The following is a 462,654-nucleotide window of genomic DNA, read 5'->3' as shown; positions in this document are numbered from 1 at the left end:
GTTAACTGAAGGCATATTTGCTGCTGGGTGTGAAAACAAAGTATTTTATCAACTATGGTTGTCTCCTGGAACAGAAGATGAAAGTGGTTACCTTATATTGCATGATACAACAGTGCAAACCTGCTCTGTAGCACCTGGATGTTTCAAACATTGGAATGATTTTCTCCCCTGCAATTAGAAGTCCATATTCTTGCCTTCACAGATACCTAACAACAGATTAGCACATTGGCTGAGAGAATGCTATGATTGCTACAGCAAAACTGTAATATTATAATGGATACCACACAAGGAGATAATTTCTGAGACTCCAAGCCTGAATATCATTGGTTTTTTTCTGTAAAAGATGCATAAGGGAGTGGGTGCCTTTATGTTAATGAACAACCCAGTTTGCTGCTTGGATTGTCTTGCTGGTGTATATAGAATATATGCTTAATTTCCATACTTCTGGGATAGAATCAGCACTTGTATGTCTTTGTATTTCTGAATGCTATTAAGAATGAAGGTTTACAGTTTCTGCTTTTGATTGTTAAACTATATATTGTGCACAAAAATGCATCCTTTTATAACTGAATGTGTTTTAAAACTGTTTTATCTTAGAAATATCTGTGTGTAGTGTCCTGTCCTTTAAAAACTTGGCAGAACTATTTGCTACTATGCAAGCAGGAAATTTCACTTCTATTTTTATTTCACAGAAATCCAAATGCTAACAAAGGAATGGGTGTGGTTGAGAGGAATATCACGATATTTTTATAACACTATAGATTCTTTCCCTGCATAATCAACATTACTTATCTTCAAATTATGAAATGGGTTCATCTCTTGAAGAAACTGTCATTTGGCATGGGGCTGTGCTCCAGGAAGGTAAAGGAACTACATACAATAAGCTTTGGAGTCAAGTATCTCTAACGTGCCTAGGAAATACCTTGTCTGGTAAGTGAAATCTAGTGATTTTACCTTAATGTAACTTCACTTGTGAGGCAATTTAAATTGTATTTTCTGTGGTACTAGAGCCTCACATTCCCAGAATGCTCCTTGGGGGGAAGAGAGGGAAGGGAAGTGTTGAGCTGCATGAGAGTAGTCTGGGAATGGCTTTAGAAGATGTAATTTATATACTCTGTACCACAGGAAAAAAAAAAAGAACCTTGGGATAGGCTGCATAAGTGACTCTCCTGAATTTGTAGCACATGTCCCATGGGTACACTTAAATGATGGTAAATTCAAGCTAACCTTCTCCTGGATGCAGGGTGAATTAAGCCTCTTAATGCAGGGATCACTATGAGTGTGAACTGCAGCACATGCTGCTTGTGCAGCTACTTGGCACAACTTCTTGCAGAACTTTCCTCTGTGAAGTCTCAATGGTCATAGAATCATAGAATTGGCTGGGTTGGAAGGGACCTCAGAGATCATCGAGTCCAACCCTTGAACCACCGTTGCGGTTGCTAGACCATGGCACTGAGTGCCACATCCAGTCTCTTTTGAAATATCTCCAGACACGGAGAATCCACTACTTCCCTGGGCAGCCCATTCCAATGCCTGATCACCCTCTCCAGAAAGAAATTCTTTCTCATCTCCAACCTAAACCTCCCCTGGCACAACTTGAGACCCTGCCCTCTTGTCTTGCTGAGAGTTGCCTGGGAAAAGAGACCAACCCCCACCTGGCTCCAACCTCCTTTCAGGGAGTTGTAGAGAGCGATGAGGTCTCCCCTGAGCCTCCTCTTCTCCAGCCTCAACACCCCCAGCTCCCTCAGCCTCTCCTCATAGGGTCTGTGCTCGAGTCCCTTCACCAGCCTGGTTGCCCTCCTTTGGACCTGCTCCAGGACCTCAATCTCCTTCCTGAACTGAGGGGCCCAGAACTGGACACAGGACTCAAGCTGTGGCCTCACCAGGGCTGAGCACAGGGGCAGAATCCCTTCCCTGGACCTGCTGGCCACGCTGTTCCTGATCCAGCCCAGGATGCCATTGGCCTTCTTGGCCACCTGGGCACACTGCTGGCTCATGTTCAGCTTCCTGGCAAGCCAGACTCCCAGGTCCCTTTCTGCCACTCTGTCCCCAGCCTGGAGCTTCCCATGGGGTTGTTGTGGCCAAAGTGCAGGACCCGGCACTTGGCCTTGTTGAACCTCATCCCGTTGGAATCAGCCCAACTCTCCAGTCTGTCCAGTTCCCTCTGCAGAGCCCTCCTGCCTTCCAGCTGATCCACACTCCCCCCCAGCTTAGTGTTATCTGTGAATTTGCTAACTGTGGACTCAATCCCCTCATCTAAATCATCAATGAAGATATTGAACAGCACTGGGCCCAACACTGATCCCTGGGGGACACCACTAGTGACCGGCCGCCATTTTGATGCAGCCCCGTTCAGCACCACTCTCTGGGCCCGGCCCTCCAGCCAGTTTCTAACCCAGCACAGAGTGCTCCTGTCCAAGCCGCGGGCAAACATTTTGCCATTTACACAATACAGTGACTTCCAGTGGCTACTTCACCATAACTGCATTTGAAGCAGCTGTGCACTACGTGTTGATTGAGTATGGCTGGAAGTCTGTCTTAATGCAATGGAAAAGCAGAGAGCAAGTGATACAGCACTGAAATTTAAAAAATGGCTTGTACTGTTAACTAAGGTAACACTTTCTACCTCAGTAATTCCAAAACTAAAAAGCTACAAGTGTAATTATACATGGGAATAAAATTGGTTTATAGTGTTACAAACTTCCAATATAAAACTACTGATAGATTATATACAGTGATTAAATGTATAGTAATCATATTTATTGAGTTGAGATAAAACATGCAAGGGCATCAGCCATCTTTTTTTCTTGAAACAAAGTCTTCCTGTGTTTTGGGACAAATTTGGTTGATCCAGGATGTCCTGGTTTGGGCCAGGATAAAGGTGATTTTCTGTCTTGTACTTTTGCTTTCAGCTCAGTCTCTTGTAAGTAGTTGCACTTGCTGAAATGAACAGCAAGTTTCTCAGACAGTGTGTGCTTCTAGGACTGATAACACTTGATGTTTATAGTTACAGCTAGAGACTGGTGTGCAGAGCCAAGGACACTGCTCAGCTCTGAGGAAAACATTTTACCATCCAGGAGGAGTAAAGAGGTCCCACCTGAGCCCTCCTTTGGGGAGGAACAGACAAGATAGATGCCAGAATTGACCAAACAGAGTATTCCATCCCATATACGTCACACTCAGTATAAATCTGAGGCATCATGAGGGCCAAGCATTGATTTCCAGACTTCTGGATTTCCTGATTTCCCTGCTTCCCTTCCTTCACCCGGCATCCTGGAAGGATCCCGTCCGTTCCTCTGCCTGTGCTCCTGATCCATCCCAGCCCATATCTGTGTGTTCCTGCCTCCGGTTCCCGACTGCTGCCGACTCCAGGAGTCCAGCCTGGACTTTCCCAGGGCTGCCCTGCAGCCTCGGTGGTGACGTGAGTTAGTGGGGGAAAGGAGGGAGGAATGTGGTTTCCATTTTCCTGTATATTTGTATATATTTAGTAATTTTTCCTATTTATCATTACTGTTCACTGAAGCTGTGTAGTTCAGTTTCCAACCCATCAGTCTCTCTCCCTTATTCTCTCTCCTTTCTTTATCAAGGAGGAGAGAGAGATTAATAGAGAGCGTCTGTTATTCGGTTTAATTGCCGGGCCAGTGTTAAACCCTGACAAAGGATTAACTCAGCACCATTCAGTATTTTGTAGGGTGTTTTCTCCCTTTTGTTTTACAAGATTTTTAATAGCTGTCAGAAATCCAAGGAGTAATTTAAAATTTTCTACATGTACTGGTGATCATGTAGCAGAAATGATGATTGTACTTTCTCAATACTTCCAAAAGTTGTAAAATAGCAATTCCAACTGCATAATTCTGCTCTGGCAGGGGGGGTTGGACTAGATGATCTTTCGAGGTCCCTTCCAACCCCAAGGATTCTATGATTCTATGATAATTCCTAAGTGTTCTCAGTTACCAGCTTTTCTTAGACATCTTTGTTGAATAGACAAAAGAATCCTGCTAAAGGTGAGAGAAGTGTGAGAACAGATCTTTCCAGTTTAAAAAACCAAGAGAAAAACCTATCCCAAAACCTACCACAGCACAAAGTTTCCAAGTGGACCCATCCTGATGATGGATCATTATTGTAGTTATCAGGGTTGGTGAATGTAAAGGAGAAATCTGGTAACTTTGTTCTGTGTACATCTCACATTGCTAGGAAAAAAAAAAAGCTAATACTTCAAATGGGCTTTAGCTATCAAGTAGGAGCTAAAATTTAAAACCAGCTTTGGGCTTTAAACTACTGAGTACTGATTTCCACATCATAATCTATGGCATCTATTAGTATGATACTGAATAGGTTTCTGACTCTGCAGGGGTTTCCATTATGGTAACCTACAGGTTGTGTTCTTGTGCTTTCCTGTTGGGAAACTGTCTGGAAGAAAACAGACGTGAGCAATCCTGACTATTTAGCTTTAGCTAAGAGTTAGCTAAGGGACTTGAGACCCAGTTGTGAAGTTACTGAAAGATGAGCTATGGGAAAAAGATAAAGGAGCTGGCAGCAGAAAAGAAGAATAACAGGATAATGATGTAGCCAGCAGAAGTTCTGTGAGAACAGGATTTGTGGCCAAGATATAGCCACCTGCAAGATATCATTATATAAACAAGGGCTCTATATAAAGCCAGTGTGAATTGTTGATAGACAACTTCACTTTAACCATACTGGTGACTACGTGTTGTCCTTAAGCCTCCATGGATTTTCCACGCTTTCCTAGTTGCATGCCTTGACTTCACTGGGATAGAATTAAAGAATCAGTTTCTGCTCAGGGAAGCTGCAGTTTTTGAGAAGACTGCAGCACCCTGTTCTGTGAGAACACAGCTGGTGATACAGTTTGTTTTAGTCTGGGACCAGCCATGGTAGTGATCCAGATCTGTAGCAGTTCTGAGCTTGCCAGGTGCTAGGGATAGGAGGAGCCAAAGCAGAGCAGCTGACCTAAGCTGGCCAACACAAGTGTTCCATGCCACAAATGTCACAGTCACTATAAAATGCAAAGTTTGCTGGGGATGGGGCTCTTCCTCAATAGCTGACATCCCTGGAGGTTCTGACACGCAGCATTCAGTGCTGGGAGGACAGCTCACAACCACTGTATGGGCTGAGTATAACTTTGTGTTTCTTATTAGTATTAGGATTATTAGTAGTTCATTATTTCATTAAATCTGTTTTCATTTTAGCCCATGGGTCTCCTTTCATTTTCATAATTCCCTCTCTCGGGTGGGGAAGGGTTATTAGGTGGTACAACAACTGCCTGAACAAAGGCAGTCTTGCAAAATGAAGTAGCCTTGTAAACACCGTCTGCTGTCAGCTATTACTCTAGCAGTTTTTCCATGAAATAACACCTAGAAGTTAAGTAAAATTGGTTCCCTGTTTAATGATGGATCACATCCATCCTTTGAAAGAGGAACTGATGTTCTCTAAAAAAACAGGTAGTACTGTGTAAGAATGGAAATAAAACAGCTACAGGGGCAGGGAATTAGATACCTCTTCTGAGCATCTTATAAAAGAACCACTTATCTGTAACCTTAACAATAGTTCTTACATTGAGGAAAAAGATGGGCACAGAGGTCACTTCATTTTTCTCAGCTGCAGGTGGCTTAAGACCTTGAATACACTGAATTACACCAGCAACTTGGAGTTTGCTGCCCAAATGCTTTTCTTGTCTTCTGTAGGAAAGCTGAAGCATAGAACATAAAACATTCTCATCAGGAATTGGTGTATCCAGGCTTGTCTTGCAAAGAAGTAAACTTAGTACAGCTCCTACTTCACTGTTTGGAGCATCCAGTGCATATTGACTGAATTGCTGCTGAAGTGTTGACATGCTCCAGTCTTCTCCATTCTCTGAGCAGTGGAAGTATAGCACTTGTTCCAACAGCTGATGGAACAAAGTGCCTAAGTGGTGACCTTCAGCAACAGCTTAGCTTAGGGCTACTTCTTAAAGTGACAACAGCAGCAGTCACACCAAATGAACTTGATTTTTTGAAAATTATTTACTAAAATAAACAAGTACATTTTCCTTTTTCATTATAAGTTACATAATTGCATACATTTTTAGCTTCTTCTAGGTGCTTTTGGTAATAAGGCAGCAGCAGTAGGCTGACAACTAAGATTTTCAGCATTGTGCTGTAGACAAGGAGTCAGTGCAAGGATTTTGAGCAATGCACATTTTTACTGAATACACTGAAGATGAACCTAATTTTTATTTTATACAGCTCTAGCAGAAGTGGACTGTAGTGCAATTCTCATTTATGGGAAAAGAAAGCCTGTACAGTAAGATATGAATGAAGGATGCCCAAAATATGGATTGTTGAACAGAAGCAGTTATTAAAACCCTCAGTCACAACTATTTGTGCTTTATAAAAAACTTATACCAGTTAGAAACTAAAATCTCACCCGTAAAAGTTCTCTGTAGAATAATGTTAATGCAAGCCATATAGTGTTTCAGATCTGCTTTGGTGGTAGAACTTCCATGTGCTATCATGGAAAAATGTTTCCAGAATAATCCTCTTGCAAATCAACAGCCAGCTTCCTGACGAAAGGGAACTGGCAACTTTGAAATGCTCATTCACCTTCTCTGTGAAAGAACAAGCCCTGACAAAGAAGAACACGTGTTATAAGCTAAAGTGGCACAAAAATAAAAACTGGCCCCTGGACAGGTTCATCAGTTCAATGTTCATGTTCTCTAGTTCAAGTGTAATCAATGTGGCCTGAGCAGACCTTAGCAGAGTCCTAGAGGAGCAGTACTGTGATCATCTCCTGCATCAGTCTTGGTTTAAGTCAGTGAAGCAGATGTTCCAGTTATTAATTTCTTTGCTGGGTATTACTGGTCAGAATAATGATTATGCAAACTTCTTCTTTGTAGCTGTAAATCGCTCCATGTACTATGAAGAAAAGAAAAAAAAGATTCAGGAACAGATACACAGTTTATTACTGTTGGAAGCAGCTAGGCTTCTGCTCTCAGAATCAAAAGCACTCTGCATTTAAAGCATATTTTCATTTCCCAGATGTATTTAAGCTTAACAAAACAGAAAACAAAAATTCTGCCATTTGCTGTAATTCAGATTAATCTTGTAGAAAGTCCACACAGTGCTGAAAAGTCAAAAATAGTTTTAAGGATGATTGAGTATTAAACAGTTAAGAATGCTGCATAATAGGAAGCATCTGTTATTTTTTTTGTCCTGTCCAAGTGAAGACACGCCTGTCATTACACCCTTCAAAAGATGCTGATGAAGAAACACTGATCCTGAATCCTGTAAGACAATTAATCTTTCAAGAACTCTTGAAATTCTATTCAGAGATTAATTACAAATTCATTACCAGTGACAGTACTAATAGACTGGTTGTGCTTTTACTCACCAGCATAAAACCTTAGTATTCTGGGGAGATACTGGGTAAAGACCTCATCAGAAGCTTCTTTTCAAAAAAGACCAAAAAAACCCAAAGCTACAAAGAAGACACGAACCTTGTCATAGCCTTCCAGTTCTCTGAGTTTCTTGATTTCAAAGAGGTTGCCTTCTACTGCAAGCAGTGAGATCTGGGAATCACTGAGGATACTTTCAGGAAGCATGCTGAGTTCTAGACAGTTTTCTTCTAAGCGCAAGACTTTGAGGCGTGGACAGTGGGAGATCTGCACTGAGATCTGAGAAATCTAATAAAAAATACAAAGCCAAAGATAAATGGGATTAAAATGTTACTGATCCATGACTATTTAATGTCATTTGTTTTAGACTAATATGGAACAATTATTATGTTGTAATAGTAAGTAAGCTAAAGTATCATAGAATCATAGAATTGGCTGGGTTGGAAGGGACCTCAGAGCTCATCAAGTCCAACCCTTGATCCACTCCCGCTGCAGTTCCCAGCCCATGGCACTCAGTGCCACATCCAGTCTCTTTTGAAATATCTCCAGACATGGAGAATCCACTACTTCCCTGGGCAGCCCATTCCAATGTCTGATCACTCTCTCCGTAAAGAAATTCTTTCTAATATCCAACCTAAACCTCCCCTGGCACAACTTGAGACCCTGCCCTCTTGTCTTGTTGAAAGTCGTCTGGCAAAAAAGCCCAATCCCCCCCTGGCTCCAACCTCCTTTCAGGGAGTTGGAGAGAGTGATGAGGTCTCCCCTGAGCCTCCTCTTCTCCAGCCTCAACACCCCCAGCTCCCTCAGCCTCTCCTCATAGGGTCTGTGCTCGAGTCCCTTCACCAGCCTGGTTGCCCTCCTTTGGACCTTCTCCAGGACCTCAATATCCTTCCTGTACTGAGAGGCCCAGAACTGGACACAGTGCTCGAAGTGTGGCCTCACCAGGGCTGAGAGTTACTAAGTAACTATTTAGTAACAATGCAACAATAATTGTCAAAAAATCCCAAGTAAAATTTTTTTCCTCCATGAGAACAGGCAGCCTACACATCTGTTTATCAGCTTCCTACTCAAGAACTGTTCAAATAGGTGTATGATTAAATTCAGGATTTGTTAGTTATCAGATCAGGCAATTGGATGTATCAGTACACAAACTGCAGTTAGGATCCTTCATTTTGGTCGTGTCCATGAGATGTATTTTAGCTATAAAGTTTTGATGGTCTTGTTTTATATTCTGTGGATGTCCAAGACAAACCATGTCCTAAATCTACATGCCCATAATATGCCAGTTACAGACCTGATTCTGATTCAAATTGAGCTCAATAGCCTGCAATTCTCCAACAGTGTCAGGTACATTTTGGATCTGGTTTTTTGAAAGATCTACTACATCCAGGTGGCGAAGACCAGAGAGTTGTGTGGGCACAGTCTGAAGCTGGTTTCCAGAAAGGCTCAGGGTTTTGAGAGCTGAAAGCTGTCCAAAAGCAGCTGGTAGCTGCCTCAAGTGATTGCCATTCAAGTGTAGTGTTTCCAGTTTTTTCAGTTTACACAGCTCCTCGGGTAAAGCACCTAGAAATAAATGACAGAACAAAGAGATGACCTAAACAAAAAGCAGTAAACAGCCACCCCCATTCAAATAAGCTTCTGCATAGAAAATGGTGCTGTATTACACTAATTTCTCACAGGGTTCCTCCTCATTTCCCAATGCAGGTGCAGATCCCTGAAGAGAAACTTCATCCCACTAGCAACACGTTTTTTAACCACTTTCCATAAAGATCTTGAAAATAATCTGCAGAGAAGGCAGACCTTGCCTTTTTTACAGACCAGAAACTATCCTGAGATGATCAATTATATTCTTTACTTACCACTTTGCCAGTCTATTCTATGACATTTGAAGTACCAAACAATTTACAGCTTCAGGTTGAATGCAGCCCTTAAAGGGTACTACTCAACTCAAAAGAAGTTCTCAGATAATTCATATTGTAACATACCAGCATAAAAGCCTCACCAGGTAAGTTCTGCTGGTGTTCCTTCATCCCTCATTCTACCTACACATGTGCAACTTGCAGCTCTCCTTGAATTTCACTAGAGAGCCACTGAGGTTTTAAAATCACAGTTGCTTTTCAAAAAGGCAGATAGTACACAATTAATGCATAAAAAGTTAATTTTTTTCATCTCACTCATCCTGATTGTCCATTTAAATTGGACATTTGTCCAAATGAAACCAGGACAACCACTGGATGGCAAACATTTTCTACAGATCATCTTTATTACCTGTTGTCCATGCAGGCACTAAACCACCTGACTCTGTTAAACCTTCAGATCAGACAAGTCACAGCACAGAAACATTGTGTGGTTTTTAGTACTCACGTGTCGTTGTAAAACTGATAATACAACTAAGCTGGCAACTAGTTTTGAAGAATTTATGGTTTCCTTATTTGTTATTTTTTCCTGTACATGAATTCCAGGGATTTCACTTTAGGTGACTAAACTCCCCTTTTACATCCTGTGAGAGTTAAATCATTAAATTTAATAATTTCTGATCAGAGAAGTCAAGTTATTACTTTAAAAATCTGTGGAGATATTAATTAGCAGGCATACTCAGTTTGTTGTTGTTTAGAGCAAGGCTCTTCAAGAAGGAAAATTTTCCAATGAGCGGTGGCAAAAGCTCTATTTTGTTGTTTGACAAGTCTATTGTTCTTAAGTTGCTTGTTAACTTCTGCAGATCTTCAGGAAACTATGGAAGAGAAAAAAAGATAAAGCATTTCAATAGGCAGTACAACTTCAATTGCTCAAGCTATGCAGCTTCAAATTTTAATTGAAATTCATATTCCTATTATCTACTGCCATAGGGATCACAATGCCCAATCACACTGTGCAGCCAGGTTGGTAAATTTCCTTAATATGTGATTTAAAAAATATGTTTTCATCTGAGGAAGGGAAAAGGGATATAAAGTAGATAGTCAACCATCTAGGAAGAGTAGTCTTTAAGCCAAAGAATTTAAACTGGAAGAGAATTATAGAATCATAGAACTGGCTGGGTTGGAAGCGACCTCAGAGATCATCAAGTCCAACCCTTGATCCACTACTGCTGCAGTTCCCAGCCCATGGCACTGAGTGCCACATCCAGTCTCTTTGGAAATATCTCCAGACACGGAGAATCCACTACTTCCCTGGGCAGCCCATTCCAATGTCTGATCACCCTCTCCATAAGGAAATTATTTCTAATCTCCAACCTAAACCTCCCCTGGCACAACTTGAGACCCTGCCCTCTTGTCTTGCTGAGAGTTGCCTGGGAAAAGAGCCCAACCCCCCCCTGGCTCCAACCTCCTTTCAGGTAGTTGTAGAGAGTGATGAGGTCTCCCCTGAGCCTCCTCTTCTCCAGCCTCAACACCCCCAGCTCCCTCAGCCTCTCCTCATAGGATCTGTGCTCGAGTCCCTTCACCAGCCTGGTTGCCCACCTTTGGACCTGCTCCAGCACCTCAATCTCCTTCCTGAACTGGGGGGCCCAGAACTGGACACAGGACTCAAGCTGTGGCCTCACCAGGGCTGAGTACAGGGGCAGAATCCCTTCCCTGGACCTGCTGGCCACGCTGTTCCTGAGCCAGCCCAGGATGCCATTGGCCTTCTTGGCCACCTGGGCACACTGCTGGCTCACGTTCAGCTTCCTGGCAATCCAGACTCCCAGGTCCCTTTCTGCCACTCTGTGCCCAGCCTGGAGCTCCCCATGGAGTTGTTGTGTTGAACCTCATCCCGCTGGAATCAGCCCAACTCTCCAGTCTGTCCAGGTCCCTCTGCAGAGCCCTCCTGCCTTCCAGCTGATCCACACTCCCCCCCAGCTTAGTGTCATTGCGAATCTGCTGATGATGGACTCAATCCCCTCATCTAAATCATCAATGAAGATATTGAACAGCACTGGGCCCAACACTGATCCCTGGGGGACACCACAGCCGCCATTTTGATGCAGCCCCGTTCAGCACCACTCTCTGGGCCCGGCCCTCCAGCCAGTTCCTAACCCAGCACAGGGTGCTCCTGTCCAAGCTGTGGGCTGACAGCTTTTTCAGGGGTATGCTGTGGGAGACGGTGTCAAAGGCTTTGCTGAAGTCCAGGTAGACTCCATCCACAGCCTTCCCCTCATCCACCAGGCGGGTCAGCCGATCATAAAAGGAGATCAGGTTGGTCAGGCATGACCTGCCCTTCCTAAACCCATGCTGGCTGGGTCTAATCCCTCACCCATCCTGTAGGTGCTGTGTGATTGCACTGAGGATGATCTGTTTCATAACTCTGCCAGGCACTGAGGTCAGGCTGATGGGCCTGTAGTTTCCTGGGTCCTCTTTCTGGCCCTTTTTGTGGATTGGTGTGACATTCACCAACTTCCAATCATCTGGGATGTCCCCAGTGAGCCAGGACTGTTGGTAGATGATAGAGAGAGGCTTGGCGAGCTCTTCTGCCAGCTCCCTCATCACCCTTAGGTGGATCCCATCTGGTCCCATAGATTTGTGGGGATCCAAGCATCTCAGTAGGTCACTGACTGTGTCCTTCAGGATTACAGGGGGGCTGTTTAGATTCTTGTCACCTTCTATAAGTTCTAGAAGCCAGCTGTCCTCAGGATAACCTGTCTTACTGTTGAAAACTGAGGCAAAGAAGGTGTTAAATACCTCAGCCTTTTCTTCATCTTTGACAGCTATATTCCTGCCCATGTCCAGTAAAGAATGGATGTTTCCCATGCCCCTTCTTTTGCAATCGATGTATCTGTAGAAGGACTTTTTGTTATCCTTCACAGAGATGGAGAGATTCAGTTCAAGTTGTGCCTTTGTCTCTCTAATTTTCTTTCTACACAACCTAACTATATTCCTAAATTCCTCCTGAGTAGTTAGCCCTTTTTTCCATAATTGGTATGCCCTCTAGAGGAGAAGGAGCATCCCATGACACAAGATTTTTTATGTTTTAGTCCTCTTGTGTCCACTTAAACACAAATGTTACTTAAAAATATTTTACAGCTAGTTAACAACTCTGTATTTTTAGCAGAATAGAATTAGGAAATTTTTCTCTTCCTTTTCTCTTTAAGTTATTATGTAAACAACTTTCCTATTTCTTATTAAAATCCAATAGTACACTGAGCTGAAAAAAGACAAACATGTGGCAATGACCATCCATAGACCAGTGGCTTTGATACTCTTTTGGTCTGGCAGAGGAAATGGGAAGACAGAAAGTAGGATAGTGGAAGAAGACATGGAAAATTACTGGAATATAGAGTTATTTTGGCTATCTTGTGAATTGTTACTCCCCTCACAGTTCCAAGACATTGTGTGTTTTTCTGCAGTTGAATGAAAGAGAATTCCCAGTTAAATAGAGTATTGAATAAAATTCAGAAAAAAACCCCAACAAGCCTTCCAGTCTTAAATAGGAAAATGTGGGAAATAATTTACATATTTCTTTATAACTTTTAATTTTAACTCAAAACCAATTTTAAAATATTTTCTCCATAATTTCATTAAAAAGCAGATTAGGTAATACTGTGCTGATTTATTGCACAGGTGTGAATGGAATAGATTTTAGTAGATGCTAGCATATTGTAAGAAGAGCTGCAGCACAGAAGTATGCTATGGAGTATGCTATTTTTATTCCTGTATTGTTAATCATTCTTAGTATTTATTGGTTGAATAATTGCCATTATGCTCTCTAGAAATAAAAAAATAAAACCAAACGGAACAGTATACATTTGCCAAGTAATAACATTAAATTATGATTTGGTTAAAGTTATCCAGTCCACTGTGTGTTCACTTGCAGCCCAGTGAACAGCCTGTACAGACTATTCATAGGACTACAGTTAATACAGCATAAATATCTAAACAAGACAAATTGTGGAATATCTGTCTAGGTAACAATAAGTTTACAAAATTTACATTTCCCCTCAGGTTTACAGCCCTTTTAAAAAAAACACAACAGAATAACTAGTGTTTCTTGAGCATACATGTACTCTAAAATATAAGCCCATAAGCATTCAAGTGCCCTGACAGATAAATCAGAAGGCAGTGCAAGCAAAAATCTACTCTGTAAAAAGGAAAAAAAAAGAAACTGTTGAAATATTATCCATTAGTACTTAGGAGAAATGCATGTACCTGAATTTCTCTCCCAAAATGTCACCCATGCACACAAATATCCACATTTCCCCTACAGTGACATTACCTCTGTGAGTCCCTTTCCTGTTAGCTGAAACACGCCAGTTTTCTGTGCTGTCTCCAGGTGGGCTTTCAATGCACTATTCCCCATCCTAAGAGTTTTCTGTCAAATGCAGTTTCAGTGATGGGCTCCGCCAGTTTCTCTCAGTTATTCTGCGCTAGGGAACTGCGACCCAAAGTTTCTGTGACAAAGCAAACACAAGAAGTAATTTTATGTGTCCTGCCTTTAGCACTACAACCGTACCCACCATTTCACTGCTGCGTGTTCACCTCCCTCAGAGATAAAACCTAGAGCTTAAAAGATTTACCTGGCTTTAGGTAGAGCAGTTTGAATACTGAAATGATGCAACAAATACACTTAAAAACTAAGTGAATTAATGCATCCTCTCCACATTTCGCTTCTTTCAGGGCCCAGATGCCCAAGGAGATTCTCGGTGATTTAAAGTGACATCAACCAGCGCTGACTTGCTCCCAATACTACAGTTTTATTTGTTTTTCTGGAAAGTTATTTTATTTAGAGACCCGGCTCCTTTGCTGTGACTCTAGACGCAGGCACCCGACATCCACCTCCCGCACCTCCGGCGGGATTTAATCCCCAGGACAAACAACGCCGGGTTCCAGGCCGATGGATCCCCTTGTCAGGGTTGTAACCCCAACCCTGATACCGCACTCAGCACCACTCCCCACCGCCACAGCGTCCTCAGGACCCGCGGAAAGAGGGGAAGCAGCCAGAACCCGCTGCAGGCCCCGACCCCTCAACCGCGTCCCCCCACAGCTGCTCCGCTCGCACCGACCCCGCCACCTCACGGAGCTCCAAGAGGGCGGACAAACCCATCCCAGCCCGGGTCAAACCCACCTCTCCCAGCACCGCACACCGCCCCTCCGCGGCGCCTGAGCCCACCGCCCCCTCCCCGCGCCCCGCCCCCGCCCTTCCAGAACCGACCCCTCAAAAGCGCTCACCGGCTCCTTCGGAACCGGACGCCCGTCACCCTTCTCTTCCGGCCGCGCCCAGTATGGCGCTCACCCCTCGGTGACTGTCGCCTCTCTTCACCGGGGCTTCCGGGTCACCCGGGATGGCGGAGCAGCACTGCTCCGATTCCTCGACGGCCGCCGCCGAGCCCGAAGAGTGCCAGGACTGGCAGCGAGACGCCACGAGCGATGAGAACCGGAGTGACTCTACAGCCTCCCCTCCCCCGTGTCCGTCGGGGCAGCCCGCGGCGGCGTCCGCCTTTCTGGCGCAGTGCGTGGCGAAGGGCGTCCTGAGCCAGGTAAGAGCCTGGGAGAGGGCCGGGCAGGAGGGCTGCGGGAGGGTTAGTGGCGTAACCAGAACCGCCCGCTGTAGAGGTTCGGAGAAGCCGTGGATGAGGTTCGGCGTTGCGGTTCTCCTCTCCCCTCCGCGCCCGCCCGTTCTGGAGGGGCGTCCGGTGCCTCGGGCTGGCACACGGCGGCTTCGGGGCGGCTTGAACTGAGGTGATAGCGCGGAAACGTGTTGGGGTTTTGTGTGGATGCTTGTGCATCCTTTATCGTGGAATCTTACGTTTTTGGCTGGTAACAGCTTTCCTTAATAAGAAGGAAATACACCCAATTCAGGTGTGTATTTTTCTGGAGTGTATACAGAGTTTTGTGATGTCCTCTCCTGCGCTCCAGAGGCACTTAAGAAAATGCTGAGAGTGCTCTTGTGCTGCCTGTGATGAAATTGTAGTTTCACTTGTGTTCATTTATTCCATGTAATGTGTGCATTTTACGAGTTATGAGCTGACATTTACTGCTTTGCATAGTGCAAGAGATTAACAGTAAATTCAGACTTCTAAAAGCCAGTCTTGAGAATTTGCCTTGCCGCTGACTGCAGTTTGTTCCCCATTGTTTTCCTTTCCCAGGAGACACTGGATTTAACCTGGAGAACAACCCCATCCTTTGTGAAATTCTCAGAGATGGAAAAAAAGGCAAATATTCAAGCTGAAATCAATGAGGTACAGACTTTACTGTTGTCAGGGTACACTCAGCACTTTAATACTGAAGAGGTGACACGTGTTGCCTGATGCGTGCCAAGACATAGAATGACTGACACCCAGCAGCAGCTTTAATTCTATCAAACATCTATTTTTATACTTGTCATTATCTTGCCTATGAGTACAAGCATATTTTGTGTTATAATTGGTTATTATGAGCTGAACAGGCACCCTTATTACAAGTTGGTGGGCTATGGCTATTTTTTTACACAAAGCAGAGCCTCTTCTGGTTAATGTGATCTTCCTAAAGAGCAAAATATGTGCTACTTTACTCTTCACCAAAGTCTTGTCATTACCTACGTTGTTCTTACTTAAATTTAACTACTTTTTCTTCAAGGACGAAGTGCTTGTACATCTGGGCCAAAGTCTTCACTGCCCAAACCCCTAGCTGCTTCACTACCCAAAACACTGGAGCTACTGACTCCAGTGTGCTGTTTCATGTTTGGGTTTGGGTTTTTTGTTGGTTTTTTTTTTTTTAGCAACCCAGCTTTCTAACAGTTGCCACTTTTCCCCGGGGGACCAAGTTGTCACGAAGAAAAGAAAAAAATTATGAAACTAAAGCTTCTGATGGAACTAGAATTTTTTTAGTTTATTCACACTCACAACAGTGTTTATAGGCCACGAAACCACTTTGTTGGTTAGCAAGTTGTGACCTCAGTCATTTCCTATTGCCTGAATTGGCTGTTGGCTTGTATTTTTTTAACCTGGTATTTTCTGAGCATGGTTTTATCAAGGGTAAATCATGTTTGACTAACCTCATAGCCTTCTATGAGGAAATTACTAGGTGGATAGATGATGGAAGAGCAGTAGATGTGGTTTATCTTGATTTCAGTAAAGCATTTGACACCGTCTCTCACAGCATCCTTGTAGATAAGTTGATCAATTATGGGTTTGGTGATCAGGTAGTGAGGTGGATCAGGAACTGGTTGAAAGGAAGGAGTCAGAGAGTTGTAGTCAGTGGGGCAGAATCTGGTTGGAGGTGTGTGACTAGTGGAGTCCCTCAGGGGTCGGTACTGGGACCGGTGTTGTTCAATATCTTCATCAACGACTTGGATGAGGGTATAGAATGTACCCTCAGCAAGTTTGCTGATGACACTAAGCTGGGAGGAGTGGCTGACACACCAGAAGGCTGTGCTGCCATTCAGAGAGACTTAGACAGGCTGGAGAGTTGGGCAGAGAGAAACATGATGAAATTCAACAAGGGGAAGTGTAGAGTCTTGCATTTGGGGAAGAACAACCCGATGGCCCAGTATAGGTTGGGGGCTGACCTACTGGGGAGCAGTGTAGGTGAAAGAGACCTGGGGGTCCTGGTTGACAAGAAGATGACCATGAGCCAGCAATGTGCCCTTGTGGCCAAGAAGGCCAATGGCATCCTGGGGTGCATTAGAAAGGGTGTGGTTAGTAGGTCAAGAGAGGTTCTCCTCCCCCTCTATTCTGCATTGGTGAGGCCGCACCTGGAGTATTGTGTCCAGTTCTGGGCCCCTCAGTTCAAGAAGGACAGGGAAGTGCTTGAAAGAGTCCAGCGCAGAGCTACTAAGATGATTAAGGGAGTGGAACATCTCCCTTATGAGGAAAGGCTGAGGGAGCTGGGTCTCTTTAGTTTGGAGAAAAGGAGACTGAGGGGTGACCTCATCAATGTTTTCAAATATGTAAGGGGTGAGTGTCAGGGAGATGGAGTTAGGCTCTTCTCAGTGGTGACCAGTGATAGGACAAGGGGTAATGGGTGTAAATTGGAGCATAGGAGGTTCAAGTTGAATATTTGAAAAAATTTTTTTCCTGTAAGGGTGACAGAGCCCTGGAACAGGCTGCCCAGGGGGGTCGTGGAGTCTCCTTCACTGGAGACATTCAAAACCCGCCTGGACACGTTCCTATGCGAAGTGCTCTAGGTGGCCCTGCTCTGGCAGGGGGGGTTGGACTAGATGATCTTTTGAGGTCCCTTCCAACCCCTAGGATTCTGTGATTCTGTATAAAAACTTTGTTTATTAAGTTACACAGTGTGGGCTCCAGCAGCTGCAAAGCAGTGTGACAATCTCACCATTTACTTTTTTTTTGGAAAATAAGTTAAACAGCTGGCATAACCTTGTATTTATTGGCAGAAGGAATAGTTTTCAGCTCCCAGTAAGATTGCTACTGGGCCTCCTTTGCTGAAGGATTTCATGCACAAAGTACTCTATCTGCCAGATGTTCAATATGTTGTGAATACAGTAGGCTTGGTTTTCTCCTCAGTGATCAGGCAAAGCATCAGTTCTCTGTGTATCCTGAGAAACTGTTATGTCATCCTCTAGGGATGACATCTGTATTTCCTTCAGTTTTCTCTTCTCCAGCCAAAATGACCATGATTCTTTCAGTTGCAGGAAGGTATCTGCTGCTCTCCTACTGATTTATCAGTAGGAAGAATTCAAGCTAGGAGCTTCACCTAAGAGAGCTTGTCCCACAACAAAAAAGCCAGCACAACACAAACCAATCCTCTCCAGGAGGAGGAAACTTGGGGCTGTGAGAGATTCTTTAGTGGAATATGAAACTGCTTTGTAGGAGATGCAAGTTTCTGTAGTTTAGGAATAAATTGCAGGATCTTTCTTTTCTAGCACAAATTCCCAGCAAATCACCAAATTGCTTTGTTTGTTGTTTTTTTTTTTTCTTTGAACAGTCCTTTCCTGTTGACCCAAAAAGCTACATCTTGTAGTAGAAACACTCCAGACAGCATGATAATGTGCATTCATGCAAATACTCTTTTCATACACGTTGTTATCCATGCTCCCACTTTCTCCCTTGCTACATCCTCTCCACCCCAAGAGAGTCAACAGTATCCGGATAAATATACTAAAATGCATTGTAATCTCATGTTCTTCTTCTTGTAGATGAAACTGAAAATTGAAATGCTGCAGTTGGAGAAAGAGACAGCAGACATTACTCACCCTTTTTACTTAAGTAAGTGCAGTTGTAGAAAAATCAAGACTGTTCAGTGACTCAATCAGCATTTTAAGATTTCATCTGATAACGTGACACATCTAGAAGCTACTGCAGCTGTCTCCACTGGGTAGCTCCTTACAGGCTGCAGATGTTTTATTAACCCCTAAGGAACACTTCCATACTATTTCATCTTGCATGATCTGCTGTCTCAGGAGAAGCTGTGCATGTAACTCTTTCTCCAAAAAAAAAAATTAAAAAATAGTGTGTTTGTGGTCAGCTCCCCAGGGTCAGTGGAGCCTGAGAAGTTGAGATCCTCAATAACCAATTTGCTTCCCTTGCCCTGTGTACTTACTCTGCTGCTTTTCCAGTAACTCAGTGTATTTCTGCTGCACCTGTATGCCCCCAAAATCACTTGGATTTTAATTTTAGTGTTTACGAGCATATGTATTGGTTTGTTTTATTTCACACTCTCCCTTCTATGAGTTGATAAACACTTTAAAATGTTCTAGCTTGCTACTTCTGTGTTAGGCTTGTGAAAAATACTGTAATAAATTCAGTAGTTATTATATTATATATAATTATTATATATTATTATTATAATTATTGTAATAATTACATATATTGCAATATATGTAAGATATTATTACATAATATATGTAATAATTGTAATAATATACTATGGTATAGTTTTGGAAGTTAGTTTCATTTCAAAGACAGTTTACTTAGCTTTGTTAATTGTTCAGCATTAAAGTTTTATCTCTAGAAAGTTATTATGACTTCCAGTTGCATACTGATGTTAAGTCCTGTATGCTCTAACAACAGTTGTTCTGATTACTGGTGTAATAGTGCAATAGATCAGTCTTTGACTTTCTTCAGAAGAAACTTTGCTCTTGTTTTAGCAGGATGATTTCAACTTTGCATTTTTCTTTTATAGGCAAAAAATGTGAGATTTTGCAAGATATGAACAGACACTTGGAAGTAGTACTAAAAGAGAAGAGTGCTCTTAGGAGGAGGTTAATAAAACCCAGGTGTCAAGAGAGCTTGCCTATTGAGGTTACTTTCCACAGGTAGGCATATAGAAAACAATTGTTCTTTGTTTGCATGAGTCCCCATTAATTTGAACTAGTAAAAAATGCATGCTTTCATTCACATTTCCAGTGAGAATAGCAATAAAAGTAGCATAACCTCAGCTAAAAGCTAGTAGTTACTCATTGCTAAATTCATAGAAAAGTAGTGATGGGTATTTTAGGAACATTTACTTAGGTTGCTAGTCTTGTCTTCTGAAAATGTCACCACAATTTATGATGGATTGTCTTAAGCAAGCCATTTAATACATCTGTTTATTATGCTTCTCCATAACTAGGAATTGTCACTTTAGTATTTGGTATCTTCCACCTTCTACCATGATTTGATTAGAATAAGTGTTTGAATGATTCCCAGACATGTGTAATAGATGTTTTTAAAATGATTCTTCTCATGGTCTAAAAATCTAGCCCAGTTACTGGAGAAATACATGTTCACTTCTGTAATTCCTGACTTGTTACTGAGAGTCATAAAAGAAGTGTACTTGCAGAGAAGTCAATTAGATGGTTAAGAACTTGCATAAAACTGGAGCAGAGAACTCCAGGAAAATGCACAGGGGAAAGAAAGAAGAGCTTGGAAGTATTAAATCCTTATTGTCTTGCACAACTTCTGAGTAGAGGACTCATTCTGGGTTACAGGTCTGTAGTAGACTTGTTGGCTGAGGCTGTGACTTTCATTGAGAATCTTGAAAGCCATTTGCAGACCTTAAGAAGCATCCCCCAGATACCAGACATGATGAAGAACATGGTGAGTAGCAAAAGAACTGAGCTTCCTGTCTCCTTCAGTGTTAAGAATTCAATGTTTTGCTTATTCAGGTCATTTTAATGTCCTGCTAGATTGACACAATGTATAGAGATTAAATCCAACTCTTTTCTGCTTCAGGACACTGCTTTGACAAAAGCAGAGATGCTTGTGATGGATCTGGAGGAGCTGGCAGAGCAAATATTGAAATGGAGAGAAGTACATAAAGAAGTGTATTCTGACAGCATCTGCAAAACTGCTGAATTGGACTTTGTCTTATCTTTAACTTAACAAATAATTTTCCTCAAATAGGATGCTTATTCAGAGAACTACCTTTTTACTGTCTCAGGTGAAAGCTACAACACAGTTGTCCTTTAATCCAATGGGGACTTCAACGGTGGTTATACTTCTGTTCTTACATAACCATTCTCCAAAAAAAAAACCAAACAAGCCCAAAAAACCCCAAGGAAACAATGACAATAAGCAGTAGATCACAGGAAGACAGACAGACTACTGAGAAGACTAAGGAGTTCTTTTTCAAAACAGTTGGGCAGAGTTCCCTTGGAGCTTTATATCATGAATAGAGATATGTTTTGATACTTCTTATACACTTGCTATAGTGTCTTTACTCATTTTTATAAGTGTATTGGTAATAAACTATTTTGTATGTTACTATGAAACTACAATAAAGTGCTAGATTTCAAGAGGTCAGGTTCTTGATTTGTATTTTGCTGCAAATTCCTGTAATTAAAAGAACAATGCTAAGTCTTAAAACCCATCCTATGCTCTATAGGAGATCCAACCAAGAAATCAAACTAGTTCTAAGTTACAGCTTATTATGTCTGTGATATGTGGGAAAGCAGGAAACACTCTTGTATGTGGCAGGTCTACTGACTGGCACACCACATTTCTCTGATAGTAATAAATATATTCTTCAGTCTCTCTTTCTGTTGCTTGCCCTGTCTTCAGCACCCCCTTTTAGAACAGAACATGTTTCACTGGCTGACTGACTGACACTTTAGCAAAAGCATTGATTGCTCCACTTTGCAACCATGACTTTCATATCATGAAAAGACTTGTTGGTAAAATGTCATGGGCAGGACATCCATAAAGCAGGAGAGTTGCTGCTTCTCATTGGAGGATGTCCAGTTCAGGATACAGAAAAACTGGAAGTCATGGAGATATATTCTTTTCTACTGTTGTATTGTTTGTTACCTGAATTCTTCATACATCTATCTTGTGGATTTTTTTCTTTTTAATGAAAATAAGACCCCTTTATTTTTTTGAAAGTAGCCACTAGGTGGCTCAGTACTACACATAGCACTAGTTGAGCTGACTACTGCATGAAAACTTAGAATAGAATTGAGAATCTTTGGTTCTTCATTCAGTCTTCTGATCTGACTTGCTTGTAATCAGTCTCCTCTGTATTTGAAGTTCTCCAAGAACCCCACTTTAATCTTTGTAGACTATGTTCTGCTGGGTGTGATAGTGATGTCAAGGAGTATAGCCTAACAAATTCTCTGGTATGCTATGTAAGTGTACCTGATATTCCTCTCTTCTCCTCTTGAGAAGTTAAGAGGACAGAAACAATTTGGATTAAGTCAAGCAGAGTGTCAGTAGTTAGGATCTGAGAATATAAACTGGCATTTGAGTCCCATAAACTTGAATGGGTTCTTTGTGTGAGCATTTGCTATATGTCACTGCAGGATTTGAGTCCAAAGTCCAATGTCATTGTCATTTCAGATGTGGGGAAAAAAAGCTACAGAGGAGGAGCTGGCATTTTTACTGAAAATGCTTTGCACAGTCTGAAATGGGAAGAAGCAATCCAGGCTTTCTTGTAGCCCCCTTCAGATACTGGAAAGCTGCAATAAGGTCTCAGAGCCTTCTCCTCTCCAGACTGAAGAACCCCAACTCTCTCAGTCTCTCCTCATTGCAGAGGTGCTCCAGCCCTCTGATCATCCTCATGGCCCTTCTCTGGACATGGTCCAGCATGTCTATGTTTTTGTCTTCTTGTAATAAATTGAACCCACATAAAGAGTGGAGTTTTTCAGAGGAATTTAAAAACACTCCTTTACCAGTAGTGAGGAAAAAGATACTGACTTTCCTTAAATTACCCATATATTAATTAATTGTGTTTTGCACTTTAAGCAGTGCTGGTTTTCCTATTACAGAATCACAGAATGTTTAGGTTGGAAGAGACCTCCAAGATCATGCAGTCCAACCTTTGACTAACACCACAGTCAACCACTTAACCATGTTCTTAAGGACCAGGTCCAAACTTTTAAATGCCTCCAGGAATGGCAACTCTACCATGTCCTGGGCCATTCCAATGCCTGACAACCTTCTCAGTGAAAAAATATTTCGTAACATCCAGCCTAAACCTCCCCTGGCACAGCTTCCATCCATTCCCTCTGATCCTATCACAGTTCACTAAGGAGCAGAGGCTGTTTCCCTCCTTGATCCAACCTCCCTTGAGGTAGTCAGAGCAATAATGTCTTCCCTCAGCCTCCTCCAGACCAAACGCCCCCAACTCCCTCAGCTGCTCCTCACAGGACTTGTGCTCCAGGCCCTTTATGAGCTTTGTTGCCCTTCTCTGGACACTCTCCAGCACTTCCATGTCCCTCTTGGAGTGAGGACTGTGTTCAGAACTGAACACAGGACTCCAGATGCAGCCTCACCAGAGCTGAGTACAGAGGGATGATCACCTCCCTGTTCCTGCTGGCCACCGAGTTCCTAATGGAAGCCAGGATGCCATCGGCCTTCTTGGCCACCTGCACACACACTGCTGGCTCACAGTAAGTCCAATACCCCCCCCCTTCCAACTCCCAGCTCTCTAGCAACACTTCCCCAGGTCTGTAGCTCACCATGGGGTTGTTATGGCCCAGGTGTAAGACCTGGCATTTGGCCTTGTTAAAACTCATACAATCACCCTTGGCCCATTGGTCCAACCTAAGTCCTGCTGTAAGACTTCCCTATCCTCCAGCAGATTGGCACAACTACCCAGTTGGATGTCATCCGCAAAGTTACTGAGGGTACACTCAATTCCCTCATCCAAAGCATTAATGAAGATATTAAGGAGAAGAGGCCCCAGCACTGAACCCTGGGGGACACCACTCGTGACCACTTGCCAGCCACATTTAATTCCATTTACTCTCTCAGCCCAACCATACAGCCAATATTTTATTCAATTCAGGGTATATTTACCCAAGTGCCATAAGTTTCTGAAGAAGAAGACTGTGAGAGAGTGTCAAAAGCTTTACTAAAATCCAGATAGACAGTGTCCAGAGCTCTTCCCTCATCCACTAGGCAAGTCTTCTTCCTGTAGAAGGAGATCAGGTCAGTCAGACAGGACCTGACTTTTGTAAACCCATCCTGACAGAGCCTGATCACCTGGTTATCTTGTATGTACCGTGTGATGGCCACACCTCGAGTCCTGTGTCCAGTTCTGGGCCCCTCAGCTCAGGAAGGAGATTGAGGTGCTGGAGCAGGTCCAGAGAAGAGCAAGGAGGCTGTGAAGGGATCCAGCACAAGTCCTGTGAGATGAAGCTGAGGGAGCTGGGGATGTTGAGGCTGGAGAAGAGGAGGCTCAGGGGAGACCTCATCACTCTCTACAACTCCCTGAAAGGAGGTTGGAGCCAGGGGGGTTTGGGCTCTTTTCCCAGGCAACTCTCAGCAAGATAAGAGGGCAGGGTCTCAAGTTGTGCCAGGGGAGGTTTAGGTTGGATATTAGAAAGAATTTCTTTATGGAGAGGGTGATCAGGCATTGGAATGGGCTGCCCAGGGAAGTAGTGGATTCTCCGTGTCTGGAGATATTTAAAAAGAGACTGGATGTGGCACTCAGTGCCATGGGCTGGGAACCACAGCGGGAGTGGATCAAGGGTTGGATTTGATGATCTCTGAGGTCGCTTCCAACCCAGCCGATTCCATGATTCTATGGTACTCAAGATGACCTGCTCCATAACCTTTCTCAGCATCAAGGTCAAACTAACAGGTCTATAGTTCCCCAGATCATCCTTTCAACCTTTCTTGTAGATGGGCATTACATTTGCCAGTTTCCAATCAACTGGGACATCCCCAGTTTGCCAGGGCTGTTGATAAATAATGGAGAGTGGCTTGGGAGAACTTCTGCCAGCTCCCTCAATACCCTCAGGTGTCCCCCATCTGGTCCCATAGACTTGTGCACATCCATGTAGCACAACAGGGCACTGATCATTTCTGCCCAGACTATGGGGGCTTCACTCTGTTCCCCATCTTGGTCACCCAGTTCAGGGAGCTGTGCCCTCAGGGAGCAATTGGCATTGACGAAGACTGAGGCAAAATGAGCACTTGGCAGTTCAGCCTTTTCCATGTCCTCAGTCACAAGTTACCCCTCTCAGGTCAAGCACAGGGAGGAGATTCTCCCTAGCTCTTCTTTTGCTGTTTACATATTTATAGAAACTCTTGCTATTATCTTTAATGATGGTAGCCAGATTTAATTCAAACTTAGTTTTGGCCCCTCTAATTTTCTTCCTACATATCTCTGCAGTAATTTTGTAATCTTCCCAAGTTGCCTGCCCTTCCTTCTGCCAATAGACTTCCCTTTTTTTCCTGAGTTCTGCCCAAAGCTCCTTGTTCAGCCAGACTGGTCTTGTACCACACTGGCTCATTTTAAGATGCACTGGTACAGTTTGTTCCTGTGCCTTAAGGATTTCCCTCTTGAGGACTGTCCAGTTTTCCTGGACTCCTTTGTCCTTGAGGACTATATCCCAGGGGATATCACCAAGAAATCTCCTAAACTTATCAACGCCTGCCCTCCGGAAGTCCAGGGAGGAAGTTACTCCCTCCTTACTTCCCCAAGAATTGAAAACTCAACCATCTCATGGTCATTTTGTCCAAGACAACCACCAACCTTTACATCCTTTACATCTCCCATGAGTCTTTCCCTGCGCTCTAACAGCAGATCTAGCAGTGAGCTTTCCCTCAGCCACCAGCTGTGTTAGGAAGTTATTTTCCACACACTCCAAGAGTCTCCGGGACTGCTTCCTGTCTGCAGGATTGTATTTCCAGCAGACATCTGATAAATTAAAGTCTCCCAACATGAACAAGAGGAAGCAAATCTGAAACCTTACCTAGCTGCTTACAGAACACTTCATCAACCTCCTGTCCCTCGTTGGGTGGTCAATAACAGTACCCCTAATAGGGTATCTGCCTTTTTGGCACTCCCCCTGATTTTTACCCATCTCCCTGATTTTTACTCGTGTCTGCATGTTACTTAGAAAAAAACACGAACAGAGGGTACGATGGGTTAGACCGGCAGCCCTTCACTTCTGAAACAAATCGGTTTCTCTTGGGCGGTCCCTAGTGAGCACTTTCGTGGCAGCACCCATTTAATCGGACTGTCAGCATGAAGCTCCTCAGTAAAAGCAGGGTTAGTTTGCAGCTGCAAGTGAGAATGTGCTGGAAGCAGGGCACTGGCGATTTTAAGCGTGAAACCACCGTCTCTTGGTCCGGGCGTCCCGCTCTCTCGGGCGGACCTGTTTTAGGCTGGAAAAAACACACTGCGGACGCTGAACGGGCTGCCGCAGGGGTGCGTTCGGAGACTTTTCCCAAAACCCCTCCATGCCCCTCCCTCGGTGCGGGGAGGTTTCCCTCCCGCCCCCGCGGGGGCTGCCCGGGGCGGGGCGGAGCGGGCGGCTCCGCTCCTTCCTCCCCGTCTGCTCCGGGCTCCGGGGATCTGCGCCGGGGCATGATGCGGGGCCAGGGCTGCGGGGTGTGAGCCGGGCCATGGCTAACGTCAAGGTGGCCGTGCGGGTCCGGCCTCTGAGCAAAAGGTGCGGCGGGACGCGGAGCGGGGAGGTCCCGGTGGCGGCGGTAGCGGAGCGGCTAAACGGGGCGGCTAAACGGGGCGACTAACGGGGCGACTAAACGGGGCGGCTAAACGGGGAGGCTAAACGGGACGGACAATAGAGCGGCTAAACGGGGCGACTAACGAGGCGACTAAATGGGGCGGCTAAACGGGGCGACTAACGGGGCGACTAAACGGGGCGGCTAAACGGGGAGGCTAAACGGGACGGATAATAGAGCGGCTAAACGGGGCGGCTAACGAGGCGACTAAACGGGGCGGCTAAACGGGATGGATAACGGGGCGGCGGTGGGATGCTGCTGGTCCTCACACCGGGGACGGGATCGGCTTTAGCTGGGACTGAGGAAACAGCAGCCGGTGCTGGGGTGCTTAGCGGTAAGGTAGGAGGAATGGCAGGACTTTCCTCTCTGAGTCGCTAACTAGTTTGGAAAGTTTCCTTGGAAAAGTCACCCAGTGGAGCTGTGAGGCTGACTTCCTTCTTCCTGAGCTCCCCAGAACAGGACGATTGTCATCCAGTGTCGGGGAATCTTCCTTTCCCCTTCTGTTGTTGCTGTTTTTTCCAGCGGGAGGCAGAGCCGGATATTCCCATTGTCGCTCAGCCCCGCTCCCTCCCCGGCTTGCTTGGCTCCAATAGAAATCCCAAAAGCGATGTGATAGGGCTTGAAGATAACTCCCACAAACAAAAAGATGCCGGAGCACGGCATCTTTGGATGTTGTTTGGATATTTTACATATTTAAAATTCTGCAGGCTTTGGAAATGCGGGAAGGAAAAAAAAAGAGAAAAACCAAGCAGCCAAAGTTTCACCCTCTGGTAGTTTACTCCTCCTGTTAAGGCAGAAATATTTTGAAATGTGGTTTGAGCTCTGAGGGCCTGTCTTTGATTAGATGATGTCGTAGTTTTTTGTGTTTTTTTTTTTAGCATGAGACTCTCACGTTGTCTTCTGGCTGCACTGACTTCTCTGATAAATAACTCTTTCATGTACCAGAGAAAATGATTCTTCATGAGTTGCCCAGTCTGAAAACTAGCCTGGTCATTTAGCCAGCAACACAGCAGCACATTAGAACTCTTACTTGTCTGTGGGTTTTTGCCAAGACAAGACACGAGAGTGTTAAATGAAATTTAGAAAACAAAAACCCAAAAAAACCCCACCACACCTTCCAGTCTTAAATAGGAAAACGTGAGAAAGAATTTACATGTTTTTGATGTCTTCTAACTTTAACTCAAAGCTAACTGATTTTAAAGTATTTTCTCCATAATTTCATTAAAGAGCAGATTGGGTAATACTGTGCTGATTTATTGCACAGTTGTGAATGGAACAGATTTGAGTAGATGCTAGCATGTTGTAAGAAGAGCTGCAGCACAGAAGTATGCTAAGGAGCATTTCATTGCTTAATGTTGCTTTAGTGTTGGAGATATTATGTGGTTTTTTTTCTCCTGTAGTGTTGGAGATGTTTGTTTTTTTCTCCTGTATTGTTAATCATTCTTAGAATTTACTGGTTGAATAAATTGCCATTATGCTCTCTAGAAATAATATTTAAAAAAAAAAAACAACCCAGAAAACACAAAACATAATACAATTGCCAAATAATAACATTAAATTATAATTTGGTTAAAGTTATCCAGTCCATAAGACCCTTTTGGTTCAGTCTTTCACACTTTAGTGGAGATTGCAAGTATCTGAAAGCCTGACTTGGCCATGCAGTCAATGGCAGACTTCTTTCTTCCAGTGTAGCCTTTGGCTACCTATTTCCAATTATGTAGTGGACTTAGTAGGTCTCCTGTAGACATAAATCAAAATGAATGTTTCTTAGCAGTTGGGGAAGAGAGGCAAAACACTGAACTGGCAGAGGTATAATCTTCCTTCTCATCACATTCTCTTTGGTGAGCAACTTTGCACCACGTATGTCTTAATGTTTCTTCTCTGATGGTTAGCATTAAGCAGTGCATAATAATGCATATAGCATAAAACAGCACCCATAGTTGTGCCAGATAAGGTGTGATAAACAGAAAAACCTTCAACACAGTCAGCATGGGCCAACTGTTCCATGGTCAGGGATGTATCTTGAAGAGGAGGAGGGTGAGATCAGAAAGGCTGCACACACAAAAACCTAACCTGACACTGGAATGGAAATGTTTTTACAAAGGTGACAGTGGAAACCCAGAAGATAATATGAGAAAATCTGTTAAATAATTCCATCTACTCAACCTGGGGCAGTGTAACTGATGGGATGGGGAGTGGAGACCAGTCTGTGGTGTTTGACCCCAAAGGCAAAAGGCCTTTTATTCCTTGTTGTGTATTGACACAGCTGAAGTCAGGAAAGTGTTTCAAGATGGATATTTATATTTTATAAAAGGGAAGGGGAAAGTGATGGGATGTTGCTTAACACTCTGACATAAAATCATGCTTTCTAACTGGGATCAAAGTTGTCCAAATGTAATGACTTTAAGGCTTCATATATTTGGTGTCTGCCTCAAACCATGATAGAGGCTGAAAGGGCTAAAGCTGTCATGGGATTCGAGCCTGCTCTTTCTATTCCAGCTTCTTATACCACTTCCACACTGTGGTCACACAAGCCTCTCTTTCACTCTATACACACATGCCATAGTTGCCTCAAATAGGTGCATGTTTCCAGAGCTCATCAAAATTTCAGTTCAAGTAGACTGAAGTACTGTAATGTGTACAATCATAGTTCCAGCAAATAATAATTTTCTTTTAAATGTCCCCAAAATTGAAATTCTGCAGGCAAAGTCTAGAGCTGGAGTGTTGGTTGTATGGTTTTTTTTTTTTCTAGACTATCATACAAACTTCACTCATTGCTTCTTTTAATTTACAGTGGCAGATGAACATAGGTTTTGCATCTTGAAATTTACAGACTAATCAGATGGTAAGGGAAGTTAAGATGGAACTTCATAAAGTTCTGCTTTCTGTTTAAAGTTCCCATTTTTTATAAGCTATATTAATCACATCTGCATCTTGTTATTTAGCATAAGGCAAAGAGTGGTCTTCTTGTTCTCTGCAGCACCCATTACAATGCCTTCTTTAACAGAGGGTTCCTATGTGCAAAAAACCCCAATAGTTATGAAGTGAGTACAGTTACTCAGAATGCAGAAGTTTTTTGCTTGGCCTAAATTTTAAATAGCTTGTAGCCAATGTTTTTCATAATGCCATCAGTCATTCTGTAACAGATTAAATAATTTTTTATCACCAAAATATTGTCTGGTGATTAAATGCCATCAAATATGTTCTCTGGAGTGACATTGCTTTTTAAAAAGTCTTTATTATATTTTTACATTTCTACATACTAAAAAAAGACTTGTTACTTTGTGGTTACATGGATACATGTTCTGTGTACATACATTTTCCCCTCAAAATGACATATGGAAGCCTGAATGGGTGCTATAAATTGACTGTAGTAATAGGTAGCAATCAGGTATTAAGTAGAAGCTGGGAACTGGTTAAATCCCTTTACAATATATTTCTGGACATCTTGCTGCGTGGTCTATTAGATATTAAACTTTTGTAAGGAAAGCTTAATGTTATTTTTGGCTCTCAGTCAGGAGCTGTTGATGGAAACACTTTCTATGCTAGTACGTAACTATGTGAACTAGGAATGTTGTTTCTCTTTCTTTCTTGATTTCTGCTGTGGAAGGAGCCAACACCAGGGCCTGTGGGGTGATGCTGGGATACCAGATCTGAGCTCCAGGCCTGCAGTAACAGTGTGAATGGCTGGGAAAGAGGATGCTTTACCCTTCAGGTGTTTCAGTAGAGTGCCCAGGGCTCTCGTTGTGCCTGGGCTTAAAAATGGGTTGGGTGTTTGTCTGCTACAGCACCAGATGGGGTGTTTGGCATGCCCTTTGTTTATGCAGGTCAGCAGAAACCAGTGCTAGTTTTTACGTGCTGCTAGTTTCAAAACTGTTTGTCCCCCTGGTATCCCATCACAATTCCAGCACCTGGTTGTGGTTGCTGACTGCTCTTAAGCTGGACCTCAGCTCTGTGTCACAGGAGAGGAGGAAGGGAGTGCTGTGTTTGGGAGGGGAGAGAATGATGCGTCTGGGAGAGCATCTTCAGGACCAGGATGGAGCACAGCCACCTCCTGCCTTTTCCTTCATAATTCACTTCCTCTGCATCTTCTGCTCTGCGTCCAGATGGTCTCAGTTTACTGGTACCCACTTTCATAGGATCATAGAATCATAGAATCAGAGAATGGGCTGGGTTGGAAGGGACCTCACAGATCAAGTCCAACCCTCGATCCACTCCTGCTGCAGTTCCCAGCCCATGGCACTGAGTGCCACATCCAGTCTCTTTTGAAATATCTCCAGACACGGAGAATCCACTACTTCCCTGGGCAGCCCATTCCAATGTCTGATCACCCTCTCCAGAAAGAAATTCTTTCTAATCTCCAACCTAAACCTCCCCTGGCACAACTTAAGACCCTGCCCTCTTGTCTTGCTGAGAGTTGCCTGGGAAAAGAGCCCAACCCCCCCCTGGCTCCAACCTCCTTTCAGGGAGTTGGAGAGAGTGATGAGGTCTCCCCTGAGCCTCCTCTTCTCCAGCCTCAACACCCCCAGCTCCCTCAGCCCTTCCTCACAGGAATTCTGCTGGATCCCTTCACAGCCTCCTTGCTCTTCTCTGGACCTGCTCCAGCACCTCAGTCTCCTTCCTGAGCTGAGGGGCCCAGAACTGGACACAGGACTCAAGCTGTGGCCTCCCCAGAGCTGAGCACAGGGGCAGAATCCCTTCCCTGGTCCTGCTGGCCACGCTGTTCCTGAGCCAGCCCAGGATGCCATTGGCCTTCTTGGCCACCTGGGCACACTGCTGGCTCATGTTCAGCTTCTGTCAATCCAGACTCCCAGGTCCCTTTCTGCCACTCTGTGCCCAGCCTGGAGCTCCCCATGGGGTTGTTGTGTTGAACCTCATCCCGTTGGAATCAGCCCAACTCTCCAGGCTGTCCAGGTCCCTCTGCAGAGCCCTCCTGCCTTCCAGCTGATCCACACTCCCCCCCAGCTTAGTGTCATCTGCAAACTTGCTGATGATGGACTCAATCCCCTCATCTAAATCATCAATGAAGATATTAAACAGCACTGGGCCCAACACTGATCCCTGGGGGACACCACTAGTGACCGGCCGCCATTTTGATGCAGCCCCGTTCAGCACCACTCTCTGGGCCCGGCCCTCCAGCCAGTTCCTAACCCAGCACAGAGTGCCCCTGTCCAAGCTGTGGGCTGACAGCTTTTCCAGGAGAATGCTGAGGGAGACGGTGTCAAACACTTTGCTGAAGTCCAGGTAGACTCCATCCACAGCCTTCCCCTCATCCACCAGGCGGGTCAGCCGATCATAAAAGGAGATCAGGTTGGTCAGACAGGACCTGCCCTTTCTAAACCCATGCTGGCTGGGTCTAATCCCTCACCCATCCTGTAGGTGCTGTGTGATTGCACTGAGTTCCATATCTGCTCCATAACCCTGCCAGGCACTGAGGTCAGGCTGACGGGCCTGTAGTTTTCCAGGTTCTCATTCTGGCCCTTTTTGTGGATTGGTGTGACATTCACCAACTTCCAATCATCTGGGATGTCCCCAGTGAGCCAGGACTGTTGGTAGATGATAGAGAGAGGCTTGGCGAGCTCTTCTGCCAGCTCCCTCATCACCCTTGGGTGGATCCCATCTGGTCTCATAGATTTGTGGGGATCCAAGCATCTCAGTAGGTCACTGACTGTGTCCTTCAGGATTACAGGGGGGCTGTTTAGATTCTCATCTCTTTCTACAAGCCCTTTCATTCCCTTGTCTCAGTGTAGTGTGAGAACTGCTATGGAAGCAGTCTTAGGGATGGGAAAGAAGGGTTTTAAGTATCAGTGCTTTCTGCCACAGCCTTGTGCATTACTGGAGGAGTCTCCTTTTAGCATACACCAGTGACTAGAAGACATCACATTCCTTCATGGATTGTGCATGGATTGAGGGCTGGGTAAAATACTTCATAGCGAGTTTGTTTAATTGAATTGTGAAGTCATAGCACTGTAAGTTAAAAACTTGTCACAAGGGCATGCAAGCTGCCCTCATACAAGTTGCTTTGTGACACGTTTTTCAAAGTTTAAAGTACTTTGCTAGGCCCTGAAGTTTGTGAGCTACTTGTGCAGGACCCAGCAAAACAGAAGACATTCTGATGTTGAAAATATCTCCTCTATTTTTTAGCTACCTCTGTGGCCTGGAAAAGGAGAGACTGGCAAGGAGCTCTTACCTGAAAGGTGTCTTTAATGACTCACAAATGAACTCCCCATCATCTGTGAACCTCATAGACATGTTACCTGAAAGACATGCTGAACGGATTAATTAATCTGAAAGCTGCCCTTTGCCTTTCTCTGCTTTTCATTGTTTCCAAGCTGTAACTTGAAGGGAGAGAATTGTCCTCCCTGAAAGTTTCTTCCAGTTTCCAGAAAGTTGCTTGGTGTGACAGGCTCACCTGAAGCATGCACTGAGCACTCTTACTGAGTAGGTAAGGGAGGAGCTCAGCTGATCAGTGCATTATGATGTAAACATGTAGAATTTGTTTCTCTTCAAAAGGCAAGTTACATGGGAAACAAAATTAAACATCAGTCTGGAAATGATGCAAAGCAAATAACTTGGTTTCTGCTGGGTGTGCATTTATTAATCTGCTGCAGATTCATTCACTACTCCCTGTGCTATGCTCCTTCTAATCAGATTGTGGTAAGTAAAAGGAAATACTATTATGTATGCCACAACTTTTTGTTGTTTTATAGACTGTGCTATTAGATAACTTACACTTGTGTATAACCACAAAAATTTACATAAAGCACTGTTGCCTACTGCTGACAAGGGTGTTGCAGCTTTTGTAGAAAACATTCCTTGAATCTTGTGCACAACTGATGTTAAATGCTGTATCAAAATAAAATAAAAGCAACAAGCAGATTAGAGGTTATTGTTGGTTTCCCTCTTACCCCCACCAAAGCAAGTGTGATTGTTTGACTTCTTCAAACACATTTCTTTAAAAATATTTATTTTTCACTTGCTGTCCTTTTTAAGTACTTTTTGAACCAACCCTGTTCCCATTGTTGTATCTCTGTCTTCACACTTTGTAATGCCAGTGGGAAGATGAGTGTATTCTGAGAAATGATAGCCAGAGATGTTTAGGTTAACATTTCAAAAGCTGTTCCAATTACATTTTAAAAAAAACAATCAAACAAACAAACCCAACCAAACAGAAAACCAACCAAACCAAAATAGAAGCCCTGAGTCTCCTTTATTCAAACTTTATTCAAACTACTTGAAATATATTTGGTGCAAGCATAATCTTGATATGACACAAGATAGCAGCATCCTTAGTATTCATACAGTTCATTTTTATTTACAACTTCAACTCTGCTTAAGGTAGCTTTTCTGTGGGGTTTTTTGGGTACTGTTTGTGAAGTGTTTGTACTTACCTTTCTTGAAAAAGCTGTGTGCAAAGAGAGAACCTTTCTAAAGGTAGACAGGAGGATTTATTTTTTTTTTTCATTTTCATACTTTTCTTGAGCTGACTTAAACTTTGCTTTGTAACACAAGTGTGTGTTGGATAAATTAAGCATATGTTAATCAAATACTGCTATAATCTCTATTAACTCCTTTATTGGATGTAAATGGAAGTAACTTAGCAATCTGTATACATTTTACATTAGCACAATAGATTGATGTAGATTGAGATAGATTGAAGTGAAAAATTATCTGGAAAATGTATACAGTAAAATTTTGTTTTCTAGGTATTCCCTGTATGTTCCACATGGATGTAATTATTAAGTACTAGACAAAATACTGCATTCTCTGAGGAAAATGACAAAATTGTCCTTCATTTCAAAGGGACTAGAATGTATCTGTGAAAAGAAAAATCAGTAAACAGGCAAAAGCAGAAATCATGTTTTAGCTTGCTTAGGACTGCTAGATTCATATCAAGTTTTAGAACATATAGGGTTGTATGTGTCTTCTAGCCTGAACTTGTTTCCCTAGCCTTCTCAGTCATATATTTTAGTATATATATTCCTTGCTACCTTGGTGCTGTCATCATCTTACACCTGGACAAATGCTAGATTTTTATTTACTGTCATAGCTGTGTGAGTGTTGGTCCTGTGTGTCCTTCTGTTACATGACAGTTGTGTTCCTCAGGTAGTGGGAGTTGAACTCCATCCCAAATGAAAACCCCATCTCTGGGTTTTGAGGCTGGTACCTTATGGTAGGAAAGAGCTGTCTCAGGCCTCTGTCTGAAAATCTGGAATCTGCAATGGTTTATGCATTGCTGATGATTACAAGCTGAGGGGGTTCTTGGGGTGTTGTTGGGTTTTTTTGGTTTTTTTGTTTTCCAGTGGAGGAGTTGAGATTCAAATTTTGTCTTTATAGAGAAGAGGACCCTCCCCCAGACAAATGTGTTTTAATGTGGGTGTACCCTGTTTTTTTAACCCAGCCCACTAAAAGGGTTATCTTGACATCTTTTCCTCTCTCTAAATTATTTTGTTTTGCTTGGTCTGTTATTGAAGGTTTTATGTAAAGGGTCATTGAGGTAACTGCTCTTTTCTCTTAGTAACTGTGTTTGGCACTAGCAGGCAGTTTTTGAAAGTCACATTTGTGATTTTTTTTAAGGGTAATGCATCAGCAACCTTTCCTAGGTGTATTCTTGAAGTTGTAGGAAGCAAGTTTATTAGTTTTGGTAAAGGGCAGAGTTTGAAGTTCCTTAGCAGGGCAGGACTCTGAGCGGCCACCATTGCCTGTTCCAGAGAAGATACTGCTTCTGCTGAGTTTATGTGACAATCCTGTGCCTGTACAAGGAGCTGGCTACTCACAGTTTACTTCTCAGAGTAAGAGCAGAAGGCTGACTTGTCTCCTTTCACTTCTCTTGCTGCCTGTGCAAAAGCAGCTACAACAATGTTCTAAAACAACAGCAGCAAAAGCAGCTTTTGGAAGCCTTTTTTTAGCTCATATTTTGTGTGTTCCTGGAGTTCTGTTCCTCTCAAGTCCTATGAATACTTAATGATTGCCATAATGTTTTGGAGCAGGGATCAGGTTTGGTTTTGTAAGGGTTTTTTTTGTATGCAGCAAAATAAAATGGGGCGTAGTCTGGGCAGTTTTATTCTCTAAGCCCACAAGCTCTATCAGAGAGAATATGTAATAACATAAAGTGAGTGCATGCACAGAGACTGCTGCACATCTCCCCTGGGGAGGTGTTGGTTGCCAGTCTTGTGCAACCTTTGTGCTGTCCCTGGTGAGACACCAGCACTGTGCATGGAGAATTGATGGCAGTACTGGGTAGTGTTTCCCCAGTTTCCTTTCCTTTAGTCCAGTACTTTAAAAAGCTTCTGAAAATTTCCTGCCATCTTCCTATCTGTAGCATCGATTTTAAACAAAGCAATGGTGTTTTGCACTTCTGTTTTTAGAATTTAAGGGTTTGCTATAGTAGCTGCTTTTGCTACAAAGAAAAAGGTATCTAAGCAAGAGAGATGAGACAGTGCAGGGCAGCATTCATTGTCACAGTCATTTATTTAACTATTATCACAGATTGAAGTTCTTACCTGGCAGAATGAAAACTAACCAGTGTGTCCAAATTCTAGGTTGTATGGAGATCACAGCATTCACACAGAATTTCTTTGATGCAAAAGTCTGTGAATTGTACCATTGCAATACTCAGAAAACAATTGAGGGATCAAGGGTGGATGAAACTGGACTTTGTTTTAAGTTCTCCTTATTTTATGCTTCCTTAAGTGCTGGTGGTATGACAGACAAAAAGACTTTTTTCTTCTCCTCTTCCCTCCTCCCCTTGATGCCTCTGTATAAAAGAGAAAATAGCATTATTCCACAGCTATTCAAAGCACTGATGGATCATCAGGAGTATTTTTGACTTGGACTGGCTTGGAACTCTTGTTCTAGCAGTGCAAGGCTTCAGAGATGGTGCAGACAGGAAGAATCTTCTTGTGCTGTGCCATTTGCATGGGCAGGATTGGAAAGTCTGTGCTTCATCTCCTGGTTCATGTATGAATTATATATATATATATACATATATATCAAAAGTCTGGTAAAACTAAGAAGACTTCAACTGTTTGAGCAGGCCTGCATCTGAAAAGAGCACTGACCATGCCTCGTGTCTATCTCTGCACCAAATATTCCTATTTTTGTTGGTGTATAGCGTTTGCAGTAGGGGGAAACCACATGAGGATGAGGAGTATTACTAGAAATGGTGATTTTTGACTATCAGATTGCTTTAGCCATTAGCAAATGAAAGCTCTGTACAGCTAGAAGTAGCCTTGGAAGATAACTTGAGCTGGATTTCTGGTATAGCAGCGTGTTGTCTTGGTGAACTCTGTGTGCTTGGCTTCAATATAGATTTTTAAATTATTTATAAACATCTGTTTTGAATTTGGCATGAGGATTGCTGGCTGGGTGTGCACGTCTCTTTTGCAAGACACAGTAAAACAATTAGGACTTAAAGAGAAATATCCAAACTAGCTTTGGGTAGTACTAAATAATGAAACACACAGAAAACAACAAACTTTAGGTAAAATTATTGGCTATTGATACTTTTTTACAAGAAAAATCTGCATTAGCTAAAGTGAGGACAATCCTACTGCTAAAAGCTCTTGACTTTCACAGCTTTATCCTGGTTTGGGCATTTCTGTTTAATATCTTTATTGATGATTTAGATGAGGGGGATTGAGTCCATCATCAGCAAATTTGCAGATGACACCAAGCTGGGGGGGAGTGTGGATCAGCTGGAAGGCAGGAGGGCTCTGCAGAGGGACCTGGACAGACTGGAGAGTTGGGATGATCCCAACGGGATGAGGTTCAACACAACAACCCCATGGGGAGCTCCAGGCTGGGCACAGAGTGGCAGAAAGGGACCTGGGAGTCTGGATTGCCAGGAAGCTGAACATGAGCCAGCAGTGTGCCCAGGTGGCCAAGAAGGCCAAGGGCATCCTGGGCTGGATCAGAACAGCGTGGCCAGCAGGTCCAGGGAAGTGATTCTGCCCCTGTACTCAGCCCTGGTGAGGCCACAGCTTGAGTCCTGTGTCCAGTTCTGGGCCCCCAGTTCAGGAAGGAGATTGAGGTGCTGGAGCAGGTCCAAAGGAGGGCAACCAGGCTGGTGAAGGGACTCGAGCACAGACCCTATGAGGAGAGGCTGAGAGAGCTGGGGGTGTTTAGCCTGGAGAAGAGGAGGCTCAGGGGAGACCTCATCACTCTCTACAACCCCCTGAAAGGAGGTTGGAGCCAGGGGGGGGTTGGGCTCTTTTCCCAGGCAACTCTCAGCAAGACAAGAGGGCAGGGTCTCAAGTTGTGCCAGGGGAGGTTTAGGTTGGAGATTAGAAAGAATTTCTTTAGGGAGAGGGTGATTAGGCATTGGAATGGGCTGCCCAGGGAAGTAGTGGATTCTCCGTGTCTGGAGATATTTCAGAAGAGCCTGGATGTGGCACTCAGTGCCATGGGCTGGGAACCGCAGCGGGAGTGGATCAAGGGTTGGACTTGATGATCTGTGAGGTCCCTTCCAACCCAGCCCTCTCCTCTCCTCTCCTCTCCTCTCCTCTCCTCTCCTCTCCTCTCCTCTCCTCTCCTCTCCTCTCCTCTCCTCTCCTCTCCTCTCCTCTCCTCTCCTCTCCTCTCCTCTCCTCTCCTCTCCTCTCCCTCTCCTCTCCTCTCCTCTCCTCTCCTCTCCTCTCCTCTCCTCTCCTCTCCTCTCCTCCTCCTCTCCTCTCCTCTCCTCTCCTCTCCTCTCCCTCTCCTCTCCTCTCTCTCCTCCCTCTCCTCTCCTCTCCTCTCCTCTCCTTCTCTCCTCTCCTCTCCTCTCCTCTCCCTCGTTCCCTGTCCTCTCCTCTCCTCTCCTCTCCTCTCCTCTCCTCTCCTGTTATCCTCTCTTTTCTTTCCTTTTTTTTTTTTTCCCTAGAAAGGTCTACAAAAAATATCGAATTGTTCCAAAAAACAGAGCTGACACAACTGATGTGCAGAAATCCCTGTGGGAGTGGAGGGAGTAATACTTTTGACATCCTGCTTCTGAGGTCCTCTGCCTCAGTACAGCCTGAGATTGGATTTAGATTAATTTGGGTGATGGGAATTTCTAGGAAGGCATAAGAACCAGCAACGTTTACATTGCAGGGTTATTTTCCAAGTTTGTGTAAGTAGACACATATTCAGTTCTTTCAAAAAAAATTAAGATTTCTCATGTACTTGAGTTTTATATTTTGGCTTTAATATGTTTGATTACTTTGGTGAGCATTTAGTGGCCTGTATTTGTTCAAGCTGTTTTCTTATATGACATGACAACTGCTAATGTCTCCAAGATTTCTGCTTTACTGCATGTTTTTTAAATAAACAGCAGCTTTTAAGTCAGTTCCTTTGTTCTCCAAGTGCCTGGCTGTTACATTTGAGAGGGTGGGGAAGTGGTGCAGTTTTCATACAAGTCTAAAATAAACAGCTGCCCCCTTTCCTTCTGCCCACTGCTTCCTCCACCTCTGTACACCTAATTTTACCTCTGTCCTTGAGGTCCAGCAAGCTGTGGGAATGTCCCAGAGGGAGGGTGGTGTGTGTGTCAGGTCTTGATCCTCCCATGGTTCTTTTCCACTGGATTATTGCAGAAATGTTGTTATTCCTCTGGGCTTGCATTGGCCTGTTGGCTGCAGAAAGGATTTGTCACAGGAACAGCAAATGTTCTAAGGAGATTTTTGGGCTACCCTGGTTTTTTTTGACTGCCACGGGAGCTTTGCTTCTGCCAGCTCTCTCTTTACCCTTACAGCCCCACCACTGCATTCTGTGCTCTGTGTCTCTGCATTTTTCTAAAACTTTGTGTGTCTGACAATCCAGGGTTTTTTTTCTGCCTTTCTATAGCTCTGGCTTTGCATCAAAATGAGTTATCTATAGAAAACAATTTAGGAGAGGCACCAGTTTTTCAAGAAGTGGGGAATGAGAGGATGAGGAAACTAAATGTTAGGATCACTCTGACCACTGAGCAGAAATCTAATTTATTTAGTGTACTTTGGAACTAATTCTACTGATACAAGGAATGCACCTTCCAGCTCTAAGGATGCTGGGTTGTTTTATCAGAGAAATGCCAGCTGTGGTGCACATGTGTGTAAGACTGTGCTAACAAAACCCAGGTTTTGCTGAGGGAGCTTTTGTAGTGTTTGCAATCCAGAGTTAAGGTCAGAACATCTGCAGCAGCTGTGAGTCTGCTTTGCCTCTGGGGATTTATTTATCAAACTCTGCTTGAGTTTGAAGCCAAGAAAGTTGGGATAACTCAACAGCCACAGAGATTGAGACTATTAAGCAAGGTGTTCTTTGTTACAGTGCTGGTTACATGGGGAGATCGGCCCTCCAAACACTCACTTATTTATTCAGTTACACTTTCATTTATTATTTCAGTTACAAATCAAAAGGGTTGTTGGGAGGAAGGCTCAAAGTCTTCCTCATGGTGTGCTTTTAACCCCAGGCCTTGAATTTTTGCACTTAAGTGAGAAATGCTGATGGAGAGAACCAGAACCACTCAAGTCTGGCTTTTCTCTAAGCTTATCTCTAAGCACCTTCCCTTTGCCCCTGCCATAAATCAGAGGGATCCTGCCTAAGGATGCCCTGCCTGGCAACATCCTGCCCAGCCATTTCATTGTTCCCATCTTAGCAAGTTTTAACCCTTTGCATCAATGTCTTTTCCAGAATTATTTGGTTTGTAGCTAAAAGATGGGTGAAATAAATACAAGTTTACAGGAGGGCTGAAAATGGGTCCATTTTTGTTTGTCCAGTTAGCAACTTGTGCAACCACTGGGGTCAGTGCTCTGAAAGGGCTCTGTGTGTGGCACCTTGATTATTTATTTTGGAATGGTTGATTCTGATCACAGCTGATATGAGTTATTGCTAGGTCAGATGCAAGAAAAGAAGTGGGAAGATGTGGGCAATTGGAGCAGAGAAGAGAACAGAAATTGGCCATTGCAGCAGCAGCCACCTGTAGTTAGATATAAAGACAGAGAAAGGGGAAGCTTTAGTCCTCTCTCTGTTTGCTTTCTTGTCATCCAAGTCTTGAACAAAGCTACTTGATTGCTGCTTAATGAGAAAACATGTTGGTTACCCTGTGGCAAAAGGTGATGTAATAATTTTATTTTCTGTTGTTTGTATTTTACTGTCCTCATATCACTAGTAATGTAAGCATGTAATTACAAGTAGATTAGATTTTACACATGAATGAAAATTTTTCATACTTCAAAGGTTTTATGTTTGGGGTTTCTTCTTTATTTTGAAGCTTCAGTAATGAGAACCCACAGCATAAAGTCATTAATTCATAGGGTTGTGTATAGTGCATGTCTGCAATTAGAATACTCTAGCATTTAAAACTAATAAAAGCCTTGCCAAATTTCAACCATTTGGGTAGAAATCTTCCATAAATGCCTGCTTCAGGATAAATTTTTAATTTTTTTTTTAAGCTTTATCCAGAAAAGTTCTGTAGCTACACAAGATCAGATTAAGGGAAAGTTAGAGTTTAAAATATTTAAAAGCAACTTAGGATGAGCTTTTATGTGAATTCATTTAAAATTGGAAATCTGATGTATATTTTTAAATTCCCCATTTGAATCCACCCATTTCTGCCCAAGTTCTAAGCCATTAAAACTCTTGAATGTGTTTGGTGAAGACCTGGAAGAACACAGTTTTAAGGGATCTGCTTTCTCTGAGTCCAGCTGAGCTTGTGTTCTCTCGTGTTGACCAAATCCTGCTTGCACCATCCCCATAAATCAAAAAGCTCCTCAGCTGAGCACTGCTTTGATAAATGAAGTTGTCCAAGTCACAACTGTAGCCATGGTACAGGAACTGAGAGCAAAGTTTTATGTCCCATTTCATTGCAATCATGTTTGCTGACCCCAGCTGGTGTCTGAGAAGAAAACTCTGATTGAGTTGTGAAGTCTGCAGGTGAACTGGGAATAGAAACTGGAAGAGCTGACATGGAATATATTGCTTTTAGGGAAGAGAAAGCAGCCTAAAACCACTTACATAGCAGGAAGAGGGAGCTGAGACCTGCAGAGCAATTGAAGACACTAAAATTATTTGGGGAATTTGGGGAAGAACAACACGATGTCCCAGTATAGGTTGGGGGCTGACCTGCTGGAGAGCAGTGTAGGTGAAAGAGACCTGGGGGTCCTGGTTGACAAGAGGATGACCATGAGCCAGCAATGTGCCCTTGTGGCCAAGAAGGCCAATGGCATCCTGGGGTGCATTAGAAAGGGTGTGGTTAGTAGGTCAAGAGAGGTTCTCCTCCCCCTCTATTCTGCATTGGTGAGGCCGCACCTGGAGTATTGTGTCCAGTTCTGGGCCCCTCAGTTCAAGAAGGACAGGGAAGTGCTTGAAAGAGTCCAGCGCAGAGCTACTAAGATGATTAAGGGAGTGGAACATCTCCCTTATGAGGAAAGGCTGAGGGAGCTGGGGCTCTTTAGTTTGGAGAAAAGGAGACTGAGGGGTGAGCTCATCAATGTTTTCAAATATGTAAGGGGTGAGTGTCAGGGAGATGGAGTTAGGCTCTTCTCAGTGGTGACCAGTGATAGGACAAGGGGTAATGGGTGTAAATTGGAGCACAGGAGGTTCAAGTTGAATATCCGGAAAAATTTTTTTCCTGTAAGGGTGACAGAGCCCTGGAACAGGCTGCCCAGGGGGGTCGTGGAGTCTCCTTCACTGGAGACATTCAAAACCCGTCTGGACACGTTCCTATGCGAAGTGCTCTAGGTGGCCCTGCTCTGGCAGGGGGGGTTGGACTAGATGATCTTTCGAGGTCCCTTCCAACCCCAAGGATTCTATGATTCTATGAAAATTACAGGTGGGCCCATGTAATGCCAGGGGGAACAGATAGCAGGTACCTGTAAGAGATAATGTGTGTGCATAGGGGGAGGAGGAAAAGACCTCAGTGAACTGGGGAGGAGTTTATATATATATCATAGAATCATAGAATTGGCTGGGTTGGAAGGGACCTCAGAGATCATCGAGTCCAACCCTTGAACCACCGTTGCGGTTGCTAGACCATGGCACTGAGTGCCACATCCAGGCTCTTTTGAAATATCTCCAGACACGGAGAATCCACTACTTCCCTGGGCAGCCCATTCCAATGGCTGATCACCCTCTCCAGAAAGAAATTCTTTCTAATATCTAACCTAAACTTCCCCTGGCACAACTTAAGACCCTGCCCTCTTGTCTTGTTGAAAGTCGTCTGGAAAAAGAGCCCAACCCCCCCCTGGCTCCAACCTCCTTTCAGTGAGTTGGAGAGAGTGATGAGGTCTCCCCTGAGCCTCCTCTTCTTTAGGCTGAACAACCCCAGCTCTCTCAGCCTCTCCTCATAGGGTCTGTGCTCGAGTCCCTTCACCAGCCTGGTTGCCCTCCTTATGATAACATAAGAGAGAGATCAATGCTAAATTTTCATTTAATATGTTTAACACAGAGACCATCATTTACAAACTAGCTATCACCAGCTCTTTGGAAAGTTAAACTTCTTCCTTATGAGTAATGGTTTTAAACTGAAAGAGGGTGGATTTAGGTTAGATAGTAGGAAGAAATTCTTTATTGTGAGGGTGGTGAGAAGCTGGCACATGTTGCCCAGAGAAGTTGTGGATGGCCCATCCCTGGAAGTGTTCAAGGCCAGGCTGGATGAGGCTTGGAACAACCTAGTCTAGTGGGAGGTGTCCCAGCCCATGGAAGGGGGGTTTGAACTGGATGACCTTTAAGGTCCCTTCCAACCCAAACCATTCTATGATCTAAGTATGAGTTACAGAAAGTGCAAAATTCAGTCTGTCTCAAGGCAGGTGCTCAAAATCAATGAAGTAGGGAGACTTCACGGGGAAGTGTTACTTTCTACCTGCAAACCAGGGACAGCCTATGCTCTGCAATAGTGTTTACAGCTTCTTTATGCTTGTAAAGCTCAAAAGCTACAGTGATTGTCTCTGTGGAAGTCCTGCTGAAGGGTTGTTCTGGTAGAATAGGCATGGGGTGAAAACTGAGAAGCAGAGAGGAGAGAGCCCAGGGTGAGGCCACCTTGTGCTGTTTGCTGCCTGAAGTTGGAGGCATCAGTGAAAGTAAAAATCCCTGGGAGAGTAAATACTGTGTTGAAAAGTGTTGAAAAGGGATGTGTTGAAAGCAAGCTGTGGGGCCACAAATGAACAGTGGTCAAGTAGGTTTTGAACTGACCTGGTGATACTGATACAGCTGATTTTGAGGGGATATAAGTACAATTGATCTCAAATGACACCATCTTGTGTCTTCAGCTTGATTTCAAACAACGTGTAACAAAACTTCACCAGGGACAGAACTGATTTTATTTCTGACCGTATTTCTTCCATCTTTATGAAGGAATTAGGCTTCATCAAAATAAAACTTTCTGGTAAAGTTGCAGCTCACAAGATTTGTCAGAATCAGAGTACGAAGCAAAATAGAGAAGAGAGAATAAGGGATTAAAAAAACCTTTCTCCTGTATTTAGCCTCTCAGTACCAAAGGGTTTAGTTCTTTTCTGCTGTCAGATAAGTAAGCTGCTGACCTCGTCTTCCTCATTTCTATCTTGCTGTGTATCTAAAAAACCCATTATAGATACTGAGAGGGATGTGATTAACACAAGATCATGCTTAACTTCGAGTAGACATCATATTGTCAGCCCACAAATAAGGTGTTGGTTGTGGGGTTTTGTTTGTTTGTTTTCTTTGCTTTGGCCCCATGCTTTTTGCATTCTTTGCTAATATGGCTGATATTTGGAAGTGAGAGTTGGCTGTAGTAGGCAGTCACCACTGTTTTAAAAGGCTTTTATAAAGACAGTATATATAAGCATGTGATTCTTTCAACTTGAGGAACAGCCCTGTCCTCAGGGACAGTTTTTCAGGACAGTTTTGTTTTGCTGAGATTACTTTTTTGATGATTACATCAAACACTTTGGATTATATGGTAAAAATCAGACAGCACAACTTGACAATGCCTGTGGCTCACCGGCCCGTGACATGGATCTGTACCCCATGAAACACAGCCAGTCTACCCGTGCTCCACTCCACTTTCTTATAAACATAAATTAAACCAACAACTCTTAATTTGAAATAAAAATAAAATATTTAGGACAAGCACTTTAGAACTGCTTAATGACTGCAGTCCTGGTTTGGTGGTGTTTTTTACTTTCGAATTACTTGGCTGCAGATCTGCAGGTATTACTTCTTGTCAGTCTCTTATAAACATCCGTTTTATAGTTCTTTATGGTTTGTAGTTTGTTAAACACAAGTTTCTGGGCTTTACAAGTTTGACGTGTATTTGTGTATTCGTATTTTAAATGGATTTTTGAATGTGTTCTGTTTCCAGAGAGAGAGCAGAAGGAGGAAGAGTGATTGTAGAAGTTGATGACAAAGTGGCAAAAGTCAGAAATATAAAGGTATGATTTTTATTGTCTTCTCTTTCTCATATAAAGATTCTGATACCTTGATTTTGTCATTCTGGTAGAAATAATAAGGGAGAAGTTTAGGGAGCTGTGCCTGTTTAATCATTGCAGCAAAAGTATGTGTGCCAGAGGTAGTTTTGGTTTGGAGTTACAGGTTTTTTTAGACAGGGGATATAACATGTAGCTGTATTTTCTGTATTCTGTGTTTATCAAAGCTTTGGGGAAGAACAACACGATGTCCCAGTATAGGTTGGGGGCTGACCTGCTGGAGAGCAGTGTAGGTGAAAGAGACCTGGGGGTCCTGGTAGACAAGAGGATGACCATGAGCCAGCAATGTGCCCTTGTGGCCAAGAAGGCCAATGGCATCCTGGGGTGCATTAGAAAGGGGGTGGTTAGTAGGTCAAGAGAGGTTCTCCTCCCCCTCTATTCTGCATTGGTGAGGCCGCACCTGGAGTATTGTGTCCAGTTCTGGGCCCCTCAGTTCAAGAAGGACAGGGAAGTGCTTGAAAGAGTCCAGCGCAGAGCTACTAAGAGGATTAAGGGAGTGGAACATCTCCCTTATGAGGAAAGGCTGAGGGAGCTGGGTCTCTTTAGTTTGGAGAAAAGGAGACTGAGGGGTGACCTCATCAATGTTTTCAAATATGTAAGGGGTGAGTGTCAGGGAGATGGAGTTAGGCTCTTCTCAGTGGTGACCAGTGATAGGACAAGGGGTAATGGGTGTAAATTGGAGCACAGGAGGTTCAAGTTGAATATTCGAAAAAATGTTTTTCCTGTAAGGGTGACAGAGCCCTGGAACAGGCTGCCCAGGGGGGTCGTGGAGTCTCCTTCACTGGAGACATTCAAAACCCGCCTGGACACGTTCCTATGCGAAGTGCTCTAGGTGGCCCTGCTCTGGCAGGGGGGGTTGGACTAGATGATCTTTCGAGGTCCCTTCCAACCCCTAGGATTCTATGATTCTATGATTATCATTCAAAGCTGTTTGTAAAATTACTTAGGATCTCATGCTAATCTTCATGTTGCTAGCATCTGGGTAATTTCTTGCTCTGTGCCACTTCTCACATATTTGCACTCTGAGTACAACTGACTGGCATAAAATGGAGAAAAAGTGTTTGGATGTGCTTCAGGCCTTGGTGAGAGCCCAAGAGCTGTAAGAATAAGCTGAGTGTAGCTTTAGTCCTCTATGAGAGCTCTGGAGCTCTGCATGGGGATCAACCCTCTGGGTTAGACTCTTGAAGTACTTAAAGCTGCAACAATTCTTCAGGAAATTAATAGAATGGCAGCAAATTAAATACATGTTGTGGAAGATGTTTCTGCTTGAAGGGCAAATAAATGAACTGTAGGACAACTGTGACTGCTCTGGGTATCCTAAAAGATGGATCCATTTTCTCTTTCTTGCCTCCTTTTTCTTTGTAATTGCAAGCAACCCAGTTATTGTGGATTGTTGGTTCAAGAGAAAGAATTTATTAGGTTTTAAAGATGAAAAGTGGTAAAAATGGAATGAAAAAAATTGAACTGTTTATCGTGTTTCCATTGTGCTATTTTTGTATTTACTACAAGTGTGGTTTTTTTAAATAAAGAGGGAGGAAATTACTAGTGGTATGAGATGTCTCATGGGTCTAAACCCACTTATTTTCTCTATATTTCCTTTTCAAAGGAAGTGCAGTGTCTGAGACCCGTGGCTTTCTGAAGTATTGTTCCCCCATTCTTTAATGTGTAAGAAAGCTCTCAAAGAGGCACTTGTTCTCTGGGTGTGACACTGTCTGCTCTGGGTTGGTTGTCCTCAGGAGGGCTGTGAGGATTTGGACCTTAGAGGCTGACCACCCAGTTGGGCCAATCTCATGGCCTGGGAGGACCTCAGTGGTGCAGCTGCCTAACTGGGTCTAGTTGAGTCTTGTTAGACCTAGAGGGTTTTCTAATTTTCTTTAAAGAGGAGCTGTGGGCTGCCTTGGGATCCTGGGGAAACCACAGCAATGAAGCAGATGGCTAGCAGCAGGACCAGAAGGGTTATTTGGAGATGCAAGGGCTGGCTTGGGGATGTTTTCTCTCCTGGGGTTTCATAAATGGTGAGTTTTGTAAAGCTTGCTGTATGCATTAACTAAATTTAGACAGCCTTTGGTGGATCCAAGTGAGTGTATGATTTTTAAGTTCACACACTGATGCTCACATTGTTGTATGGGGGCATAGGTGTTGCTCTGCAGTTCAAAACTAAACCTTCCCCACCAGAAGGATGGTCACCCCTGTGACCAGAGGCTGCTTTTCCTGAGGTACAGGGGTACTTTTAATTTTTTTTTTTTATTTTTACATGTTGCAATAGGAAGGCAGTGCTCCAGGCTATCTTCTGCCTGTTGCTACAGAAAACCTGTGAAAACAAAAGGTAATTGGACAAAAATCTCTGAATTGCAACATGATGAAAATGTCATTATTGAGAGTCAGAGGGCTTGGTAAGATGTTCTGCTTGGAGGAAATCTGGTTGTGTTTAATTCAGTGTGACAGATCTCAGAATCATCCGGGGTTTAAAATACACAAACCCCCTTTTCTTCAAAAATAATTTAAAATTACTTCTGTCCTCTTTCACTTTGCTTTTTCTTGGTTTAAAAACAACCAACCAACTAAAACCCCAAAGCAGTCCTGTCAGATGGACCTGTAAATTGGTTTTTCCAGTGAACCTGACTGCTAGTGGCAGAGTCCAGCACTTTTAGAGAGCCCTTTGTCCAGCAGTCTGATTGACAACACTGTCACTGTTTGCTTTTGGGACCATTAGTCAAGTGGTTTGTTTAGGTACCCAATTATAATGAACATTTTTTTCTGCTTCTGTTATTGCAAATGTCAAGGTTACAATAAAGTTACTGATTAAGTCAAAATTACATGTGGATTGTATTAATTTTGTGTAATTTTTGACTCATTGCTCTCCTTTGATGAGGAGAACAGCAAGGGGTAGTTCCTCTCTGTGACCTTATCTGTTTTATTACAAATCTCTTGGGCAGAGTTGTACAGGAAGACTTACACAATGTGCTTAGTATTTTATTCACCATTTCTAACTGTACTGCTGAAAATGCTCAACTGTCATTATTATTAACTCATAAAGATTGGGTTTGTAGTGTGCAGTTCCAGTGACAGAAGCATTACCTTGTGTAGAGAAACAAGATAAACCAGGTGCCTCGAGTTGCCAAAGAGTGGGTGTGAGTCCACCTGTGCCTGGTTAGGGCAGGGCCCCTATTACCAGGGGGCCAATAAAGGTGGGACACACCCACAGAGAGAAGCTCACTCTGGTGTGAGGCAATGGAGAGGTCAGCAGCTCGTCGAGCCTCAGGAGCAAGAAAGGCTCTTCCTGCTACATTTGGTGGAGAACGTGGGCAACTTAGACGTCCAAAGAAGCAGCAGTGTGAGGAGCTGGCAACAGGAACATTCTCCCTGATTTGAAAAAGTGCCTGGGCTAACACTCTCCCTGAAAGGTATGACCAGCAAGCTCTTTGGATTGGAAACCCCTGAGCAGAGGGAAGCCAAGATAAGGATTCTCTCTTTGGAAACCCCTGAGCAGAGGGAAGCCAGGAGGATGGAATCCCATGAGGAAGGGTTAAAACCTGTGTATGGAATCCCATGAGGAAGGGTTAAATCCCGTAATCCCATGAGGAACCAGAAACCCATGAGGAACCAGCAAGCTCTTTGGAAACCCCTGAGCAGAGGGAAGCCAAGATAAGGATTCTCTCTTTGGAAACCCCTGAGCAGAGGGAAGCCAGGAGGATGGAATCCCATGAGGAAGGGTTAAAACCCGTGTATGGAATCCCATGAGGAAGGGTTAAATCCCGTAATCCCATGAGGAACCAGCAAGCTCTTTGGAAACCCCTGAGCAGAGGGAAGCCAAGGTAAGGATTCTCTCTTTGGAAACCCCTGAGCAGAGGGAAGCCAAGAGAAGAGCAGATACAGGAGGGAGAAGAACAACTCAAGTCGGAAAGGCAGAGACTTTGTGAAAAGTGTATGTTTGTATGTTTGTAAGCTGGGGTTAAATCCCGTAAGCTATGTTTGTATGTTTGTAAGATAGGGGTAAATCCTGTGAGCTATAAGTGTATGTTTGTAAAAAAAAAAAAAAAAAAGGGGGGGGGGAAATGTAGAGAAACAAGATAAACCAGGTGCCTCGAGTTGCCAAAGAGTGGGTGTGAGTCCACCTGTGCCTGGTTAGGGCAGGGCCCCTATTACCAGGGGGCCAATAAAGGTGGGACACACACCCCCAGAGAGGAAGCTCACTCTGGTGTGAGGCAATGGTGAGGCCAGCAGCTCGTCAAGCCTCAGAAGCAAGAAAGGCTCCTCCTGCAACAACCTTGCAACCATGACAAAGCAGAGGGGAAACAGAGGAAGAGGTCTGCATTTTCAACTAGGCAGTGAGAAAATTGGTTTTGTTTTCTCACTTAGGACAGTTCTTGGTGAAGGTAAAAATGCCAGAAAAAAAGAAAGAAAAGGCTACAGAACTTTTCTAACCCTAGTAATGGTTTTTCTGAGATGTTGTGGAGGTTCTCTGAATTCTGTTTGTTGAACAAGCCCAGAGCACCTTAGGTGTGGTAAATGACCTTTCAGTAAAAATTCTTCTGCAGGTCCATCCTGGACATCTTCACCTCTCTCTGAGCATCAAAGAAAATGGAATAAAGAGGACAAACCATGTGCTATTCCTTTTCCACAATTCAGAGGCTAGATAAAGTTCCTTTTAATTTTCAAGCACTTACATTTTTATTAGCTTCAAAGTAAATTGATCTATCTGTCTTTTTTCTTCCTGTTGCCAGCTTGACAGTAGGCTTGATGGCACTTGGGACTCAAGAGAAAAGTCTGTGGCCTTTAGCTTTGACTACTGCTACTGGTCGGTTGATCCAGAAGATCCGAACTATGCATCTCAGGAAATGGTAAGTGATGTGTTCCCATCCTGTTTTGTCATATATATTTACACCTACAAGAAGAGACTGAGATGTAGGATAGATGAAATTCCATTGTCTGATCCTATCTTTTTCTTGTTTGTTAATAATATCACAGTGTTCTCAGTTTTCTTTGTCTGAAGTAGGAGTAGTAGAGCTACAATAGCATTGTTTGTAGATCTGGCAGCTTTGGCAATGATGATCAGTGATGATCAGTGATGATCAGTGATGATCAGTGATGATCAGTGATGATCAGTGATGATCAGTGATGATCAGTGATGATCACCTGAAGACTTCAGCTTAACAGTTAGAATTTTGAATGAGGGGGAGAAGAATCAGGTTCTAGAGGAAGAAAGCTCTGAGGTGCAATGAACAGTGTCAAGGTGATGCTGCTGAAAGGATTTGCAGTGAAAAAAGCACATCCTTAGCAGCAGTAAATTTTACTTTATTCTGAACACATTTTCTTGCTGAAGTATGGGAAATCTCTACAACTAATGGAGTCCCCTCCTAGTCTGAAGATGCAAGTTTTGATTGATTAAGAAAGAACATTGAAGGATTTGATATTATTAATAAAAATTTGCAGTTGTATCCTATTTTAAAGAAGTAGTGTATCTGCTACCAATAAACATAATGGGTGGTCAAAGCTACTAAAAGCTTTCTTTATGCATGCACACAATCACATATGTTGGCATTAAAATACTTTTAATTCTCTTTTCTCTTTGGAATTGTGTCATATTTAATTTTTGTCTTTTGTCAGTTCTTCCTGAAATTCCAAGCTGTGTAATTGTGTTGCTTTTCACAGAAAGTACCACTTAAGACTGAGATAAACCTATGGAATTGGTGTTTCTGGTGGTGATGAGCACAGGATTGGTTTATGTTTGAGAGCCTATATTTGAAAAGCTATCAAATTTGGCAATTCCTGTAGCAATAGATGATTCTGCTGTGTTTTCTGCTTGGTGCAGTAGTGTGGAAGAGACTTTGGGAACTTGGGAAGTGTGTATTCAGTGTCCAAAAAAGAAACTTGTCTTTCATCACAGAATCACAAGTACTCAGCACTAGATAGATTTCCATTTTAATGATAACAAATAAAAAATCTATTAAATTGTTGAACTCTTGGGGTCCCTCCCCCTTTATTATTCTACTTGCTTATTTGGATTTCATGTCCTTCATGAGTTCTCATTACACACTAAGAAACATGCTGCTTGGAGTAGTTGGCAATACAGCTGGCTTTTTAGTTTAAATGGTTTAGCAGTTGAAGTGTTGACAAATTCTCTGCCAAGTCAGCTTTGTCCCTGCTCAGTATGAAAAATGATCAAAACTGCTAAATGGAAAATATAAATATTGGCTACAAAGTGGATTTTTATTTTCCTTTTTGTTATTAAATGTAAGTGCAATTGAAAAAAGAATGTAAAATGCAATATAAACAGTACAGCTTCCTCACTGAGGCTGAGTATGTATTTTGGACTGTAGCAAGTCTTGTGTTGTCATGCAATAAATACATTTTTATCCAATAAAAACACAGAAGGGGAAACACAAACTCACTGGTCATGGAAAATTAAGTAATGGGCCATAGTTTCCTTACTCATGCCTGATGCTAGCTGGAAGATGAGAAGTGCTGCTTCATGGAACTCTTGGATTCTTGAGCCTCTGACAGAATTCTTTCATGAGTAAAGTTTAAAGGGACTGGTACTTTGAAAGGCCTGAAGTCAGGCATGAATATCTTGGGCTTTTTATCTGCCTTGTTGATTGTAGAGCCAGGAAAGCCCACTTGAGATGTCCTTGAGGAGAGGGCAGCTGGAATCCCATCCTTTTGTGCATTTATCTGCCCCCTTACACTGTGTCAATGCAGTTATTGTACTAATGCCATGTTTGGAACCATCACTTCAGTGCTGAGCTTCAGCTTTCTAAGCTTCCTTATATCAATGATGCTCTCAGCAGCCAAAGGAGATTTTTTTACTGTCAGCCAGTAAAAGCTTTCTTTCATGAAAAAAGCTTTCTTTCATTTCCCCTCAGTTTAGGAAGGATATCAAGGTCCTGAAGCAGGTCCAAAGGAGGGCAACCAGGCTGGTGAAGGGACTCGAGCACAGATCCTATGAGGAGAGGCTGAGGGAGCTGGGGGTGTTGAGGCTGGAGAAGAGGAGGCTCAGGGGAGACCTCATCACTCTCTCCAACTCCCTGAAAGGAGGTTGGAGCCAGGGGGGGGTTGGGCTCTTTTCCCAGGCAGCTCTCAGCAAGACAAGAGGGCAGGGTCTCAAGTTGTGCCAGAGGAGGTTTAGGTTGGACATTAGAAAGAATTTCTTTACAGAGAGGGTGATCAGACGTTGGAATGGGCTGCCCAGGGAAGTAGTGGATTCTCCATCCCTGGAGATATTTAAAGAGCCTGGATGTGGCACTCAGTGCCATGGTCTGGTGTAGTGAAATGAGGCAGCGAGGTGCCACTAATTACCAGGTAGTGGGCATGAGCTTGTGTCAAGCCCACTTTTTATTGTCTCCCTAATCCTTCTCATGCACAGTGGGGGCCCACCCTAATCAGGCACAGGTGGGCTTGACACAAGCTCATGCCCACTGCCTGGTAATTAGTGGCACCTGGTTGCCTCATTTCACTACAGTCTGGGAACCGCAGCGGGAGTGGATCAAGGGCTGGACTCGATGATCTCTGAGGTCCCTTCCAACCCAGACAATTCTATGATTCTGTGATTCTATGAGCTGACCTTGGATTGCTTTCTCCTTGGATATCTCCTGCCAATGGCTATCATGTATGACCGGTGTACTGCATGAGGATTAACAGCAGATTAAAGTATCTGCCTTCAGTTTTGTAGCACGTGGTCCTTTAGGAAACTGTCCTTCTCGTTGTCATCTGGATGGACATGGAAAAATGAAAATGAAGACCCAGCAAGTTTGGGTGTTTGGTTTCATAAGAGAGTTTCACATACAAATGGATTGGCTTCTTTTAAATAGGAGATTATGCTCTTATGTGACATAGATAAAGATCTAGATACAGAACTCTGACAGTTCTGTTCTTCTCTTCAGAGTTCTTTTTCTCTCCTAACCATGGTGAAACATGAAGCCATACAGTGTTACTAATCTAGATGCTTAACTCAAGAGTCTACTACCAGTGGTCTGAAATCTTAGTCTTCCTTTAGAAATTACATAAACTCTTTACAAAATATAGTTTTGTTTTGTTTTCTAATATAGTTTAGCTAAGGAAGTATTATATTCATTATCCAAATGAGCTGAATGCCCCATTTTACAACATCACCTCTGGTTTTTAGGTGGCCACTTGGAGATCCTTGGGCTTGTTGCTTTTTTCTCACTGGTCAGTTCAGTGCTTCACATAAACTGAGGTTTTCATCTGCAATTCTTTCCAAATGAGAGTCTATCTTTAAAGTTTGATTTTTTTGTTTATTTTGAGTGGATTTGTTAGTGTATAAACAGAACAGAAGAATAAAGAAATATCTTAAGATAGGGGTTATTGGATAAATCAACTACAGCTTGCAGACACTAAATTAAAAATAGGAAATGTGCTACATCTTTTTAAGATGAGATGAGCCAGGCACTAGGGCTACAGGGCAGAGAAAGAAACTTGAGCATTGAAAAAGTTTGTAGGACCAGAGAATGAAAAAGTAACTAATGTTTCAGGACATGAACCAGAACGTTCAGTGGGCAAAACATGAAATGAGTAACGAAAGGAAATTCTAAAAGATTATGAAAGGCATTTTAAGAGAAAAAGGTCATGCATGGCCTTTCTGATCTTAATTTTGCAATTTGTTTCATGCATTTTCCATGGTTATGAGTGAGGGAATGGTTTTCAAAACCATCACTGTCAAGATGCAGCTATACTTTTTTAAAACAAGCAGAAACCACAAATCCAGAAGAACTAAACCCAACCAACCAAGCAAAACAAACCCCGTAAGAAACTGTGAAAACTTCAGTGATCCTTTTCCTGCCACTTTTGAGACAAGCAATTAATTTTGTTGCTGCAGAATTAGTTTAGGTTTGCATTTGCTGAATCTGCACCTCAGCTTTTCTGTCTGCAAACAATGAAGTATTTTCATGCTGTCACCCTGTATTCCCTCTTCTTTGAGGTTAGTTTGGTAACTATACAGAACTCCCCCTTCAGGAAGGGGAGACATTTTGTCTAGAAGTGACTATTGCTTCCTTCTCCCCTCTCCCCTTTCTTCCAGATACCTTCAGGAAGCTGTGTGTAGTTCAGGATTGTTTTCCAAAGGCAATGTTGGAAATCCATTGTTCTGATCACTGTATAATTTTGGGTGTCCTTCACTAGAGATCAAATCTAGTCACACTTCTGAAGAATTTTAACTGAGACACCTTTCTTTTTGAAGCTGAGTTTGTGGCACTTTCATCTCTCCCTACATTTCCTGTGAGATTCAAGTTTGTAATTATGAGACTTCTTCAAGACAAATTCTAAGAATTATAACAAAGCTCTAATTTACATATCTTGAAAAAAACTCTTCAATTTGCTCTCTTTTTCTCTAGTCCCCTCTCCTTGTCTTGTTGTAAAAGGAGGGAGAAAGGGAAGGAGGCGGTGGCTGTGGGTGTAAATCACATTTTTGCAAGAAATATTTGAAAAGCAGTTAAGCATTCCATCAGTAAGCAACATTTTTTCCCCCAACCCAGAGTGAGACAGAAATAAAAAGGAGAGCGTGATAGAAGAAAAAGGCTTTTTGTGAAATTGGATCAGTCTGTAATGATGGAGGGAAACCACCATGAGTGGATGCTGTTTATATGCTGCCAGAAGCACAGCTGCTGTGTTCAGTTTGTGTTCAAATCAAGTCATTCTTTCTGCCTATATGAAGATGTCTTTGCAGAAAATTTCTCTGGGAATTACAGTGGATAAAGGCAAACTTGAAAGTGGGCTTTGCTGGAAGACAAAAATGAATAAATTTGATTTTCAATTTACCATGCACAACATTAAAGATGTTGTATTTTGAGGAGACAAATGAGTTTCAAATAACTGAGGCATGGAGTTAATTGCTAGAAATAATTATATAGTCATATACATTCATATGAAACTATTATTTAAAGCAGATGCATTTCAAGTATGAAGGCAAAATGAGATTACATAAGGATTAAGTTTAACATTGGTAACAAGTTGAGAGAAAACCAAAAAATCATTTCAACCAGCACTGAAACGAGGTGGTTTTCAGCTGTTCAGTCTGCTGTTGCTCATACACACACTAATTCTGTGTAGAGAAACAAGATAAACCAGGTGCCTCGAGTTGCCAAAGAGTGGGTGTGAGTCCACCTGTGCCTGGTTAGGGCAGGGCCCCTATTACCAGGGGGCCAATAAAGGTGGGACACACACCCACAAGGAGGGAGCTCACTGCTGTGTGAGGCAATGGAGAGGTCAGCAGCTTGTTGAGCCTCAGGAGCAAGAAAGGCTCCTCCTGCTGCTATTCTGTTTCCCTGATTGGTTCACTACAATAGGCAGGTGGTATAATTCACTAAATAATACTGAAAGGATCTGTAAGTGATTCAGCAATTTACAAGAAAAAGAAAATAACCAGTTCTTTGGGCTGTGCACCATGCAGTGAACCTGCACACTTAGGGTAACCGTGTTACTTCTGTAATCCTTGTGACTGTTGTGTGTCACATGTGATTATTTGAAGGGACTAATATTTTTTTTAACTAGCTGCTGATGCTGGAGATGTATTTTAGTAAATATCTAAATATAGATATTGGCTGCAACAATGAAGTATTTTCATGCTGTCACCCTGTATTCCCTCTTCTTTGAGGTTAGTTTATAGATAATCTGTATGCACATGTTGATCGTGATAAACATACAGATGAATATTCAGAGTTTAAATTCCCCTGTGTAGTCACCCCACAATCTTTCCTCCATGATCATGAAGTAGTGATATTTTTTTCTTTTAATATAAATTGAGGACCATTCCTTACTCTGTCTGATTTGCAGACAGGTTCCCTTGTTCATCTGCAAGTATTTCCACAGCATGACTGGACACAGAATAGAAGGCCATATTCACAGTACTTCCAAGGCAGCAGGTTGATCCAAGATTAGCTTAAAAGCTCTAAGACCTCAAGAATTTTTTCTGCAACCTGCCATATGAATGACTTCAGTTAGACTGCTCTTTTGGGAACTGAAATTACTGAAAAATTAACCTGAACTTCAGTTAAGTCTCCGAGATCCTATTGATCTGTGAGTTCTGTGGTCACTGGATGAAAGGATGCTGATAGACTTTTAGTAGGAGCCACATTTGGGAGTTTTATCTTATGGGTTTGGGGTTTTTTTTGCTCTTTTAGCAGGCAGCTGGCTTAGGAAAGCTTTTGTTGGGCAGGACTGTGCTGTCACTGGATGGCGAGATGTGTTTAAGGCAGCAGCTGTGATGAAGTTCAACACATCCATTTTGTTTATATCTGAAAATGTGCCATGTTTCTGACATGTTGCAGCCATGAGATTGGCCCTGCATGCATAAGTAGCTAAAGCATGAAAAACCTAAATAATATGCATGTGTCCTGTGACTGTTCAGTAAAGCCTTTGGTATGAACACCAATTGTTCCTTTTTATTACAGCAAAAAACAATCCTTCCCTTTTTTTACGGATTTGTGCCTGCTTTATTTATTTCTCCTCACTAGTAGCTGACTTTTCTGGGTTTTTGTTAACTAAGATCTTATTCCTCAGACAGATGTGTGTGTGTGTGGCTGTGAACATGAGCTGAATGAATCATCCTTTTGGCTGGATCTGAGCACCTGCATGCTGACTCCCAATTCTGTTTTGGTTTTGATCAACAAAAAGTTTGCCCTTGAGAGCTTATATGTGAAAAGCAAAATTAACATCTCTCTTCAGTTGTGGCTTTTCTGCTGAAGTGTGTTCTGTTCCTTTAGGCTCAGCACAGAACCAACAAAATCCTGAATATCAGTTTAGGGTTCCTTACCCCCAGATATCCAGGCTACTATGAACATGTTCTTTTTCTTTATAACTTTGGTGTTATGATGCCAGGACATTCTCAGCTGATATAGGGAAGCTGGTATTCTTCATCTTAGATTGGCAAATGTATTTTGAAGACTGCCTTACCAGACTCTGTCCGTGTCATGTGAAATAGTTGATTTATAAATTAACATCTCTCTTCAGTTGTGGCTTTTCTGCTGAAGTGTGTTCTGTTGGCAGTGCTCCTGAGCTGCATAAGAAAGAGTGAGGATGAATAAAATTAATTCAGTCTGGAAAAATTTCCTTTAGGCTCAGCACAGAAATAACAAAATCCTGAATATCAGTTTAGGGTTCCTTACCCCCAGATATCCAGGCTACTATGAACATGTTCTTTTTCTTTATAACTTTGGTGTTATGATGCCAGGACATTCTCAGCTGATATAGGGAAGCTGGTATTCTTCATCTTTGATTGGCAAATGTATTTTGAAGACTGCCTTACCAGACTACATCCGTGTCATGTGAAATAGTTGATTTATAAGTTCTGGAATGGACCATTTGAATCAGTCCTTGCTTGCAGAGGTTGTATTTCTGAGATGCCAGGTGGTAATTCCTATTTTCCTGGAATTTAGTTTGTTTGTTTGGGTTGTTTGGGTTTTTTTGTGCCTTTAAGCATTGACTTCTTTTCAAATTATATCTATTAACTTGTGCTTTATTGGGAGTGTTTACTGCTCTGGATTTTCAGACATCACTCTTCTGCACACACATACATATTTGAGAGTTTATAAGACAGATTGTAGCACCAGTACAGTTTGCCTTTACAGTCTTGTTTGCAGATTTTCTTATGAAGAAAAGAGTTACAGAAGCCAGTATTTCCTGTATTCCAGCACTTCTAAATTTCAGTCAAGTTAATGGTGAAACTATTTAGCATTTTAGAGCCAAAAATCATCTTAGTTTTGTAATAATTGGGAAATGCTCAAGTGTACCATCTGAAGCTGTTACTTGTTCCTTTTTTATTTGTTGACAGCTAAGTTTGTTATAGATTTTAGTTATTTTTAATGTGTCTTGTAATTCTAAACTGTAGCGGGAGGAGCCATTCTTGCTCCTGAAGCTCGACGAGCTGCTGGTCTCTTCCAGGACTCCAGCCACCACACAGCGCTTCCAGGGTAGAAGTGTAGCAGGAAGAGCCTTTCTTGCTCCTGAGGCTCGACGAGCTGCTGGCCTCTCCATGCCTCGCACCAGAGTGAGCTGAGGTCCTTCTGTGGGTGTGTGTCCCACCTTTATTGGCCCCCTGGTAATAGGGGGCCTGCCCTAACCAGGCACAGGTGGACTCACACCCACTCTTTGGCAACTCGAGGCACCTGGTTTATCTTGTTTCTCTACACTAAACCAAGAAACTGACAGTGAATTTTCAGCTCACATTCAGAAAGTGGGCAACCTTCTTGATTTCTGTTTATGAAGAATTAGAATTAGCCTGGGTGTAGTGGAACAAAGCAATCAGATGCCTCTGATTACCGAGAAGTGGGTGTGAACTGGTATCAAATCCACCTGTGCCCAATTAGGGCAGGTCCCCTATTGAGCATGTGCAAGACCAGGGGGCCAATAAAAGGTGGCTAGTCTGTAGCCACAGACTAGCTCACTCTCGAGCACTGTATTACCTTCATTGCACCACTAGTGCTCATCGCCTCCAAGGTGAGATTCACAGCCACAGACTGGCTCACTGCTGGGCTAGTCACGAGAGAGGCTGGTAGCTCTTTGAGCACTGTATTACCTTCATTGTGCCACTAGCGCTCATCACCTCCAAGGTGAGGCTCTCTGTGGAGTCTCAAACCCAGGGCTTTCGGCATTGCAGTACTGGGTCTGAACCAGCTGCACTACGAGAGCCTCACCTTAAATGCTGTAGAAATGTATTCCTACTGTCTCATTTGAAAAGGAAAAAAACCCCAATCCTTCATGTATTATTATTAGTCATGAGTAAAGTCATGCTGTTTCTCTTAGACAATCGAATGTATTCATTCCTCTGGATATTTTTAGGGTGGTTTTGTTTGCTTGTTGTTTTTTGTTGGTTGGTTTTGGTTGGTTGCTTTTTTTTTTTTCCAGAAAGCATCCTATCTAAGACAGCACCTCCAGTATTATCTTCAGAGGAAATATCAGGAGGAAGTTTTTTTGGCAGTCTGCCAAAGGGTCTTTGTTCCTCTTAGTAGTAGCAAAGATTATGTTTATTGCTGGGCTTGTGATGACCTAGGAATATGTGACCCAAACTGAGAGATTCCCTGATTCTGATGAGTGTTCTGTGATCTTTAGCAGTTTTGCTTTTTGAAAATGTTTGGTGTGTTATCTTTTGCTTTATGGAAGGATTGGGGTAGTTGGTGTCTTAGATATTTTATAACTTTTTTTTAGGTATTTTAGCTTGCTTTTTGCTTTCTCTCTGCTTTAGCCAAGTGTAGTATGAAACACTAAGGTATCTTCATAGTAGGCCATACCCTTTTTTGATGCTTAACATGGTACCAAGCAAGTTGGGAGGAGAGAAGGACAGTGTAAAGAAGTAATTATGTTTAGCCTAAGTAATTTCTGTCACTGGGGAGAGAAAATAGAATTATTTGAGCTGTGATTGTTCATTGCACCTTTGGCTGCTAATATGCTGTCCCCACTTCTTGTAAGCTGGAAATGAACAGGGGCTGCTGACCTGGCAAAAGAGCAGAATTAACAATTTACTCAACAGCTCATCCTGGCAAAGTTCATTGTTAATATATTGTTGAGAATAAGATGCCAAGAGCTCTCTCTCTGAACTCATAAGTGACCTTAAATTACCTCCTGTTGTTTGGATTCTCTCCAAAACTGCTAAACCCATATAAATTTAGAAAGAACTTATTTTCCTGAGGATCCTGTACAGCTCCAAACCATTCTGTAAATTATAATTTCTTCATTTTAAGACATACCATACACATTATTTTCATGAAATTAAAAAAAATCTCACAAAACTTTAATACTTCAATCATCTTTGAAGAGCTAAATGGAAGCCAAGAAACTTTCTTAGGAACTGGGCTGCTGGTTCTTGGTCTTCTCCCTTCTTCACCCTTTCATGCTTGGTACTCTGAGCAGTAGGGAAGGTGCTTTAAAACACAGGTGTAAAAAAAGTCCCATTGCTGTAAAGGACTTTACTCAGTGGAAACGTGGCCATTAAATGTCTCTGTGCCTGTGAGAAGAGTGATAGCAGATCTCTTCTTGTGACCCATCTTCAGTGAAGTTACTTGGTCCTTCTTATGAGTGTACAAAGAAATCTGGGTGTGCAAGTTGTAGCCTTGATGGGGAATCTTTTTCTCAGACTGTTCTTTTGGCAATAAGCCCTGCACATATTCTGAAAGCTGACCAAGCTTCCATATCAGTGGGCATGTATGTTTATGTCTTTATTTTAAGGAAGCAAGCAACTGAAAAAAAATCTGTCTAATGATTAAAACAGATTTAGTCCTAAGTCTCTAAACTGGAACTAGCAGGAATTATTTTTTTATTAGGTTTTTTTTTTGCCCCTGCAAAAGACAAAAGTAGAAGTGACTGCAATGTATTATAATTTCTTTTAAATATGGAGACTTCTGTCTTAAGTGGCAACAATTCTGGGTCATACAGATAACAACATAAGAGTTGTTTATAGATTACCTGAACTGCTTTATGATCAAAAAATACTGCTATATCTTGCTTGATAACCCAAATTATAAACAAAATACATCTATATTGTATTGTAGAACCAGGTTAAAAATTGTTTCTTCCTTAGTAACAGCTTGATTCAAAGGATGTAGCGCTGGTTAGGCCACACCTCGAGTACTGTGTCCAGTTCTGGGCCCCTCAGTTTAAGAAGGATGTAGAGGTCTTGGAACAGGTCCAAAGGAGGGCAACCAGGCTGGTGAAGAGACTCGAGCACAGGCCCTATGAGGAGAGGCTGAGGGAGCTGGGGCTGTTCAGGCTGAAGAAGAGGAGGCTCAGGGGAGACCTCATTGCTGTCTACAACTACCTGAAAGGAGGCTGTAGCGAGGTGGGAACTGGACTCTTTTCACAGACGACCTTCAACAAGATAAGAGGACACAGTCTTAAGTTGTGCCAGGGGAGGTTTAGGTTAGATATTAGAAAGAATTTCTTCACGGAGAGGGTGATTAGGCTATGGAATGGGCTGCCCAGTGAGGTGGTAGATTCTCCGTCCCTGGAGACGTTTAAAAAAAGACTGGATGTGGCACTCAGTGCCATGGTCTAGCAACTGCTCCGGTGGGTCAAGGGTTGGACTAGATGATCTCTGAGGTCCCTTCCAACCCGGCTAATTCTATGATTCTATGTGTTTTTCAATTACTTTGGTGGGACAACCAGTATCCAAGAATAAGAGTAACATGATAAACCATTCCTTGGCTTAACTGCTGCTGATTGCTGCAGGCAAAACATAGATTATTTAATTTTAGCCTTGGCAGGTAAGACTGCATTTGCTTGTACTCTTCAAGGGAAACAAATTACTGCCATAAATCTGAAGCCCTGTTTTACATGTGCTGCTAATCACACAAATGAGTAAAATGTGAGAAAGTTCTAGTTGCTTTTTATTTGATTTTTCATGTTCTGCACTTAGTGAAAAAAATAATTTAAAAAAATCAAACCCAGTACGTCCAGGTTTTCAGTTTATCAGGAAGATTGAGCTGTAAATCTTTCCTAAAGCTGTGATAATTGTAATAATAATAAACTAAAATTTGAGGTGCAGTTGAGACGAAGCACTGGTGAACTTTGTGAGCACTGGCGAGGTTCACTGAGATTACAAAAGGTTAAATACAGAAAATCTGCTGTCAACAGCATGGATTGAAGCTTTGGGTACTGTTTAAATCCAGTTGTTGCTTGTGGTTTTCCAAATGGAATCAGCTTTGTAGAATTTCTGATGGCATTTGAGAAGAATTGTACGTATAAATTAGTAATTTCTGTGTCTTGTCATCTTTTGCTTTGTTTTTACATTCTTCTGGCAATGCTCTCTCTTTTGTATGAAGATGAAGAAAGGAGCTTTTTGCTAATAAAATATATCTTATGGGCTTAAGAACTGTTTTCTAGTGTAGTAATTTTAAGAGCTGATGATCTCATAGGAAAAACAGCAGCTTGAATTAGCTGATACATGAAAAGAGAATACCATTTCCAGATGAAAAGAACAGAAATCAAATCCTCATAATGTTCTTGTGCTGTTGTCTGAGTATTACAGATGATTGTTAATCCTTACTGATACACTGAAAAATTTGGATCACTACTTTTTCCTTCCACCCCCTTGTAATCAAGTCAAGGAACAATCTTTTTTTCCATCTCCATCATCCATCTTCCCAGGAAATTAATGGGCATTTGTTTTCAGAGACACAGCTGAGAATTTATATTTGTTCCTGCTGCCTTAAACAATAAAACTTACTAATTTTATGTTGTTGTTCTTTACTTTCCTTTCACATGGAGTCACAGACATCCGCTAGTGACCTGGGATTCCAGCCAAGAGCTAGCAGTAGTGAAATAGTAGAAAATGCAGGATATTTATAACTTCATTAAAATCCTATATTTATTCCTTGCCCTTCTCATTTTAAGAGAGATGTAATTCAGTATTGAAAAACAAACAAAAAGCCCAAACCACCAACCTAAAACCCCACCAGCAGCTCTCACTATTTTCTCATTTTAAGAGGATATCAGGAAAACTGCCACTCTTTTTTTGTTTGTGTTTTGGGGTTTGTTTTTTTTGTTAGACATTGAGGCACAGATAATGATGGTATCACAACATTTAAAGTGACAAATGACATTATTTTTCAGGCATGAGGTACCATCTGCCCTAGAGGAGTGGGATGTCTAAAACTCGTTCTGCTCCTGGTGGAGTTAAACAGTCTGACTGTAGAGAACATTGTGCTGCTTCTTCCAGCTGTGACATTAACCTTTGTTAGGCTTTTTTTTTTTCTAAGAGAAGCCAAAGTTTTTAGTTCCTGCAGTGATTTCATTCTTACATGGTCTGGCCTAGAATTAACTTGGTGAAAAAAAAAAATCTTTTGCTGTGTATTGCTGGCAGGAGTGTAGGTCACTGTGTTGCTGTTCTGTTGGTGAAGATATACAGTACAGAAATAAAAACTCTTGTTACTGACACCCAACCTGGCACACGAGTACCAAATCCATAGAGCAGCACTCAAATCTGCAATCCCAGGTTCCTGGAACAGAGAAAGAAAAACACTTGGATCCTCGTTTTCTCCTTAGACAGTGTTGCAGGCTGTATGTAGCTAGCTATTTACTTGTAATTTCCTTCCTCTTTGCCCTGAAAGTGTTTACTGAAGCTCTTATCTAATTTTAGAAAGCCAGATAATACAGTGATGCTACAGAGTAATCTTTTCTTGCAATTCTCTCTTCATTCACTCTTTTGCAGAAGTCAGGCATAATAATATATAATAAAATAGCCACTGTTTTTTGAGTGTGTCTGGTTTTTAATATGTAGTGTTTTCTTGAAACACAATCAGTCTTGGTTCCCCCTGCCCTGTCTTTTATTGCAATTGTACCATGACAGAAGTTCTCATACCAAGGGAAGAGTTGCTCAAAATCAAACAGTGTTCAGTTGGGAACTAAGGATGTATTCCTGAAGCCTGGGCAGGAGATCCATGATTCTCCAACTGCTCAGACTTTTCCTTTGACACGCATGTAAAGCTGAGTATCTCCAAGTAACTCTATCTGTAAGGAATGTTTTACATAAATTGAACAAGGCTCTTGGAAAAACAGAGCACCTGTGACAATTCTCTTTTACAGAATATCTGTAGAGAAAGAGGATTTAAGTCTGAAGTTGGACTTCTGCCAGGTGACCCACGAGTTTAGTTGAGAAAAAGAATCAGCTCCCCAAGACAAACAGTCCCTTTCCTGCAGTTCCTCTTAAATAGTAGGTTTGTAACCCTTAGCTTTTGAGGAATTAATGGAGGATGTTTTCACTGTGTCTTGCTAACAAATACCTTCTGTCCTCCTGGAGAGAACAACCAAGCCTAACAGCTACTTCACAGTTCAATAAATGAAGTGGGTTTCATTCAGTCCTTCATGGCTAGGATTAATCCTTGTTGGTCTGGTGAGCAGATGAGCTACCAAAATAAAACTTACACATGAAACACAAAATATTATGTGTAAATCTTAATGTGTTTATTAATAAAGCCCAAATTATGTCAAGTTTCTTTCCATGTAGTAAGCTTTATTATGAGTAGTGTAGCTGGATTGAGCTGTCAGGTGTTGGTACAGTGTCAGATGCTGGGGGGTTGGATTTTATGGCTCTTGCTTTCAAATTCATTTCCTATAATCCAGTGATAACACAATAGGAATCCTTCTCAGATAGGAAAAGAGGAACCAGAGAAGAATGGGGTTTTGCAAAGGCAGGTGAAAATACCAGGTGATATTTTTGCATGGATATCTGATCTTTACAGTAGAGTAAGAGTAACTTGGTAAGAAGGAGCAACAATAATAAAAAGTAGGTGGAATTGTGCTTTTGGTGCACTTCAGCACTTTTAAAAATTCAAGATTTCTTTCAGAATATTTATGAGTTAAATTAATATGATGACATGAGAGGCATTTTTCTTCAAACTGAGAGAGAGTTTTTGATGAGCTTTGTTTTTATGATTGTATCATTCAGTGATAAAATGACAGGAATATGATGACCACTCAGCCTAGTCAATGTTTCTCTCATTCTCCCTCCAGTCTCCCAGGGAAATAATACTTTCCATATGGTATCTGTGACTTTTTCTGGTATTTTACAATACCTTCATCAAGATTGAACTTGATCTTAAACTGTACTGCGTGTGTGTGTGCTTTGTCACACGGAGCAGTTGTTCCATTGGGAAAAATCCCAGCTGATAAGATGAACAAGGAAATCTTTGTTGTCTCTCCCAGGGAGAATTGAAGCACAAAGGGATTTAAGGACACACAGGAAGGCTGCTGGCAGAGCCAAGAATTGAACTGTCTCTCAAGTTCGGGTGCAAATGCCTCTGCCTCTGGCCAAGCTTCTTGAGCTGGAGAGAAGCTGCCCCTTTCACTCCCCTGCTTCCGATTTAACTGGGAAAAGAAACTGAAAAGGCTTGATAGAGAGAGGGAAAAGAAGTAATCCTTGCTGTGAAGCTGTGGCCTCCTAACAAGAGAAAAGAAATGTTCCCAAACTAACGAACCAATGCTTTAATGCTTTGTTTTTTTTTTCCCTTTCTTCCCTTCTTTGTTCCATTCAAACCAAAAAGTAATGTTGCTGAAGTAATCCTAATGTCACAGGAAAGAGTTCTGTGCAGCTGACCAACCTAATGCACTTCCCTTTGCTTGTGATTTCTGTGGCTGTGTACAGAAAGTGCTTCAGCTGACATTTGTTTAATTATCTTTAAGAGAAAACATGTGAGGAAAAAGCCTTGTGGTGTTGGAACAAACCTCTGGAATTGTTTTCAGATATTCCTTCCTTGCATCCTCCTGCGTCTTCCTTGTTATTTACATTAAACTCTGGGGCTCTGGGAAGGTTTTAGAACCAAGGCCTTCGTTATTTTTGGCAGGAAGCATTTAGTTTTGTATAATTCTATTTCAGGAAATATTTTTTGACCTTAAATCCAAGTCTTGCTACTCTATCTGAGATGTAGCTGCAATTTAAATGAACAGAATTTGGTCACAGCCCAAACTATATCAGCCTGGGGGGGTGGAAGGGTGGCAGATTCTGTAAGGAAAACACAACAAGTACGAGATTCCCTTTATCAGTAGTTTATATCAGAAATGATGGCAAAAAGATCCTGCAGGACTCTTGATGTTTTATGCAGTTGCTTAAATTGTCTTGACCTATCAGTTGAGCAAAATTTTGTTTGCATAGTAAATAGCAGCACCTTTTTTCATAGTAAGTTTATTTCATACCTGAGTCTGCTGCAGTTGTCTTGATCCTCTGAATCTTTCTGTCAATGGATGAGACATTTTGCTGTTTGCATGGGAAATCTTTAATGGAAACTGAGCCACTGAGTTTTTTCATAGTTTATAAAGTAATTTGTTGATTCTATAGTGAAAAGCAGCTGTTGGATTTATGTCTTACTTAAGTTCAGTCTTTTCCTCTTTCATAGAATCATAGAATTAGCCGGGTTGGAAGGGACCTCAGAGATCATCTAGTCCAACCCTTGATCCACCGGAGCAGTTGCTAGACCATGGCACTGAGTGCCACATCCAGTCTTTTTTTAAATGTCTCCAGGGACAGAGAATCTACCACCTCACCGGGCAGTCCATTCCATAGCCTAATCACCCTCTCCGTGAAGAAATTCTTTCTAATATCTAACCTAAACCTCCCCTGGCACAACTTAAGACTGTGTCCTCTTGTCTTGTTGAAGGTCGTCTGTGAAAAGAGTCCAGTTCCCACCTCGCTACAGCCTCCTTTCAGGTAGTTGTAGACAGCAATGAGGTCTCCCCTGAGCCTCCTCTTCTTCAGGCTGAACAGCCCCAGCTCTCTCAGCCTCTCCTCATAGGGCCTGTGCTCGAGTCCCTTCACCAGCCTGGTTGCCCTCCTTTGGACCTGTTCCAGGACCTCTACATCCTTCCTAAACTCTACATCCTTTCATTAAATCAGTGATATTTTAAAAGCTGTTTTTGAATTGTGCTGTGCAAGATTATAATTTTCTTCCTAGTTATTAATCTCTGGGAATTTATCTTAAAATCTGACTTCAGCCTAATGTTTTACAGTACAAGTGCTTTGCTTTTGCTTTTACTGGAAGTTTTTGTTCATGTCTGGGTTTTTTGCCTCAATCAAATATTCCTGAAAAATTCCTGAAATTTCCAAGATTAGTTTTATTTCCTAATGATGATATTAAACACTATTTCAGACACAAATAAGAAAATAGTTACTCTACAGGTAAGATATCATAAGGTATTCTGTTAGCTTGGTACTTGTTGTAACTCCCTTTCTTCTACTCTTTCCACTTTCTTCTCCCTTCATCTCTGCTTCAGTTGGTCCCAGTCTGCTCGTTGTAGTAGTATTTAACAGATAATTACTCAGGGTTAAAAAGAAGGCCAACCCCCCTTATATATCAATATTATTCTCTTAGATTTCCAAACTTGGCATTACACATTGATCCTGGATCTTTACTGGGTTACTTTTTCCCCATATTGCTCTGAGGCTTGACTTGAGTGACTTGGGGAAACTTTCAGTTTCCCAAGTTATTAAACCCCAAACCACAGGATACAATTTACTGTAGTTGAGAAACAACTGCTTTTTGTTTCCTTCTGCAATCAGGTTCTGATTGGATTAAGACAAAGTTTTATATTATTGAAATCAATATTGCTATAACTTCTGATTGAATGTCCCCATTCTCTTTGAAATTAAAGCATTTATTACTGTGAGATATATTATCAGAGAATAAAGAGGGCCCATTGCAGTTAAAATTTAAAATATATATTTGCAGTCATTAGCTATCTTAGTTGGAAATTCATTCATTGCAAAGTAATTAAATGAAAAATCAAAGATACTGGTATTAATTAAGCCTCATGTTACAGAAGTCAATAGCCTTACTTGGAGTCATATAATAAAAGGAGAGTTTAATTATCTTGAACTTTTTGTTAGGATTAAAAGAAAAACTGACATAGAAAGTTTATAGATTACAGGGATTATCCATGGGCCCATTGGTCTGATAATAACTGAATCAGTGAATGTAAACACTGGTCCAGTGAATGTAAAAGGGAAAAACAAAGTTTGAATGGAAAAGCTTAAAACCAAAAAGCTTCACAATTTGAATATCCAAGCAAAGATTTCAGTATAAAATCATGAAATCCCAATGGGACGGAGAATCCACTACTTCCCTGGGCAGCCCATTCCAATGTCTGATCACCCTCTCCGTAAAGAAATTCTTTCTAATCTCCAACCTAAACCTCCCCTGGCACAACTTGAGACCCTGCCCTCTTGTCTTGCTGAGAGTTGCCTGGGAAAAGAGCCCAACCCCCCCCTGGCTCCAACCTCCTTTCAGGGAGTTGTAGAGAGTGATGAGGTCTCCCCTGAGCCTCCTCTTCTCCAGCCTCAACACCCCCAGCTCCCTCAGCCTCTCCTCATAGGGTCTGTGCTCGAGTCCCTTCACCAGCCTGGTTGCCTCCTTTGGACCTGCTCCAGGACCTCAATCTCCTTCCTGAACTGAGGGGCCCAGAACTGGACACAGGACTCAAGCTGTGGCCTCCCCAGGGCTGAGTACAGGGGCAGAATCCCTTCCCTGGACCTGCTGGCCACGCTGTTCCTGATCCAGCCCAGGATGCCTCAGCCTCTCCTCATAGGATCTGTGCTCGAGTCACTTCACCAGCCTGGTTGCTCCCTTGTCCCCCACTCCCTTCGCTTTACTGAGCTAAACTACTAGTAACAATTACTAGATCTTGCTAATAAGAAATGTCTTTCTCTCACAGTAGTGAAACTACAGTATGACTGGATGTGCTCCATGCCATATTTTATTTCTTCTTGGCAGCACAAAAAAAAAGTGTTTTCCTTCCAGAAAAAAAAATACAGTCCAATGTATATATTTATATACAGACATGTAGTGTAACAAGGCAAGCAGGTGCCACTAATTGCCAGGGAGTGAGCATGAGCTTGTGTCAAGCCCACCTGTGCCCCATTAGGGTGGGCCCCCACTGCGCATGAGCAGGATTACGGGCCAATCCTAATTAGGCACAGGTGGGCTTGACACAAACTCATGCTTACTCCCTGGCAATTAGTGGCACCTGGTTTCCTTGTTACACTACACAGACATGCAGGCCTAATGTGAAAGACTGTGATATAATTTTAATAAAAGGTATTTTTAGTATCTTGAAAACTCATTGTTTAAGAAAGATGCAGAAAAGCTGCTATAACTCTTAATGTTTAAGCCAGTAAAAGAGGGAGCTGAGACTTTTAGCTTCAGAAGATTTCTGATTATGCTGGCCAAGTGGAAAAGGATCAGAGCAGAATATCAGTTGCATGTTATAGATCTACTGGTAGTGAAAAAGGTTGTTTTGCTTATTTACTCACAAATCTATTTTGCTCCTAGTTTGAAGGGAGAATTTTATTACTTTAGTGTGTGAAACTGTTTTTATGTGTTCATTCAACAGGCAGGAAAATGTCTTCTCTCACATAGTTCTCTCTGTTTCTGTAGATGGATGCTTTTATTGAAATCCCTTGGATTCCTTCAATTTTTGTATCTTTCAGAAATTCTAGGAACATTTCCAATTAATATTCTTCATATGCCATTTAAAAATGGTGTGTTGAAAATTCTCAAGTCTTCTTGAAAAAGCAACTGTTGTTCTGTTATGATTTACTAATTTTTCCTCCATTTTGAAATGGGTGGTGAATCCAGATTTCCTTATCAAGAGCAACCTGAAACAAATTGCAAGGTTTTGGTGTGGTTTTACCTTGTGCTCCAAGCTGACTGAAATCTGTGCTTCATGATTTTCACTTCCAATATTGTTTCAAAGGTTGTTTGCTGAGTGGCACATTTTTAGAACTATAATATATTTAGATTCTAAAGCAAATATATAGTCAGTTTTTATAGCTTTTATTTTTAAACACTGGCTTAATACAATAGTGATAATTAGGCTGCACTAAATGACTACTGGTTTTTGGTAGATTCCCTACATAACATCAACTTGAGCCTGAATTTGTCATTATTTTATTGTTTTGCTTTGATGCCACGTGAAAATTTGTATTTGATATATCTGTTTGATTACATGAAACTGAATTTCAACAATAGAGCTAGAAGTAGAAGGCAGTTCTAAAATTCCAACTTCAGAGTCAAGGTGATATTAGCAGCATTGCTATCCTGAAGGATGGCCACTGAAGATTCTGTTTCATTACACGTAGATCAATTAATAGCTCTGAAAGATCCATTTTGAATCTTCAATAAACAAGCACAGCTCTTAATGAGGAAACTCTCACAATCGAGGTACTTCTCTAGGCTGCATTTACCCCTGTTGTAAGAGGTTCTACCGTGTGAAGTACAGGTTTCTAAACTGATATGAAGTATGCAAGGTCATTTTAGGCCCCTTCTTTGTACAACAATCCATGCAAAATTCCTGACTTGATTCAATGTTGATCATCTGAAAGGAAATGGGAACAGACTTGCCTTGTTCCTATTACTTCAAAATGTGCATCCTGTTATTTCTTAGTCCTTTTCTTTGTGCTACTTTATTCCAATCCCGTTTGATTTCCCCAGGAATCCTACCCTCTGTACTCCAGATCTATAAACATCTACCTTTCACGCTTGTTCCAGTTCTTTGTCCTCCATATCAAACCAGCCTAATGGTTTCCTGTGCTTTGGCCTCCAAACTCAATCTCTTTCCCACTGATTTGTTGTCCCCATAGGATGCTACTGCCATCTTTGTTCCCTTAATTCTGCACGGTTTGATTCCATCACCCTCTTTTTATTCAGAGCCTCTTATCAGTTCCCCCACTTATTCTTTCCTTCGTGTCAGCATTATCCATGGTTGTGCTTTTACCCAGGTGTTTCCCAGTCTTCTGTCAATCATCAGATCTGTCTCTTGCCATCTTCAGTTTAGATCAGATTTTTCCCTCTTTGTTATGTTCACCTTCCCAGAAAATGAAAATCATTGAGCTACTCACACAGGAGGAACTTTACCTTTCTCCTACTATGACTTTAAGTGTCCTGTCTTAGGACACTTAGGACTGCCTCATGGCAGTCCAGGTTTGAAGGTGCATGAAAGTCCTCATCTTGAGAGCTGGAACATGTCCAGAGCAGGCAGAACCTACAGAAAAAAATAGCTGGTGAGATCTTAGTCTCTAGTGAGCAGGCAGGAACTGCAATCACCTATCCTCATTTTCTGAAGAAATACGATTTTGTAGTGGTTACCTGGTTTTGGCCCATGTTTCCCAATAATTCTTTAACAAACTGGTTAGGCTGAACCAAATCTGAATTAGGTTCCCACAAGTTTTCTGTGCCAACCAGATGGGGAAAAGATCCTAATGGTGCCTAAACTGAGGGAAAATTCAGTATTCCCTGGAGAATTCACATGGGAGCTCAACCTTAAGAGGAAAAGCCTTAGGCAAACAGGCTAAGTGGCTCAAGAATTATGATCATTTCGTGTAGAGAAACAAGATAAACCAGGTGCCTCGAGTTGCCAAAGAGTGGGTGTGAGTCCACCTGTGCCTGGTTAGGGCAGGGCCCCTATTACCAGGGGGCCACTAAAGGTGGGACACACACACACAGAGGGCAGCCCAGCTCAGCTCACTCTGGTGTGAGGCAATGGAGGGACCAGCAGCTCATCGAGCCTCAGGAGCAAGAAAGGCTCCTCCCGCTACATTTGGTGGAGAATGCGGGCAACATACAGATGTCTAAAGAAGCAGCAGTGTGAGGAGCTGGCAACAGGAACATTCTCCCTGATTTGAAAAAGTGCCTGGGCTAACACTCTCCCTGAAAGGTATGACCAGCAAGCTCTTTGGATTGGAAACCCCTGAGCAGAGGGAAGCCAAGATAAGGATTCTCTCTTTGGAAACCCCTGAGCAGAGGGAAGCCAAGATAAGGATTCTCTCTTTGGAAACCCCTGAGCAGAGGGAAGCCAGGAGGATGGAATCCCATGAGGAAGGGTTAAAACCCGTGTATGGAATCCCATGAGGAAGGGTTAAATCCCATAATCCCATGAGGAACCAGAAACCCATGAGGAACCAGCAAGCTCTTTGGAAACCCCTGAGCAGAGGGAAGCCAAGATAAGGATTCTCTCTTTGGAAACCCCTGAGCAGAGGGAAGCCAAGAGAAGAGCAGATACAGGAGGGAGAAGAACAACTCAAGTCGGAAAGGCAGAGACTTTGTGAAAAGTATGTTTGTATGTTTGTAAGCTAGGGTTAAATCCCGTAAGCTATGTATGTTTGTGTCAGTCGAAAAAAAAATGTGTAAAAAAATGGGTAAAAATCTTGTTTGTAAGCTAGGGTTAAATCCCGTAAGCTATAAGTGTATGTTTGTAAAAAAAAAAAGGGGGGGGAGAAATGTAGAGAAACAAGATAAACCAGGTGCCTCGAGTTGCCAAAGAATGGGTGTGAGTCCACCTGTGCCTGGTTAGGGCAGGCCCCCTATTAGCAGGGGGCCAATAAAGGTGGGACACACACCCACAAAGGGCAGCCCAGCCCACCTCACCTCACCTCACCTCACCTCACCTCACCTCACCTCACCTCACCTCACCTCACCTCACCTCACCTCACCTCACCTCACCTCACCTCACCTCACCTCACCTCACCTCACCTCACCTCACCTCACCTCACCCTGGTGCGAGGCAATGGAGAGGCCAGCAGCTCGTCGAGCCTCAGAAGCAAGAAAGGTTCTTCCCACTACAATTTTGCTTTGCAGTCTTGGGGGATTTTAACATCTAAGTGAATAATAAGCAGCAAAGTAGAAAAGCCAAGATTACAAAGAGGAGGCAAATTCTGGAAGCTGGGTTACAGTGAGCATAAGGAAGACAATGATTGTTTAGTAGCACAAAAGAGATTTGGAAGGAGGTACCATTCTTCCATCTTTTGTAAGTCTGCATGGCAGTTCATGACACAGATTTATTCTACAGGAAATTTTTTTGGTGTCCTGCCAGAGCTGGGAATCAGCCTTTGGTGCAAGGTTTGTGTGCATCCCATCCAGCAACTGAGAGCAGTTGGCAGTGTCCCATGTTCTGGCTGCTCAGGCATAGCCTCTTCCCCAAAGCCAGACACCCTGTGTCCCAGTTCTCAACCAAGGAAAGCTGAGAGTGGGTCTGAAGATAGATGAGAGGCTGGCAGGAAGCAGTGGAGGGAGGGATGGATGGGTGGGTGCTGAAGCATCCATGAGAAAATTGGAGGTAGCACAAGAGGGTGGGGACAGTGTATAAGGCCACTAGTTGCAGTTTGGTGTAACTTTAGTGGCCTGCGTGCTCATTTGAGTCTTGAGCTCCTGTCAGCTTAGAGATTTACTGTAAGGGATTAGGTAAACAGATTTCTGAACTCATGGGACTGATCAATGGGGCTGTGCAATGTCAAGGAACTTGAGTTATATCCTGTCTTGGTTGATAACCTCTGCCAAGAACTAATTACAGTGATTTACATTGCTGCTGTTAATGCTCAGATGCTTTTCCAAATGTCTTTATTGAAGAAAACCAGATTAATCTGTTATAATGATGTTGTAAATATGGGGCTAACCTCACTGAAATTACAGGGAGAGCATAAGGAGAAACTTCAGAATCACTGTGTTTAGCATGTGGCTTGCTCTATGCTTGTCACCATGCTCTAAAGCTGTGACTTTTTTATGGTGAAATGTAGTGAGTTGTTCAGCTCTGGCTGTTAGCTGTGGCTGCCTCTTTAGTTAGGATTGACATGACTATTGCTGAGTCTCTGGAACAAACAGGAACTCTCAGTTCAGTAGCAGGAACTATGCTAAGGTAGCTTAGAGATGTGTTGCATACTGTCTAGAAGTGGCCAAATAAAATGGATTACTAAAAAACTGTACATCAGAAGCAATGGAAGACTCACCGTGTAAAAGTGATCTTGGGGCCAGTTTCTGCAGATCTTCATGTAAGAAATCCCATTGCAACAGGGCTAAGTGCACAGTTTCCTACATTTATTCAATTATTATTTTTAAGTGAGGCTCCTATAGGTGAAGGGATATAAGAACAGATGTTGGAGCACTCCTAGTAGCAGCCCTCAGGAAACCCCAACCTCCAGCCTAATCCCTGCAATTACATTTTCCCACATTTTGGCAAACATGCCTCACAGGCAAAATGCTACCCGGGATCCTAATTTATACTTTCCAGTATGCACTTGATTTATAAGGAACAATTTTCTCTCAGTTCTGGTTGTGGGACTGGGAAACACTTATATCTGACATGGGAAAAAGAAGCACAACTTTTATAATGGCTCTGGGAGAGGTTTCTAGTGGTAATTCCATTCTGTCACTTGGAAGTAAGAAACTTCCTTTTCCCCATGCCTATAAAGTACAGAAACCACTTTGTAATTGTTGCTCTGTTGTTTATCTTTCTTTTGCCTGGTGCTTTGAATGTATAGCTGTCTTAGCTATACATTCTATACGGGATGAGGTTCAACACAACAACCCCATGGGGAGCTCCAGGCTGGGCACAGAGAGGCAGAAAGGGACCTGGGAGTCTGGATTGCCAGGAAGCTGAACATGAGCCAGCAGTGTGCCCAGGTGGCCAAGAAGGCCAATGGCATCCTGGGCTGGATCAGGAACAGCGTGGCCAGCAGGTCCAGGGAAGGGATTCTGCCCCTGTGCTCAGCCCTGGGGAGGCCACAGCTTGAGTCCTGTGTCCAGTTCTGGGCCCCCCAGTTCAGGAAGGAGATTGAGGTGCTGGAGCAGGTCCAAAGGAGGCAACTGGGCTGGTGAAGGGATCCAGCACAGACCCTCTGAGGAGAGGCTAAGGGAGCTGGGGGTGTTCAGTCTGGAGAAGAGGAGGCTCAGGGGAGACCTCATCACTCTCTCCAACTCCCTGAAAGGAGGTTGGAGCCAGGGGGGGGTCGGTCTCTTTTCCCAGGCAACTCTCAGCAAGATGTGTGGGACATGTTACCTGAGGTCCAACTTTTGCAGCCCCAGTGGGACCAGTGCAAGCTCTGGAAGGCCTCAGAGGCTGACACTGATTTGGTGGTGACAATCTCAAGCTCTGCATTATGATGAGCAGAAGGAGGCACTTGTTACTCTGCTTGTAGTGTGAACAGAAAATAAAGCATTTAGTCCATGGTGGTTTTGCTTCCTGATGAGACAGGTGATCAGATGGAAGTACTGCTTGCATGAAGTCTGCTGGCAGGCTGTGAGTTAAGCCTCAATTTGCTTCTGACCTGGGTTTCTGATGCCTGCTCCTTCTCTTACTTCATCAAAGGGCTTTGATTGTGCCTATCTTTCAGATTTCTGCTGAGGACTGTAAAAACCTGGGGTTGGGGAGAATCTCAAGAATTCGTACAGACCAAGTATAAAATAAGAGATAACACAGGAGGCAATTAAATACTACTGCTTGGTGTCAGCACTGTGCTTGGCATGTGGAGGAAGATCTAGCAAGTAAATGCTGGACACAGTATTGTGTCTGATAAATTAAAAAGGGAAATACTGTGAAGATCCTTGTTCCCACGAGGTTATTAAAGCTTCAAGATCCAAAAGCTGTGTGGAGTTTGTATAAGGAGGTGCTTTACTCATGGCCTGTTCTGTTTCTTTTGGTCTTTCCAGGTGTTTCAGGACCTTGGCACTTCTGTGCTGTCAGGTGCATTTAAAGGATACAACATCTGCCTCTTTGCATATGGACAGACAGGTTCAGGAAAAACTTACACAATGATGGGAACACCTGTGAGTTACACCATTCATTTTCCATTTTGGGTTGAAGGTGGGATGTTCAGCAGAAATATTGCTTTATTTCTAAACTCTGATTTTGTTGATGTTGAACAGAATGCCCATAGGTGTTTTATGCAGTATTTATATATTTAAAGTGAGAGTTAAGTCTTTAGTTTTAGGTAAATCATGTAACATCAGCTAAAAATACTACAAAACATGGTGTAGGCAGTTTGTTCTCTATACATAAATACCTTGGCTGTTGGTGGAACACGCCCCTGAAAAAGAAAAATTTTATTTAATGGTTTGCATGGGTGGACCACTATTTCCTGCACCTATGAGTTTCAGTTTTTAGGGTGAAATAAGGGTAAAACTTGTTTCAACCTTGACAACATGAAAAAGACTGTTCTGGTGTGGTTTCTGCTTTTAACAAGAGCATGGATTTTGTAAAATTTATTTTTTTCCACAGACACCAGTAGTCGGATTTTGTAAAATTGTAACCAGATTGTAACCTTGAGCCCTTTTAGCTGCTCTATAGGTTTTCTGTTTGCCTGACAGGCCAACACCCTGCTCACTAGCAAATGTGCAGCACCCCTGCCCTGAACCAGATTCTCTGTTCATTTTAATTTTAAATCAAGTTTAGCTCCATAAAAGCCTGAAGAATTGTTAAAATCGGGGTTAATCAGTGACAAACTAGGATATTTGTATCATATTATTTTGGAAATATCTTAGCAATTCAGAATGGCCACGGCTTGAAATCCTCATTATTTCTCTCCAAGGAACTTCCCAGGTGTAGTGTTTCTAAGGGATTTCTGGCTTAGAAAGTGACTTCTTTTCCAATGGAAATTGGCCACTTTGGGTCCTGTTAGCAGCCCTTACCCTTTTCTCTCTGAGAAACCAGATCAAGAACAATCAAGAACATAAAGCTGTTCCAAACTCTGCGACGCCACAGCACAAAGAAATAAAAGCAGAGTAAGAAAAAACCAAAATACTCTATACCAATGAAGCTAATTTCAGTATTGGCCTGGATTTGTCTAGACTGCAACACACCTCTCACATAAGCAGCTCTTGGATTTCACCCAAACCTCTAAACTTCTCATCAGCCCACAGCTTGGACAGGAGCACCCTGTGCTGGGTTAGAAACTGGCTGGAGGGCCGGGCCCAGAGAGTGGTGCTGAACGGGGCTGCATCCAGTTGGCGGCCGGTCACTAGTGGTGTCCCCCAGGGATCAGTGTTGGGCCCAGTGCTGTTCAATATCTTTATCGACGACCTAGACGAAGGGATTGAGTCCATCATCAGCAAATTCGCAGATGACACCAAGCTGGGAGGAAGTGTGGACCAACTCGAAGGCAGGAGGGCTCTGCAGAGGGACCTGGACAGATTAGAGAGCTGGGCTGATTCCAACGGGATGAGGTTCAACACGGCCAAGTGCCGGGTCCTGCACTTTGGCCACAACAACCCCATGGGGAGTTCCAGGCTGGGGACAGAGTGGCTGGAGAGCAGCCAGGCAGAAAGGGACCTGGGAGTCTGCATCGACAAGAAACTGAACATGAGCCAACAGTGTGCCCAGGTGGCCAAGAAGGCCAATGGCATCCTGGCCTGTATCAAAAACAGCGTCACCAGCAGGTCCAGGGAGGTGATTCTTCCCCTGTACTCAGCCCTGGTTAGGCCACACCTCGAGTACTGTGTCCAGTTCTGGGCCCCTCAGTTTAAGAAGGATGTAGAGGTCCTGGAACAGGTCCAAAGGAGGGCAACCAGGCTGGTGAAGGGACTCGAGCACAGGCCCTATGAGGAGAGGCTGAGAGAGCTGGGGCTGTTCAGCCTGAAGAAGAGGAGGCTCAGGGGAGACCTCATTGCTGTCTACAACTACCTGAAAGGAGGCTGTAGCGAGGTGGGAACTGGACTCTTTTCACAGACAACCTTCAACAAGATAAGAGGACACAGTCTTAAGTTGTGCCAGGGGAGGTTTAGGTTAGATATTAGAAAGAATTTCTTCACGGAGAGGGTGATTAGACATTGGAATGGACTGCCCGGTGAGGTGGTAGATTCTCCGTCCCTGGAGACATTTAAAAAAAGACTGGATGTGGCACTCAGTGCCATGGTCTAGCAACTGCTCCGGTGGGTCAAGGGTTGGACTAGATGATCTCTGAGGTCCCTTCCAACCCGGCTAATTCTATGATTCTATGATTCTATGATAAGTTGCTCTAAAATGACTTTTACTACAAATCTCATTTGTACCATTTGCACGTGAGTGCCTGCAGTGTTTCATGTACAAGATGCTTCAGCTGGAGTAGTAGAGCATTGCCATGCTGGTTTAACTACACTCCAGAGAGTTTTGTGTGGTAATCTGCCATGGCCCTTTATTATAACTTGGCTTTTAGTAAAAAGAAAAATTAAAAAATCACAAGAGTTACAGGAAGTATATGGTTTAATGAATTTTTGTTTGTTTATTCTTTTTGTTTGTTTATTGAAGGCATCCATTGGGCTGACACCTCGGATATGTGAGGTATTTATTTTTTATTTTACTTCCATTTGTGCAGTTAGATTTTCTTGATAGATTTAAAACATACAAACACCTCTGGTTTGTGCAGGGACTCTTTGCACGGAAGGATGATTACTCAGACCAGACAGCATCTTGCAGAGTAAAGGTCAGGTAAGTGTGTCACTGTTTTAGACAAAATTATGAATGCTTTCAACAGCATATTCCTGTAATCAAACAAAGCAAAGGTTAGTCTGTTTTGTTTGTTTCCTCACAAAATAGTAATTTTGGAACAGAGAGGAGAATTTAGAGGAATGATGAGGAAGTGTTGGTTTTAGTTTTGAATCTCAGTATAATTCTTTGGATGCTGTCTGTTCACTTTTGTGTAGACAGCTGAAATAGTTCATAAAAAGTTTAATTCCTGTTTGTTTAACACTTAAGCTTGAGCAATAATCCTACATTTGATTCTTATTCATCATTTTCATTAATCTAATGAAGTGTTATGTTTGGAAAATGGAGGGTTTGAACTCAGTAGTGTTAAAAAAAAACAGTTTACAAATACCTAAATTGAATACTGAATGCCTCTTGCTTCTTGGAAACTTTCTGCTGAGAGTTCTATCTACATGCACTGCATGGCAAGGGCAGTAACAGATAATGAAAATAAATTAATTAACTTTATCATGGAAGATCTATGTAAGATTCAGGTGGTTATGTTGTTTTAAATATATATGCTTTCTGTCCTTTTTTTTTTTCTTTTTTAATCGTGTGCATTTAAAAGTCTTTTTTTTTTTTTTTTGCCTCTTCAGTTTTCTTGAAATCTACAACGAACGTGTCCGGGATTTGTTAAAGAAATCAGACCTAAAGAAACCTTACACACTTCGAGTCCGAGAACACCCTGAAACAGGACCATACGTCCAAGGTGAGGGCAGTTTCAAAACTAACATCAGAATTTTTAAGTAAATCTGTATCAGGTGTCTAGGTACCTTTGCATTTGTTTCTGGTGTGATTCTAATAGTTTCTACTCTTCAAGTGTTACTTTCCTCAGATATTTCCCTTGTTAATATGAGTGTGTGTGTGTTAAAACAAAAGCTTTGCCTCTGTTATCCCCCTGGCTGGATGTCCTGCACTTTCCTGTTTGCCTTTCCAAGCAGAGGTTCTGTGTGAGCCAAAGTGTTTTGCTTTCTTTTGTTCAAAAGAAATTTTTATCTAGAAATGCACTTAAACATCAATACTAAATACAGGCCAGCCTGAAGTCCCTCCATACCTCTTTCAGTCCATGGCAGCACTATATTTACAAAATAATAATTTAAAAAGTAGAAAAACTCAACTGTTTGGTACTGCAGGTCAGGCCATGAGAAGCAATTAAAATCTGTATTACCCAGGTGAGAATCCAGTAAGTTTCATTTTTCTTCATTAAACTGAAAAAGCACAGGATAGTTAGTGTAGGTTCATTATATGACTAAAAACATTTCAATTTACACTTGCAACAGCAACCCCTCTGGTGGCTTTGTGTTTTCTAATGAGTTGCAGCTTTCAAATCAGGTGACAGAGAACAGATGAAGAAAAAACCCACAGTATCACAGGTATTTTTTACCTTTCAGTCATCTGTCATTTTGGTTCTTCTCTCTCATTTTTTATACTTCCAGTTCATTTCCACTTTTGATATGTGCCTTCTCTTTGGAATCTTAGATAGCTTTAAACTGGAGTTTGGCCATTTTTACTTTGTAAAATGATTTCCTGATGGAAAATTTGCCTGTCATGTTGTCATTTGTTGGACCAACAACTGACAAGAGGCTTGTCCCTAAAAAATCAGTGTACCTGTGCAAAATCAAACAGAGGAGCTTTACAGTGGCAATCAGAAGGAAGAGTCTTTTCTCAACTGATGCAAGTTTCAAAAATGAGTGTGTTTGGAAAGTAAATGCATGTTTCCTATTCAGTGTGCCTTAGCTCTAGTGGGCAAGAGTCCCAAGTAGCCTTGGGTATCACTGACACTGCAACTGCTTGGTTGACCACCAGGTGGGTAGTAACACCTGAGAGGTGTTTTTTTTGCATTTACTGTGCAAAAATGCCTATCACACTAAATTTTATTGGTCTTCTCACATCAGATCCAATACTGATTTGTTCTGGCTTTTAAATAGAGTTCTTATCTCTTTTTAGTAATGTCCTGTTTTCCCTGGATCTCAGTCTGTTTTCCCTTATCATGGCATTACATATAATTTTGTCATCACCACTTTAGAGATTAAACCACGGTGTGAGAGCAGATGGGGTGACTTGACCCTGTGACTGGATGGAGCCTGGGACCCCCAGCTCTCATTCCTTGGGCACCTGCAGTATCAGCCACAACTAAAAACTGATGGTTGTTACCAGTTCCTCCTCTGAAAATTTAAAAATAAACACTTGGGAAGTGTTTAACTTGCATGCTCCTACACACCAGGGACTGTCTGGCATTCTGGTTATTTCAGCTGTGTTTTCCCAGCACATCAGCATCCTGTTTAAGGAGAGCTGGAAAATAGATGAATTAATGGTCTCATTAGTATGGCAAACTTACCAGTCCTTGAAAAGCAGATTCATAGACATTTGGCCTGTATTGAGGTCCTTCCAAGATTTTCTTCCTACCTGCTTGTTATTGGAGAACTTCACTGTTGGTGGAGTACAGATACTAATTATTTCCTTTTAGCAGCTGCTCATTCACCACAGAAGAAAAGGTCTTTAAACTGCTTCCTTCCGTGGCAATTTCCATCCCTTTTCTCAGGCCTTATATCTCCAGTGATTCCTTGGCTGCATAAAATGGAGTTCCCTTGTCTTAAAAGAAAATGAAGTTATAGCTTCTGCCAATGGGCAGGCTTGCCTTTTGTCACTACTTTGTCTTCATCTGGAGCCTTCCAGGCCAAATCTGTCACTTCTTTTTCAGTTCTGGTTTTTGGTGTGTGTGTTTTTTTGCTTTAATTTAGCTCTCCCCTTTTTGAATAAGGATTTTATACTTAGACACAACTAAAACATTTAAGCGGAACAGTTTTATGTTAGATTTCTGAAATATCTCATAAGAGTTCCTTAATTATTAGATTTTGTAAAATAACAAGAAAGGATAATGGAAAAAGTTTACCAGAAATAATATTTGCCTACTTTTGTCATGTTTGTAAGTTCAGTATGAATACTTTATTTCAGAAGATAGCCTATTCTTTCCTCCTGTTTCTTACTACAGACTCCAAAAATGATGTTAATGCCTCTAAAAAAATTTCTAAATTAATTTTAATTATTATTATTTTAAATTTAGTTATGTGATTCACATTTTTTAGGAAAAACTGATCACATATGTGAACAATTAAGTAATTTCACTGTTGAAGGCATCATGGGGTGTAACCAGATGTTGTTGCGAGGGCACGTGAACAGAAGTGATTTCAGACAGATGAGTCAGTAGCTTAGGGCAGCAGTCAGATGACCTAGTTCTTTTTTAGATATGTGTATATAAATATGTATTCATAAATAAGTATGCTTATGTACAGTTTACACAATTAAGAACCATAATAGTTTACTCTGGTCAATCCTGGCATCTTTTGGGGAGAGGAACCAATCAAGAACGTATGATTACATAGCTCCTTTTGGAACTGCACTCACTACCTCACATCAAAAATAAGCAGCAGTGAGATAGCCCAGAGGTTGTTTGGATGTAGGTGAGAAGTACAGCCAACTTGATTTTAATAATATCAAATTGAAGAAAATGACTGTTGGTTCACAACATTGGTACAAAATGCCTCTTGCAACTGCAGCAATATGGTACTGCAGTCACCAGTGGCTGATCTCTGTCATTAGGGTCTTCTATGTAAATAGTAGTTCTTATCAGAAAGTAGAAACAGTTCTTAGCAGTTTTGTATTTAGTCTCTGTGCAGGATCAGAGTGCAAGAACATTGTTTCTAACAGCTAGATGGCAAAGATCAGTATGAACTGCATGCTGACTGGAAGGGGAGTGTGTTTTGTATTCCTCTTCCTCACAGTTTGCTGGATGGGAGAAAAACACTGGACATGAGCAAAGCTCATGGAATGAAAATGGAAATTTTCCATTATTTCCCACAGATTCAGTATGTCAAAGGTTAGCATCTGTGTTTGGATAGTCCTCATTGCAAGTCATCAGCAATCCTAAGGTTTGCTGACTTTGCTGAAGAGCTCCCCAGTGCACCTCTCATTAGTTGGTCAGTTCTGTGGTTGGTGTCAGTGATTTCCAGAGGTGCACTGGGTGAAGAACAGAGAGGAAAACTGGAAAACTTAACCCCTTTAAGGATGCTTAGATGGCCTGGGAAATGCATTTTCCATTTGCAAGTCCAGTCAGGAAGTCCCAGCTCTGAACACAGAAAGTATTTTGAATAGTTTCCAGCCCATCATTTTTCCACGTGAAGGCTGGGAGATTGTAGCCTTTAAAATGCTGAAAGTGCTTCAGAGCTTTGGGTTGGAATCGTTTCAAACTTCTCCCTCACAGATGGTTGCACTGTTAAGGAATCAGCCTCTCTTAAATCAGGAAATGATGCAATCTATTTTGTTACTCTGAGACAGATTTCTGGGGGAGATCCTTTTTTACTCCAAGGCAAATTTCTAGACAAGCAAGTGGTTTTGCTCTTCCTACAGTACTTAGAAGTGGCTTTGCATTTTCTGGCAGCCAACAGAGCACTTTATCATTTCTTTTCAAACAACATTTACAGCTCTTTATTTATCTTACTGAAAAAACTAAATGCTTTGAACTCTGTGCTTTGTTCACTGTTTCAGTACTTGTGGAAATGGTAGGTAAGAATTTCTGCCATTCCTCCATTTTATAACTGGATTTTTAGTCAGAGTTCTGGGAAAATAGTATATGATAGTTTCCATATTGTGAGTTTTGAAGATCCCAGTGGTGCTGGAAAAATAATGGGCCTCTTTCTCAGATGGAAAATGTGATGACTTCTGGAATCAATGTATTGTAAAGGAATCCTAGAGAGCACAAGAAAAGCTTTTGTTTGAAAATCATCCTGTACTTCATGGGTTTGCCAAGTGTGCATGTGTCCATGCTGCAGTTAGGGGTCTGGATGATGAAAAAACATTTTGTTTTCTTTATGTGTATCTTTTATTAAAGTATTAAAGTTTATGCCCACCTTTGGATTATATCTTGCTTTTATTTAAAGCTGAGCAACCTGTTCTGTAAGGCCAGGTGCTAGAAGTGCCTATTCCAGTGTTGCTGAATTTCACCTTCATCTTGACACACGTTCTAGTAGTAAGTTATTTGATCTGATTAATTACATTTTTTTTTCACTGTTCTGCTTTCATCCACACTTTTGTGGCCTGCAGTGGACCAAACCAAACCTAAGTCACAAACCTGGGGAGGGGCAGTGTCTGTGGGGGCTGGAATTTGCCCCTCGCAGGGGGCTGAGCCTCAGCAGCGCAGCGCACGCTGCCCTCCGATGGGGCCCTGGTGCTCACAGCCTCTGCACTGCTTCCTTTATGTCATTTGTTTTGGGATTTTTTTCCTATTAAAAATAAAATAAAACTGGAAAAAAAAAAAAACAACCAAAAACAAACCAACCCACAGACAAAGAAAAACAAACAACAACAGCAAAACAACCCCACAAAACCAAAAACCCAAACAACCAAAAAACCCAAACAAAAAACCCAACCCAAAACCCAAAACCAAAAAAGCAATAAACAAGAAAATCTCCTAATTCAGAAGATACAAAAAGGTCAGATGTTTCATATCATTATTTGAGTCCCCTCCAGGCTGAAGCCCAGTTAAATAAATAGCAGATATTCAGAAGAGGTGGTTCCTAATTCTCATTCTGCTGGTTGTGTGAGCAGAGCCATTATCCAGATGTGATGGCAAAACACTTCTTTGCAGGACCTCTACCAAGTGAGTAGCACTGGCACAGCTGAAAAATTCTGATGGACTTTTAGTTATACTGTTTTGTAAATACCACTGAGCTGTAAATACCTTGGAAGAAGATCTGTACTTTGAAGGTTGGAGGCATTTTTATGCTGATGTGATGTGAGCATTTGAAGGATACACTGATTTTTTAAATTTTGTTTTAAAATATAAAATAGTTTTAAAAAAATAAAATTACTTTAGTTAAGAGACTACTTGTAGAACAAACTGTCATCCCAGCAAAACATCCTTATGCTTCTGATGTTGGGTAAATTGTTGGGTAAACTGGCAAACTCCTGAGAAAAATACACATTTAACTCTTTTCAAATCTTTGGCAGGATTGACACAACGTTTAGTTACAGACTACAAGCAAGTTGTGGACCTTCTAGAAGAAGGAATAGCTAAAAGGTATTTTATAAAACAAACCAGCTCCATCTTTCAATAGCACTTGTTTCACTGTGCATTGATTTCCTTGATGTTTATTTTACTGACAGTGTTGCCTTGCCTATGCTTTATCATAACAGGATGTCACATTTGCTGGTCCTACACATGACACACACATAAGATGTTACATATCCTCATATCAAACACAATAAGACCTACAATGTGTCTTCATATCTGATCCCATACTGACTTGCCCACAAAATTCAACCATCTGTCTGGGATAAGAAATTGCCTGCCAGGAAACTATTTTGCTGTAAATCAGATTTCCATTTTTCTTCTCCACCTGCTCGTGACATTTTAGACAGTATAGCTTTCAACTCACTTATTAGTGTAACTTAGTGATCTAGACTGCTGAAAAGATAGTGTATTGTAGAGAAACAAGATAAACCAGGTGCCTCGAGTTGCCAAAGAGAGGGTGTGAGTCCACCTGTGCCTGGTTAGGGCAGGGCCCCTATTACCAGGGGGCCAATAAAGGTGGGACACACACCCACAGAGAGAAGCTCACTCTGGTGTGAGGCAATGGAGAGGCCAGCAGCTCGTCGAGCCTCAAGAGCAAGAAAGGCTCTTCCCACAACAGTGTATTTTTATTTAATTTCTATAATTATTTTAAAATAATTATTTCTGTTGATTTTTATGAGTATTTTTGTAAGTTCTTAGTCTAAATGATGCATATTTGCTGAGTGAACTGTGGGAACTGGCACACCAGTGATGCAAGTGATTTCACAGCTCTCATGAGTCAAGAACCTTTTTTACGTTTTCAGTGGGGAGGTTTGGATATCAATAAAACTGCCATTACAAACACAGATCACAGGTCCAAAGGTGATATTAAGTCTTATCATAAGAGAGGCCAAGATTTTAAGCTATCAGTGATGCTGGGGAGTAAATAAAAGCTAAAATTGCATTATCACAAAAACATGAAATGTACAGGAGGATTAAGTTTTGTTACTTCTCCTTGTAGTGATAAATAGATGCAACTTTATGGACAGAAGAGACTTTTTTAGAACAACAAAACTTCAATTTTAATCCTAATATAATCCTGAAGTCATCTCATTTTAAGGAAATAGATGTAGGGAAAACAAAATCAGAAGTTCAGTATTTTGTGTGTAAGGTTCAAACTTTGTCACTTCCATGAAACCAAGCAATGTCTTCTTTTATTGAGTCACTTTTCAAAAACTTGTCATATGCATGAAACTTCTGTTACCTCTAGACTTTACTGTTATGAAATTCTCTGCAAAGTATTTATTAGAATATTATAAATGCAAATGAACTCATGTTTTAAAAATTGGAAAATGACACCAAATGAACACCAGCAAGATCCTAGGGCTAAAGACAGTGGGGAAGAGGCTGCAATTGCCCCATATGGCTGGAGGCAGGAGAGAGGCAGATGGGGCATGAGAGCTCTAGGACTGGGTGTACAGGAGAGGAGAGGAGAGGAGAGGAGAGGAGAGGAGAGGAGAGGAGAGGAGAGGAGAGGAGAGGAGAGGAGAGGAGAGGAGAGGAGAGGAGAGGAGAGGAGAGGAGAGGAGAGGAGAGGAGAGGAGAGGAGAGGAGAGGAGAGGAGAGGAGAGGAGAGGAGAGGAGAGGAGAGGAGAGGAGAGGAGAGGAGAGGAGAGGAAGCTCCCCTTGAACATGGGTGGTGCCTTTCCTGGGGGAGAGGGCAGCTCCTGTGCTACCAGGCTTAGTTTACTGGAAGTATTTTCCTGCCTGGTAGGATTATCAGGTGAATTCCAGCCCTGCTCTGACTGCACCTGCCCGTTGTAAAATAAACAAGATTTTCAGCATGCAATGCAGTCATTATTTTTGATGTAACTCTCAGTGCTATTATATTTTTTTCTCTTTATGCTTTTGGAAGGCTTAGTCTCAAATGCTTGAGAATATAGTTTGTAAAATTCAGGAAATGCAAATTTTCAAATTTCCAAAGGCAAAACCCTGGTGCTGTGTAGCAAAACAAACATTGAATCTTAGATACTAATATTAGTTAATTAAGTATTAGTATTAGTTAAAATATTAAAATGTACACCACGTTCCATATGAAATAGAAGATATGAAGCACTAACACATACATTCCCCCATAAAAATGCTTTTGTGGGTTGTGAACTGGCTCTCCAATTCCCCTGTGTATTGTCAAAGGTGAGAAGCAGGTACTAACACTTTCTCCTGCAAAGTCAGAGGCACTTTCTATTCTCTTTTGCTTTATAAACTTCAGTGCTGCTCCCTTGTAGGCCCTGCCCACTGCAGAGCTATTTGCTGTCTTCTGCCCTTTCCCCAATTGTCTTCCTCCTGCAACACCTGGAGATGAATTCCTGTGCTCCTGCTTCATCAGCTCATGTTCTCCTGTAACCAGGGCTGCCTGGAGCTGTTGGCAGTGCCTCCTTCCAGGGCTGTGGAGATGTAGGAAGGGTGTAGGAAGGCTTTGAAAGGGAGCCTTGGCTTTGCCCCAAGCTTCAGGGGCTCAGGGATGTGCAGATGTGCACACAGCTGTGTATGGCTCCTTCCTGTGGTTCAAGTGGTGCCTGCAGTGCTCTGGCAGCTGGGCTGGTCCCAAAAATGTGATTGCCCTGTCCTTGTCTGCACTGCTAAAGTTTCCTGCTGTTGTGAAGGGTAAGCTGAGCAAAACTCATTCTAAAGGCTGCACACATAGCTGGAAACCAAGGCAGGCTTGCAAGAGGACAAAGGAAAAGACCTGAGACCTGGCTCCTGCCCTAGGCAAAACCCCACATTCTTCGGGTTTGCCTGATCAAAATAAAGCAGGAATTCCAGAAGCTTGTGTTAAAGAAAGAGACAGTGGGAGAGTGCTGCTGCTCCTCCTCCTGTGCTTAGAACGTCCTGGCCTGAGTGTGTTGGAGCAGAGGGCAGGAGCCAGGTGATCTGTCTGTCCAAGAGGTAAAGCCAAGCAAGTGCTACACAAGTGTGGAGCAGTATTCAGCTGGGTACTCCTAGTAGTAGGCTGGCTGGTGTTGTTGGACTCCTAGCAGTGTAAATCTACTGTAAGTCAGGAGGGAACCCCAGGAGTGGTGTATGAAGTTTTTTTGGGACCCTTTGAAGGGCCAAGAAATAGTCATAGGTGCAATATGAAGAAAATGAACTGGAATTAGGTACAGGCAGTGGTGTTGGGGTGAGCTGCACAATGCTGTTGCTGGCTCTGCTTCTCTGCTGTGATCTACCTGTGCTGAAAGGCTGCTTTAAGTTATGTCTTCAGAGTGCTGCTGGTGGACATAACACCTCAAACTGACCCTCAGTTTCCACCCTTCTAGACCCTCTCCTGAACATTCTGATTTCAGTCTACCATGTTCTCTGAGCTGCACATACCTTTGTCTTCATTTAGCTGCTGCATTTATTTTTGCTTTCCCTGAATACAGGGAAGTAAGCCTTTGAAATTGTGTGTTTTGTTCTTTTTTCTAGAATCACAGCAGCTACACACGTTCACAATGCGAGCAGCAGATCCCATGCTATCTTCACCATCCACTACACTCAGGTTAGCTAAAAATAATCCCATTTCCTTTCCAGTCTCAAAAAGCATTGTTCGGTATGTTGCGCATTGTTTACTTGTCACTGTTTTGTGCTGTTGGTAATAATCTCAGTGGAAGCTGTTACTTACTTCCTTTGGATCACACTGCAGATGTGTAACATTTTCTGCACTGAGTCAGAAGTGATGCCAAAGACCTGCTGTAAATAGAAATGTTTAGAGTTTTAATCAGCCCTTTGAAATGCAATCCCCCTTCTAAGATGCTGTGAAAATTATGTGAGTTATGCTTTGTCACACTTGCTTAGGGATTCTTAATTGAAGTGTAGCATTAGTTTAATACCAGAATCTTATATCTGTCCAGCTTTTCAGATGTGCTCATCTCCCTAGCATTTGGCATCCAGTACTCTACCAGAGACAATGCATCCTTTCTCCAGAGGAATTATATCCTTCCCTGGCAGGGAAGTCAGTCAGGGATCCAACAGACCTTTTCTATCTCACTCTTCTAACATCCTGTAATCACAGAACATTTCAGGATATTTTTCAGTAGGTTCACAAAAGACCTTTGCAACACACTAGTGGAAAAGAACTCTGCAAGACCTACAAGAAAGCCTTTCACAGTCACTAGGCAGTATATTGTGTCTTTTTTCAAGAGGAAACCAGCATAAGAGGGTGGTTTCTCTGTTGGGTGAGTTAATGTCAGTGGGTCAAGATCACAAAGAAAGGCAGTGAGACAGTCACATGTTCAATTCAGTTTCAAACAAAAAAGCACAGCTATTTTATTTTCATTAATCCAGTAAAAAGAATTTAAGTCTTCCTTATTTATATTTGTCTCTTCAGGCTATATTGGAGAACAATCTCCCCTCTGAAATTGCAAGCAAGATCAACTTAGTGGACCTTGCAGGCAGGTAATGGTATATTGAGGGACAAAAAGGTAGTTTTCTCTGAAGATGCTGGTAGTACTGCCATAAAAGATGAAATTTAAGATTTTAAAACTTCCTTAACTGTAAGCATGGCTTTTGTATACAGTAATGAGGAATATTGAGCTAAGATTGTTTCTGTCATTTGTTGTTCTGTACTGGGGATTGCATTTCACTGAGGGAGGGAATTCCTGGCTCCTCAGATCCAATACTGTGCTGTTGCATACATTTGAGGTAATTCCTTTCAACCCTGTATTCTTAAGTGGCTTTTCCAGAACCTATGGTAGAATTACCAAATCTGAGTAAAAAGAGAGAAAAATTGAATGTATTCCTCATTGCTGTCCAGTAGGGGGGGGGATAAAGCAGTCGTATCTCACATCTTGTGTTGTTCATGTTCCAAAAGTTTCTTTGTTTGGTTTGCATTGTCTTTTCCATGCTTGTGTACTGCAGTGAAAGAGCTGATCCCAGTTACTGCAGAGATCGAATTACTGAAGGTGCCAATATTAACAAGTCATTAGTTACACTTGGAATTGTCATCTCCACTTTAGGTAAGGGCAGTAGTTTTTTTATATTGAAGGGCAGTGATAAAAGCATAGGACTTGCTCACTGTGCGCTGCCTCTTAATGTTTGCATTTACCACAAAGAGCTGAGCAGCTGTGTGGCATTTTCATAAACTGTTATGACATCTAAGAAAATTGAATTGCCATAACTGAAAGAAAAAACCCCAAACAAAAAAAGCACCTCTTTCCTTAGCTCTTTGGAATTTCTCTTTCAGCACAAAATTCACAGATGTTCAGCAGCTGCCAGAGCATAAACACCATAACAAGTGAGGGGGAGAGCAATCCTGCAGACAGTCCTTCCATGGGCACTGGCAGTGGGAGCCGGCGCCCGGCTTACATCCCATATCGTGACTCCATCCTCACCTGGCTGCTGAAGGACAGCCTGGGGGGCAACTCCAAGACCATGATGATTGCCAGTGAGTTTGGTTTCTGTTCACTGTTAGCATTTTGTCCTACATTACCCCCTCACAATGCATCTCTGCTGCAGTGAGAATACCTTGATCGCTTACTCTGCCCTTTGTAAAGATTTTCATAAACACTTCCTAGGATGCTCAAGGAAGTGAAAAGGCATGCTAATTGTGCCTGAAGTTAAACTTTCAAGTCTTTCCAAGGACTTAGCTTTGATTTAATTTGATTTATTCAGTTATAAGTACAATATTGAGAAGATATTGTAGAAGAAGACCTCCGTGGCTTCCCACTCCTGAGGTCTCAGTGATCTTCCATGGTCCCCGATGCTTCCCTGTTGTGCTGAGGATCATTCCCAGCCTAGGACACTCACCTGACTTTGGCTGGGGGAGTCTCTAGCCTGAGCTGCGGGCTGATCTGTGAGCTTGGTGAAATAAATCCTAAGGATATTTTTGGGTTTGATTTTTAAAAAAGCAAGACTAAAAAATTCCATCATTTTGAAAAATGGTGGGTTCAACTGATGACTTGTAACACTTGTGTTTCTGTTTTCTGTCTATAGCTATCTCTCCTGCCAGCTCCAGCTACAATGAAACCATGAGTACCTTGAGATATGCTTCAAATGCCAAAAATATTATTAACAAGCCCAGAGTGAATGAGGTGAGGTCCTGAGTTCTGCTTTTCATTCTTATATGCATTATTGAAAATTCATTCAACATATTTGCTCTCTGAATAAAATTCATAACTCTTTTTTCCCATGTTGATGTGAACTAAATAAGAGCCATTCTTGTTCAGTGCATGCTTGTTCCTCATTTTCCACCCTTGCACCACAGCAAAATTCAAATAGCACATAATAATCAAGATCTATGATCACACATGCTGGAAATGCATTAGTGCTCTTGAACTCAGCATTTGTCACCTGGCATTCTGCTCAAGGCTGCCATCCTCCTGTCATCACATAACTGAAGAGCTGAATCATAGTGTATCCATCTAAGAGGACTGAATTATTGAAGGTTTGAAAAAAACAGTTTCGATTCCAGTATTTCCTAATCTTTGAGCAGTTAACTTTACAACTTTAGTAGGGTTATTCTGTGATTTGACCCAGGTATATCAAGATTTTACCTGTAGATAGGAAGATAGAATTGCTGAGATGTACTGAAATTTATTTGCTTTCCTAGTAATACTCTGTTAAATCTTGAGCTGTAGGGGAAACCCTTTCAATCCAAGGTTTCCCAAATTTGATTTGCATCCATATTGTAAGTGCCTGTAACTAGCTTTTAGTGGCAGTAATAGTGTGTTTAGTTTTGGCAGCAGCAGTGCTTAACTCTGTGACAGGCCATAGACAAATAAACACTGTGTTAGCCTCTTGTTACATACAGCTTCTCAGCCTCCTAACTTGTGTGCTCATCTCTCTCTTCAACAGCTCATGCTGACCCTTAACTCCATCCCTTCAGCTTGTTGCCTTCTTCCCCTCAATGCAAACTGAGCCAAAGTGTGACTGGCAGCCCAGAGAAACTTGACTCTTGCCTCAAGATTTTCCCTGTGCTGTCTGCAGAAAACTGATTTCCAGAGTCTACCTATTCTGACATGCTTACTCTGAAAGTGAGAAAAATGCCTCTGCACAAGGAGATGCTTTGTGCATCAGCTGGAAGGGCTTTTAATCATAGAATCATAGAATCCTAGGGGTTGGAAGGGACCTCGAAAGATCATCTAGTCCAACCCCCCCTGCCAGAGCAGGGCCATCTAGAGCACTTCGCATAGGAACGTGTCCAGACGGGTTTTGAATGTCTCCAGTGAAGGAGACTCCACGACCCCCCTGGGCAGCCTGTTCCAGGGCTCTGTCACCCTTACAGGAAAAAAATTTTTCCGGATATTCAACTTGAACCTCCTGTGCTCCAATTTACACCCATTACCCCTTGTCCTATCACTGGTCACCACTGAGAAGAGCCTAACTCCATCTCCCTGACACTCACCCCTTACATATTTGAAAACATTGATGAGCTCACCCCTCAGTCTCCTTTTCTCCAAACTAAAGAGACCCAGCTCCCTCAGCCTTTCCTCATAAGGGAGATGTTCCACTCCCTTCATCATCTTAGTAGCTCTGCGCTGGACTCTTTCAAGCACTTCCCTGTCCTTCTTGAACTGAGGGGCCCAGAACTGGACACAATACTCCAGGTGCGGCCTCACCAATGCAGAATAGAGGGAGAGGAGAACCTCTCTTGACCTACTAACCACACCCTTTCTAATGCACCCCAGGATGCCATTGGCCTTCTTGGCCACAAGGGCACATTGCTGGCTCATGGTCATCCTCTTGTCTACCAGGACCCCCAGGTCTCTTTCACCTACACTGCTCTCCAGCAGGTCAGCCCCCAACCTATACTGGGACATCATGTTGTTCTTCCCCAGATGCAAAGTCTCTAGCCTGATTCTATTTATTTCTGCATCTCAGAAATAACAGTGTTTTCCAGACCTGGCTGGAACTATTTTGAAGGTAAATCCACAACAGTAGTGATGTATCCAGCTGGTGTCATATTGGGAACAAATGCCATGGCAGGTTTTTGTTCAGAAAAGAGAACTTGGGAACAACCTGCTCCTAGGGAGTACATCCCAGGTGCCTGGCAGGGTGGACCAAAGAGGACTGCTGTGAGGGTACCTGTTCTCTACACTTGTCTCTTGGAACAGCTCTGCATTAATTTCTTTAGCTAGAATTTTTTGAAGACTGATTTTTCCAACATCTGTGTCTCCATGTTTCAGGATGCAAATGTAAGACTGATCAGAGAACTGCGAGAAGAAATTGATAGGTTGAAAACTATGCTGATGAGCTTTGAACTGGTACGTAGGAACACTTCTCAGCTGGAGCTCTAAGGGTGCTCTAGGTAGTTAGAGTAGCTTACTTTTGTCTTATCTGTTTATCTTTCCATGGTTTTTTGTAACTGGAGAGAAATTAAATTGATCTCTCAGTGATTTCATGATTATAAAGCTAACAGCATTTCTGTAACTTCTCCTTTTTCTGGCATTGTATTGATAATCCTGAAGCCTAAGTAGTTGTGTAATGATTGGGAAGGATTTCCTTGGCTGTCTTTCATGGAGTCAGGATGGTTTTGTTGTCCCAAAATACCATGAAATAAAAAAATAGAAAAAAACACCCAGATAGTACAAATTATTAATCATTGATGTAATTTCCCTGCCAGACTCATTACAATCCTCTTTTCCCAAAAAAGTGAATCAGCAGATTTGAGCACTATTTTGGAGGTTTCACCCTGCCTGCAGTTTGCCCCTCAAAGAAGTTGTGAACGTCTGTGAGCCTTCACAATACAGCTGACACTCTGTGTTTTTCTCACTTAATAATAATGTCTTGGTTTTCCATGCCTTGAAGAGCATCTCTTTCTGGGAGAAACTGGAGAGACAATCCAGGATTTAATTACCCAGAAGTATCTCTCTGTTAATGCTTTTCCACCAGTTCTTCACAAAGACTTGTGTGCCATACCTAAAGAGATTTAAGTTAGATGCTGGCAGGCAGCATCAAATGTCTGTGTATTTTCTATTTCCTTCTCCTTTATTAATAATCTCTTTGAAATCCTGGAGACTGAAAGAACATACCTGCCAGTTGTGAATAAGGAAAATAATATGTAGATATTGGTGGCTGTTGTTTATACAGAGGAATTCCAGTCCTTCTTGGAGTGATGACAGGGATGGAAATCTGACCGAGCTGGTTCTTCAGAACGAAATGAAGGTTTGTATCTGTTTGATGCCTCACATTCTCCTGTTTCATTGAACCAAGGGAGTTAGCATTGCTATGGCTCTGAAACCACAAGGAAAAGGTTTTTGTCCTAATCTTTTCTCCTCTGAATAGGTGGGAAACAGCCATCCTTAATGCATGTTGGAAGCTCTCTACCAATTTGGGATGAAATTCTTGCGTCCTTAATGGGATGCTGTCTGTTTTGCCTGCATGACCTACTCCTGGTTTTAAAGCTGTCTCAATATATCACAGTAATTCATTATACAGAGCCTATCTCTTCCAAGATTAAATACCTCCAATTTATTCTGAAGAAAATGCTGTGCAGTAACGAGAACACTCAGAAGATTTGATCACTAGTGACCTGGGAAGGTTTTGCTGATGTTAATTTTAAGTTTTGCTTAGAGAGAGGCAAAATAGTTAGCATGATCATGGATCTTTCTGACATTTTGGGAGTGATTCCTCAACAGATTAAACCTATGCTAGTGGCTTAATCCAGCAGTAGTGCAGGTTTTGCCCAGTTTTTTATTGCCAAAGAAATGTACTGCAATGAAAGATTTCTGCATCCAGTAACTGGGAAAAAACCCTGCTGTTCCTTCTGAAGAAATTTATGGATGAGAAAAAATAACTTCCTCAGGAAGTGAAAAGGTTTCCTCTCCTGTTTTTCAAGATTGAGCAATTGACCAAAGACTGGACCAGTAAGTGGACAGACAAGAAAGCCATCATGGAAGAATACAGTGTGGACATCAACAAGGAAAAAGCTGGAGTAACAATAGATTCTAATTTACCTCATCTGATGGCCATGGATGATGACATCCTCAGCACAGGAGTGGTGCTGTATCATCTCAGGGTGAGATATTTTCACTTGTCTTATTTTTCCCTTGAGTTTGAAAACACTTTCTGGAAATGGGAAGTGGTTATGGTGGCATTACAACAATAACTATGAAAAAATAAATGCCACAGCCCACAAGAGAGGTAACAGGGGAAAAAAAGCAGAGAAGGATACATGAAAATGTAGGAGGAGAACAATTCATTAATGAAGTAATAAGTTGGTCACTTGCAAATGCACGTGCAAACTATTTTATAATGTATCCTAAACAAAGGAAAATACTTGAGTGGGTATTTTCCAAGATCAGGTAGAAATTTGGGCCTCATAGGTATTGATTTGCTGAGTAGATGCTCATTTAAGGCAAGGTTTTCCCTGAGAAGCTTTCATAACATTGTATGTATATTATTCCACGTTGTGGCTTATGATGTATATGGGTAAGGCATACAAGTTGAGGGGACTTTTCTGTGGTTTGTTTTTTTTTTTTTCTTTTAATAAGCTGGTGGTAAGTTGGACCTTAATTTTAATGCTGTTTGAATGAATGGAAATTACTAAAATGTTGATACTGTTTAACATAAAAGGAATGATGGATAGACATCTCTACAGAGATGCACTTCTAAGCAAGGAATATGTTTAATATGTTTGAAAATTATGTATCTGTCTGCTAATAAAATACCTTAATCCAGATCCAGGTTTTGTGCCACTTTATTTAGGGACATAGGATTATTTTTTTTTATGTTAAAAAGCTGCAATAAATATCTGGAACAGAAATTATTATGTTCTTTATCATGACGAAAGAGAAACCTTATGAATTGTTCTGGTGCCAGGTAATAATTAAGGACTAAGTAATAATGCTGATCAACATGCAACTTGAGCTACTCAATCCTGCACTAACATTAAACACTTACTAAAAAGTAATTGCTGCTGCCTAAATGTTTTTTCCCTTACATACCATTTTGGAAACAGCAAATATTTTGACCTACTAATTATCTAAAGTAATTTAAAGATATTTTAATGGAGAAACGTAGCTTGAAGGGTCACCTTCTGAAGTGATTAGTGTCTGTCTGTCACACTAACATCATTGTCCCCTCTTTCTTTGCTCCTAGATGCTGCCTTTTCTTTTTTTGTGCTTTGCATCTTTTAGACTTTGGTGTCTATTACCTTCATCTGAACAGCAAGAAGGTAAAATGCTAGTGGTTCCTTACATTTTAGGGATTCACTGTACTTTTAGAGAGAGGTTGTGGCAGCATTTTTACACATGCAGAATAAAAATTGGTTTAGTCCTTTGATATTCCATTAATTGCACTAATCAATGCTGTGCTTATTCCTAAAGAACCTTTCTTTCTTAGCTTCTGTTCTATTTTTTCTGGCTTTCATTAACAAAAATAGATGTTTTCCCTATAAAATAACTGAATTTTTGCATAGCTTGAAATTAGGGGGTTTATATTGTGTTAGAAACTGTATTTCACAATGTATTTCACAAACTTTTTTGAAACTTGGAGTACTCTCAAAACTTGGGGGGGAAAGCAATCTCACTCTTGATGGTTCTATAACACATGGGACTCCTACCAATGGTCAGAAAACACTGCCAGAACAACAGATATGGAGAAGTACCTTGATATGTTAAGGTGAAGTTTTATGACAATTTCATCTTAGTTGTGTTTCTTTTCAATTTTTCAGGTAGAATACTCAATATTAATTAGGAAAGACTATAAATATTTCAATTATTAGCTCAGTAGTATCATTTGAAAAAGTGAAATCAACTTGGGTTATGGCTACTTTTGTTTTATTTTCTTCTTTAAATAGAGTTTGTTTCTATCCTGTCTCTACCATTGTTCTCAGCTGCAAATTCAATTGTGCTTAAACTCACCCAGAATCACTCCACCAACTGGGACCCTCTTGTGAATTTCATGAGCCAATACTACTGTAATATACTTTTCTGGATTATTACCAGAGAGTTATTTCAGTACATTGGAACATGGTTTCTTTTGGAATTACAATAACATAAATAATAGATAACATAATAATAAACTATGATTTATTCACCTACTCCAGAAGATAATGGATAAGGAGGTCTTTGAAGAGCTGGTTTACTTCTATTGGTATAAAATAAATATTGCTAATTCACTTGATAGTGTGAAGTGAGTCAAAGGCCATAGGGATCAAAACTGTTCTATAAGTTGTGGCCAAATCAATGTGGACATTTTGTACCTGAGTGTTCAACTGGCATGTAACTTGGAAGCAGGGACCATGAAGGCTTCTATAAATGCCATTTAAGTTTCAGAAAAAAAAAATCTCCTTTAGTAGTTAGCTTGAAGACTTCATAATCTATGACAGAGTTCACTTATAAAATAGGAAGTCTGTTACTTTTATATCAAAACAGCCTAGTTAACTGAATAATCATTTTGCATGATTATTCTTTCTTTCTTTCAGCATAGATATTTCTAAGAAGAAATGTCTGATTTCTGTAAGTAACAAGTCACACTGTAAATGTTCAAAGAATCACAAAATATTCAAAATATTTCTAGCACACTCCAAAAATTACCTACTGAGTGTTACTTCATCTACTGAAGTCATAATAGGAGAAGTCTACACAGCTGCAGGATAAGAAGTAATTGCAGGACAGTAGGCTGAAGCCTTACAAATCAGTAAATACAGTTTGCTCTAAATAAAACAGTTATTTAGAGGTGTTTTATTTCAGATATTTACTGAGATTCAGTACCAAAGCTTTTTAAATTATTATTCATATTCCATTTTGAGTAACCGACCATTAAGTCCATTCTTTTCTTGTTTTAGGAAGGAACAACCAAGATTGGAAGAAGTGACTCAGACCAAGACCAAGACATTGGTAAGAGAATGATATTACAAATTATTTTATGATGTGGTCCAATCAAACCATTAGAGTTACATTTGTCATGTGTAACAGTGAGGTAATATTTCTCTTTATCAGCTTTCTTTATAAAAGAAGGTAATTAGAAGAGAATCATGGTTTAAGTTGGCTAAAATCTTTCTGTTATTTTTTGGGTTTTAAGGCAATGATCTCTACTTTAACGAGATCTCTTCACGGTTTTCTTCCCACTTGTGAAATGCTACTCTACAGTTCAGAAACATTTTTAAACCACATCCAAATCTTGATATGTTCTATCCTAAATTAGGATAGTGATCATGAGACACTGAAAATGCTTTTCAGCTCTGCTTGGCCAGAGTATTTTAGATATAAAAATGATTCAGAATAGTTTTATTTAATTTCATTTCTACTCATAATTGTCACAGTCAAGAATGATAGTTGAAACATTATAATGAAATTTCACACTTCTGGAATGTCAGCCTTGGTTGATTCTGCTAAATTTGGTTAAGCTTGGTTATTTTTTGAGTGTGTTAATAAAATATAAACAATTAATGCCATACGAGCAATGAGGAAATCTGGACTATCAGAAAAACGTGCAGCTCAATTGACAAACCAAAGTAGCACATAGTTTTCCAAAACCAGAAATATTTTAAAAGACCCCTCTCAATATTTCCAGTCAGGTAAGTTTTTTCTGTGATTGGGTACTTAGGTAGCAACCAGAAAAGACAACTTAACCTCCTTGTCCTGCCTGTGACATAGCTCCCTGAGGTATGAAGGAAGCAGTCGTGGTGTCAGACGACGCGCGGTACTGAGGAAAATGGTTGCAAACACAACCTCTTCAACAGCTGACATAGAACTGTACTTTATAGTTTTGCAGGGACAGTGGATTGAGAGGGATCACTGTATGATAGACAACATCTGTGGGATTGTGACACTGCGACCAGTTCAGGGTGCACACTGCACAGTCAATGGGTGTGAAGTCACTGGATCCTGTCGGCTGTCACAAGGTGAGGTTTGCTTTTTTTTAAGTCAGTGTTGTACTATAATCAGCTTATCTCTGGAGTTCAGAGATAAGGATTTAGGGGACTCATGCAGATCTAAGAAATTCACCTCTTGCTCTCCTACTGCTGCCCAGCACCACCAGGTTTGATCCATGCCAACAGCTTCCAGACTGGGACAAATAAATTAAGTACCCGACAGAAAGTAAAATGGAGACTTAGGTGACAATATTAAGACCCCTTTTGGCTGTAGCAGCCTGGAAAATGGAGACCTGCAGTCAGAGGCACTGCTGTGGAAAGGACTGGCCCTAAGCCAGCTGACCTCTGGAAGTTTTGGGCACGTATGTGGCATGACTGAAATGCCCTTCTACTTTTTCACACTATTTTTAGGAGGAACACGGTGGCCATTGAGTCACAGCTATGGTGAGTGAGCTCAGATGAAATGGAGGAGGCTCCCATGCTTTCAGGTTGTTTAAAATGAGAGAAACAATCCAGTTTCTGAGGACTTTCCGTGATCTGTGTTCTTAAAAAGATAGTGTCAAAACAAGTTTCTAGCAGTGGGTTCATTATGGTTTTGATATGAAGTCATGGTGGCTTTTAATAGGAACTGAGATTTACTGTTATGTTTGTAGATATCCAAGATTATCTTACCTGGATGCTGTCATTACAGAATGATAACTCTGCTGGTCCATGGTGGCATATTTTAAAAATATTTTTCTGCTCTGTCATGGTCACAAAGCTGCTGATCAGAAGGAAATGATTTTTTAACATACTGCTCTGTAGCAGTTTGTATGTGCTCTAGTCTGTGTACCAGAGTTAAACTGGTAACATTCTAGGGATCAGCTGTTTGATGAATTATGTCTTTGTAGATTTCTCATTAATGTTTGTTCACAGGAGCTCTTGTTGTCCTTGGCAAGTCTCATAAGTTCAGATTCAATCACCCAGCAGAAGCTGCTATCTTAAGACAAAGAAGATCAGTAAGTTTTAAAACTGTATTTTCCTCTCCCAAGTCTTCATTGATTTTCTTAATTACTTGCCCTCTTAAAAGCAAGCCTGGTATAGAAAATATTTCTTCTCATCACTGTATTCACTTCACTTCTTCCATCTAATGGTCTGTAATGAGACAAAACCTTTTGTGGGAGGACACAAGTACTTCTTTCAGATGTGCTTAGCAAAAGATGATGCAGATCCCTTGAATTATTTAGTGTTTCCTGTTTCTACTACAACAGGATTGAAACAGAAAGGCTGAATGCTGCAGTGAGAAGACCAGTAAAGATTTTTATTACAAGTGTCAGTTTTCTGAATTCTCTTCTTTCTTTGTCATTTCACCATTCCAAATGAGGTATACTGCAAGCAATGGAAAATTTATGGGAGTAAGTGATTGAGTATTGCTGACCCTAAAGGCACTTAATTACTACATACATACAGATAGATACAACATTTCCTGGAATGTTCATCACTACTGCAAGATAATGTTTGGTCAGCTAGTTCAATAATGTTTCAAAAAAAATAGTTTATTTTTATAATTACTTGCAAATATAACTAAAAAACTCCCAAATTTAAAGAATGTAAGTTTTTTGGTTTAGGACATAACCATATTACCAACTGATATTAGCAAGAATCTACCTTTTAAAATGGATTTTCTTATGTTTTATGCTTTGCCTTCAGCTGTTCTTTTGTACTGACTTCTGTAGCTGAGATAAGGGACTTTAACTTCCCTTTGCTTTCATTCTTAATTACTTTAGTAATTAAACATGCAGTACATTAAAGCAGAGAGAGGTAACTCAGTAGCAAATACCTCACCATTTTGCAAATTATCAAATACTAAGCAGAACTGTAATTGGGATTATAAACTCACATGGGAGGTATTACAGAATCACAGAAAGCAGCATTGCAGGCAGTAGCTCACAGTGGTGCTGTTAATGATAAATTGGAAGTTCTGGGGTGGTTGTGATATTTATTCTTTCTCCTCTCTTGTGTGCTTTGTAGATCAGTGAAACCTCTCCCGTTCTGAGTTGTGGAGCTTTAGACTGGCTCAACTTGGATAGAAGTTGCACCCATTCTCCTCATTATATACTTTCTACTCTTGACAAGTAAGTAAAAAAAAAACCAGCCAAACAAATGAATCATTTCTCATGTGGGATGATGACTGCCACCAGGACTTGGTTCAGACAAAACCACACTGTACATGGAAAGGTCCCATTGTGTTTTCAAGTGATCAAATGAAAGTGTCCAAGAAAATGCTTTGGCCAACTGAGTAGTATAAAGTGTTGTAATATCCAGGCAAAAACCCTGAAGAAGTATTTATTGATGCACAGTGAATATTGATGCACAATTGAGAAAATGCCTCAGATGAGACTGTCAGCCTTAACTTGGTTCACTTGCACAGCTGCACTGGAGCTATTCTGATTCAAGAGCTAATGTGTAATTTTTACAATATTCTTACTCCAGTGCACAGCATGAACTTCTCTAGTATGCTTTAGCCAAGGTAATTATTACCAATTCAGTTTCCCTGCTAATTTGTGGTGGAAGGTCATAGAATCATAGAATTAGAATCATAGAATTGGCTGGGTTGGAAGGGACCTCAGAGATCATTGAGTCCAGGTCCTCACTGAGCCCTTATCTCAAAAAAAGCCACTGTGATTCCCTCTTGGATGGGTGCTTTTAATGTGCTTTTCTGGAAGGGAAAGGCTTGGTGTGATGAAAACAGTGATTAATATGGATGAGGAAAATGAATTAAGGTATCTCCTGTGTTTCCATTCATAACACTGAAAACAGAATATCACAGCATTAAATGTAATTGGGTTCTTTCTCTTTTTTAATTCCTCTCAGCCTGGCACATTCAGTTGACCTGTTAAAGGCAAGAAACAGCCATCTTTTCATGCATATCTGTTGATAGTTCTGCTTCTTGCTAGAGTGTTTTTGGTGTGGTAACATGCTGGGAGTCTTCTGTTTCTTTCTAGAAGAAATGGTTTTTATGAGCATAGAATGTTCTCCCTCTTCTGAACATCTATTCATACTTTTAGTCAAGTGGCTTGCTTTCCACCTTGGGTAGTGTGTTTCTGTGTGTTCTCTTCAATGTATCTAATCTCTGCATTTGCTTTTCATTTGCTGCAGTGATACCTTTCTGTACAAACTGGTATTTCGTTTTGTTTCTTTACTGAGGTACATTTTATACATCACTTCTGGTTTTTCTTCGTAAAAAATACAAAGAATTTAAAAACAAGGCGTTGCCTAATGACCTTGAAAAGTAGATACCAAGTTGCTCTTTATGTGTATATAAGCATCAGAGGTGGAGTTTTTATTGATGGTCCAAGAAAAATTTTCAGAAATCCCAGAGCATGGTGAAGTTTGGCACAGAACTGAACTTCATTTTCCCCTTTTTAACCTGACAGAACTCCAGAAGTTTTCTGTTCTTTTTTCAGACCCAGATAGCAGATTTTTTTTTTAAATTCCTTTGACAGCACTATGCATACTACACTGCTTAACATTACCCTCATACTTACTTGAAGTGTTTCAAATGGTTACTTCAGTGAAAATGAAAAGCATTATAGTATTGCATTCACTTGAGTGTCATGAATGTTCCTCTCTTACAGGAATAAGCTATGAACTATGTCTAATACTAGTTGCCTTCCACCTTACATAGTTCTGTGGTCTTTTTTTCCTCTTGGATAGTTTTTTTTGGCAAAGGTAAACTGAATTGATCCACTCCAGAAATCTGCATTTCTATCCAGACAAGTAGTTTTACTCAGGGAAAAGGTTATGATTGGGACACCTACCCTAAGATCTATGATATGAGAATAAACCCAGATATCTGCACTCTCTCAAATGTCCTGTTTCCCTGAAGAAAAGTCAGTTTCAGGTACTAAAATGTGTGTCTGAGATACTTTGCAAACAGTAACACAGGACTAAGTGGACTACAGGCAGTGCTTGTTTATTCATCAGTAAAAGTCCACCTAGTGCAAGGTCTTGTCTCTGTCAGAAAGAGATGCTTAGAGGAAAATATAAGAACAGGGCAAGCTGTGTGTTTGTGTCTCTCTTCCTCTCTCATTTCCTTTTATAGTTTTCAGTGCTCTCCCAGCTGCTAGTAATCTGTATCTTAGAGCCCACTGAAAATCACAATAACATCTCTGTGTGTAAAAGGCTTCAGTGCCTTCTTTTTGAACATCTGTATGATTTCCTATTTTTATTTTTACAGTCAAAAATGTAGAAGCTGTAAAGAAAAATGTTCTCCTGAACTAAGGTAAGAATACTAATGTGTCTAAATCATACTGAGTTTTTTTTACCCCTCCAGCTTTGTCTCTCTGCTGTGCCACACTGATTGCATCCAGAAGAGATGCAAGCTAGGCTTCTTCAGGCTAGATCTTGTGTACAGGTTTTGCAGCTTTGTTGCATGCATAACCTGTATTTTACATGCACGATGAGTGGGATTTACACTGACACTACTACTATACAAGAAACATAAAATATATTAAATTATATATATATACATATTGTATTATATGTATTGTTATTGTATTATATTGTATTATATGTATACAAACTGTATACATCACTAGTAGGTGGTGAGAGTACTTATTGCTATACTGAAAGTTCCTTGGACAAATTGAGTTCTCTTCTGGTGAGAAGAAAATGGCTTTGTGTAAGGGTCCAAAAAAGAAGTCTTAGCATAGAACATGCAAAGCAGAGCAGCTGCACATAAAAAATCCAGAAGAAATGAAAGGATCATCAGTTCCTTATTAGAGTCCTTAAACCATGGAAACCTATCAATTTCTGAATTATTTTTATTTCAAAGCATCTGAATGTGTATATTATGGTCATGAATACTTACAGCCCTATCTCTCATGCTGTTAGTATAGAACTGGCTGGGTTGGAAGGGACCTCAGAGATCATCAAGTCCAACCCTTGATCCACTCCTGCTGCAGTTCCCAGCCCATGGCACTGAGTGCCACATCCAGGCTCTTTTGAAATATCTCCAGATACGGAGAATCCACTACTTCCCTGGGCAGCCCATTCCAATGTCTGATCACTCTCTCCATAAGGAAATTCTTTCTAATCTCCAACCTAAACCTCCCCTGGCACAACTCGAGACCCTGCCCTCTTGTCTTGCTGAGATGATGCTATTTTTCTTTATTTGCTTTCCATGGACTGAATTACCAGTTCAACCTCTAATTGTTAAAATATTTTGAGAAATCAGAGAGAAAAAAAATTGACCATTCCTCTCAACTATTAGAACCTTAGGCATGAAACTTTCCTTTAAAAGGTGTGATTCATTGTATTTTACTTGGCTGCTTGCTCATACACCCTACTGCAAAGAGCCCCAGCACTTCAAACTTATGATGTTTGAAGCACACACACAGGAGGCTTGCAACCAGCATCAGTCCTTATATGATAACATCACCACAAATTAGTAGGTAATGAAGTACTTGCTCCTGACATAGTCTTAATATGTACAGATGTAAACCCTGCATATAAATGCAAATCCTGATTTTGTTCTTTTGGTGGCTTGGAAAAAAAAATCAGGAGTTTTCCTGTTACTATCTAGTGAGATAGCAGTACACTGAATTAATTTTAGCTGCTTGGTATGACATCTGATGCTGGAGAACACAACACAATTGTTATTCTATTGTGGTGAAGCAAACATGTCCAAATATTTGTAAAAAATTAAAACTATGAGTTCTTACTAACAGCTTTCATTTGAGAATTTCAAAGTGCTCTACAAATACAAGTTAAAGAAAACTTTTGCCTCTTTGAGAAGATCCCTCAAATATTTTATTCCACAGAAAAATGCTCTGTGTCAGCTACAAGTCTGCAACTTACAGCAGGACAGCATATAGTGGGTTAGCAGGGGACCACACTGATTCTATAAATTACTGAGATTATAAGGGCAGAAGATGTCATAGATTGTAGTTCTAGCTGAACTGGAATTTAGCAAGGCAGCTGTCACCTTTACTGGAGTGTGTGGCTGTGTCTCATGCCTGTGACTTAATGCTAAAAAGAGGTTTAAACTGTGCTTAAAGGCTTACCTTAAATAAGTCTCCCTTACTGTTGTTACAGGACCTTAGGCAAAGAAAAAAAACCATGAAGATTTGTGTGGGGAAAAAAAAAAAAAAAACAGGACAAAAACTTGCACTGGTTTGGTTTTTCTGTACACCAACCAGCAATCAGAAATCCAATACCTGATAGTAACATCTGTGAAGGGGATTACTCTATGAGCCCACTTCCAAGGTCCCTCATTTCTCAAGGTTTCTGCCTCTTCTGGCTGTTCTGACTGATTTCTGGTTCCCAGCTCGTTGCCCCCCAGTTTCTGTTTAGAATTTTGTGTGGCATTGCTGCAGGAGGCTGGTGGAAGAGGTGATACAAGGTCTTCCTCTCTCCTTCATCACTCTTCCCTTTGCTTGAGGGAGGAAAAAGTGAGAGGTTTGGGCCTCTGTGCTAGGCAGGAGCAGATGCAGACTGATGCAGCTGCATGGTGCCTGCTGCTGCGTGATGCTCCCAGGCCCTGCGGGAAGAGCCCTGGATTGGACACGGTTGGAGGGGGAGGATGGAGCATGAGGATGGATGCAGATCACTGGATAGGCTCGTAAGCCTGACTTGCGATTGCTCTCAGTGCTGTGAGACTTGCAAAGGTGCAAAATGCCTTGCCAACATCTTTTTTTCTGCTTTATTATTAACTCTTCTCCCCCTGGAAAAAATCAGCCATAAAAGGAAAAGGGAACTCACACACCAGGCAGACGGGAGTATGAGGATGCTGACTTGACTGATGTTATCTTTGGCAAAATCAGAAGATTTCAGCTTTTAGCAGCACTGGTTATTTTGCACTTGAGTTTCTTTATTTGAGCCTTAAGATTTTGTTACAGGAGGCATTCAGCCTCACGACAGGGCTATTGCTGCCATAGTTACTGAAAGCTGCATTATGCTGTAGCAGCCGTCAGCCTCTGCATCAGCAGCAGAAATGTTTGGGGAAGAGGGGAGGAGACTTGCACAATAGGATCCCGGAGAGCTGACGACAGAAAAAGACTGGAAAAAAAATGTGGATTTACAGATGGTTCATTTAGCATGCGTCATGCAAACTTTGTGGAGAGAAAAATGAGATGGAAAACCAATCCAGCAGCCTTGGTATAATATGAAAATTTTCTCAGTAATCTGTGATTATCTTTAGTTTAAGGCTGATGTTTTTCTGGTGTAATTTTACTTGCTGTTTTTAAGGGTTTACTTTGTGTAGCTGTTGACACTTCTTGCTGCATTTGGTACACCTAAAAACCTGCATGCTTTTCTAAAATTCTGTGCAGAATAATCTATATTCTGTGTACTGGTCCTGTGAAGCCAGGATTTTATGCATGTCTTGATATAAGAAATTAAGCTGCTTGTCTTATGTTAGTCCTAAGGTTATAATTTTTCCTGCTAGAACTATACTGAGTGTAGATTGTTTATGTGTGAAGGCAGGAATACAAGCAATTGTAGAAATTCTTCTGTGCTTGATTTTTATATCTCAGTATTCCTGTATGTCAAGTATAAATTCAGCAATACATCTGATTTAAGATGTTTTAGATGAAAGAAATGACTGGTGTCATCTACCTATTCCAAAATACGACTAAATTCTTATGTGAACTGGATTTATACTTGTTTCTAGTTTAACTCATCAAACATCTATTACACAAACTGATTGTTCTTTAAATTATCTATTAGGTGATTTAGGTAGGAAGTGTGCATGAATCTCTTGTTTTCTTTCTGGGCTGTTTTCACCTTGTTTTTCAGTTTAGTTTATCTGTTATTTCCACAAACCAGCAAGAGTGTGTTGATGTGACACAGCACGTTTGAAGGTAGAAAAGGAGAATTCTTACTTCTTGGTCTGGGTTTCAGCAGTTTCTGTGGCAGACTGTGTCCCAAACCCAAACCAGGTTGTCATTTTGCTCCCAAAGTCCCATGGCCAGAGGAAAAACACCTCCTGGCATACCTGTATTATGTCAGTGGCTCTGCATGGATTTTCATTATCTTTTTGTTCTGTTTGAGAAAACCATTTTTAAGAGTTAACTTCATAAAGCAGTGTTTAATGTTCAATCTCTGTTCTCAGACCTCTCTTGCTGCTCTGCCTGGTTTCTGTTTTGTGCTATTAAAAATTAGGAGATGAAGGAAAGAGGCACAGAAATAACAGAACTGCAACTCATGTATGTAACCTGAGCAACAGTATTTTATTACAGAGGCTTTAACCTTAGAGAGAGAGGATTGTACCCACTACCTGCATCACCAGAACAAAAGCTGTAATAATGCTGTAATGGTAGCTGTGCCATGTTTGGGTTTTGAGGGTTTTTAAAGGTTTAAAGGGAAGTATGGGTGTGCCTCTGCACTCTGCCTGTTTGGGGTGTAGTCCTGGTGTGGAGCTGTGATTAATAACAGAAGTTTGGCTGTGCTGTGCCTGTTGGAAAGGATCTAAGTTTCATGTTAGTTCAGCAAAAAAGCCATTACCACATGCAGGGAACACACTGGTGTTGCTTAGAACAGCAACCAAGAGGCTTCCATGTGCATTGTTTGCATTGCTTGTTCTCTGGTAATTTATGGGTGGGGTGGGTGGTTTCAGCACTGCTGGAAAGTATGGGGAGAACTTGTGAGCCTCTCCCAGCTGTGGACAGATGTTACCTGACCACCTCTCTAGGTGGCCCTGCTCTGGCAGGGGGGGTTGGACTAGATGATCTTTCGAGGTCCCTTCCAACCCCTAGGATTCTGTGATTCTGTGACCTCTACAAGCATTGGGAGGTCTTTGAATTGAAATGCAGCACTGAGTTTTTGCATATACTTAAATGTTCTGGGTTTCAATTTGTAAATAGTTTGAACCCTGGTGGGCCAGTTTTATGGAAAGGATGGCTGAGAGCTACAAGTCATGGTTAGGAAAAATTTTAAACATTTTGTACAAGGAATTTTATTTGATCTAGTATAGTAAACAGTTGCATAACAAGAATTCTCTGTCTCCTTTTTTACTATCGTGCTTCCCTTTTGAGCCTTATTGGCAATGATTTACTCAGTTTTCTCAGTCTCATGCAGAATGCTGCTACTAATACTGAATTAATATAAATCAGCTCTTCTGATATTTGATTTTGTTATATTTGATGGTATTAAACCTCGTACTTTGCTTCTTTCATACATTTCTCAAACTAAGTGATTCCCCAAGGTCATGCAGTTGTCCAGTGAAAAATGTAGGCTCGTGTTTCTCAACTTTCATACCACTGTAGGATTCAGAGCTTATATATATCTGCTAGCAAAACAGCTAAAGACTGCCCCATCATCAGAGTATGCACAGAAACTTAGCATTTACAATCACTATTCAGGCTTCCTGGGTTTAACAGATCAGGAACTTCATATGGAATCAGGGCCTTGCAGATGAGGTTTGATGCACAGGCATCCAGTCCTTGCCCTGAGGACCTTGAAGCCTAAATACATGAAAGCACAGAGGTGATGTAACTGCTCCAAAATCAGAGAGGTTTTGTCTCAGGTCAGAATGCAGTGGCTGTTCCATTACATTTCCCTTGGAAAATGTGGAAGATAACCTGGAAGCTGCATTCAGGGAAAGCCTCCTTCAGAGTTATCCTGAAAACCATGGGAGCTTTTCCTAGATGAGATCCTTCATATTTAATACTCTATTTGAAAAGTGATTCTTCTTCAGTTCACCAGTCTAGCTTTAAGCTTTAAGATCTGAGTTTGTCCCTCAGTAGTTGGTGGCATTAAGAACACCTGAACAGCTGGAGCTTTGTAATAGCCATGCAGTGCTGCAGCAAAGTGTCACTTCAAACCTACTGCAGCTGAATGAGAAATGAGGCATCCCATCCCCACTTCCTGGGGATCAATTACAGTTTATCTGAGAGGAAAAAAATTGCAAATCACAGATTGTTGGCATCTTTGTAGCCAAGCCAAGGACAAACAGATCTTGGAGCTGCCTCTTCTCATCATATGTTCCTTTGGGTCCCAAGCATACATAAAGCATTTAGCAGATGGCAGTAGCAAAGCTTGTGTTCTGTTTGCACCATGCCAGACAGTTAAACAGGAGATGTTCCTTTTCAGTTGCTCTCACCAGCATTACATTTACATAAACATTAAAACCAAACTGAATTCTGGTTTCCATAGGTGAGGAAAAGAGTCACAGTCGTATTGTAAATAACTGAGACTCTTCAGGCTTTCATGTAGTGAGGCTTTTCCCTGCTTCTTGAGACAGTGAAATGCATGTGCTATGGAAAGGTGCTCCAGAAGATTTGTAGGTTTTGGCTGCTTAATTGTTTGATCTGTTTTGTGATGAACCCAGCACACAGAATCAAAGTTGCTGCTGTAGAAGTGCTTGCTTTTGAACACATCCTTACAGTTCTATGTAGAGTTTTCAAGTTAATTCCTATGTAGCACAGAGAGATAGTAGTAATTTGTGTATAGATATGCTTAGGGATAAGAGATAGTAATGATTGGAGTATGACGCAAATGGTATGGAATAAGGGGTGGAATGTCCTGGTTTGGGCCAGGATAAAGGTGATTTTCTGTCTTGTACTTTTGCTTTTAGCCAAGTCTCTTGTAAGTAATTGCACTTGCTGAAATTAACAGCAAGTTTCTCAGACAGTGTGTGCTTCTAGGACTGATAACACTCTTTTCACACAGGTGACCTTGTATTGGTAATGATTTTACAAGCAACATGATATTTACAAAATATTCCCTTTGAAATTATATTTTTGTCTTCTTTTGACCCTAGGGGACTCTTTAGAGTTTTTATATCTTTGCTGTCTTTTAAAGTACAATAAATCATAGAATCATAGAATCCTTGGGGTTGGAAGGGACCTCGAAAGATCATCTAGTCATTTATTTCATTAGTAAAAGATATTCTAATTAATTTTCGTCCCCAAGGACTGAATTTTTTGAGGTTTCATGTAATCCTTCATTGTTTAGAAACAAAACAAGGCAAAGATCATATATCACCTCTATAAATGATTTTAATGCTAAGAATGTCTGATTATCATCAGGGATTAGGCTAAGAATAGTTAATATTTTGATTGTTACTCTGTGTGTGTCTGTGTGTAAGATTTTGGCACCAAACATCCTGGAGGGGACTGTAAGGCAGCTTTCCACAGGTTAATCACTTCTCTGAGCACAATTCTGCTCCAAGGATAGAAGCAACACTTGGAAGTATTTAGGTGACAAGTACCCTGTGTAGTGGTTATAAAATTTTATAACAAAACCCCAAAATTTTATAAACAACCCCCCACGTCCAATTTCATTTTTGGAAGATCCCCAGCAAAATGAAAAGTTATGATATCTTTTAAAGTCTTCTTGCTGGTATCTTTCTGGTGCTGGAATTTTCTGCTTTACCACAAGAGTTTTCATGTTTGGTACATGTCCTTTATGATACAGGATTTGTAGCCTGCTGTGACATTCATACACACAGCTACTTCACCACCAGGAGCTTACTTAACAACAGAGTATCTTGAATGTTGTCTTGTTTTTCTTTAATAAGATAACTTGTTTAATTACAAATATTTGTTTAAATTCACTGTCAACATTTCTATCAGCAGAGAAATAGATGCTGTGCGTGAAGAGTACAAGCAGAAACTGAGAGAGCAGGAAGCTTTCCACAGAAGACAGATCCAGCAGCAGCAGCTCTATGTTGAGGATTTGGAGCAGCAGATCCTGAGAGGACAGATCAAAGCTGAGAAGGAGCTAGAAAACGACCAAGCACTCATCAATCAGCAAATCCAAGAAAGTGGGTGCCTGCCTCTTCCCTGCCATTGCTGCTTGCTTTCATCTTCTTGGTATTTTTGTCCCAGTAATGCTTTAGATGAAGGGTGGAAGTTTTTATCGTGGTGCACAATAGATGAGTCTGCTCTTGTGCTTTCTGTTTTTCTTGTGATATACCTGGTGCTTCAGCCAAGGAGTTGCTCCAGGAGGTTGAAACTGAGATAACTGTGACAGCTCCTACCACAAGTTGTGTGTCAATTGAGATACTCTCTTTACATGTCACTGATGATGTCACCTGTAACACCACCATTTTCGGGTGGTTTTAATGAATTTTACTCATTGGGAAAAACAGGGCCATGGCGTAAGACCATGGCTCAAAATTAATTTTCTTTTAGTTTTAAACAATGAGAACAAAGAAATTGGTGGGACATTGAAGTTTGGTGCTGAAATCCCATCCCCATTTAAGGGAGAGAGAATTTAATTGGCTTTTATGTGGTCAGTATTTCCATACACACCTTGCCATTTTATAGTATGAAGATATTCTGGGGATAGAAACTGAAGTGTGAAAAGTTCAGGTTGAAAATAAGATGCAGGTTTTATATACTCTGAAGATGACTGATTAGTCTTATTGCATTCTCCACTGCTAAGTTTGTTTTAAACAAAAGCTGGATTAAAAAAAGACAGGCTTTGGTTCAAATTGCAGTAGTTTCTTGGCAGTTCTGCAGTGTTATGCAGGAGTACAAAAGGCCAGATCAGTGCTGAGATTTTGTAAATGGCAAATAGCTCTGTCAGAAGGGGGAGACACAGCATATTTGCAGAAATATTTTTTAGTGTTTAGTGTTTTAGTTTTTAGTGTTTAGGGCTCCTGGCCCCAGAGGTGCAACTTGGAATGAAGGCAGATATATTCAGCAGAACATCTTGGGAGGGGTTGGGCTGCCCCTTAATGAGTTTATAGACTGATTTGAGAACAATAAGTCTTCCTGACCACTGAAATTGGGTACTTACAGTGTCCTCCGAAGTGGGAGGAGCCATTCTTGCTCCTGAAGCTCGACGAGCTGCTGGTCTCTTCCAGGACTCCAGCCACCACACAGCACTTCCAGGGTAGAAGTGTAGCAGGAGGAGCCTTTCCTGCTCCAGAGGCTCAACGAGCTGCTGGCCTCTCCATGCCTCGCACCAGAGTGAGCTGAGCTTGCCTCTGTGGGTGTGTGTCCCACCTTTATTGGCCCCCTGATCTTGCTCATGCCCAACAGGGGCCTGTCCTAACCAGGCACAGGTGGACTCACACCCACTCACTGGCAATTCGAGGCACCTGGTTTATCTTGTTCTACAGTCCTCTAGTTTGTCTTCATAGTGAGTGATTTGATGGAGGTTTCTTGATAAGCAAAGTATGCCTAATACAAGGGCACTGTTCCCAGCTGGCAAAACTTGCTTTTGGTTTCTTGAAGAAGAAAATGTCTGTGAATTTTTGGAAGCATCTCAGACCTAAACTTATAGAGTCTGCTATCTTTTAATTATGCCAGCCCCAATGAAGAGATCAGAGGGAAATTGGGATGTTGCAGGAATGGACTGAGGATGTCTAGATAGTACAGAGAACTGGAAGAATTTTCCTAATAACTTTATTTTGTGGCTCTCTAGACCTTCTCTGCTTCCACCCAGTTCTGCTGGTTTTGCTGTGTTCATGAGAATCTTAGCCAGGCAGGTAGTTTTTGCCAGCCAAATACAATACATCACTTGGAAAGCCACCAAAGTTCTTCACCTTTTCTGTGCCCTCTGTGTGTCAGCTTCTGACAGAGACTAAATTGTGAGCAGAGATTAATTAGCATCTTGGAGCTTGCAGCTGTGTTGCAGGGAGACTTATCTGCCAAATCTTCTGCTTGCTAGAAACATGCTAATGAGGACAGATCTGGAAAGAGAGTTGAGAAAAAGCTTTGTGTGTGAAAATATTTAAAAATAATAATAAATAATAAGTAAAGAAATAATAATAATAGAAATAATTATAGAAATATAATAGAAATAATAGAAATAATAGAATAATAATAAAGAAAAAAATAATTACTAAAATGCTTCCCTTTTTACCTCTCGAGTAACCACAGAGTTAGAATTTCTGCTTCTGTGTGTGCGTGCAGCTGCCAGCAAAAAAAGGACAGGAGATCATTGTGGGAGGGATCACTAAGGAAATATGTTAAACAAGATCAGTAGGCACCAAAGAAGGGATGCTGAGAATGCCTATGCTCTGATGATTTCCTCTGTCAGGGGAACTGACACAGCCCAGAATTCCTCTCTTGCAGCTGAGCTGTGCAGAGCTGTGGGTAGCCCTGGTTCATCACATCAGACTTAAATACCTCTTTATTTCTAACCCCTGAATAAGCAATGAAAGGCTGATTTTTCAGTAAAGGACTGCAGATTCAAGGTAAAACCAGCCAGTAAAAAAATGTTGATGCTGGTAAGTGCTTTGTAAAGGTTTGGTCCTTTGAGAAGTGCTCTACTTGTCAAGGAACCTTGCCTGTGACTTTACATTGCTTTTTTCAGCTAAGGGTATTTTTTGTTTGCTTTTTGCAGCTGAATATGTGTATTTTTATAGCAGCATACAAATGAACAAACTCTGCCTCATTAAGTGAATATGTCCAAGCTATCAGACTCAATCTGGCAGTGGTGATCTCAATAAACCCTTCTTTTGATTGCTACAGATCATCATAGCTCAGACTGAAGCCTGTGCACTCTGAAAAACCTCTAAGCACATAATGCAATAAAATATTTTGAAAATAGTCTTTCCTTCAGGGTTAAAAATCAATCAACCTGTTCAGGTCCTGAATATTTAGAGAAGACTGAGTGTGTAAGCAGAGGAAATGTATTTTCTTATTCAGTTGGGTTAATCAGCTGCTTTGTGAGCATATTTAGCAGTTATGAAATATGGGGGATATTAACAAAAGCAGAGAAGCTAACTCCCTGTGTGGAGCAGAGTGGTGATTTTATGAAAAACACACATTGACTGCTGTGAATTATATTTGTATGGGAGTCTTGCATTTATTTCAAATAGGTTACATGCTAAAGGACTCACATACAAGGGCTCCCATCAGGCTGTTTTGGCAAGTGCTTGTTGGACCAGCCCTACATAGCTACAGCAGGTAGTAAATGTGTGGTTCATAGAATCATAGAGTAGGCTGGGTTGGAAGGGACCTCAGAGATCGAGTCCAACCCTTATTGTTGTTGCTCTACCTCAGCTAGATGACACCCAGGGTTTGTGTTGCTTGGGAAGTACCCATCAGATGGGTTTAGAGAGTCTGGCAGAAGTGTTCAGCAGGTGCCTACATGGCTGGCTTCCTTGTAGCCTTCTCTTCAACCCACTTTGGTGGTGTCATGACCATCCACAGGACTAGGACCTTGCAGCTGCCTCTGCAAATGGGGCAGATCCCAGCTGGGCTTAGAGGGGGAGGCTCACTGGTCTTGCTGCTGATGAAGGAGAGCAAAAAAACTGCCATTTCCTGTGCTAAACAAAGTTCCTTAGCATGATTCTGGGTTTCCTCCATTTTCAGCATGCCTGGGTAAGTGAGAGAAAATACTTTGCAGATGGGGTTTGTTGGTTCAGTGAAGGAGGAAAGGTTAGGAGCAAAAGGAAGTAGGAGACATGCTTGTTTTACAATAGCTGTAAAACACTCAAATCCTGCAATGAGAAGTCAGTAATATTTTAAGATTGGACAAGTGCTGCTGTTTTAATCCAAAATATAGGAATTTATTAGCTCATTAGTGTGGGCATGAAGTTGTCTTTGCTGCATTAACATGGAGGCTCTGTTTTCCTCTGTACTAATCATTCCAGTTCCCTTGTTAACTCTGCTCTCAGTGCACATACAGTCATTCCCTAAGGAACACAGGCAATATATTCTTACATATTGACAGTAAAATATATATATACTTATATATTCACAGTAAAAAGGTAATGAACACATACCTCACTGCTGTGAACATATACCCTAGGTCTGAAAAGTGCACAGAAATGAACTCAGGTCTTTCAGTGGTTCCACTGTATTTTAACAAGAAAATTGAGGTGAGTGTAATTGTTTAAGTGTAATCTTTGAGAAACTGAAATGTGTTCTACTTCTTGCTTACAAAGAAGGCCTTGCCCACCAGTCTCCTTAGCTTTATTAGCCAAACCCCTTCTTATAGTTTGTAGTTGTCACCCAAGTCCTTATCCCAGTGGTTCTTTTGGTTCTCAGTAAAAAGCAGCAATGGTGTGTTTTCCTAGAAATGGTTTTCCAAGACTCCTCTATACGTGCATAGAAATTTTGTTCTCAAAAAAGGTCTCAGGGCTGATTAAATGAAGAAACAAGATATCATCAAACAGTGCATTTCCCATTATTTTATTTTTTTTTTTTGCTTTCTTTCTATCATTTCATTTACAGACCAGCAGTGGCTTATCAATGAGAACAGGCGACTGGCTGCCCTTCAGCATCAGCAGAGGGAGTTTGCAGTGCAGACAGAGGCTACACAGTGTGCAGAGGCTGAGGTGCAGAGTACCATTGGGCTGGAAATCTGCCCTTCCCTGCTACAACAGAACAAGAAGCAGCTGGTGCAGCTGGAGCTCCTGCGAAGATATTCCTTAAAAAAGGCAGAAAGGAACATCAGACGGAAAAAGGTCAAATTCCAGCTGGAAAGGATAGTCAAGAAGCAGAAGTTATTGGAAGCCAAGCAAAACCTAGAGCAGCTGGAAGCTAGCTGCTGGATCAATGAAGAGTGTGTGAAACAAGCCCAAATCCTAAATGAAAATCCTGCTTTATGGTCCTCTTTGGATCACCAGTTGCAAAAGCGAAGGAAGTCACTGGGCTCAAGTTCCTTGCAGCAGAGGCAGCATTCATTCTGTAACCCATGCCTGCCACAGGTACCCAGGTGAGTTAACATCTGCCAACTGCACTTTCAAAAGTAATTTACATTCAGGTTATGGTCAGTGACCACCTATAATCCAAAATTCCTTTTGATGTGTTGAAACAATCCCAAACCTTGTGGTACCCGTGAACTTACTATGTTGTGTGGCACACTGGTGCTGTTTGTCATTTTTCCTTTGATCTGTACTGTGCATTCCATCCTTATCTCTTTAACATTGGGTCAAACTCTTCCCTCATAATATTTGTATCATTGGGGTGATGCTAGATGAGACTTTTTAATTGTCCAGCCTTTCTAAAGAGGAATGAAAATCTCTATGCAATGCTAAAAAGTCTGGTTCCCAGGGTGTTTATATATCAGAGCGTGATCCTGGTGGCACAAAACAGCTGAACTCTGCTAAGTGGATTTCTATGACTTACAACCATCCTTTATTTTTAACTTTAACTTTTAACTTAACATTTAAACAAATGTTTGCAGCTACTTAAGCCTACAGAGACTGCACACCAAGCTATACCACATAGCATCAAGCTATTCCCTTGCATTGCAGAATGTATTTCAGGTTCTCTGCAGAATCATAAGGCTCCTGACAGATTATTTTATTCTCTGCTAGAATTTGCTTTTGAAAAGCATTAAGATTTTCACTTCCTGTGTCATTGCTCTTAACCATAAGACATTACTGATGAGGAAGAGTTGTTACATTAATTACTCAAGCAAGCATTGTGCTTTTTTTCTTCTCTATATCCACAGCCATTTGTTGAAGAGGGAGACTTTCTCAAAGTTATCTACCTCACCAAATACTGATCAATGCTGTGAAGGCAACACAACAAGGAGGTTGTCATCTGTAGAATATTTTTACAGAAAAGTTAAAGACATTTCTGGGAGTGATGACCTTAACAATGAAAAAGGGATCTCCTTTTCAGTACAGAGGCAGCTAACTGAAGGACAAACCCCATCTTCATCTGGAAGTAAAAAAGTAGCAGAGAAAGACTCTAATGATTCAGCTATCATGGCTTATACCAGTAAAAATGATCAAAAAGTTGAAAAGTTGAATGACAGCCCAGAACAAGCTGAATCTCAGAAACAGACTTCTAAAGGCTCCTCTCCTGATCTTTTTAAGGAGAAAGATGAGCCTGAAACCTTCATCACAGGGACAAGAATGACAAAAGCAAAGGTGCTAAAAGATATAAATCAGCCTGCAAGCAGCAATCCAGACCAAAATAGAGCTCAGGTATCCAATGAAAAGAACAGAATGAATGGAAAAGGCCACAGGTCTTCTCCAGAAAAGTTTTCTAAAGAAGTTAAGAAAACACCATATGGAAAACCACCATCAGCCCATTTAAACCAAACAGCCAAGAACTGGAAGAGAGAGGCAAACTCAGCCTTGCTGAATCATGAGAAATCAATGGAACAGCAAGAATTTCTGATGGTGGCAACATCAGCTGGAAATCTCACTAAGATGAATGCACAGGCACCACTCCACTTTGTCGAAAAGAAGTGGCACAGTGCTGAGATGCTAAGTGCTGGAGTGTCCAAAATAAGCACAGATGTGCTGGGGAACTGCCAGGAGGATGATGAAAATGAGATTTCTGATACTGACAGTTCCTATTCTGTAGATTCTCTCTCCTGTGCTTATGCAAAAGCCTTCACAGAGAAGGTGAAACAAGAAGATTTTGACAGAAATCAATGTCTTGCCAACCCAGAAGATTCTGAGAGCGATGACAGTCAAATGTCACAGGACTCTCTGGTAGAAAAGGAAAATAGAACAAAACAGCAAAATAAAAGCCAATTTCACAAGTCAAAGGCTCACCATGACCCAGCTAAGCTTTCCAAAAGCAGAACTGATCACCGTGTTTCATCTTTGGTGACACCATACACATCTTGTAGGAGACTGGGGAGGCCCGAAAGAAGCTTTTCTCTGGACAGCTTAGCTGATACAGAAGAGATGCCAGCAGAAGATCTGGTAGAAGATTCCAAATCTGATTCATCTGATGAAATGCCAGCAGAGATTTTTTGGAAGTTACAAACTCCCAGATCACCAGCTATACAGACTGAGGAAGACCACAAGTCCAAGACCTGTGACAGAGGTATGGAAGGGACAAATGATCTGAAGCTGAGCAGTTCCTTTTATTTGGACACAAAACCACAACCTGCTTCCAGTAATGCTTGCAAGCAGTTGCTGAAGGAGACAAAAGTCTCTTTTGTAGAGCAAGAAGGGTCTCTTGATAGAAGATTGTATTACCCAAATGGAGATCCTTTGCTTTCTACTGATGCGTGGTCTTCCTGTCACTCAAAGGTTGACATCAGCAGCCCCAGAATAACAGCACCTTCTTCCCATGAAAATCTGGAATTTCAAGAAGCTCATCCATGCTCTTTGAGCAAACCAGAACATTGGCTGAAGAAAGATGATCTAAAACAGTCAGCTGCTGAAGTTTCTTTTGTTTCAGGCTCTAAGCAGATACACAGCATTACTCATTTATCACGTCACATAAATGAACCAAACACAGTCTTCTCTTCTGACACATCAGAATTACCTTTACCTGAAACAACAATGGCAAACAGAGTTTCTGAGAGTGGATCATTAAATAAGATTCTTGAGAGATGGACAAACTCAAATGGAAATTCTTCCTTAGAATCTCAAGATGTAAAATCCTCATTTGTTAGCTCAGTAGGACCAAGCTCCTCTTTTATTTCTACTTCATCAAAGCATGATTATTATCAACATTCACGACCAAATCATCCTGAACAAGAACAGCTGAACAGATTAACTACTTATAGGTCTACCACTGAATGCACACAAATGTTCCACTGTTTGGAAAGTGCCTCCACTGCAGACTGCTTGTCACTGGTACCTAGGAAAGAGGAGGAATCTTTCCCCACAACACATCCAGAGCTGCAAAAAGATCACAGTCTGACAAAAACACCTTTTATTTCTGTGTTGCCTGTGCACACTTTGGAGCAGAGAAGTGGCTGCATGGATGCAGATTCAGGAGATGATTTCCTAAGAACTTTTGAAAAAGATGACTTAGATGGTGACTACAATAACTTGATGACAAAACTAAGTATAACAGATTCAGGCAGTGGAAGTGCATCTGTCAGTGCACCTGCTACTGAATCTTCTACAGGAATTGTTCATCATTTGGCCTCAACACAAGCATCTGAAGTAAACCGAGTTCAGTTTGGAAACCATGGGCAGCTTTTCCCAAGAAGGGAAATACCAACATGTTGTGATGAAGGTTTCTTTCTCAGTGATGTAGCAAATAAGAACTGCAGTTCCAAGCTTCAGACACTGGCTGGGCAAGGAGCAGAATCATCTGTTAGAGTTGATCTCCTCCAATCTGGGGCAAGTAATTTAGAAACAATGCAAGAAACAGATTGTGGACAAACAGCCACAGAAGAAGTACCAACAGAGACAGACTTTTCATCACAGAAGACAAGATATCACTTCAACCCTTTACTTACTGCTCATGGTACAAGTTATGATCAATCTGCAACAGCAATAGAGATGTCTCAAAAAGAGATTATCTGTATGCAAACAAGTACAGATAGTTTGGCAGAAACAGAGCCGGAGGTGCCTTCATTTGGAGATGATGATGAAGAATATGAGCCAAAGGATGAAGACTTGTCTTCACTGAATCATTATGAATTCAAAGGCAGACCTGTCTCAAAAAATTACTCCCATGAATGTTTTCTAGCAGACAGTCAGGAGAGTTGTTTATCCCAAGGAATTTCAGAAAACCCTACATTATGCACTGATAACGGAAGAGAAGAAAGTAGTGAAGGCAAAGAGCACAGTGCTTTGAATTCTCAGGCTGTAGTTCAGAAAGAATTTTCATCCAAATATGAAAACTTAGTGGTAAATGAAGTAAGTTATCTGATTATGAATGTAAATGGAAAAGACGCCGAGTCCTTTCCTGCAGCTGTCTGTGAGAGTACAATTGATTTTCTCCCAGAATCCAACTCAAGCATATTTTACCAAGCTTCAAGAAAAGCTAATCTTTTTCAAAGTGCATCTGAGACTGAAAATTATGATAAACTACTGGAGCATGTCACAGGAGTGAAAGGAGATCATGATGTTACATCTAATCTTACCGTGGAGGAAGTCAGTGCCACAGAAAGCTGCTCTGGAGTCCATTCCAGCAGCCTTTGCACAACGTGCTCTTCAAAATCAACAGGGCAGAAAAACCATGTGCATAAGATGAGTGACATTTCTGATACAACCATTCTTCTGGAAACAGAGACAAAGAACACATCTTTACTTGAATCAAGAGAAGAGAAAGAAGGGCTTTTTGAAAGTGATTGCCCAGAGGATATCTTGCTTGATGAAGATGATGTAAACTCAGAGTCAGGAAGAGTACTGGAATGCAACACAAATACATCAGCTACTCTTTCTCAAGAGGAGAGTCCATGTATAAATAAAGAATCTGATTTTTTAAGAAATACAGAAATGAATCCAGAAGAAGCTATGGTTCCTTATCAGAATACAAAAGCAAATGATGATGGAGAAATAACAAAATTGATTAACAGTGCAATCAACTTAGAAAAAAATGCAGTGGAAATTAAATCCAGACAGATTGAAAGTTTACCTGACTACCCAGTAGCCAAAGTCCAAAGTGTAATTGAAGACAGGTGTAAAGAGGACTTAAAAGGCATTTGTCTATCTCAGAAACCAAAGAAATCTATTGACATTGAAGCTTGTGAAGTTCAGTGTGAGTTTTATAAAAACCTGTGCCTGACACCTGAAGAGGTAGAAAAAGATGAATCAGAGGTAGCCAGCACCAGGGTGGAACACACTCAGGAATCAAAAGCACTCGTGCATTCTGGCAGCCAACTTGAAGCAAGCAGCTTTTGCCAAAAAGAAAAAAGTGAGGAAATAGACAAAGGTATTTATTCCCCAGAATTTTCTGTTGCTCCCCAAAACACTCCTTCTACTGTGTGTACCCACACAAGAGATTTTACTCAGAATACTTCAGGCCTCCTTGATGCTTGTGGGGGGCTTTTGCAAATGAACAGGAAAATAGAGAACATGTTTAATCCAGAGGATGTGGCTGCAAGTGCACTGATCACAGGTAGGCAAGGAAATATTTTAGCAAAACGTGAACATGAAGGACAAGGAAAATCTAGCAATGTCACTGAACATCATGCACCAAACTTCTTGTCCCAGGAGGACAAAGTTAATGAATATGAAGTGACTGGGAGGGAAGAACAGATTAGCATGACAAATGCTGAGGGGCTCATTAGTACAAGGCAAGAAATCATAGACACAGGTGAAAATGTTTTACTTACTGAGGAGTTTCCAACTGAATGTGGAATGTGTTGTGACAGAGACAGCAAAGAGGAAATCTTAAATCCATTTAAGATCCCTGAAAGATACCTGACAGCTTCAGGAGCAGAGTGTAATTCACTGTTAGAAGATGAGTCAAGATATCATGATCCTACTGAAGTGACTGAAGATGGTGGCTCAGTGGATTCTGTTACAGATACAAGAAATGCAGTCATGAGAGAAATTGATGTAGATGACTATTCTGTTGATGATAGCACTGGTATTGACCAATATAGAATTGAGCAAAAGTTTGAACAAGAGGACAGACAGACCTATATGACTTGTTCTATTCGATATCCTGAGTGTGTTGCTTCAGAAAACTTGAATGTGAGAATTTCTAACTTGAATGTTAGAAAAAGACCTGGTATTTGTGAATTGAACCCAGTAGGTTCCAGAGCTGAGCAGGAGAAAGTGCATTTGGTGAATCTAGAACACGTGGCCAAAACAGACAAAGAAAAGCAGATGCGTGTAGAAAACACAGAGGAGGTAAAAATTAACAAAAACCTGAATGAACTGTTCCCTGAAAACAAAGACATCTGCCAAATGCCACATGATGACAGCAGATTAAATGAAATATTAAAAGCAAGTCAGTGGATGTCTACCAGCTTTTCTAGAAATACTGACGATAGCAGCAATCAACAAAATCCACCAGCAGCACTAAAGTCTACTGAAAAAAACCAAGAAGATTCACTTAAAGACTCCCCATTCCAATCTGTAAATCACCTTTTCTATCTTGGAGTAAGTGACAATACCCATCTTGTTCAAGATGTTCCCACCACTGCATTGACTGGACATCCAAAGCCATCTCACAGCAGTGTTGGAGCTAAAGCTGTCCTGCCCTACTATGAAACTTTGATGGAGAGTGAGGTCTGTGTTGGAACACCTGTTCCAGGCCACAAAATGAAGGAAGACAAATATCTGTCTGCTAAAATGCAAAGTGAAAATGTAGATTTTCTGCAAGCCAGGACCACACAGGGCAGGCAGAAGGAAGAATGCTTTGTATTTAGCAATCCTCTTGATTATGTTGCCTGTGGGCAACCTGTCAATGAGAAGAGCAGCTCTTCCACTCCCTGCACTCCAGGCATTCTCCAGTCTGAACCTGTGGCACTTCAGCAGGGCACCACAGGAAACTCATTTTCCTTGGAAAACTTGGATTCTTCCGAAAATGTAATTCAGGATGTTAAAAACACTCCTGCAGAGCACAGTGTGGATTTAACAGTTAATAAACTATCAAAAGACTGCCTTAATTCCAGAGAAGATACATCTCCAGAGGAAAAGTGTGCCATTGGGCCTAAATCACTGCTCTTGGATAACCCAAATGTGCCTCCTTCTTCAGAGAAAGGAAGGATGGAAGATATAGAGGGGGAAAAAATACATTCTTTACTGGAAATGTCTCCCCCCAAGATGTTTCACAATGTTAAAACAGCTCAGAAAGTACTTCACTCAGGGAGTTTATCACCACAGGGTGAGGAGAAATTTCTAAGCACAAGCTATTCTACAGAAAATGGAAAACATGAACATGCAGAGTTTCCTGGTGTAGCTGGACATCAGCGTGAGCCCAGAGAAAATCAGGGAGGTGGGAATTCTAGAGAGTGCTGCCCAGACCAATCAGGCAACACTGTCTCTGAGAACACCTTATCCCTTTCAGAAGGCCTGAACGAGTCCCCATGGGAAAATCCACGGTGTAGTAAAGAGTCTCTAATTTATAACAGGAACTCTGACACTTCTGGATGTTCTCCTGGTCTCCTGAGTCCTCCAGCCTCATTTGCAGAGGTTTTGATCACCAGCAGTGGAGACAAAAGTGAAAAGGATGCTGTTCTCTCTAAAGAAACAAAATACTTTGAAAGTGAATTGACTGATTTAAATGTATCCATAACTTTCCCTGATGCTTCTCAAAATGGAGATGAAAGGAAAAATAATCCTGCAGTTGCAGAGGCCACGTATGCTCAGAATAATAAACTCCCTGGAAAAGTTGCAGGAACACATCAAAATGGAAAAATAATTCAAGCTTCTTCCCAGAATTGCAGTGACATAAAAGAAAATAAAACTCCTGAGTACCCAGAGCACAACAGTAACATTTCTGTGTTATCTGTACCAGAACTTGGCTCACTTACCTTTCAGAGTCAAGGACAGACTGGCAGCAGAAAATCCAAGTCTCTACCATCCTACTCTGCAGAAGGCCCTCTGACTGATACAGCATTTCAAAGCTCCAAGAACTTCAGTGTTTTCAACACTTCCTGTTTACCCGATGAGACAAAATCTCTCGTATTTAGTCAGCTTGAGGACTCACTTCAAGACACTTCTTTGACCGAGCAAGTATCCTCCAGTTCTGCAGAAGTGTGTCCTCTAAAAGAAGAAAATTTCCCCCAAGCATTTACAAGTGTCAGTCACCCATCCTTGATACTATTACCAGATACAGGCCATGGTGAAACTGGCACATATGATGTTTCACAGCTAAGAGTATTGCAACACTCTCCAATTGCTGTTTTGCAAATACAGGACACTCAGTCTGATAAGGCTGTGGTATTTGATGAGCCAGTCCCTCCTTCAGGAAGTATCTTACTTTCTCTTGCAAAAGAAAACAGGCATTGTCCAGTATCAGACACAGATGCTACTTCATATCAAAATTCTGCTGTAGATGGGGAACCTTTATATGGAAGTCCTTGTAAAAAATTTGACAATGCTATAAAAGTTGATCAGCACCACTGGGGTAAAGTTTCACCACAAGAAGCTTGCACAGAACACACAGAGAAAGCACTAGGTAATGATGATTCTCCTTTGTTATCATCATTACCTTTCTGGGATACTGGAAGGGCAGTTGCTGTTAAAGAGGGGCAAATGAGAAAACTAAATAGAAATGAGGAAGAACTGCATTCAGATACTGAGGCTCAACATTTTGCTGTAAAGACAGAGCAGAGCAAAACATCAGGTCGAGAGCCTATTGAAAAGCAAAATAATGTATCCTCAATTTATACAAATGAATTAATAGGCCCAGTAGTTACAGTGTTGGAAAATCCATATCCAGGAGCTGTTGGTGTGGATCCTGAACACACCCGCAATTCATTTAGTCCAACATATCCCACATACAGCACAAGCACTGATCCCAGACAACTGTATCATGCTGTCTTGGGTTTTGACAGACCTGTAGATCTGCAAGAGAGTTGTCAGGATGTGCCTAGAGGTGAGCAGGTAAAACAGGTGCCAGAGGGAACAAATACAGATGGTAGAAAAGAGATTGTAATTTGCAAAGATAATACAGGTTCAGGTATTAATAGCCCTGATGATGCTGCAGACAATTGTTCAGCCATGGGAGATGTTATAATGAGGAACAAGACTTTGAAATCTGAAAGGCTGAAGTTTTCTGCAATGAATAATCAAAGTACCTCTGTAAAGTTTTTGCCAGAAAACCATGATTTGCCTCCTCATGAATCCAAATCAGTGCAATTCAGGAGCAAAAGGTCATATTCTACTACACGGAGTACAAAGAGCTGTAAACAAGGTGAAGAGAGGCCTTATTTACAAAGTCACAGACTGTCAGCCCCAGCTATTGCTGTGTCCTCTGATCTAGAATATCCTTTGGAAGCTTCATCTAAGGCAGATCCTCTGTTATATTCTACATCTAAATCCCTACAGGATTTAAATATGAGTGTAGAGCCTCCATCACCAACTGAAGATGATCTCCATGGAATGGAAAGATTTGCAAAGCAGGAATCAAAGAACTTTCTACAGGTTAAATCTAAATCCAGATTTCAGCAAAGAATGGCACAAACCAAGAAGCTTGCAAACTGTGATCCAAAAAATTTACAAAATTTTGCAGCAAGAACCCAAAGCAGCCAGTGTTTAAAAGACTGTACAACTCATTCTCCAGCATCATTCCTGCACACAGTGCACAACCATGTGGGTGCAGGAGCAAGTGGGTGTTCTGAGAGTAATTCTGTAGCTCAGTGTAGTGAAGGCAAACTTGAAGAAGCTGGGTGCCAGCCAGAAGCAGATGTATTTTTGCAAGACAATAAAGATGCAATGCATTTTAGTTCAAGTGATATCAACCCATACATTCGTCCATGGCAAGAAGATGGATCATGCAAGATTGGCTGGAAACAGTATGTTTTTGGAAGTGCCAGTGATGTCTCTTGCAATCAAATTCCTTTAAACCTGGAAAATCGTAAAGTTATGAGATGTTCCAGCGTAGACAATGGACTGAATTCACAAAATTCTCCTTTTCATTCTCATCTCAGCTCGTATGCTACAGCAAAAGTTTTATCAAGCACTTTAAGCAGCATTGAAGGTCTTCAAGGATGGGACAATGTCAGACAAGGTTTTCCATCTGCTTTCTCAAGTGACAGTACCAAGCAGTATAGCAATGTGTCCAGTGACACGCTGGAAACTAATCCAGAAAATAATACTGCTGAATTTGAGAATCTGTCTCCTCAACAGGGTAATTCTTCAATGCAGGTTGATGAGATTGTACTCTTATATCCTTCAGAATCTGAAATGTCCTCCAGAAAGCTACCAGTGATTACGTGTGAACAGGGAACACAAACAACAAATACAGGAAGGTATAAAAGGCAGAGAAGACATCAGAGAAGCTATACAGACATTTCTGCAAGAAAGCAGGAACCAAACAGAGATTTATTTCATCGACCTTCTTCTTGGACAAGTACGCAGAACCTGTCTGTGCATCTGTCACAGCTTCTGCAGAGCACTTCTGAACTGTTGGGAAACCTCTCCCAACAGACTATTATGGATAATGAGCAGAATGCCAGAGCCAACCAGAGGGGAACTGAGGAGGCTGGAAAGGCCACTAGATCAGATAGCTGCACTCAGACTACTGCAGATGTAGGCACTCAAACTGAGGCTTTGGAAGACCCTCAAGGCAGACATGAAGAAAAACAAGTGGAGGCAAAAATGGAAAATGAATTGAGGGCAGCTCCATCAGTAAATGTTGATTGGAAAGGAATAGGTGCAGATGCAGCAGGGAGTATTCCCAAAAAGAAGGAGGAAACATTCTCGCTTGGAGAAGGAACACAAGAACGAACAGGGCTGAAAGATCTGGGCAATCCTGACTTCCATGGCAGTTTTGACAGCATTTTGGAAGACTCCTTTATGCATCTGCCTCCCTTACCCAGAGCCTCCACTTCTGTCTTAGATTTTCAAAAAACATCATTAATTGCACAGCAGACTCTTGGTTTTGCTAGTCCCAGAGTTTCATCTGTCACATCACATTCTCAGAGCTCAGGGCAGGATGGTTCCTCATGCACTGTAGTTAGCAGCCCTATTAATAGCACCTTTCAATCTCCAGCATGTTATGGTCAGGATAAAAGAAATGCCAATGAATTAGAGGCTCCAGCAGAAAGAAAATATTGCTACAAGAACACCCTGCTAGTTGACAGGGCCTCTTCCCCTATTCTTACTCTTAGTGCTAGTCCCAGCAGCCAGACTGCTTTTAATAAGTCTGTCCATCCTTCTAAGGAACCTCTTGGATATTCCACTGGTGCTTCAAGTCTCCTTCACAACCAGAGAAAGCAGAGGGCAGGTCCATGGGCCAACATGCAACCTCATGTGGACAATTTTTCACAGACAGAAGCAGACAGTGAACTGAGCACAGAGAGAGACAACAAGGGCATAAGAAAGAAATCTGAAGGTTTCTCAGATAAGAAAGCATTCAAAGATCTTTTAGGACAGGATGGCTCAAAAGACTTGGAACAACAGCATAGACTCGTGGTTGACACCCACACCACCATTCGTGCAAAACAACTGTGTCACTCCAGTAGTGTGCTGGAGGTGTCAGACCACAGGGAAGTTTTGACAGGAGATTTCAGAGACCCCAGTCCCTTGGCACATTCGGTTCGTTGTATGTATGTTACGAGGGGAGGAAGAGGTTCCTCAGCTGGAGTAGGACATGAAAAGTGTGTTGGTAATTCTGGTATCACTTTGATCCATAATTACTCACCTCCAAATGCTGACTTATTTTCTAATAAAAAAATGAGTGCCACTTGTTCAAGTAAGACAACTGCTGGTACATCCTCAGAACCCCTGGTGGAAGCATCGTCTCTACAGCTTCACAATTTCCTCTGGAAAAATGACAACAGCTGCTCTGACGTGAGCGATGTGCAAACTTCCTTCCAAGATGACAATACAGATTCTGTCACTGAAAGTGAATGTGACACTGAAATTCCTCTCAGCAAAAATACTGCTTTTGCAAAGCCGTTCAGGCCCCGGAGCTACAGTCTCCGTGACTTACCTGTACACAATAAATTCAGCAACTGGTGTGGTGTTAAGGGCAGCCCTGCTCCTTCCTTACTCAGCTTGGGTGGCAGTGTGACTGACTTAGGAAGTCAGGCAGAAAGGAAACGAGCAACTGAACTGGGATTGAAATCCCAGCTCGGAGACAGCAGGAGCAGAGAGATTGAGAGGCTCCAGAGGGAACGTGCCCAGATCATGTCTGGCATCCACCTCGACCTGCACCAGCAGCCCCTGACTGTGGAACTGGCCGAAGCAAAGCTGAGTTATGGCATTGGGGAGACGGACGCCCTTCTGAGGGTCCTGCAGAGTGGAACTGTAGAAGACCTGGTGGGAACTCCAGTGAAACAGCAGCTGTATGAAAGGTAAATTTTTTAAAGGTGTTGTATTGTGTATTTTGAATATGCTTCATGTACGCTGCATGCAGCATAAATAGAATCATAGAACTGGCTGGGTTGGAAGGGGCCCCTGAGATCAAGTCCAACCCTTGATCCACTCCCACTACGGTTCCCAGCCCATGGCACTGAGTGCCACATCCAGGCTCTTTTGAAATATCTCCAGACACGGAGAATCCACTACTTCCCTGGGCAGCCCATTCCAATGCCTGATCACCCTCTCCATAAAGAAATTCTTTCTCATCTCCAACCTAAACCTCCCCTGGCACAACTTGAGACCCTGCCCTCTTGTCTTGTTGAGAGTTGCCTGGGAAAAGAGCCCAACCCCCCCCTGGCTCCAACCTCCTTTCAGGGAGTTGTAGAGAGTGATGAGGTCTCCCCTGAGCCTCCTCTTCTCCAGGCTGAACACCCCCAGCTCCCTCAGCCTCTCCTCATAGGGTCTGTGCTCGAGTCCCTTCACCAGCCTGGTTGCCCTCCTTTGGACCTGCTCCAGGACCTCGATATCCTTCCTGAACTGAGGGGCCCAGAACTGGACACAGGACTCAAGCTGTGGCCTCACCAGGGCTGAGCACAGGGGCAGAATCCCTTCCCTGGACCTGCTGGCCACGCTGTTCCTGATCCAGGCCAGGATGCCATTGGCCTTCTTGGCTACCTGGGCACACTGCTGGCTCATGTTCAGCTTCCTGGCAATCCAGACTCCCAGCATTTAATTTAAATTTAAATGAGCATTTAAACCCTTAGACACATTGAGTGAACAATATCTGAAGAGATATAGTATTAAGCTTATTTTAAAGTATATTAAAGCACCTTTAAGTAATGAACTTACAACAGAATTTTGGGGTTACTTCAAGAAAAAAGGGAAAACTATAATTCAAATCTAGTATCACGTCACTCAAAATTTCTAGCAGCTATTAGTGATCATATGTACCCGGTGATCATGGGAAGGTATTTCATTGATTTATTGCAATGTTAAAATAATTGATGCATCTTGTTTACAGAATATATGATTTATGCTTCTGTGATTAAATGCCACTGTTTGAATATGAGAAAGACCCAAACAAATCAAATTAAGAAAACATCCCATAAGCGTACAAGATATATTATGCAAAAATCAAGATCCTAGGTTTTTGTGATCAGATTATAGAACTCCATTTAGTTATTTTAACTCAAAAAAATTCAGGACTAGCTGCATCAGTGTCCTTCCTCAATTTGCCTGTGAGCATCTGAAGACATTGTTATGCATTTCCTGCTGTTACAAAAGCAGTGGAGTTTTAGAATGTCTGCATTACCTGTCAGCATGTTGCCAAAGGTGGATTTGCAAGAGAAATGTTATAGCAATAGATTCCTATAATATATAATTTATAGATTCCTATAAATTTCACATTACAATGCTGACACCTAAAGGTGATTAAAAAAAAAACTAAACAGAAAATGTAACTTTGCATGGTGCACTCGCTTGCTCCAATTATGTTTTTGGCAGACACATGAGGACTATTGAAATTCTGAGGAAGGAAAGAGAAAAAAGGCTGCAGAGATATCAGCGAAGCCGAAGTCTAAGTCCTCAGAAGCATCTGAGTTTGTTGCAGACACTGGATGGAAGTCAGAGAGATTTAGATCTCCCCAGCAGGCGCCGAGAATATCTGCAGCAACTGAGAAGAGATGTGGTGGAAAATACCAGGTATGGCATTCAAAACCTTATTTAGCCTGATGACCACTGCCAGGGTTCACAGCAGTGCACATTAATGGGTGTTGCTGACACCTGAGACTTCTGTGGCAAAAGACTTCTTCCCAAAGCAGAAGTGTGAAACATCCATTAAAAACTTCAGTCTAGTTCATTTCAGTCCATAACAGGTGTTAATTTTTTTTTAAAGTGTGTGATGTATGGGGACAGCCAAGTCTTCAATCTTGACTCATTATAGACAAATCTGTCTTTAGATTATAGGCAAATCTTCCTTTACTATCTTAAAAGTCACATGAAATTGTTAAGTTTCACGTTAAAAATAGAAAAAGGTTTTGTAACCCTTCACCCTTCAAATTAATTTAGAATTTGAGTTTCTTGTACCCCACTGTATGCCCTAAATGACTTTTGCTCCTTTTGTAGTAGGTCAGGAGACAGTTATTTTCCCAACACAATTAGTTTGCATGTGTTGTGCCAAAGCAGTAACCTTAGATCATATGGAGAAACCAGATCATACAGAGAAACCAGTGCAATCTCAGTGGTAAACTGGACGTGAACTCTGAATAGTTTTTCAAGGTTCATGTCCATGCAGCCATTAGTGAGCAATGAGAAACTCTTTAGAAGCTTACATGGTGGCTTTTAATTGCTTTTCTGCCAAATTTTCTTGGTTTTTTTGTTGAAAGATTATTTTCTTACAGCACTTTGTCAAGTGACTTGATTTCAAGTAATCTGTGTGTCTGATTTCCCCCACCACCACCCTTACCTGTCCTTACAGAGCTCGAGAATCAAAAAGAAGAAGCATTCAGCATCCTTCAGACATTGAAGTGTTGCTCAGAGACTACCAGAAGGCACGAGAGGAAACCAAAAATGAAATTGCACGAGCTAGGGACAAACTTCGGGAGAGAGCTGAGCAAGAGAAGAGGCGCATACGGGAGCAAATATTTTCTCAGTTACAGAAGGTGAGCACTGCAGAGGAAATAATTCTGCATTATTCACATCAATGCAAGCTTTTAAAGAAACTTTTAAACCATTCAGTAATTCTACTGTTTGATCTATAACAGTGTAGAAAAAAACAAACAAAAAAACCCCAAGGAATTAAATGGAAATTCGTGCTTAAAAAGAATTCAGTAATAATGAGCTGTATTCTCTTCATGTTTCTGAACCCCATCTTCCTGAAGCCACATTTTATGTACAAGAAACTCCTAAAGTTTTCCCATTTGGATCAAGCTTTCACAGCCATCCCATGGGGCATATGCCCAGTCAATAGAAGAGTTTTGCTGAGGTAAAATGAGTTTATTTCAATATGTGCTCAGGCACAAAGGCCTTTTTTATTCTTTTTTTGTTTGTTTGTTTTGGGTTTTTTTGGTTTTTTTTGTTTTTTAAGGCTTATCTTTTTTTTTATCTTTTGGTTTTTCCTTGTGCACTGTGTGAGTGCATAACATTTTCTGGAGGATGCAAGGAGGTGACCTCGTTAGGATGGCTGTTCTGCCTAGTTTCTGACTATACTTTTATGCCATAAACTTCTCATTGACAAACAACCTGACAACGCAGCTTCATCCTCTCCTCACATCATATGTGGTGTGAAATGTGGTGAATGCTCATTTCATTGCTCTGCAGCCTTTATAGCACCTCAAATTCAGACATCTCCTCTGGATGTCTGGATCTTATATCTGCTGCTGTGTTTTTCTTGTGAAAAATACTTCATGCTAGTTTTAAAACCAAACTTAAAACTGTTATTGGAAGTATAAACAACCTTTAAGTTCTCAGTATTTTCTGAATTTGTAATTTTAATCTCCATCTTTTTTGTGCTGACATTGAGTAGTTGTATTGGTTAAAGTAAAATCTTCAGGCTTTAGAACAATGTTTGACCAGAAAGTCAAGGCAGAGAAACAGGCAAAGAGTGAGACAGAAATGAAATCTCTTTTCTTAAAACTTTTTTTTTTCCCTTAAAAACATTTTTTTTGATAGCCTGGACTCTCATATGTGAAGAGCAACAAGCAGCTGCATTTTCCCAGGCTGCTGGGTGTCAGAGGTTGATTTGCTCTCTGGCTGATGTAATTTTAGTCTTTCAAACAAGCTGCTTATTAAATGCTTTCTGTAAGGCCAGCACTCCTTGAAAGAAACTGGATTTGAGATTATTCCACTTTCGTCTTTCTTTTGGTGCTGTGCAAGTTAAGTTTTGGGTTTTTTTGTTTGTAATTCTGTGATGTCTACTGTAGGAGGAAGCAAGGCTGAAGACTCTTGCAAGTACAAGCACTTTATGTACAGACTCCAGCCTCAGCCTCTCCTCTGGCCCCACATCAGGTTACAACAGCAGCAACACTGCTGCTTACACTGCAAGTAACCTCAGCAGCCAGGAAGGACAGGTGAGAAACAACTGGCCTGGGAGCCTGACATCTCCTGATGCTTCAGTAAAACCAGAGAGATAATGTATGAACACAAACCTTTGTTTGAGCTGGTTTTGTATTCTGTCACATCTATAAGCAGGACAGGTTTGTGTCACTTGTACAGAGGGGTAGTGGAAGCATTACCATGGCAGAAGACAGTGAGATACTTCTTACTTTTCTGGATTTTTTTTTTAAATTCATAGATAAAAACCAGACATTGTTACTATTGTCAGTAATGACACTATCCATCAAATGTTCCAGAAACAAACTTTTTGTTGATAAATCATATTCTGATGTTCTCAGGATGCCTCCCTCAGTGATGCATACATTCATGTAAGAGTCTGGGTGGCAACATGAACATTCCTGAAGTTACTTTTTGGAGTATGCATGTGTTTTGCTAAATCTCCTGAATCAAGGTATCATTTCACAACCAGGGGAAAGGCAAAGGAGTTACCTTATGATAATGAGAAATTTACAGCCTTGCAAGACAGATTTGCTATGAATATTCCACTTACTATGCTACATAATTGGCTTTTCCCTGTTCATCCCTCAAGCCCCCAGTTATGCTCTTTCTTAAATCAGATTTCCTCTGGAAATGCTCTGCTTTCAAGAAATACACGAGGTCGTTCAGCTCTTAGAAACAGTCAGCTTTATGTGTTAGAGCAACTACAGAAAGATAAAACATTGGGTAAGTAAAATATACAATGCTTCTGCTTGAGTTGTATCCCAAAGCCTACTGAGATTTGTCATTTATGCAAATCAAACTCTTAATTTGATTCTGGGTGTTGTGAGGATTTCCCTACCCATTACCTGACTTTGGAAAAATAGTCAGCCAATAGCCAGAACTTGCTTAAAATTCCTTGCAAAAGTAAATGGCCATTTGGTCCCTCTGAATTTACTCTTTTGATGTGGGAATATCAGTGCTGGATTATGCTTCGAATGAACCAACAAGGCTGGGGCAGGGGGAACCTAAACTGCAATGAGTATAGAATTGTATGTGAAAGTTTTGGTTTTACCCCAAGACCCATGTCACCTATTCTGTAGGGGGTTTTATTATCTTATACTGGTAATCACCATGAATCTTAAGTAATGCAAAATGTAACTGCAGTGCAACTACCAATACACAGTGTGTCTAGACAAGGGATGTTATCAATCCTTCATCAGGATCAAGTGGGTTGGGTCCTCCAATGAAGGGTTTAAGTCCCTGCACCTACAGGATAGTGGCAGTTTTCCTTTTTTACTTTTAATTCCCCTAAGGCTTTTTTTGTTTCCTGCAGAAGCCAGCAGAATTCAGCCATCCCCTTCTTCCAGTAGCATCAGCTGTAGGTCCACTCATGGATTAACTATTTCAGTCAGCTCCTCTTCAACAAAAGGATACCAAGATTTATCCAAGCATATCTTGGCTAACGCTACCACTGAGGTAACTAAATAAGCAGAGTTTTCTTATTCCTATCCCTCCTGCTGGAAACTGTAGCAAAAACAGGTGGGACAAGATTTGGTGTTCTACACTGCCCAGAATTTTTCAGTTACAATTTTATTATTATTATTATTATTTTATTTTATTATTACTTTACTGAGCAATTTTATAAGGTGGGGGAAAGTGAGCCAGGCTGCAGTGGAGTTCAGAAGAGAGGCTGTTGGATGTTAGCTGAAATGTTTGAGTGAAGGTGGTGCCTAAGCATGTCCAAGAATTCCTACTCTGCGGGTTTTATCCACCTGTGTGTGGCAAGCTGGGACTCTGTAGACAGAAGGAAAGCATTATTCCTGGTTTAGATCAGGTAGAATCACCATCATTAGGAGACACATGATCTCTCCATCTTCCATTTCTTCACAATAGCTTAGGCTAATAGATAAGCTTAGGCTTATATATACACATCCATCTATCTATATCTATCTATCTACCTACCTACCTACCTACCTACCTACCTATCTACCTATCCATCTATCTATCCATCTATCTATCTATCTATCTATCTATCTATCTATCTATCTACCTATCTATCTACCTATTCATCTATCCATCTATCTATCTATCTATCTATCTATCTATCTATCTATCTACCCATCTATCTATCTATGTATCTATCTATCTATCTATCTATCTATCTATCTATCTATCTATCTACCTATCTACCTACCTATCTACCTACCTATCTACCTACCTATCTACCTACCTATCTACCTACCTACCTATCTATCTACCTATCCATCTATCTATCTATCTATCTATCTATCTATCTATCTATCTATCTATCTATCTATCTATCTATCTACCTACCTACCTACCTACCTATCCATCTATCTATCTATCTATCTATCTATCTATCTATCTATCTATCTATCTATCTATCTACCTACCTACCTACCTATCTACCTACCTATCTATCTACCTATCCATCTATCTATCTACCTATCCATCTATCTATCTATCTATCTATCTATCTATCTATCTATCTATCTATCTACCTATCTATCTATCCATCCATCCATCTATCCATCCATCCATCCATCCTCCTACACAGCAGGGAGCATGGTAAGCAAGTCACTCTGGCTGTTAGTACTCTCTAAGGATTACTAGCACTGTAAAACTATTTGTGGCAAAAACAACTAAAGTAGTTTGAGTAGAAGCTACTGCAGCAGCATGCAAAAGCTCAACACAATTTATAGTTCCTACAGCTTTCTCTTACCTGCCCATTTCTCATTGTTTTCCAAGGTAATGGCAGCATGCTCTAATAACCTGAGGAATCTCTACACGTGCCAAGCAGCAGCTGGTTGGAAGTAAGTTTATGCCAGGTCTTTATAATGGAAGAGCTGTCGATGCATTTGCCCCTCTTTTGTGCACATACCTTTTGTCTTGGACAGGTATCAATGTACAGAAAAGGAAGTGCTGGTTTACTACAAAGTCTTCCCTTCAGCAACAAGGCACGGGTTTCTGGGTGCAGGAGTGATAGAAAGGCCTCTGCTCTCTGTCTGGGGATTAGTGAGAGATCCTGGCAAAAGGCATCTGTATGACAGAACCATCAACACAGCTCGAGTACACAAGAAGGTCACCAGCCACATTCAGCTGGGTGAGTATCAACACAAAGGACTGGCCACCATTACCATGCTGTACCTCCTTAGCTCAGGCTAGAGGCATCTCATTTAATTTCTTCAGGTTTGAAGAAATCATTTCATTATTTCATACAAGAACTTCAGTTTTGCAAGACTTTGCAAAGTAGGGATAAAATTAAACATGTCTTGCTGCAGAGATTCAGCTGAAGACATCTGAAAGTCAAAGTAAACCTTAAGTGGCTTGAAAAAAAACCATCTTAATGACATGTCAGCTTGGGCAATAGGAAATAAAACTAAAATATGCACGTGCATGGGGGAAAGTTGTGATGAGTTAAGGCTGTCAAAGTTTAATTTTTTGTTTTGGGGTTTGTTTTTTTCCACAGTATATTTAGTGACTGACAGCTCCCTGTGTTACCTTAAGCAGCCCCGGGATTTCTGCTGCATTACTGTAGAAGCTGAAGAGGTAAAGTGAATGTTCTGTCTATAGCATGGAGGAAGAGTTGTTCTAAACTCAAGGTTCAAGGACAAAGCAGGAAGGAATGTCCATGCCTGTATTTCCAGAATTGACAGTGTAACAGGAAGAAAACCCAGGCTGATGTGAGACAAGTCAGTTATGTATAAATGTGAATGACATTATATGTGAATGACAAACATCAGCAAAGCTCCTTTAGGCAGTAAGAGCCATGTTACAGAATTACTGACCCCTAGGCCCAGCCTTATTCAACATCTTCATCACTGACCTGGATGAGGGAACTGAATGCATCCTCAGAAAGTTTGCTGGTGATAGGAAACTGGGAGGGGCAGTGGACATAAACTGGAACACAGCAGGTTCCACCTCAGTGTAGGGAAAAACTTCTTTGCTATAAGGTGACAGAGCACTGGAACAGGCTGCCCAGAGAGGTGATGGAGGCTCCTCCTCTAGAGACTTTGCAGAGCTGTCTGGATGTGTTTCTGTGTTACCTACCCCAGGTGATCCTGATTTGGCAGGAGGGTTGGGCTTGATGATCTCCAGAGGTCCCTTCCACCCCCTAACATTCTATGATTCTATATTCTGGTTATAAACATGTGGGATTATGGCAAAAAATTATTTAATAAAGTAACAAAATATTATTTCTTACTAAAATGGTTAAGTGAGCATTGGGAAAGATATGCCTCACCATAAAGAAGAGAAAACTGTATGTATGTACATTGATTTATTTTTTTTCATATTTTCTTCTTTACACTTTCTCACATGCAGGAGAACTTGTCTGTCTTGGCTATTCAGTCTGTTTATGACACATCCATGCCTCACCCTTGTAAAGAAGTGGTGAGAGGGGAGATTTTACCAAGTGCTTGGATACTGGAACCTGATGTAGTGAATGGAAGAGATATCACCAGAGTAATTTACATGGCACAGGTAAGATTTCCTCTGTGTCCAAGAGTGAATGCAGAAAGCCATTATGTGTCAGAATACTTAAGAGCTGGTAAGTAACAGAGAATGTACTCCTTATGCTCCATGAAATTTATGAAGTGATCAAAAACGTCACCTCCATGCTGTTTTCTGGCATCTGTACAATAATGCAGAGAGCACAAGCACATGATCCCAGGTTTTTACAGCATCTAAAGCTGCTCTCTTGGACATTAAGCCCCTGTACTCAGCCCTGGTGAGGCCACACCTCGAGTCCTGTGTCCAGTTCTGGGCCCCCCAGTTCAGGAAGGATATCGAGGTCCTGGAGCAGGTCCAAAGGAGGGCAACCAGGCTGGTGAAGGGACTCGAGCACAGACCCTATGAGGAGAGGCTGAGGGAGCTGGGGGTGTTTAGCCTGGAGAAGAGGAGGCTCAGGGGAGACCTCATCACTCTCTACAACTCCCTGAAAGGAGGTTGGAGCCAGGTGGGGGTTGGGCTCTTTTCCCAGGCAACTCTCAGCAAGACAAGAGGGCAGGGTCTCAAGTTGTGCCAGGGGAGGTTTAGGTTGGAGATTAGAAAGAATTTCTTTACGGAGAGAGTGATCAAGCATTGGAATGGGCTGCCCAGGGAAGTAGTGGATTCTCCGTGTCTGGAGATATTTCAAAAGAGCCTGGATGTGGCACTCAGTGCCATGGGCTGGGAACTGCAGCGGGAGTGGATCAAGGGTTGGACTTAATGATCTCTGAGGTCCCTTCCAACCCAGCCAATGCTATGATTCTATGATTCTGTAAAGGTTTATTAGCAATTTTAGTGTATGTTACATTCTCCCATGGTGAGCCAGTGTGGAGGGTCTTGTTTGCACTTTCATCTTGCTGTGGACAGAGGAAGTCCTCCTCAGGTTATGCTGTTCTCAAAATGCATAGAATACTTACTGCTAACTTTCTGTAACTGAAGTCATTAATCCTTCACACTTGATATATACAAAAGAGAATTCAAGATTAATATTCAGTTAAGAATAAGAAAATCCTTCCATCTGTTTATTATGCTCTCATCTGATAAGTAGGCTCTAGTACCTGGATGTGCGTTTTCAGTAATGCTGTAACTGTTTCAAACCAGTTATATTTAATCTAAACTCCAACACAAAAGCAGTGTGGGTCATACCTGCTGTAAGTAACATTAAATACACCAAGCTTTGAAAGTCTATGGAATATAGGGAAGGTAAACCACACAGCAATAGCTGTAAACTACTTTTGTGCTCAGTGTTATTTGCAACATCAGTGCTGTTCCAGGCTCAAGAAGTGTTTTGTTCAGATATGGGCACAAACCCTAATGTGGGGCCTTCTGTCTGGTTCCTGCAGGTGGATCTTGGTGCCCCAGCTATCCCTGCAAGGCTCCTGAATTCCATTGCTAAGCGACAGCCTCTGGTGATTGCTCAACTGGCACATTTCCTTGCTAGTTAGTGTTTGGTACAAAACTGGACACTTAACAGCAGCTGGAAGTTCACAAAAAAGACAAAAATATCTGCAAGGGTGATGTTAAAATGCTGGCTCACAATCAAGCCTCCCATGAGGAGCCTAACTGGCTTGTGTTGGACTACACAGAAGTGTAGTTAGAAAACTGGGTCACTTCTTTTGGCCAACCCTGCTCTGAAGAAACCCAGCAAGTTTCATCAGGAACCTGTCCTCCTGGAGACAGCTGTGGAAAGCCTCTACCTATGGAAGGTGTGGTGTCTCTAAAGAGCAGAGGAAGACACTTTGCTTTATGACAGCCAGCATCTTGCATGCAGAAGTTTGTTGTTGCACTTGTTTCAAAAACCAACCTGCTTGAAGAAAGGTGAGGCAGCAGTGAGAAAATGGCAATGGAATCCAGGTAATGCACCACAAAATGGGAACAGTACACATAGGGCTTTGCAGGTTTTACAAGCTCTGGGTAGAGCTGCAAAGCCACTTTCTAACATTGAGATAAAGATCAAAACACAGAATAATACCTACCCCAGTGTAGCTATAGCCAGCTACCTAAGGTAATTACTGACTGGCCCCTGAGAGGAAGGTAGCAGGATAGCCACACATCATCCTACACCTGGGGTAGATTTTTCTTGTGTAAGTGGCTGACTACTTGCAGCCAGTATAAGGTATTTCAGATTGCCACTACACTATGCAGCATCAGTGGAAACCACCAGACCTCAGGACACAGTTCTACTGCACTGCAGTATATTAGGTGCTTCAAAACAGAGAAACCAAACTGACAGCTGTAAATAGCAACACTTTGTCATTAATAGGGAGTAGTACTGAGTAATCAGCTTGTTTCTAGAATTTAAACCCTGCAAGTAAGAGTAGCTCCAGCATTTTTCCACCAGGGCTTTTCCATCAGCCCTTTCCACACTTCTACCCAAATGCATAGAGTTGAAAAAAAATCTTGCTTGGCCATGGTCTTACCTCACATCTTTGGTCACAACACGACCAGGTGTCCCCAGTGCAGTGGACACAGGTTCTTCCCATTCAGTTACCTCGTGGTGGTTCTGTTGAACCCAGTCCAACAATCCTGCTGCCAGGCTTGACATGTTTGTTCAACACACTCCCTAGTTTAGTCACACATTCCTAAACTTAAACAACACCACAACCAACTCAGATATCCTAATAACCTCATTTAGTTCTTCAGCACAACGGGGAAAAAAAATCACTTTAGGTATCTTATCTAAGCAATAAAAACTGCTATAATATGCTTTCTCTAGCTCAAAAAAGCCCAAGAAGCTTTAAATTTGTCAAGTGAGAAATACATATTCAAGCACCCACCTTATCAGTCAGTGTCTGCTACTTCACAGTTATTTTCAGCAAAAGCTGCATTTTCCCAGTGTTCAGGGAAGTTTTCTGCACTTCCCTCCTTTGTATTCAAGAGCCAAAATATATCTATTTTACTATCTTCTTTGCACAGGTGAATTTTTGGCTCTCAGCTTCTGTGTTTGTTCCTGTTGCTCATATATTAAGTTGTAAAAGAGAGAGGATAGCTATTTTAAATTGGTAGTTAAGAAAATAGTAGTTTTGAGACAGCCCAAGGCTCACCCCAGCCCCTAATCTCTATCAGGTAGGATAACAAAACCTTTAACTTACAGAATTGCTTTGTTTTATCTTTAGATGGTTATGATTGCAGTCTTAACACCAATATATTACTGTTTTCTTTTGATGAGGCTCAGTCTTAAAAACCTGTCAGAGTCATGGCATGGGTCACATCAAGTGTCATGCATCTCCCACAGCCCACCAAGCCAACAGGGCAACCTGTTACCAAGTTTACTGCAACTGTGTGAAAAGACAGATTTCCAGAGTTGTAGCTTGTCATGCAGTCCCTGCTTTTGGCAGAAGCCAAGAAAGGAAGAGCCAAACAAGGCAGGAAAAAAAAAAAAAAAAAAAGCCCTAGAAAAAAAAAATGAGCAGAAATGGCAACACAGTGTGCTGGCTCTGTGCCCAGTGCTGCTTTAATGGATTTCCAGAGGAGGCAGGGGAGGTCTTCATACAATCCCCAAAAGATTTGCTCAGTGCTTTGCTTTTTTTGCCTTTTGTTTTGGACATGGCACTAGTGACAAAGCAGGTTTTGTAGGAAAAACATCTTAGGGGGAACTCCTGTTGCTCAATGATGCCAGTGCCTACGAAGGATAATGTCTTATTGTACAGTGCATCAGATGTTTATTTTTATATATACACAAGATTTTTTTCTATGTTTACAAATTAAGTTATTTCTATATGCTTGTTTTGAAGTGTTTTTATATGCTATCAAAGCTAAGTTTTATTTTTATCAGTATTGAATTAATGTAAGTTGTTTTTTTTTAAATACAGGCTTCAATTGATACTAAATGAATGAATGTTTATATGAATATTTTCTTTTGCAAATACAACGTTTCATGGTACCTGTTGATGTACAACACTGGTTTCTTTGGAAGGAAAAAAACCAACCCAGCAGATACCTAATTTGTTAATCTACAGTGGGCAAAAATCAACTTCTTATGAGTTACTGCTGAGCAGTAGATGATCAATCCAACTGTATTGTACCACCTACTGTTGCATCTCCACTCTTAATCAAAATTGCTATTTTCATATCCACAATAAATGGTATTTTCTACACAAGAAAACATGCCCCACATTATTTGGCTTCAGCTAAGATACATATTTGTGGCACTATGCTTCCACAGGAGGAGGTTTTTTTCTACTCAAGATAAATACTTATGCTTGATGAAGAGACCACATCAAGGGTAACCTGTGACAAAAGGTGTAGGTCTCCTACTTTCCTGCAGCAGGGGAATGGGCACTGAACAGCAACCTTTGGTACACAGTCAAGAACCCTTTCACTGCTTAACTTTGGTCTCTGCAGTGTAGAGCCTTGTCTAAGCACAGGGTTTATTTTCCTTTGCAGTGAGACTCTGGTTGAAGCTGCTTCTGGAGTCCAGTTACACAATCCTTTTGCTTTGAACAGATAGAAGGAAGTTAATATAACACCAATTTCCTTATCTTTTACATGTTCCAAGTTTGCAGTGGGAAAGGCTGACAGAGGGCAGGCCACATGCTCTGACATAGCTTGCTCTGAGCTCTCCCTCTTGCTCTCTTTGCAGCACCCCTGGCACTACAGCAAGCAGCAGTGCTCAGGGAACAGGAATGATGCTTGAAGGGCTCACACCAAGAGGAGTCAACCAGCCCAGTGGGACTGCAGCCTCTACCCTCCAGAGTGGTCCCACTGCTCCCTATCCCCAGGCAGACAGCAGGATGTTAGGCAGTTGTTCCAAAGGTTCAGGTACCAAGTGAGGTGTCTGGCTGTACAGAGCCACCAAGGCTGAGCCCCATGGGATGCCCAGGAAGTAGAGGAATTGCATGAAGAGGTAAGAACATGGCAAGAGAGGTGTTCCCTACCTGCTGGTTCTCAGTGAACACCTGACTGGCCCCACAGGACAAAACGATGCTCTCTGGACATTGTAAACTGCTCCTGGGGCTTGGTCACCTTTTAATAAAAATTTCCAAGCACTTTATGTTAGAGAAGGGTAATTTTGGGAATCCAGCTTTGGCCAAGCTATCTATGAAAACTGTTTTACAATACTCAAGTCAGTTCAAGAGCTGAGGGCACCTTTAAACCATTAAGGATTCCAGGTTCTCTACCCAAGTTCCACCAGCCCTCCCCTCCCCTTACTTGAGCAAATTAAGCTATAGTTCAACATAAGCAAAGCAGCAGCAGACTGGACAGGAGCAATTACTGTACTTACTCTGCCCCATGCCTTTTGGCAAGGAACTTTCTTGCACTTTACCCCTGTACAGAGTTTATATATTTAATCAATGGCTTGAACACAAAACAGGACATTTAATGATGTTTATTATGACAAACAACAACTTCAAATGAGATCAGCAGCAAAATGCCACATACTGCTCAGTCTCAGGGAGCAGTTAGGATATGGTGTACTTCCTATTTCAATCTGTATTACCATGTCCTTGGTGCATTCAGAGCATGCATACTTTTAGGGACCCCCTGCTTCATTCACATCAGAAAATCCCTAAAATTAGGCATGCAGATGGAAGAAGCCAAACCTTTCAGTAGAGTGTTTAGTAATGAAGTCAAGAAAAAAAGCTCAGTACAGCTCAGACACTGACGTGCCTCTGTGGCACCTAGTTAGTCCTGTTTGTGTTTTTCTTTAAATCAGTCTCCAAGATACTGTCTTTTCTTGCTTCATGCAAGGAAGAGGTAAGTTAATTAGCAAGCTAAAAAGCCTTGGGTTTCACTTTGTCCAGATACTGTTCTTCCATAACATGGTATTTGCTCTCTGGAAAAAAGCCTGCACTATAGAACACTCCTATATAAAAGGAAATAATATCCTCACTGCTACAGGGAGGAGGGGGAAAAAAAAAAAAAATCCCATGAGACAGCTAATTCATAGGGAGGTCATCCCCTTGGTGATGATTTATTCAGCAGGGGCAAAAAAAAACCCCCACTGTCTTCCACAAAATGTATTCCTTCCAAAACCCAGCTCTCCAGAGGATGTCACAGTCCTTTTTCACTATTTTGTATCTGTTATTCCAGGCTGTAGTTTTCTTGCTGCAGCCCTCCCTGTCTGATTAAACCCAAACTTTCAGGCAAGAGTGATTATAAAAAAACAGTGAATAGCAGCCAGGTGCCATTTATGCTCAGATAGTATAAAAGTGTCTTAAAAATACTGTTGTCTGTCTTCAGTAAAAAATATATAGAGATTTTCTCCCTTATTTCTATGAAAAATCCCAGGGAAAATCCTGCTTCCACCAAGAGATGGTAAAACACTTAAGCATCTACATTCTTTAAAAATAACACTGATAATGTTCTGGTGTATATATTTAATATGGTTTAACTTTTAAAACGAGTCTTAAACTAAAATCAAACCTTCAAAATTGAGCTTTCTATGAAAAAATAAATATATGCTCCTCCCCATGTCATATGGGTTCACCTTTTCCCTCCCCAGACTGTACAGTCTGTCTTAAAAGACAGCATGAGAAATCACATTAGGTTAAGAGAAGAGAAAGCCACCAGGAAACCACCTCTTTGATCAAAGTCCACTTGACCACTGGAACTGATTCCTGGATTTGGTCACAGCCTGTTGCTGCAGAAATACAAAAAGTGGCTCTTAGTCTAGAAAACAGCTGCTCTGAGCCACAGTCAAGGTGCTTAAAGGACTTCTGACTTTACATTTGCTGATGTAAATCCTTCAGCATAGTCACCACAGCAATATGTCCACAGACAGAAAGACCAATACAGTTTTGGCACAAAGTGACCTCTTTTCTGCAGTGTTCTCCCAGCAGGGTGCTGCTCACAATGCACTCAAACACTGGCAACTCTATTTGCTTCTTCATAAGTGATTTTTATCCAGAGAATCCACCTCCACTAGCTCTGTGCTGTGATGGTACTTGGAGATTGTCTGGGCAGCTCGTAAGGGTTAGTCCTGGGCTCTTATATGTGATGTTCTGATATAAATATGCTGGACAGCATTTCCAGTTCTTTTAAAAAATCCTGTAGCAAAGATACAAACCAGAGAACTCTTATTATCAAATGTCAACAAAGAGGCTTACTTAATTTTCTAGTAAAAAACTTTACAAGGTTAAACATAAAATCATAGAATCATCATAGTTGGACTTTCCAGATGATCAAGTCCACCTCTCAGTCCTACACCACCTTAACTACTAGATCATCTCCTGAAATATGGTTGTTTTGATGGCTTTCCTGGGCAGAAACCTAGACAAGATACAAAACTGATTGGAAAGATGAATACCTGCAGGACTACAGGTTCAGTCTCCCCTAGCACCCACACCCTTCTCAGGAAAGAACACTTTCACAGTTTAAATGGTTCAACAGCTCCCAGATGCAAGCCCCTAACCAGTTCTATAACATTGTCCTGTCCAAGCACAGGACTTGGGCAGTTTTAGATTTTGACTCTAGCTAGAATAGTCTGACTCCTCTCACACTCTGGTGGTGGGAGACAGAGGCTTAATGCAAGTCTGGTCAGGAAAGACTCTTCCCAACACATCAGCTGGAATATGGCAAACACATTAATGCAAGAGTGAGAGCTGGTAACTGAGCCAAGCTGGTCTCAAAACTGGGTTACAATTTTTTTGGCAATGTTTCCATTGCAGGGGAAATGCTGTGATTCACACCAGAGATTTCATCAAAACACTACTGACAGTCACAAGCTTGTTGGAAGGCAGCCCTGCTGGTGAATTAAGCAGGAATGACAGATAGGGAGGGAAGGTTATGGGCTTCATCTATATGAAAGAGAACTTCAGGAACTGACTGCTTATGTAGCTTGACTTGTTACTTCACTTTCTGTTTACACACATCTAAGTACTTACAGAGGGCCAAGGGAGATCTTCAAGGCTATGCAAGCAACTCTGTATTTCACTAGTTCTCATTAGTTCATGTTCTACAAGACCATGAAGCATGTAAAGGAACAAATCCCACTGCAGGAGAGAAAAAAAATATCAATATCTCAAAAGGAAACTGATTTTGTATTTGTTTCTTTATCCCTATACAATTTATGGTTTTCTTCTTGGGAGACAATGAGGAGAAAACCAGAGAGAGGACAAATCCTGTTATTTATCTGGGTGAGGCAATGAAGGACACCAAAGAGCAACATCCAAAATGAGTAAATGAGTGAACAAAATTCTTTTAGTTTATACATTTTATCCTAACACAAAGTCTCAACATTTCTAATTCCCAGTTTCCAAACACAACAAATAGAAATACTGAAGTGTTCAAGACAGACTGAAAAATTCCTTTCTTACCTTCCAAAATAGGAGGATTTTAGCCTGCAACTATATAGGGTGGTTTCAGCTTCATAGTTGGAGATCTTACAGCACTTATACATATGCACAAATGAAAGCTCAGACACACAACCAATTACATGTGTTCAGCCCTCAATCTCCCAGACCAAATAAGTCACTTTGCTACTTGTTCTTAAATTAAACTCTGCCTTCCTGACAGACACCCAGGCCTGTATCAAACACTGACAAACAGTATCCAGTCCTCTTTGCCTCTGCAGAAACAACCCCTGCTAACAGCAGAGCAAATCCTGCTCCAGGTAACACTGCAGGCAGGCAGAGCTCTGACGTGAATACACCAGAGCAGAGTGGGTCAGCTCCAAAGATCAGAGTAAGTTTTACCTCTCTCTGCTTAACTTCTGCAAGATAACCAATGTTCTTCTTGCTGAACATCAGCTGCACAGGAACAGGTGTCCCAAAGTCTTCCTTCCAGACAGAAAGCAGCAGTTTTAGAAGGCCATAAGTGGGATTATTCTGTACATGCAGCCTCTCGGAGCTGCTCTTTGGGGACTTGACCCTGAGACTCAAAGGAACACAACCTGAAACTATAAGAAAATGAAGAAAGATGGTAAACTTACTTAGTTGCATTATTTTCCTTTTATAGTCATTATCTTGGTCCCACAGTGCATTTTGCATAGTTGGTATCTAAACAATCACTGTAAAAGTTAAAACACTCAGTGACTGTAAACCAGTGAACTTACAAGGACTGGAGTTCAGAAACATGCAAAATTACGAGCAAAAAAATCTACAGACTCAATGACAGCAAAAACAATCAAACATCCATGAGCTCTACACACTGATGTCTCTGACCCTAAGGACTTGACAGAATTGTAATAACAGATTTCAGTCTTAAATAGCTTATGATGATTGACTTACTCAGCAAAGAAGCCAACTCGACTGTGCACTTTGCCAGCTGTTGTTCTGATGTGGGACACATGAACTGGAAAACACACCAAAAAAAATTGTATTTTTGGCCCCATACTGCAGGCTGAATAAAACAGGACTTCACAAGGGATAAAAATATCAGAGAAGGCAATTTGCAGCAAAATTTACAGAGCTGTAATCAGGAGACCATAAAAAAAGAAGAGAGAAGAAGAGATTATAAATGAAAAGGGGATCCACAAAGTCTAACTTTAAGTAACAAGCAGACCTACACAGTATAAAAAATACAGGACAACTGTCACATTTGAGCTCAGACAAAAACCACTCAAATGAACTGAGTTGTGAGGCAAGGCAAGCTAACAAGTTTGCAGGTATGAAAGCAGCTCAAAGCAGTCCAAGGCTTTTTTAATTGATTTTTAACTCTTACCTTTCTGCATCGAAGTGTCTGACTTAATCTTCCCAGCAAGCACTCCAGCCACAAGTAATCAATCACTTCACCCTCATCTCGTGGACCCACAGCAACACAGAGCACATCCTTGATGAAAAGACAGCAGTTAATTCATCTTTTAGTATCCTGCACTTCCAGAAACATCTCTCTGGACTTATGACAGAAGTTCCTAGATACTCCTCAGGTCCTCATGAAAACAAACAAATAAATAATTAAATACCCATTTCATAAGACAGCTTCAAGCTGAACTTTCCACAGCCTTACCCAGCTCTAATTTTCTACCATAGTTCTCAGTATGTTATGAAATCAAAGTCAATGAGGGCAATCAGTTAATCCTTCTTAAATGCAACTAGCTCTGAAAGCTCTATATAAATCTCAAAGTGCACCTAGCAAGTTCAGAGCACAAGTGCTACAGAAATCCAGAGTCCTCTTATATTCTAAGGGTGGCTTCAGTGTTAATAAAAGCTGAGTATAAAGAGCACTAATAGGGCTATGGGATGAAAACTGGTTTATATGCAGTAGCACCTTCTGTCACCAATGATTTACTTCACATTATCCAAAACTCAGAACAGAAATCAAATGAGTGAGATCCAGTATTATTGCTCAAACAGGCATGAACCAGCAAAAAACCCCAAAAGACAAAGAAGCAGAATATTTAATGGTAAAGTAAGTGAGGTTTTTAGAATTCTTCTTTTCCTCATGGGTTACTCACACAGGTTATATAATTCCATTGCTTTTGCTAGAGCAGAGACAGTTTAGAAGTCTGGGAGAAAAGCCCAATATGTAATTTGAACTTGCCTCAACAGCAAGTTGCTTGGGTCTAAGGCTCAAATTAAGTCCATACTATCACCTTCATTTTATGATATTCTGATTCTCCCCGAGTAGAGCTGAATGAAGGTGCAGATGCAGACTGGCAAAAACCTTTCAACACATTTGTACAGATTCTTCTGACACTTCCCTGGTGTTTACGACGTGGCAGTCTACCAAGTTCTACAGAATTAAGAGAACCAAGAGGAAATACTCTAAATGGAGGTTAGTAGAGCCTCCATAAAAAGAGTAGGTCTACAAATAAATGGGTATTTTAATATACTGACTTTTCAGCAAACAGTGGTACACACTGATCTTCACACTATGGTTACTATTTGTATCAAAAAGGCCACCAGAATGCTACCAGAAATCCTGTACTTGAGACAGCACTCCTGATCAGGGAACTCTGACCTACAAACAAAACAGCAAGCAGGGGAATTGAGGGAAAAAAAAAAGTGATCTTTCCATTGTGCATCCAAAATACTCCTTACAGCCAGTTCCTTAGAACCAGAATATCCCCTTTTTAAAAGAAAACGAACCCAAAAAACCCACCATGCAAAAAAAGCAAACCACCAAGGTGAAAAATAAAAAGGAGTTGGGGAAAGCCAGGAAATGAACACTCTGTACCTTCATCTCATTGATGATTTGGGAGGGAAATGGGGCACAGTGCTGGCAGTCTGGGGGGCAGTCCCTCCTCAACTCCAGAGCATCCTCGCTGGGCAAGGGAAGTCCTGGAACTTTCAGCATTCTGTTGAAGGTTGCCTTCACTTCTCTTTTGATGAGTGCTACAAAGAATAGGAAATAGTTCTGTCTACTTCAGTTTTTCTCTTCACCAAGGCAGACAACCACTTCCATGCCCTGCCCTTAGGAGCCTCTCATTCCAGGGTCACGGTGAAAGAGGTAAAAACAGCTCAGCCTTTCACACCCTTCTCACTCTGAGCTCCCATGATAAATAATGTCCAGAGGCACAGGTGCTGAGGGTGTTAACTCCCAGGTCTAAAAGGCAGCCACCTATTTCCACCAGGTACCACTGGCAACTCCTCTCATTTTCCATAAAAATATTTCAGTGGGTTTAATGAATGCAGTTGCTAAGCCAGGAAGCAATGCCAAAGTAGAAATCACTGTGCCCATGAAAGCCATGTGTTTTCTACCAAAATAAGTTTTGACCAACATTTAAAACACTGAAGTCCTGCTGCTGACAGTGGTGCTGAGTATTCCTCCCTAGATTCTTGGCACAACCTCCAGCAACAGTGAGTTAGTTTTCAGAGATTCTGAAGAGTTGCCAGAGCACTATTACAGAGTAAAAGCACGACAGTTGCACACAGGCTGCTGAAAACACATCCAGTCCAGATGGATTGGATTTTTTTTTTACAGATTTCAGAAGCACTGTGTACATGTGGACCTTAAGGTCTGTGCACTGTCAGTATCACACATTTGAAGTACTAAGTTAACTTCAACCTAGATGACAACTTCAGAAGCAGCTTCCCACAGCATTCATTCTCATCACCCTATGAGCCTCTGGAACTAGGAATCACTTACATGGGCCAAGCCTGTAAAATCCCTGAAGAAGGTTCTTGGAGCTAGAAACCACTCCTCTTATTCCTAAACAAGGAGGGACAAAGCAACTGCATGCTTCCCACTAAAAGAAAAATGAGTAGGACCAAGTACTTTATAACACTGAATCAATTCTATCCCTTGATCTCAGAAAAACAGAGCAGTATCCAGGTTAGAAGCCCCAGCTCAGGGTAAGGACACTCACCTGCAATGTTGGCAGAAAGCCAGCCACAGGCTTTTTCAGTAGCCAGTTCCACTGCAATGTCTTCTGCACTACTTAAAACCTTCACAGGGAGGATAATAAGTGATAGGAGATTTACTACCAGCCACAGCACTACAGTTCATGAGAAGTCAGAAGGAAGTCTAAATGGAAAAGGCTTCATTTAGGCATGCATTTAAACTGAGCACCACCATCTCTGTGGGAACTGTTCAAATGACCCATTCTGATTTCCCAAACCTCATCAACCCCATAGGAACCCTATCAACTCCTGAGGAAGTTGATGTTAAAAAAAAATAAAAGTATTATTCTTGCAAGATGAATGCAATTTTTATACCATTCTAGTCTCAACAGTTAGTTGTTGGCTAGAGTTATCACTTCAGCCAGAAGATCCCAGGCAGCCTGGCAGAGGTGACCCTCATTAGCTATTAGTTTTCACATGAGGACATCAATAAATTCCTCTGCCCACTTCCCTAAATGAAGCAGCAATGGAAAAATTGTAACAGTCCAACTTTAGGTGAAGGCTTTTAGCAAGTTTTAGTGAAAATACATACTGCTGCAGATGTCTCTTCTGGCAATAACACCCTTACTGCCTCAGGACCTTTCTTTTTGCAAAATCTGCAAGAAAAGAAAAATGTGTCACAGGATCAGTCATCAAAGTTCTTGGACAACACTCAGTGGTTCATTGCCATTTTCACAAGTCCTCTTACAGTCTAAACCAGTTGGAAGACTGCAGTGAATTAAGTCAGACCAAAAGAAACAGACATGGAAAAAGCAATTACAATCCATCAAGGTACAGTACTCAGTTTTCCAAAGAGGGGAAATAATAGCTGCACTGGGTATCTGCTTGGAGCTGGATGCAGAGGGATTCACAGCACCTTCATTCCTTCCTACAAATATGGTATCAACTGGCTGCAGGTGCAGGAGTCACCCTAAGAAGAGCAGAGGTCAGGGTTTATAATTACCAGAACCTGCCCATGACAGGCCAAGTCATCCTGGGCTTACAGATTCCACAATAAGAAGAGACAGGAAGGCACAAGTTTAACTTTTCCTTCTTACTCTCTGCCTTTGATGAGTGCCTGGGCCCCTTCCTCATACAGATGAGTGCACACCTCTTCAAGCAGCTTGTCATGGTTAGCATCCTCCTCCTTCACTTTATTCTGCAACATGACTTCAGCTCTTTGAACCAACTCTGCTACCAGTGTTGCCCTGTAAAACACCAAGAACAGTCAGACAGACTGAAATCAGCACAACAAAGAGTGCACATTAGGAGGATATCCATCTCTCAGGCACAAAAGCAATTAACCACACTGCATTTATAACTATATATTTATTATTATACCATCTCCTTATTCTTTTTGTATGGGAAAAAGCAGTGATGAAGATACCAAAATAGCACGAAGACTCAAAAGCCCTTAGATTTTAATAGAACTGTACATGATTACAGGTAACATTTTTAGCAGCAATGCCTTCATACTCTCAATGGGTACTGGGCAAAAGCTCAGAGACATCAAAAGCAGCCAGCTACAGCCAATATTCCTTGTGGTCCCACAGACATGTTTTCTTTGCATCCCTTCACAAACTCCTCTGTGATGGCAATCAGATGTTGCTGAACCCCATTGTCATAGCCTTAGATAGTCTTGGTGTTCTCCTAAACATCACACTCTGAAAGAATAGAATCATAAATAGAATCATAGAATTGGCTGGGCTGGAAGGGACCTCAGAGATCATCAAGTCCAACCCTTGATCCACTCCCGCTGCAGTTCCCAGCCCATGGCACTGAGTGCCACATCCAGTCTCTTTTGAAATATCTCCAGACACAGAGAATCCACTACTTCCCTGGGCAGCCCATTCCAATGTCTGATCACCCTCTCCAGAAAGAAATTCTTTCTAATCTCCAACCTAAACCTCCCCTGGCAGAGCTTAAGCCCATGGTCTCTTGTCTTACTGAGAGCTGCCTGGGAAAAGAGACCAACCCCCCCCCTGGCTCCAACCTCCTTTCAGGGAGTTGTAGAGAGTGATGAGGTCTCCCCTGAGCCTCCTCTTCTCCAGCCTCAACACCCCCAGCTCCCTCAGCCCTTCCTCACAGGACTTGTGCTGGATCCCTTCACAGCCTCCTTGCTCTTCTCTGGACCTGCTCCAGCACCTCAATCTCCTTCCTGAGCTGAGGGGCCCAGAACTGGACACAGGACTCAAGCTGTGGCCTCCCCAGGGCTGAGCACAGGGGCAGAATCCCTTCCCTGGACCTGCTGGCCACACTGTTCCTGATCCAGCCCAGGATGCCATTGGCCTTCTTGGCCACTTGGGCACACTGCTGGCTCATGTTCAGCTTCCTGGCAATCCAGACTCCCAGGTCCCTTTCTGCCAACTCCCATGCTCCCCATGGGATTGTTGTGGCCAAAGTGCAGGACCCGGCACTTGGCCGTGTTGAACCTCATCCCTTTGGAATCATCCCAACTCTCCAGTCTGTCCAAGTCCCTCTGCAGAGCCCTCCTGCCTTCCAGCTGATCCACACTCCCCCCCAGCTTAGTGTCATCTGCAAATTTGCTGATGATGGACTCAATCCCCTCATCTGAATCATCAATGAAGATATTGAACAGAACTGGGCCCAACACTGATCCCTGGGGGACACCACTAGTGACCGGCCGCCATTTTGATGCAGCCCCGTTCAGCACCACTCTCTGGGCCCGGCCCTCCAGCCAGTTCCTAACCCAGCACAGGGTGCTCCTGTCCAAGCTGTGGGCTGACAGCTTTTCCAGGAGGATGCTGTGGGAGACGGTGTCAAAGGCCTTGCTGAAGTCCAGGCAGACCACATCCACAGCCTTCCCCTCGTCCACCAGGCAGTCCCCTGATCATAAAAGTCACAGAACAGACACCAGCACTTACTTGATGTGCTTAACACAGTTGGATCCCACCCTCTCTGCCACAAATTCAACTGTTCTCCGTAGGGAAGGAGGCTGATTGTGGAAGAAGGCCTGTTCCAACTCTACCTGTTCAAGAGAAAGGTGCTACACTTTATTAGAGCACTCCAGCCAGATCCTCCTCTCCTCAGCACAGAGATGGACAGAACTACCACCTGGAATTGTGTTAAAAGGAATTGGCCTACACTAGAACTTTCTGATGCTGTAGAATTCAGCACCCCTGTAAAGTATTTGCTCCCAATTTTCTTCTAAACATTTTACCCAAAGCTCATCATGAGTGTTTATGAAGCTACAAAAGCTAATGCACAGTAAAGGAAAGAATGGGAGAGTTCTGACAGCACCTGCTAGTAGTGGGTCACCAGACAGGGATTGTATCTGGGATGAAAGGATTACCTTTTGCCTACAGACTGGTAATCCTACACAGTGCCTTTTTTCTGTGAAAAACCTGGCTACAATCTAACCAAAAGAGAGTATGAGAAACATAACATTTTAGGCAAAGAAGAGGGAGAAGCAAGCCACTTGTTCCAATTGCAAGAATATTTACTGAAGTTGCCTGGATTTCAGAAACACCCATGTGGTATTCTAACCACCTGGCTAAAACAGAAGAATGAGGAGTAACTACACCTGACTGATAAACACAATGTTCCCTGCTGCCTAGCTGCATTCTTTTCTTTCCCTGGCATTGGGATACCACTGTGTACCCAACCTTCACACAAGCAATTTCTCCCAACCTGCTTCTCCTTCCGAGTCCCTCATTTCTTTACCTGCAGTTTCCTCTGTGTGACAGAAGCCTTGGATGCCAAGGACTCTGCTGCTGTTGGAGTGATTTTCCTTATAAAGCCACCATTTTTTGCTCCACTGCCAGCCACAAAAGAGGCAAGTAGTTTCCTCAGATCACCTGTAAAGAAAAACATGCCAAAGCAGTCATCATCCACCTAAGCAAAGGAACAAATCAAAACTCAAGAGTTTTCACATTGTCAGTCCTGTGTCCAGGGCAGATTCTCTCAAGTGAAGTTTCAGAAAAGCAGAGGGGAGCCCCACCCATGTAACTGGCAGGGCACAGGGAAGCACAAAGGCTCTGAAGATGAAAGAGGAGGCTTCCAAAACAGTCCCTGGCACATAGAACTTGTTCAGAACAATCAGGGAGTAGTCATTTCCATGCATCCCTTTTTAGCATGGCAAATGGGAACTGTAAAGCTTGTAAGGACAACAAGGAAAGCAGAACCACAACATTTCAATAGGAGGAGGAGATTAAAAATGGTAAAAGCTTGAAGACCTGTTTAACTCCTGGAAGCTTTTGTGATGCAGGTTTAACCTACGGTTTTCCTAGCAACTAGGTCCCAAAAAACAGCATCATCCCACCATCTGAGACCCTATTGCCTACAGAGAGGGATTTCACCAATGGCTGTCAGACCCCAGGAAAAAGATCTCAAGCACCAATCTGTTAAAGCACCAAGGCACAAAGCATTCTTCCCCTCTGCCTGGCAGAAGAAATGTGCTCAAGGATGAAGACATTTCTCACAATACCAGCATCTCTCCCTATAGCTAGGATGGAAACGTTGTACACTTACTCCTTACAGTGTTTCCTTACAGTTTGTGAAGGATGAGTTCCCCTGTCCCTCTGTGTTCAAGCTCTATAAATCAATTACCCTGATTGTGTAGCCTCCCTCCCCCAGCTTCACCAGACACTATTCACAGCTGCATGAGTTTCTGCAATAGAGGTTTTCCTCAAGGCTGACTGGTACACAACTGAGAACTGAAGTTGAGCCATGATTGAAAGACTCACAGTATCAAAAGACAAATATATTTTAAAATAAATAAATTAACACTAATATATTTTATGTATATAGCAAATATAAATACTCACCAAGATAGGGACAGCAGGTATACAGCAGCTGCTGATCCACCAAGGGTACAGAGTCCTGGAGAGAAAAGGAAGGAAATGCTGAAGGAAAAGTCTTCAGGCAAGTCAGAAATCCTGTAAGTGTGATCACAGATTTCAGAACTGCCTTCCCATGAAAACAATAAAAATAACTAGATTTCAAATATACAGTAAAACTAGAAACTTTGCAGCCCAAGTATTCAGTCCAGCCCTGTGACATACAACAAGCTGCTCTACATTTAGTTCCCATAGCTCAGCCTTTGCTGATCATTGTCAAAGCCCAGCTGAAAGCTGATGGTTAGAGAAGGGAACCAGGACTGTTGTCACAGCTGCTTCTCATAAGACAGAAACCTATTCAGGGAGGAGAATAAATGAGGCACATCTGCTATGGATTACACCTCCACAGGTTTCTTCACCCAGACCCACTGGAACATCACACTGTAGAGCAATGTCACCCCAGGATTACACAGCAGAGCCAGAGCCACAGGAGAAAAAGCAACTTGAGATTCCATCTACACTCATGTGGGGGGGAAAAAAGAAAAAAAAAAAAGGTAAAAATCAGTTGATCTGAGTATTTTATCTGCCACTGAAGAGACAGGGCAAACCAGAACTCCTAATTAGAACAAGATATTTTTGCTTCTTAGCAAACATACTGCTCATTTTCCAAGGAAAATGTGTTCTCCTGCATGTCTGGGAGTTACCTGAAATATCACGTGCCATAAACTCACCTCCTTTTCTGTTTGCTCATGCTATTTTCAGTTCAATTATCCTTTGTCATGCAAATGGAAAACAGGTGACTCCAACAACAGCAGCCTTGCACTTACAATCCCATCTTATTATTTCTGTTGATGTCACCTGCTTATTACTCCTGCTTATTTCTGTGAAGAGTTCCAGGTCTATCATCTCACTTTGTATTGCAATAATTAGAGAGCAGGAAAACAGCATCTGATCTTCCACCAAAACTTTGCATCTCTTCAGCAAATGACTGCAGCAGGTGGGATGGCTCCTACCTGACAACAACCCCATAGTTCATAATCCAGGATGCAACTGAAGGATTTGGATCAATTTGGGCACCACATCCACTGGCCTATGGACTCTCAGTGCAGCTGTACTGAAGCCAAATTCCTCACAATATCTTAAACTCCTGAGGCTGTGGTAAGTCCATCCATCCTCACGCACAGATTCAGAGAACATGCTGATGCACTAACTCACCAAAGCCTGAGCAGATGTCACAGGATCCATCATCAATCCCTCCTGCCTCACATCAGTGGTAAAAAACAGCTCTTCAGGAACAGATGGAACCTGAAACAGAAACCCCAGTAGTTACACAACCTGAACAGCAGTCAGTAATTTACACCTTTTTTGATAGAGGACAGTAAAATCTCAACCACCTCTCACCTACAAAAAAATCTAGCTCTAATGATCATCTTTGCCCTAAGAAGAACCCTTCCATAAAATGAAAGATCAGTTTCATCACCACAACATAAGCCACCTTTTTAACCCTTCCCCCTCCATAAAGAAGATTTCAGATTTCCAACAGGTCCCTGCTCACCAGTTGCCTTGCTTCCAACTGAAGGCACAGAAGTATTTTAAAAGTTCATCACACAACATCCCTTAATCAGACAAAAAATTCCCCAGTAATTCAAGGCTGTCAGCAAGCACCTCCATCTTTGTGACAAGAGGTTCCAGTTCTAACAGGAATCAGCTGTCAACTTGCTTACAAGGATGCAGATTTACAAGTACAGAATGTGTTTCAGCAGCAATTAGAATTCCTATTGGAAATTAATGTTGCTTCACACAATTCCACTAAAGGAAAACAATTCTCCACTGGAACACAGAGCATTTTTCAAACCCCACACTAGTGCAAAAACAACCAACCAAAAAACCCCCAAAATAAAATAAAAATAAAACAAAAATAACAACAAAAAACCCCCAGACTGCTGTTTAGCAGTGTTTTAACCCACTTCAGTACCATTCTCTTTTTTCTCAGGGAAGAGCTGTGTGCACACAGGAGACTTTACCTGAAAAAGCCAACCCAGAACTGCAAGGATTAGCAGCTTGTTCAGGAAACTCATCTCTTTATCTTCAGAAAGGACCATTAACCTGCCACACAGCAAAAGCAGCAATGGAGTGTTAGATTTCAGTTGCTCAATTTTCATTAAGGAAAAAGAAACACCCCAAAGCACTCACATTTAATTAAACAATTTGTCACACATTCCCTACCCGTCTGACTAAAGAGCAGAGAGCAAGTTCTACTTTTTTTCTGCATACAACTCTGAGTAACATGTTTAAGTTTATACTAGATTGTGTTTCAAATTATTTTCATGTATATAGCAAAGAGAACTAGAGAATTATTTAGACATAGGAGACATTGTAGGTTTAAGATTCACTTTCAAGGTTTAAAATTCACAGCTGCAAATTTAGAGAGAGTGAGTGTGGATTTAGACTTTTGTTTACTTAATGAAAAAACACATTTAAATCAAATTTTAATCTGAGTTTGGGTTGTGCTCTCTTTGCAGCCTTTTTAAGATTAAGTGCTCATGGTTTGTAAACAAAAAAAGTGCTATATTAGAACCTCAAACTAGGGCTACAATGCATTCTCAAGCAAACCTTCAGAGAGAAGTTCCCAAAAAACAACCTTTCCCTGGTTCTTACCTGTATACCTGCAGCAAGAGACAAAACACTTTCCTGTAGTAATCAAGGAAAGGTGCAATATGATCCACAAGGGAAAGGTACTCCACAATCCAAGGAATAGTCAGGATAGAACGTTGATCCCGAATAGATCGTCTCAGAAGCTTCAACACATCCAGTACAGGCAGGGTCTTAATGGACAACAGAAGTTAAAGCAGTAGCTTGAAGTTACCTTTTGATACTTAAAGAAATATTTTATTGAAGTCATGACTTTCCTTCCTAGAATTTCATCTTCTATACAAGTAAGAGGTGACCTTCTGGCTAACAAACAGTTCTTCGCTCACAAGCAGAGGTAAAAACCATGCTAGGACAGCAAGCAGAAGCTCCCCTAGGACTTCCAAGAGGCCTAAAGTCTGAGTATGTACAAATGGAGTCAAGATGTAACCCCTGCCTCCTTGCACTCAGTATGACATGCTGCTAGGAGATGTGTGAAAACTAAGAAAACCACTCCTGGTAGCTGGACTTCACAATACAAATACAAGTCTTCCTAGCTAGGTCAGAATTCTGGTATGACAGGTCCAGATTAGCAGAAATGACAGAAGACTGAATACCTCACCATCAGTGCATTGCTGCCTATTTTCTAGCTTACACAAGCTCTTATTTCCTTTATTCCCAACCTCAGAATATGCAGTAGGAGCACATATCTCAGAAACCACTAGCTTGCTTTGAAGAGGTTAAACCATTCATAACCCCCTCCTTGCATTAGAAAACCTGCCTGTCAGCCAAGTGTCACATTAGATTTCTTGGGAGAGTTTGGTTTCTTACTTGGTTCCTTAATGCTACTGCAGAGTCTTGCAGGTCTCTGGTTGGTTGCTCAACAGTGTGGTATGGTAAAAAAACAAGGAGCCCCAGGAACTTGGCGAGGAGTCGTAGGCTTAACAGGACCACAGTGAAACGTTTCTTCTCATCCTGAAATGACAAAAAGCAAGCTGGGGCAATGCTACCCTGGAGTGGCAGAGCAATTATCTACACTAAGCTTCCACTTCCTTCATGTAAAAGGATCACACAGCTTCATCATTGCTTTTTAAAAATTGCTTCTGCCTCCACTGCTTCACTTAGTGAGAAGAAACTAATTCAAGAGTGTAGAGAAACAAGATAACCAGGTGCCTCGAGTGGGTGTGAGTCCACCTGTGCCTGATTAGGACAGGCCCCTATTGGGCATGAGCAAGACCAGGGGGCCAATAAAGGTGGGACACACACCCACAGAGAAAAGCTCAGCTCACTCTGGTGTGAGGCATGGAGAGGCCAGCAGCTCGTCGAGCCTCTGGAGCAAGAAAGGCTCTTCCTGCTACACTTCTACCCTGGAAGTGCTGTGTGGTGGCTGGAGTCCTGGAAGAGACCAGCAGCTCGTCGAGCTTCAGGAGCAAGAATGGCTCCTCCCGCTATACAAGAGCTTTCTAAAACAGCTGCTCAGTCATATCTTCATACAAACAACTTTGGAGTCAATGAGAGGGCACAGAGCTGACCTCTTGTTGCCTCCTTTCTACCATTAGTGGTCTGCAAGCTTTCATGAACCTTTGGCTAACAGCCTATACTCTCTGATGCCCCTAATAGGCACAGATGAGTGAACAAACACCTGTACAGGTATGAACTGGTATGACCACAAATTCATTCCAACTAAAATCTTCCTATATGGAAAAGTAACAAGGAGTTACTGCAACTGAGTGCAACGCCTGGGCTCAGTTATTTCACTGATCTAACACAGGGCACTAACACACCCTAAGAGACCCTCACTTTTCAAACTACAATGCATCATCTCTTATGACACAGTTCTAGGAAGCACCCTGAAGCACAGAAGTAAAGGGCAAGGGGCTCCAGCTTCCATAACCAAACTGCAGAGCTATGACAAAACCAAATGAAGAAGCTCTTCTCCTGCAAACTTAGCTGTGGAAGATCCATGGCAGCTCACAATTAAGCCAGTAATTCTTTGGGTACAGAACATTTCAAAGGAATTCCTAACAGATGTGTCTGCAAAAAGCAAGCTTACCTGCTCACCCATATCTGTTTCCCCATCACTGTGCTCATGCTCCACCAGAGTAAGGCCATCCAGTTCAAGTATCTTCAGGCACAGACTATCCATCAGGTGCTGATTAAACTGGTAACTTCAGCAAAAGATGATGATGAGTCAGACTGGGCTGAAAACAGCAGTAAAACCTCAACTAATACACTGCAAAATTTCAATCTTATCTCACAAGATGTATCAAGCATCAGCAGACATCCAACATAATAATAGGCTGAAGACAAGCAAGCAAAGAACAAGTACTGGCTGATCCTCTTTTCATCTCTTATTTTCTACATTTTTAAACAGATTCTATTTAGAAGTCTCAGTATAAAGCTAACAATACAGATCTGTCTAAGGAGGAAGCTGTAAGTAACTAAACTTGAGGTTCAAACTTCCCATAGATCACAACTCCTCCATGCTGTGGACTGTGAAAAACTCATGAAACAAAACCATGGACCTGGCTTCATGCTCTAACTCCTTAAGCTTCATGCACTGCCACGCAGGAAACACTTGGTCAGACCAGTGCCCTTGTCACACAGCACTGCACTGCCTTGGCACTGGGAAATATTGAAAGTCTGTGACAAGATACTATGGTTTTACAGAAGGTTTATTACAATGCAGTCTAGCCTAATGTTGCACACATGCATTCTGTACTCTAGACAGAACCTCCTTATTAACATGCTGAAAATATGTGCTGGCCAAGAACAGTAAGAGTGGTGTTATGCAGCTTAAAAGCATTTCTGATATGCTCTGCCTAGGACACACTGTGCCCCAAGATCTCCAGACAACTCCCTGCTGCAAGAGCAACCCACTGGTGTACCCAACTCTCCAGCACACTTCACCAAGGCAACAGCAACCCTGGGCAGCTGACCTTCCTGCACTGAGGATGAAGTCCCTGAAGAACTGCTGGCACCCTGGAAATGAAGGGGGTGGACAAGGTCCTCTGATGCTCTGAGGCACAACAAATCTTTCCTGAAGCCTCTTCAGACGGCTCAGATTATCAGAACCCAGCATATTAAGGACATCCTGGTCTGGGGTGTCTCCCCAGCTGGCACCACCTCCAATAGGACTTTTACACATCTTCAGGAGACAGAAAAGAGCAGAAAGGTGAAATATTTGTAATAAGACATCATTTCATCTCTCACCCCACACATTCCTCCTTCCTCAGAAGACTTGTCTTAGCAGTAGTCCAAACAGACTTTTGAGATAGCCTGTTTGTTTTCCTGTCCAGAAGGAATCTACCAACAAGCCAGCCACGGAGAGAGAATACACTGAAAATTAACATCATAATCAGAAGCATCTCTTCTTTCTACATTCCTTCAGTTACAGTGAAATCAGATGATGCTTGAAACTGGCCAAAAGAACCCTGTGCACTACCATAGCAATAGTGTATTAATTGCAGAATTACACAGAACCAGAGACTCTTTACAGGTAGTACACACAGGCTGATAATGAACATAGCTGAGAACTCAGCATTTGACTCGTGTCAAAAGAGATCCTTAAAATTTCTAAAAAACTGTGACTATTCTAAAACTAGAAGAATTAATTCTTACAGCTTATGATATGCTCAGTGTGCCTTCCCTCTTCCACAGAGTTCACCTGTAATTTATCACTGATGTATACTTATGGAAAAGGAAGGAAATTCCTATCCTTAAGACTTGGCTCTCCCAAGAAAAAGCTTCAGTAGGAAAATCTCAGAAACCTGACACGTTTCTTTGAGTTTCAAAGACACAGTTTGCTCTCTCAGGCCAAGGATGAATCCAATCAGCTTTGATGTATGTCTTCATGGAGCAAAACCCCAAGTCATTTACCTGAATAAGCTGTTTCTGAAATAGCCTGGCGAAATGGCTGTGGTTGCAGGTTGCAGACAGATGAGCCATCATGGCCCTGCAAAGGAAAACATCACAAAGTGCTGACTGGGTCTCTCTGTGGCATAAAAAAGTGCTTTTAACCTCAAACTATTTAAAAAACATAAAATAATTGCCTTTAAGAAAGTGATCTTCAAAGGCCACTGCAAAAAGCAGCATCTTTATAACTAGCTTTCCCAAGCACTGAGCTCCGTCTGCTGACCAGGGAAAGAAGAATTCTCCCCGAGTACCTGCAGAGCAAACACTTCTAGAGATAACAAGACTCCTCCTTTCCTAGATAATGCTATTAGTTAGGAAGAAAATTAACTTGTTCAGCTCCTGCTCTCCCCTGTGCAGAGCAGTGAGTTGAGAGTTCATACATGCAAGCAAGAAAACAGTAAGAGCAGTATTTCTAATGCCAAAAAAAAAAAAAAAAAAAGGAAGATTAAAGATTTCTCAGTTTAAAACTTTGTTTTTTGTTTTGTTCCTGTGCTGAAGCATCAGAAGCATCACCTTCATACACATAAACTCTTGTAGGCTGTTGGTTAAGAAGAACACAGAAACCCACAAAACAACTGCTTTCAAACACACAGTAGTTTCTTTATAGATACTCTATGTTGATAAAGCAATAAATGAACAAACCAGTTTGCTTTCCATAGAAAGAGCCACAGTTGTCTTGTTTTCAGAGCCAAGACACTAGGACTCCCTGAAATAGTAAGAACTGAGAGCTTCTGAACAGATAGCAGTTCTCTATGCTCAGGAGAAGTGGGGCACTGGAAATATGAAATGCATACAGCAGGGTACACAGCAACCACATTCAGACTGCAACATCCTGGTTGTGAGAGTTGCTCTTTCTGTGAACAGGGAAAGAGCTGTGCCAAGACTGATCAAATTAGGCCCTTGTGGCTTGTTTCTTTAAGACAGAAGTTGATGCTTTTAAATATTGAAGCAGGTTTACATGCACAGTACCTTCCAAGAAAATACAGATTAGTGCAGACGACCATTAGGAAGAACATGGAACCTGGAATGCTGTGCTCAGTATGCTGCACCAGCAGTTCAGCTACATTAAAGAGCCAGCTGATGTTGCCCAAGGTTCCTACCTGATCTTGTTACCCAGAACTCTTTCAAAGTCCCAGCCAGTTTTTTCATGGTTGTCCTCCCATTCACGCAGCAGTTCATAAAAGATATCCCTGTGAATCAAGATATTTAAGGGCATGAATTCCCATTGGTCAAAATTTGAAATAACAACTGAATATTCAATCACTCCTAAGCTCCCCAGTAAGAATCTATCTCAGAATAAATAACTGAAGCCTCTAAGCACTCAGATACCTTTGGAAAACCCATAAATGTTAAGGAAACCTCAGTGAGTTTCAATTTGCCATGTCTTCAACAAGAAGTGCTTAAGCTTTCCATGCCCAGGCTGTGACAGAATGAGGAAGACACCCATTACCAGACATATTGAAGACTGGGTGACAGGAAAGAATAAGCCACATGAAGTAATTCTAATGAGGAGAGAAAAGGACCAAGACAACTTGTGATTCTCTCCTCACACTGTTGCTGTGAGCATGGAGGAAGGTGGCAGGAAGCATAAAAGCATGGCAGATTGATATGCAGAAGTAATCCACTAGGGTGACACATTGTACTGGCCTTTGCCAAAAGTCTCAATAACTTCTGAAGAATTAGGCTCTTCTCTAAAGACATTAAGCATTTAACTCCTACAGTCAAGATGGACAAAACTCTTTTTTTTTTTTACTGGAAGGAACACTTCAAAGTTTTTCTACAGCATGTAGCATACATGAGGCTTTTCTTAATATCCTTTGATCGCCATCATGGAAAGATTATAACCTGTGAACCACAGAGTAACAGAAGAAACTTACCTTTGTTTCTTAAAAATGTGAAATGCTCTGTCACTGGGAAAGTTAGAGCGATTGTCAGTTTCTGGCTGGAAAGAAACAGACTGCACAGAGCATGGCAGCAGGAGAGATACCTGTTAAAAACAAAGGCAGCCATCAGACTGGTGTAAGCAATTTATCCAACAATCTGAAACACAAAAAAAAGCAGAGAAAAGACTTGATGAGGAAACCAAGTGTCTCTAGCTGAGTTGCTCAGTCACCAGCCATTTCCCAGTTGCTAACTGCTCATAAACACCAACACTTGTACAACCTACACTGTGCTACAGTAGCAGAATCTCTCAGCATTATGAGTGCAAGCACCTCATCTTGGAAACCTCTGCAGAACAAACTGCAAGCAATACTGATACAGTGTGATATCAATTTACCCAAATGTGGCTGGCAATTCCTGAATTGTTATTCTTTCTCCTATTTGAGAAGCCCAAGTCTTCAAGTGACAAGAGACATTTTCAGCTTTCACTAAAAAGCTCAGCAACTGACATGCCCTAGTCTCAAACTGCACTTTCTTTGACAAGAGCAATTCACATTTTTAAAAGACAGATGAAACAAGATACAAACTCCACTAAGCCAGACATTCCTACCATCCAGCTTTAGTTGCCTAAGCCAGATGATTGCATCAGAAAACCACTTTTCACAGGCTGTACTGTCTCCTCTACAGCTTCATTTACCTAAAATGAGTCTGTAGCTATGAGACGAATGCACTTTTTCCAAACTACATTCTGATATTGCATCTAACTGCTCATTCTGCTGGGAGCCATGTCTATTACACGAGATTCAAAAGCAGAAGCTGACCCTGCCAAGGTCACTGGTTGAGCTCAGGGCCTGGAAGGAAAGGTAAGGCTAGCCAGCAGTGATTTACAGCTAACCATCACTGGACCTAGCAATTCACTCACACAGTAGCAAAAAAATTAAGAATTGCTTTTAGACACTTGCCAAAGACAACATAAGACACTGAAAGCAGAAGGAATGAGATTTAACATCAGAGCTGTCACCAATAAAAGAGTAACAACACAAAGGCTTGAAGCAAAGTCAGTGGGGAGCTGCCAATTTTTACCTTGGCTGTGCTGCTTTCATAAGCCTGTCTGAGCCTCTTGTGCAAGGTGGGAGAAAAAGATGCAATCCGTTCATTTTCAGCCAAGAGCTTCAGAGTTCCTTTTTCTAAGCGGGAAATAATTCTGCCAAGACATGGATAAAACCCACAGACAGACATAAATAACACACAACCAGACCTAAAGAAATGCTTATGCTCAACTTATGAGGCTACCAAGCACAGTTTTCAAGGCCCCAGGCACCCAGCATCAAATCCTACTGCCATCTGTAGGGCCACTTTTCATTGCACTCATCTTGTGACTTTCCTGTATAATCACATTGAGGTTCAGTAGACAGATCAGTGCAAGAAAAATTCACAGACATCCAATTCCATGCCAAGTTGTATGTTTTGAAGGGAATTAACAAATCCTGTAAGTGGTTCAGCTCTAAAATCCAAGCACACTTGCTTTAGCTTACATATATCTACAGACACAAGCAGATGAACAAAAAAAATAATTCAACTCACTCATACTGATAATCCAAGACTTGAACAGCAAAATAAACACAATTGTGCACACTTTGGAAATGCTGTCTCCCTGATGCATCTAAGAAAAAAAAAGAAAAAAAAGAAAAAAAAGGAAAAAGGAAACATGAGATAACAGCACCCAGCACCACTTGTAAACTAAAATATCAACAACCATCTCTCAAGAAAAGTAGGAACTGCCAGATCCAAAAACAGTCTTTGGGACCAGTATTTAATTTCCAGAAGTTCCCATTTGCTGACACCAGAACAGACAAATCCTCCCATCACTATCCTTCCTATTTTTCAGTGTTCTGTGGGAAAGAAAAGATCTCTCTCAACCTTCTGGCCAACAGTAAACAGATCTAGAACAGAAAGTAGACCAACTGCAATCAGCTACCAGAAGCTGCTCCTGCAGCTGGTGACTTCATGTTCCTAATCTCAGCCTTAAGAATGTGTTAGTGTCAAAACAAAGGTCAATCAAATAAAAGCATCTCAGAGAATGCTGTCTTACCTTAAAGCCACTTTTTGTTTTTTATATCTAAAATACTAACCACATCACACTTAAGTCTGAATTAGCAAAAAAAACCCCAACCAAATGCATCAATTACATATCAATATGGACATGTTCCTGTGCACTTGTAACTCAACCTTAAATTTAAGAAACACACAAGAGATCAACAGCACTTTTGAGCTGCAAGTACCAATGGAGAAGATACTTCAGCATATCTGTCCTTCTCTCTGAAAGTCAGGGTTAGCAAGCAGATACAGCACATCTCACACAGTAGGAGAAACCTAGATTCAAACAGTATCTAGCAACCCAACTCCACCATACTGCAGAAGCCCTTCTCATCCATGCATGATTTTTGACAGCCTCTCATTATGCTGTCATGCTAATAAGTCACCTTTTGGAATGTAAGACTAAATGCCCAAGCAAAAGGCAACTACTCTGTATCACATTATTCTTCCATTGAAGTAACATTCTTTCCACTTGATGCTATTCTTTACCTTTACTTCTTTCATTGACTTCAAGGTCACTGTCCCCATCTTCTGTAGCAGCAGTGCCTTTAGATGTCAACAGCTGCAGAACAAAAAAGAGCTCCAGAAAAATATTTGGTACCATATTTTCTGGAAAAGAGAAAATGAAATACTAAAGGTGGATTGACCTGCTTTAATAAACAAAAGTAAAAAGATAAATAACTGTTATATGACACAGTCAGCCAAGAAATCCCTCTCCACTCACAGTGTAAATCAACATGGGAATTAGAGGAAGGCTGTGTTAGGGAAGGCTGGTTTGGGACAGGAACATACAACTCCAGCCTCCTACACTACCACAACAGGTTCATCTCCTTCCCTAAGCTCTTACCTAGTATCCATTTATTTTAATAACTGTGTTGGCTTTGTTTTTTCAGATGTTATTTGTTTGTACACCTTTACTGTCCTATGTAGATTCTCAGCTACTCCCTCCATCCTGTCATAACACAGATGGTAATTCAAAGCTCAAAGAAAGGTCAGTCTCATATCATCAGGGTCTTCACCTGCTATACATGATGAATAGAGCTCAGCCAGACACTCCAACTGCTTCTTGCAGGAAACCTTAGTAGGATTTGCACAGGTCACCAGATGGCTTTCAGCAGGAAGGCTTGTACTGCGAGGGTAGCTGGGCTTAGTAGGAGTACCAGGATCTAGAGATATTCCTGCAGGAGAAGATGCCTGGTGCAGCAGTTTGCAGCTGAAATTCAAGAACAACAATATATTATGTGGTTGAAGATGCAGCCAGAAGAGGTCTTTCCTCTCTTGCAGTCTAGTAATAACTAACCATGTCATTTACACTGGCCAAAGCTGCTTTTAGCATGGCAGTAATTTAACTTGTCTTTCCCACAAAGAGAATGGGGTCTCAGGGCTAACAATCAGAACACTCAGAAGAATCACATTCAAACTCCAACTCTGCTAAAACAGTGTGGAACTCTCACCAAATTATCTAATTAACCTATGTTACTGCTTCTCACCTAAACTGATATTTTTAAGGACACAGAATCTGTTAGAGAGACTAGGACAAAAAAAAATAGTTTTGCACATACAATTTCTAACAGCTAAACACTTCATAAATAGACATGATTACTAAAGATCCCAAGGGAACATCCATACTTGGCACATAACACCACATCTTAGCCTTGTTGCATCAAAAGCAAAACCTTTAAAAGTCACTTTAAAGGCTATGGGGAAGATAGAAGTGTGCAACCAGTGCAATGAAGAACAAATTAGTCTCAAAAAGGGCACAAGGTTATTTAGTAACATCCCCCTTGGAATGATGACAAGCACCCAACTGACAGAAGAAAATGACTCATTAAGTACCCTGTAAACCAAATAGAGTTAAGAGTCCAACATCATAGACTCTGCTTCACTTCTGTGCCAGTGTTGCCATCTGCCTCAGTATGAGTTTCAACTTTTGCCCTTGCTCAAAGTGACACAGTTGGCTGAGGGCTGCATTAGTTCTGTACCTCAGTTCACCACTAATGAGGACACAACAGCAGCTCTCAGCTCTGAGCACCAGGCACTGCCCATTTCAAACATGATGGACCAGATAAGAACACCCCATGGGCAAGATCCAGCCCATATCCTGCTGTTTCAGCTATTTTAAGTTATATGGAGTAGTAGGACATTTCAGGTAGAATCCAGACTGCTTCATACAAGTACAGAGAGGCAGGGTTGAATGCTGAGCAGTTCTGCTACAGGTCTGGTACAGTGAGTGATGTGACTCTAGTGGGTCTGCTTAAGCCAGTCTGGTCCCACTGAAATGAACTGCAAGGCTTAGCAGGAGGAGAATTCCACCCATTTGAGGAGTTTCCCCAAGAACAAAATCTACAAGTAACAGCAACAGTTCTGTCAGCAACAGTACACAACCCTTTCTCTACTACTATTTTTTGCTTTTTTTTCCCTGGAGTGTCAATCCTCACAGATTAACAGTGATGTAATTTTACGGAGGATGAAAGTCAGACAGTAAGTGAAAAGCAGAGACAAAGTTAGAAGCCAGAATTCACCTCATCTCCCAGCACACAATTTTCAATAGATAACATAAATAGTAACATTTCAAGCAGAATCTCACACTACTCATTTGAAATCATGCATAGTGTTTTCTCTGACTGTAAGTTGGTGTTAGCCTGCCCACCTTGCAAAATCATTCACATTTTCCCCACACTTGCACAATTAGCTCATTTTCTTCAAACCAGATTATGCCTTCCATAACAGGCACAATCAACAAACACAGCCTAACCACAACAACTCAAATTCTCTCTTTCTTCCTGAGCAATCTAAGGATAGCTGGCACAGGAAACAGCCACACATGCAAGCCCATGAAGAAGCAACTCTATGACAGCAGGGAGGACTGACTATATTTCTAAAGATAAAGTCATTGGGTCATTTAAAGATAAAGTCATAAAGGGTTATTGTTCCAAAGTCAGCACACCTCTAAAATGGCAAATATGAGCTAGCTGCATGAATACCTAGCCTGATACCAGGGTAACTCTTTCTTTTAGGTAAATTTAAGGTCACTGATAACTGTTCTGGATATCCTTCTGATCATTTCCAGTCTGGTACTGGTACCACCTGTAAGACATGAATATTAAGATACAAGCCCACCACCACCCTGATCAGATTGTACCGTTCTTTCTTCAGCATCTCCCTCTCCTCTTGAAGGCTGTTGCTCATCACAGATGTAAGGTTTCCATCCTGGACAGCAGTAAAGGCCTCAAAGCTTGACCCGGATGAAAACCGAGCAGCTGGAGACTGACTGACAGGTGTAGAAGTGAAACACATCTTTGGTTTTGAGAGGGGACGTTCAGCACTCACAGGGGTTGGGTTGATTCTCCTTGATGGTTTGCTTTTGCTGAAAAAGTGAAAAAAAGACTACACTGAAATAAAGCTAAACAACAACAAAAAAAGCAGGTCTGAAGACAGATATGCACACAGCTCCTCCAGAAGAACCTAATACAAAAATAAGATGGATGTGGAGTCAGACTGCTGAATTTCTAAACTGTATGTGGAGTTGCTGACTTTATTCTGGTCACTAAATAACAAGTCATGGAGATGCAGACTGCTACAAAAGTCATGAACCATCAAGTCATAGAGCAGATGGCACAGTGTCACACAACTCTTACAAATATTTCTCATTTGAGAGGACAGGATATGCCTCATTTTAGTCAGAAATTAATTCACCAGCAGCTTCTAACAGGACCACAGTAAAAAAATAACAACAATCAAGCTGCTGTTGTTAATCAGTAGGGGTCCAGACTTATGAGTTACCAAAGGCCCTTTCATACACTTAAGGAAACTCGTCCTTTCTGCACAAACTACCAGGATTTGTCCTTCAGGAAGAGGCTCTGTAATGCATTAAGAGGCATAATGGAAATGAACATGGGAACATTACACCTTTCAAGGAAATGCTGGATGCTACGTATCGATTGCCATTTTTCTCAGAATCTATGTAGTGTTGGCTTGCAAACACTCCATGGACCTTGTTCCTCACTTTTTATCCCAGCTGGGCAAAGTGCTGCTGAGAAAGACAAGACTTGCTGTCTATGTTGGATACACATCATATCTCCCTAGGCCAGTGCACCATTTAAAGCAGCATCCAGACCCAGCATCTGACTCTGCTGTACAGACCCAAAGACCTATCAATTTTCAGCTGGAATTGTAGAGAATGTAGAGAAACAAGATAAACCAGGTGCCTCGAATTGCCAGTGAGTGGGTGTGAGTCCACCTGTGCCTGATTAGGACAGGCCCCTGTTGGGCATGGGCAAGACCAGGGGGCCAATAAAGGTGGGACACACACCCACAGAAGGCACCTCAGCTCACTCTGGTGCGAGGCATGGAGAGGCCAGCAGCTCGTCGAGCCTCTGGAGCAAGAAAGGCTCCTCCTGCTACACTTCTACCCTGGAAGCGCTGTGTGGTGGCTGGAGTCCTGGAAGAGACCAGCAGCTCGTCGAGCTTCAGGAGCAGAATGGCTCCTCCCGCTACATGGAATTTTGCTGTAAACTCCCAACTGTAAAGTCCCAATTTTGAAGGCCAGTGCCTGGCATATGGAGCAAACAGGCTGGCACAGAAGCCTTTTATTTGGTAAGGAAGATTTTAAAGAGTAGAATCTCATAAAGAAAGAGAAAAGGACTGAGGCAACCACAACACAAGCAGCTGCCCAGAAGCTAAGCCAAAGTCACCAGGGTGACCTGGGTTTGCTGCAGACTAAAGGGAACACAGGCATCAGCTAGATATTTTGTCCATGACCACATGGCACAAATGAAGCTGCACGCTAACATTTGTTACCAGAGGCCACAGAATGTCAATCCAAAAGCTTTTTTTTTTTGCTAGCATCAGTAAAGCTAAAGAGCCTTCAGGACTGCTTTTCATTTGCAGTTGCTACTCTGTTAAATGAGCAACGTTAAGAGCCAAGATAATGCTGACTTGCTAGAACATGCAAGGACAAAGATGTGTGCAGTTTCATATCAGCTGGTCTGTGCATGGGTAAGCTGCAGGCAGCATCACAAATCAGAAGCTAAAGAAGCATTTTGGGTGAGTTCAGAGTAGAAACCTGATTAGCCATTGAAGCAATATTCCTCTGTGTGGCAACCATAACAAAGCAGTTCTTGCCAAGGAAGAAGCCAGCCCCCAGGTGTTGCTTATTACTGCTGTAATTCAGTATCTGGACACACACAAGATGAGCTAGAAAAGGATGAGTAACCTTCAGCACAATCCCAATGAGATAGCAAGGCAGACTCGCTCTTACTTTGTCCATCCAGAGGCAGCACCCATGGGTGGAAACTCCTCCAAGTTGTTCAGATTTAGCTGGCTGGGTGGGGATCTGGTAGAAACAAGAGGCACTTCACTCCGCTTCCTTCTCCCTCCACTCCACGATACACCATCACTCTTCCCATCTTCCTCTTCAGCCAGGGAATGTCCCGGATCCCGAGCTATCTGCCGGCCAGAGGCACTGACTGAGCTGCTGCCTTTCCTTCTGCCTCTTCTCATGGGCAGAGGTTCAGGTGTGGCTGTGAGGAAGCTCCCCAGGTTGGCCCTCTGGGAGGAGCGCTTCTCACTCTGGGTAAGCACAGGGCTGTACCCAAAGCTGGGGCTGCTGCTGGAGACCACACCAGCAAAGTCACTGCAAGGGCTAGAAAGGTTTGACCCAGAAAAGGAAGAGGAGCCACTTGATGCTGCAGAGGAAAAGCTGGTATCTGTGGTGCAGGTGGTGGCTGAAGTCCTTTGGGAAAAGAGCTGCACTCTGCTGCTGGTTGCGTGGCCTGCCCTCCTTTCTGATCCTGTCCTTTGGCTCCTGTGAGCCTTGGAATTAGGAGTTTTAGCAGGAGTAGAGGGTCCATTCGTCAGGATCTGACTGGTCTGCTCCCTTAAAAAGTTTAGAAGAAAAGGCACAAAGTCTTTCTGAAGCAAACTAAGAGATAGCAGCTTGTCATGGATGTGGTTCTCCTAAAAGAAAAGAAGACAAAGCATTACTATAAGTACACTAACTGATGAATCAACTTAGAATCACTAACTTAGAAAGAATTTCTTCACGGAGAGGGTGATTAGGCTATGGAATGGACTGCCTGGTGAGGTGGTAGATTCTCCGTCCCTGGAGACATTTAAAAAAAGACTGGATGTGGCACTCAGTGCCATGGTCTAGCAACTGCTCCGGTGGGTCAAGGGTTGGACTAGATGATCTCTGAGGTCCCTTCCAACCCGGCTAATTCTATGATTCTATGATTCTTTTTTCCCATGAGCCTAAAATCATTTAAATAATAACTGTGGGACTGGAATATACAGCAAAAAACATGACATGTCAAAGCAGATCACTGAGATTCAAGAGACCTTAGTGCTGGTCACAGATCTGAAACTCATCCTCCACACAAACTATTTTGACAGAATTCATTCACTTTGGCCTCCAAGTGGGAAGCAGCTGAGCTGTTCCATGGAAACATCACTAATACTTAACATATAGCCAGGGAGACATGAGAGCAACTGGCACCCCTAAGTCCAGCATTCTAAAGGCACTGATAATGAAGCAGCTGATTCTAATAGAAAAATCCAAAACCTGCAGCTTCTCTATCCTCTGCCTATGAATGCCAGCTGCCTCCACAGAGGGGTGCTGTTAACAACTGTTAAAAAACTTTTGAGTCCTGAAGTGTCAAATACAAGACAAAAGCTGCTCTTGTACTTCAATTAAATAATTTTGCTTCCTTGAGACCTCACAGAGGTCTAAATAGAAACTGTGCAATTTTAGGATACATGAAGTTTATCATTAAGAAACCTAAGAAAAAACCCCACCACAGTCAACACATTTAAAATCTAAACAAGTAGGTAGCAGTGATCTTACAAGGGTAAATCTGGGCAAAACAGATGTCACGTTACACACACAGCTCAAAGCTTTGTTCACTGGGTAAAACTTCTTTTGTTCCTAACACTGCACCAGAATTCTACTTCCTCTCAACTGGATGCAGCAATATTTGCAACAACAACAGAAGAAGCTCTCACAGGCAGCAACTACCTCCTTACTGTCATTTAAATTATACAGTCACACCTCCACTAGATGAAAAGTCAAGAGAGCAAATGCTATTTATGGAGGAATTTTTTTGTATGAAAGGAGATGGGGAAAGCATGACCATGACTGGACTCTGACAATCCTTGACACCGAGGCTGAACTTCATATCTGAAAGTGTGAAACTTCCTGGAGAAGCACGAGATTGTCACAGAGCCTGGGGAACACACGAAGCAGCCAAGGCTCACTGCTTTAGTGCTGTGAAAAAAACCACAGGTAAGAACACAAATCCTGCGAGGTGTTAGAAGACCTGACTTGAAAACCACTCCAATTCACAACTGCCTTGAAAGCCAGAGCAAGACATAGCCTACTCCTTCCTCAGGTGCCCCTCTGGGTTTAACACAGAGGCACAGAGACACAGTCTGTGCTATGCACAGGGACAGGTAGTTTCTCCAACTTTTCAGTGTGCAACCTGCTTTCACTCATCTTTCTCTGTACAAGTTAACAGAGGCTCACTGCTTCCACAGCCAGACAAGGGCAACCTGTCAACAGCTGACAGCCTTCCACTTGCTTTCTCACCCTGAAGCAACTGAGCTGCAAGGCAACTCCCTTACAAGAGCAAACTTTTCAGCCTCCTCCCCCACACAGTGTTAGCTGAGCTGCCAGCACCTCACACTTCATAAGCTCCACGGGTCTGCTCCTGCAAGTCACTGTTCAGGAGACAATGGTCAACATAAAACAGTGTTCCCTTCTTCCCACACAGGCTTAGGATGACAGCAATCAATATCTGACTGACTCACAGAGGCGACTGCAATGAGTTTTGATAATAATTAATACTAATACGCACTCTGAGGAGCTCGGGGGAAAAAAAAAATGCTTTAAATACAACTTGTTCCTCTATGAGGGAAACATAGACTCACAGTCTCCCTGTGGTTACAAATGCTTTTATTATCACAGGAACCCAAACTCTCCAGCCGTATCCCACTACTCAAGCTCAGCACAAACCCACTCCCAGCCCTGACAGATCATCCCCCACCTACAGTCGGGGGAGGCAGCGGTGCCCGCACAGAGCCACACACGAAGCCCTTAGGGCACAGCCGTGCCCGGGAGGGAGAGAGGGCCCAATGCTCGGGACTGCACCGGCTGCCCACCGGGGGATAGTGACAGACTCCTTCGTTTCTCACCGCGACTTTCCCCGCCAGAGATGCGGGAAGCGTCCCCCCTTCCTGTCACCGCGTTTTCCTCAGGACGCCGCCTGCCCGCCGCTCCTTCCGCTCTCCGTTGCCACAGAACAGTCAGGGGACCGAGGCACCGCCTTGGCGCCAGCGATCGCAGGGTCCCCCGCCACCGCCTCAGCCCCGGTGCCGCCACCACCCGCCGGAGGCCGCGGCCGCCAGGCCCAGGCGGCGCTGAGCTCCCGCCAGCCTCATCCCTGCGGGCGCTAACGGGTTTGAAGCCACTGCCAGCGGAGCTGCCACAGGGCGCTGTCCCCGCCGGGAGGCTCCCGGTGGCAGCTCCCCGTGGGCAGCCTCGCCTTCCCACCGCTCCGCTCAGAGCCCGCCCGCGATGGGGGCAGCGCCGCCGGCTGTTAGACGGAGTTCCCGCTCCCGGCCGCAGACAGGCCCCTCGGTTTGACCCACGCACGCTTCGCTCCTCACAGGGGCGCCGGGCGGACAAACTTTCCCGCACGGCCCCAGCCCGCGGCGGCTGCGGCGGAAGCTGGGGGCTGGCGCGGCGGCAGGCCCGGCCCCGGCGGGACGGGGCGCTTCGAGAGGGAGGGAGGGAAGGAAGGGAGAGCGAGCGGGCGACCCGCCGCGCGTTACCTCAGCTGGGCGGTGGCCGGGGCCGTGCCGAAGCCACCGCACCACGGCGCTGACCGGCACCTCCTCCTGCAGCAGCAGCTCCAAAACCGCCGCCATTCCCCGCCGCTACCGCCGCCGAGCACGCGCACAACCCACGGCGGGAGCGGGCCGAGCGCTGCCGGGCGGGCCCGTCCTGAGCCCCCTCTGGCGGGGGCGGGACGGCGGGGCGGGGCTGCGGCGGGGATTCCCGCCGGGGAGGCGGGCGGGGGTGGGACAGCGCTGGCCGGGGCCGGGACCGGGCCCCTTCCCCATGTCAATACGCGGGGCACGGGGCGCCTGCGCCGGGCCGTGCGCGTCTTTTCCTCTCATGCGCGGTATTTGCTTCCCCAGCAGGGCGCCGGGCCCGGCCTAGCGGCAGCGGCGGCACCCGCGGGCCGGGGCGGGCGAAGGGGCAGCGGAGCCCCCCGCGGCTCCGCGCCCGCCCTCCCGCCGGTGCCGAGCGGGGGCCGTCCCGATCCGCCGCGCTGGAGGATGGCCGAGGACTCGCCCAAGCGACGCAAGGCGAATTTTAACGAGGCGGAGACGGAGGTGCTGATCGAGCAGGTGCTGAAACACGAGCAGCTGCTGTTCGCGGCGGGGCCGGGCCGCGCCTCCCCGGGCCAGAAGCGGAAGGTGTGGGAGCTGATCCGGCACAAGGTGAACCCGGTGGCCGCCTGCCCCCGCGACGTGGAGGACCTAAAGAAGCGCTGGCGGGACCTGAAACGCCGCGACCGCAGCAAGCTCTGCCGCCTTTCGCAGGGCTGCGGGCCGCCGGGCCCCGCCGCCGCCGCCGCCCTCGGCCTCCTCCTGGCCCCCGAGGAGATGCCGCCCACCGCCCCGCCGCCCGCTCGCCGCCACCTCCACCACCGCCACCGCGCCTACGGCTCCCTGCTGCCTGCCGAGGCCGTGCCCATCGTGGGCGGCATCGACACGCTGGAGCTGCCCGGCGCCGTCGTGGGGGAGATGGGTGAGTGCCGGACCGACCCCCGCGGCGCTGCCCCGTGCCCGCCGCCCCCCGCGGGAGCCCCGGCAGCCGCTGCCGTAGCGGGGTCCCCGCCGGCTGCCAGCGCGCAGGGGGCTGCGGGTACCAGTGCTGCTTGGAAGTATCTGGTTTGGATAGCTGCCTTCTCTCCTTGGGAATGCAAAATGTATAGATACACACAGACGCAGAGCTGGCAGATGTCGTGCTGCACGTCAAAACAACGCTTAGGAGTAAATCCTATCTCGTAGTAGGTGCCCGTCTATGAGGCATTAGACCCAGCCTCCTGTGTTAGCATGTGTAGTACTTTGCAAATGCCAGAAGCCGTGCCAGCGCGCAGCTCTAGGTGGTGCAAAGTGCTGGCAGGACAGAACTTCATACGTTCGAGGGAGACTTTGCGCCGAACCGATCAGCTTCAGTACCCAGGGATTCCTTGCAGTCACGGTTACTGCGTGCACAGTAGAGCACGAAATGAGCTTGCAATGAACTTTGTCACTTAGAACCTAAACCTCAGCTTCTGTGGTGTGGTCTGTTAGGGATGTGTAGTGTGCTAATACGTGGTTATCTGATGAGTGCATCTTTGAGTTTCTTACCACGTATCAGGGGAATACGTATTCTAGAAGTATCAATGATAGTGCAGTGCAAATTGTAGAGTCTTGGTTCAAGGACTAATGTTAGTGCTTAGATGAGAACACGCTTTACTGACCGCCAAGGTTGTGAAGTTTTTCACTGACTCTTCTTTGCTTTTCCTCTCCTCCCATCTCCTCTAGGGCTTACTGACAGTCCTGGCCCATCTCATCAATCCAGTTTTGAGAAGATGAACCTCAAAGAAGAAATAGTGGTGAAAGTGGTAGAGCCAGAAGAAGGCTCTGAGGACATGGCAGTGGTTCCACCTAGCCAAGAACAGCTACCTTTTATGGGGACATCAGGCAGTGGTTCGTCTGGGAAAGTAAAAGCCAAAACAAAAGGCAGGTCCCAGGCAGACCAAAACGAAATAACTGAAGAGGACCTAGTGCAGATTCAGCAGACCCAGATGCGGGTGATCCAGTCTGGCTTTGACAGTGTCAATCACAACCTTCGGCTGCTGCAGCAGGGCATGCAAGATCTGAGTAACAGCCTCAGCATCATGGCACACACACTTGTTGCTATCAAAAACGTCTATGTGAGAAACAACACCGGCCAAACCACCTATGCCACTGCCTCTACTCAGACCACAGCTGGCTACCTGAGCCCGGGTTCCCCCCAGGTCTCCCCTGCTGAGGACAGAGTTAGAGCACAGGTGGCTGGAAGCAGCAGCAGAAGCAGCAGCAGCAGCTCTAGCTCCATGTCACAAGAAGCAGGACCTTCTGAGTTTTCTAGGCCTCCCTTGAGAACCATTAAGAAAGAACATCCAAATGGCTGCTACTACTTCTGCTTTGCAGACGTGTAAAAACTTCAGTATATGTAAAGTGTGGTGTTAGGTGCTGTTGTATGTTCTGCTCCGACCTGTGACTTCACAGGAGCAAAGTGGACTTGCCTCACATGTTTTTCCCAGTGGGAAACATTTCACCATAGGTGGCATTAAATACTAATTACCAGTCTCCTGTTTCTTAACTCTATTGCAGTTGGCTAGTAATTTTTTCAGTTATTTTTATCCTCTTGTTCTCTTAAAAAAACAACTAAACAAAAAGAACCCCTGATTTATTTTGACTACGACTCTAGTCTGTGGCATCCTTTGTTTCATGTGAGCTTTGGGAAAATAAAAGCCATGACAGTGGGGTAAAAAAGTAACATTATAGTTACCATCAGGAGCTGTCTTACACAAGTTTAGTGTTTGATTAAACAAACATCAGAAGTAGTTGAGTAGAAGTTAAGTACTTGCTTTTTCTAGTAAGTATAGTGTGGGGCATTTGGTTGTTGTTTACATCTGAGTTGTGCAAGGCATAGCAGAAGAGTATGACAGTTAGGACTCAGCTCTAGGAATGGTTTAGGACTGAGCCTGTTGGTTCAGGAATTCACTACTCAGAATTCACACAGCATCACCCCCCCTGCCTGTTGTGCATTTTTAGCTCATCAAATGCACCTTGTCCTCAGACATTTACTTTTACTGCACTACCTTTACTGCATGGCTAGGCTTTTGTCACTTGATTTAAATAGAGAAATAGAGCAAAAAATAGTAATTGATGAGCTATGCCTGTTTTTGACATGGAGTGATTTTCCCCTGCATGGTTTACAAGCAGGCTGTGTCTTCAGTGGATTTTGCAGGCCTTCTGGAATCAATACCACAACATTTGAAATAGAGCAGAAAAGTATCTATAGTTTTACCTGATCAGAAGTTAGATTTGCTGTTAAACCCCTTGCAGGAGGCAGAGCTGACATCTCTGCAGACAGAACAAATGCTTCTGCATAGTTTATGAAGCTTTCATTTTTATCTTTCAGAGAGATGAATAAAAATCTTCCATGCTCTTAACTGTATATCCAAGAAGGAAGAGTTGGAGCAAAAAGTAATGTGTCAGCTCTGAAACAAGCACAAAGGGATCATTTATCCTGAAGTAAAAAAGCAGAATCTCCTTTTTACATTTCAGTAGGAGGAAGCTATTGTCACTGGTACTGTTCTTAAGATGATCTGTTTAAGGCTTATGTATGAGTCACCCTATATGGGACAATTTAAGATGAGCAGAGGAGCTGCGTTCTTACCTCCAGTTCCATAGTGAAGGGAAACCAAGAAACCTCTCACCTGCAATTTAACCCAGTGACCTGAAAAATAACACAGGTCCTATTCTTAAACATTTATCACCAAAATACAAGTTCTACAGATAAATCTGGCTTATAGCAATGACTAACTGCCTCTGGTTTGTCAGTCACTTACTGCAAGCGTTTCTGCCACAAGAATTAAGCAAATACATGTGACACAGAGAATGAGAACCCAAGTGTCCCTCTCCTGGCAGCATGAAAACGTAATCATAGGGAAAGGTCACTTTTGCAGCCAGCTTTGACACAGCTCTATACCATAGGAAAATGTACTTTTAAGTACTTCTGCTTGTCTTTCATCATGGGCACATACACATGCACCTTGAAGAGCTGCTGCCTCATAAAAACGTGAATACAGGGTAGAAGCATCCTTAGCAAGCGTTTCCCTTCAGTATCAGAGATGGAGCAAAACAGGCAAATATCCCACAGAAATTAACATGCACAGGTACAGCACATTGTTAACTGGAACAACTGCCTTGAAGAGGATGAGGTTCTCATTTCCATACCTGCCTGACAGGGGGAGGTGGTGTGGGTGACACACATAACTCTTTTTTTTATATATTGCTGGGTTTAAAACCAGAAAACAATCTTTCTAAATCTGAGTTTATGTTGTTAAAAGCTTTCCAACCTTATGTTTTGGAAGCGTTTATAGTTCTCCTTCAGAACAGACAAACTCTTGAGCACTGCATTCTGCAACTGAAGAAGCCTCTGTATTTTGTTCTCATGGACAAAGCAGCCAATTAGTGCTACTGTGACACTCAAACCAGATCAGCAAAATGTCATCTAGTTTATCTTGTCTTTCTGGGCAGCAGTTGGAGCTTCTCTGGCTTGCAGTAGCTGGTTGTTAACTGTCCAACATCATTTGAATGTTTGAATTCCTTCTCCGATTGTTAATTTTTCAATTTTACCTACTCCAGCATCTCTAGGGAGAGCTGGCTTGTCTGCCCTACCCAGATTTCTCATGTTTGAGCACTTATTTAAACCAAGGAAGTGAGGAGAAGTGCAAGATCCCAGAGTGGAGTGGGTGGACTGAATCTTGTGTATGAATGAAGACGATGAGATAGGCAATGCCAGAAGACACTTTGGTGGTCAGATCACCATCAGATCTCAGGACTGATCTGCCACAGTGCCTTAGTTCCAATCTTGCTTCATTTCCACACTCTGTCAGTCACTAATGTACACCAGAGCCAGCTCAAATCCACTCTTCCACTTCAGCTATGATCCAAATTTACACATATTTCTCTACATGCCCTTTCTATGATCAAACTATGGTCCTGTTGGTGCCCATCCAGAAGCAAGCCTTAAATTTCTGTCTGCTCTTCACAGAAGAAACAACATTTTCCTGGAATGTTACTGAGTAACTTAACTCCCAGTTTGTTTCCTGTCATGTCAACCTATCTGACAATTGAACACTGAAGCTATCTATTGACTTAAATAACAAGAGCTAATGCCTGGTCATCAAGTTTAATGAAAATCCTGCCACTTATTTGAACAGGGGACTCATGGTTTTTAATTTGCCTTACATATAGGGTGTAAGGGTAACAATGCCAAGAACAAGATCCAAGGAATTTTCTCAACTTCTTGTTAAAAAACTTACTCTGCTGTGCAGAGGGCAGGCAGAATTTTCCACAGCATACAAGGAGTAAGACAAGCAGGCATATAAACCACAAGTAAAAATTACCTACCTTTAGTTTTACTAGAAAGAGAAATTAAAGGAACTTGGAGGAAAATAACAGCAACTGTTAGTTTAACACAGCATTTCCACATAGCACAAACCACTCAGATCCCATAACAACTTTGGTTCGTTCATTTCTCTGCAATCTGCCACTCGCATGTATTGCACAAAGGATGAGACAGGTCTCAAGAGGCTATAAAAGCTCAGTGACTACATCCAGTCAGCTATCACCTCCAAAGAAATCAATTACAGTGGCTTCTGACTGAAGAAATTACAATTTTGAAGGAAAAAAATAAAAAACAGCAGCTGGCTTTTCAGAATGACAAGGCTGGAATCCACCACACTGTTATTAGAATTGATCTGATGTGGCAATCTGTTATTGTTTGGCTAAATAGAGGCAGTGTAAGAGTAAGAGCAATAAGAGTAAGAGTAATAAGAGTAATAAGAGTAATAAGAGTAATAAGAGTAAGAGCAAATAGTGAGGTTTCTGAGGAGGCCAGTTGAGTTTTCGTATGCTTTCTAATATACATGACCCTAGTGATCCAATCATTTCAACTTGCAATACAAACATCTGACTCCTTGCAGTAGTACTCACACACTTAGTTTTTGCTTTCTTGAAACAAACAAACAAACAAAAAATCAAAGCACTTTCTCCATTTAAACTTCAAGTTTCCATAGTAAAAAATCTCGAAAGAAATTCACTTGAAGCTTTATAATTAAACAGAATCAAGAAGTGGAAGTTTTTGCATGCTGAATGAATATTTTATTTAGAACCAGTTTATAAAAATAAAATACAAAATAATTTGAAAACAGAACTTAAAACATTGTACAAAGCCTTGATATGGTACAAATGAGAAAATAAATAATTACAACTTTATGTACAAATGACCATTAAAAGGGCATTAAATCTTTGTGTTCTTGGGTGCCTGAGCAAACTTAAAAGGAAAAGAATGGCTGAGATTTCCAAGGACAGGATGGGAACTGCAGTTACTGAGCAAAGGAATTTGAAGGACTTAGCATTTGTCTTCCTCAATGGTACCAAACAATCTTGCACTACTTTCTACTTAATTTAATCCTGCTGCTGGTTTTACTATTGAATAGTTAATTTCTTATGGGGTAACAACCTTATGTTTTTAATCAAGACACAGATTTCATTCTTTGTGGTATTGCCCAGAGATTTTAGATCAGCAGCCACTGGTTGGCAGCTTCAAGAAGTCAATACTTGTCTGAAGGCATTGGTGGTGATTTCCTTAATTTACTAGGCTGGATTTTCATAGGAAAGCATTTGAAAACTGGCATCTGTTAGGCCAAGCACTACACCTCAGCTCTGGGCTGACTCTAGAAAGTAAGTTAGAGGTTGGGAAGAATTTCAAATCTTGCTTTCTAGACGAGAAAGTAAAAGAGGATGTGCTAGGCAACCAATCCAGATCTCCAGTCAGAGGAAAAAGATGTGAAATAACAAAGAAAAAACCAAACAACAAAACCAAAATAACCAAAACCCACCTCACCTCCTGTCAAACCCTTATAAGCTTCCCTGCCCCACAGCAGATAGGGGTTTAGAAGGATTTGAAGCCAGAGAGACCAAACTAATTATATTTTTAATATATCTTTTGGTGCAAGCCAGTCTTCTGTTGTTACAGGTCCTTTGTATAAAAGTTAGGTCAAAGATCAAGTGATCTCAAAAGGGAAACAAACATCTGTGACTGAAATTAATTCCAGCAGAATTCCCAGAGACAGTTGTGGATAATCAGGACCTCATCTGAGCAGCCCAGTTGGTATTGTTTTAGAATCAAAAAACTTTGTACTCTTGGCCAAAGCTGGCCCTGAGCAGTAAGTCTTACAGAAAAGTAGAGACCAAAAGGCATGTCACGTCGTAATAGTAATAAAAATTAAGCACTTTCCAATTTAAAATACAGCAACTGCAAATATATGTGGAGTAAATTTATTCCTTCAGTCGCTAGACAGAAGAAAAGACCTCAAAAAAACAATCCTGACTTTCACAGAATCTTTACCTGCATGAGAACAGCAAGAATTCCCAGGGATCCAAGCTCTTCATGTAGGAGAGAAACTGAAGCAAAATACACAAGTTATATTTGCTAACATTTGGGTTTGTCACTGTTACTGTTAAGAGAGAATGTGTCACCAACAATGGCAAGTAAAAGCAGCCTGTATGTTCAAACCTGGATGGCTGGAATAATTGCCAAGTTAATACATTAGACTTCAAAAATAATACATTCATCTTTCCTTTAAAAAACAACCAAAACCCAAAACCCCCTCAAAGGTTAATATTTAAAAGCTTGACTATTTAAACAACAGAAAAACGAGTGATAACACTTGCTGGCATTTGACAGGATCTCTAGGTAATTCCAGACAATTATGATTTTTATATCATTTCTCATTTAGAAATGTCATACCCAGGGAAAAGGAAGACTGGCTTCAAGCAGAAAGCTGAGGTACTCCTGTGAGAAGTGTGTGTTTATCTGATTTGTATTTATTAGGTAAGAACTATATGACCTATGCCCATGTATTGCATTTAGTCAAATCAATGAACCTAGCTTCCTTTTACCAGCAGTACTGGTTGCTGAAAATTGAAGTTATTCAACCAATGACATTTAAACCAAAAGCAAAATGGCAAACAACACCCTTCAGTTCACTGCCTTGATCAGCTAAGAGAAGCAAAATAAAAACATGCACTGTTCCAAAGGCTCCTGAAATAGGAATGAATATCCAAAGCTTTTACCAGTTGAAGGAACCATGGAGAATTATCAAGGCTTTCATTTATATAGGTGACAGTTCTCTGACCACTCCTGATAGTGGAAAAGCATTCAGAGAATTTGCCTATGGAATTATGATCTTAACCTAAGACACTGAACCAGCCCCTCACACACTGGGATTGACAAGACAGGTCACATCACCTCACTGTGATGTAAAATCTACATGTTACAGGCCTATGATAGAAACCAATTTGACTTGGAACTCTCTTGTATTCTATTTCTTTTCAGAACATTCCTGTCTCATTTAACATCTATATTCAAGTTGGAGATACAGATCTCTAGAGTTTGCCATTAGACATAAAGTAGAATTTATGCCTCTTAGTGTTCCACAAAAATGTCCTCATTGTAGAAACAAAAGTGCTTACAGGAAAGAGTCTGTGTTTTAAGTTTGGCTTTGTCTACATTCTCATCAAAAAACAAAGAAAAAAAAAAAAGTATTTTTTAGAAGCACTACAGCCAGCCATTTCATAACTGTTACTGCAGTAGGAAGGACTTGAAGGGAGTTTTGCCCAAGCAGAACTATCAGATCAGGTCTCGTAGTATTGCAAAGACACAGATTCAGAATTAGGTTATAGCAAAATTATGGTAGATAAAGAGATTAGAGCAAACCAAAGCAAATGAATTCCAGTTAACAGGATGCAGTAGCTGAGGCTGTTCCTATCTATTTGTATATACACACACACACATATGTATGTATGTTGCTCTATAATATACAGTATCTATATAAGTGTATATATAGATACATTTATATACAAATGCCTATTTATATATATATGAAATAGAAATTGTGTGTTTTCCCAGCTATAGTTAATACCTTAATAATATAAATTGTTAATTATAGAGCTCTGACAAGTCTTTTTCAGATGAAAAATATTTCACACTGGTTTTAAATATATAGGACCAGATCTTCCCCTTTACATCAAGACTGTTCAGTGAGGTATGCGAGAAAGCTTGATCTCAAATATGCAAACTTCAAGGCAGGAATATGTCCAAATTTCCCAAGTCAGGCCGTGGCTGGTGGCTATAAGGAAAGCCCCATGCCACTCCCCAGGGGTTTGCCTCCTACCTAAACAATTTAATGTAACTACCAGTTAAGACCTCAGCTTGCTCCTGCCTTTGAGTAGTGAGATTTTCTACACTTAGTGATCCTCAAGTATAGGTGCCTAGCATCATACAACTTGCCAGTGTTATTCTACTGTGTCATACCACCTATCACTTTTAACAGCGTTTTACTTAAGTAGTATTGGCATTTGTAATTAATAATGAGGTTTATTTATATTAATACAGACCTTTGAGGTTGCAGTTTTGATTATACCATGCTGTATTGCAGCACAAATGCCTGTGCGAGATGTTCAGTCTTTTCAAGTTCTGTTTTAGTTTAAAGGCTTCATGCCTAAGTTTCTCTAAAAAAAAAATGCTCCAAAGTGCTGGCCAAAACACAGGAAACACCACAAAGAGGAAAATGCATGTGCAGCATCTGCATCTACTGAATGCCATGGCCCCATTGCATTGCCCTCTGAAGAAACAGAGGCTGGAAGAGGACAAAGCACCAGCTCCTTGAATTATATTGTTTCTCAGCTACAATCCTCGTGCAAGCTACTGCGTGTCATGCAGAATACCTGTAACCATTTTGTATGACAGAGAAAAATCTTCCCTGTCTAAGAAAAGTCTTTGCAGATGGCCCTCTGTAAACCCTTGATTCACAGTCTGCACAAGGGCCATGCACGTGTACGTTGGCGTTTTTATGCAGTTAGCTGAACAGTCAACTATTTAAGCTTACAGACTTCTTGATGATTATACAGGCCCTCTAAAAATATTAAGCTAATATTTAGATGAGTTGATCACCTGACCATTTCCTTACAACTTTGATTGATTGCTACATTAGTAAGCAATGCTGTAAACTTTTGGGGAGAGGGTATCAAACAATCATAAACTGCCGAAGAGTGGGTTGTTCAAGGTTAGTTATTCACAATCACTCCTCCATTCTAATCTTCATGATTTTCTCACAAGATCCTGTTGAATATATAGCAAAAAGCAGCTGGTGATAGACAGTTCTTTTACACTGAAAGAAGCTTGGGTCATCAACTATGACATCTCTCTCCATTTTGGCATGGTTTACTCTTCTTACATTGGCAAGTAGTTCAAGTACAAGTGATTTCTACAGCATTGATTTATTTTATGTAGAGTAATGTGTAACAATGGACAAATGTGTACTTTGAAGACAGCAATAGAACCCTTAGGTGTTGTATTTTTTCTCACCTGTAAAGCCATTGCCTGTTTCTAGAGCCTGCTACACTGGAGAGAAAATATAAACACCTCAGCTTCAGCATTTCAGGCAAGGATGCATGAAGTTGGTACCTACAAAAAGCTGACCATGTTAAGGTAGGAATAAGCTTACAAGACCATGATAAATGCTTTTCAGAAGTGAGGGAGAGAGGAAGAAAAATAATCATAGGCTGTTAAACCACCATAAAAATAATTCCAGCAGTGCCCAGGGCAAAAATATCACACTGTGACCAAATTATCTTTATGGGGTACCATAAGGAAACATGAGGAAAACAGGAAGAAAACCATGGAATCTGTACATGTCACATTCATCTGTTAGGTATTCAATGACTGTTGCTGCTCCTGCATGATGAGTATTCAGAACAATTCACAAGTCACACTGTGAAATAAAAATAAGTAACCACAAGCCCCATTTGTAATAAAAAATAAAAATTCCTTTGAGTCTCTCTTCTTGTTCTATATGCAAATGCACACACAAAATCATAAAGAAAAAAGCAAGCTGCAAGACAAAACATTGGCTGGTTGAGAAATCAGTAGTCCTTCAATCTTGTACCAAGGGTATAAAGGCTGTTAGAATTTGTGCATTCAGAATTCTGGGGAAAATAGAAGATGTAATGCCAGAAGTATTCAGGAACCAACAGAATGGGAGCTGTATTATTTGTGGCCCATAAATTACAAACAAAAAATGAGAAAGAGTGAGTTTATATAAGCATATACATATATGTATATATAAATATTTATATTATATAATTTACCATGAGGACATGCAATTATTGGTATAGCACCTATTATACAATATAATACAAAGGAATAGGACTTTCCAATGGTACAGTTTCTTCAGAAAAAGCAGGTATAACCTACCTATTGCATTCATCTGTAGTGCTTGAAACCTGAATGAAATTAAGGTTCCATACTGTGCTACATTTCAAATGGGAAACAATGTACATATTCATAGTAAGAAAAAAAAAAAAAAAATCAACATAGTTGGACAAAGCAAGTGAAATTCAGTGCAGCTCCAGAGCAGCTTTAATGCAGCATTAGAATGTGTTAGCTCAGAGACAAAATATTCCCTTTTTTATCCAAAGGTATTCATTTGGCAGAGGTTAAATAAAAAAAGCACAGATGCTGGCTGGAGAGGCAGATGACTACAGCAAGCAGATCAGTAATTGACAAGTCTCCTGGGCATCCAGTGTCCCCACAAGAGGAATAATTAGGGAGAGCTGGATGCATTTTTCTCAAGCTTTCATTCTTGTGTGTTACTATTCTGACCCACTTCTGAATAGAGCAAAAGGTGCTGGAAGAGATTACTGAGTAGCTACCAAAGTTGGAGGAATTGGACATCATGGACACAAAGGAGCTTAACTATAAAAAAAAATAAAATAGTTGGGCAAAAAACCATAAAAATATCTTGGCTTGCTTTCTGTATATCTTCCTTTGATGACTGATTTTCTTACAGGTTTTATATGAATGTTAAGAATATTTCTGTCATCTATAACCTACCAAGTCTGTGAAGTAGCCAATATCCTCATCTCTGTTTCATCTCTCATGTTTTCATACAATAAATGAGCTAAATAGCATATTGTGACTGGTAATCATCTCTGCATCAGTACTTTGAGCAATCCATAACTAATGGAAAAACTAAAGCCAAAAATAACAAGGGTTCTTTTTGCAGGTAAGAGAAAAAAAGGTACTTCCATTTTCTAACTTATTTTCTAACTTCCATTGCAATTTATTTTAAAACTGCAATATCCAGTGAATTGCAGACATGTCCTCCTGTCTCTTCCAAATTCTATTGAGCAGTTTGAAGAACCCCTCTATGACTCCCAAAGAAGTCTGTAATATAAAACTGAGAATTGGCTTCTTGAATCCTAATTTGTACTAAACGAAGGATTTCTAAGGAATACAGCTACACAAAATCATCTTGGCAAAAGTTTATATTAATTTATAAAATGTCATCAGTGTCAAGAAGGGGCAAGGTATATGATACTTCTTTAGGGAAAAAAACAAACCTGTGCCGCTGTAGATAGGGGACAAGACAAGCACTGAATGATTCAGAGATGTGTGCAACTCAAACTGGAAGAGACTTAGAAGGTGGAAATACCATCATCTCCTAAACTGTGTGCTTTTTCCAAACCACAAAGGCATGTTTGAGCAGTACTTATCTCCCAAGTGGTGGTGTCTTCTGAGAACAACTGTTTCAGGTTTTCCTCCTCATGTATATAAGGTCTTAAATCATTAGGCCAGATGTTCTAGCTAGGAAAACTAAAAAGATAAAAATAATTACCCTTTTAAAACACTCATATTATTTTTTTTACTCTAAATACATTGCACCTCTTTGACTACCTATTGTTCTTACCCTGGCCTCTACTTGCCCCTCTCATGGATCTGCTTGCTGCCTGTTCTTAGGCAATGCCTGGCCACTTATTTACACAGCATGTTTTCTCATGAGTAGTTTATGATGCTTACTTTCTTCAAAAAGCGCAGATTCAACACCATTTTTTTTTTTAAATCTAATTTTTTTGATTATTTTTTTTTTTTTAAATACACAGTACACAGACACGACATGCATCAGATTTAGGAGAAGGCTTTATACCTGTCAAGGCCCAGTTCCTATCTGCTAAGCTTAGTGGTTGATTTGCTCTTTCCTGTGGAAGTCTTAGTGTTTGGGGAATGGTGGAAGGAACTGCCAGATCCTTTCAGACCATTCTTGCTTGGTTTGTTGCAGCAGTGCTCTTGTTGGCAGGACCTCCTAGAAGATGAGGAGCCTGAATGGCTAGGAGGTGATTTACTCCTCCCAAGATGTGGGGATGATGAACTTCTCTGATCATGATGGGGTCTCCCAGCCCGGGATGGAGAAGAACTGGCAGAACGGGGTACAGAGGAGCTCCTAGGGGAGGCACTGGGACTGCGTCGGGGGATGACAGGGCTTTTGGGTGGTGTTTTGGGACTATGTGGAGATCCTGGACTCTTACACTGGGTAGAACTCCTTGGTCTTTGAGATCCATTCTGTAAGATCTGAGCGAGACGAGAGATGAGATCTGAGTCCGAGCTGCTACTCCCTAGGACTCTGTATCTGCGCAACCTTAAGAAGAAATGAAGAAAGATTATTTCTGTTCCTATACACAACTTCAAGGGATGACAGAGCACACCACAACCTCCTTCAGAGGATTTTGCACTATTGTATCAAAATTCTACTTATCCTAGTAATGTAGGCATTGAAGAAACTATATCATGGTTGTCTACATAGAACTGGCGAAGGGGTGGGGGAGTCCTGAAATTCACTCTGCCTTCAATTAATTAGTTGTTTTTACTTAGCCATGATCTGAGCATGGCTAACTAACTAAACTCTGATGGCTGGAATCTCCAAACCCATGTCTACAATATTATTTCAGTTTTCAAAGGGGGTGGGTGTGACAGAGCCTATTGATTTCTCTGGGCTCGTGAATAACCAACAGTTCTGGAAAACTGACCCCACTTTCAAAAAATGTATCAAGACTTAGCCAGAGACTGACAGGTTCAAAATACTGAATATGTATCTATTGATGTGTAAGATTAAAGAGTGAAGCAGGCTCATCCTCATTTAACAGCCTCTCCTCTTTCACTCTCCAACTACATAAGATTTCTCAGAGAACTGAAGCCCAGCATGTTTAAAAAATAATTTAAAGGATGGAACTTCCCCAGGATGACATCCTGCATAGCAACTACAGTCTAGCTCAAGGCCACTTTCAACCTGAAAACCTATTTTCATTTTCTCTGCATTACCTAGCTTCTAGCCCAGGTCTAGTAGGAGGCTTTCCTGGTGGTGGCCGAGGAAAGAACTGAGCTGAACTTGAACTGTTGACTTGATCAGTGGTAGCCCAGGACACTGGCCTTGGAATCTTGCTTTTTCTGGACTGTGGGCTGCTAGGAGATAAAGAGCTATCCTCTGTCTGCTTGCTGAAATGAGAGTCTAGTGTCAATCTAGAAAATGAGGATAAGACATCGTCCTCAGAAAACTGTACTGGAGCAGCAGCCATTTTTTCCTCCAGTGACTTATCAGAGGCACTTGAGAGGTCACCAAGGAAAGATTTGAGCTGTCTCTTTTCCATAAGTAGTCTGACCAAATCTGTCTGATGGGCCTTTTTGAGAAGAAGCTTTTCCTTTGCTGAAACAGGAGATGAGGATTCTGAGTCTATCTCTTGTGCTAAAACCGGAATTCGGCTCTGCCTGAATACAAAAGGAGATTTAACCAGATCCTTTTTAGATCGCTGAGAAGTCTCATTTTCTGAAATGCAGTGGAATAACTCTCCATTTTTGGGAGCACTTTTCTCTTTTTTGTCCTCCTGGTGCAAAAAAGTAGTAAGGGCCACTTGGTGGCATTTCAAGTCTTCGATATGGACTTCTTCCTTATTAGAATAAAAACCATTTTCCTGAACTGGTGATATTTTGCTTGCCTGTCTATTAACATGGGGCTTGGTAAGTCTTGAGGGAGAAAATTCTGATGATTTAGGTGCTATCAACTTCAGAACCTCATCTTGATTTGGCACCAAACAGACGGGCCTTGGCTTTGATTCTTCAGCACCTTCCGTATTCGTTAGAGGTTCTTCCTCTGCAGATTTTGAGTTTCCTGGCAAAGAAGAATTCTGCTCCTTGCTTAGCATTTCAATGGCATCCTCAGAAACCACTCCAAGCCTTTTCTCCTCAGCCTCCTCTACAGGAATATTCTCAGCTTCTTTCTCTTCCTGTATCCCACTGTGTTCTTCAGGGAGGTCCTTTTGGCCACAATCCAGGACGTTGACACATTCTTCAACAACCCCTTCCCTGTCAAGCACCTCTTGGCTGATATTAAGTCCCAAATCTGGTCTGCTGGCACTAGCTTCAAGCACATCCTCTGTCACAGCCAAACCTGGCAAACTTTCCTTTGGAAAGGAAAGTTCCACCGTGTGTTCTATGGATTGAGCATCCTGCTCTCTTTTCTCTAGCTGGTGGCCATAATGAAAGCTCTCTGAAGCAGACTGTGTGGATGCCACTGAAGGTCTAGGTATAGTTATCTGCATTGGAAAATTGGAGAAGGAAAAGGTGAGAAACTCAGGAATGGTATAGAAGCAAGGTCTTCAAAATACATTATTTAATTATTCCTATGAATCACAACGTTCAAATAATACCTACCTTCATAATTTAGATCTAGTTAGTGGAAAAAAAAAAAGAAATTACTCTGTCATCCCAAGACAGAAACGTGTAACAGCTGAAAATCAATATATTTCTCTGTGGAAAATGTTGCAGTCATCAAGTCACCCTCCTGGAAATGAGATCCAGCCTAACAGGCAGGATTTTTATTATTTTTCATTAGTTTGAATACTCTTAGAATAAGTTGTATACAAATGTAAAATCTGTAACAAGTACATAACAATATTTCTAGACAGAAGACAAAGAACACAGTGAGTTCCAGATTCAGGAATGGACTTGATTATCAATTTAGGTAGAATTTAGATATTTTGTCAACAAAATTAATAAAAAGCTTAATTTGCTCAATTAAATACATCTATATGCATAACATTTTTTGTCCAGAAAAACTCTCCTGAGTACCCAGATTTCAGTATAACCTTCCCCATAGAAGCTTATGCCTCACTGTAACTAAACAACCTGGTTAGGACATCTCCTTATCTCCTTATTTAGAGATTCACCAACTAAATACTCAGACATCTAAATCCCCTCACAGGTATAATCCAACAGATACACTTAAAGCACTCCTAAACCCTATATTGAGGCAGAGTCCCCTCTAAAAACACTCTAAAAACACTTGGTTATGCTGAGTGCTGCCTCCAGTACTCAGCTGCATCCTTACAGCAGATGTTCAGGGGATGGGACACCTGCATCCATCTCTCTCCCACCTGAGGGACACAAGGCCACTTCTCACGATGTACAAAACAAGAATGGAGCTGCTTCTCACCTCCCCCACTGAAGCACAGACAGATACTCAACAGCCATGAGGTCAGAGGGTGAGAGAGCACACACAAAACGAGTGGAGTTTCACCTCTATGGCCAAGGGAGGGGGGACACTCTCATGAGAAGATGAGCCCTGCATCCTGGTCTATACATATTTGATTTGAGTCACTTGGTATAAACAGTTAAAAAAAAAAATAAAGGAGCTACCCTTACATCTTTCTCTACAGGGCCAGAAAGTTCAGCTCCTTCTTCCCTTGTATTCTTTAGCCTCGTGAATGTGACACAGCTTGAGTTTGTAACACTCAACAGAAAGTGGCAGCCTGCAACCTGGCTTTGGGCACAAAGACTTTTTAGATGCCCTGATGGTAGAAGAGACAACTGGTGGTAGCCTGTTTCCAGTGTTGCCAGGATTCTGCTGTTACAAGACAGATTTCAATTGACCTTGTGTCCTGGTTTGGGCCAGGATAAAGGTGATTTTCTGTTTTGTACTTTTACTTTTAGCCAAGTCTCTTGTAAGTAGTTGCACTTGCTGAAATTAACAGCAAGTTTCTCAGACAGTGTGTGCATCTAGGACTGATAACACTTGATGTTTATAGTTACTGCTAGAGACTGGTGTGCAGAGCCAAGGACACTGCTCAGCTTTTACCCTCCAGAAGGAATAAAGAGATCCCACCTGCAGCCCTGCTTTGGGGAGGAACAGACAAGATAGATGCCAGAATTGACCAAACAGAGGATTCCATCCCATATACGTCACACTCAGTATAAATTTGAGGCATCACGAGGGCCAAGCCATGATTTCCTGATTTCCTGCTTCCCTTCCTACCCGGCATCCTGGAAGGATCCCGTCAGTTCCTCTGCCTGTGCTCCTGATCCATCCCAGCCCATATCTGTGTGTTTCTGCCTCCAGCTCCCAACTGGTGCTGACCCCAGGAGTCCAGCCTGGACTTTCCCAGGGCTGCCCTGCAGCCTCGGTGGTGACGTGAGAGTTATTGGGGGAAAGGAGGGAGGAATGTGGTTTCCATTTTCCTGTATATTTGTATATAGTCATTTTTCCTATTTATCATTCCTGTTTCATTAAAGCTGTGTAGTTTAGTTTCCAACCCATCAGTCTCTCTCCCTTATTCTTTCTCCTTTCTTTATCAAGGAGGAGAGAGATTAATAGAGAGCGTCTGTTATTCGGTTTAATTGCCGGGCCAGTGTTAAACCCTGACACCTTCTTGCAATAATTACACTGAGCTTAATGGGCTTCTGCAAGAGCTTGCACATTTGTACTACTGAGTGGTAGAAACTAAGGTCAGGACCTGTGACAATTTACACTGTGTACTTAAACATTACAAATACAGAACAAGTCTCCAAAATAAGAAATGGGAATTGATAGTGAAGGAGATACAGTTGGATTTCCCATAAGGTATAGTTGCTTCATTGAATTCTTGGATTTTTTTTGTGTTTTGTTTTGTTTTAGCACTGTCTTCATGGTCCTGCATAACAAAATTTCTGTGATTAGATGCACATTTTATCACCATGTAACACAAACATTCAACTGATATTATAAACAGTTTACTATAACAAAACATGAGACACAAACTACAAGCATAAAGCTGGATTAAAAGAGGGCAGTTACATTAAATAAAATATTTCTCTAGTATAGAATGTATTCTGAGCCCCAAAATGTAGCTTTTGGGCCTTAACCTAAAAATGTAGAATCATATTTTTAAGAAATTTAGAATAAAAAAAATTAAGAGAAAAGTATTGTCTTATCTTTCTAAGTGGGACTAGCTGTTAGCTACAGAAAATGGTATTTTTCACTGGGGGGCAAGGGAAGAGAAGCAGAAATGTAAGATTGAATTGTGTTTTTCCAACTAGATCTTAGCTGCCTGTAACATCTTCCCCAGCTTGAGATTTACTGGGGACCTCAGAGATCACAGGATCATAGAATGGTTTGGATTGGAAGGGACCTTAAAGATACCAAGTTCCACCTGGCTGCCATGGGCAGAGGTACAAATGCTTCTGTTTGGAAGAACTTGGGTGCAACAGTCAATTATTGAGGGAATGGAAGAAGCTTGTAGAGGATCCTCCTAAGGCTCCTTCTAAGATTTCTTTGAGTAAAGCATCAGCTTCTTTACAAGGCCACTACAGGTAATAATCATGGTTCATGCTATGCAGGATTCTAGGTAAAAAGACTGGAGGAAGTTTTTAATCCCTTAAAAGTTTTTTTGTTTAAATATAATCCTGTAGCCATACTCATCCCATAAATAGAATTCTTGCAAGACACAAATCACAATCAGAAGGGCTGATCCTGAGACATGCAAAATACTCCAATTTAAATGATCATTTAGTCTTGGTCAGGGAGATAAAAATCAACATTTTTCACTACATATCTAGTTACAAAACAAGTAACACACAGCCTAATATATAAAATTTAAAAGAACCCCATAATAAAAATAAATAATCTTTATACTTTCTTTTCTTTCACAACTAATTAAAAACTTACAATCCTATGAGATTTCTATGGCTAATCACATCAATTTTGTAAAACACTAAGCCTGAGTAACAAAGATTACAGTATGATGCAGGCAGTTCATCTCAGAAGAAATGTGGGAATAGAATTTAAAATATTACCTCTCAGCTCACTATGGTAATTACATGTTTATAACACAACTGGCCTGATCATTGCAGTTCCCATACTCCAACAGAAGTTATGTGATGCAGCAGGTTACTGAAAATGGCTGAGACTATTTATGGAAGAACAAATTTGAGATTCTCCTTTCACTCAAAAGTATCTGAATTTAATTACTACCACCACTGCCTTGAATCCTTTGGCCTTCCCTAAGTAATCTCCTAATTCCTGTCTCATTCATCCAATTAGCATTTGACTGGGATGGGATGGATGTTAAGAATGGGATGGACTGGGATGTTAGGAAGGAAAAAGAGCAAAACAACAGCAACATAAATATCTCATGGACATCCTTTATGACATTTGACAAACTCTCCTCCCTCTAAACCTTTGACAGGCTGCAATAGCAAGTGATGTGCTTGGATGAAATCCTCTGAACATATCAGCAAGTTGCAGAGGAATAAAATATCGAGTTTTGATCTGCAAAGTTCCTAGGTCTGAAAGATTTGAATGTGTGAATATGGATTATTGTACAATACCAGCAGGTTAAGCATTTAACCTCTCAGCAATAGCTTCTTCCCTCAGCTCCTGATGGCTGCTACTTCTGCAAGCGTGTCAGGTGCTGTCAGGACTTCAGTGTTCAGATCTGTTGTACATCTGATCCTGGCATTGTTTGTAATATTAATAAAGCCATAAATCAGTTTACCCTTTAGAACTTCTTTCCTACCTTAGTAAAGTCTGCACATCTACAAGAAAGAAACTCATGTATGTTTTTCTTTTTTCCCTGCTTCTCTTTCACCTGTCCTTAGGCTCTATCTCCTACCAGCAGTACAACTGATGTCAGTCTGAGTCTGCAACTTCTGTAACAACAACCCCCCTGACTATAGCCATGCCCAGTTCACCAGCTTCCTTTTACTTCACTTTTTCTTTCCATATCTCACTTTGTATTTCCTTGCACAACTTTATGCCTCTGCAAATAAATGTGAACTGCAGTTTGTATGCAAGCACGTGGGTTTGTCAGCACACTGCCCTCTGCTTTACTCCTGGTGTCATTCCCATGTGCAGAAACCACTGCTCTGCTTTCATCCCTGCAGACAGCCCTCCTACTTCTCAATATTCTATCTACCCAGTGCTGTAATTCCTTCTGACTTTTTAGAGCCTAATCCTTTGAATCCCTGACATTCCCTTCTCAGATTAAATTCACACCAGGGAGAAAAGGCAGATAATTGATTATAAATTTACTAAAGTACCTTGCCTATCTCCAGACAGAATAATATGGGGGAAACCAGGAGAAAGATATGCCTGTAATCTGTGGTGTTATGGGACATAAAAGCAGACATCACTAAATATTGATACTCAATCCCTTTCAACAAACCCATGTACTTGGTACTACAAGCATTGCAGGCACTTGTAGGAACTGGTGGTCCCCAAGATACAACTTTCTGTTTGCAAAATTCACACAATTGGCCTTAATACTAAACTAAATCAAAACCTATGAAAGCTTAGTTGTATACATCTGAAAAGAGAAGCACAGGTCTTCAACTATATTCTTCCTGCTTTTCTATAATGGTAATTTTTGTATCATTTATATAGCAGTTGCAAGGAGTGGGAAAAGGATGGAATAAAGATGAAGAGCTGTGAAAGTACAAAACGTTTTCCTATTCCCTAATGTGGTAGGTATCTTTTATGAAGATAGAAGATACAGATCTGTGTGTACAGTCTTTCTATAAGGCTTATTAATCATGGCTTGATTTCAGTATTCTTTAATTATTTTACCCTTTCAATTATCCCTACACAATTTAACAGGTAAAGGAAGATTTTTTTTTTCCTTTTCTTCTAACATAAACCCATATCCTCAAACATCCAATAGGGCAATCACTGATTGCTCTAAAAGCAGTGTCTTTAATTGTTGTCCTGGTTTGGGCCAGGATAGAAATATTTTTCTCTCTTGTAATTTTGCTTTCATCCAAGTCTCTTCTAAGTAGCTGTGCTTGCTGGAATTAACAGCAAGTTTCTGTCAGTCTCTACTTCTAGGACTACTAATGCTCAGTGTTTATAGCTATGGCCAGAGATGGACTGCAGAGCTGAGGCCACAACTCAGTTCTGAGAAACATTTTATGATGTGGAAAGAGAAAGGGAGTAAAGGGGTCACACCTGCAACCACCCTTTAGGGAGAAGCAGACAAGACAGGGAACCAAAGCTGCCCAAATGGAGTATTTAATCCCACATCTGTCATAAACTTAAGCATAAACTTTTTTATCATTACTGTTGCATAAAAGCTGTGTAGTTTAGTTTCCAACCTGTAAGTCTCCCTCATTCTCTCCCCTCTGTTTATTAAGGAGGGGAATTCATAGAGAGCATCTGTCATTAGGTTAATTGCCAGCCCAGCATTAAACTGTGACAACTGCTTTTAGAGAATGACTGCCACTGTAATAAGAAGCTAATTAGTTTGGTAATGAGACTAAAACAAGGACTTGTTTAATTTGGAACTTCTATGTAATGCACTTGAAGAATATTCTTGAATTAAGTTGCTGGAGAACTGGAAAGCAGCAGTGCTTAGAGCCTGTTACTCACACAATGCTCATGGCATACATTCCTGTTAAAAATGGGCCTGTATTGTAGTATTTTTCTTAAGTTTCACAGAGACAGACTTCTTCTAACAAAGAAAGCATAAATTTGCCTTAATCCACAGCTAAGAGATGTGAAAAGATGGTGACTGAAGCTTATTTTACCTTCCCATCTCAGGCTGTTATTTCCTTTTTTACAAAAAGAGAATTGCTACTTTACCATAGTTGTAAGGTCACAACAGATCCAGAGATCAACAGCTGCTTTCAGAAGCTTGGCAACTTGGAGAATTTTTCCTCTGGAAAGCTGGAAACTCCTGATTCCATGAGAATTGTGTAGCAAACCCAGGGAGTTCATACCACACACTAGGTAGCACAGATTCAGCATTTCTAGACCTAGATAAACCCAACAATCTTCAACAAGATTTAATTAGTTCTTCATGGTTATGTTCAAGCATACTTAGGAAATCTGCTGCTAAGTACACTTAGGTGGTCAGTTAAGAAGCAGGATAAACCCAGTACTAATTAGTACAGAGCACACATCAAGTACAAAGTGGTAATTAGATTTTAATTAACATTGCAACCACTTTTGGTGTATAAAGTGCACTTAAATATTTTTCACAACTATTACTATCACAGCTAATAAGAACACAGCAATCTTTAAGCAGACCTCACTTGGTTCCAGCAGCTGTGAGAAATTAGAATAAATTTTTTTTTATTTTAGAAACAAATTTTACTACTTTTGAATGAGGTTTTGAATTTAAGCTCTACACTCCTACAGAGAATAACTGCAGTTTTCAGAAACAACAAAAACACAGGCTAATACTTCCTCAGGAATACCCTCAATTCTCAGTTTCAAAGCCACACTATACCTTGTTGTTAAGGAGACCAACATTTTCTTTTAAAAAAACCCACATTATCTTCTTTGAAAAATTCAATTGAAATACTCTATTCTAAACCCAAGTTAAATGCAAGTAAATATTTTTTATTTTGTCACAAATTAATGTTTAGATTCATTGTCAATATACTTCTCCAATTGTATAAATACCAATAAAGGTTCATCACAAAGTGTCAGGTAATTCATAACTACTATGTGCCTTAATACCCATGTGCAGATTTCAAATATGTGAATTTTTTCTGTTTTTATTTGTTTCCTATCAGCAACACTAATCCTGGATTACTGCTGAGTTACACTTGCTCTTCAATTCTGCTATTTACACTATATTTTTCTGCAAAAGTAAAATTATCTTTTGAATTCAAACAGCAACACTCAAAAATAGCTCCACCAATACATTAAAAAAACCACAACAAAACCAAACAGAACCCCTCAAAAGCAACAAACCAAAAGCAAGCCACAAAATTAAGAATCTTCTTCACTTCTGGTCCTCCAGCCAGACAATGAATCCACTCATTTGTGTGTTGTAATGAATTAAATCCAGTTCTATCCCATTGTAAGTTTGGGACTTTTTTAGTTATATAAATACTATATATTATTGCCCACAGTTCTGTTATGCTTGCAAGAGAAGGAATCCATTATAAAATTCCCATGGGTGAATTGAATATAATGGAATAACTGATGAAAGCATGCAAATATAATTTTAATACAAATTGTAATTTCAACAGGTTAAAAATTACTGGACAAATAACATTTCATTCAGAAATCCAAGTTGTCTTGACTTGTCATGATCTAACTGAAAGCATTACAAGTTTTCTCATGCCCACAGTGTGCTACCACCTACAGCATGTGTAATTCACATCAAGAATTAGCTGCTTCCAGTTTGCTTAGAAACATGCTTAATAGATATCCTTTAGAGAAGGCAGACACTGAGAAAGAAGCCTTATCTTTACTAAGGGTCATATCATAGAATCATAGAATCCTTGGGGTTGGAAGGGACCTCGAAAGATCATCTAGTCCAACCCCCCCTGCCAGAGCAGGGCCACCTAGAGCACCTCGCATAGGAACGTGTCCAGGCGGGTTTTGAATGTCTCCAGTGAAGGAGACTCCACGACCCCCCTGGGCAGCCTGTTCCAGGGCTCTGTCACCCTTACAGGAAAAAAATTTTTCCAGATATTCAATTTGAACCTCCTATGCTCCAATTTACACCCATTACCCCTTGTCCTATCACTGGTCACCACTGAGAAGAGCCTAACTCCATCTCCCTGACACTCACCCCTTACATATTTGAAAACATTGATGAGGTCACCCCTCAGTCTCCTTTTCTCCAAACTAAAGAGACCCAGCTCCCTCAGCCTTTCCTCATAAGGGAGATGTTCCACTCCCTTAATCATCTTAGTAGCTCTGCGCTGGACTCTTTCAAGCACTTCCCTGTCCTTCTTGAACTGAGGGGCCCAGAACTGGACACAATACTCCAGGTGCGGCCTCATATATTCCCTCCTCTGCACACAAAGTTTTATACTTGCAAAGTCTGCAGGCACAAAGATGCAATCAGAATCCAGCACACCTTTTAAAAACAGAATAGGCAAAACTTCTGGCAGCCAGTGAGGTTACACAGCTTTGCCTCTGAGGTGAGCAGTGAGGATTAGTGCAAAGCACAGCTTGGACAAACCACAGAATGGTTTGGGCTGGAAGGCCCCTCCAAGATCATCATCCACTTCCCATCCCCCTGCATGGGCAGGGACACCTCCTACCAGATCAGGCTGCTCAAGGCCACATCCAACCTGGCCTTAAAAACTTCCAGGGATGTTGTGGAAAAAAACCATCCACAACTTCCCTGGGCACCTCGTTCCAGTGCCTCACCACCCTCACACTGGGGAGCCAAGTTCTGTGTCTAGAAGCTGTCTGAAAGCAGTCAGAGAAATTTTAATAAGTTAAAACACTTATTAAAGTGAGGGGAACACTTATTAAGTGAGGGGAGACCTCATCACTCTCTCCAACTCCCTGAAAGGAGGTTGGAGCCAGGGGGGGTTGGGCTCTTTTCCCAGACGACTTTCAACAAGACAAGAGGGCAGGGTCTCAAGTTGTGCCAGGGGAGGTTTAGGTTGGATATTAGAAAGATTTCTTTCTGGAGAGGGTGATCAGGCATTGGAATGGGCTGCCCAGGGAAGTAGTGGATTCTCTGTCCTTGGAGATATTTCAAAAGAGCCTGGATGTGGCACTCAGTGCCATGGTCTAGCAACCACAACGGTGGTTCAAGGGTTGGACTTGATGATCTCTGAGGTCCCTTCCAACCCAGCCAATTCTATGATTCTATGAACAATTAACCTAACATCCTATAATTTTTCTTTACACCAATGGCAGATAGGAAAAAAATTTCTCATCAGATCAAAGAGCCTACTAAGCCTTGGAGACAGCACTTAGGTTTCTATGTATCAAGCAATTGCCTTTGCCACTTGTATAAAACAACAAATAAACCTGTATTTGCATTAGAAAGTGTGCAGATGAAAAATGGTCAAGAAACATCATTATTAATATAAAATCCAGTACGTTAAAAGAACAGAAGTAACCTATGGGTTAATGTGGATCTTACAGAAATCCTCTTTTTCTTCTAAAATACTGCTTCCTGATACTCCTCACCCTATATGGGTTTGTATGAAAAATCTACATCCTCCAGAGAAACTTTCAAACAAAGAAAGCAGTGATACTATAGCAGTGATCATAGCTTCTTGAGAGGCAAACGATGTAACATTAACAGCTGAAACCAGTGAGAATTCTGAATCTGAGCTTGCCTTTGAATCTGGTCATAAGCATTATCAGACACTTTCACTGCTAATGAGTAAAGGCTGTAACATCACAGCAACTTAATTTTCAGGCTCAAATTTATTGAAAGATTAACAGTTATTAACAGCTACCCTGCCATGAACCAGGTGCTTTAACTTCTGTCCATTTTCCCTACCTAACAAATTTTCCCAGCTTCACAGTTCCAGTTGCTGTGAGCTGAACTAACTCCCTGAAATTTCTACCTTGAGTAATCCCAGTGCTGTGAACAGTATTAGCAGCCTCTTGGGAAAAAGCTTCCTTAAGCCTCATGCTGACTCAATACATTTTCCATCAGGATACAGAACAGAGAGGGACAACAATTCTCTGTAAATCCTGAAACCAGAACCCTTTTTGCTACAGCCAGTTTTACCCAGGCAGGCAGCAGTAAAAAACAAGACTTGCTGAACAGAGAAAAGCTTTCCCCTATTTTCCTTCTGGAACACATCTACCTTATGATGTACTATGTCTTGAGACTGGTATTCTGAAAAGGATTTTGGACAAATATATCCATTTCCTGGCATTTTTAATGGATAGGTAAAATGCTGAAAGAGAGCTTTAACTAGCTAAGTTCTAAGGCATGACAACTTCAAGTTAATGCCACTGACAAAACTAATTTAAAACAAAAAAAACACTTTAAGAAGAGTGGAGCATATTTGGGGTATCATTTGTTTATCTGTAGTTATAAGAGGGATGGTTAAATGTGAATACCAATATACCAATAAAAACATTGATCTCTTGCTATTGCAGAATAAATGAGTTCACTTAGACTGCCAAAAATCACAACATTTACATGCACTTCTCCTAGCTCATAAACCTAAAACATCAAAAATAAAATGACAAATAAAAGGGATATGTATCTTCTCTAAATACCCCTTGAAGATGTCAGGCAGTCTTACCTTATTCTTCCATAGGTCCCTCAATTCCAGTGAGATGCTTAAAAATTAAGGTAAATTTTTCAACTCAGGTCGGGATTTTATTAAAAATTAAGGTAAACTTTTCAACTAGAATCAGGATTTTATATCTCATCTTGGATATGGATATGAATATGATGGTTTGTATTTCCATAGCATATTGTTGAAAATATTTCAGAGCATTTTGTAACTAAGAATATAACTATAAAACTAATTTTTTTTCATCTTCCAGTAAAGTAGAAGTTTGAGAAAATTAAGAGATATGAGAAAACATTTGCATAAACCAACTGATTTCAATTCCTTAACGTGAGACATACAGATTATCCTTCCTTAACATAATAAATAACCACAAACTGATTAAGTTAAAATTATCCCCCCTTGTACCCTGTCTCATTAAGCACATCAAAAAAATAAAATATGTCAGAATGACACAGAAAACTGTGTCATTGTTAAGGCCTTTCTTAAGGACTAAATCTTTTGTATAGCAGCCAGTTTGGAAGTATTCAGGATGACTGATGTGGCTAGACAAGGCTTTTACTTTCTTTTTAAAGAACTAGAACTGAGAAACCATAAGGACAAAATCTGAGGTCACCAATTGTTTCCAAAGACAGAGTTACACATTTAGGACAATGTCTACATGAACAAATCTTTTCATACACAGCCCAGGCCAGTAGCTGCTACCCTGACATCACCTTTTCCATTAATCTCCCACAAACACTTCATGCACTGGTCTAATGAGCAGAGTTCAGAGAACTTACCTGGCTGAAAAACTCACAGAAAAAAAGAAAAAGGTGGTGTTTCCAGAGGATTTGCTGTACAATTTGACCAGGCTATAGAGGAAAAGGATGCTAATAGCACTCCAAACACACTCTTCAGATTGAGGTCAAATAATTACTTCTCTTTTTTTGTCAGCCCTAATGCTGCCAGACTCCTTCATTATGCTGCAAGTTGAACAACTAAGGAGGGCTGAAGCAAAATACTCCAGTTATCTTTCATTATATATGTAGAGCTGGAGAAGAATTCTCTTTATCAAACAGAGGTAGAGCTGTATCCTGTCCACTTTCTGCACTAGTGAGCAGAGTATATACAGAAATTTCATTACCTCCTCTATCTGATAACAAGCTAAAGGAAGTTATGTTACAGTTCCTGAACCCTCACTTAACAAAAGAAAAATCCCTTTGCTTGATACCAGGAACAAAGTTTTTTTTTTAAACTTTTCAGTAGATGACACTAAATTGAAAAGCACATATCCCTGGCCTCTGCAATTCATTAGTTATGAATGCTGAACCAAACTGTAAACAGGGGGGGAATCCACAAAAATACATTCAGAACCAAATATTTACATGGACTAATATAAAATGATGTCAAAATTCCTTTTTAATGCTTAACTGGAGAAAAGCTTTATGTTACTAACATGCATTTTCATCTTTCATGCTGCTGTAACTTCTAGCTTGCTGTGTACCTAACATTACTGCACTATAGGAAAGAGAAGGACTTCCAAAAGTATTTCAGCTCTTCAGTAAGCCATAAAGCACATGGAGCCTTTCACTGTTGGAATGAACTGAAGAATCACATGCTTGTAGTTTCCACAGCAAATGAAAACTGGAAGTTAAATTCTCAACAAAGTCAGGACTTTCTTCACAATCACACCTTGGAAAGGAACACATCAGTCATAGATTTCCCAGGTCAAAGGAAAGAAGAGATGGGTACATATCAGGAAGCTGAACAGGAGCCAGCAGTGTGCCCAGGTGGCCAAGAAGGCCAATGGCATCCTGGCCTGTATCCAGAACAGCGTGGCCAGCAGGTCCAGGGAAGGGACTCTGCCCCTGTACTCAGCCCTGGGGAGGCCACAGCTTGAGTCCTGTGTCCAGTTCTGGGCCCCCCAGTTCAGGAAGGAGATTGAGGTGCTGGAGCAGGTCCAAAGGAGGCAACCAGGCTGGTGAAGGGACTCGAGCACAGATCCTATGAGGAGAGGCTGAGGGAGCTGGGGGTGTTCAGGCTGGAGAAGAGGAGGTTCAGGGGAGACCTCATCACTCTCTACAACTCCCTGAAAGGAGATTGGAGCCAGGGGGGGGTTGGGCTCTTTTCCCAGGCAGCTCTCAACAAGACAAGAGGGCAGGGTCTCAAGTTGTGCCAGGGGAGGTTTAGGTTGGAGATGAGAAAGAATTTCTTTCTGGAGAGGGTGATCAGCCATTGGAATGGGCTGCCCAGGGAAGTAGTGGATTCTCTGTGTATGGAGATATTTCCAAAGAGCCTGGATGTGGCACTCAGTGCCATGGGCTGGGAACCACGGGGGGAGTGGATCAAGGGTTGGACTTAATGATCTCTGAGGTCCCTTCCAACCCAGACAATTCTATGATTCTATATAATGCACACTCCAGTCAGTAGCAGCAGCTGGCACAACACCAGTTCTTTTTCATATGACAAGAAAGAGCACCACTTTGCAGCCCCTATTGATGCTGCAGCTGTATTCATTTGTTGGGCACTAAGGAAGCCAGAGAAGACTCTCTGTGCCAACCTACTTCCTTTGAGTATTATGACCAGTTTGCTAATTATACCTGCAATGCATTCTTACCAGAAAATTTAAATTGGAGATGTACAGGCAAAAGAGAAAAGAAAAAAAGAAAAAAAATTTAAAAGTCCAACCTGCATCCTGGGATAGAAAATATTCCTGAAAACCACTGAAGTTAACTTTTAATAAGTTAGTTTCTCCTAAGTCCTTTCCCCTAGCCAATCATGATGAATAGTCAGTCCCCTAGTCAGTCATGATGAATAATGCAGTATTTTGATATCCCATCAGGTTCTAAGTAATGAACATTGGGGAACTCTTGGTTGCCATATACCCAGGGCAAACAGTTTTTATAGTCAGATAAAAAAGCAGTCAGGAGTTGCAGGAAAACCCACTGCTTTTTGGGCTAACAGACAAAATGCTGATATGAGCACATGAGTTAACTTGCCTCGTTGTCCCTCACCACTGGTCCAACAGGAGTTTGAAATAAGATAGTGCTGATAGATTGCTTTTAATATCTTCACTGGAAAAGAAAGAGTTTTGCACATATGTACCCTAAAAAATACATTGTAGATAAAAGGCAACACAAAATATAAACCAAATTAAATATTAATGGCAAAATGATGATGATATGTTACAATGTTATGCATTAATGCTATGTCATACTGCTTTACCAGTCAACGTAAGCTTATGCTACTTAGCAAATCTTTTGTGACTAATACAAAAATTATGGTTACCTCCAATTATGATTCTAAGCCTTCATCTTTTTCATATTGAAACGAAACTGGGAGCACAAGATTAATAAAGTCCCCTTTCTCTAGTGACATTTTCCCATTAGTTTTGATCCCAGATAATTTCCATCTTTCCTTTGTTTGACATAATCAGTCAAACAATTAATTATTTTTTCATTCCCAAATTTGCAACCAACTATCTCTGTATCACTCTCTCACATTAAAATACTTGAAGGTAGTCCAAATTTTAATATGAGTTTCCAATTCAGAATCCACCTGGTATGGATTATAGGAATACATTAAAAAAACCAAACCAAAACAAACATCAATCTTTTAATCCTAGTTGTGAAAGAAGCAAAAATCTGTTTTTTCAGATTTTATAATCCTGCCTTTTTCAAGAAAAAAATCCCTCTGAGGAAGTGAACCTGTCTTCCAGAACATCCAGAGATGCTTAGTGCTCCAGATCATAACCTGAATAACAGCTAATTAAGTATTCCTGTCTCTAATTTTACCTTTTCTAAGTGGGACAATCTTCCTCAAAGAGTATTCCTGACCCAATTCCTGGACAAAATCCATCCTTATTCCCTAACCTGATCTTTCAAAACATTCTTTAAGATGTTGTGTATAGCAGTATGACCAGCATATGCCTTTAACCAGACTGTGCAGAGCAACTGAAAACGTGAAACTCAGCAGATGACTGCTAGGAAGCAGCCACTTTTCTGAAGACAAAGCTTATTCACCTGCTGCAGTTGTGCTTTTGAGATGCGAATGACAGGGGGGAACTTGTTGCCATAGGGAATGACAGGAAGCTGCCTACGCCCCGTTGAGCAGGAGGAGGAGGAGTGGCTCTCAGCTGACTGACTCCTTGGGAAACCAACCTCTTTCAGAGGGTCCGAGTGGATGGATAAATAGATAGGGCTCATGGTGCGGAGGATGGGACTTGAAATTCTTGGAGTGGAGAAATGCAGCATATGAGATGAGTTGAGCTGTGAGAACAACATGGTGGGGAAGAAAATAAGGTTTTAAAAAAAAATCAATATTTTTAAATTTTTTTTATCTTGCCTATATGTGGTTTTTTCTAAAAAACCATATTCACAACTCCCTCACAGGCTAATAGCTGATAATTGAAGAGGTATCTTAAGTTTAATCCTCACATTTCCCATCAATTCTTTAAAAATGCAGCATCAAAATAAAAAGTAGCAAATGCAGCATAAAAATCCTCTCTCTAGCTGGCTGTAACCTTCATCCATTCAGTCAGTGACAACCTTGGGCAAGTTTAATAAACTAACACAGTCTGTTCCAAGAACATTGTGTACACAAGCTACTTGATTGTTAACTGGTCCTTGCAAATGCTCAGCACATCCCTGCAGGCACAGTTTTTTTTCCTGAGATGACTATTTTTAGAATATACACACATTGCAGGCTTTAAAAATGTGACTGTAGCACTGTGGCTATAGCAGTGTATATAAATAAATAACTTTACCTGACAGGATTAATCAGTAAGATCTGTACTTAATGATTTTGATGATATTTCCCAAATATGGGATTGAACCAGAAGGATACACTGCCCTGGAGATTCCATGAACAACTGCTTAATCTTGAACTACATCACTCAAGCATTTAGAAAAGAGAAAACAAAACACAACACAGAGAAGAGGACCTGTAAAGTGAAAGTGTTCTGAAGAAATAATTTTAGAGAAAGTACATTATCAAAATGGTTATTGGGGATTCTATTAAACCTATACCTTTGACATATCTCTGAAATAACTCATTCTTTGCAAGACCTTTTCCAGTGCATGGATAAACATTTGATGGTGACATCTAAATGCCTGTAATGAGATTGCTATATACAATTTGCAATTATTTGTTCCCAGTGTATTTAGATAAAACCATGGGGAGTAGGGGTGGTTCAAGGATTGGACTCGATGATCCCTGAGGTCCCTTCCAACCCAGCCAATTCTATGATTCTATGATTTTATATAGAAATATTTTTCAAGCTTCACAATGGCCATTTTCTGTCTCTCACTACAGTATTTGCAATTCTAACCCATACTCCTTGGAAACAGAGCAGAACTATTCATAGAATCATAGAATCATAGCATCCTTGGGGTTGGAAGGGACCTCGAAAGATCATCTAGTCCAACCCCCCCTGCCAGAGCAGGGCCACCTAGAGCACTTCGCATAGGAACGTGTCCAGGTGGGTTTTGAATGTCTCCAGTGAAGGAGACTCCACGACCCCCCTGGGCAGCCTGTTCCAGGGCTCTGTCACCCTTACAGGAAAAAAATTTTTCCAGATATTCAACTTGAACCTCCTGTGCTCCAATTTACACCCATTACCCCTTGTCCTATCACTGGTCACCACTGAGAAGAGCCTAACTCCATCTCCCTGACACTCACCCCTTACATGTTTGAAAACATTGATGAGGTCACCCCTCAGTCTCCTTTTCTCCAAACTAAAGAGACCCAGCTCCCTCAGCCTTTCCTCATAAGGGAGATGTTCCACTCCCTTAATCATCTTAGTAGCTCTGCGCTGGACTCTTTCAAGCACTTCCCTGTCCTTCTTGAACTGAGGGGCCCAGAACTGGACACAATACTCCAGGTGCGGCCTCAGTTTCAAAGGAAAAGGTATTTTCAATTGTGTCAATCCTAAGGCTTCAGTTTGCATAACACACAGCTGTCCCTCAACTGGAAAAAAAAAAAGAAAAGTATTTCCAGTGCCTCATAGAAGCTGGTGAGCTTTCTGTCCTGAACTGAGGACAGAAAATTAAATGAAAAATTAAACAACTTGGAGCTCAAAAATAAACGGAAATTTAAGAACAGTTTTTTGATGAAAACAATTGCACCTCAATCTATAAAATGCTAATTTCAGTATTGTGTCTAAATAATAAAGATAAATAGATTCACATAAACATCTTCTGTGGTCATGCACATATCTATATACATGGTGTTATGATGTCAACCAAATGTGAGCAGAGCAAACTGCTGTTTAATCTAAACTGAAGATGAAAATGGAATTAGCTGTTATATATTCAAGTACTTCAACATTATTTCTTTGCTGAAACACATTCTTGACTAAAATATGTTTAAAAATTCATGCATGCACTCTATGTATGCAATGCAATAAAACCACAGGAAACTGATGAGGCCATGGTTCAACAACACAGTGATTCCAGCTTTAGGCTCTTAGTACCAGATCAAGGAAAAGAAAACTGAAGCAGTTTGATGCAAAGCTCTGCTCCAGTATGAATTCACCATTAGTCTAGGTCAGAGTTCAAATTCTTTTGACAGATTAAGTTCATATCAGAAGATGTTACAGCAAACCAGGTACTGTCTGTTCTCCTGCAGCCATAATCAACATAAAACCATTATGGAAGCATAAAATCAGCATATATATCCTAGCATTCTCTGAAGAGTTTCAACAGAAATGTGACCATGTGCCCACGACTGTGCCACATCAAACTGGTATTTGATGGTATTGCAACTGGAAAACCATGACTGATGACATGAAAATTAGTTCTCTTATCTGCAGGTTTTTGCCATTGCAGATAGCATAATGTGCTGCAACTTTTAATGCCTGAAACTTGCTCATCTCAAAATCAGTAACTTTTATTTTTTTAGTTCAGTTTTCCTTCCTGAACTGCTACAACTTTACATTCTTATTACAATGCTGATGGGGTGTGAAACAGGTAAGAAATTATACTCTCATCAATTAGAGGAAGTCTGTGTATGCACACAGCTTCAGGAAGAACATTTATCTACAAATGGAGACCTGCAGACCATCAGTTTCTTTCCTTCAGGAGAAAATAAGATTATGGGTGAATACATGAACCTTTGGTTTTTTTATACAGAAACATCCTTGCTACTACTTACTACTTAAATAGTGAGCAATAAAGCCCCCCCCCCAAATAAAGCAATAATAATAAAGAATTATCAAAGAAAAAAGGAAAAATAAAAAAATACATAAACCAGGAAAGCTCATTTATTCATTCACTGCTCAAGTAACTGCTTGTGTATTTAACAAACCTAACAGAATAAAGTCAAAGAACATAACATACTTTTTCCTAAGTGATACTCAAGCAGGTCACTAGAAATCCATATGAAAGGCACATTCATAAGGATGATAACCATGATTCCTGACGTGTCCTAGGGTTTCAAGCCATTTGAAATGAGTTTTTTTCAGAAATTATGTTAAACTATTATACTGATATAATTTCAATATCCATTTTAACCTCTCTTAGTAGCACTTAAGTAATTTGATTTATGGTCCTAAACTCACATTCTCCAAAGACTGCTCTTAGGAAGTGCTGCAATATAATTAAATCAGCAGACAAGTAATATATGACCCTTTTTCCATTATTTATATTGTCAGGAAGATGGTACCTGGATAAAATTACTAAAGGACAAGAACATCTGATCCACAAACAAGGATCCCAGTTCCAGGTGGGCAAATGCTTTGAAGAAGAAACTCTACCAAACAGCTCCCTGAGGTCCTAAGGACTCTGGAATAGAGAGGGCTATTGTATGAGGAGGCATATATATATATATATACTGTATTCCTGTGAAGTGACTAGATACTCACCTATAAGAATGGCTGGTGTTTGGTACCATCTCAGGAAAACTTTATCTTTTCTAAAGTGGAATACCATCAATGAAAGACAGAAAGAAAACTCTTACCCAAGCATTCTCCTGTGCCACTCTTGGCTTTCAAGGACTAATGAAATAGATGGAAGATTACCACAAATTGCCATGACAGTTGGAACAGACACATACTGTTCCCAGTTTCTAAATCAGCCAAATAATACAATTTTCTTTATTCTGAGTTCAGTTTATATTTTCAGTTCTATGTGATTCACCTTCAAGTTCCTTCCTGCCATTCATCCTGCCCTCACAGCACTACTTGCCCTTACAGGATAATAAAAACCATATTAATTTACACTATTTTTTAGGACAATTATGCCTTACCTGCTTGCAAAGCCAAACTAAAATATAATGTCACCCCAGTGTCTACTTCAACCAGTATTTCTTCCAATGAACTGACCTTGTACATAACTACTCCTACTCCCATGCACAGAAATGTGTTCCTTTCTACATAAAAATATTGTGTATTATTTGTTTATGTAGTACACAACATTTGTATGACCTCTACCTTCAGTTTTCAGTAAAACAGCTATTTTCCCAAAAAGACACAAGTTTGTGTAAAGCAGGATAGTGCATTTGGACACAATATTACAAGCTGGTTTTTAATGGCTTCTGAAATAAAAATACCTGATAATTCATATTTTGTACAGATCTAAATGTTGCTCTTTCTTGTCTGTTTTACTAAAACTAACATTTAAACACTAAAACTGAACAACTGTAAATGATGGAGTGATTTAAATTAGTTCTTCATTTTTAAGAGTTTCTAGCTCATCAAATATTCTTTCATGCAACTAACACTTCAATCTCAAAACCTTCTGTAGTTTAACACAGTTCTGTATTTTGAACCATGCAAAATGAATCTTCTATAAACTACATAATTCACAAAGTATGGTTTCAAACTATAACCTCATATGAAAGATACAATCTTGCCTTTTCCATTAGAACTTAGATATATTTGCAATTTTACTGTACAGCTACAGTTAACTACATTATGTAGCTCCTTTTTACCAGAAAGGATATCCCACATGGTATAATAAATGAGTTCTTGGTGATAAGAACTTCTTTTAATGAGCTGGCTTGTAATGTTCAAAAACAGTGGGGATAAGTGAGACAGAGTTATAGCCACGTTTCTTGACTCCAAGGAGCTTGAAAGAACTGTTCTTTATAGCATATATGATATAATATCTACTGAAAAAAAAGTGGAGACATAAAACTAGAGCAGGTTCATAATAAATTGAACATTAATCTTGCTTCATCCCTAATTAAAGTCAAAGAAGTTGTAGTTTTGAATCAACGACAGAGGAGAAAAGAGTAAATGTCCCAAAATTGTGCAAATGAGAATTCTGTAAGCAAGATGGAGAAAAACAAAAAACAGGGGTTGCAATGGAAGCAAAGCAATCTGTCTTAGTGAAGGGAAAACATTGGGAGCAAAGAAGTAGCTGCAAAATTATCTTGGAAGTGAGAAGCAGCAACTGAAGAAACCAAAGGATTTTTTTACCTAAATACGATTAGAAATTTCAGAAGAAACAGGAAGAAGCACAGGGAATTCAAAACAAAACAAAGCCCAAACAAAATACCTCTATATATTTGCATATGTATCTCATTGATTAGGAATCACTGCATAAGGAACTTCTTAATGTATATATGTGTTATTACTTATTTTTTTACTGAGGGCAGTTCTGTGCATCACACCTGCAGTTCTTTTGCAGGACAATGTAAACACTCAGAACACGGAATGTAATTCCTCAAGAATCAAGCCTCCTATCTGATAAAACCAGGAATTCTGCTACACTAGAGTATTTTACTCACTACCTTTTCCCTTACTATATCATCATATAACTCTGAATAAACAGATGTTCAATAAAACAGTGACCATTTCTCTTACCGGAGTGAGTGCTCCTTCTGCTTGAGCTTCCATAGGACTTGTAGGAGTGGCTGCAAGAAGCTGCCCAGCAGCTCCGGACAGAAGGTCCAATTTATCTGTAAGTTGTTCAGAAACAGCAGGATGACACTCTGTTGCTAGAACAAACTCCACCCCTGAGGTTTGGTTCTTTGCATTGACACTGTTTCCTGCCCAGCCACCCTGTCTGGACTGCTCTTCTGGAGGGGAACCCTCCAGAACTTGTAGTACCTCCGGCTCTTCATCTGAGGGACTTCCAGTAGTTTTGTGCCCTAAAGCCTCATTTGTCCTGAAGTCCTGCAAGTCCCGTTCCTTATCTATTATCACCCATTCCTTAGAATCAACCTCCTGCCTGCAGGAGTTTAAGTTGACAGCTACAAATCCATTGCTAATAACCCCATCAACGTGTTCTGGAGAACTGGCTGACACCGGCTTCGAGGCATCTGGCAGATACTCTTCATCATAGTGCCAAACGTGGTCCATGCGGGCAGGAGCTGGAATAGTTTTCTTCTGAGAAAGAGGAGAAACAGCAGCAACAGGAGTCTCTGCTGCAGCCTTCAAGTCCTTTTGCATCTTCTCCAAACTTAAGAAAAGAAGAATTAGTTAAATAATGTAAGGTACATTTGCATTTTTTCAGTAGAGGAAAATCTAGATTTATATTAAAAAAAATGGTCACATTTTAGAACAATCTACAATGGCTGAAGGATCTACAATTTGAGAAAAATAACTCTGATGTCAAGTAAAAGTAAACACTCCTAGAAATCAACACATAACTGTACACATAGTGTATGATACTGTATTGTAAAGGGATACTTGTGACTGGACACCAACTCAGTGGTGAGGTTATAGCTAGATATTATTAATTCACACCACAAAGCAGAGGCTCAAAGCAGAACAGACATCTCCAGCAGCAATTAGTAGATGCTTTCAATAAGAATGCTATTGATTGTCTGGACTGATTCCTTATTCATGCTTTGCATAACTTACTTCATCAATCAAATTTTAATTCCTATCCCTCCTATGATGTATTGAGAAGGTTTTATCCACTGTCAGGATCTCAGCTGTCTTCTACTGTCCCCACTCAGCCTCTGCCTTTCAGTGCAATTTCACTGTGTCCTTCCTCCCCATATTCTTTCTACTCCTAGGAAACTGAGTCTGTTCTTACACATCTGTCTCTACCTTCAAATTCCAGGATGGGGACCATTAGCTGCTGCCATCTGGGTGCCAGACAATTCAACACTGCTGACTCCCTGGCAGGACAAGTGGCTGCCAGCTGGTGCTCACTCAGAGGCACCACACCTCCTCTTCTCTCCTCCATGCAGCATCACACCTCCTCTTCTCTCCTCCATGCAGCATCACACCTCCTCTTCTCTCCTCCCTGCAGCACCACACCTTCTCTTCCCCCCTCCATGCAGCACCATGCCATTCCTTCTCCCCTTCCCAGTGGAACTGTGCTGCCTCTCCTCCCCTCTGCGCAGCACTGCAGCGCTGATCCTCCCTTCCATGCAGCACTGAGCTGCTGCTTCCCCTCACACCCAGCAAGCTCCACAAAGCTCTTGAACATCAGCAGGAGCTCCGTGTGGCATCTCTGGAAGCCCTGAATACCTGGTAGCAAGCAGTACCTCACAGGAAGTGGAGGGGGACTGCCATTCATTCCTGCCCTGCCTGCAGTACAGGTCACGTTAGGGGAAGGAGGAGGGGGTCAAATAGCAGGGCAGGGGAGGGACACTGAACACTGCCTGGTGGGAGAGCCTGCTGTTGTGTTATCTGAGCCTTGATGTTTTGAAATACAAGAATTAAAACTCTGACCAGCATACATGGTTGGGAGAAATGGCAGCGGAGTGCTGGGCAAAGGGGAGAAGTGGCGTGGGGGAAGTGACCGTGCAGTGTCACTTTGGGTAGATGGAGGGAAGGAGAGGGAGAACAGTGTGAGTGAACACTACCTGCCAGCTGCCCAGCGTTGATATGTCTGGTGGCCAATTGCTGGCAGCCAGCTGACAGTGGCCAACTGTCCTAGACACCAAATTCTAATTTAAGACCTGTCTTGTATCACGATTTTTTTATGTCAGTGCGATACCTTTAGGCATAACTAAATCTGCTGTGTGCAGGTATATTTTTAATTTTACTTCATAACTCCACTTCTTGTAAACTATACTTCTCATGTCATATAATCTAATCCCATGTTAACTCTGTTCAGCACCTGATGTCATAATTCTTATTTCAGATGAGTTGTACTGATTGTCATGAGTATCCCACTGAAGGAAAAAAGCTAATAGACATGAGGGTTACATCACTAGGCCTTGAAATAAGTTCTCAAATGTGGAAGCCCAACTTTAACTGTGTACTAGTCCTAACCATTTTTTAAAGAAGCTGCCAAGTGGTGAAATCCATTAATAAATCAATGTTATGAACATAGTATATACTTGGCTGTAGCTTGCATAGTCATAACTCAGCAACTCCACTCTCAGCTCTTCGCACAATGGAAGAAATACAAGAGTGTCTTTACTACATACACTGTAAAGATATAAGCATTAGAAAAAATAAATTATTTCTTTACCAGGTCTCAAGAAATTTATCAGTGTCTGGCTTTGGCTCCAACGTGAGATGTTTCTCCAACTCAAAGCTGTGAATTGAACGTAACTTTCGCACCAGTGGGGCATCTCTGTCTGGCTGGGTGGTCTCCGAGCGAACACGGATTGGAGATCCGAGACTTGGTGCATTGAGCATTCCATTCACTGGCCCATGGCTGTTCTCTTCCTCTGTGGCAGCCTGTGCAAAAAGTAAAGTAAAAATGTGACTCACTAGGAGTGGCAAAACAGAGGAAGACAAGGTATACATGGTATTCACAGATGGTGAACACCATCCAGGCTTTTAGCCTGTGTTAAACTAATCTGTATTTGGGATGGGCCTTATGTTCATGCCATAGTTAAGTTAGTTTAGATACACTCTCCAGCACAGACTAAATACTAGTAATATACTAGTGCTTGGTAGGTCTGAGAACAGGAGTCTTGAAACCCCAATAATATACTTAAATTTACTCTGATGTTTTACAGCTAACTCTGATATTTAATAATAATCTGCAACCCAGCACTTGGTAGCATCTTCAGTCTGCTTTGCAGTAAAGTGCTCTCATTAAAGAGAGGTTGGCTTCCAAGCTGTCTTTGATTCTCTGCTGCATATAACACTGTTCTACACTAAATCTACCAGATATTTCTGTGACTTACAACTATGTTTTAGCTCAACTGCATTCCATTCTGTATACCCAATGGACATGATTTAGAGCTGTGAAATCATGACCATCCTTAATTTCAACAGGTATAACTAAGAAAAATTGCCTTTGTTTAAAACACAACAATCTCCTCTCTCCCTCTTTGGTAAAGAACAAACAAACTAATAAGTACATTTGAAAATAGGCACTATGCCTTATTGTTTCCCACAATATATTTTTTTCTAGCAAACAACAAATACCTGCCTCAAACCTTGACAGTTCTCCTAGCTAAGGAACATTTCAGTACCACATCCCTCTTGATGTTCAAAGCACTTTGTTGACATCTTATGAACTAGATTCAAAGAGGAAAGGGGATAAAACCAGGCTCACTAAGGATGAGCCTAAAGATGGCCTTCAATCTGCCATCCCACTCGAGGTGGGAACTGGTAATAAAGGAGGTGTAGCTGGGTTTGTGCCAGTGTCTCAGTGACAGTCTGAATGTAGACCAGAAGGACTCCCATCCCCCTAGGGTGGGGTCAGCACGCTCAGCTCACAACCTGAAATGCCTGTACACAAATGCACACAGTATGGGGAATAAACAGGAGGAACTGGGAGATGTAAAGTCAAGAGGCTGTTATCTAGGGGCGCTTTCAGAGACACGGTGGGACAGCTCACATGACTGGAATGTGGTCATGGACAGTTATGTCCCTTTTAGGAAAGAGAGGGTAGCAAGGCGAGGTGGGGGAGCTGCTCTTTAGGTAAGAGAGCAACTTGAATGTATTGACTTCTGTCCAGGGATAGATGAGGAGAAAGTTGAGAGTCTGTGAGTGAGAATTAAGGGGCAGGCTAATGTGGGGGATACTGTGGTGGGTGACTATTACAGGCCACCTGATCAGAATCAAGAAGTTGATGGAGGTCTTCTACAGGCAGCTGGTAGCAGCCTCATGATCACAGGCCCTGGTTCTCTGGGGAGGCTTTAACTACTCATATTTGCTGAAAGGCCTCCTCTGCAGCCATTCACAGTCCAGGAGGTTCCTCCAGTGCACTGATAATAACTTCTTGATGCAATTGGTGGTGGAGAAGGTGAGCGCTGGTGAGGCCACACCTCGAGTCCTGTGTCCAGTTCTGGGCCCCTCAGCTCAGGAAGGAGATTGAGGTGCTGGAGCAGGTCCAAAGGAGGCAACCAGGCTGGTGAAGGGATCCAGCACAGATCCTATGAGGAGAGGCTGAGGGATCTGGGGGTGTTCAGCCTAAAGAAGAGGAGGCTCAGGGGAGACCTCATCACTCTCTACAACTCCCTGAAAGGAGGTTGGAGCCAGGGGGGGGTTGGTCTCTTTTGCCAAACGACTTTCAACAAGACAAGAGGGCAGGGTCTCAAGTTGTGCCAGGGGAGGTTTAGGTTGGATATTAGAAAGAATTTCTTTACGGAGAGGGTGATCAGACATTGGAATGGGCTGCCCAGGGAAGTAGTGGATTCTCCGTGTCTGGAGATATTTCAAAAGAGCCTGGATGTGGCACTCAGTGCCATGGGCTGGGAACTGCAGCGGGAGTGGATCAAGGGTTGGACTTGATGATCTCTGAGGCCCCTTCCAACCCAGCCAATTCTACGATTCTAAGGCTCTGGGGATCCAGATAGATAGTAAATTATCCATGAGCCAGCAATGTGCCCTTGCTGTCAGGAAGGCCAATGGAATCCTGGGCTGCATAAAGAAGAGCGTGGCCAGTAGGTCTGGGGAGGTGTCCTGGTTTGGGCCAGGGTAAAGTTAATTTTCTGTCTTGTCATTTTTCTTTCAGCTAAGTCTCCTCCACATAGCTGTACTTGCTGAAATTAACAGCATGTTTCTCAGTCAGTGCCTGCTTCTGGGACTGCTAACAATGTTTATAGTTACAGAGAATGTTATGCAGAACCAAGGACACTGCTCAGTTCTGAGGAACATCTTGTGCTCTGGAAAGAGAAAAGGAGTAAAGAGGTCACACCTGCAACCCTTCTTTAGGGAGGAGCAGACAAGATAAATGATCAAAATTGACCAGAATATTCCATCCCATACATGTCATACTTGGTATAAATTTGAGGGATCACAAAGGTCAAGCCCCTTCTTCTGCCTTCTTCATTTGGCCCTTTGGCTTTGTCCTTCTTCACCTGTCCCTGTTTGCTTCAGCATCCTGGGAGGATTCCATCTGTTCACCTGCCTGTGGTCCTGATCCATATCAGCTTGAGTCTGTGTGTTCCTGTCTCCAGCTCCCAACTGCTGCTGACTCCAGGAGTCCAGCCTGGCCTTTCCCAGGGCTGCCCTGCATCCTTAGGAATGATGTGAGCATTACTGGGAGAAAGAGGGAGGAACCTGATATCATTTTTCTGTGTATTTGTATACATTTAATAATTTTTATCATTATTGTTTTATTAAAGCTGTGTAGTTTAGTTTCCAACCCGTAAGTCTCTCTCCCTTATTCTTTCTCCTTCTTTATCAGGGAGGGGAGAGGGATTAATAGAGAACATCCATCAGTCAGTTGATTGCTGGCCCAGTGTTAAACCATGACAGGAGGTCAATCTCTCCCTCTCTCCTCTGCCCTGGTGAGGCCACAGCTGGAATACTGCATCAAGTTCTGGGATCCCCAGTTCAGGAGAGATGAGGAGTTCAGGAGAGACTGGAGAGCAGAGAGCAACAAAGACTACTGGTGGATTGGAGCATCTCTCTTATGAGGAAAGGCTGAGAGAGCTGGGACTCTTTAGCCTGAAGAGAAGGCTAAGGGGAGACCTTGTAAATGGGTACAAGTATCTAAAGGGTGGGTGCAAGGAAGATAGAGCTGGACTCTTCTCAGTAGTTGCCAGTGACAGGACTGGGGGCAACAGGCACAAGCTGGAACATAGGGAGTTTCATTTAAATACAAGAAAAAATTCTTTACTACTACTTTACTCTTTACTATGAGGGTGAACAGGCTGCCCAGGGAGGTTGTGGAGTTCCCTTCTCTGGAGGTATTCAAAACCCACCTGCATGCAGGCCTGTGTAACGTGCTCTAGGGGATCCTGCTGTAGTGGGAGAGTTAGACTAGATGAGGTCCATTCTAACTCAGATGATTCTGTGATTTTTAGGTCAAGAAACAAGGCTACATTTGTCTGAATATGAAATGTTGTGATTGTAAGCAAGGGAAACAGGAACCACTTCTGAGAGACCACTTTTTAAAATTAAGCAGCACTGGATCAGTACAAAGGTACTGTATCTTCACAGAAAATATCAAGTGAAATAAACAGATGCTGCCAATCACACTGCCAATCTGTCATTTGAAGAATAACATTAAACTGTTCCTCGTCTGTTTAGTCTCTAACTTGACACATGCAAGATGCAAGAAATTTGCTTTGGTTTCACTCAGTGAGCAAGGATCAAAATCATGACTGAAGAAAATGAGTGTGAAGAAAGTGCAAAGAATCTCAAATTATTAGCAATCTACTATTCATCATCATAAAGACCTGATAAAGTGTCACAAGGCTCAAAAGCTTGTCTGCTTGTTCCAGTACATAAATCACTCTAATAAAACGTGTTAGCTCTACCATACATCTTGTTGTCTTAGACCACTCTGCCTAATCAATATTAGCAAGACTGCATTATTAATTATATCTCCTGTGCTCTATGAGACGAGGAGCTGTACAAAGATGGTCTTCACAATCCAGTTCAGTACCTTACAGATCCCAAGTTTTATTTTGTTCCTGTTTGCATCCATTTCTTCCCAAACATCTCTTTCCTGAGGACGCTGATGGCCAGGGGAGCCAGGTAATTTCTCTGGTGAGACACCAACTGGAATACCATTCTCTCCATCACTGAGCTGTTCATCAGGAAACACTTCATCTGTGTTTTCTCGCAGCAGATCTCCTGGGATAGGAGTGGCATTGGCAATTCTACAAAAGTAGTTTAAAAAAAAAATCAGAAAGGTAAAAAAGTTGATACTCTAACATGTTTTCTTAAAGTTATTTTCTACTCAGAATTATTTTCTACTTTATTGAAAGAAAGAAAAAAAACCATCACAAGCAAAAGCATTCTTCTGCAGAAAATTAAATTGTAATTTAACTGTAAGTTATTTAATATAAACCCCCTATTTCTTGGCTTTATTAATTTATGTTTCTTAAGTTTAGGCATATAACAAAAGATAAAAATGAAAACCCAATCACTTAAAAGCTGGGGGTTATTACAATTTTCAAAGTAACTTCTGAGATGTGCTAGTGATCATGTTCAGGCTCAACTTTGCTCCCAGCTCATCTACATATATTTTTCTATTCAAAAAAAATGAATGGAGACTTCCATAATATATTTTCCTTTTCCCCCAAATTTGGTAGGATAACAGAACATACTGTATGATGAATAGAGAGCATTCAGCAAACTAAGTGTAGTTTAATCACTCCTCATATCAAAGTGCTATTTGGTCCCATTACTGATTATTAAAACATAACCATAATGCTAACAAGATATTACATTTTAATTAAAGTACTGTAGTGCCATTGACTTGGGGCTAAGTAGGACTAAGGCTTAGTGTGGTATCTGAAACTGAAGCAATGGTATTTTGAAAAACTGAACAGTCAGAATGTCATTTAGAAGTCATTTCTGTACAGCCACAAAAACTGTTAACTCCAGAGCAACAGTGGGACTGAACCCTATGTTAACATCAGTGTGAACCATAGTGTACACTGTACACCTACAAAATATTAACACCAGTTAACATCTTGACTGACATTTAGTTTAATGCCTTTAAAAATCACTTTTAAATACTGGGAATTCAATATATTTTACATGAAATCCTTTTCAGCCTTACTGCATTGTGAAAGCTCCCTCATCATAACCTCTGTGACTCTCAGATTAAAAGTTGATCTATTCAAGACCTAAAAGAGGCACAAGGTCTTCCTCCACACCCATAAACAACTCTTATATTCTCCAAAACACCTCTTACATTCTCCAGTACCCTCAGATGACTATGGCTATTATTCAACATCAGATGCCATCCAACTTACTCAATTACAGAAGGTCTCAAAGACCACATTAATATTTTAGACATGAGCAAAATCTATTTCCAAATTTTCTGTAAAGATCCCTTCATTTTTCAAAATTATAATAAAATTGGAACTAGAGGTTTATTCCAAGCTTACAGAAAACAATGGGTTTATTTCCCATCAGTTAAACTCAGGACACATCATTTATTTCACAGAATATGATCTACCAAAGGATGGAGCAGCAACTTTACATGCAATTTCCTGAGCTACAATTTTTATTGCTATAAATTTAGGACCACAGCTCTGATCTTTCAAGAGAGTATAAATGGGAACCCTAAGCAGGGTAATACTCCAAATGCTCCCAAACCTCCATTCCTCTATTTATTCAACAGTCTGTAGAAAAATCTGAATTATGGAAATATTTTCTCTTTGGTCCTCTGTGACTGCTTTTTAAGTGACCACAATGTGCATACGTACCCAATTGCAGCTGGAGTAAGACGAGTGTGCAACTGAGGTGTAGTTGAAGTTGTTGTTGTTGTCAGAGAGCCATCTGTTCCACTCTTCTCCCAGTCAAAAGGGTCACTTTCAATAACCCCAAACGTTTTCATGCTGTTTTCAAACACAGACATGAGAAGCTAAAAATGAAGGGAAAAGTTAATAAGCTTCATTTTCTGCTAATAGAACAAGTGATTAAGAAACAACCTTCTGTAATACTTGAATATCTCCAAGATTTTGATGACAATTTAAAAAAAAAGTTCTTTATATTAGCTATTTCTCATGCCCTTTCTCATTAGCTATTTCTACATTGCTGGAGAATAGCATCCAGTGGCTCTCTAGCAGAGGAAGGAAAAAGAATATATTCAATAACACCATTAGAAATCAAGGAAATCAATGAGAAGTATGTAAGGAAGGATACTTCTATCATTCAGAACTATGGACCTCTACTATGACCTTCATCCCAGAGAAAATACCACACTGGAAGCTTTCTATCCTTGTTTTATGCTATGAAAAAGCATTTAGAACAACTTGTGTCCATGACAGAAGAAACTGCATTTATTTTCCTCTCCCTGTGAAAAAGTCCTGAGTCTCATTCTAGTCACAAGTGGGAAGGCTGCACCCTTATCACATCAGCTAGTACTGTATTTCTGAAAACAATCCTTTTTATTTCCTAAAAGCTAAAATTCTAGTTTTCATTCTATCTTCCAGTCCAGGCACATGAAAATATTCTTGTATAAAGTGGTTGTATGCATTTTATCCCTTCTCTCTAGAACCTCTGGTGTGCCAGTCTACCACAGTCAGTTCCTAAATCCTCCATAACTGGACAAAGCCACAGCTCACCCTCTGTGCAGTACATTCTCTCCTCTATCCTCCTCTTCCTGTAAACCTTAAGCAGTTTCTCTAAAGTCATTTCTAAGGTCATTCTCCATTAAATCTTCTTCTAGAATGCAAATACAAACTCAAATGTTTGATGATAGCAGGAGGAGGAGGCAACATAAGCATAAATATCTGAATAAAGTAATACTTGACACAATGAAATCAAACATGGATTCTGGGCCTATGACATGAACTTTTTAGACTGTAAACTCCCACTAGATCAGGTTGCTCAAAGCCCTGTCCAACCTGGCCTTGTACACTTCCAGGGATAAGGCATCCAGCACCAACCTGGACAAACTGTGCCAGTGTCTCACCACCCTCATGGTGAAGGACTAATAACCAACCTAAATCTCCCCTCCTGTAGTTTGAATCCATTCCCCCATATCCTATTACTACTGACAGCCTAAAAAGTCCCTCCCCAGCTTTCTTGTAGCCCCCTTCAGATACTGGAAGGCTGCAATAAGGTCTCCTCAGAGCCTTCTCCTCTCCAGACTGAACAACCCCAACTCTCTCAGTCTCTCCTCATAGCAGAGGTGCTCCAGCCCTCTGATCATCCTCGTGCCCCTTCTCTGGACAAGCTCCAGCCTGTCCATGTCTTTCCTGTCACAGGGGCTCCAGAACTGGACATGGTACTCCAGGTGAGGTCTGAATGCAAAATCCTTTTTCATTCAAATTATTGCACAAAAATAGATATTTTTTTTCTTACAAATGCACAGTAAAACATACCAGGACATTTAGAGACATTCGCTTACATTAGTTATCTGTTGAGATTTTTAGTTCTTATTTTGAATCTTATGTATCTTGATTTCCCTGTTAATCTTACCAAGTAAAGGACAGGAATCAAAGTTTCTTATCAAATTCTTATCAAAGTTACAATTCCAGAATCAGTCAGAAAGATTTATTTATTCAGTTGAACCAATTCAGCTTGCACACCAGCAGAAACCCATTCCTTCTGGTTTTGCTGAGTTAGGAACAAATGCACTGTGGCAGACAGGTAAGGCAAGTGGGAAGCTGACAGGAATGTGTGTTTCTAGGAGCCAGAGGGAAGGCCACACGTTTGTCATGGTGTGATTGTAGATCAGTTCAACTTCTGCAGTTTGTAAGCCTGAAACAAACCTTGTCTCTCCCTCCTTGCGTTTTCTGACTACTCTGCTGCTTTCCACACACTGTTACAGAACAAAGTTTTATCTTATTGTTAAACCATGGGTCAATGCAGAGTTAGACATACTCTATAGCTCATCATCTCACTACCTATCATATCACTGAGCTGAGGCTGCTCATTTCAGCAGGCAATACACTCTCAAACAAAGAAGAAGGACTTGTTTTCCAGGGATCTCTGTCATACTCTGGCAATACTGCAGTCTTAAAAAATAAACCCCAGCTGGATGTTGCTCTCAAGCTGTATACATTACAGGTGCTATGCTCCAGATTTTGGGAAGCTGACAGATGGAGAAAACAATGGAGAAAACAATCTGATTGATGGAACTTCAGGAGCACCCACCAGAGGCTATGATAGTAGGGTAGCAGCCAATGCTAAGAGAACACAGCCTGCAAGGCAACTGTTAATTACTTCCAGAAGCTGAACTGCCTCACTCTTCCCAAATGGAAAACAAAAAGCAGGTAGATGGTCACTAAAGTAGTTTTGTTGTAGCACAATCCATAATCGACACCAAAGACTACACAAGGAAATCAAAGAAAAACTGAAAAAGAAATAGCATAAAATTCTGCTATTTGAAAAATCAGGGTGACAAAATAGTAAAAATGGTTACCTGGTAATCAGGCTTTGTAAAGTAATCTAAGTTAGAAATGTGATCCAGAAAGATGTTGAATTCTTGAGGGAGATGTTTCAACATAAGTCTGTGCTCATACCTTTCTTTAATGGACCCCACTTGCTCCTAGGAGTAAATAACACAACAAATATTAAAATGCCTTTATTCTCCACTGCAACATACTCACTTTGTACCTTACTGCCCTTCAATGCACAATTGGTCAGAAAGATGGTAAGTGCATAACCCTAACCAGAGTGTGAAGGCCATTCTACATCAGGTGGCACCAGATTTTTGTCACTACTCTCAGTACAGGTACAACTAGTGTACAAACTTCACATTCAATATGGAAAGCCATTTAATATTCTGCTATGTCTGAATACTGCCTTGAATGCAAGAATTGTCATTGGACATTAACTCTTCTGAAAAACATATTCTACACATTTAAAATATCCTCTTGCATCATCTGAAGTCCAGTCACTTTTTGGTGTGTATTTGATGGTTACCATAGCATATTGCATAAAATGAGTAAATCTTGTGTAATATGAGTAAACCAAAACTAAAGAGATGCTGCCTATATAACACATTGTCATCTAACAATGCATAAATACATCAGAGAGTAACCTTGTTTAAATCTAATTTCAAAAACTTAAAGAAGTAAATACATGCTAATGAGACATTGTTTCTTCAGGTATGTCCCCTCTTATGTATGACTAAAGGCACTACTGCATATTGACTGATGCACTTTTGGTCACCAGCAGATAAGAAATGCCCATTTCAAAAATAATCAAAATAAATAAGGAATTCTAAATGTGTGACAGGTGAAATCAAAAAGTATTCAAGTGAAAAAAGGAAAATTAAGTGGTATATATGCACTTATGTCTGCCTTGTAAATCATTTGCAAACTAGAAGCACAATCCACTTCCTGCCTAGCTAAGTTCATAAAATCTGATTGCTTTTTATACAGTGACACTGGCAACTAGAACTAAAACTAGAAAACTTAAAAATTTAATGTTAAAAAAAAGCATGTGGAAAATTTAATGTTAAAATAATGAAACATTGATTCTTAGAGGAATCTTTATCACAGCATCCACAAGTAAATCTCCCTTATAATTTTTGGTTTCACTTCTAGGTTTACCTTATCTTTTATTTTTCTCACTTCTAGGTTTACCTTATCTTTTATTTTTCTCCAAGGCAGCTGCCCAACCACAAATTCTACCAACATGTAGAACAGGGACCAGAGGTCATCATGCCGACCCATTTCCTGTGAAAAAGAAATACTATTTTTATGCATCTTATAAGTACCCAGGAGACTCCTCACTGCTCTGGAGATTTAAATTGTTATATATAAAAACTAATATAACCAATGCTGCAAAACAAGTTCATATGATTAAAACCAGTAACTATCATAAGTAGAAAGATAGAAGTAAATTTCATAGAAGATACAGAGAAATAAAACAGTAAGTATAAATGTGTTTAAAAAACACTGCAAATCTCTATGCTGGAAGAGCTGTTTATTTGGTTTTCCCTTGTATATATATAGTGATGTTTCTATGATACTCAGTAACTTCACCTTTTTAATTTATTAACTTGCAGTACAATTGAATATTGAAAACTATCATTTCTACAAGAAGAATATTTTTACCCTGGTCTGACTCCCACAATTTAAAAGTATTAATTTCTACAGAATAAACACACAGAGAAGAATACAAAAAAGGAAATCAATAACTGCATGACTGACCATTTCCAGTTCCATGACACAGATATGACATAGCTTGAGGTACTCACTCTGTTTCTGTGAGCATTGATTGATGCGTATCGTACCGTCCCTCGAAAGCCAGCGACAGCTCGTGGCTGCCAGAGAACAGAAAAAGACTCTTAGATTCTCATTGTTAGAAATAAACCCTCTGACTTCTTGGTATCTAGAGAGTCAATATGGAGACACAACAGATAATACTTGGGAGTTTTTATTTCAGTTTGCTGTGTTTCTACAAGTTAGCAGTGGAAAACCAAATAGGTACAACAAAGTTACAGATGTCAGGTTTTTAAACCATCACTTTGGTCTCCACAGACATTAATTCCTGTTTACTCAGCTGTCAAAAAAAAAGTTATGTGGCAGAATTATTCCTTTTTTCCTCCAGTAATGAAATTACTTCTTTGTCTTAAGTATTAAAAGTTTGGGTTTATAGCTCCTGATGGGATCTAAACCACGATGATTTCTTCCCCTTCACAAAATGCACCAACACTACATGATCCAAACAGACAACCAGCCACTTACTGACATGTGCTGGCAACTTTTCCAGAAACTATATTCTGAACTAGCAAACCAATCAGCTTTTTGAGAAATTCCAAAAGCAGGGAAAGCCACAGGTAAGCCTCAAAGCTGTGGCTGAGCAATAAATAGCAAGGGCTTCACTACAAGAACCAACCTTTCTTTTCTAGTTCCTGCAAAACAGCATTTCCTTTCTGACAGTGTGGATGTCCTGACACTAAGTTAATTGGCATTTTATAATCACATAATATATTTTCCAATCCTTCCTTGCTTCAAAAAAATGTTACAAAAATAATGACTCAGTCATACTACATATTTCCAAATAAAAGAAAAATCAGAGTGGTGCCTAAGACAGTTATCCAATCCATACTTACATCCTTAACCATCATTCTACACAGAGAGAACTACCAGAACTGCTAAACTTGCTTACTTTTACAGTCTTATCTTCCCAATCAAGAATTCTTTTGTTTTTCTCTAACACTGAATGTGAGAAACTTAAGTTATCTTTTTCTCCTCTGACTTGTACTGAAATGGGTATTAATGCCCCAATTGCTATTGGTGTCTGCCCATGACTCCCAACAATTTTGCATAATACATTTAAACACTTGGTTTGATATATATACAAAGGTAACCACAACACAAAATCACTGTCCTTTTAAGATAAAATCCTTTAGACTCCTTCCACCTAAATATAGATGGGTGTAACTTCTTATCCACCAAGAGATGCTACACTGTGGGCTATCATTTAAGTAGATCAGGAACTGCCATTACTGTCAGTGAGGCTGTCAATTAAATCCAGCAAGATTATGCAGCAACATCTTTAAATAAAAATGAATTAAATAAAAAAATGAATTTAAATAAAATGAATAAAATGAATCATAGAATCAGTAGATGCCAGAGTGGAACAGTTACAGCTGAACCAGTGGAGAACATTTTCCAGGATGTTCATGAACAGCTTCTCAGAAATATTCCACTAATCTTGGGTTTTGCACATTATCACAAAATGCTTGGGACACATTTCGTGTTCAGGCAGGTCAGGTAATTCAGTTGCTGTATCTTCAAGTACACCTTATTTAAAGCATATACTTCCATACTGAACATTACCCTGAAATGAAGCATAACACTGTAATTGCAAAAATTCCACATTAATTTTGAGCAGTAAAATTAGCTCAAAACACTTTGGAACTGCTACATTTCAAGAGGGGGAAAAAGAAAAAAAGTCTCCTTCTTAGCACTTCTGGGAACTGGCAAACCATCCAAGTAAGAATAATACAGCATTAGAGCCAAGGCAACAAATACACAGGTATATTTCTAAAAAAAAAGATGCAATATTTCTAAAAGTATATTTCTAAAAAAAGATGCAATTTGATGACTAGAACTTCTTCAAAAGGGCCAGAACAAGAGCTTAACTTTAAAACACTTAGAAATAGAAATTCAGTAAAAATTCAGGAATTCTTCAGAGCATAAAGTTTCAGAAGATAAAACAAATGGTTTCTGTCATCACTCTCTGGTCCAAATGCTAAAGAGTCTGTATAAGAAATTTCCTTGTGTAACTCAGTTTCTTTTGCTTGTTAAAGTCACTGCCATCCTTAGACAATTTTTTTACCTCAGCAAGGATACCTAAAGCCTTTCACAATCTTTTGCCTTAGTGTGTAGTTTGTATAAATCTGACCTTAGAATGCATGTAACTCTGCTGCACACCAGGACAAAATGAAATACTTCTTAGTAATGCACCTGGTCAGTACAAGTGATATTATACTGCCACACAACATCAATAAATTCATTCTATCTTCTCACTAACAACGTGGCTTTAGTAGCTCAAATCAAGTTTACCCAATGCAGACTTTTGAGCATTTGCAAAACTTCTTAAATTACTTCAGTGTTCTTTATGCATCTCATAAACCTCATGCAGTAAGAGAAATATTACAGCCAATAATAGCAATTTTTATTAAGTAAACTTCCCCCTGCCATTGGGGGCTGACCTGCTGGAGAGCAGTGTAGGTGAAAGAGACCTGGGGGTCCTGGTAGACAAGAGGATGACCATGAGCCAGCAATGTGTCCTTGTGGCCAAGAAGGCCAATGGCATCCTGGGGTGCATTAGAAAGGGTGTGGTTAGTAGGTCAAGAGAGGTTCTCCTCCCCCTCTATTCTGCATTGGTGAGGCCGCACCTGGAGTATTGTGTCCAGTTCTGGGCCCCTCAGTTCAAGAAGGACAGGGAAGTGCTTGAAAGAGTCCAGCGCAGAGCTACTAAGATGATTAAGGGAGTGGAACATCTCCCTTATGAGGAAAGGCTGAGGGAGCTGGGTCTCTTTAGTCTGGAGAAAAGGAGACTGAGGGGTGAGCTCATCAATGTTTTCAAATATGTAAGGGGTGAGTGTCAGGGAGATGGAGTTAGGCTCTTCTCAGTGGTGACCAGTGATAGGACAAGGGGTAATGGGTGTAAATTGGAGCACAGGAGGTTCAAGTTGAATATCCGAAAAAATTTTTTTCCTGTAAGGGTGACAGAGCCCTGGAACAGGCTGCCCAGGGGGGTCGTGGAGTCTCCTTCACTGGAGACATTCAAAACCCGCCTGGACACGTTCCTATGCGAAGTGCTCTAGGTGGCCCTGCTCTGGCAGGGGGGGTTGGACTAGATGATCTTTCGAGGTCCCTTCCAACCCCAAGGATTCTATGATTCTATGATTCTATGATTTGCTTTTGGAAACTTCCATTTTTTTCCTGAGCAACCAACTTGGGAGGGGAAGCAATTGAGCTTCCTTAAAGCAAAGCAGACTTCCTTGTTGAGAAAAAAAGCTTAATTAGGTCCATTTTTTTCATTTCCATTTCATTAAGTCCATTTTCTATTAAGACAACCAAGAGTATCTATGGCATTTTTTGGAGCACATAGCTGTAAAAGGCATTTGTACTTAAAGAGACAGTGAATCCTACATTTGAATACCTCTTTGAATTCCACTGACACCCTTAATTAAAATAGATCCCATTCATGTTCCTTTCCATGAGAAATGTGAAAAATCAACATGTTCCTGTTTTTTTCCCTTGAAATTTGGGAGGGAGCATTTCTTCACAGGCTGGGAGCAACCCCCATGTCCAGGTGCTGTCTCAGTTGAAGGGATCCATTAAGACTCCACTCATCGGTGGATACCATTCCTCAGCTCTTTCATATTTAATAGCTTTATTTCAGTTGCATTCATTAACTATTGTTATCATGGTTTTCCTTCAGAGAGAGTAAGAAAGCCTTTGAAATTGACTCTCAAACTGGCAGAGGAACAAACTGAAAATCAGGGAAGGGATCTTAGATTCTAGAGTCATACTTTCTGCAGAAACATGAATTCCTACAAAACTTTGCCTTAAATTTCAGGTATTAAATCAGTGATAATGGACATACAGATCCCATTATTTAGTTCCTTTATTACAATATGATATAATTTCTAAGTCTAGAGTTCCTCCATACTTATTTGACACAAAACATATTTGGAACTGTACCTTGTTTGGATCAGTTTGCATGAAAAGGCTTTCTCAAATATAATTAAACAGTTATCTGGAAGCCAGAGTGGTCTCAGATTTCATTACTACCACTAAATTCTTTACATATAAGTTAAAACAAATTTTTTAAAGATATATGTGTATGAAACAGATCTAATGACTACAAAGAATTTTTCTACACATAAAGGTATTTTTTGCTGTAACGTCAGTTTTCTTTGGAGGGGGCCCTGGCCTGGAAATACATGACAATGTCTTAGACAAACTACATGCAGAAAAGTAGGAGTTCCTAGAAAAGTGAACCATTTCCACTAAGCACACAAGTGTGCAGATTCTTGGGAGATACAGTGCTTATCATAGAATCATAGAATTGGCTGGGTTGGAAGGGACCTCAGAGATCATCGAGTCCAACCCTTGAACCACCGTTGTGGTTGCTAGACCATGGCACTGAGTGCCACATCCAGGCTCTTTTGAAATATCTCCAGACACGGAGAATCCACTACTTCCCTGGGCAGCCCATTCCAATGCCTGATCACTCTCTCTGTAAAGAAATTCTTTCTAATCTCCAACCTAAACCTCCCCTGGCACAACTTGAGACCCTGCCCTCTTGTCTTGCTGAGAGTTGCCTGGGAAAAGAGCCCAACCCCCCCCTGGCTCCAACCTCCTTTCAGGGAGTTGGAGAGAGTGATGAGGTCTCCCCTGAGCCTCCTCTTCTCCAGCCTCAACACCCCCAGCTCCCTCAGCCCTTCCTCACAGGACTTGTGCTGGATCTCTTCACAGCCTCCTTGCTCTTCTCTGGACCTGCTCCAGCACCTCAATCTCCTTCCTGAACTGAGGGGCGCAGAACTGGACACAGGACTCAAGCTGTGGCCTCACCAGGGCTGAGCACAGGGGCAGAATCCCTTCCCTGGACCTGCTGGCCACGCTGTTCCTGATCCAGGCCAGGATAAAACCTGTCTACAACTCTTCCTCCTTTGGAGGGGCTGTGGAGGAGGCAATTCACACTCCTCAGCTCAGTATCTCTAGATAAATGCTTTGGGTGATGTTGGAAATGTTAAGCAGAGCAAAAAGCTCACTTTTTACTGCAGCCATGGAAACTAATAAACATGAAAACCAAAACCAATAATGAGTCTTTAGCTGATTATCTGACACATACCAAGATTCTTCCTATCAGCCAGGTAATAACTAAAAATACTTAAGTATCTTTAGGTTTTGGATTGAGAAACCAGCTCAAGCAGTGAACCCAACCTTCTTGGTGCTGCCCTTAAAGCTATGTATGAAGTGCACAGCAGGGTGAGGAGCAGAAAAGCAGCCACCTACAGTACCTCTATTTCTTTCTATTAAAGACAGAATCCTCCTTTCTTATCTTCTCCCTTTGAAAAGTCAATAGCCTAGTTCCCAACAGGAATGTATTTCCAGGATTGGAACTATACACAGTTCCAGTTCTTCTGAACTTTTTCATGCCAAAAGGCTTCAATAAATCACATTCCCCTCCCCCTTTGTGTGTTAGCACCAGTGTAAAGCAAGTAAAAAATTCAGGGATCACCTGGGTAAGAAAAGATCAAGCAGTTGAAACACATTTGCCATTACAAGACATTATACATCTCAGTTTTTACTGTATAAATAGCTCTTCAAACCCACACTTTTATCACTAAATATAAACATCAGACACTGATAACCAAGTACATGCACTTCAAACTATTGACTCATTTCCTACCTGTTGTCAGCATGAGCCATTATCTGGACTCAGATCTACCCAAATAGAAGTTGTGATTTCTGAAAACTGATTGCAGCCATCTGATCCTCTGCTACTCAGTCCCAGAAGAGGCTGAGTTAACAACTGACAGTACAACTTCACTTTGTTAATTTGGGTTCTAACAGACATATGGTGAGAAATGAAAATTTAACTCCAGCTGCCTGTGCTACAAAGAGCATAACCATCTCTAAGACAAGAGGATTTGAGATATGAACCATTTCCTGAGCTACTCAGTTTTCAATCTGGAGTATTTACTTAGCAAACATGATGCACTTGCTGAAAATGGCAGTTGTTCCAAAGCTGACTCATGAGCAGAAAACTAAAGTCTGGTAGGCTGGAGGTGGTAAAAATCTACTAAGTGTCACCAACCTGAAATTACTGCAGAGAAAAAAAAAAAAGAAAGAAAATCACACAAGATAAATCTGCCATGTTGTCCTGGTTTGGGCCAGGATAAAGGTGGTTTTCTGTTTCTGTACTTTTGCTTTTAGCTAAGTCCCTTGTAAGTAGTCTCTCTGAAATTAACAGCAAGTTTCTCAGACAGTGTGTGCTTCTATGATTGATAACACTTGATGTTTATAGTTACTGCTAGAGACTGGTGTGCAGAGCCAAGGGCACTGCTCAGCTCTGAGGAAAACATTTTACTGTCCAGGAGGATAAAGAGGTCCCACCTGAACCCTCCTTTGGGGAGGAACAGACAAGATAGATGCCAGAATTAACCAAACAGAGGATTCCATCCCATATACGTCACACTCAGTATAAATTTGAGGCATCATGTGGGCCGAGCCAGATCTTTTCCTGCTTCCCTTCCTTCACCCGGCATCCTGGAAGGATCCCGTCCGTTCGTTTGCCTGTGGTCCTGATCCGTGCCAGCCCATATCTGTGTGTTCCTGCCTCCGGTTCCCGACTGCTGCCGACTCCAGGATTCCAGCCTGGACTATCCCAGGGCTGCCCTGCAGCCTCGGTGGTGACGTGAGAGTTATTGGGGGAAAGGGGGGAGGAATGTGGTTTCCATTTTCCTGTATATTTATATATATTTAGTAATTTTTCCCTATTTACCATTACTGTTTCATTAAAGTTGTGTAGTTTAGTTTCCAACTCATAAGTCTCTCTCCCTTATTCTCTCTCCTTCCTTCATCGAGGGGAGAGAGAGATTAAAGAGAGCGTCTGTTATTCGGTTTAATTGCCGGGTCAGTGTTAAACCGTGACACATGTGTATGTTTGTTTGCCCTGTGCAATCTGTCTTCTTCTCCCATACCAGGAGCTGAAGGAGAGATTCCTGTACCAGGAGGACTACCTACATTAGCCAAAGAGCTAGCAGAGAACTTTCACAGAGAGCAGAATATTGTTTTACCTATCTCTGTAAGTAAAAGTTTTATAGTTGTTCTGCATTGTGAGAAGTCCTGTGCTCTTAGCAAACTGAGAATCAGTAATTTTTAATTGTTTTGTACATGTCATATTTAGTATTATAACACCACACATTAGAGAGTTGCATTAATCCAGCAGTACACTTGTTTCAGTGGCAGGCTTATTTTCAACTAAGGATCAGAAGCAAAAGGTCTCAAGCAAGCTAATGTACATAAAATAGCATGCTTTCCTTCTTGTCTTTTAAAGTATTCAAAGTAATTCTTTATAACTTAGCAGAGAATTTTCTCCATAGATTCTAATTCTTCCTAAGCTTAAGTTTGATTTTGGTTTGGTTCTATTTTTGCTAGGAAACAAGTTTTAGAGGACCAACTCATCTGTCTTTCCATTATAACAGCTTTTAATTTCAAATAAGACAGCTGTCAAAGACTTGCAGTTCCTGAAAGCTTAAGGAAAATTGGTGATTAAAGACAGAATGCAAATTAGTAACTTGACACAGAGGCAGACAGTTGAAATTCAATTAAAATCCACATCCATCTTTAGACACCAATCAGTTGGTCAATCAGCATGCATTTTAGACAGCAAGTAAAACACAAGCCTGATCTTGAAACTGTAACTATGTACTGGTTAGAAAGGTAGGATGCAGTGTGAAGCTGAAGATACCAAGAAACTGGGAGGGACTCAGGCAGCAGTACACAGAACCACAAGAAAGCAGTAAGATTCCTCACTCATAGAAAAATTTCATTTTTTTAAAAGATAATATCAAAACTCAGTGGAAAAATGATTTCTCTCACTTTTAAGGACTCCTACATCCCATTCCCCTGAGCATCTATCAGTTCTATACACAATAAAGGAAGTGTTGTATTAGAATATAGAAGAGCTCCACTGCACACCAGAATTCCTACATTAAATCATTCAGTGCTTGTCTGGATATGACACCAGCATTCTGCACACCACAGGAAAGAAAAAGAAATCCCAATATACTCCAACAATTACAAAGTATTGTATCATGAGAATTAAATCTTTTTTATATTTCAACTATTTCTCAACCTGTCCCTTCAGACAGGATCTTAATAGGTTGTGAATTTTTACAACTTTTCAACCCAACCCCCAAAATCCAGGTCACAAACAATCTTCCTCTCAAAGCATTAATTAACCATACCTAATCTTCTTAAGTTTTTAATTTCATTTAAGTGTTGCAAGAATATTCCATAGAGATGGTACAAAAAACTACACACCATATATTCATATATCCACATATCCATTCCACTTGTGTCACCTGCTAGGTCAATTCATTCTTTTTTCATCCTTTACATGAACTTACTTGCTGTTTTCTTCACCTTGTACTATCACACACCAGACACCAGCTGTCTGTCTCTATGACACTGATTTCCTTCCTTTCTTCTATGCCAATAATAGAACCAAACTTGCAAGGATCATGTTTAGTGGATGCTGAAAATGCTACATAAATACATTATAAAACTGTGCCTTAAATCATCTTCCTCTGGGTGCCTAAAGGAGGTTATGGCAGACAAATGTATTGTTCCACTGGTGGGCTTATCACAGCTAAACATCACTTAAAAAACCTCTAAAACCTAGCAATTTAATAATTATTTTACTACCTTTTTTTACAAATAATGTCTGCACAAACTTCTTCAAACTACCTCCCTCAACTTCCCTATAAAGCTACCACAGATTCAGAAATGAAGCCTCAAATAACTAATGCCATAATTCTTCCAACTCAGATTCCTGCTTATATAACCAATAAAACAGAGGTCTCTTGGCTTAGTCTTTCCAGCAAACAACCATTTCCAAGTAGGATATTTTGATACAAAAATCTAAATCATCTTCAATTTCCCCTAGGATTTAAGAAAAGAAAACCAAAAAATTAATTAGGCTGTAGCCTTCATTGACTTAGGGAAAGAAGTAATAAGTATGAATGTTAGGAATGAGGCTTTATGTTTATGTCTTGCATTAAATGACTCTGATATTATATAAGAATCCCTTTGCTAAAGAACTGAAAGTTATGAAGAAAATTTAAAACTGTAATAATTAATCTTAGACTTTCCAACAAAACTCCATTCACAGAAAAAAAAAAAAGTTTTTCTATAAAGTAATTAATTTTTTTTTAAAAAGCTTTCAACTATCAAATGGGTAGCTCAGAATTTAGAAAGAAATCTTGCAAACTACATCTGTTTCCAAAAATATGTTATGGAGCCTGCCTGATGCAGATTTAGTGAAAAAAAAAAAAGTTGAACACAGTTTTAAAATTTGTTGTTTAGACATTTTCTTTGTTTTACAGCAGCAAATGCACAAAGTTTAATTTTACTGACATGGAAAGGCTGAAGTTGTCAATGACAGAAAGTCTGCAAAACATTACCCTGGTCCTCTCAACACTATTTTTGAATCATTATTTATTAATAAAAATATTTATTTTAGAAATAAAGAACATAGTGTAAATAGTTTCCAACTCCATTTTCAGGAGCTTACTGCATTCTATTTGGCAGCTGAATTATATCATTTACATCTCTATTGCTCCTTCTTTCATTTCATTTGTGCCATAGCAGCTGAACTGATTGTGTTAATTGCTATAAAAACACACAATCACTGCAACATTATTGAAATAAATTAAAGATTTACACATCAAAGTTTTTTTATATTTGTGTTTGTTATTTTCTACTTCCTTTTAAGCCTTTCTGCTGGTTTATACAGAGTGAAGTTATAAAAAACATTACTTATTTTTTATGTTTTACAGTCTCAACTCTTGAACTTTCCCAAGAAGTGCTAAAGGGAAGGAGAGGTGGCAGTGGGGATGCTGATCTCAAAATACCTGATTAAGACACCTGTCCCATGGTTCAAGCTAACACTGCAACTTGCCAACTTATTCCACCATTTCAAACTTCTCAGTGAGCTGCTAACAGTGAAAAACTCAACATCATTCAGCTTTGTGGCATCACACTCCACTTCCCCATCCTGTCTTCTTCCTCCCTTCGTATAGATTAGAAAAAATATTTCTAGAACCAATTCCAGGAAGCAGCTGAGCCAGTGCAATTCTCTGGACACTACTGGCAGAGCATCTTCATCTCCCCAACCTGGATAGCCCACACAAAGCTTCACACTAATACCTCTAACACCTCTAAACTAATACCTCTAAAACACTTCCAGATTTAAACTTCACTGGGGCATTTATATGACATCTTTCAGGTTATCATCAAAAGCTCCTTGTTCTTTGTTTCAGCACCTTCCATCTTTACTCCTGCATTAGAGAGGGCAGGTACCTAATGTTAATTATCAGCCACCAGTTCCCTTTCCTCCTCCTGTTTTTTCCTTGCAATCTCTGACAGCTCATGTGCTCCATCCCTCTCCATTATTTCATGAAATGTAATCACAGACCTGGGAAGGAATAGGGGAAAATACGAAGAGTTAAGTGGAACTCAAAGTGATTTGCTAAAGACAAGATGAAAGATTTTGAGAGGAAGAGACTGGATGTGGCACTCAGTGCCATGGTCTAGCAACTGCAGCAGGAGTGGATCAAGGGTTGGACTTGATGATCTCTGAGGTCCCTTCCAACCCAGCCAATTCTATGATTCTATGATTCTATGAAGGAGACACTGCACGTTATATAGCCATTTAATGTTAGTGCTTTCCCATTAATTTCTGTCTTTGTTAGACAAATGATGAAGAAATTAATTTAAAAAATTCTAGTCATAGGATTGACGTTTCATCCTGGAAACTTCTCATGCCAAATTTCACCCTCTTTGCTTTGTTATCCACCAGCACTAAGGTATCAGCTCATCATGTATAGATTCCATGCATATGTTGAGGAAGAAAAGTAATTTTTGTCTCTTCCTTGCTCCAAAAAATTATGTTACAAGATAATGGTGTGTTCACTTAGTCAACTTACAAAAGTCTGCTCTGTGTAAAAGCCCCAGAGGACTACTGTACAGATAGGAACCTCTTAACACACATTTAGCTTCCTCCATCATCCCTTCCATAATTTCAATCTTTCTCTGACAGTAAAGAGGAGCCTGGGAAGGGTCCTGAGTGCTTCTTGTGCCCTGCATGAACAGCTACGTAGCTCTTTGCTCCGTGTCACAGAGTGCCTCAATGCTAAGCTTGGGAATGCATCCTGAACTATTAAAGGTCTTGTGTTTTGCAGAAACAGGTTGAAAAAGGATGAAAGGATAAAATATGATTATCTTAAGGTTCAGATTTCTTCTTGCAATATATTTTGTATAGTACCATAGCACCTACAACTGCAGAAACACTTCTTTGACACATCCATCACTTGCAGCCCAGACAAGAGCAGCCTGACAACACGGCAGTGCAATTATTATGGAGAGGTGATGCCAGTAAAATCTACTCACACAAGGAGTTCCTGATGAGGAATAATCTAAGGAATGATGAAAATGTAGTCAGAAGAGAGAAGGATGAAAATGTAGTCAGAAGAGAGAAGGCACGCAGATAAATTTCATAGAAGTTTTCTAAGTTTTAGTGAGAAAATAATGTGATTTAGTGACAACTTGAAGGCAAAAATGAAGTGAAGGAGCTCAAAAATTATAATGCAAGTTTAAGTGGCAATATATGTTAAATGCAAGACAGGAAATGTTGCTGAGAAAGTTGAGAAGCTTTCAAGAAGAAAAATAAATACAGTTTTACTTGTTTAGGCACAAACATGGAATCCTCCAGTTATCACATCCCTCTAATGTACTGTTAGGGATTGAGAGAGAAACATTACTGAGAAAAGAGACTAGAAGGTAAGTGCCAACCATGAAATACTTCTCAACAGAATGAAACAACCACTGATCAGAACACTTAACAGAATTACATGGAATATTACCCTGCAGCACCAGGCTTACAGAGGTCTTTTTAGACCAGGTCCATATTTTAGCCAATTATTTATTATATACTTAATAATTAAGCATATTATATGCTTAATTAATTAATTAATTATATGCTTCAGGTTCAGCACGATGAACTGAAACAGCTCCCTGGAACTTCTTTCATTTAATCCACTGCCATTTAATACTGTGCTCATAAAACATGTCCTAGTTGTCCTTGGATTTTTCTTTAATCCATGTCACCCAAAGCAAAGAATGTATCAAGGAACTGCTTTCTTCCTGCTTGGCAAATAAACCCAAAACCTGATAAATTCCATAATTTTCTGGACTTGGTCAAAGTGCTGGCAATCATTTAAATTTAATGGGTGATCTCAATTTAATCCAAATTTTAATCCAAATGTAATATTCAGTAACTATCCTTGATCAACTTCCAGTATGTATCCACTTATTTATAATAAATGCATGCAGTCAAGGTATTATCCAGGAGGGGTTACAGACACAAGATCTAAGTCAGCAGAGGCAAAGAGGCAAATGAAGAAAACTGCAGCAGTTTTAGTACTACGTGTGGAACACTTCTGAGACTTTACTCCTGTAGTAATAGCAATGTTTGCAGATAAGGCTGTAACATCATTTACTTGAAAAGGAGCCTGAGAAGCATGTTCATAGAATCATAGAATCATAGAATTAGCCGGGTTGGAAGGGACCTCAGAGATCATCTAGTCCAACCCTTGACCCACCGGAGCAGTTGCTAGACCATGGCACTGAGTGCCACATCCAGTCTTTTTGTAAATGTCTCCAGGGACGGAGAATCTACCACCTCACCGGGCAGTCCATTCCATAGCCTGATCACCCTCTCCGTGAAGAAATTCTTTCTAATATCTAACCTAAACCTCCCCTGGCACAACTTAAGACTGTGTCCTCTTGTCTTGTTGAAGGTCGTCTGTGAAAAGAGTCCAGTTCCCACCTCGCTACAGCCTCCTTTCAGGTAGTTGTAGACAGCAATGAGGTCTCCCCTGAGCCTCCTCTTCTTCAGGCTGAACAGCCCCAGCTCTCTCAGCCTCTCCTCACAGGGCCTGTGCTCGAGTCCCTTCACCAGCCTGGTTGCCCTCCTTTGGACCTGTTCCAGGACCTCTACATCCTTCTTAAACTGAGGGGCCCAGAACTGGACACAGGACTCAAGCTGTGGCCTCACCAGGGCTGAGCACAGGGGAAGAATCACCTCCCTGGACCTGCTGGTGACGCTGTTTCTGATACAGGCCAGGATGCCATTGGCCTTCTTGGCCACCTGGGCACACTGCTGGCTCATGTTCACCTTCTTGTCGATCCAGACTCCCAGGTCCCTTTCTGCCTGGCTGCTCTCCAGCCACTCTGTCCCCAGCCTGGAGCTCCCCATGGGGTTGTTGTGGCCAAAGTGCAGGACCCGGCACTTGGCCTTGTTGAACCTCATCCCGTTGGAATCGGCCCAGCTCTCCAGTCTGTCCAGGTCCCTCTGCAGAGCCCTCCTGCCTTCCAGCTGATCCACACTTCCTCCCAGCTTGGTGTCATCTGCGAATTTGCTGATGATGGACTCAATCCCTTTGTCTAAGTCATCGATAAAGATATTAAACAGCACTGGGCCCAACACTGATCCCTGGGGGACACCACTAGTGACCGGCCGCCATTTTGATGCAGCCCCGTTCAGCACCACTCTCTGGGCCCGGCCCTCCAGCCAGTTCCTAACCCAGCACAGAGTGCTCCTGTCCAAGCTGTGGGCTGACAGCTTTTTCAGGAGAATGCTATGGGTGACGGTGTCAAAGGCTTTGCTGAAATCCAGGTAGACCACATCCACCGCCTTCCCCTCATCCCCCAGGCAGTCACCCGATGATAAAAGGAGATCAGGTTGGTCAGGCATGACCTGCCCTTCCTAAACCCGTGCTGGCTGGGTCTGATCCCTTGCCCATCCTGCAGGTGCTGTGTGATTGATGTTTGAGCAATTCATCTTTAAGCAGTCTGTGGGTCCAATTGCATTCAGAGTTGACAAAACATTTGCCCTGGTTTTTCTTTTTACAACTGTTTAGCTTCAGCAATACTCCTTTTTTGCTCAAAGTTCTCTTTTTTTTTTTTTCCTCTTCTCATCATAAAAAGCATTTCTTGCATATAGCTTCCACTCTTTCAATAGTATAAAGCTATTTTCTCTTTCAAACACAGAAACAATCTGCAATTTGTCTGCCAGGATGACAGGAGGGTAAGTAGAAGAAGATGGAAGTATTCTCTAATCCTCCTCAGCAAGATACCCACATATATACCCAGAATATAGATTATTATTTAGAACATAGATTCCATATTCTAAAATATAGAAACACAAATGCATAACCATTCCCAAATTTTCATTAAGTAAAAAAAAGAGAATGTATAAGAAATTTATATCTTCTATCCTTGTATTTAATTGAAGAACTTCCTGACTTCCTGAGCTTTCAAAAGGTATTTAATACTCTGCTTTGATATCTACCAAAATACTTCTGTGCAGCACTCCCTGCAGGGGTTTGTTTTGTTGGGTTTTGAGGGCTTGTTTGTTAGGTTTTGGTTTTTAAAGAATTCAGCTTCTTAAAGTATATTTCCAGGACACTACTCATCATCCTAAAGTGAAACCTGAAGATAAATTTATAAATATACTTGCTGGAAAATCCTCAGAACCTGAGAAAACTGAAGAAAGGTGAGCAGTACTAAGCTGATTTTTCACACAAGCACCTGAAGAGAATAACGTGTTCATTGTTGGATGTGAACACGTTTGCAGCTGCTTCCCTGGGAAATAAAAGGAACTAAACCCACGTGCATTCACAGTTGGTTTCCTTGCATTTTTTTAGGGGTCAGACTGCACAGCAGCTGCTGTGTCTTCTGCTTTAGCAGGAGTCAGAGACAATTTTGTTACTGCCAGGTCACCAGTAATGTGTGTGAGAGTAACCCCCAGAAAATTCTGGTAGATCCTCTGTCTCCTTTGGATTTTGCCACTTTTGTGTTCAAATTACTTTTGTTATTGTTTAGAGTAAGAATTTTTTGACTCCTTTAGCAGAGCAGTGTGACATTTCTTAGTTGTTCTAAAATCAGGACCTCCAGGCTTGGCAAGGTTTAAAATTTGGGATTTCCAGGTGAAAAAAAAAAATCTAGAAAGTTTGATCTAAAATATTGTAAACCTTCTCAATGTATGATATAATAATGGATTTTTTTTTCTTTACTTAGTTCAAATAAATTCAGGAAAGTTTAGCCACGTGAAATTAAGGTCATGCTAAACAAAACTATGAGGGTGAGGACTTTGCTGAAGCTCTTTTTTTTTTTTATTTAAATAAGAACTGAAGCATGACCTAAAATCTGGTCACTGGGAAACGCAGCAGAAAGAGAGGGAAGAAGGAAGCAATCATAGGATAACTCTCTCTTTGACATATTAAGCCTTATTTGTCAAAAATACAACAGTTCTACAGGCATAACAGAGTTGCCTCATCCTATAGTTAGGAGACCAACTGGTACCTAACTAGCTAGGTAACTCCTAACACCAGCAAGGAAGATGAAGCCCACATTCCAAAGTAAGCACCAAACTGGAGAATTAGCAATTTTTTCCTTCATTCAGCTCTGCTGAGTCCAAATCATCAAACTTAGGGAACTGGCTGTTAATTTGAGTAACTCTTTAGGTTGCCATTCAGAAACACCTGCAAACTGAGTAGAAAAACACAGATGCTTCAGACAAATAGGTTTTATCTAAACACTACCCTCTGCTAGATGATTTTTCAATAGTGTTTTTCCTTAGCTTTGTCAACTCAGCTTGCATATATATTATATTATCTTCTTTGTAAACAAATACAAATCAGCTTTTGTAACTTGAATTCCACCTATATAAAAGGTCTTGATAAAACTCAGGCCTGTGTTAATACATGCTGGTTGAATTTATGGATTTAAAAATATATATATATATATCTCAAATTAATTTTTAGAGGTTAAAGAGCAAAGATTAGTAGCTTCTTTTTTCTTTTGTTTTGCTTTCTTTATATTAAAATGAATAGTATCTCAAAGAACAGTTGTGTTTAACATTTACTTTAAAACAGGATTGATGACAACTGCCTGAGAGCTAGATGAAGTACTGCTGATGTTGAGAATGGAAATGTCTTTTGGATCGTGTCCCTCAAGGTTTTCTACTTCTGTACCACAGCTTACCCCTTGACTTTCCATTATCACTATGTAAATAGAGACATGTAAACTGAAGGCTGAATAAAGTTAGGTTTACATTCAGAAAGAATCATGTATTCTTTGTCTCAAGAAAAAACCTCACTAGTATCACTTCAGCTATCACTAAAATAATAGGAAACAAAATGGAAGGTAAAATAACCCTTTTACCACACTCTCAAAAAGCAATAAACAGCAGATTAACAGATATATGAAAGTCCTATCCTGCTGAATGTCTATGTTTGATTATTAGTGAGAGCCTCCCTACAATTAAATTCTAAATACCTTACTTTGCAGTAATCAATTCTTAACTACACCATTAATTGAATTATTGGCTTCCTCTCTCCAACAATTTATTCCCCTTCTCTTCTTTCTTCCCATCCTTCTTTCAACAGCCTAAACTGTCCCTGGTGGTTTTTCTTCTCCTTCCCCTAAGCATTTTTCTCTCTTCCATTCTTTCCTGTCACCAGACAAGTCTCCTCTCACCAATGAGTGTTTCCTTATGAACTTCCAACTAGAATTTAATTCAACATCTATTCCAAATACCTGCATCCTATTACTGTCCCCAACATGTAACATTTACTTTTGGAAGTCTATACACACATACTACTGCCCAACATCCTATTCCTAGCTGCACACAAACTGTTTTTCAAGGCTTCCCAAAAGTATATCTGGTCAAAATATGGTACAAGCAAACAGAAATAAAATGAGGAAAGAGCCAAGGTCCAAACCACAGAGAACAGCATAGGTGCAGAAAACTTAACTGTGCCCTTTGCTTATACATATTTTCACAGTTTAGAAGAGACTATAATAGAGACTGGTATTTTTCATTTTAGATACTGCACACAGGTGTTCAGAACAATTTCATTCAAATACTAGATCTTCAATAAACATGTATTCATGTACAGAAAAAAAACCAACCCTACACATGAAAACTACCCACTGTAAATAGTGAACCATATGTTAATAGAGCAAATACATTTCAAAAGTCCTTATCTGCAAGACTTTCAGTCCTGGCTCACTGGGGACATCCCAGATGATTGGAAGTTGGTGAATGTCACACCAATTCACAAAAAGGGACGGAAAGAGGACACAGGAAACTACAGGCCCGTCAGCCTGACCTCAGTGCCTGGCAGGGTCATGGAACAGATCATCCTCAGTGCAATCACACAGCACCTGCAGGATGGACAGGGGATCAGACCCAGCCAGCACGGGGTTAGGGAAGGGCAGGTCCTGTCTGACCAACCTGAGCTCCTTTTATGATCGGCTGACCCGCCTGGTGGATGAGGGGAAGGCTGTGGATGGAGTCTACCTGGACTTCAGCAAGGCCTTTGACACCGTCTCCCACAGCATCCTCCTGAAAAAGCTGTCAGCCCACAGCTTGGACAGGAGCACCCTGTGCTGGGTTAGGAACTGGCTGGAGGGCCGGGCCCAGAGAGTGGTGCTGAACGGGGCTGCATCAAAATGGCGGCCGCTCACTAGTGGTGTCCCCCAGGGATCAGTGTTGGGCCCGGTTCTGTTCAATATCTTCATTGATGATTTAGATGAGGGGATTGAGTCCATCATCAGCAAATTCACAAATGAAGCTAAGCTGGGGGGGAGTGTGGATCAGCTGGAAGGCAGGAGGGCTCTGCAGAGGGACCTGGACAGACTGGAGAGTTGGGCTGATTCCAACGGGATGAGGTTCAACACAGCCAAGTGCCGGGTCCTGCACTTTGGCCACAACAGCCCCATGGGGAGCTCCAGGCTGGGCACAGAGTGGCAGAAAGGGACCTGGGAGTCTGGATTGCCAGGAAGCTGAACATGAGCCAGCAGTGTGCCCAGGTGGCCAAGAAGGCCAATGGCATCCTGGGCTGGATCAGGAACAGCGTGGCCAGCAGGTCCAGGGAAGGGATTCTGCCCCTGTGCTCAGCCCCGGGGAGGCCACAGCTTGAGTCCTGTGTCCAGTTCTGGGCCCCCCGGATCAGGAAGGATATCGAGGTCCTGGAGCAGGTCCAAAGGAGGCAACCAGGCTGGTGAAGGGACTCGAGCACAGACCCTATGAGGAGAGGCTGAGGGAGCTGGGGGTGTTCAGGCTGGAGAAGAGGAGGCTCAGGGGAGACCTCATCACTCTCTGCAACTCCCTGAAAGGAGGTTGGAGCCAGGGGGGGGTTGGGCTCTTTTGCCAAACGACTTTCAACAAGACAAGAGGGCAGGGTCTCAAGTTGTGCCAGGGGAGGTTTAGGTTAGATATTAGAAAGAATTTCTTTACAGAGAGGGTGATCAGACATTGGAATGGGCTGCCCAGGGAAGTAGTGGATTCTCCGTGTCTGGAGATATTTCAAAAGAGACTGGATGTGGCACTCAGTGCCATGGTCTAGCAACCGCAATGGTGGTTCAAGGGTTGGACTCGATGATCTCTGAGGTCCCTTCCAACCCAGCCAATTCTATGATTCTATGACTTATCCCTTTTCCTGTTACTCCTAAAGTGAATATACAATATACAGATAGAGTAAGTGGCAAAATAGGTACATTTCACCTGCACTCTAATGCATAGAACATTAGTACTACCTACATCTACAGTATGACATTTGCCTGTGCATTTGAGGTTTTATCTGAAAATTTTGAATTTTCATTATATATTTAAGTCAGACTTCATTCTCTTTAGCTAATAAAATGAGGTTAAGTAAATTGATCAGAACATATAAAATAACACTACGTAACTTCTCATTTTTATACAAATGTGAATTATTCTACACCCTTTCAAACAACACTATGATACACATTTGTCATTACTTCCTTTCTTACATCCTTCCCAATCCTACAAACTGCTATAAATCTTTGTTTCTGACTTTCAAGTTCCAACCAGGTAACAGTGTCAGATCGTACAATGAACTGCTGCCCTTCACTACTCTCTGCAGCACATTTTACAATTATTTTATTCCTGAGATACAAAGGACATATCCTTCTCTTGGCAGTTAGCTCCTTACAGACACAGTCACTGACACAACTGCAAGACAGGACAACTTTGTTGAAGCAAATCAATTTAAAAATTGTGTTAAAAAATACTTGATTTTATAGCAATTCTTCTGAGAAAGAACTATTTGTAGCATGAAAAAGCTTCCAAAGCATGTTTTTTGCTTTACATTTTTATGCTAGTCTATTTGTCTTTCAGATTCTTAGATGTACAACTGAAGCAGACCACTGCAGTAAATTGATGCTCTAAGAAAACTACAACTGTTGCATTTTAAGACTAATATCTGGAGTAAGTGGGAAACTGTGTCTGCTGACTGAATAATCCAACAGCATCTAAAACACCTGGGAGTTTAAGATGAACAACAAAGCAATTTCCTTTGCCTGTATGTTCAGAGACTGGGGAAGACTAATAAAACTTGAACACAAACATTTTTATTACATAAAATCATCTCTCAAAACATTTCTTCCCATAATTGCCTGAAATGAACTCTTACTCCTCTTTATAAAAAGGGGTGATATTTTCCTTTAAAGGAAATGATGAATTTAAAGTTACAGTCCAGATAATTATTATGGAATACCAAAAAAGTTTATTCCTTCTTCTACAGTTGCTGTATGACATTTAAACTAAAGTCTATCACTTTTGATGAACTTTACAACTGATTACCACCTCCAGAGACATCGTGTAAAGTAACACTTAGAAACTGCATACACTTTGTAGGGAAGGGAATAGACATCTACAACTAAAATATTTGGGAAATAAACTGGAGATGTATAATTTCATTGCTTTTTGAAAAAGCTCTCATTTTTTGGAGAAAGAAATGATATATTTCTGCAGCAAGAATTAGAAGAAAAAGGTTATTTCTGCTGCAACTTGGGAAAAGAAGCTTATGTAAAAGGCAAGAAAGATGATGACAGAAACCAGGAAGAAGAAGGAAGGAACTGGATACTATTTTTTTCAAACCAAAAGCATATACATCTATGTTTTGACCAATTTATTCCCCATTTTAAAAGATGGAGACACTGCTTTGCTCTTTAACTCCATACCATCCCTTATATTGGAAAGCTTGGGTCAGATAGAATGGATGACCCAAAGAACACATCACTGGTTGGTTCCCAATACATGAGGAAAACCTAACTGATAATTAAGAAGAGAAATCATTTATATCCTTCAGATAGGTAAAAATCAGTGCATCCCGTAGCCCTGCTAAGCTGCTGCTTACTGACTTCAAAAGCTTAAGCTTTGTGACTGTCTGGCACTTTCCTTGAAAAAGGGGATTTGATAGATACAAAAAGGTGGAAAAGATACTAATATCATCTGAGATTCCATTCTATTCTTATAGAATAGAATACAATGCCCCTCCTTCAAGTCTTATGTTTTTACTTTCATAAGCAGCCACATTGTCATCTGGCTGCTGCAAACCAAACGAAGGTCATTTTAGATAACCTGATCCAAGGGTGAGAAATCACACAATTGCAAATCCCACTGAGGGAAAAACACTGCAATGGGCTGAAAACTGCTTGCTCCTCAATTCTGTAAACAGCCCACATGTGACACTCCAAAATGCAATGAGAAATACAGCAAGCACTACAAGTGTTGAACAACCAAACTGCTCACTTGGGACTCTTATTCCTGTCCTTTAAATGTTACTTTCTGAGGAGATCTTTATATCAAACCTGCATTTTTTTTCCTGTTTAGATGTGAGCAGCTACAGCTGAATGGACTCCCTGTTAGTGTTGTTTTAATGGTGCTAAATCACCAAGGAGTTTGACATTAAGACGAGTAGTACAAAGATGAATGACATCCATGAAAATGACACTGAGATGTCTTAGGATCTGACAAGCATGGCAACAAAATTCTGGGGTATCCTTTAACACAGAAGCAAGGCTTGTTCATTTCCAGGTTTTGAAATTAACAAAAGGACTGTCAGTGATTTAGGGAGCCTCTAATGTACTTAAATTTCCTCATTGATACACTTTTATGTACCATTTTCTGAAGACTGCATCACATGGGAATGCAGCAACTACACTTAATTATGTCCTCTTATGTATTCTAATTAGTGTCCTAAAACTGTTTTAATTATTCAGACTTTTTCAGAAAATAATCTTTCCGTTTAGTATTTGACTTTTTTCTTCTACATAGCTTTCTTTATTGTTGGTAATGCAGTATATAGCATCAAGTGACATTCATCTCTAGTCTATTACTCTGATAGTTAATAACAACCTATTTGTTGCTTGATTTTCCAAATCAAAAAATATATAATCCACAAAAATCACAGACTACAGCTGTCTCAAGCCAAAAATCAGAGATGTAATTAATTCCCAACAGGCAATCTTTTAATATAATCAATAAAACACATGGCAATCCTGACCTGGGATGATGTTTCTCAAGTTAGATCTGTTACCACTTCAATGCAACTTCCATATTTCTCCAGATAAAAACACAGTACAATTACACATTCTATCAATCAACACAATTGATAACTGTGAAAGTATCTTACTGGTCTGACATCCCCACACGAGTTGGTAAATTGCCTTGCCAAGCCAAAATCCAGCATGTAACACTTCCTACAGGTGCTTGGAAAGCGTCCCATTGCGAAGTTAGACTGGGGAGAAAAACAAATATAGATGGACATCCAGATGCACTCACATATTACAACACAGGCATGTATTAATGCAGTAACAACCACAGAAAATCCACGTTCTGCTCTAGCCTTCCTTTGATATTTTCAGTTCTATGAAACTCCCATTAAATTTGAAGAAAACATTGCTAAAAAGTCAGACATCCAGCCCAGTGGATATCAGCAGCAGCCTACATGGTCCAAAGGGATCATCTTGCTTCTTCAATTAGAATATATTCATGTTTAGCAAGATTTTTCCAATCATGTCACCCACTCATGTGTTTTGATTTGAACATTTCTAAAAGCTACCAAGCTGGGGGCTAACAATTGCACCTAAAAACCCCACACTGAAACCCTATATGCAGAATACAGAACAGGGTGCAAAATGTCTTCTTTTCATGGTAGGAGGAAGAACCAAGCTTAAAAAAACAAAAAACATAAAACAAACAAACAAAAAAACCCCCCAAAACAACCAAAAAGTAAGATCTGAAAATTCATTGAGTAGTTATGGAGGTAATGAATTCTGAAAAATGTCAATAAATTGTCTTATTTCCCTTTATGGATTAAAATTCCATGTTAGCCCTTTAGAAAAGAAAACAAGATTATCTTCAACACTGCTAGTTCATGAAATTTAAACATGCTGCCTGAATATCTTCAGTCTCTCTCACAAAATCCCCTTAAAATGAGGTGATATTTAAAAAAATAAAGAAATAAAGCTATACAAAAACAAGTTCTTGCCCATTTGAGCAAGTTGAAAGCTTGATGCAATTAACTTTAGAAAGACTGGTTTTGTTAACAGCAGTACTGCCCTAAATAAACCTCCAGTGTCAAAGGTTGAGGGTAAAAAACCAATGAAAACCATGAATTGATTGTGATCACCATTATTAAATTAATTATTAAATGGAACAGATCTCAGCATAGGCTTCTTCATCACACAAGGCAAATAACCAAGCAAGAATTAACAGCTCAGCTTGGCACCAACATGCTTTTACTGTAATCTATTGAGAAGATATTTAATAAGAGATAAAATGGACTTGTAATTTCAAGGCTGGGAAACTGTATGCTAAGAAGCAACCATGTCTTCTTTTCTGTGCTTAAATCACAACATAACCACCTATAAGGAATGAAAAATTCTTTTTAAATGAATCTAACATGCTGTCTCAAATTGCTGATTATCCTGACTCAATGTTTAATTTTATGGGGTTTTTTCACCATTACCTAACAGCATTCTCAATTTCTATTCTATTTGAGCCCACAGACTCCAAGATACAGCTAGATAACAAAGATGTCCTCAGTCCATCCTGCCAGATGGATTCCTGCTTTCCATTCAAAGCCTGAATATTGCTTCCATCATTAAAATCCTGCCCACCTAAAAACTCCATCCCACCAATTTCACTTGACATTCACTGTCCCTGTGTCCTTTACCTATTAAATGAAATCTTGGGGATGGCTCAGGGAGAACATAAGTTTTACAAAAGCTGCACGAAGAAATGATGAAAATTAAACTTCCCTACTTACAGAAACTTGAGAGTTTTTATGCAAACATCATTCCATTGACAGGAAATTTACATGTTTATGGCAGATGCTACCAGCTACATTTGTGTCTCCTTTAAAACACAAGATCTTATTTTTTTCTCAAATTATTAAATTTTTTAAAGCTTCTAGTTCTAACTGTATTTTTAATGTATGCAAATATGAAACATGAAAAACAGCTGATGCAATTTCAGGAATTAAGATCAACTGAAAAAAATAGTAACAAAAGCATGATGCCACCAGAAAGGCACCACATTCATGACATTTTGGCAAGACATTTTATTAGATTTGCACAATAAAACTACTGAATATTTTTCTCTTAAAGTCTGTCCTTTCTTTGTAGGTTATAAGTACATTAGATCTAAAATTTTTAAAAATGGTATTGAGGAGCTTAGAAATACACCATCTAGCTAGAATGTATTCTCTTTAAGTTATTAGGTGAAGATATCTGTAGTGTAACAAGGCAACCAGGTGCCCCTAATTAGGCACAGGTGAGCTTAACACAAGGTCATGCCCACTCCCTGGCAATTAGGGGCACCTGGTTGCCTTGTTACACTACAGGTATCAATTGCTATCGTCCATTTGTTAGATCTCTTGCAAATACCCTTAATTGCATAATGCTACAATAGAAGAGTTGGAAGCTTCATCTACAGAAAGCTTCAAGGAGGCCTAGGTAAATGAAGACAATAACAGGAGGCCAAAGTTGATTAATGCTGGATTGCAACAACAATAGTAGGAAAATAATCTTCCCTCTCTGATGAATACACATTCAGGTTTCTGTCCCTTCTCATCTCTTCATTTTAACTTGTAGAGAACATACTCTTATTTCCATGGCCATCTAATGACCACATTTTACTTGTTTCTTCTCCTTTAATGAGCAGACTTACTGGTTTTATGTCCCTGTGCAGGAATCCCACAGAATGAATACTTTCAATAGATTCCAAAATCTGCTTCCCAAGGCGCAGAGTGGTGCTGATGGTGAACGTTCCTCGAGACTGGCTCCGGCGGAGGTCTGCCAGGTTCCGACCCTGCCCAAATGGAGAGGAAGTTTTCAGTAAAAAACCCCAAATTCTGAGATTCAGTCTTGTTTAGCTGTTCATAGATAGCTATAAGATAACAACCTCATGTAAACATGACGAGCATGTGTCCTCAAGTATCTCCAACATTAAATTTAGGATCTTTTCTTGAAAATATCAGTTTACTATCTTTCTACTCCCAAATAACATGGACCAAATTCATCTCTACTAGAAGATCAGCACATACACTATGTGCTGCCATTCAGAGAGACTTGGACAGGCTGGAGAGTTGGGCAGAGAGAAACATGATGAAGTTCAACAAGGGGAAGTGTAGAGTCTTGCATTTGGGGAAGAACAACACGATGTCCCAGTATAGGTTGGGGGCTGACCTGCTGGGGAGCAGTGTAGGTGAAAGAGACCTGGGGGTCCTGGTTGACAAGAGGATGACCATGAGCCAGCAATGTGCCCTTGTGGCCAAGAAGGCCAATGGCATCCTGGGGTGCATTAGAAAGGGTGTGGTTAGTAGGTCAAGAGAGGTTCTCCTCCCCCTCTATTCTGCATTGGTGAGGCCGCACCTGGAGTATTGTGTCCAGTTCTGGGCCCCTCAGTTCAAGAAGGACAGGGAAGTGCTTGAAAGAGTCCAGCGCAGAGCTACTAAGATGATTAAGGGAGTGGAACATCTCCCTTATGAGGAAAGGCTGAGGGAGCTGGGGCTCTTTAGTTTGGAGAGAAGGAGACTGAGGGGTGACCTCATCAATGTTTTCAAATATGTAAGGGGTGAGTGTCAGGGAGATGGAGTTAGGCTCTTCTCAGTGGTGACCAGTGATAGGACAAGGGGTAATGGGTGTAAATTGGAGCACAGGAGGTTTAAGTTGAATATTCGAAAAAGTTTTTTTCCTGTAAGGGTGACAGAGCCCTGGAACAGGCTGCCCAGGGGGGTCGTGGAGTCTCCTTCACTGGAGACATTCAAAACCCGCCTGGACACGTTCCTATGCGAAGTGCTCTAGGTGGCCCTGCTCTGGCAGGGGGGGTTGGACTAGATGATCTTTCGAGGTCCCTTCCAACCCCTAGGATTCTGTGATTCTGTGATTCTGTGACTATCAGTTAATGTAGAATCTGTCACACATAACAAAAGGCCCAACACTGAGAAAATGCCCAACAAGACTTCTTTACACCCACCTCCTTAAGGATAAGTATGTAATTTATTTAATTATACAATATATCTTGGACAGTTTAATGAAACAGATGTAAAACATACAAAGTAGGATATGCACTCAACCCATGACAAACAATTCTTGTCTGAGAAAATAAACAGATAACCAATAGTATGAATAGCACACTTCTTTTACCAGTATTCACATTCACCAACATGATAAAGAACCATAATTCCATAAACTTGAAGTGTTAATCACTCATTTTATCCCTTTCAGTAACATAAAAGTGAAATTGAGTGGTACTTTCACTTGTGAAAGGGATGTTTTCACTTTAATCAAAAAGTCAACAAAATGCAGACTGATATGTTATATTTTAGACTAACTTTAAGTGTAAACTTCAAAGAAATGTGAATTATCTCAGAAGAAATGACAATTTACTCTTTCAACCGTCAGGTCTTTCTGAGGATGCAAACTTTCTCCTTTCTGAGAGAATTATGGATGGAATATCAAAGGTAAAGATAAGTGGATATGCTCACTTTAGGTTTGCTTCCTACTATCTGTTAATGATTTCTGGTTTGGTGGGGTTTTTTCTTAATTTCTTATACTGTAAAATTTTATTGGTATTTTCATACATGCCTGGCTAATAAAACAAAACACACAGTTGAACTTTGAGCTCTGCTTGATAAACTGACCTGCAACTGCATGACCACATAGTTAAATCTGTCATTCCTTCCACATCCAATGAATCTACAGACATGATCTTTTCCTGAGAAAAAAACAAGAGAGTTAGTTAGTAATAATAATAATAATAATAATGAAATTCTGTAGTTTATTCCTTTAGTTACCCAGCAAATTACTGGCAAACTCAGTTATATTATTTTAGAAATCCTTAATAAACTAAGACCCCACCCCAGTTCCACAGCACTAAAATCAACGTCAGTTTTACCTCAAATTAAACAAGTTTTCTCCCATGAAATATGCAGCCCTACCACAACCATCACCCTTCCACAGGAAAACATACATGGCAACATGCCTAAATGTCCACAGAATTGAGGCATTTTGGACTAGGAAAAGGTTATTTTCTTGGAAAGCTGATGGCTTGTTATAGGCAATATTCCTAACCACCATTCCTCTTTCTATATGCTGCAGCTGCCACAAGGAAAGAAAGTAGTTACCTAGGGGTCATGTTTTGTATTTAAAAAAAATGTTGAAAATGTAATTCAACTAATCTGATTTATTAATATCTTTTTCTAGATATATCTTTTAATTAATATCTTTTTCTAATTGTTGCTGTTTAGCTACAAAAGACAAATTCAGCTCAGGTAACACTGAAGCAGAGATACAAGAATTGTAGCTGCTAAAAAAATAAGTAAATCACACTTAGGTTTAAGCCAATTTTCTTTAAAGACTTCTGTCCAAGGAACAAACTGTGGAGGAGAAGAGGGCTGGTCAAAAATCATCTCTTTGCTACCCTGCAGTTGTAAACCAAAGCATAAGATTCCCTAAGTAAATAGAGAAAAAGGCAAGTCAAATATTGCAGTATGGACATGGAAGGGGAATGCAACCTCATCATCATTTCAGCATCTGTGTTCCTGGACTTGGAGACAATCTGGGACCCCTTATGGGGTCTACAAAAGACAGAGAGACCTGTAGGGTTTCAGACCCTCAAGGCATTTACTTTCTTTTCTGGAAGGTATAGGCAAGACAAAGCTGATGGTTACAAGTGGCCATTAAAGCTGTACAATTTGTATCACCTAAGGTATCTTTCACTTATTGCTTTACCCTTAGGACTATCATATAATTGAAATATTATACTATATTATAAATAGAAAAACAAGTGTAATAAAAGTGGGGGGTTTTAATTAAAAAAAAGTAATTCCTACTATCAAAACACTTCTACATCTAGCAACACATCTGGGATGACTTTTGTTACTGCTGCACTCATAGCTCCATCAAAACCCTAAAACTTGGCCCTACACCTTGACAGAAAAGTGTCTTCCTCAGGAAGCTCCTGCCACATACTATTAAAATAGAAAGGCCCAAAGAAAATTCATCAGAATTATTTATTTTACAATAATTATTTTAAAAGAAATCACCAAAACCTCTGCAAATACCTAAGTGCTAAGCTATAGTTATCATCTGCTTTTCATCTAGTTTTTCCTTCTAGCTATTTGTTTAATAAAGGCAATGCTCCAGACAGCATCATTTTCTAAAGAAAAAGGATTTGCAGCACATTTGTCAAGATGAAATTTTCTAGATCCATTGCAGCTTCTGGTTAATGAAGTCTCATCTCAAATATTTATGATTCATTTTACAGCCACTGTGGGTATGCACAAGGAACATCTTTAGAGAAACATCTTATTAGTCAGTTTTCATCTGACAAATTCAGTAAATGGACAAAACTCAGTTTGTCAGAAAAACCCCATTTTAACTGCACCAGCAACTCCAGTTGTGCTAAACTCTGGAAACCAACTTCTCTTAAAATCTGAGGACACAGAAAGGACAGAAATAGGGCCTGTACACCTTATCCAAATAACATGATCACCCTCCACTCCAGTGTGGCTGTGAACACCTACTACACCTTTGCAGATACCTTCAGATCCTTTTTCCCCAGCAAGAAAACACTGTTTTCTCACACCTATGAGCCACACAGCTGGGGAGCAGGGAGGGAAGATGGTGATGATGATGATGATAAAAGGCTGTAATGTAGCAACTATGCTCTTGAAAAGCTTCTTAGGCAGGGCAGAAAGCCTCCATGCCATTCCCCAGGCTGCAGTGTATCACTACAGCTTGCTTTGCAGCCTACACCAGACAAAACCCATCACTAAATTACACTAGAGAGCTGTAAATGAGGAGTCTGTAGGGGTGTGTGAGACAGAAACCAACTGAGTGAGTCTCACTCTCACTGAGTGAGAGGTGATAAATCTGTCTTCTCCCCATCTGACTGTGAGAACAGATGGCTTACCAACATGATCAAACAAAACAACCATCTGTTGCAGCAGATTTCTTAAAAAAAAAAAAAAACACCCAACAAAAAAAACCCAAACAAGGCAGAGTTTAAAGAGTTAAACAGTATTCTGGCAACAGTAATTAGGAAGGAGCATTGGTGGCTGATGCAATTGATGACTAAGCTGCAATAAATAGCCCTATCAGTGAGCAGACTCCTCTTCATAACTGAGAAGTCACACAACTATTCACAGATCTAAGCATGTTTTGCTAGATAAGGGCCTTAAACAAGCTCTGAAGTTTTTCATCATTCACTGTAATGCCTACCTACAAAATTAGGACCCATTTCACACCTGCAATAAATGACCACACTGGTTTAGTTTAGTTTAATTTCTGAAAGGAAAAAATCATGAAACATTGTACATCCCCGCACTCCTGCCAGCAGCTATTCTCATTTCAGTTTCACAGTTGCTGTGAAATAAGATTCTAACTGAAAAACACTCAAAAGCAGGTTTATAACCTTGAGAATGTGCCTAGCTCTAGTAAAGAATGGAAGAGCTGTTTTGGTGGATTGAGACATTTCACATCCATAACATTCTTTCCTAAATCATAGAATCATAGAATTGGCTGGGTTGGAAGGGACCTCAGGAGATGGAGTGGAAAGTGCTGGCGCTGCAGGCCCGAAAGAAGCGGACTAAAGCCAAGAAGGACAAGGCCCAGAGGAAACCAGACAATCAGCATCAGGGCCCTGCTGCTCATTCAGAGAATGATCTTCCAGAGCAAGAGGAAGAAATCCTGGGATTAGATGATGATGATGAACAAGAGGATCCAAATGATTACTGCAAAGGTGGTTATCACCTGGTGAAAATAAGAGATCTCTTTAATGCATGATAGCACGTGATTCGGAAGCTTGGATGGGGCCACTTCTCCACTGTCTGGCTGGCTTGGGACATCCAAGGGAGGAGATGTGTGGCAATGAAGGTGGTGAAGAGTGCAGAGCACTATACAGAAACAGCACTGGATGAAATCAAGTTGCTAAAATCGGTCTGCAACAGTGACCCAAATGATCCAAGAGAGAGTTGTTCAGTTATTAGATGACTTCAAGATTTCAGGAGTTAATGGCTCTCATATCTGTATGGTGTTTGAAGTTCTAGGGCATCATCTCCTGAAGTGGATCATCAAGTCAAATTATCAAGGGCTTCCACTTCCTTGTGTCAAAAAGATCATCAAACAGGTTCTTCAGGGTCTGAATTACTTGCACACCAAATGTAGAATCATTCACACAGATATTAAATACTTGTTTCTTCACATTTCCCCCCAAATGGTACATGATAATAAATACACACGTTTTTACACACAATAAATACACACTGTTGATCCACACATCAAGAGATTTCTGAATGATACTGTCAGCTCAGTTTCTCATTACATACTATTAATAAATGAAACTTTCCAAATATTTGCAAGACAAAGGATTTTCATCACAATTATATTCCTGTCTGATTTATGTCCAAGGTAACTAGAACACCTTGAAAGTGAGAGAACATAAGCCCTTTGAGAAAAGGATAGTAATTATATGCATGCATATATATATACACACACACATATGCCAAAAAGGGAGAGAAGAACAAGATAAAAGTTGATCTAGAGGATGTACTATTAGAAGGTTATTACAAAAATATCCTAAAAGAACTGTTTACAAGTTCATTGGCTCTGAAACTGCATGGATAAAAATTGTCAAACTTCTACATGGTAAATGAAGCACTTAATAAAAAACATTCTTGAAGAAGCAATGCTGAAGTTGTTTTCTATTATCCATTTTTGTTTACTTTTTTTTTTTTCTTTCTGCTTCAGATTTTTAGCTCTTGCATACTGAAAATTTAGGAAGGTAGAAAAAGTAATGGAAATGGATCATAGAAACAAAGATTTGATGAAAAACATAAAATGGTCTTTACTATAATCCCATTTAATTAAATTTAACTATGCATAAAAATATACGTATGTAAAAATAAAGTTAGATATCTGCCCAGTGGCTATATTTCAATATACACAAAAGGTTCTCCCTTGACTCATCTCTTTCTGTAGTCATCTTGCTGACCCATCTGCAACAGTCTTTACCTAAAACCAGAGCAGTTGCCCTGTAAAGTGGAACTTGCACAAAAATGACTAAGAGTCTCCTCTAGTGTTGCCTTTTTTTGGTTTTTTTAAGTCTGTGCAAGAGAATAATACAAGATAAAAATGTTTTAGATTGCTTTCTAATGAGGAGGATTATCAAGGGAGCTCCTTCTAAAGATCTCAGACAAAATCAGAGTTCCAGTTGTCCAAAAACCTGTTTGTTGTTTTCTCAGAAATAATACTGAAAACATAAATGACAAAGATCTTTATTTAGATGATTTGCATCAGTAGGTCTGCTGTTCTGGTGTTTCCTTACTCTCTTCTTTTGATCTAGACAGCATTTGCCATGATTCAGTAGAACCAGGGATGATTCTGCATGCAGGCTTAGGTTGTTAACAACTCATATGCTCAATACAAGACTGACAAGAAAATTTTCATTTCATTGCCCTAGAGCAATGATGCACAAATCATTTATTTTTATTTTGTTAAAAAAATGATTTTCGAAAATATTTCTAAGATAAAAAAATTTTACTAGGGAAAAAACATTTTTGTAACATCTGCACTCAAAATTTACTATATTTAAATTCCCAATAGAGTTATGAGGCACTCCAGTTATGCAGTCATATATAAGGATATATTTTTACAAAGTTGGATTGTAGTGCTAACAAATTCCAGTATTTTATTTCCTTATTATTATTATATTATTATATTTTCCTCATTATTAACCTGCTTCACACAGAACCACTTTAAAAACTGTTTTTTGTTAAAAAGTAGAATCAAGCTCATCGTGCAGAAAAGAAAACCAACAAACCAAAAACCAAACACCTGAAAAATTAATTCAGATAATTTTAAAACCCAAGAGTTGCAGATAATTTGTTTCTCCATAACTCAGAAACTTTTAAGTTTTGTTTTTTCTTTTTTTTTTTTTTTTTTCAACAACCTGGGAAATTGCTTCTAAGTTTATGATAAGCAAGACTGAAATTCAGTATTAGTTTCTGGACTAGAAAGTCTAAAATTCAAAGAAAATTAATATGCAGTCCCTGAATCTCTTTGCTCAGCTATATAGTACAACACTTTTTTGTGGTGTTCTTCAGAAAGAGATACACAAAGGGAGAGTTTGACAACACTACAACATGTGACATGGTTGCCCTCTGAAATCCATAGAGGCTGTCAAATTCTGATGCAATGTGACCTTTACAGCAGATTAGGCAGCACCATATGTTATGGAGATTTAGTTTTATTCAAGCTAAGAGTTTGGAAAAATCAGGCTGCTGACAGGGAAAGATGTTTTAGACAATATCTTCCAGATCAAAAAAGAATTTAGGGAACAAGTCACCCTTTAAACTTTCTTTCTGTAGTCTTGTATGGTGAAAAGCAATTAAGAGAAGCCATTGCATACTTTTCTGTATTTAAAGCTTCAGACACTGAAGTACTTAAAGGTACATCAAAAGTGAGTACTCAAAGCTGTGATTTTGATCTGAACCTTAACTATCTCAAGAACTCTACATGCCAGTGATTTTTTTTTTCTTTGTGTTGTTTGTTGGTTCTTTTCTGGTGTGTTTCCTATTTCAGCATTAAAATCACTCATGACAATACTTGCAAAACCAAAGAAATAGAAATATTATGGATGCTATGTGAAGGAATAAGAAGTATTCAGTGATAGCCAGTACAGAAAAAGAGATAGCATCTTAGAAATAACTAAATAACTAAATAACTTAAAAATAACTAAATAAAAAGATAAGCAACAGGTCTAGAGCAAAGATGGTGAGAAGATACAGATCCATAATAAACTAGAGCTCAGCATAGGTTTTGCAGCAACTTCTTTTTTTTTGTTTTTCTTCATATTTTCAAGTTATTCTGTCTCAAAGAAAAGGTTCATTGTAGGAAAACTTTAAGAAGCTGAAAGAGGTTCTATTCCATTTTTAATAACCATCTAGCAATAGCCTGCAGAATTATAGGGAATATCTACTCAAACTACAGGTTTAGAGCTTATAATTATTTTTTAAGAAGATACACAGACATTCTCCTTCTGGCATAGCAAGAGCACAGCCCTACCTTGTAGTTTCTTCAGCACAGCTACTTCCATTTTCAGCACTTGTTTTGGCTGCTGAGCTGATTCCACCTTCAGTGCAACATTCTCCCGAGTAAGCAAGTCCAGTGCATCGTAAATTTCTCCAAATCCCCCACCTCCTATTTTCCTCAGCTATGTCAGGGAAAAAGAAAAGGAAAAAAAAAAAAGAATGAAGAAAAGCGGATTTAAAAGAGCGCAGAAGAAAGGAAACAAAACATCAATACTTTGTAGGGCTTGTCACGTTGCAAAAATAAGATAATCTCCTTCAGTACATTGAAGAGCTACTGAACAACCTACAAAAATATGGATAACCACAGTTTGGGAGAGAATCCTAGAAAAACAAGTGAATACACTTGATTCCCACCTGCACTAAACTTCTCATCTTCAACACAACAGAAGAGTGCACTGCCATTCCCAGCATGAATCTGACCAAAGGCAGCAGCTGCATGAAGTCTTTCCTTAAATAGCCACACACTACCAAGAGATCTTCAAACAGAAATCCACAGTGACATTTTCAAATATGCCATCTTTTCCTCTTTTTCAGAAATGTGCATACTGAATACTAAAAGTTTAAGGTTCATGGATGTCAAAAACGCTGACATGATTCAAAAACTTTTTATTGAGAGAGATGTCAGTAAAGCAGCGTGCTGCAGCACACTGGGCGGCCGGGGGAGCCGCAGCCCCACCACCGCTCGCACCTTCAATAAGGTAAAACCGGCCCTTTATACTTTTCACAAAGCCCTTCCCCTCAGTCTCCCATCAGTTTAGCTTTGGTTCCCATCCCGAGGGCTCCCCCAGCACTTTGCTTCCCGGGCTTCGTTCTGTTGCTGAGGGGAACGGTTTCACGTTTCGCGGGCTTCGCTCTGCTGCTGAGGGGAATGGTCACGTTACGTCCCTGTTTGGCGGGACCCTGCAGTCGGCCCCTCCTCCTGTTTGTCTGGCTTTTCTTCCTTAAAGTACACTTACAAATACACCCCAAAACAACATGATACAACAAACTATCTGAACAAACTGACCAAACAAACATTATTAAACTGAAAGATACACTCAACAAAACAATAAACTACAATTTTAAACCCATATTTTTCACAATGGACTTACTGCAAAGAGAGAGCATTTTCTATTCTTTCTATTCTTACATGTAACAGCTAAATCATAAATTATTGTTCAATACATATTTTAAATGTTACCTACATTTACTTGCAATTCACTAACACCATTCTTATTAACAGACATACTAAAGAAACTTAAATCATTGACAGTTTCACCTCTGTTAGGAATAAGTAGAAAGAATGCTCCTGGCATTTTAATCAGTTTGCACTACATCCAGAGTAAATAGTAGTTGTGTTTTCACTCTGTTTGAAATCTTCAGAGGGAACAGAGACTTGTCTGGTTTTTAGTATGAAAAATGTCAATGTTATTTCATATAATGCTTTCAGATATGGTGATCTCCCTTGGTGATCTACCATTCTAAAGCTCACAAAAAAGGAGATAAAAAGAACTTACCCTAAGAAACACACAATATATTTTTCAGTATATTTTACCCTGAAAGAACTGACACGGTTTTCTACATGTCATTAGAAAAAATACGTTTGCTAAGGTCATATGACTTAAATGTATTAAAAGTCATCTAAACATTCTGGGATCTAGAGATCAGCATTATGTTGATCTATCTTCAGATTCTGAAAATAAACCTCATGGCTCCTAAACCACACAATAAGCCATCTGACTGACAAGGAAAAGGAATTTTTAAAGCAGCCAAGCCCTCTAAGAAGAAGGTAAAATATTTGTATTGTTTACTCACATTTTTTTAGTCAAATTGCATGCAATTGTGGTTCTGTATGACTACAACAACATTCAGTATTTAATCATGCACTTTCTGTACTGCAGATCTTTCAGCGTCACAAACAACTTTGATTTCAGTGTTCTTGAGATGAGAAAAACAGAGCCCAAGACACATTGCACTGTCTGTATTACTCACTTCTGCCCAATTCATTGCCTGTTTTAAAAAGGTGCATAGGGTCAAGAGCACTTCCAGGCCTACAGAAATAACCCAGCTAAATACCTGCCTTCAGTGCAACCCTTCTTGACTGCAAATGCACATCCACTTCTCTCTAAGAAGCAAACTCTTACCAAGGGCAGCCTCCTCTTCTCCCCTGAAGCAGCGTAAGATGCTTACTACCAACCCAGAAGTAAGCCTGTTATTCTTGAACCTACACTTTGCAAGAGTTTATCAAAGTTCAAGCACAGAGCATCACAAATTCTTAAGGAGTTTGTGTTTTTGGATACAACCTCTGTAAGGTAACAGTCAAGTGTTCAGGCTGAAATAATGACAACCACGAGGAACAGAAATGTTTAAAGTCCTATGAAACACTCAGTCTAACTGCAGAGCCTCAGTCCTTACAGAAAGGAAAGAGGTCTGATATTTAAATACTGGAAAAAATAGCAAGTTTTAATAGAATTATATGTATGTGAATTGTTTTTTTTTAAAAAAAAAAAGTATATGTGTATCTGTGTATATCTCTCAAAGATGTTTCCTGACTTATTTGGCCATTTTAAGCCTACACTTTTCCACTCAACCTCGTGGCCTGGTAATGGCATTATCTTGCCTGAGCTCTGAGCTATTAACAGGGCTCCAGCAGTTAAACATAGACATTGATTTGACTTCAGTTTCCAGTGTAAGCACATAAATTTCCAGCACAGAACAAACACAACGGAGACAGTGAGAATGGCATGGTGAAAAAAAGTGAGGGGGGAAAGGGAAGAGGTGACACTGCCATCCTCACCCCTATGAAAACTTACTGCAGTTTATCATATAACTTCATTTTACCAGCTTTGAGAAATTATCAGACTGCCTCTGAAAGGTTGGGTTTCTCCTGCTTGTGTGCTTGGAAAAAGTAAAAATCAAACAAAAATACACACTAACACAGACAAAAAGAAAGAACCTAAACAAAAAACCTGAATAAAAACAAGCACACCACCACACTAATTAAATAAACAGATCAATTTCTGTGCTCAGATAAAGCACACCAGATCAGTAACATAGGCCAGTCAATAATTCCAGACACAAATGAACCTCTCTTTCATTGTAGAAAGAATTATTTTCCACACCCTGTGTGACTGGGTCACACACCACACTTAGCAATGAGCCCAAGTTTTTTAGGTCTTTTCCCTGCCAAAGTCCCTGCAGAAGCTTTTTATTGTTGCTTTTCACATCCCCCAGCATTTTTACCTTCCAGCTGAGCTCTGCCTTTCCTATGTATTCATCCCAAAACAGAGGCAATGTCTCCATATTAATCTTCAGCAGCCTATCCATGATCACTTGCATTTTGCTTTCAGAGTTCAGTTTGATCATGCTGGCCTCCTGCCACATCTGCTCAACATCCTTTTACCTTGACAAGGACCATGCTGCCCTTTTTTACATTTGCACAACATTCTCCCATTTTTATATTAGTTTCAAGCTTTTCTTCTTTGCATTTAGCATCTCACACCCTAAACTCATCCTCCTCTCCATTCTCTCTTGCACTCCTCTATCTGTTACTATGCTTCAAGTCTAAAACATACAATTTCCAACATGTTTTATGTTGGTGCTTTTGCTTATACTGTGTAATAAATGATGTTCTCAAACCCACATAATACAATTATCCTTACAATCAAGTCTCTCCAACTTGTAATAATGTTTCAAAAGCAAAAAATGAGGGCCAAGAAAAGGCAGGGAGAATAAAAACAAATGCCAGTAAGTGCAGAGGCCAGTAGAGAGGGAGGGTGCCACTGAGAAAAAAGTATTTTCTAGCATCTTCCCTATGTTTAATTTTCAAACTAGAATAATCCTCAAGTATGTCTAGGTTAAAATCAAATTTAATTGAACATAATTTTTAAAAATGCTTGTCCACAAATTCTACAGATGTTTCCAGGATTACACAGACCAAGGTCTTGAACAGCAAAAATTCTGAAAACTGCACTTCAGCCCCAAATGTTTACATAACTTCCAGAATGTATACCTGGGGTTTTTTTCTTAAACTTGTTACAACAAAAAAATCTAATGCAATCGTAATAATAAAGAGCTTCTACTCTTCACTGGAAGAAAAAAGGGAAGGATATTGGGAGAGTTCCACAAGAAAAAAAATCAGGTACTACTGCTAGGGACAGTTCTTGTCATCAAAACTTGCAAATCCACTGGCTTATAGCATCTTCCTGGACAGATTAGAGAGCTGGGCCGATTCCAACAGGATGAGGTTCAACAAGGCCAAGTGCCGGGTCCTGCACTTCGGCCACAACAACCCCATGGGGAGCTCCAGGCTGGGCACAGAGTGGCAGAAAGGGACCTGGGAGTCTGCATTGACAAGAAACTGAACATGAGCCAGCAGTGTGCCCAGGTGGCCAAGAAGGCCAATGGCATCCTGGCCTGTATCAAAAACAGCGTCACCAGCAGGTCCAGGGAAGGGATTCTGCCCCTGTACTCAGCGCCGGTGAGGCCACAGCTTGAGTCCTGTGTCCAGTTCTGGGCCCCTCAGTTTAAGAAGGATGTAGAGGTCCTGGAACAGGTCCAAAGGAGGGCAACCAGGCTGGTGAAGGGACTCGAGCACAGGCCCTATGAGGAGAGGCTGAGAGAGCTGGGGTGGTTCAGCCTGAAGAAGAGGAGGCTCAGGGGAGACCTCATTGCTGTCTACAACTCCCTGAAAGGAGGCTGTAGCGAGGTGGGAACTGGACTCTTTTCACAGACGACCTTCAACAAGACAAGAGGACACAGTCTTAAGTTGTGCCAGGGGAGGTTTAGGTTAGATATTAGAAAGAATTTCTTCATGGAGAGGGTGATTAGGCTATGGAATGGACTGCCCGGTGAGGTGGTAGATTCTCCGTCCCTGGAGACATTTAAAAAAAGACTGGATGTGGCACTCAGTGCCATGGTCTAGCAACTGCTCCGGTGGGTCAAGGGTTGGACTAGATGATCTCTGAGGTCCCTTCCAACCCGGCTAATTCTATGATTCTATGATCTCATTTTTTAACTACTCTGCTGCTTCAAGGCCTCTAGGAAAAAACTTTGATACCTCACTACCCAATAAAACATTATTAATGATGTTAATATATACATGTCAAGCACTAAGGAATTTCTAAATTTAGCATGCTATTTTCTTCCACTGGCACTGTCCTATGAAATCCTGAAATCAGAAGGATGTGTATTGTCTTAGATGCCACCAATAAATTCTTTAAAGTTTGAAGTTAAGAAACTGAAGCATTATCCACAGAGTATTAACTCCTCATCTACTTCTAATAGTTGATTTGGAAAACATACAAGCTAAAATGTATAACCACATGAGAGCCTGGTCTCAGTATTTTCCAAAAGACAGCAATCTAAGCATCATTCTTCATTACACAGGAAAGAAAATAAGCCAGATGAAAACAGGACTACTGATGCACATATCACATCACTGACAAGTAGTGATACATTAATATAGTTATCTAGGATGCTATTTTATTCTGTTTGATCTGACTCAAGACTAGCTTTCATTTTTTATTTCACTTTAATACTAAGATACAATATAGAAGGTTTTAAAATAAATATTTACACTACAAAGACAGACACTTGGGTATTACTTATACAAAAAGAAATATAAAGGTTTCCTACACAAAGCTAGTACTGGCATCCTGCAGTTTTAAATGAAGATATTGAAGGAGAGGGCACCAGATAGCTGAAATTATTTTCTACATGTGAATTTGAAAAGAATGATGAATATGAATCTTCTGTGTTCTGTCTCAGAGGTTGAAATAAAATACTGAAAAATGGGAGTAACACAAAGCAGTGATGGTGATTCAGGACCCATCCACAGACTTCTAAGTAGAGATAAAAAAAAAAAAAAAGAAAAAGCCATTGAAGATTTTGGGTAAGTCTCAAAAAATCCCATAAGCAAAAAAATACTAAGGTGATAAGGGGAACAGAGAACCATGAGAATTCAGCCTGGTTTTCCCAGCAGAAGTAGTTTCAAATTACTATTTCACTCCAGATGTAAATCAAGGGTATGAACACCAAAAGGGAACAGAGCTATTTATGGCAAAGCCAATGCTGGCACAAAATCAAATGGATATAAATCAACCAGGAATATATCTCTGCTATGGTATATAACAAACAAAAGTAATTTCTAACTGGAAGAGCAGCAAGGTCCCAAAAAACCTTCCTACAAGAAAGAGCAAATCTCACAATCTGACAACTATCAGGAGGGTGCTAGCTGATTTCCAAAATGGGCTGACATAATCACTGGCTGATTAGATTCAGTATACTGAGAAGATTCTTCCAGTTGTGCTCTGAACAAGCTCTAAGTCAGAATTTAAAAGCTTTCCTAGGTCCTTACCATCCATATAACCTCTTTTTAAAGTAGGTACATAAGTATTAACCAAAATACCACTCACAAGAATTCTCAAACAGCTTTCAAAGCACAAACTGCTTATTTTTGAAAGATGTTTTTTAAAGAAGAACTACAGGAAGGCATACTCACCACTTTCCATCTTTCTTTGACCAAGATTCCTACACTGAGGATGTCAGGCTGCTCCCCTCCTCCACTCATTGCAACCTCCTTACCCAGTGGAGCTGCTATGCAAAGGCTGGGTCAGCAGGAACCATCCAGATCCCAGCAGTGGCTTCCATTTAAGCAATGCCTGCAGAAAAAGAGGAGAACAAAGAATCTCAGTGATAAAATAACATGAAATCCTGAAAAAGTTGTGTTTCCCACCCAGCTAGCACCTTAAGACAGGTTTTGGATCCCATAGTTAGTGACTGAGGTTGGGATCCTAGCCCAAACAACTTAGAAACAAACAACCTAGAGAAAGAAAATCAACTGTATTCCCCCTTATTTTTAACCTCATCTCCCTCAAAACTCCAGCCCCAATCTCAAAAAATAGTGAATATCCACATTTTCAGAGTTATATTCTGCCACCAGTTTCAATTTGTTGTAAATCATAAATACATTTAAACGTAATTTTGAAAAGAACTTCAAGAATTTAAGTAATAATTTGCTAAATAATTGGTAATTAATAATTATACAGAATTATAAGCTTAAAGTGCTATCAACAAAAGCTACAAAATTAAAAATGGATCAGAAAATCAGAACTGTAATTTAAATTTACTGAGTGCATACAGACTATTCCACTTTTACAATGTGTTTCATATACCTTTGATTAGTCAGGACAAACTATGTCTAAAGTAAATGTTGTTTCTTTATACAAGCATAGAATAATTATTTTACAATATTAAATGATTAATAGTAAACAAATATTTGTTTTGGGTTTTTTTACAAAGGGAAAACAACTTGTTTTAGGCAATTTTATCCATTTCATTTTTCATTTTCTGGATTTGGCAATCATCTCTAAATTGGGTTTTATATTGCAATAGAGAAATTTCTTTTGGAGATTAATCCAACCATAATGGCTCCCAACAGCCACGACTACCACCAACTAAAATTATTATTACAGCTGTTTGAAGCTTTTCTAGAATTGTGCTTATTTGTTACACGGTGTAATTATCCAACTCTGTACAAACTCTCTTCTCCAGTAATGAGACTCATCAAAAGTGGGGTTACTTTGGGTGTATTTCTATCACTTTCAAAAGAACAAAACTGAAAGTGAAGAATTCTTTTCTCCCTGAATCAACATCCAAAAGGCATGCAAAGCTGGGACAATCATTCTGATTTAACTCAGCAGTATTCCCTTCCTTCTCAATGAATGCCAAGTGTACTACTGGGTATTAATTGGGGTTAATGATATTTAAAACAAACAAAATGTTGCTGAAATAACTTCTAAGATGGATGTTTGTTTGACACAAAGTTAACTGTGGGAGTTTTTCCATATTCTTTCATCTCTAGATTTCCTAATTAATTTATGCCTATCCTGCTTCAATTGTAAGTTCTGAACTTTAAACCAACTCCAAACAAAACAGACCTCTGGAGAAAAATTAATCTGGATTATCTGAAGATCTAAATGTATACAGAGAGGACTACATCCCACTAAAAGAGTGTTCATTCAGAATATGTAGCCTGATCTGTTTAATTGAAGCAAATGAAGGGAAACCACATTAAGAGTGCATATTCTGAGTAACAGCATCCACCCTGCAATTTAATCAAGTTGAACTAAACCAATTTAAATTCAGCTACTGCTGGTAAATTCTCCCCTGCAGATAAGGTCAAAAATCCAAAGAGAACTATTTGTCTCACTCAAGCAAAATTTAGAATTGCTAAGTATGATTTTTCTAAAGCTTTTCAACCACGAGCAAAATTGATCACCTGCAGGAAAAGCAGACATTTTATTAAAGCAAAGACTTTACAAGACTGAGATTAGAGGGGTTTTTTTGTTAATACTATCAGCCTTGAAGTATCTGATTTGATACTTCTTTTTTGTAAATACATTGCAAATTACAATTTATGTATAGTCACACCTCTATCATTTCTGAGAACTATTTCCTCATAGATTCTTGAGGATACTGAGAGAGCATCAGTAACAGGCCCAGAATGCAATGATACAATTCATAGAGCCACAGAACCACCCCATACTATAAGAATAATTATAGAATTCCACAATTATTATTACACAATTCCTCAATCCTGTTCCAGCACATTAATTCCTTGTCAAATCTCTTGTCATCCTATATAATTACAAAGCAATAAAATCAATATCATCAGTCACTGGTTTGATTCAAAGCATCAAAAAGCCCAGGTCCCATCAAACTGTCATGCACAGAAGGCACAAGTTCCCTTGAACCCCTGAGACAATGTGCTAGAAAGCTCCTGAAGTTTAATAATTAACTGCATGCACTATTTTACTTGAAAACAAATGCAAGTTTTACAAATATATTGAGGTTACCTTGAAGAACCCTGTTTTCTGCAAGACCCCAGATATAGGAGGAGGAAGAAGTCAAATTTCAAGGCTTAAAATCAGCCCAAACTTTTACCTGATCAGGCTCTTTAACTTCACCCTCTTCAGTAAATGAGCTTTACACATTATGCTGATGTCTAAGAGACCAAATACTGAACTATTCAGTAAATCAGTAAAACTAAAACTGTTCACTTCACTGCTAACAGGTTCCAGCACATCCCTTCCTTCACAGTAAGCCTGACCTGTACTTTTCAAGGTTTAATCCATCTAATTTTAGTTTCTTACCACAGGACTTTGTTACAGTTTTGGAAACCAAATTACATTCCCAGTAATTTCAACCTCATTTAAGCATCTAAACACATTTATTAACCTTCGATAGATTAATAAATTAAGCTTTAAGCCTCCTATCCCATGGGTCTTTTATGTGGTACTCCTCTGCAAATCCTCTCCTGCTCCCTGTTCCTCTTGTGGGATGTTAGATACCAACATTGAATTACACCCAAAACAACAACTAATGCAGAGAAAATATTAATTTTTAGTTATTATGTTGTTGTGATAGCAGTCTTATTTCCCTAGTCTAAGCAGTTTTATACTTTTACTTGATCACAGCTTTATCAGATGCTTATCTACCACCATGCTTCCACTCAGGCTCTGCTATGAAAGAGAGGAACCTTCAAAGCCTTTATTCACTATCTGATCTAGACTGAGTTCATTGCTCTGTAACACTGTGAAACTGAAATTCTGTTATTACTGTACTGCAGTAGAGTAATATCTTTATATTCCTTACCTAATAACAGAAAACACATATTCTGGTAGGTGCACTTCAGGTTACTTTTCCAAATCCATGTGAAGAATAAGGACATTATTGGAGAAACTGCAATTTCTCTAAATTTTGAAGGACTTCAATTAAGATTGTTTGTCCTATTCTAAAGTCCACAGATGAATAAAAGACTCATAAAAGTACATACAGTCCTATCTGTATTGCTAAAACACTGCTGTAAGTTGCTTTCAGCACAGCCCTTTAACACCCTACAACTCTGCTAAAAACTTGAAGAAAGCTCCAGCATGTTCTGTATCCCACTGAAGCAGAGGAATAGTTACTGACATAGCATTAAGTTGCAAGCTTTCTTCTTTTATTTTTGATTCAGTAGATCCTTTAGCAGTGCTGTTTTATATGGGGCTATATGAATATTTCTTGCTCAACAAATACTTCATAATTCTGCTAGAAAAGTACCAGCCATATAACTGCAATATACCTCATAAATTCTGTAGTCATTAACCCATCACTTACTCTATCAGAACAGTTTATCAGACCAAAGGAAACATGTAAGATAGCAGAATTATCACAATTAAAGGCAATTGGATCTCTGCCCATTTTATTTCAAGGTGACAGGTCATAGAATAACCAGGACAACACAGAGAATACAGACTTTATTCCATTTCAAAAGCCTTTGTGTGGGAACTGATCACAGTATAATATAAGAACAGGTAAAGGAGAGCTAGTTAGTTAGAGAGAGTTAGAGTGCTTATTTCCAGAATTTAATGTACAAACAACATCCATCTGTATACTTAACTACATTTAAGTGCATATAACCCTCATAAAATACAAACTTTAATTTACCCCAATCAAGTATACTGAAAGATTATATGCTATTAGAAAATGGTGCAAAACTTACAGAAAAAAAACAAAACACAAAAAAACCCCCAAAAACCAAGATAATTTCGTAAAATCTGATTCCAGCCCAGCAAATAAAGTTACTAATTTTATGTCACTTGTGTGCTCATAAAGAATTTCTTCAGAAATGACCCCAAACTGAAGCCAATCAGTTTATCAGCCTTTGTAGATCTTTCACATCACAAACTAAACCTGAGAAAGTAGAACAGACAATTTTGGCTGAATGGCTGAATTTTGGCTGTAAGTTTCAGGACAAAGCAAGTAAGGACAGAAGATAACTTCTGTTCCACAGACCAGTAAAACTTAAGTCCTGCTGCCTCCCCTCTGAGGCAATACCAACTTTTTGCCCTTAGGAGCTCTTATCTGCATATTAGGAGCTCTATCTGCCAACCTTAACTTAAGAAGCTAATAAATTAACTGAAATCTACCAAAGCTACTTCCCAGTTCTTTGCTTTGTACCTCTGAGCAGAAGGAGAACTTAAAGGAACAAAGAAAAGTTTAACAAGTCAGCATAAAGAGAAATCAGGGCAGGAGATGGCCAAAGGTATTAATCCCACCACATTTGTCATAAAGTTTGCTTTCTTACACAGGCTAAGGAGATGTTCATATTGCAAACTGTAAGACCAGACATGTTTTAAGTGTGTCTATTTAAGTATCTAAACTAGAAAGCTATCCTATACTTAAAACCTCAATGTTTTCTAAATACATTCACTAGAAGCTGAAAATTACCATTCAGCATGAAAATGAGAAAACTAAATTTAAGACCCTGACCTAAATTTCCAATTCTAACTGGTTGTGAAGAAAATATATTTAAAAATCCAACACATAACCAATGCCATTTTAGATTTTCCTATCACAAGCTCTTGGGTGCTAAAATACTCATCATCACTTGCAGATTCCAGGTGTGAAAAGCTACCAACTGCCTCGTGTGCTATTGCCAAAGAATCTAGATTTCCTTCTGGCAACTTCTGCACTTACAGCTATGTTGTTATTACAAAAGTGGTAATATTGTCTCAGTTTGAAGCCAGATTAAAAAAAATAAAATGTAGGTTAAAGATAACTGCCTTATTTTAAAAAGAGATTTTATTTCTGGCTTCCAAGAGAATTCAGCACCAAAACGTTATAAAAACACAAGACAAAGTTCATGGGAGGAGTATTCTTTCTTTTACTAACCCAACAAATAAAGGTGGGAAACCTCTACAAGTTTTAGGAACACAAACCCCTCTTCAAGTCCAAATAGAATGAGCAACTTGAAAATTAAATCGAACTTGAAAGCAATTGCTCTGGAGTAAACTTCATTATGTTTCTTGATTGGATCAAGTGAGATAACAGGTACTCCATACCTTGCCAAGAAAAAAAGGAAGCACATGGGTATGTACACTACAGGGAGAGACTACAAGGTTGTGGATCCTGTGAGAAATACAGCATGTAACTTATTACCTACAAGAAACCAGAAGTTTTTGGTCAGGGAGAAGCAGAACGAGTCATAAAACAGAACCTCTATTTAACCCATTCTATTTTTTGCCAGGATATTTTTCAGCTGAGTTAATTTCCTAATTTAATCTGTCACACAATTGCACAAAAACTTATATCAAAATAAGAGAAAGATGGAAAGTTAGCTGTGAGGGGATAAGGAAGGGCTGGTCTCAGAGCAGTTGTTGAACTACAGCCTTTAATACCAGTGTGGAAACCTAACCCTTTGGAGAGGTCAACTTCATTCCAAGTGTAACCATATTATTCTCAGTTTGTTTACACAAATCAGAGTGTGTTCCAAATCAAAACCAGGCTTGTGAAACCTTATTAATTATGCCAAAAATAACTGTAAAACCCTGCAGGTGTCATTTGTATAAAAACAGAGAAAAAAAGAGCTATATTTCAGTCAATTCACTAGGTTCCTAAATGGAACAAGATGCGAGGGGGTTTGCTGTCATAAGAAATTTTTTTATCTGTCATAAAAGCCTTCTTCAAAGCAACTAGTTCTCTGATAACTGAAATGAAGCAAAAAATATTTTTCCACACAAATTATGTCAGTTCAGTTTTCAAGATCCTTGTAAAATTTTCATTGCAGAAGACTTAAGTGATAGTGAAGTGTGGTTTTGAACACTGCTATAAAGACAGCTTTAAGTCAGACTTTTAAGATATTTTACATAGTGACACAGTAATACAATATCAAAGTATTTATAGTCTGGATTTGTCAGCAAAATAAAAATCTTCAGGTTTTTTAATGTTGAAATACTGAGTTATTTTCTTAGGATACACTTAATATTAGTAGATTAACATCAATGCCATTAAATTTATATACCAAGGAGTAACATGAATTGATCCTTTAAGACACTCAAACTACTGCCTTTTCTACTATTTCATAAATCCATTTTTTCAGCAAACAAAACCATAAACACAGTAATTTTAAAAATATATAATAGTTAAAAAACTATCAGCAGAAGAACCTTGGCAAGATGACCAGACAGATGACACGCCAATTGCAAAATGGTTTTTGCACTGATTGTGTTCAAATCAAATGATCAACAAGGCTGCCAGTGGTGGATGAGGAGCCCAGCTGGCAGATCACCAGTTTATACTCACTGCCTTGTGCCCAGGCTGCAACACCATGGATAAAGCAATCTGGACCTCACTAGCAAAAGCTGAGAATTCTCTTGATATGTTAGTTGATGAAGCACATCACAAAAATAGGGTGAACAAGGTCTGACAGTTTGCTAAGCAAACCAAGACAAAAATAGAGGAATAACCTTTTTTTTTTTTTTAATCTGTAGTGTCTAAGATCACAGCATCCTTAAGGGCACATAACTAAATCTGAAGCAGTATTGTGATAAAGAGAGGGCACTGGCCATGCACACATAGGCATTTCATCCCCTTAAAGACCTGAAGACAGCACCTCTGCTTTTTGCCAGGTCAGTAACTGCTACACCAAACAAGATGACTCCAAAAGAGCCCAGCTGACAGGAGGATGGAATCCAACTGAGCCCACACAGTGCACAAGGTCTACCAAACTCTGGCAGCCTTTTGGCCTCCTCAATGAGAGGAATGCCCAGCCAACCTGCCACACAACACAGCAATCTCCAAAAGAGTTAAGGAAGATGCATCACCACGTTACAGCTCATGCAAGAGTGTCCTGGGTTTGCTGGGACAGAATTCTAAAATAATTTTTCTGTTTAAAGAAACTGTAGTTTTGAGAGACTGAAGTGCCTGAATTTGTGAGAACAAAAGAGGTAAGATGATCTGGAGTGCAGGTTTCTGTAGAGATGAAGGTGGAGGGGAACCATGCAGGTGCAGTGGGCTGGGAGGGGTGAAGCCCAGGCCAGCTGACACAAGTAGCCAACCAAAGTATTCCATTCCATAAATGCCACCCTCACTATTAAACTGGAAAGTTGCAGGGATATTTGGGGGCTTCTACCATAATTGCCTTCCCAAGATGATCATGTCTCATTGGTCATCCCATGCTTGAGGCTTCTCTTCCACTTGGTGTGACCACAACCTTCTCACTGGAGCTGCTGTGCTGGCAGTGTTGGGCATTCAGCTTTCACTGCTACAAGGGCACAGCTTGAGACTGCTATCTGGAGCCAGGTATAATTTTGTATCTTATATCAGCATTAGGCTTAACACTAGTTCATTATTGTTATTCTATCTGTTTTCTTTTCAACCCACGAGTTTTCTTTCCCTTTCTATCGAGTGACAGAGTGCAGACTCCCAAAAAGAATATTTGTCTCAAAACAGCCACCCTGACAAAAGAGACATTGTGTTTGGGTTGGAGCCTCATTTAATAAGTCACTTGGACTTTGTTCTCTCAAAGAGAGACCCTCATTTGAGTAACCACACTGATAAACAGTGCCCTGGTCTCACAAGAGCAGCCCCCCCTTTAGTGGCCATCCTGATAAGCTGAACACTGTTCTTGGAAGGGGAGCCCCTCTTTGATGGGCACCCTGACAGGCAGGACACTGTCCTTAACTGATAAGGGACAGGGGCAGGCAACCTGCACCCTGCAGAGGCAGTGACATCTGGTGTGTGCCCCATCTAAGGCCACTGAAGAGGGCACATGCACAGAAATAAGGGTTATTGCTGTCATCCCATCTGGAGGGGCCCAAACAAGCACCTGGCTGCACAAGATATGCCAACATCTCCCTCAAAGAGGTTGGGTCAGGTGGCATAAAAGAGGCAAATGCTGGATGTGAGCCCACCATCCAAGGACCACAACTTCCTACCAAGATCACCACTGAAGCGTGGTGCCATCTTTTTGTATCTGCTCTTTTATTCTTTCCCTGTTTTTACCTTATCTCAGCACATAGAGGTAAAATAGTTTCTAACTCTGTTAATTTTTACAACCTGCTGCTTTGTTAAGTTTTGTTAATTGCAACCTGTTGTTTTGACAAATTCCTGAAGTTTTGCTAAGTTCTGCTATTTGTGATCCATTGCTCTGAAAGTACCATCATTTCTAATTCAGCTAGTTGTAATGTGACATGCTTTATAACCTTAAAGTCAAGTTGTATTTTGTACAAACCTCCTTGGTAATAGTCTCACTCCTAGAGAACCACAAAGAGAATTCCCAAACTTAATGCTGCCAAACAGGTTGTTAAAAGAGATTAATTAAATAGGAGGATTGGATCCAGCCATCCCTAGGCTCTTCTCTGAAGGAGTTTTGAAAGCACAGGAGTCCAGTCCAAATCTCCCTGGGTCAACCCTCACTTCTGGGGAACTCTTCTGGCAGGAGACAACCATGTTAAGTGGCCCCTTAGGAAATTTCAAGTGACATGAGAAGTGGGAAACAGCTTGGTGCTTCCCTATGCTGAAGGAAGGTGGTACTATGGCACCTAAAATAAACATACAACAAGCTACTACCAGCAAAACAGCACAGGTTATTTCTTTATCTTCAGTTTGAGCTTCAGGGGCCATGGAGCCACTCTTTTCACAGAATATTCCACTGTGATTGTGTGGGCTCAGGTAGGATCAAAGCTAGAAGCACAACCCACAAAGAGAGACAGGTAGCTCCTCTAGAACTGCCTGACCAGTCTGGCCCTAAAAAACCATTTGTGCTGGGAATTTCAAAGGATTTAAAGTCAACTTGGCCAGAGCATACACTTGTTTTGTAGCTGCAGCTGAAGGCAGCTTCAAGCAAATGACTGAAGCCTGAGCTTCTAATAGGAGGTCCTTCAAAGTTTTAAATGGAAGGTAGGTATTAAAGAACTGAAACAAAACTTTGGCAAGGATATTTAAAGTTGGGTTGAATCCAAAAATATCAATTAGCAGCAGGAAAAAAAAAAATAAGACAGTAGATAGCATGGACAGCTAATCATAAGAGCAGACAGGCTGCATTAGATCAAAGATCCACCTGGCCTGATCTCCTGTCTCTGACTTGCCAGTAGCAGATGTCTAGGGAAGAACACAAGGACATGGAAAGTACTGATGCTTTCTCAGAGTATTTTCTAAGGATATAAAAAGATGGGAAACAAAACACTTTCTGATCCAGAGATGGTATTTTGGTATTGATCCAGAGATGTTATTTTAGAATTTTCATCACTGAGTTCATTGCAACTTTTCTGATTCTATGAAAGCTTTTAGTAGTATCTGTAACACCCTACTGCAAGTAAATTGTAACTTAATTCCATGCTGTGGGAACAAGTACATTATTTCCAGTTTGCTTTCTGATAGTTATCTTTGAGCTTCACCAACCCTTGTATGGGAAAAGGAGACTTTACAGTTGCTCCCCATTCTCCTTTAAGTCCTACGCAGGGAATGCACTGCTTTGCCACCTCATTTATCTCTTCACCTATTTAGTCTTTCACTGATTTTTATCACCATCTGTGTGCTGTTTCAGTGCTACTACATCCCTTCTGAGATGTGGAGAGCAGCACTGTCATTAGGCACTGATCTGCTGTCTCACAGAACCTGTAAGACCCCATCCCAGAGAAGCAAGCTCATCACTGTGTGCATTTTAAAATTACCTTTCCCTACCTTAATTGCTTTCTGATAACTTTCATTTATCATTCTCTCAGCATTGCAAAGTCTTCCTCCAGCTCTTCCTCATCTTAACCTTTTCTAATTTTAATACCCTTGTATCAGCAGACTTTTTAATTTCAGTATTACATCTTTTCTAGACCATCTGTGAATACACACTTCAGTACAGAGAGCTACACTTTCTAGGCTGATGAGCTATCATTTATCAGACTCAATGTTTACATTTTTAATTCCATTAAAATACATTATTGCACAAATTATTTGCATATAGAAAATCTGACTCATGATCTTCCATCTGGATCATTAACAGCTCTGCTTTTAAATTTGGAATGTATTCCTTGGATATCTAAACACAATTCTTCTTCCAAAGATTTTTATTCAGCATGTGACAAATTCATGGTCACATTTTTTAGAGACACTGTCTGACCATATATCCCATTTCTCCTTTATTTTGGTCTTGCCAACAAAGCAGTCTCTCTAAAATAGATTTACAAGGAAGCAAAACATAAAAATACCAACTAAGAAAGACTGGGAAAAGGTCAAAAGCAAGCCAGCATGAATGAACAGCAGGTTAAAACAAAGCACACAAAGCAAAACAGACTGAGAAAGTTAAGTAAAATACATTCAATCTAACAATAAACCTTTCTTCAGACTGTAGGAATAGAAAGCTTGCCAAAGACCAATAAATGTTATGAACATAAGAGGTGTATTCAAAGAAGGTAAGACTGCAAGAGAGAAATTCTATGACTCTTTGCATCTGTGTTGAAAGTGGAAAAAAAATGAGAAAATATCCAGACAGAAAATCTTATTTTTGAAACACATCTAAAAATTTGCCTTGAATTGAAGCTACTGAAGAAAGGAATTGGGAATAAGTACACACAAAAATTAAAGCTAGGTTTAAAAAGAACATAAGAATTAAATAGCTAATCCATTTCTGATGGTACATAACCTCTCCCATATACCTGCACTGGAATATAAAGGTTGGAGTGAGGCAAATATATTGCCAGTTTTTAAAAAGGGTTCCACAGGACATCCAGTTAGCTTCAGGCCTGGGAATCCAATATTTCTACCCAAGAAATCAGTAGAAACCATAATTATAGAATGGTAGAGGTTGGAATGAACATCTGGAGATGATCCAGACCAACTGCCCTGCCAGAGCAGGTTCACCTACAGTGGGTTGCACAGGATGGCATCCAGGCAGGTTTTGAATGTCACCAGAGACAAAGACCCCACCATCACCCTGGGAAGCCTGTTCCAGTGCTCTGCTGCCCTTGCAGTTAAAGAAGTTCTTCCTATGGTTCAGTTGAACCTCTTGTGTTTCAGTTTGTGACCACTGTCTCTTGTTCTATCCCTACTGAAAAGAAGCTGGCCTCTTGACACCCATCCTTTAGATATTTATAAGCATTGGTAAAATCCCCTCTGTCTTCTCCAGGCTAAACAGCCCCATGTGTCTCAGCCTTCCCTCACAAGAGAGATGCTCCAGTCCTCTGACCATCTTCCAAGTCCCCCATGGGACTGTTGGCAGTAATTCCTCATCCTTGTTGTACTGGGAAGCCCAGAACTGGAGCCAGTACTACAGATATGGCCTCACTGGGGCAGGGTAGAAGGGATTTCCCCTTGGTCAGTCCATGCTGACTACCCCTGATAACCACATTTTCCTCCACATGCTTAGAGATGACATCCAGACTGAACTGTTCCATCAGCTTTCCAGGGATGGAGGTGAGGCTGAGTGGCTTGTAGCTTCCTAGGTCCTCCTGCCCTTTTTGAAGGCTGGAGTGACAGTGGCTTTCTGTATTAAGCATATTCAGCTCAGGAAATCCCTTAACAAACAAGGGAAAAGTCCTAGAGGAAAATAAACGTCTATTATCTATTATCCAAGCAACTACAATGCCTGGTCCCATCGCATCTGGGTTTTACAGCATTTGGGAAAGCTGACTGCCAAGGTTCTCCTTGATGAACTTTCATCCACTAAATACTGAGTGTCCATGCATGTCTCAGACCATTACTGCCAGTTCTTACTCAAGTCCTTGATAGGCAGAACTATGACTGACAATAATGTATTGGTACAAAATCAAATGGTAAATGAGCAAAACCCTACTCATCCAAAGGAGGAGAGTGCAGGAGCAGAAGCTGGCTGCATGGAGGAGCAAAGTGTGGATCTCCCCCACCATTTAGAGGAAGAGTTGGAGCTCTGCACTGAACTGATTGATACTTACCCAGGGCATGAAACCTTGTGGTGTCATAGAAGGCGTGTGTTCTACCTTCAGCACCACCTAAGCAACAGACTTCCTCTTCTGAGTGTGGTAATACCATCTGTGGACAGCAGTGATGAAATTCAGAATAATTCCCACTGCAGTCTTGCAACAAGTCACATGGCACAAGCTATGGATGTCGATGGTTTGAATGAATCCAGCAGCAAACAAGGTTATACCCAAGAAACAAAACGCCTGAAGCGTGCTCCCATGCAGGACTCTCTTGGTCTAGAAATGGAATACCAGTTCACTGATAAAGTATTATCAACTTGCAGGGATGCTGACCAAGCTAGATTTGCTACTGCTTATAGGAAATGGTTAGTTACTTTTTTAAGTCAGTGAAGGAAGCAGTTAAAGCCTTCAGGATTTTTCTTTCAGTGCAATATTGTATTTTCGGACACAAATGCATGTCTTGGTTGCAAGTGTTAGCTAACCTGTGTTTCTCACTCTTCTATTGGTCAGTTCTAAAGTTCATATTTAGGGTAGAATTCTGTCACTTTATTTATTAAAGAACTGGTGTATCTTTGTATTACTCAAATGCAGCTTGTTCTTTAATCTTTTTAAGAAATCACTGCGTCAGTTTTCTACCATGCCATTTTCTTGTTTCTCAACTTCTGCATTAAGGTGGGCTTTGAATCATCAAAAGAAAAAAAGAAAAAAAAAAAAAGTAAGTATGAAATGCTCTTGAAACAGTGTCTGTTTTGAAAGATCATCTCAAAAAAGAATAGGGGGATCTGTCAGTATCAACTAAACCTGTTTGGAGGTTGTACCTCTTTATTATAGTGGCATCCTGATAATACCTAATTGGATTCCAGGGAAGTAGTGGATTCTCTGTCCCTGGAGATATTTCAAAAGAGACTGGATGAGGCACTCAGTGCCATGGGCTGGGAACTGCAACGGTGGTTCAAGGGTTGGACTAGATGATCTCTGAGGTCCCTTCCAACCCAGCCAATTCTATGATTCTATGATCTATATTTTTGTACTTTTCCTTAGGCACCCACTTAAAACCATTGCTGAATACAGGCCTTGAGCCTGCTCCAGAATTTTACATTGCTACATTATGTCTGGGAAGACAGAACAGAGAAATTCTGCTCCCTATAACACCATAAATTCAAATGATCAGAATTTAATTACATTTTTGTGCATAATATTTTGTCAGTTACTGAAAGGAAGTTCCAACCCTAAAAGTGTTGACTGACTAACTGCTTTCAGAATGACAACAGAAATCAAATCATTTCAACTCAAGGGAACTCTTTTCTGGCACTTTGTGAAGTTATTTTGGAAGGAAAAAGAAAAATTAAACCTTTGTAGGCAAAAAACCCCACTCAGGATCTTCAAGTACAATTTGTACCATTATTTCACCTTTTATTTCCCCCATGCTGTCCCTTCTATATTATGCTTGGTTTAGTCTTGAGTCTCAGTGTCTCTGTAATATTCTACCCATGAACCTGCATATTTCCTACTTCGGGCTCCCTGCACCAGGCTTCTCATTCAAATGCAGATTTCCACATGCACATTAAAATCTAATATTAATCATTAATGCTGTAAGCTTGAATCCTACCTCTGATAAATGTGCACCAAGCCATTCTGCAATCACCAGTGAAGTTACATTAATTTAATAACTTGCAGCTATTGCACAGGCCTGCTGCTTTCAGTGATCTTCTATATTCACACATCTTTTTCCCACTTATGGTTGAAGGAGAATATTCCTTTTTAATTTGGTTTCATAACACAGATCAAGTTTGTGATCATAGAATCATAGAATTAGCCAGGTTGGAAGGGACCTCAGAGATCATCTAGTCCAACCCTTGACCCACCGGAGCAGTTGCTAGACCATGGCACTGAGTGCCACATCCAGTCTTTTTTTAAATGTCTCCAGGGACGGAGAATCTACCACCTCACCAGGCAGTCCATTCCATAGCCTGATCACCCTCTCCGTGAAGAAATTCTTTCTAATATCTAACCTAAACCTCCCCTGGCACAACTTAAGACTGTGTCCTCTTGTCTTGTTGAAGGTCGTCTGTGAAAAGAGTCCAGTTCCCACCTCGCTACAGCCTCCTTTCAGGTAGTTGTAGACAACAATGAGGTCTCCCCTGAGCCTCCTCTTCTTCAGGCTGAACAGCCCCAGCTCTCTCAGCCTCTCCTCATAGGGTCTGTGCTCGAGTCCCTTCACCAGCCTGGTTGCCCTCCTTTGGACCTGTTCCAGGACCTCTACATCCTTCTTAAACTGAGGGGCCCAGAACTGGACACAGTACTCGAGGTGTGGCCTCACCAGCGCTGAGTACAGGGGAAGAATCACCTCCCTGTCAACCAGTAAAATTAGAAACACAAACCTCAGCTGAAGCATCAAAATCTATTACATTATGTATTTTTAGAAATAAACAATAACAACCCTTTCAAAAATCAGTTTCCATGCATCTTCCACAGTATGTTAACATACATAAAGATGAAAGGAAACATGGCTTGTAGCAGTCACACAGCAGCAGTGTGGGATCTGAAGCAATTTTAACTGTAGCAGAGATCAAACCATTCATAGGCTATTAAATACCTCCCTGTTTTGAAGACAACTCATTAATGTTCATTGTGTTTCAGTGGTTACATCCACATTTATATTTTTACATAAATATCAGAGAGTTTCTTACAATGCTGCTTTTGCTAAAATCCTGTCTGGTAATAATGTAAAGTTTTAAATTATGCCTACTGCTAGAGAAAAAAAGTTAGGTTAATAATGGGATATGCTATTACAGTAAAAGACTTTCAAACATTAAAATGTACAGTGTTATGAAACCCACTTAACATCACATGATACTCAAATGACATCACTGTTAGGTCTTCTGATTAATTAAAAAAAAAAAGGTTCATCTTAGAAAGTACTTTTTACATTTTTCACTATTTATGATGCTCTTGCAAATTTAAATCATGTCAGAGAGATTCTGATGCTAATTTTGGCAGCAGATTAGTAGTTTTTTAAAACTTTTCTAGAACTGGACAGTCATTCACAAAACAGACTGGTATTACCAGAAGTTTAGAGAAGCACATGATTATTTTTTGCTAATTCTATACTACCAATACAAGTGTACAAAAATAAGTTCAACTCTTCTAAACTGAAGCCTATCACAAGATCTCACCCATTCGTTATCTGAATAAGTCAAGTTTTCTCTTCTCTAATGTCCCTATTCTGCTTCTCACTTTCCTTATTTCCCTTTACTCTTAACCCACTTAACCCATTGGCCTTCCCATCTGCAACTGCTTCATCTTTATTCCCAAGGAACAGATCCAGCACAGCACTTCCCCAAGTAAATTCACCCAGCACATCAAAAGCTTCTCCTTAACACTCCAGACTATGCAGTGAACCAGACTAAGGAATATATAAGTCTAACTCTTTCCAAAGTTTTAAGTTAGTTTTAAGCTAGTGAGTTTTAAGCTAGCTCAGTTCCCTGATCTAATTCATTAAGTGGCAGTACAAATCCTTCTGCTGAGACAGAGGTATTTTTTCAAGGTGGGAGGAATAAAGTACCTCCACAAATATGTTCATGTATATGTGTTAGCTTAGCTATCAGTATTGATATCAGTACTGTCAATAATTTATTTTTCTCCTCTCTAGCCTGGCTAAAAGCCTTGTTTTATGCAATGCACTCTAACAATTGTTTTGTCCCAGAGACATAAGGTAAACCAAAATACTGTTAAGTCAACTATTTAGAGTCATGTTAAAAGAAAAACCATATAGCTCTAGTCCCCTGTTAAATCATAACCACATCACAATCAAGGTTTTTGGGTTTTGTTCTTTTTAAACATCTCATGTACTTCTCACATACCCAATGATTTCTCTCAAATAGGTCTGAACACTCCTCAGGCAGCTGGGAATCTTATGGTTGAACAGAACTGAGCTAGAACTATAAAGCATGGCAGGATTCAGTAGTTGTGAGTATGGGCAGATGTACTTCCAGAGCTCTAAAGATCATGGATGACTTGAATACACTGGTAAGGTGAAAAAATCAAATCTGTCTTATCCAATGACATGACTTAGATTTTTTCCATTATCTTATCATACAGGTGCCAAAGAAGTAATGGGAAGTGCATCCATGCCAACCCTAAAAAGATAACTCCACTATCTCTGCTGTTATGTCACTTTGGTACCCAATTGTAGCATGTCCTCCAAGGTAGTGATTAGACAAAGGATAGGTATTTCTCCCTGTATTTAGCTTCAGAAAAGACTTGGTGTCCTGCTTTGGGCCAGGATAAAGGTGATTTTTCTGTTTTGTACTTTTACTTTTAGCTAAGTCTCTTGTAAGTAGCTGCACTTGCTGAAATTAACACCAAGTTTCTCAGACAGTGTGTGCTTCTAGGACTGATAACACTTGATGTTTATAGTTACTGCTAGAGACTGGTGTGCAGAGCCAAGGACACTGCTCAGCTCTGAGGAAAACATTTTACCGTCCAGGAGGATAAAGAGGTCCCACCTGAGCCCTCCTTTGGGGAGGAACAGACAAGATAGATGCCAGAATTGACCAAACAGAGTATTCCATCCCATATACGTCACACTCAGTATAAATTTGAGGCATCACCAGGGCCGAGCCAGATCTTTTCCGGATTTCCAGATTTCCAGATTTCTGGATTTCCTGATTTCCCTGTTTCCCTTCCTTCACCCGGCATCCTGGAAGGATCCCGTCCGTTCGTCTGCCTGTGCTCCTGATCCATCCCAGCCCATATCTGTGTGTTCCTGCCTCCGGTTCCCGACTGCTGCCGACTCCAGGAGTCCAGCCTGGACTTTCCCAGGGCTGCCCTGCAGCCTCGGTGGTGACGTGAGAGTTATTGGGGGAGAGGGGGGAGGAATGTGGTTTCCATTTTCCTGTATATTTGTATATATTTAGTAATTTCTCCTATTTATCATTACTGTTCATTAAAGCTGTGTAGTTTAGTTTCCAACCCATCAGTCTCTCTCCCTTATTCTCTCTCCTTTCTCTATCAAGGAGAGAGAGATTAATAGAGAGCGTCTGTTATTCGGTTTAATTGCCGGGCCAGTGTTAAACCCTGACACTTGGAAATGCCTCTAATCACTAAACTCAAATAATTCTATAGCTAGGATGCAGAGAACCAAGACATTAACAAATATCTAACTGCACAACTCTCTTTCTCTTACTAAAGCTGAAGGCATCTGGGGACAGATTTTAGCAATGAAAATTCAGAGAATGAATTTGAACTCACTGAAAGTCAAGTACAACAATGCCACAGCTTGAATATTAAGAAAACTTTCATTTAAAAACTGGTTGTTACATCTGGCAGCAGGGAAACATATGGCTGATTTTTATATAGGTGACAGAACAAAACCTGTTTGCTGCTAAAGGTCTGAGCATCAAGAAAAGGAAGGTTAAAAATAGCCATAACAGCTGGGATTTTCATATCTCTGGGTAGTAACTTTAGGTCACCTTAAGGAAACTTCAATATTGTGTTTAAGTTACAAAAAAAAAAAAAAAAAAAAAGCCACACAAAACAAAAAGCCATTCAAAAAAACCCCAAAATTGCTGTAAAACATCTGGGAATACACACGACTTCTTTCCACATATAAGTTTCAATGTAAAAAATACTTAAAAGGGGACAGAAATTCCTATAATTCTGTTACCACTTGATACACACTTCTAAACATCCTTTTCACTTTTCTAAATCATTTTAGCTGTATATTCATCACCACAACATCATAAGGAACCTCTGAACTGTAGCTAAATTCCAGCTGTTGTTACCTGCTGCCACAGGAAACACATTAGAGAGGCAAATACTGATTATATGCAGTACCAAACAGGATTTATTGCTCAGCTCTTACTGCTGGACTCAGACTTGTTGCTTTCCTAATTAAATTCAGTATATATACATCTCTTTTGGGTCTGGCATTATGTGCATATCACAAAGAATGTTACAAAGATTTCTGCATTGCTGGCTAGAGAAGCAATCACACACAATTTGCTGACAAAGACAACAAAGCTTTTACCACATTATTAAATATTAAAACCCCTACAACACACTATGGTGGTGGGGAAAAGAGGGCAGAAGTAAGCTTTTTAATCCATTTGTTGGTCATTATCAGTTGTCAAGTCTGACAAAAGGACACCCTGTCTCTGGAAAGACTGTTGGGCTGAGGGAGTTGGTGATGGGAACAAGAGAAGATCCAAGCTTCACGAGCATTTTCCAAAGTTCTACTTAAGAGCTGAGAGCTGCAGTATTGAAGTGTAAAAAATATTTTAAATTTGCTTCAGTCCAGTAGCTAGCAACAAATGTTCAATAACTACTAACAATTGCTCAGTAAATATTTTAAAGCTGAGAAATAAATATAAAAAAAAAAAAAAGTATGTGAGAGGCATCTTACTTTTAAGGAAAAAAAGCCCCCCCGGATGGAGTACAAGGCATACTCTCAAAAAGAGGGAAGTAGCTCAATCAGCTAAGTAGAAAGTATTTTTTTTAATGGGTGAGAGTCATGGAGTCCTCACAGCAGAAAAACACCCAAACCTGTTACAAGGAAAGCAAAGCTTTTGACACCATCTCCCACAGCAGCCTCCTGAAAAAGCTGTCAGCCCACAGCTTGGACAGGAGCACCCTGTGCTGGGTTAGGAACTGGCTGGAGGGCCGGGCCCAGAGAGTGGTGCTGAACGGGGCTGCATCAAAATGGCGGCCGGTCACTAGTGGTGTCCCCCAGGGATCAGTGTTGGGCCCAGTTCTGTTCAATATCTTCACTGATGATTTAGATGAGGGGATTGAGTCCATCATCAGCAAATTCGCAGATGACACTAAGCTGGGGGGGAGTGTGGATCAGCTGGAAGGCAGGAGGGCTCTGCAGAGGGACCTGGACAGACTGGAGAGTTGGGCTGATTCCAACGGGATGAGGTTTAACACGGCCAAGTGCCGGGTCCTGCACTTTGGCCACACCAACCCCATGGGGAGCTCCAGGCTGGGGACAGAGTGGCAGAAAGGGACCTGGGAGTCTGGATTGCCAGGAAGCTGAACAGGAGCCAGCAGTGTGCCCAGGTGGCCAAGAAGGCCAATGGCATCCTGGGCTGGATCAGGAACAGCGTGGCCAGCAGGTCCAGGGAAGGGATTCTGCCCCTGTGCTCAGCTCTGGTGAGGCCACAGCTTGAGTCCTGTGTCCAGTTCTGGGCCCCTCAGCTCAGGAAGGAGATTGAGGTCCTGGAGCAGGTCCAAAGGAGGGCAACCAGGCTGGTGAAGGGACTTGAGCACAGACCCTATGAGGAAAGGCTGAGAGAGCTGGGGGTGTTCAGGCTGGAGCAGAGGAGGCTCAGGGGAGACCTCATCACTCTCTACAACTCCCTGAAAGGAGGTTGGAGCCAGGGGGGGGTTGGGCTCTTTTGCCAGACGACTTTCAACAAGACAAGAGGGCAGGGTCTCAAGTTGTGCCAGGGGAGGTTTAGGTTGGAGATTAAAAAGAATTTCTTTATGGAGAGGGTGATCAGGCATTGGAATGGGCTGCCCAGGGAAGTAGTGGATTCTCCGTGTCTGGAGACATTTAAAAAGAGCCTGGATGTGGCACTCAGTGCCATGGTCTAGCAACTGCAACGGTGGTTCAAGGGTTGGACTTGATGATCTCTGAGGCCCTTCCAACCCAGCCAATTCTATGATTCTAAAGGTAAGAGAAAAGGACAGAAAATTTCTCCTAAAGAAAAGGAATTAGACAGGAGAGAAGGAGAAAGCTTTCAGCTCTTTAAGACATCTTCCAGCAGCATGGCACTTTTTTGTCTTGTTTCACTTCCAGTTCTTGTTACTGCTTCCTCATAATTGCTAATGAGGACACCAAAGCTTCGTAGCCTCTGCTCTGCCTCAAGACTCTGAGGTTCACCTGCATCAAAGTGAGAATTAATGCAGGGAATCAGAAGTGTAGCATTCACTACAATATTGCTAAACTGACACACTTTGTAACAAAGAGTATCACAAAATGTACTTTTTATGTATATATTGTGCACGCATATGTGCATCATTCATTTATATATTATGTACATCCATGTGTACATATACACTATGAGATATTTTACAGAAAAAACAAACTTTATAATTGCATCAATGAGGAGCTGTGTATTTCATCATAACTACACACAGAAAACAGGAGCATGTTTGGCAATGTAGCCACATACAGATGCAAAGGAATATGCCCTAATGCTTACCAAATGGGGTAAGGTTTTTGTAAAATTCAATTACTACAAGAAGTGGGGGGATGTCTAATAATAATTTTTAAATGTGCTACCATTAATCTTTAAAGTATATCAGAAAGAAGAGTGGTGTGGGGAAGAAGAGGGAACAGAGAGATTAGTGAGGAAATGGAGGAGAAAATGAAATAAATATCTGTAGTAAGCTGGAAGTTGTTTATAGACATTAATGTTATTTTCTATGCTGATCTTTGGAGGTTGTTTCATAGGATTCTCTTGAGGGCAGAGATGATAGGGCAAAGCAGGTGCTTTTTGAGAACTGTTGCACAGATTTATGGTTTCACCCTTTATACACAGACTGAAAGTTCACTGTGCTGCACTGTGATTGCCTCAGTTTCCCTGCTTAGTGCAGCTCAGCACACTGCAACACTCGAGGCTGACACAGCGTTATGCATTTGGCATAACTCACACCTCGAGGAATCTGCTCCTGATGACAAGCTCAGCACAGCTGGAGCTGCTAACAAGCCAGGAGCTGCAGTTCTGGGACAACTTTCCGGGAAGTTTCCTTCCTGTATAGGGAGCATCTGCCTTGAGATTCTCTGTGCAAACCCCAGGATATGATGCTATGGTGCAAACGAGAAGCTACACTCAGGGCAGCCACCTTTTGGCAGTAATTAACAGCAATTAACAGCCCGTCCACGGGCCGGGGCGGTCAGCACCTTGGACAGCTCCGGGCCGATCAGAACCCTGGGACAGCTCCGGGCCGGGCCGGGCAGTTTCTGCCCCCCCCCCTCCCTCAGCATCAGTGGGATACTAAGGAGGAAGGTGGAGAATCGATCTTTGGTTCACTTTTATTTTAATAGGAATTTTCAAGGAGGCCTCGGAGTTATCAGCACAGATTCTGATGGATCGTTGCAACGTAAAAGGAAAAAAAAAAAAAAAATCCAGAAGACTGTGTTTGGAAAGGAGAAATTAGTTTGGTAACTAGGGGCTACTGGCTAGGTATCACTTCCAAACAAAATAGAAGACTTGAATATTAAAGGAAAAGAATATAATTACTGCCATTCAGCTGGACCACGTTACAAGTTTGGCCTAAAAAGATAACAGCATTAAGGCACTTAAACTTCTGTAACACAGCCCAGTTTGTACTGCATGGTACAGTCTGGTTTTAAGAAACTAAACCAGGAGAAAGCCAGCAGATCACATATTAAATACTAGGTCCCAAAATATAACTCTAAGTTAACTGAACGCATATTTCCCCAATTAGTTCCTAAAGAATCAACTCCTGAATTTATACTGAAACAGATCTGACTAGATTAAAACTGAGTTGTGGCTGATACTGAGATCAGGAAGTGGAATGGAACAAACTGCATCAGTCATTTAATGGAGTGGAATCACACTGCACGTGTTCCAACTTGGATAAAAGAGGACATTAAACATCAAGGAGCAAAGAATAGCTGAAAACATCACCCAACACGATACTAATAATCAGACTCTCTTGATAAATGCATCTGCTGGAGCATTAAGGCTATGAAAACTATGGATGAGCAGGCAAATAGATAGTAGGAGAGACTGTGACACTTCTGTCTGCTCATTGTAGGATTGCTGCTGGAATAGAATTTTACACTCAGCTCTGGTGATCACATTTCAAAAAAAGGTTTGGGTTTTTTTTTAACAAAAAGATGCAGAATATTTAGATTATTAAGATATGGAGAATATGTATTAAGTGTGTGACATTTGAATATTTAAAAGTAAATTTATAGCTCTTTGATAGATGCCTAAACATGCCATATAGAGACAGGTTAATTAAAGAAAACAGATCATATTTGAAAGCAGAGATGGGACAAGATGGGACTAGGAGTCAAGTGAGTGCATTAAAACTCCCTGCTTACAGTTTGTTGTCTGCACAAATAATTTTTCCAGGGAGACCAACCATAAATGAATTACCATTAATAGAACACATATTTTAATTGTACTTAGTGGAAGTGTTCAAATGGACAGCCTAATTTTTTTCCTAACTATATCTGCTTTAGCAAATGAAGTTGGCACATCCAAAATACAGCTGAAAGGAAATATACCAACTTTCTCCACTTCTGCATCTATAGAGTGAACAACTGCTGGATAAATAAGAGCTTGAAGATATCCTTTCAGAAATCACCAGTTCTAAAAATGTCACATCCTTTCAGTAAGAAACTGAGTAAGGATAGAAGAGAAGTTGGACAAAGTGTCTGTCTGACCCTTTAGGAGGCAGGTACCAGTTCTCACACTTCGGAGTGGGAACTCTGGGTCAGAGTTCTGAGCAGTTTTACCCTGTGCCTGTATAGGAACTGCCTCCAGCAAAGCTCAGGAGAATCCATGAGCTGCAGCAGCTCCTGGGCAGGTCACCAAGCCCCCTGCACTGGTGTGGGGACCACTGGGCTCCTGATGCTTTACTTGTGCAGCTGGACTGGCTTGACTTTTTTATTCAGTGTATTGTGTTGAAATTATGAGGCTCAGTTGCTTCAGCTTATCTAATAAAAGTTGCTATAGTTTAGGAAACAAGAGATCTTCATTCTGACATACAAAATCATACGAGTGAAAGGCTGAACCTTTAGATTACATAAAAACAAAGCCCTCCAAGGTCTTGGATTTTAGTCAATAAAGATATTCAACTATTAGAACAGCTCATTATGTCAGTGGATTCCTCATTACTGACAATTCTTAAAAGACAACAAAATGATTTGTTGAATTATATGTTTTTGTTCAACTAGTGTTAGCACACAGAACTCCAAGAAGTTCTGAGGAAACTGGTGCTAGGCACAAAGTTGGCCTCAATAACCACAACAGTTCCCTGGCTCTTAAAGCAGTCAGGCCAATTCAGGTGATGAGGTTTTTATCTCTGAAAATTAACTGTAAAGGTATATTTCATTATGAAAATATGATTATCTCAAGCAAATTTAGTATGCTGGGACTAAGTCCACAAAGTACTTTCCAACACTTCAGGGATCAGGTGAAAAAATAAAGCATTGCATAATGATGAGACATACAAATCAACAAGTTTATGTATTATTAACATGGGATCAAGAGACTTATAAAGTTATGATTTTCTTACACATCAGAAGATATAACAGTGCAATTACAGATTTTAACTCTCTGCCAAACCAACTCAGAACTACTCTTAATAACACAAGAGCAAAGTTTTCCACAAAACATTCCAGTCTTTCATTTAATTCTTACTTATACAATAAAAATATTGGTATTCCATGCCTCAAGAAGTATTGGCTGGGTGTAAATAAAGAGATTCAATACCAAATCCTTCAGAATTTCAAAGTAATCCTCATCAAATTGTCAACCTATAACCTGCTATATCTGCATAGTCTGAATGTTTAAACACTTGATCTATAAAAGTAAAATGTTTAAAACTAGAAGTTTTACTTCAGACTGACTGAGATCTGATTTTGTGGATATAAAAACAGTAATAGATGACACCATAATTACAATAGCATAATAACCCTAAAATAATAACAGTATTCTGTTTAACAGAAATTCCTGTACCTTGGTGTTTAATTAAATAATACTTAGAACTCAAATAGTAATTATATAGCCAATAAATATTTGCTGTAGTATATAAGTCCAGGTACTACTGTTGAAACCAAGATCCCAGCTTTTGCCTCTTTCAAGCCAAGGAATGTAAGAGCACTTTATATGTCAACACCAAATATGATGAATACCTGCTGCTGGGCTACTCATACAACAGTCTTGGGTCCTGATTCAGGACCAGTCGATTCATAACACAACTCTGCCCAATCCTTCACTCCAGGAAAAAAAAACCAAAACAAAGAATTAAAAAAAACAAACCAAACCAAATCAACAAGAAAAAAAAAAAAAAAAAAAAAAACCCACACAAAATAAATTAATTCAGGGACCCATCACATGTCAATGCAGATCCTCACAATAGGGTTGATGCATTTCCTACCAATTCCAACAAGCCAGCTGCTCCCTGATTGCAGAGGGAGGGAAAATTGACTCATCAAGGAAAGCTCAGACCAGTCTTTGGACTGGTACATGTACAGAAGGGTGGCCACATGACTGAGATTTCCTAGGCTCAAAAATAATGAAATACATAAAAGAGACACAGGCAACAGGGAGAAATGTTTGGCCTGAATTTAACATCTAGCCCAAATTTCCTTCCAATTTATAGGGCAAATAGAGCAGCAGTATCTCAAAGCAGCCTTTTTTTTGGGCAAAATGTTCCTTTTTCTCTTGACTCCTCCCTGAGCTGACAACAGACACCCAAGCCACACTGATAGAGAGCACCTGGTTACAGCTTCTATCTCAGCTGGACATGCAGGGTGAAGCTGCATGTGACAGACTGACCTAGCAAGAGTTGTAAACCTATCCCAGAAAAAAAGTAATATAATCAACCCTCTTCTAACAATCATTCTCTGTCAAGCTAGTGAGTTGAATCAGAGATCAGCTCAGAGCAGAGATCAGCTGAGAGAGCAGCTCAGAGATCAATGGACACAGGAAAAGGCAGACAGAGGGCACGTACTTATAAACAGCAGCCACCTTCTACACTGGTTCAACAATAATGTGTAATTTCATCTGCAGGAACCAACACATAAAAATATTATTTTATATATATATACACACGTATATATATAAATAAATGACAACCAGTGCCAGAGAGTCAACAATGGAGCTTCTTCCCTGCATGCATTTGCTTTCCTGTGGGAAGCTTACAACTTCAGCATCAATATCTTCTGCTTCAGCATCAATTTCTTCATTCTCACCTACTCAAACAGGAGCTGTCTGGGTCAGCTGGCACAGCTCTCTCCTAAGACCAATAAATACTTTCTTCACACTGATCTATCTTGTGATTCTTTCACAATTTTTCTCCACATCGATGAATTATTCAGCAGGTTTCCCCACTGGAAACATCACCTTTCTCAAAACTATACAACTCTGATTTTGCCCAAATTATCATAACTAACACAATATTCCTAGGAGCATGAAAAAAAAAAAAAAACAGATAAACTTTATATAGAAATAGAATCATGATCCAAGATCAAGTTCCCCTCCTTCAGCTAGCAAACTATGCCAGTTTGTTTTAGGCTGACTACTTATGGAATTATACTTGGATTTTACAGACAACTGGAAACAGAAGAATCAAAGAGTCACATAGGAAAGCAGAACATTCAATGAAACTCAAGGAGCAGCACAGTCATTCCTCCTCCAATAAAATTTCAGTCATTTGATATTGCCCCTTCTGAATCTATCTAATGCAGGATGCTGACAAATGGAAAGACAGGGAAATCATTCTTTCAAGACAGTAAAAACCTCAACATGACATTATTTAAAATAAGAATATAGATGCATTCTTTAAAATCATCAGTTTTGATGCTGAAAAGAAGCACAGTCTATTTATAGATCACTTTTTTGTTTTTAAATACTTCAGCTCTGCAAAGCTCACCAGACACACTTGATTTGCTCAGAAGTTGTACTGCTCCCCAAGAGTGGCATCTGAAGCATTGCTGGAGTGAACTTAAGAGCTGCAACAAGACACATCCTGCTGACAGACCACACAAAAAAGCAACTTCCTTCTTTCTGAAAAAGACTGTATCAAATAAGCATTGCTAAAGCCCTCACAAAACATTAATATCCTGAGAGAATGCATGACAAGAGCAATAAACATCATCTGAGAATTATCTGGGAAGTGACAGAGAGCAAAACAAACTCCCCCTTTCAGATTCAATAGGCAGTTGGAGACAACTCCCAAATAGTGGAAAGACACAAACTCTACAAGACAAGATCTTTCTCAGCTGTGGATGAGTCCAGTGGAACACTTCCATTAGCAATGGATACACTTTTTGTGTAACTTTAGTTGTGAAAGAAGTGCAAACACACAGTAAAATTATTTCAATGTAAACTCACAGCAGGAAGTCACCAACCTTGATCATTTCAGTTCTTCCCCAAGGTAGCTTCAGGCAGTAGCATATCCTTGCTATAAAAGTAACAAATCTCTTTGTGTATTGAGAAATTTTAAAATTACCTCATATTAAAAAGACTTCACAAGCTCTCAAAGCAAGTTCAGCATATTCTACCTTTTCTTTACACATGAGACAGCTTGGAAAAATCTACTTTACTGACACATTTACTGGAAAAATGTCCAGTTTTGGGAAAATTTACTTTCCTCATCAATACCATCAGTGAACTTGTTACCATGAAACCCCAGCCAGCCTTCAACTCTTCTAACTACTTGGAAGCATCTTCTGCACACAAATACAAGCCTAAGCAACATACACACATCTTTCTGAAAGGAGGAGTTACTGGATGGAGTTCCTCATCAGGGCATAGAACCTAATTCTCAAAAATTGATTAATCACTTCAGAGACAAAACAAGAGCATGGAACAGCATTTCAGCAGTCCTTTTTCATCACAGAATTGTTCACTATGCAGTACAAGAACCATGCCTGAAACATAACAGGGAACACATTTTTAAATTCCTAAGAAGATAGTTTTGTTAAAAATGCTGTAGACTTCTTCAGTTTCCAATTTTGCCTTCTTTTTCATCCCTCCTCTCAAATTAAATCTCCCCCTTCTCTCAAAAAGAAATTCCTCACAGTTTTCCCATATTTATCTCCATTAATAGAGAATCAAGTTTGAAGAGGAAGTTCTTGAAAATTATGACTCATATAGCTTCCTCAGAATTGGAAAAAAGATACCTAAACAGATCAGGAGATGAAGCATCAAAAGGTCAGACTTTATTGGTTGAGTCTTCCACTACTTAGGTTTCAAGATTAGTGACCCATAAGCTAATACAGAGACAAACAGACTGCAAATTTTAATTGCCCAGATTAGCACCTCAATTTCATAATCAGCTTTAAAAAAAAAACAAAAAACAAAAAACAAAAAACAAAAAGCTCTGAGTTACCAGATGCCTTCAAAAGCATACTAAACATCTAGCACTGAAGAGAAAAAAACCTAAAATCCAGCTCTAAAATTTTATAAATATAATAAAGATGTAAAGGATAAGTAAATGAAAGGATATTTTCAAAAAAGACAATTTGTAAGAACATTCAAGATACAGTTACTAAAAGCCATGTTGTATAGCATTCAATTTCTCCAATGAAGAGAGGGATGTCAACTTTTACTGTACCCCCATGTGACACAGAACACAGTACCACCATGTAGGGACTCTACCTGGGCATGAAAAGCAGAAAAATGGAACTGATCCATTGGGTTGTATGCTCTCCTCCCACTCTTCCTAAAGTTAACACGTTTAAGTGTTTCCATTTAAGTAGCCTAAATGCTAAGCTGTTAAATAGAAGAAAAACTAGTAAAAGATTAAGCATTCAAACAGGTTTCCCTCATCCTAATCGCAGACAAGAAATCAAGTTGATACCAAGTAATTTTTAAACACAACATGATCTGCTGCTCTTGTATTCCTTAATGCACACTGTGCATTTAGTCAGTTTTGAGTGTTTTAATTTTTCACCCTTTTATACTTCATCTATTGGCCCATCAGACTGATCTGCTAGATCCATGGCACCACACACTGCTCTCCGAGATCAAACAACTGAAGCTCAGGTTTCTTTGCTTAGGAGAGAGTGCTTTAACAATGAGAACGAGGAAGGAAGGACAGTGGCTGGTCCACATACAACAAAACATCCCTGTGAGACCACTACCAGTCCTGGTGTACTGAAAAGGCAGCTGTTTCTCCTCCCCTCTGGCCAAACACAAAGGCTTTGTGTAATGCTTTCCCAGAGCAGGAGAAAGAGACAACGCAGCACACAGGAACACACAGAAACTGTCAGTCTCTGTTGTAGAGCATCAATTCATTCCCACTAAACAAACCAATCTTAGCTAACTCAGAAAACACAGCAGTATATTAATGTACCACAGAGTGCAACTTCCCCCAACGAGACAAACGTTTAACCTTCTGTACACATATACCTAGAACTGGTAGGCACCCATCATTTAGAGATCAGGTTTGAAGAGGGAAAATTCCACTCACATCTCTCTTCCGTCATACTCAAAAATCTCTTTCTTGATTTAATCAGTTGCACTGGAAAAGCCTCTCTGGGATTCATGATGTTAGAGGTAACAGACCCTGCAGCACGCAGCTGCTGAGTGACTGCTCTAAATCTAACCTATGTCATGATATTCCTATTGCTCAGTTTGCTCTTCTTATTCTTACCCCATCATCAAGTTTAAAAAGATGGGGAACTTAAAGGGCATAACAGTACATCAGAAATATACCAGAGAATCAAAAGAGTACCTGTCAGAGAGAACTGAATCCATCTTCAGGTTTTTTAAACTATGTTACCTTGATGCACTACTTTCAAAATAACTTTTGATTAATGGATACATACTACTATAGTCAAATTCCCCATTTGTGCTCTTTTTGACAAGCCAAGCAAATGTTAAGATGCATACTTCTTGTTTAGGAAGTTGAGAAAGTTGTAGTACTGTTGTTAAATGTAATTCACACTGTAAAACAAAGGAATCCTCATCAGTGAAGTACTGTGCAGTTTAACACATAACAAAAATTATGGGTATCTTTGTACCACGAGTTCACTTCATTAAGATTTAAAAGAAAAAAAAAATGTGCAAAACCAAACAAGAACAGTAAAATAATCTTTTTCTTTCCCTGATATAACAGCTAAAATGAACTAATACATCTACAAGCACAGCATGTGTTCAAGAGGCATGACATAAACTATGCAGAACGTATAAAAATTCTACTCAGTTTTTCCAGAACCACAGCCTGGAAACTAATCACTCACTTTCAGGCTAATGTGATTTTTAAAAGAAAGAGTATGCTTTATTTTAGGGCTCTTAACCTTTCTGTCAATATAGCTTACCAGTTCAGAGCATTTAAGCTGAAACTGAACTGGTTCTGCAAATAAAGGCTAAGATAGCCATTACAACCTATTTCATAGCTTATTTTCTACAGTCCTTTCCATCTTAATTATAAATACAGTAGAAGGTTCTCAAAAGGCTGGGCAATAGTTAGGGTCTTTCCTTTGTGTCCATCTTTGGCTGCCCTCCCCCACCAGAATAACATATTAATATTAATATTTGCAAAAACATCCCCGTTCACACTACCAGTTATTCCCAACTGCTCTGGCTCACACAGGGGGGGGAGAAACTGAGCTTCTTCCTTTCATTGCATTTGCTCTAGCCTGACAACAGAAGTACAAGGATGCAGCTGCAGCTCCAGAGATCATCCGAGCACCTAGGAACAAGGTGCTTCCCCCCATTTCCTTTTCCTTGAAGCCGAAAGGATCTATAGCAGCGGTTTGAAAACCTGGAGGTTTACTATTACCCCTGTAGTGAGTGCATCTGCGGCCTAGCCAGGCGTATCTGTATTCACATATTGATGCAACTGCTGCTAATGGCTCCAGCACTCAGCGCGATAGACGGCAGACTGACTCCCCATCCAGCCTTGCCCACGGATGCATCCCTTCCACGCACGCCACGGTGAAGAACTGGGAACACAGACGCAGCTATTTTAAAACCAGGGATGTTTCGCCACTAGAACACGTAAACAGCGGTACCGCTTGCCTTCTTGCAGCAAGTGGGAGGGACAAAAAAAAAAAAAACAAATAATAATAATAATAATAATAAATCTCGTGCCTATAAATTGAAATTCTCCGTAGAGGCCGGGGCGGCGATGACCGCCGCCGGAGCCCGCCAGACACGCTGACCTTAACTCCACGGCAAGGATCGCCCTGTCCTCCCCGCGACACCCGCTCCGTTCCAACAACCCTTCCTCGGGGCAGGCCACGGCTCCCCGGAGCTCCGGCGCCCGGCGAACTCCTTCTCCCGCGGGGAGAGGAAGAACGACGCGGGTCCCACAGCAACCGCTGCGGGCGGAACGGCTGAGGCGGCAGAGCCCGAGGGCCGCGCAGGGCTCAGGCGGCGGGAGCGCCCCCGGGGACACCTCCGCCCGGCGGCCGCCGCGTCTGCTCACCTGGAACGGGGCCGAGGCGGAGGCGGCGGCTCCTCGAGGCGGCTGTTCGCGGCTAGAGCGGCGAATCCCTGCGGAGCGCGGAGCGCGAAAAGGGAGGGTTATGAGGAGGGGGGTAGGCTAGAGCGGCGGCCCCCGGCCCAGCCTCCGCCCCATGGCGTGCGGCGCGGTCTCTATGGCGACTGCAGTGCCGGGACGGCGCCGGCCCGCCCGCCCGCGGGGAGGGGTACGGCTGCGCACAGCGCGGAGGAGACTCAGGGGGTTACGGAGGAGCCCGCGGCCCTTCCCACAGGAGTTAACCCCCTCGCAGCCACCGCTGCCGCCATCCCCGCAGCAGCCCCCGCCGCCCGCCCCCGCGCTCGCCCTTCCTCAGCGGCGGCGCCACGGAACCGCTGTCCTCTAGGGCACCTCCCGCCACCCTCTTTCCGCAGCGGCGATTGGGCAGCCCCCGGAGAGCCCTGCCGGTGACTGGCTGCCAGCGCTATCAATTAGGGTCCCGGAGGCGGGCGCACCGGGACGCGGACGCTGTGTGCGGGGTTGGTTGAGGGGCGGTGAGTCCCGATCGCCGCCGCCCCCGCGCAGCCTCGGGGCCGAGGTGTGTGCCGGGCGCTGTAGTTCCCCCGCAGCCGTGGCGGGGACCGCCGCACGCCGCTTTTCGACCAAGTTCTGAGGGGTTGTCGGGCAGCGCCCGTGACGGGGATCCGGGCTGGCCACACGGTGCTGGCCGCCGGGCGGTTTCCCCGCTGCAGCGCCCGCTCTGCTCCGGGGGAGGGCTGCGTCCTCCCTGCGGTACTGACCTCCACCGCAGCATCTCCGGGCCTCTCCGCACCGAAAAGGGGGGCAGATGGCTCGGGGCCCGTCTAGGCCCAGGCCGTAGCCCTGCGGGACGAGCGGGATGAGGAATGACAGAGCAGGGGGAGGGAGGTGCGGGGCTGGGCCAGGCCGGACCCTTGTGTCGCCTCAGGGACTTGAGACTCCCGAGGTGTCAAACGCGGACACAGGAGGGGCTGTCATCCGGGGGTCCGCGCTGTCGCAGTAGTGAGGGAGGGGTTGATGTACCCAGCGTGGCCTTTGGGGGGGGGGGGGAAAGGCTGAAGCTCGGGCGGGCAGGGCTCGACAGCTCCTGGGGTAGGAGCTCTTCGGGGGGAACCGTCGGACAACAGCCCCCGGGGCTCCTTCGGAGGCCACGGTGTCAACCCAGAGAGGCTGGATCCCAGACCTGCCGCTCGGGGAGAGCTGTTCTGGGGGAAGGATCATAGAATGGGCTGGGTTGGAAGGGACCTCAGAGATCATCAGGTCCACCCCTTGATCCACTCCTGCTGCAGTTCCCAGCCCATGGCACTGAGTGCTACATCCAGGCTCTTTTGAAATATCTCCAGACACAGAGAATCCACTACTTCCCTGGGCAGCCCATTCCAATGGCTGATCACCCTCTCCAGAAAGAAATTCTTTCGAATCTCCAACCTAAACCTCCCCTGGCACAACTTGAGACCCTGCCCTCTTGTCTTGCTGAGAGTTGCCTGGGAAAAGAGACCGACCCCCCCCTCGCTCCAACCTCCTTTCAGGGAGTTGGAGAGAGTGATGAGGTCTCCCCTGAGCCTCCTCCAGCCTCAACACCCCCAGCTCCCTCAGCCCTTCCTCACAGGACTTGTGCTGGATCTCTTCACAGCCTCCTTGCTCTTCTCTGGACCTGCTCCAGGACCTCAATCTCCTTCCTGAACTGAGGGGCCCAGAACTGGACACAGTACTCGAGGTGTGGCCTCACCAGAGCTGAGCACAGGGGCAGAATCCCTTCCCTGGACCTGCTGGCCACGCTGTTCCTGATCCAGCCCAGGATGCCATTGGCCTTCTTGGCCACCTGGGCACACTGCTGGCTCATGTTCAGCTTCCTGTCAATCCATGGATTTGAGGTGCTCGCAGCAGCTCGTATAAAATCAGTAAACATCTTCCCCTTGTGCAAAAAGCTTTTCTTTCCCTAATCTCAGACAGGCAAGATGTTGATAGTGTGAATAATTTAAGCTTCGTTCATCACAAGGAGGTTGTAGTCAAAGGGTAAGGTTAGAAAGCAGTATCTCCTCCCTCTGCTTTATGTGTAGTGACATCTTGGTGCTTCCAGCTTACAAATAAGTTCCCCAGCAGCAGGAGCTGGGAACACAGCCTACCAGTGAGCCCAAACAGCTGTGACACCCTCAACATCAGCTTCCTTCAGGTGCTGCTCCATTCAAAGTGAAGTACAGCAAGCAGTGGGACCACCAGTAGTAGCAGTGAGGTTACAGCACTGGTGATAGGGGTATGTATGGTATTATGAAGAAATGTTCATTTAGTGAATGGAATTTTTTTTTTTTTTAATTGTACATCTTTTTCCCAGCTAGTAAATGGAGTTATGAGTTTTGCTTACACTTGATATTTGCAATTTCTTAGATGGAAAATGCTGGAATTACCTTTCTCAAAACATTTCAAAGGGGGACAATTCTGTGATAGGCCTGTGCCTAATAGCTACTATAAACAAATAGGTTTGTTTGCCTAATCACCTTGTTTTAAGCTATGCAAGCAAAACTTGCTGTGTGCTAAGTGTAACTCATGAATATGAATTTATCTGTGAATAATATTGTTCCTCAAATAATCAACATATTGCCTGAGGTGTATAATTCTTCAGGAAACTTTCCTGATTCAATTAAAGAGAATGGAAAGGTCTTAAGAAACTTGTTGACCTGGTTTGCTTGTTTAACATTGCTAATCCAAGAGATGTAGTTTCTTTAATCACTTTGTAGCTACACAGGTTAATTAATTATCTCATACAACTGCATTGTCAGGCACAGTGTCAGGGAAATCACATCATGAATACAAGTCAGCATACTGTAAGCATGCATGCTGCAAGCTTGAAAACACCCAATACTCTTTCACATTGGGTTAGTTTTGAAGTTCCAGCTATATATTAGTCTTCAAATTACCATGGACTCTTCATAAGCACATAAAACCTGGGTGGTAAAAGGCAAGCAGGGAATAATTAAACTAAAACAGAGTCTTCTCAAAAGGAAAATCTCTGTTCACTTCAGTGCAGGGGTTCTTTACAGAGAAGATCCAATGTTTTTTAATTCACTGCTCCAGATATACACCAAGAGGTTCTTCAAGGCTTTTTGTTCTACTATTTCTGATTGAAAGGTGGTGGTAAATAGAGCAGATACCAGCCTTTCCTCCCTCGGTGCAAAGCTGCAAAATAGCTTCACCACAAGAAAGAAACACAAAACACCACACATTAAAATCTCCACGTAACTATGGAATCAAGCTGCTCTAGATTTTTGGCACTACTATGGGTAGTTGCACTTTAGATGCATAGTGCTGATTGGACCTGGAAATAGTTCCCTTGAGCCAAAAAGTGTCCTGTGCCCTTTGTTCAAGTTGGTTCTAGTTGGCAAACTCCATCTGAAATGATGCTACTTTTTGGAGTGTAACTATCACCTTGTTGTTTTAACCAATCGTATTGTGTTGCTGTATCTGGTTTTGTCTTGGAATTACCTGGTTTTCTGTAACATTAACAACAGTTTGGGATGCAGGGTAAGGAAAAGGGGGATTAACTGTAAAAAGTGCCTCTAAATGGGATCTAATTGTGGTATTGCTAAAGACAGACTTGAGGGCCAGGTGGATAACTGGTTGGGCCTCACAGGGCACTTTTTAATGTTCTGATATAAATGCATTTTTTGTATGGAAGTTTGGTTTTCAGCCTTTGAATCAATATATGAAACCTAGGTGGATGAAGAGCCACCTCTGTATCTGCATGGAATAATAATGAGCATCCTGGGTCCTCCTATAAAACCAGGAAGTTCTTGCAAGCATATGTATGGTCACCCAGCACAGATAAACATTTAATTCTGTTGTGGCTATGAGTTAATCTGGCAAGGTTAGTTTATAGGTACTTCTGTTGAAAGAAAAGGGGAAAGAAGAGGAGCTTCTAACTCCCATTTGTTGCAGATCTCTGGGTCTATTCCTACTATAAATATTTTCTGGAAGGTGAGTGTACATATGTACATTTTGCTTGTCTCTGCCTGTAAATGGCATCCCTAAATATTCCTGCTTAAAGCTATTACATTACTTTCATTATTCCTGAGAAACACACTGAAATTAACATTTCTACCATGTGTCATGCCAAAAAGGTTACTTTTATAAATAAATTATTAAGATTGTAGGGAAAAATCATTACTTGCATCAACAAAGGTTTTGATCTTGCCAAGAGGTGAATTTCACCTTAGGATGTAGAAGAACAAGTATTGAAAGCAGTTATCTGCCAATTTATCTTTTCTGAAGTCAGAATTTCTGTATTAGCAGAAACTTTTGTCTCTTACTTCCAAAAGTGGAAACACTGTCTCATTGAAAAGTAAAACACATTTGGGGCTCGTGTTTCAGGCAAAAGTCAATGAGGAAAAGAAGTATTGATCAAAGATGGGGCAGTACATCCAAAGATGGGAGTTTTGCAGCTGTCTGCACAGGTATCCAGTTCCTAGCAAATGAGGAATCACAGACCTTAAGACATCTAGTTCAGCCCTTTTTCCAAGGAAGGACCCTACAAGGATCCTACCCAGTATTTGCCATCCTCTTTTAAAAGTACTTTTTTGGTGGAAATCAAACTTTTCCATGAGCTGCTGCCCTATTCTCACTAAACTAATTATTTCTCTCATTATTTCTCCTCCTATCACCAAATGAATGTATTTCCTGCCTCTGTGCAACCTTAAAATGACCTGAACATTATTTTCAGCTCTCTCCATCAGTTTTCCCTATGCTGAGGAGACGAGTTCCTTTAGGGTTTTTTCACAGATCACCAGAGTGTCAATAAGCTTGAAGTCACTACTGAAGGGACAGGGTGATCCTGGATTTATTTCAGAAGAGCTTTAAGAGCACTGTGTCTAGGTGCTGGTTTTTATCTATTTGACAGCTTCAGATACTTTGTAAGTTTGGGTTTCCCCACACACACTTCTTTTTTTTTTCTTTTGTAACACCTCTATTCTTTTTAAAAGAAACTCAAATTCCTTTGAAGGTATCCTAATATTGTTTAGTTCAAATGGTATCTAGAGAGTGAAAAACAGGATGAGCATAAGGTATATAACAAGGTGAGAACAGGACTTCTGGTTAGGATAGGAGGTATCTTCAGGGAGCAATGCAAGAGTGTGTGTCTGACTGCTTTGCTGGGGGAAGAAGGGTTAATTGGCAGTACAGTGCACCACAGTTTTGATGCTTTGAGATATGGAATAGAAAAAGGAAATTTTACCTCATAATTTAGTTGGGAGCCCTCCTAAGACGTGTGTAATTCCATTCTGCAAAAAGCCTCTTGGTGTGCTGATAACAGCCCATCAGGCACAAAGGTGAAAAGCCAGATTGCTGCATGGTCTATGAAGAAAGTCATAAAAATGGATTTTAGTCTTCAAGAAAAACATTACAGCCGAGATTATCAAGAGCAGGTTACCAACATTTTTACATGCAGATTCATTTTCCAGCTTCACCATAAGCTGCTGGGCTTGGTTTGAGGGTGAACACACTATTTCTGTGCCTTAGTTTTCCATTTGTAATGACTCACCATGAGTCAGGAGTGGATGACTCAGAGGTTATGGACAGTACAGCTCCTATGGATTGAAATCAGAGCTTGATTGGTACCTGTGTGGTGTTTCCTGGAATATACAGGAGCTCTGAAGGCTGCCAGCACATGTGCAGTGGAGTTCATGCAAGTCTGCTATGATTTTGGTTTCTTTCCCCGAGATTGGCTTCAGCATCCTTATAACCTTTACATACCTAAAAATGAAAATTTTAATTAAAAAATTAAATGTTAATGCTTCTTTTTCTGTGATGTTATTCAGGAAATTAAATGAGGTGTTTTTTTTCATGGAACACAGTACCATGAGTCTTCTGGTACAACTGTAGTACAGTGTATAGCTGTAGTTGTAAAACATAATTGACTTAGCTTGCAATAATCATAGACTCATAGAATAGGCTGGGTTGGAAGGGACCTCAGAGATCATCGAGTCCAACCCTTGATCAACTACCGCCACAGTCACTAGACTATGGCACTGAGTGCCATATCGAGTCGCTTTTTAAATGTCTCCAGGGACGAAGAGTCCACCACCTCCCCAGGCAGCCCGTTCCAATGTCTGATCACCCTCTCCATAAAGAAATTCTTCCTAAAATCCAACCTAAACCTCCCCTGGCACAACTTGAGACCCTGCCCTCTTGTCTTACTGAGAGTTGCCTGGGAAAAGAGCCCAACCCCCCCTGGCTCCAACCTCCTTTCAGGGAGTTGTAGAGAGTGATGAGGTCTCCCCTGAGCCTCCTCTTCTCCAGCCTCAACACCCCCAGCTCTCTCAGCCTCTCCTCATAGGATCTGTGTTCGAGTCTCTTCACCAGCCTGGTTGCCCTCCTTTGGACCTGTTCCAGGACCTCAATATCCTTCTTGAACTGAGGGGCCCGGAACTGAACACAGTACTCAAGGTGTGGAGTACTTAAGCTTTGTGGCATCCTAATGCACAAACTCAGTACTTTTGAATTACTTCTTGCTTTTGAGTTTTGACATTCCCTCTCCAGCTCTGCAATTCCTCAAGTGTTGGGGAAACAGTTCAGAAATATCCAGGTTGTGAGCAATCCTGACTTACTTCACCTTAGGCCACATTGGGTTAATGGTTATTGAGGCCTAGTTAGAGGCTTTCTGAGAATGAGCTAATGGGAAAGAGATAACTTAATTGGCAACAGAAGAGGAAAATAATTATGTGAGAAGATGGTTCCCTGAGAATGGGATACATTGGAATTGGAATACAAAGCCACCTGCATGATAAGATGGTGTAAACAAGACTTCTCTATATAAGTGAGTGCAAGTTGTTAATAAAGGATTTCATACAATCATATTGATGTGCACATGGAATCCTTAAGCCTCCACAGACTGTTTTCCCACACTCAAGCATGTCAAATATGGCTTAAATTGGGTATCTAGCTAAACCAACCATAATCATCTGAATACCACTATACTTCCTTCCTAAAGGTTCAATAATGTAACTGAGAGATGAATATTCTGCAAACACCAAGTTGTTTCTAGTTACCTAAGAAGTTACTCCTCCTGGTATCTACCCTGTGGTTCACAACTTTAGAATAGCAAACAAGCTGCATATGGTCTGAATTCCCTTTCCCTGCCCTCTTCTCATTAACATGGATCTGGTGAGAATCTCTTAATGAATATTGACTCTCCCTCTGAAGCACTGACATGTTACAGAAAGGTGGTGTAGGATGTGCTTGTGTCAGACAAGGAGTGCCTCTCATTTTAGTCCCATACTCCAAAATACCTTAGCATTAGTGGTCATACTGTTAATTAAGATGAAACTGAAAGCCATCCAAATAAAAGAATAAAATATTAATTTCTGTAAACTAGATGTAAAATTACATTTTGCAGTATGTGTCATCCCAACCACCTATTTAATTAGGCAAATTTGGAACACATCTGTCCTTGCTTGTGGACCCATACATGAACAGTACTGAACAGATAAGTAATTGGCCAAACATCTGTTAAATTTACCTCCTTCAGATCCAAAGCCCCAGCACAGCAATCCCCACTGTTAGCAGGGAAATTTGTGTTCTCTTTCTATACCACTGGGTGATAGATTGCAGACCCAGATGTACAACCACTCCTCCTGAGTAACAGGATGCTACTCTATCGTTATGGTCTCCAGGTTTACCACAGGTCTGTAAGAAAGTTCATCATGGTTGGTTATAGGTTGTCATAAACCAAAAGTAATTTCTGAATAATTCAGCTTTTAATATTAACTTTGCAGCTGAACCAGTTTTCCAATAGGAGATGGAACAAGAGATGGAACAAAGCAGCATTGTCTTCTAATTGTATTAAGATTGGATTTAAGTTATTTCTTACAGTGAAGCATTCCTAAGCTGCCACTAACTGTGTCAGCGACCTCTAAAATCTCTTAACACAAATAAAAGAAAACTTACTTTGCTTTGTAAGCAAAACTACATACAGCAGCACTGCCATCTTCTGCTTGCTTGCTTTCCTGCATGCAAATACTCAGTTTACACTGCAAAGCAGCAACAGGGAAGGTGCCTTTTTCTTCGAGGAGGTGTCTGGGATGATAACGTGTTCTCATACTTGTAACACACGTCTGGAGTTCCACAGATGGGGGGATTTTCACATAAAGAACTTAAGGCATTTGCCCAGGATTGTTAATATATCTCATCCCAGCTCAAAAATCCCAGGCCAATACCTGTATTTGTGCTGACCATAAGGAACAGAGTAAACCCACTGGGTCTGCTCCATAGAGTTGATGTGTACACAAATGATCACATTATAACAGATCTCACATTATAACAGATCTCTCGTGGTCTGCACGAGTACCACAAGTCCAAAACATGGATGATCCATATGCACAGGACTTCCTGCAGCTGGGGTATGTGTGATCACAGGCAGGAATTTGTGTGGTTCATCTGCAGTAGCTCCAACAGGTCCCAGATGTATCATAAATGCTCCTGATCTGAAGTTTCCTGGTTGTGCTGTACATCAGCATTCAGGCAAGATAGAAACCTGGAAGCCCTGTTTCAAACACTATTTTAAAAGATGCAGGTATGGTAAATGATATTTCTCTGAACTCAAGTTGCTAGCAGGAAGCTAGCAACTGAATTGCTCCAGGGACAAATTCCCCCACATCTGGGAAGTGAGTGTTTAGTATATATCATATATATCATACAGTATAGATGATACATTGTTGAATGGAGCTTTCAGCATTAAACATTAATTATGAGTTTGACTGTACCAGAAAAACTGAAAAGGGAGAGAATTTCATTGTGTGACTTTTTCCTTTCAGGGCATTTCCTTGGGGCTTCTCATCCCATGGAGGCAGAGTGACACTGCCAGTTCTGAGCCTCCCTCTTCCATGCAGTGATGTCTGACATTACTGGGAAGTGAACAGGTCTGAATGCTTTTTTCTTCTTAAAATATTGTAGTTAGATATTCCAGTCTCTGCTTTACTCAAGACTTTGATAGACTGAGGTGCACTGATAACTATTCTTTCACCTTTCCCTGAAAATAAGCATTATAAAACTGATGCACACAAAAGGCTGTCCATCTTTATGAAAGCACGAGACCATAAATGAGGTGAGCAGACACATTCCATTTTATGATTCTGTGATTTTTGTTCCCAGAACACAGAGTTAGAATCACAGCAACATCCTGGGTTTGGTTTACTGCTCATCATTTCCTGGGGAAGGACAGTTTATGCTCCTGGGAATATCCATGAGCATTACAGTCCCTGGGAAAAGGGTCCCTTGTACTCACTTGTGTGTGCTCAATGCACTCTGCTGTGCTGATGCATTATGGACCCTGTAGACTTAGCTTGTGATGCAGATTTGGTACCAACATCACCACAAACTTGATCAACTATTGATATAAGCTCGTTACCACTGCTGTTTCCAGTTCAGCCCACTGGTTTTCATCCCACAGGCTGCTACATGCTGGGCTCAGAAGTGCCAGAGACATCTTTTGCTTGGGATAAAAAGCTTTTCCAAGTCTAGGACAGAGGTTTCTACTAGATTTGTTCTCAAACCTGGAAAGCTTCCCCCTATGGTTTGAGGGGCCACGGGCTAATGTTGTGGTACCAATCTGAGGACCTAGGGAGAGGGTGCTGCTGTTCAGGACCCTGGGGGATCCAGAGGGCAGAACAGAGAGGGATCAGTGTTCCCACCCCTTGCCATACTCTGTGGCAGAAGTCTCCCCCTTTCCTGCTCTCTTCTTCCTTGCTGCTTTCTCCACCCAGAGGTCTCGGGAGAGAGGCTCCTGCTCTTTGTCATCAGCACCCAGGACACAAGTCCACTGGGTGCTGGGAAGAACCAGAGACCCTTTTCCCAGGTCAGCTCTGCCCCAAGGGACCTCAGATACTTAGCTCAGCAATCATCGAGGTTGGGTTTTGTATATATTTGTTCCCCACCCCACATGTTGCAGACCCTTCCCTGTTCCATTAAACCTGCTCCAGTTCTAACTTCAAGTCTCTCTTCCTTGTTCCCTTTTTCTCTTCCCCTGGGAGGGTGGAGGGGGTAACAAGGAGCAGTTCTGTCCTTTGGGTTTTGGTTTGCTCTGACCACTAAACCAAGACACTTTCCAAACCAGAATGTGTGATCTCCTTCTATCCCATATTCAGTGTTGAACTGAAGCATTTTGATCTCTCACTGAGTGATCCCTCTCCAGCCAAGGAGGAGAATCAGGATGGGTTGCATAAGCTTATCCTCAGCCCAGTTCCCTGGAGCAGCAGGGGCAGCAGCAGGGCAGGAGGGAGGAGCCCCAGGAAAGGGAACTCCCCACCCTCAGCACAGCTCCTACCTTGTAATCAGCATTAGGTAAGTGGTGTGGGACATCCCTGGGTGTCACCATCAGTCAGCTGCCTCAGGGATACTAATGGTCTGTCCTCCATGGCTGGACTGTGATCCTGTCCCAGTGAAACCAGGACAGAGTCATAAATGATGATCCAGTTGACTATGGTTACTTTAATTCCTTTCCTGGTCACAGACATTACACAGGACAGACAATTCCACCAAAAGCAACAAAACGTGGGTAAGGCACATAATGGTGACTGTGTATTATGATTGTGTGAGACAGATTTCTCTTCCCCAAAGTTTCATTATTATTATTCATTGTTATTATTATTATTTCACTATTCTTCGCTCTCTTGGACAAATATTCATTGTTAAGAACAAATTAAGAACAATTAAGAACCAATGAAAACATTAGAAAGTATTGAAGAATTGTTGCTTACCAGCCCAAACGTCAGGAGGTGAGTGAAAAGGTAGAAGAAGTTACTATAAATCCATTTTGTTGGTGAAATCTTAGTTGTCACTCAGTTAGTTGGCCTGTTTTGAAGGATTTAACCTGTTGGAATAAGAACCTTGAAATAAATCTCTTAGCTGTGATTAGAGATGAACGAGAGATTAGCATTGGCAGGAGGGCTGAAGTCTTTTTTTCCATCTCCACTGGTGAGTCAGTGTAAAGACAGAAGAACTCCACAGACACCAGGAAATCAATACTGCAGCGTTCCTCAGGATGCCTGATCCAGGTATTTTCTCCCTGGTACTCAGCAAGTTACCAGTTTCAAGATCCTGTTCAGTCCTCTGAAGCAGGTTAGTGCTTTCTTCTGCAGTAAATCACAGGTAGGAATGTGTGTTTAGCTAAAATAGCAGATTTCAGTGAAACCAGTAAGATGAAATGTGGTTTGCCAAGCTCCTTCAGACAATTTGTATCTCGTAAGTAAATGTTAGATGCAAACAAATAAATAGCCAAGCTGTGTCTTGCTATGCAGTCAGGGAAGTTTCACAGCAAAGGAATAGAGAGGTGGCATCTTGGAAGCAAAAAGCTACTGTATGGTGGTGGAAGCTGTGTTTGAAGTGAGTTAGACAAGGATGTATTAAGAACAGTGTCAGTAATACAGGAGAGATTTCCACATGTGTAGAGCTTCTGCTGAAAGAAATGTTGCTCCCCTTATAGAATAAAAATCTAGCTTGCTCTCTCAGAGCTGGGGAAAAAAGTTTGTGATTATGCTTCATAACTCTGGAGGGGCTCATGAGGTGTGTTTCACAGAGCTTCACAGAGGTGTTAGTTACACTGAAATACTAGGAGTGTTTGTGGGTTACAGGAGCCCACTGCCACACACAGCTTGGAGAAGACCAGGTACCTATTGCAGAGCAAGAAAATGACACTTTCAGCTCTTAAACTGCACTTCAGTTCTTTCAGCTGGAAGAACTTTCTTCATGGTGCTCAAAAACAATGCTGCTATGCAGCAGTACCTGGGTTGCAAAACATCTTACACTAATAAATATATTCAATACTTCATTGAACAGTTAGGGAAAGAATAATGTTATAGTGGATTTTAAAAATTCATCATGATGGGAAGAGAATCTTCTCATTATCTAAAATAAATTCAGCAAACTGTTAGCACAGGAAGAAACAATCTCAAGAGAAATGTCCATGTAGAAGTTGGGGAATAGAGTGGGCAAGTTGTTCTGTCCCAGCCTCAATGCACTCAAAAGTTTCAGAAGCAAAGCTGTCCCAGAGATCCTTTGGGAAAAACAGTGACAGCCAGGGGCAGCTGTAGCGGGAGGAGCCATTCTTGCTCCTGAAGCTCGACGAGCTGCTGGTCTCTTCCAGGACTCCAGCCACCACACAGCGCTTCCAGGGTAGAAGTGTAGCAGGAGGAGCCTTTCTTGCTCCAGAGGCTCGACGAGCTGCTGGCCTCTCCATGCCTCGCACCAGAGTGAACTGAGGTGCCTTCTGTGGGTGTGTGTCCCACCTTTATTGGCCCCCTGGTAATAGGGGCCCTGCCCTAACCAGGCACAGGTGGACACACACCCACTCTTTGGCAACTCAAGGCACCTGCTTTATCTTGTTTCTCTACAGGCAGCCACCAGTGCTCATTTTTCATTTTTTTAACCAGTGTTTGAAAATGGCTGAGGAAGCCATATGAGAACAGCTCCAGAAGACTGAATGTATCCTCGCTTATGGAGTTCAGATTCAAATTCCTTTATGGCTAGAATATGACAGAAAGTCTCAAATTTACATCTTCCCAAATCACCAGTGCCTCTTGAGTAGATGAATTGTTAGTAAAGGAAGAACTGGTTAAAATTTTTCCTCACTTTAAAGCAAAAGATGTCTGGCAAGTTGAGTGTTCCCACTGACACCGTAATTATTTGTGTGCTGAACAATTTTGAGGTATTTTCTAAATATATAAATATGTAAATATGTAAATATGTACATGTATTTCATAGAATCATAGAATTGGCTGGGTTGGAAGGGACCTCAGAGATCATCAAGTCCAACCCTTGAACCTCCGTTGCGGTTGCTAGACCATGGCACTCAGTGCCACATCCAGGCTCTTTTGAAATATCTCCAGACACGGAGAATCCACTACTTCCCTGGGCAGCCCATTCCAATGTCTGATCACCCTCTCCAGAAAGAAATTCTTTCTAATCTCCAACCTAAACCTCCCCTGGCACAACTTGAGACCCTGCCCTCTTGTCTTGCTGAGAGTTGCCCGGGAAAAGAGCCCAACCCCCCCCTGGCTCCAACCTCCTTTCAGGGAGTTGTAGAGAGTGATGAGGTCTCCCCTGAGCCTCCTCTTCTCCAGGCTGAACACCCCCAGCTCCCTCAGCCTCTCCTCATAGGGTCTGTGCTCGAGTCCCTTCACCAGCCTGGTAATCTGACAATTACACAATCTAAGAATTACAGATTCCTAGAATCATCAAGAAAACATGGGCACTGAGTACAAGGGAAGGTCACCACGAGTCTCATGGAGTGACAGACAGCAGAGCAGATCACTTCTACACATCAGGAAATCTGCACTAGAAGTTGCTTTCAGGACAAAACTCCACAGGAATTCAGAGTCCATTGGTGCTACTCTTCACTTCTTTGTAATTGCTGTAGTCTGTCCTTAGAGGAATTTCCTTATGTCTCTCACAATACAGGAAACTTAAACCATGCATTTCCCTGGGGCAAACCCTTGGCAGGTCTCAGAGTGCGTGAGGCTGCACAGGAAGCTTACTGTAGTCTCTATAAATACCCAAACAGACAGTAATCTCTCTCTCTCTCTTCTTCAGATGTCTCCTGCATGCCTGGGATCCATGCTTCTAATCAGCTTAGGAGCTTTGCTTGACCTCCACTCCTCTTCCTAATGCTGATCTGACTATGGCTGTGCTCAAAGTCAAATTCACCAAAACAAGGAGGGACAAATTGGCTCAGATCTTATGGATCCTCAACTGGGTTTCTGTAGTGAGCGGGGTCATTCTCTTCAGCCTCGGCCTCTTTCTGAAAATAGAGATCAAGAAGCGCAATGAAGTGATGGCAAAAGGGGACATTAACTCTGTCCCCAACTTGCTGATCTCTGTAGGAGTCATAGCATGCATCATCAACTTTCTGGGTGGCAAAATCTGCTATGACTGCTCAGATGGCAACAAGTTCTCTCGGTGGAAACTTGTTATGCTCCCTTACATCGTGTGTACCTTCTGCTTTACCTTCTGCATCCTGGTGGGTGCTCTCATGTGCTACACCATGAGGAACGAGCTGGAGGAGTCTCTCTATCTGGGGCTGAAGGATGCTATCAAGTTCTATAAGGACACAGACATACCTGGAAGATGTTTCTTAAAGAAAACAGTGGATATGTTACAAATTGGGTTCCAGTGCTGTGGAAACAATGGCTTTAGAGACTGGTTTGAAATACAGTGGGTATCTCCTCGTTATCTGAATATGGCTTCCAAGGAAGTTGTGGAGTAAGTATTTGCTTGTCACTACAAAAAAAAAACAAACCAAACCAACATTCAAGAAGGCAAAGTAGATACTAGTTTTCTCTGGACCCTTGTCTCTTAATCAAAAGCCTGTAGAATGACCACATTACAAAATATGCTAACTATGCACCCCTCAGGGGTCGGTACTGGGACCGGTGTTGTTCAATATCTTCATCAACGACTTGGATGAGGGTATAGAGTGTACCCTCAGCAAGTTTGCTGATGACACTAAGCTGGGAGGAGTGGCTGACACACCAGAAGGCTGTGCTGCCATTCAGAGAGACTTAGACAGGCTGGAGAGTTGGGCAGAGAGAAACATGATGAAATTCAACAAGGGGAAGTGTAGAGTTTTGCATTTGGGGAAGAACAACACAATGTCCCAGTATAGGTTGGGGGCTGACCTGCTGGAGAGCAGTGTAGGTGAAAGAGACCTGGGGGTCCTGGTAGACAAGAGGATGACCATGAGCCAGCAATGTGCCCTTGTGGCCAAGAAGGCCAATGGCATCCTGGGGTGCATTAGAAAGGGTGTGGTTAGTAGGTCAAGAGAGGTTCTCCTCCCCCTCTATTCTGCATTGGTGAGGCCGCACCTGGAGTATTGTGTCCAGTTCTGGGCCCCTCAGTTCAAGAAGGACAGGGAAGTGCTTGAAAGAGTCCAGCGCAGAGCTACTAAGATGATGAAGGGAGTGGAACATCTCCCTTATGAGGAAAGGCTGAGGGAGCTGGGTCTCTTTAGTTTGGAGAAAAGGAGACTGAGGGGTGACCTCATCAATGTTTTCAAATATGTAAGGAGTGAGTGTCAGGGAGATGGAGTTAGGCTCTTCTCAGTGGTGACCAGTGATAGGACAAGGGGTAATGGGTGTAAATTGGAGCACAGGAGGTTCAAGTTGAATATCCGGAAAAATTTTTTTCCTGTAAGGGTGACAGAGCCCTGGAACAGGCTGCCCAGGGGGGTCGTGGAGTCTCCTTCACTGGAGACATTCAAAACCCGTCTGGACACGTTCCTATGCGAAGTGCTCTAGGTGGCCCTGCTCTGGCAGGGGGGGTTGGACTAGATGATCTTTCGAGGTCCCTTCCAACCCCTAGGATTCTATGATTCTATGATTCTATAAAAGTTGCCTTTTGCTAACTTTTTAAGGATGCTAAGCAAAGGAAAGGTTTGGCTTTCCTTTCTTACTGTGTTAAATTAGCCACTTCAAAATTGCAATTATAATGAATGAACAGAAAGAAAAAAAGGATCAATTCCAAACAGTCAATTCTAAACACTGAAAGATCTTCATCCTTCAAGACTTTTCAAACCCAGGCTCAAATCTATATATCCAGATGCAAGAAACAGCCAATAGCATGTAGACTGCTTAAAAAGGAGAAAACCCCTTAAAAATTGAGGCAGTTTTGTTTTTTTTTTTCATGATGCTTCAACATATGTAGCAATTGTGAAACTATATGCTCAAAAGTAAGAGTTTGGTAATTCTTACAAGACAATAGAAAAGTTCATATTCTTAAAAGTAGACAATCCAATATAGAATAATCCTTCTAAAGCTGAAAAAGTGTCTTCACTGATGAGAGTGGAGTAGCCATCTAATCCTGAGAAAGATGCCCACAAAAAGCTTGGCTGGCTTTTGTCAAGTGTTCTGTTTTGTTTAACTCAAGACTCAGTGACAATAAAGCCAGGGAAAGGGAGGCCAAGGCTCTTGTTTTCAAAGAATTCACATCTTGAAACTGCCATCATTGCAAAGCCTAAATACAGAGCTGCAAATAAACCAGAGGACAGGAGAATATGGACAAGAAGTGTCACCACGTGCCAGGCAGTTGCCTGGGGGAATGAAGCAAGCTTTGGAGCAAGTGCTCTTGAGGAAGAAGTTGGAAAAGCAACAGTGACACAAAGCAGACTGACCCAAGAGGTTGCTTAAATCCTAATTCTACACTAAAAAGTGACATGACGAGAAAAATGATCCTCAGAAACTTGACTAGTATCTTATTTTGAGGGCACAATGAAAATATATTCCCTTTTATTTCTGTGAGAGATGCAGAACCAGTAGAGTTTTACCCAGGGTCTTAGCTAAACTCTCTTTTCTTCTACAGGGTCACCAGTGCTGCTCTACCTTTATTTTAAAAATACATTGTCAGTTAAATTGTGCCCTATGTAGGCAGAAGATGCCAGTGAAGTGAAGTCTGTGTGGCAGAAGAAATTACACTGCAGAACTTCTTTTACTGTACATAAATTGGATGATGCCATCTTGGTTGCTAGAATCCAAGTTGGTGCTTATAACAAAATCATACTTCCATTTCCACAAATCTGTTAGTGAGACATTTGGTATGAAAACAGGAGAAGCAAATTCCAGGTGGTAACTTGCAGAAAGGATGGAGAAGGAACCAAATCTTTTTCTTGGTTTCATCTTCTATTGTATGTCAGCTAGTCCTGGGTGGATTAAGAGGCAAAGCAGGTGAGAAATGACACTGTCAGCTCAGGTGTGAGTTTTGCACAACTGAATTTCATAATCTTCATTCATAATCCCCTCCCCTTCTATTCTATGCATGGCCAACACCACAATATGACAAGAAATGAGAGAATCAATGGGAATGGTAGGAGGATGAGGCAGGTTACATTGCTACAAACCTATCACTGCTCTGGCTGAGTAAAAACCATCTTTTTATAGTCTCAAAAGCAACTTTTGCCTTACAACAACATAAAAGCTTTGAATTGCAACAACAAATAGCAGTGAATGTCTTGCTCCCTCAGCTCTTCCCTTCTGAAAGTACCAAGATAAACAATTCTTTAATTTGCAGCTATTAGAGAAAACATGATGGCAGGGGGATGTAACCCAAGTTGTGCTTGGCATCAGGAATAAGAGTCTTCTTTAGAGCATGCAGCAGGAACTAAAAAAAAAAAAAAGAACAGAATTGATGCTTGAGATCAAGAGAGAAGCTTAAGGCCTAGCTCAAGAGATGGCAATGTAACCATTTTAGATGCTGTACTGTATTTGGATCATGTCACTGAAATACAGAGGGCATTTTGCTGGCCCAGGTAAAAGTTTCTCTTTCACAACAAACTGGCCTTCCCCTCCTGAGCCCTCTGTAAGGTTTCTTTTCTCCTCCTGCTTACAAATCTCCCATGCTGTAAATCTCTGTCTCCCCTCATTGTCTCCTGCCCAATGAGTGGTTTTGCCTGTTACACTGCTTGCACACTGGTGTATTTGGGTTCTTCTGCACTGGTTCAGTTCTGTTGCCAAGAGTATGATGGCCACAAAGTGAAGAGGTAGATTTTATGCAGAGGAATTCATGCCTAACCCACTCCTAGGTGGCAGCAGATGAACCTCCTGAGATCTTTGGGGAAGATATTTTTGAGGCAATGTTAAACAAGACACTACCACCACCCACCCACCCCCCAAAAAAAAAGGAAAAAAGGAAGGAGGTTGTTATTAGCAGGCCAACAGCAATACAATGAAGGCAATTGTTCTGCCATCCCCCAGCAGAGCCACAAATACTGAGCTTCTGAGCAGTTTATGTTTGTTCCAAAAGATGTATTTAGTCCTGGGATGCCAGAAGAGCTGCAGAGTTTCTGCTTCTTCTGTTCACCTGATGAGTTTCTTGTGATGACTTCCTTCCCTTTAATTTAGAACAGGAAAATATGATTTGTAAATGCCAATAGATAAGTTTTGGAAAATATTACAAATTCTACTAACAAATGGTGAAAGTTGGGTATCTGAGAGGAAGTTGTTTTTCATATATTCTGGCTCCCTATCAAAGGCTAAAGGGCATGGGATCCACTGAAACATGCAGTGGTGCTGACCTGTGGGGCTGTCTCAGGAAATAAGCCTTTTGCAATGAGCATGAAAACAGATAAAATCCTTAGAGGCTCCTTCCCCAAAGTGTGAGAGCATCTCCCAACATCTCATATACTCTCCAGTTTCTGGAAAAGTATTTGAAAGAGAAGTCCTCACAAGGACACATGAGCTAAAGAATAGGTAGTACAAGAACAGATACAAAGGATTCATTTAACTGTTCCAGAAGCTCTTGATTAATCTGACACTTGTCTCTTTCCATCCTATGAATTTTTTTCCCCTCTTATTTTTTTGGTTTTCTTTTTCTCCCCACTTGTTTTTTTCCTGTTCTTATAAATGAGGGCAAGGAATAGTTTCAAGGTTAAAACTTAATAGTTTTAAGGTTAAATACAGTTTCAAAATTGACAAAGAATATAGCTACAAAAAGTATAAAATCCCTTGTGAATTCATCTCAAAACATGTGCCATATCAGCCATTGCACATGAGGACAAAGATGAAGCCAGGCAATTTCCAGTGGTTCCTGTGGCATGCAAAGGTGTCCTTGTATTAGGAATTTTGTGCTGAAAATCAGCCCTGGAGTACTGAAACACAGATTTCTAGGGCCATAGCTTCCATTGGTCACACTGAGATCAACAACTTCAGAAATTGCCTTTAGTCCTTTCAGTGCAAATATACCTAAAAAGGCTTCAGTGTCAGTGAATACTGAACACACACCTTGCATGCACAGTGCCAAGAAACACGTGAGATTCTGTGCTGATACCACACTTCAGTTTTCCTGCAGTAAGCCATTTGTCCAGGTGGAAATGTATTCCCACTTTCCTTTTATCACACTAGAGAGGCCTACATTGCAGCAGACTTACATTTTATCCTTTTCTAAAAATCAGGTGAATAAAATACAACTAAATCTCCCATAGAAATAAACATCTCCTGATAGCAGATCTGCAATGCCCAAACTTCCTGTCCTGTTGCAGCCGTCTGAAGAGCAACGTTGATGGGAAGTTCTTGGTGGATGGAGTCCCCTTCAGCTGCTGCAACCCCAGCTCTCCCCGGCCCTGCATCCAGTACCAGCTGACAAACAACAGTGCTCACTACAACTATGACTTTCTGACAGAGGAGCTCAATATCTGGGTGAAGGGGTGCAGAGAAGCCCTGCTGGATTACTACACGGGCATCATGAGGTCCATTGGTATCACAGCACTGCTCATTTGGCTGTTTGAGGTAAGTCTCAAAAATTAAGTCTGTGTCAGAGTTATTGCAGTCTTCCTGCTCTCTAGGATGGGAAGCAACTACTGTGTAATGTAGAAGTGCCTCAGTATAAAGTCCACAAGCACTTAAATCTGTTGCAGGATTTCCTGTAGTTCAAACAATTTTCTCAAAGCTCCCAGAGCAGAAGCAAAGCTCACTGAAGAGGAAAACTATTTAGACCAGAGAAAGATCATTGTATGTATTCACAGAACTTTTTCTTTGGTGTATTTCCTTCCCTGAAGCATTTATGGGATCATTTATGGATGATACACACAAACTGCAGGGAAACTAAGTGAGGTCTGAAGATTGTTTTGAGTCAATTTTAACAAAGAATTTAGCAAAATGTCAGCAGGCCTTTGGCTGAAAACACTGGGTTTATTTATAGGAAAAGATCAAGTGCAGGTTATTAATACCTGAAAGGCTCACTTTTACATTACACAGCTTTGCCATACAGCACTTGTAAACATGGGACACCTTTTAGATGTAGGCAGGACTGCTTATTATGCAATTAAAATAAGGATATTTCAGGTAAGCATATACACCTGCAAAGATACAGGCTTTCTGCTGGCACCTGAAAGGAAGTTGTTTGGACATTGTCATACGCAGGTAAAGGACACCTTACACACCCTCCTCCTCCCCAGGGGCACAGGCTAGAATATATTGGTTTTTCCTTTTTAATAAGATTTAGCTTTCTGATTATTGTTCTTGTCCATAGATAAGAGCCCTGTAATTGAAACAACAGTTCTCAAGTGGTGGTAGGTGAGGTGGAGGTGCCAGAAAGCAGCTCTGGTAGCACAAGCAAAAGCTGTGGGCCAGCTCTCTGTGCTCCCTTCAATGCTGACAAGCTGCACAAGCTCATCTCCATTCAAGGGAACTATGAAAGTGGAGTTTTTATCTAAAATTAAACTTGAGCCTCTACTACTTAAGCCATCATTCCTAATTTTAATGCACTGGCATGAAAGACACATATGGCTTACATTTGAATGATTGGACCCCTCAAGAGTAACACCTGTTTAATCAAAATAAGGGGGGAAAAAATCCACAGAAATTAATAACTACTATTTAATTTTTTTTTCCTAGTGATTGATGTTTCCATTAACTGATCACCCATTCTTTAATCCATTAGTTGTAGTCTCTGAGGCTGCAGCATTCCCAAGTAATTCTAGGTATTTATGTGCTAAGAACATGCAAGTGACAATTGCTGCCTGAAGAGTAGAGAGACTACCAATCAATCTCTCCCCAGTATTTTAATTTAAAAAAAAATAAATAAATTAGGAGAGTGGATAGATAGATAGATTGCTGGGGTTGAATTTATCTGCTTTACTCAATGTGAATTATTAGGCCTGTAGACAGGCAAGTCAGAAAGCTGACAGTGGTAAGAATGAGGCTGGAAATGCAACTCTGTTTAACCATTAACTTTTCTTCCAGCTCTCTGTACTTATTGGTGTCCGGTACCTACAAACAGCAATGAAGAATGTCCTTCTGCTAGGAGATCTGGAGGGAGAATCAGATGGTTGGTTACTAGAAAACAGCTTTGTGGAAACTGCCAAATACAACATCAGCATCATTAAGAACCTTGGCAAAGCCAATCAGGTCTCCACTGTCTCGGGCATGAACGATCCCAACATCGATGTTCAGAACACAAACTGTGGCAAAACCAACGTTACCACAAAATCTATCCCAGCACCTAGCTAGGGAACTCTTCAAGGAAATGACATCACAAGTGTAGCTTTGATGTATTTCAGTCTTAAGAGTACCAGATTTTTCACTGGTGGGGAAAAAAAAGGTAGGGAAACTGATAGGACAACTGAACAGACCACAGAATGGTGACAGCTCCAAAACTGCTGATACTTCTTTGGCTGAAGGCATTTGTACTCATTCTTGTGAAATTCCTGATTTTCAGCACTCTAGAAAACTCTGGTAATTTTCCCCACTTTCTCTCCCCTGATGGTCTGAATACATCAGAAAAATCACTATGCAGGAGCAATTGTGTCCCAGATAGCAGGACTACGTGTTCTAACACACATGCTGCTCTGCTATGTACCAACAAAGTTTGCCATTTTGTCTACAGAAATCCCAGCAGCAGGGAAATCCCAGAAAAAAACTGTTACACCAGGTAAAAAGATGCTTTAAAAAAAGACACAAAAAATGTGAAATGAAAACTCTGTTAGTCTTAGATTTTTATTTTTTTTTCAGAATAGCCTAAAGTTTCTCTTCATTTTTCCCCCCAAATAGTTTAGAGAAAGCAAGCTGCCATGTCTCCCTGAAAATCAATGGTTTCTGCTGGAGAACTGGAATTTCTTTGCTGAAGAAAAATCACTGCCAGCTCATGCTGGGATATTTAAAATTCCAAGTAGCATGTGATATCACAAGTTTGAAAACAAATACTCTCCATTAAAAAAAAAAAATACTGGCATTTAAAAGCTCCTAATTTTAAAAGTACTTACATGGATCTAGGAACTGGAAGATCAGGGGTTATTTCAATCCACTGAAAGCAAGGGCAGGCTGAGAGATCTCCCATCACATTCCTGGCACAGTGCTGAGGAACTCTGTCAAGGGATGGGTTTGAAAGCCTTCTACACCTGAGACACTTCTAGCTGCAGGATGTCCTGTGATTGTAATTCAGCATTAACACTAAGCAGGAAAAACATACTGATATAGAGGATAAAAGACCAAATAAAATATTTCACTTCTTAGTGTTGTGAATACATTGTTTGAATACAACTCTGGGCAGCTTGTGCATTCTTCATATATGATTGAGTAAAAGAAGTTGTATCAGGGGGATATTCAAAGCAGAACTATTCCTCTTTTGAAACTATGCAAAATTAACTCTAAAAATTCTTTTACCTGTCTAAATCATGCTGTTTTCTGTAACATTAGAATAGGCAAGAGCTGTACTGTAAGAATATCTTGTAAATGAAGTGTGTGATGTAAAAATTGCTGCTCTAAATCAAGGAGGCTATGTGTGTGATCACAATTTCAAATCCAGTTGCTTCACTACTTAAAATATTAGGCCTATACTTATCATAGAATCATAGAATTGGCTGGGTTGGAAGGGACCTCAGAGATCATCGAGTCCAACCCTTGAACCACCGTTGCAGTTGCTAGACCATGGCACTGAGTGCCACATCCAGTCTGCCAGTGCCAGTCTGCCACTGGCACTGCCACATCCAGTCTCTTTTGAAATATCTCCAGACACGGAGAATCCACTACTTCCCTGGGCAGCCCATTCCAATGTCTGATCACCCTCTCCAGAAAGAAATTCTTTCTAATATCTAACCTAAACCTCCCCTGGCACAACTTGAGACCCTGCCCTCTTGTCTTGCTGAGAGTTGCCCGGGAAAAGAGCCCAACCCCCCCCTGGCTCCAACCTCCTTTCAGGGAGTTGTAGAGAGTGATGAGGTCTCCCCTGAGCCTCCTCTTCTCCAGCTTCAGCATCCCCAGCTCCCTCAGCCTCTCCTCATAGGGTCTGTGCTCGAGTCCCTTCAACAGCCTGGTTGCCCTCCTTTGGACCTGCTCCAGCACCTCAATCTCCTTCCTGAACTGGGGGGCCCAGAACTGGACACAGGACTTGAGGTGTTGCCTCACCAGGGCTGAGTATAGGGGCAGAAAACTATGGTAAAATGGACAGATGGGGTCTGGCTGCAGTAGCAGCCTGTAGCAGGTGTTTTGCAAAAGGCATGGAAGAGGCAAGCCCATTAGAAGAACAGTTCTTGCCTTACAAAGCCTCCTAACTTGCAGGAAACAGCTTTTTGGGACTTGGTGTGACACAGAGGGTATTCATGTCACTGTGTTTTAACATATCTCAGAGGGCAGTTTTTTATTTGGATTTTTGAAAACCTATATTACCCACTGCCTGGCTCAACATCCTCACCATATTCCCCAACTCCTTCAAAGAAGCAGATTCTTGTAAACTGAGACTTCTCTTTAGAAGAACTGTGGTAAATCTCTTTACCTCAGTGTCGTCTTCATTGCTTCATTTCCATCACTTTGTCCACAGTGGAATTAAACTTAACTGCTGCTTATTTCTTTCAAACACTCTGAAAGCCAAAAATACTACTTCTGCATCCCAGTCTGCTGTGGTGGTGCAGAACACTGAGCACAACAGTATCCTGGAGCCTTACCAGCAGCACTAAAATTAGCTGCTACATACCAGAAAAAAACCCCAAACACGGAAAGCTGCAGTATCTTGAGAAATCAAGGAGGCAGCTCTGTACTGCAAATAGATCAGACTTTGCAACAGAATATTTTTATAGAAATGCAGATTATTTTTTTTTTTAGACAAGTACATAAAGTGCCACATGTCACTCAATAGCAATCCCCTCCTCAAGACAACTTTGGTCCAGCTACATTTGGAAAAACAGTTCTAGGTTTCTCAATAGCCAAAAGGGGTAAGATTATCAGAAATAGGGAAAACCAGAAATAATTTCTACAGAAATTTCTTTCCTGGTTTCATTCAGAAAAAATTAATCACAAGGACTAAGTAAGAACATATATATTTAAAAAAAAACACTTCACAAAGAAAAAAAAAAAGAGAAATGTCTCAGCTTGATGAAAATGCTTATAAAACAAGACATACGAGCAAAAATTTAAAAGAAAACTTAAAAAAAAGGAAATTTTGCTCTGTATTTTAGGAAATAAATACTAATTTGCTAAACATAACTAATGTAACTACAGAAAGTAAGTGAAGCCTTACATCTTGCACCATTTCAGAATCTCTCTAGGTCATCTATTTAGCTTGCTGAATGACAGGAGCTGTGAGCTTGCTCTTTTGATAGGTCTCTGGTCAAGTTCCCTGTATGATGGATTTGTCATTTCTGCTCTGAAAAAGAGGTTTAGAAAAAAGAGTGACCTATAATGCTCACCCAGACTGAGGATCTCAATAAAACACAAATTTCAACAGTAGTTGCTGCACATCAAGCACCAAGAGCAGAAGTATCACTGCCTGGTTATGCATTTTCCCTTATCCCCACACAGCTCATTTCTTTTATGGACAAGTGTGTTCTCTCCCTGTGAAAGTCCAGTTAACATCCACCAAGGTAACCTTTGTGTCTCAGCCACTTGTGAAATGACCTGAGCATCAGCACACATTGCAGCAGGGAGCAGTCCTTGTCCTGACTGTCAGCAGCAGTGACTCAGTCACCAGACTGTTCATTCCTGCCCTGTACAGGCATTCAGAGTCCCCATCACTGCAGACTGAAAAAGATGACAGCTCATTTCACAGCAACCAGGATAGCATTTATTTTAACAAGTTTTTTCTTCCTTGCTTTGTTATGTGTTACTTTCCACAGGCAGTGGAAGTGCATGCTACCTATCTAGCCTGTGTTACAGCACCTGTCACAATAATTTGGGTTTTCTGGAGTATTTAATTTTACAGCCACCAGATCAAGAAAACAAACTCAGGTAGCAGCACAGAATCCATCTTTAATGCTCTGTAATTTATAAAGACAAAGATGGCATTAGCAAGCCAAGCCTTTAAGCCAAAGCATCTGCTCAGATACAGAAATAAATACGACTTGGGGGACACTTCTTATCCTATTTGTTAATAATGCTTAAACCAGTCAGAATTTATAACAAAACATTTATGCAACAGCAACTTCCAGAGTCAGGAACTCCCCTATGCATAAAAATACCTTCTTTATGAAGTTCTTCACAAATTAAAAACCCACTGAAACATTTTAATGTTCAGTTTCCTGAGAACGTGCTAGGACAGTTTCTTCTTTCTGAAGAAATTGCAATGACAATGCTCTTCCTTTAAAGCTGATTACCACTGAAAACACTTGCTTTACATTGATCATAAAAATTAATAACACATAAAAATTAATAACACAGCACATCTACAGTTTCATTTATATTTAAAAAAAAAAAAAATGAACAGAGCACATTTACTTAGCAGCTAAAACCTTCATTCTGAAAACTGATCTTTTAAAAACTGCATACAGTCAGACAGCTCTCTACAACACGTGATGCATGATATTTAAAATCCTAGAGATGATTTGGTACACATGTGCTTTGTATTGGTTTCCCACTATGGGAGCAGTTCAGGGTCTGCATGCAGCACTCCGTAGTTTAGCAAAGAACTCTAAAGGTATAAAGCTCATGGAGCCCACTTGGAGTCCTGATTTATGATAAGACCATAACTTAAATGGGTGATCTCATCCTGCTCCTCTGTGTCAATCAATTGAGTCAGACTGAGTGTAAATGGAATTGCTCAAAGAAGTTCTGTGTACAGCAGAGCTGGGAAAAGAAATATTGCTAGATCACCTCCAGTATCATGAGACTGAGGCACACCACTTCTGCCACTTTTAGTAAAGGTTAGCATGATATACAGAAAGAAAAATGGAATGAAAGAAAACTGGAGGCTTTTTATCATCTGGAGTGGATTATTCCCAAACCTGTTGTGGTATGTTCAGGATATCCTTCAACCAAAAATTCTGGTACATTGGGATGTGCCAGACTAACTGCAGATCTCCACAGATAAAGCAAGGACTTGAAATGACCACAGTCACTGCTACCTGCTACAAAACATTTTGGTGAAACTCATTAACTCAACCATAAAGCCTAGAAACCTCCTGTAACCAAGTCTGAAGGATTCTAACTTGTTTGGTAACCTCTCATTACATGGCACAAACTGTACTCCTTTTTTTGACACTGCTCTCATGAACAAGAGCCACATAGAAATAAGAAAACTCAGGTCCAGTTTTAACATTTCATGTTTAACTTTATACGTAGTATTCTCTTACTCATCATTACAGGAAACTATGTATAAGATGTCTTTGACTTCCAGCTCTCCCTCCTTCAATACAGATTTCCTTTACACAGCTTCTCTTTCATGCAGGGTTTCAACCATCCTGAATGGAAGTTTAGAGAAATGCAGGCAGGATTAGAAATAACTAGGTTTGAGAGACTTGTATAGAAATGGATATTCATTATCATCCATTTGTTTTCTGTATCAAACTCCAAATTTAGCCTACCTGCAAAACAAAAAAATCAATAAGACATTGGGCCACAGAAATGGAACAACTTTCCAAAATATTTTTGAAGATCTTGTGAAGTAATAGGTTACAAGAATCTAAATAACTTAAATGCTGTATCCCACAACTGACTAGTTTACAATGGAAATTATTCAAGGATATTGTCTAGAAAATAAAGCAGATTGTAACCATACAAAGAATATGAAGGCCAAAATCCTTTTATATATATCTGTGTACATTTTATATTGCACCTTGAGATTCTTACTATGCAGGAAATTATGATGTTCTTGTTGTTTCTATGTAAATGATCTCCTGGCTGTTTGCTGAGTTCTGTAATGAACCACTTAAAAAAGAAAAAGAAAAAGAAGTTATCATACAGCACCACAACACCACAAGCTTTCCCTTTCTAGAGGCTAAGTACCTGACAGACAGTACAGTCAGCTCTTCTCTGAGAACCTACAAAGCCAGAACCACTCAACTGATCAGCTAAGGACACTGAAATATTAAACTCTGTACTGAAGACTTATTCCACAAACTGAGGCAGACAGTGCAGGATCTGCATCTGTGAAGCACTAGGACAACTTTCAAGTGGACTATTTCTTTAAATAAGTGTGTCCCCTTTGCTAACTGGTACAGTGATGGTATGGACTAGAAAGATAACTGGTGGTGTTAACCATCCACTTTCTAACTCTTCTCCTTTGTCCTACTGACCTGTGTTGCTGTGATGCTCTTGGTAAGATGAACTCTGAAGCGTCAAAGCGCCTCCAAATAAAAACTGAATGATCTATGAGAAGTTACTTTATTTCCTTTTTTTTTCTTTTTTTAAAATATACATATACAAGATATTTTATTTCAAAAGCACATGAACATTATACAAGTTTCAAATTTACATTTTTGTAATTAAAGATACCAATATGTGCATTATCAAATAACTTCTGTCAGCTTGGATGGAAAAGAAATCAGTGGCATAAGCATCTTGCAGTCACTAAATTCAGATTATACTCACAGTGAACAAACCTGCATAGTAGTTGAACAAAATGAAAGATGACCACACCAGTCAGTGAATGATATGGGACCCCGTTTGCTGAATTAGTATGTGCAAGTGTACAGAAAGATGCATCTTTCCTCTCCCAGTTCCTCAGCTATGAAGCTGTTTCCAGAGCTTTAAACATGAGCTCACCTGCTCAGTCAGCCCAGCTCCTGTCCTTATATACAGTTCAGAGAGAAAACAAAACAAAGTGATCTCACTGCATATTTGATCAAACAGAATTCTTGTCTCAGTGAAGTGCAAGGTAACAACATTTTAGATAAATGAATAGGTAAAATGAGGGAAAGAACAAGTGAATATAGTTTTGGTATCAGTGAGGCTTGGATTGCTAGTCTCAATCCAATATTTTTTTGATGGGAAGAAGTGTTTACATCTTAGAACTTGCCAGTGCATGCAGGTTTTCATGACAACTGCCTCTTTTAGATTCATTATGCATTTGAAATACATTTTACAGAAGACTAATAGCATTCAGATTTAAGGAGTTTTATATTCAGGTTTCAAATCTGAAAGAATCAAAATAAGTAGAATGGTCTTAATTGCAAGAAATACCTGAAAAATATATCAAAGCCAACTACTTGTATCACCAGGGAAGGCTTTTAGTAAAGGTTATAAAAAAGTATTTGAAATCAGACCAATTTTTGAGTTCACTGGTATTCCATTTTTATATGAGTTATGGTGCTTGCTGTTCACTACACTCAAATGTACTCTACAAACTTCAAAAACTAGGAGAAGTGATATTTAAATCTAAATAGTTATTTGTGATTCTACTATCTCTCATAGCATCAGTAGCAAAAAAAGAAAACAAAAAACCCACAAACAAACTAACAAAAAAATCCCAACAACAACAAAAAAACCCCACCACCAGCAAAAAAAAGAAAACCAAAAATAAATCATACAAAAATATACTCTTGGAGAAAAAAAAAAAAAACAAAAAAACCTCTCCTTGTAAGCCTTATTAAAATAACACAAAAAAATCCAAATAGCAGAGGTGGGAAAATTTAGAATACTGACAACTTCAAACCTTCACACAGAAATGGGATTTCTTGGGAAGGCTTTTTCACCCATCACATTATTAATTCTCTCACGTCTATTAGGGCTGAAATTCAGAAAACAGAAAACCAAACATTTCAAACTGAAGCACAATCACATGTCACTGAGAGAGAGTTCAATCACAATGTGCTGCTGGCTACTGAAGGGCAAAGTGAGAGATTTCACCACCTCTTTCCTCCTTTTCTGCTCTAACTGGCACTAAACAATGCCCCCCCTCAGATATGCAACTTCATTTATGCAGGCAGGACTCCAACAGTAGTGTCAGTGGATGCAAGAGTGGAAAAATTCTCAAATATGGGCACACAAACTTATTTGACTCTAAAACTTGCTGCTTTGGGGCCTTGGTTTTAGTCCAGTGATAGCTTTGAAGGCCTTCTAGTTTACTGATAACTCAGGTTCTTGTATAACTTACAGAGCTACAATACAATAACAGCATTTTCACCTTTGATTTCCAGGGAAAATTTAGAAGACAAACTGTAAAGAGTAAAACTACCCATAACCTAGCCAAATCGTGTAAGCCCTAGGCTTTAGGATATATAACATTGTTAAGTGACAATTTCATTACATAAAGTGCAGTTCTGGCAATGCAAAAAGCACAGGTTTTATTTTTTGATGCAACAAGCAAGATGGCAATTCTCCACTTTCTACCCCACACTCCTCTTTTAAAGAGTTCCTTAATGAACATTAAATCTCTGGATGCAGCTGAATGCAGACTTTTTCTGTACAACTTTGTCTCCTGGAGCTGTTGCTATAGATTACTAAAAGCCTGTCACCACTTCCACTCCAGTACTATGCCACAGATCTTGGCCTATTTAAAAGCTTCACTAAGCTTGGAAGAGAACCCAGGAAGAGAGCAAAGAAGGCTTTTCTATAGCAACACCATCTGGGTATATTCTCAAGATATAGGTGACAGAAATGCAGTATGTGCCCTAAATGAAGCACAGCATTTGGGAAGTTGTCCTTGTCAAAACATGTGCAACAATTCCAACTCCTCAAAAAAGCAAAAACATTCCTGGCCTGAATGTTCAGTAATAATTACATAACAGGGTTTTCCTTTTTTGGGGAAAAAGAAATAAAGTAAGAAGAGCAAAACATATGACTTGAGGTTCTGTTTCAATGGATCAGTAATACATCCAAACTAGAGAATCCATCAGCTGTGTCTGAATTACAGAAGCCATTTGAGAGTAGATTTACTGCCACCCTCCCTTCCTTTTCCAAAGCACTGCCAAAGGTAAGTTTCCACTAAAAATCATGAGACTCAGAGTAATTGCCAGTTGAATCCAAAGAAGATCTGATTAGTTTCTTGGCTCCTGGCTATCTCCTCTATGATGCAGTGTTGCTGCCATAGCAGATGGAGCTTCCGGTAACGCTCCCGACATAAGTGCAGGGGATTGCCTCTTCTTCATAAAAGAAAAAAAGGAGAACACCCAGTAAGCATCTCAGAATAGCTACTGGCAAACTGTTCCATTCACAGTCTAGCATGAACATTCTTAATGATAGCCAGAAAACATTAATACTTATATCAACACCAATGCTAACGAATCTACTGGACTGCCATTTCCAAGGTTCTGTTTCAGCAATGTCAGGTTGCTGCAGACTCGTGATGAAAAGCACACAAAGTATTCTTGAGAAAAGTAAGAAAGCTTAATAGCACCAAAAAAAAGTGTATTTTTCCATTAGGAATAACCCATTCATGACTGGGAACTGCCACCAGGAATATGAAGTTAACTGAGTTCACCAGGTCAGTATCTACATTACAGAGCTGCACATGCTAGCAGGAAGAACAGGTTAGGTAATGGGTGTAAGAAAGAGACACCAAAATGGAGAAGTAGAAAGTCAGTCAGGCATTTACTTACTTCAGACCTGGATCTGTTTCTCCATATTCATCCAAGTAGGGAGCAGGATATAAGCAGCCCCTGGTTTTACCTTCAATGAGGACAACTCTGCATTCCCTGATTCTTAAGGAAAAAAAAAAAAAGCACATTTAAAATACAAGGTTACTCCCAGCAGGTTATTAACTTTTTGCTAAGCCCTATCTAGGACAAAGCAGTATTTCTTCATCTCAGACAAACATAATCAAGAGCTTTGACAATGTTGCAAATGACCTTCTAATATTTGCTTTTACTTTTTAAACACATTAAATTCTAGCTAGCTACTTACTTGAGAAACATACAGACACCAGCTCCACATTGAAGAGCATGAGAAGTACAGGCTCCCAGCTCCTCCCCATTCACCAGTTCTTGACAGCAAGTATTCTGGGAACACAACATAGCCCCACAGAATAAACACAATACTGGATGTTTCTGTTCATCATCAGAAGACCGTGGGCATCTAGAAAAAGTGTCACCAGAATGTTACTGCAGGAATTAAAACTCTGAAAGAAATGCTAACTATGGATAACCCTTAAGAAACAACAACCCACAAATCTAAGACATACTATGACATACATCATATCTCCCACATCTGCCTCCTTTGGATAGTTTTTTACATTGCTGGAAAATTTCATCTGCTTTAAGCAGAAGACTGGACAGAATGATTTGCTCAAGTCCCTTCTAACCTGAAAATCCTAACCTGTGATTCACTCTTCCTGGCAGAACAGAGTGCCAACCTTCAGGGCTCATTGTGTCCAGTTAAAAAATGATTTTCAGGCTTATGGCCAAAACAACTGCACATTGCACTGGTGAAAGAAAACCAGCAGATTAAGCTATAGGAATTTTATATGCTATTCTATCAAACACAAGTTCTGAATTAAGCTTCTGTGTTTCAGATTTAAGATGAGTATGTGCTCACACTGGTCAGTATAAGCATAACAATGCCTTCAACTCTGCAAAGTAGCTTCTGTACATAGTTTTAACACCAGCTACAGCAACTGAAAGAATATAAAAGTTATTAAAAGTGACAAAACACCTAGGAAGACAGCTGAACATGTCACATCTTACCTAAACTGAGAGGCTTGGTTCAGAAGGCAGCTATAGTCTTCAGGAAGCTCTATTAAGCTATTTCTTTTCCTAGGATACCTGGGTAAGTGCAAAAGGACTATTATCATACAGATAATTATCAGAATAATAATAATAACAGCATGGATAGCTATAAATTCCTACACTTTCAGCCCATTCTGCAAACTTCTGCAATCCTACACCAGTTCTTCAGTCCCAGAAATCAAAGCCAGAGGCTCCACATAGGAGCTTCAGCATTTTTATTTTCCAGAAATGTGATTAAATAAGATTTCATATGTAATCTACATGTATGAAGACATTTGGGTTAGCTTTTGGGTTTTCTGTAAAGTAAGCTAGGTTTAATAATGTTCATTCTCACTGAAGTCACTGTTTGAGGAGTAATTCACAAAGACCAATGTACTTTTGGTAGTAGAGCAGGAGGAAGAAAATACAAGCACTCTAACTTCCCCACAACTACTTTATATTTTTCCAACAGTTTAAGTAAAAAACAGAGGAAAAAAAGTGCAGAAGAAAAGAAGAGCAGAAGAAAAAAAGTGCAGAAGAAAAAAAGTGCAGAAGAAAAAAAGTGCAGAAGAAAACTAACCTTATTGCAATGCTTTTCCCCTTCAAACAGCTTAACACCACTGGGTCAGCACACCACCTATTTCAAATAAACATATGCAGAGGACATTTAATATTGCTAAAGTAAACTAGTAAGCAAGGAGCAAACACAGAGCACAAAGCTCTAAAGATTGATAATTCTAGATGAAACTTCACAAATAGTTATTCTTTGACAATTTCCCTTCAAATAAAAGAATTGAAGTTTGTATACAAACTTTCACCTATGTGAAAAAACAACAGTTAAGATTATCATCATGCACATGAAAACACAGAGTTAACACAGAGTTAAAAAATGGAAAGAGTCTTCACACATATTTCAGTTCTCAAAGTGAGCTACAATATAGAGCTTCTTTTGGAATGTACCTGCTGAAAGAAATATGTCTACCACTAGAACATTGCTTTTAAAAAACATCAACAATGTTTATTTTGCAATGCTTTACTGCATGTCCTGTGCTTGCTTAGAATGGCCAAATGAGTCTACCACAACAGAAACTGGCAAGTTACTGAACAGAGGAACTGTACGATGTATTTCAAGTTATTTCTCCAAAATGGAGAAGGGAGAGAGAACTCCAGCAGATGGTCAATCCAGTAATCTTCATTTAACACATTTCTCAACATTCATCAAATGCAGTCTTCTGAAATAAGAATCTTCAAAAAAACATATGGGAACTTGCATGATGATTTGACAACTGTTACTATTACATTAAATATGCATTCTACATGAAACTTTGTTTTTGACTGAGAGCACTACAGACTCATAGAATCATAGTGGCTGGAAAGGACCTTTGGGTTTGCTAGCCCTGCCTCTAATGATTGTTTTCTAATATTCACAAGCACCTATCCTGTGTGTTCTGCTTTGGTTTCTGTTGTTCTGTTTCTGTTTTTTGAGCAAACATGTAGGAAGATATAAGACAAACTTACTTAATTTACTTGTGAAATTGCTATTAATGGATAAGTAACTGTATATAGTACAAATGCCAATAACCACATTAAGTTGCATGTAGAGAATTGTTTAGGCAGCTGTATGGACTCTAAATTGGAGTCAACAGCTCCAAATGTCCCTAAAATGACAGAATCTAGACAACAAAACAGAACAGAGTAAAAAAAAAACCAGAAAAACAAATCAGAAAAGGCTAATGAGAGCCAGAGAATTCTGTCAAGAACAGGAATGATAATTAATGCAACCAAGTGCTCAAATGGTCACATTAAATCCATGCAGATATTGTCCAATACAACACAGCAGGTGTATTATCAGTTTAGGGGGAAGGTGTCTGCTTATTTTAACTTGTTTCTGAATGGAGAATTTTACCAATTGTTTTGTTACTGACAGACTGTATTGTACATAATACTCCAATTGTACCTTATCAGCATTAAGCTAACTTCAATATTCAGTGTATTTTGGAAATCCAGAGAAGAAATAATACAAAACCTCACCCTGCCACCTACCTGATTTTCCATATTCTCATTTTATAGGTCATGTAATCAGCAATTTGCCATAGACAGATTAAAAACAGGCCAATGAACAGCAAGTGGCATAGCATGAAAGCAAATGTTTATGGTAGGTTCCTTCTGCATGAATGATTTCATGTGGGTCTGTATACACTAGTCCCTTAAGCTATAATTCTTTAATATTTGAATCACCATAAAATACAGAATGATTTAAGATCTTTTATTGCTGTAAGACATTCACTATTGCTGTGCACATCAAACAAGTGATTAGAACTCTGGTATGAAATTGAGCTCAACCATTTATAAAGAAATTTGATACAGAATTCCCCTACAACACAGAAGAAAAACGTGGCCTGTCCAGTACCAGTTTGTACCTTTGAAGCAGTGGATTTACTGTGTCTGAATATTCTTGGAAGAGCAGGAACAAATTGGTAGGTAGAGAGAGGTAACTACAAAGTGCCTTGAATTGATCTTCTTCAGAAACTGCAAAAGAAAAAGGAAAGATGAGCAACTGTCAGTGTGCTTCAGCAATCCTAAGCAGTTCACTCAAAACTAGTAATCTCCTGATCCCTTTTCCACTGGATTTTACACATCTTAGAGCTTCAGCATAGCTCCTAATTAGTACAATTGGATGTAATTCCACTGACTTTATCAGAGCTGTAATAATTTGAATTACTGAAATTTGAATAATTTCCTTTAGGTTTCAAAATTTGATGCAAGCAATTTTCAAGTCATGCAAAGTTCACTCAATAACAAAATTCTGTGCTTAAATTCTAATTGATTGCATAATGTGTAACATATGTTAGTGCAGCAGATTTCTGTATTCATCATGCTTCAGCTTTTCACTCTCCTTTTGGCCTGCAGTATCAATTTTGCTATTGTCAAGTCAGTGCTATTACATGACATAAAGCTGGGCTAACAGCAGTTTGCTGGGTGTTCACTTACTGGCTCTGCTACAGAAAATGGCATTTTCACCAGGAAGGCTTCTCTCTGCAGACTCAAAGTTCCAGACTTACAGAAAGGGAACATCTCAAAGTGTACAGACTGCCTCATATATCCCAATCAACTTATTATCTGTGAACTTAGTCCACAGTCTATATCAATAAATTTAAGATACCATGTTTTGTCTCAGTTATTCATAGTAAAATATTCATTTTTGGGTTTAGTATCTGCAATCTGTTGGGATCCTTTAAGGAAGAGGTTTAAGTTTTATAATGTGCTTTGTTTCTACCTGGCTCTGTGGAAGATAAGTGATTTCTTTAGCACTCCCAAAATTAGCAACCACACAGGAAGTTTATTTTTGTGAGGGGTTTTTTATTTTTTTGTTGTTGTTTGGGTTTTGTTTTGGTTTGTTTTTTAAATATAATCCAGACAATTTCTCAGGGGACATAATCTAGAGTCCCTAGAATTAGCCTTAAACCACAAAATCTTTGTATGCACCATTACTTATTACCAATAATCACTGATTTTCACTAATTTGCATATGCTCAGAAGTAACTCCCTTCCATATAAAGGATGTCAAGGCAATTCAGCTTCTCATGCTAGCCCCTTTCTATACAATTTAGTCCTTGCTTTCTTTCCAAGCCTTAATGTATTAACTCTTGCTGCTCTATTGTGAACATTTAAGAATTCTGTTCTTCCAAGAAAACTATAAAGAAGTCAACAGCCAGATAAACTTGCTTTCTCATACTTACCTTGTAGTAGTTCCTCAGGTGGAGAAACTCCCAGCAAATAATGAAAAAATAATGCAGCACAACGCAGGAAAGGCATGATGCCTTTTTTGACAGAATCCCACACAAGCCAGCCTGGGATATCCTGACTAAAGCAACTGTAGAACACAAATAAGAAATAGCTGTAGTTCACAGTGTAAATCCTTCTAGAACTTCCACAGTTTGGTTAGCATTGGTAAAATTGTAGTTCTGTAAAAGCAACAGTGACCTAACCCTAAATTCTGTGAAATCCAGACACAAACATCTAACTTCTGACTTGCCCTTAACCTTAGAAATGAAGCCTGGGTTTATGTGGAACACTTACAACTCAGCCTTCAAACTACATCCCCTTATATTTTTCAGAATTCTAGAAAATATAAATAGCCAACAAATGGCTGCCCACTTCTAGGGAACTGTGGATAACCTGGTTCAAACGGTGCAATACAGAATCACATGTAGAACAATTAAACTGGCTGCTTTTTATTAGCCAAAATAATTCATAAATAATTTCATTTATGAAATAAATAATTTCATTTAAATAAAAAAATAATTTCATTTAAATAATAAACATTTTTCGTTCAGTTGGAGTTTTGAATGAAATTGACATATGAGAAAACAGAGATCAATTCTCTTAAAGACAACAAACAGAATTTGAAAATTAATACATCATACTTTATTATGGAAGCCACAACATATTGTTTAAATATGTTTATAATATTGTTTAAAATAAACATAGTGTTTAAAATAGGTTTAAAATAGGTTTAAAATAGGTTTAAAATAGGTTTAAAATAGGTTTAAAATAGGTTTAAAATAGTTTAAAATAGTTTAAAATAGTTTAAAATAGTTTAAAATAGTTTAAATAGTTTAAAATAGTTTAAATAGTTTAAAACAATTGTTTTAAACCTATTGTTTAAAATAATCTTGTTTAAAATAAATTGTTTATTAGCTAATAAAATATTAGCAAATATTGCTTAATTTATTGTTTAAAATAAAAACTATGCTATCCCCATTTTTGACAAAAATGCTGAGGTGATACTCATATCTCAGTAATAATTCTTGTAGACTGTGTGATATGAGCATTTAGTCTAAATTTTGCAGTAAATTAACCTTACTTACAGTGCCTTTGTTTTCTAAAAATTTTAAACTTAGTTAAATAAATCTATTTAAACAGGATGTTCACACAAATCTTGACCAGGACCTGCTGAAAAACAACCTGTAAAGCTGTACCATAACCTCAGAGACCACAGTAAAATGAATATGCAGACTGTGCTATTTAAGCACAGATAGTTCACATTTAGAAGACAAAAATGCATACACAGAAACTAAAACAATAAAAGTTTTAGAGCTGCCTAAACTTGGGCATTTAATTCTGTACCTAAGCATGTCAGCATTGTGACCAGGTGTCCTGGTTTGGGCCAGGATAAAGGTGATTTTCTGTTTTGTACTTTTACTTTTAGCTAAGTCTCTTGTAAGTAGCTGCACTTGCTGAAATTAACAGCAAGTTTCTCAGACAGTGTGTGCTTCTAGGATTGATAACACTTGATGTTTATAGTTACTGCTAGAGACTGGTGTGCAGAGCCAAGGACACTGCTCAGCTCTGAGGAAAACATTTTACCGTCCAGGAGGATACAGAGGTCCCACCTGAGCCCTCCTTTGGGGAGGAACAGACAAGATAGATGCCAGAATTGACCAAACAGAGGATTCCATCCCATATACGTCACACTCAGTATAAATCTGAGGCATCACGAGGGCCGAGCCAGATCTTTTTCCTGATTTCCTGCTTCCCTTCCTTCACCCGGCATCCTGGAAGGATCCCGTCCGTTCGTCTGCCTGTGCTCCTGATCCATCCCAGCCCATATCTGTGTGTTCCTGCCTCTGGTTCCCAACTGCTGCCGACTCCAGGAGTCCAGCCTGGACTTTCCCAGGGCTGCCCTGCAGCCTCGGTGGTGACGTGAGAGTTATTGGGGGAGAGGGGGGAGGAATGTGGTTTCCATTTTCCTGTATATTTGTATATATTTAGTAATTTTACCTATTTATCATTACTGTTTCATTAAAGTTGTGTAGTTTAGTTTCCAACCCATCAGTCTCTCTCCCTTATTCTCTCTCCTTTCTCTATCAAGGAGAGAGAGATTAATAGAGATCGTCTGTTATTCGGCTTAATCGCCGGGCCAGTGTTAAACCCTGACACCAGGTTTTCCAAAATGCACAGCACCTAGGATTAGAAGCTCATGTCTCAGGAAAATCACTCTTATTATTTAAATATCAAATTTTGAGTATTTAGACATTTAGACTTAAAACCTGTCTAAAAAGGATGAAAAGATGGGACATTAATGCTCAAACAACTAAGCAGCCATTTTAGGCTTTATACTTTTGCCTTCTTTTATAGAACCATCTCCTTCTTTCTGACTCTCATCTATAATTGACAGATCTAAAAAAACCAAAAACAAATATCAGGGCAACAAAAAAATTACTACAGGGAGAGGCTGTATTTCTCTTCAGAGTGTATGTAGGTATTTTTTCATTCACAGACTAAAAATGTACTGTTGTCCACACAAAGCTGATTTAACTAAAGTGTTTCTTATACCAGTTTTCTTTTTTTTCAGTGTTCAGTTGTATGGGAAGAAAGCACAAGGCAATGTGCTAACTCTCCATATAAAATGGATAATTTTTTTCCTGTTTTCTGTGTTGTTCAGGAAAATCTCTGTGGGTTGGCCTCTTTCTAGGAAAGATGCTATGCTGTAACTACACTGCTACTTACCCACTGGTGTACTGGCAAATCTCTCTGCAGAAGAACTGTGCAGACTGTGCCTCCTCACTGCTGTCAGATGATTGTGCAGAAGGGGATTCTGCACACAAAAGGATGAATTCCATTGTAAATGTTACTTCCTTTGTGACACACTTTTTACATATACTGAGCTCTTTTTTTAACCTGCATTACAGAAATATTTCCACTCTATTTTTGCTATATTTTAGGTAACAAATGTTCTAGAACTGCATGCTATAAAGAAGAATCAGGATTACTGCCTCTGCTCATTCTCACATAAAGACTGCTTCCTTCCCCTTGAACCTTTGAAGCTACTGCACTACATAAACTGAACTACAGGATTTTTTTATTTTATTTTTTATTTGTAACTCCCATCATGCTGAAGGAAGAGGGAAGTAGTAGTTAGGAAGCTTATAGGCTACTGGCAGTTTTTAACAGCAGTAAGAATTGAAGAGAAAAGTGAAACTCTCTTCTATCAGTGTATATGATTTCTTATTTTGGCTCTGAGTACTTACTAGGTTGAAGGGTAAAGAAAACTTGATTTCCCAAACCCATCTTAACTGTCACAGTACAGCTTAGGGTGCTGCTGATGGACAGAGTTTTGCTTCTCTGACAAAGAGTGAAGGGAATCACTCTGGAATGACTGATTTGAGCAATCATTGATTTATCACTAACTGTTCTGTTTGCTTAGGCTGAGCACACAAAAGCAATGCAATGGAATGCTCTGAAAATGATGTAGTGCTACTTATTTTATACCATAAAGCAGTTATTACTACCTAGCACTGTCATTTATTATTAGGAAGCTTACACTTGGAAGACATTAATGGTGTCTATCCAGTATCTTTAAGAAATTGTGCAAAAATGCCAGAATAAAACACCACAAATAAATCTCTACCTGTTGCAGAAGAGATGACAATTTGTGTTATGTGTGCCAGTGTTGTCAGATGGAAGAGGTAGAGATGGTTGTAGGCTGAACTAATTGATGAAGGCTGCAAGTCCACAGCATCCTCCCAGTACAAAGATGGAAAGGATAACACAACTCCCACCTACAGTGAAAAAGAAGGAACAAATATTAATGTAACAGAAACTTGATAATAGCTACACAAGTAAAAGAAATTATATTTTCACTACACATTGATATTTCATTTCTGTAGCCAATTTAAGTATGTTATTTATCTTGCTCCCTTTCAAGAAGTTTAGCAAAATGTCATTGAAAAATATTAACCCTTTGGGGCCCTCTGGAACGTAGGAAACTCAGACATAGTTCCTTCATAATATTAAGCTTAGAGATACACAAAGAAAGCTTGTCCAGAACTTGTCCAGTTCCTAGAAAGCTTAATTTCTGGGGTTTTGCATAAGACAAAGCACAGTGAAAGAAACAAGAAGACCAATCATTAGCTAGAAAGGCAACCAGAGTATACCAGGTTTTATTTTGGTGCATTTGATCTTTTGTTTGGCTTCTGTTGCCTTTTTTTTGTTGTGGGGTTTTGAGATTTTTTTTTTTTAACAGTAAAAGAAAGTATAATACAGACTTGTAGTAAGAATAGAAAGAAGAGGCTAAGAAGAGCAAAGAAGGCAGTAAGGGTGAATGTGAAGGAATCAGATGGTAGGATTAAGACTATTGTCTATTAAGACAAGGAGAAACAGAGGGAAACAAGCTGAGTAGGTGCATTTCTCAAGGTTTTTTTGAGGTTTGATAGTAAAAAGATGACTGCAAGCATCACATTTACTAAGAGTGAGAGTCAAGACTTGGAAGCCAGAAACACAGCAGAACTGAGAGTAAACATTTGCACGTATCAGCCATATACAACATTTGCTTATAATGCAGTGCTCGTGTGTCATCATTTGACTCATGCAAGTGAAAAGCTAAGACAGGTCTGACTAGAGTGGAAAGCACACAAAAAACCATGCTCAAGTATTAATATAAAAAATAAAATGAACCTGCTTACCAAAACGTGGAACATATCTACTTCTAAGAGGGATGGAGTGTCCTCCACTTTAAAGGTTGGTAGAAGAACTACAAAATAAATATATCAATCATGCATTTGGTATATATTTTCTTCTTTTGGATTGATTTGCAATGTCACAATCTGATTTTAGAGCCTCTATCACACATGTGTTTTCATCATAAAGGGTCCAAGTCTCTGATCTAAGGAAGTATTTAATTAACTGCATACCACTTACAGATACTGACTCTATTTAGCTATCTCCACACAGCCAAACAGCTCACTATTTTAATGACTCTTCAAAATTCTGAAATAAAGATCTTCAACTCATTTCTCCAGCTCTAACAGAACACATACAGTGTTAAGAGTGAATTCCACAAACATCCTGAGGCATTGCAACACTAGATACCTCACAACCTAAACTAGATACCTCACTCCAAAAGCCTGTACAGCAGCTAAGCATTGTCAGAAGGCAAGCCAAAGAGTGGGACTCATGACCACCACCATGCTGACCTAAACAGTAAGAAACATGCAGACCTGTGTGTCCCAAACTCTCCCTCCCCAACTCCAAAATACTTCAAACTAGAGCTGCAAGCAGCATTTTAAAAGTATGAGAAAGATGAAGTCTCAGAATTAGAAGAATACCTATTTTGTGGCTTTATCCACCTGTTTAGGGTAGAATTTGGGTGATTTTGAACACTGGCAGAACCAGTTAAACATCCATAAATAATCCAGATCTGGTGATTTCCAAGTCTAGGTAATCTGGGATAGAGGATTTTTGGGGACTTCAGTGATACACAGCAGGGTTAACAGAATAACTGACAACCTAAGTTAAAGCATATTCCAGGACTTCAGTCAACACGGAGAAAATGAAGTTTTCACTGTTGTCAGAAGTCTAAGCTTTCCTTATATGCTGCATTAATCCATGTGCCAATTTGCAACAGGAACTTTTGCAGCATGAAAGATAGTAAATAAAAGGAATACAATACCTCCTAGAAGACGAATCAGATGTTTCTGAATCAGGAGCTGTGGTGATGTTGTTCTCTGAGCAGCTGCAAACTGCACTAGTGCTTTAAGGCCACTGTGCTAGAGCACAAGAGAAAGTGGTTGGACAGAGAAAAAAGGAAGATAGAATAGTGAAATAAAACTATGAAAACATATCTACTTCTACAAAGACAAAACACATAAGTGAGTTTAATATGGACTTCCATGTGTAAGTACAAACATTATTCTTTCAAAATGCTCTTTATAACATCAATTCAAATATTTTGAAAGCTATCCCTCAGCAGAGAATGATCTTGATGTCAGCAGTTTAAACATTAAGTTATTTATAAATGTGTGTGTACTTTACATATATATGTGTATAAACTTCTTTGTTTAAAATGCATTGCATATCTTACTTGCCCATACCTGTCTATTTTGCAGAGATCCAAATAAAGGCTTGCCCTCTGTTTCCAAGAGGTTTTCTTAAAATTAAACACAGAAAAAATTAACTCACTTTGTTCTACAGGAACTAACATAACATTTCTATTAGAATACACTTAGTCCAAAATTAATTTTTTCTTAGTATAAGTACTTCCTTTTGAAGTTCAACTTTATTTTGATATGGGAATTCTCTTGAAAAATCTATCTTAAACAGTAGTGAATGTTTCCCAGATAAATGGTTGTAAAATTATTTTTAAAAAAGCATTTAGATTTCAAATCTTGCTAAGCAGAGTTTAAAGGAACACAGGAACACTGTTTCACATGAATAGTGTTGAGTGGTCCTATGGCTTTCGTTGTATTTTTTGTTATCCTTGTACAACACTCAAAACCACCACACTGTGTTTACAGGGATGCTGGACATCTGTCTTACCCTCAGATTCACACTACTGTATTTCATAGAATCATAGAATTGGCTGGGTTGGAAGGGACCTCAGAGATCATCGAGTCCAACCCTTGAACCACCGTTGCGGTTGCTAGACCATGGCACTGAGTGCCACATCCAGGCTCTTTGGAAAGATCTCCAGACACGGAGAATCCACTACTTCCCTGGGCAGCCCATTCCAATGCCTGATCACCCTCTCCAGAAAGAAATTCTTTCTAATCTCCAACCTAAACCTCCCCTGGCACAACTTGAGACCCTGCCCTCTTGTCTTGCTGAGAGTTGCCTGGGAAAAGAGCCCAACCCCCCCCTGGCTCCAACCTCCTTTCAGGGAGTTGGAGAGAGTGATGAGGTCTCCCCTGAGCCTCCTCTTCTCCAGCCTCAACACCCCCAGCTCCCTCAGCCTCTCCTCATAGGGTCTGTGCTCGAGTCCCTTCACCAGCCTGGTTGCCTCCTTTGGACCTGCTCCAGCACCTCAATCTCCTTCCTAAACTGAGGGGCCCAGAACTGGACACAGGACTCGAGGTGTGGCCTCACCAGGGCTGAGTACAGTTTTACAAAAATATTTTGAAAACAAAATGCCCAAGCTCCAAGACAATTCAGCTTTCTTCCCTAAGCACCTTGGTTCTGAAGGGATAACAAAAGAGAAAATAAGTCAAGAAAACCAAGAAACTAAGTTAGTCCAATGGAGTAAAAGTAGCCACTAAAATGTTTTTGTGCTTTAGCCACTTTTCAGGGATGAATTAGTATACTTCAAGATCTTGAATATTTTTTTACTGTTTTCACTGGGTTTTTTTAGTTGGGAGGTTCTTGATGGCTGACTTTGGTTTTGTTTTGTTTTAAAAAAATAACCACAACAAAACCAAAAAAATGCCTCTAATGAAAAATGAAAGTCTTTGACCTTAGAACTTCCCTACATCAGTTTAACACACAATATATGGAGTTGCTGAGAAAATGCAGGAAAATGTAAATTTATATTTTTATGTGTTTACTTTAGGAAGTAAAGAAATTCACATTCCTTGGGTCAATGACACTTTGAACCTCCTCTAAAGGTTCCACTCATACAGTTAAGGTTCCCTGTTGAGGCAGGGGAACATACCCCTTAAATGGTTTTTGTAGTGCACCCCATGACTAGATTTAAAACCAGCGTGCTAGTAGCTAGGTAGTCAGGTTTGCTGTGCAATTCATGGATGCCTCCTCTATTTGTAAACAGAAATCAATCCAAGGAAGAGGCAGCCTAGGATAGGTCAGACTGTTACAGTGGTTTCTCTGATTTTATAATCTCAGCCTGGTGAGACATCTGAATTTTCTATTTCTGGCATATGCTTTTGGTGGTAACAATTACTGCATTTAGACACTTGGTGACAAACTCATCCCTGAAAGTCACCACAGTTGCTTTTTAGGTACTAAATTAAAATAATCTGCACATCATTAAGTGCATTAAAATTAACAAGAGCTGGGTGGCTTCCAGTCCTCTCCCAACCCACTGGAAAACTCTGATAAAATCCAACACTAAAAAGATGCATTCAGTTTTCAGTATTATTCCTGCCTTATCAGAATATTCTCAATCCTCCTAAAAACCTTAAGTCTTGATACTCCAGTTGGGTCAAGTCCATCATAGATTTAAGGTAGACTACACTTGTACCTCAACAGCTTCATCAAGAAAGAAATGGCATACTTGACAAATTATATTTATGGAGCTGTACTTACATTCTCAATCCCTTCAGCAGGCATTACAGATTTCTCTCCTGCATCTCTCCCTTCCTGGAAACCACTAGAGATTTCTCTACAGCTTCATGTTTATTACACAAACAACTTCTTTGTGTATGTAGTAAGGAAATGAGACTAACTGCTAAGCAGGTACCTGATCTCTAAAAATGCAATAATTTTTATCATAATTATTTTTCCTTCAAGAAAAGAGATTAATACCAGACAATGTTTGGCATTTGTTTGGGGGTTTTCTTCCTACCAGGTATCTGCCTTGCAATTTCACAATACAAGACTATACTTCTACAAATTCCATGATAATTCTTTGAGAATAAAGACGAAAAGAAACCAGGAGAGACTGAGTACTATTTCATATCTGTTTAGATCTGTGTTGGAGATATCTCCAGGTCTGTGATTTTTCACAGCCTGAAGATATTTATTGAAGAGACACAGGCAGTAAAGTAGAACATGATCAATTCCTGCTCCCTCAGATTGCATTTGTCAAAGGTGGCATTCCATACTTTATTTTATAAAATCCCATCTATTAGAAGCATCCTACTTATCCTGGTTTATAAAATTATAATTCTATTATTTTATATGTAACTACATATAACATTTATACATTAACTACATAATACTCTTATGTATAATTGCTATCATTATTTATGCAACCAGACTATGTGATTATACAGTCAAACTGTAAGACTTTCAAGTCATAAGAAGGAATAAACCCAAATTTATTACCTATACACTGGATGGTAAAAGCACAGGTGCTCCAGGTCATCATGGGAATCCGGTAATCAGCTTCATTTGGAGCAACTTTCAACCCAACTCGATAGATGGTGGTGGCAAAGAGAATCAGCATCTCCTTGATACTGCTTGAGTATTTGGCTCTGCAAAGGGAAGCCAAGATAAATTCAATCAGTAGTGTTTATTACTTACCAGTCAATCAATCACCAACAAAGTCCAACTTATTTATGAAAGAATTACTGATGATAAAAGCCCTTAGCTGTACAGAGAAGAAAAACATTACTGATTTCCAGTAGTAAACAAGTACCTTGACATAACAGGATTAATTGAGAGATTAAGAGCTGCCAGGCAGGCAAGAGTTTATTTCTATATACTATAAAACATATTTAAAAAATGCAAACATATGAATCAAAGTAAAATACAATTAAAAAACCAAGTGTGAATAAGCAAGTGTAATTTAAAGTGCTGGAGTAAGAATAATTGTAAGTGCCTCATAAGGCACCAAAAATGGAAAGCATGACACTTCAAATGTTTTAAAGCATTTTTTTTGCACTTAAACTCTTCTCAACTGACACTGGGTTAGTTTATGTAAAAGCAGTGATATGCAGAAAAGTGTCTTGGCAAAATCATGCACAGTTTTAATGGCTTGTGGGTTTTTTCTACATAGAACTTTGTAATACAAATATGACATTCATATTAATTCTCAAATCTCTGCAGCCAAAACAACTGGACCACAAAGTCTGTGACTTAGCCATGCTCACACTTAAACACCACATTATTTAAGTGCAAACAACAGAATTTGTCCCATGGAGTTCAGTTCTCAACAAAGAACTGGATTCAATTTTCTGATGGCATTTTTGCAAACAGCAGATGTGTAAAAGTACTCTGCCTAACTACGTCAGCCAGAAGTAAAGTACTTACAGTGGGACCTAAAAAGAAGACAGCTGAGTACACTTGAAAAGTATCTGTCCATTCATTCTGTTCTAGTGGGAGAGTGCTTCTGCCCACTGGAATAGAAACAGACAATCCCCTATTTCTTTGACTAATCTGTATTACATTATTACATCCAAAACTATGTGAAATCTATCCCTGGAACAGACATGTAACAGGAAAATTAGCACAGACAGGCATTAAAGAAATTGCTAAGAAGAACAAGAAATCACCAGAATTATGGATTAGAAGATTCCAGACTCCTGGCTTTTTACCATGAACATAAGAACTACCAGACTGCATTTGATCAAGCTCTGTATAGATCTGATATTCAGTGACTGCTTAAGGAAAAGTTTAAGTAAACCCATGATGAGATGAAAAAAATCACATGCCTTTCCTTTAACACAAATTCTGAAGTATACTTAGGTTATTTTAGCAAGAATTAACATAATGCAGAGAGCACTTTTAGTAAGACTTACGAGGACTGAACTCCAAAACTAAGGATGGAATGGAATTCCAAAGCAGAGTTCCCTGTTCCCTTGTTGGCAAGAGCTGCAAGATTTTGTTTCTCTCCTTCCAGGGAAAAAAAAAAAGAAAAAGGGAGGGTCCATATTAACAAACAGAGGTTGTTAGAGTTTTTACAGCAGTCTAACAGAAGTCTGAAAGTAACTGGTTTGAAAGTAACTGTAAACAGATGTCACCAGCCAGACTGTTTTAACTCTTCTCCTTAAGAAACATTTTCTCTGTTACCTTAAATATGAGGATTAAAAGTAGTTCTTTGCTGGTGAGGAAAAAGAACTTTCCTGCAGTATAAGAGTGTAAAGAACACACTGATTCTGTGTTCCTTCTGTTTTTTAAACACTCATATATGTTTATTTTGGGCCTTTCCATTTATATTATTATTTTTTTTTTACTACATCACAGCAGATACAAGAGTTTAATTAAGTCTGCATGTTATTTGGTGGTTATCCTCTCCAAGTGTTCATAATTTTCTTCTACAGGGAAGTAAACTTTATCCCCAGATTTATCTGATACTGTCTTAATTGCCAGCAAAATGTATTCTAAGCTTTTTGTTGCTGTTACTTAAACATGTACTGGCATATCAGATATCCCACAGAATAGCTTCAAAATCAAGATAACAAACCTTTAGTGTTTTTCACACTGTAGCCAGATATCCTGACTATGACAATCTCCAGCCACCTTGCAAGGGACAGAATTTGAGCTACAGCCTCTGCATCCTCACTGAAAACAGACAGAAAGCAGGTTTTACTTTGACAACTTGTCTTAGAAAGCAGAGAACAAACTTAGAACAAAACACATTGACTCAGTATTTGCAGTTTTACTGGCTTTGCACATTTTGAGCAAGAAGTAGAAACCAAAATGTTAAGACTACAGAGTACATCTAGGGGCTTTCTCCTCTGGTATCAGCTCCAAAAAAAGCCACAACCAGGTAATAAAAATACTTTTTAAAAAATAAGATCATAAAAATTGACTGCCAAAAGCAGTGCATTTGGCTGAACAGTCAGTAAGGGCACATAAGGGCTAAAAAGGGCGCATAAGGACTAAAAAGGACTAAAAAGGACTAAAAAGGACTAAAAAGGACTAAAAAGGACTAAAAAGGACTAAAAAGGACTAAAAAGGACTAAAAAGGACTAAAAAGGACTAAAAAGGACTAAAAAGGACTAAAAAGGACTAAAAAGGACACATAAGGACTAAAAAGGACACATAAGGACTAAAAAGGACACATAAGGACTAAAAAGGACACATAAGGACTAAAAAGGACACATAAGGACTAAAAAGGACACATAAGGACACAAAAGGACACATAAGGACACAAAAGGACACATAAGGACACATAAGGACACATAAGGACACATAAGGACACATAAGGACACATAAGGACACATAAGGACACATAAGGACACATAAGGACACATAAGGACACATAAGGACACATAAGGACACATAAGGACACATAAGGACACATAAGGACACATAAGGACACATAAGGACACATAAGGACACATAAGGACACATAAGGACACATAAGGACACATAAGGACACATAAGGACAAAAAAGGACAAAAAAGGACAAAAAAGGACTAAAAAGGACAAAAAAGGACTAAAAAGGACTAAAAAGGACTAAAAAGGACTAAAAAGGACTAAAAAGGACTAAAAAGGACTAAAAAGGACTAAAAAGGACTAAAAAGGACTAAAAAGGACACATAAGGACTAAAAAGGACACATAAGGACTAAAAAGGACACATAAGGACTAAAAAGGACACATAAGGACTAAAAAGGACACATAAGGACTAAAAAGGACACATAAGGGCTAAAAAGGGCTAAAAAGGGCTAAAAAGGGCTAAAAAGGGCTAAAAAGGGCTAAAAAGGGCTAAAAAGGGCTAAAAAGGGCTAAAAAGGGCTAAAAAGGGCTAAAAAGGGCTAAAAAGGACATAAAAGGACATAAAAGGACATAAAAGGACATAAAAGGACATAAAAGGACATAAAAGGACATAAAAGGACATAAAAGGACATAAAAGGACATAAAAGGACATAAAAGGACATAAAAGGACATAAAAGGACATAAAAGGACATAAAAGGACATAAAAGGACATAAAAGGACATAAAAGATTATATCTTTTACACAGATTAAGAAGGTCAGACCAAGTTTTCCTTCCAAAAATTTGAAGGGCCAAGCAGGTCCAAAGTAATTTTGAGTTGTTTTTTTTTTACTTCTTTCTCTGTTTCTTTTTTCTTAACCAATGACAAGCTGTACAATCTGATAACTCACCTGTTTATTTTTTGGGTCTGCAATGGAACAATAGGAATCACAGTATTGCAGAGAGATTTGCAAAGTGGACAAAGATACTCTCCATTCTCCAAGTCAAATATCTGTTCAACGTGCAGGCGCTGTCGGAAGTTCAGCTGCATGGCTTCAAAGTACCTGCAGCATTGAAAAGGAAATCAGAGTGGAATGGCTCAGACCTGACATGGAAACAAATGTTCTAGTAATTAAGTGTTATTATATAGCAAATGCCTGTCCAAGCCAGCAAACAAGTGTTTTTCTTTGATTTATAACTCTTACACACACTTGGATGTGAAAATAAAACCCCCAAGCACAGAGATGTTTGGGAAAATAGATTAATTAAAATTAGATTAATTAATAGATTAATTAAAAAAAAATAAACATTAGAGGGTTGGAACATCCTTACTTCTGCCAGCAGGCTGCATGCATCACATGGCCACAGCTTCCTGTGTGGGTCCCACAAGGTAAGTCAGGGTGCATGAAGAGGGGATCTGAAGTATCTAGAAAGACAGAGAAATGAACAATATTCACAGAACACAAGCCTTCAGATTTTATTTTCCCACAGTTTGCATAGTTAAATTAAAATCCCATTTGGTTAGCTCATCCAGAACAAAACTCCAGAGCCCACTCAAACTACTTAAGGCAATAAATTGGTTATTTTTTTAAAAGTATTTGTTTTTTTTTATTTTTAAATGAAAGAAAATTAAATTATTATGGACAAGGAAGATTAGGCATTTCTCCAACTATTTTTTTCTCAAACCACTGGCAGGAATATCACCAAAGTCAAGTCTATCTTTTACTGATCTTGCCTAGTTCTTCATGCAAACATACTATGAGAATGTAAAGCATGTCTTTGTGCTGCATATGCACTCAGAGTGAGCATCCATTTTCCCCTTAAGGATATCTAAATAACACTGAACTGAACTGAAGCAAACCTCCAAACTTCATCTGGTGGACTGTGATTTTAAACAGGTAGACACATTTTAATAAAAAAGAAAACCAACCAAACAAAACCTAGAAAAGAATTGCCCTGAAAACAAAATTCTATTTGACAGCAGCTGAAGCTGTTATAAATCAAAGAGGCTGAAACAAGAAAGTGAACCTTGGTAGAGCACTCATCTGCTGGTGCTTGCACTTCTGCTTTGGGAAAAAGTATTTTTCCCACTTGTATAGATCTGCAAAGACAAAAAGCTCTTAGAGGCTTAGTTTAATTTCAAGCAGTAGACCAGTAGTAAGTGGGGACCATGCAGCAGAGAGTGCTATAAATAATATCTAGAAGTGGTTTTATGAATGTCATTCCCTCCTCTTCCAGTTATTTCAGAAGCTCAGCATGTCACTAGAGGAAGCTGACAAGTGTATCTGGCTATGAGAGCATAGGATTTAATTTGTACTTCAGAATCCCACAAAAGAAATGGGAGAAAAAAAAAAAAAAGGATGCAATTAGATGGCTTAGATAAAATTCTATACAGATGGCTCAAAATTGCCATTATTGGTAGTTTGCTGTTAAAAACAAAACTAGATCAAACAGGACTCTGCAGAAGCCTGTCCTGGCTATAGGATTATGCAGTATTTGCTAATGATCCAGAGGAGGAAACACAAACCAACTTGTTAAATGAAAAAGCTTGGTAAAGGTTTGCAAGCATGATAAAGGGCAACACCCTAGAGAAATAAGAAAAAAGGCTGAACTTCCTTTTAGAATTCTGCTTTAGAGCATTCAGAAGTGAAGCTGCAAACTAAGGCAGGATTAACAAGTTCAAACAGAAGTTAAAGCTATTTGCTAGGCAGCAGCATCACTAAAAAAAAAAAGAAAACAACAGGACACAGGGTTTATTTTGCTTTATGCCCACAAATGAACAACACTCTGCTATAAAACAGAAAAACATATTTGAAAACAACTAGAAATTTAAATTGCAAGCTGTAACATCCTTACCAACCAAAAAAACATCTTGAAAGCACTCACAACCCCCCAGTTTTACTATCTTTTAACACTGCATCCTTACTTCTTATATATTAGTTAGCTTAAATAAGTAAGGTTTGAAAAAACTATTTATGCAGCTTTATAATAAAATATGGGCAGATATATAACATACTTTAAAATAAATATTTAATAGATAAAAGCTAATTAAGTTTTATCTATCCTGAAATCTAATATTCTTAGCCCTCCTTCCTTCCTCTTAAGCAACTGATCAAAAAACTCTCATGTTTAATTAACTGTTACTTATAAAAATACCCTGGGTTGGTGTTTTTGTTTCCTATTACCAACACTTGACTCTTGAGTTTGTATTATTCTCTTGTATTCATTTTTTCATTCATTAGATGATATCATATAACCCTTGCTTACACTTTGCTATGTTTTATGTTGCTCTTTTTGTAACTTCCTGTCCTGGTTTGGGCCAGGATAAAGGTGATTTTCTGTCTTGTACTTTTGCTTTTAGCTAAGTCTCTTGTAAGTAGCTGCACTTGCTGAAATTAACACCAAGTTTCTCAGACAGTGTGTGCTTCTAGGACTGATAACACTTGATGTTTATAGTTACTGCTAGAGACTGGTGTGCAGAGCCAAGGGCACTGCTCAGCTCTAAGGAAAACATTTTACTGTCCAGGAGGATAAAGAGGTCCCACCTGAGCCCTCCTTTGGGGAGGAACAGACAAGATAGATGCCAGAATTGACCAAACAGAGGATTCCATCCCATATACGTCACACTCAGTATAAATCTGAGGCATCACCAGGGCTGAGCCAGATCTTCAGACTTCTGGATTTCCTGATTTCCCTGCTTCCCTTCCTTCACCCGACATCCTGGAAGGATCCCGTCCGTTCGTCTGCCTGTGCTCCTGATCCATCCCAGCCCATATCTGTGTGTTCCTGCCTCCGGCTCCCAACTGCTGCTGACTCCAGGATTCCAGCCTGGACTTTCCCAGGGCTGCCCTGCAGCCTCGGTGGTGACGTGAGAGTTATTGGGGAAAAGGAGGGAGGAATGTGGTTTCCATTTTCCTGTATATTTGTATATATTTAGTAGTTTTTCCTATTTATCATTACTGTTTCATTAAAGTTGTGTAGTTTAGTTTCCAACCCATCAGTCTCTCTCCCTTATTCTCTCTCCTTTCTTTATCAAGGAGGAGAGAGACATTAATAGAGAGCATCTGTTATTCGGTTTAATTGCCAGGCCAGTGTTAAACCCTGACACTTCCAAAAAGAAACCAAAACCAAAACCCAAAACCCTCCTGAAGATGCAATGCTGGCCCTTAACATAGTTCATGTGTTTCCTCCACACTGGAGAAGTTTGCTGCTGAACCTGATTAAACAGAACTTTTAACATTCTTGGTGACCACTCCTACCAAAGCTCTACTAAGTTTTATAACATCAGCTTGAGAGATTAAAGCACCTTCTGATTTCCAAGGGGCAAAGAAAATTCTTCATACACTTCTTATTTTTTGTTTAAATCACAGATTTTAGAGCAACTTAAAATTTTTCACTTTCTTTTTAGTAAGAAAGGTAAACCATTTAACAGTCTGACTGAAAGCTGCATTTCATCATGTTCAAAGGGTGTGAGTTCCAAGTACACAACAGCTTGCACTCTAAAAGAAGAGAAGTTGCATACCCCCTGAGACGTCAAGAATTCTGCTCCTATTCTGAGTTAAGGCAGTTGATTTCTGGACACAGGCAGACAATACCATTGCAGCACTTTCCAACTTGACTTCCTGCTCCTCCTGACATAGAATACAGGTCAGAACTTCTTTCTCAGCCACAGATGGACCTCGTTTGGGACCCAAAGCAATTCTGGAGTAATCAATTGCTGAAGACACGCTGTAGGACCATGAATGACAGAGACATAGATAAGCAGTTGGATTTTTCTAAACAAACTTATGCTTCTGGGCATCTAAAAAAGATCCCATGCAGCCAACACACCTGGTTTTGTACCAAAGTGTTTTACAAAATACTGAAGAACCACCTCAGTCCTCACTAAAATGCACTATTCCTTAAAAACAGAAAGTAGAAGTCAGCTAACACAGAATAACACAATTAAATCAATTTAAACAGCAGGAAATTCAGGAGGCTGTATTCAGTGTAGATCAGATTAAATATATTTTAATCAGACACATTAAAATTGTTTCCCATTCTTGAAGAAAACAGGGAAAATGAACATCACTACTTAATTCCATGGTTTGTGGCACAATAAGCTTCCACATATTTTAAAAAATATTCCTTATTCCAGTGTTTCACAATGATTTGAGGAACATGACTTAAAGATCAAAGCACAGAGAAGTGTTCTGTACTTTTTATAAGCAGGTATGTCTATTTTCCTGATTTGTTTTGTGCAGCCCAAATTGGACTCAACATGTGAGTTGTATTAGCTATACTATATTGTTGAAGCATGCCCAGAACAGAAGCAACTCACATGGACAAAGTTGTAACTAATGTAAAGAAAACATCTTCAGTATGAAGCTACATTTTAAAAACAAATGGATAGAAAGATCAGTGAATTGAACTGCAAAAATCATATTTTATTCACTGCTATTTAACCTTAAATCATACTGGCTTTCAGATTAATTCCAAATTAAATACTTAAATTTTCAAAGTCAACAGTCACCTCCAAATTCAGTGCTGTCAACTCAGCAGCTTGCTAATGATATTTTTTCAAATGTTAAGCAATACAAGTACTCCCCATTTGAAGAAATAATTTTTCTTTTGTTTATATTATATTGCTCTACAAAGTGAGTCCACTGTTCTTACATACACATGCTCATTTACATACAATCCTTTAACAGATTACTTAAAAGTAAATAAATACACAAGTTTGCTGACTGGGGTGACACAATCTGTCCCTGGAACATACCTCGAAAGATCATCTAGTCCAACCCCCCCTGCCAGAGCAGGGCCACCTAGAGCACTTCGCATAGGAACGTGTCCAGGCGGGTTTTGAATGTCTCCAGTGAAGGAGACTCCACGACCCCCCTGGGCAGCCTGTTCCAGGGCTCTGTCACCCTTACAGGAAAAAAATTTTTCCAGATATTCAACTTGAACCTCCTGTGCTCCAATTTACACCCACTACCCCTTGTCCTATCACTGGTCACCACTGAGAAGAGCCTAACTCCATCTCCCTGACACTCACCCCTTACATATTTGAAAACATTGATGAGGTCACCCCTCAGTCTCCTTTTCTCCAAACTAAAGAGACCCAGCTCCCTCAGCCTTTCCTCATAAGGGAGATGTTCCACTCCCTTAATCATCTTAGTAGCTCTGCGCTGGACTCTTTCAAGCACTTCCCTGTCCTTCTTGAACTGAGGGGCCCAGAACTGGACACAATACTCCAGGTGCGGCCTCACCAATGCAGAATAGAGGGGGAGGAGAACCTCTCTTGACCTACTAACCACACCCTTTCTAATGCACCCCAGGATGCCATTGGCCTTCTTGGCCACAAGGGCACATTGCTGGCTCATGGTCATCCTCTTGTCAACCAGGACCCCCAGGTCTCTTTCACCTACACTGCTCTCCAGCAGGTCAGCCCCCAACCTATACTGGGACATCGTGTTGTTCTTCCCCAAATGCAAAACTCTACACTTCCAACCCCAAGGATTCTATGATTCTATGATTCTATGATAATGAGCTTGTGTGTCAGGTAGTGAACTCTTCCCACTGGAACTCCAGATGCCTCTTTTTTCTTACCTTTCCTCCTCCATAATAGCATCTTCTTTCCCCTGTGCTTCCAGTGTATTTTCATACAGGAGCTTGTGGGTTTCAATGAAATTCCTCTGCAGTGCAGACATCTGAGCCATTATCTTCTGACGGTGCAACCTGGCTGCTTCTGCCTTTCTCTTTCTTTCAGCTTTCTCTTTATCCTGAGTGCTCTGTGTCTTAAAAGAGAAAGAAAGCAAAGGCAACAGAAAACATCAGAAAGAGAAGAATATTTCTGCAACTATATGCATTCTAACCCCTGACATGAAATTCCTTATCTGACAACATTTCAATAAAACCAAAGTACCTGTTATCTGAAAAATGTAAAAACTAAAACCTTAAATGCTAAGTTCATTAATCTAGTCAGAAGAATGAGATTGAGGGGTTCACAAAAGGTCACTTGTACAATCCCTTCCCCAAAGACAGGATCAGTAACACATGATTCATATTTCTTAAGAAACTTTAGTGAGGTGAACATCACAAGCCTCCTCCAGTTTTTTGTTATTCTCCCCATAAACAAAGCCCCTGCTGAGCATTCATTATCTCCCTTACAGGAATTAAGGAAAATTTTATCTTGAACTGTCTATGGACAACATGGCAAAGAGAGTACTTCTGCATTGCTATGACAGTATTTTACACACCCAAGGTCTGTATTTTCCCTTATTCCTCTTTATTGCAGATTGGAAAACTCTTCTTCTTCCAGTATTTCCTCATGGATCATGTTTTCAAAAAGTATAAACAAATTAGTCATATGCTTTGGAAATGCAGAGTCTAGCTACACCAAAAAGTAGACCTAATTGAAAGATAGAGAACCTAATTGCTCTTTTTCAATTGCTTAAGGTATAAATTCAACATTATACATATTTTTTCCATTCACATACCATTATTTTTTTAGGAAACAGAATACTAACAAATTTCTCCACAAGCAGTGGAATGGTAAAAGTCTCATTTCTTGCTCACTTTTGTACTTTCTTTCTTTACCTTACCAGGTATCACATGACATATTTCTCCAAAAAGAAAAGCAGCATATGCTGTGATAAGGTTAGAGCTATGTATGAAATGAGTAGCCAAGAGATAGTTTGGCAACAAGCTGTTTACAGAGTGTGTAAGAGCAAACTGGTCTGTCTTTGCCCAGTGTTGACAGCAAATCAGATTCCTCTTTTCTATTTACCTGCCAATTTAAAAACAAACAAACAAACAAACAAACCAAAACCACTCATGGGACTTCAGTAATCTTTCCAATCTCCCTTTCTTTGTGTCATTTGACCACTGGATTCAAAAGTAACTCTGAGTGAAGGGGACAAAGACTGAAACACAGAATAAACACCTAAGCAGAATAATCACAAAGCAGATTAACCCCTAGGTAGGTCACTTAAATTACAACACATCACTTTAAGTGGATCTGTATTTCTAATTATTGCACAATGACAACATATAAGGTAGTAAAGTCATAAAGCTAAGAAGAGAAGAGAAACTATCACAAATAACTTCCTTACCCATCTCAGTTGTTTCACTTAACATGGAAGTACAATCTAAACTACATTAGCTGCTCATAATTCCCTGAAACATCCTTAGCATAAATTTCATTTATTAAATTAAAATTCACTAAAAATATCAGACTTGGAACCTAAATCCTACTTGTAGGCAATATATAATAATTAATATTTTTAAAGTTATCATCTCAGGTAGCAATAAATTTACCCATCTTTTTGAAAACAGCTGTTCAAAACATTAAATACAAGGCTTCCACTGCACTTTAAAAATTATTATTACCTCATCACATCTTGTAGTTTCTGAGCCTGATGTTGCTGCTACAGAGGTCAAGCTAGATTTTTCTCGCAGTCTTTTCACTGTGTCAAACATCTAGGAATAGAGATGTAGATGTTAAAATAAAAAAGCAACATGGCTCATTAGAACAGAGACAGGATTAAAGCTCTTGGTTATTTAGTTTCATGTTATTTTCAGCTTTTCAAATGCACAAAACCAACTCCTAAATACTAAAAACATCTGAGACTTTATGTGCACTCCTGTAGCACTGCTGTGTCTGTTATCCTGAATGTGACAAGCACTGCTCAATATGAAGGAAAAGTCTTCCAAATTTCTCAGTCTTCTGGCAGTGATACTGTTAAGCATCTGCACAATCTGCAGAATGGACAGAGACTGCTAGCTTACACTTAAGCAGATGAGATGTGGGGTCACCCCATGGAAATAGTCACAAAAATAATTTAAAAACCTATGTATCTGGAACAGAAAGCTTTCCAGCATACATCCAAATAGTTAAAACTTCAATTTTCATTCACTACCTTCTCTAATAAGCATCTTGAAGCTTTGATAATATGTACTATTATATATTTACTATGCATACCATTTAAAAGTTTAATACACTTTTTTATACTTTTTAAAGTACATTTTTACTTTCAACTTTATAACTTTAGAATAATGGCTTTTCAAAAAAAAACAGTCTTTCAAACCTGCCTCCCTAATGTACCAACATACTCCAATTTTAGTAGCTGAGGGTAATTTTGGATCCCTACTATGGATTCTTACCCTCTTTTCCAAGAGCACTGTCTTCTATGTTTGCCACCTAAAACAAGAAGCCCAAAATGGAACAGGGCAGGAGTGCTCCTGCCAAGCAGAAGCAGCAGCCTCTTACTTTAGAGAAGGTGTGACAGCTCTAGAAGTTTTCCCCATCTCTTACTGGGTAATGGCAGGGAGTTGGGTGGACAAATACCACAGGTCAAACGTACAACAGGGCCATCAGTCAGATCTGTGTGACTCAAGTCTTACTACAAGCAGCCTGTAAAATGCTTTCCCAATTCATAAACTTCTACTTATCACTTGCTGTTACTTTGCAACAGAAACAGGAGGTATAAATTTCATGTATAAAAATGTCATTACTGGAATGAGTTACCCAAGAAAAAATTAAACCAATGCTTGAAAATAGCAATTGCAAGTACAATGACCTCTAAGTGTCAGTGCAGTACTTGGGAAACTCTCTCATTTGGGGAGAAAAATTGTTCCAGCAGATTTAACTCTCAAGAAATCACTGCATCTGTAAACACTGGGTTATATGTAACCAAAACATCTTTCATAAAAGCTAAGTTAATGAAGTCACACCATACTTAATCTCCCTCTTGTATACCTGCAGTATCCAACTGACTGTGTCCTTCTGTGCCTCTAACTGAGGAACTCTCTTTAATTTTTCCAGAAGCATTAACACGTTCACAGCATTCAAGGCTGAGCTTCCCATTCCTTTACAAAGAGAGAAAAGTAGATAAGCAGGGGAGGGAAACTCAGGGGAAAACCCCTCAATGTTTCAATGTATTTACAACCATGTATATGCCTTAAAATATTGCTAATCATATAACACACATACATGAACACAACCTGTGTAATTACTTACCTGTTGCAATTTAACTGTTTATTTAACTGTTAAATACATATTATTAATTATTTTATTATATTAATTAATATATTATATTAATATAATCCATATAAATACAGATAATACTAATTATCTTTCCCTCTTGTAGATCTACACTTCCTGCTACTTCCAGAAATACACACAAAAGCAAGAACTGCCTTTCACTTCAAGGAGCAACAGTAAATATCTTACAGCTTATGTAAGTTTGCTAAAATCTGAGTGTGCACAAGTTTATTTCCATCACAACTGTTACCATGATAGTAATTATTTGCTTCCTCACACCTTGGTAAAAATTCATACTGCTCTAGGCCATTCTCTAACACAAGCATGCTTTAAAATGGAGATCATTCTCTTCAATTTAATTTCTTTAGCAACACTTTCAATTTTAAACTAATTTGTACCTTTTTAGAGTGAGACAAATACATTACAATTTAGTTATTTTTTTTTTAATTCTCTCAGGAAGGGTTTACTTACAAAAGTACTGATTGTTTTTGCATCCCTTATGAATAAATGGGGATTTGGCTTTTCTAGTTATGCAAAAGTAAAGATGGCAAAGAATTCTCTAACATCTGAACTGTAACTAATTTTAGTGTATTCCTGTAGTTACTATGAAGTTTTTTAAACAGAATTAAGTTCAATGTGATAAAAATGCTCCTCCATTTTAACAACATAAATACATTTTTCAACAAGAAAAACTTAAAACCATAAAAGACATGAAATTTGAGTTTTTCAGTGACACCACTTTGCACATTAGAAAAAAAATTAACTCAGTTCAGCACCTCTATGTATTTACTTATTTAAATGGTATTTTAAAAACATGTAGATGTATAGTTTCCATTTCAATCATGTTCTTGCAGAGGAAGAACCATTTTTTCAATTATCTAACACTAGTACTATTTTTGCATTTCTTTCTCAGGAAGAAAAGAACATCTCCTGTTGAATACACCTGGCAACTGAGAACAATAAAAGCTAGTCCTGGTTTCTGGATTATTAACAAAACAAAAATATTTATTTTAATGATTTTAATTCTATAGCAAAAAAGTTAACTCTGACTAAAATCACCAAATACTTTCTTGTAGCTTATTTTTGTTCCTACAAAATCAAGTTAGCACAACCTACTCTGCCCTTGTAAGGAAAGTGAAACCTACGTGTTGCTTTGTGATAAAAATCAAAGGTTACTTCTTCTTCTGGGGCCTTCTGTAACTGCTGCTTCTCTTCTAGTAACCCTAAAGAAAGGAGATGAAGTACCTAAAAAAAGAGAAAAATCGTAAATCATTTACTCTTAAGAGGTCTGGAAAAGGATATAAAATATGTATGTTTGATATAGCTCTGCACTAGATGCTGATTATATCCATAGTAAAACACAGAAATGAGAAACTGTGCAAACATCATTTATGGAAAATGAAATAACAATGCACAATATAATTTTCCTCAATACTACTGGCACTGTAGTTAATAAACTTGCACACACTTTACATTGGAAACATATGAATTTTTTAATTGTGCTGATACAGATCTATAAAATACTTGGTTAATTCCATAATTCAAAGATTACCAGGTAAAGAAATATAATTAAATAATCTATGCAATCTAATTAACAAAACTGATTCAACCACTCTATACATTCAGGTCCTCATCCTGTAAATATCTTATAAAAACCCAAATGAACAACCAAAACCAAACCAAATGAAAAAAATCACCTTAAAAACAACTAACAGAAAAACTCCAAAGAAACAACTTATACAACATCAGTAATCCCTTTTTAAAGACATTGTGGTAATATGAAATGTTTGGATACTTAAATTACATAATTTCATTTTACCAGAGACCCTTACAAGAGGAAGCAACTCCAGTTTCTTCTCAGATGATAAATGGATTACTTATTTGCACATAAAGGTTCAAGAAAAAGATCTAGTAAGGCAAATTACATACTGAAACAGTTTCAGTGATGAGGCAACACAGAGGGGAAAGCAAAATAGACAGCTGAAGAATATTCCTGATTTAAATTTATGATGTTTCACATTTTTATTTTACAGTGGAGATAAATAATTCAAAACTATGTCTTTGCCAGTACCATTTATAAAAACACATTTGGGACAAAAAGCCAATTCTTATCATTCAAAGTTGAAGTTTAGCTTTGCACATTTTGATCCTAGAATAAGCAGTTAACATGGTCAACACAGACCACAGCTAAACATACCATTTGTATCATAGCTTCAGTCCACAAGTGGGTTTCCAGTTCCACTGCCCTCTGAAGAATGGTCCGAAGTATGTGCATCATAACATCACAGTTCAGAATCCTCACCACGTTGCTGAATGCAGGACTGAAGTCTGGAGGAGGAGGTGGTGGCAATGCTAGAAGACAGACATGCAAACACACTAACAAACTGGCATCTCATCAAATACTGCTAGAGAAGAGTAGAGAACACAAGTATACCCATTCCAGCAAAAGAACAACTGGACTTTTAAATTAAAAAACAGTCCTCAAACAGAAATGTTCACCTAAGTCAGCTTTTACCTTTAGCAAAACTAAGTTCCCATAAAAAACACCTGAAAACCAAGCTAAAAAAATCAAAGGTACTTTGTTGTAAGTGCAAATCTTTAATACTTTGGATTGCCTTATTATTTGGTATCACTAACAAACACAGTGCTTAGATTTTGTATAAGATACACAATTTTGAAGCAGTTAAATAAGAGCAAACAGTGGATCTTCCAGAATTTGAGTCTCACATTACAGTGGCCAAGGCATAATATGGCTGGAGCTCTGTCCTGGTTTGGGCCAGGATAAAGGTGATTTGCTGTCTAGTACTTTTTGCTTTTAGCTAAGTCTCTTGTAAGTAGCTGCACTTGCTGAAATTAACAGCAAGTTTCTCAGACAGTGTGTGCTTCTAGGACTGATAACACTCGATGTTTATAGTTACTGCTAGAGACTGGTGTGCAGAGCCAAGGGCACTGCTCAGCTCTGAGGAAAACATTTTACTGTCCAGGAGGATAAAGAGGTCCCACCTGAGCCCTCCTTTGGGGAGGAACAGACAAGAGAGATGCCAGAATTGACCAAACAGAGGATTCCATCCCATATACATCACACTCAGTATAAATTTGAGGCATCACCAGGGCCGAGCCAGATTTCCAGACTTCTGGATTTCCTGATTTCCCTTCCTCCCTTCCTTCACCCAGCATCCTGGAAGGATTCTGTCCGTTCATCTGCCTGTGCTCCTGATCCATCCCAGCCCATATCTGTGTGTTCCTGCCTCCAGCTCCCAACTGCTGCTGACCCCAGGATTCCAGCCTGGACTTTCCCAGGGCTGCCCTGCAGCCTCGGTGGTGACGTGAGAGTTATTGGGGGAAAGGAGGGAGGAATGTGGTTTCCATTTTCCTGTATATTTGTATATATTTAGTAGTTTTTCCTATTTATCATTACTGTTTCATTAAAGTTGTGTAGTTTAGTTTCCAACCCATCAGTCTCTCTCCCTTATTCTCTCTCCTTTCTTTATCAAGGAGGAGAGAGACATTAATAGAGAGCGTCTGTTATTCGGTTTAATTGCCAGGCCAGTGTTAAACCCTGACAAGCTCTAAATTCTTCCTGCTACTGGGGTGTTCAGATCACTTCTAGTTATGTACATTTTCTGAGCTAATGCTGAAACTGTATGATGTGATGTCTACAATTCCAGAATCTTGGCATCTACCAACAGCAGCTCAATGATGCAGCCACCCTCTATCCAGAAGCATTGATTTGTCTTCTTTTGGTACCTGGATGCCTGCATTCAGACACCTTCTGTAAGTGCACTGTCTCTGTAACCACGGATCTATTGACAATTTAGAATGAAAGAATTATAAGAAGTTACTGATAAAGATAACACAGCCACATAAAAGCCAGTGGGTGAAGTATCTGCAACAAAATGGGTGGTGTCAAGGGAACAGACATCAAAGTAAGCAGTTACCTTTATATTTTGTAACTGTATTGCCTGATTATATGAATGTGAGTGATTGACAATTTCATCTAAATATCTCCATTATAAATTGTTCCACAAAATAAGCATTCCTGCTAATTTAAATTGCTGAAGTGAACAGGGGAAAAAACATAAGGTTGAAAATCTTTCAAGTGTATAAAATAAACAGTGGAGGAAGAAACCAAAAGCAATCCAGAAGATTTTTACCTCCTTTTTTTCCAGCTGTCAAACTTCTGAGTTACTTAAACTGAAGGAAAAAATTTTTTCCACAGATAATGTGACTTCTGATTTAACTGTGCCCCTCCTAAATGACAATGCTTCTTCAGTTCCACAGTTTTTCAAGTGAAAGAAACCCCAGGCATGTAAAATTTACTCAGAATTATTTTTAACTAGGCATGAAATGCTGTAGTGTCCCTGACTGTACACAAAAATCAAAATACATTTTAAGAGGAAGACTAAATTGTCCAGATGTAAGGACAATCTGGGACAAGAAAAATAAATTTCTGTTGCAGCTAACACAAAAAGTTAACTGATTTCATTAAATTGTTCACTCATTCTGCTTACAAATTCAACCTCAAATCAACTCAATTAATGCTCATGTCTTGAATGGGTAAAACTAAATTCAAAAGGGAAACAATTTGTCTTACTGCAGAAACATGGGATTTACTGTTACATGTATTTTCAGCTTCTGAAAAAAAAATAAAACCTGATTTATAAAACTTACAGAATGGATATGTGTGCTAGCTCCTGTGGCAACCTTCTCTTCATGGTCTTACTATATCTGAACACTCTGCTGCAGAAACTACTCATAAAAAAATAAACATTTGTCTTGTAATTACCCCACCATTAAAACTCAAAGTTGTTAATTTTGTCAATGGGCACCATGCTCATTTGCCTACAGGGAAACTAAAGTAAAAATCCCAAAGCTCCTATCTTTATGTTAAAACAAAAAGGAAAAAAGAGAAAATGAATGTCAGATGCTAATTAATTATAATTAAGACAAATAACAAATTTAATATGAACTCAACTAGCCATGACTGAGTCACAAGACATCTTCCAAAGCTCATTTTATAGGCACAAGTACATATACTATTGAATTTATATATATTTAATACATTTGTTGAGTGATCAAAACTTTTTACCTTCATCTCTGTTTTCTTGTTTTCTTCTTTTCTTTTGTGTATGTTCAGCCTACAGAAAAAGTATTGTTACATGAGCATCTCTACAGAAACACACAATGAAACAACAAGGAAACCTTCATCTGGGTCAGCACTGTGGTGTTTGGAAGCAGAGGGAGCCACAGGGGTGTCTCCTGTGAGAAGCAGCTGGAAGCTCCCCAAGTTCCAATCCCTGCCCCAACTCTGCCCAAGGCAAGGAGGTATAGCCAACTGGATGTGCCTCGGCAAGTAACATATTCAAGAAAGGGAAAATGAAACTACAAAAATATATTAAAAAGAAGACCTGCAGAGCAGAGGAGAGCAGGAGATGAGAGCAAGCAATGCTACAGAAAAGACACAGAGGTCAGGAGGGAGAAAGGTGCCTGAGCAGAGGTTCCCCCCCAGCCCGTGATGAGATAGCGGCTGTGCCCCTGCAGCCATGGAGGAGCGCGGTGGAGCAGTCCCTGAAGGAGCACAGTGGGGTAAATGTGGATTTGTAGCCCCTGAAGTGTCACAGATGGGCAGATGTGGAGCTGCAGCCTGTGCAGGATGGCAGAGAGGGGCAGATGTGGCTCTGCAGCCATGGAGGAGCCCGTGGCAGGGGAGGTGACTGTTCCCGTAGCAGCCGTGACTCTGTGGGCAGCCCGGGATGGAGCAGTTCCTGAGGGACTGCACCCCATGGGAGGGACTCATGTTCCAGGGGTTCCTGAGGGACTCTGTCCCCTCAGAGGGACCCCGCATTGGAGCAGGGGAAGAATGTGAGAGTCCTCCCCTGAGGAGGAAAAGTGTCAGAAACAGCGTGTGGGGAACTGACCCTGAACCCCCCTTGTGTCCCCTGTGCCCTGACGGGAGGCAGCAGTGAAGCGACCCAGGTCGGGGAGAGGAGAGGGATGGGGAGGGAAGGCATTAAGGCATTAAGGTCTGGCCGTGTTTTCTCTTTCTCATGCTAAATTAAATTAGCTTTTTCCTTCCAAAGTTGAACCAGTCTTTTTTTTTTTTAACTGTAACTGGGCAGTGCAAACCTCCCTGTCCTTGTCTGGATTAAGGACCCTTGGGTGGATTTTCTCCTCCCTGTCCCACAGTGGGGTGGGGGGTGAGCGAGCAAAGGCCCAGTTGGTACCAGCTGGGCCCAAACTCTGATAAACCTAAACTAGAAATGTGGCAAGATGAATAGTCAATACTTGGTTCTGCAACTAGAATCTTTCTTGAAATCTTTTTAACAATATTGTGTTTTGAATTTCAATTTGTAGTAGAGATAAATAATCGAGCATACTTGCTTCCTCAACAAGAGTTATGAAAGCAAAGTTTGGGATTTTCCAATTCAAAGATAATTCATATATCATATTTCATTCTTAGCATAAACAGCTAACAGTTAATAGAGAAGACACTATAAAGGAAAATACTAATGCAGACTACACCATATCAACTTCTATTTCTAATCTTAACTTCATTACAAGTTTAATTTTCAAGCTAGCTGCAAATACTGGTTTTTTGAATCAGTTTCTTAGGATTCCATTAATTCCTTTGATTTAGCAAAATTCTTTAGACATTGGTAAGCATGTGCTGTTTTTCAACATCAGAGTGAAGATTACACTGCTTACCTTGCTGTGCTGGGTCTTGGTATAGTGATAAAAGAACATATTGAACTCTTTCAAGCATTCATCCTTCAGTTCATATACTCCATGGCCAGACACACCCGGTTTCCTTACAAAGAAATATTTCATGACATACAGACTAATAATGTATGTTCAGCACATCTTTGAATGTAAACAAACCAGGAACACCACTTTCTAAGTAACTGCTAGTAAGAAGTAGAATAGTGATTATTGCTTATAACAAAAAAAGGCTGAGTACAGTTATAGTCTTTAACTTTCAAGACTGTTTACTACTGTGAAATCCATCCAGCAGCAAAATGTTTATAGTCTGTAACAACTACAGCACACAGTATAGTCTGACAGGTCAACTCTTGCCAACTTTATAGCTTAGAATTTCAGACACTGGGTGCTATTGTATAAATTTCAATACTTTCCTTTACAAAGGTACAAAACAGGCAATACAAACAGCTGCTTCCCAGCCAGATATTTTTTTATTAATCTTTCATTTAATTCCCAAACCAAAATTGTTAGGTAAACCAGTAACTCCCCTTGATTAAACATAATCAAGCAATCCACATGAAATTTAAAATAAGGTATACAAAAATAATTAAAATTACAAAACATTTTGGTACAAGAATAGCAGACATCTGAACTAGTTTTCCTCAGCAGCTACAAATGATTCTTCCCTATTTGCATATATAGATTTTTTAAAAAATTTAATCTCAATGCTACAGCACCTAAGCAACTAAATAACATCTAAACCAATGATTAGGTGGTGATTTTCAAAGCAAAACGAGCTGTTAAGTTTCCCAATAATCTTTGCAATAAAATGAATTCTTTAAGACATTTCCACTAGGATACGAGAGTACTAAACTGCTGAGACTCAAACTGAATTTGAAGAAAGGGGCAAAAGGAGAGAAGCAGCTGCTTCAGATATTCCATACACTTTTCCTTCCTATGCATGTTTTAAAGCATTTTCAAAACAGCAAAGCATTAGGTGAACAGAGACTTCACTGTGCAGCAGTGTTATATATAACCCATATTATCTAAAATACCTTATTTCAGGTTCAATCTAGTTATAAAACATAGTAAGAACTTACCTAAAAGTAGCCACTTTATCAATTACATTCTCCAAGCCTGTTTCATGGTTTTCCTGGTAAAAAAATTAGTTTTGGATAAAAATATAATGATTTAAGTATCTTCAGTATTATGCTAGGTGTAGCAAAAATAGACAGATAAATCTAGATTAATTTCCCTAATTCATGAATTAATATCCTTTTGCTCACTGTCATTCAGAAAACAGATAATCATAAGTGACAAGTTACAACGAAGTACCAAACAAGAGATGGATAATACTTTCATTTAATTATGTGTAATTTTTAACAGAACTGATTTCCAGAAAGAGAGCAGTGCCTTACCCAGCCTCAATGGAGGAAAAACCAGAGGTTTAATTTCTTAAGAGTGGATCATCACTGGTTTCTGATAACATTCCAGGCTATTTAATTTACAATAAAATTGAAATTTTTTGCATTAATTGCCAGCTCTGAAAACTTGCAATCTATAAAATCTAATTCCCATTTGCTTGCTCCTTTGCTTGGAATTCCAGAAGTCTGAAGAGGATGGCAGGAAATCTGTGCTTTTGAGTAGACATGTACAATACTTGACTTCCAATGGATCTGCTCAGGCTTAAATGACCAAAATTACAGAATAAATTTTATTGTTGGTACACAGAGCAGAGTGGAATCCAGCTGCATGGTCCTACAGGACCAAAAGAGAAAATAATTTTGAAACTTTTCTCTTTGAATTCAGAACTACAGCTGGATTAAAAAAAAAATTCTACTTCATCAAAAAGCACAATTCCCATACCAGCCTTTTCAGATTAGCCCATACTTGAATCCATGACATTTCTGTGTACATCAGTAATGCTTGCAAGCCCTTTTGTCATGCTAGTTTGTAAATATGAAATCAACATTTGAGCTTTTTATCAGAAGTAAAAAAGATTCCATATAAAAATATGGAAGCTAAAGACAAAATAACCCCCCACAAAACAAGACAAAGCAAATTAAGAAAAAAACGAAATAAAGAAGGACTCACATTTTCAGGCAAGGACTTGGTAATTGCACTGTGAGCCATTGGCTCAATACACAAGAGATGGATGATTTCCCTCATAATAACATCTTCTTTTGTCACATTACTCACTCCAGGCACATATCTTTCCCCTACCAGAGTGAAACAAAAGGAGAAGAATAGCAGATATAGAAGTTATAAAGCACTTTTGAATTTTGCACAAAGCCACTGCTGTTGCTTCACTGAGTAAGTTTGGATTTGCCAGAAACCTCTCAAGTGTCTGAAAAAAAAAATGTTTTTAGCCTAGCTTCCTAACCAAGTGGGCTGAGATGGAGTTTCTCCTCATATTCTACTTTAATGATCAAGTATGAAGTTAATTAACAGCTCTTTTCACTATGCAACCACTACAGCTTCTGGTTGACCAATACTTGTGTTGCTGATTCACCTATTTAAAACAGGCATTCTCCAGTATCCCCTCCATACCACCTATGTCAAAGAAAGTCATCAAGCCTTACATTTTGCCAAACTGTAATAATCCATTAGAACAACAGAGAAAAATCAAACTTACCCACGACATAGATGAGAATCTGAAGCATCTCTTCTATTAACACATTACATTGTTTGATCAAATCCTGCAAGAATCAGGGAAACAAGAGGGACAAACAAGAAGAACAAGCAGGAAACATGAGCAGGACACTGAACTCAGCCTTTGGATTCACCACCTAGCTCAAGCACTGCACTCTAGGAAGAAACCTCCATCCAAACAAGCTGGAAAAAATGCCTGCACTTGGAGGAGATAGTACATCTGAGGTACAAGATGCACGTGCAGAAAAACAGCAGCTAAAAATATATCCCTAATGAAGGGTAATACAAAAAGTTTAAGCCTTAAGAAGTAGCACAACAATCTAATCCAAAGTAAGAATATGTAACGTGGCTTAAGTGACAAAGAAATTTTATAGAGAAGTGATTTAGGTTGATTTGGAAGGTATCCTATGAAATAAAAGTCAAAGAGGGCAAAATCTGTTTGCTAATTTTGAATAAGCCCCCTACAAATTCCAAACACCAAATCATTTATGTACCAACTAGGTCTTCTGTTGACTGACTTTTAGAATGGTCATAAAAATGCAGTTAGACAGTAGTAAGTTTTCCTTATTAACATACCCTAAACACAAAGCAAATAAAGTAAACCAGCAGAAATACTTGCTACTTACCTGGTCTTTGGTGGGCTTGATCTTCTTGAACGCATCAGCAAGCTCATACCTCTGTAGTATCAGCAAGAGGAACTGATTTGGATCCATGAGAGATGCACCTATCTATCAAAAAAACCAAACTAATATGAACATCAGTTACTATAAAGTGATCAGTTATGAAAACTACTCTTGCCAAGAAATTTTTTTTTTCATAATCAAAGTTAAAAGAAAATTAATGATAATGTTATGAATCAGGAAGGCAGTGATTCAAAAAAATCATACCTGGAGCATGATTATGTCTTTATCATACATCTCTTCTCTGCATTTAACATCTTGATAGTAGAATACCTGAGAAAGAAGAAAGCAAAATTTGAGATGTAAAGCAATGCATTTGGTATGTGCACCAGTTGACACACTAGGTTTTTTTTAACTGCACAGCACCTTCCCTGAGTAAGTGAAAGTCCTGTGATTCTTTCAACACAAACATGATGAAGTGAAAAATGTTTTCACCTATGCAGAGAAAGCCTATGCCATTATTCTTCATACATAATTCTACTAGCTGCTATCAATTTAAGTTAAAACATCCTCCTCCTACCCCAGTTGTCAGAAAAACAATTTTACAAGGGGCTACTAATATTTACTTTGATTTTGCCAAAGCATCTTGTTAAAGATAATCAGAAAAATTCTGCCATCAAAGAAACAATAAATAATAAACAAAAAAGAGAAGCTAAAGCAGATAAAATACGAGATTAAAACAGTTTAACTTCTGCATATAGTGATCTCCATACACAAATTCTTCTAGTATTTTATGCCATAAGCAACACTGTTAAGAGTACTTGAGCAGATCTGAAAGTACACTATAATAGATGTCAGTAATACTCATACCATTTCAGAAAGTCAGGAAAAGTCATGTGAGATGAAAATACTTGTCTAACATGGGGAGGATAAGCCACTGATGAAGCTGGTAATAAAACCAGGTTATCTAAATCCCCACCTAGAAATGTTTCTGTTAATTGTACCACACTGGATGAAGCCACATTACTGAGAAACACTTGCATACACCAGTAGGACCAACTCACTGTGACATAACATAGGGGTACCTGGCTTATCAAGGAGAGCCCATTCCTTCTCCACATCTCTGCAGCAACCTGAGCAACTAAGACAAGACACCGCAAAGGATATTCCACCAGCAGCTCCACTTGAAATTCCTCCTAAAATGTAAAAAAAAAAAAAAAAAAGTCTGCCAGTGATTTTAAAAGTTCAAGTCCTAATGAACAAAGACACAGCAACAGCTGCAAAATAACTTGTGTGTGCACCATGGAAGTTACAGAATATAATTTTAGGCTTTTTCCTTTCCACAGTATAAAATACAAGAAGTGTTTGGGAAAAAAAGAATCTTACAGGAGGAACAAACTCATGCAATCTTGAGATGGTTCCTGTCTTGCTTAATCGTACATGAAGACCTGCAAAAACATTGGGAAAAAATGAGAAAATGAATCAGTATATTTTCTTCTCTATTCTATATGTCAGCTAAATCACTTACAACTTGGAGAACTACAGAAAAGAAAAAAAAGGTCAAAGTTTACTTTGGAAAGGCTTGATCCTTTTTTTTTTTTTTTTAAAGATAGAACATCACATTATTTCTTACCAGGCTTACAATCTATTATTTTATGAATGTACTCGTTTAATTAATTAATTCATTAAAACAATTTAAATTGAGATGCTAAATAGTATTAGCAAAATTTTCATTTCCCATTAAAATTGTATGTCAGTAATAACTCAGTTTCAAGACTATAAGGTTTAACAGATGGTATCTTGGTATCAAATGATGTGATAAAGCATCTACAGCTTAATAATAGCATATGATTTCATTTGTATTCTAAAGAAAGCAGCAATCACCCACTGCTGTGGTCCATTGCATTCTGACTGGAAATCTGGCCTGGCATGCTGGAAACATATGTCTTTAAGGAGAATCACAGAATCACACAGAATCACAGAATCCTGGGGGTTGGAAGGGACCTCGAAAGATCATCTAGTCCAACCCCCCCTGCCAGAGCAGGGCCACCTAGAGTACAAGCATTACAACAGATCCTAAGATATATGTTGCTGGAAAATAAATTCAAGATACAGTAACAATGAGCATCCATTTGGGCAAAACAGGTAGAAACAGATACAGAACCACAAATATTCAAATAGTTGAGAGAAAAAAAAGATTTATTTAAAACGTTAAACTTTTCCTTCTTGGACATTCTGATCTCTCTCTCTCCTGTTTAAAAAATATCCCCCAACCTCCACAGCATATGTTTTTTTGAGAAAAACTTTTCCTTAGAAGGACATGTAGGGAACAGGGCTGTCTGATCATGAGTATGTCAGAAAGTCAAGAGTGACTGATTTGTGAAGCACTTAATCTAAATGCTTTCTAGAGTAAAGAAAGAGGTGAATGGTAAATGCAATTTAAACAGCAACCAAAACCAAACACACCACCTACCAGCAAGAGTCCTAGACAGTGGCAAATGTATGCTGACAGGGTCTGCAGACACCCTGTAAGGTCGGCTCTCCAGAGTGTGGCCACACAGGTGAAACACTGTCTTCTCCCGTGAGCGGCCATTCGTGCTGCACCTCATCACAGCTTTGTGACATTCTCTGTAAGCCCTGAGCAACAGCTCCTCCTAGGATTGAAAATAAATTAATAGCTTTATACTTTAAAAATCACATATATGTCCTGATACTCCTCAATTGTTTTTTCTGATGGCATAAAAGTTAAGAAAAATCCACAATATAATTACTACTCCGTTTTTCACTGCTGAAAAGTGCTGGATTGGAGCAGTGGAGCATCCACTTCACCTTCAAAAAAGGTGTTCTGTAAAGTGCTCTAAAGTCTATATGCTTCTTTACACTGCAATATTAAGAAAATCTGCACATTTTGCACCCCAAACTGGATCAAGAACCTTCCTTTCTCTCCCTAATGAAAAAAGAAAAAAAAAAGAAAAAACTTCAAAAAATCTCTAAGTTAACAAGCTACACAATGTCCTCCCTTCTCCCAGCTCAGGGATGAGCTTCAGCACTGATTAAGACTACTTACAGTGCCATGACCCAAACAGCACAAAGGTTTCTGCAGTTTACTTATGTAATGAAACCACAAATCAGAACATCAATATGTCACAGTGGCACTGAAGGCACCTCTCTGCTAGACATCAGTATTGTCTTTTAGTGACAGGTTGTTTTTTTGTGAAAGCCCCTCTGCTAGACATAAGGCTTCTGTATGATTAACCTTGAGAATGTGCTTTGAGCTATGGCACTAACGAGATAAGAAAAAAATTAATTAACTGGTGGTATTGTACAAAGGAGCACAGCATGCAGGAGATAAGGAGATGGAACCACAGGAACAGAAACGACTGGTTCTGGATGGTGTAAGCTGCCAAGTCGTCAGAAACGAGGAACACAGCAACAGAAGTTCACCAAGAGGGCAAGTGATGAAGAGGAAGAACAGCCACGGGATGAAGTAAACGACCACCAGAGGGACTGTGATTCTGGGAATAACCACTAGATGCCGACAGAGAATGCACAATAGTTTAAACTAATAGGAGGTGCATTCATCTTCATGATTTCTTAGTATAGGGAGTCTCATGTTAATTAGTTCTTGGAAAAATCATGCATATACAATTCCTTCTGTGTAATAAAAGCTGCCCGAGGTTTTTGTCTTATGGACCACATATATAGAGGAGGAATCCCCTGTGAGTCCCCATCCCTGCTTAATAAAGAATACCCACTTAGCAGTGACAAAATGCTGCTGAGGTGAGCTTTGTTTCAGTGCCATGAGCCTAATTCTCAAGATTTTCTCTTTGACTTGTCTGACACCCTGTGTAGCACTGTCAGGTAGAAGATCATGTACTTCTGAGAGCCCTTCTCTCTTTGTCTCACTGCACATTAATTCTTCCATTTTCTGTGGAGATCTGTATTGAACAACAGTTATCCTTTTTTAAAAGCTGCTATTTTAAAGGCACTCAGGAACACTGACAATAGGCATACATGTAAGGATCCCAAACAATTGATATACTTACATCACAGGCACACCACTCCTGGAACATCAAAAGAATGTTTTTGAGCTGCATCTGTATAGCAATAGCTGCTTCCCAGTCAGGGTCCACCTCAATGTGTTGACCAATCTGTCTTTTTATCTCCTCCATTCCCTGAAATGGACATGCCAGAAAATACTCAAGTCTAAATCAGTGATCACAAGCTTCAAACAAACAGACAAACAATTATTTTTATAATGTAAACATTGCTTTTTCACCCATGGAAGACAGGGATTGAAAAATGTACCACCTTAATTGCATGTTTATATCCACAATATTCCTATGGACAAAATGATGATTAAGCAAAGTGCTGTAATTTGTTTGTAACAGAAAGAAACTGTTTCAATGTACTGTACCTGCATGCAGGTTAGAATCCTTAGGAAAGAAACAAATCCTTCTAAAAACCTCTCCCTCAGACGGTCTGTCCATAATGTAGGCTTGCTGACTAAGATGTACCTGCCCCCAAAGAATCATAGATATCATAGAAAATAATAGAAAATAGAATCATAGAAAACATTATCATCTTTTGTTAAGACTTCTCTTCCACTTTCCTAAACTTCATTAACACTGATTTAAAGCATTTTTGTATTAAAATAAACTGCACCATCACATTACATTCCCCTCCTGAAATTAAAATTTTCACCAAACACTAGAGTCACCTGATGCTACTCCATCATTTGAAATTAACAGTTTTTTCATTCCAAGGTATTTAGGGTGGATTGCTTTTATATTATTCAGTTTATTAGAGTAATATGCAGCCTTTAAGAGTAGTAACTTCTATGCAAATGAGATTCATACAACTTTCCCAAAATGATAATGAATAGAAGCCAAATTTCCCATACTGTCTTACAGGCATATCTTGTTTATTAAAATAATTGTTACATGGAATGGTATGAGAGGTTTGGGTTTGTGTTTTAAAGAAGTTTTATCATCAGTTTCCTGATTTGAAACACCCTCATCCTACTGCCAGTTTTCAAAGAATTGTTCTTGCTTCTCAACTTGACACTCACCTGAGGTCAAATATTACTGCATACACCCGGTTCAATTTGTCTTGACTGTAACCTTGGAAGTTGAACTTGTCATTTTTGTCCAGGTACTCTGGAAGTGCTTCTAGGAGTGTCTCTGTAATGGTGGTGATTACATTTTGCTCCTCAATAAGATGACGTGCCTGCAAGGAGAAAATTAAAACATGTTCTTACTTTTGCTGAAGAGAACTGTCAAAATCATTTTCCTTTGAATCAGTCTTTTTGCTTTGAAATCATTTTAAGCATTTGTAAAACATCCAAGCTACAAGAACTCCTGTAGTATTTATTATGTATGAACACAATTTCTATCAATTCAGCCTGTTTCTTCACTCTGACAGTTTCAGTGGAACAGACTCCAGGAAGATCATGCAGAAGAGGAATTTTACATTAGCAGGAAAACAACAGATAACCTTTAAAAACTACAGGTACACTTTCCCTCTCTCAAAGGATTTACCACATTTCACTAAAGACAACCACTTTTTTCCCCTCTCCCACCCCTGAATTTTTAAAGTTACTTAAGAAGGTCAATGTAAGCAGTACGTGAACACAGAAACTTAAAGGAGAGAACAATGCTGTATAAAACTTACTTGTGTTTACTCAATCTTCTGTAATGAATCTGCATGTAAACTGAAGCACCTGCTTTCATATTTGCCTTACCAAATCTCAGAATCATTCATTTTCAACTCAGCAATGCTTAAAGACTCATTAAGAAATACACCAGTTTGCAAAGGTGATGCTGCTAGTAATTCTCAAAATTATTTTACATTTCTAGGAGATGGGCTGTCCATACATACCAGAGTAGGTACAGTGAACATCTGAACTGAGAGTGCTGTCACAGAGAGAACTCTGTCATGATCATCACTTATGTATTCTTTTTGCAATGCCTTGTAATACTAGGAAAAGATAATATAAAAGAAATAGATAAAACAAGTGTTAATTTAATTTTTACTTTTTTAATTGCAGGAATTACATCTCAATGTCTTTTCTCCTCTCTGACACCAGCAGTTCACACAACAAAAACAGCCAAACATCCTCAAATGCACCAAAGCAGTTAAATATGTGCCTTATTGCCTCAATATTGAAGATAAGCACAAATTTAATTGTTCTGCCAGATGGGAATAAAAATATTTTTTCAGCTAAAATCAATTGCCCCAAGAAAAGAAATTAAGCAGCTGAAGAAAGTTGATACAAACATTAACTCATTACAAAATCAGTCTTCCATTCAATAACTGTCTATAAAAGATGCATACAATAAGTAACATAAGTATCTGTTTGCTTTGTTTCAGTCCAGAGAAAACCATGACATCAGTCACAGTTATCAGGATTAAGTCTCATCCTAAAACCAAAACCACTTGGTCTTGTTTTGTACATTTCTTAACTATTGTATCTAATTTTTTAAACCAAATACCAGTTTCAGTTGCAGTTCATCTGCCATTTCAAAAGATACATAGAATGCTAAAAATACTACAACCAAAATAAGAATCTATATCCTCAAATGACCAAGATTATAAGGAACAAAACAGTGACACTTGAACTAATATACTCCATAAAGGGTGAGTTAGTTGTTGAAGCTCAGCTTTTTGAAAATTATTTATATTGAAAAAATTTTCATAGAATCATAGAATCATAGAACTGGCTGGGTTGGAAGAGGTCTCGGAGATCATCGAGTCCAACCCTTCATCCACTCCCCCGGTGGTTCCCAGCCCATGGCACTGAGTGCCACATCCAGGCTCTTTTGAAATAGCTCCAGACACGGAGAATCCACTACTTCCCTGGGCAGCCCATTCCAATGCCTGATCACCCTCTCCAGAAAGAAATTCTTTCTAATATCCAACCTAAACCTCCCCTGGCACAACTTGAGACCCTGCCCTCTTGTCTTGCTGAGAGTTGCCTGGGAAAAGAGCCCAACCCCCCCCCTGGCTCCAACCTCCTTTCAGGGAGTTGTAGAGAGTGATGAGGTCTCCCCTGAGCCTCCTCTTCTCCAGCCTCAACACCCCCAGCTCCCTCAGCCCTTCCTTCCTCACAGGACTTGTGCTGGATCCCTTCACAGCCTCCTTGCTCTTCTCTGGACCTGCTCCAGCACCTCAATCTCCTTCCTGAGCTGAGGGGCCCAGAACTGGACACAGGACTCAAGCTGTGGCCTCACCAGGGCTGAGCACAGGGGCAGAATCCCTTCCCTGGACCTGCTGGCCACGCTGTTCCTGATCCAGCCCAGGATGCCATTGGCCTTCTTGGCCACCTGGGCGCACCGCTGGCTCATGTTCAGCTTCCTGGCAATCCAGACTCCCAGGTCCCTTTCTGCCACTCTGTGCCCAGCCTGGAGCTCCCCATGGGGTTGATGTGTTGAACCTCATTCCGTTGGAATCAGCCCAACTCTCCAGTCTGTCCAGGTCCCTCTGCAGAGCCCTCCTGCCTTCCAGCTGATCCACACTTCCCCCCAGCTTAGTGTCATCTGCAAACTTGCTGATGATGGACTCAATCCCCTCATCTAAATCATCAATGAAGATATTAAACAGCACTGGGCCCAACACTGATCCCTGGGGGACACCACTAGTGACCGGCCGCCATTTTGATGCAGCCCCGTTCAGCACCACTCTCTGGGCCCGGCCCTCCAGCCAGTTCCTAACCCAGCACAGGGTGCTCCTGTCCAAGCTGTGGGCTGACAGCTTTTTCAGGAGGATGCTGTGGGAGACGGTGTCAAAGGCCTTGCTGAAGTCCAGGCAGACCACATCCACAGCCTTCCCCTCATCCACCAGGCGGGTCACCTGATCATGTTTAGGGGGAATTTTACAAAGCTAATATAAATTCATAGTATAAAAACAAGTAACCATTTACCTTCACAAATTCCACAGCAAAAAGTTTTTTGTATTCCATTTCCATGAAAAAACTACTGAAGATAAGTTCATGAAGAACTTTGCGTGCCCCTGTGAAGAGTCAAGACAATGCACAACCCATCATTGTCTGGAGATGCAGTTTTTGTGGAAAAGCAGAACAGATTATGAAGTTATAATTGAATATAATTAGAAGCCTTTAAATTGTTCCAAAGTGCATGAACAAAGCTGTTGATTATTTTTTTTTCTGATTCTTAACACTTATTTAAATCACAGCATGAAGTCACTCAAAGTCAGGCTACATCTTGTGAAAAGACTCTTCGAATTACATAAAGCAGAAGAAATTTAGTAGGCAAGCATGTACCCAAAATGTCAATTATATGTAAAAATAAAACATATTAAAATATAACTCCACCTGCATAGCATTTATTTACCTTTTACACATTTGTTACAGCATCACAGCAAACAATCATTCTGGTTGACCTGACCTTTAAGATCAAGTCCAACCATTAAAACTATACAAATACCCAAAGACAGACAGACACACCTTTTCAAGTACACCACAAAGTTAAATCCTGTAATCTATAGCAGTTACAGGCACAATATCAACCTCAGCTAATTACAGTCATTAGCTGTTTTGATGCCCTTTATCAAGCCCCCAGCTAAAGTAGGTAAAAGTCTTCCAAAATAAACTCCTGCAGCTTCTGAAAGCAATGTCACATCTCTCTTCCTTTTTGTGCAAGTAATCTCACTGGTGAAGTTCAGTCAGTCACAGCTCAAACTGCACCTCCAAACACCTGCTAAACATTCACAATGTCAGGCAGAGAGGTTACAACAATTAACACACAGGAAAAAATAATTTGTCTATCCACTTTATAGCAATATAGATACACAAACCTTTATGAAGTTTTGCATCCCAGAGCATTAACTTGCTTATGAAGCATGGCTTTTCAGATCCAGCATCTTCTTTGAGACATATCTGACAAAAGATCTGGCGAAAGTCACCTGTAGGGATGAAATTATTCATTTGTAAAAGAATGGTTTGATAATTAAATTACATAAGCCAACAAAATGAGAATTACAAAACTGTGGTTTTTTTTCTTAAAGAAGACATTTAAGTATGAATTATTTCTAACAATGCTTTTGAATGTGCTCCCACATCCTCTACCCTTGCTACTTTCTATTATTCTTATCTACCTTATTAATAAATCCCATGATGCAAAAGAGTATTTTAAAATGAAAATAATTTAGCCAGCTTTGCAAAGCAGATCCATAATAAGAGTTTTCTATGTTAGCAGAGAAAAGTACAGGCTGGGCAAGTCTACACTTGGGTCCTGAGAGTCAGTCTTCTATAAAATAATGGTTTTTGCCATTTTACATTTTCTTGCAGCTATCAATAAACACAGTACCTACTTAAGCAGTTTGGGGGATCAACCTGTCAGAGTTAATCATGTTTTACTAACATTCAGAAACTATTTTACTAATTTCTAATTACCAATTTCTCATTACTAGCTTCAAAGGGAACAGTGGAGTGTCATTAATCCTGACAACCTCAAAATAGATACTATAGAATGCTTCTTCATCTGTCTTTTACCACTTGAAGAAAAATAGGCAAAGAACAGGAGCCATCAGAAAATTCCAGCAGAGCAGAGAACATCAAGCTCTTCAACATTTGCATACATAACCCAGAAGAATAAGCCTGTGCTTAAAGACTCTCATAAAACACATTAAAGTATCAGTTAACCTATAACAATTTCCTAACCCAAAATGCTACACCCAGCCTCAGAGACTTCGTTTCAGCTTTAGCTGATCTCATCAGCTTAAAAGATAAAATTGAAAATAATAGGTAGACAAACTACCTAGGAAGACAAATGTGGATAATTGTTCACTAGATATAAACCACACGGTCAAGAATTTGGACTGACTAAAAGAACTGTGTGAGGAACTCAAATCAGCATGGAAATACTATCAGTGAAATGAATACAATACTAAAAATAGTAGGTAAAATGTGTAAGAAACAAAAAAGTACTGCTATTCATAACCATACTGATGGATATCAGCACCTATTATAAACTATTTATTCACTAATTGGGAGCAATGGGAAAGTATTATGAAATGAAATAGCATCTCTAACACTGCTAAAGATATTTCTGAGAAAATAAGTCATTAAAATCCTGACGTGGCATGATCATAACAAAAAACAGTTATTCTTACTTGAATAGCCCATGAGTTTGTTCAGCCAGGAGCCAAGGCGTAAGGCAAACTTCTGGTGAGCCATAACATCAGCGTGCAGAACCTCCACGTGAAGAGGTCGTTGAGAAACATTTTCAGAATGCCTCTAGGGTCAGGTAAAAATTAGGAGACATAACAGAAAGATAACATGAATTTTCATCTGTTTTCACCACCCGTCACCACTCCAAAAAAGCTGTTTGACATTTACCTATCTATCTACAACTGTGGTGGGATAATTTGGTTTCAACAAGTTCACAGGCAGGGTATAAGAGCATGGAAGTACCAAATTAAAGACTGTAGAGAAGACAAATAAGGCTTCAGTATTAATAATGATGAAGTTGATTTGTATGTTTTCTTAAATGAGAAAGTATTTTAGGAAGTTACCTTGATTTCTTCTTTTGCTTCCTGACAAGATGCATAATGTCCTGCCTTAACAGCTCTACGACCCTGTATGCAGAAAATATTGAGAATAAGACCAACATGAAACAAAATGGCATAAGCCTAATTCTTCCTGTTTTTTTCCACATGAAAAAAACAGGGACCAACATTGTTCATGGTGCTTCTAGACATCTAGAAGAAAATAAAAATTCTGTTAATTTTCTTTAGAAAAGAGCTATTTTCATTAAACTAACAACAGAACAAGAACGTAAACTCTGGGTATCTTAAAAATATTAGACAAGGAAAATTCACATATACATTAAAATAGATCAGAGGGATTTCTGCACTATACTTTAAACCCAAACTACATCCATTTTATTACTAACACAAAGTACACTCATGCTGAATTCTTTTCTACACTCCTTCCTACTATTTCTGTCTGTGAAATAGCAGAGTATATTACAAGTGTGGGTTTGATAGCTCTTCCAAAAAAACCAAACAGTGGTCCAGCTAAGGCCTCTTCCTTTAGACCTTCCACTTTCTTTTCAAAAGAAAATCAGCAGCATTGGCTTCCAAAACAGGTTTGTCACACAGCAGAACTTCACACAAGAGAGGAAGTAGCTGTGTGTTGTGAAAATGCTGTAATTAGAAAAATAAAACAAAAATTGTGATCTAACATTTCTGTTTCAATTGAAAAGAACTTTCAGAATGGAAACCATACCTGTATATACATATTTCACAAAGCCTGCAACTACAGGATAAGCCTTTTAATTATGTAAGACTGCAGCTACTAGCTAAATGCAAATAGCCTTTGATTTCCTCAACGAAACAGAAACACAAATAGAAAAGAATTTTAGATTAAAAATGGATACTAGTTAACATTAGATGTTTTACATGTAAATATACATCAAAATGTACACATACATTCACAGCAATAGACAAAGCTTCTCCATGTGCAAGCACATATGCTTTGTACTTTTCTGAGGTAAAAAAAAAGTGGTTGCAATTAAAGATAATTCAAATACTGATCATGCTCTTTTTCCCAGTGGAAAAGAAAATAAAATTGCATTAATATTGTATGGGTGTTACATGTGACATTAGCTGAAAAAAATGAAGTAATGAAATACTCAAGTTCACTAACATTTCTTCATAGATTCTTCCTGGTTTCATTTGCTTAATCAGAATTTTTTAGCTTTTCAAATTAAGTTGAAGCCAGAACAAGTGGTAGCTTTTCCAAATGTAAGGTACATTTCTGATTCATAACCAAATATGCATCCTGCTGATGCATATTTTTCAGATAAATACCTTTAAAATAAAACACGGACCTCAGCTGAGAAGAAGAAGAAAAAAAGTAAGAAAAATATGCCAAACAGGAAAGGAGCAAATTCAAACAACTTAGCTCTTCTTCTTCTTAAAAAACCAAAAAAAAAAAAAAAGGGGGTGCTTCTCCTGAAGAAAAAAAAAAAGTTTAAAAACTTCTTTGAAATAAGTGCTGATTAATAGTAACACTACAACACACCTTTCTCTCTCTTCACCTTCCAGTGCTACAGAAAGATTCAATGAACAAGAGACTACAGCAGCATTTCTAAATGATCAAAATGTTACTTTATCCATACCCAGAGTGCACTAACCTCTTTATCTATGGCAGTAGTATGCAACTGGGCTTCACCAAGTTCACAGCCAAGTGCCCTTTGCAGGCTATAGATGACATGATCGTAAGAGTGATGTTCATCATTGAAAAGGACACAGTAATAGCTGTCTGCCTTCTCTCTACTGGGAAAAAGCCAACATGTCATCATACAAATAAAACTGTAAAGAGTGTCCTATACAGTACCACAGTTCACTTAATAGCATACAAAAAAAATTACAGAAGAAAATTAAGCATGTTCTTCACATTAGACATACTCAAAAGTTCCCTCAATATACCACAATAGCCACTGAAACCATGTACCAAGTTCCAAAGAGATTCTATTTCATTATTCCACAATTATTTCCTCTCCCTGCTGTTTTCTGATCCCATTTGTCTCTTTAACATGATGCTCAAGAGTCTTTTTTCCATTTTGGTAGAGCACAGTCACACACTACATTTTCCATGAAATACCACAACTTTTCTCTATATAACTGTAGATCAAAAATGCTAAAGTGCTATTTATAAGGATCTTGGCACTAGTGTGTTTGTGGGAGTGTAAGAATACCACAGGCAAAGTTACCAACTAAATTTTTAATTCCTTGGAAGAGAAAGTTGAAAAAACTCCCTACCTGACTGTGAGCTCTGGAGGTAGTTCCTTCTCTTCTTCCCAAATAAGCATATCAACAATGTATTTCATTACAGCTGGAAACACCCTCCTAGAGTGCTCCATAATTTCTTCATTCAATTGATATTCCGAATTCTGTAAAACATGAGATAAATATTATTATGGAAAATAAATATTTAAAATTAAAAGAGTTGGTCAAATACCCTACTACTACATTTAAGAAATTAGCCTTTTTGTTATTTTCAAGCAAATAATTCTCCCCTAACTTCTCTTCAAAATTGTTTCTTCCCATTGTTTTTTTTACTCATCCAGATTTTACCTAGGAATAGACTATAAAAACCTAAGCAAACATGTCAGGAAACTTCTTTTCTAGAGATCCTATCCCAGATTCAGAAAGCATTCACGAGAGCCCTGCAAATTCACATATATCCCATAAGCCCTGATGAAGCTCATTAAATCTACATCATTTATCATTATTAATACTTTCCATCAGGATTTAAGCAGGAGAAGAACTAAGGTTACTAGCAAAATACATTATTACCAAATCTGCACTCAATTTTCAGGTATAAAACATGGATACAATACAATGACATACTGGGTAAAGAGAGCTTTAATCCAAAGACCCTGATGACCTTTTTGTTATACCAACTTCCTTTCAGAATGCACATAAATAAATGTATATAATGTTATTCATGTTAATGCAACCAAATTCAGTAATTTCATATAAAATGTGACATAGAAACTGAGGTTTACACTTAGTTTAAAACAGATTTAGGATCACCAAATCTGCTTAGAAAATCTGAATATGTATGTGTTGGCCAGACCAGGAAAAGACAATAAAAAAAATAATTTCTGAGAATAAAGCTCTTCACATATGACTTAATCCCAAAGGAATAAGAGCCCTCAGTTCTCCAGTATGCAGTCTGACAGATGTTAAATATAAAAGAAGAGAAAGACTGACGTATTAATATAGCTAAGAATCATGTTTTCAAAACTTTCTTACCTATACAGAAACATTTGTCCATTTATGACGTAGATTTCTTAATAAAAAAATCAAGTAAAATAACATTTTGTCCATATGATGAAAAAACTAAAAATATCATAGAATCATAGAATCATAGAATTGGCTGGGTTGGAAGGGACCTCAGAGATCATCGAGTCCAACCCTTGAACCACCGTTGCGGTTTCTAGACCATGGCACTCAGTGCCACATCCAGGCTCTTTGGAAATATCTCCAGACACGGAGAATCCACTACTTCCCTGGGCAGCCCATTCCAAGGTCTGATCGCCCTCTCCAGAAAGAAATTCTTTCTAATCTCCAACCTAAACCTCCCCTGGCACAACTTGAGACCCTGCCCTCTTGTCTTGTTGAAAGTCATTTGGCGAAAGAGCCCAACCCCCCCCTGGCTCCAACCTCCTTTCAGGGAGTTGTAGAGAGTGATGAGGTCTCCCCTGAGCCTCCTCTTCTCCAGACTGAACACCCCCAGCTCCCTCAGCCCTTCCTCACAGGACTTGTGCTGGATCCCTTCACAGCCTCCTTGCTCTTCTCTGGACCTGCTCCAGCACCTCAAGCTCCTTCCTAAGCTGAGGGGCCCAGAACTGGACACAGGACTCAAGCTGTGGCCTCCCCAGGGCTGAGCACAGGGGCAGAATCCCTTCCCTGGACCTGCTGGCCACGCTGTTCCTGAGCCAGCCCAGGATGCCATTGGCCTTCTTGGCCACCTGGGCACACTGCTGGCTCATGTTCAGCTTCCTGGCAATCCAGACTCCCAGGTCCCTTTCTGCCACTCTGTGCCCAGCCTGGAGCTCCCCATGGGGTTGTTGTGGCCAAAGTGCAGGACCCGGCACTTGGGTGGAATTAAAAATGTGTTAACATGACCAATGGCTTTCACATCTCCAAACACTTTTCTAACCTTATAAGCACTAGAATAATAATTTGGAGTCATGGTAGATCTTAGTAATTAAGAATATAAACGTTTTGGATAATTGTTTTTTCCTACACTGCCAATGCTATCACCATGTTAGTTTGGAACAGAATGAAAAAGAACATAGTGCAAAAAATAACCTAATTACACTGGGTTGGAAATATACTAAAATTCTTTTCCAGTATTTCTTAAGAGTTTGGCTTTTTAAACATTTATGTATGTGAAGCAAAAATGGCAGAGCTGGAGGAAAATGCAAAGCTCTATACAGAGATACTCCAAACACAAACCTTGTAGGAAGACATAATGCTCTCCTCCTTCAGTTTGTAGAAGAATTAAAAGGAAACCACATGAAAGAATTTATAAACTATTAAAAATGGGGTTGGCATCCAGACAAAGAGAGAAAAGATAAATGAGGCAGTGCTACCTCCAATGCACCCAAATTAATAGAAGTCACAGTAAAATGAAATTAAGACACATCCAATGTAAATTGCAAGGGTCAGAACTATCCCCAAAATGTGTAATTATTAAAAAAAAAACTGTGGAAGAATGAACAAAGTGTGTTCTAACATCAAAGTTTAAAAATAACTAACAATAAAATTATTAATTTTTTTAAAACAAATATGTCTGGGAATTATTTTTACCTTATCTCAGATATGAATTATTATCTGCTTTTAAGGATACATTCAGGCATTAAGCTTTTTATATTTCTGATATAGTTAAAATATTATTTTGAAATCAACAGGCAATGAAAGACTCCTAAAAGGCTAAAGTGGGGATTCTAAAATGAAGTACTGCTTTTCTGAGCCTCATTACATACAGAGCAACAAGTTTTGTCATTATCTTATTGCAAAACATTAAGAAACAAAACCAAATCAAAAATAACCTAAGGTTTAATTAAGACTTTTTTCAGGATGCTGTATTTCACCAGTGCTCACCTCACATCTCAAAACTGCTAAAAACTCTGCTGTTTATCATATTGTAGATGGGATGGGATATATATATATATATATATATATATATCCCATCATATAGATGGGAACCTGTCCTCTACTAGAGACTCCTTTTTAAGAGAAAATTGTTCTGTCTCTGAACATAAACTGCCTTTTAAAAACAGCAGCCAGGTCCTTAGCACATATTTACCAAGTTCTGCCTTGCAAACATACTGCAAACTTATCCCTCTTCTCCTTTGTTTCTACCTGATCAGATTAAGTTTATAGACACCCTAGCATGAGATATAAAATTAATTAAAGGAATACTGGGTCAGGATTACCCAGAAAAAAGTGGGGTTTGTTTAACAAGCATGTGCCAAACTTCTGTTCTATCAGAAAACATGATGGAAAAGCAATATGTCTGTTCCCAACATCTTTTCTCTCAATCAGCACTATATGCTGAGAAAATTCTTACATTATGAATGTCCTTGATTCTCCAAACAAACTACAAGGTTACCCAAACATCTACAAGCCTCTTCCTCCTAAGAAGTCCTTGACAAACAAGTCTTACTAAAAAAGGAACTCTGTCATGACATGCAATCAGTTACATATAATATATATTTATATACTGAAGCATTTCATTAACCCCATGCAGCGCTACAGGCTGGGGACAGAGTGGCTGGAGAGCAGCCAGGCAGAAAGGGACCTGGGAGTCTGGATTGACAAGAAACTGAACATGAGCCAGCAGTGTGCCCAGGTGGCCAAGAAGGCCAATGGCATCCTGGCCTGTATCAAAAACAGCGTCACCAGCAGGTCCAGGGAGGTGATTCTGCCCCTGTGCTCAGCCCTGGGGAGGCCACACCTCGAGTACTGTGTCCAGTTCTGGGCCCCTCAGTTTAAGAAGGATGTAGAGGTCCTGGAACAGGTCCAAAGGAGGGCAACCAGGCTGGTGAAGGGACTCGAGCACAGGCCCTATGAGGAGAGGCTGAGAGAGCTGGGGCTGTTCAGCCTGAAGAAGAGGAGGCTCAGGGGAGACCTCATTGCTGTCTACAACTACCTGAAAGGAGGCTGTAGCGAGGTGGGAACTGGACTCTTTTCACAGACGACCTTCACCAAGACAAGAGGACACAGTCTTAAGTTGTGCCAGGGGAGGTTTAGGTTAGATATTAGAAAGAATTTCTTCACGGAGAGGGTGATTAGGCTATGGAATGGACTGCCCGGTGAGGTGGTAGATTCTCCGTCCCTGGAGACATTTAAAAACAGACTGGATGTGGCACTCAGTGCCATGGTCTAGCAACTGCTCCGGTGGGTCAAGGGTTGGACTAGATGATCTCTGAGGTCCCTTCCAACCCGGCTAATTCTGTGATTCTGTGATTCTGTGATTATTGTAACAGTTGTGCTTCTGCCCTTCCATTAGTATACTTACCCTGACTGTAAAGTAACTATATATAACTATAAAATCAAGTCCTGTATCTAAACATTTACTAACCATTAGGAAAAGAATGATTTGTAAAGAAGAGGTGACCAATACACATAACAAAGAGCATGAGACTGCAATTTTAATTCCAAAGCAAAGACAGAAATGCAGAAGACAGGTAGATGGAGCTGCTATATTGGTTTTGCCTTTTCTTTTTTTCTTTTTGAGACAAAGGATGTCCAAAATATATATGTTTGACCCCAACAAATACCTTAACAAAGGAAATCCTCATTCAAATCAACTGGATTGGCAATCTGAATTATACAATATACATATTTTCATATACTGGAATAAGCACTTTAAAAAAAAAAAAAAACAAAAAACCCCCAGCATTTAAAATATGTCTTCTTTCCTTTTGTGAAATACTCTTACTTCTTTTGCAGAACCTGATGCTCCAGGCTCATGTTTGGTACACAATGGTCCAGCCTTCCATGCCTCTGTATCTCCACAGTCACAAAATCCACCTCCAGCAGAGCTATGCATCTTTAAAACAAAATGTACTTCATTTAGAAAGTACACACATAAAAAGCAAGAGAAAAATAGAAAAGTGCATTATTTAAGTCAAACACAAGCAAAAATACTTACAAAGTGTAAGAGTCAAGGAATAACCTATGTACTTACCACATTTTTTTTTCTTTTTTTAGATAAAAGAAGGCTTATCAGAGGACTGGGGAGAAAACCATGAACTTTTTGAGAAGAAAATAAAGGATGAATTATTTTTTTTTAAAACAAATTTACCTAGAAAGGAGTTGGAAGGCCTATGACTGATGCAGAACCACTTCATAAATGGCAAAGTATTGATTTCTGGTTCTATTAGCAAAATTATAGCCAAGGTGCTTAATGCTGTCTTTACAAGTTACTTGGTAAAAGTCTGAAAATAACCTAAACAAGAGTATATGTATATTAAATAGACATCTAGTAGTTCCTCCACTTCTAACCAAAGGAAACAAATCATCAGCAGCATCCCAATACTTCTTGCAATTTCAACTTTGCACTATGCTTTCAGAGATGTACAAATGTTGATCCCTCATTTTGGCATAAATTCATACAAACCTTAAAATCTCTGATCCTAAAACAAATGAGTGTCCCAATACAGACCTTAAAAAATGTATTTACTTGAAACATTTTAAAATAGCCTAATCTAATTAGAGGTGCTTCAAGAAGGAGGTTGGACAGGATGACCTCCTTAGGTCCCTTCAAACCTAAATCAGTCTATGAATCTCTTTTAAGAGATGCAATTCTTTAGATTGTATCTTTAAAATGGAAATACAGCAAAGGTGCTCCCATCTCACTATTTCCACAGCTGGTCTTTTGCCTCAAGAAGTTACTGCAAAACAAAGGACATCAGTTGCTCAGCTCAGCTGTGATTTCAACTTGCTCTGTAATCATTATAGTCTCTAAACTCTTAGCATGAGTGTATATATGAAAGTTGTATTTGCATTACACAAGTAGGTCTACATGTCTTTGAATCAATAGTTACAATGCATTTTCAGATCAGTTTAGAAGACTTACACAGAGGGGAAGAATATATTTTGGCCCCAGGTTATTTTGAGATTGCTAGGACCTCTTCCCAAACTGCCTCTCATCAAAACATACCTAGTTAATCAGATAATAATACAAATAAGAAGTCTCCTCAATGGATGTCATGTTAATGAACATAAGGAATAGCCACCAAAAAAAAAAAAAAAATCTAGCCCACTTTTTGGTTGTGAAAGATAATTACATTGAATATATATTTTTTCTGTACATTTTCTTGCCTGTTGCAGCAGTCAGACCACCTTTATAATGGCTTTTAATATATTGTTTTCCATTTCTACTTCCAAGGCTGCTGAAATTACTGAGTTCTCACTGAACAGAGCAAGCTAGAAAGGGGGCCTAGTGTGACCTACACTAGTTCATTCTGCCCTGGCAGGGGGTTGGACTTCGTGGTCTCTCAAGGTTCCTTCCAACCTCTGATTTTCAGTGATTCTGTGAAACAGCACATGAGAGTTTATGCAGTGAGTTAGCTAAGAACTACTAAAAAGATCCTAATCCAATAATTAGAGCATGGGAATCTCTCAAAGAAAACACAGATTTGGCTCAAAGAGAATCGGAAGCATATGAGAAAGAGATGATGTGTTCTAAAGCAACCTTGTGCTGGTTTTGGCTGGGTTTTCTTCATAGCAGCTACCATAGAGCTGAGTTTTGGATTTGTGCTGAAACAGTGTTGATAATGCAGTCCTGTTTTTGTGGTTGCTGAGCAGTGCTCACAGAATGTCAAGGCCTTTTCTGCTACTCACACGACCTCACCAGTGAGCTGGCTGAGAGTGCAACAAGAAGTTGGGAGGGGACACAGATGGGAGAGCTGACCCCAGCTGAAAAAAAGGAATATTCCAAAGCATGTGACATCACACTCAGCATATAAAGCTGGGAGAGGCAGGAGGACTTGTTTGGAGTGATGGCATTTGTCTTCCCAGGTAACAATTGTGCAGGATGAAGCCCTGCTGTCCTGGAGATGGCTGAGCACCTGCCTGCTGGTGGGAAGCAGTGAATTAATTCCTTGTGTGGCTTTGCTTGCACACATGGCTTTTGCTTTACCTATCAATCTGTCTTTATCTCAACCCATGAGTTCTCTCACTTTTACCCTTCTGATTCTCCCATCCCACCCAGGGGGAGTGAGCAGTCAACTGTGTGGGGCTTGGGTGCCAGCTGGGGTTAAAGCACAACATTCTTTTTTGGCACCCTATGTGGGGCTGGAAGGATTTGAGATAACAACAGATTTAATGGAACGTGCTAGAATGAATTTATAACTGGTGCTGCTGTTCAGCTATGAATTGGAATGCTCCTGTGCTTGCCATGGGACTTTCTTGCCTTACTGTAAACTGCAGTCTTGTGCTTTTTAGTGGCTGCTTTTTGCTTTTGCTGCTCACTGCACTGCTTATCACCTTGCTCTGCTGTGCCTGGGAACATTTTGATAACAGCAGTGGTGATGTGCCTGGGCTGGCAGATGGCCAGGGCATTCCTCCTGTTTCTGTGCTGCTGCACTGGACAGGCTGGAACTCCACTTTCAGTTTGAGTCGAGGGGACTGTCACCTGTGGATGAGTCCATCAGGGAGCAGAACACCCCAAACATCTGTGGCCGTGGTTATGTCTGTGCCACAGCATGGATACCTCTGAAGGGACTGTGGCCAAGGATTATTCCACACTGGGGAAGGTGGACCTCAAAGCATCTGTGGCTATGGATAAGTCCTTGCTCCAGCAGGTACACCCTGAAGCATCAGTGACTGTGCATGAGGTCATGCTGAAGCACCCCAAAGAGTGGGGCCATGGATAAGCCCATGACAGAGCAGATCCACCCCTGGAGGGACTGAAGCTATCAGTAAGGCCATGTTGGAGCAGCTTCATTCTGGAGGGACTGTGGCTGTGGGCAAGGTGATGCTGGGGCAGGTATGGCTCTGAAGACACTGTGGGCCATGGAGAAGGCCGTGCTGGAAGAGGTTACCTCACAGCAACTGTGGCTCTGCATAAGCCCAAGTATCAGCAGGTACACCCCTGGAGAGACTGTGGCTCATAGATAAGGCTCCACTTGGAGCAGGTACACCCCAAAGGGGCTGCAAGGCTTAAGTCCAGGCAAGAACAGTGGCAAGGGGCAGAGACTGTAATAGAAATACCTTTAAATTGTTGTAAACTTACATTTGAATCCCATGTCCTCAATTAAAAAAATGATGGTTATTAACATTTGTTAATATAAGTACCAAGGTAATGGCCCTCATACAGGCACAGTATATATACAAACAGTACTAACAGGGAGTCAGGACAGGACTGACATATTCAATCATTTTTTTGCTCATTTTTTCACATCTGTGATACTGCCAAACAGAATAAAAACATATCCATTCAGGAACACATTCTCACCCTCTGATTCTTCAAGTAGAAAGTCACTGTTCTTAAAATAGGCTTTATTTAGTAAGAAACATGAGAGATAATTAACTTATTAGTAAATAGCAGGTGTTTTTTTAAATTAAAACCTACTAATACTTATATGCAGTTTATTATATCCTCAAAAAATATATTCTCAAGTTAACAGTATGATTTCTTAATATAAGGTTTTTCTACCTTGTACCGGTGATTCTTGTGGATGCTGTTCTGGAAGCAGTCCATACAGAGTACACAAGTTGGATCAACTGCACAGTCTCTGCAACAAAAATACTAAGTGGAAACCTTTCTAAAGCAAACACATGGAATATTCATGCACAAAGAAAATATTGCTCTGGAAAAAAAAAACCCAAAACCAAAACCATATTCAAGTTATAAAAATTGGCTACTCTATGTCATAGAAAAAATGAAAGCCAACCTTGCTAGGCTTGAACCATGTACTCAAACCTGTTATATCAGATTCTATCCTGCTTGATTTCCACTTCCAAAATGTGTTGCTAACATATTTCTGGTTTTGCTAATAAGCACCTATTAAAAACCATGATGACTCTGAACTAAACTTGATTATTTTTTCCAACAACTGCAGCCAGTTTGCTAATAAAACCTTTGCTTCTAACTTTTAAAACTTCTCTAACCTTTAAAAAGAAGCTATAATCTAAAGAGAGTTCCTGTATGAAATAAGCCAAAGACTGCATACTTTGAAATTTCATTTCAACAGTTTCAGTCATTCACTCAAACACCTGAAAATCCAGAATGACTCTCATGGGCAATCTAATTTCATTTTGATTAAGCTCCACAAATAGATGCTTTTTTATATAGCCAGTTTTCTGTAAAACTTTGTCACTGTTTATGCTTTAAATGAAGTTTTATTGTATGGAAAATACGGATGACAGATGTTTAATAACAACATATCAAGTTTGGGTTTTTTTTATGCCATTATTCAACATCTAGTTCAAGTCTCCTTTATGATACAATTAAAAGTGCAGTAGATTACAGAATTAATTTCCTCTCAAACCTTTAGGTGACAATTACTACAATAATTTAATACTTCACTAACATTAATTCATTAACAGAAATCAACTGCAAGGTGATTTAAAACAAATTAATTCAGAATTGCCTACTAAATCTGAATGCCCATTTCAAGACATTTAGATATTAATACTTTAGACTATCATTCTTAGCATTTTAGAAGCCCTTAGCATCAGCTGCAGTAGGATGCACAGTAGTACCTTTCTGAAAGACAGGAACTAAAAAACCAAACCAAACAAACAAAAAAAAAACCCAAAAAAACCCCACCAAAACACCAAAAAAAACAAACAAAAAAAACCTGGATTTTTTGCCTGCTGTCATACAAGAACTTTGCAGAGGTAGGAACAAAATTATCCCTATTACAGCAGCACTTATCTGCCATGACCATGCTTTTCCTTTGTACAATTCCATGTCACATTCACTATATACTTCATAGCAAACACCTCAGAACTTCTTCAGAGACCACTCTCCTTTCATACAAAAGACAAATTCTCTATTCATAGAGAAAGCTGAATAGTATGAGATTAATTACAACTTTACAGTGTAAATTCTAAACATGAATTTTACACAGATATTTCATTTTGACATTTTACAAAATTCTAAGGGCTGGATTTTTTAGGCAAAATAATATTCTTCACCTTAAAAATACACTTGTGGTATTTCTAATGAAATTTTCTAGAATTTTAAAAGAAATTGAAAACAGCAACAAACTATAACAGCATCATAGTTACACTAATGAATACTAATGCAATCTTTACATCTATCTCAAAGACCTTGAGCTTTCTAATCTTAGTATATTATTATTCATACTGTTAATTAATAGGTTTGCATTCACATGAATCAATAAAAGAAATTATATAAAATCAATGGCCTGACATCTTTAGGATACTCCAGAATGAGAGCAAAGGTGAAAAATTAACACTGGTCACACAGCTTTTGCTTAAGCAAAACACTGATAATGCACAGAAATGTCTGTTGCAGACTTTGAAAATAGTGAATATCATACAGTTCAGACATTTATGCCTGTTCTCTCATACTTCAGCTACAGACCCCATATTGTGCCCTGTCATCCCATCTTTTTAATCAATGGCCCTCAGTACCTCCAATATTTTTTCTATTTCCTTCCCCATTTCTCTGCCAGAGCCTGCTTTTCATACGCAGTTTTCCTCAGTCTAAATTGGTTTGAAACATGAAGAAAATGCCACTGTCACTTAAGCTAAGACCTACCAATACACAAGTAATGACTGGTTAGCAGTAGCAGGCAACTACCTTTATTAAACCACTTTGCTGCATTCACTCACATGGGAATATTCCTGATGGAATCCTTACAGCCTTACCTGCAGGAATATGTTGTCTCCCCTCCTTTGAAGACTTTCCCACAGAGCTGGGAGGTTCCACTCTGTTGTAGCTTCTCCAGGAACATATCTGGGTCTTCCCCAAACAAATAACATTCCAGGGGGTATAATATTGCTGCCTGGACCATCTCTTCTTGTTTCTCCAGCAGAGGGTCCATTTCAGCTGAGTAAATATTTGGCACATTTTTTGCCAAGCATTGTAAAAATGTAGCTTGGAAGTTGAATCTTTCATCACACCACTGCAAGAAAAGCACACCCATGGATAAACATAAATGAGTAAATAAATTCAAAGAAAACAGCATTATGCACTACTTTTGTGAATCCAAAACTTTTTTCCACATCAGAAGTCTGTTCTGTGTGCAATAAAACCCAAGAAAATTTGGTTCCCCAAGAATCTGTTATTTTCCTCTCAGCACCCATCACAGTAACCTCTGTTCCCTTGAAAACTTCTACTAAAATACACTAAGGGAAGAGTTGGCAAGAGTTATGCTACTGCAGAGCAACACATGCACTGACAAATCTTCACCTGCATGTTTGCCAGGAGGCCAGAAAATATACAATCCTGATGTCTGATGACAAATGGAAAGAGCAGCAGCAACAGCAGAGGGTTTCACTGTCTGAGCTGGGAAATAAGTTTTGGGGTCATTCTTCAGCCTGCTAATAGTCACAAAATGTGCAGCAAACTAATGGTTTTTGAATTGTTACTCTTCAGTAAAATCATGTTGAAACTAGTCATCAGGGTTCAATAGTTTCAAAGAAAGTTAGGGGCTGGAAGGGACCTCGAAAGATCAGAGTCCAACCCCCCCTACCAGAGCAGGGTCACCTACAGCAGGTCACACAGGAACCCATCCAGGTGGGCTTGGAATGTCTCCAGGGAAGGAAACTCCACAACCTCCCTGGGCAGCCTGTGCCAGGGCTCTGTCACCCTCACACTGAAAAAATTCTTCCTAATATTTATATGGAACCCCCTATGCTCCAGTTTATAACCACTGCCCCTTGTCCTGTTGTTGGTCACCCCTGAGAAAAGCTTTACTCTGTCCTCCTGGCACTCACCCCTTACATATTTATAAACACTGATGAGCTCACCCCTCATTCTCCTCTTCTCCAAGCTGCAGAGCCCCAGCTCCCTCAGCCTTTCCTCATCAGGGAGATGTTCCACTCCCTTCATCATCTTGGTCGTTCTGCACGGGACTCTCTCAAGCTGTTCCCTGTCCTTCTGGAACTGAGGGGCCCAGAACTGGACACAATATTCCAGAAGTGGCCTCACCAGGGCAGAGCAGAGGGGGAGGAAAACCTCTCTCAGCCTACTAACCACCCCCTTCTAACACACCCCAGGTGCCATTGGCCTTCTTGGCCACAAGGACACATTGCTGGCTCAGGGTCATCCTTCCATCCACCAGCACCCCCAGCTCCCTTTCCCCTGTGCTGCTCTCCAACAGCTCAGTCTGTACTGGTACCTGGGGTTCTTCTTCCCCAGATGTCAGACTTTACTCTTGCCCCTGTTGTAATACATTAAATTTCTCCCTGCCCAACTCTCCACTCTGTCCAGGTCCCTCTGAATGGCAGCACAGCCTTCTGGGGTGTCAGCCACTCCTCCCAGTTTTGTGTCATCAGACTTGCAGGTAGTACACTCTAGTCCCTCATCCAGGTCATCAGTAAATATATTGAATAGTACTGGTCCCAGTACTGACCCTTGAGGGACTCCACTAGAAACAGACTTCCAACTGGACTCCATCCCATAACCACAACTCTCTGGCTTCTATCCTTCAAGCAGCTCCTGATCCACCTCACTGCCCCATCATCCAGGCCACACTTCTCCAGTTTAGCTCCAAGGGTGCTGTGGGAGACAGTGTCAAATCCCTTCCTGAAATCAAGACAGACTCCATCTGCTGCTCTGCCATCACCCACCCACCCGGTTACATCCTCATAGAAGGCTGTCAGGTTGGTCAGAGAGGACTTCACTTTGGTAAAGCCATGTTGACTGCTCCTGATAAGCCTCTTGTCCTTGATAAGCGACAGCACCAAGAATGAGTTGTTCCATCACATTTCCAGAAAGATGCCCAACTGATTATATCAGTTTAATGTCCTTGGAAAAGCAGGCTAATAGGGTAATTTCATATTTATATGACAATTTTTAAAAGTACTTTTTTTTGGCTTGAGGTTCTTAATCTTCATAATTTAAGCCCCTAATTTCACTTACAACTACTCTAGTTCTCTGAATGCTCTCAATAATTCTACTGTCCTTCAAGTCTGAATACACTCTTTCACATTATTTTTGATATTTAGAAATACCTTTTGTTTATCCTTATTGCAAATCAGATTACAAATTCACCCATCAAAGCTCCTAAGGACAACCTCCTTTCATACATAACCTTGATTTACACCCAAAAATTTATTTTGGTAGAAAAAAAGATTATACATAGCTTCACAAATATTCCTAAAGGGAATTTCCCCTAGACCAACAAACAAAGAGTAAGCAAAGCAACCACCAGAGACTGGATTGTGATCTTAAACTAGCAGACTATTCAAATTTTCTGAAAGGATGAAAATGCACATCATGTTATGTAAAAGGCAAAAAAATGCTTATTTTTGATTTAAAACAAAACCTTAATCAATGGACTGGCCCCCAAAACTGAGAGAGGTAAGGGAATTAATAATAGATCCATAGGCTCCCTAGTTTACTACCCTGATTAGTACAGTTGTCAAAAAAAACAAATTAATCTAGAACACATGCAGTCCAAAGCACTGTAATCCCAGTACTCTGAAAGCCAGATCTGCAAACATGTTCCCCTCTCAATTTGGTTTCTGTATTTGTTCACATTTGGGTGTGCTGGGTGACCCCTTAGCATGTTCTCTTTCCAAAACACAAGAGAATCCCAGCCTGTGACTCTTCCATCTTAATAAGCCCTGTTCCCAGGAGACAGTGTAACTTTAGCTTCTGCCTTCTGGAACAGAGCACGTCAAGAAATACAGAGCTAAACTTTCCTGAAAATCTGCCAGAAGTGTAGAATGGGTTCTCACACAGCCTAACTCACAGCATTTCAAGTGTTCTTGTGCAAAGCTTTTAATTCTATTTAAATACTGTCCAGAGAGGCAAGGACAAGAAGCAGTGAACAAGGAAGAAAGAAAGGGGTAACTCTCTCAAGCAGGCTGGCTGCCTTCTCACAAACACACTAAATTATATCCTTGGCCTATAATCACCCAGGAAATTTCCATTATATTCACAAGACAAACAGGAATATTCTTTGGATTACTTCTAAAAGCTGCACCAGGCTAAACTTCATACTTATCCCATACCCTCCGTGTCTCACAAGAGAAGCAATTTACTCACATAAAAATCTGCTCAGTATACTATGTTCAAGTGCATGAAATTAAATACAAAACTACCAAATATACAGAAGATGCCAAATAAAGCACACCTTTAAGTTAAGATTGACTATCCAATGCCAACTGGTCCCTTTGAGCACACATCCTGAAATTCAGGTCTCTCTGATTAACACATTGATCCCACCTTCCCTCTCATTCATTCCTTTACCTGAGGACATCATACCTGTCAAGTGCTCAGTTACTACAGATATGAAAACCATATGAATGAATAAATTGTTAGCTTTTCTTTTACCTAGATTATTAATCTAGAAATGCCCAAGAGCTGTGTAATACAGCTTCAAGTAGTGATGAAGCCTGAGATGGTTCTGGACAACCTCCTCTGGCTGACCCTGCTTTGAGAAGGTTGTTTGACCTCCAGAGGTCCCTTCCACCTTCAATCATCTTGTGATTCAAATGTGTTTACAAGGAAAAATCCTATTTCTTGATTTCTATTAATCTTCTAATTCCTGCTATAAGTAAGCTCTGCAGAAAAGTCATTTCCAAATTTGATTCCACTGAAAAATGAATTTGAAACAACATATTGAAACAGGCAGAGATCATGATACAGCAGGATTAAGATAAGAACAATCATGTAACTAAAATACTATTAGTCAGCTCTCCACAGTGCTCAGACCCTACTCACCAGAGCCCACAGCCCCCATCTAACAGAGGAGAGCAGAGGAAGCAGGCCTGAAAACATTCCTCTAAAATTGACACTATTCCACTGCAAAATATTTTTGGGGTGCAAACTGAAAGCTGCTTCCACATGCAGTCAGAGTAATTAAAGCTCCCTCTCAAATATAAATGCTGAAATTTCTCAACTGTTAAATATCTGGACTAGCAACCTTAGTAAAGTGCTTTTTGGTGGGCTTTTGGGGAATTTTTATTAAAAGTTACCTGAAAAATCAGCCATGCCATCACACTGATCACATGGACATACACAAGGAAGGCCCACAAATAAAACCACCACCACAATGACCAGAAGGAGCTACCAGAGTGAGAGTAACCCTGGCAGCAGCACATCCCCATCCTTCCTGTGGAAGGAGCAACATCCAGACCAGGTGAGTGAGCATTCCCAGGTGCTGTGAACAGCAGGCAAAGGTCACATTTGGGAACCAACACTAATCAGAGACACACATTGTCTCCTCTACTTTTATACTTTATATTTCTAAACTTCTACAGCCCTCCCTCTTTTCCTCCTTTAATGATACATTCCTTTCACTTTCTCCTTTTTCAAAGATGACAAGAATTCTTGAACTACATGAAAAAGGGAGGTGAAAGGAAGCAGGAGGAGTTGTAAACCTATGTTTCTCAGATATAAGCAGCTTTGTCAAGTGCAGAGACAGCATACACTCTGTCCAATACATTTGATTTGTTCTGTATATAATAAGCAGTTACCTGTAATCTTTAATGGCTTTTCAGAAAAATACAACTGCAGAAGAATAATTTACAGCAACACTTGAGAAAACCCACTAAGAGATAACCTCTTATCTTGTATGGAAACATACAAGTTTAACATTTAAAAAAACATTTAAAAAAAGACTGGATGTGGCACTCAGTGCCATGGTCTAGCAACTGCTCCGGTGGGTCAAGGGTTGGACTAGATGATCTCTGAGGTCCCTTCCAACCCGGCTAATTCTATGATTCTATGATTCTAAGTTAGCTCCTCCTCTGTGGGAGCAAACTACCAGTACTTCTACACGTGTAAGCATAGAGATCTTTCCAGAAGTCAATTCCAACCAAACACATGGCTTTCTTCAACATCTAAAAGGATAGTTTGTAGGCTTTTTCCAAACACTTTAAAGAAACAACATGTTAGAAAAGGTCAGAAGATGATTTACATTTGCCTAAAAATAATGCTATAAGGGCAACAGAACTGTCATTGATATATCCAGTACATCCATATGCTATTTTTTCATTCACAAATGCATTCATTTGTGAATACTGCAAATAATCACAGGAATGACAGGTAAGTATACAAGGAAAAAAGAGAAAAAAAGTTCAGAACAAACTCTTTCAATTCACTTTACACCATCAAACCATCAAATGAGATTTCTCACCACTATGACAACGTTTGTTATTATTGCAACAATGCTCTTATGTACATTCAGTAGGCATCACATCCATGACAGTTTTTGATTTCCATCAATTTTACAAGCACAGTTCTGTCTGAATTCTAAAGAAAGCCTTTTCAAACTTATAGTTTGCATTAAGTAATACTTTAAAAAGCAGCACTAATTTAACTTCACTGATTGACACATTGATATTTTAGTGCAAAAGTGACTGCATGTATTTCAAGACTATACTTTTAGAAATACAAATTAATGTAATCTGTGAAAATGAGTATCAATATCTACAAACATTAACTAACAAATTGTGAAGGAGTAGACATTGATAGCAGCACAAACTAAAACCTATAGCTGGTCCAGTATTTCACTTCAAAGGAGTAGTAAAGAATGAGATGGGAATACCAGCTGCCTAGCAAGACAGCTGGTACAAGTAGAATTCCAAAAGTAAAAAACAACAGTGCTGGGGACATACTGAGTTCAAGCAGGTTTCATTCAACAAAAATATCAAATGCAAAAGGCACCTTTAATGCATGGAAGCTGTTACTAGTTAAACAGAGATTAGTGGTGCAAAATACCCCAGAAAAATGTTACGGTGATACTGTCTATCCAATGAGCAACCATAAAAAAACCAAAGCAAAGCAAAAACCAGAATCCAAAAAACCCCAAACCAAAACAATTAAAAAGGATAAACATGCAGGAATTCTTCAGTGGGTATGCAGAACACTTAAAATTTGTTTAGAAAGTAAACTTCAAGAGGTTCTTGAATTAGTATTTTCATGTAAGGTTCTGCTTTTTAGTTCAGCTTGCCCTTCTGTTTATTTTCATTTAAAATTATCCATTTTCTAATGCATTGGAAATAAAATTAAACTGCAGAACACCTATATGCTTTTTTTAGTAAAAATAACAAGGAGGCAAGGCAATCTATTTCAACCTCAAAGACATGTATTCCCCAAAGAGGAGGCTCAAAAAGCACTGGAAATTAATTAGCATATTTGTTCTTCTCTGCCTTAAATCAAACTGGATTTTTTTAGAAGCATAAATTTTTGCTATCTCAGGAGTGGCACAGTTCAGGGAGTTAAAATGGAAGCTTACTCAAGTTTTTAGGTCCCATAAGCACTAGGTAGCTGCTCATGATGTCACATTCTCCAAACAATGTATAGCCAATGTTTTAGCTCTTGTTTAGCAGAGCATCAAGCTCTAAAAAGAGGCTGTTGAGAACTCCATTGGTAAACACCTGTTTTGTGACACATCATTCACACAGCTCCCTTGTAGAGCAGAGCTGAGAACCACCTGTGTACCAAACTCCTCTCTGCTCTGGGTGCCAGTAAATGCACTTAGAGAAGCAAGTTTGGTTTCAAAAGTTATTGTCTATTGGCACAACATGGAGAACATCAAGACAGTCCATTGTCCAAACAAAACATCAGTTCTGGCCTGAAGACATAAAAGAACTGTTTGATCTCTACATTCATTTAAACTTTGGCCCCTAAGCCAAACCAGGGTGCCAATTAATGTTAAAAGATGCTTTAATGAGGCAGGTGTTTGCCCACTGGGAATGAGGTTCATAACAACAACACAGACTATTAAAGCTTTGTGGACAGCAGAATCTACCTTGATTCCAGCAGTCTTCACTGATTACCAGTTTAGCTGAACCAGAGCAAACCAGTGACAACCAGAAAAGCAAAAGTAACCAGCAGTAGCACCACCAGCTCCTGTTCTGGCAGCTGGACAGCTAAATCTAAGGAGGTCTTCAGGGTAAACAACACACAGAGCCAGGATGTTCAGACTCTTTGAAACTCAGGTCAGGTGTCAGTTCTCAATTACATTCATCTCCAAAATCACAAGAGTGCAGCTTCAGTACATGGGGGGAAGTGCTTGAATGTAAACAAGTGCCCCAGGAGGCATCTGAGGTGAAATCATGGCTTCTAATTCTCTCTGCTATGCTGTAGGTACCTTTCCCATATTGCCTACTACTTGGATACTGTATATACTACAAAATTAACAGGACACTACTAAATAGGTTCAACAGACACAACAAAGTAGCCAGACATTCCAGAATTCCCAAGTATTTGAGGTATCTAAAAACCTCTCATGTTCCAGATTTTTTGGTCAAGCCAGTGTTAGGTGGACAGCAAGGTACAGCTCACACATCAACATTAGGGGAAACAGGAATTCAGTATCAAGTACTGAAACAAAACATACAAAATACATATTTTGGGGAAAAAAAAACCAACTAGAAAAACGAGCAGAATCTTCAGTAATGAAGAGTTATTTGTAGTATGCTGTGAGATTTCAGAATTTTTTCTTTAGGTTTTGACTATTCACTTGACAGATCCTTTTTACTTTGTTTCTAGAGAAACAAAGGAAAGGACTTGATTCTTTCCTGGTTTCATCTCTAACATGGTGCTGTGATCTCTTGCCCTTGAGAGAAGAGACCTGCTATCAAATTTGTCAGCACCAGTCTACACTTCAAAATTATAGTTATTGTAAATATTTATAGTGTAAATATTTACAAATATTTATAAAGTAGTAATTGATTGATTTTGGTATAGTTTGAAAAAAAAAAAAAAAAAAACAACTCCAAGCAAAACAAAAAAAATCAAACAGAAAAATCCCCTCTGACAATCTTTCAATTGCCATGAATTTTAGCTATATATCCAATGGATCTTAAGCCCATAATGAAAACTTGTAAAACAACTTAGGTTCTATCTGTATCTAGCACTGTCTTTGCATGTCCCAAATGCTTTTCCTTATATACCAAAGCTAACCTGCTTATCCCTACCTTCTCCACTGTTCTGGGATCTCAAAAACACTTAAAACAGTTGCGTACTACCAGGAACATCCTGTGGCAGCTACATCCTCCTGTATGTAACACACACCTCTTGTAGCCCTGTAACAGTATTGTGTCAGAAACACATCAACCATAATTTGTGTACTTTGTGTGGATTTGAGCAAAAATGCCAGATCCCTTCACCATCCCTGCTGGCTTCTGCGCTAACAAAACCCACACAAATTACAACACAATATGAGTAAACATGAAAGCAGACAAGGAAGGAAAAAACATTGCTCAATTTATTTGGAGGGAATGCTGACAGTTGGACACTGTGATTTTAGGGGTCTTTTCCAACTGCAACAATTCTGTGATTCTCTATAAATGAAAGGACTTCAATACAGTGCTAAATACATAAGGAGACAAGCAGGATGATGATGATGATGCTCCAGTCACTTGCTGCAACTTCATGGACTCCACTTTTTCAACACTGATGCAAGTATACATCATACACTCTCCTGCTAATGCACTGTTCTAAAAGAGTGGCTTTAATTATACAATATTCAGGGCTGATTTACACAACAGGATACGCTGGCTTAGCCAAAAATGAAATTTTTAACTGATTTAGCTTAACATAAACTAGTGTAAAATTATATTAACGTATCATCTGGTCTAAGGAGCTTAATGGAGTTTAGAAGAAGTTAGGTTTAAAACTGAAGAAGTCACTACAACTGGAAGAAGTCACTACAACTGGAAGAAGTCACTACAACTGGAAGAAGTCACTACAACTGGAAGAAGTCACTACAACTGGAAGAAGTCACTACAACTCCAAAGTAAGATGTTTGACTGAGATGTTTGACATTAATCTCAAGAAATAACCAGCATATGAATAACCCCTCCATATTACTACTTGATTACAAGATAGTTACAGAAGGCTCCTTGTATGCATTTTCTCAACTATGTAACATTACTGAACAACAAAAAACACGATCTGAAATACTTTAGAATGCAGAAGCACCTGTACCATATTTTGCTGAGAGTGAAATTCAAAATAAAGTTATTTTCCTGCCTTTAAAGAAAATATCCCAATAACACTTCTTGTACATCACTACCCCACTTACATCCATACTTTTCTTTATGAGTACTGACTGATAACAACAGCTGGGACTGAAAAAAGTGCCTTTTCCTCACAAAAATGCACACAAATGCATCCAAATATGAAGATTTAGTATAAGTTAAAATTTTTGAAATATTTAATATCTAAACCCTGCTCATGGATTCCAAATAGCAGCCACCAAAGCAGGCAGGAGTCAAACTGGTATTTGTTTAGAATACAGATGCACAAACAACCAAAGGGCTGGATCCAGCCTGCAAAGCAGGCTTTTATTAGGCCACCAGCAACCCCTGCTAGCCAACTATTAGGCAAGCCAAGTCCAACCCATCAGTCAGCCAAGCAAACTGCAGATGCTGTTGGGAAATAAAAGAAAGTAAACTTAAGTTTGGTAGATGGGGCTTACTGCTAGGTCAGTGCCAGTGGGGCTTAAATTCAGCCCTCTCTTTCAGGGCAGTTCAGCTCAGGAAGCAATACAGCCACTAAAGAGAAGAAACAGGCAAAGATGGGACCTAAATCAACTCAAGCAGTGCCAACTCAGGTACATCCAACTACAGTCATCCAATCTGGAGGAGGTGGAGTTAAGTGCACAGAAGAAACCACTAAGTTGGGCTGGATGCAGATTTTATTACCTGAGTCATCACCATCCACTCCAGAATCAGGCTGGTTCCTGCAGAACCATTCAGGTAATCCTGCATCATGCACCCAGCACTATGGGAAGGTTTACAAGGCACACAGCCAGATGTGGTGTTGCACTGTAACCAACAGCACCCCAAGCCACAGACAAAGGAGAGCAAGAGTCAGTGTGACTGGGCTAACACTGAGACAGATTTGACAAGTTCAGTAAGGCTGAAACCCACTTCAGTCAGGCAGCTGTTTCTGCTCCAGATTCCCTCAACTTCCTGATGCTAGCACCACAGTGAATGGATGTTGACACCAGCTGTTACACTGAAAACACCAGTCAGTCAGGATGTGTTTGTTCCACCTAACTAGGGCCATCTTTAGTACAGCAGTAAATTGGATGCACTGGTTCCAGATTATAGCTCTGACATCAATACAGCCAGATCCATACCCCTAGCTCCCCTTCCCCCTTAACACAATACCCTCGCCCCCTACTCCCAGCAGTTTGCTTGGACACGTGGCAGACGATGCAAGCTGAGTGGCAACCCCACCTCTCTTGAAAAAAATGGTGATTCTGGTACAGATACTATAAACCAGTTGAAACCACATAAAAATTAAAACAAAGTGGACCTGCACTGACAATGAGCAGGTGAGGATCGCTTCAACATCTTTTCCCATGCTTTTCACAATACCACTATCATTGGTTTTACCCAGTGCCTGGGCTAACTCAATTTCTCATGTGCCCAGATAATAAAGACTGACCGCGTTGCTTTGCTGCTGATTGCAGTTATCATTCTCAGTACTGCTCTGACCCTATACACAGCTCTCCAACTTAAAAATCTGGCTGACTCACATTGCATTTTTTGACACTGTAATACAATCAAATTACATTTTCACTATTTTAAAGCAAACTGTTTCTAGTCTAGAAAAAAAATCCACACACAGGCCTGTTAGGGTCATAGAAACAGACTTCATTTTACCAGTGGCTCTGTATTCATAGACTGCAACCTTAGAATTTGCAGATAACCCTTCTTGTTCTGAGAGGAAAGGTACAACGAACAATGGTTGATGGCTTAGCACTGCCACCTGCAAGAGAAGTCCCATGAATAAAAATCTCCCTATCTGTATATTCCTAATACTATTAATGGTGTGTAACATTATGTAAAAAGAAGCTTTTCTACAGGGTTGCCAGTGCCCAACTTCTAAACATCCAGAGTCAGGTTTCAAAACCAGGCCATGCACATAGGCTGTTACAGGAAAATGTAAAATAACATCTAACTTCTTATACATGTTTGTTTCTGATATATATTCTGATTCCTTTTCTTAAAATGACAGCCTTTGGTTTTTAAATTCCCCTAGCAAAATGATTGCAGCACAGTAATCACTTCACAAGCTTGTGAGGGAAAGCACAGAAAACCCAGACCCACTATCTCTACACAGATTCAACAGCAAATTGGTCCAAATAAGGTATAATAAATCCACAGCTGATTAAAGTAATTCACAGGGAGGAAAAAAAAAAACCCAGGCAGCTCTGTTTAGCAAATAAACAACTGTCTATGCCTATTCTAAACTTCACTATTTGCCTCTCCATTCACATATTCACTGCAGAACAACAACGTTATTCCAGCTTTTTTGCTCCACAGTGAAGTCACCTTTAATTAACACAGGAGAAGCCAGCCCAAATTGTAAAAAACATGTATACCCCACGATGTTTTACGGACGCAAGGCAGTCTTTTAAGCTTCACGAAGTCTGACCTTATTTAATTACCTACAGGCCAAATGAAGACCGGGGGTTGAGAGATGCTGTGGGGAGCTGGGGACAAACCGCTGCCCCCTGGGCCGCCCCACAGCAGCTTCCCGGGCCTGGGGCAGCTCCGGTTTCCTGGGGCCGGGGCCCATGCAGGCCGCCAGCCCCGGGCCCCCATCCCGCCGGGGCGGCACAGGGAGAATCGCCCGGTGCTCCAGCCCCGCAGCCCCCGGGCCATGCCTGGCTACCCCTCCGCAGGTGCCTTCACCACCGGTACGAGCGGGCAGACACTGGCGAGGCCCGCCCCTCCACGGACGACACCGCCCCCCGGGCGGGGACGCCGGTTCCCTCGGCGGCCAGCAGCAAGGCGCCCGGAAAAGCCCGACCGAGCTGCGGGGTCGTATCGCGGGGAGGCAGCAGAGGCTGCCCCCGAGCGGGGGTAGGGGGAACGGCGCCAAGGCGCCGGGCTGCGGCCTCACCATGGTTTGCTCCTGGGGCTGCGCAGGGGCCCGCCCGCCCTCTGCTCCCGCTCCGGGCCCTTCGTCCGCTCCGTCCGCCATTTTGAGAGCGAGGGACGCGGCCGGCGCCGCCGTCACCGCCCGGAAGAGCCCTGCGCCGTCAGCCGCCCCTGCGCTGCGCCGCATCCCGCCTACATCCCGCCCACATCCCGCCCCCGGGGGCGGCTCTCACCTCACCGCACAGGCGCACTCTGCACTGCGCGCATGCTCCGCGGCTCACGGCGCTTGGGACGGGGGATGTCCCCGCGAGTGTGGTCCCGGGGTCGGCGGGGGAGCGGACGCTGTCGGCGATAAGGAGTCAGGCGGCTTTGCCGTTCTGGCGCGGCCCGCTGAGGAGCGGTGTGAGGGGCTGAGGAGGCCGTGCCCTGACTGGCAGTGCCTCCGGACCTACACGGGAAGCCGAAGCAAAGCGCTTCCCCGGGGTCTGTCAGGGCGAGCGGCAAGCGAACCGTGGGCTCGTTCTCCCTGCAGAGTTCGGTGGATGAGGTTCTCTGCAGACATCTCTCTCCGGTGGTCACTCGGGGCCCTGCGGTACTTGCAGGATAATAGCTTAGGTAATTTTCAAGCACACTGATTCGTACTGCTTCATCAGAGCTCCCACTCGGGATAGGTTTTACATTCAGGTTGTGTTTACGTGGATTTACTCCCTTTGGTTGCCTATTCCTCATGGCTAGGCAGGAGCAAAATCATTAACTTACTTGCAGTCGTTACAGTTGCAAACTTAATTACAATCATTAACTTTAGACCACAGCCTTCAAGATCACATCTGTAGTCTGCCCATGGGTTGAGATAGGGAGGAACATGGAATGAGAAATAACTGGTGACACTCTTCTCAGTAACTTTGTTTCCCAGGCCAGCAGCAATGGGCACACTGCTTCAGGCTACTCTTCTGACATCCCTTGGGTACTACAGTGCAGATTTGTCAGCATTTGCAGTACTTGCTGTCCATGATATAAAACTCCTGTATCATGTCTTGGGTCGTAAAGTAAGCAGACTGAAAAACAACAGCACAGAGAGTTAGAAATATTTTTTGCATTTATCGTTCTCCTCTCTTCTGCATTTACACAAAGAAGTCTTTTTATGGCTGTTTCATTGCCGCTTGCTCGTTATAGGACCTTACTTTATATGTTTGTCTAGCAACAACTTCGTAACTTTGCTTGCATCTTCCTGGAAGAATGCTAAAAAAATTAAGGAAGGAAGTAGACCAGATATGAAACATGATAAATGTTTTGAGTAGGGATCTCATGGGGAGCAGCTAATATTTTCTTGTTGAAAATGCTGCCATTTAGGAACAAGGTGTTGAAGTGCTGTGCTAGTTTTGGGTGCTGCTGAACTATTGGGATGGAATCATTGTGTACCTCAGAGATTCAAGGTATTTAAGATGTTCTACACAATAAAGGGACATTCTGTTCCCCAGGAACAGAGAGGCATTCACAGCTCAAAAAATGCCTCAAACTCCTTGAAGTCCACGTTCCAGAATGAACCATTTGAAAGGGTATTTATAATTGGATGACATCTGCAAATCATGCATTAACTAGGCAGTGTATGACTATATATCATATATAGTGCACACTGGGCTGCATATTGGTATATATATCACAGAATCATAGAAACACAGAAAGGTTGAGGCTGGAAAGAGGTCTCTGGAGGTTATCCTGCCCAGTCCTTCTGACATCCAGAGCTGGTTACCCAGGACTGTGTTCAGATGGTGTATGAATATCTCCAGGGATGGAGACTCCACAATCTCCCAGGCCAACCTGCTCAAGTACATGGTCACACTCACAGTACAAAAGCATTTTCTGATGTTCAAGGGTATCCTCTGTGTTTCAATTTGTGCCTGTAACCTCATGTCATGTCACTGGGCTCTACTGATACAAAGCCTGGTTCTGTCATCATCCCTGCATCCTCTCTTCAGGCTTTTACACATATTATTAAGATCCTCCTGAGTTTGTTCATTTGGGATTTTTTCGTTGTTGTTGCTGTCGTTTTTCTCTTTCCTTTTCCTTTTCCTTTTCCTTTTCCTTTTCCTTTTCCTATTCCTTTTCCTTTTCCTTTTCCTTGTTTTGTTCATCTGCCTAATTTGCAGGCAGATGAACAAACCACCAGCAGATCAATTAATGTGAAACTTCATCCTGCAGGTAAGAGAAGTCTTTCACTACTTAAGTCTGATCAAATGCAGAAAGTCACTGCCTCATCCAGGGGGTCATTTTCATACTTTGTTGGAGACATTCCTGCAAATCTTCTCAGTCCCTTCCCACTGGGATAGGCTCCTCAGTACTCTCAGCATAGAACATGGTGGCATAGTCTACCCCAAGTATCCATGGCCTTCCCAGAGCTGACACAGGCAGGTTTGACCTAACTTCACAGAATGGTTTGGGTTGGAAGGGACTTTAGAGGTCATGTGGTTCCAAACCCTCTGCCACAGGCAGGGACACCTTTCACTTGACCATCAAGTCTCATCCAACCTGGTACTGAACACTTCCAGGCAGAGCTTTTCTGGGAAACCTGGGCCAGTGTCTCAACACCCTCACAGAAAAGACTTTATCTGAAGGGGCAGAAGATTTGTGGGGCAATATGCAGTAGGATCTCCAGCCCAGCCCACTCACCTTCCCTGAATACTGGCAGCCTATCAGCAGGGAGATCTTGGCTCAAGTCCTGCTGCCAGCAAATATTCCTTGCAAAATGCACAAGCTGTCCTTTCTACATGAGCCACTCCAAGCTGTCGTGCTGAATCTTAATGATTTGTCAAGTTAGTTTTAAGAGAAAATGGGAAGGTCTTTTTAAGTAGTTGTTTAACTCTAAGCCAAACCCAAGCCTAGTAGACATTCAGGAGACCTAGCAACAAGTTCACGGTGGTTTGAACATCCCAAGAAGACAGAGAATTCTCAAGACCTTTTGTAAAAGAAAGGTCTGGAGGAGGATAGGAAAGCAAAGAGAGAGGCTTCCTCCCCTGTGCTAGCTCTTCAGGGAGAAAAAGCAACTGGTGTAACTGATACTAATGCCCACCAGGTGAGTTCCGAAGCACGGAGATGAAGCTGACACTGCCACTTGCCTTTCTCAGCCAAACCCCAGAAGGCGTCCTGCAGAGCCCTCTGCTTGCGCTTTAATAAACGGGCCCTTTGACGGAACCGAGGGTCCAAACTATTCTTTAGAATGGAAGGCTAAGGCTGGATCTTCCCAGACTCCTCCGGAGGAGCTTGGAAAGCAAGGGGGTCCAGGCAGAACCTCATGCTTCGGCAGCAGGGTCTTCCAAACCCTTCTTCCATTATGGCCAACCCAAAACTTGTTGCCTTTTCAGAGCTGGCTGTAGAGTTGCCCCGTGGAACAGCCAAAACCAACCCGATGTTAGGCATTCTGCAGGAGGGGTTTCTTCCTTCTGCTAACAAGTAAGGATCTGGGGGAAAAAAACACTTCAAGTTTATGGCCAGATGAAAGCACTGTCATGCTGTTAGTTTCATGCTGTGATGTTTTCACCCATCGTGGCTGTATTTACAGGGTTAGTGTGAACTGTGCAGATGCTGTACTACTGAAGAAGGTGAAACAAAGCTCACCTCAGCAGCATTTTGTCACTGCTAAGTGGGTATTCTTCATTAAGCAGTGATGGGGACTCACAGGGGATTCCTCCTCTATATATGTGGCCCATAAGACAAAAACCTCGGGCAGCTTTTATTACACAGAAGGAATTGTATATGCATGATTTTTCCAAGAACTAATTAACATGAGACTCCCTATACTAAGAAATCATTAAGATGAACACACCTCCTATTAGTTTAAACTATTGTGCATTCTCTGTCGGCATCTAGTGGTTATTCCCAGAATCACAGTCCCTCTGGTGGTCGTTTACTTCATCCCGTGGCTGTTCTTCCTCTTCATCACTTGCCCTCTTGGTGAACTTCTGTTGCTGTGTTCCTCGTTTCTGACGACTTGGCAGCTTACACCATCCAGAACCAGTCGTCTTCTGTTCCTGTGGTTCCATCTCCTTATCTCCTGCATGCTGTGCTCCTTTGTACAATACCACCAGTTAATTAATTTTTTTTCTTATCTCGTTAGTGCCATAGCTCAAAGCACATTCTCAAGGTTAATCATACAGAAGGCCTTATGTCTAGCAGAGGGGCTCTCCAATAAAAGCAACCCTTTCACTAAAAGACAATACTGATGTCTAGCAGAGAGGTGCCTTTCAAAGAAATAGATGGAAAAAAAGAATCTTGGAATATCAGGTTGGAAGGGACCTCAAGGATCATCAGGTCCTACCCTGCTAATATGATTGTTTATATGGTATGTCTGGCCAAGTGGATCCCAGTCTGAGCTGTGCTGTTGGGTTATGTGTTCCTTGGTTCAAGACCTTGCACTTCTCTACACTGAACATCAAGGTCCCTGTCAGCCCCCCTCTTCAGGCTGTCTAAATCATCCTGGAGGGTGGGGCTCCCTTCTGGGGCATCAACCTCTCCACTCATCTTGGTGTCATCAGCCAACTTCATCAGGGTGCTGATAAATCCATCATCCAGGTTGCTTATGAAGATAAAATGCTGCCTCTAACCTGGGGGGACAAATTTCAAAGCATTTGCTGCTTTGTAGATATTCAGAGTATAAATCAGGCACAAAAACTCCACCAGGTGTGGACTTGTACACTTCTGCATTGCTCAAGAAAGGTTGAGGTTTTTATGCATTTTATTTCCCTGTTTTTCATTCTGTCCTAAAGTTTGAAAATAGACCAAGCACGATCACAGCTACTTTTGCTCTTCTTGTGCAGTGTTGGAAGAAATGGTGGAAAAATGTGTACAGTCTGTTCTTCCATCCATTAAGGCACTGGAATATTGCACTTTATGTCTCTGTACATTTGGCCTTAAGAAGCACCAATGATTTCAGTATTAAGTTGTATCTCCAACAAAAGATATGCTATAAATAAAATTTCTTATTTCTTATATACCAATTTCTGCTACATTTCTTGTACATTCTTCATCATAACTGAGGCTCTGGAAGAACTGAAATAATGCCATTCTCTTAAAGCAGCCCTGGATCTTCTGAATCAAATTATCTCAGCTAGCCAAGTAGCACCACTGGAAAAAGGGCCAAATACTAAGTTATGCTGGGAAAATAATGCAGGATGTCTCTCATCTACCCCCTTCCTTGTTGATCACTCCCTCTAAAAAAACCCTAGAGCCTGAGACTTCCAAGAAGAGAACAAAATAATTCCAGCCAAGCAAAAAACAACAACAACAAAAAGAAACCACCCCAAAACCAACCAACCAAAACAGAAACAGAAAGAACTTTTCATTTAAGGAGAACTCTCAAGCACATGAAAGCAGAACAAAACCTTCCAAATGTAGTACTAGGGACTAGTAGGATACATCAGACTCAGTCAGTATTGCAAACTACCACGGTCACAGTCACTATCGAGAGAGAAAAATATATAAAAATTCAAACTAAGCCTCCCTTAAGACTAAGGAGAAAAGAAGCAAGGAAGAAAAAGACCCAGAGGTACAGGATTGGTTATATTGTGTGGGAATGTTTTCCCCAAAGATTAAGCACAGCCCATTGCTTAGGAAAGGTCTTCTCTGTCTGTCCCCTGCGTACCTGTGTCAATGGCAAACACCAGAAGCCAACCTAAAAGAACATTACTAGATTCCTCTTGTAAAAGTGCCTCAAATGACTTAAAAAACCACATCAGTATTGAGAAAAAAAGTCTAGGAAAGCAATTAGATGGAAGAAGAAGCCAGTGAGTTGTAAAGGGATAAATGGAGATTGGTGCAATAGTGTCCTCATACAGAAAAAGGAGATGCAGGAAGTGCCCGCAGCCCTCTAATCATGGGATGCTTTCCAATAGCTTCCCCTATCAGTGTAAGGAAGAAGAAAACACAAGTGGTTCAGAGTAAAGTAAAAAACAGTTTCAGCTGTCTATAGGGAAGATGAAGGTGGACCCAGGGAAGGGAAAACTTCATCTACTTTTATTTATCTTGGAACGTTGCAGTGTTTTTGTGAATGTGATTCTTGAATTCCCCATTTTAATTCAAGATTTGAAGAAGCAGAAAATGCTGTCACTTAAATACTGGCAAAATCTAGTGTGGCATTTAGGTTGTCTGGAGTTTAGGGTTTTGCATCAAAAATATATATTTGGCAGCAATTCTTCCCTTCATTATATGACTTGCTAATTTCACTTGTAGTTTTCTTCTATACTGCTATCTAGTCATGGTTTGAGTGGACTAAGCTAATTTTAGGTACCAGTATGAAGACCTAAAGAGAGGGTCCTTAGGACCCCAAGGAATCCAAGAGTGGCAGAAGACAGAGTGGTCATTAATTCCCTCCCATTTCCTGCCCATACTCTATAAAGTCAGGAGGACCAGAAACTTAATCTCCCTTTTTCCTGCTCCTTTCTTCCCTAGTGCTTCACTGAGCTCTGAGGCCTTGGTGACTCCCTCACCTTACCACCAGCTCTCCACAGTCTTTTAAGAATTCACATCCATCAGGTGATGGAAGAGCTGGGGACTTCTCTCCTGAATCAGCCCTGTCACAGAGGTCCCTCAGGCACCTCTCCTCCCAGCACAGAGATCAGGTTTGGTAGATTTGTATATATAAAATACAAATAAACTCTCCCCACCTTCACCCCCTGCAGCACTCACAGTTTATTTTAACAGCTATAAAAAGGCAATTTCGTTTAAGTAGGATATTGGATGTTTCCCTATTACATGGAATGACATGGAAAGAGGCATCGAGTCTCTTTGAGAGATGACAGTTCAGGAGGTCATCTGGATGCTGGAGAACCTCTGCTATGGAGACTGGCTGAGAGAGTTGGGGTTGTTCAGCCTGGAGGAGACAAGGCTGCAGGGAGACCTGCAGGGAGCTGGAAAAGACCTCTGAAATCATCATGTCCAGCCTATGACCTAATATTACCACTTTGCAACCCCACAGTATTAACCATTCTGGGTAATCTGTGTTTGCTACCCTGGCAGAAGATTACATAGTTTAGACACTTGGCTGATATGTGACAGACCTGGCCTAAGTGCTGCTGGAAGTTTCCCAGTCTGTTGCAAACCTGTCCCCTTGTGCAATTCCCTGCGTTTGTACCTTTCCAAGGCTGGGGAAACAGGCAAATAGCCATAGCTATTTGGGCCTTGCAGGCATACCTACTAACCACCTACTGCCTGCCTAGTATTTCTGTTCTGAATTCCTTCCACTGTGGTCTTACCACTCCAGGCTTCCAAGAAACTTCCGTGTTCCTCTATAATCAGTATGGGGATAAAGTTCACAGGTGACTTTTCCAGGTATGTTCAATAGATTTTTCTCACTGTGCCTGCTCACAGGTACTCTTAGAGTTCTTCTCTTGCATCTTCAGAATGTAGCTGACTGTAGCTCTTCTATAGTAGCTCCCACTCATCATTTAATGAAGTCACTGCAGACTTAACTTTCCATCTTGAAATCTGTCGCTTAAAATTACTGCCACTAGTACAGGTTTAGGGAAAAGGTGGGGGGAAAAATAAGACAAAGTGAATGTTGCAATTGAGCCACTTAACAATTCAAAGCTTCATTTAGTTTTGTCCATATGTGTTGCAGATCTGGACTCAAACCCTTCCAACAGCCTGGCTGACCACTAACCAGCAGTGGTGCCTGCACAACAGACAGGTTTAGACTGCAATTACTGGAGCTCTTCTCATGTTTTAGCATTAAGAGTAGCAATTGTATAATTCATCTCCCAATGCTGGTGAGCAAGAGAAGCAAGCCTGTGATTCCAAGATAACAACAAACATGCTCAAGCAGCAGGAGAGCTGCGTGCAGTCCCTCCTCTTGTGAGAAAAGCCTCTTGCATGGCCATGTTTCTTAGCTGAACAATCAGTATGGTTTCATTTTACTGCATGCTAATAGAAACCCAATGCTTTAGAATAGAAGAATTTAAAGAGTTATTCTACAACATAATATAAAAAAGAAAGATTTGGACCCACATAGGCTGGAAGACCAAAAAAATAAGAAGCAGGGAACCTCTGAAAAAACAAGTTGGCACCAGTCCCTGGGCAGAAATGGCACACAACATCAAGATCTCCATGGATATTAAAGTAACAGAAGATGTAAGAACAAAATAGATATTCAGGAATTCAGATACATTTTAGTAGAGACAAAATGCTGATGCTTGGCAGTTCTGCAAGAGCAAAACCAAAAAGAAAGAGCTCCAGGAAGAAACTGAGTAAACACTTGTTTTCAAGATTACCCCCCAAGATTACAGGGATCATTGATTGCTAACTTGATTTAAAAGCAGTTGTTTGAGGTGTTCTTTGCAGAGAATAGAAAGCAGACAAGCAAGATGGAAGACAGAGGAAACAGAACAAAGCAAGCATACATTATATCCCACTAAACAGCTAAATTATCAAGAACAACTGAAAATACATTTACATGTATTAAAAAAATGTAACTGATCTGAAAAGTGTTTTTCTTTACAAGTGTCAAAAATTATATCTCTTTGCCCTGTAACAAATTATATGGGAAGAGAGTTAATGAGAATCAGGCAACACTGAATTAGAAAACTTCTCTCTGAAATGTTGAGAATACATAAAATACCAGATAAAACAGCAACATAAAGTGACAGGGATTTTAGCTAAACTCATGCTTGAGATGGTAACAACCAAACAGCAAATGCAGCTGCAGTTAGGGAAGCAAAGTGCTGACAGCAACGAATAACGTGGCAATGATGAAACTGCAGTTACTGTAGTAAGACTTTAAAGGGTGTATATGAAAAAAATTCCTCTCCAGAGCACAGTTCGAAGACTTTTTATGTACGTCAGGAGCAAAGAGATTCAAATGCCTGGATGTATAAGCAGGTAGAACTGTTAACACTGACAGAAGGGGGAGAAAAAGGTGGATGTTTACACGCTGCAGGTGGAAGGAAGCGGGATGAGACACTGATCTCTCCACACCGCTTCTTTCGTCCCCACGGTTCCTGACTGGAAGAAATAGCCGTAGGCCTCGCTACTACGCTGCACACCTTCCCCCGAATCACGAAAATGGCTTAAGGACTAATGCAGATCACGCACTGACAATAACATTTCTTTTTACCATTTTCGGCGTTTCCACCCTCCCTTGCTTCCACGGGGTCAGCCTGGAGCCGCTGCCCGTCCTGGGGGAGGGCATCCGGGGACGAAACCGCCAATAGACGGGGAGCGCCCACCTCCTCCCCCCGCCGGTTCCGCTCCGCCGAGCCACCCGCAGACGAGCGGCGGGGGCGGACCGAGAAGCCTAGGGGGGGGGGCGGGCTACGGAAGTGCTGAACCCGGTAGCGCTGGGCGGGAAAGGCCGCTGGGGGCCAGCGCAGGCTGGCGGCGGGGCGGAGGATGCTGAAGTTGGCCGCGGGGCTGTTGGTAGCGGCCGCCGTGGCTCTGGTGCTGGATTGGTACGCACCGTCCCAGGGGCTGTATCCGCAGGGACCGCGCCGCCGCCGGGCTCCTCAGCTCGGTCCCGGCGCGGAGGCCGCCGGGCTGCTTTGGGTGGTGCAGGTGAGTGCGGGGGGGCCCGGGTGGAGGCGTGGTTCTACCGGCGATGGTTCGGTCGAAGGTTCGGCTTTAGGTTCGGTTTCTCGGGGCTGTGTTGCGGCGGAGGCCCAAGGCGGGACAGGTGCTGTCAGGATGCTCCCAGCTGCTGAACCCCCGCAGTGGGTGAGGAGCCGCGGCAGAGTCCCCCGGGCGACCTGCAGGTGCTGGGCTACCCGAAAGACGAGGTGTGCGTGGTAGGAGTGGGTAATTAAAATTCAAGTGATTAATACTGGTACGGTATTATTTAATACCCCAGTGAGAAATGCAGGCTCTGCCCGCCCCTTTTCCCTTCCGAAAGTTGTGTGTCTGAGAAGGCAGTTACACAGTGGGGTTTCTTTAAGCAACAGAAAGTGCTGGCCTGGTACGAGGTTGTTGCATGTGAGGCTAAATGCACACAAACACAGCTTTGTTTCCAGGTTGAACATAAGACCCGCAGTACCCTGGCATGGTCTTGGAAGGAAGGTGGTGTCTGGGTGTTTCTGTGGCCTCTCTCCTGACTCTTCCCAACAGAGCATTCCTGAAGTACTCAGTTTATAACTAACCGAAAAGCTGTTGATACATTTGCAGGTAAAAAACAGCTGAGGTGTCACGGGGGTTGTTGTGCAGTGCCTTATGACAAACAGTCTGCTTTTACTATCAAACATTTATTCTCAAATTCATGGAAGCTTTGCCTATATGTATGACCTGTAGGCAGTGCTCTTGGTAATAAGAGAACCTGTTATTACTCCTCTCCAATCCCTGTTTCAAAGTCAAGTTTTCCCAGTAATTTTTCCTGAGGTGACTTTAAGCTTATCTTTATGACAGATTTTGAGGTAAGAGATCTGGTTGAATTACTGTAGATAAAGTCCTTGTCCTGAGCTGCTATCTTGGAGAGGGTCAACGACAGCAACATGTAGCAGCCTCGGAGCTATGCTGAGCAAGCATCATGCACAGCTCCTTCTTTCTCCTGCCGTTTGCTTCCTGGTTGTGTTACTTCACATGGAGTTCTCCCATGGATAGGTCACGGCACAGCTAATTTGAGACTTGGCTTTACTGTCAAGTGGTTATATTCTCTTTGAGACATGCCCTTTAACAGCTGCTTTATCACCGACCTAACTTGGAAATTAACCAAGCATTAAATCCAATGTTGTGCTTGATGATGTTGTGGGAAACAGGCTTCAGGGTCCCTGGTGACTCCAGAGGTCTAGCATCAGTCACCAGATAGAGTTGAACACAATCTGTTCTGCACCCAACGATTCCTGCCTTGTTTTTCCTCCCATCCACAGGACCATCTCTTCTTAAACTGAAGTCAGATGCAATCTTTGTACTGAAGACTTGTGTTAATGGCTTTTTCACCTTTCTTACAGTAGAACTTCCTTTCTTACCCAGTGCCTAAGAGGCACCTAGTTCAACATTTGTCCCACTTTAAGAGTTGATTTTCCTCCTGTTTCTGTAAGATGGATGCGTTCTGTTGTTGAAGGCCTTGTACTTTTCCCTTGTACTCCTGCCTTTCCTGAACCACATCTTGTAGATAAGGAACATGGATGGTGATTTCCCCTCACCCTTAAGTCACCGTCAACCTGTTTGATGACAGTTGCTGCCTGTGATGCAGTGAGAAAGGTCAAATACCCACATCAGAAGACAGGATATAGAGGAAAAACTGCAGCAACAGGATTACCTACACTGCATTGCAAGCTTGTCCACTGACTTACATTTTATTGGACCAATTTTTGAAGTTAATTTAAAAAAAAAATGGGGGGAGATATTCACATTATTTAATGGTTTTTAGTGATGACAGAAACTGAGTGCCAGGATGCTGTAACTCTTAGAACTTACAAAATCCTTAGAACTTACAAAAGCCTTTTGTAAATCTTGAACTCATATAGTAGCAGAGGAAAAAATTGGGAAGATCTTTGTAGAAAGTCAGGCTTCCCAACCACTGTCTACTAAAAGGCTGGAAATTTGTGTTCTCTAGTTACTGGTATAGCAGGAGTAAGGTTTCCTGCAGGGCTATTTGCTCAAGAATCTGGAGAAAACAACAACAGAAGTTTAGGGTTTTTTCTCTGTGATTGCTGAGATGGATAAATTGCAAATCCACAGGCTGAGGAGAAGCAAAATCAGATGTTGTTTCCTTGTTGATTAAATGAGGTTTGATGAATTGCAGTTTTATGTGCTCTTTGATTCACACTAACTTGAATGTGTCCAATGTCTGAATGTCTGTATGTCTGCAGGTATTTCCCTTTTTTTAGCATCCAATTCTAATCTCTAGGCAAAAGTTCCATATAAGCATATGGGGAATTTTCTGTAGCAGAATTAAAAAAGTCAAATGACTGAATAAGCTATGGCAGTTTGTTTCCAAAGTGTTTTATATGGATTGTTCAAAAAGGAAAGAGGATTACAAGACCCAGGTTTATTAAATTTAGTGTAAAAGTTAATGTTCTTCTTTCTCAGTGATATCATCGTGCTCATGGTTTTTTGAGCATCAAATACCTTTTTACTAAACTGAGGATGATAGCTTATTAATTGACTGGAATTAAGTGGAACTGGAAGCATTCACTTCAAGATGTTTTTCGACAGACCTGGGAAGTCACAGTATTTTAAAAAAATAAATAAAAAATTCCTGTTCATGTTCTTCCCATCCTGCCCCATGTGGCTTTTTTGATGTGAGGAGTTTGACTCTTTAGTTCACAAATGAACATCATCTTTTACAGTTATGTACAAGCAGTATCATCATTTCTTGGGCTTTCACAGGGCACATGTAATGGGATCTAAACACACTCATTAGCTCCATTAAAATGGATGGGTGGAATGTCAGAAAGCCTTCCACACAGCTACTGGAAATGTCAAACCAAGTGTATAGTTAGTTATCATTATGTTTCTGGTCCTAGATAACTTTAACCTATTCTTGCTTTGTAGCACTATTCAGTATTCTCTCTTGTGGCAAGATCACTGTGTTGCCCCAGAAGCTCACAGAATTGGACAGTCAGCTGGCCACTTGGAGCCATTACAACTTACTGTAGATGGCTAAGTATTTCCTCATGTTATTGTATGTCCCTAGTTTAAAGACATTTTCTTGATGCAAATGTGGGTTTAGGGGTTGAAGGTGCAATACTATATGCTTGCTCTGCTTTTGTTCTCCCATACTCACCTACTTCTGTTTCTGCCTATGTCCCTTGTACTGCTGCGAATCACTATGACTGCTCTTGTGTTGCATTCTTATGTACTGGGCTTGGCAGAACAACCTGGGCAGCTGTAACCCTCTGCTTGGGACACTGTTTCATTTTTCTCTTTTGCAGGTGTCGGATATTCATATCAGTAGATTTTGGGATCCCAAACGAACTTCAGACTTTGAAAAATTCTGTTCCGAAACAGTGGATGTAATTCAGCCAGCACTTGTTCTAGCAACAGGTAAGCAATTCAGAAGTGTGGATTTCCTGTTGAATGTGCTGACAAAGGAAGAGCAGATAAGTAAAATTCTAGGATCTCAAGAGAGGACCTTAAAACTGTAAGATACCTTAAGAAATGAAAATGGAATTTCAGCTGAAGATGTAATGCTAAAAGCAGTGATAATAACTTCTCAGCTCAAGGGAATCAATTTTTGTTCAATGTCTTGAGGCTGATGTTGATTTTAGTGTTTTATACATTTTAGTGTATTATACATTACAAAGGTATAGTTATGCAATATAGCTACTGTTTTCCTAGTACTTGTCCCTGTACCTTGGTCCTTGCTATCAGCTGCCTTCCTTCTTGTCCTCCTGGTGGCGTTTCTGCAGCATTCTTCAAATTGAAGTTACAGAAGCAAACAATGTCTCTGATTAGTCATTAAAAGCTAGTTCCTCTGTCAGAACAAACCCTGCTCGTTTGTACAAAGTTCATCTGTGAACTAACATAAGATTTCTCTACTGGTTTCTGCTTGAGCAGGTGAAATAAGCCTTGCTTCATTTTGTGGCTTGCTGCTGCTTTTGCCATTGAAACAGATTGCATTTTGGCAAGCAAATAAAAAAGACTGAGCCATTACTATATGCAAGGCTTTAGAAACTTAATGATAGACCTGGACTTCTGTTTCTACAGAGAGTTACTTACCTGCTGCTTGCTTTTTGGGTTTAGAGTTAAGACATTGTTAGCACTCATCTTTTCAGTAGCATTGCAGAGAGGCATCACTGTCTGAACAGAAGCAGTTTTGGTTCAAACTTTGAACTTGAGCTTCTGTGACTAGAATCTTCAGGTGTAAGGAATACATAACTTTCTGCAGTGATGTGGTTGATGGATACTTGAACAAGATGCTGCATCTGCATTAGGAGGCATTTACCCTCACAGCAAGACTGCACAGAGGGGACCTGCAGGGCCTTATATGAGGAAGCTTGGATTGAATGCTTGCCTAGGTCCAGTATTTGTGTAAGCTGTGTAGGCCTCTAGTTAAATCTCATCTTTGTACACTTTTCAGGTGACCTGACAGATGCTAAGACAAAAGATAAACTGGGATCTGAACAGATAGAAGTAGAATGGCAAACTTACCAGTCAATCCTGAAGAGATCAAGGGTCATGGAAAAAACCAAGTGGATAGATATCAAAGGGAATCATGGTAAGAAGGAAATGAAACATCTCTTTCTTTCCTGTGATTACAGAGCTGATGTAGGCAGGTTAGCTATGGAGGTAAAGTGTTAGTACTCACCAGCATGTTAAAGGTGGTTATGAGCCAGTACAAGGGCTTTCCATCCACACGTCTGCTCTACCAAGGGCACACTTGTTTACTGGCAATTACTGGAGTTTTAGTTCCAGGGAAGGAAGAATCTTCATTTATTCTTTTTTGCCTGGCAGGTGGTAAAATGTAGCATCAGATGTTAGTTTCCAGGTCATTAGTTTATATACTCCATCTTTTAATGGGAGGGCAAACTGTAACCTTACCCCACTGAAGAAATGGTTTCAATTTACATAGACCACCCTATTAAATGAAAGGAAATATGCTTTATTTTGAATAAAATTAACTCATGGAAATTTGTACACAGCATAGCTGTTTCTACATTCTAAGCAGTCAAACACAAGCTACAACATTGTAGATTATATTAGGCAGCTGTTTCAGAAAGAGCAAAACTAGAAAGCCTAACACTGGGGGAAAAATTAATGCATGCTTTGTCTTATACAGTCTGCATATGACATTTTATCCCCATTTTCGTATGAGGCTCTTGTTACCAGCCTTAATGGAGAGGTGGAGCCCTACTGCAGTAGAGACCTCCCCAAGTTAGGGTTTTATAGGTGCTGTTCTTTGATGCTACTGCTACTTTATTTTCCTTGAGTCAGTTAGGTCTGTCTTATAGAGAATGCACCCATCAAAAATGGTTCTGAAAATCTCTATAGCCAATGTGGAAACACAAATTTAGCTTTTAGCCACTAAATGACAATTTACATTGTCACAACAACTCTTATCTTGGAATTGAAATTGAAATGAGAAAACTATTCCCACTTTTAGGTCAACTGCATCAAGTATATAATGTCTTTCCTGTGCAGCTGGGCAGTCTGATGTTTGTCAATTATGCACTTAAAAACAATAAAAATACAGATGTCAATGATCAGTATGATCTAAAAGTTTCTTCATGTCCTTTTTCTCTCCCTTACAGATTCATTCAACATTCCTCACCTGGATAATGTCCGAAATTATTACAGGTACATTTGTTTAACATACAGATGCTGTTATAGTCAAGGTTAAATTTGCCAAACACATTTCTGTTCTCAGTTACATACATGCTTTTGCACAGACATTTCTATAAACCAGTCATATTTACTGTCCCCTCCCTTTTCCATCACCAGTTAGTAGAGTAGAATAGATTGAGGAAATAGAGAGTTCTTTGCATGGATTTCTCTCCCTCTGTGTTTTGTAATTGAATATAGTGTAAATTTGTCTAAGAAATGTTTCATGGATTATGTGTTCATTTTCCTGTGAGGAAACCAGTGTTTCCAAAGAATGCTTTTCCTCCTTAGAAGAGATGAAGAAAAGAAAAGCAGGTGAAAACTTCCCCTTTTAAATGTTCTTTCTGAATGCCCAAAAGGGCTTTTCATGTCATATGAGTCCAAATTTTATCTGAGCCCTTTCTTGACATCTGAATTATTTTAGAAAATTGAAAGTAGAGAAGCAAGATGGGCACTCATGATGATGGAAAAATGTTCCTGAGAAACACACCTGAGATTTAAACCTCAAGACAGATGGAGCTAGACCTAATGCAAGATGTTTTGTACTTGTACTGTACTGGTTATTTTTGCCACTGCTGCAAGTTTCCCTAACAACAAAATTTCCATTTTATTTTGACAGGAAATACTCTGCCTGGAGTAAAGATGGCTCTTTCCACTACCTTCACACCACCTCTTTTGGGAACTACTCATTCATCTGTGTGGATGCCACACTCAGCCCAGGCCCCAAGAGACCATATAATTTCCTTGGGATTTTAAACACGGTATTTTATAAGTCTTGGCATTCCATTTTGCTGGCTGTTTTACTTCTATTGATGTTTGTTTGTTTTATAAAGAATTGTCTGAAGGATTTGTGCTCATCTAAGAGTCTACATCTTTAGGCATATGGGACTGTTAGAAAAAATATGTCACTTAACATACAGAGTGTTTGTTTTTTCTCTCTTAAGAATTAATCAGGTACAAAAATCTCAAAATTAGATGTTTTAAGAACACTATCAGTAGTTTCTTAACATTTAGCTAGACCAGAGTGATAATTTATGTGCTGTAAACTTTCTTTTATCAAAGAACAAAACCCAAATGTCCTGATTTCACTCATTTTTGCTTTGCTAGATGCTGCTCTCATTGAAATTACAGATGAGAGAGTTGAACTTACCAGTGGAATAATATGAATGATAATGCTATAGAGAAATGTGTCATTTAAAAGTGAAATCTGATCTTCTGAGACCATAAAAATCATGTAGTATTGTTTTGAAACTATCCCTTTAATCCCAGTGTTTAAGTCTCATGTCAGCTTAGGTAACATCTTGCTTCTCTTTGGTTTTTATTAATTTCTTTTTCCCTCCTCAGTTTGTTGATACAGAATTCTTGAAAACCTCTTATGAAGTGTTGGCAGAGAGTTATTGTTTCATGGTAAACAGATGCCATATCTTGCCTGTGATAAAGGCCTCAATGAAAACTAAAATCTTCTCCCTCTAATCTTGTCTAAAGGAGGCTCAACGTTTCATTAAGTGTTTGTAAAACACTTGATGGTACTTGGATGAAAGGTGGTGTAGTAGTGCCAAGTACTGTTCTCTTTGTTTACTCTAACCCATGCAGTAGATGTGCAGCCAAACTCTCAGCAGCTAAGAAAAGCTTCTGTCCTCGGACACAGTAAGTTAAGCATCTGCTTGCTAATTATCCAGCAGCAGGAGTCCAGAGAGCACCATTTGCAGGTTTTCACCAAAAATTGAAGATACTGAAGAGATCTTACTGGTGTTGGGAGTCTCTCTGGATAGTAAATGGTTGATTTAATAGTGGAAGTCAAAGAAATAAATGAGAGAAATTTTACTTGCTATGGAACATTGTCAAGATTCAGCATTAAATTCATCATTTAACCATCAGTTAAATGATGGTGCACACTTTCCTGTTATGTCCATAAAAGACCATCCAGTGATTCAAGCAAGATTAGGGAGGGTAATTGTAGGTGAAGATGTTTTTAAAGTCAACTCAAGCATGTTGTCTTTGACTCTATAAATAAGCAGTAGAATAAATAAGCATTTACCAAAATTTCTCTTTATGTTGCACTTTTCCTGTGTTCAGTTGCAAGGAAGGTGTTGAGTTTCTTCTTTCCACATTCTTTTTCCAACATCAGATTTTAGGGAGACTTCTGGTGGTACCATTTTTTCATGCACAGGTCTGTGAAACAACTGAATATGTTCCCTGTTGGGGGAAAAAAAAAACCATTAATTGCATTCTACACTGGCTTTTTTCTGCTGTCCTTTCCATATTCTTTCCAAATAGCTTGAATATTGAATAGTTTTTTTTTTTCCTTTCAAAAACACCTGCCCATTTCAGAATCAAATGGAAGAGCTATCTTTGATGACAGCAGAAAGTCTTCACAGCAATCATACTATCTGGTTTGGCCACTATCCCACCTCAACAATCATCTCCCCAGCTCCAGGAATACGAACACTAATGAAGTAAGAGCTTTTTTTGTTTGTTTGTTTGCTGCTTTTTTTTTTTTTTTTTGGGGGGGGGGGGATGCTTTTTTTTATGCTGCTTTTTAATGCTTTTTTTATGCTTTTGGTGCTTTTTTTTAATGCTACTTTTTATGCTTTTTTATGCTTTTGATGCTTTTTTCTGATGCTTTTTTTGATACTTTTTTGATACTTTTTTGATTTTTTTGATGCTTTTTTTGGATGCTTTTTTGATACCTTTTTGATGCTTTTTTTGGATGCTTTTTTTTTTTTGCCTTTTTTTCTGCCTTTTTTTTTTGGTTGCTGCTTTTTTTTTTTATTGCTTTCTTGTTTTTTTTTTTTAATTTGAGTCTGAAGTCCATTTCTTGCCTCTCTTCACATCCTTGTCTTATAGTTTGCAGGTCTTCTGCAGTTCCATTTCCTTCCCAGCCCCAATAATCACAATTTTTATGCTTTATTACCAGTTCTGCCACAGCCTATTTATGTGGACACCTCCACACCCTGGGTGGGCTGATGCCAGCCTTGTACACTCAGCACTCTGGTGGCACTTTGGAGCTTGAACTGGGAGACTGGAAGCACAACAGGAGGTGAGTAAACTCTGTGTGAACAAATTATTATATGGAGCCTACCTGGGTGTTCAGGGATTCCCTTTTATGCTGTTTGGAGAATTTGAAAGCAGTATTAGATCTGCCTGACTGGTTATTACTGTTGATGCATTTGAAAAGTGTCTCTGTGTGTAAGTTTGGGGGTTTTTTCCCTATGCCAACAGTGTGATAATACATTCAGTAATTTTTTTATTCATTCTTGGTATTTAGAAATAAAAGGGCTCCTGAATGTCCATTTGGCATGTATTTGAAATAGAAAATCCTCATAAAGTTCAACATTACTACTTCAAAATACCCGTGTGCTGCACCAGCTGTTAGAGTTTTAGAGACAAAAATAGTCTAGCTCAGAGATGTTACTTTGGCAGCATATCAGAAAGTGTTTGATGCTACATGGTTTGCTTAGTAGTAGATCAGCTTTTATTCTGCTGTAATCCTAAGACACTTGTATGCATACAGGAAGAGGGCACGCTGGGGTCTTTGTCCCAGACTAGAGTACCTGCCCAGACACAGTAGTAATGAACTTGATTATTTTTTTTTAATATAAAGTTCATCTGTCTGTTTCATATCCAAAATTCAGCAGGCACTTGGAACTTTTGGTCGTGCTTCAGTGTTTTATAATCAAATGAACTTGATGAGACTTAACCACCTGGCTGATATAGGATCAACTACAGAGAGAATAAATGAAAAAGCAAATCAAACTAGTTCTGTTTAGGGATTTGGGAAGGATGGGAATCAGCTGTGCATGCAGTAGTTGGTATCCACAACATCTTTTCCCTTTCATCCCAGGTACCGGATCCTGGCGTTTGATCACGACCTCCTCAGCTTTGCAGATCTTACCTTTAATGAGTGGCCTGTAGTTCTCATCACCAACCCCAAATCCCTCCTTTACAGCAGTGCTGCTCATGAACCACTGGTCAGAATTCTTTATTCCACTCACATCAGGTACCCTGTAATCTCGATTCACAACATGAATCTACATTTTGATAGTTGTGCCCTTTCTTGATTATAATGTACATCTATATTTATATGTATATACACAAAACCTTTTTTTTTCAATTGTGTATGTCCACTGTCCTCAGAATCCACTTTTCTCTGCACAATTGTTCCTGAGAGCCACCTGTATCATATCTGTCATAAAAAGAGTAGTAATTCATGTTTGGTTTATTTATGCAGTTACTTTCCCTACAGTCAGTTTAACTTTTTCTATCTAACCAAAGCTGGCAGTTATCTCTAAGTGTAATCTGTGCTATAAATTGCACATGTTCTTGTTGCCTCCACTGATTTCAAGATTTTGTTGATGTGTACTATATTAAGTGTTTGTTTGCTTTGCATTTCTTAGCTTCTTGTGTTTTCAGTTTTACATCCCTTACACATTAAAACTTCTTAAACTTCTGCCAGTTTTCATATGTGTCATACATATGTGTTTTTAAATCTCTCCATCTTTCCTTTTCTAGGTTTTCATTTGTATTTCAAATTTCTGTGCCCTTTTCAACACCTTCTATTTGCTGTTAGACCAATATGAATGCAATACATGGGTATATTGCATACATGTAATTACAATTCAAGGAAGTTCATCAGTTTTCAGCTAGGAAGCAGTGTCCAACTGAGTCTACCTACTTTTCAGTTTCCTCTTTAGAACCTTATCTGAACATTTTTGTTATTATAGTAAATCTATGAACGGGTAGAATCATTCATTGTAATTATATGACAATCCTCAGTTTGCCTGAAAAATGCTCTGAAATGAAAGAAATTTTATGTGCAATATATTGAGTATCTCAGTTTCACTACCAAGTGATAATAGAGTTGTTGCTATCTTAGATCTGTGAAAACAGTCTTGCAGTCCACTCCATTTCTCATAAATTTAGGTACAAAGACTGAGAGGTTATATTTTGACTTGCAAATTGAAATTAAATTAAATTAAAAAACAAACCAAACAACAACAAGAACACCAAACAAATGAATAAAATTTTAAAAAGTAACCCTACACCCAAACCAAAGGGCTTTGGAGAGAGAGTGGTAATTTTTAATGAAGACATCCACAAGTATTTCATTATATGTCTGTATGTGTGCATCACACTTGGGTAAGGAAGTGTTTTTGACAGCAAGAGTTCTAAGATTATTTCTGCCAGGACCTGAGGATCTCTGCCCCTTTTTGTCCATTCCACAGCCCAGTTTCCTGTCCTATTCTTTTGAACAATACCATACAGTGCTTCTCTTTCTGACTCTCCTAAACTCATTACTATGGGGTAGCATAATCTTTAGAGGCTTCTCTTCAGGAAGCAATGGCAAATCTGCAAGTCCTGTTTATTTTGTTGTTTATTTATTCCTTAGAATTCTGGCCTTCTCTCCTTCTGGCATCACCTCTGTTGAAGTCTATATAGATGGAGTTCACCTGGGGAGTGCACATCAGGCATCTGGCCCTCTCTATGTGCTGAGGTGGAGCCCCCAGAACTACAGTGAAGGGTTCCATCACATAAATGTGACTGCCCAGGTAAGGTACCTGTTGGAATTCTTAGTATTGAATTTTTGTGTTGTCACATCTGCCCTGTCACCTTTCTGCATCACAAAACTAGGGATAAAATACATTATAACTTATTTCACAGAATTGGCACAGTTGGAATGGAGCTTTAAGATCACCATGTGCAACAGTCACACCACCTGCCCCCAACCCCACCCCAAAAAAAAAAAAAAAAAGTCACCATCCCACTACAGCATGTCCTGAAGTGCCTCATCTACATTCTGTTTGAGTATCTCCAAGGATGGTGACCTCCCTGGGCAGCCTGTTCCAGTGCCTAACTACTCTAATTCTTCCTAATATCTACTCTAAACCTCCTCTGGAGCAATTTCAGGCTATTTCCTCTGTTCCTATAATTATTTACTTTGGAGATGAGGCAATCCCACACCTCATTACAACGTCTTGGTTGTAGAGAGCAATAAGGTCTCCCTTTAGTTACAACCTGAAAGGAGGTTGTAACCGGGTGGACGTTGGTCTCTTTTGCCAGATGACTTTCAACAAGACAAGAGGGCAGGGTCTCAAGTTGTGCCAGGGGAGGTTTAGGTTAGATATTAGAAAGAATTTCTTTCTGGAGAGGGTGATCAGACATTGGAATGGGCTGCCCAGGGAAGTAGTGGATTCTCTGTGTCTGGAGATATTTCAAAAGAGACTGGATGTGGCACTCAGTGCCATGGTCTAGCAACCACAACGGTGGTAAAAGGGTTGGACTTGATGATCTCTGAGGTCCCTTCCAACCCAGCCAATTCTATGATTCTATGAAACTAAACAATCCCAATTCCCTCAGCCTCTCTTCTTGGGATTTGTTTTCCAGGCCCTTCACCAGCTTGGTTGCCCTCCTCTGAACTCCCTCTAGCACCTCAATGTCTTTCTTGTAGTGAGGGGCCCAGAACCAAACACTCAAGGTGGGACCCCACCAGTGCCAAGTACAGGTGCACGACCATTTCCTGTCTCCTGCTGGAGACTGTTCCTGATACAGATTTCCTTTTGTCTCATTACAATAACCAAAGGATTTATTAAATGAAAAAACCACTGAGCACTAAGACATGCATAAAGCATCTGGAAAAAGGAAAGGATTCTTATTATTCATGAGAAGTATAATGCATGACAGAAGAGCAAATAATTGGTAAAAAATAAGTTATGTTGAGTAGCTGGCTTTTAGCTTTCAAGTTTGTCTTAAATAATAACAGGGCTTGGTCAAGGTAAACAGGAAATAGCATCATGTTAGTTCAGAAGGAACTGGAAGATAATTCTGTCTTTGATTATCAGTTTGATGTTCTTTTAATGATCTCTTACAGGCTGACAGTGAATATGATTTCTGTTTCCCAGAACATCAGAACTAGTTGGTATTAAATTAGTGGGTGAAAAAATATTTTTCAGTGAATGCTTCTGTTTGTGGTACTATATTCTATCTTCATTGAACTCGATCAAACTGTTCTAACATTCTGCACATTTACACAATAGTAATGGGGAAGTCAGCTTTGTCCTGCTTGGTGAAACCCAGTGAGGAGGCAGTGTTTCTGGGAGGACAAGAGCTTTTTTGCTAATGGGCTTTCCATGCTACCAGTGCTCTCACTTGTTACTGATTTCTGTGGTGCTTTAGTTGGGGAAGCTGCATTTTATAAGTGGCTTCTTGGTTTTGGTTTTTTTTTTTTTTTTAAAGTTATGATGAAATCATATGCACAAAACTGAGTAACATTTGAAGAGGGTTATACAGACCTGCAGAGCAATAGTTTGCTTGCAAATACATGCTTATCAGATAACTGAATGGGAGTTAAAAAACATTTATTTCCTTTCCCCTCCAGTCATAAATCATGGTTACATTTACTAACTGGAATTATTTGGGGAAAGAGAGGAGGAAGCAGCATTACCTTGAGTTGGGTACCTGGAGAAAATATGAATACTCATGGGCTGTACATTGCTTCTGGGATTGTCCAAATATTGTATCAGCTGTTTCACACTAAACATACTGAATCCTTTACTATAAATAAAACATTTCCTTTGCACTGAAAGATAAGGTGTCAGTGTCACCACATGTAGAAATATTGAAGTGTTGAATAAATGGAGGGCTGTTATTATCAGTTTCTAGCAAATATGCCAGAAAAGAAGCCTTGCAAAGCCTCAGAACAGCTTGAGATGGGCTGTTATCTAGAACCAAGCTTTCAGAAAAAAAAGTGGTGGTGGTAGCCAATAAATACTGTTTCCCAAAACTTACTGAACATCTGACAGGATCTCCTTCACCTCTAGCACTCACAGATTATGATCTTACAATCAACACTTTACTTGAAACTACAAAATTGACAGTAAGTAATTGTTTGTAGGTAGAAGTATTTAATACAGCAATATGCCAGAGATTCATCTGTTAACTTAAATCTTCCAGAAAAGCTGCAATGACAAATGGCAACTTTAACCAGGTATTTTGTGCATTACTAATATCTAATTTCTCTCTTACTTTATATCAATCTAGGATGCCTCAGGAAGAACTAGCACACAGAGTCATATATTTGCTTTGGAAGAAAATCTCTCTCTTAGGTTTGGCTTTTGGGCATCTGTTGTTCTTCTCACTGACTTCTATCTTCTAGTAAGTACATACAGCAAAACATTAATCATTCTGTACTGGTTTCCCCAGAGACTGCAGGAGGCAATTTCATAATTCCTGCATAATTCATACACACATTTTGTGCAAGCAAGAAATGGAAAATAAGCTACCAGAGGGAGTAGAAAAAGGAAACATTAAATCATTGAAAACATCCCTCTGATCTGTTGCATTGTGTGTACTGGCAAAGATGCTGGGAAAAAAGGCTCACATCAGCTGAACAGCTAGCTCTAGCAAAGAGGAAGACAAATTCCCATTGGCTTCAACAAGTTCCAAGTCACACTCACAAGTGTTACAGCTCAGCACATGTAAATAGGGCATGGCATAACAGTTAGGTGCACTTAGAGAAGGAGATAGGAGAGTCCATATGACTGTATTGTAATTGGACTCAAAGTTATTATATTTGTTAATCAATAACTGATATTCTCCACAATGACTTGAGCTGCAGTTCTGTTCAGTACAGTGCTCAGAAAATGTTCTACATAGGAAATGTATTCACACTTTTTGAGTGGATGTGTTTTACAAGCCCTGATCTTGAAAGATTGAGGTCTGTCACTTTCAGCCATTCAGCTGAATACAAGTCACTAAGATGCAAGTCCAATAATTTAAGTACTCATTAGTTTCTTTTTACTTTTCCTTTCAATGACACCATCAAGCCTTGAATATGTGTTTCAGTGGGAAATCTCTGTATCATTCTGGCAGTGTCCATAAGCCATGCTCCAAGGCAGCTTCTACTCCAGGACTGCCTTAGAGTTGAAACTCTCTTTTCAGGCTCGTGTGCTCTTTGGGCTGATGGTGCTGATTCAGATTGCCTTGATCATTGTTTTCAGATACCTCCAAAAGCCAGCACTCAGAGGTATGAACCAGTGTTTGTAGCTTTTAAAGGCTCTAATTTTCCTTTAAGTTTTTTATTATTTGTCTTTATGCTAACAGTATAAAAGTAATCATGCTGTCAGTCACCATATGCATTTTGCATCAAGTACTGTTGGGTTTGATTGAGTTCTCAGAAGCTGCTGTTTTGCTTTTAAGGGTAACCCAGAATGCCTCCAGTAGATCAAAAAAAGTAAATTAAACCCAAAAAACTTCATCAGGCATCTTTGCTTAAATGAAAATTAAATTATTTAGAATCTATGAAAGTTATATTTTAATTTTCTCAATGAATTCAGTGCAAGCAGTGTTTTATTTTGTATTCTGTATGTATACTTGTTTCACTACAGTTAGCACAGAATTCTCCCTCACCTGAGTGGAGAAACAAACTTCCTTCTACAAAAAAAATATAATCTTTGCAAAGAACATGAACAGGTTTGGGTCTTTCTCAAAATAAGATCAGTTCTGTCATAATTTGGTATTTTGTTTGTGACAAATCTGGTAAATGAAAATCAAGACTGTTAAACTGACATGAATAGGAGGAAGAGAGGTGGCACCCAGAAAAATCTCATTACAAGGTGTGTTTCAGACTATTTTAAAGGATAAACACCAGGAGTTTGTCCCTTGTTTTACACTCCTAAACACAGAGCATCCTGAGGCCACAGCAACTGCTTACATCTAAAAAGAATAGATTTTCACTTGCCTTTATGAAACTGAGTAGCTGAAAATGAGAAGAGCTCCCATTCTGTGATCAGCTAGGTCCATACAGACAGTGACAAATGTTTGACAAATGTCTTAACACTGTTGATTTCCAGAGGTCAAGCTTGCCCTCTGGAAGCTCATGCTTTGTGAGAAGGGCAGCCATGTCACAGGTGAAATCCCAAAAGCTGACTTCTATAGGAAAGCTCTCTCAGTCTCAGTCTGTGAATTGCCTCCTACTTCACTTAGAAAAGGAATACTGCTTTTTTTTTTTTTTTTCTGACATCAAACACTTGTCAGAAGGCTGCCACTAACTCCTAGCCTTTACTTTATTTGAGCTGCTCTCAGATCTAACCAAGCAGATTCAACCAAAGAAAATTCAGTTAATATAGTCCACGCTCACCTGCCCTTTTGGGTCTGCTGTTGGCGTTTTGAATCTCTGAACTCTTCAGTTAATAGGAACTTTTTCCATGTTTTTCATTCTAGCTAACTTCATTTTATGGGTAGGCTGAATACAATAAGTGTACTCATTTAAAATGGCAGCTTTTTCTGCTGTTTTAACATAGATGGTTATTAGCACCTTACTTTGAGTTGTCACAGTAGCAGTAGAAATGCATCCCCTTGCATTTGTTCTCTAGACATACCAAATATTAATTTTGCATTTAATAGAATGAGTAAATAATGTGCAGATTTGTTTCAGAAATACCAATATATGTGTGTGTGTGTGTTGCAACCTGAATTAAGTGTAATTTTCTTAAATGTTGTCTCTGTTTAGAAAAGCCAGGATTACTTACTCTGACCTCGTATTCCCTTCATGTCTCCAGTAAAACAGACACCTTTTATTACTCTGTTCTGGTTCTGAACTTATACACCATACTGGGTAAGTAACCTGGAGTAATGGAGAACAGAAATTAATATTTTTAAATTACATGTTAACTGGTGATGAAAAATGAGACTTCTGACATTTGGGAGAATGGGAAAATGTAGATTCACAAAATCTATGTGAAACTTGAAAAGTTAATTTCCAAAGAGACTAAACATTTGGTTGCAAGAGCCAAACTTAGAAGCCCTAGAATTAATTCAACATTTGCTTTACTAAATTAGTCTGGAAGTGAATACTTTAATATTTAGTTTGGTTTTCACTTTCTCTTTGAGTAAGAGCTGGTACTATCTTTGTGTAAAATGAGTGTATGGAATGTACGTTTCACATGATGTCACCAAGACAGCTCTGATGATAACAATTATAACTTATTTCCCCTCTGAATAATACATCACTAAAATAGCTACTTTCTTGGCAGTCAGTGTAGCAGGAATAACACAGTGCAGTCTGCCCACGTTGAGTTCTGAGAGGAGCCAAGCTGGAATTCTTTGACCGTGTCTTCCATATGTCTTACTGCAATTCTGGGAAGAGGGCAGCATTTGAAAGGAGCTATCAATCCTTTTCTCTTGTAAGGAAAATGTTGTATGTGGTATTGGAAATTGTCACAGAGATTAAACCAATTTAGAAGCATTTTCATTGCATGCCACAGCTCATTGGTGTACCATGGGCTTTTCACATTGGAACCTTCATCAGATTGCTGTTTGAAGATGAAAACAGAAGGCTTGTTACTACAGATGAGCAATAGAGAAGTCATTTTCCCCAGTTAACCACTTTTTACTCTGGAGTACAAAGGGCCATGTGAAAAAGGGCTGTGTCTATATTGTATTTTCTGATGGTGCTTTATGTTTGGTTTCCTTTCTTTCAGGACCATGGTTTGTAGGTGAACTGATAGATGGCCAGCTGGGGGCCTGTTTTTCCTTTGGAGTGTTCACTGGTGGTTCCTTCTTACAGGGTGGTCTGACATTTTTCATTGGGATTTTACAGGTACATATTCATAAAAATTAAGGTTGAAAAATTGCTTTCTTTGGTACTCTTCCCTGAATTATTTTTTTTAATAGTTTCAAAAAGAGAGAAATCTTGGAAGGATAGAGAAGAATAGTGGCCATGCCTAACTGCAACAGCTTTCCTATCTTTCTGCAAGTTTAAAGGGCAGAAAGGAAGGAGGTTGTGCATTAATTTATGACACTTCTTCTCCTCTGTTTGATGTTGCTTTGGACTCCCTGGGTGCCTGGGTTAGAGACCATCTCTACAGATTTACCACTCTTAAGTTTTTTTTTGTCCTCAGCTCAGGCAGAGGTTGCAGTGATTAAGCAATAGGAACTGAAGGGCCATGGCAGCTCTTGGACACTGACTAACCCTTCAGGACTGTGGCTCTCCCTTTTCCAAATACACAGGAGTCCAGTTTTCCCAGCAGTCTGACCTGGCTGCCCTCTGGTTTTCCCAGCTGCCCTTAGTCTGGAAGAGAAGGGTGTATTTCCTCGGTGTTTCAGCCAGACCAATAGTGCTGCCTCCTGCATGGTCCCTGCCTTATGCCAGTGCAAACACTTGTCTGAGAGCTAAACAGGCATAAGCACCTTCCTTCTTTACTGTGCTAGTATTTTGCCAAGTCCAGTTCCCTGCATCAGCTCCAAGAAAGGTTAAATACATGCCAGTGCCTCCCATTGCAGGATCTTGGAAGTGTATCCTGAGACTCCAGCTCTGGGCACTGCGCTCAGCTGTTAGAATAGGACTGTTTTACGTTCTCTTACCTTTATATGTCCTTGTGTATGTTACCCAGAACCCTTGGCTTGCTCATCACCTTACTTTTTATTCTGCTCTTCTTGTCAGATGTTGTTTTTCAACCTGCCACTAATGGCCTATCTGTGCTGGTGCCTGCTGCTGCGGTGCCAGGGTCACACCTTCCGCTCTCACCTCCGCCGGGGCCGTCGCCTGAAAGCTGTGCCCATCTACCTGACCATGACTCTCCTCCTGGCCTGGCATGTCTACTCCTGCTACTTGCTGCAGAGATCCTATGGGACCTTGGCTTTCTTCTTCTCCCCCATGAGGACGTGGCTGGTGGTGCTGACCCCGTTGCTGATTCACAAAACCTGGACGCTGAAATCATCTCAGCTCAGATCTTACATAGTAGAAATGAAAAACTGCCAAAGCTCCTGAAGTACAATGTCAGTATTCAACATCCTGACTTAAAAACTGCCAAGGCACAACCTACTGGTTTGTGATGCTGGAATTCCCTACAGGCCAACGCTTTAAGTGGCAAGATCTTAAGTTGTGCCTGCATTGCTACAGACCTGTATCAAAAAGGAAATGTAAAAACTATGTATTATACTTGTAATAAACTGAATAATATATGTTATATATATTTCTTTTAAATAGTAATGCAAGGCAGTAGCAGGAAAAGTTGTGTGAGTTGTGACCAGGTGGATGATCAGCTGAGCCTGATGGTAGAGCTATGAGGAAGTAGAAAGGTTAAGGAGCATCAGGGAGTCTGAGAGAGGGAGACTGGAGCAATGCTCTGCCCTGCAGGAGACAAAAGCGCCTTGGGACCATTGGTGAGGAAAGCTGGCACACAGGTATTTTTTTTCCTCTCTACTTGGTCAGAGGCACTGGAGGAAACAGACAGACCCTGGCTCTGTGGCTGGTGTTACCACCACAATTTGGGGTTTTTTGATGAGGGGATGGCTGACACAGCAGGCTTGCTGGCATCAGATGGGATCCACCTTTCTTAAAGAGGCAGGGGAGTACTTGTGCAGGGCTCACTGACAGAACTTTAAACTAGATGGGAAGGAGGGGGATCACATCAGGCTTCCCTGTGACAAGCTGTGGGATGACATGCCAAGGTCAAAGGGATGGGTTGCTTGTAAGGGCACTCATCCTGCTGCTCAGAGATGTGCTGGACACACTGCAGCACACTCAAAGCCTTATGGAGATGAGCAAGGGGCTCCTGAAATAATAGGAGTGGACATGGAAGCACTGGGGAAATACCTCCAGGGACTTCAGTCACTCCAGACAGTAAATCAGCTTCATCAGGGGCCCAACTTAAATGCCTTTATGCCAGTGCACATACTATGGGGAATAAACAAGAGAAGTTACAGACATGTATGTGCCTGCAGAGCTGTGACCTTGCTGGCATCATGGAGACATAGTGGGGATGACTACTCTGACTAGTGTTGGGATGGAAAGATACAGGCTCTGTAGGAAGGACATGCAGGGGAGAAGAGGAGGGGTTGTTGCCCTCTGTGTTGCTGGAATGCACAGAGCCCCACCCAGAGATGGATGAGGAACCAACTTGCTTTTGGTTCAGGATTAAAGAGAGGGCAGGGACATGATAGTTGGGGTCTGCTGAAGGTCACCTTACCAGGAATACAGAGCAGATGAGGCCCTTACAGACAGGGGTAGCCTCATGTTCACAAGCCCTTGCCCTGGTGGAGTTCAACCCCTCAGGTGTTGGAGGAACAGCCTAGCAGGGCACAGACAACCAAGGAGGTTCCTGGAAAGCACTGGTGATAACTTCCAAGTGACAGAGAAGCCAATGAGGAGTAACTGGCTGGTGAACATATCCTCTCCTTTGTTTACCACTGCCAAGGCTGCCAATACTCCCACTTTGCCAGTGAAAGGACAGTGCCTGATCAGTGCTGCTGGGCTTCCAGGCTGTAGTCATGAATTTAGCTTTAAAGCAAAGAATGGAGACAATGTCCTCAGGACTGAAGAGCCTGATGGAATCCTGTGGTCTGATGTCTGTGAACAAGGGAGCCAGGGTGGTATTTCTGGGTCTCAGTCCAATGCACAAGAGTGACCTAGGAGAACTCACTAATTTAAGTTTTTCTAAGCCTAAAAAGCATAGAACAATAATAATCTGGAGCCAAGAGACCTGAGGTGCCTTTATCTTTAAGGGGGACACTGGCCAGCTTCAGAAAACTGCTGAGTGCAACATTTAAAATAATTCAGGTAATTTTTCAGTAACTTATTTATGGCTTGTCAAGAAAATGGATATGTAACTTTATGGCACCTTAGAAGAAAACAGCAGTGACTGTAGTAGAAAATACAGGAAAATAAATTTAACTGGAATTAATTGCAATTAAGACTCCTTGTTAATTAAAGTTTACATTTTTACTATTTTTAAATCCTTGTTCCTCAATGACTACTGATATAATAGGAAAAAGACAGTAACAGCTCTTATTTGCATAATTTAAATATACTTAAGAAAATACAGAATGTCATTCCTTGCTAAGTAAAAATATGCTTTTAGAAAATCAAAGAGGCAGGGCACAAAACTGTGAAAACACTACTGAAAAATTACTAATAAAACTTAACATTTGGCAATAGCTTTTGTGTGACATGGGAATATTTCTGTTTCACATCTATACCCTGTGAGAAAACTGTTCTGAAATCAGACTTTATTATTGTGGTAGCAGTTGACTGCAGTGTAAACAAATCTCAATGTAATAAAATGTCTCTGCCCTTCAAAATCCTAGTCTGTCAAGTATTTAATTCTTGGCTTCATGGGATGTTTGGTAGATGGATGGAATTCTGCTAAGAATCTCTCAATACTACTCTTAGTGTGGCAAGCTGTTTCATTTGTAGCTGTGCCATCCCTGGTTCTGAGGACACAAATAAGAAACAGATGCTCTCAAACGTGTTTGATGTGTGAATTACACGTGTAGGGGGGATTGATACATATGAGTGAAAGGGACCTTTCTACTGACCTGCTATGGCAGTGATGAAGAGCACACTGTAGAAATGTACAACCTGACTCTGCAGAGGAAGCACTTCTGAGTTCGTGTTCTCCAGTCACAGATTTTCTCTGTAAAAAGTTTTCCAGTATTGTAAAACCTTAGCAGGAAAATACCAACTTTTGTAGTTGAGCTGTACACTTTAACACCAAAAGATTTTATTAAGTCTTTATCTTCTTACGTTTTTTAAATTCTTTGTATCACATCAGGCTGAAAGGTCTTCAAAGCACAGACTAGGAGGTAGCCTCTAACTTAGCTGATCGGTCCTTACCACCCAGGCAAGTGGCTGCCCAAGTTAACTAGGAGTAACAAAAAGCATAGTTAATTTTTTTCCTGAAAACTAAAGCAAAAATTAATTTGTTTTGTGAAATAAAGCTCATCTCCCAGAACAGATCACCAGTCACTTAAATGAACCAGTGATAACTGGACAAACCTCTGACATGACAAATGTGCAAGCCACCCTATAATGAAAACTGCATTTGCTCCTCTGTTCTCCTGTGGAGCCCAGAAGAATTAGTCATAGAGGACTGAAGTAAGAAGCTCCAGTGGGAACAGACCCTATGTTGTCCTGATAAATTGCCTGGGTTTGGTCCTCTTTCAAAGTTAAGCTTTTCTACATGCTGGAATTTTTCTGCATTTTTTGCACTCCTGGAGCAGGTCCAAAGGAGGGCAACTGGGCTGGTGAAGGGACTCGAGCACAGATCCTATGAGGAGAGGCTGAGGGAGCTGGGGGTGTTCAGCCTGGAGAAGAGGAGGCTCAGGGGAGACCTCATCACTCTCTCCAACTCCCTGAAAGGAGGTTGGAGCCAGGGGGGGGTTGGGCTCTTTTCCCAGTCGACTTTCAACAAGACAAGAGGGCAGGGTCTCAAGTTGTGCCAGGGGAGGTTTAGGTTAGATATTAGAAAGAATTTCTTTCTGGAGAGGGTGGTCAGACATTGGAATGGGCTGCCCAGGGAAGTAGTGGATTCTCCATCCCTGGATATATTTAAAAAGAGCCTGGATGTGGCACTCACTCAGTGCCATGGGCTGGGAACCACGGGGGGAGTGGATCAAGGGTTGGACTCGATAATCTCTGAGGTCCCTTCCAACCCAGCCAATTCTATGATTCTATGATTCTGTAAAGCAGCATTTCTACTGAGAAAGTAACAAATATGGTGCTGTATTTTAGAATTTACATCAATTGGCATCAATTCCTCGCAGCATTACATGGTTTCTGACGTTTTTCCAGTTTATGAATAAAAAGATTTATTTATTAACTTCTTTTACCTGAACAGGACCAGATGGCTTTAGCATTCATTACTTCTGGCATATCTTTAAGATAGTACTGCGTGGCTGTTTCAGGGTATCCAAGAGAGTACAGAGGTGTTTTGAAGTGAAGAGTACCCTTCCCAAGCTGTTTGCTGAGAAGACAAATCAGATCTACACAAAGTGAGCAAAGCAAGTGGCACATCATGGAACAAGACTGCCAAAGTATTTTTCATGCTAGTGGCAGAGATCAGTATTATCTGTGACAAATCCATCTTTCATTGTATAAATGCTCTGTTACACGACTGCAGGGTTTGTTGGCTTGGATTGTTGCTTCTTTTAATTTGCATAGAGGAGCTCATTTAAAATACTTAATTCCTGTTTGAAACTACTCTAAAAGAACACCTGAAATAATTATTTAGGAAGAAAAATTCTGGCCTCAACACCTCTACAGCATACCAAAAAAAAAAAAAACAACAAAAAAACGTAACAAAAACAAACAAAAAACCCCCACCAACAACCCCACAAAAAAACCCAACCTGAAACATTTCCAAAAGTTTAAGGAACCTCTTTCTGATCTGTCTGAAGCAAAGATGGGGGAGGCAGCAGCCTGCAGGGCACCGAAGGCTCAGAAGGAGACCCAAGGACACAGAAGGGGCTGTTCCAGCTTGGAATGCTCATTGCTGCCCATAGTTTTCCAGTGGTGGTGTTAGTGTGGAAAGAGAGAGGTTGGTACTACTCTGGGGGAGTGGGACACAAAGGCAGCACCATCCCAGCAGGAAAGCACCAGCAGACGGTGTCCTGTGCTGCTCCAGTCACACCCAGAACCTGGAGAAAGTCCAACTATGCTGGCTCCTGGCCAAACATCACCCTATCAGAGCTTGGTCCTTGATCCTTAACCTTCCCTTCCCACATTCCCAAGCCTGTGGAAGGAAAGGAAAGCAAGTAGTGGTGGATGGGGTGAGGAAGAGTCCTTCTGCCAGAGAAATGGGGTCTGCAGGGAGGTGTCAGAGATCCAGAGTAACCAGTCCAAGAGGAGAGTGGAGCAGAGAGTAGACCCATAGCCCATAAAAACTTTACTACTTTCTCTCACCATTTGTCCTGTCTTGTATAAAAATCAACTGCACTTCCCTGTTTTTGCACATACACTGCTTTTCTCCTTCATCCTTTCAGTCTTTTCAGTACTGCTGCTGACCTCTTCAGGCCATCCTCTTACTCTTACAGAGTGCTGTGACAAAACCAAATTTTGCTATTTAAGGTACTTTACTGGTTGCAAAATTCCTTGTTCCTGCAGCTAAAAAATCTGGACTAATTTCTGCTTGTCGTGATCCGCTTATTATTTTATATCTTGATTATGAGGATACATCAGCCACTACCCAGAGACCACGCTTGAATTACAAAATAACCAGACTGTTGGATTTAAAACTAGTTACAAGGGCTTACTTCTAAAAACAGGGAAAGCCGGTTTACTGGCAAAAAGACCTTTGCATAAAGTCATCACCTTAACGCGAGGGTCGTTAAAAGAGGGAAGAACAAAAGAGAGAAGTTCTCACCATCCGTGCGACCTGGCCTCGGGCTGGGGCTGCTCCTGGCTCTGCTGTCTTTTCGTAGCTGGAAACCGAGGTGCCGAGAGGGGGGAGAAGACGAAGAAGCCTGATTTTCCTTTTTTTCCCTAGAGTTTTTATACCCCCAAAAGAAAGAGGGCTCCCTTCATTGAATAAGGCCCTGATTCATACAATCTCCAGGCTTCCTGGGATGACTCATTCTTATCTTTTGTTTCCTGGTGTCCTGCTGGTTTTGGGCGACCTGATAAATAATCTTATCTTCTAGGTGTCTGTCAGGCATACATTGAGGTAAACATATGGTAATTACAAGCAGGATGAAGGAAAAAAAACTGATTCAAGAGACATATTTTATATTTTCAATTCCACACTGCTTCTTTCTGTACTTTGCCCAAAGAGTTTGCAGTTGTGTCTCGCAAAACACTTTCTCAGGTTGGAGCTTCTTGCAGCTGCTGTTACCCTTTCCTACTGCCCATGGTCTTCTTTTATCACCTGGCAGTCTGCTTATGGATTGATTGCATCAACACAATTCCCACTGTGAAGAGAACCCAGAAAATGACAGGCAGTGCAGTAATACAGGAGAGCTACGTTACAACAAGAGGACTAAGCAATCCTGCACCTGCTTCTTCCACAATCAATGCATTTAAATACAAAATAAGGGGGTGAAGCTGTTTGAAAGGCTCTGCCTTTGCTCTCCCCACTTTTGCAACAACAGCTACTATGAATTACAGCAAGACACATCTTGACTGGCAAGCTCTGTTCATGACATTGCTGACATTTTCCATATCCTGACAGAAAACAACCATCCTAGCACTAAACCACCAGGAGATCCATCTATGAAGAAGAGTGGAGGGGGGGAAGAAACATGATGACCTAAAATAAATGAAGGAAAGGGGGGAAGAGGGTGCAGGGTAAGAAAGCATAAGGGAAGAAAAATTAAATACAGGACAGCCAAAACCAAGTGTTCAAGGTACACAAGGAGAAGGGATAGCAGTGGTAGTGCATAAAACTACTAAGTACAAACAAGCAGAAGATTGGCTCAAAGATAAAAAGTCTCTCTGCCCAGTGCTGTTTATTACCTTTTGAAACAAGAACTGCTTATTTATAAAGATTGTATTGCTAAACTTCTACTTAGTGTTGTCACACAACTTGTACTCCAAACTCATACTTGCTTAAGGTCTTAGAAACTTCCTCTTTGTAAGGTGAAGCTTCATGGGATAAATGCAGGTGCTTCTGCAGCCAGTGACCATCCATCTTCCAACTCCAAAGCACCTTGGATTTCTGTTGCCAGCTGTCACTCTTTGCTCAACAAGATCTCTCCTCTAGTGCAAAATACATGATTGCTGAAGAGTCACACTATTAAAATAATCAAGAAAGTATGACAGGGTGAAAAAAAGATGTATTAATTAATCTTTTTTTTACAACTGTGGGCACATGGTTTAAAGCTTTTTCTCCCTTTGATTTTTATTTATTCTTCAGAGGTAACATGTGCCAGGCTGAAGTAAAGAAACACTTCTGAGAGAATCCTGGGGTAACAGGATGAGGCTTACTTTGACTCTCCCCATTTTTATTTTATTTTTTCTCTAAATCTATTTGACTAATGCTGATGTAATAATGATCTGTACTGCCCTCTTGACTAATGCTGATAGAGCCTATATTGCCCTGGATAGCTTACCTAACTACAGGAATGCTGCTGCAATCTGCATGATCTCACTCTGGATCACCCCTCACATCATCAGCTCTTAATAGGCTTACAACTTGTGTGGATTAGTAAGCAACTGCTGTAAAATTAATAGTCCTGGGAATTTTATAATGTTATCATATTTTGCTTCAGTTTTGAAAAATAACTTCCTGGAGGACTGTCATTCCCAGAAGCTGCATCAGCTCTCAGTGCCAGAGATGAGCTCACCCTGCAGCAGCTCTTCAGCACTGTTCAGAAGTACAAAATCTGTACTTTGGACAAGTAAATGTAACCCTGGAAGCATAGATGTGTCAGACTGAGGCCTTCACCTGTAACATATGAAAGGAAAACAACATTCTAAAACCTTTTCAGCAGTGGTTATTGTTATGCTTCCTTACATTCATACAACACAAAGTCATCACAGTTCATAGATGAAGTCTCTTTTGAAATATACAGATATTTAATTAGCTTGCTTTGGCTACTACCCTGTGATTCTCTTCCTTCCAAGAAGTCTGTAGTTACAACAGAAGGGTCTTCAGATTTAAGAATAAAAAGCATTTTTTCACAGAACAGCCTGCTGAAATGAAATCAAAACTGACAGACTGAAGGAAACCAAACAGGGCAATGCATGGTGTTCAACATCCAAGAATTAAGATGCTGAAACTTCAGTGTAGGAAGAGGTCAGTATCAAGGGTGGAAGGAAACAGGAAAGCATCAGGGTGATACCATCCCCTCCAACTACCATATGTATTTATGTTCAATTAGACAAACACATAAATAAGCCCTAAATTCAATGGAGGACCTTCTGTTCCTAATTAAAACTGATTCTATTTTAACAGAGCAGCAATGGCAATACTAATGGTCTCACTGTAAAAAAAAAATACTCTTCATAGAACAACTTAGGTTGGAAGGGACCTTAAGAGATCATCTACTCCACCTCCCTGCCATGGGCAGGGACACCTCTCACCAAGGGTTGCTCAAAGCCTCACCCAACCTGGCCTTGAACACCTCCAGGGAGGGGGCATCTCTGGGCAACCTGTTCCAGAGTCTCACCTCTCTTGTACTAAAGAGTTTCTTCCTAATATCCAGTCTAAACCTCTTCTCCTTCAGATCAAAGCCACCTCCCCTTGTCCCATCACTGGACACTCATGAAAAGTCCCTCTCCAGCCTCCCTGCAGGTTCCCTTAACACACTGGAAGGCAGCAATAAGGTGCCCCCCAGAGTCTTCTCTTCTTCAGGCTGAACAATCCCAGCTGCAGATTGGTTGCAGATGGGACTGAAACTGAAATGGGTTCCAAGTGCTCTGAAAATAGGGGATACAGTTCTACAATACAGAGAAACAGATGCATCAATCAATAGAAATTTGTTCCAGATGGCAAAATGGAAATATTTCTGTTATTAAAGACCTTTAATTCCAGAAACTGATTTTTTTCATTGCAATTCTCTGTAAAAATGAGAAGAGTTAAATTTCAAAATGATCAGTCAGATTCTCAGGGCAAGCTTATCCTAGTACATTAAAAATTCCTAGAGAAGTTACTGGGCACTGAGACAAACCAGCCTGGGAATGCTGCACATTTCCACTAGGAAATTGTTTTAATAAGCAAAAGCAGGTGGCTGCATAAAACACTGCTTATGGGAAATCATTCCTAGGATGTTCTAACTTCCAAACCAATGCCCACAAAACACTTGCAAGTGTGCTAGCTGGCAACTACCAAAATCATGTCAAAGAACATATAACTCATTTCCAGTATAAATTGGTGCATTCCTGTTTCAGATTCTATTCAGTTTATTAGCACAGGTTCTGCCTTAGCATCTCAGAATCTCTGCTTTCAGTACATACAAAACAACAAAATGGTTTACTTAAGAAAACAGAAATTAATGTAAGTAAAAACTTGCAGTTAAGAGACAGAATCCACTTATTTTTCACAAAGCAGCAGTCATTTTCACTTAGAAACTGAGACGATCTGTTTTCCAATATTGCCTCCACTCATCATGGACTGGAAAGCAGCTTCAAGAGAAATAATGAAATAAATCAGTGTCATGCAGAATGTGCCAAGATACTTTCAAAAAAGAAGCCAATGTATTAAACACCTCCCCAAATTCAGATGGAAAAAAGTCTGTAATAAACCATGAAGGGCAGTTTTGTGTGATCATTTTAAAAGCTGATTTGTAAGCAACTGTTTAGCCCATACACAAGGTAACAATTAGATCTGCTGCCTCAGGGATATGCCATACAAACACCAAACATTGACTGGAGACCACATAAATGCTGTGTCCCCCACAAACTTCTGTGAAAGGAAAAGGTTTATATATATTCTAGGTAATACAATAAATGACAGAGGCTGGTGCAAATTAATAAATCTGAGTAAATCAAGTACAAAATATGACTGCTTTGATTAAATTCCTTCAAATTTGATCAAATTCCTTCAAAATAGTTACTTATACCAGCAAGTAGCAATGATTAGAATAAAATAAATCTATACGGTTTGATTATCAGTTCTAGTGGTTCCAACCCTGTGGGACTAAAGAGTAGATGGACTAAATCACACTCTTCCCTTTTACTTGAAAGAGAAGCATTTTTATGGAACATCTTGAATCACCTTGCTCTCCAGCACTGTCCCACTGGAATCACAAGGTCCCCTTCATCTTTGTGTTTTCTGTGTTATAGATTTTTTTAGTCTATTTTTCTAGAGTATTTTGTTTCTTTAAAAGAAATTATTTCCTACTTTGTTAAGCAATTGCCAATATGCTTTTCCTTTTCTTGTGTGTGCTTTTCAGTTTATTTTTTCTGTTAGGAAATGCAGTAACAAACTAAATACCCAAACATAGTTTGTTTTTTTTTAAAGGCTAAGTTCCAGGTCTCCAAAATATCATTTTCTTTCAAGTTCTAAGAAATGAGCAGTGCCTTAAACCCGTGACTATCATCAGCTGCTGAGGTAGAAGTTTAAGAATTCACTCCCTATCCCCCTAGTAAAACAAACAAACAATCTTAAAATCTATATTCAACAGGGGGGTTTAACATAAAATCTCTCACATAACTTTTTAAAACCTTATGAAAAGTTTTATTATAAACATAATATTTTAGATAAAATAGAAAAATGTGAACTGGGAAATTAAACAAAGGGGGTAGTAAACCTATTCTGTATTTAATCAGATTATTATTCATAGAAAATCAAGTGAAAATCTTACCACCAATGTTTGCTAAGCCTTCTACCACTGTCTCTCTGACCTGTCAAGGCAAACAAGTCCTTTTAGCTTTCTTCAGAGTTCAACATTTCTTAGAAACATGCCACAAAACTTCCACAGAAACTAAAAAAATCTCAAGGATTGGCTAGCTACAATGGGCAGGGGTCTGCTTGGGCCTGATTTCAAGAGTAGTGAATCCTTTCAGATAAACCTGCAGGCAATTTAATTTAATCTAATTTAATGAGAATTAGAATATCCCTGCCCCTGCCAAAATGTCAAGTCTCAAGGTTTTTCCTAGAAATATTTAAGGATCACCTGAAGAATCAGAAACTCATTTAATGACAGACCTCACAGGGATGGGATGGATAAAGCACCTATCACAAAAAAATAAATGGTGATTATAAGATTGAAAGAGAATATCAGACAAGATCCCCAGAAGCCTTCAGGGCAGTAACCACAAATTTTAAAGTGAGTGTATTTGAAGGTTTGATTCCTTAAAGCCAAAGAAACACTTGCAGTCTGTACTGAAAGAAATACACACATCAGCAGCATGTAATTACAGAAATCTGTCATATTACAGTCACAGCCTCAGCAGGTATCTCCTAAAACACTGCTCCCTAATAAGCTTTCAAGTATGCTCAAGTGTTAGAAAGAAAATCTGTTCGAATCTGAGGCATGGTAAGAGAGCCAAGGACAAAGCAATTGGACTTCTTGTAGTCAGAGCATGATCTAAGGAGACAGTATCACAGGCCACAGGTTAGATTTAAAGTTCCTACCTTCAGTTTACCCTCTTGGATCCACTGGCAGAGCTGTAATATACAAGCTTCTTGTTTGTCCATATAGTTCAACACTAAGAATCTCTCCCTGTGAAAAAAAAAAAAAGAGTGAGCCTTGACTTAAGAAAGCTTGGTAAGCATGTTTTGAAATCTTTACACATCTTTTCAGGAAAGAGCATTCTTGAAACTGAAGGGTTATGAGTATTTACAACAATGAGACACAGCTCAGGGCTTTGCCAGCTGAGACAGCAACATCAGACTCAGACAAGTAATTCTGTTCAAGAGAGAAGAATAGTAAAAAATCAATTAGTATCTCCAGAAGTAGATGTCCATAAAATGCAACTATTCCTTTCATTTTTTACTTTATTTTCTTGTTTGGGGTTTTTTTGTGGTTTGTTTGTTTGTTTGTGCTAGGGAGAATAATTAGTGGGCCCACAACTAGATGGCAAGTGAAAATCAACTTTCAGGTTCCCCAAAATTTTGCATATCCTGCTGTCACAGCCACCTATAGCAATCCAGAAAATGAAACAGTCATCAAATCCAACAAAAACTCGTAGCAATGTACTGACTAAATTCCCCTTTGCCTTTCTACACCTTCCTTTTTTATCCATTTTTTAAAAGTGCAGACTACAGGAGCTGCAGAAGGAATTTTAATTAGAAGATGTCAACCCATTTGCAGAGAAATCAAGTCTCCCCAACATTCTGCAGTGCAATGAATGTAAAATCTCTTAAGACTTCACTTACATCTCTGCTTTAGTTACACCTGAATTGTGAGATTCAGAAATTCTCAGCTGTAAGAAAAATCTATGTTTTACATGTCTATATGGCACACATCTACAGTCTCATTATCCAATAAAACCCCAAGCACTAAAAATGCAATTTCAGTATAATCACTGCATCAGCTGCATCCTTACTTAATTTTTTTTTTTATTTTCTCACTGCCTGAACAGTTGAAGGGAAGGCAATCAGCCAAACACCTGAGAACATAACCCTGGCAATACCTTCCCTCATGGTGAAGAATCTGCCAGACTCCAGGACTAAATCCATCAAGCACAAAATATAACAACAGACAACTATGTTAACATAAAAAAAACAAACAACTTTTCCCATTTTTTGTGCTGATACAGACAAATGTAAGAGAAAAGATTTCCTGACATTGAAATTATAATTTCCTTTTTTTCTACATTCTGTTCCATGTACACATGGAACACTGGGGAGCCTACTGGGGAGCTAGATACTCTCTCCCAAACATCAGAGTCACAATATTACACAGACAATCTACCTGGAACTTGGTCACAGCTTCTGGAAGAGAAATGTACCTTGTGATGTTCCTTTCTTTCTGTATTTTTTCTATGTCAGGAGGCAAGGGAGGAGGATAAGGCACATCTTTGTTATACTGAGAAATCTGTCCACACAGGATGATATGGCTGTTCTGATTCATCTGTTTTGGATAGCACAAAGTGAGAAAAATTACATTCCCTGGTGTCAGACCCTAAATTTTCCAGATATCACAAATTTTTGACATGGGTATCCTTATTTAGAGCCACATTTCCTAGAAAAAGAATGGAATACTTGCAGGCAGGTCCATTCAACTCATTATAACATTCAGAGAGAGAAATGCAGGGCAACAGTGGATAAATAAATGGTATACAACCTATACATAATCTCAAAAGGAATCAAACACAAGGAACAGAAGAAACTGTTACCACATGCCCTCTTTGTCAGGAAGAAAGGGGCAATATGACAAAGAAGTTGGATACAGCTGTGGTTTTAGAGCTCCCAAAGATAGTATTGCCTCCTCTGCCTTGAGACAGAGTGGTTTCACATTAACAGTGAAGAGGGCTGGTCACAAGTCTTCATGGAGGCCCACAAGAGTTGGTTTTGGTGGAGCCAGAAAACCAAAGCTGACAAAACACAAGATTCCTCTACTGACAGACAAGGGTTTCAGACTATTACTAAGTCTCCTGGCCAAAGAAGCAAGAGACTAGAAGCACAGATTTTTCTTTCTATGACTACACTGCCAGCCTAGCCCAAGAGACAGACACTGACTTCAAATACCTGATTTCTCCTGGGACCAGGATCACCACCTGGATTAGATCAATGAAGAGGAAATGACTGTATTGTGGGCTGGTCTCCAGTATTAATTAATTGAAAGCTAGGCATGCAGTCAACAAGGAGTAGAATCAACCCCACAGTTTAATCACCTGGCTTATAACTGTATCACTGATGTCTCCACCAACATTGTCAAAGTAAACATCCACACCATCTGGGCAGAGTTCACGGAGCTGTTCTGCCACATTCCCCTTCTTGTAATTGATAGCAGCATCAAACCCCATTTCTTGGACCAAAATGGAGCACTTTTCATCTGTGCCAGCAATCCCCACCACTCTGGAGCAGCCCTCTAGATGGCCAATCTGTAGGGGCACAGTTAGGAAAAAAAAACCCCAAACTAAATAAATAAACAAAACAAAAACAAAAAACAAAGAATAGAGAAGTTAGATTATTCATCTGGATAAAGGTTCCAGTGGGAGGAAGGGGGCCTGAAGGCAGCAAAGTTCATTCCACACTCCCATCTCATGTTACACAGTTGCCTCCTCTCATTCCCCCCTCACACCAAGAGAATGGGCAGGCAGAAGCAAAATTTGCCACCTTCCCAAACTCACTAACAGCAGGAGGTTTAGTCCATGGAGCCACCAGTGACTGTCAGTACTGGAGAGCCAAATACAGTGTAAAATCACCACCTGCCAAGTACCATAACACAGTTGGTAAAAGGCCAAAAAGGCTGGACATTAATTGATTTAAATACATTCTTCATAGACTTGCTTATGCATTGTTTCTTCACAGCTCCTCTTTTTAAGTAAGAATCAGAATTTCTCTGGTTGGAAGAGACCTTCAAAATCACCCAGTTCAACACTCTTAAGTAAGGCTTAAGCTTGCTTAATATCCATTGTGTTTGTGTGTATATATATGTGTGCCTATATAGATGTATATATTTGTAGACAGGCACACAAATGCACTGTGACATGTTCTCCAAAGCTGAGAAGGACAGAAGGGTTGTAAATCTCAGAACCCTAAAGAACACAAGAAGGGTTTAAAGACACAAAGAAGGGTTTACTATGGGTTTTTTGCTGATGGTTTTCTTAAGGAGAAAAAAATTGAAGTCTCCAGTCAACCCAAAGACTGTTCAAATGGCAGCCTACTGTATAAATATATAGTAAATACATGTATTTATACCATCCATTTCATTTATGCTAGAGACAAGGAATCACCTTGGGCTGTTCTTTCCTCTCCTGGTTTCTCATGAAACTGAAGTTTCACACCTCAAAACTTTCTCAGGGAGAGCATGAGCCAAATTTGTGAAACTGGCCCTATCCATGGAGTTACAGCTTCTCATGTTTTCCAGTTATTTTATCCGTGCATGTAGTAACCAGGATTTTTATGCAGATACACTTGGTAACAGAGTTTGCCTACCTGGCCAGCCAAGGAGCCACATGCACCGGCTGCGCCGCTCACCACCATGGTCTGATTGGCACCCACAGCCACGTGTCCCTTCTCCTTTATACCCAGCAGGGCTGTCAGTCCTGTCATGCCAGCTGCCCCCAGGAAGTAGGAAAGGTGTCCATTCACAAGCTGTGGAATGAGCTACAAAACAGAAACGTGTGGTGATGTTAATTTCTTTTTAAAGTGAGGTTTTGCTGTTTGCCGTTCGGTCGTCTTGAGGGTAGAAGACTAACTAAGGGTATTTACCAGAAAAGGGACAATTGGTAGGGACAAGCTATCTAGAAACTCTCTCTACCCTAACAACGAGTTTATAGTAAGTGAAATACAGATAGAATCATAGAATCATAGAATTGGCTGGGTTGGAAGGGACCTCAGAGATCATCAAGTCCAACTCATGAACCACTGTTGTGGTTGCTAGACCATGGCACTGAGTGTCACATCCAGGCTCTTTTGAAATATCTCCAAGGACAGAGAATCCACTACTTCCCTGGGCAGCCCATTCCAATGTCTGATCACCCTCTCCAGAAAGAAATTCTTTCTAATATCTAACCTAAACCTCCCCTGGCACAACTTAAGACCATGCCCTCTTGTCTTGTTGAAAGTCATTTGGCGAAAGATCCCAACCCCCCCCTGGCTCCAACCTCCTTTCAGGGAGTTGTAGAGAGTGATGAGGTCTCCCCTGAGCCTCCTCTTCTCCAGCCTCAACACCCCCAGCTCCCTCAGCCTCTCCTCATAGGGTCTGTGCTCAAGTCCCTTCACCAGCCTGGTTGCCTCCTTTGGACCTTCTCCAGGACCTCGATATCCTTCCTGAGCTGAGGGGCCCAGAACTGGACACAGGACTCAAGCTGTGGCCTCACCAGGGCTGAGCACAGGGGCAGAATCCCTTCCCTGGACCTGCTGGCCACGCTGTTCCTGAGCCAGCCCAGGATGCCATTGGCCTTCTTGGCCACCTGGGCACACTGCTGGCTCATGTTCAGCAGATATTTCCACAGTTTTAGAAAAAGTTTTTAAACAAAGTCACTCACCAAAATTTAAATTATGGAGGTGTCAAAAAACAGTTGGGAGATAAGAAGCTTCCAGCAATTGTGGACTATCCCTATGTTAGCATAAAGGATAAAACAGCACTGTTTTATCAAATACTGTCATTGTAGATCAGTGGCAAAGGGTCCTAAAGGAAGCAGTTTATTGGAAAGTATACATTCTACACACTACAATAATTTTCTGTGTTACATAAGGATATTCTGTGTTACACAGGATTCTATGATCCTACACACACAATATCCCTAACACACTGTTGTGGGAAGACAGTCTGAGGAGGCTTAAGGATTCCATGTGCACATCAATATGATTGTATGAAATCCTTTATTAACAACTTGCACTCACTTTATATAGAGAAGTCTTGTTTACACCATCTTATCATGCAGGTGGCTTTGTATTCCAATTACACATCCCATTCTCATGGAACCTTCTTCTCACATAATTATTTTCCTCTTTTGTTGCCAATTAAGTTATCTCTTTCCCATTAGCTCATTCTCAGAAAGCCTCTAACTAGGCCTCAATAACCATTAACCCAATGTGGCCTAAATTGAAGTAAGTCAGGATTGCTCACAACCTGGATATTTCTGAACTGTTTCCCCAACACACTGTCACCTCTCCACTTTACACTTAATATTAAATACCCTGTCTTCTGTAGACATAAAATCTCAAGCTAAAGCTTTCATTAATATATGTGAGTGCAATACACTTAATTAAATATCTCTAAGGCCTTTTGTGTCTTATGACTACACTGTCATGGATCAGGAGCCCCCACTAGAATTAGAATAATTAACAATGAATTAACAAAAGCAGTTTCAGAGATACTTATTAACAAAAACAACTGAAATAATACTGCCATGTCTGGTAACCAAGAAAAAGATTGACATTTTCTTTGTTAAGAGGAGAGATAAACTGATGTAGGTGTTTCCACCTGTGAGTTAATCTGCCTTTTGAGAACTGGTTGCTTCAATAACATGGGCGTGTTTTTGACTAAGAAATAGCATAATTAGCCAATATTTTAAAAATTTAAAATGTTTTGTTAAAGAAAATAGCAACAACCAGGGCTTTGCATGCACATTACCTTTTGTAGCAAGCTTCCATCTAGAATTGCCACTGTCTGCCAGGGCCAGCTGAAGGAAGTCACAAAGTCTCCTGTGGCAAGGTTATCATGCTTACTCTCCTCCACAACCCCAATGCCCCCACCATCAGCAACTTCAGAGAGCTGCCAGGGCAGGAGGTAATCCGAGCCCGTGTCCTCATTCATTCGGCAGCGCTGAAAGACAGGGATTTCATCAGAGGCTCTGGTGGAACACAGGAGTTCCAGTGAAGCTGAGGATGAGAGAGGTTTAAAAATTCCAACACAAAGGGCTACTCAAAAATTTCTTGCAAATATTCCTCAGCTTTTCTTGGATCTCTCTTTCCACTTGTCTGCTCAGTACAAAAGGACCATTCTCACCTCCTTCAGGAGCAAACACATTCTATAGATGCTGCCTGGGCTGTGCAACTGAAGACAACTCAGCTTGGGTCCAACAGGAATCCTGAACTGGACAAATCTTAGAAATGTAGAATTGAAAAAAAAAAAAGCCCACAAGTCCTTTGGTCCATGCCTATGCACTGAAGAACAGTCAAATATATGTAACCAACCCTGACAGAGAGATCTTTAATGAAACATCTTGAAATCTGAGTTTGTTTCAACATATCTCCACCTATAACCTGTGTTAGTACTTCAGGATTCTTAAACTTTTCCTTAATTCTCAAGTTAATCCTACTTTCCTGACATTAAGGCTGTTTTTTTTCTCCTATCTCCAACTCTGCAGGGAAGCAATATTCAGAATTCTCTTTATAGCAAACTTTTACATACTAGAAGACTGGGTCTGTCTGGTTTTCCTCCAACCTTCACTTCCATTTCAACCTTCAACACTCCCTACCACGATTCCTACAGTGCTGCAGAATTGGGTGCAAGTGCTGGTTATGGCTTCATTTACTTCTCCTCTCTCTGTTGCCATTGTTTACAAAGTACTCCTCCTATCACCCACTTAAAAGAGAAAAATCTGACTTTCACATGTAAACAACAAAACTGGGAATAGCTAAATAACATTTCACCTGAATAATTTATGTGTTTTATGTGTCTAGAATTTTTTGCCTGATCATGTCCCTTGCTTGTTTCATCATGAGATATTCCTCCTTTTTTACCCATGCTTCCCTCAATTGAAAAATACTTCCTTCCATAGGAAAAAAAAGCTTACAACTGTATATAAAAAAGCAAAGTTCAGAAAAAGCTGAAGCAAACAAACAAACTATATCAGGGCTCACAGTCTCTTCATGGCCCGACATTCATATTCCTTTATATATATCCCAGGCACATTAATGCTAAATTCCTTTCCAATATAAGTCCATTAGAAAGAAAAGAATTACTAAGTTATACTAGAGAATAATTTTTCCTGTAATCCATAACTTTGGTGTTAAACATCATTACAGCTACATGATTGAGGGTATTTTAAAAAGCCACATTCTGGCTTAGCTCTATGTCCATCACCTACCATGTAAGGGTCCACAGAGAGATACAGGGTTCTAACACGAACTTGTCCTGCTTGGATTGTATCTGCTATTGTACTTTGTTCCAGTCGGAAGTTCTCAGCCACTGGCACTCCATTCTTACCTGCCATTATTGTTAAATGAAACAAATAAATGGATCAATACAGAGTTTCAATATGGGAAGGCCTTATTTTTCTTAAGGTAGTATTTTTAAGTAAGTTAGGCTGTATCTTTACTGAGGTACAAAGCTACTGACAAACTTTCATGTTTTGTGTCACCAACCAGGATTTAAATGGTTGTTCTGCCACCACCCAGACTGCTGACTTGTTGATCTGGCAGATTATACCTGGGCCACTATCAGTACTTGCACTGACCTCACAGTCTCCATGGTGTTTGCTACACACCATTTTAGGACAAATTAAAAACAAAGGGCAGGTTTGTCCACATTCCCAAATATTGGTTTTATATATTCTATGTACTGAAAAGACCCTTTGAAAAGAAAGAAGGGATTGGAACTTCTCTTACATAACAAAACTGATGTGCACTATTTTGCCAGCAGCAAATGACCATATATTTTAAGCAGCTAAGTTTTAAACTAAGAAGCCAGACTGAGGAGATTGAGGTTGTTCAGCCTGGATGAGGTTCTGAGGTGACCTCATAGCAACCTCCCAATATCTGAAGGGGGACTACAAGAAAGCTTGGGTAGGGCTTTTTGCATGGATGTGTAGTGAGAGGACAAGGGGAAATGGTTTCAAACTTAATGAGGGGAGACTGAGGCTCGACATCAGAAAACATTCTTTCCTGTGAGGGTGGTGAGATGGTGGAACAGGTTGTTGTGGCTGCCCCATCCCTGGATGCATTCAAGGCCAGGTTGGATGGGGCATGGAGCAACCTGGTCTAATGGAAGGTGTCCCTGCCCATGGCAGGGGGGTTGGAACTAGAGGATCTTGAAGGTACAACCCAAACCATTCTGTGATTCTATGATTTTAGGGCTATTTGGAATTGAGAAGTATACAATCTCCCCACAAAACTTAATACATGCATATGGGGCTTCTACAGCAGGCAATTTATAAACTCAGTATTCAAAATAAGGTGCTGACATCTGTAACAAGGCAGCTGTGTAAGTAAGGAAGTAAACAAACCTTCAAGAGTGTAAATTAAAAAGCAAACACTTTGAAACATGGAAAAGAAGATGCAATACTTACTAAAAGAAAACAAAAAATGAACAGCAACAAGATACCTTAGTACAGCCATCTCTTAAAATGCAAAAAGGACAAATGTCAGAACTAAAAGGCAATGCTTGCCAACCTTTCTTCCCTTTGAGTCCCTGCACTTAGGATTTTCTCATATATTGTGCATCACACTTTTTTTCTCACAGAAGAGTTTAGAAATCTGTATATACAGACTAAATAAACACACTTCACAATAAACTTTATTTAATGCTGATTGCAGCATCAAGCTATATGAATGTCAATATCTCAAGTCAGCATCTGTTTCTACCTGCAGCATTTTGACACATTAGACAGCTTTAAAAAGAACACATTTTTGCTTTATTGGAAAGAAATACATACCAGGGCGGGAATTCAGCACCACTCTCTCTATGATCATCCCTGCTTTGGCAGCAATTTCACACTGGATTTCTACAAAGGAAAACACATGTCCTCAGATGTAAAATAAACAAGCTTGTGAATAAGGAATTCCCTGCTTATCCTTTTAAAGCTGTGATTTTATACAGTATCACAGTAATGCTTTCTGAAAAGACTGGAAATTATAAAGTACCAGGGCTCCTTTTAAACTCATCACCACCCCCTAACAGCTGGCAGCAGATGTGCTTGGTTTGCTCTGCTTTCCTGCTGGCTGAGAACACTCTATTCCCACCTAAAAGACACAGAGGCAGCTTTGCATATCTAAGTCAGGTGCCATTCCACAAAAAGCACACACACACACAGACATCAACAATATCATTATGCAGGAATATGATAAAAAGTGATTGTTGTACAAGATGTTTCACATGAAATAAGAAGTCTCACTATTAGCAGTGTGTTTTATCCTAAGAAATGGTCTTGCCTAGAGATGAGAAGGAATCAGATCATCATTTAACCTGTTTTATTGAAAAGTATCTCCCTGAACTTCAACATGTTAAACCAGGACTGCAAATCTGCAGTCTTGCAACCCTGAGATGCCCAAGTGATTAACAGGGAATCATTCTAATTTAACAGGAGAAAAATCATGCTCCTACATGCTTCTGGAGCTAATATAAAACTATCCTCAGCTGAGTGCCATAAATAACCAAGCTTCACAAGAGACAAGGACATTAAGGAATGAAACCTGATAGCCCATGTCTTTCTCATAATGTTTATTTTGCTGACAAGGACAATATAGTGAAGTGAAGCTAAACAGATAAGCCTAGGAAGAGTACATCCTCACTATGTATCCAACACACTCTGTGAACACTGCAGAATACAGAACCTTCTGTTGGTACTGTTGGTGTTTAGATTACAGCACTCACAGACGTCAGGAGCTACAGCCTGCAGTGCTGAAAAGCATAATTAAAAAGTTATCAGGAGATTATGGGCATAACCCTGGCCTTTCCCTGGCCTCTAAAACCCACAACTGACTCAAACCAGAAGTGTATTTTCATAAAGCAGATATACTTTATGATTTTCACCTAATAAGTACACTTTTCAAATGTTAAAACTCTTATTTTCATAAAGCAGATAAGAGTTTTAACATTTGATTGTGTGCACATTTGAAAAGTGTATTATTAGGTTAAAATCATTCAAGAATTAGTTTCTTTTCACATTTTCAACACCTAAGGGTGCTATAAAAGAAACTAGAAGAAATGGATCCTTAATGTGTCTTTACAGAATCACATCAGACATCAGTAAAGAATAAGTGACCTGCTGAGTTCTTTTGTTGTTGCAGAACAATGTGGAACATTAGTCTGCAACAACAGGAAAAAAACCCAAAACACCACACTTTGAGGAAGTTACTACTTGCTGCCTGAAAATGAAAAATGAGCACTGAAAAATACAGGAGTTAACAGTTATAGAGAAATAAAAAGATTTTACACTCAAAGCTGATACCATCTTTGGAATAAATATACTCATGTAAAACCCCCAAAGGAATGATGGCCTTAGATAAATTTTGGCAAATCTCAGGTCCATCATCATGTTCAGTTACAGACTTTGGGCTTCTTTGAGGAAGTATTTTTCAGAACAAAATTCCAAATTCCTCCTGATAACATTTGCCTAAGAAAATGACATTCAAGGGGTACAGTTACCTTCTGAGCAATTGTCTTAGCACCTGAAAATTTGTGCTAATTTAGTGAGCATTTTATTAAGGTATCAGATCTGCCCAGTGGAGTTTCAAAGGGCAGCCACATTCTACCAACTTGCACACATAGAGAAGTTGGCTGAAGTTTATAATGGAAATGCTCTGTGCAGAAATAATGAGTCAATTATTTATAATTGAATATAAATATAAACCAATGAATATAAACCAATGGTGATCTGACAGCTCACATCAATCTGGGCAAATTATTCCTCTACATATTATTCACATTCAGATCAAATCTATACAAGGTGTTAAAAGTTTCATCCACTGTTTTAAGCCAGATTAGGCAGAATTTCTGTATAGATCAGGCCTTACAGAAAACCCCTCTGTCACAACTGATAACACAGTTTCTGTTGTCCTGAAACTAAAACCACAAAAAAATCAACCTGAAAAGGAAAAGAGACAATGGGAAGCATTTTTATTTTGCCTAACACACATCTATTTTTTCTGTAATAGTAGAGAGAAAAAAGTAAGAGCTCTTTAAAGAAAAAAGCCAAATATAGCAACCTAGTAAAAAGAAAAAGCAATACAGAGCAGAATAGAAAGGTGAAAATGGAAAATGTATACAGAACTTTAGATTATTACTTTGAATGCCTGTCATTCTGAGAGAACAAAAATGCTATTCATTTCCTAGGTCATTTTCACAGCTTTTGGTTGAGAAGCCTGTGTACTAATTTAATTGGAAAATCTTCCAGATACTGTGAGTGGGTAGGACAGAAAGTGAGGCTGGAAGCTGAACTGTCACTTATTGTGTGACAACTGTCACAGTAAGGTGCAACACTGGAGATGGACATTTGCTTCTAAACATGACTGCACTTCACAGTGGAAATCAGAAACATAAGCAAATGCTCACAGTAATACCATAACGTAGTAAGAAACAATCAGATTTTCCTCACATTATAAACAGCACAGAACTGATGAAAAAGAGTAAGTGGAGGCAGCATCCTATTGCACCATAAATTAAGGAAAGGTTTTGGAGAAAGAAAATGGGTTTTTTAGAAGTGAGACAAAGGAGATTTGTATCATATATATATTCTTTTTCAATAAATGCATGATGCCATGAAGGATGCTTTTGACTTCTTGGTTTTTTTAAGACCTGCAGGAAGCAACATGCTATATTTACTATATTTAACTGTATTCATTGTATTTAATTTTACCAAAAACCAAAGAACCAAAGTAGTTTTACTCTTTAAATCAAATGGAATAAAAAACCAATTACAAGGCTTAGCATGATTCTGTGCCAAGATCACCTGACCTCCCTTATCAGGGAGGCACCTTAATCAGAACAACAGCAGAACCTTCATGGGAGTCTCAAGGATGTTTTAGCTCAGATTTATTCTTATCTGTTTTTTCCCTTGCCTTCCTTACCTCATTTTTGCAGAGAGACACATGACAGCTTCTTTCAAAAATGTTAAACAAATTCCTTTCCACTGAAATGCTCATTTTTTTGTCCTAGGCTTGGTTCCTAGAACTTACTGTTTCTGAGCCTGCCCATCAGAGAGTTTTCAGTTATGTATATTTTTGCCAGAATGATTCACCTGCTTCCAAGTTGTAAAGAGCCCATGCCAGGTAAAACCTAGTAAAAAAAGAAGGTATCTGGTGCTGTATGTGGCCCAGGCAACTTGGAGGAAGAAGACAGTCAAGCTAAATGGAGGACAAGTAAAGAGTGAAGTCTTCTGAAACTCTGGTTTCAAAACATTTGGAACAACAATCCTCAGAGGAAACTCCAAGAAAGAAATTTCAAGGGAGAATGACTCTGAATGAAGAACATGCAGGAAGGAAAGCTGGGAAGGACTTGTGTTAGGAATCCCTTGTGAACAAGGGAAATGTGGCAAGAATAGCAATTTAAAGGCCAGTGAAGCAGGGAAGAGAGGAACAGAACAGAGATAACTGGAGACACTGGGAACAATGAATGAGACAGAACCAAGCATAACTGGAAAAGTAAGGATAAAGGAAATGGAACAGCAAATATAATGGATTAGGCACTAAAGTCTCCAACACACCCCTAAGAAGCTCTACATGTGAAGTGTTCAAAAAGTAAAAGCCAGACTCAATGTAGTGAATGGAGAAAAATGCATGCCATAAATAGATAAGTACTTTCATGAATAAAACTCATAAATCTAGATTTCTTAATGTTTCATGTCTGAATTCTCTGGTGTGAAGTTCATCCCATCTGGTCTCCTCTACATGGATTCTCTGTGCACTATAATGGTCAAGAGCAGCCTGCAGTCTTTTCCTCAAGAAAGAAACGTGAAAAATAATGACAATAGTAGTAGGATCTTGATCCAGGCTTTATTATTTTGCTTTTTTTATTTTGTATTCCAAGAAGCCTAATATCTTTTAGCTTTTTATCAAATTTGGGCAACATATAGAGCAAAAGTTCCAGTAACCATACACTCACATGTATATACACAAGTGAATTATGCAAACTTTACTTTCTCAGATCTAAGTGTCAGAAAAGCTGAAAGCTCCAAGGTTACCACCTATTGGGCTTTATTTTTTCTTTTTTTAAATAAATAGTTGTGTTGTATCAGAGTAGCTGAAAGTAATTTTAAAATACCAACACGGAAGGCCTGGTATTTTCTTAGCAGATTTTCAGGTCAGGAATGACCAGAAGAATGGAGATTGCTGCCAGAAAGGAAGGAGCAATCACTTCAGCAGAAACAGCACCTGATGTTTTTTTAAGAAGCCACTGATACGGGCTCACCCATCAGAGCAATCTGAGAGACTGTCCTGCTTATCCCTGGGTGTGACCCCAGCCCAAGTCAGAGATCACTGCTATCAAAGGTAAAAAAGACACTTAAACACTTCATTACCGCTTTCAGAAGCTGCAAACAAGAGTAATTCAGGAGGGAGAAACCGGGAGGTCAGAAGCCACGATGGATTTCACTGGTAGGTGAGGCACCTGATGTCTGAGCTAAGGAGGAATCCCAGAGGAGAAGATCCCTCCCTTCACCCGGCAAAGCTGAACTCAGCCCTGGAACCCGGGCACTGCCCAAACCCCTCAGAGCGGAGCTCCTGCCCCGACCAATCGCTCAGCCCCGAGGTGATGGTGACTGCGGGGAATGCGGGCAGGGGTCGGCTCGGCTCCTATCCTGCCCTGTCCTGTCCTGTCCTGTCCTGCCCTGCCTCGCCAGGAGGAGCTCGGCGGCCGCTGCCACCTTCTCCTCCCTCCCTCCCCAAGCAGAACATGGCCGCAGCCCTCCCCAGTTTTACCGCTGTTTCCGAGCCACACTCTCTCCACGGGGGCGGGGGACACACACCGGAGCGTCCCACAAGACCCCCGGGGCCTCTCCGCCCGGCGGAGCTACGCTACCCCCGCGGTAGCCTCATCACTCCCGGTGAGGGCGGGCGGCCGAGGCCACCACACACCCCTGACCCCGACCCCGCTCACCTTGACCGGCAGCCTTCCCGCACCCTCCCTACGGGGCGTCCCCGCCTCTGCCCCGCGGTGCGCATGCGCGCAGAGCCCTTGCACAAGGGCAGCCTAAGCACGGCTGCCAGCGCCTCGGCCCGCCCTAGAGCCAGCCCAGCCCGGCCCGGTCCGGCCCGGCCAGGTTGCTGGGGAGCCGTACTGGGTGGCGATCGCCTCCCGCTGGCTGCAGGTTTCCAGTTTTGCCCCTTCATTTCGCCGGAAGTTGGCCCGAAGGAATGTGGGCCCCGGGGTGCTCTGGTTGCGGGTGCTGGTGCTAATGGGTGGTGGTGGTGCTGGTGGATGGTACTGGTGGTGCTGATGGGTGCTGGTGCTGATGCTGATGCTGGTGGGTGGTACTGGTGGTGGTGCTGGTGGTGGTGATGGGTGCTGGTGCTGATGCTGGTGGGTGGTGCTAGTGCTGATGGGTGCTGGTACTGATGCTGATGCTGGTGGGTGGTAGTGGTGCTGGTGGGTGGTACTGGTGGTGGTGCTGGTGGTGCTGATGGGTGCTGGTGCTGATGCTGATGCTGGTGGGTGGTGCTAGTGCTGATGGGTGCTGGTACTGATGGGTGCTGTTTCTGGTGCTGGTGGTCCAAACACCGAGAGAGATCTCGGTGCTTGTCCGGGTGGGTGAGGCGGTGCTGCAGGATGTGGCACAGTGCTGTGCTGCAGCCTCACGGATTTCTGTCAAGCCGCCGCTGTGTTCAAGGCAATGTCACTTGTGTGTGTGTTTGCTCTTCTCGAATGCAGCTGAGGAGGCATCTTCCCTGAAAGAACCTGCTGCGAGAGGATGAATAACTGAAGAGTCAGAGTTTTCCTGGGCTGGGGCTCAGGTCCTGGTACTGCCAGACGTGATGACACCGAGCACTCGCCCCACGCTGCGCTGAGTCACCGCGCTGGAAAGGCAAACAGGGCTGTGAATTGGCCACCGAGCCGGTGGAAAATGCTGCAGAGCTTCAAGTGGCCACTTAAGACTGGAAAAACTTCCAGACTAATGATCCTGATGACTTGGTACCAGCCTCTCGCATAAAGGCAGGCAAAGCCTGTTATGGTAGCTCTACCCATAGCACTTTAATGCAGGTCTAAGTGACCAGTTTAAATTGGTGCCACCATAACACACTAAGCTTCGTGTTTCAAGGTTGAAATGTCATTGGAACTGGCATGGTTTAGGGGAAAAAAGAAAAGAAAGAAAAAAAAAAAAGGAAAAAGAAAAAAGGGAAAAAAAAGGCTTTTAATAAGGGAATTTATATTTCAGGTTTTTTTTCCTGACTTGTATCAGTTGATCTAGTGACAGGTCAACTTGTTACTGGTGTAATCTGCTGAAAAGAAGTCTTCAGGTTTGGAGGTGTCCCCATAGTTTCAAGTGGGCATATCTGGTATGTAGGAGGCCTGCATTAAAATGAATTAATGAATGAATGCTGACTTGCCTCATCATATTTGTGCAAGAGAAGGGCAGCACAACTATTACAAAAATAATTGTTTCAGAAATGAATGTTACATGTCATTATATGAGCAAATAGGGAAAGAGTATGAAGTGTATTAATGGGGGGCTCCCTGTTCATTTAGAAGTTGTGTATCTCAGTGACTACTCATAACTTAGGGAAAAGTGGGGAAAACTTCCAACATATTAAATGGGCTTTCAGATTCTCTGTACAGCTCCACTCCTGCCTAGCACAGGGTGTCTTTGTTTTCTCCACAAGCAGGGTTATCCTCAAAGGTGATTGCAGCAATCATCTGCAGTTTACTGTTTTAACCCCTTATGTTCACCCCCACCCCACTGTCTCTTTCATTAAGTTAAGCTATTGTGAAAGAAGTTCAGGAGTGAGTTTAAAATGCAACAGCCATTCAGCACTGACTTGCCTCCTGGATATGTGTTCCATCCTAAGAATGCCTTTTTTGTGGTTTATCTTAATCCTCCTCAGACTGAGATAAACAACACCAAGTCACACTTCATGTGAAATGAAAGAATCCACCCATGCAGGCCGGTGTGGAATAGGTGTTACATAACAGGTATTAGAGGTTGTTACCACATACAAACAGGCTAAATCAACCTGAGTGTCATCATCTCACAGCTGGGCAGAGGTGACATGGGGGATGCTGGAAGATGGTTGTGGTCACTGACAACAAATGGATGCTGCCTACCCAGACAGGGACACTTCACCAAACAGATACTCCCCCTGGTTCAAGGTTTTCTCTTACCAATTTACAGCAAATTTGTGAAAGCAAAAACATTTCTTGCCCACATGGTGGGATTAAAAACACTTTGTCCTGTCTGATCTTTTTACAAAGATACAAAGTCATTTTGGATACAATATCATTAGCTTCCAGAATCACTGACAGAATGTAAAAGCAAAACAGCTCCCTGGTTCAGAGGGGTTAAAATCATCAATTTTAATTGTCAGTAACAATATTTAAAATAGAACTAAAAAAAAAAAAACAAAACAACATAGAATCTGGAGGCTTTTTTCTTTTTTTTTTGTTTTTTTTTTCAAATTGATTGACTGTTCTATTGAGTCCAGATCTTCCTGATTACTTGCCCTTAATATGGAAGAAATAAACCTTACATATTCAGCCTATCCTGTGAGTCTTAAATGATCTTAAAATGCAAAGTAATCCTGTGTGTTTTCCAAGATTCACTGGGCTCATGCATCACAGTTATTAGAGTATATAATACTAAATCACCTTTTATACTTTTCCATGTTCACAGGTAACTCATCATCTTAGCAGATGTGTGCCCTCTCCTTGCCATTTTTGATTAATGTCACTATAATAAAGTAGTCTTTTAAAATCTCTATAGATTAATAATACATATGTTGTTTATGTAATTGCAGCTGTGTTTTGGTCATCACAATCCTCTGGGGTATGCAGGAGCTCTGACTGATACCGTGTGTGTGGGGAGCAAAGTGGTCTATCAAGAAACATCCTTCATGGATTCTGTGGACAGGAATGATCAGTTAGATTACTCAAATCCAACTCAATTTAAATTTCTCTTTTTGATAGCCTCTTACACGATAGGAAAGTAAGATGTCATCTCCTGCTGTAGGGAAGCATTTTTCTCAGTTTTAGACTGATCTTCAGAGAGTTGATGAAATGTTCACTGCAGGTATTTTGAGGAAAGGTGTGTGTGCCTTTTCCACTGATAGAACGGCCTTATGGAGCCAGTGATTATCTCCTGATTCTTGGGTAACAAAACCAGTTCACTTGCCCTACAAATTCTGAAACAGTGTTTCAGGAAGAAAACTTACTGCAAAATCTGTGGTACACTTGGTATTTCTGGTTCTCTAAACTAGTAGTTCACTAGTAACAGTTTACTCGTCTTCAATTAGGTTTCTTCCCCTCGTTGCTGAGCCAGAAAGACAATGAGAAATACCCCATTTTCCTGCCATGCTCTGGCAGCCTGAGTGTAATTTGAGCTAATCCACATCCCTTTGCATGAAACGTTTTAAGAGCTTGCAGATGATTCATTCTGTCAGCTAAGCTGTGGCTGCAATAACTTCAGCAGAGGACAGTAAGACATTAGGTCATTACAGCCATTTGCAGGGACTGATTCAGTGTAAGTAATCCAGAGCAAGAAATTAAAAATTTTAGCTTGAGACAGCTGCTGATGGTGAACTGAGTTGAGGTCAGAGTGACATAAACACAACATGCTGCAGGGTGCAGTTTAAAGGTGACTTGTGAGCATCTCACCTCTTGGCTGGAAATGTTGGGAGGGGTAGACAGATGGGAAGAACAAGTTATCATAGAATCATAGAATTGGCTGGGTTGGAAGGGACCTCAGAGATCATCAAGTCCAACCCTTGAACCACCGTTGTGGTTGCTAGACCATGGCACTGAGTGCCACATCCAGACTCTTTTGAAATATCTCCAGACACAGAGAATCCACTACTTCCCTGGGCAGCCCATTCCAATGCCTAATCACCCTCTCCAGAAAGAAATTCTTTCTAATATCTAACCTAAACTTCCCCTGGCACAACTTAAGACCGTGCCCTCTTGTCTTGTTGAAAGCCATTTGGCGAAAGATCCCAACCCCCCCCCTGGCTCCAACCTCCTTTCAGGGAGTTGTAGAGAGTGATGAGGTCTCCCCTGAGCCTCCTCTTCTCCAGCCTGAACACCCCCAGCTCCCTCAGCCTCTCCTCATAGGGTCTGTGCTCGAGTCCCTTCACCAGCCTGGTTGCCCTCCTTTGGATCTGCTCCAGGACCTCGATATCCTTCCTGAACTGGGGGGCCCAGAACTGGACACAGGACTCAAGCTGTGGCCTCACCAGGGCTGAGTACAGGGGCAGAATCACTTCCTTGGACCTGCTGGCCACGCTGTTCCTGATCCAGGCCAGGATGCCATTGGCCTTCTTGGCCACCTGGGCACACTGCTGGCTCCTGTTCAGCTTCCTAATCACCCAGTTGAGATAATGCCACCCACTTCTGAATTATATCTGGGTTTTGGTTTGGGTTTTTTTGTTGTTATTGTGGTAGTGGTGTTAGGGTGTTGGTTTTGGGCTTTTTGTTTCTTTTGTTTTTGCAGGTCCTGTTTTGTAAGAAGAAACAAGCCCCACAATGTAAAAAATCTGTTTTGCAGGTGGCCCCTTAGCTGTCGTATGAGACTTAAACTTTCTGGTGCTAATTGCTAGCTAATTGGGCTTTATCTGTACAGGTAAGTATACAGATAAAAAGCAATTGCTACTTTTTATGGTAAATTGTTTTTCTGATGCTTAGTGCTTGGGAATGCCTCAACCCATATTTCTTGGTCATTGTTTCAAAACTCTCATCTGAGTTCTGACTGACCAAATGAAAAGGAAAATAAATTTGTAACTTAGAAAGAACTGAGGTTATCATGAATCAAGCTTCATTATGTGAGTATCCAAGATACTGAACCATCCCCAAAAATAATAAGGAAGAAATGTGGTCGTAATGGCTCAGATGACTTATTCAGAACACCAAGTGATCTTTGCAGTCACACTTAGAGTGATGCTAAGTTATGCTTCTCTGGTTTAAAATTCCTGACAGCAAATGGTCAGGACAAGTGTTTCTGTCTGAACTGAAGGCAGAACACATGAACAATATTTGTTGAAAATGCTACCAATTGCTGGACCAGAGCAGGGACCAGCAGTGGGTGATAGACTGCTGGGGAAACTGTGGGAGACTGTGCTGCATGGGGAAATCCTAGTGCTGAGTATTGCATCATAGTTCTGGTCTTTCATACTTGAATTCAGAATAATTTCAAAGCTGCCCTGTTTTATTTAGGCATCCTGATGCTAGCAGAGCTCATGCTAATGGCTGGCAGAAGTACAAAGAAGAGCAGGTCTTCTAGAATTTAAAAAAAATTCTTCATGGGAGGGTTGTGTATGTGAAGTTATATATAGCACAGCTTCCTTGTAGACTCCCTAGTATGCTAATCCTTAAATAGAATAGAATTCAATTAAAATAGAATTGAAAAGTCACATCTTGTGGATTTTAAGCTGTATACTTGTGGAAAAACACTTTTGGGTTGCAGATGAAAGCTCACAGAAGGTGAATGAAAGTAAGGGTGAACAAGAAGGAAAATGAGGAAGAATCTGCTTGTCTGGCACATTTCTGCAGTGCTATTTGTACTGCTCTATGGAAGAGGACTATGCAGACTTGCAAAGTCCCAAGCTAACCAAAGGCATGTTTTTGGAGCTCTGTGCTGGGGTTCTTTCAGAGCTGCTGGGTATTAGTAGAATGCTTCTCATCCATTCAGCATGTGGACATTCTCTTCTGGGGATTTACAGCACTTGGTTGTTATCAGTCAATTATTAATAACTTTGGTGTCAGCACATCAGCTGTGGTATTCCACTGGCCTGGAAATGAGAATTTGTAAAGGCTTTCACCTGTTTAAGGAAAAGAAAGATCTGTAAGCACAGCTGGTCTGGAAGAAATTAATCGAGTCAGTGACTGTATTCTAGGAGGCTGTGTTTGCCCTTCCTGTTATGGGTGATAAAGTATCTTATTTGACATGTGAGACTTAAAGGGCAACTGTTCTGACTCTCAACTAAGCAACTGCAAGATAATAGTGAGGGTTCTTTTAGAGGCTGATCAACAATTCTAAGGTGTGAGGCAACTAAGCAAGAACCTGCACTGGGTTATAATTGCATCCTGTGTTTTACCCTGCAGAGCTGGTAGGCAGTAAAGAGGCTTTCTGCCATTTCTGAGCTTCACATAAGGCTATTTAAATAAAAATGTGTTTACAGGCATTTTGGGGAGATCAGCTGTACATCGACTGTGGAAATCAGATCTTGTTTGGATGCCTTTCTTTCCTAGGTCTTTTTGCAGCTTTCTGTATGTGCCATGCAAGATGGTACTAACAGGATAGTCCTCTAGGTCACTTAGTGGGTACTGGCTTTGCAGACACTGAAAATTGTGTTAATTTTAAATGCAGTGGTGAATAAGCCTAAATGACAGAAATAAATAGGCTATGTCATAGTTCTGGCAAACATGTATATTTTAATTGTAAGTTTTATTAGCAAGACATGACTAATTTGAGAGATTAGGCCTCCAAAACAATGAGCTGTCCAAGTGAGCTTGTTAAATAATTTCTAAATAATTAGTCTTTTTTTCACAGTTCCCACCACTACTTTTTGTAAGCTGAAATGGCATGACAGAATGTCATTAGGAGGTCAGGGTTAGGGTTGCCATTCTCTGGATCACAGTAGAAGAATTATGGCTGAGGGATTGCTGATGGTGTTTGACTGATGACTCCAAGAGCTGATGACTCCAAGTCTGAAGTGTCTGCAGTAGGAGAGACCTGCAATTTTTCCAAAAGAAATGCTCTCCAAAAATATACTCTTGTTTAACTCCCTTATCTAATTTTGCATGTCCCTGCTGATTTCTCTGTGAAGCAGCAAAAGCTCCACTCTTCCATTACAAAGTCACCTTCTGTAGTGAATTGTTGTTAGGAAGTCTTCTTTCTTGTTCTCTGTGTTGCTCTGAACCTCTGATAATGTCTTTTGCTCCTTATCCAACCTGCATCATTCAAGACCTTCCACTATTCTTTCACAAAAAAGGAAAAAAAAATGTTGCTGTCACCTGATACTCAAGAGACACTCCAAAAATGTAAAGTTTTCTCCACCTCTGCTCTACCACACCTCGATCTACAAAGCCCAATGTCACAGTGATTACTTGGAGGCAGTGGCTTTTCCTACTTCTTGCTTTGAGCATGGTGGATTGCTGCTGCTCCTTGTTAGAGTGACATCAGGAAAACAACATAAGCATATTCAGAGCATTTCTTCTGTGAAGCAGCAAAAGCTCCACTCTTCCATTACAAAGTCACCTTCTGTAGTGAATTGTTGTTAGGAAGTCTTCTTTCTTGTTCTCTGTGTTGCTCTGAACCTCTGATAATGTCTTTTGCTCCTTATCCAACCTGCATCATTCAAGACCTTCCACTATTCTTTCACAAAAAAGGAAAAAAAAAATGTTGCTGTCACCTGATTCTCAAGAGACACTCCAAAAATGTAAAGTTTTCTCCACCTCTGCTCTACCATACCTTGGTCTACAAAGCCCAATGTCACGATTCCACAGTGATTACTTGCAGGCAGTGGCTTTTCCTACTTCTTGCTTTGAGCATGGTGGATTGCTGCTGCTCCTTGTTAGAGTGGCATCATGAAAACAACATAAGCATATTCAGAGCATTTCTTCTGTGAAGCAGCAAAAGCTCCACTCTTCCATTACAAAGTCACCTTCTGTAGTGAATTGTTGTTAGGAAGTCTTCTTTCTTGTTCTCTGTGTTGCTCTGAACCTCTGATAATGTCTTTTGCTCCTTATCCAACCTGCATCATTCAAGACCTTCCACTATTCTTTCACAAAAAAGGAAAAAAAAATGTTGCTGTCACCTAATTCTCAAGAGACACTCCAAAAATGTAAAGTTTTCTCCACCTCTGCTCTACCACACCTCGATCTACAAAGCCCAATGTCACAGTGATTACTTGCAGGCAGTGGCTTTTCCTACTTCTTGCTTTGAGCATAGAATTAGCTGGGTTGGAAGGGACCTCAGAGATCATCTAGTCCAACCCTTGACCCACCGGAGCAGTTGCTAGACCATGGCACTGAGTGCCACATCCAGTCTTTTTTTAAATGTCTCCAGGGACGGAGAATCTACCACCTCACCGGGCAGTCCATTCCATAGCCTAATCACCCTCTCCGTGAAGAAATTCTTTCTAATATCTAACCTAAACCTCCCCTGGCACAACTTAAGACTGTGTCCTCTTGTCTTGTTGAAGGTTGTCTGTGAAAAGAGTCCAGTTCCCACCTCGCTACAGCCTCCTTTCAGGTAGTTGTAGACAGCAATGAGGTCTCCCCTGAGCCTCCTCTTCTTCAGGCTGAACACCCCCAGCTCTCTCAGCCTCTCCTCATAGGGCCTGTGCTCGAGTCCCTTCACCAGCCTGGTTGCCCTCCTTTGGACCTGTTCCAGGACCTCTACATCCTTCTTAAACTGAGGGGCCCAGAACTGGACACAGGACTCAAGCTGTGGCCTCACCAGGGCTGAGCACAGGGGCAGAATCCCTTCCCTGGACCTGCTGGCCACGCTGTTCCTGATCCAGGCCAGGATGCCATTGGCCTTCTTGGCCACCTGGGCACGCTGCTGGCTCATGTTCAGTTTCCTGGCAATCCAGACTCCCAGGTCCCTCTCTGCCACTCTGTGCCCAGCCTGGAGCTCCCCATGGGGTTGTTGTGGCCAAAGTGCAGGACCCGGCACTTGGCTGTGTTGAACCTCATCCCGTTGGAATCAGCCCAGCTCTCCAGTCTGTCCAGGTCCCTCTGCAGAGCCCTCCTGCCTTCGAGTTGGTCCACACTTCCTCCCAGTTTAGTGTCATCTGCAAATCTGATGATGATGGACTCAATCCCTTCGTCTAAGTCGTCGATAAAGATATTAAACAGCACTGGGCCCAACACTGATCCCTGGGGGACACCAGTAGTGACCGGCCGCCATTTTGATGCAGCCCCGTTCAGCACCACTCTCTGGGCCCGGCCCTCCAGCCAGTTCCTAACCCAGCACAGGGTGCTCCTGTCCAAGCTGTGGGCTGACAGCTTTGTCAGGAGAATGCTGTGGGAGACGGTGTCAAAGGCCTTGCTGAAATCCAGGTAGACCACATCCACCGCCTTCCCCTCATCCACCAGACGGGTCATGGTGGATTGCTGCTGCTCCTTGTTAGAGTGGCATCAGGAAAACAACATAAGCATATTCAGAGCATTTCTTGTGGGGAGGAGATCTTGCTGAGCCCAAGACAGTGATTTGGTTTGTATTGCTTGAGGCAGCAATGATACTGGAGGATGCCTCACTCACATAGCCAAGGAAAGAGCAAAGAAACTAAATTGCAAGTACCTATAAACAGAGGTTATGGGAAATACAGCAGATATATAATGCTAGAGCAAGTCATCTTTCTTGTTATTTAAATCCCTTTTTAATTGTTGCCTTTGTAGATTGTGTGTATTCTCCATGTTTGCTCCTCATTTTCCTCAGGCTAATGGTCTTGTAGCATGAAGGTGTTTCTGTTGAGCATTATTAGTCAAATGCTCAGTGGGCAAAAATAATAAACCAACATCCATAGCTAGGGAGCATTGCTGCCTTGGAACACCACATCCTAGCCAAGACTAGTGCTTTGAAATTGCATTTTATGCCCTAAGTAGATATTTTTAAATAGATCTAATTATACCTCCTGCTTTGAGCATGAGCCTTTTTAAGGTTCCCAGTGACAAGAAAAACAAAACTGCCAAGTTTCTACTGAAAAAAAAAAAAAAAGAGAGGAAAAACTGAGAAATCCCATACTGACATTTGTACTGATAAACACACAGAGAGGCACTGAATTATCTTCTGTTTTACTGGAAACCCTATGTACTTTATAACAGACTTAAGGAATGTTTAGAGATCACAGAGATAAACAGAGCAGCTGGTTGGGATAGGACACAAATCGACACTGAAAGGCAGCTTGGAGAACTGCCAGAATACTTCTGGAGTCCAGGCATGGAAACAAGTATGATGTAACTTGCTTGTAAATCTGAGAAGAGAAAAAAAAAACCCAAAACAAAGTGCACAGCAATTCAACTATTACAGTGAAGTGTCATGCAGATGACAGGAAAAGTTCTGCAGCTTGGTTTGCACCAATGCAAATTGCCAGCATGGGCAAGCATGGAGTGTCAGGGAAGAAGGACTGAGGAGGGACAGATAAGGTCATCAAGGTGCATAATTATTTGGTTCCAGACTATTTGGTACATGCCTGTCATTTCTGTCCTATTTATACAAGTTGGTGTCTGCCACTGTGATAGATTTATATTTATATAATATAGATTTATATTTATATTTATATTTATATTTATATTTATATTTATATTTATATTTATATTTATATTTATTTATATAAATTTATATTTATATTTATATTATATTTATATTCCCTCTATAATTTATTTATGGCATGGAATAGGAATGAGTTCCCATGAGATTAAGTACCATATGCTACCTGGGAAGCTTGATGTTAACAAATGCTGCTTTTTGATTCTCCCACTGCCCCTAGATTTATCCTGCATAGGTTTCAGTTTAATTGCAGTGGTACTGAGTTATTATCACTAAAGCCTGTTTGGGTTGAAAGTTCCTTAAATGACTGTCAGAGTTAAATGATTTGAAATGGGCTTTGAGAGTGCTACTTGTAATATATCAGCTACTGAAGATCAGAGAATTCCTAGTTGATGATCTCCATAAGAGATGACTTTAAGGATGCTTTTCTATCCATGTACATAAACACATAGATATATACAAATGGTACATTAAAAATATACATAAGTATTGAACAAGGCTCTAAATTCTGCAGATATTTATGTCATGCACCGTCCAAAGGAGGGCAACCAGGCTGGTGAAGGGACTCGAGCACAGGCCCTATGAGGAGAGGCTGAGAGAGCTGGGGCTGTTCAGCCTGAAGAAGAGGAGGCTCAGGGGAGACCTCATTGCTGTCTACAGCTCCCTGAAAGGAGGCTGTAGCGAGGTGGGAACTGGACTCTTTTCACAGACGACCTTCAACAAGACAAGAGGACACAGTCTTAAGTTGTGCCAGGGGAGGTTTAGGTTAGATATTAGAAATAATTTCTTCACGGAGAGGGTGATCAGGCTATGGAATGGACTGCCTGGTGAGGTGGTAGATTCTCCGTCCCTGGAGACATTTAAAAACAGACTGGATGTGGCACTCAGTGCCATGGTCTAGCAACTGCTCCGGTGGGTCAAGGGTTGGACTAGATGATCTCTGAGGTCCCTTCCAACCCGGCTAATTCTATGATTCTATGATTTATGAGTAGCTTCCTGATATCAGTAGGTCAAATAATTTATTTTTACCACCATGAACTATTGTATTTGTGTAAACCCATCAGGAAATTGTTATCTATGCTGGTAATGTTTCATTATTGGGGATTTTTTAATGTGCAATGGATAGATTGAATAGATATTTTCAGCAAGGAACACTACTTCTAATGGTGCTTGAGAGCAGAAATGCTTTTTTTTAAAAAATGCAGTGAGGAACTGAAAGCTTTTGGTTTCCCACCATAAGCCATTGAAAACTGGCATTTCCAAATGCATTAGCAGCTGTGTAATTTGAAAAAGCATTGTTTTAGGTGACACATTTGAAAGATCAGAAACCCTCAGAACGCCTGCAACCGAGCTGCATGGCTGCTTTCTCCACTCGGTGCTGCTGGGAAGCCGTGGGTGCAAAGATATTCTTAGCATGGAACTTGAGGATTGCTGGGTTATTCCAGTTGTCATTAGTCCCAGTCAGTAGCTGTGACAAACAGTGGGACATGAGGAAATATTAAATTATTCTTCTTCTGATCAGACAGTTGCAGTTAAAGGGCTGGACAGCATAGGAACTATTTTGGGGTATGCAGCCCCGGACTTGCTGCATTAATGAGAATCCCTTAGTCCAGAAAAGCAACCTTAGAGCAGAGCCTTGGCTGTATTTCACATAGGAAGGAGAAAGGTTACACTGATGTAACTGTGAGGAATACAAGGTATATGAAAATGAAATACAAGCTGAACCAAGTACTAATGACCAAATTCATTAACTATGCTGTACCTCAACAAGAAACTGATCTACTCAGACTATTAAAGGAACAGCCCAGATTGTCATCTGCAAAAATAATTCCTACTATGTAGCATGAATGTTATATTAAGACAGAAAAATATTCCAGCTCATTCTTTTGAATTCCAGCCTTTATTTTTGTTACTATGCTAAATTCAGTGTGAATATTACTCTGCAGTAAATGCTCTCAATGTTTTTGTCTTGCTGGTTTCTTTTTGTGGTGACTCTGAGTACTTCTAGGGGGTTTCTCTGCCTGGGCTCAAAGCCAACTTAAAGAAAGCACAGCTGGTTGTCTTGGGGAAGAAGAGGCAGAGAAGTCTTAGTGGAAGTCTTAGTGTATTTCACTGAAGCTATAGAACTGCTCTCACCTTTTATGAAGCATTCACTGTGAAACCAGTGTGGTGCAGGAATCAGTGAGAGCAGGTCTACAAACTTCTAAAACCTCAGAGTTTTGGAAATTATGTGTATACACACTCTCAGTAATAGAGAGTTGTACTCCTGCAATGCAAAATGAGAAGTAAGTTACAGAAAGATTTGTTGAAACCTGTTTTAGTAATGTCCATCAATCCACTTAGTGATCATAGGATCAAAAATATATATCAAAATTAGAAATATGCATGTGGCCACCAGTTCTTGGTACTTCTTGCCCACCATGTTTTTTAGGAGTATTTCTACTGATTTGAAGTATTCCTGGTCTTGTTGAGAGCTAGTAGCCAATGCACTTTTTCCAGGCTATGTATACTACTACTACTACTACTACTACTACTTCTACTACTACTACTACTTCTACTACTACTACTACTACTACTTCTACTGCTAATTCACTGAGCTAAGGAATTTACAATGCTTTAAATTTTCAGACTTCTAAAACAGAATACCACATATAGTCATTAGTTCTTTTGAACAGTTCTTCTGACACAGCAGATAAGAAAATATGATCTCCAAATATTTAATAAGGCAGCTTACAGACAACTTTTTGAAAACTGTCAGATTTTAGGTATTTAATTTATTTTTAAACCACCCCCATCTTGGAGTAATTTGAACTTGGGTCACTTTTAGTCAGTTGAGCAGCATCAAACACTTGGTGTCCTGTACTGCATGTGTAGATTAGTGACAGGGGTCATGTTGTATTTGGTACAATCTGTAGACTCCTAAAATGCAGGAAAAGTATAGTTTACATGTGGCCATTTGGAGCTAATTGAAGTTCAGCTATTGAATCTTTGTGTGGTCCTCAGCTCACCACTTAGCTTCTCCAGATGTTGTGTTTTTCTCAGTTGTAAACAGGGAGTGATACTACCACAGACTATTGTTTGTAAAACAAACAGAGAATGTGGGACTCTGGGGAAAGTATAATAAATGCAGAAAGGACTGTGAAGTGTGTTTAAGGCCACACTAAAATTAGCAAAATTAAGAAGACAGTTTCAGCAGTCCTGGTTTTCAGCATGCTATATAATTCTGAATTAGCTAGGTTCCTTCTCACCACGGTGTCTTAACTTCTTTCAGTAGTGTTTTAAGCAATGTGAATAACTTTTCTTTTCTTTTCTTTTCTTTTCTTTTCTTTTCTTTTTCTTTTCTTTTCTTTTCTTTTCTTTTTCCTTTCTCCTTTCCTTTCCTTTCCTTTCCTTTCCTTTCCTTTCCTTTCCTTTCCTTTCCTTTCCTTTCCTTTCCTTTCCTTTCCTTTCCTTTCCTTTCCTTTCCTTTCCTTTCCTTTCCTTTCCTTTCCTTTCCTTTCCTTTCCTTTCCTTTCCTTTCCTTTCCTTTCCTTTCCTTTCCTTTCCTTTCCTTTCCTTTCCTTTCCTTTCCTTTCCTTCCTTCCTTTCCTCTCCTCTCCTCTCCTCTCCTCTCCTCTCCTCTCCTCTCCTCTTCTTCTCTTCTTCTCTTCTTCTCTCCTCTCTTCTTCTCTTCTCTTCTCTTCTCTTCTTCTTCTCTTCTCTTCTCTTCTCTTCTCTTCTCTTCTCTTCTCTTCTCTTCTCTTCTCTTCTCTTCTCTTCTCTTCTCTTCTCTTCTCTTCTCTTCTCTCTCTTCTCTTCTCTTCTCTTCTCTTCTCTCTCTTCTCTTCTCTTCTCTTCTCTTCTCTTCTCTTCTCTTCTCTTCTCTTCTCTTCTCTTCTCTTCTCTTCTCTTCTCTTCTCTTCTCTTCTCTTCTCTTCTCTTCTCTTCTCTTCTCTTCTCTTCTCTTTCTCTTCTTCTTCCTTCCCTTCCCTTCCCTTCCCTTCTCTTCCCTTCTCTTCCCTTCTCTTCCCTTCTCTTCTCCTTCTCCTTCTCCTTCTCCTTCTCCTTCTCCTTCTCCTTCTCCTTCTCCTTCTCCTTCTCCTTCTCCTTCTCCTTCTCCTTCTCCTTCTCCTTCTCCTTCTCCTTCTCCTTCTCCTTCTCCTTCTCCTTCTCCTCTTTTTTTTTTTTTTTACATGTAGCCTCTTCTCTAAACCACAGTGTCCCTCCCTTTCCCTCATATGACAAGGTCTCACCTTGGTTCTCAGGCAGCCAGTTCATGACACTCAGTGTGTGTGTATACATATGTATTTACACCCACATGCTCTATAAATAAACAAATGTATTCTTCCCTAAGTTGATCAAAGAAGCTGAATCTTGCTCAAGTCAGTAAAGAAATCTCAGTTTTATTTTAAACGCACATCTGAAGAAAATAAATATGCAAGATTTTGTTTTCTTTTTGCAAACTCTTTTAAAAAAGGCAAACCCCTTCTTTCAAATAACTCTGTCTGACTGCATCAAGTTTCCCAAGAGAAGCTGTACCCTAGATTAAAATTTCAGATGTAGCCTCTTCAGTGTTTCATTTTTACTCTGATGAAGATGACACTGATACTGGGGAAATGCAAACTTCTCTGTAGTAAGACATAATCTTTTATAAAAAGAAAGAAAAACATTTTCATAAGCATTTCCCCCTGTAATATGCAGATTAAAATTATGGAACTATGATGGAATAGTGGTATGTTTATGTTTATGCTGATGTCCTTCTAAATTCACAGCCTCAGAACTAAAGCCCAACCAACCTGAAACACATACAATAATTTTTATTATTTTTAACAACTATTTTACTATTATTTAATTAAGTCTCCTCTTACATGAGATAAGGGGATTTGCTTCTTGAATTATAGAATCACTCGAAGGGGATTTTAGGAGCTCAAACCTTCTGCTCAAAATAGGGTCAACCCTGAATTCAGACCACATTAGTCAGGGTTTCTTTGTCAGGTAGTCAGGGCTTTCTTAGGTTTTAGAAACTTCCACGTAAGGAAATTCCACAGCTTCTTGTGGCAACCTGTTGCATTGTTTCACTATCCTCACGAGGTGGTTGAAGAGCCACTCTTTCAATTACAACCGTTGTCTCTCTCTGACTGTGCCCTCGGTGAGGAGCCTGACTTTGCCTTCTCCTGGAGGTAAAGACGTAGCTGCTGCAAGGCTGGAATTAAGGTTTTTCTACCTGTTCTCCTTTCTACATTAGACAAGCCCAGTTTTCCTTAGCCTCTCCTTGCAGAGGACATCAGATGCCCCTCACCATTTTGGGTTTTGCAACATCTTTCTTGCAGTGGGATGCTCAAAACTGGACATAATATTCCAGGTGCAGATGAGCAGATGTTGAGTAAATGGAATATTAATTTCTCTTAACGTAGCAGTGCTTTTCTTTATACAGCCTGGGATGCTGATAGTCTTCACTCCTGCCTCAAGTTTACCCCACCAAGACCCCCAGATCTTGGACAGAGGTGCTGAGTAGCCTGCTGGTCCCAGTCTGTGCAACAGCAAAGGGTTAGTCCAGCCACAGGGCAGGGCTTTGCATTGCTCTGTGCTGAGCTTCCTCTGGTTCCTGTCAGTTGATTCTCCAGCTTGTCCAGAGGCATTTCTGTCTTCAAGCACTGAATACATTTGCAGGATAAACACTGCAGCTACTCGTTACTGTTTTATGCTGTCATTAATTTTCTAAGGAAAATATCACATCCCGTGGAAATTTTAAGAGGAAATTTCAGTGTGATTATAAGATGGAACTTTTAGGTTTATTGGAATCTGATACTTATATTACAAGAGTGGAATTATTTTATTACTAGCTATAGCAATTAGGGCCTTCATTTTATGCTCAATTTCAGGAAAACCAACAGCTCCGTTCATCTCCCATAATTCAGAAACAGTACTTCAACTCCTGCTTGCTGGGAAGAGGAGGAGGCATTAGCTCTACTCTGACATGGTGAAAAGAGTGCCACCTACTGAGGGGATGTCCCAGTTCTGCCAAGTTACGTATGCAAAGCATAGTCTTTAATCCAAATTCTGACTCAGTGCAATCCAGTTTATTAATGATATGAGTCGATGTTGTTACAGCACAAGATGTGTCTGTACAAGCCAGAGAAACGTAAGATATTTGTATGGTGATAGCTAGGAAATCTTCCAATCTCCTTATTCAATGTAGTAATAAAATAACAACGTGCTAGGGAATATATGTGTATTAAATTTAGTTACTGTAAAACTGATGAAAGTGCAGCTTGCATGCAGTCACAGCACATGCTGAGAAAAGAAGAAAGAAAAAAATGTTTCTCAAAGCACAGGGAAAGCTGCTTCTGCAAGGAAGAAAATGATGATGGCTTGCTCTGAATCAGAGGTAAGGACTGAGTAACATGAGGAACAGAGAAACAACTGAAAAGTGCATAGTGGCAAAATCTTTACAAAACAATTCATGAGTGTTTATTGCTTAGTAGAATAAACAGTAGCATACAAGTTTATAAAATGCTCGTCATGCCATGGTGTCTTTGAAGTGTGCACCTTCTATTTAAGATCTATAAAGAGGCTGGTGTACCTACAAGCTTCCCTGTTTCTGTTCTTATCCCATTTGGTATGTTTAGGAAGAAGTACCATCCTTTTCTATAGATTTTTTCATCTTATAGTTTGGTTCTGATTTGTCCCTGTGGTTACTATGTTGTCTTTGTCTCAGTAAAGAAGGATTCCTATCTGCCTTATACATTATTTAAGATACAACTATCAAACCCAACATGTTGAAATGTCTCCTAGACAAGGGTAGAAAGCATGCTCCCCAGTCTGTGCTATGTTAGCTTCTGTAGCCAGATGATGACATTTCCACCACTGTCTGCTACTTTTACCTGATTATGTGTTATGAAACACAAGACACTGCTCACCATCTTGCTTCCCAAAGTCCAAACAAGTTAAGTACATGAGTTTATTCTGGCTGGAAGAGCTACCTTTTGCTGCTACAGCAGGATTTACAGTCATAGAAGAGCCTTGGGTTGTTAAAGTAGTTTGGTGGGGTTTTTTTGTTTGTTTACATGGCTTGGGTTGGGTTTTTTCCCAATGAGAGTTGAGATAAGCAATTTTTCTTATCAATATCTGATGTGCTTCATGGGACGCACTGATTGCCTAACAGAAAGAAATAACCCTAGTTTATGGAGCCTGTCTTTTAAGTTTCTAATAGGGCAAATCAAACCCATGGGTTGTATGCCTTTTACTTCACTGTTAGCCATTCTATGTTAAATTATTTGATTTTGCTTTACATATCAGCTAATCTGCAAACAACTGTGAATATTTTTTCTTCATTGGTTTAAATAGTTATTGACCTACTGCTCCTGTCTATTCAGGAGTTAAAAAGAGCAAATGTATTAGTGGCAGTATAGAAGAATTTTCCTTGAATATCCTATTTGCATCGAGTGATACCTTTGGTTGTGAAAGAAAAAAAAATCTTGTCAGTAGTGCTAGTATTTTGCTCTTTACCTCCATGTGTCTCACTGTTATTCTCTGCACTGTGACAGGAAAAGATTGGGTGTGGTAATTAGACTGCTGGCCCGGGACTCATCAGAGAAACCTGGTTATGCATCAGATACCTTCTGTAGTTAGGGGTAAGTCACTTCTCTGGGCTCCTGTTTCCACACATCTTGAGCTTCCCTAGTAAAAAAGAGTGCTCCACAGAAGCCAACTGGGATTGTGGAAGAAATGTAGATTCGAGTGAGCAGTGCAATAATTGCTTATATATTTTACTTTATAAAGTAATCCATGCTAGAAGGGAAACTGCTGATCTGAAAACAGAAAACACCAACTATGCTGCTGTGTGCATGGAATGATCTAAGCCTGGATGAAGGCAAACACGTGGTAACTTGCACATGGGGGGAAAATGTTTGGCATTTGCGCCTTGCTTGGCACGTTTCACTGAATGTCCCATATCTGTGAATGCTGCCCCAAGATTATATGCTTAAAGTTTCTTTAACCACGAACACACTTGAGTTTCATCAGGGGATAC

General features: G+C 40.7%; 11 protein-coding genes and 1 pseudogene across 23 annotated transcripts; 7 read left to right on the top strand and 5 right to left on the bottom strand.

Annotated features, from left to right (window-relative positions):
* Positions 1-6,626: 6,626 nt before the first annotated feature.
* Positions 6,627-14,568, bottom strand: LRRC57 (leucine rich repeat containing 57). Of its 4 annotated transcripts, none has more exons than XM_030452536.1 (6): positions 14,527-14,568; positions 13,574-13,748; positions 9,986-10,121; positions 8,685-8,953; positions 7,493-7,678; positions 6,627-6,911 (listed from the first exon to the last, which is right to left on the bottom strand). In XM_030452536.1, exons 2-6 carry the CDS (start codon positions 13,655-13,657, stop codon positions 6,870-6,872), a joined length of 717 nt encoding a protein of 238 aa, XP_030308396.1. In that variant the 5' UTR covers positions 13,658-13,748; positions 14,527-14,568; the 3' UTR covers positions 6,627-6,869. The 4 variants fall into 4 exon arrangements, with proteins under 4 accessions (XP_030308396.1, XP_030308397.1, XP_030308398.1 ...); XM_030452537.1 differs by having other exon boundaries at positions 14,510-14,548; XM_030452538.1 differs by lacking the exon at positions 14,527-14,568 and adding an exon at positions 14,361-14,403.
* On the top strand, positions 14,543-21,013 carry HAUS2 (HAUS augmin like complex subunit 2). Its single transcript, XM_030452534.1, has 6 exons — positions 14,543-14,834; positions 15,444-15,536; positions 18,434-18,503; positions 19,420-19,552; positions 20,207-20,315; positions 20,451-21,013. Exons 1-6 carry the CDS (start codon positions 14,640-14,642, stop codon positions 20,598-20,600), a joined length of 750 nt encoding a protein of 249 aa, XP_030308394.1. The 5' UTR covers positions 14,543-14,639; the 3' UTR covers positions 20,601-21,013.
* A 5,017-nt stretch (positions 21,014-26,030) lies between these two features.
* STARD9 (StAR related lipid transfer domain containing 9) lies at positions 26,031-135,667 on the top strand. Its single transcript, XM_030452562.1, has 34 exons — positions 26,031-26,119; positions 44,461-44,530; positions 49,309-49,425; positions 74,491-74,607; positions 77,063-77,095; positions 77,181-77,242; positions 77,875-77,987; positions 83,285-83,354; positions 86,793-86,865; positions 87,694-87,761; positions 88,224-88,321; positions 88,549-88,749; positions 89,298-89,395; positions 91,490-91,567; positions 92,394-92,468; positions 93,142-93,321; positions 96,094-96,145; positions 97,015-97,152; positions 98,038-98,120; positions 99,133-99,236; positions 101,342-101,386; positions 108,681-108,871; positions 113,244-113,727; positions 114,469-125,646; positions 127,157-127,354; positions 128,130-128,313; positions 129,574-129,720; positions 130,324-130,429; positions 131,019-131,161; positions 132,455-132,519; positions 132,604-132,809; positions 133,176-133,255; positions 134,030-134,188; positions 135,538-135,667. The coding sequence occupies exons 1-34, from the start codon at positions 26,073-26,075 to the stop codon at positions 135,637-135,639; spliced, it is 15,165 nt and encodes a 5,054-aa protein (XP_030308422.1). The 5' UTR covers positions 26,031-26,072; the 3' UTR covers positions 135,640-135,667.
* Positions 135,668-139,510: 3,843 nt separating this feature from the next.
* On the bottom strand, positions 139,511-170,707 carry CDAN1 (codanin 1). Its single transcript, XM_030452606.1, has 28 exons — positions 170,547-170,707; positions 166,978-167,675; positions 164,860-165,084; positions 162,737-162,930; positions 162,207-162,326; positions 161,205-161,283; positions 160,704-160,824; positions 159,617-159,726; positions 158,840-158,929; positions 157,704-157,779; positions 156,764-156,972; positions 155,878-155,992; positions 154,656-154,799; positions 153,855-154,021; positions 153,221-153,302; positions 152,412-152,501; positions 151,185-151,239; positions 150,082-150,215; positions 149,283-149,386; positions 147,456-147,605; positions 146,951-147,014; positions 146,385-146,463; positions 145,253-145,410; positions 143,798-143,905; positions 143,365-143,428; positions 142,831-143,033; positions 142,021-142,128; positions 139,511-141,184 (listed from the first exon to the last, which is right to left on the bottom strand). Exons 1-28 carry the CDS (start codon positions 170,640-170,642, stop codon positions 141,125-141,127), a joined length of 3,903 nt encoding a protein of 1,300 aa, XP_030308466.1. The 5' UTR covers positions 170,643-170,707; the 3' UTR covers positions 139,511-141,124.
* Positions 170,708-170,990: 283 nt separating this feature from the next.
* LOC115598441 lies at positions 170,991-173,136 on the top strand. Its single transcript, XM_030452035.1, has 2 exons — positions 170,991-171,531; positions 172,314-173,136. Exons 1-2 carry the CDS (start codon positions 171,057-171,059, stop codon positions 172,970-172,972), a joined length of 1,134 nt encoding a protein of 377 aa, XP_030307895.1. The 5' UTR covers positions 170,991-171,056; the 3' UTR covers positions 172,973-173,136.
* Positions 173,137-182,804: 9,668 nt separating this feature from the next.
* Positions 182,805-289,293, bottom strand: TTBK2 (tau tubulin kinase 2). The gene is made up of 16 exons (XM_030452582.1): positions 289,007-289,293; positions 258,643-258,802; positions 252,136-252,283; positions 245,712-245,785; positions 243,737-243,877; positions 241,197-241,301; positions 219,630-219,695; positions 219,013-219,105; positions 217,845-217,970; positions 215,179-215,336; positions 213,402-213,618; positions 209,076-209,287; positions 206,504-207,101; positions 200,721-200,966; positions 184,771-186,038; positions 182,805-184,090 (listed from the first exon to the last, which is right to left on the bottom strand). The coding sequence occupies exons 2-16, from the start codon at positions 258,709-258,711 to the stop codon at positions 183,619-183,621; spliced, it is 3,993 nt and encodes a 1,330-aa protein (XP_030308442.1). The 5' UTR covers positions 258,712-258,802; positions 289,007-289,293; the 3' UTR covers positions 182,805-183,618.
* Positions 270,524-271,270, top strand: LOC103534367 (annotated as a pseudogene).
* LOC115598425 (transcriptional regulatory protein AlgP-like) lies at positions 288,236-289,471 on the top strand. The gene is made up of 3 exons (XM_030451810.1): positions 288,236-288,279; positions 288,387-288,586; positions 288,816-289,471. Exons 1-3 carry the CDS (start codon positions 288,236-288,238, stop codon positions 289,469-289,471), a joined length of 900 nt encoding a protein of 299 aa, XP_030307670.1.
* A 1,564-nt stretch (positions 289,472-291,035) lies between these two features.
* On the top strand, positions 291,036-310,014 carry LOC103534368 (photoreceptor outer segment membrane glycoprotein 2). The gene is made up of 4 exons (XM_030452303.1): positions 291,036-291,293; positions 302,612-303,280; positions 308,046-308,292; positions 309,748-310,014. The coding sequence occupies exons 2-4, from the start codon at positions 302,700-302,702 to the stop codon at positions 310,012-310,014; spliced, it is 1,095 nt and encodes a 364-aa protein (XP_030308163.1). The 5' UTR covers positions 291,036-291,293; positions 302,612-302,699.
* Positions 310,015-317,970: 7,956 nt separating this feature from the next.
* Positions 317,971-391,973, bottom strand: UBR1 (ubiquitin protein ligase E3 component n-recognin 1). 2 transcript variants are annotated; one of them, XM_030452068.1, is made up of 48 exons: positions 391,945-391,973; positions 391,726-391,834; positions 379,337-379,593; positions 377,151-377,229; positions 373,428-373,538; positions 368,729-368,859; positions 368,101-368,242; positions 366,476-366,538; positions 366,074-366,197; positions 364,757-364,864; positions 363,864-363,952; positions 361,823-361,921; positions 361,014-361,171; positions 360,360-360,459; positions 359,989-360,117; positions 358,416-358,596; positions 357,329-357,390; positions 357,028-357,138; positions 356,210-356,275; positions 355,949-356,050; positions 355,306-355,369; positions 354,765-354,889; positions 353,771-353,823; positions 352,677-352,779; positions 351,061-351,109; positions 348,169-348,323; positions 347,117-347,216; positions 345,687-345,796; positions 344,318-344,407; positions 342,536-342,723; positions 340,470-340,675; positions 337,280-337,373; positions 336,859-337,011; positions 335,212-335,309; positions 334,547-334,640; positions 333,132-333,280; positions 330,227-330,282; positions 329,806-329,902; positions 328,820-328,887; positions 327,766-327,916; positions 326,865-326,952; positions 324,092-324,225; positions 322,772-322,880; positions 320,932-320,988; positions 320,331-320,408; positions 319,552-319,722; positions 319,248-319,349; positions 317,971-318,791 (listed from the first exon to the last, which is right to left on the bottom strand). In XM_030452068.1, exons 3-48 carry the CDS (start codon positions 379,510-379,512, stop codon positions 318,650-318,652), a joined length of 5,115 nt encoding a protein of 1,704 aa, XP_030307928.1. In that variant the 5' UTR covers positions 379,513-379,593; positions 391,726-391,834; positions 391,945-391,973; the 3' UTR covers positions 317,971-318,649. The 2 variants fall into 2 exon arrangements, with proteins under 2 accessions (XP_030307928.1, XP_030307927.1); XM_030452067.1 differs by lacking the exons at positions 391,726-391,834; positions 391,945-391,973 and adding an exon at positions 391,515-391,666.
* Positions 391,974-400,768: 8,795 nt separating this feature from the next.
* Positions 400,769-421,354, top strand: TMEM62 (transmembrane protein 62). Of its 5 annotated transcripts, XM_030452071.1 has the most exons (15): positions 400,921-401,029; positions 403,961-404,060; positions 404,341-404,452; positions 405,489-405,626; positions 406,660-406,705; positions 407,349-407,490; positions 409,061-409,185; positions 409,647-409,769; positions 410,574-410,729; positions 412,119-412,278; positions 414,767-414,880; positions 415,667-415,751; positions 417,237-417,341; positions 418,207-418,325; positions 419,169-420,225. In XM_030452071.1, the coding sequence occupies exons 4-15, from the start codon at positions 405,587-405,589 to the stop codon at positions 419,493-419,495; spliced, it is 1,542 nt and encodes a 513-aa protein (XP_030307931.1). In that variant the 5' UTR covers positions 400,921-401,029; positions 403,961-404,060; positions 404,341-404,452; positions 405,489-405,586; the 3' UTR covers positions 419,496-420,225. The 5 variants fall into 5 exon arrangements, with proteins under 5 accessions (XP_030307929.1, XP_030307930.1, XP_030307931.1 ...); XM_030452069.1 differs by lacking the exon at positions 403,961-404,060 and having other exon boundaries at positions 400,769-401,029; positions 419,169-421,354; XM_030452072.1 differs by lacking the exons at positions 400,921-401,029; positions 403,961-404,060 and adding an exon at positions 401,230-401,250.
* A 6,967-nt stretch (positions 421,355-428,321) lies between these two features.
* PTGR2 (prostaglandin reductase 2) lies at positions 428,322-444,400 on the bottom strand. 5 transcript variants are annotated; one of them, XM_030452064.1, is made up of 11 exons: positions 444,323-444,367; positions 440,036-440,128; positions 439,164-439,232; positions 437,598-437,716; positions 436,139-436,330; positions 433,993-434,163; positions 432,726-432,935; positions 431,841-431,962; positions 430,522-430,609; positions 429,749-429,788; positions 428,322-428,567 (listed from the first exon to the last, which is right to left on the bottom strand). In XM_030452064.1, the coding sequence occupies exons 3-11, from the start codon at positions 439,198-439,200 to the stop codon at positions 428,503-428,505; spliced, it is 1,044 nt and encodes a 347-aa protein (XP_030307924.1). In that variant the 5' UTR covers positions 439,201-439,232; positions 440,036-440,128; positions 444,323-444,367; the 3' UTR covers positions 428,322-428,502. The 5 variants fall into 5 exon arrangements, with proteins under 5 accessions (XP_030307924.1, XP_030307922.1, XP_030307921.1 ...); XM_030452062.1 differs by lacking the exon at positions 440,036-440,128 and having other exon boundaries at positions 444,323-444,400; XM_030452061.1 differs by lacking the exons at positions 440,036-440,128; positions 444,323-444,367 and adding an exon at positions 444,145-444,300.
* Between the last annotated feature and the right edge of the window lie 18,254 nt (positions 444,401-462,654).

This window comes from Calypte anna, chromosome 5A (genome assembly GCF_003957555.1).
Source record: "Calypte anna isolate BGI_N300 chromosome 5A, bCalAnn1_v1.p, whole genome shotgun sequence".
In the NCBI taxonomy this organism is placed as follows: domain Eukaryota; kingdom Metazoa; phylum Chordata; class Aves; order Apodiformes; family Trochilidae; genus Calypte; species Calypte anna.
The sequence above is the reverse complement of the archived record's forward strand: the minus strand, read 5'-3'. Positions and strand labels throughout refer to the sequence as shown.

What these genes read in the sequence shown, in the direction of transcription:
- LRRC57 (XM_030452536.1), bottom strand. Translation starts at nt 13,657, where the DNA reads ATGGGGAATAGTGCATTGAAAGCCCACCTGGAGACAGCACAGAAAACT. An exon ending in TCAATTTGAATCAGAATCAG is followed by an intron (nt 7,679 to 8,684) that starts GTCTGTAACTGG and finishes ATTTTTTATTAG; the next exon opens with ATTTCTCAGATCTCAGTGCA. An exon ending in AACTGGAAGGCTATGACAAG is followed by an intron (nt 6,912 to 7,492) that starts GTTCGTGTCTTC and finishes TTTTCTTCATAG; the next exon opens with TACATGGAGCGATTTACAGC.
- HAUS2 (XM_030452534.1), top strand. Translation starts at nt 14,640, where the DNA reads ATGGCGGAGCAGCACTGCTCCGATTCCTCGACGGCCGCCGCCGAGCCC. An exon ending in TACTCACCCTTTTTACTTAA is followed by an intron (nt 18,504 to 19,419) that starts GTAAGTGCAGTT and finishes TTTCTTTTATAG; the next exon opens with GCAAAAAATGTGAGATTTTG. An exon ending in ATTGAGGTTACTTTCCACAG is followed by an intron (nt 19,553 to 20,206) that starts GTAGGCATATAG and finishes TCTGGGTTACAG; the next exon opens with GTCTGTAGTAGACTTGTTGG.
- STARD9 (XM_030452562.1), top strand. Translation starts at nt 26,073, where the DNA reads ATGGCTAACGTCAAGGTGGCCGTGCGGGTCCGGCCTCTGAGCAAAAG. An exon ending in TCTTGCAGAGTAAAGGTCAG is followed by an intron (nt 77,243 to 77,874) that starts GTAAGTGTGTCA and finishes TTGCCTCTTCAG; the next exon opens with TTTTCTTGAAATCTACAACG. An exon ending in TCACCATCCACTACACTCAG is followed by an intron (nt 86,866 to 87,693) that starts GTTAGCTAAAAA and finishes TTGTCTCTTCAG; the next exon opens with GCTATATTGGAGAACAATCT.
- CDAN1 (XM_030452606.1), bottom strand. Translation starts at nt 170,642, where the DNA reads ATGGCGGCGGTTTTGGAGCTGCTGCTGCAGGAGGAGGTGCCGGTCAGC. An exon ending in GCTTTCTGCCAACATTGCAG is followed by an intron (nt 145,411 to 146,384) that starts GTGAGTGTCCTT and finishes TATTCTTTGTAG; the next exon opens with CACTCATCAAAAGAGAAGTG. An exon ending in AAGATCTCCCTTGGCCCTCT is followed by an intron (nt 141,185 to 142,020) that starts GTAAGTACTTAG and finishes TCTTTGCTACAG; the next exon opens with GATTTTTTAAAAGAACTGGA.
- LOC115598441 (XM_030452035.1), top strand. Translation starts at nt 171,057, where the DNA reads ATGGCCGAGGACTCGCCCAAGCGACGCAAGGCGAATTTTAACGAGGCG. An exon ending in CGCCGTCGTGGGGGAGATGG is followed by an intron (nt 171,532 to 172,313) that starts GTGAGTGCCGGA and finishes CATCTCCTCTAG; the next exon opens with GGCTTACTGACAGTCCTGGC.
- TTBK2 (XM_030452582.1), bottom strand. Translation starts at nt 258,711, where the DNA reads ATGAGTGGAGGAGGGGAGCAGCCTGACATCCTCAGTGTAGGAATCTTG. An exon ending in TCAAAGAAAGATGGAAAGTG is followed by an intron (nt 252,284 to 258,642) that starts GTGAGTATGCCT and finishes TCCCTGACATAG; the next exon opens with CTGAGGAAAATAGGAGGTGG. An exon ending in GATAAATTTCTTGAGACCTG is followed by an intron (nt 207,102 to 209,075) that starts GTAAAGAAATAA and finishes TCTTTTCTTAAG; the next exon opens with TTTGGAGAAGATGCAAAAGG.
- LOC115598425 (XM_030451810.1), top strand. Translation starts at nt 288,236, where the DNA reads ATGCAGCTGCAGCTCCAGAGATCATCCGAGCACCTAGGAACAAG. An exon ending in TCCGAGCACCTAGGAACAAG is followed by an intron (nt 288,280 to 288,386) that starts GTGCTTCCCCCC and finishes TCTGCGGCCTAG; the next exon opens with CCAGGCGTATCTGTATTCAC. An exon ending in ACTAGAACACGTAAACAGCG is followed by an intron (nt 288,587 to 288,815) that starts GTACCGCTTGCC and finishes TCCTCGGGGCAG; the next exon opens with GCCACGGCTCCCCGGAGCTC.
- LOC103534368 (XM_030452303.1), top strand. Translation starts at nt 302,700, where the DNA reads ATGGCTGTGCTCAAAGTCAAATTCACCAAAACAAGGAGGGACAAATTG. An exon ending in GCTTCCAAGGAAGTTGTGGA is followed by an intron (nt 303,281 to 308,045) that starts GTAAGTATTTGC and finishes GTCCTGTTGCAG; the next exon opens with CCGTCTGAAGAGCAACGTTG. An exon ending in TGCTCATTTGGCTGTTTGAG is followed by an intron (nt 308,293 to 309,747) that starts GTAAGTCTCAAA and finishes CTTTTCTTCCAG; the next exon opens with CTCTCTGTACTTATTGGTGT.
- UBR1 (XM_030452067.1), bottom strand. Translation starts at nt 391,595, where the DNA reads ATGGCGGACGGAGCGGACGAAGGGCCCGGAGCGGGAGCAGAGGGCGGG. An exon ending in AGTTTTGGAGTTCAGTCCTC is followed by an intron (nt 333,281 to 334,546) that starts GTAAGTCTTACT and finishes TTCCCTTTGCAG; the next exon opens with AGCCAAATACTCAAGCAGTA. An exon ending in TTTTACCATCCAGTGTATAG is followed by an intron (nt 330,283 to 333,131) that starts GTAATAAATTTG and finishes TTTAATTTTAAG; the next exon opens with AAAACCTCTTGGAAACAGAG.
- TMEM62 (XM_030452069.1), top strand. Translation starts at nt 400,868, where the DNA reads ATGCTGAAGTTGGCCGCGGGGCTGTTGGTAGCGGCCGCCGTGGCTCTG. An exon ending in AGCACTTGTTCTAGCAACAG is followed by an intron (nt 404,453 to 405,488) that starts GTAAGCAATTCA and finishes TACACTTTTCAG; the next exon opens with GTGACCTGACAGATGCTAAG. An exon ending in ACATAAATGTGACTGCCCAG is followed by an intron (nt 412,279 to 414,766) that starts GTAAGGTACCTG and finishes ATATCAATCTAG; the next exon opens with GATGCCTCAGGAAGAACTAG.
- PTGR2 (XM_030452062.1), bottom strand. Translation starts at nt 439,200, where the DNA reads ATGATCATAGAGAGAGTGGTGCTGAATTCCCGCCCTG. An exon ending in TCTCTGTGGACCCTTACATG is followed by an intron (nt 436,331 to 437,597) that starts GTAGGTGATGGA and finishes CCTGTCTTTCAG; the next exon opens with CGCTGCCGAATGAATGAGGA. An exon ending in AGGCTTAGCAAACATTGGTG is followed by an intron (nt 428,568 to 429,748) that starts GTAAGATTTTCA and finishes TTTCTCTTGAAG; the next exon opens with CTGCTTTCCAGTCCATGATG.